We start from the raw sequence: 549348 nt of genomic DNA, 5'->3' as shown, positions 1-549348 counted from the left end.
CTCATTGTAGCAGATCGAACACAAGATGCTGGCGTTATTTATAGTAGAACTAGGATTGTGGACATAGGTCTTGATTTTGAGATTGTGGTATCTGATCTCGGTAGCATCCTTACCGCAAATGTTACAGAAGTATTGCACCGTATTGTTTGGTCTATATGATGACTTTTTGGAGCCAGAGGCATAGACATTACGTCTAACTTCCAAATTGAACGGAAGCGGTTTCTTAGCGTCAGTTTCAGGAGAAGAAGGAGTAGGAGAAGGCAAAACACCGTTAGACCCAGCTACAGCCACAGACTCAGTCTTCTTTTCACTGCCTACAACTACAGCATTTTCAGGAATATATGGTACTAAACCCGAGGGAGTATCCAAGGTAATCTGGAAATGGCCCGTGTACTGGGGACCTACAAGAGAAGGCTTTGTTCTAGGATCAATCTGGTAGTTGATGATTCCCCACTTTTCCAAGAATTGGTGCACTCTGATAATGGATGTAACGTCTCCGGCTAAGTTCTTTCTCACAGCTGTAACAGTCAAGTACTCTCTGGGATTCAAACGGTAGACGTTAACCATGAAATCTCTAATGTTGGTGTATACTTCTTCGGTTTTGTAGACGGATTTGACGGCCGAGTCGGTGAAAAAGTCTGGAAACAGCTTCTTTTCAATACTGTGCACGGAATCCAATGAAAACCACTTCGAGAAAGAAGGTATCACCACATGGCTGCTTTGTTCCACCAAGTAGGTTCTAGCCTTGTCTTGAAACTCAGCCTTCAACTTATCGACATCCACCTTGGGCAAGACTACTTCGTCATCTGCTACTACTGGGCTGGCGCTGGTTGGATCTTCAGTGGCGTTTCTAGATGTTTCATCCACTGTTGGCGTTTCTGGATCAATGGAAGACATTTTAGTATGAAGATAAATGTATTTGAAACCTGATAAATGAGAATGTTATCTGTACAATCTGGAAAGCGAAATAAATGTAAATGAAATTGACGATCTATACCTTGAAGTTGCAGACGTGAAGATATAATCAGATATTGTGAAATATAATCAAATAATCAAAATCAATAGGTTATAGATGATTGAACTTTTCTGATTATCGAATTGGTGAATTCGGCAATGGCGTATTTCAGCTACACTTAATTGTCTCTGAAAACAAGTGAAGATATTAGTATGCCTGTTATTACAAGAGAGAATCAACTGCGGCCACACAATAGATACTGAAGTTGTAGACTGTCTGCTTTCAGCTTCGAGTAGTAGTTTCTAAACAATAATTTCGCTGGAATGAATGGATTTTTCTGGTTGGACAGCGCACGACCGCGAGAAAGAGGTCATGTGACCACAGTGATGTATACCCGAGATTCACAGATTTGACGCGTCTGTATTTACTTTTCATTTTCGAATATTGGTCAGTTGATTTGGCATTTGTTTAGCTATTGATTTGGCCTATTGGCACCTGTTATAACCGTATTGATTTCTATTTGATATAGACTCATTAGGATTGATACCAACTTAATAAAGTCCATATTGAGAGCGACATTGTTGAATCTGGATCTGAACTTTGATCTATACAATCTTCATTTTCATTTTCTCAAAACCATTTTGAATCAACACTCATATTATTGATTCAATTCTGTAGAATCACCAACCTTTCATACTGTTCTTCTTCAAAATTTCCACTATTAAAAGTTGACAGAAACTTAAATTGCCTGATTGAAATCATTGAATATTCTTCAGTTTATTCAATTCCACAAACTTCATAGTACATTCATTCAATGCCTATCAGACGTCTGGCCAGAGTTGCCAACAAAAACACCGCAGAACGGTACAAAGCTGCAGTTACTTCAGACTCGGAGTCTGAACCTGAATCGAACGACTCTGACTTTGAAGAAACGTCCGCAAAAAGAAAGAAGCCACAACGAAAAGCGGTTTCTAAACGTTCTAAGACTGTCACTGGATCGGGCCGTAGAAAAGGCTCACGCCCAAGAACGGCAATCAGCTTTCAGCAATTAGAAGCCGAACTTGTGGAAAACACGTTATACCAATCGTTAGCCCACCCCGAAGTAGATATCCAGGACGTAGCCGTGGAATGGGTCGATTCGTATAACGATGATATCGAAGGCGACAATACAAATGTGCCTATCACCACTTTGATAAATTTGTTATTGAGAAGCTGTGGCTCGCTTCACTTGTTTAATCCTCACGATCTTGTCAATTTGGAAAGTGCTGCTGAAACTGTAGCAGAATTGGTAATTGCATTTAGTGATCAACAATCGCACAAGTTTCCCTTCAAAGCATTGCCAACATTTAAGAAGAATGTGTTAAAATTCTTGGAGGAAGTAATCCAAATTGCTCACGAAAAGGGTCTTTTGTATAGATATGAAAATGGTAGTGAAAATCAAGACGAAAATGACGAGCAAGAAGAGTCGCTATCTTCACCGTTCATGACCCAGATTCTCACGTGGATGTCCTCTCTCAGCTCGTGTACTATTCGTCCATTGAGATATACATCAACAGTAGCTTTACTAACTATCCAAAACCAGCTCTGCCATATCATAAATAACGTGATTTCGTCTATGGATAGGTCAAAAAAGCAATTGTCAGCAACCAAAAAAGCAAACAAAAAGAGGATTGAGACCTTGACCAAAACCGTGAAAAGTTATCACACCCAGAAGAACACCATCATTGAATACTTCAATGAAATAGGAAATGTCACATTGGGTCACAGGTATCGTGATATCGACCCTTTGATCAGACAAGAATGTCTTAGATTTCTCAGTCAAGCTATGATAATTCATCCAGACCATTTCTTTGAAGCCTCCTTCTTGAGATACTTTGGCTGGTTATTGTCAGACCCAAGCAATGGTGTCAGACATGAAGTCACAAGAGTGTTGTCGAAGCTTTATAAAAACGTCACTCTGAGAAGTCAATCCAATGTGGGCATGAACAGAGGTTTATCGCAATTTACGGCAAGATACAAAAAACAACTCATCAAAATGAGCACTTTAGACAGCGACTTGAACGTAAGATACAACTGTATAGGCATTTGCTGTGAATTGCTAACAATCGGATATCTTGACCAACAAGACATCCATGAAGTCATAGCGATTTTCTTTGAAATAATTCTTGAGTCAAAGAATATCTCTAAACTAAACAACCTCAGATTACGCTCAGAGTTGGCCAGGTTTGTCAGCATAGTGAACGAGCAACAGGTTAAGGAGCAACATGAGCAGTACTCCATGTTTTTCGAGAATTACGAATCGGGTCAGTTTGGAGAAGGCGAGGATCAATTGAAAATTAGAGATTGTATGAAGATCAAGAATTTAGTCCTGATCTTAAAAGATGCTACTACATACTACTTTGAAAGTGTCAATGAGCATGATTCGAGAAGTAGGATTGAAAGTGATATCAAGAACAAGAATGTTATCAGTGTAATCTACAGCACATTGTATCAATTGCCTTACTATACTAATACGTGGGAAACTTTAATTCGCTACTTACTCTTGGATCCGTCATCCATTAAGTTCATTTCTACATCAGGAGGAGCTGTTGAAGAAGACAATCAAGAAGTTAAGGATTTCATAGAAGGAATCGACATATCCAAAGACGATAGATCAAACAAATTGCACTTGCTAAATTTTATCGATGGTGCATTCAACAGTTTAGTGGCCACCAAGAGTAAGCAGGACGAATTGTCTTCAGTGATACTTGTAAAGTTAGTAAAGTACTTGCCTGAACTTCAGTCGTTGCTGATTAAATATCCTGACTCTCTAAAAGTATTTTTACAGTTATGGAACTTATTGATTGGTTTGCCTTTAGATACCTTGAATATTTATTCGATTTTCAACGGCTTGAACCAAATTCAATCCTACAATGAAGTCAACTGCAATTTGATCAAATTCTTCAAAGAGTACGAATTTAATGAAGTTGACGATGACGCATTGATCACTCAATATGATATGTTCTTTGGCAAACTTCTAGAATTCTACAGCACCGAGAAACACTCTGGAGGAATTGATGTCTTAACAACAGATATTAGACTTCAAGTCCAGGATTTTGTCTATGAGCTAGTTTCGGAAGTCAAAAATGTCATCACGAGCGCTAATAATTCTTTCATTGATGAAGATGAAGATGAACTCAGAGACCAAAGAAATATCATCGAACGTATAATCCAAGTTTCACAGCCAATCCTTAAGTTGAGAAAGATTGGTGACAGCATCAACTTGAACGAATTCTTGGATGCTAATATGGTGGATATGATAGTGTTCAGATTGCTTAGTAAGTTCAAGTTGCTGGTTTTGATTGAGAAATGGCGTAGCAATCTTATGTCTAATATTAAACCTTTAGTTTCAGGAATCAAGGACATTCTTGATCTTATCCTTATCTTGATTTCCTGGAAACTCGAGAAGTTGATTGGATTGGAGAGCAGTGCCTCAGAGCAGGCCGCCGTTGACATTGAAGTTGAGTTCGCCAATGTGTATGCAATTGTTCTGGCCATCTCAAATAACATAACCGAGGTCGACAGGAATATCAAGGAATTGGCCGATCAGCAAGATTATCAAATGTTTGAGAGTTTAAACAGCTTGAAGACTGTGTTTTCTGTGAAGCTCATTGACTTACTTGTTTCCATGAAGATATTTTACATCAAGTTCGACACCACAACAAGCAACTTCAAGAACTTTGAAGACTACTTTGGTAATGTACAAGAGATGGGAAAATTTGTCTCGAAAATCTTGCCACTGGAGTTGCAATATCAGTTATTGGATACGTTCTTATTTAAGGAAGCAAGAGTTGCTCTGGCACTTGAAGTGAACCTTGATAGAGGTGACGAAGAAGATGTCAACTACGATGATTTCGTCGGAGCAGCTGATGACGAACTGGAAAGTGCCGACGAACTACTGAGAAGCATGTTTGATTCTGATAATGAAGAGGGCCAAGGGCAGATATCAGATAGAGCTATCGTTAAGAAGGCCAAGAAGCTGCTGAAGTTATGGCAACTCGAAAAAGAATTATGTGTGTACACTGTGAAGTTGTTTTCATTAGTTAATACATCTATGGTCAACAACTTTGTTTCGGAGAGAATTGAATTGAATAGTGAAAAGTTGGGAGGTGTCTTCTTGAAGATTGTCAAGCAGAACCAGCAACAGCAATTGCAAGCAGAAAATTCTGGAGTTGCTAATCCTTCAGAAGCCGAAAATGGCGAAGGAGCCGTTCCAACAAATGAGACTACGGAAGCAAACAACATCGAAGGCAACAGGCAAGAAATAGCTAGTGTGTAAAGAAGGTAATAATAAACGTATCCGGGTTGAGTTGTGCGGTATGGTAGTATACAAAGACAGACGAATAACTACATAATATTGAATAGCGACTGTTGATATCAGATTAGATCAAAAAGATCAGACCACTACGAAAATAAAAATTAAAGAATAAGAAAATGAAGGTACGGCTGTCCGAAAAGAAATGTAGACAGAAACAAAAGTAGCGAATTAGAGAAGTAGTAGAAGTGACTTTATGACGATTTAAAAAGTCACACAATGTAGAAAGTAATAATAAAAATATTATTGAAATGAACCAATGACGAAGCGTTACATATAAGAAGTCAGAGCAAAAATCAACTTCCCAAGTAAATAATAAAAGATCAACAATAACAGATCAAAAAACAAAGAATGTACAATTTCAATTCCACATCTTGAAGGTTGTGATAAATGGGCTTACAAAATTTGATTCATCAGGGGCAATTTAGAGCTTACTAACCTAAAATCAGGAGTCGGAAACAAGAGCCGCAATCCTAAAAGCCCAGCACAAAAATCTTAGCCAGATACGAATTGTCAGCCAGTTACGAAATTAACAACGACAATCCCTGAAAGAACTTACGTTTCTTTAACTGGTTCTAAAAAACAATTCTGGTTGGCAATACGAGGTTACAATTAAGTCGGTTTACCGGAGTTGTATTTTCGTTACGTAACAGAAATGTCCCAAGAGTGAAAAGCTCATGTCGCATGAATATTATTGAATATCCGTTCATATATTTCTTACGTCACAGAGCTGTCTTTTTATTCTTACCAGAAACCTATTGGCTCATACGAAAGTCCGAAATAATGCTCTATTCAACTTTTAGTATTTATTCCATATGTATTGTCTGTTGTAGAAGGGTAGCTCCATACTTGTGCCGAAAAATGGTTCATCTGGCTCGTCTTAAAGAAGTAGAGCCCGCATTATAATTGATTTATATAGAATTCAAAACTAATAGTTTGCTCTACATATAGGTCAACTTATAAAAACCGTCTCCACCGTCTGGGCTACCCGAGTTAATTCGTCTGGATGTTGCAACGCTTATGCTGGTGTCAGCCAGCACAATTCCCACTAGAATTAATAGTGTAACAAACAATCCCATAAAATTGATTTTTACAGCTTCAGATGTTTGGGCCATCCGGGCTTCTTCATATCCGCAGCTGTAAGCAAACAGCATAAATTGCCAACCAGTTTCATTGGTCACAAACGTTGTTGGACCACAGGGGTACTGTCTATAGCCTTCACTATCCGTTGATATTGGCATTGGTTATCTGCTCCAAGAATCCTTTTATGTTCAATTGAGAAATGTATGTATGATACAAATGTCAATTGATATATATGTATTTAATTGACTTACAATTTTACAGTATTCTTCTCTTTCTGAGGTAATTCCATCTTTATTTATACCTTAGCTTCCGTTCCATCTCTTTTTCCTGTCTACCCTCTTTTCATGCTCTTTAATCCTCTGTCTTGGGTCCCATTGGAGTTGTAAATTAGACAATTACCACCTCTTTGTTGAATCGGTATAGTACCACTTTTCGTACCAGTGACTCAAAATGGTTCATTGTAAATCTCAAAAATTGCTGAGTTCAGGGTAATAAACTTTTGTATACTGGTTAATACTGCAAGACAAAATAGTAGGGACAGTATTTTTAATGTGCGACATTTCTCAAGGAATGACCGACTTTCGACTTTTCCGGAACTAAGCTTTTTTACCCTCGGGTTGCGAACTTCGAATTCTGCTGTACGATAATCAGCAAGAACCAATACTGAGTGTCTTCGATAAACCTACAAAAGCAACCTGACCTTTCTACCTGGTCCTGGCCTTGATATCATCAGCTGGAGAGGTATTCCGGATTCGGAGATGACGTCGAGAATATGCGGGATACCATTTGCTGAGAGCCTTTCCAAGTGACGAAAAGTCTTGGCTCTTGTAATTGAGGCCGACTCGAAGTTTCATATGCAAGCAAGGAGTATGGGAAGGTACGTGAAGACGTTGACGCTGACTGACGGGCAACCCAAATTTCGAATACCAGAATTATCTATTTTATCTACCAAGATTATTTGGTCAAAATCAAATTGTCTGGTTGCGTATTTTCTGTTGCTTTATACTGGCCGACACCAGATCAGTCGCGCGTCCGGCTAAAAGCTTCTTTGCATCTGAGCCCCAATTTAGACACAGAAAATTGAGAACGGCTGACAGCGACCTGGCCCCTGTTAAGAAAAGTGGTATTTAGAAAAGTGTCAGGCCCAGTGTAAAAAGTCTTGGACCATACTGCTGTTATGGCCATACCTTTCCAGACTCGACAAATCACAAAAAATATTTTCACAACTCTGCGGGCTGGCCATGCTTACGGGCGCAGGCTTGGCACTAATATTTTGTGGGCTCATCCAAATGTCTTGGCCATGACATTTTTATCAGATAAAAGTTTCTGAAAATTTCACCGTTGGTCTGGCTTTCAGCATAAATAGCCGTGAATATCTCGTTTGGAAATTTGTCAATATTACAGCTTTCTCTTGTTCGAGAACAGTCTTCACACGCCTAAGTCAACAACAATTGCTATAGCTGCTGCTAGTTGACTCTTTTTTTCATAGCTCTTCATTTCTTGAGTTACCCTTTTTGACTCCTCTATAACCCCACACCCCTTAGCCTGTGGTGCGAGTCTCTTTCCCCTTAAAGAGCTCAGAAAACAGGATAAAGATTGCCAATTGTGAGATTGCTATTGCTAATTGCTAGTAAAATCTCCAGTTTCCATTTCAATCTTAACCACTCGTAACTTCTCCACAGAATGGTCAACGTTTTCAACGTCCAGATCTTCTTTGTGGTCTTCAGAGAAGCATTGGAAGCCGTGATTGTGGTTTCGGTGCTTCTCGCCTTCTTGAAGCAAGGTTTAGGAGGTGCTTCTGACGACCCCTTGGTCTACAAAAAACTTGTCCGACAGGTTTGGATCGGCGCAGGGCTAGGTGTCCTAATCTGTTTAATTATCGGTGGTGCTTTTATTGGTACTTTCTACGGTTTGGGTAGGGATATCTGGTCTAAGTCTGAAGACTTGTGGGAAGGTATCTTTTGTATTATCGCTACGGTCTTGATTTCGGTAATGGGTATCCCCATGCTTCGTATCAACAAGATGAAGGAAAAGTGGAGAGTTAAGTTAGCCCGTGCTTTGCTTAAGAAGCCATCTTCCAGAGCTGAAAAGTGGAAGATTGGCTACTTGACTAAGAGATATGCTCTTTTCTTCTTGCCATTCATCACCTGTTTGAGAGAAGGTTTGGAAGCCGTAGTGTTCGTAGGAGGTGTCGGTATTTCCGAGCCTGCCAGTTCTTTCCCTCTTCCTGTTGTCTGTGGATTGATTGCTGGTATTGTAGTTGGTGTCTTGTTGTACTACTTCGGCTCCAGTGTCTCGTTGCAGATCTTCTTGGTCATCTCCACTTGTATCTTGTACTTGATCGCCGCTGGGTTGTTTTCCAGGGGTGTTTGGTTCTTTGAAAACTACAAGTACTCCCAGCAAACCGGTGGTGATGCTGCTGAAAACGGTTCTGGCCCAGGTACCTACGATATCGCCAAGTCTGTATGGCACGTGAACTGTTGTAACCCTCTTACCGATCACGGTTGGGATGTGTTCAACGCTTTGTTGGGCTGGCAAAACTCTGCTACATACGGTTCTGTCATTTCCTATAACATCTACTGGCTCGCTGTCATTGCTGTTCTTGTATTGATGTACTACGAAGAAAAGACTGGCCACTTGCCATTTGCCAAGGGATTGACTCTTGGTAAGTTGAACCCTATGTACTACGTCAAGGGCAAGAAGAAGGACGAGTTGACCCAGGAAGAGAAGGAAGAATTATTTGAACAGGTTAAGCACAAGAAGTTGGTCTCAGGCAGCGGTGCAGAAGAAGAATTGTCTTTGACCGACAAGGAAGCAAAGTAAATGTACTCTAGCTAGAATCCTATAGGATGGCTCAAAGTTTTGGCACACACACACACACTATATATATGCCAAAACCGGAGGCTGCTTCTACGGAATGACTATTGTACATTTTCTTTCGTTGCTTGTCACATTTCATGAATTAAGGGATCCATTAAACTATTTTTGTTAACTTATAATTAGAGCCGAGTCATCTTTTTCGACGATTTATTAAGGGGTTGATACTTCGTCGTTCGTTGGGAATTTTTATTATTTAATACATTTCATGGGGTAAAACATACGTGTAGAACAATTAAAAAATGAAGAGATTATTGGCATTATCATAAAAATTAGGTTGGCCATTATTAAAAATAGAAAAAACAAACCCACGGCGGGAGTCGAACCCGCAATCTTTTGATTAGAAGTCAAACGCGTTAACCATTACGCTACGCAGGCGTCTTGTTTGAGTTAAAAAGGTGCCGGTTCAAGATTTTTGTGTCATGTCACGCGTTTATCACGCTACCAGGCACGTGATTAACCCCCAAGACCTAAGTTTTCCGGAAAATTCACCTATGAGTTTAGGTATTATCTTCCGGAGTTTTATTTAAGGCTCTCCTCTCCTCTAGGTATGGATGGATGGTTTATACACTCTGTACTATGTAGTTTTGACTTTAGTCGTGATACATGCCATTTCTTAAAACAAAATGACACGTGACCCACCTCATAGATCATCTGCCAAAAGGAATACCGAAGTATCTACAAATTCCTAAGGATACCACTTAATGATTAGGTAATACCAAACTGGAAGTTTAAGGTTCCTCCAACCATTCCGTATATTAGAGGAACATTTGTCAACTAAGTAGTAAATAGGCCTGACTTGATAGCCATGCCATTAAGGAAAGAGCATTTTCATAACCATATAGTAAATGGAGGATAATTGTCACCGTTCAAATACATAAGATTATTGCTCTAGTTTATTTTGGTAGAATTCCTATAATGTAGACAGTTAAACATCGTTTAGTACCTAATAATTTTTAGAGGAAGTTCCTTAAAGCATTTATCGATGGCTGCGAAAAATGTTCTGAAGCTACTTCAGAAATACATGCTATCAAAATCGCATTTTAGTTCCATACCATGTCGACAATCCTTTTGCTCCAATTTTCCTTAATATCTCACAATACTCTCGTATGGTACATCACCTATTATGAATGAAAATATGATATAGTACATTATTACTCATTATAAATATATAACCTATTCTATTATTTCAATTTCTTCTTATAGTCAGCGAATGATAATTTCTTGACAACCGGAGGTGGTGCCTGTGCTGTTGTCGAATCAGAAGTTTCCACCTTTTTAGTTTCTGAAGAAGTTTCAGTTGAAAGTGGTGGAAGAGAGCTGACTTGATCTTCTGTCTCCTTCTTGAGAACATGTTGTATTTCTTCCACAGCAGCAATAACTTCATCCTTCTTTGACGTTTCTTCTTGCGTGGCCGAAGGCTTTGGAAGTGACTCAAGGACAGTAGTTATCTTCTCTTCCACCTCCTTGACCATTGGCTTAAGCTTTTCGTCAATACTTTTCTCGATCTTGACTACTAAGTCAGACACAATTGGGAATGGTAACTCGTCGTGGGCTGTTCCGCTATTTACATCTCCTTCTACAGAAGAAGATCCAGGACGAACTACGATCTTACGGCCCCTGTTCTTGGAGAGCAATTGCTGCTTGTAAGGCAACTTGAAAAGATAATTTGGCTTAATTTCTCCCTTAACTTCTTCGTTATCGACTTCCACTTCATTATCGTTTTTCAACTCTTCTTTTGATTCTTCGCTAATCTGTTCAGTAGTTACTGAAAGATTCATCTGTATGATGTTGTCTCTTTCCAACAATCTTTCTTCCCAAGAAATGTACTCCTTTTCCTTTCTAGGAAGTATCAATTCCTCTTTTGATTTGGCTAGATTGGAATTGCTGATAGATGATGCTTTTCTAGTTGAACGCAACAAATACGAAGTAGCCTTCTTGATCTTAAAAATAGCGCAAGAGGAAAAAGCGTTTGCTGTTGAGCAGCCGCACTCGGCAAAATGCAAAATATTGTCGATGTAGGTGATTAATGCTGATTTATCAGCATTCACCAATTGCTCAAACTTCTCAGAGTTGTTATTTTCATAAAGCTTGAGGATGGGATGTTGTGGATCCCATTCCCATTCAAGGCGCAACTCTTCATCAGCAGATTCTGACTTCAAATTAATGGGCTTTGTTGTCACGACTAAGAAGCGAAACGAATTGTCTTCAGGAATGTAAATTGGCTCTATTCTACAATTTGTGGAAGCAGGACAAGCTTTTCTAATGAATCTAGATTCATTACCCACAAATCTGGAGTCAAGAACAACTTCCAAATTGTTGTCCTGTGCTACTTTGAGACTTGTACGAAGAACCTTGGGCTTTGGGGTACCCCAGCTGGAATATTGGTTGATAGGATCCCTGACGTAGTTCTTGAAAAGATCAATTTCACCTAAATACTCGATAATCGCAGTGTTGGCTGGGATCGTCAAACTATCGCTATTAGTGGACGTGATAAAAAGTGACAACTTGGAGATTCCATTAAACTTCTGCTTCTGATTATCGGAATACTGTCTAACCTGTATCGAAGTGTCGTTGAACAACTTCTTCTTGGACAAATTGTTCTTGTGCTCGCTAATATAATTAAGATGGTTTGGCAAATTCAATTTGCTCAATCTAATAGCTTTAAACTCAGGCATAGACATCACTTTGATCCCTCTCAATTCTTTGGAGGCTTTTGTGCTTGGGTCCAAAGAAAGGTATTCGTTGAAGAACTCAGTACCTATTCTAGAAAAGAAATCGCTTATAGACTGTCTCTTGTAGTCGTTCTTTCTAAGCTTATAATACACAGATTGATACGACTCTGCTGTGACTCCATCTTCTAACAACTCATTGTCTTTGTTTGGAAGGGTATCGCTAGGAGTTTGACTCTTTGGCTGTACTTCAGTTGCTGAGGAGTCCTTTCTCTTTTCTACTTGACTTTCCACTTTACGTCGCTTGTCGTTTTTATCAGAGTTCAGCGGCTTTCTCTTGCCATTTTGCTTCTGCTTCTCCTGAAATTCCGCAAGTTCTTGCTGTTGCCTTTCGTTCAATTCTTGCAGTAATTGAGGCTGTCGACTATCGTTGTCTAGACGATCCAACGTTTCTCTGCGACATTCTAGTGGGTCAAATTTTCCCCACTTGGCTCTGTCACAGTAATAACAAGTATACTCGTCTTCGGGCACTTCTTCACTTGTCTTGAAACCCATACAGACACAATGCTGCCATCTATAACACACATCACACTGGATAGTAAACCCGTCATCGTCAGAAATTCCACAGATACATCCGATTAAACCAGAATCAGGATCAACCTGATATGAAGAAAGAGGAGGTGCCTTAAAATCGATCTTTTGTTCTTCATGTTGAATCTCTGTGTCCACTTTTTCTTCCCGTTCATAGTCCTGATCATCACTTTCTACAAGTTGTTGAACTTCCTGTGATTCTTGTTCTTGTTCAACTTGTTTTGCTTCTGGTTCTCGTTGAATTTGAATTTGTTCTTGTTCTTGTTCTTGTTGAACTTGGGCCTGTTCTTGATGTGCATGAGTTTCCTGTTCTTGTGCTTCTTGTTGAAGTTGAAGTTGAAGTTGAACTACTTGTTCTTGTCTTGGGCCCTCAACTTCTGATTTTACTTCGAAGATTTCCGAGGCTGTTTCTGTTTCTGTTTTACTTCCTCTCGCTGAGGAATATTCATCGTCTGTGCGTTCATCGTCTGTTTTCTCGTCTACCTCTGCTTCGGTAAGCTGATCTTCATCTTTGGTTATTTTGATTTCCTTTTCTCGAAGATTTGTAGCCATGACCGGTAATGTCACAGGAAGTGTAGGAACCACTACTGGTTTTGGAACTGCTAGTGGAACTTGTTCCGGCTCAACTTTTGCAACAGGTTGTGCTACTTGAACAGTTTTAGCCGGTTCAGCTTCTTGTTCTGATACTATGTGTGCAAATTTTACTGTTGTAGACTTAGAAACTGTTGGTTCTACGTTTCTTTTTACATGTTTCAACGGCAACGGTATATCTGCAGCAGCTGCTAATGCAGCAGCAGCTATCACCGCATTGTTATTATTTCTTTCTCCTGTTTCCAAGTTGATGCCTCTGGCGAGAGCTACGTTTGCTGGGCCAGGAGAAAGAACAATGTGTCTATAAGCCGGTGTCTTTTTGTCGGTCTCTGGGGTCGATTTAGAGCGTTTGTGTTGTTGGACAAAACTGCCTTTCTGGGGAAGATTAGAATCCTCAAGCGAAGCCGAGCGTTTCTGCTGTGAAACCTGGGAAGTTTGTGAAATCTGAGAATCTTTTGTAAGAGTTGACACATTAGAAGGCGAGAATGGCATGGATTGTGGTTCTGGACTGTTCATAAGAATGCTCAACGAACTTTTATGTGGAAGGTGAGGTCTAGATGCCTCTCTGAGGTCTTGATTATGCACAAACGAAGCCGTAGGAGGCGAAACCGTAGACAGAGACGACGAAGTCGAGAACTTTTCAGGGTTTGGGACAATATTGGAAGAAACTGCTGGGCGATTCTGAGCTCCATAGTAATCAAACGGTGGAAGTTGTTTCTGAGGTTGATGACTCTGTTGAAGTTGTGGCTGAAGCTGACTTTGTTGAGTTTGATTCTTTTGAATTGGTTCTACTTTTATCGCACCATGTTGAATATGGTTTTGAAACTGAGTTTGAAGCTGTGCTTGTTGGTTTTGAAGTTGTTGGATTTGCTGATACGAAGTCGAAGGATTGGCCGGAGGTGGGGTCACGGAGGAGGCTGCCGGTGACGTAGCAGTTTGAAGAGGACTATGGCTAGCAGAAGTGTTCTTGATATGTTGCTGTTGTTGCTTTGCCGCTACGTTGGCGAACATCAAAAGCGTCAGCGCATCCTGAAGAAGCTGCTCTTCCTCTTTATTTGTCATGAACGAACTGAAGTGAAATGAAATTTATGAAATTTATGAAAGTGAAAAATATGATAACGATGAGTAATCAACAATTGGACAGCACTGTTTGTCTGTATTTATGAGTGGTAGTTAGAGTAGAGTATAGTGGATGTAACGTCTGGTAGATGATATTGTAGATGTTCTGGTCCTGTTGTATTCGATTCTTTCGTTCTGATTGTCTGTCTTGTGAAATGAGAAAGATTCGAGCTTCGGGCAAACAAACGTATAGTTATATATTAGCAGTCTCGGCGATGGATGGCTCGATCGAAGCTATTACTACAACTTATGACTATCTCCACTATAGTGATATACCGTGAACAAACGAGAATGTCTGGAAGAATAACATATAGGTTTCATTGCAGAGGCTTCGTATACGATAACATTTTTTTCGCTAACTATACGATCGTTTATTGTGGTGCACATAGAGATTCAAACGAGCTTCAGCCTCGCACATAGTTAAGACCGCAGCTGGGGGGGGAAGAGAGGGCCAAGTCGTTTAGAGGCATACGACAAAAGTAACCCGATTGTGGGAAGATAAACTTGAACGTTTCCAGTTTCTTTTACTTTGTAAATTTATAAGTTGTGAAATACATGGCGCTTTTACTGTTGATGGTGTTCGAGAAATGGTTGCGAAATTGAAGAATATTATTTCACACTGCTTTGGCTGCGAGTTTTCCAGACCCTGAACTCAGAAGCAAATGGTCCTACAATTCACCTATACTAGAACAAGAAAATGCTGTGCTTTCCAGCTTAAAATGAACCAATAACAACTTCAAACATGGAACTGGTGACTTTGGCGATGTCAGGAACGGTATGGTGGATATATTTTCGAACCAGGTTACCACATGATCTTGGCCCAAAATTGACCTATTTTCTCTAGCATCATCTGATCCCATCCCAAGAATCTAGTCCCAACAAATATCAATATTACACTTGGACGGTGTAAGATTGTAAGATCCAGAAACCCGAAAGAAGTCGCCCCGTTCTTTGTCTCTGCTTCTTTCAATAGCACATTACAGTCAATTACCTACGAAGGAACTACATTTGAAGAGTAGCTGACTGGCTTGATAGTCTCAATAGGTATAATCTATGGAAATAGAGTTGGCCACAGCCAAAGCAAAATACAGCTGCTATCTATTCACATTCTTATCAAGATTCGCCACATCTGCTTCTTGTCTGAAACTGCTCGTTTCTCCTCCCATGAACTTCCTTCCACCATACAAATATTTTTCATTCTCGTTGAAATCTTATTCTTTGCTATCAAGTACCTCTCCCTCTTCCTTACAGCTTCATCAGTACATAATCTTTTTCGAAAACTGCCGACTTCTACTTTTCTTGACTCTTCTCTACATCCATTTCAAATTCTTTAAAATATATTCCAGACTATTTACAGATAGGCACCCAGCTGTCTGGCCGGATACCTCATTATGATTACTATGCTCTTTCTTTCATCCCTTCATTTCCACTTCACGCTTCACTTTTGCTCTGTTTAATCTTTTCTAAAAACTCAAGCTCTTTCTTCAACGTATCCATGGCGTAATACACTTTACTCTGTAAGTAGAACGAATTCCCCTTTTCCTTTGAATTTACCTCAAATAGATACTTGTACTTCTCGTCGATTTTCGCCAAATTCAACTCCTTCTTTTCCAAGTCCAAAATCTTGAGTGCTTCATCTACTGGGATTCCTCCAACAGAACTGGCTTTGGCGGGACCCGCGGCAGCTCCAGCAGCAGAAGCCTTGGCTGCTTGCTTGTAAGCTTCAGTGAAAGCTCTGCCAAACACAGAGGCTCCCGTGAGAACCACGTTGACAATCAATCTGTGGGCCATAGTGAATGTAGTTGTCGATGCTAAAGATGGCAATTTCCAAGATTCAAGTAAAGATTCCAATTTTTAAAAAAAGTTTTGATTTGTGTGTGTGACCAAATATCACGTGACTTCATGAGGACTTCAGTATCCAGTTCTTGCAAAGCATTCAGCAGTAGAAGAAGAGTGAAAGTACGAGAAGTTGTATTATGTCTCTGATTACGTGGCCGAACTGTTCTTCAAAGATGTTAGTTTTTCTCTTTGAAAAAGCGTGCAAGTAAAGATGAGATTTTTGCCTTCTGTAGCGCAGAAGTTCTACTAATATTCAAAAATCAAACGTTCAGAAACCATTCGAGTACAGACCTCCAGTTGTAGTTAGATCGCCTGGTCTACCTTATGTTTTGAACATTAACCAAATATGAGGTTTATCTTCCAGCTGAAAATCGAGAGAATTATTAGGTCACTAATAGAGCTACATTCTAGTGATGATAATTTGTAGTCCACACAATTAAGTCCACTCAACTACAAAACTACAGCCTTTATGTCTACGTATGTAGCACCATGCTTTCATCTGAATAGTCACGTGTAAACACCATACTATCAGAGCTTATTCAAACACATGTAATGCCGATATCCTCTAAAAGACCGAAACGAAGTACTGATTGTGACCGAATTGTTAGTAGGGTCAACCAATGCTTAGCTATGGGTAGATAGCAGACGTCGCCCGTGCACATCGATGCTGCAACAGACGGGCCCGCTAAAAGTCTTTATGTAATAATAGTTATATATATTAGATATAGTATAACCACTACTGATGATGCCGACAGAATAAGGGAGACCAGGGGAAGGGCTAGTATTTATAGTAATTTGTCATCCTGCAGGTAACGAGTGAAAAATCGAAAATTTTCATTTTGGAGGTGTTACCCGGATGTATTTTGTTAGTCGGGCTCCGGGCTGAAAAGTTGAGATTGAAAAAGTAGATGAGGCTAGGTACTGCAGACAGACTTAATATCAGGTGCAATAGTTAAGACTTATGAGCTACGGGTCTTTCTCTTTCCGACCGAATATCATCCATTGGCCATGTCTTCGACCTCTAGCGAACGTGTTGAGTCTCTCGTGAAGTGGCTACATGAAAATGCGTACTGGCGAGAAGATTTGCGCATTGAAAGCTCCACTTTTGGTGGTTTAGGTGTATTCTTACCTAATGAGCTAGTAGACCATATAGAAGAGGAGATGGCTGAAGACCCTCTACTTCTTCGAATCCCCAAGTCCAATTTGCTTTCACCTAAGAACGCGTCTATTTATAATCTTCTAGTCGATTATGAGCCTGAAAATGACGAAGTCGATTTGGCTGGTGACATGTATGGAGTGATTATATCTGTGATCTATGAAGTAGCACTTGGTTCCAAGTCGCCATGGTATGCCTATTTGCAACTGATCGACATCGCTGGCTCCTCGGTTCCTGTTTGTCTTTGGAGTGAAGACGACAAGCAGAATTTGAAAAATTCGGAAATTGATATGAAAGACTTGCTTCTGGACGCAGAACTTATAGACTTCTATATTGAGGCTTGTTCTTTCGCCTCAGCTCAGAAACTCGTTGTTCCTATTCCTGAGGTTCTTGAACTTGACAAGATAGCATTTGGAACAGACTTGGATAGACAGGAAGTTGTGGATACCATAAAAAATCAATATGGTGACAAACTCACCGCTTTTGGAAGGTACATTCTGGCTGTCATATCCAGAGCTTTCACAATAGATGATTTCCATGGCTTGGCATTAGTTCCAGCTGCAGATTTGTTCAACCATATACAACCGTCCATGGTCGAAGGGAAGATTCAAGGTAACGAGAATATCCATTTTGTATGTGATGGTAACGTATGTGACATATGTGGAGACTTGGAATGTGAACATCAGGACTGGGATGAGCCATTCCAGATTCTGTTCGATACGGACTCTGAGGGTGAAGATGAGGAAGCAAATGTAAATGAAGAAGAAGACGAAGGAGATGATGACGACGACGAAGAAGAAGAAGAAGACGAAGAAAACTCAGACGAAGAAGACGATAAAGGTGTAGAAAAAGATACCGAAGGAGATAATGATGCAGAAATGGAAGAAGAAAAAATCGAGGAAATCACTTTGGATTATATCAAGAAAATGGAGGAAGAAATGAAGAAAGAAAACGAATCAGAAGAAGATTCTGACACAGAGACAATGCAAGACCCTGAAGAAGTTTCTACTCTAACGCTTAGCGAAGATGACGATCATCCAGGTACAGAAAGCAATGAAAATGAGGGCCCAATGGAAATGAATACTTCAAATAAGGAAGAATTGGCTGCTGAACTTGCCGAAAGTTCCAAGTGCTGTGACGTTCTCCTTGTCAGGCCACCTGAGAAGCAGTACTCATATGAAGTCTTTAACTCTTATGGTAATGAATTATCGAATCCTTATTTGCTTCAGAAATACGGCTTCATTGTAGACGACAATGTCAATGACTATTGCTTGCTTTCTGTACAAATGTTCAGATACATCAAAGACATCAAATCCAAAATGTCTAAGGATAAGGCCAAGCAGTTTGATGAGAAACTCGACTGGTATGACAAGTATGGATTTGAAATAGTCAATGGATTAATTTTGGAAGAGAATCGTAAGAACAAGAGCCATGACCATGAACATGAACATGACCATGACCATAGTAATCCTGAACATGAACACGAGCATGACGAAAATGGAGGATGTTGTGACGATGATGGAGGATGTTGTGACGATGATGGATGTGAAGATGGATGTTGCGGAGAAGAAGAAGAGGATATTCCAGAGAGCTGGCAATTGTCTGTGAGGGTTTACTACAATGGAGATATCCCAAAACAGGTGTACCCCTTGTTGAATCTACTTGACTTGAGTTACAACGACTTCAAGCGCAACTTCAAGCTGGCCAAGACAGAGAGAAAACGGGAGAAGGTAGTTTCTGAGTTTTTGATGGCTAGAGAAGAAAAGACTACTGAGTCCTACAATAAGCTTATCAAGAGTTGGGCAAAGGACAGATTGGCACGGTATCCTGAGCTTGTGGCCAGCCCCCACCGTGAGCTCATTGAAAGTCTAGTCATACAGGAGAAGAAGATTCTTGCTAAGTTTATTGACAAGCATTAGATACAATAACGACTTTAGAAATATAAATAGAAATGAAAAATGGTAGATAAATTGAAATGATAAATAGAATAGTATGATGAACTAGGTAAATACCGAGGAAAACAAGTAAAAGTGAAGTAGCAAAGAACGATATGTATCCTCTTACGATATAGCTATACAACGAGATCATTTATGTCCACCCATCTGTTCATAGTAAAGTCATTTTGGTTTACTACTCACTTGATAAGAATCCTGAAAAGCTTAACTATGGACGGGGATTTTGAACTCAAAGCGCGCATATACCTGATTTCTTTAGTAAAGGTCACAGGGCTCTATTCTTGCCACTCAACACCGTTGTAATCAAGTCTGGGTCATATAAGGCTATAGAAGGCGTGCACGGGACTCGTTGTTTGGAATAGATAGACTTTTCAGAAAAGGCACGCGACACATAGTCTGAAACAGTCGATATATCATATAGATCCATTGCGAAATTCACTATCACTATTAGAGACTTGAGAGATCTCCACCCCCAGAGTTGATTCAGATAGCACCGAGATCCATACCGATATCGATATTGAACTTCTCATTGATACTGTTATTCATCGTGAAACCTGATTGAAATTGAAATCTTCATTGTTCATATTGGCATTCCTGTTTTTCATTTAACTGTGATAGACTCATTTGGTCATTGAAAAAGATATTGATATTACAAGTATTGTTTATTGATAGACAGATATTGACAGACCCTAACCAGTACTATGACAGACTTAGAATTCGAGTTCGAAGACGAAAGCGATACTTTCTCGTTCGAAACCGAGGATGAAGATATCATTGATAGCGAAGACGATCCCATAGAGATATCCAAAAACGACGATAATGACGGCTCCAAGGTCAGCAACTTCAACGAGGTCATATATAGACCCTGGACCGTCCAGAAGTTTGTAGAACTGAGGTTTCTAGATAAGATGGACAAGCTCCATAAGGCTCATTTGCCGAATTGTACTACAGACGAATTATTAATCATGTTACAGTACAAGAAATGGCAAACAGAAGATGTAATTAACTCGTACTTTGACGATCAACAGAAATTCTACGAGAGCTGTGGATTACCATTCGGAAAGCCTAGTAAAAATACTTTTGCAATAAAACAGAATTACTACTGTGTAATTTGCTGTGAGACCCGTGTCTCCACCCCGGTATATTCGTTGACATGTGGCCATGAGTTTTGTATCAATTGCTACTACCACTACATCAATAATGAGATCAGCAACAGTAAACTCATAACCTGTATAATTCCGGAGTGTCCCTATACAATTCCACATAGAGACATCGACGAGATAATTCTCGTTGTAGAGCTGGCAAATTCGGTCAAGGTGCGCAAGGCTCTCAGCTCGAACCCGCTCTTGATTGCCACAGCCAAGGTCTACATCGATTCACACGAAAACTTCAAGTGGTGCCCGGCCACTGATTGTACACATTTCACAGAAATCGTGTCGCCACGAAGGCTAGAGGAAGATGAAGTGGAAAATAAGGATAAAAAGCCCATCGACATCTCCATAGTACCCATTGTAGGATGTGCGGACCATCACGAGTTTTGCTTTGAGTGTAATTACGAGAATCATTTGCCGTGTCCCTGTTGGATTGTACGCTTGTGGATCAAGAAGTGCGAAGACGACTCGGAGACCGCCAACTGGATAGACGCAAATACCAATGCCTGTCCCAAATGTCAGGCCTCCATCGAAAAAAACGGAGGGTGTAACCATATGACATGTCGAAAATGTCAATTCAACTTCTGCTGGATCTGTTTGGGAGACTGGAAGGACCACAACAATAGCTACTACTCGTGTAACAAATTCAAGCCAGACAGCGAAGATTCAGAGGTGGCTAATCGTAAAATCAAGAGTAAAGTCTCGTTGCAAAGATATCTTCATTTCTATAAGAGATTCTCAATTCACGAAAGCTCAATGCAAGGAGACCAATCTACACTCTCTAAGTTGCATGACCTAACCATGTTATACATGGAGAACAGAAAAGAACATGAGACGAACTTGTCTTGGACAGACATCCAGTTCTTGCCAGATGCCTTCATAGCCCTTGCGAATGGACGTAAGACGTTGAAGTGGACATATTGCTTTGCTTATTATTTGGCAGATTCCAATTTCTCTGAGATCTTTGAAAGTAACCAGGACTATTTGAACAAGACTGTAGAGGACTTATCAGGAATCTTTCAGAACATGTTGGACAAACACAACAAGAACAAGGTGGCGTCCATCTTGAAGCATCGTAGTCAAATCATCAACTTGAGCGAGTTGATCACTTCCAGGAGAAAAATGTTGATCAGCGGAGCAGAAATGAACTTGAAAGAGCACTTGCTTCGGTTTGAAGCGTGAAGTTTGAAAGAATCTATGAATAAAAAACTATTATTGGAAGTTAAGAACATCTTAGTATGTATTTTGAAAAGTGTATGTAACGTTCTTCGGCTTCCACAGTTTGATTGTCCTATAATAAGTTGACTATACTGATCGGAAAAGTTCTGGCTTCTCCGCTTTATCCATTGACACAGATAGATTATTATATATGGGCATGCAGGTGAATTTACTTTTTCACTTTGCGCTTTTTGCAGCTCTGTTATTATTACAATAGAGGCGAATAGATGAAAAATTTCAGATGGGCCTACTCATATATAGATGTATAGTTGATCTATAATGGCGAAAGTTATACAACAGCTTGTCAGTGCATCGTCTTCAGTCTTCTTACAGACCGAGGCTTAGTAGTGCATTACCCCTTATGTCTTAGTTCCTCGTTTATGTGAATATCGTTATTGATATGGTTAGCTACTTATAAAATCTTTCATCTTCGTGAACTGCACTAACATACATCAAAAAGAAAGAGACTTATGATGCAGCAAGTTCCTGGTAAGAAACATTAGAGAGGATTGCTGCCTGCGGGATCCCATACAGCTCCTATCCCATCGATTACAAACAATTACACATTGACAAAGAGATATTTATTTTCTTTTGGTGATGGCAATTACCGACGTTCTAGAATTAAGTAGGTATTATCTTTAATGAATGTAATTGAAATTAATTGTTTTTTGGGGAACTTTCTCGTTTCATATCCTACAATTTGCAAGAGAGAGAATTTTAATAAGGAAAAAAATGAAAGAATTGAGCTTTTCCGTTTGAGTTTTCCCACTATTATTCCGTAAATCAAGACGGAAACGAAGGCTTTCGAATCAAAACAATGATTAGAGTATCATTTGGAACCGGGATTCTTAAAGCAAGCAATTCAACAATATGCATGCAAGAGACTTCATGCAATATAATATTTATGCTAATAAAAATAAAGGTACAGTTTTGCTGCTAAGACAGCAAGTGGATTCTAAATTGTGCAAATTGAATGGCTTAAACGAGGAACGGCTCCCTGCCAGCAGCAACACAACACTTAACTAGATTGTGATATACCTGATCTAGATCAACACTTGCCAGAAAAAAATAGCACAAGTCTTCCATAATTCTCTACTCTATGTCAATATCCAAATATGATAATATTTTTTACATCAAATCTAAAATGAGAAAAAATCTTCAATACCATAAAATAATATAAATATATATGTCCCTTTTACTTGTGGATAGACACATAGTCTGGGTCCAACCGAGGCATATTTTCATAAAATGGATTACAAAAATCTGGCATGACAGTTCCAAAACGAACAAGACATGAAATTTGAATTGAACCTGTACGAACCTTTTTACTCGCTACCTTGTGGTCTACTCTGCTTAAAGATAGTAATTTATTTAAATTAGGCATTCATTTTTGGAGTGCAATATGCCGTACCAAAATTTATAGCATCTGTGCCGCAGCTGTTTAGCACGACTGCCCTTCGAGATAAGAAGAAGTGCAATATTTTTTTTGTAGACATTTCCAGTGAGTAAACGAGCCAGAACTTCGGAAATCAGGGGTCTATGGGACTCGGTGATGTTGTTTAAGGGTCGCTGGCTACAACCCGTCAAAGTTTGTACCTGACACGGCCGGATCTGTGTCTGGACGGCAAGATCTGCAATGTTTCTTATCAGCACTTTTTAACTGGCGTGTGTTATCTGCAACCGCGGCCAGGGCACATAACGTGATCTTGCACCAACATCCAGACAATATCGAATTCGACACTTTTCGAATTAGACTAGTTGTCGCTTTGGAGCTGCCGGTGTCTGCATACGAGCCGAAACTGGGAGACCATCTCATCTGGCTGGCTAATTGTTCCGTGGATCAGGAATTGTTAACCTTTCACCACTCTTTGTCTATTCTATGTCCAGATCTCATCCCACACGAAAATACTGGAAGCTTCAAGTTAACAAGACAAAGTCAGGCACGCAGCCGACAAGACTACATACACGAAAGTCTAACACCAGAAGCTCAGATTCGAGATCAGACAGACACGGGTTGAGAGTACAGCATTATTTCCAATTCGTACCTTTGTCAGTTTTTAATTCAGGACGCAGCTTTGGATCCACATCAGACAATTTATAATTCTCATTTCTTGACTGAAATATTTGACATTTTATTCTAAGTTGTCTTCTTCATTTCAATATTGGTAATTCGTACCTCCCCATGTTCAACGAAATCTCCACCCAGCACAGAGTGCCAAATGCTCGTGGGACACGAAGTCCTCGGACACGAAGTCCCAGCGCACGACGATCTACAGTTCCTCCAGATGCCCGGCTCTCCAAAGGATCCCATCAGATTGACACCAATAATGCTGTACAAACACTGTCTCAAGACAGAGGACGACCAGAATGTGTCCACCGACAAAAGGGAGACACTTCTAGAGAAAGTTCATTGCTGCGAGTTGGCCGTGACCACAGAGCCGTCAGTGAAGTCAGACCTCGTGACACCAGCTATATACGATTTGATCCCAACTCGCCCAACTTGCGGAAACGGTTCTCTCGAAATAGTACTGAGTTGCTTCATACTGCTATAAACCAGAATCATCAGTTTAAGACTGCCCTCACCCGCTCGATGTCAGCGCAAAGTATCTCCAGCCAGCATGATACGGACAGAAAGAAGAATATACCGATGGTGCATGAACATTTTCTTCAGGGTCTGCAACTTCAACAACAACAACAGCAACAGCAAATTCTGCATCCAAGTCGCCCTCCTGCTGTTCTCTGGAATTCTTTCAATATTGCTGGACAGAATCCGGAATCAGACGCAGAAGACAAAAATAGTAAAGATAGCGGAGCGAAACCGAACTTCCTCGTAAAAGCCAGTATCTCACCTCTAACTGTGCTCAAAGACGAGTACGATACCAAGCGTCCACTGACAAATGTCAGCGTATCTATTAGTGGCCTTTCGAACACCGACAATTCTTTCCAGAACCTAGTAGAGTCGGGTTCCAGCAAAGTGTCAGATAATACCAGTGCAACACTTGCTAATTCACAAGCGGACTCAAACTCTAATATCAACACGTCCAGTCGGATCTACAGTCGCATGAGTCAAATTATCAACATCGCACATAACAGCATGCATTCGCTTGTTCCCATGCTTTCGCTCAAGGAAGACGAGGCCGGAGAAGAATCAGTAGCAGCAGAAACAATTCACTCCGGCAATATCTCCAACTTCCAAAGCGAGCTGGACGAGTCGGATAATGAGTACGATCCAGAGTTCCACAACTCAGATGTACCCTACAATATTGACCTGGTGAAATCTCCTTCCGTTCTTGTAAATAGTGTAAATTCTCAAAACGGAACGGGTTCCCCATCACAAGATTTCACTGAGATCATTAACGAAATCAACGATTTTCAAAGCAATTTTGTTGACAGATTCAACAGTAATACTCCTACGAGCGCCATTACTCAAAAGCTCAATAGAACCCAGCAGAAAATTCTCGATTATAAAGAATTGCATGCGCTTGAATCTCCTACAACAGTACCGAGTTTCTCAGGCAAGCCAACCGAATACGAGATTCTGAACTCGTACAACTTGAAAATTCAACACGAAACCATATTGTCTCAGTATACTTCGATTCGTTTACGGTTTGCCAGTAAAGTCAGCTCCAATCAGGATAAAGTAAAAAAACAGATGAGAACCCATACAGGTGTACTTGGGTTTGTTAATAGGGTGCATTTTCTCAACGAGCTCGAACCCAACGAATCCAGTTGGTACCATCGCTGCAATTCCACAAGTCTGGACGAGGAACATAGCATAACTTTTGATAATAAGGATGCATTCCTCAAAAAGATGTGGAACGATGAAGTAGAAAACTTGTTTCACAATGCTAAACATGATCAACTGCATGAGCTTGGACTGAGAACAGCAGAGGAGAATCATTCTGAGGACTCGACATATTACAACGAAATGAGCAAGACTATTAATATTTCAGATCTTGCCAAAAATGTAAGGTTGAACTGATGGAATAGTAGAGGTTATATTAGCTAATCATAGGAATGCTGTAAAAGATGAATGAATTTTGGTGAGTAGAGTTTACCAACCAGCTCAAATTTCGCAGCCAAGGTTATTTCGAAGCCACAATAATTAACATAATAGAAAGAACACCATGGATCGCTTGCAAGTAGTATTCAAAGACCGCAAATGTACATTCGAAGGTGCTCAAAATTCGTCGGAGTTTAATACATGGATAAATAAATAATGAAATGGTAAAAGTGTATTAATAGGAGAGTCTTATCATTACGCAATCTGTACATGTCTACAATTAATTCACGATAAGCTTTCAAGTATTATCTCGACATAGGACGGCTTCTGTTCATGTTTATTCCCATTTTCTCTATATATGATCGTTGAAAGTCTCTCGAATGATATCCTATTAAAGAAAAATATCCTCTGAGTTACTCTACGCCCTAATTTATACAATAAATACTACTTTTGCACAGGCACAACCAGTTTGTTTCTGTAATTCGGCTGCCTCTCGTAGGCATTTGGACTGGAAGACCTTTTCGGTTTCCGTACCTTTTTATTTCTCTTGTGTATGTGCCCATATTCACACACAAGATTGTCTGGACTAGAGCTGCTTGGTTTGCTCATGCCAGTATTACCTTTATCTTGATTATTACTACTATTACTAATATCATCCTTATCATCGAAATTGTGACCATGACTATGACTATGACTATTATCGGAATTTATATCATCAAAATTATGGCTGTGTCTATGGTTTTGGTCGAAGTCATTATTGCGTTCATAGTCTGAATCATCACTAGAATCACTAGAAGAATCGCTGCTTTCGTCTGAACTTTGTCCAAACTCACGATGTGGATGGAAAATGCAGCAGACCTTCAGCTTATGTTTACCCATATGTTCATTGTCAATTACATCCTCGGTCCATTTCACTTTGGAGTCTTCTTTCTGTCGGGTTTCGGGTCTACGAAGACGAAGTATCGGAGGTGTTGTCTCTGTCTGAGTCGACAGACTCGTCTGGATGCGATTTCGTTGTAACATGTGGCTATGTGTTATATTGTAAGTGGATAAATGCTATGGAATCTTTGTTGAAGATGAAGAGTGTTGTAATATTTATCATCTACTGGTATTTGTAAGATCACCCCATCAGGTCCTTTATACACTTCACAAATTCAATATTCTCACGTGACGATTCTATGACGGAAAATGCCTGCATCTGGAGATATAGAACTTGGCCCTTGAATCACTAAAGAAGTATTCACAATTCTTTTTTTAGCCAGCATAAATCTGTTGGTATTAATACCCCATTCTTGCTCTTCTATCTATAACTCCGTGGGTTTTTTTATCATAGCCACCAAATTGCAACATCTTCGTTTCAGAATAGGTACAATCCGTCTCTCTTCGGGAACCTTTTACATGCAGGTCCGTCTAAATCTCCTATCAGTTAGATAAGCTTCAAATCACCCTAACTGCTAAAAGATAATAAAGAGCTCATACAAGTAAAACCATAGAATGCTAGAAAGAGGCTATATCATTTACAGGCAGAAGTATATAACATGAAAGAGACGAGTATAAAACATTATTTGATATGCTATCCTCTGGATCACATGTAATATTGCACGTGAGTTAAGTTGCTCGTGAGAAGTATTAGGACTCTTGAATTGATAAAATGTAACCATGTCAATCTAAACTGAATCTACTGGGAACTACTTACCCTTCTTGTGCTTAAGATCTACAGAGTTTGGCCCGAATTCCCATCTGCTACTTCTGAGTGGTATGAATCTGGTGGCAAATATTCAATCAAGGTCCTAAACCCTCATTATTAGGATTCCTGTATCTTATTTTCCATATTAAACACGATTCATGAATTTCAATATTTGATAAATACAAAACTCAAATCTGGTATATTCTTCACCGAGAACCAATTCGTACCGTTTTCAATGAGTAAACGTGCCAATTTGCCCTATACAACACAAGACTTGTTCCCCCAGATCGCGGCAACCCCAAACACGCCGCGGTTCCCATCGGGGCCCAATCCCTCAATTACCCATGGATCTATTACAGGAGCCTCATTCATATCCACAGCATCTTCAGCGTATACGACCAGGTCTTTGCGGAGTCAGAGTTCAAGATTCTCAAGCAAGTTCCAGAACATTAAGAAAATGGCCAGACGGCTCTTTAAGCCCACGACTCTAGATTTTGAAACTGCCATATGGGAGATTTTTCACTTGATCATTAATCCCAAGAAGATGTACCGATCTCATTATTATTATAAGCAACAGACTTCTAACAATGGTAAGTCGAGTTATACACGTGACGATCCCCTGTTTCTTATATTGCTTACTGTTTTCTTACTGATTTCAGCAGTTGCCTGGGGTTTGGCGTACTCTCCCAGAGTGTGGGATATTCTTAAGCTTATAGTGTATATGGTTTTCATTGATTTCTACTTGACAGGTATCGTCATAGCCACGGTTTCGTGGTTTGTGACCAACAAGTTGTTCAACAACACTTATGGGAATTTAGGAGGTATGAACAAGTACAACTTGAACTATATTGAGTGGGGTTTTTGTTTTGATATCCACTGCAATTCATTCTTGGTGATTTGGTGCTTACTATATCTTGTTCAATTCTTGCTTTTACCGTTGATCCGGATCAGGAGGTCGTTTTTGTCGATCCTCTTGGGTAATTCGTTGTACTTCGGCTCGATTGGCTATTACTTTGTCATCACCTTTTATGGGTTCAATTCTCTCCCATTCATTAGTTCTAATGTTAGAACTACTTCTGCAGCTGGGGGAATGTTCTCAAATACAAATAATAATCCGGCAAGACTTCTCCAGTTAATAGTCATTGCTGGAATCTTGCCTGTTCTTGCCTTAGGTTGGATTATCTCATTAATCTTTAGGTTCAATGTGGCAGATGCCATGGTGGATACGTACTTCAACTAAAAGCAATACTTGAAACCTTACACTGCTTCAACCAAAATATAGAGTAATACTTGACTACAACTAGTATCCGCTACAACTACTAAGGGAAATACTAGTCTAATCTCTGCATTTACGTAAATTTACAATAAAATTCATGAATGTATTTTACTTTTGTAATCTCCAGTGAAATTTTTATGCTAATGACCATGGCCAAGTTGGTCAAGTCTATCGCCAGCAGCCTTCATTCTCATTCCGGTTCTGTTACTAAGCTCGTAGTCTCCCTCCCCTACAATCTCTGCCTTCTTTAAACAGTTCTTGCTTTCCTGGACGGCCTTTCTTACATCCAACTTCTCAACATGGGTTGTTCTCAAAATCCAAATGAACATCGTCTTTTCGTAGAGAGCTGTCGGATACAAATAAGGACTATAGGTCATCTTATTGAACTTGAACTGGGGAAGATCGGCCACGACATACTTGGAAATGACATGATTTTCGAGGATAGAAAGACCCTCGCTGACTTTTCCAGTCAGTCTTAACACGATTGCCTGCAAGAAGTATCTGATCATAGCTTCATCTTCAGACTCAGCAATCTTTGTGTAACTGGCGGTTTCGCTGTTGGCAGACAATTCAGCATTGACTTCTCCTGAATATGCCAACAATTTTAAGGACAACTGCAAGTCTTTTTCTGACATTCTATTGTAGCCGTTCCAGAAATAAACCAATTCGTGAATCAACGACGTACCAATCAAATCTACAAACTTCAACTTTGGATACTGCCTTTTGCGCTCTTCCAAATGTCTCAACTTTCTCAACAAGAATTTGTCAAATGGCAACTGCTTCTTGCTGGTGGAGTTGTGTCCATGATTTGGAACATACGTAGGTGCCAATTCAAAGTATTTCACGGCTAAATCTTCGTACTTACGCAACTCCTTTTCCTTGTCTTCTACATCGACCAAGCCCATTTCGATCATTCTGTACTTTTCCAAGTAACATGATGCTGCCATGAACAAATAAACACCTTTGGACCACGAGTTAATATCTATCAATTTGACAAAGTCCCGGGCAGCATTGTCATAGTCGTGTTGAAATGCATAGAACATGCCTCGATCAAATACCAATAATGCTTCCACCTGCTGCATGCGGATCTTGTTGGACTTGTCGTCTGTGAAAGATTGCATCAACTGAGTAGCCTTCTCAAGCTCACCCTGAGCTGCCAAAACTCTACCTTCTTGAAGTAACCAAAGGGCGTTATGTGGAAAGAAAGCCCTGGCTCTCTTCAACAATTGAGGGGTGTACAATGCTGGATTCTGTAAGATCTTCTTCAACTCAGACTCAGACACAGTCGTCTTCCCGTCTAAGGAAAGAACGTCCTTGACTTTGGAGTCCTCGTGGCCCGGTAACTGGAATCCCACGTCTACAAATTGCACGGGGCCGTCGTAGAATACTAAGAGACACAAGAGAGCCAACTCACCGTGTATATTCCTGCTGGTGATTGCTGTTCTCCAGAGCATCTTGAGCCCAATTTCTCGATCGCCCTTGAACCCTACAATGGATAAGACCTTCCCAATGGCAGGTGGAATTAATGAAAGAACCACCTGCAAGATGCCGAAGCATAACTGAACGCCTGAATGGATAAACTCGTCTACAGTTGAGACGTGGAGTTGGTTATCGGTAGCAGATTCAGTCGTAGATAAGTTTGAAGTTGAAGTAGCAGCCGATGAAACAATTGACGAGTCTGCGGCTCCTGAAATAACCGAATTGTCGTTGTTAAGACTGTCGGTATAAGCCAATTCTCTGGGCTCTTGGAGTGTCTCAAAAGCATCTGAAAAGTTGTCATCATCGTCATCGTCATCATCTTCATCGTCATCTACTTCAACCTTTTCCACTGGTTGTACGGCTTCCGCTTCCTCGGTCTTTGGAGCTGGAGTTCTAGACGTGGGCGTCAGGGCTATATCAATGAAACTTGGTTTTTTATTGAGAGAAATACTACTGGAAGACCTGTCTTCAAAGCCTTCGAAGAAATTGATCTTTTCTGGGGCATTATTTCCCAAGTTAGTCCCCTCTATACGGCCCTTTCTCATCTGGTACACTTTCTCCAAGTCTTTCATCAATTTCACATCCGAAGCGAGAGAAGCAGAAGAACCTCCGTTAGAAGACATAGAAGAATTCGATTTGTAACCAGGGAGATCCGACGTGCTGATATTGTTCATGTTGGAAAGAGACTCCTTCTTCAACTTGGATAAGTTCTTATTGAAGATAGGCTCCAGATCCTTGATTTTCTTGTATACTGAATCCAACGTTTGGTATGCTCTTCTCAACTTGAACAACGCTTTAGCACCTTCCACCATTCCGTTGTTCTCTTTGAGCAACATCACCAACGCATTCAAAAGTGTCAGCTCAGCGTACGTGACTTGGAACTCGGTTCCAGGCGGATAGATGTACGATGTAGCCAAGCTGTATTTCACATTGTACTTGGAATTGTTCAACGAAGCTGTTTCTGCCTCAGAAAGTGTGCGGTTGGCACGTTCCATGACTTCGGTTTCAAAGCCTAGCGTAGCTTCAATGAATTCCATAACTCCGAGAGCAAGTGGGAAGATCCCAGCCGGCTGGTCGGATCCTGATTGACTGTGGAGCTGCGCTTCCTTCTGAAGTAACTTGGTTCCTTCATCGGTTCTGTCGTCTAGCAAGAAATCCATGGCCTGGAGCGCAATTTCAAAGTCTCGTACCTGCTTTAGTACCTTGTCGTAGTTGTTGGCAGGCGTATCCAGTTGTGTGGATGAAATCAGAAGAATCAGAGCCTTCTTTCTGAGTCCTTTGAGCATGTTGGGAGTGATTGGATAGTTATTGATATTGAAGATATCAAATGATCTCAGGATATATGACAGTTAATGTAGGTAAGTTATGAATACTATCGAAGATTCAGAAGCTTATAAATAGACGATCGATAGTTATATGGAATCTTCGTTTGTTATTTGAATGGAGAGTGAAAAGTTGATCCCACGAAGTCCGATGCAGTGAAATTTTCAGATCAAAGTGAGTTCAAACAAAGATTTACAAACAGGCAATTCTGAAACGGAAACCTTGAGGTATGTTTGTTGGAATCTCACGTGGTGTGCTCTGGATCTGTTGGAGCAAGTCTGGAAAAGAAAGTGAATAAAAACGAAAAGTCTGAATACTAATGAAAATTTGAAAGTTTATCGTGTCTTCTAATTTTAAGTCTGGCGGAGATGAACAATAATGTCTGATGTAATAATACCGCAGATGAGGACAGTTGGCCGAATGTGGTGACGGCTTAATCGCGGTAAACACACGGTCACAAGACACAAAATATATGAAAGGTGGCTTCAACACTGGAACCAGACAGACAGACGGCTGTGTAATATATTCCAGCAGGCAGACAGACACTTAAGTTGAATGTCAACAAGTTCTGAGTCTGGATGTGTGCCAGGCTGAGTTAGTATTTGGGCTCCAGATAAGCGAATATTCACGCACTGGCAGTGGTTTCACGGGCTGGGCGCGCGCCATGGACAGACAGACTGATCTGGGGACAACAGACATTTTGTGCCGGAACGAGATGAGAATAGGGGAAACTGCGGACTGGGAACGAGGAAGTGCGCGGCTGGAAAGCGGGGGGTGAATAGTGAGAAGTAGCGAGAGTTTTGTGGAAAATATGGAAATGTCACTGGGAACAATTTGCGGGCCACTGAAATGTTAACGAGAACACAGCGAGAAATAGGGAACTTTGGGAAGAGAGATATCGATTCTGTCAGAACACAAATTGACTACCAAAGCGAATCTAGACGTCCCTATCGAGAATTGGGTCTAGTGGGCTACTGCGCACTAGGGAATAGGGAGAAGCAAGAGATGAACATGTAATTCAAATACTACTGAGCATAGCTCCACTAGGTCCGTCGTACTAATTAGACGGTCTGAATAGCGAGAAATACCGAGCGGATGGAGAGGAAAAAAAGAGCGACGGGAAAAGCACGCGGTGGGGCGGGCTGCCACTAATATAATCACGAGAAGTTCTAGTATCGTGTCTGGGCCGAGACGGTCGTATTTCTGTCTTCTCTGTGCTCGTGACACACACTAATATGCACCATGCTCACTGCAAACTGCACGAATGCAACGCACGGTCTCGTAAGGACGAGCAGAATTCAGTCGTCCACTTCCGGATACCTTTTGTAGAGTTGGGAAATGCAGCTCAGAGGCTAGGCAAAGACGAACATGCTGTGTTTGTCTCTCTTTACGATGAACAGGTTCTTCATTTCCACCGGATACTCGAGCTTTACCCGGATAGCGTCGAAAAACGTTATTCTGCTAAAGTTAAACTTTAGCTCTGCTTCTACCTTAATCTACATAACATAATATCAAGAACAATTATTCCTCATTGTAGGCATTTTCCATGTGCTTGAAATGTGCATGCATTTCTCAGTCTAGTAGCATTGACAACCTCATCGCAAACTCACTTTGACTGCAGCAGTTCAGTTCTGATAACTACCCCCACAGTTGTAGGTGTGGGACCACAGCTGCATACAATATTTTCTGCTTTCGCATGTATGCTTCTATTTTGCTGTACGGTTGACATGATTAGAGTCCATTCAATTGCTCCCACTGGTGTTTCTGCTCGCAATTTTTCTATCTCATCTCCAGTCAAGTGCTCGGAGTAGTCCCAGCATTGGCCCACTTGCAACCAAGCTCAAATGTTACTGAAAAGGCAAAATGATCCCGTATTCATATGACAAACCTAATCTTGAAATTTCGAGGCGGATTGCCGGCATCGAAGCTGGTTTAGTTTAGGCCATTTTAGTACACCTCTCGTCCTACCTTGGAAAGGAAATAACTGTTGGCCATTGTTGTCACGGAAAGACAATAATTCCCCACGTTCAGAGAGCTTTCCATCACGCACTACCACAATGACTACCACAATGAAACGAAGCAACCCCTTGGAAAGATAATGTATTTTATTATGTACTTTTACGGCAACAGCCAATTGTTGTAGAAGTATTGGAATATCTGCATTGATAGCATCGATAGAATATTGATTAATCATCAATCTGGATGAAAATCTCACTCAATTGCTGATCCTATTCGTAAATCTACCAGTCGTAGTGCTCAATGTGCCAAGTGCACGTCTGGTGAAAATCCAATCTCCTGTTGCATCTTCTTGATCTCGTGGCCGAGAAATCCATTGGTGTCGTACCATATTCGAAATTCAGAAGATAAACATTTCCAATTCAATCGTCACTAGAGAACCAATTGCACCATACTTTGACTCAATGATCAATAAGTACTGCCGTCTGAACTGGCCTAGTTAACCAATTCGGAATATAATGAGCTGATCCTGACGATACAGCATTGTCCGAGGATTTAGTTATGTTTCAAACTACTGCGGCGTCGAATTCCATGTCCAATTACATGCTACATCTAAAGTTGGTGTAACGAATTTACTTAATTTCGTATTTCGCCTCAGCCTGTGTCCGGGATTGGATATCCACGATGCTTCTTCATTATTGCTATCTTGGCTGTTTGTGCCACTTTCGAAGTTCCATCAAAGGTGAGATTTGATGGAAAAAGTCAGGTTTACATTGAAAATAATCCTTGCTTCGGTGCTACAATATGGATGTTCAGAGGAAGAAAATATTTCTAGCTAGAACGTTGCTAAAGGGGCTCAAGTTGTTTAGAACAAAATAGCATAAAGGATTTCTTCTAACCTGAGGATATGCGGATAAATCCACGACGTAAATAATGATTCAATTTATACTTAATTGGCATAGAACAGACGCATGCAGCACAATTTAGATCCAATCCTGTACATATCCGTAGTGCGCATCTGATCCTGTAGGCAGAACGCTGAAAGATGCAAATGGTTGAAAATACTAGCGTCAGAAAGACAGCTTTTTTGGGTAATAAAGAAGAAAATGGTGGTCGTCTCTGGTTGAACTGTTACAAATTTCATCTACGAACAAAATAACAAGGGTCTTGCCGATCCATGAAGTACGGTGGAAGATCATATATACATACATGGGTTAGAAGCCACTGCCACAGGAAATTATCCCAGATCCCCTCGACGAATTCCTTATTATTATCAGATCAAGCTCATCAGTGGAATTATTTCTTGTGAGCCCTTATCAAAACTGTCTGTCGTGGGAGGTGCAAACGTTACCTCTCTTCTGCAGACAGCACTACATGCAGCAAAAACTAGAAAGCTTGATTCAAAAGAGCAAAAGGAGAAACTAAACCGGCAGACAATCTGACAAAAGTATAAGGAAAATCGACACTGAGGGCCATAGCGTCATAGTCCCGTCCACAGAGACAGGCCAAACGCAACCTTCGGATTCCGCCATCAGACACAGGCGGCATGTAGACATCGTCTAGACTATAATTGCCCAAATCAGAGAGAGCTCGCTACTTGGTCAAATCCAGCCTAACCAGTTTAAAGAAGGTCAGACAGTGCCCAGATCCTTTTAGCCTGCGATTTTACCTATTCAAGTCACTATGGTGGTGAGGATTAGCGATTTGGGATGGATAATACTTTGACAAGAGCTGCACTGATGCTGAAACGCGCCCTCATTTATTATGAAACTGTGCTTATGTGCATGCAGCAAGAATAATATTGGTTTAGATCGCGCAGTCTTGCATACAGCGTATTCTCTAAAATGCTGGTTCCAGCCCAGTCGGAAATCGACGATCTTGCAGCCAGCATAGAGGTTGCAACCGCTCCCCAATGGGGGTACGCAGCATCCAAAACAGGCTGAACCCACTATTGTCTGACTTGTGGCTTTTGAAAAAACTGTCTAAGCTGCAGATCCTCCAGCACCTCGAAGGTAGTTCAACTAGTTGGTGACCCAATCCAGACTTGATCCAGATCTGCCCATTGTACCATGGTTGACATCTGTCGTTGTTCAATGTTTTAAAAGACAATCCGTCCATCGCAATCCCACCGTAAAGTACTTGATGGGTCGTAGGGAGTCGGTATGTAACCAGCAGCATTTGTAATGGGCCCAGATTAAGCTTAATTTCATGTTATGTTTTCTTCGAAGACTGAATAATTAATTCTTTATGCATAACATGCATCTGGGCACTTCTCCATCCTCTATATGTATATGTACATGTATATATATATATCCATATATGTCGATGGTTTGCCAATCTGAAAACTGTTTCGCTGACTACTTATAAGTTTTTCTCTTTAAACCTTTTGAACTTGTATCTCGCCAACAAAGTTGCCTATCATTCCTTTATCAACTTCGTACTTTCCTTCTAGATTACAATGAAGTTTTCTTCAACAGTCTTGGCTTCCATAGCCTCCGTGGTAGCTGTCTCTCAAGCTGCACCTATAGTTTTAACTGTAACAGAAACAGTTGCTACTTCAACTTCTTGGGCAACCGTCACGAACATTGTTTCTACCCAAACCATTGTGGCTACTATCTTCGGTCCTCCTCCAAGTGGGACTCCAACAGTTACTCCATCAGTTGTTGGACAAGATACTACTTCTACCACTCCTACTACCACTCCTACTACTAATCCTACAACTAACCCAACTACCAACCCAACCACCAACCCTACCACTAACCCAACCACCAACCCTACCACTAACCCAACCACCAATCCAACTACCAACCCAACTACCAACCCAACTACCAACCCAACTACTAACCCTACAACAAACCCTACAACAAATCCAACCACTAACCCAACCACTAACCCAACCACTAACCCAACTACCAATCCAACCACCAACCCCACGACAAACCCTACTACTACTGACACCACTACTTCGACTGGTACAACTCCTTCAACTGATTCTACCTCTTCGACTGATACTGAATCTTCGACTGATACTACCTCTTCGACTGGTACTGACTCTTCAACTGATACTACTTCTTCAATTGGTACTACTTCTCCGACTGACACTACTTCTTCGACTGATACTACCTCTTCTACTAGTACTGACTCTTCAACTGGTACTGACTCTTCAACTGATACTACTTCTTCAACTGATACTACTTCTTCAACTGATACTACTTCTTCAACTGATACTACTTCTTCGACTGATACTACTTCTTCGACTGATACTACTTCTTCGACTGATACTACTTCTTCGACTTCAACCACTCCAACTACTACTTCCAGTTCTACTTCAACTACCTCAACTACTTCGTCTAGTTCTACTTCTTCTACACCTACTACTACTTCTACTTCAAGTTCTTCTTCCACCACTTCTAACACTGCCACCAGCTCGACTCTCGTTGGCGATGTTCCAACTGAAGATGTCGCTTGGGCAGGCGAAATTCTCGCTGAACACAACGTCAAGAGAGCTCTTCACGGTGTTCCAGACTTGGTTTGGAACAATGCATTGGCAGAATATGCTAAGAACTACGCTGCTACTTCCTTTAACTGTAGCAATGTTCAGTTGATCCACTCTGGTGGTCCATACGGTGAAAACTTAGCTGTTGGTTACCCAGGAGGAGCTGCCCCAGTAGATGCTTGGTACAACGAAATCAGCAGTTACGATTTTAGCAACCCAGGCTACTCTTCTGCTACTGGTCACTTCACCCAAGTTGTGTGGAAGTCCACAACTGAGCTTGGCTGTGCCAGAGTTACCTGTGACAACGCTTGGGGTCAATACACCATCTGTGAATACGACAAACAAAGAGGTAATCTTATCGGAACTGATCCAGCCACCGGAGAATCTTTCTTCGAAGAAAACGTCCTTCCTCTCGTTTGAACAATTAACCACAGCCATGATATCCGAAGACCATTAAAGCGCTTGAGCTTTACTTGTATAATGCACTTCAATTCTTTTTTATCTTTCTATAACTTTACATTTAACTTACGAACAATAAAAATTTGCTAGACTTTTACTAAACCATGTAGTTCACAACTTCTACTTGAAAATACTTGAAACTGAAAAAATTCAGGAATCTTCCCCAGACCCTGTAATACTCTGACAGCTCTACCCCCCTAAGCGAATTGCTCTAACAGCTGCACCGAAAGGTATGGCTGGGAAAGTTTTGGTCCTGCTGCAGCTTTGGTCCTCATGGATAGATGAATTAGCTGAAGGGTGGGGGAAGAACGAAAAAGAAGAGGTGGAATTTGAAGATCATCTTCAGAAAATTGCCAGTCTTGGTAGCAAGTGACGACAACTCAGGTTCGTAAACAGAACAGTCTTGTCTAAATTGCTAGTGGCGGTAGTCCCAATCTCAAAGTTGACAAGAAGGGAAATTTGAGGAATGGAAATCTGAAATTCGCAGCTCTGTGAACTCTAAAGTCAATATGCACATTTTAGAGTTTAGTCTCAATGCAATCAGCGCACAGAACATACTCTTGCAGTTGGTGCAACTCGCAGTAAGTGACTACAACCTTAAAAGTGTGGTTTTATAAAGCTTATCATATATTTTCCATACGTTCAATGGCCTCTGTACTACAAAACTATAATAAACGGTTCAGGTATCTTAAGGTATATGCAATCAATAAAGTAAATTAGCAATCAAGTCAATTGGTACGATGATAATCTTACAATCTCCTAAATCTGCTAGTGTTCTTCACGAAAGCACTTAATCTCTCAAGACAGCGGCGAATTGACCCTTGGATGGCTTGGCCTTGGAGGCTTCAACCTTAGAGGAACCCAACTTTTCAGCAGAGTAAGCCTTGGCGTAAGGGTTCAATCTCAACAAAACTTGCTTGTTCTTCAATGGGTTCTTCTTCAAGACGTGAGTTCTCTTTTGGGTGGCTTGGCCAGCTGGTCTGACAACAGCTTGGACTTCAGCAGAGTTGATCAATCTGGTGACGTCGGTGTTGGAGATGATGTTGGCTGGCAAGGAGTAACCGGACTTGACGGACTTGGTGGAGTCAGAACCGTAGACAGAGTCCAAGGATTCGAAAGCACCTTGAGTCCAGATGATGAATCTACCGAGGTGAGCACCTGGAGCCAATTGCAACAAGCCGAGGTGCTTGACGTCAGAGGTTTCGACACCTGGGACGTTTCTCAAGGCCTTGACGATACCGTTGTCTTGAGAGTAGACAACCAATGGACCTCTTCTTTGGGTGAATCTTCTACCTCTCAACTTACCCTTACCGGCTCTCAACTTCTTGGACTTGATGACCTTGATGACATCCTTGTGGGCACCAACAGCCTTCAAGACAGCGACAGCGTCCTTGGTCTTGGTGACAGATTCGAAGTCGTTGGAAACAACCAATGGCAATTCCTTAACTTGTTCAACTCTGTGACCTCTGGCCAAAACCAAAGAAGTGACAGCAGAAGCAGCAATGGCAGAAGCAGTGGCGTAACGCTTTTCGTTGTGGTTCACCTTGACGTGCCATTTTCTCCAGGTCTTGGTAGGAGCGAACATACGACCACCTCTACACATGTTACCGAAGGCAGCTTGACCGGAACGGTGGGTACCACCACCACCAACTCTTGGAATTCTGGCAACAGCTCTACCAGTACCCCAGGATTCAGCAGAGGTTTGGTGACCAGCCTTTTCAGAGACAGCGTAAGCTTGTCTCTTGTTCTTGTTCACTCTGACGAAGACAGAGTGGACAATGTCTGGTCTGACTGGAGCAGAGAAGACAGCTGGCAATGGCAACTGAGTGGCGGTTTGTTCACCCTTGGCGGAGACGACGGAGACTTGAGGACGAGCAGACATCGTAATGTGTGTATAATGATGAAGAGAAGAGAGAAAATCAACTGAAAAATTGAAAAAGTGAAAAATTTTATGTACGAAGTGAAAATCTTCAAGTCGTGTGCAGCCCAGTGAAAAAAATTTTGAAATGCGAGAGAAAGTGGTTACCCGGATTAGAGATGATTTGGTCGTGTGACTTCAGTCATGTGCTGGTAATAATTTAACAGCGTAATGAAAATCAGTGGAATTTACTTCGTTCGGAGTATAGATTACATGGTTTTATTAGTCATTCGTTTAATATCAATAAAAATGAATTTCTTCATCTCTCTGCCGAGATTTTTTCAATGAGAATTCAGTATCACTACAGGAATCTCCAGAATACCATAAATATGTCTCCTGCACATACACAACTTATAACCAGCCATACGTAAGTTCTCTGGCTTTGGAATTGAGCCCATATTCGCTGTTTTCTTATTTGGAGTGTGAAAGTGAGGTTCGAGACTTGAAGTTAGTGGATCATCCTTACATAATGTATGTCTGACATCCACCTTTCAGACACAAATGAGGCAGGAAGTTCATCTCAATGAAGAACTACATTCTACATTCAAGCTAATATTGACAGAATATTGTTATTACGAGATGGCTCTACTTGCCAACAAAAAATGAATGTAAACGCAAAACGAGAAGATACACTTGAGAATAAAGAAAAGACTTTTAAGATAAATGTAGAATGAAATGCAAGTCAATAGAATCGATAGGCATATCCAGACATTGTATGCTATAGATTTCTATTTGAATGTTGCTCTGTTTGCTATTGCTGTTGTAATTGAACTTTCATGTTCATTAGATATATCAATCTCAATATTAAGGTCAATCTTGTCTTATTTTTAAATTCAGTCTCTGTCTTTATCTCTCTCTCAATCTTCATCTTCTTAAATTAATCTTCATCTCCAACATTCAATCCTCTTCTTCAATCTTAAGCTACCAACTTCATCAACAACATCCACTTGCAGCCTCGGGTCTTCTGGCTCTGTTCAAATCAACTCCGCCAGCTCTTCTCCCTGCTGGTCGTCCTCTTCCGCCGCTGCCTGCTATTACCTCGTCCACAGGTAGGGCCCTGCCAATCTGGGTGAATATCTCTAAGACTCCCTGGCCCAGTTTAGCTGAACAATCGGAGATAATGATAGTATTGCCGTCCTCGTTTGCCTGTTGGACGTATTCCTCGACTTCTGCCGAATCAACTTCACGACTTTCTTCTAAATCCGACTTATTTCCAACAAGCGCAATCACAATACCTTCTGGTGCCTGTTTCTTTAATTCCTTGATCCAATCTTGCGCTTTGCCGAAAGAAGAGCGACTCGTAATGTCGTAGACACAGAGTGCAGCGTTAGCATTCCGGTAATACATTGGTGCAAGCGACTTATACCTTTCTTGTCCGGCTGTGTCCCAAATCTCAAACTTGATCGTTGTCTTTGATTCCGGGAGGTTGATGGTCTGAGTCAAGAACGCAGCTCCGATTGTCGATTCTCGCATGTCATCAAACGTGTTTTTGACGAAACGGTGCACTATGGAAGATTTGCCCACCGCAGACTCTCCGAGAAGCACTAGCTTGAACTGAGCGAATTTATTACTAGGATTTCCTCCAGTAGAGATGCCAGAATTAGATGGAGAGCTGGGGCTAGCCCCGAACTCGGACCCGGTTGATGCCATGGCGTCCTATTAAATTGTAGTAATCGTATACTCCAGCTGTATTAGCTAGAGATAGAAATATGAGATGAAGGATTTCTATGAAAAAAAAAGCTGAAACCTCTGTTAAAGATAAGATTAGCTTACACCTCATGAAGTGGTAAGGGCTGTGGGATCACATGGTATATAGCACGTGTTGTTGGTATCATTACGAAGATCTTTTATATACAGTCCAATGTTGATCTATTACACTTAGCGATTTCTCTAGATATAAATTCAGCAAGGAAGGTGATAAGCAAATTGTATACGCTACCCACGGTCTTTCTCTGAGAACAACTTATAATAGCATCTTTGTAAGTAAAAGTTTTTTGCTTTCAATTTTTTGCTATGGAGCCCAGTTTTTTTATCCTGGGAATAGGAAGATCCCTTATGAATTCCGGCTCAAATGTCACAACTTCTCTGCTACTAGATTACTGGGCCTGTTGGGTGTTTGAGATATGAGAAAATACGAAAAGAAATGTCAGGATGGTACAAGATCAATCTTGTGGTGATTTGTTATATTGGAATACTTCTTTATGTATTTTTATGTGGACAACGTACTCTTTTTCCAATCGGTTCCTCGTGGGTGCAAAAAGAGACGACAATACACTATATTGCAGAGATATTCTCGAATATTCGTCTAAATCTTCTGATACTTTGGATTGTTGTCTAATTTGAATAGAAATTCATACAATACAAATTCCACATTTGTACATATTTGTAGTAAACAATTCCACACACTCTCTTACTTCACATATAGTCCAACTTCCCATACTTAAGCTCTCCTTTACTAGTATCTATTGCATCCAACAGTTCACTGTTCATCTGATTCTACCAATTGCAACTTTTCCCACCATCTCTTCTGTTTGCAAGATTCAACATGTCAATCTCTCTACATCTTTCTCCGTTCTTCTCTTCCTTTTCAACGCATTGTCGCATTCAATATATACAAGCTATTAACATTATCTACTTACTCTTCAATCTTGGCCAAGATCTCCTTGTCGGTGTACAACAAGTATTCTTCTTCTCCAATCTTGACGGGGTTACCACCGAAAGATGGCAATAAAACCTTGTCACCGGCCTTAACCGAAGTAGGAATCACTTGCCCAGTAGTGGTGTTGGTAACACCGGGACCAGCAGCAATGACAGTGGCCTGGTTCAATTTTTCCTGATTCTTTTCAGGGATGTAGATACCGGAAGCGGTTTTGGTGGCGGGCTTCAATCTTTGCACTAACACTCTGTCGAACAAAGGTTTCAAGGATTGGGCGTTTTTCAAGAAAGACTGGAATCATAAGTTAGTAATGCTGAAAAATCAATGTGAAGCCCGGCAAAAGTCAGGAAACCCCAGGATCTTTGGATGCTTTATTCCTAAGGATATCATTTTACTAAATTTCACTTACCATTATGGCTGGATGTTACTAATTGACTAACAGTTACAGGTGGAGAGTAGAAAGATGGAGTGAAAAAATCGATCCGGAAATTGAACCTGGAAATTAAATGGTGGAAGAGGAAGAAAATTCGAGAACTGTGCAGCGCACGCCAATTTTGAGGTGCAGGAGATCTCCACTAACCGGATTTTGCAACTATACTCCGGGTTGCTAGAATAGAATAAAACGGTATCTTATCATGTACTGACAATATGATATACATAAAACCACAGGATCTACCAATTGAATATAAATATTGGAAGATTTTAATTCTAAAGTTATTTAATACTTTTAATTACAAGTGCAGTTACACTAATCTGGAAATGCAACTATCTTTTCCACACTCTATCAAATGCTAATATCTATTAATTGTATTTTTAATCCAAGTAACGATCCAATGGTTCACCCAAAACATTCTCAATCACTCTGACCAATCCACTTCTCACTTCCATCTCTACAGCCTGGTCATCGTCTTCTAATAATTCAGCAATATATGGAATCAAAGTAGGCAAGTAGGTCAACCATTGTTCTCCCATCTTCTGGAAAATGCTCTTCAAAGCACGGATGGTCCAGATCTTCGTAGAGGAGCTGTTATCCTCCTTCTCGTTAGATATGTACTTAATCAACCCGTGTACCAAAGTCTCGTTGTACTCTTCCGAGGCTACGTTGTTGATGAAGGCAGTGATACTCTTGATTAGGTACTTGCCAATACCTTCCTCAATGTTGGTTAACTGTTCTAATAATGGGTTGCAGATACTGTCGAATCTACCTTGCTGCGACCAATAGTCATCCTGGTCGTACTTGAATGAAGATGTCAAGGAGTTGAGGAGTATTCTTCTCAAATTGATATCCTTGAGTTGGCCAGAAGAAAATCTAGTCAAAACGGAGGCTACTGGATCCAACAAGTACGAGAAGTAAGATGTGATGATACTCTTCAATTGTTCTTGCATCTTGTTGAAGAACTTGAAGAAAGCTACCAATCTGGAAACCTCGGTGTTTTCAGAAAAGTTTGATCCTTCACCTTCAACAGCCCATCTAACCAAGGTAGCAAACAATGGACGGAACTTCTTGTCGTTCAATTTCATCACATAGCTAATACCACAGCTGTGGAAGGAGCTTTCCAATCTGTGTATGGTGTTGTTGTCGAATTTGTTATCAGCTTCTTCAGAGTAATGTCTGAATTCGAAAGCCTGGATCAACCATTTTATGAAAACAGTAGACTGAGTAGCAGCAGACTTTTTGTCGATCTTGTCGATGGTGGATTGCATGGTGTTCAAGTAGAGACCGATGTTACCGGTATTGTCGTTCTCGTAGAACTTCTTGTTGCACCAGATGTTGCACAAGGACTTCAACACTTGCGAGGAATCCATATGCTCTACTACCAATCCCAATACGCTAGTTCTAATGCTGTTGTCGACATAGTCACTGGAGAGAATAGTAATGAAAATCGAGTCCAAGGAACTTGTCATGAAAGCAGGAATTTTCTTGATTAAGCAAGATAACAATACAATGATCGAAGACTGTATCAACTTGGCACTTTCTTCATCCTCAGAATGGGTAGTTGTTTCCCATATCTTGAGTGATGGAGGAACAATCTTGGGGAAGATACCAATTGTCTTGACGCCCAATACGTTGACAATGCTGGTGATGGCATTGATGGACGAAATAATAGTTTCTGGCAGTTCACTCAACAAGCAATTCTCAGAGGTTATAGCTTGAAGGGATTCCAACAACAATCTGGAATTGGTAGGAGTAGCTAAAGTCTTCGTAGAAGCTCCGAACTTGTTGACAATAATAGCAAATGTATCCAAGTAAGCCTGTTCCAATTCTATATCCACATTCTTCTTGATACCATGCAATAATACAGGCAACAACTTTTCAAGAACACTTTCCTCGATCTTTTCATCGATATTAATTGAACTCAATTCACTTTCAAACTTAGCGCCTGCCAAAATAACCAAGTTTTTAGCAACCTTGATGGACAAAGTGTCAGAGAATTTTCCGACGTCCAATGATTCAAAAATCGAATCAACAAAGTAATGTATAGGAAGCAAGTTCAAGAAGTTGGCAAGCAAGTCATACAAGCTGAGAGCTATTTCGCTGTTTCTTGAAACATTGGTAAAGGTGTCCAAGCTCGACAATAAGAAGGCAGCAACGTTTCTAAAGGACCCCAAAATGGATTTCTTTTCTTCGTCATCATCATTGATCGACGAATCTAAAAGGACCATGGCCACCTTAGTCTTTAAAGTGTTGGCATCGAAGTTGGAATTTTCCGTAGCAACAACTGAGCTAATGTACTTCAACATCTCGATTCTCAAGGTTGACAAGCCAGAGTTGGTCAAAGACAAGATGGAAACACCAAAGATAGATCTAGTGCTTAACTTGTTGTACTCTTCCGAGTTAGCTTCCAATTCAGCGATAGGGATCATATCCCACAATTCAGCAAACTTTGAAATACCTTCAAGTTGTTCAATTGCAGAAAAACTCTTTAAGAAAGAACTGGTGAACTCCAAAATCACCTGAGCATCGGCCATCTTGTTTTTGTTCAAGCTGCTGCAGTACTGTTGTCCCATCAAGAAAAGAAGAACATGCAACGATAAGTCAGAGCCCAAAGTTCTGATCAAGTATGTGAACAACTTGACACGACGATGTCTGGGAATGTGTTGGAATGCGGTCACAAAACTAGTTAACAAGAATTCAATTTCGTTGCTAATAGACGAGGAACCATTAGCTGCAACGGCCGGAATAACCTTAGCGATAGTCTGTTGCAAAGCAGAACTAGAAAATTCGTCATCTTGTCTAACTGTGTGGGCTCCCATAAAAGTAAAGATAGGCATGACAGAGTGCAATACAATCTCTGGTGCCAACGATGCCAACTCGGCAATCACCAACAACAATCTATTCTGAACTTGCGGAGATTGCGATGATCTAATAGAGTTCACGATTAAGTCGGCTCTGATAGAGTTAGAATCAAATTTGAATGTCTCATCGCTGTTCTTCATCTTGACAATACTCAAAATCATACAAGAAGCCAAAGCCTCCTGGGCATATAACACAGGCAAATTACCGTCATTTCCAAGGTAGTCTAAGTCGGTGAGTATCTTGAACAAGGCTTGCAACAAGTTAGGACTGGCAATAGTTTCAGTTCCATTTCTCAAATTGGTTTCCAAGAGATCTAAGATAATTGTGAGCTTCTTCAAATGGGTGGAAGCCATGTTGTTGATGTCTTCTCTTGCCATTGCCTGCTTGGTAGAGCTGGATGATCTTCTTCTTCTTTTTGCAGGACCCTGTTCAGGAATTTGACCACCAATTTGAACATTACCCAAAACAGATATGAACAAGTCCTGGTCCAACTTCAAAGTCTGTAACGTGTCCATAGGATCACTTTCTATTGGTTCGTCGTTGTTAAGCAAGTCAATCAACTTGTTGACAATCTTGATTCTGTTTTCTACTGTAGAGAAGTTGTTGAATATCTCAAGCAATCTGGAGTTCACAGCTATTTGTAAGTTGCTGAATTGGCTGTTCAACGATTGAATAATCCAGTCCACTTCAGTTGCAGTCTTGGCTTCGTTGGTACTATTGCCGCCTACTAGTCCTACAATAGCACCCTCAACTTCCTCAAAGAATGCAATCTTTGCATCGTTGGCCTGTTGGATCCAGTTGCTTCTCTTCGTGAAGTACTCAGATAAATCGCTGTCGGTGAAGAAGAATCTGTCTTCAGTTCCGTTTTTGTTTTCGAGAGCTACGATGTTCCATGCTCTCCATTTGAATACGACTGGGAAGAAGTTCAACGACCACTGGTTGATGACAAATGTCTTCAAAATTAACTGGCCAAACTTCTTCAGACCAGACTTGGACGACTTGAAAAAACCGTCAAATAGAACAGGGACCAAACGACTTCTGTCAATGATAACATCCTCCAATACATCCTCTTTAAGGAGCAACTCAGTGAAGAACAAAGCGTCGTTGGGCAGGATAATTGCTCGCTTGCTGGCTTCAGTAGTATCGTAGATGACATCTTCCATGAACAAGACTGATTTGACCTTCTTCTTATTTGCATGAATGGAGGTGGTTGTTTCCTTGATGAATCTCAAAAGTTGAACGAAGCCTGCTCTAACGACCCTGGTTTCGTCGTAGACTCCCAACAAGAAGATAGGGATCAACAAGTACAAGTCCAATGGAGACGAAGAACTAGTCGAGGCTTCCTTCAATTTCCATTTGGTACATCTAATAGCAGTAAGTCTGATAGAAAGAGGAATAGAAGGAGTAAATGCAATTCTGATCAAAAACGAAATGCCTGTTTCTATACTAGAAAATACAGAAGTGGTGAACTTCAAAAGCAAGCTCTTCTGGACTTTTACGGTGACATTTCTCAACAATGAGATCAAGTCCAAAGTGAGCTTGGAAAATTCAGAGTCTGAACTGGAAGTAAAGAAAGACTTTGAAGACGACTTGATACTATCCAAATTAGCTGCTGTGGCAAACTGGACAGCAACCTCTTCGGTTTCTTCGTCATTGTTATCCTCTTCACCGGCATCAAACTCAACATCGTCAGAATCGCGAACACTACTGTTGCTTCCCAAAGTCGTCATCAATTTCATTTCCAAGGCATCGATGTTCATCTCCTGGGTAGCCAAAGCCTTGATAAAGAGCTCACTGTTGCTCTTTAACAATTCCTCACAGATGTGAATAACTACAGATCTGCATTTGTCTGTGGCAGTTGAATTTTCTACTATTTGCTTAGCAATTTCAGAGAAATATAACTCTGACTTGCCCAAGTCTACAAGCTGGAAGATCTTGTACGATTCTGGATTTGGGAAAGTCGCAAAGAAGTAGAAAGTCAAAAATTTCTGGAACTTGTAGTTGTCGGCTACAAGATCCTTGACTAGATGCTCCACCTTGATCAATTTAGATGGTGCAAGATTGGCAAAGCATTTGACGATGGCTTCTCTGTCAGAAAAATCTCCCTGGTAGAATCTCCACAACTGACTTAAGACAATCAAAGTCTGTCTCACAGAGTTGGGCTCAAGCGATCTTGGATCTTGCAAGATAGATTCGGTGAACGATCTGATCAACTCAGTCGAAATGGGAATAATAGATGCAAGCACAGCTATGATAGAATAGGCAGTGAGTCTGGTGTCGACATCAATATTTCTAAGAGTTTCATACTTAGAAGGAAGCAACAAGAAACCGACCACTTCCAACACTACAGGCAAGTGGTTTTCGTTCAATGTGTCCAATGACTTAGACAAAGAAGCTAACAACTGAACAGTTGTAGACAAGAAGAACAGCAACTGTTCCTGGTAGACTGTACCGTTCTTCAACTGCTCTACTAAAAACATGGCATACAATTTGAAAAATTCAAAGTCGTTATGAAAAGCCTTCAAGATTGAGCTTGAAGGTGGGTTTTTCAACAAATCTTTGTAGCCCACAACCCAGTCAAAGATCTTAGGGAACAGGTTTTTGGGAATGACATTGAGAATCTTGACGAATACCGATTGATTATAGTGAGGTAAAGATGTGAGCAACAACATCTCGCCATTGTGCATGTTGATATGGAATCTTCTCACAAGCCATTCTACAGCTTTTACAGTGGGGGCTAAGGAATAGAAGGGGCCAGCCAAAGTCAAAAAGGCATCGATGTTCTTGTCTAGCTGAGAAATGACATCTTTTGTCTGGACGTTTCTGTCCATAGAAACTGAGGTTTCAGAAAATAGCGTATGTCTGAATTTGGAGAATCTGGAGTCGATCTCAGAGAGTTCATCCAAGCCTTCAAGACCTAATTGGTACAAATAGTCATAGTCCTGGGTAGAGGCTACCTTGGGGTCGAAAATGAGTGATCTTGAATGGATTTTAGACCTCGCTTTTCTGTCCAAGACAACAGAAGCTGTCTTTTCCTTTATGACCTTCAATTGGTCGGCTAAACTAGACATTTTGACGACAATTGTGGACCTGAAAATTGTTTAATAAGGTTGAGCTGAGTACTTGAATCTGAAAATTTTTGAAAAATAGTGAGATGCCATCGGTTGCATTTTTTGATGTTGTCTGCAGTATCAGTTGCAAAAAATGATTCCAACAAGATTGATATATTGTATTGAACCAGTGTGAAAAATACCAATACTACTATTGATAAAGAAGAAGGATTTACGGGCTTAATATGATTTATAGTACTCTTATGACTGCAATACACTTTTTTATTCTACTTTCAAATGAGCAAAAATCGCATATATGTAAACAGGTACCCATTCTCTACTAACTTGTACTGTTAAATTAATGATCAGTTTAACACTTATAAAATACGAATATTCTACAATACCTGCTCCAAGTCTACATCAACATTTCACAAAGTCCAAAGATATTAAACCTAAAAAACAATAAATAAGAAGAATTGAAAATTCATTACAATTAGGCAACCCAGAACCAGATCTTTTCCAAAAGGTTCTTAGGCACTGGTTCGGGCTCGTTCGCATCCTCCTCTTCTATCAAATCTAAGCCGGTTATTACGTCAATCTGCTTGATTGGTCTGAGCCAGTTCTGTTGGCCCTTGGTGAAGTAGCTCCAGGCTCTGTGGCCAACGTAAAGGAAAACAACAATTGGAAGGGTAATGTAAGCGGCAACGAAGTCAGGGCCGTTGAAGTTGAAAAATACAGCGTAACCGTTAGTGATTGAAAGGAGCGAAATAAAGAATATCACATAGTAAGCACCGAAAGGTTGGAATGGAGATTTGTATGTTACTCTATCGGATAAGCCATGGTATGCAATGGCACGTCTCCATCTCAAATAGGCAAAGGCAACCAAAATCCAAGAAATGAACCCACTGATTGTTGTAAGGTTAGAAAACCAGTTGAAAGCGTTTGCAGAAGAAGATGAGACGTTAAGGTAAGCCAAGAAGCCCAATGCAGATGACAATGCGACAGCATAAACTGGAACACCAAATCTGTTCACCTTGCTGAAGATCTTTGGAGCTAATCCTCTGCAAGAAATAGAATACAAAGATCTAGAGGCCGAGTAAAGGAAAGAGTTACCAGCAGATGCAGCCGAAGTCAAGATAGCAGCATTAATGATGTGGTTCAATACTGGGATACCTGCGTTTTGGATACCGATAACGAAAGGAGAAGCAGAAGCGTCGGAGGAGCCAGACAACAATCTTGGGTTTTTTGAGCTGACAATGACACTGATGACCAATGTACCGAGGATATAGAAGAATACCAATCTGTAAATGAAACGACGGGCAGCCTTTGGAATGTTACGTCTTGGCTTTCTACACTCACCACCAGCAGCGGCAACCAATTCTGGAGAACAAATAAAAGCAAAACCGGACTTGACAATGGCTGTCCATATACCGAGGAAACGGCCTGTAGATCCGCCAACAATATGTTCTTTAAAAGGGCTGTGCTTCCAGTAACGGAATCCCAATCTGTCGTGGCTTGGACCACCACCGAAGAAAAGAACAACACCCAAAATGATTAAACCAGTAAGAGTGATCAATTTAATGGAAGCGAACCAGAATTCTGCTTCACCGAAAAATCTGACCGAGATGATGTTCAACAAGATAATGAGAACCAAGAAGATGGTGATCCAAACAGCAATATTGACAGAAGTGATCCAATATTGTACAACAATAGCAGCTGCAGTAACCTCAGCAGCGACCAATATAGAAAATGCGTACCAGTAGTTCCATCCAATAGCAAAACCAAAGGATTCAGAAAGGTAATCGTTAACAAACGATTGTGCACCACTACCAGGTAATGGTAAGAATGTGGTCATTTCAGCCAACATTTGCATGACAAAGTACACTACCGACGACATGATAGCATAACTCAACACCAAACTAGCAGGACCACAAGTGGAGAGAGCGGAACCGGACCCCACAAAAAGACCAGTTCCGATAGCACCACCCAAAGAAAGAAGAGAAACATGACGAGCTTTCAAGCCTCTTTCCAACTGGTTCAGTTGAAAAGTCTCAAACGAGTCGGGGTTGGAGTGTCTTGGGGTCAAGATTCTTCCTCCGTCCTCTACGACCACTCTTGAGTTGGAAATTGAGAGGTCAAGCAAGGAAGTATCTGCTCTGTGAATATGAACATGAGAGCTAGAAGACTTCACATTAGCCAAGTCAGACTTTTCCATCATTTTTGCCAGCAAAAATTTAAATAAATAAAACCAACTGGTTGATGATATCCGATACACGAGTTCAACCGAGTTCCCAAAGACAGTGGCACTGGACCATATTTATACAATTGTCTTCGGAGAGTATGAATCTGCACGCACTATTGCTATCTATAGTGGGGGAGAAAAAAAAAGTTCAAAGATAGCAAATAAATTCCGGAGTTTGAAAATATCTGGCCAAGCAGAAAAAATAATCAATATTGTCAGCGAGCCGCTGGGATTTTTGGTTATCTAGGTATCACACGTCGATCCCCTTTTTTGATAGTGGGGAAACTTCGTAATATTATGTAGCAACAATACATATTGTAAGGGAATCTACGAAGTTAGTCACTCTAGGAACACTTTTCGGGCATTTTGGTTCACCTTTTTCTCGGTACTGGTCAAGAGGCAATTATGTCCCAACGCCGTGTAGGATGAAAAAAATATCTCTATTGATGCATTATTAGCTAACGTAATATGCAGGTCGTTTGCAAATTTCTGTTTTGTCTTTTCTATCTACTGCTTGACCCCTTGCACTACTAGTTGAGTATGGGCGATAGTCAAAAGACATTTTCTAAGTGGTCAGGAATCGAAGTCAGAAAGTCCGGCTTTCGAAAGAAAGATATAAAGTTAGAAACATCAATTAATGGGTCTGGTTACCTTTCAAACACTCTCCGCAATCCATAGACTCAATACCAACTCTTTTTTATTTTAACTTTAGGACACTGTCGCTTCTAATACCACTTCTCCCTCGCCGTTGGAAATGGACCAACTTACCTGATAAGGTCAAGCGCGGTGTGTCCAACTCATTGGTCATCGGCAGTACCTACATGAATTTCTGGGAAATGCCTAGCGAGCATACAGGCACTAATTTGTGCAATTCAAGCGAGAAAACTGGTGATATAAACTCACCAAGCCAAATTAGGTAGTTACACGCTATGTAATTGAGATCTCTTCACTAGGTCATAATTTTACAGGACTTTTTTGCTTTAATTAAACTGATAAGCGCAAGAGGATTCGTCCATAAAGATTAGAGATAGTTAAAAATTGCATAGGGCTTAGATGAAGCACTAGTCGATGTAAGCGAGCATTTTTACCTCTCGGTAGTAGCAGGACATTATCGTCTTTTCCTAGAAAAATTAGACCTACATTCCACCATCATGATTTCGATTTACAAGTTTTGTTCCTGTCGGGATTAATCTCGCTATTGTCTACCTTCCTGAAATTTTAGATTTTGCGGAGAACCAACACGCTTCTCTTAGCCTAACTTTTGCATTCTTAAATCGTTCGGTCTCGAATACTAATTAGACTTACGACTTGTGCTGCTATGAATTAGAGGTATTTTCCATGCATGAAATTTTTCCCCAGCTGTAAGGCTTTTTCATCTCTCGTCGGGATGTCCCCCACATTCCTTTTTTTCGGGAACCACCGTTGCTAGCAGAATAGCTTCATTGAGCACTAAATAGATCTACATGAGGCTATTACTTTTATGGAATCGCTGTGACTACAGTTTGCCCCGCATGATGTCACTTTTCTGTAACAAAATGATCGACGTCCCTGAGGCTTCGTATTTCTTTTTAGCTCTCTTAAAAGTTCAGGTGGACCAAACAATTATGAATTTGCTTGTGTGAATATCATCTGCATATTAATATCTCTTCTTGAAATCCTTGGCCAATGCCAGTGTATTTCTTTTTGCACAATTGAAAGCGTTACGAGCACCATTCTTCAATGGTAGTAGAGGCTTCACCTAATCTATAATGAGAAGATTCTTGTATCTATTGCAGTGTTCCAAAGCTTCTCGATTTTCCTATCAAAAAGCTTGGAATAAAAGGGTCCTCTGGAACGATTTTGACGCATTGGTTAAAGGTTACATTGTGGCTGGAGCCTCCTCACTTCGGGGAGTTCTATTCCTAGGACGTAAATAATTAGAATTGAATAGCTGTACCATTCCCACATAGATTATTAAATAAATACATCAGATCTGATGACTTTAATGGTTTAAGAACTGGCTAGATCTGAGTTATACAGTGCATATTGATAGAACTAGTTTTCCCAAGCACTATTAGTTATATTTAGTAACCAAGTAATACAATTGATTCAGATCACTATAGTAACAATCTGATTCGAGTTGAGTTTCTGGCATCGTATACATACGTATCTGGCACCAGTATGGTGTGGAAATGACTCACTGAAGATTAGAAAAAGTTGCAAAAAAATTGCTTTCAATGTGTCTTCCTGGTAAAACTGCTGGCATGCAGATGTAAGTGTCTGACATTTTTTGAACTTCGAATTATCAGCAAATTTGCAATTAAGTAAGTATAACAGTACAGATACTCGTCTGGTGTCTACGAATAGAAGTTCAAGAGCTCATAAGTATTAAAGGTACTAAATACGAAATATATCTATAAGAATCGTAACCAGAGAGCATTAATAGTATAGCTGGTCAGCCTTGCGCATAGTTGTCATTAAGATGTCGTAGACTCTTGCCCAGAAATTCAAGAGCGAATAGAAAGGTAGCTAGTCATTGAGCTTGTAGTACTGGGGCTCTTTGACTTCGTATGAGTTTTATTCACGGTTGTTTCGGGTTCGGTTTTGATGGTTATGGCAGTGGATGCAACAGAATTTATTTCAACATTGACGTTTTCCTTCTTGTCTTTGGAAGACAAAGGCTTTAAGTTCATAACTTTGGAAAGTAACAGCATAATTAATATATGGTTAGTATGTTTGGATTGTAGTGATGAAACAAAATCAGAATAACTCAATTCAACAACATTTGTTCGGGTATTTATATAGTTCTGAAAGAGATTTTGTGAACTCCATAATCCGAAATAAAGTTTTTGCAATCAAGTTTAAATGTAGGACTATAATCGTTTTACTAGAATTAGTCATCGAGTTTATTTCTTATCGTACATTTTCTTGAAGGCGTGGGCAAGGTCAAATGTAATAGTCCTAATTGTATGAACCATATTCGTAGAATGAAATATTTATAGATGAAGCTCATAAATAAAGAGGGCAGGAGGGTAGAAGCTTCCGCTCAAGATCCATAGTGAGGAACCACCATGAACAAGATTTGAAAATTGAGTTGACAGGACAGTAGTAGAAGAAACTATGGATGTGCCGGAATATTTTCCCAAATCTATAAGTTGCAACTAGAAGATATAATTTTTCAATGACGAACTAATTATGACTACAATTCAAAATTCTATGACTACGCCAATTCGATCACCACGTACTATGTATGGATATGCTCCGTTTATTCCATTCAAAAGCAAACCACTCTGCTGACACAACTTTTATGACTCAAATCTACATTACTCTACCCCTCTACGCCTAAGATTCACAGAGCCATTTATACGATATATACAACTATAAAGAAATGCAACATAACCACCATGGCAGTAGAGAAAAACCAAAAAAAAGCAAAAAATAACGTTACGTAAATGAAATACCTAATAAGTCTGTAAACCCGTCATTATCATGAGCAGCTAAGCATTCTCAACTATCTTTGAGATGGTTGAAAATGTTTTTATAAAATTGCAAATCTGACGTAAAAACCAAACTACCAAAATTACTTCTGCCCTTTCGTGTGAATATGAATTGTCAAAGCAATCCTTATCTTACTTCTTCTTGGCGAACAATGGTTCTCCGATATTCTTGCCTCTCAACTTGACACCCAAAGCTCTCTCCAACTTGCCCAAAAGCTGTTGGTTTGGAATAGCTCTTCCGGCTTCATAGTCGTTGATGACGTTAGGCTTCTCGTTGACCTTGGTGGCCAAGTCCTTTTGCGTAAACTTCTTTTCTTGTCTGGCTTGTTGAATAGCTTTTCCGACAGAAGAGTCGAGCTTCTTGACAGCAACCACATCATCAGTGGCATCCAACTTGGTCAATCTTTGACCTTCTGGGTTGGATCTAGTGTTGGTGGAACCATACTTCTTTTCAGTTCCAACAACGGCACCAGTTCTTCTGGCGGCGTTCAACTGAGCCGAGGTTCTGGCCACGGTTTCACGTGGACCGCCGCCGCCGACTCTAGCCTTTTGTCCAATCACAGTAACAGAATCCCAGTCCGACATGTTTACGTTATTTGTATATAAATAGTATATCCAGTTGTAGATCAACTTTGAGAAAAAAGTGACAAGGTCAACTTGATCAGATTTCGAAACTGTGGAAGGTGAAAAATGGGTGAGATGGTTTTCGCACGACTTGGAATCTTCTGGAATGGTGCTGTGTGGTAGCGCTGTCCATAGATAGTAGGTGTTTATGGCTATGTGTGGAGGAAGTACAAATTACTATTGCTATAGTAGTAAATAGGTAGTTATAGTAAGTGTTATTTCATTCATCTTTTTTGAAGCTTGGGTGTGAGAAAACGATTGCAAAAAGTGTTCCGCATAGAATTTGAGCTCAATAAGCTGGAAATTGAGATATCACAGCCGTAAGTGGTGTCTTTTTGAATACTTTTTTGTATAGTTTTATACTCTTGATATCTTATACAATATACATACATTGAGCATTTTACACATAGACTATTTGTTATTGTAAATGATGTATTCTTGTACTTCTGTAGCTGCGAAATTTTATGGCTATATTCAATTCGCAATGCAACTCCAAAAGTTCAGTTCGAATTGAGAAATGATTTCAATTATTTCATATCCATGTCAACTTTTATTCTATATTTCGTATTCTACTGTATAATTCGGCCTACTTGTTATAATCTTACACGCAAATATCCCATTTATACCCCTTTATAACCTCTCTTCTCGGTCTCCCTGTTGTCCCAATCAGGAAATGATCCTCGGTGTAGGCGCGCTTTTTCACTACAAACCCTTTTAATAATTTTTCATTTCTGCTTTCTTTCTCCACAAATTCCCAATTGCACCAATGGTCTCTATTGAAGTCAAATCCCGTTCCAAGTCGTTGCGGTCGGTCACCATCTCCGACTTGACCCTCGACACACCCGTCAAAGCCCTTGTGGGACAGATTGCTGAAAAGAACAGAACCTCGGCTGCCAGACTCAGAGTAACCAAGTACGATGACAAGACCAAGAAACAACAGCCATTGGATTACAGTAAGTCGTTCCTTGACAACGGAATTGCCACGAAAAAAATCGAACTCTTCGTCAAAGACTTGGGGCCACAGATCTCGTGGCGAACTGTCTTCATGATCGAGTACTTCGGTCCCCTCTTGATCCATCCTTTGTTCTACTACGTTTCGGGATTGTACGGAAGCGGCTCTGTCATTCACCATACCCAGACTCAACAGTTTGCTTACCTCTTTGTCGTGTTGCACTTTTTGAAGAGAGAATACGAAACTGTTTTTGTTCACAAGTTTTCGAATGACACTATGCCCGTTTTCAACATTTTCAAGAACTCGTCCCACTACTGGATCTTGTCAGGGTTCAATCTTGCCTACTTTATTTATGGTCAAGATTCAAGTCTCTATTCATCAGGTTTCTTGAAGTTCTTGTTCAAGGTCAATGACTTACCTTCTTCGTACAATTACTTACTTGCTGGCTTGTTCATATTTGCAGAAGTCTCTAACGGTATTACCCACTCCATCTTGGCTAATGTCAGAAAGGAAGACACTAAGAAATATGTCATTCCATACGGCTACGGTTTCGACTTGGTAGCCTGTCCCAACTACTTTTTTGAGTCTGTATCGTGGTTCGCCTACGCCTTATTGGTTGGCAATTGGTCGTCGTGGGTTTTCTTGTTCGTGGCAACTGGCCAGATGTGGCTCTGGGCTGTTAAGAAGCATAAGAGATATCTCAAAACTTTCGGTGACGAATACAAGAAGTTGAACAGAAAGATCTACGTTCCTTATGTTATCTAGGTTAGGTAAATCTGATCCAATAAGGCAAATGAGTGTCAGAAAATCATTAGTAATCTGATTATTGTCAGTTATCTGGTGCTAAATTTTGACTATCAGATTATTATCGATTCATATCTGATTGCAACTTCGTTATCTCATACTATTCGAACTTCCTTTTAATTGATCTTTGAATTAACTCCACTAAACTATCTTCCATTACATGGCTATTCTCTTCTAACTATATAATTCCAATTAATGGTTTCTTATTGTTACTGTCTCGTATTCTCTACTTGCTCTCGCCAGTATTTAACTTCAAACTGATACTGTTTACGCAGTGTCTCTCGTCCGTAGGTGTCTTGTAGCCTTCTCCCCTAAAAATGTGCCCCAAATGGCCATCGCAATTGGAGCATCTCATCTCTTCTCTCACCATGCCAGCAGTAGTATCTCTGTGAACAGTGATAGAGCCTGGAATGGCTTCGTAGAAAGCAGGCCAACCACAGTGGGCTATGAACTTGGTCAGAGCCTTGTATAATGGCTGCTGACATCCCGCACATTCGTAATATCCAGTTTCAGAAGCTGGTGTCGAAGTGTATTCTCCAGTGTAGGGAGCCTCGGTTGCGCTTCTTCTCAACACCTTGAATTGGGCTGGAGAGAGAATAGCTCTCCATTCTTCGTCTGTTTTCGACATACTGAGGATCAATCTGGTTTGGGTGAAGTTTCTGACGGTTCTAATTGCAAGAAAACGGCTTCCGGCTCTAAGAAGTGTGAATCGCTTCATTAAGTAGGCGAAAACAAGTAAAAAATTCTGGGGTACGCACTATCAAGGCTGAAAAATTCGAGCAATGGAAGCATGACAAATAGACAGGGCATTGTGAAGTAGGAGAGACAAGGCTTATTATATCCGAAGTCTACATGGTAAAGTCCACTATGTCACTAAAAAAGTCCAATATAGCCTTGTTTGATACACAAGTAGTACAGTTTTTTTTAAGTATTTTTAAGTATCGTACAATAAATTTTAGTATTGTATGGAAGTATTCTACAGTACGATTTAGTATAAAAGTTCAGAAATACATATATGTACAGATACAGTATATCAATTTATGTAATGCAATGGTGACATAAAGAAGAAAGAATAGCACTAGTATACAAAAGTTTATCGAATTATATTATGCAATCAGAACGCCAACAGACATCAGCGCATTAGTAGTTGTCTACATCAAAAGAACAGTACTCACTAACAAGAAGCATTGCTGCTCGGTTCACAGTAGTTCTACTCATTAACGCAAAGAATTAACTTAAAAACTCTTTAACGCATGAAGTAGTTGTACTTGCCCTGTTTTTCTCTAGACTTGTCATTGGAGGTGGTCTTGAGGTTCCAGCCGATTTCGATATCCAACTCTCTTGGGTTGGCGGAGTTGGGTCTGGAAGCAATACTACCTTCGATAATGTCACCCTTCTTGAGGTCCAAGACTTGATCCATGTAGAAAACAGTTTGTTTCCAATGAGTGTAGTGGGTCATGGGGCCAGTAGGTAAAACTACCTTTTCCTTGCCTGGGAACTCAGCATCCCACCAAACGATGTATGCGTGACAGAAATCAGAGTCAATAGCCTTTAACTTGAAATGACGGTGGAAAGCCAACTGTTCCTTGGTTACTTTGTTGATGTCAAACTCAAAAAACTTGTGTGGAGTAGTAATCAACGACTGGTTGTCTACGGTGTCAACCAATGGCTCAACCATAGCTACCTTGATGAAAGGAGAGTAGTCGAATCCGTACACATCTTCCCAGTAGGCGATTTTCTCAGCTTTGTATTGACCGTCTTCAATACCAGCAATGTACATCGAGCACTTGTCGGGCAAAATCAATCCTCCTTCTACTAAGTACTTGTCTCTGGCATACAACACAGTATCCAACATAGATTCGTACAACAAAAAGTAGCCCATCCATTCAGATACAATGATATCGACCTTGTCAACTGGCAAGTCAATGTCCTCCAATTTACCCTGGATCAACGTGATCTTGTCTTCAAATCCATTCAAAGCGACAATTTCTCTGGCCTTCTCAATGATGTTAGACATATCAACAGAATACACATGTTTGGCACCAGCCTTGGCAGCAAACATAGAAAGAATACCAGTACCACATCCGACATCCAAAACGATTTTACCCTTGAAGAGATCCTTGTTTTTGAACATGGCAGATCTGTAACTCAAGGTTCTAGTCGTATCCTTCAACATTTCCTCGTGAATTCCAAAATGGTCATACGAGGAGAAGTAGTGCTGCTCGGTGAACGGCAATTTCGCCTTATCGGTTACGTTTGGCTGTGTCATATTGATGCTGGTAATGCTATTGCCAAATGCAGAAACTCTATACCCGAAAGATAAAAAAAAATCAATTCCTGGTGAAATTTATTCATTTAAATCGTTTTGATACTGGACTTTTTTTTTGAAAATTCACAATCGCTGCGAGATGGGGTTCCTGCAGAAAGCTCCTTCACGAGAGGTAGCTGGACATTAAATCGCAGCTAACTGCCGCTTACCTTCCTATGATAGCACCCTTGAGCCCTCTCAATCGACTATAATAAGCTCTGGCTAAAAAAAAGATATAAGATTGTTATTCCTGAAGAGAATAAAAAAGAATGGACGAGTCCGGAGTCGAACCGGAGACCTTTCGCATGCTAAGCGAACGCGCTACCAACTACGCCACACGCCCCTATCTTGTTATGCAACTTGTCCTTTTATCATGAGGATTTCATTTTATCACGTGTAACATCCATACCGCAATATGAATACAAGATAATGTCAGAACTACGACCAATCAATCAGCCAGAGGGACCTCTAGGGGTTTTCTCTGGTGAAAGCTCTTCAAATCAAGCCTTAAACGAGCCAAAACCACCGGATATTGACCGAAATCCACACGACCATGTCGCACCCCCTGATCTGATGGACCTCGATGGCGAGTCCACAGATGCCGATGAAAACGGCAATTTAGAGCCATCCTTCGTGACTGCAGTGTCATCTACCTCTGAGGAACCGGCCCAACTACGGGATAATCCCATGGACGAGCTGGTTATTCAGAACCAGACCCCATTAAGTCCTACTATGGAAAGTTTTGAAACCTCAGTTTCGGAAATTTTTCAAAGTCACGTGCCTGACGAGGTACACGACCAGGAAATGGCTGCAAACGATGATAATGAAATGGATCACATTTCTTTAGATTCTACAACCAGCCTCTCGAACTTGCCCGAACAAGAAGATTCTCTCCTTGTACACCAACTTAAAGAAAATACAAAAACCCAAAAAAATTCTGAATCCTTACAATACTTAAATAAAAACCAAAAAAACTCCGAAAATACAAAACTCCCAGAAAAAAATACACAAGACCTTGAAGCAGAGGAATACCCACTCTTAGGAACCTCAAAGAGTTCTTCTAAGAAAAGGATTCATCCCTCAAACCCCAAGGCAATTAGATCTACTCCTCTTCCAAACCCTAATAAGGCAAAATGGGCAGATATTCTTCAAGATGTTCCCGATAAAGAATCCGACAAAATACTTCAAACATACAGACTGAAAATGGAGGCCCTCCAAGAACAGATGAAGATGGACGTTCCTACCACCAATGAAGTCTTTGACCAGTTTGACACATACTCGACACTTATCAGTCACTTAGAAGGGTTATCGGAAGCAAACTATAAGGGCCAACAGAAAAGGTTCGACGACTGGGATACGCCTGAGGAGGTAAGAGTGTCAACCCTCAGCACAATCGGCAGAAACGTTGCTGAAAAGTTAGATGTAAGAGTCCACATTGACTCATTTGAATACAGACTGAACCTGTTAAAACCCCAAATGAGCATCGAGGACAAAGCTAGGATAATTCTTACCCACTTTAAGGAGACTATACCTGATAGGTCAGATGAGTTAGAAGAACACACCGAGCAGAGTATTGCCAGTCTCAAAAAATCACTTCAATTTTACCAAAACCAGATATCCCCAGGGGACCCTCTGGAGCAGGAGTTGAAGCGGGGCATCAACAATACCCAACTTGAAATTGAAGAGTTGGAGAAAACACTTCAAATCACTCAAAGGATTTATGACATAAAGGAGTATTTCCACATACATATCCGGGACAATCTGCACTTAAACTTTAACTTCTCCATTACTGAAAGTAATACTGTAGTTCCACGCTTCAAATCTCAAGGTCCAAAGAAATGGCTGAAGACTAAATTTGAAGAAATATTCGACCCTTACTACACAGGGGAAGAAGGCAACTACAGATTTACACTTAAACTTATTCCTCTTTCTAGTTATCCCAACGTCTTTCTTGTGGGTATAAAAGCCCCAATTGGAAACAAAAACTTAGACAATCTATTAGAAGCAATGTTCAACCCAAATACGCTTGACACGTATCAAGTACCTCAATACAGGTCTTTACGCAGGGAAGAACGAGAGCCTATCGTATACGATATTCTAGCTAAACACCGAAGGGAAGTACCACTCCACAAAGGCAGATCGACTCTGTCAAGATTCCAGTCTGCTTTCTATTTGATTGCGACGGAATCGGATAGGATTCCAAACAGAAAGAACGCCTTCATGCAGGGTGTACAACTAGACATTATCTCCTCATACCAATTCTGTTTCAAATGTCACACCAATCAGCACTCAACCAAACGATGCCCAACATTCAAGGCCCCGGTGGCAAAGGTACCCTATTTTTATCAGAACGAATCCCCTAACAACGCACGTCCATACAAACAACATCAAAAGGACGACGATGGGTTTAACCCGGTGACCAAAGGCGCTCCACGCCGAAAGGAACCACAACCCTTAATCTCCCAACATAGACAAGGAGGTAATCGATTCGCGCCACTCGCCGACCTCCCAGAATCGGGAGTAACAGAACACGTGAGCCATAACCAGTCAGCACAACCTGACTCCCACCAAACCATGAGAGCTATCATGCACCCTAAATCTACAGGGGTACCTCGCAATACCTCAAACAACGAGAGACCACAAGATCAAATCCAAAGGGAATACATCCAAGATGATGATGACGAAACAGTAAGATACACCGATTCAGACGAAGATGAAGATATCCGTGACGATGAAGCATCCGTCATCCTTAGCCACCAGGTTCAGGACCAAGAAATGGAGCTCCTCCCAGAAACTACAATCAATGCCGCTGGCAACAAACCGACCAGAACACAACCGCTCCTTCAACCAATCACGCCTCGCCCAAGAAAGCAAGGTAAATCCCTTGTCACATCAAAAACCAAACCCCTAGCAACCCCAATCTCTTCACCATCCTACTCGGGTCGCCTAGCCCCTCTCACAAGGAAGCAACCGACCCCTTACTCTCCTATTATAGGACTCTCCCACTCCAACAAAAGTCAGACTCTAAGACAGTCCCAAAGGGTGCATGAAGCACTTAATAAGACTCTTAGTTTAAGCCGCGACGAACTGCAGGCACAAAACACCTCAGCCAGCCGCATCCCAACACTACGAGATCCTCCGCCAATAACAGATCCTCCTGCCAGAGTCATGGATATCACGGATTCCCCCCTAGGATCCACTCTAGGGGAACCGGAATCCACAATTTTGGACAACATGGAAAGATCTGACCCTTCACTAAGATTTCAAAGTCAAAGCGTCGACCCAACACAAGTCGACTCTCCAAGTATACACCAGGACATTGTTGACCATACTAATTTGGCTCATCAACCGGTAACTGTCACGATTGGCTCACACGAAGCCAACCCCTCCAACACAATAGATTATTAATATGAGTAATCTACTAGATACGGCGATAACCAATCCGACCTTAAAGGCATCGGAAGTGAATCATCGCAACAACTTAATAACGATTAGATCCAAGAACATTCAACGAAACCAGGATCCTGCGAAAATTCGAGAACTAGCACATAAATGCGACATTCTCCTCATCCAGGAAACTGTTTTCCACTCTCAAAACCTAAACTACAACAACCTGTTCCAGGAAACCTCTTCTACTTCGCTGCCAAATTTGACACCGGAATGGATTCATGGGCTCCTGAATACATTGAAAGACTCCCAAAAGGAGTTAATCTACACCAACACTTCATCACGCACTGGGATAATCTTAAATCTCCAGTACTCCCACTTCCAGCAAATATCAAGTAACAACCTTGATCTAGACGCCGACCTTGCTCCCTATGCAACTGACGCCATCATCAAACTAACGGAGAAAGAGGAATACATCCTCATAATATCCGTGTACGGCCCAAGCGGGAACTATCCGGCTCAGGCCAAGTTGTTTACCTCATTACACTCCCAAATTGACATCATCACCCAAAGCTTCAAACTAAACAACGCAGGAGCTACATTCCACGTCTGCCTAGGGGGCGATTTCAACATGGTCCTTGACCCTGAAATTGACTCCTTTCACGTCGGACAAAACACGGAAGTCGCATCACGCGATGCATTCAATGCTATCTTCCATGGCTTACAACTCCACGACACTCTCAGAGGGCTCGATCCTCAAATCAAATTATTCACGAATGACAATTTCCGAAATTGTCGCCGCCTCGATCGTCTCTATCTCCCCACGTCTCTTAAAGACAGGGTTTGGCGATACCATCAACACAAAGAAGGCATAATCTCATCAACTCATATAACAGTTGAAATAGACCTTATTATCCTTCCAAAAGCGACCTTAAAAATCAGAAAACCCCGCTTCATCGTAAAGGACCACTGGCTAGACAACACACATCTCTTCAGTATCTTACAACAAACAAGATTTTCCGACTACACTGCATTCATAAAACGATTGCCTAGAATAATAGGCTATCTTAGAAATCAACAGTCGGTCACTTCCCAAATAGAAGAGAGGCAACCACCAAAGATCTTCAAGGATCTCAACGACCGGTTCAAAGGGGCAACCCATGCAGCAACAATTGTGAGTACACTCACAACCGCAGATCGGGCTCGCACCGCCATCACAACCAAAGATATACTAGAGATACAACGAGAACACCTTGCAGCGCTTTACCTGGATTCCCAGGCCCAAGAAGCCAAACTCTCCATTAGGAGGTATGTACAGCTGTTCCGTCGCAAAGTATCAGCCAGCGACAGTGTGGAGCTTGAAAAGCCAATCACATATGAAGAACTTACGTCCGGATTACAGCGGACTGCCAACAGCTCCACGCCAGGAGAAGATGGAGTGACCTATCTTTTCCTAAAGGGTATCTGGGACAAGGCAGGCCCACTATTAACAAAGGACGCGGAGAATATCATGCAAACGGGAATATTACCAGAGTCAATGGCTCTAGTTCTCATCCGTTTGATACCCAAGAGAAAACGTAAGGACCTCACGGTCGATGATTTCCGTCCCATCTCCCTTATTAATACTTCTTTAAGGGTGATTTCGCAGGTCCTTAATATGCGCCTTCAAAAGGTGACCAAGGACCTCATCGGCTATGACCAATGCGGCTTTATGCCTGAACGCCAGATGGACTTTCAAATCCAACGGTTCCGGGCCCTCATCGACAAAGTATCAAAAGACCCCGAGACTCTGAAAAGTGCAAATGTCATTATATTGGACTTGACTAAAGCATTTGATCGGATATCGCACGACTATTTGTCTGCAGTACTCGACCAACTTGGCTTTGGCCCCAGATTCAAGCGGATCTTGCTCCTGGTAACGACACAACAATTTGCAGCCATTTTTACCAACAACACAAAGTCAGAGACCTTTCCACTCAAACAGGGAACGAGACAAGGCAACCCAGTGCTGCCTATCCTTTTCAATCTCTGCTTGGAGCCTCTTTTACAACGATTACAGAGTCGGCTCGAGGGAATTCCGATTCAACTCGACCATCTACCACCGCTAACAGCGAAATATTCAGCCTTTGCAGATGATCTCACAGTTTTTGTGAAGGGAACCAGAGATCATGAAATTCTCAAAGAAGAACTTACTCTATTTGAACAAGCATCCAACTCGTTGGTCAGTATCGCCAAGTCCCGGACCTGCCACTGGGGCCAGGCACCTCCCGAAGATGTTACCAAGATCCTTGGCTTTGAAGTCCTTGACATTAGCACCACTGACTACAAATACCTCGGAGTTCCGCTTAACGGCTTCCGATGGGATTCGTATATCTCCTCTCTTTCCACACAGCTACATTTCCACACCATACAAGAATTGCCAATTCATCTCAGATGCACGGGGTTCAATACTTACATCTTCTCGAAAATTTACTTCCGAGACCTACATGATCCCATGGCAAATGACAATATCAAGCACATCAAAAAGATGGTAAAGGGACATCTCCCTCGCATTAGCGACAGAAACCTTAGTAGCTTGAAAAAGAAAGGGGGCTTCGGACTACTCAATGTCAAGCAACAGCTCTTAGGAAGACGGGCAAAAGTTATCTACGAAACGTTGACGAATCTGGTGGATTGGAATCTCATAGTTCTCCGTGACAAACTTCAATCCTTCATTGATACAATTTACCCTCCGACACGCAATCAACTTGATCCCCTGAAATGGGACATCGTACCGTGGTACCTTTTCCTTGTGAACTACGCGGTCCAAAACAAAGATCATGCAATGTCAGCGTACAAGACCTACCATCAATTCACCAGAGCCGAAATAGCATGGCTCGAAGCATGGTTTACCATCATTAAGCCGAAAAACCGCTACCATATCCCGGATGAAAGGGGTAGGAGGTTTTGGATTAATTCATATTTTAAAAAGCCTTTCACGCTTAACGAGAAACAAGAGATGGTGCGTAATCCGCCACTTCAGCTGGACTGGGATAAACACATCACCAGCCGTGTTGATCGCATGACATTTACTCGTAGATCAGCCAAATATGAGCAACAAGCACCGGTGTGTAGCTCCAGTACGCTACTTCAAAAGTTTCCCCTGCTACAGGACAATTACCCCAAGTTTTGGAAGGCTCTTTATAAAGTACAACTTCTTCATCCCAACGGGACCGAGGAATTACACAGGGTCCACCTTGGTCACCGCGAACGCCACGGCAATCCGGAGGCTCTTGAAGATTGTGTAATGTGCCTCAACTCAATTGAAAGACGGAAATACTTTCACCATACCTACCAAGACTGTGAGGCTAGCCGCACGTTTTGGAATTTGTTAGGGCCTGAAGGTATGAACCTAGATTTAAACAACATCATTGGTAAGTTTGAACTTCCCGTGGCTGCTTTCCTTTCTCTAAATCGATACTTCCTTACTGTCTACTTATTTCAAGTTCGACGGCGGAACAGTGAAGACAGGGAATCCTTCTCTCTGTCAACACTTTCTACTTGGGTATCGATTTTGCAGTCTAGACGTCTTATTTAAACATTTTACAAGTCCGGTAGCATATACCGTTGTCAAGTTTTCTACAGTTTTCTAAGGATATCACCTAGTTTTTAGGTAATTTCACTCGGAGGTTTTTATCCTAGGATTTCCTCCACCATTCGGTATGGACTAGAGGATGATTTATATACTTTGTAGTAGATAGGTTAGACTTTAGTCGTAATACATGCCATTTCGTCAAAAAAAGCAATAATAAAAGCAATAAAAATTTTAAATAGACAAGTATAAGATTGTGCTTCCACAACAGTTATTTCGGAAGTTATAATCATGAGATACCTTTCAATCTCATCAACAACATGTAACATTTACATAGATATAATCTCTTAGAAATCAAAAGTTGAGTCTCCTTTTTTATAAATTTTCCAAAAGTAGTAGTTTTATTCAATTTCTACAACATAGTTGCAAAATCCAATTAATTTTTCTACAATAGATATTTACTTTTCTATCTTTTCTCTATCTAGCCACTAATTACCTGGAATACTCAACTATGTCTGTTTTGCTTGAAAATAAGTGTTCTCCCCTACTTGAACTATATGGGGTACGTTTTATGGAATGGTCAGAATCTTTAAAGATTGAACCACCAAGTAAGCACATAGAAAAGGTGTCAACCGTGATATTCCTACTTCTGCAAATGGGAATAATATTGGTGCTACAGTTGATGACAAAACTGACAAGAAAACTTAAACAGCTGACTATTGTTAGCGGAATCAAGGCTAACCAATTATTGCAGGCCGATTCATTAATTTTATTGCAGACGGAAAGAAAATATGAAGTAATAATTAAGCAAAAGTCCACTAACCACATTATCGTGAGACTTAAATCAACTAAAGCAATTAGGAAAGCATTTGATCTTACGCTGCAAGCAAGTAAAGTTATAACAGCAAGGTATACCAATGAAAATGCTGCAAGGGCTGCACTGTAGGTTATTCTATCGAATGGCAACCCAAAGTCTACTAGGAATCTAATCGACACAGCTAGCGCTGCAACACTTGAACCCACTTGAAGAAGTCGAATTAGCCATCCTATGATTATTTTTGTACTTTTATCCATGTTTGCTATAATATTGACTACTAGCAGAAGTTTGGAAGGTACTTCATCAATGATAATGTTTTGCACTTCAAGGCGCCACTTTTCTTATAAATAGTATTGATCGTAAAGTGAGATCACAGACTGCATTGCAATCACTAAAATTTCATGGCTATCGGTATGTTTTCGTATCTTTATTCAATTCCAGGGGACACCCCTCTTGTCTGAAAATCTCCAGCGTGGACAGAAGAAAGTATACTTTTAAAATAAAATTATATTTACGAAGATTATTTTGCATCCTGATAAGAAGAGTTGAATATTACCTCCTAAATAATTCAGAGGGAATAAAATCATTGAAATCCTTAAGGAGGCTACGAGTTAGAGAGTGCTAGACTAGAATTTGTCCTCTCCAATCAGAAAGCAATCCATAGAAATAATTGGGAGAGAAAGGGATGGTAGATATTTGCTTCCAAATCACAATCCATGTACTAAATTCTAATTTGTGCGAATATACCTCGATCTGCTCCTGAAATGCAATTCGGTACCTTGACTAGCATTTCCCGCCATTGCTCTTTATTATTGAAACAGTCGAAAACTTGATTAGTGCTTATTAGTGGTTGCAATTCGCTGTCCAGAATCACCCATAGCAATTATTTATTAGGTTTCTTCCACAATTCTGAAAACCATATCATTACCAAAAAAAGATTGAATGGACTGTACGATTGAGGGGACTAGAATATTTCAACCAAAGCTCTAGTCATTCTTTTTCCACACTTTAATTCTGGCCCAGTGGGATATTTATCCCATGAAAATACAGTCATTGAACGACCTGTTAGTGGCAACTATATGAGGCGGTGGTAATCATAGACAGAGCAATACACATTTTATTTATAGTCTATCTCCCATGATGCATTTCAGGACGCACTAGACCTGCATGAGCACAAATCAGGATTTGGTTGCAATTTGAGGCTTAACCTCAAGCCCTTATGCCTCAAGATACTCGAAATGGTGTGAGTGATTACGATGTAATTATTTAACCAATTGTTCATCTCAGTATGTCCTTATTCGGGTTTTGTACTGAATTTTGTAATGAAATATTCTATTTGTATATCTGTAGGTAAATTCTTCTATTGAAGTATCAAGTATAATTTTCCTTTCTTCTGTATCAACATTCACCATGAGCTACTACAACCCTTATCGTCCCACAGAGTACTCCGACAATGATAGGGACGACCAGAATTTGTTGAATCCCAATGGAGACAATTTTCGAAACCCATTTGGAAGCAACAACTCTAGCACTTCTGCTCTCCGCGACCACAGTGGAACCCACGGTTCTGGTTCTAATTCTAGTACTAACATTCTTCAAGAACCACCCCGTACTCATAGTCGTAGTAACTCAGGAGCCTATGGCAGATCTTCCTCATACGACCAGAGAACTCCTCCGCTGGAGCAACCAATATTCAACACCTCTCATCTTCAACCACCAGGCTTTTCACCCATCCCAAGCAATACTGATTTTGAAGAAGAAAGATACGAGATGAATCCATACCCACCACAGAACAAACCAAATCGAAGTGGATTGACGATTTTTCGTCCTGGATTCCTTCCAAAGAGAGGAAATGAAGAAACTCCATACGACCAGAACATCCGATTCGAGTTCAAAGGAGATTCGTACAACCTTTCGACCTTCCAGGTGCGTGAATCTCCTGAGCCCCAACCACTTCAATCTTCTCCTTATGTACCTTCATTTGTGGTAGAAGGACAGGATGAAGAAACACTTCGATATCAGAGGGGGGCCTCCCCAAGTGCACCAAAGGCATCCAAAGGGCAATTTAGTGAAAATGAAAGAGTCAAAAAGCCTCAGCCAAAAGCCGGTTTCACCACTGGTATCAATGGTAAGTTGGTCTTGGATTGTCCGGTTGCAACCAATTTGTTAAGCACCTATCCCGATTATAAAGCTGGAGCAGAACGTGGAGGACTTTCGAACGAGTTTTACTTCATGAGATATACTGCAGTGACATGTGGGCCATCCAATTTCTATCGTGAAGGTTACTTGTTAAGAACAATACACTATGCTATTCCCAGGAAAACGGAAATCATGGTGGTGATTACCATGTACAACGAGAACGATGTCCTTTTAGGAAGGACTTTGAAGGGAGTATTGGACAATATTAAATACATGGAATCCAAGAAGAGATCCTCGATGTGGGGAGAGGGTTCCTGGAAGAAGATTATTGTTTGTATTATCAGTGATGGTAGAACGAAGATCAACGACAGGGCCCAAGCTTTACTTGCTGGCTTGGGGGTATACCAAGAAGGGTTGGCATCTGGGGCTGTCAATGACAAACCCGTGCAAGCCCACATGTATGAATACACTTCAAGAATAGGGATCAAGAGAGTAACTGATACTGTTGAATTGACCCTGAAAAAAGTTGTTCCTACCCAGTTCTTGTTCTGCTTGAAGGAGAAGAACGCTAAGAAAATTAATTCTCACAGGTGGTGTTTTCAAGCAATTGGTCAAGTTCTTGATCCCAAAGTCGTAGTATTGTTAGACGCTGGTACTCAGCCTACGGAGAAATCCCTTTACCGTATCTGGAAGGAGTTTGATATGGACCCAAGGGTTGCTGGATGTTGTGGAGAGATCAAGGCATTATTGCGGACGAGACAGATGTTCACTAATCCTATGGTTTATGCTCAGAACTTCGAATATAAAATGTCAAACATCTTGGACAAGCCGATGGAATCTGCTTTTGGTTTTATTTCGGTGCTTCCAGGTGCCTTTTCCGCTTATCGTTACATTGCTCTTCAAAATGATATCAATGGTAATGGACCTCTCGAAAAATACTTCAAGGGCGAATTCTTACATGCCAGCGAAGAGCTCGATAAGAACGACGATGAGTACCAGCTTAAGAAAGAATTGAGACTGAAAGAAGCCAATGTTTTCACCTCAAACATGTATTTGGCCGAAGACAGAATCTTGTGTTACGAATTAGTGGCCAAAAAAGATTGTGGATGGCTCTTGAGATATTGTAAAGGTGCTAGTGCCGCTACAGATGTACCCGAATCGCTTGCAGAATTTATCTTGCAAAGAAGAAGATGGTTGAATGGGTCTTTTTTCGCAGCCATTTATTCTCTTGTTCATTTTCCCAAAGTTTGGGGTTCATCTCATTCAATTTCTAGAAAGATAATGCTCCATATTGAATTTTTGTATCAATTTGTTAATCTCGTGTTATCATGGTTTGCTATTGGGTCATACTTCTTGGTATTCAGAATCTTGTCCACCTCCTTGGCCAATCCTGACTTGGGTTTCAAGCCAGGAAAAGTATTTTCGTTCATTTTCCTCTGGCTCTACCTAGCATCATTGGTTACTACTTTTGTTCTTAGTTTTGGTAATAAGCCCAAAGGGACGGAGAAGTTCTATATTGTAATTGTCTACTTCTTTGCAATCTTAATGGGGTACATGATATTCGCAGCCATATATTTGGCTGCACACTCTATTCATCAGATAACGAAAGATGGTACCAAGATCACTATAGCTCTTTTCTTCAAGAATGCCCAATTTAGAGACTTGGTCATTGCAACATCATCGACCTATTTGCTCTATTTCGTAGCCTCGTTCATATATTTTCAACCGGCTCACATGTTCACTTCATTTATCCAGTATCTTTTGCTTTCCCCCTCGTACATCAATATTCTCAACATCTACGCTTTCTGCAATATCGATGATATCTCATGGGGAACTAAGGGAGATACTGGAGGAGTAAAGTTGGCCCTGGCTGAGAAAGGCGAAGACGGTGTTTTCCGGTTCCAATTCAATGTTTCTGTGGAACCTCTGGAAATCAACGACTCATACAATAAGCAGGTGGCCAAGATCAACCAGCCAGAAGACAAACCCGATAGCGGTGATACCAAAAAGACCTCCTCCGAGGATTACTACGCATTTGTTAGGTCGATGACAGTTCTTGTCTGGATGTTTACTAATTCCATCATTGTGACAGCAGTGTTGAATACTGGAGGCTTTGACTACTTTGGAAAAGACAGTTCTTCTAGAGTCGATACAGAGAACAGATCAACAATATTCTTGACGGTAATCTTGTGGATGGTGGCTATCATGGCACTCTTCCGATTCACTGGTTGCATTGCATATTTGGTTACAAGAATCAAGAGTAAGGTCAAATCACCAAAGAAAGTACCATTGACAAAGAAATAGAATTAAGTTTGAATTTATACATTAATAAGATAAGTTAATAAATTATACGAATTCTAATGCAGACGTTCATGGAATTGTATCGGAGACCTTCATGAAACGTAAGATCAACATGAACTGATCCTCTTCAAATGGGTATGATTGCCTGAATTTAATGACATGCTTCCATCTCTTGGAGTTCATCTTGGACGTTTTGTTCAACCTGTCCCAAAGATGATATCCACCAAGACGTTCCAAAACATCTTTCTGTTGGACATCAACATCCAAGGCTTTTGTGAGATCCTCAATGTTGGCTTGGCGTTGCAAATGAATTGCCCATAAAAGAATACACCCTATGTACAGAAGAACGGAATAATCAAGATGATTTTGATGAACATTCTTGGTGGGTGGTGTGAGTTTGGTACGAGTAGTTTCCAAGTTAATCTCGCTGTATGAACCAAAAAGTTGAAGAAGATTTGGGTGCTGTACAATGGTCGAAGAGAAGCCTCTAGCTTCATTCAAGGCTACATTAATGCACAATTTTACAAAGATGGCCTTCTTGACTGGATCGTCAAAAAGCTCGTCGGTATGATTCTTGGTGAAAGAAAGAGCTGTTGAAGCGTATTTTGAAATAGATGACGAAGACACAATGATCTTGATCTTGACATCAGTCATGTTCATCTTCTTTAAAATCTGTTGGTGAGATACACCTATGATAGTTTTGATTGGCTGAACTTCAGGCAAGCTTTCCGGGTATCTCACATTCATGTTGGAATTTTTCACAGACCTAAGTTTGATCTCAAAAGGCAATGGATCAGGAGAAGAAGTTTTGAACGGGGAAGCATTAATGGAAGCACGTTCGCTATTAGGTGGCGAACTTACAATCTGCGTTGCTTCCATATCTTCTTGTTTTATTTCTTTAGTCTCTTCCAATTTTTCTACGTTTTCTGCTATTTTATCATTTATAGCATCGGTATGAGTTTCTGAACCAGATGTAGGTGATGAAGTTTGTTTGATCTTTTTATTCTTTTTCTTTTTCTTCTCAGAATCATTTTGATCTTTAGATTCTGGTGTTTCGTTGGCTTGTTCTGACTCATTCTTAGAATCTGCTGCTACCTCTTCTTGCTGTTTCTTCACTTTCTGACGGGCTCTTCTTTCTTGTCTCTTTCTGTTTTTCTCCTTCCTCCTCTGAGCCTCTTCCAGCAATTTGCTAGTAAGCGTGTCCAGCTTCTCACTAAAAATGTGCGTATCAATAACAGATTTTCCACTCTTTTCGAAGTCCAACTCCCCATTATCAATGGATGGTAAAATAGTATCGGCTGATTCAGCTGCAGAGCTCAAAGACGAAGGTGAGTCGCTTTTTAATCTAGAACTATTTTCCAGCTTTTCCAGGTAATCACCGGAGTTTCTATCGTTGTTGATTTTACTCTCGAGAGCATCAGGCAATTCGAAGGCCACGTAGGAGTCGCTCGACAAATCGTTCCAATTCAATTTTCTAGACACGAGGTCCACAGGTTCTACCAAAGACATCGCGAATATCACCAGTAAAAGGAACAGCGAATAACAAGGAAAGTTTCCAATAGGATTCCAATTAGCAAAACATGGTTGTTTTATGTGTTTATGTCATATTGGTCTGTGCAGGAGTAAATCGTAAGACACGTCGATTGCAAAATGGAAGCGAGGAGAATAAATAGCGTGGTGAATCGTAAGATATATGGCTTGATATATGGTATGACAGACGGCAAGATCTTGAAGGAGAAAGAGTAGAACGGAAGTGGTGAAGGAAGCAACCAAAATTGTTATATGAAACAAAAAAGCACAGCTGAAGATATAGTGCCAATTGATACTGATAAACATATAAAGATTTGAAGATTTGAAGATATATAGATCTGGAAATTGGAATACCACCTAACTAAACAGTACTTTAAGCAGTACATTGGTTGTAAACTATGTACTAACAATTACCATTTTCAGGTTCCTAGAAACTCTGATCTACCTATTTTGGAAGAAAAGGAAGCACTTTAAGAGGAAAACTGGAACATATTCTTCATAGTACAAGAAACGAGTAGAGTAAACAGTCAGTTTGAGAGTAGAATAATGAGAGGAAGCAGCATGACTCAAAGAACACACGAACAATATGAGTGTAGCAGAGTTGATTACTCCTTTTAAATACGGAATACTTGTATTTCTTATATATGAGTATTTTCTTTTTTGATGTGCAAGTAGCTCCCCGAAGGAAACCAGCCGACACCTTAGTAAAAAAATAGCAATAAATCAAAGTTCAAATAAATGCCTGAAAACGGAAGTGGAGTCATCTAAAGAGAATAGAGAAAACATTACATATGTCTTCCAAGAATTAAACACCAGAAAACAAAACACCATGAATTGATTTCAATGCGACGTTCTTCTATTCATTTTTGGTGGTGATAAAGTTTACTAAAAGACTTAGAAAGTAGAAACAAAAGTTTCAGTGGTGGATCTCAACTTTTCCAACAATTCCTTAGACAATTCACCCTTGACTTGGATGGCTTCCAAGATTTCGGTTTCGTTGGCCTTCAAGTGAGCCAAGAAGGATTCTTCGAATTCACCGATTCTTTCAAGAGGAATCTCGTCCAAGAAACCGTTGACACCAGCGAAAATCAATGGGACTTGTTCTTCAGCAGCCAATGGAGAGTATTGCTTTTGCTTTAATAATTGGGTCAATCTTTCACCTCTGTTCAAGGTTTGCTTGGTAGAGGCATCCAAATCGGAACCGAATTGGGCGAAGGCAGCGACTTCTCTGTATTGGGCCAAGAACAACTTCAAGGAACCAGCGACTTGCTTCATGGCCTTGACTTGAGCAGCAGAACCGACACGGGAGACGGACAAACCGACGTTAATAGCTGGTCTGATACCCTTGTAGAACAATTCAGCTTCCAAGAAAATTTGACCATCGGTAATGGAAATAACGTTGGTTGGAATATAAGCGGAAACATCACCACCTTGGGTTTCAATGACTGGCAAAGCGGTCAAAGAACCACCACCGTGGACTGGAGACATCTTAGCAGCTCTTTCTAACAATCTAGAGTGCAAGTAGAAAACATCACCAGGGTAAGCTTCTCTTCCAGGAGGACGTCTCAACAATAATGACAATTGACGGTAGGCAACAGCTTGCTTGGACAAGTCATCGTAGACAATCAAAGCGTGCTTACCGTTGTCTCTGAACCATTCACCAATAGCACAGGCAGTGAAAGGAGCAATGTATTGTAATGGAGCGGCTTCCGAGGCAGTGGCAGCGACAATGATGGAGTACTTAAGAGCATCGTTTTGTTCCAAGGTCTGGACCAATTGGGCTACAGTGGATCTCTTTTGACCAACGGCAACGTAGACACAGTACAACTTCTTGGATTCGTCAGCACCGTTGTTCCATCTCTTTTGGTTCAAGATGGTGTCCAATGCGACGGCGGTCTTACCGGTTTGACGATCACCAATGATCAATTCTCTTTGACCTCTTCCGACTGGGACAAGAGCATCAACAGACTTTAAACCAGTTTGCATAGGTTCGAACACAGAGGTTCTTGGCAAGATACCTGGAGCCTTGACTTGAGCTCTCGAGGAAGAGGAAGCGTTCAATGGACCCTTACCATCGATTGGGTTACCTAAACCGTCGACAACTCTACCCAACAATTCTGGACCAGTTGGAACATCGACAATCTTACCGGTTCTCTTAACGGTTTCACCTTCCTTGACTAATCTGTCCGAACCGAACAAGACAACACCGACTTGGTCTGGTTCCAAGTTCAAGGCCATACCCTTGACACCGGAGGCGAATTCAACCAATTCTTCAGCTTGAATGTTGTTCAAACCAAAGATACGGGCAATACCATCACCGACGGACAAGACTCTACCGGTCTCGTTCAAGTTGGCAGCATCGGAGACACCTCTGATTCTTTCTTCCAAGATGGAGGAGACTTCAGTTGGAGCAGCCTTGGCGGAGGCAAAACGTTGAGCAGTCAAGAGAGTTGGACGAGCCTAAAGATGTTAGTACATGTCAGGAAACTTAGTAATAGTAAGAAACAATAACAAGAAGACAACAATGCCGATATTAATGGTACTCAATGAAGGAATAACTGTGATGGTAATAAGGATAGCAGTTCAGCCTTAGGGAATCAATTGTGTGGTGAATTGACTTTCTGATTCAACATACGTCGACTTTTGTTGAATCAATAATTCAAATTGCCAGAACTTTCTACTGCAAAAACAGAAAATGCCCACGGACGACAATGGTATTCGTCAGTGTACAGATATCTACAATTGTTCGGCGATTAATCCTTGTTGGATGTTGTTGAGACAATCATGGACTATTGTTGACTTCTTACGGAAGTTGTTGAATGCTATTGATTTTACTATTGGATTTACATCCCGAGAATTCATTCAAATACTTACAACTCTCAAGGTTCTGGCAGCAACGGCGGCAGAACGGGCAGCAGTACGCAAAACAGGACGAGCCGACAACATTGTAACTTGTTAGTAAATTGTGGTGTTACTAAAAGATGAAAAAGAAGAAAAATGAAAGAAATGAAAACTCAATTCGAGATCCGATGAAAATGAAAAATCGCCCAGGGCCATTCTCAACCAACCAATTCTCGCCCATACAATTTTTTTTCAGTGCGAACCTACCACTGCGGGATCCGGTGGGAGAGCGGTGGGCAGAACGTGCTGTGATTGGTGGAGAAGGACGGGTGGATGGCCGGGTAAGTACTATGTGCAGGCGTTTCTATCCATTGGGTGAGCTTTGGGTCACGTGGATTTATTGAATTACTAGAGTAAAGTAGGAGAAGCTGGAGAGAATAGAAGAACTGAACAAGGGAGAGGTGGATATGAGAGACTGGTGCTGAAAGACAACTTCGTCAATTGAGGATTGGTCGATTGAATTATGTAGACACAGAATTGAGGTTCTGGACATTCGGGTAAGCTCAGCTCGGCTCTTGGTGTGCTTGCTAATTGGCTCTACCGTGTTTTGCACCTACACAAAATCACTGTGTATGCTGATCCAATTTTGCAATTGAAATGTAGTCCATAAGGGCCGTATATTCGGAATCTTTTACCATTGACTATGGCTGTCTATTCGGATTAAGAGATCTGTTAGTGTTCGGCCTTTTGCTGACTTTCTAGTTAAGGATGTCGTTGCCCAGCCATGGCTACGAAAATTAATAGTTAAGTGCTCCTACTGGGCTAGACTAGAACAATTGCTGGTCAATTTCTACAATTGGAAGTTGATATTCATCTGCTCTATTTGTCTCTGATTCTTCTATCTACAGAGCTTCAAATTGGAGTTCTCCTGCTATTTATATTATTCATTAGCATTACCATTCTCTCACTTTATCGGTCTCAATTTGGCTCTCTAATTTTCGCGGTATATTCTTCCTCATAATCTTTTTTCTACCACTCAATTTTTCACCAAACTCCATGCACACCATACAAACTGAAAAATTTCAACGATCATAGTTAACCAAATAGTCTTCTTTAGAGCCACTCCACACCTTCGTAGTCACTGCCAGACAATGCTTGCCACCAAGAGTGTAATTCGCGGCTCGTCCGTGTCGGCATCCCATTTGAGCCGTTCTTACGCTACAAATTCGGATTCTTCCAAGAACGCTGCGCTCTTCTTGTCAGATTTGTTGAAAAGAGTCGATGCTATCACTACTAAAGCCAAAGAAAGCGATCGTATCTCTTCTGTCTCTAGAACTCAGAAAAAGGGCGACAAGATCATCATCGAAAACCATCCGTTGGCTTCAGCTTCACAACAGAACCGTTTTGCCAGACCGCAAAGAAGATACCAGAACCAGAACCAGAACCAGAACCAGAACCAAAACCAGAATCAAAACCAAAACCAAAACCAAAACCAACAGAGAGAATCTCGTCCAGCTGGTGAAAGACCTCAGAGACCTTACAGAAACAGAACTTCCCAATCTGAATCTGGTAGTGCTCCATCTTCTGCTTCTACAACCTCTTCTACTGGTTCTTCTGCAAGATCGCCTGCTCCTAGAAGACAAGCCAGAGCTCCAGTTCAAAGATCTGCCGTAAACTCCAAGCCTACTGTAGCCAAGCGCATAGAAAGTAAGACTCTTCACGCCGAATCGTTGAAGCCACAAGTCAACGGTAACACCTTCTTGTACGGAAAAGTAGCCAGTTCAAATGTCACACCAAGCACCAGATTAGCCTCGTTGACTAAAGAAACCTTGATCGAGTCCAAATACCCATACTTGATGCCAAAGGAAATCATCGACAAGTTGGCCAACGACGATGTGCCTAGAAATAGATTCTTACTCCAGAAGAACTTCAACTTGACATTAGATGCTCCCAAGTTTGCCAGTAGATTCCAGTCTGTTGTCCAAGGTAAGGTGACGCCTATCGAGTTCGACTCCAAGACGTACAAGGGAGATATTGCTCAGGCCGAATTTTCCAAGAACGAGATCATGAAGAACGGCAGTTTGAACTCTGCTCAGAAACAATCCATATTCGATACCATCAACGGTATCAAGAGCATAAAAGACTTTGTAGGCGACGCCCACTGGGTCAAGAAGTAAATAGCCTTATTCTACAGTGTACATAGTTCATTAGTATTAATATTATTAGTATTCATTTGGCAAATCTTATTGTTGTGGATCGTGCTGTTGGAAATTGAATTCTACCAGGAACAAGTACTAGAGGAACAAGATATCGAGTATAGCGATATAATTCTTTGGAGTTCAAAGTTTTCAATTTGAATTAGAAAACACTCATATTATTAGCGTCTCATACGATACCGCAAGTAGCACTTCCTATGCTTTCTGGATTTGGGTGCAAAAAATGGACTACAGAAAAATAAACAAAAGTAGAACAAAGATTCCTTATGGAACTAAGTCTCTACAACAGCAAACCGGGGATTCACTAAGATTCTTAGTTATGGATGATCCATGTCTTGGGGTATTGTCTCAATGCAAGATTTTGAACATACGAAAGTTCACAGAACCAGCCAATGATAGTTTCTGAAGTGGCTAGCATTCAACAAAGGATATACAACACCTGATGAAAATTCTAAAACTAATTAACTATTCCGAATTTTCATTTGAAGTGAACCCCGATTACTTTAACTCTTAGGGGATACCGATAAAGAGTAGTGCTTCTTCACTTCCGATTCGACATGGTAACATGAGATCCCCATTCTCTAGAGGACTCGGAACAGCCTGCTGAGGCTTTCGGAACTTCAAGCTTAATTAAAGTTCAATGACCAACTTCGTCTACCCCATATATTATCTTGGAAATATGTGAGTGAACGTATTTTTTAGAGACTGGAAATCCGTATTCTTGCTGGGTATAGAGGGGACAAGGTTCCGTTTGAAACGCGGAAGTGCAAGCCGATACTTCTAAAAATTTCCGTCCATAAGAACCCTGAACACCAACAGTGGGGCTGCTTGAGGAACACTTGCTACCCAACTAAATATTATTCGGGTTTTTCAATTTCCATGCCTACATGTGTGGAGGTAACTTTGGTGATTCTACTCAATATCTTTCGAAGCAATGGCTTATTTAGTATGTAACACCCACAAACCCCCCCATCAAAAAGCTATAAGGTGAGAAATCTTCGTTTCTACCCAATGAGGAGACTACAATCCCTATTAGTCATATCTACTAGCGATATCGACTGATTTTGCCAAAGGGGTGCTGCTATCGCAATTCTCCACAGATTGCTTCGGAGTGAAATTTTCGCAATTTATTAGCCTGATGAGTAATCGGGTGCATGCTCCGAAATTTCGGAACAATAGCGATAAGGTAACAGAGAACAAAACGCCAAATACTTCAAGCCTCAAAAGAAGATTTCCAATCCGAAGTTAACTTGGAGTTAATTGTTGGTATCATGCTGGTCACCATCCTCCGGCCACTGCTGACATGGTGAATTATGAGTTTCTTAGAAACTGTTAGTTATCGTCACGACACATGCTCATTTTTTTTTTGGGGGGGACATTAGTTAGTGATCTATGAATTAGTGAGATTCACAATGGATTGCTAAAAAGGTTGTTTATCTCTAGTGATAAACAGGAAGGTAGTAAAAAGCTAAAAACAGGCGGAGGCTATTCTTGAGAGCGGAATTCAAATTGTAGCCGTAACCAGTCATGGTTAGTATTAAAATGGTTATTTAAATGGTTATTTAAATGGTTATAATGGTTATAAATGGTTGGCTATTAAAATGGTCATTAAAATGGTTATTTAATTAAATGGTAACATAAATTGAAAATTAAAATGTAACTACTCAATAACAGTATTGAATGGTTATTATTTTTGGTAGCTACTAAAAAGTAGATATTAAAGTAGTGGTAACTGGATACTAGCTATTAGGATGGTTGTTAATAGTTAATATTTCATTAGCGAAATTCTAATGGCACTGGCCCTTGCAAAATCATATGTAACTATGTTGTAGTATTGTTGGCATTTTTGTTCTAAATTAAACCAAACTTTTCGTTGTTTCTAGCAAATCACTACTTTCTACAGGAGGTACTTAAAACGTATTGTAAATTAGATGAATTATGTGAAGAATTAAATATGAATAACCAGTAACCGCAAGCAACGATAGCGATGTCGACTCACTATAATGCCGATGTTTATAGTGCAAACCAGAACCAACCAGGACCCCAAAGATGTTAAACTAACATGAAAAAAATAAATCAAGTGGTTTAGATCTTGTTGAATAGCGACCTGGAACTGATGGTTCCCTTGTATGTATTTGGCTCTATCCCGTGCGATTCCTTGTACGACAATAAGAACGGCAAGGTGGCCGACAACGCCAGGTAGGCCAAGATAAGAGCGGCAGAACTTCTGTTGATTGGCTTCATTTGTGTGGGATTGAAATGGGTGTGAAAAATGAGAATCGGAATAATCAAAATTAAACTTAGCTAGTCTGAGCACCAGGCGAGACGATAAGACAGATTCAGGAGGGTGTGTCAAGCAACGGGTAAATCCAGTTGAAATGCTAGTAGATCAAAGTGACGTTAAACAAACTGGAAAAATTGAAATCGGTCAAGAAAATCCGCTGCTTATATACTCCATCCAGCCTCGCCTAACGCAACTAAAACAGGTGCCACAACAATTATTCCTCCTTACTAAATATGACTACATACTTGGTACTTTGGTGCCAAAATAGTGTGTTTGTTGCATAATAGACTGTGTGCAGGCGTTCCATTCTCAACATTTGCAAGTGGTACGATCCCTGATGGTCCCACTTCCGCGGTGCAGGCGAGCTCCCAGCCAGTAGGGGCCCATGGTGCAAGTTGAAAGCACTATACGACGGCCAAGAACGTATGGTATCCCTAAGTTGTAAACGTCAGGTCTTGTGTTCTTCGGTTTCGTCGCAACCAAAATTCAGAGCGCTACCATGCGAGATTTCTGGCGATGGATGTCGGCTTGTTGTTCCGACGGCGGTTTCTGTTTACGGAACCTCGTCCCGCGCATTTCTATAGATCCATAGGTTTCGTTTTCCGGATTCCCCACAATTCACCTGGTCCTTCTCTTTCCACGCTGTGCCTTCTGGTTTCGGGGCCAGCACTGTCCTTGAGATCTGTTTGGTCGTTTGGCTTTCGTTCGTGCCTTGAGTCTAGATCCATCGTATAGGCATAGCCTGGGTCTCGTTTCTGGGTAAGAATGGCTGCGAATTGTTCCGATGTTCGGCTATTGCCCAGATAAAGCTTCGTGGTGGAAATGCAAAGCCATTCCATTTCTGGTAATGTGATCTCCTGTTGCAACTTCTATTGTTTCATGTCGCAGCTCAGTCGTTCCTGAGCACGTCACACGTCTTAATTTTTGTATTTTTGTTTGTTGGTAAACACGTCCGAGTCTCTTTATGGAGGTTGAGAAACTCCGAAACACGTTTATTTTTCATTTCCAGCCAATGGGAACTCGAACTACGGAATGGCTCCAACAGTTGAATTTGTAAATAAGACGTGTTGGGCAGACGTGTTGGGAGATGTTCCAGACGTGTACGGATTGCATGAGTGGAACGAGCTATACGATGGTACGACGTGGTTTGTAGCTTCGGTTTTAGCTTTTGGTTTGGATTCAGTACAGTACAAACCTGATTTTGAAGAAGCGTTAGAATCAGCCAACTCTACACTAACTACTACCATTAAATACTGTATTAGATTAGACATTAAATTATTTGTTCGTTACTACTTTGCAACCGCATCACATCTGATTTTTTAGTCTGTTTGAACCTTGGCGTAACTAGGAGGTCTCAACTTTCTATTAATGTACTGAGACAACCAGACAGGGAACAAACTGATGGCCAAGAGCACAGCCACTTGCCAGATGTAGCTGACAGAGCTAACGTACTCCAAATCAAAGTATTCGCCCAAGAAGGGAACCGAGCCTATGTAGATCAAGAATGTGATAATGATAGTACTAACCATTACCTTGTTCCACTTGTTGATGGACAAACCTACCATGATCAACTCGTTGTAGATCAAAGACGAGAACGACAACGCTACCATGGTCTTAAAGTTCTCCAACTTGACAGTCTGGAATTGTTGCGACAAGAGCTGGATCACACTGCCCTGGAATAATGAAATCGCTACCCACATGAAAAAGGTTCGGTACGACAACGACTTGCCCAAGGTTAATTCTTTGTACAACTCGGGATACAACCTTGTCAAATGCTCATCTATATCGCAGTCCAAAGTCAACGAGAAAACAGGAGCCATGGTATACACAGTAGAATAACCTACCATCAACCAGCCCTGGTACAAGGCTAGAGGTTCAAACTTGCTGGAAATGGAGTATACAGCTTGCGCTACAGAAATCAACAATCCACGATGGATAATAAACTGTCCCAACTTTGCCGAACGCTTGTACGAGTTTCTGCCATGCCATAAGAGCAACTTCAGCAAGTAACAGAACTGATCGATACTGAAATCTGCTGCTAATGATGCCTGCTTTCCTTCCTTTCCTACAATACCCACACCCACATCCGCACATTGAATCATACTGACATCGTTCCCACCGTCTCCAATACAACATACCCTTTTACCAGTGATTTCTCTAATCATCAAGGCAACGTCGGCTTTCTGCTGTGGAGAACACCTGCAGGCGATTACAGCTGGCAACTTAACTACGATTTCAAAGAAGTCGTGTTTGAAAAACTTCATGTACGTTGCAAGCGATTCACCATCAATCAACAAGCAAGCGTTGGTGTTAGTCTTCAAATATTCCAACTGGTTCATAGCAAGATCCGGATGGTTAATTTTGGTGATCTGGTGAACATACTGGCCCCGGGAAATCAACCTGGCACTGATCGAAACACACTTGGCAGTTTCAACCTTGTCACCTGTCAACATCCAGATCTTGACCCCAGCATTTCTCAAGAGCTCAATGGAAGTCTTCACATCACGCTGCAACTTATCTTCAACACCAGTTAATCCCAAGAGCTCTAGATCCTGCTCTAAGTATTGACTGACAATTTTTTGCATAGTTGCCTCTCTGTCATGCATAGCCAAAGAAGCGTTTTGGAAACTCTCGACAAAATCCTTGAAGAGGATCGAACTGAGTCTCTTACGCCCAATCACTAAAGTTCTTAGTCCTTCTCTGGCCATATTACCAGTTTCTTCATCTAGCCAATCGTTAGAGTTAACAATTGTGGTCATGACCGTGTCGGCTCCTTTTTGCATGAACCATATTTCATCTCGCTGGCTATCTTTTACGATGATACCCATTCTCTTGGTATCGGAATTAAACGGGAAGTTGTATAAGATTTCGTAGTCAAAAGTTTTACCCGTAGCCAAATGCATCAAAGAAATGGTGTGTCTATCTCTTTTGTATAATTTCAAGCCTACCAACTCGGTAAACTTGACTATGGCGATTTCGTCGGGAGAAGCGGCCTGGTACGTAACGATGCCTGCTGCTTCATCCTCTTCGTCTTCATAGGAAGGAGTCACATTGTGACAGAGTGCTAAAGTTAAGACCAAGTCACACACCTTGGATCCCAAGTCTCGTTTCTTCATACTTCCGGAAGGCTTGGAATCTAGAATAGATAGCATTGAAGTTATATAATCAGTAACAATGTCCATGGTGTCGCCAGCATAGCTGACCGCACCTAAATGCAATTTTTTGAGTTCCATATCGTTCTGTGTCAAAGTGCCCGTCTTGTCAGAAAGCAAGTACTCGATTCTGCCCAAATCTTCGGGAATCGTCGAGGTTCTGACAATGGTGTTAGGGATCTCGTCATCTTTTTGGATCTGAGAGGCGTACACCGATTTGGCCAAATCCAAGTTCACTCTCAAGGAAACCGGAATGATGGTAGAGAATAAAATCAAGAATCGCATGATATCAATGTACCATGTTGACTTCAAGGGAAACCCATTGGCCAAGACCAAAACCACAGACAACAAAAACACCGTGAAACACAAAATCTTGGACAAACTGTTAATTTCCAACTCTAACAAGCCCGTTTTCACTCCCGTCATGGTGGTGTTCATGGCCTGTCGCGTTTCTACACCGGTATACACTACGATTGCTATTGCTGTTCCAGACGCTAAGACCGTGTTGGCCCATAATGTCTGGTCGACGGTTAATGCTATGGTCTCGTTACTGGAGGTAGGCAGTGTAGAGCCTGCTGCCAGCAGCGGATGGTAAATCAACTTTCCGTTGAAATGGTGGATAGACTTAGTGGGATTTCCTACGATAAGCGAGATGTTGTTAATTAGCAGATTTATGTCTGTCAACGACTGGGAAGCACTGTTGGCAATTCGGAGCTTCCAATCAGTTTCTCCATCTAGCTGGTCAGTCTTAATGAACGCTTCTCCTGATCCGTCTTTATCGGAAGTCTGAAGTAAGACCATGTCAGCAGGAATCCGCGTATCTTTGTGGAGTCGGACTAAGTCTCCCACCTTCAAATTGCGCGACGGTATCAACTTGATTTCGTTGCTTAAAGCCGAAGGAGAGCTGCGATTGAGTACTTCGTAGAGTTCATTGTTCTGTTCACGGTCACGACGACGTCTGGCAATATCGTCACCCGCTTCTTTCATCATTGTCACTGTGAGCACAAACCCGAGCGGAACAATATACGAGGAAAGGTAGCCGATCCGCAACTGAGGAATGATCTGTGAGAGAGCTACGACGAGGAAGTACAAGTTGAAGAAGAACTTAAACTGCTCATATAAGATAATGGGAATGAAGGTGATGGGATTGTATTTGGCGTTCGAGATGGCATTAGAGGGATATGTGGTTGTAGTGGACTTACTTCGGGGCGAGATAAACCGTTGTGAAGACTCAGAACTGGGACCAGACCCGTTTCTGCCGACGGAGGTGGAGCCTAAAGCAGCATCTCCACTAGAGAGTCGGAGTCTGTCGCCGTTCAGGGATAACTCGCGATGAGCGTGACGGAAAAAGCCAAGCGCTTTCCGGAGAAAGCGCTTCAGCAGCATCAGCAACGAACGGGCCGTGGCGTTGAGCGATGATGCTGACGACAGAAACAGTCTATTATGATTAGCGTAGAGATTGGAGGCTATGAGTGGTGAAGAGTCGTTGTGTTCGGCTGACGCTGAGCGGGCCATACCGTGGCCGGATCCATCCCCCGGATACAGAGCCATTGTTGCGAGCGGGATGGCACCCGCGGACCCCTGCGAATTTGTCCTGGATCCGTTGCCATGGCCATTGGAGGTGTTGGTATAACTGAACAAGTTGTTCAGCGCATGGTTGAGGGCCTTATCGAGCGAAGTCTCAAGGTCCTCAAACGAGTTACCGTCGTCGGAAAACGAGTACCGCCGTGACATGTGGAGAATGCGACGTGTCACTTGGAAAGACGATGGATGTGATATGCCAGGAAAGAAAAGGCTACAGCCTTGAATATTTGCTAATTGCTAATTGTTTGATCTTTGTTTTTTTTGATTCTTCATGCAGGAAAAAGAATCAGAATATATTTAGAAATAATAGAGTGAATATTTGGAAATTGTACGAGAGAAAAGTTTAAGTATTTAAGAGAGTCAAGGAATATCTTACGAATATAAATACACACACATTTCCGCAGAATTCCTCAACTTGCTGGAGGTTGAAACATGTGGAATATTTATCAAATGCTGAATATATTCTGACCACTGCCTCGCTATCTGTCTACGTCACAATGTCGCGCCAACCACAATGTCGCCCCTTCTGCTACAGCAGTTTATCTAGCTGCACGATTTCAGTTTAATCTTTATTTGGCCTCTTTTCTTCTCCACAATTCCAAGACTGCCTCCTCTTTGCACTTAATTGCACACAAATCGCCACAACCATGCTGTCGTCTGTATCAGAGGACGACGTGCTGGAGCTCCTTGCCGTTTCGGCTTCCTCTTCACAGAATGGCTCGTCTTCTAACCTCGCAGCTGACAAACTTAAGCAGTTGGCATCAGAACAACTCGAGAAAACAGCCACTTTTTGGTCCAAACTCCATCAGTTCTCCAGAATTGCCCTTCTAGGCTATCCCAATACATTTGAGCAGTATGTGCTCGAATCGGAACCCAACGATTGCTCGTTGGTGGCTAAATACACCGAGATTGTCGATGTAGACTTGTCTCGCCAACCATCACTTTCCGTCGATTCGGTAACCTTAAACACCGTACATGTGCCCCATCCTCTTGTCAGCTTCTTACGTAACGAAACAAACCAATCGGCGGCTGAAGATGATCTCGATCTTATGCGAGAGCTCCGTGAATCACCTATTCTTGTCTTCATTCACGGACTAGGAGGACAAATGTCGCAGTTCGAGCCGTTAATGGGTCTTTTGTCGCAGTGTCTGGAGATCATAGCCCTCGATCTCCCTGGGTTTGGTAACTCCAAGCTCAGCTTTGAAACAAAAACCAAACGTAAATCGGTATCACAGATCTCTCCTGAAGACCAGAGAAGAATATCGTCTTCCGTAAAAAGAATGTCTTGGGAAGATTTCAAGACAGACAACATCGTAAACATCATCTTTGAACTTATTCAACAGAAAATTCCTGCGGGGAAGAAAATCGTTATCGTGGGCCATTCGATGGGGACCCACTTGAGCGTCAAGCTCGCTAGAAAACTATCGAAACAGACTGTAGAAGGACTCATCTTGCTTTCTCCACCAGATTTTGAAGACGATATCGAGTCCCAGGAAGGAGCCAAGCCGGCAACGGTGTCGATGCTTACGTTTTTCACATACTTCCCAGCATTTTTCAACTTCTTCAGAACCTGGGATAGACTCGAAGGACTCGAGAGCACAAGCGTATTGCGGCAATTGGGAAATGTCGCAGGCATCTCTAATAGCATCTACAACAAACTACGTCAGTTCCGCTGGAACATGGATGTCAATTCAGAAGTGATACTTAAATACGTAAGAGGCTTCAACAAGGCCAAGTACTCTGAATTGATAGAAGCCATCTCCAACTTCAACGACAACCCCCAGGACAAAACCGTCTACGAGAAAACGTTACTTCTTGGAGGTACCGACGACAGATTGACAGCTGCAAAGATAATCCACAAGACCCAGAACTTCTTAACAAAGACGTTTGACAGAAAGGTGTCTGAGGCCATAGAAGTAACAAATGCGGGCCATTCATTACTATTAGCCAAGCCTGAATTCATCAGTGGTATTATACTAAATCACATAGAGTCGAAATTCCCTGAAAGATTGCACTTATCGCCTGCTTGGGTATTGAAGGTAAAAGCCAAAATCTCTGGCGACAAATGGGGCTTGAAAAATGAACAGAAGTGGATGCAATTGAAACCTATTTCCACTAACATAACCAGACATAATGGTAAAGATGTAGCAGTTCTACTTGGAATGAAAACTCTCAGAGAGGGAGATAGCCACCATTCGCCCACCATAGTAGAGGACCTTTTCTACGGTGCAAACAAGGACAACAGGGCTGAAGGTATACCGAAGGGAAATCTCATAGCCATTGTAGATATCTCTGCCGATATACCCCCCTACAGTCCCAAGACGTTGAAGAACATCAAATACTATAAATGTGCCACAGTGTCCAAAGTAGTTCCAGACCAGATTGCCATTAGAAGGTTCATTCAATTGGTAGATGACATTTTGTCCAGCAATGAAAATGTAGAGAATCCGTTAATAGCGGTCCATTGCCATTACGGCTTCAACAGAACAGGGTTCCTCATCTGCTGCTACTTGGTAGAAAAAATGGGCTGGAGTGTCCAGGAAGCTGTCGAAGGCTTCAAGGCTGCGAAACCTCCAGGAATTAAACATCCCCATTTCATCGATGCTTTGTATGTCAGGTACGAAAGTTGAGTCATGCTGCAGGGCAGTATATGACACAATTAGGTATTTATTTTACTATTACATCATCTTGTCGGAATGCTTTCTTGACTCGGGAGAATCCGTGCTCTGTAGCCATATGAACAATAGGCAAGGATACAATCCCCCACTTGATTGTATGCACCTGTCTGCCCCAATTTGTTAAATCTTTTTTTCTTTGGAAGCGTGCTCCATCCAGACCGATTATACAATAACATTTTAAGCCTCAACGGTTGCAAATTGGGACTTTTGCTTGAGATGACAATTGCAATTGAACCATCCCATATAAGCAGGAATAACAGATATAATCTGAACCAGGTAAGAAATGGAATATTCTATTTTCGAGAACTGTCCCCCCAAACCGCCCCCAAAGTTTATGCCGACCTTCGCAAACGGAATTTAAAGTTCCAGGCAATGAACACAGAAGGAAAGCTTGTTTCGTTCATTATTGTGCTATTTTCAAACTCGAATTTACGAATTACGAATTTCAAGAAGTTCACTTAGACTATAAAAAGGGATAACTGGCCCACGTAGAGAATCTTCGGATGTAACATAACTATCTACAAAATTACTACAATAGAATGTCTAAAGTCCCACTTGCTGTTCGTAAGTCTATCAAACTCGCTGAAGTGAATAACGAGGAACATATCGAAAGAATCAACTCTGCACTCGGCACAAAATGGACACTTGAACTCGACTATGCCGCTTTGTACGAGCAATTCAAGGACCTGCGTCCTGACTACGCTGAACAGGTCGGCGAGGTCACCAATTGGTATCTTGACCCATTTGCTGATAAGATTATCAGTTTTTCGCAGAAGGATGAACTTAACAAGGAAGCACTCGTTGAAGAAGTGAAGGGAATTAAGGGTTTCAAGGTTGTTCCTCCAGGTTCTTTCGAGGGCTACAACAAGCTTGAACTCGAAGATGGCAAACTCGTTATTGTTATTAAGGAAGACACTTTCGCTGTGAACGTCGACCAATTGGGTGAAGACTTGGAAAGCTTGTTTTAGAAAGTTATCTAGAGAATTGGTGCCTTCATCGATGGTGCGGCTAGAGTCGGCTAATGAAAATAAGCCTACGAAAGTTCTATTTTTAAGGAACGGTACTTCAATGCGAATCAGTAGAGAAGGATTGGTCTTTATATAAAGTAGATTATTAGAGCAGTTTCGAATATAAACCAAGCCAGCAATTACACCGCTAGAGTACCATATCCATAAGTCCCATGACTGGTTGTATAGCTTTAGACTCGATTCACCATTATAGTCAAAACCCCAAAGAATCACGTGTCCAAATTAATTGCGCTTTAAGGTCAGAGCACGCTGCACAAAAAGCTCGTTACTATTTTAGCAAGATTCCATAGGTTTTCTTTTATACTTATCTTCATTATTTTTCTATTTGATTTTAGATTTTTCTATACCGAGAAAGGTATACGACTTGACTACAATAGCATTGCCATATCCGGAGTTTTTGGAGAGTTTAGACATCGTTGAGAGCCACACATTCTATTTTTCCAGACCCCAGATTTCATTTTTCAATTTAATAATTTTTCAACTTTGTTACATTATTAAAACTTCATAATCTGCATTAATTTTCATTTTTTTGAATTCATAATTTTCTTTTGCAATGAAATTTGGAGAGTCCCTTAACGAAGGGTTGGTTCCCGAATGGAAGGACCAATACGTAGACTATAAGGCTGGGAAGAAGATCATCAAGGCTGCTGGGAAGCTCAAGGATCAGTACGAAGATGAGTTGGCCAGTGAAAATGAGCAAAATGAGCAAAACGACAGAACTCCACTACTAAACCCCCAGATCGACGAAGAAGATCATCCCACATATACTTTGGACGAAGAGCCTGGTAACTCCCTATCAGAACACGAAAGAGAGGCTCCTTCTGGAACATCAGCTGGAGCAGCAGAATCTGCTAATACCTCGGTTTCATTCAGAAGGCCGTCAATTTTTACCTATCTGAGACCAGCAACGCTTAAGTCAAAGGATAAGAAGGAGGAGTTTGAGTTGGAGAAGCAGACTTTCCTCAACTGGCTCGATGACCAGTTGCAGAAAGTAGACTCATTCTATATGGAGAAAGAACAGGATACGTACGAGCGTTTCTTGTTGATCCAAGACCAGTTATACCAGTTGAGAGACCACAAGACGTCGATTTTGAAGGAAAAAACAAGACACGGTGCCACTTTCCATAGGGCCGACAATCCTGACAAGCTTTACAAGAAAGTTAATGATTTTGCATTCCACACCAAATCGGCTATCTCAGCCTTGAACCGTTTAGAATTACCATCGTTGCCTTCTGGAGTGTTTCTTGACAAGTTGAGATCTAAACAGCGCAATAACGACATCGATATGTCTAACAAGATGGAAGAGTTCAATCCCAATGACGCTGAAAACAGAATTAGAAACGGAGTCACAGACTTCAACTCTGAGTTCAACGACGAGTCATCAATCGATTCAGAAGCTACGGGACGTGACATTCCCAATAGACGGCAGCCTCAGACCGAGGCTCAAATTAGACAGTCTAAGCGTAGAGACTACTCTACTAAAAAGCAGCATTTCGGTGTTCCCTATCTTTATGCCAGAAAGCAGCTCAAGGATGCCATTTTGGAACATTATAGAGCGCTTTCCTTGTTGAAATCGTTCAAGATCATGAACAGAACAGCATTCAGAAAGATCACCAAGAAGTACGACAAGACAATGAAGACCTCCAATCTTCTCAAGACATACATGAACAAAGTAGATAACGAGTCGTATTTTCAGACTTCAGACTTGCTTGACAAGTTAACCAGCCATGTAGAGGAATTGTTTATAGCCTTTTATGATCCTGAAACTACAGACAGAAAGCATTCTTTGGAAAAGTTGAAGAGCATCGCCTACGCAACAAACGATATCAGACAGCCAACATACTACCGGTCTTTGTTTTCGTCCGGTTTTATGCTTGGATTTGGGTTTCCTTTGTTCGTACTTGCTATTTATACTGCATTACGTAAAACTTTATCAGGAGAATTCCCAGAAGGAAGATTTCTTCTCCAAATTTGGGGTGGATTCTTTTTGATAATTTTGGTCTTGTTGCTATTTGGAATAAACTTGGCCGTATTTGATCGCTTCAAAATCAACTATAAATTCATTTTCGAGTTCGATATGTCGCGAGCCTTGAATTACAAGCAATTCTGGCTCCTTCCGTCTTTTGGGTTTTTCCTATTATCTATACTCATGTGGTTCAGTTTCCATGATTTCTGGCCCGACAGGTTCGCAGGAAGAGACTGGCCATGGATATTTTTTGCAGTATCTATTGCTATATTCATTTGGCCCGGAGATCAGTTCTACGGATCTAGTAGGAAGTGGCTCCAGATTGCCCTTTGGAGATTACTTCTATCTGGGTTATATCCTGTTGAATTTAGAGACTTCTTCTTGGGGGACATTCTATGTTCTTTGACATATACAATGGGTAACATATCATTCTTCTTTTGTCTTTATGCCCACCATTGGAGCGGAATAGATGGAGATTCTGATAGCAATGTCTGTGGATCGTCTAAATCCCGATTGATGGGATTCTTCGCTACTCTTCCTAGTATTTGGAGATTCCTTCAATGTGTAAGACGTTACATGGACACTGGTGACTGGTTCCCACATCTCGCCAATATGTTGAAGTACGCTGTTTCCGCCCTTTACTACTGTTTTTTGAGTGTCTACAGAATTGATAGAACCAGAGAAAACAAGGTAATATTTATCATTTTTGCATTCATTAATTCAATCTATTCTGCTACGTGGGATGTTGTTATGGATTGGTCGTTACTTCAAAGCGGTTCCAAGAACAAATATTTGAGAGATAATCTATTCTTTAAGCAACCAAGCTATTACTACTTGGCAATTATCGCCGATGTCATCTTAAGGTTCCAGTGGGTATTTTATGCATTTTTCAGTAACCAGGTGCTGCAACTGGCTGTCACCAGTTTTTGTATTGCTTGTGCCGAAATTATCAGAAGATTCATTTGGATCTTCTTTAGAATGGAAAATGAACATTGTACCAATGTTATTCTTTTCAGGGCTTCCAAGGACTCTCCTTTGCCATACAACGTATCAGCGAGAGTAGAGAAGGCTATCAAGAAATTGGTCGAGTTGAAATACCAGACGCAAAGCTTGGATCGTGATGAAGACATTTTGCGCAGAATTCAATTCGCTGACGAAGGTAGAACCCCAGTCACTCATTCGAATCTCTCATACACAACTAGTTCTCGTGCAAACGTTGATGAAGAACGTGATGTTGCGATGAGTAGAGTCCCATCAGGAACTTCATCCTTAGCTCAATTGACGCGTCGTAAATCGGCATTACTGTCTTTGAGTGAAGCTTTGAATAGAGCCCACATTAAGGATTTCCAAAGAAGGAAGACAGTGGTAGCAGTAGAATATAGTGACGAAGAAGATGACGATGATGTCAACGACTTGGATAGAACAACTTCGTTCCCTAAGAGTAAGAAGACGTTACAATCTGTTAACGAGGACGACGATGAATAGTTACTCTGACTCATATTTATTCATACTCATATACTCATATTTATTTATTTATTCATTAGATTTGTAGATTTGAACGTGCCCAGCATAATTAGATCACACTCGTTAGCAGTCATTTCAATTCACTTGCAACTATTATACTTTCCGGAATACAGAGGACGTACAGCTGCAAGCATTGAAGTATTTCCCAACTTTATTCAGTTTGCTCAGAATGAAAACTAAACAAATCCGTATACTCGCTTAGGCTGGTAAGGTTCTTCCAAGTACGCAAGTTCTTCATCAGTTAACTTGACACTGAGAGACTTAATAGCATCGTCAACCCTTTCTTCAGAGTTGAGACCGATGATAGGGAAAGCACCTTTGCTCAAAACCCAAGCAGAGGATATTATAGCCATGCTGACGTCATGCTTTTTGGCAACTTCCTCAACTCTCTTGATGATTTCCTTGTCGGCTTCTGTCAAGTTTTCCAAACCAAAGAACTTCATTGCCCTGTCGGTATCGGCAGTTCTGTTATGTTCGGACTCAACACCAAGAGGTCTAGCTAAAAGACCTCTGGCAATTGGTGACCATGGAATCACGCCAACCTTACCTAAGGAGTTTTCGTTACAGAATGGAATCATTTCTCTTTCTTCCTCACGATAGATCAAGTTGTAGAAGTTTTGCATACTGATGAACTTAGGCCAGCCATTCTTTTCAGCAATGAATTGCAATTCAACGAAATCAGCAGCTCTCATAGAAGAAGCTCCGATATATCTGACATCACCATTAGAAACGACGTCGTTCAAGGCTCTCATAATTTCAGCCTTTGGAGTAGACTTGTCCAATCTGTGGATCTGCAACACATCGATGTAGGTTCCCAATCTTTCAACTGAACCCTTCACAGCATCGAAAATGTGCTTTCTCGACAAACCCTGGTTATTAGCAAATTCATAGGCTGGGTACTCGTATTGGTTGGCCATGTTTAAAGTAGGGATATTTGTGTCAATTAAGCTGTAGCACTTGGTTAAAATAACCACTTTGTCTCTTTGGATGTTGAACTTCTTCAAAAACTTACCCAAGATAACTTCCGATTGACCATTGGAATACATGTCAGCAGTGTCAAAAGTTCTGATACCGGAGTCGTAACACTTTTTCAAGATTTTGAAAATCTTTTCTTCATCTTCCATAACCCAGTCGGCCCAAATTTTCTTTCCGTAGGACATGCATCCCACGATGATAGGAGAAATGGCCAAACCAGAGGCACCAAGCTTTTTGTATTCAATTGAAGTAGACATCCTGATTCAAATTTACAGTGACTGAGTAATACTAAGCAATTGAGTAGTTCTGATCAACTTAGAGGCACTTCGTAGAAGTTTTGGGGGACGGCTCCTTATATAGTTTTCCAAATTTTTCAATTTCCAAGTTTGGTTCTCGGCCGATCCCAATTAAGTAATTACTTCTCCGAAAGCTGTTTCACCGAGTTGTTACCCGGGAGTCGCAGCCATACAATTTGCCCCCAAAATCATGTAGAAGAGCTGGCCTCTCAGACAATTCCAAAACTCTACTAATTGATTAGTAAGCGCTTAAGAGGCCAATGGGCCATCCTACAATTTTAGTTGAAATAGGGATAATTGTAGACCCCCAAAGAACCCAAAAAAATACCGCAGGGGCCGTCCAGATCAAAGGCTGAAGATTCCGCACACGTGAACAATTCTTCTATTCCAGACGTTAATAAATCGAGAAGGAAAAACGGCTTCTGAAGCGAATGGAACCATCGACTATCAGGGAAGTTCCTGTGCTGAACTACTGCTTTTCATTTTCAATTATTTGCCACTTTTAATTCGAACTGAAAAATTTCAAGCCACCAAAACTGAGTAGGTTTATATACTTCTGGAAAAACTGGTAGCTTACCGACTTTCACAAATGTGTATATTTCTCTTCGTGCTCTTCAGGTAGTAAATTGCTATTTGTACTTGTTCGATATTCGGCAACGAAAGAGCAATAGAAGGAACAGTTCTTCAAGGGTTTTAAGTCTTTGTTCGCTTCATTTAGAAGTAAATCAATTTATTCGAACATAATATATATAAATGTGAATTCTTTTCCCAATGCTAGATTTTTCAGCTGCTAGACCAATGAAATTCCAAGACACAGACCCGACTCTCCAGCAGACTCCTGACTAGATACCTTTCAGTTCGCCTAGAACACGAAGGAACACCCGCTTCAAAAAGGTTTCCTCTGTGGGGGTGTCTCCTTGTTCGGAAAATAAAATACATTTCCGCTGTCTACTGTGTTTCATTTGCCAACTTATCAGTGCATCCTCCTTACATTTGCAAATCCGCCCATCCAAAAAAGCTTCTCCACAAATATGGTGTTCCTGCCTGCACGGGATTTCGGACCGACCAAACGAAAATCCTGGGGTAAATTAGAAAAGCATAATGGAAGAACGAACTGCCCAACCAAGAAAAGACTCGAGGGGAAAAGAATAAATGAAAGCTCCCTTTGGCGTAACTACTGCCACATCTTTCGACTCGAGTCTCCACAAATTTTGAAAGTCTTTGAATACCTGAGAGTTTTCCATGGAAAAGAGTCCTTCCTGGCTGAATTATTTTAGCCCCACTGATAAACCCCACAAGCCTTCTTATTTCACCACTTTAAGGCCCGATATGCATTTAGACTTTCCACAATTAAATAACTAAAACTCCAGAAAATACCTGGGAATTCCAAAATGATTGGCCTAATCTCCTAGTTTCTCGAAAGTGCTTCTGTATTTGGAACCTTCTTTGCAGTAGGTTGTATATACACATTTACATGCTTTGACTTGAGGGTGTCTGGTATTAGTGGGGCTAATTTACACCTCGGCGATTTACTCTTGGCGCCTTGAAATATAGCTATTTCTTCGAAATAACTACCTAAATGGCTATGTGAAATACCCATCCAAGCTTGCTACCGCTTAGCGCCTGATTTGATAATTGCAAGCACGTAGTTTCCCTTTTATTTTCACTATATATAAGACTCTCCACTATCGTCGTTTCTACGAATTGTTGAATTGGTTAATATGAAAATAGTTCATTTTCTCAACTGAAATCACTTTAACATTACCATGTCTTCACTTGCTTCTTCCAATTCCAATAATAAGGCTTCCTCACATGATCTGCTACCTTACAAAACTGTGACCTATTCAGGGCATGGTGACCAGTACATCATTATCGACGGAAAGAAATATTTGAGACATGAGTTGATGCAAGCATTTACCGGGACTTTCAACCCGGGATTGGCACCATATCCTAAGCACCAGTTTGGTAATGCTGCTGCTCTTGGAATTGCTTCATTTGCCTTAACCACTTTTGTGCTTGGGTTATACTACTCAGGGGCCATGGGTATTGCAATTCCTAACGTTGTTGTTTCTATGTGTATTTTCTACGGTGGCCTTATCCAGACCCTTGCCGGGGTGTGGGAAATGGTCATTGGTAACACTTTTGGTGGGACAGTTTTCACATCGTACGGTACTTTCTGGATTTCTTTTGGGGTCATTTTCATTGAAGCATTTGGTATCGAAGCAGCCTACGCCGACCATCCTGAACAATTTAGCAATGCTGTGGGATTGTATTTAATTGGCTGGGCGGTTTTCACCTTCATCATGTTTACCCTTGTTCTCAAGGCAACTGCTGTCTTCATAATATTGTTCTCCACCTTAGACATTGCATTTGTCTTGTTGGCAGTTGGAAACATGACTGGAAATGCCCATTGTGTCAAAGCTGGGGGAATTTTCGCAGTCATTGTTGGATCGACTGCTTTCTGGTCTATGTACGCTGGTATTTCATTGCCATCCAACAGCTACTTCCAGGTTCCTGTTTATCACATGCCCGACTTTGCGGCTAAGAATTAACATAAATAGGTTTATAAAGTGTTGATTATACGTCTTTGGCTGAAATTTGGCACCAACCATGCACATGATCAAGGATAAGTTAATTGCAATCAAGTCTAACAAAATATGTAAATATATCACAAGTTGGCAGCGGCAAACTTGGCCACATATGGTTCCTCCAAATATTCAATTTCTTCATCAGACAACTTGAAAAATGTCGAAGCAAGGGCATCTTCAACTCTTTCCTCGGAATTGAGCCCAATGATAGGGAAAGCGCCTTTACTCAAGACCCAAGCAGAAGAAACCACAGCCATACTAACATCATGCTTCTTTGCAATTTCCTCTACTCTGTTGACAATGGCTGCATCAGCTTCACTCAAGGCATCTAAACCCAATCTACTCTGAATTCTGTCGGTTTCAGAAGTTCTGCCATAGGAAGAAGATGCACCTACAGGTCTGGCCAAAATCCCTCTGGCAATCGGAGAATATGGAATTAGACCAACCTTGCCAAATTCACTTTCATTGCAGAATGGAATCATTTCACGTTCTTCTTCCCTGTAGAGTAAGTTGTAGTAGTTTTGCATACTGATGAACTTGTGCCAACCGTTCTTTTCAGCAACAAATTGCAACTGGGCAAACTCTACAGCCTTCATGGACGAGGCACCAATGTACCTCACATGACCAGCAAGAATAACATCGTTCAACGATCTCATAATTTCGGTCTTGGGAGTGCTTCTGTCCAACCTGTGGATTTGCAAGACATCAATATGGGTACCCAATCTCTTGACCGAGGCTTCTACGGCATCAAAAATGTGTTTTCTAGACAACCCTAACGAATTAAGATACTCATATGGAGCTGATTCAGTATCTTTAAGTGAGTGAAAACCTTCTTTTCTGGGATCAGTTGTGAAGTACACTTTGGTCAAGATAACAACTCTATCTCTTGGGATATCGTACTTCTTCAAGAACCTTCCAAGAAGTTCTTCCGATTTCCCATTCGAGTAAACATCTGCGGTATCAAATGTTCTGATTCCGACATCATAACATTTTTTCAAGATCTTGAAGATCTTTTCTTCATCTTCTAAAACCCAATCGGCCCATTTTTTGGAGCCGTAAGTCATACAACCTACAATGATGGGAGAAACCCATAAACCAGATGAACCAAGCTTCTTGTACTGGATATGTTGAGACATGTTCAATTTTTACAGTTGAAATTTGATTCCCAGGCAGAGACAAACCAATTGAGGCTCCTCCAGTCCTTTTATACCAAAGATTGAGTCGGAAATGACGAGATTTGGTTATAGCATTAGTAATTGAAAAGTTTGGGGGATAGTCCTTTATATCGGAATAGATTCCGCAATGGGGAACTCCGAACTGGGAGTGGGAATCAGGCTGGAGAATATTTTTTTATACAAGATCCCCAATTTGCTGGGGAGCTACAAGAGGAGAATTGCATTAAAAGGTAACTCGAATCGGCTTTGAACCAGAAGTTCTGATTTGGAGGGGTATTTGTAAGGACAGATCTAATGCCTTATCTTTGCTCACTGCCAAAAAGGGTAAGTGCGAAAATGGTGGTGTAATTTCTACCCCCTAATAGCAAATTTGTGCAATTGCGGGTCTGAATGTGAAAAATTACACAATGGCTGCTTGAGTTCCGAATATTACGTTACAGGGTAAGTAAAGGCATGAAGAAATCCTCCAATTGTCTCAATTGTGAGCTTCTTGCCAAGAAAATACAATAAGGTACGAACATAAAATTTTGCACCCAAATCTGAACTCCAACCTTTATTCTACTGGGACAAAATGAATTGGCTTATTTGACTTAAGAAACTACGTATATATGTCTCCTAATACTCGAGACCGTTTTCAAAGAATTCCTTGACAGCAGCTGCAAGCCTTGTTCCTGCTTCACGAAGCTCGACATCGCTGTCTAAACAGGCATAACTCAACCTGAGGAAGTTAGAACTGGCCTCGCTGAACTTCTCGTCTATAGCCATTTTGTAGCCAAGAACCACTGCAACTCCATGTTGAAGCAACTTATAGTTCAACAAGGTGAGCTTAGATATATTGTCAGTACCTTCTGGGAAATTAACCAAGAGAGACGCAAACATGCCAGCGTCGCAGCTGATTATCTTGATATACTCCTTCTCATATGCTTCCAGGTTAACAATGCTACTGATCAAGACATTTCTACGATGGGCGTAAGCTAATCTCATCTTGAGAATCCAAGCCAACCAGCCATCAATGCCACCATACTTCTGTTCAATAATGTTCAAAAGCAAAAGTTGAGCAGCTCCAGAAGGTGACCTAGTGACAATGGACGAATATTTAGTGATCACATCAATAATTTTCTTGTGTCCTACTAAGAAACCCAAACGTAAGCCTGGAGCAAAAACCTTGGAGAAAGTTTCAACTCTAACTACTCTACCCTCAGTATCGTACTTCAAGTAAGATGGAAGCAAGCTGTGATTGATATAGTCGTCTACAGTTAAATCATGGTCCTTCAAATTCTCAAGACTAGGCTCAGCAAACAGGGGAAGAGTCAAATAGCCATAAGGATCATCTTCAATAATGACAAAATTATGAATGCTGGCCAATTCATAAATCCTTCTTCTTGTCTCTGGCGTCTGGGTAAATCCCGTAGGATTCTGACTTGTTGGGATTGTGTAGAAAGCCTTCGGTTTGTTACCTTTATGCTCTGGTCTAACCTCGTCCCAGTTTTCCAACAAGTTAGCTAAATAGTCTACGTCTACATCTGCCGAAATATCTCCCTTGATATTCTTTTCAAACTTGATCTTGGTAGGTACAATAACTCCTCCCACATTTCTAACATTGTTTCCAAATGGAGAAAAGGTGAATTCTTCAATAAGAACTATATCGCCAGGATCAATGAGAGCGTCGACAACTTTGTTAAGACCTTCTCCTGCTCCATTCGAAGCATGTACAGCCCAATCTTCATAAGCAGGAGTATGGATTCTTTCAACAAAACTACGCAAAAATTTCTGGAATGCGGGCAAACCTTTGACGTCTCCGTACTGAAAAGCTTCACTAGCCCCAAGTGAATATTCGTCTTCTTCTGGGAGCCTCTCTATGACAATTTCTTTAACCTCGTCAATCTCCTCGTTCTTGAAAATCGAATCTTGGAAAGGAAACTCGTCCACTTGAACTGTGATCTTCTTCACTGGGAAGAATTGAGCATTGGGTCTTCCAAAACTGAGTGCCAAAGGCTTGGGATGGGGTTTGAAATTCTTGGGTGCACCGTCAGAAGTGTTAGCAGCAAAATGCTTGAACGATCGATTCAGAGCCCGAGAAGAAATAAGACTCTCAATCGAGTTATTTGGGATGGCAGTCGTGGTCGAAGTGGGTGCCATTGCGTTTAGATAAGAGTGAAAAATCTGAAATCTGATTCAGTATTAAAGTCTGAGATTAGGAAGAAATACTCAAATAGAATCCAAAGATTGCAAATTGGTACAAGATCTTTCGCTAACGTCTATTTCAGATACTATCGCTGTCTATAAATACTAAAGACAATTCCTGAAGACATTTTCTCATTTGTAAGCGAATCAGCCATAGTTGTGGATTGCATTGATAAAGGTGTGGGAAAAGGGAATTCGGACAATTGTTGAAAATTCCGAAGTGGAGAACACTTCCCACTTGGGACACATTCAGTGGCTAGAACTGCAACATTAAGGGCGTTATCTGAACTTTGCTATCTACAACTACTCCAGTGACATGCCAAAGATAAGAACAAAGGGAACGGCTGCTAGGGGGCAGTCGTTATCTATGGCAGATTAGAGATATCCGCGTGACTCAAATCATGTGATACAATATAAATATATGCAGGATATAAATAGTCCCGTTTGTAAGGAAAAGGGTCAAATGGAGAGATGTGGACAGTAGAGATAAGATGAAATGGTAGCGTTCAGACATTTTACGTAGACAGGAAGAAAAAACGACCAACCAGACAGTAAATCTTGCCAATTTTATCAAATGTAATATAGGGTCTTTATGAGGCATCTCACGTGATTTATATCACACCAATTTCTTGAAAATCGAGCTCCATCTCATGTAATCAGTTAACAAGAATAGTAACTTCTTGTATTAAAAGTATCAAAATAGATATCATTCAATTTGGAAGATCTAGAGGATAATGGAAATGGACTCGGTAATCGACGGGTTTCTCAAGTTTGATCTGGAATATACGGAAATAACGTACAATAATCCGTATGGTCCCAATCCTGCTGATTATCTTTCAAATGTATCACATTTCCAGGTTATTGAGTCAACATTACGAGAAGGGGAGCAATTTGCAAATGCTTTTTTTCTGACGGACACAAAGATAGCCATTGCAAAGGCGCTCGACGACTTTGGTGTCGATTATATTGAGTTGACATCTCCTGTAGCCTCTGAGCAGTCTAGGAGAGACTGTGAGGCCATATGCAAGTTGGGTTTGAAAGCGAAAATATTGACCCATATACGGTGTCATATGGATGATGCACGAGTAGCAGTTGAGACGGGTGTGGATGGTGTTGATGTTGTTATAGGAACATCTCAGTTTTTGCGAGAGTATTCGCACGGGAAGGATATGACACACATCACCCAGAGTGCCCTAGAGGTGATCGAGTATGTGAAGTCTCATGGAATAGAGATTCGTTTTTCTTCAGAGGATTCGTTTCGGTCGGAGTTGACTGACTTGCTTAGCATTTACCGGGCTGTAGACAAAGTCGGTGTAAATCGTGTAGGTATAGCAGATACTGTTGGATGTGCCAATCCCCGGCAAGTTTATGAGTTGGTAAGAACTTTAAAGGGTGTAGTGAGTTGTGATATCGAGTGTCATTTCCACAATGATACTGGTTGTGCTATTGCCAATGCGTACACTGCTTTGGAAGGTGGAGCCAAGTTGATCGATGTGTCGGTATTGGGCATTGGCGAGAGAAACGGCATTACTCCTTTGGGAGGACTAATGGCTCGGATGATCGCAGCTGATCGTGACTACGTCCTCTCCAAATACAAGTTGCACAAGCTACGAGACATTGAAACGCTTGTGGCCGAGTCTGTGAGAGTCAACATCCCGTTCAACAACCCTGTGACTGGCTTTTGTGCTTTTACTCACAAGGCTGGAGTTCATGCCAAGTCGATTTTGGCTCCTCCTTCGGAGTACGAGATATTGAGTCCCTCGGACTTTGGTTTGACCAGGTACATCCACTTTGCCAACCGGTTGACGGGTTGGAATGCCATCAAGTCACGAGTGGACCAATTGAATTTAGATCTCAGTGACGAACAGTGCCAAGAAGTAACGATGAAAATCAAGAAACTCGGCGATGTACGTCCCTTGAACATCGACGATGTGGATTCCATCATCAAAGATTTCCATGCCAATGTGACCACACCTGTTGTACGTCCCGTGGGAATCAACAGTGATACAGCTCCGCGAGTACCACATAATCTCGAGAGATTGGATGGGAATGGCGTAGTAGCCCGGAAACTATTGGGACGTCGTCGTTGAACGAGAAAATGAAGAAAACGAAAAGGAAGATAGGTGGACCTAAGAAGAGAAGGATTACACTGAAAGTGAAGGAAGAAGAAAAACCACAACCTATTGCATATCAAAAGTCATCTGTAACACTAATAATATATATTCCTGGTATGTTCAATCAGAGCTTTCTAAATATATAGACAAGATTAAAAAGAACAGCATAATAATACACACAAGCCATATAAAGCCACAAGAAGTAGAGTAATTAGTTTGATCTACCAGTTATAGATCTTGCCCGTGGCTCCTAACCTCGCTAATGGCTATTTTTCAATGCCATTTCGGACTGGATGTTGTTCATCATAATTCCCATAGAAATGAGACCAAAGATGACACTCATGCAGATACAGATCTTGAACGACTGGAAGTTCTGGCCTGACTGGACGGTATGGCCAGTCCGCTTATCCTTCCAGTAGATGAAGATGGCTGTGCATAAGTTGAAGGCTGAGATGAGCGAGCAGATGTACTCGGCAAGGGTGTACATGATAGCTATTGTGATATTGACGTATGGATAGTAATGACAGTGGTGATGGTTGATAGTAGGATCGACGATTGATTAGTTTTGATTAGTTCTGTTTGTTTTGGGTCAAAGTGTTGTGATACAGGGATAATGACTTAACTATTGTCTTGCATCAAGTGATGGGTTTGTTAATGAATGGGATGAGATGAGATGCCTTCCAGATGTTGGAATGTGCAATGTCTGGTGTTCAGACGGTGGGTACGATCATAGAGGCGGACCTTAAGAGGTGGAAGAATGACTTAGTCGACGGCAGCCATGTGCTGGATAGTATTGGACCGGGAACTTTGGACTGGGGCCAGCTGCTGGATTACATATGTATCTAGCAAAGAGCAGAGTCAAGCTTGAAGGCGCAAGGCAGAACTGGATTCAAGGAAGAGCTCGGTATTTATACAAATGCAAGAATAAATAGACGAACGATCCTTTGCTTCAATGTGTGACAAGAAAAAAAAGGCATCTCTCTACAAACTAATATTTATTAGAAGATTCTACGAAGCAGAGTAGATCTCCCTATACAGAAGCAAGAGTGCGGTTGCAGGATACCACGACCGTATTGGGCTACAACGGTGCAACCCACGTTGCGGACATTGTGTGCTAGCGATAGCAGCAGGAACAATTGCAAGCGAGTCTGGCTATCTTGTAGTATTCTATCTTTTCGAGAAGAGCTGTGGACTCGCTGTCTTTCGATTTGACTCTTTGGTTGGGATGGGAACAATTTTGGCAATTTGCTCTCAAGGGGTCTTTTTTTCCTTAATTTAATTTTCTTGTGGGGATATTCTGTGAGAGGAAAGAGCAGAGCAATTTTTCAGAGAAGGAGAGTGACAGAAGTGCACCAGAACTACGACGTTTTCATTTTTAGTTTCCTACCAGAATTTATTCGCTTTATCAGCTCCATTGCAGCCGGTAGAGCGACTTTCTGGCTAATTTTTGAGACCAATATCGGGGAAATTGGACAGTAGAATGTTTCAGTATTCTGTTACAAACAGTGCCAGATGAAGTCACTATGCCGTATTTCTAGCACACAAACAAGGTGATGCTTTTGCCGAATTCGGTTACACAAACAAGCAAAAACCCCAAAACAGCTACGGAATACAAATAGATAGTGTAAGATTTAGTTTCAAATGCCCCAAGTTAGACTACTGTAACTTCGAAAAGCCTGTGTCAGGAGCGGTGTCAAGTTGACGTCGCTGGAACCTGGAAATTGTCACTAAATCAAGGGAGAGAAAACACACCACTTTAGTTACGTCAGCATTGCAGAGTGGAGCCACTAGTTTTAGAGCAACAACTACAGGAAGAACAAACGTGAACCGTCACGTGCAAAATCAATTGTCAAAAGTTGATTTTGCTGGAAAGAGAAGCAAGTAGTCGACTGTTCCAGTCCTAACTTGATAAGCGTATTAAGCAAGGGTAAATCAGTGTTGAGAATGAAAAAATATGATATGGGAGATTAGCACATTTGAAAACTTACTGGAGGATTGCTACTGCACAGACAAACCACGGCAGACGTATAACGACCTGTGTTTGCAGAGTAGGAAGAGTGGGGGAAAGGATATAGAGAAAAGTGTTCAGTGTCAATTTATCAAGGACACTAGACGGCGAAATCTGTTCATTTCTGTGGGAAAAATTTGGAGAAAAGCAGATGAAAAATTGTAGATGAGTAGAAAAGAGCGAAGAGAGCCAAGAGAGCCAAGAGAGCGTAGATGTGGTGATTATATAGAGCGTGGCCCATTTCTATGGCCATAATTGATTTTAAAGGTGGACTTAGATTTTCTGCTATTTCCATCAACAGAATAATACAGAGAGAACTGAGCAACCAGAGCAAATCCGAGTATGGAGTTTGGACTAAGCGCCAGACCACAAAAAGCGAGTCAAGGAGGGGTAACATGCCAGCGGAATAACACGGAATAACCATCAGAAGGTGTATCAGGACTAGTGGTGTCTTCACGTGCATCCGCTTGGCCGCAGCTTGCTTTCTTGATGGTAGAAAGAAGGAAGAGTACGGGAGCAACTGAAGTGGGAGGCGTGTGGCGCCATGAGCCAATGGCAAGATCAAATCATGCTATTGCCGGGAAGGAAACAGAATTGGGTGAGAATTGCGAGAATTGCTGGTGAATTGGTGGGGATTGAAGTGAGTGAAAAACCAGAGCTGAGAAATTATCGGTACAACGATTCTGCCGTCTGCACAAAGACGTTTGACAGTGGAACCATGCCCCAGAGGCAGGTAGACGAATGAAACTACTTGGTGAGCAAAAGGTGAAAATCATCAAATTTGCACCGTGTATGAAAGAAAGACCTGTCGTCAGAGCAAGAGAAAATCGCTGTCCATATATGATAAATTTATGGAAATTGAATCAGATGAAAGGTCTGATAATTGAGTCAGACCAAGCCTGGCAATTAAGTATGGCGTAAAATGGATAAAGTTATACTTTACTAAATTTGCGTTTATTCTGTGGAGCACTCACAATAAGCCAATTCGACTTTCTCTAGCTCAACCGACTCTTAACTCCTCGGAACACCTTAGTCACTGGACGCCAACTTTGCCGTGGACAGCCGATTGGGTTGTGAATTTTTGTGAGTCGCATTTTCAATTTTTCACTAGGTGGGGTTCCCTTGCAGCGAGAGTCATATATAGAAGCCGAGATCGACAATGGATTTTTCAGTTGATATTTCGTGAACTTTTTCTTTTCCTCCTTCTTTTCCTCCTACTCTCTTCCTTCTTGCCTCATACTACCCGTAGTACCCCTTCTTGTATCCCAAGCCCTTATAGAAGATGTATAGAACCTCGTTGCTCAAGCAGACTGCACGTCCTTCCGTCCGAGTCTCCACCAGACAATTCTCAGTGCTCAACAACCAGGTCAGAAAGTGGAGCGAAATCCCATTGGCTCCTCCAGACAAGATCTTGGGTATCTCCGAAGCCTACAACAAGGACGCCAACACCTCCAAGATCAACTTGGGTGTCGGAGCCTACAGAGACAACTCCGGTAAGCCTATCATCTTCCCAAGTGTCAAGGAAGCTGAAAAGATCTTGCTTGCCAGCGAAGTTGAAAAGGAATACACCGGTATCACTGGTTCCAAGAAGTTCCAGAACGCCGTCAAGGGCTTTGTTTTCAACAACTCCGGCAAGGATGTCAACGGTCAACAATTGATTGAACAAAACAGAATTGTCACTGCCCAGACCATCTCTGGTACTGGTTCCTTGAGAGTCATTGGTGACTTCTTGAACAGATTCTACACCAACAAGAAGCTCTTGGTTCCAAAGCCTACCTGGGCCAACCACGTTGCCGTTTTCAAGGACGCTGGCTTAGAACCAGAATTCTACGCTTACTACGAGACTTCCAAGAACGACTTGGATTTCGCCAACTTGAAAAAGTCCTTGTCTTCCCAGCCAGACGGCTCTATTGTCTTGTTGCATGCCTGTTGCCACAACCCAACTGGTATGGACTTGACTCCTGAACAGTGGGAAGAAGTTTTGGCTATTGTCCAAGAGAAGAACTTCTACCCACTTGTTGACATGGCCTACCAAGGTTTCGCTTCCGGTAACCCATACAAGGACATTGGCTTGATCAGAAGATTAAACGAGTTGGTTGTCCAGAACAAGCTCAAGTCCTACGCCTTGTGTCAATCGTTTGCTAAGAACATGGGTCTCTATGGTGAAAGAACTGGTTCTATCTCCATCATCACTGAGTCTGCCGAAGCTTCTCAAGCCATTGAGTCTCAATTGAAGAAGTTGATCAGACCAATCTACTCCTCTCCACCAATCCACGGTTCCAAGATTGTCGAAATCATCTTTGATGAGCAACACAACTTATTGAACTCGTGGTTGCAAGACTTGGACAAGGTTGTTGGTAGATTGAACACTGTCAGATCCAAGTTGTACGAAAACTTGGACAAGTCCTCTTACAACTGGGACCACTTGTTGAAGCAAAGAGGTATGTTCGTGTACACTGGTTTGTCTGCTGAGCAAGTTATCAAGTTGAGAAACGACTACTCGGTCTACGCTACTGAAGACGGAAGATTCTCCATCTCTGGAATCAACGACAACAATGTCGAGTACTTGGCTAACGCCATCAACGAAGTCGTCAAGCAGTAGACGTATAGATGGTCTGCTATTTTTTCTACGAATTCATAAATTATATATCAATAAAATGACTTATGGTTAATAATGACACGAAGTCAGCACATTATGTACGTTCTATATTGCTTGACTTAAATATATGACATACATTGTTCATTATATGCATATTTAAATTGTTATAAACGTCCTACTAGACCTTTCCTTCTTGGATAATGCCTTCGACAGTGGCAACCAAGGACTCTTCGTCAGAGATTGGGGTCCAGTTGAAGGTCTTCTTGGCCTTTTCAACAGAAATCAACTTAGGAGTTTCACTAGGGCCAGTTTCCTTTGTAGGCAAGTTAGCTACATACTTCTCTGGGATTCTAGATCTCAAGATGTTAGCTGCATCTACCCACGTAAGGGTGCTACCAGTAGCAGCCAAGAATCTCTCACCAAGAGCTTCTTCTGTGGTCAAAGCCAAGATGTGCAACTTAGCAACATCTCTAACGTCAACAAGGTGGACAGAAGATGGATCTACACCATTTTTCTTCGAGCCATCGATCAAGCCCTGGATGATGTTCAAGGAGGTAGAGTTGGTAACTTGCTTCTTCAAAGAAGGTCCGATAACCAAGACTGGGTTGATCACAGTCAAGCCATATTGGACTGGTTTAGCTTCAACGTATTCCCAAGCAGCCTTTTCAGCCAATGTCTTGGAGACGGTGTAAGGACGGTCCAAGTTTTCCGTTTCAGTCCAGTCCTTTTCAGTGTAGAGTGGCTTGACTTCAGCATGACCAAAGCCAATGGCTGCGAAAGACGAAGTCACGACTACGTGCTTTACAGTGTTGGTTTCAGCAGCATAGCCGAGGATTCTCAAGGTACCTTCTCTAGCAGGAATAATCAAATCGTTAGGATCTTTTGGTGGAGAAGAGGGAAATGGAGATGCTACATGGAGTACGTAGGTGACGTCTTCAAAGATCTCTGGCCAATTAGCGTCAGAGGTTAAATCAGCTTGATAGACCTTCAAGTTGGCATCCACGATTTCCTTCGTGAGCTTGTCACTTGAGGAGTAGAGAGACTCTCTCAATTGGGCTTCTTTGGCCAAACTTCTGATCGAGGTTTTGACCTTTGCACCCTGTTCCAACAACTGGAGAAGTACAAATCCGGCAACGTAACCAGTACCTCCGGTGACTAAGTAGACTTCAGACATGACGTAATATGTATTGAGTAGCAATTGAGGTTAATTGAATATCCAGAAAGCAGAATAGTTCAATGAAAAGCGAAATACTCCGAATGGGGATTCTGAAAAACTGGAAATCAGCGATTATAAGTACTTGAAAAATTCCAATTAGGGAAACGACTCCGGATTATAATTGCGAAATCGAAGTTAGAATGGTGTCAATTAGAATTCGAAAAAGCCAGACAAGAGAATATCAATTGATACCAAACCAGGTTATTCAAACATATTTATACCTCCCAACTTACATGGCTGATTAGTAATGCAACTCCAGTTCATCAATTGACTTCAACGTGGAATTGGTGTGGTGTAGAATTTGTGGGGGCTTATGTGGCGTTACTAAATTTTTCGGAGTCTGTACTCTCCGTGGTTATTCAATAAAACCCCTAAAAATACGAAAAGCCTCCGACTCTGTAGCCGTCTCATGTTGGTTTACTTCTTGTTCAGTCAAATAGTGAAGCCATCAACTCCCCAGTTCTAAACTCGATCGTCGGTATACCAAAATGTAACTGGAAGGTAATCAAAATGAGTTCTGTAATAGGAAGTATACCCTCGTTTTTGTTGTTCACAATGTGAGATCCTCCATCCAGATCCCCCACGCAGAAACACGAGAATACCTAACTTTCTTTACCATTTTTTTCAGTCGGTATACTTACTTGAGGTACGAGATGTTTATCTCTTGAAAGTGGAACGATTACCGATTGGTTCATTCTGGGTATGCTCGAGAAACACTTCATAAATAACTGAAAATAAGGCAATGTTAGAACCTCTGGAACAGTAAAATCTGGGGATGTGATTAAGCCACTTAGGCAATTGTAGAAGTAGGACGGAGGTGCGGTTATATCCCAAAGATTGAAAAATGTAGAATATTTCGCTACGACCATGGAAGGTCTATTCTATTTGTGGGTAGGCCCCTGATCCTCTCACTCATTTTGTTTGGGTGCAAAATCCTGCTACGTACTCACTCTCACAATGTAGAAAGACAAAATTCTAATGCCTCTTCATAGAAATGATTTTGATAAGATTTCTGGACTGTCCTGGAGTCAGGATTAGAGCCCATTTGAGTATCATCCTTTGTGTTGATAGCTAATATGTGAGATTGCACATTGCCTCTATTCAACTTGTTGCAGAAAATTCAGACTAGCCAGTCACCTGAAATTGTTGCCCAAGCATCCCTCCGAAGTGTTGACTAAATAATCTTCAACCATTTGCTGAAAATTGATATAATTACAGCATGAATATTGGAGGTTTTGGTGATGTCGAATAGTTTGAGATTGTTTGTTGAATTTTACACTGTGTCCATATTTGGATTCACTGTTAATATGAAAATCAAGCAATTTCTATTGTATTTTACGAACATTGATATAACATACTACAGTTACGTACAGACTCTAGAAAGTGTCCTAAACAAAGAAAACATTTGAAATTGAAAATCTACGTCGCTTCAGTTTGGAGAAGAGTCTAAGTCCCGATGGATAATAATACTAGAGTTGCTCTGTGGCTCAAACTTCACCCAGCGGCCATGTGTTTTGGAATACATGCACAGAAATGGGTGCAAAAATCAGGTGTATCTTTTCCAGACTAAATGGATACTAGTCGTCCGAATATTCATTATAAGTGTCGTACCTGTGAGTTTTCTTTTCTTTTATGCCAAGGATGCACTTTATTAGTTTTCATTGTTTTAGTTCCATAATAAAAGATTCTTGTGAAATACATTTCATTAAAGATCACACATATTTAAGATAAAGTTACGAAGATAAATTTTGCATCAACTATTGTGGAAGACTGTTGACGGTCGCAAGGAAAGTTTCTTTGGGTGAAATTGGTGCCCAGCCAAAAGTTGTTCTGGCCTTGGTAACGTCCGATGGTCTTCTGTCATCCTTCTTACCTTCCAATTCCTTGGTAGGTAGATTTTTAGCTTTTTCGGCTGGTAACACCTCTCTCAAGATATCGGCAATTTCCAACAAACTGATATTTACTCCAGTGTTTACCAAAAAACGTTCACCCTTAGCCTTAGGATTGGTCAAGGCATCAAGATGTAAGGTGGAAATATCTCTGACGTCCACATAACTCAAGAACATACTGGCAGCACCGTCCTTATTGGTACCATCCACCAACTTTTGAATCAATTCCAACGAGGCTGGGAAACCCGTACCTTTCTTTAAAGTAGGACCAAAGATATATGCTGGGTTCATAACAGTCAAGGCATACTTGACATTATTTTCCTTGACATATTTCCATGCCCCTTCTTCAGCCAAAGTCTTTGAGAGAAGATAAGCGGAAGTAAGATTGTCCTTGTTAGACCAATCCTTCTCAGTAAATGGTTCGGGATGCTCACCATGGCCATAAGCAATTGCTGCCATAGAAGACGTGACTACAACTTGCTTTACGGTAGGCGTGCTAGCTGCGAATCTGAGGATTTTGAGGGTACCTTCAACGGCTGGAATGATGATATCATCCGGGTTCTTTGGCTGGACAGCTGGGAATGGAGAAGCAATGTGAAGAACATAGTCAACTCCTGGGAAAGCCTCAGCCCAGCCATCGTCAGAAACCAAATCAGCGACAAAGACATCCAAATTTTTATCGACCAATTCCTTGGTGAGCTTGTCACTGGACAAAACCAAAGACTCACGCAATTGAGCCTCTTTCGAAAGACTTCTCAATGAGGTCTTAACCTTGTAACCTCTTTCCAAGGCGTAGAGAATGACCCAGTTACTGACGTAACCGGTACCACCTGTGACTAAGATTGTTTCAGACATTGCAAAAGTTGAGTTTATGGTTGATTGGATTGTTGAGATAGGCTCAATTGATTAAGGAAGAGAAGAATAATCCAGCTCCAACGGGGGGGACACGAGTCCCTTTTATACTTTCGATATGGGAATGGTTCTTGGCAGGATTTGTAATGTCTTACTGATTCAATTGGATATTTTCCAGATCATGGCATACAAGTGAAAGGATCCAGCTCGGAGAAATACGCTGATAAATGCTACTGTTACCCCGTAGATACTCTATCCAGAAGTTCCGATCGGAGTTTTGATAAATGCGGTAATGCCGACAGTAGCCTGGAATTGCAGGGCTGAATTTTGAGAATATTACGTTAGAAAAAAGCACGAGTTTCGGGATTTGCACCCTTTCCGTTTTCTTTCATACAAAACAGACGAGACGTCAGAAGGGGCTTTTAAGTTTGACAGAGTCACAGCCGATTGCGCCGAGGGTAGAATAAATGGAAATGGTTGTGCCTTTTTGTGGGTAAAACTCCCCGAGAAATAGAATCAGCGACTCTATACAATTCTAGTAAATAGCAAGAAAACGAGCAGAGTGTAGACAGTAAGACGTGAAAGCCAGGATTGCAGCCAGCTGCTGGTGATGGCATCTGACTGAAAATTGGGAAGCGATTCTGGGTACCGATGCCGGGAATGGAGATTGTAATTGAGTTATAATCAGACAACCAGATAAGAGACATACCACAATATGGTTGGAGCAATGGGCCCATAGTCAAATTGGAACTGGTGCTTCCATCGCCAAATAGCTTGTTCAAAGCCTGATTAATAATCAGCGAAGCGAACTTGCCGGTGTAGCTGGTAGGGAGATACCAATAACTGTAGATACAAATGACTTACGCAAAGCCCGGAACCACACCAATCTGTTCACCACTGCTCAAACTCTGAATCAGCATTCTTACAAATGATAAATTCATACTTGGCCATGTGACCAGCTGGCCTTCAACTTCATAGCCGAAATCTTCATAGCCGTAGAACTTCACAACTGGAAAACAGCTTACCTCTTGACTCTTGAACGTCTTCGTCACTAAACTACTTCACATTCAAGCTAATACTCATACACTGCGGTGCTCGCAAGGCTGAAGCACTGATCTTGGGCTACATATCTGGCAGTGCCAAACCGAAGCGTGAATTCGCTGCGTCTTCTACGCAAGGAGCAGGTCTCGTTTGGAGTTGGCATTGTCATTGTGGGCCTTACACGGTTAAGGGGCAAGACGCGAAATGCAGAGACGTGTTTGGTTGGACAGGAACCGAGTCGGACTATCGCGATTCTACAGATATTACGAGCCAACGGCCACAATTAACAGAGAAATACGAGAGTCTTTGGGGCTTCGTTGGCCAAAGACACTGGCTCCATTAGTGTAATTCTGATTTAGAGGCCTCTTGTTTATTGTCCAACGGTGTAGAGTCTAGTGCCCGGTCTCTTTGTCTGGAGATCAGAGTAAACAAGTTGTATATAGACAAGACAAAAAAATAATCTTAAATGGTAGCAAATATACCACAACAATAACACGGCATCAACACAATATTGCTGCGACAACATTGGCAGCGGGACCAGGGGAGGATGGCAGAGTATCTGAGAGTAGAGTATTCAAGTATTGGAGTGGCAGAGCAGTTTTAGAGTAGAATAGCGCAGAAAAGCGCAGAAAATTAGAGTGGAAAATTAGAGTAGAATTTTAGAGCAGAATTTTAGAGCAGATTAGGACAGAGTAGAAATTAGAGCTGAGTAGAGCTGAGTAGCAGAGTAGCAGCAGCGCGGAAGAGGCAGAAGTTCTACAGTAGCCAATTCCCAGAGCCAATCTACATACCATTCTCGAACCGACACAAACCCTGTACAGTGCATTTCTCAACTAAGTAATAGCCCTGACAGTTACTTGTTTGAGTAATGTTGGATCGCACCACCGCCCTGGTTTGGCTAACTCCATACAAAACAGCAGGAGCAAGTCAGATGGCGAGGCCGACACAACCAGACAGCAGCCAGACATCATATGATCCAGAAACAAAATACAATTCAGCTAAATGTACAGCCATATTCACCCGTTTATTGGGGCATAAAATTGTCGCGGTTGTACACAACTGGATTTTGCTGATTTCATCTCGGCGGCTAATTACCACACTTTCGTGTCTGTTTATTGTCTCCAGCTGTAGCATATCTGTTTTTCAGACACGAAAACACAAAAAATATCTGTGCAAATCAAGTTTATTTTAGTGACGATAGAATCTGTCTGGGTTATTTTTTTTTAGACAAATCCGTTACTGTTGCTGGAGGTTGGTTTTCTCATCACTTTCTTTCCCCAGCGCTAGCTAGAGCATCTACACTCAGCCAGGATCTTGGGCGACACCGCTTAGTTATAGGAGATTGCGAGAACAGACACCGCCACTGCCCACCAGAAACTTTTCACCGATCTCCGCATCTCGAACACATACCACTCTATTTTGTTTTCTTTATTTTGTTTTCATCCACTCATTGGTACTTTCTGAAGTTGCAGTGTCCCTAGAATGGCGTTAAGTCCTTATCATCACATCATCCAGGCAGCCACGGAACACCACGGCCGTTCTGACAACGAAGACTCCGACCACGAGACCTCCTTCAGCCGTAAATCAAATCATATGCCACTGCACAACAACAGTGATCTCGAGATCGGCAGCGACAACAACGACGAGAATATCATGGAGTCGGGCAACGACAACGAGCTCGAGTACAAGAGCACTCTCCGCAGAATGCAGCCGGTCAAAAGATCACGAAATGCTCTGTTGAACGACTCTAGAGAATCGCATACTGACAGTGAAGACTATGACAATCGCAGACTCCACGACAGAACAAACAACTTATCCATAGACAATCTCGAAAAGGCTTCCTTTGATAAACAGACTTCACTTGAAGAGATCCATAGTCCAGAACTTCATGAATTACGTAAACTGCGTTCGGCCAATTCGTCTCCTATTGCTACCGCGAAAGATATAAATAGTACTGCTGAGCCTTCGCTTCACGACGATTCTTCACTTGCAAACACAAACCGACTCATCTCAGATCTTGAGCGGAAGTTATCGATCATGTCAACGTCGTCATCGAACCACACTCAGCAATCACAGGGCTCATCGGTGATAGTCAACAAGAGTTTGGCTGGTATGGGTAAGGAGCTGATCCAGTCTTCTGTTCTTCAGTACATTAAAAGTGAAGAGGACAAGGCCAGAGACACACACAACAACATATTTAACCCCAACGAACTTTTCCAAGACCGTCAGCTGAAGTTCCTCACTAAGTTTGGCAAGCTGTACAACGACGATAACCAACGCAAGATGGTAAACCCGAATCATCATCGTCTGGACGCTCATCTAACTGGTGAACATATTCCAGATGAAAATGCAAGTGATAATGTTTCACCGGTTATAACGCCGAATCTAGCTGAAAGCAGTCTAGATGCTGTAGAAGTAGACGATCCCATCGGCATGGACACAGACTCTCTGATCCATATATCGAGAGATGATTCTCACATTGCGGAACACTCTTTTGTTAAAGAAAAGGAAGACATTCTTGATCAAGATGAAGACGAAGATATAAACGACGAAGATGATCACGAGGAACATGCAAATCACAGTGGAATGTATGGAATCTTTTTTAACGACAATTCATATGACGACGATTTTGACCCTGACGACAATGACGATGACGATAACTTTGAGCCAACCGATGAGTTGTTGTTACCTCCTTCACCTCCGAGGTCTCCTCCACGAGATTTAGATCCGGACAAGTTATATGGATTGTATGATTTTTCTGGGCCCGATCCATCTCATTGTTCCTTGACTAGAGATGAGCCAGTGTACTTGATAAATGATCAGGACAACTACTGGTGGCTCATCCGGAAGTTAAACAAAGAAGAACGTAAAATGCATGTCAAACTGAAAAGAAGAATCAACCAGGGAGAAATAGACGAGGATTACGATTCGTTGGAAGATGATTATACAGACGAAGAAGATGGCAAAATAGGATTTGTTCCAGCAGAATGTCTTGAGACATATGGCGAGCGTTTGGCACGTTTGAATTGCTTCAAAAATGAGGAGTTGGAAAGATCGTCCAAGGATAGTTTGGTGGATCAGCACTTATTTGGAAATACTGCCCAGCAGGGAGAATCGCAAGTATTCCAATCTGAAGATAATCTTTTGCGCGACAACGACACCAGCATAATACTGAACAAAAGCGAAGGTCTCCTGAGAAGTTCCAGCTTGTTGAAGAGATCAGGATCTAAAAAGAACAACAAATCTGTTACATTTGAAAACTTGGCTGATTTACAACTTCATGAGGAAGAAGAAGAAGTCGAAGAACAGACCGACGATACAGATTTGATCAGAAAACAACAGAAAAAGGCCGGGTTTGAGGCTAATAGCATGTACAATATTCCTCAAGAAGATATACGACATTCTGACGGACAACAGGACCAAGATGAAGAAAAGAGATCGGAAGTTCTCAGTGATGTATATCCGGTAGAGACACCATTGATTATCAACAAGAATGGCAAGAGTAACAATAAGAAAAAGTTGGCACTTCTCCCCTCTACTTTAACACAAGATACAGTGCTACCATTAAACCCAAGCCATTCCTTAGAACAGCCTCATGAACCTGCTGGGTCTTTCAAGGGTTTTCTTTCAAAACCTCCGACTACTTCGAATACATTTGACCAAGCTTCCATAGGATCGTTCTCTCCTGATACTCCTCCAAGTAGATTCGTTAAATCTTACACTCGTCCCAGCCACCTTCTTGACAGTCCCGGCGACGAGCTTGACGAAGTGTACATGTCTCCTAATCTGGGTATGTTGAGAAGATCGGAAATTCTCGACAGATTGACCAAAGTGACTTCAGACATCGAAGAGCAGTTGGCCTTCAGTGACTTTGAAGCTGATGGGAATGAAGAAGGATACGAGGAAGATGCAAATGTCACTAAGGAACACGAAAGCGATAGGCTGATCGTTGATCTATCGAGTCCGCATAGTATAAAAGAGAAGCATAGAGGAGTTGTAATAGTAGATGATGACGATTACGAAGACGGAGACATTCTTGATGCTGATGCTGATGCTGATGCTGATGCTAATGCTGATGCTGATGTTAGTGATTTTACAAAATCAGAGGATTGTGATATCTCCAAATCGGACATAGAAAAAGAAATCAAAGAGATCCATCCATTACCAGTCGAGGAAACTAAAGAGGTACCAGAATCACCAAAAGATATATTACAAGAAATACCCCAACATACACCCCAAGAGAAATCTGAAGAGGCAAAGGAACCAACAACGGAAATAAAGCAATCAGCATCGGAGATGAATCAAGAGTTTGACGGTAGTACTTTAGAAAAGGGTAGTGAGGTCGGAGAAATCAACCCTGAAGTTGTTGTTATCTCTGATGACTCTTCTCCAGAATCTTCTTTGCCAGAGCCAGCATCTTTGTCTACTCCATCCAAATCTGATGATATATCTGATGATATCCCAAATGATAGTATCAATATGGGTGCTATAGAGGAGGCAGCTGGTACAACGCCTGTTTCATTATCATCTAAGGATTCAGCAGCTACAATCACAGATGTTCCCTCTGAGTCTTTGGATCATGTCATCCACTCGTCGCCTATAACCAAGCAGATAGACAGTTCCTCTGAAGCACGTAGAAGTCCAGACATTGGTAAATCTGTTCAGAGTATGAATGTTCCGGAGCGTGACGAAGAAGAAGAAGAAGACGACGACGACGATGACGAGTATGATGATGACGATGTGTTGAACGGTGGGTATCCTGCTGACATCACACCGTTGACAAGTATGAACTCGTTGAACTACGGGCAGTCGTCCACTCCTACACCTTCGAAATTGGTGCCACCTACAGATGTCTCTGATAAGAGAAAGTCGAGACCAGTACACGATATGTTCATGCCAATTTTGGGCAAATTTGACGAGCTTGCCGAGAAGTTGGCAGAGCTTGACGGGATGTTGTGATCCTTGTAATTAGTGATGTTCGGTAATAATGTGTCAGGACTTTCCGAAGTAGAAGAGCAATAGAAGATAATGAGTTTTGATATTAAGAATAATCAAATAGTATTTCAGTAAATTAATATGTAACGGTAAGAATATACACTGCCGTATCGGTTAGAAATCAATTAGAATATTACACTTAGCGGTACAGAGATTTTATTGCAATTAGTCAGTAGAATTAACTAAATCGAATGGCTAAATAGCCACCGAAGTCATTCTAAATAGGGATAATCAGACAATAGAGAAAATAGAGAAAATAGAGAAAATAGAGTTGTAGATAGAAAACCATTTTACGCGCTTTAGGCTAACTGAAAAATTAATATTCTAACAAAATACTTCAAAAGGAAATGCCATAGAGAGAAGAATCTGCAACCAAATATGACAAAATCAGGGAGAAGACAAAAATGGTGCAGACATCGTAAAGCTACCAAATATAGCTCTTTCCGCCCAAATAGCCTCTAATTGGTCGTTGGCACTGCACCCCTCTTCAGCCCTTCGTCCTCAGCTCTCTATCTCCCTATATAGTTAAAGTCCTAGGGCCAAGATTTAAAACATCCCTGCCGCAGTAATTAAGAGCACCAATTTTTTTTCCAGTGATGAGGGTATATCGAGAAAAAATCTACACACCTTGAAAAACTCTGTAAGATTCAAGGACTTTAAAGTGCTCTGGAAACAGAAAGACATACTTGTATAGGTGCTCGCGTCCGAGATCTGTAGCACAGCTAGACACACTTAGTCGAGAATTGCGAACTGGTCCAGGTGCAAAGGAGACGCGTTGCCAGATTCAGCCGCCAGTTATACTCATTGTTAATCGATCTCGATCAGAGACTCATTGGATCTACAGAATTCCAGTGAAATTTGCCACAGGTATTGGTTTTTGAGAAAAGCCTGTCATTAAGATCTATACAACACCTATTGAATCAATAGTCTGAATCGTCTAGTGAAGTATTGAACCCCAACAAAGTATTTATCCATAGAGATTCGGTTTTCATTCACAACTCGTTCTTGGAATTTCATCTACAAATCGGAGTTAATAACTCATAAAATCATTAAGACCTTCAAATTTTCCTTTTTATTTCAGAATCTTGAATTCTCACATATTCTTTATTGAATTCCCATAGTCATCTTCGCCATGTCCTGGACTCCTGAACCGCAAGCTCTCGAGCAGCTTAGGCACATATTCAGAGGTACGTTATCGTCCAATAATAACGAACGAAAGCTTGCAAACGAAGCATTGGACCAGGCGAAATTACAGCCAGAGATCGAGAACTATTTGCTAGAGCTTTTGGTCGTGGATGATTCTGCAAAATCAGATATCAGAGCTGCCGCAGGTATCAACTTGAAAAACAGCATATTGAACAGGAGGCATCAGAAGGCGCCGCCTAACAGACTGTACTTGTTGGAGAACATTTTGAAGGGTTTGATGTCGAAAGATAATATGGTGAGAAACATTACAGGGAACGTAATAACGTCACTTTTCTCCATCTATGGCTTGGAAGGATGGCCGCAAGCCCTTCCGCAGCTTCTTGAATTGGTTAACCACACCAGCACGGATGGTTCCATGACGTCTCAGGAAGCTGCCAGTGGGGCCTTGAGCAAGATCTGCGAAGATAGCTTCTATTCTCTAGATGTAGAGTTCAACGGAGAAAGACCTCTCAATTTCATGATCTCCAATTTCTTGAAGTTGATGAACCATCCTGGTAGCGGCAAAATCAGGGCCAACTCCATCCATTGCATTGCTCAGTTTATCCCCTTAAAGACGCAGTCGTTCTTGGTACACATTGACGAATATCTCCAGAAGTTGTTTGAGTTGGCACACGATCCCAGCCGAGAAGTTAGAAAGAACATTTGTTCGTCATTTGCATTAATCTTGGAAACCAGACCAGACAAATTGATGCCCCATTTGGATGGAGTTATAAACTACTGTTTGCACTTGATGCAAGATCCAAGCGAAGAAGTAGCTTTGGAAGCTTGTGAGTTCTTATTGGCTTTATCTACTGCTCCAGAGACAGAATCTGACAAGGAAATCTTCAGTCCCAAGTTGAAAATGATCTTGCCGACTCTCTTGGACAAGATGGTCTATTCTGAGGAAGATATCTTCTTGATGGAAATCGCTGATTCAAAAGACGATGCCACTATTGCAGACAAGGATGAAGATATCAAGCCACTTAATGCCAAATCAAAGGATATCCACTCTGTAGCCAATACCAATTCTGCCAGTAACGGCTCTACTAAGAAAAAAGCTGCTGGCGACGATTCTGATTCCGATTTCGATGACGACGAAGATGAAGATGATGAAGACCTGGAGTTGGATCAATGGAGTTTGAGAAAGTGCTCAGCTGCCACCTTGGACATTCTATCCCTCAACCTTCCTGGTGAGGTTTTAAATGTGACATTACCCATATTACAAGATAGGATTGTATCTCAGGAATGGCCTGTTCGTGAAGCAGCAATTCTTGCCTTTGGAGCTATAAGTAAAAGTTGCCTAGAATTAGCCAGAGAAAAATTACCCACTTTGGTGCCATTCCTAGTCGATAGATTGAAAGATAGCGAACCCAGAGTGAGACAGATTGCTTGTTGGACGTTGTCCAGGTTTGCTACCTGGATCGCTGAGGAAGCGCATGAAGGGGGACAGTATGCAAATTACTTCCAACCTACGTTTCAGTCGATTGTAGCCTGTTCCATGGACCAGAAAAAGGTGGTTCAAGAAGCTGCATGTTCTGCATTATCGTCATTTATAGAAGAGTCCGATTCCACCTTGATAGAGTACTACTTAGGACCATTGTTGGACCATTTTGCAAAATGCTTCCAGACATACCAGCGTAAGAACTTGATCATCTTGTACGATTGCGTTCAGACATTTGTAGAAAAAATGGGATACGACAACTTGGCGTCTAAACCAGAATACGTCAACACCTTGTTGCCTCCGTTGTTGCATAAATGGCAAATCCTAGACGACAATGATACGGGATTGTGGCCCTTGTTGGAATGTATGGCCTCTATTGCAGCTACCTTGGGTGAACTCTTTGCTCCTTATGCTGTTCCAGTGTACGAGAGAGCTATCAATATTTTGTCCAATTGTATCCAGCTAGACTTGCAAACTCATACGGATCCCTCTATCGAGGCTCCTGAAAAGGACTTCATTGTCACCTCTTTGGACTTGGTTGACGGATTGATCCAAGGGTTTGGTCATCATTCCGCTGATTTGATCAGACAGCATAACACAAACTTGATGGAATTGTTGATGCTTTGCTTCGAGGACCACTCAGCAGACGTCAGACAATCGGCATATGCCTTGCTTGGAGACCTTTCCATTTTCACTTTGGACCCAATAGTGAAACCATACTTGCAATCAATATTCTTGAGCATTGGTAACGAGATCAATAACCGTTCTTACTCTACTTTCCCAGTCTACAACAATGCTATCTGGGCTCTAGGCGAAATCGCCATGAGATTGCCGTATGAGGAAATGAAACATTACCTAGCTAACTTGGTCAACTTGTTAATTCCTGTGTTAAACGGCAGTGACATTCAGCAGACAGTTTTAGAAAATGCGGCCATCTGCTTGGGCAGAATGGGATTGAATGGAGGAGCTGAGGTGATTTCGCCCAGATTGCCAGAATTCATCGTTCAATGGTGCGCCCAGATGTTGTATTTGGTAGATAACAGCGAGAAGGAAACCGGGTTCCAAGGGATGTTGAATATTATACATGGCAATCCAGACCAGGGCTTTGGCGGATTATCAAACCAACAGGGAAAAAAGAACTTGAGTCTTTTCGTGGTGTGCATTGGAAATTACATGGAACCACCAGAACACTTGAAGCAATTGTTTGGTCAATTCTTGGTGTCGTACAAACAGCTTCTTGGAGGTGACATCTGGGACCACCAGATCTTGGCTGGGATCGATGGCGAGTCGAGGATGATGCTCTCGCAAGTCTACGGAGTATAAATCACGGATCGTTTGGTCCTTTGCATTGTTTAATTGCTTCTTGTCAGATAAATATTCATCATCATTACTTATTAGTTAATTATATAGATTTCATTTTCAAGGGGTGGTTAGCCCTGTATGAGCATTATATAGATCGTTATTCATAATACATTCTGAGGAATGGTGGCTACTGTAGATTAAAAACCAGTGCTATTGCCAGTGGTAATTGTTGTAGTGGTTCTTGTCGTTGTAGTCAGTGTACAATACCTCATTTACTAATGTTATGGGAAGATCCCATACACCACTGGGAGCTTTATGGACATACTCTACAGCAGCTGCGATTCTCTCTTCCTGTTTCGTATTATCAGAGCCAGGAAACACAGAGTGGTCGTCTACAAAATTGCGGACATCGTCTAAGGGCAACGTAAGCACCTCTGTGTTGTACAAAGCAAGAGCAGCGTAGATATAAACCATCAACATCAACGAATAGCTCGGCACAGCTAAAGACCAGTACTTGTCTGGATAGTAGTATATAGATAGGTAGTCATTGAGGAAACGCTCCGGAAGTAACGCCCACGCTATCCAGCTTGTCAAGAAAAATGCGCTTAGAACATATACAAAGAAACCCTTGTATTCAGCGTACAGCGTGATGTTTGTAGAGACTGTTACGTCTGATTCCCTGGCTAGTTTGTCTTCTCCCAGGATAGCAGGCAGAGGAGACTTGGACTCTCTGGTGGGAGAGAAAAACCGATTGAGATGTAGTGAGGACATTATAAGCTTGTGCTATTGAGTCAATGAAAGAGCAAGTACTCCCGAAACTACATTAAAAAAATGTGTAAAATGAAACCAATTGTATAAATCTGACAGTGAAATCTATGAATTTTCAATATTGGTATCTGAACAAAATTGCGGGTGCGAAAAATGAAATTTAAAGAACTATTGAACAGAGAGAAAAGGAAGAACAATGAAATATAAAGCATTACGATATGTTTGTGGAGTGCCGAGAAACGGATGGAAATGTGAATAACTCATAGATATGTATTGAAATATGCTAAATTATATCTAGCACGTTAATAAATGTGCACTATATCTAGTACAGATCAGTACAATATGTTACAATAATATAGACACGATATATCCAATAGGATCTACATTAACTCTTCCGATCTTTTGTTCGATTAGACTAACTGTACAATGCCATAACCTCTAGACCAACTGCTTTCTGGAGCCCTTGAAGAAGAACTGGACAATAGTGATCTGCAAGAAGGCCATACCCACCATCAACAACACTTCGAAAATGGAGAAGTAGTATATTCTGTTTTCCGTGGACTTGACGGTAGCCTGATTTCTGTTGTTTCTGGTCTTGTAGTACTGTAATGTTCTCGAGAGACCATCCAATTGTTCGTCAATCTTGTCCACAACCTTTTGCATACTTTCAACATGGGCAATAGGCTTGGTGTTGGGTTGTTGTGGCATGGATGCCTTGAAGCTATTGGCATTGTCGTCGTTTTCAAACTTGATTTCGAAATCGACGACCTTTTCAGCAAAGGTCGACATGCCGTTGGCGAAGCAGAACTCGTATTCACCTACAGCGTGAGCGGTGAAAACAAAGTCACCCTGTCTCTGTTTATCTTCAGAAACAATGATTTCGCCAGAGGGATTCTTGATGGTGTAGTCAACGTCGAACTGGCCACCGGCTTGAACGGCGAAATAGTACCCAATCTGGGTCTCAGGCTTGCTGGTGAAAACATAGTAGCACTGTTTTTGCTGTGCTCCCAATATGAATGTGATGGCAGAAGCCAGAATCAACTGGGAAACTGCCAAAAGCAGAAACAAACACGAAAAGAGTTGCATATCAATTCTATATTCACGAACAGACTTGGACTACAAACACAACTTGCACTCGTTTGCTGGTAATACCTGTTGCTACTGAATGAATAGTGTTCACTGTTAAGCCAACAGATCAACAGCTGAAAAAAAGACGTGTCGTTCGCTGGTCGTGCGCGACGAACTAAAATGCAGGATTCTATACTTAGCACTATTCTACCACTAGTATAACAATATACATATACAATTTGTAGTGGAAGTTGTTAGGGCTTCTGGTGTATATTTCCATATCGTGGACCGCAAGACGGACGTCGTAGACATTGTTACTTTTGTTTAATTTGCAATTTTGGTGAGTTTTTTCTCGTTAGAATGATACCTCAGTCTTGCGTCTCAGCTAGTGAAAAATTTCAGACCACGCTCCTAGCACAAATGTGCTAATACCACCACACGAGTCTAACAAACAGAGAGCTACTCAGTACTTCAGCAGGTGTAAATCTCGCCTCATACAAATATTCATTACTCAATTATCAAGAATACAAAAGGCAGTCTTATCTCATTATATTTGTCAAGCAATTCAAGCTTTTCACGTGACTACATCTCTACCAACCATTATTCGTGTTATCTATGTACATGTATTTACACTTCTAGAGGTAGACCATACGACCCTCGGCATCAAAGCCAATGGCCCTGTCCTTCTTGGTGTCTCTTCTGGCAGCACCATAACGGTGGCCAACAGAGCCAGCCTTGGAGCTCGTGAACTTGAATGCAGTTCTCTCTCCTTCCTTCTGTTTCCCTACAATAACCTTGTTCAACCTGACCTTTGCTTCGTCTCCCTGTTCCTGGACCTCAGTCAACTTGCTCAAAGTGTCACTGGCAACAGGCAACTCCAACAAGTTGGCAGCATCGATGGGACCAAATGGCTCGGATTCAGCAATCGTCAAGAAACGCTGGGTCAACGTCTTGTGTGGAGTAGGAATTTCTGTCAAGTTGTCTGCGCCCAATGGTGGTCTATAGAGCGGAAACATCTTGTACATGACATCGGCAAATTTAGCCAAGTCCTCCTTAGTAGTGAGCTAGATATCTGTTAGTAACTGTTGCCAAAGAACTGCTGCATTGTGAATAAATAGACATAGTATCAGCGCTGAATTTTTAACCATGTAGTTGTCTTAAAGACTAATCGAATATATAAAAGCATTCTCATCATAAAGTCTATTGTTTCACAAGATAGCGGCATTCAAGGTCACCATAAACATAAACATGATAATTGAAACATCAGAATCATGACCATCATAGTTATGCTCATTGCGATCCTGAATTATTGCAAATTAATTTATACATACTGATTCGCCGGAATTGGCAGACCATTCCTTTTCGATTGTACTCAACTTGAGAATTGCCTCTATTCTCTCGAGACTGATGCCGTATTTGTTCGAGGCTTCTTGGATATGTAAGCCGTTTTCGTTAATATCCTCGCAGATCTTTTCCTTGAGTTCGTGTGGAATCATATGGTTTGTCTTACAGTAGATATTCTGAGGAAATGGATTTAAAGAAGGGTCTCTTCTTGGGGCCTCGGCTCCGAAAGCTACAGAAGTTGGACCACCTCTTGGTTTTCCAGCCTCTATCACAGACTTTCCATCGGGTACTACGTAGTTGGGTCTATGGTTCTGTGGAGGATAGTAGTACTTGTTTCTGTAGTATTCGCCAGTAATACTCTTTGGGCCCAACCATTTCTTGAGGGCTCTCTGGAAAGACGAAGAATGGTCTTTTTTAGGATGTGACTTGGGAGGAATTTCTCTGGTATATGACGGATATGCTAGTTGTCTTCTGTAACGGACTTGTTGTAGGCTTATTCCCCTCTGTATGGGGGTACTACCGCTCGCTCTGGTCCGAATCATTTTACAGAAGTAGTGGTTGTAGATGAATACACTAGTTCAATTGATGATTTTGAAATTTTTCATTTTCTCATACGTCCAATGTAAATTTTTTCGATAATGTCGCATGTCGTAGACGATAGAATTGTTAGGGCTCGAATGTCGCGCTCAAATAACCAGTGGTAGCACTTTTTGGAGCCAGTACAGTACAGTTCACTACCGCTGGCTTTTGTGATCTCGACTGTATACTAACTGACCAAGCCTTGCGTATATAGACTTAAGTATGTGATTCAAAGATTACTTTCACGATCCTGGGAAGCCGAGAAACCTTATATATAGCCAGGGCTGCAAATCCGTGGAACTTATGCAAGAATCTCCATTGGCTCTTGATTTTTCGCAGCCATTTGTAACTCTAGAATACCTACTTCTGTAATTCTTATTTGTCGTATTTCATAGCACTATAATAAGATTGCAAAGTACAATCGATTACTTAGACCGAGAATCACTGTTGAATATTTATTTAATTCCATATTTTACGTTCTACACAAGTTGAAACTTTTTTCCTATTTTTTTTCAAGTAGATGATAATTAAAGTCTTAATGTTTCTAGAAGAAGAATACCCTGTTATTTCGGTATCTCTTTATCGATGCCTCATTTCTCGATATCAGCTAGGATCTGAAATAATGTCAAGCATCGAGGCTTAGAACAATCTCGTGTTTGACAAAAAATAGTTGTGGTATAAACAGTCTATCAAATGTAAATTTTCCATTCGTGACAAAAGTAGCTTTAAGCAACTATGAGATCTGTGTTGTTGGCCCTCTGTTTCATCTGCTCATTGCCAGCAGTCTTTTCTGCTACTTCTACAGACACAGCGTCCGCTGCATTTTACTCCAGCTCTAGTAGTTGTGATTCTCAACAATGTTTGGACGCTGTCAATGCTCAGCAACAGTGTACACCTGAAGGTAGCGATAATTCTGAGTCAGTAGAACCGCAAGTAATTGCCTGTTTATGTCTTTTGGGTGTTGAAGAATATTGGGATAAGCTTGCAGCCTGTACTTGTGATAGCGAAGGAGAACCAAAGAGTGGGCAAGAATTAAAAGTCTTTTATTGCAATGAACTGGAAGCTTCTGGCCTTGCCTCTGCTACTCATCCTTCTGATCCAATTTCAAGTACAGAGTCTTTTCTCAACAGCGAGCCTACTGATGGGACCTTGGTTGGGCTAATAGCTCATGCTGACAGTGCTCTAACTAATACGGGAACTTTGACATTGACTGAATTACCATTGGAAAGTATTTTGATTGAATTGCCTCAAACAGATCCATCGAGCTCTATGGATGCCTCTTCAGTTATAGAGTTGGTTCATTTGTCGTCTTTGCCGGCTTCATCTATCACGTCTAGGTCTGAACATACGTCTTCTTCCACCCCTACCAGATCTAGTTCTGAGCATACGTCCTCGACATCCGTCACAGCATTTAGTAGCGAAACGACTAGCTCTACTACCAGTGGTAATAAAGGAAGCAGATTAGTAGTAGCTTCTCCCATTTGTATCTTAGCACTACTTTTCATGTAATTGATATAAACTCACACCGTTAATCACCAATATAGATATCCTTTTTTCTATTCTATTGAATTACCACATATTAATATGAATGCTATCACCCTATACAGCGGAATTCAAGCAATCAATGGGAAAACACTGCTCTAGTGTCATCATTATTCTTGTTTCGACAATGTTATATGCAAAGAGAGAGATTGTCGTTCAATTTCTTTTCTTACAAAACGCAGGTACGAAGCAGAGAATAAAAAACAGAAGATCGGCCAAGTTGAAACCTCGTTTGGGCCGATGTGTCCGACAGTTCATGTTTTTTGTCGGCTTGATAAATTCAGGTCTATTCTTAATTTGATTTTAATTCTGCAGTTAGATGGATGTATTGTGCAGCTTGATACAATATTTTGTAATTCAAAATCGAATTGTGTATTCGAAACTAGAGAACATGCAAATTTACTGAAATCTTACATTGCCATGCTGTTATTATCAATGCTCTACCCCAATAATGTAATTTGTTTCTGAGTATTGGCAAAACGTTTTGGGCGATTAATTGCATAATGCCCACTATGTATTCTCCACCTTCTGAGCCGATGTGAAGCGTCCAAAAGTAACATAGACTATAGGTGAAACAACAGAAGAGGTATATATTGTCATCGTTGTCACGAACTAGTAGATGCTATTTACCTGTCCTATAAACTTTTCGTATTGCAAAATTATTCTCCACAGAAACCTTTATAAGAGTGCTCAAAAGTAGTATTAACATAGACCCTTACAATTTTTTAAATAGGCTGATATATGCATAATTTAATTATGGCAACCTTCATATTCATTTGCCATTTTCATCTGTTTGAGCCCTCGATTTAGAATATTCAAGTTCGAACTGGCCCTAAAACGTTCTTCATATTGCAATGTCAAGAAATCTCCGTTTCAGGGCCTGCCGAATATAGAACGTTTTATGTTAAGTTGGTCAAGTATAAAAAGAGTCTGCTCTGCTCCCAGCATTCTAAAATGTTTGAAAATGCTAATCAAAAATGAAATATTCTATTCTTTCGTTAACTTTAATTGCAACAGCATCTTGTGCAAAGCTTGACATCATTGAATTTCTCAAGAGGGACTGTGATGTTTCACAATGTTCAGCTGTGATTGATAAGGCACAGCAAAACTGTGCACTGGAAGATCCTCAAAAGGAGATAGAGTGTCTCTGTAGTAATAATGACTACTGGAAGGCATTACTGGATTGTTCTTGTGACGGAACCTCCCAAAGTGATATTGATTCCTACAAGAGTGGTTACTGTAACCAGGGTGCATCCACAGAGAACTCTGACTTGGATAGTATGGCATACGATGACAACAACTATACTCCGCCAACAAATGTTCCGGCCACTGCTACAGAAGACGATAATAGCGAAGGAACCGATAATGTTGCAGACAACTCCGCTGACGATGTTGAAGATTCATCCACTAGTTCTGGAAGTGAAGAAAATGGCGAAGAAGATGGCGAAGAAGCTAGTACTTCTTTGACCAATTCCATACAAACTTCAACTTCTAGAACAACTATTGCTACAGCTACTGAATCTGCTTCATCTTCCCCAATTTCTATTGAGGATGATGACTTGGACTCTGCATCTGGGGCCGAATCGGCTACTGATGAATCTAACTCAACTACCAAAGGTTCGGATTCTGTTTCTGTTTCTGTTTCTGAAGATTCGGACCTTGTAACAGACGATGCCGATTCTGCTACTGCAACTGGACGTGCCAGCTCTTCTATCGAAAAGTCTGGAAATAGTACTTCGAGTTCATCTAGAAGTACAGGTTCGTCCGAAAGTACTGTTACTGAAGAATCTGCCACTGAAACAGGTTCCACAAGTGCAACCAATGGTGGAAACCCTCTCGCAATCAATTCGTTTATGGTGGTTTTAGCATTGGTTCTTGCTTAAAGAATGAATCAGTCTCGTATTCTACGTTATGCATTATTTTTTAAGCACATATCGAGGTAGCGTTTTTTTGCAAACGCTTTAGACATTTATTTTCTTCGTTCGTATATATAACCGAAAATATTTCAAGTTTGAATTGATTCGATTTAAACTTTGGAGGAAAACGTGTAGGTTCGAAAAACAATATGTCGAATGTAGTTTGTGGGGACTACAGTTTTCTGGGGTATTATGGTACTCATATTTGAATCCCAGTGACTCGAATTGTAAAACTAGATAACAATACGGAAGATGAAATAGCATCTCCTGGTCTACAGGAAAATATCCACTTGACTTAGTATGATCTACACTAAATGGATTTTATAACTCGGTCCTACATCTAGCCGTCAGAGGCGGAATTGTAGGTGGGACAACACTGATCTCGAGTGGCTGAAGATCAGATTTTTAATTCTGAAGCAAATTTTTGTGCAAGTGGACCAATTCAATAATGGTGAAGCACGAATTTTCCTACGTAAATCAGTACTACTCTGACCCTGAAAATGAATCGGAATTTCAACTTGAGAGGACCAGTCTATTTGGGCTTATCTATATGTGAAAGCGGATCCCCTCCTCGAAGCTATGTTCGCGGCTTAGAGGTGTTTGCATGTGCCAGGCAGAACAGTATCTAATAACACCGGGTAGTCGAGCAGGCGAAGCTAAAAATAGGGGCAGGTCGAGAATTCACCAAGAAATGCGTGCGACATCACCAGCCAACGTGTTGGGGTATTTTGGACAAAGGGCTCGTAGACGACATGCCACCGCATTGTAATACATTCGTTTGGATTGGGTATGTCCATTGAAAGAGGAAACTATGTAGCAGCTGACAACGGATCACGATGCAAACCAGATCAAACCAGATCAAATCAAATTAAAACCAAATCAAAACCAAAGGCTCCGAACCCCTTATATGGCTGGCTAATGGATCAAGTTCTTTGCCGATACACAGGAACTCGAACATAATTTACCAAATCAAGCAAAGTGATTGCCTCAACCAAAGCAAGTTTCGTCTAGGCAACGATGCACTTGAAAATTTTCAGTAACTGAACCACCCACATTTTCGCTGTAGCCAGAAAATTATTGCTTCACAAAACCACTAGACGTGCCCTGTCGAGACAGACAATCAATTTGTGACAGAAACATACGTCGGGCAACTATTGCGAATACTGGATTGGGATGAAATCAAAATAAGTTCTGAGTTTCTCTATAATTAGAAATACCACTTTCGGGATAGTAATGGGCAATTTTTCACGATTCCTGCTCATATATATAGGCTGGCGAAACCTGACAAATTCGTGGAAAATGGCCGTTGACTTCAAGTAAAGAATAATATATTAAGTCTACAAAATGAAGTTCGAACTTGCTTTGCTTGCCTTGGTCGCTTCGGCCTCTGCCTCTAACAACTTTAAGAGAGCTGACTCTACCACCACCAGCGACGACAGCAGCAGCAGTGAAGTAGAAGACTGTAACTCTGAACCATGTCAAATCTACAGAGCCATTGAAAACGACTGTAAGAAGGACGCTGGCGACGACTTTGCTCAACTTTACACTTGTCTCTGTGAGTCCGGTGACTACTGGGCCGGTCTTGCTGAATGTAACTGTGGTGGAGGTGTTCCAGACATTGACGAATATAAGGCTAACTACTGTAAGCTTGGTCCAGGCCCATCGCTGCTGTCTATCCTCTTGGACGATGTCCTTCCTACAGACTTGCCATCTTTCAACGTCACTGCCAATCACACTTCTTCCCACAGTAGCACTACTAAGGTCTCTACTTCTTCTACTGGTTCTGCTTCCGACAGTGAAACCACTAGTAGTGAATCTTCTGACACCACCAACGGTGCTGTTGCTCTTGCCGCAGGCTCTCTTGGTTACCTTGCCGCTTTGTTCCTTCTCTAATTAAGTCTACACTGGACTGTTTCAGGAACGTATGGTTCTATAAAAGTATATAACACTGCACGGGGTTGCAGTTTTCACGTGGTTTAATTTTCGATGTCTAGAATTAGTATAGAAGTACTTTTTCAATAAAACAAACTTTCAATTCGTAACCAAGACTGTGTAGGAAGTGGGCTTTTCTCTTTGGTCACGGCGGCTGTGCTGGAATCTGTTATTCTGGCTTTGGCTATCTTATATGGAAGGGGGTGCAGTTGGATGAAATAAGGGCAAATGAGATGAAATGAGATGAAATTTCACAGTCAAATTTTATTGGAACCAATTAATTTGAGTTTCGCAAGACTTAAACTTCTTTGTATACGACCAAGATGTAAGATCATACATAATCTGATAGAATATCTTTATCTATCTGCAATTTAACTGGATGGAATTTCCGTTAGAACTCTTTTGGCTTTATATACCAAAAATGGTTGCGAAATCTACCGAGAAATGCCCATACAACAAAGAATACATAAATATATGATAAGTACAGAGAAAATACAAGCCAGAAGCACGTTACCTAAACTCTTAAGCAGAGCTAAATCATCTACACCAACGATTCTAGCCGAATATCCAAAATCGCCAATTCACCCTCGACTAACAATTCAACTCCGTCTTAAGATGCTGCAACACGAAAACTATATTGTCCTGCACATTGTCGTGTTTACAAAACTCTTCAAATCACCAGATCTAAAGCTTTAATGATTACACACCTACTTTCTCATCATAAGGTTCAAGAGTATTATTGTGTTTTCAAACATACAGATCTCTGGAGCTGACTCGTAATTGGCGCGTCCCATTCATCAACGTGCAGATATGTTGTCGAAAGATTCGAATTTCGGCACAGACGCGTCTGACGAAGGTTCACTCTTGAAGAAGAGAAGGCTTCCCAGCGAAGACGATCCCTTCAACGACGGTAAAAGACTTCCGCGTCTAAACAGTAATGATGACAGATACATGCGAATGAATCAGAATTCAAAAAATGGCCCTCCAGTGGCGTGGATATCACCTTTCATCCGTAATTTGAACTTGACCAGAGCTTCGAGTGTCAATAATGCTAGCTCAGCTGCAAAATTCACCAACACAGGTGCCTACTCTGCGAGCGGCACTAGTAAGATGTCCCTGAGCGACCCAGTAGCAAAAATTGCTAACCAAACGGCAGTTGTAGAAGACGTAACGGACCAGAACGATCTGGTTGTACTGCTAGACCAGGATATATTGAAGGATATCGAAGAAGAGCAAGCCGATAACGAAAAGGTGTCCGTAGAGAAAAACGCAAATATATTAAGAGATACAACTAATCTCCCAAGCCAGTATAAACAAGAGTCTAATAGCGATCCGCAGGACATCTATGAAGAGGACGAAGTTTCGCTTGAAGTACTTGAGGAAATGCATAAGTTAGAAGAGTGCTTTCCTGTGTTGTCGACTGATTTCCGTTTGATAGACAAGATCGGAGAAGGAACATTTTCCACTGTGTACAAGGCTGAGGCTTTGAACGGGAAAGTGATGTTGGGATCTGATATGTGGAAATCACCACCGCTAAAGAAAAATAAGCATAAACCTGTTCCCAAAAAGAAAAACCCCATCGTTGCGTTGAAGCAGATTTATGTCACCTCTTCGCCTAATAGAATCCACAACGAGCTCAATTTGTTGTATATGTTGACAGGAAACGCCAATGTAGCTCCTTTGCTTGATGTATTGCGCTACCAGGACCAAGTATTGGCCATACTACCATATTACCAGCATGCCGACTTCAGGGACTTTTATAGAGATTTACCCATCAAGGGCATCAAGAAATACTTTTGGGAGCTTTTCCATGCCTTGGATTACATTCATGAGAAGGGTGTTATACATAGAGACTTAAAGCCAACCAACTTCTTGTATGATCCATTCAAAGGAAAGGGAGTTTTGGTCGATTTTGGGTTAGCGGAAAAGTTCAATTCGACATCCAAACCTTCCAACGCGTGTCCCTGTTTATCAAAGGAAAAGTTAGTCGTAAATAGGTCTCACATCAAGAGACTTAATGTCAAAGGAGCCTACCCAAAACTGGATAATCGTCCTCCCAGAAGAGCAAATAGAGCCGGTACAAGAGGCTTTAGAGCACCAGAAGTGCTTTTCAAATGTACAAACCAAAGCACAAAGATAGACATTTGGTCAGCTGGAATAATAGGATTCTCCCTCATAGCCAGGAAGTTCCCCGTATTTAATTCTCCAGATGATACTGATGCTCTTCTTGAACTAGCGTTGATCTTTGGTATAGAGAAATTGCAGAGATGTGCCGAATTGCATGGCTGTGGTCTTGAAATCAACTTGACTAATATGGCCCAAAGTAGTGGTAATCTAGTAAAGGTGTTAAGTGATTTTATAAGGCATGAGAACGAAAATGATTGTTTCCCACCTGACAGTGTGATCCAAGATACTCTCAAATTGTTTAACAAGGCCGGTGACAAGTTAGTCAAGCCGCAATTCGTAGGAGATCTCAACGATGCTGATGCCCAGTACGAAGGATTCAAGAAGAACATAGAAGACTACAAGGATCACAAGTACTTGATAGAATTGCTCTATGGTTGTTTCAGAATGGACCCCACCAAAAGATTGAGTGCTCGGGAAATACTCCAATTGCCGTTTTTCCAGGAATTAGCTACTTCACAGGATGATGACGTTCTACTCTGATATTTATAAGTGGCTCTATATAATTTGCATCTCCGTATATATATTCATCTATATCTAGCAATCAGAAATGATAATTTCACGCATGAATAAGATTAGTTAATATTATGGCTAATTAATAAGTAAGATCAGGAATAGGTTCCGAAGGTGTCATAATCGTCGTAAGGGTCATAAGGGTCGTAATCGTCGTCGTCGTCAAACAGATATGTTCTAGACCGTTTTCTCTCGTTGGTGACTTGTTTAGCTTCCAGTTTGGCGTGTTCTTCTTTGAGGTTGTCGTTCTTCTTGTCGACTTTTTTCGTCGAAGTTGCTTCTGCCAGGATGGAACGGTTCCATTTCTGGTTCAATTCGTGAATCCGTTTGTTCCGTTCTACAAGTGTTTCCATTACAGGCAGATTAGAGTATGTTTTCTTTCCTGTAGCCGTTGTGTTTGCAGTGAGGAATTTAGCATTCATCAACTCCGAGGAAACGGGGGCCAACGTAGATACCTGCGAAGGTTTGAGACTTGTTTGTGTGCTTGACGGGCTATTGGTGTTGTGCATGAGTTCCAATTGTAAGTCCTTGGAGAGGATAAGTTTCTTCTTGAGAAACAACGACAGTTGCATCAAGGAATTGACCTTGCTCTTCTTACTAACTTTGTCTTGTTCCAAAGCAACCTGGTGATGTTCCTTAGTCAACAAATCGAGTTTTGTAAGAGACAACGGGGAAGGTGTGGGATCCTGAAGCAAACGCAAGGCTGGGTTGATTGTGAGAAGTGGTGGACTTCTGGTAGGATTGAGTGACGAGCCTTCAGCAGGTGCTGCTGATGGCGAGGAAGGTGTTGTTGTAGCCCCAGAGCCGTTTGATGCAGAACCAAGACTATATCCGGCTCCTGAACTATCGTACTTGAACTTAAAGTCTCTGTTGAGAGGAAGAACCAAATCTGGCTTGGTGTCTCGTCTTAGCCGAGGCTTTAAGATAGTTCTATGCGTGGTTTCGAGTTCAGAATCGTCGTCGGAAAGTATAGCACTGCTTGTATTAATGTGGTGTCTGAGTCTGTGGGCAATGACGTAATCGTTGGGTAGTCCATTGCTATTATTGTTGATGGCTGTGGATTGGCTATTGAGTGAAGCCAAACTCGTCGTGCTGTTATTACGTGTTGGCCGTATGAAGTCGTCACCGAGAGAAACGATTGAGTTACGCGGGCTCTCGAGCGAAACAATCAGCATCGATCTGACTGTGTTGGGCGTAGCGAGGACAGCTGCGATGCCTGCGGAAGTAATGCTAGTGGTGGTATTATTATTAATGCTAGATGTGTTGATAGTGTTGTTATTTATGGTATTATTGTTGTTTGCATTTGTGGGAGTGTAATTGGCATTAGAGGCATTGTTAGAGGCATTGTTAGTGGTATTGTGACTGTTGCTGTTGCTGAGCGGTGTGCTAACGTTGGTGTTGGTAGCATGGCTGCTCTCTTTGTGCGAATGGTTAGACGAAAGTGAGTTGATCGAGGAGGACCGTTGTCTGTGTGAAGGTAGCGCGGACGGCTTTAGCACATGGGGGCTGCTTGGTCCCGACGGCTCAGAACTCAACAGACCGTAATGGTCGTTGTAGTAGCCCGAAGCCATGGTGGAAATATGAGTTGGGTATCGAATGTGATAAAATGGGATGAGCTGAAAAATGGTTATGAGATGAGTGCGAAAAACGAGCAGTACTGGTGTGCTGTCGTAGTACGCTTTCAAGCTATAGCAGTGGGTGCCAGGGATGTATATGAGAGGACCCGATAATTCGCCAGATTGCAGGGACAGTATAATGAAGAAATAGGTGAAAATTGATTTGTAGTGATAAAAATGGTGGTGAGATAAAATAGAAGCAATCAGCATACAAGCCTCGCCTTTCTGTAGGTGCAGATTGGCTTCAGATGAGCAACGGGGTCGAAAAATTTTAATTTTCAGCACTAAGAATAGCGACCCAGAAATAGACACAGATTCGAGACCCCGGAAGCCGAAAAATACGTCAAAGAAGAAGTAGTCGGTGTTATGAAAGTCTATACTCATCTTATAAGCTCCATTCGCTCTCTGGTAGCTCTTACTGGTTGTGTCGTCGACTCTTGCGACTATTCTTGTGGCTGCTAACAGTTTCAGTTAAGCGAAATAATTTTTTTCTACGTGGACATATTGATCCAGCAGCAGACTCTGGGCTACTCCGACTACGGGTGCTACTTGAATGGAGCTAGACACGTATCTCTGAGTCTCTGCCCAGAGTTGGTCCCCTGGCCCTCTCTGACTTTTCTCGCCTCTGGACATTCGGCTATTGTGCTCACAATGGAATGTGGTTGCAACCTGTTTTGAGGTGCATCAATTGCGCCGTTTTGACAGGAGACAGTACTGCGGCAGGGAAGCAGATAATGTATGGGTGTGCTGTGAATTTGTTGTCTACTGTAGATGTTTAGCGGGATATCTGCTATTGTACTCTTGAGTCATTTGTATCTATGGTGATCTCACGTTGTCTTTGCGATCACAATGTGCCCTCATGACTCCTTTTGAAATCAGCACCAAAAAGAATCGGCTCATTGTGCATTTCCTAGTTGGGCAGTTGCAATCGTCTACGCTTTAGTAAGCAATGGAAGCTCCAATTCCTACAATTGCCCTGTTTCTGCCATTAGCTGCGAATTCAAAAAAATTACATCATACTACGAAGTATTCATATCTGTCAACCATGACTCGAATCTACAGCTGCGACTATAATGCAATTTTATTTATCTAATTAGTGTACAGGGCCATGATGGAGACAGCCATCGCAGCCTATGGAGCAGTATCTGAGGATATCTGTTGATATCTGACGTCCGCTTATATAAACCTACTGGTGAGTATCAGAGTTCATGAAATTTACTGGCCAATAGGACAGTTTCTCAAGTATTCAACCTTGTTCTTCAACACCAACAACGATTTGAAGAAGATCTCTTCTGGAGCCATGGCACCAGTCGACTCTACGTTGAAGATGAAATGGTCTCTCTTTCTGCCCAACTTGACCTTTCCATCGAATTCTTCATGTCTCAACACTTCTCTCGAAACAGTGTCCTTTCTGGCGTCCTTCACGTAGGCTTCACCGTCAGCATTGATGCCTATGACACCGGATGGGAAGCATTTCTGGAATCTGACAGCTGAGTCGCCTCTGATTGGCTCAACAATGTCAATTACAGGCATCAATCTATACGAAGCTGTAGACACAGGAGAAAACTTGGCGTGGTCACAGCCAACTCCCAAGATACAGTGTGCTCTCAAGGAGATCTCCTGGCCAGGTCTCAACTTGGCAATCAAGATGTCTGGATCGGCAGCAACAACTGGCAAATCCTTGAAAAGCTCTGCTTGTTTACCATGAGGCTCGAATTTCAAGTCTCTGGCGTACACATGGGCATTTCTGTAGAGCTCCTTGGGGTTGGTGGAGTTCTTGGGAGCATGAGGATTTTTTGTACAAACTACATCCAAAGTCAACACAATGGTGTTGTCCTCGGTATAACGATCTTCAGGCAGCTGTGTCTTGTCTACCCAGTTCATTTTATCAGGATCGACTCTGAGAGGAATCAACCCAATTCTGTGAGCCAAAACCTCATCCTGGATAACAGAGGTATTCATGAACATGTACACAGCCTCGGCAGCAACCGAAGGAACTTCGGAAATCATGATTCTACGGAACGCATTGGCTATGGCAGTGTCAATGTTAATCAAGTCGAAGTTGGCGGTTCTGTCTGTCTTGTAAGAGATATTGATTTCAAACTTGTCCTTGAACTTTTCAATGTCCCATGCATAGTCGCCGTTGGCCTGATGGCCGGGGAAATCGGTCGACGATGTGTTGGTTACACGGTTGTACTCCACCCCGACGATGTTGTTGTCTGACATGGCAGAATGCTGGTGTTTGTTACGTGATCTGGATGTAGATATAAATGATTAGTTAATTATTTCACTTTTTCACTGTAAAGGCATCGACTTTTTTTTCAGAGATGAGTGCACGTGATGTGGCACGTGATTTTTCAAAAATGCCATAACCTACTAATCGTATATCTTGGAATCGGTTTCCGGCAATTGAAGTCATTTTCACGACTCGCTTCTTAGTAACATCATTTACATTGTTCTCCTTTATAATGCGTTGTATTAATTTATCTATTCTATTCCTCTGGATACGCCCCTGGAGGTGGGACCACTGGGGCCTGCCCCATATTCGTGTTTAGTACATCCACATAGCTGAGAACCTTTCTAGAAGTCTTGAGAAAGTCTATAGTCAACAAGTAGACATTGCCGTTGTAGCCATCGCTCTCTATATAAGCTTTATCTATGGTTTCTCCATCTGAGAAGTTGACTTCAAGTTTCTTCAGCTCGAGCACTTCGGAATCTCTGGTTTCACACATTAGACTGTGGAACACCAATTGAACACCAAGTACGAGTACATCAAGAGCAAGTAGCTCCCATGTCGAATATGGTATTCTTTCACCTATAAATTGAACTGTGAGCCCACCATACAAATATCCGTCAGGATACGGACTTTTTGAATACCTTCCAAACAATATATGGATTATAATACAAAGGCCATTCCCCATAATAATTCCAACAAGCAAAAATTTGGATATGGCCCGTTTGTTTTCGTCTGAAAGTAAAATGTTGTGTGCTGTAGGAAACGGATTAGAAATGGAAAACTGGGAGAATGCTCTCATACCTAATTGAACCATCGATAAATCTCTTAAATAGACAATCGCCAATAGGATAAATCCAAGATACTGTACTGTCTGGCGTAAATCTTCGAGAAAGAACTTCTTTCGTTTATAGAGAACTGAGGCGTTGTTGCTGACCGTCTGTTCTACAGTTGGGTACTTCTGGTCTTGGAAATATCGTAGCTGGGATTCGATGTTGATCTGGCTCATTTTGTACGGAATTCAAGTGAAATTTTTGCGAGACTTATATGAAATGAATTTGAAATGTATTTAAATGACTTGAAAATGTCGAAGAATGCACATTTAAAACAGATAGAATCTATTGAATTGAAATAAGAGTACTGACCTGGAGTCATTTTAGTTCAATTTATCAGTCGAGAATCGCGCAAATTCACGGTGTGCATGTAATAAATTATAGAAAACTGAAGAGTGTGGAGTCTTTAACCCATGACGAGTCTCGGAGGCTTGAAGAAGAAGCAGCCCCGATTTGGGGACACTTCCTTTACTGTGGATAATTTAATGATGAACGTCTCAGTTTATTCTTGAGGAGCAGATTTTTATCAGGAAAATAGCTACCTATATAGACAAACATCATGGGACTGTATATATGCCCGATTTCTCCAGCCATCAGATCTTTCAGATCTGGTCGCTGTGAAACTGCTTCTCGAAGAGAAGAATGACTTCAGCTGTAGTTTGGACTATAACATCTATCTGGGCTTCTGTCACGTTGAACGTCGGCGCTATTAGAATATGGTCACCCGAAAGCCCGTCAAAAGTGCCAAATCCGGGGTACACTGCTAGATTGCGCGCAAAGATTCGCTTCTGGATCTCGTAGCCTACTCTGGCAGATGGAATGAATGGCTTTTTGGTGGCCTTATCGGCGACAAACTCGATACCCCAGAACAAGCCTCTTCCACGGATATCTCCAACAATGTTGCTCAGAAGTAGTGCCTGTTTAAGAGACTTTTCAAGATGTGTTCCCATTACTCTAACGTTTTGGAGAAGGTTATCTCTGTCAATGATTTCTCTAACGGCAAGACCTGCGGCACTGGACAAGGCAAAGCCCTGATAGGTGTGTCCGCAGTTGAAAGCTGCACTTCCACTAGCTAGTGTATCAACTACTTTGTGGTTCAAGTAGACAGCTGAAAGTGGACAGTAGCCTCCTGAAAGAGCCTTACCAGCAGTGGTGATATCCGGAACTATCCCTTCATCTTCCCAGGCAAAAAAAGAGCCTGTTCTGCCGGAACCACACATTATTTCGTCAAGAACAAGAAGAACATCGTACTTTTCACATACAGCCTTGATCTTCTTGAAATATCCTGCGGGAGCTGTTACGCAGCCAGTAGTGGCACCTACAATTGTCTCTGCAAAGAAACAAGCGACGTTGTCTGGACCAAGCTCTACGATTTTGTCTTCGAGCTCTTTGGCTAACTCTTCTACGTACGATTCTGTGGATTCGTACAGGTTCTTGTAACGGTATTCATATGCTGGACTGACCTGGTGGAAGTTCGAGCCAATGATACCTTCGAAGGGCTGTCGTCTAGCTATGTGTCCAGATAGAGACATTCCTCCCAAACAGTTGCCGTGGTAAGATTGCTTACGTGAGATGAACTGGGTCTTATTCTTCTTTCCTTGTTCGTAAAAGTACTGAATCGCCATCTTGATGGCAGCCTCATTTGCCTCGCTGCCGGAATTGACGAAGTACACTTTGCTGATCTTGTCTCTGTAGTTTTGGAGAAGAACATTGGCTAGTCTTTCCGAGGCACTGGTAGTAAAATCTGATGTATGAATGTAGGCTACCTCCCTTAATTGCTCTGTCATAGCATCTACCACCTCGGTGTTACCGTGACCAACAGAAATTACTGCTGCTCCTCCACAGGCATCTAGAATACTTCTTCCATCTTGTAGATGGATGTAGGAGCCAGTAGCATTTTTCACCATGTGAGGTGCAACTTTCAACGAGCGATGTAGAAGCCCAGAGCTCAATAGTTCTTCATCGGACCAGATCTTATTCTCGGGCATTTCAGTATGACTTTAGCAATTTATTTAGTGAAATAGAGAAAAAAAGAGACGACTGGAAAAGTTAAGATCGTCTTATCTTATCTCAGATTAATTCATGCATACATTCGGAAAAGATTTCATTATCCCGACGCTAAGAAAATGGGTGCGAAATCTTCGTTTACTTCGGGTGCCTTTCCCATATTTGTTGGCCATTGCCTTCATTTTGATATCTTTTCTGGCTGATTATTTGTATTCTTCTCGGAATAAAAGACTCTTATTTAAAAATACAAATTTTTTCATACTTTTTCTAAAAAGCTGTAAATTTTATTATTATTCCATAAATTTGTTGATCTGCTTCACAAGCAATTGATCCTTTACATATGATAAGGAATACGGAGGTGATCATCCTGTAACAATATTTATCTGAACATCTACTCTACACTGTCTGTCTTTTCGGCACTTTCGTGCTATGTATATTTGTACAGGTAAGGGCATACACCCTATTATTGAGAGCACCACACAAATGTCTACTTTCTAATCTTTATCGACTGTACCAATTCGCCTCCAAGCAAAGTGATTTGATTGAAAAGCCCTTCTCTATTAATAACAACTTCGGTAGAGCTTTCCTCTACTGGCTTCAGATCGATTCCCAAGTTGACACCAAACTTCTTCTTGGACAATGCTGTAGGAACGAAGATTCCTGTGATAACGTTAGTGCTGTCGTCACTCAAGCCGGTGAACTTTCTGGTTGAGAAAATGATGACATTGCCAAACTTGTCGTTCAATTCAGCGACATATGCTTGGATCAAGTCGTATTGAGTAGTGATATCGTCTGGGAAGGATGTCAAGGGAGTGATCAAGTTCTTGAACGTATTAGCAGGAAGAATACCTGAAGATGCAGTTATGTTGGCGGATTTGACTTTGATGACAAAGTCGTAATCCTTTAATGCTGGAGTGAAAAGTAGATCGAGGTTCTTGTCTGACAATCCTTCTGTCTTGACCAATTGAATAGCAGCACGTGACAATGCTGTCAACCTTGTTGCAATCGGTAAAGTTAACTCGTTAGACCACAAGATTCCTGATGGGTCATCTTTTGATCCAATGAAGTATTGCGATTTGATACCAGAAGGATCGCTCTTTCTTATCTTGTCGAAGTTCTGCTCTATGATTCGATAGGATTGGATGGATAAACGATCGCTCAACTTGAGATTGGGCTCTTCATCGGAAGCAATGTTGCTCTTAACCAAGTCCAAGATCAATGAGTTTTCCTTCCAGTTCCAGTTTGCGAGGAAATGCAAGATTTGTAAGAGACCGTTTTCTACAGAATGAGGTACCGAGTATGGAGCTGGGTCCACAAATGGTTTGAGCGCTATCAATTCTACCAACTCGTCTGAAAAATGGTACAACAACAATTGCGAATCTAACCACAATTTAAACAACCTGACAGTTGCAGAGTAGTACTGGAAGTGATGGGCCAATTGAGAAACTGTACGGGTATGCTTCACAGCTCCTAAATATGTACGATTGAACTTCAAGTATACATCCTGTACCAAAGCCTTCTGTTTGTCTGCATTGGCTACAGCACGGAGATATAAGACTTCGTCTCTTTCTGTCAAGACTCTTAACCTGAAACCATAACCTTCTGGAGTTAGAACATTCAACAAAGTGATGTCTTCATTGAAGGTAACCGTACTATCCTTGGTGATAAACGACTTGTAGGTTGTTTCGCTGTTCAAAATTTCGCTTATCTTCAACAAAAATGCTGTCTTTGTCTTTTCCAAGGCACTGATTTCGTCGGGCCATCTGGTAGACGTTTCAAATTGCAAGATTAGTTCGTTCCAGAAGTCTGGATTAGAAGTTGCAAAAGGAACTGGTTGCAATAATGATGAGAATCGTAAAGCAGCAGAAGCGGGCAACAACGACTTGAGTCCCAAGGGCAAGTCCAAGTTAGTGAGGATTTTATTGAAGTTCTCGAAAGCACTTCTGAGGTTGGTGAAACTGGCCAAGGAGGTCGTCACCTGGTTAGATGCAGATGGTAATAATGGCGTAGGCAACTTGTTTGCAATTCTGGCACTTTCAGAAATCACGTGTTGAGAGATATCTGGGTGCAAATGCAAATCAAGAGCATATTTCATGATGGAAAGAACTATAGGTTCGTTGCCTTGAGAAGTCCATACTACACAGTGCTGGATAGTGCCGTCTTTGAATCTTCTCAACGAGGCCCTGGATCCCCAGAAAGACCTGAACTTGGCTCCTAGCTCCTGTTCGTCATTGTTAGGGCCCTTGGTTACCAATTTGTCACATTCATCAGCATTCAACTGAATGCCAATAATGTAGTTGTTGTTAATGTTGGTTGGTTTTCTCTTGTGAATTGGATAGATATTGCTTGACTTCTCGTTTCTGATGTGGATGAGAGTGGCCCTTTCTCCGAGGGCATTCTTTAGTATCTTATACAACTTGTTCTTCAAATAGCTTTCGTATGTGACGAAGGAAATCTTTTCCAAGGGTCCAAATGAGTCGTATAACTCGTCTGGAACAGACAAGTTCAATACCATGTCAAATCTCATTTGGTCAAAGTCAGACTTTTGGAGCAAAATAGCATCAAATCTGTCTTTGACAACGTCGTTCAACAAGTTCAATGTTTCGTTGGCCTGAAATTGCAATTCTCTGTATGAAGACTGGGTCATTTTCCACAAAATATTCAACTTGGAGTTTTTGTCGTAGATCGTAGGTACATCAAATCCTTCTGGCTTGTACTTGGCACTGATGTTTTCCCCAATCAAACTGGAGAAGGAAAGGTAACCGGAGTTCAAGTCCATAGTTGCCAAGTATTTGATCAATCCCTTAAACAATTGGTACGACGAGAAACCGTGCAACAACGTCTTATTCCCACTTAAGCCTCCACCACTTAACAAGGCACTCATCAAAATGGCGAATTCGAAATGGCCGAATCCACCCTTATTGATGGAAGACCCAAATCCTCTTTGTTGTAACCATAATCTGCCCATTTTACAAGCGTCTTTGAATGCTTCAGTAGACTTCTTGTTGGTGTATAAATACTTTAAATAGTATCCATAAGCAGACATCGAGATTATAGAGGAGTTGTAGAAAGGAGTAGGAGGCAATTCGTCAGCATCGCTTTGAACTCGGATACTGTTTTTGTCGGGAAGCAACTTCTTGGAGTCAAATACGCCGAATGGAAAAGCGACGATCAAATTGATGGTGAATTTAGTCTTGTGAAACGATAAATCGTCCGGGTTCTCGGTCTTGATGCTTTCGATTCTTAAAACGGGACACAATACATCGTCGTTTAAGTAGTGGTATGAGATCTTTACAGGCAAATTGTTCTTCTTCGTCAAGGGAACCAAGTGCTCGGCCAAATGTGCCAAATAAAAGGCTCTTTTGTAAAGAGCTCTATAGTTAAGATAATCCTTAGCCTGGAACAATTCCTTGGGCATTGTCAAGGCTACATCGATAGACAGACCCTGTGATTGGTAGATGCCAGTTTTCAAGCCAAAAGAGCCTACTAAAGACACTTCTTCAGGAGGCAAATACGAAAACGTATAATTAAGTTTCGTAGGTTTAGGATCTGGAAACGGAATCACTACCTTCTTAGAATTGAACTGATGCTCAGCCTGTTGCAATGTCAAGTTTTCTACAGTGGGCACTTTGGCTATCAAATCATGCAAGCGATGCAAAACTTTTTCTATCTTGGCTACATGGGCATCCTTAATACGAACTTCTTTGATCAACTCGTCGATCTGCAACTTGAAGATGTTGGACTTGAACAATTCTGCTGTTTCTCGTGCCACTTGAATATCTTGTGCTGAAAGCTGTTTCTTTTGCTTTTTCGTAGGACGTCCGGTATGAGTTTTTGCAGCATCTACCACTTGCTCGTCTTCATCTTCTTCGTCTTCGTCATCATCATCTTCTTCTTCCGAGTCCACTTCTCTACTTCCATTTTCGTTTTCTTCAAATTGTGTAAAGTCATTTTCTTCGATATCGCCAGTTTCTGCACGTGCTTCCACGCCGTCTTCGCTCAATCTTCTCTTGGCCATGGTAGCTTCGTTGTTGACGAGTCTAACACACAAACAAAAGCTTCTGAGACACCTGGAGACTGTAGAACCGAAGCAATCTGTAGGGTTCTAACGGTAGAATTGAAGATTTAGTTTTTCGCTCTTCTCATTTTTCGGGGTAAGTGCAGGACCGCAAATAATTTGAAGATATTTGAGGATGGAGTCGGTTAGGGCACGACTTGTGTTCTCGCTATGTACCAGAACAACATTTGGGAGAGTTGATCAGATGATGTGTATAATGTGACTTTTGCACGTGAACTGGCGCGTGATGAACTGCGAATTTGACTCTGTTGTTTCGGTTGAGCGGTGATGTCGTCTCTTGGCTATTATTTACACCACCGAAGGGATGCATAAGTAAACACAGGTCAAAGTCTATTCAGATCACAGAAGCATATTGCAGTCACAGAACTGTAATTTCGAGTTTCCAACAATCTTGAAAATAATCTGCATTATGTAGCAATTTTTGTCGGAGCAAGAGAGGTGCAATTCTGGTTTCGGTGTTGGGAGATTTGCTGGTTACGAATCTCGGTGGTATGACTGCAAATGAAAATGTCGTACGGACTGATGAAGCTTTGGAGAGTCTGGAGAAGCTGGGATAAACAGATGAGTTGGTTCAGAGTTCGCTACGAGTTTCAGTCTACGTCCCCGTTCTCGGAGGGCAGAGGTTGGTTTATTTACTTTTTGCAATTGCAATTGCAATTGCAATTTCAAATTCAGATTCAAATTCACTACGGAATTGTAAATACAGAAAACTGAGCTGTAATCAGCAGCAAGGTTGCTTTGGATTACGGGAACAATCAGCATTTGGCCATTTCTGCACTTCAGCGTTTCAGCAGCTCAGCTGGATACGACAATGAGGTGGCTGCCAGCCTCTGGAACTATCTGAGATTCGCAATCTAAGACTCTCGGCTCCGCTGGACAGAGCAGCAACAATAGCTCTAAGTGGTGCTAGCCAGGCAATTCCAGATGGTACAGGCAATGAGCTACAGCCCAATCTGGAATTGTGCTACAGATGAAGTAGGCGAGCTTCCTGTGCTGCCAGAACAAGGGCCGGACTTAGACCATGAAGTGTTTCCCAGGAGATGCCGTGGGGTCGTCTGTTTCGGTAGGCACATGTGATTCGACGTGGGTGCACAGCAATAGGAGAAGAGACTAAGAATAGAAGTCACACACGCTGATTCCATTTCGAGTTCAGCTTCCGGAGCAATTTCATAAACATCAGGGCCAGTTTCGATTCCAACTTCCACCGCAATCCGTGCCTTTTGAGGGCCTTTCGCTGTGGGTGAAACGCAGATGGTGAAACTGGTAGCAAAGTGTTTACATTCAGACGTGCCCGGTGATTACAATTTTGTCTACTTATGTCTACTTTCGTCTACTTTGTCCAGTTTGGTCAGCTTCCGGACACAGTGGGATCGGTCTGAAAAAGCGTTAAGATTTCCTGCCGTGTACTCAGCTCTGGAAGCCCCAGCAGGTGGTCTGTTTGTTGCTCGTACTGGACTGGAGAAATGTTTTCCTCTCGCAAAAGTTGGTAATTAGTCTAAAGTCTTCGAGAGAAAATTTTGCGGGCAGTGCGTCGCTTTGGCGATATTTTTTGCTGCCGGCGCGAGTGTTTGTTTGCGTCTCCATGACAAACGCGAATGTCGCGTGTGTCTCGCAGGCTCCTGAAGCAGACAGCAGCAACCCGCATGCCCTGCGACGACATCCAGGTAAACACCAAGTGGGCTGAAACGAGATTTGGTCTGCTACACGCCCAATTGCCAATTGCCTCCGACCAAATGACGGAATCAAAACACCTCTGCAATCAGAGGACCACACGCCACCGTCAGACATTTTCCCGGCTCTGGTCTGGAGCCTTGGAGTCCCTATGTTTTGCGAGCATGCTGTATAGATTGTCCAGCAATTAATTAACACATTCTCTCCTGAGTAGACTAAGTCTGGCAGCAGGTAGAATGTCGTCGAATTCAAATTGTCTGTTTCGAATTCTTCGTCTGTCTATTGTGGTGATCTCCCTATTTACCTCTAATTTAATAATATTGTCTGTCCGCTTATTTTTAGAACTGCAAGCCCCCAAAGCGGGCATTACTGGTTTGGAATCAATTCCCCTGCAAGGAGCCCCATGCAGAGTGTGACGATGCTGCATGTGGAACACACCTGCGTACAACACCGCCAATTCTGGATACAAAAAATGCCCAGCCCAGCAATCGGGATTTACTTTAGTGCCTTGATGGAGATCTGGCAATGGGCCGTTCCACCTCGTGAACCAGCAGGCGAATATATGCACAAACAGGCTGACAACTCAGAGAAGCAACAAGAAAGATTGCCCAATTGAACCCTTTGAGCCCCAGCCAATTGGTCTTCGTTGACGACCAATATTTTGGCTAAATAGCTCACGAGATGCTGCAAGACTCTGTCGGTAGTTGTCTTGCGGAGGAAAGTGTAGTTGGTGCAGCGTGCTGGATGCACTAAGCCCGACATTGATGGGAGCGGCTCCTGGATCGAGTCCCAAACAGGTAAAAAATACCCAAAGCTAAAATTTGGCGACCTCCTGCACAAAGTTTATTGTATGGAAGACTAATTTCACAACGAAAACTAAATGTCCATAACCAAAAAAAAAACGAAAGCCTATTGCACCCGACATTGTCTGTGTCTTTTTGTCTGGCGGCGGTACCTGGTCCAGATATGGGGGGTCGCATCATCTGGCAAAACTATATAAGAAGTGAAAATCCACTTCCAGCCAGTTCTACATTTTCTTCTTTTTCCTTTTCTTAGTACTTGTATCTACAAACTTTATACACTCGCTTTTAACACAATGAAGTTCTCCACCGCCGCCGTCTTGGCCTCTGCTGCTGTCTCTGCTCAAGCTGCCACCTACGCTAACGCTACCGTCACTGACATTGCTACCACTGTCATCACCATCACTTCTTGTGACCACGATGCTTGTCACTCTTCTGTTGTCACCACTGGTTTGACCACTGTCACCGAAGACGAAACCATCTACACCACCTACTGTCCATTGTCGACCGTCTCTGAAATCTCCACCACCGTCATCACCATCACTTCTTGTGCTGAAGACAAGTGTGCTGAAGTTGAAAAGACCACCGGTGTCACCACTGTCACTGAAAACGAAACCGTTTACACCACCTACTGCCCATTGCCAACTGAAGCTGCTCCAGAAACTGTTGCTCCAGCTGCTCCAGAAACTGTTGCTCCAGCTGCCCCAGCCGCTCCAGAAACTGTTGCCCCAGCCCCAGAATCTCCAGCTGCCACCCCAGCTGCTCCAGAAACCGTCGCTGCTGAATCCACTTCCCCAGCCACTGTTGCTCCAGTTGTCTCTACTGCTGAAGGTGCTGCTGCTGGTCAAGTTGTTCCAGTTCTTGCTGCTGGTGTTGCTGGTTTGGCTGCTTACTTGTTGTAAGTGCCATGGTAAATATTATGTTTTTCTGGTATTGATATTTCTTTTCTAGCATAGGCACCATCATGCCTTTGGTTTCATGTTTTTTGAGAGCACCGGCTTTGTGTAGAGGTGCCTCGGGCATCTGGTTTTAAAATAAATAACTTTATTTGCTTGATGATTGTTCGAGAGTAGAGTTCATTTCTGTATACTATATATGACTAATTTCGATCCCACTCTATTAATGGGTTAATAGTTTGAATATTATTGCTAATTATTCTAATCAAAACATTCTAGCATTCGAGCCGGGAGTCGATTCGGATGGTGAATCATGTAGAAGAAATTTGGTGAAATTTTCAAGAGATTTCGAAGGATAAACATCCGAGCCGAGAATTGGTTCTTGAATGATTTCCACACACTTGGCACCCAATTTTGCAATCTCCAGATTTCTACGATTCTACAAGATTTCAACTGAGATCAGCAGAGACAAGGATCTCAAATGAAGTCGATAATTGCAAGTTTCTCTCCAAATTGGAGAAATTTTCAGGATAAACATTCTCGAGCCCGGTCACTCATTGGCTTTGCTGGATGAGCCAGCCGTGTTTCAGGTTAAAAAAGTCGGCAAAAAGACACTACAGACTCTCTTTCCATGCAATTCCATCTCGCTTCCAAATCCATCTCTCCTGGATTTGATCTTTATCTCTTGAGCTGATGATCTCGTACCAATCGTCTGCGCTATTACTCATTGGGCATTCTTCAGTTTCAAAGTGATTGGCAAATGGAATATTTCAGACTGCGTTTCCCTAGCGAAGGTGCATGAATGTGCGTCCCCATCATTGTTAGTCTGCAGCCCAGAAGCATCACCCAAATTGGAGGACATTCTTGCTAAAAATACATTTCGTATTTCCTTCTCGAGCAACAATGTATCTGGCCCAGTAGACATTCACGTATCTAACAAGGGCCAATGTAGCTGGCTATCCGCAATTTCAGATGCACACCTTTTAGCTCTCTTTGTATTCCCATCCCTGTCTCGTTTAGTGCCATTTGTCTCGAAAGTGGCTCGACAGACAATGCCAATAATATTGATTAAAAATTATGTACGACGTTAATAATATTAGCAATCGCCTTTTGGTAGTAACATAGTCTGCGTGGATATTATTGGTGACAAAATCCTGGCAACAGCCAAGTCAATCCGATTTGTCCATTTCACCACCCAGGTCAGGACATTTTCTACGGACGTGAGATGTTTGCGGTCAGAACCTGCCCAATTTTGCCAGACAGTGCGTATGTGGGGAGAAAAATTTTCGATTCGGCAATATACAATATGCACATATCTGCTGTATGCACAACTTTCCCCTCTTAACATTTGGGTGCGTTACAATTGAAACTATGTCGGTCCATTTGCCAAACAATTGGGCAACAAGCGCGACATTATTCCTGTTTCCAGCTGATTCATTGTTACTGCTGCTGGGCTTCTGCTTGCAATTTATTCAATTTATTCAATTATTGCAATTGTTCAATTGCTACAATCCTCCAATTGGTACACAATTGCTGCACTAGAATTGCTACTCTACATTTTACTATACACTAAAATACACCTTTGGGGTAGAACAATCGCATAAATGCAGGCGACTGTAGGAAATGGAAATACACCTGTAAAAGGAAACGCACCTCTAAATGGAAACGAACTGTAGATGAAAATGGAAGTGGAATTGTAGTTCGAAACGGACTTAATTGTGTAGGAGTTGATTGTCATTCGACTCATACAATATAGGTATAGTCCTCTCCCAAAATGTCGCTCACATCAGAGCCTTCTCTATGTATGCCAGTTTCGGACCTTTTCTCCTCGGCAGCAGCAAATATCTTGTTCAAAAGCAGATTCAACTCGCTTGATTGGTGAGTGTTAATGCCACTGATTCCATAGACTTTGATAGAATTGACCTCAGTGGCTCTGTCGCCGTCAGCTGAAGAACTAGGCGTAAATTCAACGTAGATATCCCCAACAGGAATTTGAAGATTGACTACACTCACGGGAAGCTTGATATGGACACTTTCAGTAGCTACTGACGCCTCGGAAACCTTGACATATTTGCTTAGATACCTGTTTCCATTCTTAGCACTCTCATCAGAATCACTAACAATTTTGTACTTCTGTTGGTATGCCAAGACTCTATCGTAATTTTGTTTGGTAGTTGGACGGAGCCAGATACTCACCTTGCCAATGTTCTTACCTTCAATGACTATGTCGCTGAGAATTACTTTGGAAGACAATTTGATTCCAACAGAACACTCTGAAGAACAGTACCAGCTCTGTTCACTATCACTGAGAACATTGTTGGCATTATATTTCCATTCGTTTGGTGACTTTATTCTCAAATATCTGTACCAGCCAAAGAGAGCTCTTCGTACAGTTGATTGTTCCTGTTGAAGTCCATTTCCACCTCTCGTCAAGTACCCTCGAATCCGTGCTCCAAGACTGTAATCAGCGTAGTTGGTGGTTACAGAGCCTTTGTAGAGAATGTCAGCAATTTGACTGAGCAATATTGGAGAAGCTGTGTTTTTAGCTCTCTCCAAGAGCTGCTCATCTACGGGAGTATCTTCTAGATTGAGCGAATCCACGAGCTTGTTGAACTTGTCAGAAATGTCGTGGTTGTACTTTTCTAATTGTTGTTTGATAATTTCCTGTAGTTCCTTTGGTTGAGCATTTGCTATTTGATTTCTGATGTACTCATTAATTTCGCTCGAATGTGTATCCACGTAATTACTCCATGAAGGCAGCTTTTCTGTAGCATTGAGAAGAGCATTGATCTTATCTTCAATATCAGCAAGTCTACCATTTTCAATTGTACTGCTAATACTAGTTCCAGCCTCTTTTAGCAGCTCTTTCCACGAATTGAATTCTGATTTTTGACCTACTAGTCTTGTTTCTAGCTCTTCCATTTTTCCCTCAATATCTACAAGTTTCTCGTTTATCTTACCAGTATCGATGGAGACTGCCGACAAAGACTGCCGATCCAGCTCTATATCATGTACACGAGACAGAAGTGTCTTCACAGAAGTGTCAAGCTTATTGAATCGTGCAGCGAATCGTGCGGCATCGAACGGTATGAGAGTAGAAGCCTGGTACAGCAAAGCTAGAAGAGTAATTATGAAAGATGCAAGCAAGAAAATGATATAGTTCTTTATAAAACTGGAAGCAGAAAACCAATTGTCAGAATTGGAATTACCAACACCAGTGCTGCCTGAATGGATATCCTCAGAATTTTCAGAATTTATAAATGGTGATTTCTCAGTCGTTTCTGGTTCTTCTAGATTCTTAGCCTCTTTCTCTGAAGCTTCCTTCGTTCGCTTGATCTCATCGAAAAGTATATTGGCAGATGTGTTTGCCTCACTGCCAAACAAATTGCGCGAAGCTAGACGTGCTGGTAATTTTTGAACCAACAGACGATTCCAACGGGTGGAAGTTTGAGAATCACTCAGATACCGGTCGGCTCTATTGGATATTGGCGATTCCTCTCTTACTCTGACGTTGACTGGTTTATGAGAGTCATTAGTCGCCGATACCGGGATGGTCTGGGCCGTTTCGTATACTTTATCAGCTAGAAGAAGATCTTCCAAGTCGTCATCGTCATCGTCATCGCTGGATTCGTTCATCGTGTCAGAATCGCTGAAATTGGCATCTACATCTTCAGCACTGACATACAGCAGCAGTTTATTGGCAAATTTGTCGAAAGAGGCGTTCATAGCCTCGACGTCGATCTCTTCGAATTCTTCGTCAGACGCGTGTTCTTCCTCGATCTGACTCGTGTTATTGATGCTACGGATATTATTATTGTTTTTGAATTTCTCATACAAAGTCTGGTAGATTTTCTCATCTGCTGCACTTTTTCTTGCTGGCAACGGTTGTGCTGGGCCGACGAAGTTGTACATGTGGATGGACGCATCATCGTCTGTGTCTCCAACTACTCGGGGAACTCCTGGAAAGCCTGGCATTGGAGATAGTGGTGGAAACAGTATTGTTGATGTAGAATTGATAGATTATTTATGATTTTTCACGCGTGTGAATCAAAATTCTGGAGCTAGCGAGAGTTGCGAAAAGTGAGCATACCGCAGATTACTGAGAGTTAGTGAGAAATTTGGCGGAGAGAGTAGATTTAGCGAGGAATAGAGGTGGTCTGCGAAGAAAATGTGCGCCTAGACAGAGTTTTGTGGGGATGCTATATCATGGAAACAATTAAGACGCTCCAGTTTCTACTGCAGAGATATTTGTAGGAAGCTGTATATACTACAAGGTGTTTATATGAGTCTAATCTATTACATTTACTTTAATATACTTTTAGCGATCTCACTGCTCTCTGTGAAATCTCATTAATTTCACTAATTTCACTAATTTCACTAATTTCACTAACCTCACTGTCGCACTCATCTCTCCCTCGCTAATTCCTCCATCTTCCTTTCGCCATGGGGAAATAGCACCACAACCACACACAGAGAACAGCTACAGAGTCAATGGCTGTATATATTCATCCTGGAACCTCTACGATTACTACAGTATCATTTTCTTCTTAAAGTCACTTTATTATGTAAATTCCAGTACTGGTAGATTTAGTAGGTGCCAGCTTAGATTCTGTCCAAGAGGTTCTTGGCCGAGGAAATTTCAGTGAAACCCAACGAGTCTTCGTTTTCAAGGAAGCTGATCTCACCGTCTACAACCAAAGCAGCATATCTGGCAGTTCTAACACCAAAACCGGCGGAACTCAAGTCGGCAACGTAACTGTCACCTAATTCCAGCGAGATCTTAGCGAGAGGGTCCGTGGCGAAGACAATGTAGTTCTCTTCGTCCTTGTAGCCCAAGGCCTTACCCCAAGCGGCCATAACAAAAGGATCGTTAGCAGACAACACAACGATTTTGGAAACACCCTTGGCCTTGAATTTTTCCAAGTTCTTCAAGTAGTCTGGAATGTGCTGTTCGGTACAAGTAGGAGTGAAGGCTCCTGGAACAGCTGTGATGACTACAGTCTTGCCAGCGAACTCTTTGGCCAAGTCCAACTCGATTGGGTTGGCACAAGCAGTGAGACTGTCGTTGGCCTTCGAGTATGGAATGTACTTAGGCTTGGGAGTAGTAGGGAACTTGTCGTCGTTAGTGAGACCCATTTTGGTGTGGAAATCGGAGTTTTTCGAAGGCTGGAAAAAGTGAAAAATTCAAGATCTGGAAAGCGTGGAGAAAGTCCGAAGCGGGAAACTCTTCACAGTAATCAACAGTTTTTGGAGGCAATTGACTCGAAGTTGAACGATATCAAGAGAATTGCTAGAATTGAACTATATCGCCCAATAAACCCCACTCCCACAAAGCGAGAGATAATCCACTATTTATAAGCCAACCGGCCCATCCACTACCGTAGAGTTACTCCGATCGATGACAACCCCGTTGTTTGCGTGCAGGTCGGTTTTCACCATGTGGCTAGAGATGATGACAATCCAAGAGGGATGAGACGGCAAAAATCATGAAAAAGTCGTACAGCCCCGATGATGTGAGATTGCAGTGTTTATCTGCGTAAGCAGCTTTGTAAGCAGCAAATTTGGCGAGACTCGCTGGTACATTGTGACTTCGTTGGGCTCGCAGAACTTTCGAGCCGTTCGAATCTCACTCTCCCTATTTCCTACACCGGAGTTTGTTCCAACATTTTTAGCGAGTCTGGGCTTTCCCCACATTACTACGGTAGAGGTTGCTTTTGGATGACTCGGCGACCGAGTAGAGAAGACGGACAGCTATTGGCTCATTCGGAAGCTATCTCCTTTTTGTACATTTGACAGTCCGGTTTGACGTCTTGAAAGATGTTCCTATAGCCGGAAATATATTGCGCGGATATTCTTCTGGAGACTAATTCTTCTCTCTAAGGGTCCCATTGCAAGTTGAGTAATCAAGACAAGTACTCTCGGTCGAGTATAATCTGACTCCATGTTGGCTATTCTTTCTGTCTCAACTGTAGTTGTTTGTTCTCTTGCTGCTATTCTGTAGTTGTCGTTCATCCATGACTTCTTCAGTATCCTTTCTACTTCTATAACCACTCATAACCACTTTACTTTACTCTAATACTTCTACTCCGCCTACGAACTCTCTCTACGGCATATTCAATAACGTATCGTACATTTTCTTGTTCTCCCTTCAGAAAAGAACACTCAATGCTCCGCCCACCACCGAGCCTACATAACCACCCACCAACAACGTAATGGGCCATTGTTGCCATGGTCTGTCCCAGTCCAAGGGAATAGGAATGACTCCAATCCATACACCAGCCACGGCCACCAAACTCGAAGCGAGTATGTAGTTTCCAAATATTAAACGGTAAATTCTCTCAGCTTTGAAAACCAGCACAAAAGCATCAAGGTCAAATTTGAACAAGACCAACAATGGATTGAAAATCAAGAACGACAAGTGGACAGCTAACAAAAACGTCTCTGTTAAATGACTGGCTAGAGGTGCTCCGAACAACAAAATAGCCCCAAACAACGGCACGGATAACACAAATGACATAAACACACTGCCCACAATCAAAAGGGGCACATTGGTCTGTTTCTTACTTTTCTTGCCAGAGTTGGCAGAAGCTAATGTGATCAAATAGCCTTGGGCTGCCAGCAAGACAGCTACAGTGGGCAAACTATTGAGCAACGTCTCTGCAATATGCTCGGTGAGACCTCGGCGAAACAAATCCCAAACTAAAAATAAGTTTTGAACGGGTATTATGGGATATGCCAAAGTAGGTACTTTGGTCTTATATTCTATGTTGGCTGAACCAGAACCAGCATTCTTGCCGGACTCGGAGTGCGAACCGGGTGCATCTGCATCAGAATTGACCTCCAGTTCATTTGGTTGGAACGACACCGATTTTCGGGACGTCTTTTTGGCCATTTTTGGTTGTTTTGCAAAAAAAAGTTTCGATAATTTGAAAATTCACTTGGTTTTTAAATCAAATTTGGAGCACTTTTGATTTGCCAACATGCACACCGGTTGCAAAATCTACAAAATCTTGAGGTAGAAACTCTGTATCGAAGTAATCTGTACAACGTAGAGTGCTCTTTTCCTTTTCTATAACCTACTCTGCGGTATCTTGACATCGTCGCTATATTCTTCGTTTTCTATTCTTCTGTATATTGTAGAATAAATACACTTAATTTCATCTTAAATTATTGTCATTCTACAAACAATGTTCTTCCATACCACCATGTCATAATTACTACAAACCCTTCAACGCATTCTCGAACTCTATGATATCCTTCCAGATATCCTGGTAAATATTCTTTGCACTTACTTTACTAGCCAAGTTTTTCTTTCTTTCTTCGTTCAACTTGCCGTAGGCTCTAATCACATCGTAGTCAAGAATAGGCTTAGTGTTGGTGTCGTTTGCTGTCATCGATAATCCACCGAAACGGTTCAAACGAGGATTTAAACCACAGTAATGGTACTCCTTGTCGGTCAACTGCTGTTGCAATATGTACATTCTTCTGTAGCTGGCTTCGTTTATGGGGACAACACTAAAGAAAGAACCATCAATGGTCGAACCAATCGTCTGGAAGTCTCCTATAACCGACGAGGTCTTCTGTCCACTGCCAGTGTCGTATTTCTCTTCAGTCTTGGGCAAAGATTTAAGGCACGTCACGAATGAGTTGATGGAAAAAGAAGACTTGGAAAGTAATCTCTGGCCATTTAATGCAGTAGGATCTTCAGGGTCATACTGAACTAAATGCAAGACATTATTGTTATCAGCAATCAAGATAAACACCTCCTCATCCTTAGTAATAAAGTCTGCACAGTTTACGTCTAGTCCTTGTAAGTCCTTTCCTAACATGATCATTCTGAATGGTTCAGCGTCGAATCCTACCAACCAAACACTCTTCAACGAGTCACCCAAGATCATCATGTTACCAAAACTTTTGGCCTCAGAAACATACACTGCCGTATCCAAAAAGGCTACAGGGACCACCCCATCGTCCTGTAAATCTCTTACTATGACCTTCTGACCTTGTGATACTAGGAATCTGCCACTGACTTCACATACAGAAGTGACAGCACCCTTGGTATCTTCTTTGAAAACCTCTTTAAACTTGTGGTTTGTTTCAGGTCTATCTGGCTCAGGAATAATGTCGATAATTTCGTAGATTCTGAACGACCCATTGGCTGACAAATCTTCCATTCTGTATTTACCAGATCCGATCACAATGAACTCCTTCTTGTGTTTGAACTTCTTGGTAGATGAGCCTACATCGAGAATCATCGACTTTACAGTCATGCCTAACTCGTTATCAGCCAATTCTATCGTATCGATGACAGACCAATTAAAAGGAGAAATCAATTTGATGGAGCCTTTATAAGCAGAAGAAGGTGGTTTGTCCTTATGAAGCCCTACTATTGGCTTTCCTTCTTCATCAAAACACTCGTAGTCAATATCCTTGAAGGTGGAAACAACATATGTGTGAGATGACTCGTGGTATGTGATTGCACGAATCAGCTCTCCGATATGGATCAACTTCATGGGCCATGTGTTTTCATAATTGAAGTCAAGTGGAAGCTGGCAGATTCTCGCATTCTGCTGATTGTCCAAGAAAATCAACCCGTTTGCTACTTTCGAATCGTGGAAAGGAGAAATAGAAACAGCTGGTATTTTCGAGAACTGGTAAATTCTTGGAATGGAATGAAGACTCTTAAGAATCAAATAGGGAGTAACACCAGTAACGAATATACAAGTGTATCCATTCAAATTAGGGAAATATGCCAATCTTCTTTCAACGGCCGTACCTATAGGATATGCGTTTTCTGGAGCACCAGTGATAGCTAAATCTTTCTCCTTCTTGAACTCGTAGTTTTCTCCATCAAAGTACAACTTGTAAAGAAGAACTTCACCCCCAATCGTCAATATAGTCAAATATTCTTCTTTGTGATCCTTGTCACCTATTTCGTTGAGCATTACTTGTTTAATAAAAGGATCTGGTTCGTTTTGAGCAGGGTCAAAAAATCCTAGATGCAAATTGTCAGAGAACTTGTCTACGTGATTCAACTGATAACATCTCTGGTTATGAAATCTGTTGAAGGCTACAATTCTATTATCACCTGTCACTAAGACAAATGTCTTCAGTTTAGGGCCAACATTCTTAGGTTCTGCAGCAGTTCCAACATTGGAAACGACGGAGGAAGATCTATTTCTCTTAGTTCCGCTCTTCAAGAGTAAATTTACATCTTTCAGAACAGCCCTTAACAAATGAGAATTGGTGATGTATCCGGTAGTGATAATCGTATCATCCAAGATCTTGGGAATCTCCAACTTTGAGTACGATTCATTGTAGGTATTAATAGCAAAGATCATTACATCACCACTGGCAAGGAAAATCATCAAGAACTCGTCTCTCAAGACACTGTTAATGATTTCATCGTCCTTGATTTCTTCGTTCAAGGTGATTTTCTTTCTGAACAAGTTGTTGTACAAGACGATTTGCTTAGGAGTGATTTGCAAGATGAACTTACCATTGTTCAACTCATGCATCGAAATGGTCAATTCGTTGTTAATGAAATCTTTTGAATTCAAACGTGCAAACGACTTTTCGATTTGAAAGATTTCGGACTTGAAGTTAATATCGTCTGACGTAATCAAATACTTCTGGTTCAAATTCCACATTCTGTTGACCTGCGAAAAACTCAACGTTGAAGAGATAGTGGGTTGAATGGAAGGTGTTATGATGTTCAACTTAGTCTCTGAATGTGTGCCAGCATTGGCAATAATCGACACTTCTTTGCAATTAGGATTCTTCAAATTGAATTTGAACTTTTCAGTGGAATAGTATCCTAAAGAAAAACTAGAAACTACTCCAGTATTCACCAACTCGTCATGTTTTACAAACTCAATGACAGAATTGCCCAAAACTACTTGCACTTCCTCTTCTTCGTCCTTGTATAAGTCGTCTTCGTCTTCATCTTCATCTTCATTCTTACTATCTTCGTCTACAATTTTAGCGAGTTTCTTAGGATTAAGTGCTTCATCTTGATATTTGAATTGTACCAAAGGACTGTTACCATTATGGTTGGCAAAGAATAGCAAGTTGTTGTCGAGGGTCGCTATTTGACCGGGAAAAGTTAATTTTATGTCGCTGTACAATAATTTGTCCACACTTTCTATGGTGAATTTCTTGATGGACTTACCGTCTACTTCAAAGTTTAAGTAGTAGAATTCACCCGTGGATAATACCAATAGAGCACGGTGATCGTTTGGCAAAGCTACCACACTACAGTCTTCCAACTTGAGATTCAAGTGGGTTTGATCCTGGTACGCTTTGGTGGAAGCTGTGATGAGAGAGGTGAACTGGTTTACCGCTATTCTTCTTACAATCCCACCGTTGTCTACATGGATTATTTCGTTGCAGCCCAAAAGCAAACACCCGTTCAAGGGAGAAGGCAAGGGAACAATTCTGTCAACATCGTACGGAAGATTGTCAATCTTCAAAACTGAAACAGTAGACTTAGTAGTCAAATCCAAGGTCAAAATGCAAAACTGGACGTTATCCTTAATCTTTGGTAAGTTCCCAGCCCAAGCCTGTTGTCGCTGGGATAGTATACCAAAAGTTGGCTCTCTATATTTGAACAAAAATTGCATGTCTATAATGCTACCAATAGACGAGTCGAGACTCTGGCCATCTATTAAGAAGCTGGTATCGAAAAAACTACCTGGCTGATCTGTAACTGGAACGTTAACTGTACCATTTTCGTGTTCCTTCTTCTCTGATTTGACCATATCTTCGTTTTCAGAGTCTGCGTCGTCATCGTCGAGCTCCTCTGCTGTTTCAAACGGCAAAAAACAGAGCAAATTCTTGAAACGCAAGCAACTACAGCTTCCATAAGGTTCTAACAAGAGTTCAGACTTCGACAACTTCTCATAGGTAGAGTTCTGGATCGCGTTCTCATAATAATGCAAAGATACTGTCAGAATCGTATGGAGATGATGGTCCCATTTGATGACAGAAAACTTTGCGGACTTCGTCGAAACCAACAAGTAGTCAAAATTGGGTGATTCTACAGTTCTTATGGGCTTTATATCTGTGATTAATCCATGGAGTTTGAACTGGTCTATTAATTTCAAGCGATGCTGAGGCTTTGACGGCGTCAGCAGCTTCAACTGTACAACTTCAAAGATCTGGAGAAGCGTGGCTTTTCCAACAACTAAATGTTTAACGGTGGATGAAATGAAGTTGCAGCCTACAGAGTGGGAAACTCGAGACGGATCGATGAATTCATGATAAACATCCATTTTTTGCAAAAAAATAGTCGCAAGAAACAGAAAATGTATATGTACAAGATGGGGATGGACAATACTACTCCAATTGTGCTTTTCGGAACAAAAGTGGTGTTTTTTAACGGTTCTGCTGTGATTCTGAGAAGTGAAAAAGTGAAATAACTAGCAGAATATTTCTATGTTAAGTTGGTTTTGTAGAGGAAAAGTGCGAGTGATATTGGCGAGCACACGACCAGCCCGACTCTTAACTATGGGAGATGAACTTCCACTGTGGAAGAAGAGAGACTAACGTTCTTTGCTACGATTGTGTGAAAAAAGGACAGCGTGGAGTTGTAAGTGTCAATTAATTCATTCTCAACCATATATAGTCTATTCATGAAGCGGAAGAATCCATTATGTCTCTCTTTTCCATTTCCTTCTACTATATAAATCCTTAACTATGTCAGATGTCTATGTGCACTCCCAATCCACCAGTCTTAACTAGTGGAAAGGTAACTTTTGACATGCCTCATAGTTAAGAATCCCATATTGCCCTCTCACAGTCTGGTGTTCAGATCGCCTCGGGTCAGTACGGCCATACTTCCACTGGATTCAGCGCATCTTTTAACCCTTTTGAGCTGATTTTCTTTCTTGGGCGCACTCCGCTTCCGGCGTTATTCACCGGATCTTCCTCTACAGTGCAAGTACCTCATCGTCAGCACCATTACTTATTTGCAATTAAAAAAAGATGAACATGCCAAAAAATTCAATGGCGAAAATGAATGAATTTTTGAATTTTTTGTTAAAGAGCTAAAATTGATTCTGTAGGCATGAGAAAGTTCTGACAAGCAATCTTTGTCTGTGATGATATTCTCTTGGATTCACAGTTCGACTGTTATTTTAGATTTCACCTTCTTAATGGAATACTATAGAAACGGTTGCGAAAACCTGATATGCATTAAATGAGTGAAAGTGAAAAACCATTCCCCATTATGATCTGAAACTCATACATCGTCATTGCTAAAGGAGGACAAGAATAAGTTTGTAGACAGTCTTTGTACGTGACACTTTTCGTTTACTTCTCAAGTGTTGTTTGAATGGACTCAATTATATTGTATTGGCTGCGAAAACTACTTCCACAATCTCCTCTTACCTGTATTCTCTCTGACCTACGCAGAAGACAACACTCTACATTTGTTTGTGGTTCTAAGAATAGTCCTTTGGACCAGCGTAAATAATACTATATAGTCGGATGCTGGATATTGGGAGTGTGAAGTATTCGAAATCTCCCCTAGGGTCCCGACAAGACCAATCGAGAATTGAAATATCTAATGCTATGAATAGAAGAAGGGGCTCTCTGCTCAAGAATGCTATATGACAGCAAGAGCCAAAGCAACAAATATACTGAGGAATCCAGTGTTCCTAATGCTTGATACAGCAGCACCTTCATATGTGAAGAGATTTATAGATGGTTCTGCTGAGTAGCTAGGCTGGATTTCAGACGAAGTAACTGGAGAAGCAGTTTCTGTGATAATGTTGTTGGTGATAACGTTAATAGTCGAAAGAGGAGTAGTCTTAATAGACGACGTTGGTACTGGAGTCTCCGAAGAAACGGCCTCTGATGATGCAGGCTGTGAAGCAACTGAAACTGTGGATTCGGCCACTGGAGTTTCAGAAGTCGAAGCCACTGAAACAATTGTGGACTCTGTTGCAACAGAAGTCGAAGGCTCTGGGGTAGCAGAAGTTGTAGTCTCTGAAATTGTAGACTCTACTGAAGTCTCAATAGAGCTAGTCTCAATAGATTCAGAAGACAATGGGCAGTATGTAGTGTAGATGGTATTAGGTTCGGTGACAGTAGTTACACCAGTAGTCTTGGTAATCTTTTTGCAAGCATTGTGGCTACAGGAAGTGATGGTAATAACGGTAGTGTTGATCTCAGTCTCAGTGACATCTTCTACTGGGGCAGCAGACGACTCTGGGGCAGTAGTAGTTGATTCAGTTGATACAGCCTCTTTAGAAGACAGGGTGGTTTCAGTCAATGGGCAGTAGGTGGTGAAAATGGTTTCAACGCCATCGACAGTGGTAGTACCTTCAGATTTGGTCACTGGAATTCCGGTGGTAATAACTGTCAAGATACCATCAACTGTGGTAGTGTAAGTAGTCGAAGACTCCAAGTCGGTAGTTACATAGCACTCGTTATCGTCAGGGCAGATAGTCCTGGTAACTTCGAAAGCAACATCTTCTACTTCGGTCTCGTAAGCATAAATAGTAGACTTGACCTTTGAAGAAGAGGATGAGACTGGGTCGGAGGAAGTAACTGAACTAGAAGTACTTGGATCTGAGCTAACTGGGTCGGAAGAAACTGGGTCGGAAGAAACTGGGTCGGAAGAAACTGGGTCGGAAGAGACTGGGTCGATAGATGAAATTGGATCAGACGATACTGGATCAGAAGAAGTTGGATCAGCAGAAGTAGTTGGGTCGGAAGAAGAAACTGGATCAGAAGAAACTGGATCAGACGAAACTGGAGCTTCTGAAGACACTGGATCTACCAGAGTAGTTGGATCAGATGAAACTGGGTCTTCTGAAGCTGCTGCTGGCGCAATACCTCCAAGTCCTTGTAAGGTAGTCAGAGTGGTTCCTGCGTTTGTAGTAGAGTTTTGGTATAAAGTAGCCAGGGACACCAAACAGGAGGAACACTCTACAGTAGATACTGTTGTGACTCTTATTGTTGGGAAGCTTGAAGAAGCAGCCGAGACTGCAGTAGCAAGAGTAAGGGCACTTATTAACCCTTTCATAGTATTGTGGATATGCATTGTGTATTTGTATAAGGTATATTTGAAGAGAAAAACAAGAAATGAAAGTACAAGAATGATAAATTTCAGACATTTCCTTCTATCTTTATACTACTCGGCAACGTATTGTAGCATGGCTGCAGCCTATCCAATAATGGACTACGCAGTTTAAGCGAGGGCGCCGTACGTCACATTGCTGGCAAATAGTACTGGATTGTCGCAAGACTGCCAGCTTAGGGTCAGTTATCCGCAATCTCGATCCAGCCCAGTTAGGCTGATTTAGTCCAAATTAGATGTGCGCACCAGCCTGTTAAATCGGGCTGCAAAAAAAACTTGCTGGCTATACGGCCCAAAAATATTTTCTGCGACTGGCTGCACGGCCCAAAACGGAAATTTTGCAGTTTTTACATTTTGCAGGTTGTCTACAAGAATTTTTATCTTTTTCATCACCATACATAAGGAATTTTTCACTTGCAAAATCATCCAATTCTTGTATCTAGATTGAAGATTACTATAATGCAAGTGTGGGCGTTGTTTCGAGTCATCCTCTTGATCCGGGCGGTGCTTGCAGTCGCCAGCACTGGATCAAAAGGCCTAAATCAGCATATTCGTGAATTCGGCGATTCAGCCATTGAAGATAATCTAAAGCGAGCCAGATATTCTCTAATTTACTTCTATAGAGATGCGTGTCAGTACTGTGATAAGTTCAATCCGGACTTTGAGAACTTGAGCGTACTATTCAATAACGCTAGTGACTCTGGGGAAGGCGAGAACAGTATTATTCAGGTTATCAAGACGAATGGGAAGGTCAACCCCAGATTGAACCAGCTTTTCAAGGTTCAACTGTATCCGACCTTGAAGCTTTTGGACTTCAAGACTATGGAAATATTCACATACACGAAAAGAAAAAGAGATATTCTCTCATTACTTGAGTTTGTCAAGGAAAAAGTGCCAGACGCAAAGCCCAACTATAAGAACTTTGTCTCCAAAGTCAAATACTTGGATAATGCTAGCTTTGATGACCATGTCAAACAGCTGAAGAAGGATACGTTGGTGGTTTTCACTATGCCATATATGGACGACTGGATCAACTACCAATATCCTGCTCATTTCTATCAGCAATTGGCCGATAGAATGTCTAGCGATGAACGTAACATTCAATTCTCTCTTGTAGATGCTGGATCCCAAGCAGCCAGTGATGTAATAGCTGGACTAAAGATCAGCAACTTCCCATCTATAGTCTATTTCAAGGGAGACGGTAGAGTCAAAGCTTATGGAGTTTATGACCAGAACCAAGTAATGCATGGGATATTGAGTGAAAAAACCTTGGACAGCTTCATAGACAATATAGATTCTGAAGAACATGGAAAATGGTTTGAGTCTGTTGAGAAGATGGTAGAGTCCAGGGAAGAGTCTACGGAGTACGACGGAAACTTGCACTACAAGCCAGGATTCAACGTGAGACAGGATAATCGAAATGGAGAGGATGAAGAGGAGCAGTATAGACAGCTCTTGAGAGAGGTAGAGTTGTAATGCTACAATGTATATAGATATCTATACCTGGTATATAGCAGAAGAACTTCAGGGCATATTTGACATTTTCCATGATTTACTCCCTCTCCTTCTATAATTGTACCTTCTACGAATGTACTTAAAGAATCTCCTTGGTTGACACTCTTACGTGGCACTGATTCTCAGCAAATCTCATACTTCGCAAATCTCATTCTTAGCAAATCTCATTCTTAGCAAATCTCATTCTCAGCAAACCCCAGACTAACCAATTCTCACTCATACTTAACTCTCATTCAGACACTACCAGACACTTTCCATCAAGAATTCAGACACTAATACACACTTGCTCAAGCACCCAATTCTTACACTTTTTGCCCATATCCAACATTGCCCACTTAGCCCTACGCCTCGTCACCTTCTCATACTTGACAGTACGCCCCATCCTTAACCGTTCTACTTTCTGAACACCCACACTTTACCTACATGCACTACGTGGCACATCCGCACTATTTACAATTCGATACATGTCAACTTCTGAATTTTTCACTTTATACTCTTTTCATTACTTGACTTCCACTCCACTCCGGATTAATCCCAATCATGAATATCTTCTCCTTCTTTGGCGATCTCTCGCACTTGGCCTCCATCTTCATCTTGTTGTATGCCATCGAAAGGAATCAGTCTATCCGAGGCCTCTCCCTCAAGACCCAGGCTCTCTACGTAGTGGTCTACTTGACTCGGTACCTCAACTTGTTCTTCAAGTTCTACTCCTTGTACAACTCACTTCTCAAGGTGTTTTTCATCGGCTCTTCTATATACACCGTCTACGTCTTGACCCACAAATACCAGAGAACAGCCCAAGAACACCTCGACACCTTCCAGGTGCGCTACCTTACCGGAGGAGCCTTTGTGACTTCTTTGATCTTGACTCACAAGTACACCATCTTGGAAGTGGTATGGTCCTTTTCCATCTGGCTCGAGTCCGTAGCCATTCTTCCGCAGTTGTTCATCTTGCAAAGAACAGGCGAAGCAGAAAACATTACCGTTCATTACATCTTTGCCTTGGGTATCTACCGTGTGTTGTACATCCCCAACTGGGTGTACCGTTACTTTGTAGAGGGCCATTTTGATTACATTTCAGTTATTGCTGGTTTGGTCCAGACGGCCGTCTACTCAGACTTCTTCTATATCTACTACACCAAGGTGTTGAAGGGCAAGAAGTTCGAGTTGCCTGTTTGATGTGGAAAAGATCATAATGAAAATGAGACAATCTGACTATACAATAGTAGAAATTTGTAATTTTTTCAAAATTTCATAGAGTTCCCGACTATTATGTCTTGAAGGATATTCTACCATGAAGCACATTCTGACTATTCTGTCTATGAGAGACAAAACGAGATATTTCGTATTCATTACAGACAATCATGACTATTCTGACTATGTATAAGAAGACTTAATATTCAATTTTGCATTTCATTACCATTCACTACTTCCATTCAAACTTTCTACATTTTCATCTTGAAGATCATCTCCAATCTTACTTACAATCCATGTGTACACTATTCGTTGTATAGATATTCTATAAACGTTATATATATAGAATCTACATGTAGCTTAATCTCTCTTCAAGTCAAAGTACTCTGTTCTCACACCTTCCTTAGTGACAATCAAGATCTCTAATCCATCACCTACTTGGATATGTCTTTCTGTGGCTGAAGAAAAGGCATCGCGCACCAACTCCAACACTTCGTCCAACGTCAAGTATCTCAATTCTCTCTTTTTCTTGCCATCACTTCCAGGTTCATACTGGTTCTTGAAGTTAACCTGATTATCTAAAAAGGGCATGATCAACGAAGCAGCAGCTCCTCCAGCTCTACACTGTTCTCTTTCATAAGAACCTACGGGGTCGTACGAATAAACAGCACCCTTACCTTCTTCGTCGAGTCCCGCTATCAAAGTGCTAACGTAATACGGAAAGAATCTCTTTCCGTAAAGAAGATGCTGGATGTATCTGGCAGCAGATTTGATATTCAACTTCTTTCCGCCGTGGTCAAATTTATACCATTGCAATTGGTTCTTGAATCTGTCAATTAACGCAGCACCATCGGCAGCAAAACCGTTGGCCGTCATCACAATGTCGTCCCCAACATTGAACACCTTGGGCTGGTAACGTGACTGGATCGAATACCCTTCTACTTGTCTGGTGTCTCCAGCCAAAACAGCAAAGTCTTCTCCGGCGATACCCAAAACGGTACCACCATTATCGGAGTATGGATTGAATCTATGTTCAATGGGCACGGAGTGGATTTCCGATGAGTATTCTGAAGCAACAGTAGCGTTCATATTGTTATGGATATAATGGATAAGATTACTTTGAATTCAATGTAAAATATGAAAATCAAAAAATGATGGTAACGATAAATTGAAACTATAAGGAAATGATTAAATAACGAAATTGACTGAAATAACTGTAAAATTGGTGTTTATAGTGAAATCAAAATGGTTATCTTTCTATCTTCTCCGTTACACAATTCTTGCTTTATCAAATTGAATGTTATATTCTAATCTCAATTCTTGTGAAATTTCAAATTCTCGGTATTGGTCTAGATTCTTCAACTTGCTTTCTACAGTTCAGCACTATTTTAGCTTCAATTGACTTTCTTCTGATGTCTTTCCTGTTGAACTCTGAAAGAAGCGTCGCTTTAGCCTAGTAGTTTCTGAACTTCTTGAAATCGCCACTATTGTCGTGGTATGTGCACGACTTTGTACTGCACATATAATGGTATAACAAGGCTATCTTTGTAATGAAGGTAATAAAAGAAGTTGTAAATGAATTGCCTGCTGTAGATTTAGAAGTTAATTGTCTAGATTGTTTTCATAAGTGGTCTCGTTAAGTTCGGTTTCTTTTTGAAATTGTAAACTGGTTTTTTTTTCGTATATTTCTGGCAAAACTGTGCGGGTCTCTGTTTTTTGCACCCATATACTGCTGGATTGGTGAAATCTAGAAACAGTGCCATTCTGGTGGATATTTGTTCCTTATCTTGTTCTTCCATTGAAATGTCTTCATGTTTCACTTTTTTGACAGCGATTGCAAAGAAGAGAAAATAAAACCAAGTAGATTCGAACATGGAATCTCCAAGCCTGGCTATATTCTGATTCTCTATTCTCGTTTTTCATTTAATCCACTCGATACTTTCTATAATCTTACAATTCTAGTACATTCTACCTTGACCTGCATTACAGTACTCTATAATATCTCCTAGGAGAACTCTACTATTTACAAAATGACTATGACTTTACTTGATAGCTTCATCAACATAGCTTCAGTGACTCAAGAAACTGACGAGCTTTCCGATAATCGAAATAATTCTCTTGTGAGCTCTTGCTTTTCAATTTCAACGCTTGAAGTATATCCAATTTACTTCTCGCTGGACGACTGTTGAATTCTGGTGATGTAAGCTCTGGAGATCACGTTCCACGATCTCATATACTTCTCCAAACATTGATTGACACAGAAATCTTCCTGACCATTCAAAGAAGTTCCTGGTTGACTGATACATTTTTCAAAGCAGTTCTCTGTGATCTTGCTGACTAACTCGGTGGCATTGGCTACAGCCAATTCCTGGGAAATCTGGTCTTGTATCTCTTGCTTGAGAGATTTGGAGGCTGGAGCAGGAGCAGCGCTAGAAGAAGAACCAAAAAGTGCCATGGTAATATTTGTAGTTTTGGAGTATTCGGGAGAGTTTGAACCAGCTCAATAGGCGGTATATATGTCAAGAAATCTGGAGATAAAGAGTATGAAGTATTCAGAAAATGATAATTTCTTCTATTTGACCTTGATTTTTCAGTGGGTTACCCGGATAGATATAAGGTGAACAAGAGTCCCAGCAGCTCTCAGTAGAAAGAATTTATGAAGACATTTTTCAAAAAAGTTCCAGAATAGAGATGAGATCTCAAGGGTCTATACGACAATGATATCGAATTCTTACAATGACCAATCTCTTGAACAGAGACATGCCTTCTCCAGTACTCACAGAATCTGGGCTCTCCAGCTAAATTTCGCACCCGCTTTTTCATGGGATCACATGACTTATACCGTTTCATGCTGCTTGTCCAGTTTCCGACTCCATGCATACATATGAAAATGCTCTCCGTTATCTCCACAAATTTTTGCTTTATTCTTCAGTTTCACTTTTTTTCTTCTCTTTTCCTTCTTCTCTTCTTTTCGGGTTGCTATCCTTGCGGTTGCTTCTGTCCTTTAGATGCTGCTGTCGTCTTCTACACTTCGTGTAACTCCGCCCAAGGAGGAGCAGAGTGCACATCTTTTTGTGCTAGTTCACGGATTATGGGGCAGTCCAAATCACATGTTGACCATCGAAAGGTTGGTTAAAGACATGTTGCCGCTGGTTTCGGCGGAGAAAGTCGTCACTTTGAAGCCGTCGAGTTTTCGGTTCTGGAAAACATATGATGGGCTTGAAAGAAATGCCCGACTGGTGATCTCCGAGATTTTCTACGAGATTGAGACTCTCAAGCAGAAGAACAACTACAATGTCACTAAGATTTCATTTGTAGGCTATTCGCTTGGCGGACTTATTTCGCGGTACTTGATTGGACTTTTGGAGGAAATGGACTTCTTTGCAACTGTCAAGCCTATCTTCTTTTCGACTTACGCTACTCCTCATGTTGGTATAGAGTTCTTTGCTAACAACATCTTTGACAACACAGCCAACGCTGTGGGTCCATACCTTTTTGGACCTTCGGGTCGCCAAATGTTTGTAGCCGATACCGATAAAGCTCTCCGTGAAATGGCTGATCCAAACAAAAAGTTCTATCTCGGATTGGCAAAATTCGAGAAGCATATTCTCCTAGCCAACGTAAAAAATGATCGTACCGTAGCCTTTTTCACTTCTTACATCACCGAGTACTCGCCCTTTGACGACTGGAAGGTTGTCAAAATCAAATACTTGAAGAACTTGCCCCATTTGCTGGTGGGAGACGTTCATGTCAGACCGAAATTCGTCGATTTGACAAGAACGCATCAGCTTTCACCTCAAGATATCAAGACTTTTGAGGGAAATAAGCAGGAGGCTATGACTTTTCTCCAGAAGAATAAGGTTGCCAAGATTCTCGCTGTCGCAGCGTTGGCAGCGTTCTTCTTGCCCTTCTGGATCCCCTTAGTGTTGATCACCAGTTTGTACGTTTCTGTCTACAGTCTGATCAAGGTCCGGTTCTTGTCGTTACCGGAAGTTGAAAAGCATTGGAACACGCTCAAAGACACCGTGTACGGTAACTCGCCTGTAGATCCTATAGATGTTCAGATTGGTACGGAGCAACGTAAGAGACGAGCACAGTTGATTCACCAGGAGTCTTTTAAGGGAGATACCTCGCTGATCACCGGCAATGCCATGGAAAACATCATGTATGCGGAAGAAAGGTTTGTAGGAAAAAATGGGGATATCAAGGAAGACGAAGAAGGCGATAGTGAGAACTCTAACAACACTATCACCGAGAACTCGGCCAATGGTTCTCCTGTTAGTGGAGATATCGTTGATGTTTACGTAGCAGAAGACGAAGATGAGCTTGTTTCAGACAAGAACAAGAAGAGGTTGGTATCTGTGAGTCTAGAATTGAACGACGAAGCTGCCAGGTTACATCTAGCTACCTTGAAGGTTAAGGATGTAGAGAAATTTCCGCTTTTCAACAGCAAGACAAAGTTAGAAATGGGTCCTGATAAGAAGTTTATCATTGACTCGTTAAATCGGCTCGATTGGATCAAGGTGCCAGTATATTTGGACTGCTGGAATGCTCATGATGGTATAGTCAGTCGTAAGGGCCCTACTTCCAACGCAAAAGGAGTGTCTAATATCGTTATCTGGTGCTCACTATTACGGGAGCATCTCAAAAGTACGATGGTTAGACTGTCCAGTAAACCTACAGATGATATATAGAGAATTCACAGGAATTCATGAGAATAAACGGGATATTAGCAAAGTAGTAGGCAATTGGACTATATGAGTCACGTGTATATTGTTAACTAAGTTCTTATAATCCGGACAATCCGGCCGCTTTGCGCGCTCAGTTTATGGGTCGGATTTTCGAAGAGCAATATTTCACAGTCAAACCTGTTGGTTGTACATTTAGTATCAATCCTTTTCTTCACACAACAATTGTTAGTTTCAACTTACAGGTGAAAACATTCAGGTTCGTTCACTTCATTCTGCTTTTGCACTCGTTCATTTAAGGGGCCCTTTCCGACATTCTAGACTCATCTAGATCTAACAACAGAACCTAGAATCGAATCTAGAAACGTAGCATGGGAACCGCAACTTTCAGCATGTTCCGAGCTTCCAGACTACCTTTTGGAAGAGGAATACTACGAAGTAGTGGTGTTTCTACTATTTCTACTATAAGGATCATGCCTTTGAGGTCCTTGGTGTCCCATTCGGTGAAAACCAGCAATTTTTCAGGTGGCAAGCTGATCGTGAAAGTATTGTTAGTAGGAGTTGGTTCATGTTTGACAGCCAATTTCTACTACAGAGGGATCAGCAACGATGTCCAGGCAATTGAAACCTCAGTCCATGAGTTGTTACCGAATCCTGGAGCTGAAACCTACGAGTTGGGACTCTACCAGTCCTCGCAGAAAGAAGAACATGATCGATTGGAACAGCACAGGTCACAACGATTGAACCATGACAATGTCGCTGTTAGAATAATTTATTATGTTAAATATACTATAGAGGATTATGTCATCGATCCGCTTGTGTCGGTAGCTCGCTTTGTTGAATTGTCGTTGATATTTCTTCCTGTGCTTGTTGCTTCTCCTCTCTGTTGGTTTGGAAGACGAGATCTCCGGACCGGTAAAACGGTTCGCTCGGGTGCGCAGATCTGGTTTGCGTATTTGAGATGGTCTGCGGAAGTGGCTGGTGCTTCCTTTGTGAAGTTGGGCCAGTGGGCTGCTTCCCGTACAGACATATTTCCGAAGGAGATGTGCGATGAGCTTGGGCAGTTGCACTCCGATGGAACACCGCATTCCTTGGAGCTGACAAAGAGGATCATCAGTGGCAGTTTTGACAATTTGCCGTTTGAAGAGATCTTCGATGCGTTCTTTGAAAAACCGTTGGGAGTTGGTGCAATCGCCCAGGTATATATTGGAAAGTTGTCTGACAAAGCTTTGTCCAAAGTCAGAAAGACCACCGACTGGGAAAGCCACCTCCAGCAAGAAGAAGATCTTTTGCAGGATGAGCCATTTTTGGATAGGATCCTAGTCACAGAACACAACGATCCATTGACTTCTAACCAGTATGTTGCCATCAAGGTGTTGCACCCAAATGTAGAAACCAAGATCAATCGAGACTTGAAGATTATGAAATTCTTTGCGACCGTCATCAACGTCATTCCGACGATGGAGTGGCTCTCTCTTCCGGATGAAGTAGAGCAGTTCTCGATGTTGATGCGTTTGCAATTGGATTTGCGTATAGAAGGGTTGAACTTGGCCAAGTTCAGACATAACTTCCGTCACCGTTTGGATATACACTTCCCCAAACCGTACTTGGGATTCACTACCAGGGATGTTTTGGTGGAAGAGTTCATTCATGCGATTCCGATGAGCAAAATGCTCTCGTTGCTGGACAACTTCGGCAAGAACCTATCGAAAGAAATCAGTGACAAGGGCCTAGATGCGTTCTTGAAAATGTTAATTCTTGACAATTTTGTTCATGCTGATTTGCACCCTGGAAATATGATGGTGCGGTTCTATAAGAATGAACTTTTCAAGCACGAGAGGGAGTACAAGATCGTTAAGTCGAGTAACGAAACAGAAACGAACAGAATAACTAACGAATTAATGAAGTTGGGAGACGACTCAGATGCGTGGTGTGCCAAATTGAGCGAGTTGTATGAAGAGGGATACCATGCAGAGATATGTTTCCTCGATGTAGGGTTGATCACAGAGTTGAATCACACTGATAGAGTAAATTTTATAGACCTTTTTAAAGCCCTATCTGAGTTTGATGGGTATAAGGCTGGAGAGTTGATGGTAGAAAGATCGCGAACTCCCGAAACGGCCATCAACAAGGAGATTTTTGCCATCAAGGTGGAGAAGTTGGTAGACAGAATGAAGGAAAGAACATTTACCTTGGGTAATATCAGTATTGGAGACTTGTTGGACCAGGTATTGGGAATGGTTCGTAACCATCATGTCAGAATGGAGGGTGACTTTGTAACGGTTATAGTGGCTATTTTATTACTAGAAGGACTTGGAAGACAATTGGATCCAGAATTGGATTTGTTTGCAAGGTTCGTATACGCGCTTTTGATTGGATTTCCCACCGAGAATGAATTTTCCATGTTTTTCATCTAACCTGCTTCTTCACCTAGCAGGAATCATTTTCGGCATTCATCTTTAACATCTTTAACTAATACTAACTGTAAATAGTGCATTGCCAGTGTTGAGACGCTTGGGAGTGCTGAAGGAGGGACGAGACTTGTTGAAGAACGAGAACTCGTTGAGCATGGTCAAGGTGTGGTTGGTGTTAGAAGTGAGACAGTTCATCAATGCCTCGATACAAGACGTACGTATAATTATTATTAATGAGAGAGTCGACAGATTTACTAACTTTTCTTTAGATCCATGCTTTGGTCAAGGCCGACATGTTGAGTCCAAATATATAGATATGTACATAATGATAGAGACACGAGACCAGGTTGAACGGATATAAGGCGTAAAGTAGTGTAGATTGTCTAAAGCAGGGCTCGAATAGAATATCGAGCTGTTCGTTTCCTTCAATTCAAATGCACAATTGTTCTTTCTTTTGTGATAGTGTGATGCTAAGAATTTAGCACACGATCTTAGTATAGAGCTATTTTTCTAAGAAACTCATTCGAAGTGAGTTAATGGTAGAAGATCTCTTGGGAAGTACTCTAGATTTCTATCACCAAATGGAATTCAAAAGTATCCAATAAACCAGGATTGTTTCCGTATTATTTGCTCTTTCCATTGCTTGCGCTTTTCTCTCTGTGATCTGTCATTTTGCAACCATTACAGTTTATCTATCCCATATGCGCTGAGCTCTACAACCAGCAGCCCCCGCCCAGATCCATGCAAGATCTACAGGATCCACACTACTGCAGCACGGATCTTCGGAACCGTCCCCGAAAATGCATCTTCCAGTGACTGGATGAAGTCATGTGATATAGTCTGCGCTATATGCGAGATGGACTATATTTTTCCGGTGGGCGAGAGAAACGAGATACCAGAAGAGGGCCGTTAAAAAGACGGCCAAACCCTCCAAATTTGTAAGGCCACTTATCAGCATCATAGCCGTTATTTACCAGTTTTTTTCTTCTCTGTATCACATCTACCGCCCTATCCACAGCAGCTTGCTTCCATCGATTCTTGATTGTGTTGGCTCCATCTGCAGTCGCTGAATTACGAGAACGATCTATTTGTGTGCAGTCCCTTCTCCTCCCTGCTCCTCGAATTCTCCACTGTTCAGTATGAGGTGGTTGTTATCGGGATTTTGTCGAAAGTAAGGTAAGCTATTTTTTTGTGGTGATAGACGATCTTAGTTGATATTTTGGTCTAGGCAGTTGGAAATTGCGAAAGACAATTGTGACAATTGGTGCTTGATACTTGTTGTAGGTTTGCAAAGTGGTGTGACATTCTAATTGTTCACTGTTGATAGCGTCTAGCCCACAAGATAACACGGACTGTGTTATCGTGTCTTGAGGAGAAGATTACGGATACGACTGTCTCGTATTCTGTCACAGTTTACAGTCTCGACACACAATTGAAAGCGCTTCCCAGCACGTTGAAGAAACCACAATATATTAGTTTATCCGGCTATCCGTAGGTTTCTCTAGCAACAGCAATCAGCAGCAGAGAGCCTCACATTTCTCAGGTCAAACATCGACACCGACGTTGTGATAGACGACAGCAGGGTTTTGCGATCGTGACTCATTACCATATCGACTTTCAACGAGTAGGAAGATACTTGTAAGATTTGCCGACTAGTTGTTGAGAAGAGAGTGGTAGATCTCATCGCATAGACTCAGAAGTGCGTTAAATTAAGAGACACATTGAGTATCCCATATTAGTATAAAATCGGATATCGTAATTCAAGTTTCAATACCTCGTATCAAGAGTCGAATTCCAGACTTCATATTAAGAACCTAAAAGCTTGAAGATCCAAAACTTTATCTCATCGCCAGAGTCTTGCTACAATTAGGCCTGATAGCCACATAAGCTTCATTCACGAATAGGTTTTACATATCACAATCAAAAAGCATTCTTAAACATCATATTGTCGACCAAGTCTTAACTATCACATTGAAGATTAACTCATAACATTCAATATCAATCATTCATTATATTCAACTTACTTTTTCCACACATTTCTACTACAAAATATGACGTCCTCTGTTGCAAGTCTAAATCCTCCGACATGGAGAACGCCCAAACAGACTGAATCCAACAACAATAATTTGGACGATGTTCTCACTTCGCCCAATACACCACTTCTCAATCCTATTGGTGAGCCTTTGAACCTCAATGTTGGGCTTTCTCGTCAGAACGATGATGAGTTTCTCGCAAAGAGCACAAAGGGCTGGATCCACGGAGTCAAAGTGCCATATTCAGTTTTCAAGTATGACTTACTTGAAAACACCTCTTCCAATAGGATTCTCAGCAAAGATTACGACTATGACTACTTTACTCCCCTGCTCGTTCTAGACGAAGTGGATCATAAAGCTTTCGGCTCGACAAACTCTGATTCTAAGCGGTCTCTGACGGTGAAGTCGATCTATCTGAGACTTCCAGACGACGAAGCCGAGGCTGAAGGAGATATTCTCCGTAAAGATGATATCCGCAGCCCTTTTTCTGCGTACTACTCGATTCCCAGAACAAGTTTAAATATTCCTAATTGCTACAAGGACGATAAAGTCCAAGTAAAAATGATGAAGGACATACCCAAACTTTGCTACCAGAACCATTTTGACTTCGAAGAGATCACATACACCTTTGGGGGAATCTATGTATCGCTGAATACAAACTTCAGGTCGTTGGGCTTGCCCAGAAATGTTGATTTGGACAAGGTCTCTGTGCACTTTCCTGTGGACCTTCCTCCTTTTGTTAACAAAGAGATCTTGACCAATCCGTTCATGAACCAGAACCAACACTTCTTTGCTTTCAATCCTGCAAGAGGAACCATCACTTATTTAGATACTATCAACTTAAAGGACTTCCCCTGCCATCTCAATTCTTTGGTGAGTACTCAGATTTCCCAAAGACATGTATTTTTCTATGGAGGCTTCGAGCTCAAGACTGAGTCTGTATACTACAATCCCGAGATCGATAGGTGGATCATCAAGAAGAAGTTGAAGTTGAATGAAGACGGTTATATCTTGGACGTGATCACGTTGAAGTTTTCTAAAGTCGAATTGAAGGTTAAATTAAAGGACCCCTCTAAGACTCATATTGGCAAACTAGGTTGTGGAATCACTGCTAACATCTTTGATGTGAATGACGTAAACAAGGACTTGCCGGCTAGAATCCCTCTGCCCCCAATATTCACGGATAACAGAAAGGACAAGCTGGCGTATGCTCCTAGCCCCTCATTGAGACCAGTAAGTTCACCAAAGTCCGGTTCGCAGCACGTAAAGCTCACCGACACATACTCTGTTTCTTCATCAATTACCGCTAACCAAACTAATGCTTCGATAAACACATCCACTACTAATAATCTCAAAAAAGACGAACCAGAAACACCAGCAAGTCCGTACACATCTGTACTGGGAACGTTTCCATTTCTGAAGCAAATGACAAACCAGTCTACACTCAATTCTGTGACACAGCTGTCAATTGAATCTTCGAACTCTAAATCGTACTCTTCTGGCTCTAACTTAAAAACAACTTTGACGAACAATCTGGCCAACACCAGTAGTGGAAGCAGTACGAATAGTTTACCGGCCAGTAGTACTACGTCCAGAATGAGTAAGGTATTCTCTAAGTCTACCAAGTATTTGCATAGACATACTTCGCAGAGAAATGAGCCGAAATCGTCTCATCCGTTAAAGAATACGTACTCTAAGCAAGTGAAGGAGAATCGGTCGATCACCTCGAATGCGAATAATGGAACCAGCAATGGCTCTGGAAGCAGACCGGTTTCTCCAATACAGAAACCCAAGGCTGAACAGCCTGTTCCGTTAAAAGTCGATACCAAGAATGCTGACTTCGTACCTCTCGTACGATCAACACCGTCACCGGATCATTTCCGGAATTTTACACCTCAGCCTGAGGCTGCTATTCAGGTTGGAATCAAGAAGCCATTCTCTGCACCAACAGGTAAACCTGATTTAGGTTGTGATCTTGTAATCTGTGATTTGATGAAACAGCCGAGTCGGGATGATGAATCTATTGACTCCTTTGAGAGAGATATCAAGAACGAGGGCATGTTTTATGATTCTCTCTTAAAATCCGGTCTTAACGGGGTTTCCATTTTCATTTTTGGTGGCTTCTACAGTGAGACAGATGAAACAGGATACCAGAAATTTGTGGCATGTAACGAACTATTGAAGATAGATTTAGCTATCGAAGATACAGACAAGGGTATGTCGTTTAACAGAGAAGCTCTTGTATTCAACATCGGACTTGAAAAGGAGTGTCCTATGGACAATAGCGAAGAATGGCCCTCTCCCAGAGGCTTCTTCGCCTTTTCCTTGATAGATCACAAGAGGAATCAGGACTTGGAGTGTGAGTGGAATCTCCACGATAGCGAGGAATTTTATCCTAGTAAATTAAAACGTCCCACCTCACCCCTTAGTGCTTCGTCGCATTGCTCTGCTTCTTTCCACACAGGGCACAGCATTAGTAACGAGACATCTAAGTCTGCCAGTAAGGGGTCTACGGAGAACTTTTTCTCTGGCAAGGCATTTGTAGTCCAGGGAGGTTGTAATGACGACTTCGATTTCTTCAGCGATTTCTACATTTTCAAATTTGACGAGTGCAGATGGGAGAAGCTTTCTACATACTTGTATGATTATTTCAATGTTCCTCTTGAAGCTGGTGGTGACGATGACGGAGCCAGCTACTCGAAGGAAAACGAGCTTGACGAACCAGCATTGATAGAAGCTGAACTCCGAGCATGTCACCACACAGCGTTGTACTACAGGAACGAAGAACGCGACTACTTGTTCTTTATGGGAGGCTTCCGCAACGACTACTTACGTTACTTTGATGAGAAACCATATGAAACAAATAATTTTGAAGTGACTAGGTTCACGATGTTTCCGTTTGCTACCAATAACAGCAACTTGCTCCGGATTCCTGTTCTCAACCTCCAGACTCAGACGTGGAAGTTCATCCGCTACTACTATGATGTAAACTCACTGCTCAGCGACAACTACGTACAGAAAGTGAGTCACAACCCATCATGGGTCAATGCCCGCATCAGCAACTATGCTGGGTCCATTTCTTTAAACGGTAAGAACATAACCATCTGCCATGGAATGGCGATGCCATGTCCTGAAAAGAAAAAAGATAAGGATATCATTGAGCTGGATATACCTACTGATCTTTTGTTGTGGGGGGCACATGTCCACTTTGTGTTTCCGAGCTTGTAATGAAAACATGAGTATTTTTATGAAGTATATAAGAGTATATTAATGAACTATGATTACGAGAGAGTGAAGTAAGATAGCACATGAGAGCAACGTGGTTGGATTTGCTTACCAGCTTAGGCAAGTCTATGGAGTTCAAGTTTATACTTGCTACCAGATACAGCTAGTAGTCTTGACTGAGATATGGGTCTGTAGGCATAGTTTACGAGTAGTGAAGTGTTCAGGGTAGCCAACTTGGTCTCACTAAGTATGGTTGCGAAATAGTGATGAACTGTCTGCGCGCACAGTTATGAAAGGTTTGAAGAGCAGATGTCCGAAGCAACTACAATATTCAAGACAAATATCCAATAATGAATGTTTACAGTCAGACTCTACCAATTATAATCATCACCAGCTAGTTGCTACATGAATCAGATTCTTAGATCACATCCGTATATCATTCTTAGGAATTAATGGAAATTAAACTATTATGTAAGATTTTACGTAAGCCAAAATTTTCAGTCAATTTTGCCTTTACTCCAAGTTTTCAACTTTTCACTTTAACCTTCACTATCCGCTCTTTCAACAAACACACAACAATGTTCGGATTAGGTGGCGGTGCTCCTCAAGTAAACTCGAAGCAAAAGCTCCAGGCTGCTGAAGCCGAGTTGGACATGGTCACGGGGATGTTCAACTCTCTTGTCTCGCAATGTCACAAGAAGTGTATTAACACTGCCTACAACGAATCAGACGTCACCAAGCAGGAAGCTCTCTGTTTGGACAGATGTGTTTCCAAGTACTTCGAAACCAACGTCAAGGTTGGTGAAAACATGCAAAAACTCGGACAATCCGGTGCTTTCATGGGCAGACAATAGAGATGATGGTCCATTTGGTAAAGTGGTATAAATGATAGAAGTATGATTTGACGTATTCAAACACTGATATGTATGATATTTGATTGCTATCATGTTGGTTTTATAAATATCATATTGAATATTGTATGGTCATATCATGTGTTCAATGGTATTGGTATTGATGGTCATATGTTGGTATAATCATACTCATATGTCTATTTCTATTATATTCATTGATACTCATTTTGATGTTGTTGCCTCTACTCTTTTTATTAATCCCTGATCTGTATATATAAACTTCTCAAGAAGAACGAATCTATAGCAATACATGATATTCGTATATGAGTATGTACAAGTGGTTGCTTAAGTAACCTATAAAATCCGAATAATCTTTATTAATAAAGTCTGAGACAACATCTTCATTTGAGTCTCTCCGCTTGTTCTTCTTTCCCTTAATAATCTTCTTTTTCAATTCTGTTCACGACCATCCCACGGCTCTGGTCAAACGCAACTTAACACCCTCCCATGTATTCAACTTGGGTCTCACGTCCAAATAAAAGGATGCTCCTTTACCTGCTCCTCCGTAAAAGTCTATCACATACTCAATTTCCTTGCCGCAACGATCGATTTTCCAGTCGTGTCTATCAAAAGGCTTTTGATAGCCTAAGAAAGTAGAGTTGATCCAGGCTCTGGGTGTCAATTTCTTCAGATCTCCCTTGAAACTTGTCAAAGTGATTCCTCCGCACATCTTTACAGCTTCATCGTAGTTGTTTCTCTCCCAGTTCAAGATGTGGATCCAAGCTCTTTCGTTCACAGCATTATGGATAGGTACTATAGTCTCCATATCCTTAGCTTCAGGATTCCACTTCTTTCTTTTCATTGCATCGTAGAACTGCTTTTGTGACGGATATACCCAGTTGGAACCGGCAGCCGTCCTGGGAATCGAACTGGTGGCTCTTTCGGTGGGTAAATCTACATTTGAAGCTATGGCGGAATCTGCAGCGACAGAACTCAATGTATCCGACGAGCAGCCTTCGTTAGAAGCTCCAGGTTTGCTCGCATCAATCTCTATAGCATCTGGAACCAGTACAGAAACCTTATTCGCCCAAACAGAACGGGCACTGTGATCTACTGGACATTTCGGTTGGTCTTCTGTGGTGTTAGTCTTGCTTACTGAGTCTATCTTGTGATGGTCTGCCGGAGTCGAACCAGATGTTTTCTGGAGCCACGCTTCACGGGTAGTGTGATCGACAGGACACTTGGGCTGTTCCTCCTGGCCCATATTATTGTATATGGTGCAAAAGTATGGGAGAGGTGGAGTAGTGATTGGAATAATCGTAGCTATAACTGGCTGGAGAATCTCACATAATCGGATTTTTTCAAATTCGAGAAAAGCACGTGATGCGATGGGAAAGATGGAGGAATGAAGTAATGGTGGCTATTACATTAGTTGTGGCTACGATGGATATGACAATAATGATGTAGTGGTTTATATTGATATAGAAATGAAATGTGGGACATTAACTGGTTGTTTTTTTAGTTTGTCGTATAATGTTCTGGGACACCGAAATGACTCTATAAAAGACCCTCGCACACAACCAAGAAGGCATTATTCTTCATGTGAAAAACTCTTAGAGCCTGCAAGCTCCATTTGATTTAGGACTCTATCTACTCGTATTCAGTGTTAGTTGTCTATCTTATCTAGTTCCAATACTGTGTATTGTCTATGTATGCCTTAATGTTACTATTTTGGTACAACGTTTTGCAACAGTAGTAGAGCCTGAGGCGAGCCCATTTACGTACTAGATTCCCAAGATATTCTAGATCTGATTCTTCTTGTAATATATCTAGTAGATCAGTAGATCTTCTTCTTCTCGTCAATAGAGAATTCACCAGCTCCAGCGTTGACAATAATCAACAAACCACCTACAATGGACAAGGTCTGGAAGAACTCGTACTTGAGGAAATCACGGCTAGCATCATGTCTTCCGTATAACCAGAACTGGTTAGCAAAGATGTTGTATGTGAACAAGAATACAAACAAGACGAAAGCAGCAAACTTGGTTTTGAAGCCTACAATGATGGAGCCACAGGAAATGAAGCCAATCAAAATGACAGCAAGTCTACCGAGTGACCAAGTTGAAGAAAAGACAAATCCCAAAAACAAGAACAACAACAACAATCTTCCAGCTAATAAGAAGTACTTCTTGTTGTCCTGGTTGTTGATCATAGGCAATCCAGGCATGTTCAACAGTCTCTTATCTCTGACAATCGAGTCGGAAAAGGCGAGAATTAAACCTCCGACAACAGACAAGTTTCTCAAGATGAACTGTGTGTCGAAGATCAAGCCGTAGGCGAGACCTTGGAGCAATACCACAGCGACCAATGCCAGTGTAGCGTACATGGCTTTCTTTCTCAACACCAAGAAGGTGGAGGCTGTGATCATCGTGAAGATGTTGATCACCAAAAATGTCAAGGTTAGCCACTTCCAGATCTTTCTGTAGTTGTGCAAGTAGTAGATCTGTTCAGACCACTGGGAAATGATTCTCAACGAGTCTTCAAAGAAAGTGGCTACGATGAAAGCCCTACCAATTCCAGGCACATACGGCTTTAGCGGCTTGCAATAAGTATCAATCAAGTCTTCAACTTGTTTGGATATGTGCTCAAAGCTGTCCCAGGCAGATCTGGACTGCGACACGGGGCCAATGTTGGTTGGGGGAGGCACACCTCCATTCCGGAACTGGTTGTTGAACTGATTAGGGCCACGGTATGACATTGTGATGTATAACAGGAATGTCGTTAGGCAAGTAGCTAAGTGATGGATATCAGAGATTCAAGTATAATCAAGATTGATTGTGAATTACAATTAACAAATTTCAATTTCAATTATACTATACCAAAAATTGAAAGGTGGACAATTGTCAAAATACAATTCTTTTATACCAAAGCAGTTGTGGTACGCCTGATATAATTTGACAGTCTATGGAAGGAACACTGTAATGGAATTGTGCAGAGTTGAATTCTGAAAAATTACTCTGCTTAACAGTTGCAGGTGTCAGATCAGATCAGGAAATGAGACAATTTTGGGAAATTCGAGGGCTGTGCGAGCCAGAATTGTAAGAGTGTGACGGCAACTGACGGAACTATGTCAATGGTGCAATATGGGCTTCCAAAACTAGGCACTTTTGTCTTGAGCTGGAGATTCCACAACAATCATGGGAAACAAAAGGTTATATAGTGGGGGAGAATTCGTTCATGACACGCAAGTGAAAAATAGGTCGTGCACCACGGAAGAAAAAAACATAGAGGATTGCCGTTTTGGGAATCCTAAAGGCATGCGAAACTTGGGTGCAAAATGGAGCAACAAAAAAGAGAACAGCAAGGTGTCCTCTAGAGGCGTCTGGGATACGGCAATTATGGAAATTAAGTTGTAAATGACAGGTGGCTGTTGTTGTCAAAATCACCATTTCTCTTGCTAATCTATTTCTCGTACTTTCTCTTGTGAGAGAATTAGCATTTTTCATATGCTAAATGTAGATGAAATTGAAGAAATAGTCCGACTTTCAAAATTAGTAGAGTAGGTAGGAAATATGTCTACTTTCTTAGACTCCAATACAGTTGTACTATTCATTAGTCTTCGACCTAAACACTACCTTCTGCTGTCGCCACTAATGCTACAGTCCATACTATGCCAACAAATTCAACCTTTTGCTAGACAACCCTCTCTCCAAGAAGCTTCAGTACAATTCTCCTCTTGGTGTTACCTGTGTCGGACTCAAATAACTAAATTACCTGCCTCAAGAGCGTTTTCTAAGCCATCTCATCCCAGTAGTTCAAATTCAAGAAAATCAAGTGCACGACGCCTGATATCTGCTACTTAACCAACATGGTATCTACCACTTTCTCCACGAACTATAATCTCTGAATCCTAGACTACAAGATCAAAACGTGTATGTGATCCTCGTTCTCGTTCTTGACCCTCACTTGGTACTAGATCCTGGCTTTCTGTCCTGGCTTAGGAGTGACAGGTCTAGTCTGGGGCTTAGGCTCGCATTATCCCTCGAGACCCATTTTACCATAAACTGAAATCAAAGGGACACTAGTCTTCTCGGTCTGACATCTAGATGTTCTCCGAAGGAAGCATTGCTTTAATTGCGTCTCTTTTACTTCTGTAGTTGATGCCTACTTGACATTATAGATACAATAAGATAAATATGGAACACATTTGCACTAATTTTTGAAAATACTCAAAAAGTGAGGAAAAAACCCAACAATAATTCAAATCGTAACCAAGCAGTCCATGACATATTAAACCATCTTAATGAATGAGATACACTCTTAAAAGTCATATCAAAGGTTGCCTAAAAGGTAAAATGCAACAGATTAAGAAAATTTTTTTTTTTTTTGACGAAATGGCATGTATTACGACTAAAGTCTAACCTATCTACTACAAAGTATATAAATCATCCTCTAATCCATACCGAATGGTGGAGGAAATCCTAGGATAAAAACCTCCGAGTGAAATTACCTAAAAACTAGGTGATATCCTTAGAAAACTGTAGAAAACTTGACAACGGTATATGCTACCGGACTTGTAAAATGTTTAAATAAGACGTCTAGACTGCAAAATCGATACCCAAGTAGAAAGTGTTGACAGAGAGAAGGATTCCCTGTCTTCACTGTTCCGCCGTCGAACTTGAAATAAGTAGACAGTAAGGAAGTATCGATTTAGAGAAAGGAAAGCAGCCACGGGAAGTTCAAACTTACCAATGATGTTGTTTAAATCTAGGTTCATACCTTCAGGCCCTAACAAATTCCAAAACGTGCGGCTAGCCTCACAGTCTTGGTAGGTATGGTGAAAGTATTTCCGTCTTTCAATTGAGTTGAGGCACATTACACAATCTTCAAGAGCCTCCGGATTGCCGTGGCGTTCGCGGTGACCAAGGTGGACCCTGTGTAATTCCTCTGTCCCTTTGGGATGAAGAAGTTGTACTTTATAAAGAGCCTTCCAAAACTTGGGGTAATTGTCCTGTAGCAGGGGAAACTTTTGAAGTAGCGTACTGGAGCTACACACCGGGGCTTGTTGCTCATATTTTGCTGATCTACGGGTAAATGTCATGCGATCAACACGGCTGGTTATGTGTTTATCCCAATCCAGCTGAAGTGGCGGGTTACGCACCATCTCTTGTTTCTCATTAAGCGTGAAGGGCTTTTTAAAATATGAATTAATCCAAAACCTCCTACCCCTTTCATCCGGGATATGGTAGCGGTTTTTCGGCTTAATGATGGTAAACCATGCTTCGAGCCATGCTATTTCGGCTCTGGTGAATTGATTGTAGGTCTTGTACGCTGACATTGCATGATCTTTGTTTTGGACCGCGTAGTTCACAAGGAAAAGGTACCACGGTACGATGTCCCATTTCAGGGGATCAAGTTGATTGCGTGTCGGAGGGTAAATTGTATCAATGAAGGATTGAAGTTTGTCACGGAGAACTATGAGATTCCAATCCACCAGATTCGTCAACGTTTCGTAGATAACTTTTGCCCGTCTTCCTAAGAGCTGTTGCTTGACATTGAGTAGTCCGAAGCCCCCTTTCTTTTTCAAGCTACTAAGGTTTCTGTCGCTAATGCGAGGGAGATGTCCCTTTACCATCTTTTTGATGTGCTTGATATTGTCATTTGCCATGGGATCATGTAGGTCTCGGAAGTAAATTTTCGAGAAGATGTAAGTATTGAACCCCGTGCATCTGAGATGAATTGGCAATTCTTGTATGGTGTGGAAATGTAGCTGTGTGGAAAGAGAGGAGATATACGAATCCCATCGGAAGCCGTTAAGCGGAACTCCGAGGTATTTGTAGTCAGTGGTGCTAATGTCAAGGACTTCAAAGCCAAGGATCTTGGTAACATCTTCGGGAGGTGACTGGCCCCAGTGGCAGGTCCGGGACTTGGCGATACTGACCAACGAGTTGGATGCTTGTTCAAATAGAGTAAGTTCTTCTTTGAGAATTTCATGATCTCTGGTTCCCTTCACAAAAACTGTGAGATCATCTGCAAAGGCTGAATATTTCGCTGTTAGCGGTGGTAGATGGTCGAGTTGAATCGGAATTCCCTCGAGCCGACTCTGTAATCGTTGTAAAAGAGGCTCCAAGCAGAGATTGAAAAGGATAGGCAGCACTGGGTTGCCTTGTCTCGTTCCCTGTTTGAGTGGAAAGGTCTCTGACTTTGTGTTGTTGGTAAAAATGGCTGCAAATTGTTGTGTCGTTACCAGGAGCAAGATCCGCTTGAATCTGGGGCCAAAGCCAAGTTGGTCGAGTACTGCAGACAAATAGTCGTGCGATATCCGATCAAATGCTTTAGTCAAGTCCAATATAATGACATTTGCACTTTTCAGAGTCTCGGGGTCTTTTGATACTTTGTCGATGAGGGCCCGGAACCGTTGGATTTGAAAGTCCATCTGGCGTTCGGGCATAAAGCCGCATTGGTCATAGCCGATGAGGTCCTTGGTCACCTTTTGAAGGCGCATATTAAGGACCTGCGAAATCACCCTTAAAGAAGTATTAATAAGGGAGATGGGACGGAAATCATCGACCGTGAGGTCCTTACGTTTTCTCTTGGGTATCAAACGGATGAGAACTAGAGCCATTGACTCTGGTAATATTCCCGTTTGCATGATATTCTCCGCGTCCTTTGTTAATAGTGGGCCTGCCTTGTCCCAGATAGCCTTTAGGAAAAGATAGGTCACTCCATCTTCTCCTGGCGTGGAGCTGTTGGCAGTCCGCTGTAATCCGGACGTAAGTTCTTCATATGTGATTGGCTTTTCAAGCTCCACACTGTCGCTGGCTGATACTTTGCGACGGAACAGCTGTACATACCTCCTAATGGAGAGTTTGGCTTCTTGGGCCTGGGAATCCAGGTAAAGCGCTGCAAGGTGTTCTCGTTGTATCTCTAGTATATCTTTGGTTGTGATGGCGGTGCGAGCCCGATCTGCGGTTGTGAGTGTACTCACAATTGTTGCTGCATGGGTTGCCCCTTTGAACCGGTCGTTGAGATCCTTGAAGATCTTTGGTGGTTGCCTCTCTTCTATTTGGGAAGTGACCGACTGTTGATTTCTAAGATAGCCTATTATTCTAGGCAATCGTTTTATGAATGCAGTGTAGTCGGAAAATCTTGTTTGTTGTAAGATACTGAAGAGATGTGTGTTGTCTAGCCAGTGGTCCTTTACGATGAAGCGGGGTTTTCTGATTTTTAAGGTCGCTTTTGGAAGGATAATAAGGTCTATTTCAACTGTTATATGAGTTGATGAGATTATGCCTTCTTTGTGTTGATGGTATCGCCAAACCCTGTCTTTAAGAGACGTGGGGAGATAGATACGATCGAGGCGGCGACAATTTCGGAAATTGTCATTCGTGAATAATTTGATTTGAGGATCGAGCCCTCTGAGAGTGTCGTGGAGTTGTAAGCCATGGAAGATAGCATTGAATGCATCGCGTGATGCGACTTCCGTGTTTTGTCCGACGTGAAAGGAGTCAATTTCAGGGTCAAGGACCATGTTGAAATCGCCCCCTAGGCAGACGTGGAATGTAGCTCCTGCGTTGTTTAGTTTGAAGCTTTGGGTGATGATGTCAATTTGGGAGTGTAATGAGGTAAACAACTTGGCCTGAGCCGGATAGTTCCCGCTTGGGCCGTACACGGATATTATGAGGATGTATTCCTCTTTCTCCGTTAGTTTGATGATGGCGTCAGTTGCATAGGGAGCAAGGTCGGCGTCTAGATCAAGGTTGTTACTTGATATTTGCTGGAAGTGGGAGTACTGGAGATTTAAGATTATCCCAGTGCGTGATGAAGTGTTGGTGTAGATTAACTCCTTTTGGGAGTCTTTCAATGTATTCAGGAGCCCATGAATCCATTCCGGTGTCAAATTTGGCAGCGAAGTAGAAGAGGTTTCCTGGAACAGGTTGTTGTAGTTTAGGTTTTGAGAGTGGAAAACAGTTTCCTGGATGAGGAGAATGTCGCATTTATGTGCTAGTTCTCGAATTTTCGCAGGATCCTGGTTTCGTTGAATGTTCTTGGATCTAATCGTTATTAAGTTGTTGCGATGATTCACTTCCGATGCCTTTAAGGTCGGATTGGTTATCGCCGTATCTAGTAGATTACTCATATTAATAATCTATTGTGTTGGAGGGGTTGGCTTCGTGTGAGCCAATCGTGACAGTTACCGGTTGATGAGCCAAATTAGTATGGTCAACAATGTCCTGGTGTATACTTGGAGAGTCGACTTGTGTTGGGTCGACGCTTTGACTTTGAAATCTTAGTGAAGGGTCAGATCTTTCCATGTTGTCCAAAATTGTGGATTCCGGTTCCCCTAGAGTGGATCCTAGTGGGGAATCCGTGATATCCATGACTCTGGCAGGAGGATCTGTTATTGGCGGAGGATCTCGTAGTGTTGGGATGCGGCTGGCTGAGGTGTTTTGTGCCTGCAGTTCGTCGCGGCTTAAACTAAGAGTCTTATTAAGTGCTTCATGCACCCTTTGGGACTGTCTTAGAGTCTGACTTTTGTTGGAGTGGGAGAGTCCTATAATAGGAGAGTAAGGGGTCGGTTGCTTCCTTGTGAGAGGGGCTAGGCGACCCGAGTAGGATGGTGAAGAGATTGGGGTTGCTAGGGGTTTGGTTTTTGATGTGACAAGGGATTTACCTTGCTTTCTTGGGCGAGGCGTGATTGGTTGAAGGAGCGGTTGTGTTCTGGTCGGTTTGTTGCCAGCGGCATTGATTGTAGTTTCTGGGAGGAGCTCCATTTCTTGGTCCTGAACCTGGTGGCTAAGGATGACGGATGCTTCATCGTCACGGATATCTTCATCTTCGTCTGAATCGGTGTATCTTACTGTTTCGTCATCATCATCTTGGATGTATTCCCTTTGGATTTGATCTTGTGGTCTCTCGTTGTTTGAGGTATTGCGAGGTACCCCTGTAGATTTAGGGTGCATGATAGCTCTCATGGTTTGGTGGGAGTCAGGTTGTGCTGACTGGTTATGGCTCACGTGTTCTGTTACTCCCGATTCTGGGAGGTCGGCGAGTGGCGCGAATCGATTACCTCCTTGTCTATGTTGGGAGATTAAGGGTTGTGGTTCCTTTCGGCGTGGAGCGCCTTTGGTCACCGGGTTAAACCCATCGTCGTCCTTTTGATGTTGTTTGTATGGACGTGCGTTGTTAGGGGATTCGTTCTGATAAAAATAGGGTACCTTTGCCACCGGGGCCTTGAATGTTGGGCATCGTTTGGTTGAGTGCTGATTGGTGTGACATTTGAAACAGAATTGGTATGAGGAGATAATGTCTAGTTGTACACCCTGCATGAAGGCGTTCTTTCTGTTTGGAATCCTATCCGATTCCGTCGCAATCAAATAGAAAGCAGACTGGAATCTTGACAGAGTCGATCTGCCTTTGTGGAGTGGTACTTCCCTTCGGTGTTTAGCTAGAATATCGTATACGATAGGCTCTCGTTCTTCCCTGCGTAAAGACCTGTATTGAGGTACTTGATACGTGTCAAGCGTATTTGGGTTGAACATTGCTTCTAATAGATTGTCTAAGTTTTTGTTTCCAATTGGGGCTTTTATACCCACAAGAAAGACGTTGGGATAACTAGAAAGAGGAATAAGTTTAAGTGTAAATCTGTAGTTGCCTTCTTCCCCTGTGTAGTAAGGGTCGAATATTTCTTCAAATTTAGTCTTCAGCCATTTCTTTGGACCTTGAGATTTGAAGCGTGGAACTACAGTATTACTTTCAGTAATGGAGAAGTTAAAGTTTAAGTGCAGATTGTCCCGGATATGTATGTGGAAATACTCCTTTATGTCATAAATCCTTTGAGTGATTTGAAGTGTTTTCTCCAACTCTTCAATTTCAAGTTGGGTATTGTTGATGCCCCGCTTCAACTCCTGCTCCAGAGGGTCCCCTGGGGATATCTGGTTTTGGTAAAATTGAAGTGATTTTTTGAGACTGGCAATACTCTGCTCGGTGTGTTCTTCTAACTCATCTAACCTATCAGGTATAGTCTCCTTAAAGTGGGTAAGAATTATCCTAGCTTTGTCCTCGATGCTCATTTGGGGTTTTAACAGGTTCAGTCTGTATTCAAATGAGTCAATGTGGACTCTTACATCTAACTTTTCAGCAACGTTTCTGCCGATTGTGCTGAGGGTTGACACTCTTACCTCCTCAGGCGTATCCCAGTCGTCGAACCTTTTCTGTTGGCCCTTATAGTTTGCTTCCGATAACCCTTCTAAGTGACTGATAAGTGTCGAGTATGTGTCAAACTGGTCAAAGACTTCATTGGTGGTAGGAACGTCCATCTTCATCTGTTCTTGGAGGGCCTCCATTTTCAGTCTGTATGTTTGAAGTATTTTGTCGGATTCTTTATCGGGAACATCTTGAAGAATATCTGCCCATTTTGCCTTATTAGGGTTTGGAAGAGGAGTAGATCTAATTGCCTTGGGGTTTGAGGGATGAATCCTTTTCTTAGAAGAACTCTTTGAGGTTCCTAAGAGTGGGTATTCCTCTGCTTCAAGGTCTTGTGTATTTTTTTCTGGGAGTTTTGTATTTTCGGAGTTTTTTTGGTTTTTATTTAAGTATTGTAAGGATTCAGAATTTTTTTGGGTTTTTGTATTTTCTTTAAGTTGGTGTACAAGGAGAGAATCTTCTTGTTCGGGCAAGTTCGAGAGGCTGGTTGTAGAATCTAAAGAAATGTGATCCATTTCATTATCATCGTTTGCAGCCATTTCCTGGTCGTGTACCTCGTCAGGCACGTGACTTTGAAAAATTTCCGAAACTGAGGTTTCAAAACTTTCCATAGTAGGACTTAATGGGGTCTGGTTCTGAATAACCAGCTCGTCCATGGGATTATCCCGTAGTTGGGCCGGTTCCTCAGAGGTAGATGACACTGCAGTCACGAAGGATGGCTCTAAATTGCCGTTTTCATCGGCATCTGTGGACTCGCCATCGAGGTCCATCAGATCAGGGGGTGCGACATGGTCGTGTGGATTTCGGTCAATATCCGGTGGTTTTGGCTCGTTTAAGGCTTGATTTGAAGAGCTTTCACCAGAGAAAACCCCTAGAGGTCCCTCTGGCTGATTGATTGGTCGTAGTTCTGACATTTTGATCTGGATTGATCACGTGACATGCTGTGATAAAAGCATGCACATTAATCAGAAAAGCCTTTTTGCTTTAAGGGTGATGCGGTGGCTCAATGGTAGAGCTTTCGACTCCAGATCGAAGGGTTGCAGGTTCAATTCCTGTCCGTGTCAATTCCTTTCTTTTTGCATTTATCATATAATTTTTTTGCAACTGGAGAAGACAAGATATTTGAACAGTAGATATATCGATCGGCTGTGAGATCGGCTGCGATTCATGGGTAATTCGTTAGGCCAAAAGTTTTTTGCTCAATCTTGCTCCTTTTCATAATCTACAATTCTATCTTCATTCTATCTTTTATTCTATAGTACAAGTATGCAATTTAATTACTAGTTTGGTGACCCAGCTCAGTAAGCTCTCTAACTAGCTAACTTCAGAGATCGAATATTGCCATGTCTTCTGACTTCACTATCCATCAAGTCGCGGATTTTGTGGCTTCCTGCGATGGCTATAGCCAACACAGACTCAAGTCTATCCAACGGTATCTTGTCTTCCAACATCAATAACGACAACTTTTCGCTTTTACCGATTACCCCAATTGTCAAAGTGCTCATATCGTTCTCTTCCAAACCATTCATGTCTAACAAAGGCGTTTGGTCGTGCAACCCAGCTGTCATGGCTGCTACATAGTCATACATGGATACACCAGCATCGATTAGAGCCAATGTCATAGCATTGGTGCAGGCAGCTAGCATGCCTCCGTCTTGCGACAATACGTGCAAGTCGATCCGGATCAAAGTACGTGGATATAAGTTACACATCACCGACTGTTGGAAGGTTCTTTCCAAAGTAGTCTTGAGCTGAACCATTCTCTTCTCAGATTTGGACCTCTTTTTCCTTTCTGTCGTAGAAAAATTTGCAACAGATAAATTTACTTCCAAAGTGGCTTCATTAGAGTTTGCTTGTGATCTCAAAGCAGGCTCCATCGGTCCCTGTACCACACAAATGACTTTCGTATTACCCTGTTCTATGTACGAAGAGCCATCTGAAGAGTTAGGATGGGTGTTTATTCGACATTCAAAATTGCGGATCTCATTCCACCTTCGGCCGTCAATTCGTAAACCTTCCGGTGAATACAATTCCATACGCGACATGTCTATCTGGAGTTCTAGGAAAAATACTGGAAAATGATGTAAAATGAATTCGATTTCGTATATTGGTATATTTCAGTCTTGAAATATTTTGAGATGCCTGTACAAAACACGTGACCGGTGATCGCGTGACGTATAACGACGGATCCTATTGAAAGTTTGCCAATAAGGTTGTAGTGGTATGAAAGAGAAGTCACGGATAAGATTCTTGGTACAATCGGAGATTCACTAGAAAATGAGTTGTTTCGTTTTTTTGGTATAGTTTTTATGTCAATACTACTGCTTCAATAGTTCAATATCTATGGTCTATTACTTGTGAATATACTATGTACATATAGAGTCCACAAACTGGCTGATTATCCAGCAATTGCTGAGAAAGAAGAAAATTGACGAGTAAAGCAATCCAGAATCGAAAGTGTTCTTTCCCAAGAACTCCAACTGGAAAGCAAAGTAGAGCCATGAACCCTGCGATACAATCCAGAGTAGCAAGATGAATATTCCCTTCCTGGCATGTTTCTTCGAAGCCAAGTTGGTCCGTGACAAAAAATATGGTAAGAATATGAGGTACCATATGAAGTACTGCGATGTCATCACCTTGTTGAAAGTGACAAACGCGAGAGTTTGTAAGAAGAAACCAGAAATCAAGTCTTTTTTGGCAAAGACTAGAGGTATGGCAATGGTAGAAATGAGAAACTGGGGAATGAAGGCAAAACTCTCGATGTTGCTTACATTTTCTGCTAGAGCAGATTTGTAGTACAAGCATACGTTATAAACGGAGAAGTTGTGTCTATGGTCCAAACGAATGAAGTGGTACAAGTAGGAGTGATATAAGAATTCGTAGCCGTAGTGGATGTAAAAGAGGCCATTGAGAGCAGCCACAGTGACTACGGTGAAGAACAAGTAGGTGATGCTCTTCATATTGACAAGCTTTACCAATGGAATATTCACCAAAGGTTTACCTTTGTTGGACAAATAGAGCAAGATGCTGGGCAAGTAGATGATGGGATATAGTTTGAAATGGATAGCCAAACCCAACCAGACAGCTGATAAAAAAATACTATCTCTTCGAAGTAAGAAGTAGATAGAGGCCATTATCATCACGGTGAGAACGCTTTCGGATGAACCTCGGGTGCTGATAGTTATTACCATTGGATTCAATAACCAGATGGAAGACAAAACGAGCATTTTGTTCTTAGAGATGTTCCTGGGCAAGAGTTTGACGATGAAGAGTCCTGTGACCAAGTCGCTGATCATAAACAAAATCTTTCCGAAACTGTACCAGTATTCGCCCCAGCTATTGGGCACCAACAACCACGACAATAGTGGTGTGTATCTATATGTTTCTCTGAGGTATGGCGACTGACCCTCGTAGACAAAACGGGCAGCATCTGAAAAAACAAGGTAGTCGATGTCTGTATACTTTACAGGCAAGTACTTGTCCTGATAAAGTCCAAATAGGAAGAAGCCTATGCGGAGTAGGATAGCAATGATCTGGATATGAAATGTGGAAATCATGGTGAATATTGAAAAATGGTTGAATCAGACCAATGCATACGAAAGGGAGAAATCAATAATGTTGATAATGATTGGAATTCTTCTGTGGTTGACTTGAAATGAACAATGGAGAGATATTTTGAATAAGAACTGGAATCGATCTCTCTTCTATGAATGCAGATGTTATGTTTTGGTTGCTTTCAATTCTTCAATGCTTGAGTTTTCAGATTTCTTGAAAATTGTAAAATAAGAAGTCCATCTATGGTAGCAATTGAAAAAGCAAAAGCAAGCCACTTTGTCGAATCAATCTCCAAATCAATTGCTATCAATTCTTGAATCAACTTTTAAACTAATTCTAGAGTCAATTGTAAATTTTCAGCGCACTTTAAATTAAATATTTGACCCCAGATTGTGCGAATATGGATGGAAGATCTTGAGAACAAAAATCAGTCTTGCTTTCATACTCTTTTCTCTTTCTTTAATATTGTTATATTTACCTTCTGATAGCTTCCATTGAACACTGTGCAGTGAGTCAGAAAGAGCAGAGAATTTACAAGATTAAATTGAAGGATATTGGATGCCCCAGAAGTTCCAACATTTTCATATTCAGATCTAGATATCTCTGATTTAAAACTACTTCCAGTGACAATTGGTTGTATTTATTCTTCAGATCCAAAGCAAACTTTAATTAAGTCTCAAAAATGGCTAATCCACAAGAAGAAGTTTACAAAGAATTCCTCAACTACGACTGGGAGTCATTCTCAGAGTTCCAAACAGGGCTCCAGGAGATCCTCGATAGTCATTTGAACACGCTAAAGGAGCAAGATGCCTCTATCAAGGCTATCCCTGCTTTAGACAGACAGCAGTTGACTGACCAAGCAAAGTCGTTCTTCTTCTGTTCGCACACTGGAAACATCCTCAATCTCGATGACTTCCAGCAATGGAGATTTCACAACGGAGACAAGTTCGACAAGAAGAAGAAAATCCAAGAGATAACAGACACCGAAATAGAACAAGACGAGGAACAAAAAACTGGAGCAAACGAAGAAGCAGAACAGGAACAAGAATTAAAACATAATTCAGAAACTATACAACAAACTCATGAAACTGAACATTCTACCGAGGATCCACCATATTCGTCGAATTACCAACACCTTGTAGAGTTAATTGTTTCAGGGAAACCTGTTCCTGGAATCAAGGATATCCCTGATACGGTTCTTTCTGAAAAGAAGTCGGATGCTATAGCCACCCAGAGGGTCAAGCCTTGGGAGAAGAACAAGACTGCAGCCGATACCAGTTTCCTTGAGTAGATAGAAATATTTGGTTCTGGATAATGAATTTATTAATTCTTCGGTATTATTACTTTGAATTAAAATCCGAAAGATATAACGTTCATGTAGCAAATAGTAGATTAATAGTGCATAACAAGAAGAAAATTCAATAATTAGTGGAACTACAAATAGTATTGTTATAGTAGTTAACAATTGGTGTTTCTATAAATATCTAATGCAAGAATCTCATCACAGCCTCGAATGCAGCTAAAGCAGCAGCATTGGCTGGGAACGATCTCAAGATGGACGGCCCAAAGCCCCGAGTGAAGCCAGCCAACCCTCTTTCGTGGTAGATATACTTGACAGCATCAATCCAACGAGGAAACTTCTTTTCTGCTCTGATAGGTGAGTCAGTCATGATGGTCTGTTTCACTACATCAGAAGGATAGGCAAAGATCCAGAAGACTGTTGCCGAAAGTCCTCCAGCCCAGAAGTTGATAGAAGGCTTCAGCATCTTGGTGTTAGCTTCAAAATAGTTAGTGAAAATTTCGTAAGAACCCCACCAAAAGATGAAATTGGTTCTGAAGATCATTGTTGACAACAACCCACTATATATACCCCTGATTCCAGATACCTTGTATAACTTTTTCGCTACATCTAGTGGCCCACTGTAGATTCTCGATTTGGCATCGTACTGGACTTGCAAACGGGCTTTGAACTGCTCGATAGGAGCCGCTACAAACGAGACAGTTAATCCACTGCCCAACCCAGCAATTACATGACCCAATAACGGTAACTTCTTTTCATCAGGATAGAAGTTTTCTTTCACCAACCGCCTGTACACATGAAGTGAACCTAACATGACGGAGTCCATCAACACCCAGCCAATCAACGGTGGGGTAAACCCCTTGTAAAAGCCACCAGCACCTTCCTTCTTCAACGTCTGCCACACGCAGTCCATCGGGCCCTTGAACATACCCTTAGGAGCTGTCTGAAGTCGAACTTTCACAGTGTCAAATGGATGCCCTACAGCATTCTTGGTGACTCCCAGGAATACCCCGGCCACAAATCCCAAGTATCTGGGTGGAGGCTGGCTCGGAGATTCTTTTCTGAGTTCTAGCAACTCATCTTCTTTGTCTGTAACAGCATAGGACATTTTGGAGAATTTGTGAAGTGAAGATGGTAGGTTTGGTTAGCTTTCGATCTGAAAAATCTGGAGAACTGAAAAAATCACCGGTATAGGGCCGAATTTTATGGTAGCGCTGAAAGATGATTCATAGGTGGGATAATTTAGAGATGAGATTTCATGGGCCGTGATGACTGAAATGGCAAGGATGAATGAAATGGCACTTGTATCCGTGTTATAATGCTATGTGTTCAGTATGATACACTTCTGCCATTGCTTATACCCAAGGCAGAACCCATCAAATATAAAGAAATACGTGAAAATAGTACAATTGCACGAAAAAGAATTCAAGAGAAGTACTTCAAAAGTATGAAACAGAGAAGAAGGCAAGAATATGCTACCCATTACATCCATTCCACATCCATTGGACCATGTCAACGATCACATACACTGATGATTAAAAAGTTGCAGCCGTGTCGCATGTCGCACATCATCTGATCGCGACATTCTCATATACAAAAATCTCAACTTACACTATCTTTAAGTTTCAGTCAGTATTTCAAACTAGTTTTTCTTGTCAAAGCGAAATCCAGGTAGAATGAGTCAATCTCCCGTGAAAAAAGAGCCGATTGTAGTCAAGAAGGAGGAGGACACGGGGCTCCGCACGGAATCTGAGATCTCAACAAGTGGATCCGCGAAGGCGGGATCTTCTTCCGAATCAGGCTGGCAGGAGATTCCACTCAAGCTGTGTACGACCGACGAGGTTAAGGACATCCGCTTTCACATCATGCGGTTCCAGAACAAGCAGGATGTGAATATCATGGATGAGTTCACCAAACCGGTACGTTTGCATAGAAAAGATCCACGGAATATCCAGTTCCAGCTCACTAGAGCGGAGATAGATCTCCGTAAAAAGGAGCAGGAAGAAGCCAAACTTGAGCGGCAACGGCTCAAAGAGGAAGCCGAAGAGTTAGCTGAAAAGGAGGCTATAGAGAAGGGAGAAGATCCCAAGAAATACCGCAAGAATGGACCGGATATGTCGCAGGTAGCACCTGATGGAGGAGCCAGGAAAGCGAAAAAGAATCTTTTCAAACGTAAAACGAGACAGATTAACCTCATGGATGATGAAAAACGGAAATTGCGGTATGAAGAGTACTATCCATGGGTTGTGGAAGATTATGACGGCAAAAACGTCTTTGTAGGTAATTATGAGGCTGGCTCCAGTGAGTCTCAACATGTGCTCTTTGTATTTGATAAGGACGGCTTCAAGATGGTTCCGGCAGAAAAAGTGTATAAGTTCACTCCTCGTAACAAGTATGCGACCTTGACATTAGAGGAGGCTGAAGCAAAGATGGAAAAGAATCTGTCTGTGCCCAGATGGCTCATGAGACATATGGAAGATAAATCGAATGCTTCAGACAGTACTCCTGATCAAAGATTTCGTAACAGCGTTCCAAGCAATGGAAGTGTCCTACCAGCTGGTGGAAGTTCTAGTAGAAGAAGATTACGAACTGTTAGCGGCGGAGGTGGCTCCAACGATAGAGATTCTGATCACGACGATTTGGATTTTGATGAAGAGTTTGCAGACGACGAAGAAGCACCGATTATGGATGGGGACGAAGAAGAGAACAAGTTATCTGAGCAGAAGATCAAGAAGGAAATGTTGAAAGCTGCTCATTTTGATGGGCAGTCTGATGCCGAGGGTGATGATGATTTGGAAGATTTGTTTGAGACAGAAAAGTCCAGAAAAGTAGACAAGGAAGGTAAGAAGTTGCGGAAGGTGTTGAACAAGCGTGAAGGAGGAGTCTACGACAGTGACGAGGACGAAAATTTGAATCCTTACCTTTCAAAATCGGATTTGGAAAGCGATGACGAGAGCGATGAGGAGACAGACGTAAAGAAAGAAGACGACCCCAATGCCAGTGACTTGAAACCAACCAACGTGCCCCGTTCCTTCTACGCATACAACATAGGCGATGGTTTTGTTCTTATAAAAGCACCAGCAGACTTCTTGAAGGGTTTTCCACAAGGTGAATGGACTCCAAATGGTAGAAAAAGACCTTCTCCAGGGGCCACGGCTTCTCCAAGAAAGAAGATAAAGATAGAGGACGGCCTGGCTCCTCCTAAGCTTAAGCTCAAGATCAAGTCTGAGAGCAGCAGAGAAAGTATGTCACCTTCCCCAGTCCCTCAGCCAGCTGCTGCTAGCGTAGACTTGAATTCAGCAGGGCCCGATAACGTCCTTGTTACGGTGAAGGAAGTGCTAGACATTGTTAGAGACAACCCACTTACAACAAAAGAATTGTTGTTCCGGTTGAAGAGCAGAGTCAGTGCCAATAAAGAGAACAAGCTTCGGATCATTAATATTGTCAAGCAGAACTTGAGGTTGGTGGATACGAAGTTGGTGTTGAAGGAGTAACGATGATATCAATATATTATATATTTGACTAGTGTACATACTACAGAATAAAATTAACGAATAGAACCATGATGATATAACTATTGTATACTATTGGTATAGAGTCTATTGTTTAGAAGCTGTCACATAGAAACTAGAATAGGAGTAGTAAGTATTAGTAGATAGAATCTATGTTAAAAGACGGAGAAAATCTATGTGGAGACTATTTTTCAATTACAACACCTCGACGATCTTGTCATCATCATCATCACTCTCTTCTTCATCTTCTGCTTCAACTGGAGCTTCATCTCTCTGCAACATCTGGACAAGCCTATCGCACAAGTCGGCGACGTTTTCATCCTCGACTGCCTTGTGTAATTCCCTTATCAATGTATAGACCGATTTCTCTCTGAGATATTCTCTTAATTGTCTGGTGGTACACAAGAGTAACAAAGACTCCAAATGGACACAGATTATGGTGTTGAGAGGGTCTCTCTTTTTGTCTGATGGAAGCAATTGCAATTCATCAGGTAAATCGAACATCTCGTCTTCATCGATCTCTTCTGGGCCCGCTATTGGCAACAAGATGTATGGCAATATGTTGATCTTTTCTTCGGTAACTAACTTAAAGTGGGCATTGGTGTCGAACAATGAGTTTTTGATGGTAGAAGCTACACCCTCTCTTCTGATTCTAGAGTCGTACTTTTCAGTGAACACAAGTAACTTGGAAAGAGGTACCACTGCGTCGTATTCCTGCTCGGTGATAAAATAGGCTCTTCCCTGAGAGAAACGCGAGATGTCAGCAAAGAAGTACGACAAATAGTCGTAGTCGGCATATTTGTTCAAGCTTCTATCAAAACCTTTGACAAAGCAATCCATCAAACAGTCCATAGCTTTGTTGGACTTGAATATCTTCTTCTGCTCGTCGTTGTGGTCGATGGTGAAGTCCAAAACCTTGTTGATGGAGTCATTTTTGGCCAAATTGGTCAACAAAATACACATGATGTCGGCGTTGGAGTTGTTGACGTTGACGATCAGCGATACCAAATACTTCAAGTAGGCTTCGTCCTCAACAATCAAGTTTCTCATGGTCAAATCATCACACAAGTTGGCCAAGATTGTGACAGACTGGACGACATGGGTCTTTCCCTTTTCTTGTGACAATTTCTTCAAGTCCTTGATAGCTTCATAGTTGTCGTAGGCAAACACTTGCAGCTGTGGACCCTGGGAATATCCGACCAAGTTGTCCAAGGCTATAGAAACCACGGCTGGCTGTGGGGAGTGCAAGAAGGATACTAATTCTTCCAATTCAGTAGGCATTTCAAACTTTTCAAGTTTATGTAGGATGCTCTAGATAATAGTTTAAACTTCTTACTAGGCTATCTTCAATAAACGGCCAGGTATTCGAACTTAATACTAGTTGGTAAGCCATTGTAAGATCTCAAAATTTTCAGACATTTTTTTTGTATGCACGCGATGGCTGCGATGGAAGTTACTGGAACGGTTGCAAAATAAGTTGCAGCAGACATTTCTTGCGAAAATAAATTGTAAATGGATTACTTTTTTTCTTCAAATCACAATAGCACTGAGCTTTGTCGAAATACACTCGCTAACACTACTTGGAAAATGTGTATTTGAAATCGTATAATCCTAATTGTCGAACAGAGCTGTATTCTACTTTAACTATCTTGTACTTATATAGGTCTGTTCCAGGAGATTATTCATCGCTCAACTTGTCAGCAAGTTGCAAGTAATAGTAGTAAAATGAGATGATGGTGAAATGAGATTGAAGCTGAATCTTTTCATTCACGGTATGGGCATTTTCTTCCACTTGTCCTAACCCAGGTTGGTACCTATAAATTTGTTTAGTCAAGTCCCAATAAGACTTTGTGTCTGTATTACCTGTTCCAATGATAGGAGCAAACACGAAGGGCTCGCTTGATTCAGGAAAGATCAAATCTTCATAGAGGTAACGTAAAGCGCCACCATATGTTTCCCAAACATGGCCATTATTAGGAGTTACAGGTGCTGGTTCCAATGCTCCCACAGTATTGTATACAAAATGGCCGTTATCTGTGGGTTCAATAATGACTTTCCCATCGACAATTACACCTAAGCTAAACTTTTCGGCAATTTCTTTTACTTGACCAACAATTTTGTCCACAACCACAGCAACACTTTCTTCTACAGCAATTCTGTGGTTGACTAATACCGATACATGCTCAGGCAATGCGTTAGCCTTGACTCCTCCACCGATGACATCAACGGCTTGAGAAGTAGTAATGATATACTTGTGCTTGAGGGAGTTATTGATAAATTCTATGACATTTTCGTTAGACTTTACATCCAAATGTGCTTTGTAGATATCCGATCTTAAAGAGTCGTCAAGTTCTGTCGAGTAATCTGCATAACAGTACAACATGTGTAAAAGAGGATTGTTTCTGGTAAGAATGCTGTCGAATTGCTTATCTTCGATATTTGCAATCAATCTTGCCAAGATACCGATCGATGTATGGTCGGGAGGTACTGAAGAATGACCACCAGGTGTATACAACTCTATCACAGAGTCTAAATGGCCCTTTTCGCTGGTGCAAGGAATGATATAGTTAACTCCACCTTCATCCAATTGAACATAGCCTTCACTGCCTTCGTCAATAATCTGCATAAACGAGTCAGGACCGTACCTTTTAAGCAAATGCTTTGAAATTTCCTCAGCTCCTGTTCCAGCTGACTCTTCATCGTAACCAAATGCTAGAACAATTGTTCTCTGAGGATTGAAGTGTCCTTCTTCCAATAAGAGTTCTATTGTTTCAAGCAAACCAATCAACAAGCTCTTGCAATCAGCACTTCCTCTCCCGTACAACCATTCTCCATCATACCCACCTTCGTACGGAGGATAATCCCATTGGTCAAGCGATTCCTTCTGGATAGGAACGACATCCTGATGAGCAGCCAAAAGAATTGGTTTCTTGTTAGAAGAACCTTCCCAAGTGTAAACCAAAGCAAACTTGTTGACTTTCTCAACCTTCAAATTCTTGTGAACCAAAGGAAAGGTATCTTCCAAGTACTTGTGGAAGGGAATGAAAGGCTTCCACCTTGGTTCTATCTCTAATAGGTCTTCCAAAGTGTCTGCAGAATTCGGATTCAACAAGTCATCGTACAGCTCAGTTGGAACACGAATAGCTCCAAGAAGACGCTCCCGAGACTTCGCTTTGAAAGCTTCGTCGTGGAGAATTCTGTCAAGTGTCTCATTGTTATACAAAAACTCCAGAGGATCCAACTTTTCAACTGTCGGACATAATCCAGAAGATGTCAAAGGTTCGGAAAAGGTTCCGAAGACAGACGAAAGATCAATTTTCAGGAAAGATGCCAAAGGCGAAGTATGAGTGATGGAAGAAGAATATGCCCACCAGCCGACCACAGCTGAGAAAGCTGCAATTGAGAGTAATACTCTACTCCAGGACGACCTGTGGTTCTTCTTGGCTGAAGATTGGTAGATCGGAAGTGTTTTTTCTGGCATATTAAAGAATTAAGTCCAGTTCTTCTCTATATCGTGAAACAAACAGTAAGCTAACTATAGATAGGTAGTTGTATTCCTTTCGGTTTTGATAAAGACCGACAATTGGAATAAGTAGTCTCGTCGAGCAGTTCTGATATGGTACGGCTCTTATCTAAACCGACTCTGAAGGGATCTTATCCCGGGTATACCTGCATACTGATTACGTCAGTGCATGTCAGAGAAATGAGATCCGACTGAGATGATCGGCACGGTGTCGGCATCTCTTCCGAAACTCCACACTTTTCCACGAGTATAACCAACTCAGCTCTCTTCAACCACAACTATAGCAAGAACGACGGCAATAACTAACAGTAAATATATATTCAAATCTCTCTAACAATTTAACTATATAGAATCAGTCATCTAGAATTGGTTGAACCATCTGACCTGGTCGTCAAGAGTCTTTTCCTTTGCGTACTTGACAACAGGGTTCGAGATATCACCTCTAACGGAGTAGCCGTGCTCAACACCAGAGAACAAGTCGAGTTGGTAGCGAGCACCGATCTTGATCAACTCGGCTTCAGACTGGTGTCTCAACTCGACAGTAAAGATGGAGTCAGTTTCAGCAGCCGAAATAAGAATTGGTTTCTTGATAGCTGAGACTTCTTCAATAGTGACAAACGAAGGATGAGCAACGGCACCAGCAGACAAGTGACCCTTAGAAGAAAGATTCTGAATGACATACTTAGCACCGAAGCAGTAGCCAATACCAGCAAGGAACTTTGGCTTCAATTCGTCATTGACAGCCTTCAAGAAAGCGTCAACAATAGGAGCAGTAATTTCCGGACCATGTTTAGGCAACCAAGTAGCGAAATCCTGGCCATCGACTGGATCGTTGCTCAAGATGTCCGGAATTAAGACTTGGTACTTAGCCTTGGACAATTCGTCAGCAAGCAACAAAGTGTTGTTGAACTTGTTTCCATGGACATCGACGAGAATCACGATGATTCTGTCGTTGCCGTATTCAGCACCAACTTGGTAGGTGTTGAGCCCGAGAATGGTTTTGTGAGTTCCGATGGGAGTACCTTCGTGGAAGTTACGAGTTCTACAGCATTCGCCTGGTGGATTAGAAGCCATTGTGAGTGTATGTTTGTGATTTCAATCGATCTTGTAAGTAAAGACAAAAGAAGGAAAGAAGATAAATGAAAAAGCCTGAAATTAATTTATGAATTTGTGAAAAGTTCACCGATTAAATATCCGGAATTTGTCATGGATGTTGGCACAGTGTTCCGACGCGCGGTGGAGTTCCGGAGGTACGATGACCGTATCTCCATTGTGCGGCTTCTCCGTATTTAGTAAGCCTTGCAACCCCTTTACCGTGGATCACTCTGATCCTACTAATATTTACTAGAATAATCATATCGAGCATTTATGCCAAAGCCGTATGAAATACGAAATCTGTCGGATAGACAAAATGCAGTTTATCTGAAAGAAAAGCGTCCTCGTTTACTACGGAATTGTCTCTCATAGTTGTGCATTAATATATATAACGTGGGTGCAAAAAAATAACACTAATCCTTTTTACTAAGCTTCGGCGTTGGTGGCAGCTGTAATGGCAGCTTGTTTGGCAAGGTTAGATGGTGCATCCAATCTTGGTAACATGACTTCTATCAATCTAATCTTGGAGTTCTTTCCGAATTCCTTGTCTTTCAAGATATCTTCTGCTTCTCCGATGTTGGAGATTCTCACAGCGTCGTAGTTCTTGGCCGAGAAAGTAGGCAAGATTTCCAAGTTTTGCCATGGTTGGATGTCATTATATGAGGCATTTACACCGTGGATCAAACGCTCGATGGTGTAACCGTCATTGTTCAACACGAAAAGGTAAGGTGTGGTACCCCATCTGATCATGGTGGAGATTTCCTGAACGGTCAATTGCAAAGAACCATCTCCAACAAACAAGATGGTTCTCTTGTTAGGGTCGAGTTCTTGGGCAGCCATGGCAGCACCCAAAGTGGCACCAACAGAGAAACCAATAGAACCCCACAATACTTGGGAGATACCGATGGTGTTGTTTGGGAATCTGGATTGAACTATACCGAAGGAGGATGTACCGGTTTCGGTGATAATAATATCACCTTCTCTGAACCACGAAGACACTCTGGTCCACAACCATTCCTGAGTTAACTTGACTTCTCTGGTGGCTGGTGTATTGGCCAACTTGATCTTGGGCACAGGCTTGACTTCATAGTGACTAGCAGCAGATGAAACTTTCTTGTTCAATTCTTGCAAGGCTTCCTTCATCTGCACACCTGGGAAAGTGGCTTGTCTAATCTTAGTGTAATCAGAATGGAATTCGACGATGTTCTTGGTTCTGTAGGAGTAGGAAAATGAACCAGTGTTGAAATCAGACAAAAGGGCACCGACAGACAAAATCAAATCTGCACTCTCTACAGCGTCCTTGACTTCGGGCTTCGACAAGGTTCCGACATAAACACCTCCGAATCTAGAGGCAGCGTTCTTGCCAGCAGACAACCTAGCAGCGACCTTGGCAATCAAATGAGGATCATCTTCTAACAATTCTCCGTCTACACCACCCTCATCAACGGTACCTTTACCCATTGGAGTGACAAATACTGGGAATTGGGTTTGTTCAATCAACTGAGTAACTTCAGCCTTACAGTCATGTCTCGAGGCACAGGCATCGACCAAGATGATTGGGTTCAGCGACTTTTTGATCAAGTCTAAGACAGAGTCAATGACTTCATCTTGAGCCTCTGGGTCGTTCTTTTCCAACGACAAGTTGATTGGAGACTCAAGCAAAGAGGCCGGAACATTCAAATCAACTAAGTTAGCTGGTAACCCGATATAAACTGGTCTTTGTTTGACGTAGGCCTCTCTGATACATCTATCAATTTCAGCTGGAGCCGAGTTGATATCGGAGATAAAGGCTGTGGTCTGAGAAATGTTGTTGGACATTCTATGGAAAACAGTGAAATCACCATTACCCAAAGTGTGGTGAAGTAACAATTGCTTAGCTTGCGAGGAAATCGATGGAACACCTACGACATGAAGCAAACCAACATGTTCGGCATAAGAACCGGCAATACCATTCAAAGCAGACAATTCACCGACACCAAAGGTAGTGACCAAACACCCTAAACGCTTGACTCTCGAGTAACCGTCAGCAGCGTACGATGCATTCAATTCGTTGGCATTACCAGCCCATCTAAACGAATTCTTGCCATGGGCATCTTCCACTTCGTAGATCTTGTCCAAAAGCGACAAGTTGAAATCACCAGGGACACCGAAGATGGTCTGCACTTGCAATTGGTACAATCTCTCGAAGAGATATCTTCCTAATGAGACTTCAGCCATGATAGTTGTATGTTAGGCGGCTTTTTTGGGGGATGGGGGGATTCGCAGTAAGCTCTTATATTTTGAAATATTATTCAAGTCAATTGAGTCGATCTCAGAGAAGAGGCTTTTCCGGATACGGGAGGGCTAGACTCTGTTAATTGTAGTCAATTGATCAAATCTGGATTGTGATGGAGAACAAAACCAAATGTCTGGGACGAACCTCCCAGGATCCAATGGCCTTTATATACTTTATCCCTGAATTCGAATTCGGCATCCCCCACTAATAATATTATCCACCAGACCTCATCTCTCCCCTATTGAAGCAATGAGGGAGGATATCATCCGATGTAGGCCAGTCTAACTCCTGCAATGCAGCCTGCACACGGACGCACAGGGTGAGTTCCGCGTTTTGGCACTTTTTCCATCCTGGCTAAGCGCATGATCTGGAAAATCAGTTGATTGAGCGATTAACTTAACGAATAAGCCTGATCCACCAGGTATAGTCAATGGGTAGTCGAGAAATCCAACTCACATATCCTGGAGCACGATACTCGAGGCAATTGGGCCTTAATTTTTGGTTATTGTTTACCTTTAGTAGTCGCATAAGCCGAAGCAAAAACTTAAGCCGTGCCTAATTCGATATTTCAACTATTTTTCAGCATTACCGCTCCGATACCTTATATTTCCCACAAGTGCCCCACAAATGCCGTATGCCTCTTTCAACTTCGCCCGCTGGTCGCAGAATGGCCAGGTAGCTGTAGCGGTATCAGTAGACTCAGCACTAGCCGAAATCGCAACCCTTTCTGCTACATCATTAGATATTGTAGAAATTGTGCAGTGTTCTTGCCAAATGGTAGATCTCTATTCTCCCTAATCTAGTTTCACCACCGAGATCCCTTCTCTAGCATGGTTGCCTGGGTCACTACTACAATCGTAGCAGAGTCATTCCACCCTTACATTCCGCCGCTGGTCTAAACGCATAGTACACAAAAACCAATTATCCACTTACAAAGCATCTGCGTCCTGCAGCTTTAGCTCTGCTCATTATTTTCCCGCCTGCTGCAACACACAACTCTAATTACGACCATTTTCCACATTGAATCCATCATTCGCTTTCAATCTTGAAAGGCTGGTTGCAGGCATGGAGCATGTCACGCGGAGGACTTGCAATAACCCTAGCCATTAATACGAAATCCGTCAAACGCATACTAGTAATACCATGCTCTTAGAAGTCCTCGCATCATCCAATTCTCATGCCTACTTCCAGCACTTCTAATGCCTCTAGTGTCACAATGACTTCGTACCCATGATTGAAATTCACGCCAGCTCCCATGCGCCCACTTCTACGCAGTTCGTAGAGTTCTTCCTCGAGGAGCCTCCTTTGTACAATGCAAGCAGTGGAAGCAAAGCGCTGTGAGCCTGCATGCTTACCCAGTTGTTCCGAAATTGAGTAGCTATCTAGACTGGACTCAAATTATGTTCCAGCAAAACCAGCAATGACTTAGAGTTGACTGTAGACTGGACGACTTTATTCATGTGAGAAAAAATAAAGAGTAGGTGCCTGCTTTGAGTATTAGCTCAAACGACATGACAGTTTTGGCAGGCATTTCTTGGCTTTTGAAGATGATCTTTCCCGATTACTACGACTACTACATTGTATTGTATTGAATGGTTGCAAAAAGTCAACATTAATTATTCATTACGCATTAAAATAGCTTCTCTGTCTGTAAATTAGTCTATCATGAGTGAACCGGAATCTTCGTCTGCTCCTATCTTCTTCCCACTGACCTCATCCATGTCGGTTGTCATATGTTCATGGGAACTGTCTTTTCTGCCTTTATTATGGCCCGGCAACCACGAGTAATACACACTGACCAGCGGCAATAAACCGCGCTTGTAGTTTCTCATAACCCAAATCTCTATCACGATGGTCAGAACCAAAAGTACCAAAGTCAAGGCACCAAAGGTTATAAGCGATTTACGCCCTGGGAAGTAGTCCCCAGGATTTTTAATATTGATATTGTAGGCTGAGGTGTACTTGGTATACAATCTGATCATTTTGAAGAGCACATAAGCGCATGCTCCGAAAAAGCAGGTAGTTGTAAGAATGGATAATGCAAGGACTTCACGAGTGACCGCGATATCACTAAGTAAAAGTACCACTAATGCAACTGGCAAGACACAGATGGTTAAGATGAACTCCACAGAATTACGGCGCTTTACCATAATCACGATGAACTGGATAGTAAAGCCAATGAAGAAGAACAAATCGAAAATCAATAATGATCTGTGAATCTGGAACACGCTATACATTCTTCTGATTTTTAGGTCACCGCCGATTTTTTTGAATCTAAACCAGTAGACGTTCTTACGAAGAACAAAGAAAACAAGATACACCTGAACCACCAATGTTACCGCAATGACACATATAGTAGCAATACTGGAGGCTCTTGTCGCTCTTCTCCAGCCACCGTCTAAGAACAATTCAATTTTATCGGTGACTTCCTGATATTGGATACCGGTGTAGATCAACATACATGCTTCGAAAATGCATAACATGGTTAAGAGCAACATATTCTTGGTTCTGAGCCCAATGAATGTCAAAATGATCTGGTAAATGGCTGCGAAAATGAACAATGCTAAGAAGATGGAGATCTCAACATACCGAAATTGTTGGTAGTTATTTTTATGGATGTTTATGACAGCAAACATGTAGACTTCGAGGGCCAAAACCAATAACCCAGAAATTACACTCACAGCCATGAACATCCGTGAGTTTCTAGTATATACTCTTTTATCATCATATTCTTGTGATTTTTGGGGAGCCAATTGTTGATCCTCGTATGCTGACGAATCCAGAGAATCTCTGCAGAACTCTCCCAGGTTTTGGTCGAAGTCGTCGAGGTGATGATTATGCACTGAATCGTTCAGATCTGCTACCTCATCACCTAAGTGAAATTGAGAATGCAAATGGTCGGAGGCATGAGAACTTCTTGCCGACATGTGAATGGAGTCTTCGAGAAATGTTTCGGCTGCAACGTTCATCACATATGGGTCATGTATATCTCCAGAACTATCTCTGTTAATCCCATGAGAAGGAAAGAAAGGAGAGTGAGAATTTCTTCTCAGATAATCATCGATAACATGCTGTGAATCAGGGGCTGGATATGGAATATTTTGTCTATTGTAGTTGTTCATTTGCGATTGCAATATGCCCGTGCAAAAAAGGGTAAGGACAAAACAGAAATTGGATAAGGACTTGATCCACTTTAAATATTTCTGCCTATATATACTCAGCTATATGCAAATAATATTGTGGTCTAATAAGCAAATGCTGACTATATTCCATTTAGCAGAGCAATTCTTGGCTATGTATAGAGATCAAATGACTAGAAATCATTCCTGGCTCGCACCCCAAATTTTTTCATTTCCGCATCCTACAGGTGAGGTGGCTGTAGAGAGTCACTAAATGAAAATATTGATGCCAGCCGCTGCATTACAAATTTATATTTGGAACACTTCGTGCATATAGTGCATAAATAATATTGATCTATAATTCACATACGAAACGAAGAATGTGCCTTACACACTATACTTCAAGCTTAAGTAACCATGACTATATGTGGGGAATCTAAGTAACCAAAGATAGCTGATATTTGATAGCGAAAGTAGGTTGAAGACCAAAGACCAGATGGTTTTAATTATTTTGGATTTGATTATTTATATTGCAGATTTTCTAGTAGCCCCATCTATAACCCTAAGTAATCTTTATAATTCTCCGCAATTGTACCTCGCTGTTCTTCCTGCAAAGTTAACCATGTGACTTGCTTGAAAGCTTCAAGTTCACGGCTGCCAGTGCACAATTGTGACGCAGAGTCGTCCACAACCAAGAGTGAGATGGCGTCGTAGCCTCCAGCTCCAGGAACTACACCTCCTAAAGATCCATGGAGGGAGTTACAGTCATCCAAGAGCTTTGTTTGTTCCTTAGGCTCTACAGCAGCACCAGAAAGCTCAGTCAATTTTCTCAAATTTGATCTGATGTTTTTGATGGCTTCTGTCAAGTGAAAGAATTTCTGGAATTGGGGGTGACCTGACTGATCAAGGGAGTCTACACAGTTTTCCAGCAAATATGCAATTCCTTTCAAGTAGGTGCTCATGTCCAGCGTATAGAACTGGTGCAATTCTGCAAGAGAGTGAATCAACGATTCATTGGCATTATTCAAATCGCGGTATAAAGGCTCACTTTCTTCTGGTTTGTCTTTCTTCCATTTCAAGATCTTGGAAACCAATTTGGGCGTTTCTGATCCACCTTGTATGTCCCCCATAAGCAAGCGAATATGAGCTGGTAAAGTACAAGGAGCGTGGTTGAAGTCCCAATTAGAATCGACGGTTTGTTGCAATTTGAGAGCATAATCTTGCTGTAAGTCTGCATTTCTTGGGTCTGTGAAAACAGGATGTTGCAACAAGTTTTCGATCAACAGAGGTTGGAATCTTCTATATATGATAGAGCCATAGACTGCAGCCGCAACATCGAAGCCAGAACCGATTTTCTTCTGGGCATAACAATGGGAAATTTGCGCAACATTATGGATTGTGTTGTAATTAAGATTTCCATCTTCGGCTGGCTTGAAGTAGTTTAACAAAGCTGTTGTGACTACAACTACAAGTCCAGCAGATGAGCCCAATCCAGTTTTCGCAACTTCGTTGATAGCTCCAGCATGGTACAAAAACTTTCTCTTACCATTGATCGAGTATTTAGGACGCGTGTTTTCCTGAGAATGATAACCTGGATCCGAAAATATGGTGAGATGTAAATTGAATTTTTCGGTTGGATTTATATAAGCTATTACTGTAGATACTGTAGCTTGCAAAAATGGATTGTTTTTCCCATTAGATTCTACAATTTGCTGTGCTCCTTCCTTCTTGTTAAATCTGAATTCCCATTCGCCCCCTTCGAATTGAGGCGACACAACTTTGACTAAGGAAGCGTCCTTTTCGGTGTCTGACTCGTTTTCCTGGACTTCGATCACAACGTGCATCCTGGCTGAAAGAGCCGTGACATACGAATTGTACGCTGGATCCAAAACCAAGTAGCCTCCGGCTAGAAGGGCTTTGCCTGGAGCACTGTAAGCTTTTCTTGAGGACATTTGCCAAGTGTAAATACAGTTCAGAGTGGTTTTGCTGAAGAAAGTAGTGATAATTTGCAATACTAAAAAGTATACGATCAGATCGGGAAAAGTGAGAGTCAATATTGCGACATTTTTCCTCCACCTTTTCATTTGCGACATTCAACTCATTTTGCTTATACAAAGATTAAACAGAATATAGTTCACTTCAGATGCTTCTTTTTGTCTGAAAACACCATAAATATCAACGCACTACAAATGACGGCCGTGTCGAAGTACACAGCGGCTGAAACAGAGGCTCTCCAAAAATCCAAGACCATCGGGATCATTGGGTTGGGAGACATGGGCTATCTCTATGCTAAAAGATTCTCTGAAGCTGGGTGGAATGTCGTGGGTTGCGATCGTGAAGATCTCTATGAAGAAACAGTACAAAAGTTTGCTGATGACAAATTCAAAATTCTTCGTAATGGACATTTCGTTTCACGTATCTCGGATTATATCATCTATTCTGTAGAAGCCGAGAACATCCGGAAAATTATTTCGATCTACGGGCCGTCCACTAAGTTCGGAGCCATTGTGGGGGGACAGACCTCATGTAAAGAGCCTGAAATTGCTGCATTTGAAGACATTTTGCCGAAAGATGTGAAAATCATCTCAGTCCACTCATTACATGGTCCTAAAGTTTCTACTACTGGGCAGCCTTTGGTACTTATAAATCATCGTGGAGATGACGAAAGCTTTAGATTCGTAGAATGTTTGGTTTCATGTTTGAACTCAAAAATCGTATATCTTTCAGCCAAAGAACACGACAAAATTACAGCAGATACTCAAGCTGTGACTCATGCTGCATTCTTATCGATGGGTGTAGCTTGGATGAACATCAACCAATATCCGTGGGTTACACCTCGATGGATCGGAGGGTTGGAGAATGCCAAAATGAACATATCTTTGCGGATATTCTCTAACAAATGGCACGTCTATGCTGGTTTAGCCATCACAAACCCTTCTGCTCATGAACAAGTGTTGCAGTACTCGAGTTCCACGACATCTTTGTTCACTCTTATGATCCAGAAAAAAAAGGACGAGCTCAGAGAAAGAATGCTCAAGGCCAAGGAATTTGTGTTTGGCCACATCAACGACCACGATCTACTCTTGGACGACTACATTTTGCAGAAATTCTCGTTGAGTAAAAATCCACCTGGTGGGAAGCAGCCCAATTCACATCTTTCGTTGCTAGCCATTGTAGACTCGTGGTTCACTTTGGGAATAGTGCCTTACGACCATATAATCTGCTCCACACCTTTGTTTAGAATCTTCTTGGGAGTCACAGAGTACTTATTTTGCGCCCCTGGATTGCTAGAGGAATGTATAGAAGATGCTGTTCATGACGAATCCTTCAGACAAGACGACTTGGAATTCACTATCGCCGCCAGAAACTGGGCCAGTATTATCTCCTTTGGAAACTTCGAGTTGTACAAGCGAGAGTTTGAAAAGACGCAGAAATTTTTCCTGTCCAAGTTTTCTGAGGCTAATGTTATAGGTAACGAAATGATCAAAACCATTCTTGAAAGAGTCCACGAACGTGAAGCAGCAAACGAGTCTAAATAATCTACTTTGCACGGAACGATATAGACAGGCTAGAAATTCGCAAAGAAAAGTAGATGAACATGAGTATGTACGAGCATGCCATGGATCTACAGAAATCAACTAATAAATCATTTCTATTACATGTTTTTCTATTGCATGGTATCGTATAGACAGGCTAATTATTTATAAGTAGTGCAATGGATGTGTAGATGAATATCACCATGACAATGTAACGAACTTCAACTTGTAATGGAGATACTGAGTTTGCAACAAGATCAGTATTCGGAGTTTGCCCTTACCATATCTATAACGCTAACATGCTTACAACTGTTCATCTTTAATGACGTCCATCAACCAGTCCAAACCTTCGGTCAAACCTTCACCTCGGATGGCACTGGAAGCTACTATACTCCAACTCCTATCCTTAAGATCAGTCAAACTGAGAGCCTGTGATACCTCAGCAGCCGTCATTGCACCAGGCTGATCCTGTTTGTTTGCAAATACAAGCAAGGCAGCGTTTTGAAGCTCCTCTTCCTTCAACATCAAGTGCAATTCCTTAGTGGCAATGTCAATACGATCTTTGTCTGTGGAGTCTACCACGAATATAACAGCTGCTGTGTTGGAATAGTAACATCTCCAGTACGGTCTTATAGAGGTTTGTCCACCCAAATCCCATATGTTCAAAGTTAAGTTCTTATACTTCAACGTTTCAACATTGAAACCAATTGTAGGTTTAGTTGTGACTACTTCGCCCAACTGTAATCTGTACAACACAGTCGTTTTACCAGCACCATCCAATCCCAAAATGAGAATACGGATCTCTTTGCTTATTCCCCATAACTTGCCAAAAATGTTGGCGAAACTAAATGCCTGACCCATTATGAAGTATTAGAATTGTTAAGCAGATGAAATTAATGATATGATGTAATTGACAATGAAGATGACGTTGCCAATATGTTTAATACAAGAATATGAATGAAATTAATCAGCAACCGCTTTTTCGAGATAGTTTAAATACGGAATTTAGTCGATGGCAACACGATCAGCTATTATTTAAGGATTAACCAACAATAGTAACGTGAATTACAAATACAATGAAAAATCGGAAATTGGTTCAATTCTATGATTTTATGGAAACGTTTGATTTTATGTCAACGTAATTTTAGAAGGCCCTTTAGTTCTGTTCTGTATCTTTTGATTTACACTCGAAACCAGTCTTCTGTGACTCTATTTGATCTCTGGTCCTTAATGATTGTCTTGCACAGTGAATTACTAATTAGTTACCACAACAAGCAGTTGTAAAGCGTTGGCTATGAAAGAAACGTTCACTAGTTCAGCGGATATAGCGCGTCTTGTTTCCGAAGCCCTCAAGACGTAACCAGCTGGTTCTGACAGATCACCTATAGAAAAATCAGCACACTTTGATCAGTTTGTAAACACCCGAAACTGGCTCCAAACATCTAAAATGTCGGCTGGCAAAATGATGCGGATCAAGTCATGTGACAAACCATGTGATTTCCACGGCGTGATTATGATCGTGCTAGAATTGTTCCAAGGTATACCGATAAGGTAGTGCCAGCAAACTGGACGGATTATCCACATAGAATATATAGCATGTCGTGAGATACCAGTAGAGAAATTTACATACATGTATGCCAATATAATTAATATAAATAAGCGAAGAGAAATTTTCAAAGCAATATATATATGAAACTATTACACCGTCTCTGAGCCATAAATGTTGATGTTATCTCCACTTAAATTTTGCAAGGATGATAATTGTAAATAGAAAAACTCTACGAGTAATGACTTCTCCAATGTATTCAACCAATTAATAGTAAACACTTCAGTCTTAATTTAACTCAATTGTTTATTCGTTGAGATGAATTTAGAAATTTCATAAAGCTTAAAGAGAAATAAATCTATTTAATTTGTAATCCCAGTGCTGCACAGTTTCATGTACTTGTATTCTACCCAATTAGTTTAAATTGAAGCTGGAAATCTAGAATTGATTAGAATAACTTCAACTCCACTGTCACTACCCTTCTACCACTTGAAAGTAACGAAGTAACAATCTAAAGCAGCTCAAGTCTTCCACTTTTCCGATCCATGAATTAATCTACTACTGTTGAGAAACAATTGGCGAAATAATTTTTAGTGCCGTTGAAATCGGTAATCCCCACAGACTTTATTCATACTTAGATATCTTTGACTTTCTCCTCTTGTCCAGTAGAACTAAATAAATCTATTTTCACCAAAAGCTTACGCCGATAAAATAAAATAATTCTGCTGCAACATTTTGGAGCCTTACACTCCCTTGGCATTCCTGCTGTTGAATAAAACCCAGTAAAGGTCGTCTTTCTCCTTCTTGGCCACAACGTGCCCTAATATTTAATTGCACCAAATGAACTCACACAGATAAAACTTTTGCAAAAATCATCACAATATTTTGTAGCACTTCTAATTGCTCGCTTATAATGAAGTGAAGAGAAATTTGAATCGAACAGAATGGAATAAGCCCCTTCGCCAAATAATTGTAAGGATCTACTCTGAGGGCTACCTGACAAAAGTTTCCAGTATCATTATCTGGAAGCTTACTTGGTCGGAAAACACCTACAGAGTAGCACCCACTACGGCGATTAGAATTCAAATTGCCTACATTGGGATTAGCTCTTGCTTCTAACCTCGTTAAAAAAAAAAGTGAAACGACTCCACAGTTTTTCGTACAGATATACATCCCTTCTCCTACAGCTTCTAATTTTTATTTGTACTTACAGACGTCTCATTGTATTCAGTAGCATCCGTAATGTGTAAAATTTAACTTTATTGATACAATGGGTCCGTCGGTAACGCCCGGTGATCCAGAAGACCTATTGTGTGGAAGTATTTCTCCTATTCTTACTTACCATGGAGTGAACAATTTGATTCCGAATTTCGTAGGAAAGTCTTGATGTAGCCTCCACCTTATCTTATCTGATAATTTTTCACTTGCAATTGTAGAATCACCACATGGCAAGATCACTAATGAGTAATATATATTAATGTTGCATGTCATATTATCAATGCATGTAGATGTCACTTCAAGTCCTTGTGGAAACGACAAAGCTGAAGTCACTCTAGATATTATTCAATACCATGGTCCTTTACGAGCAAGCGATTTCAAATGGTAACTTCTTAAATATTAAATATGCTTAACTAACTGACTAATTAAATATCTGCATCTTACGAAATAAAGGAATGTAGCGATTGTAGTGTTTTACTCCTAACTGAAAATTAGAGCTGAAAGTAACCTAAGACAATTCGTATTGAGCGCCCAATCTTGGAGCGTGGATGATAATACCATTGATGAGACCGGCAATCAAACCAGCACATGGCAAGGTAAAAATCCAACCCAAGTAACACCAGAGAACCATTCTCCAGTTGACAGTCTTCAATTCCATGTTACATAAACCAATGAAGACAGTAGCACCAACTGCAGATTGGGTGGTGGAGACTGGGATGGCTAATTGAGAGGCAATAACGGTGGTAACAGCAGCTCCCAATTCAATAGAGAAACCTCTAGATGGCGATTGCAAAATCAACTTGTTACCCAAGTTGGCCATGATTCTGTAACCGTAAGTCCAACATCCGATAACTAAGGCAGCAGCAGTGTAACCAAGAACCCACAAGGGGACTGGAGCCTTAGAATCCACCTTGTTGGTGGTCCAGATAAGGTAGATAGTAGATAATGGACCAGCAGCGTTAGCAATATCGTTGGAACCGTGAGCAAAGGACATGGTACCTGCAGTGATGGCTTGCAAGATAGAGTACATGTATTCAATCTTGTTAGGGTAGTACTTGGATCTTTGATGCATACCAGACAAGTCACCTGTCAACATATCTTGTTTGTTTTGGTTGTTGATAACATCTTGAGTGAAACCATGAGAGAGTACCAACCACAACAAGTATGGCCATTTGGAAGGTTGCTTAAGAAGTGACCACCACAATTGCCTTGTGGTTTGCTTCTTTTCTTCAACTGGTTCAATTTTTTCAACGATGTCACCATTTTCAACGACATCGCCATCCTTCTTTTCGAGGTCGGAAGATTCAATTGATGCAGTGGCTTGTTCGACAGGAGTATTCTTCGAAGTACGTAAGGCGATTCTGTTACCAGCCTCGTCGTATCTTCTACCTTCGTAGTAATCGATGGTCAATTCATGTCCTTCTGGCATTGGAGGAATGTCGTCAGTGGACTTGAAGAAGAAGATTGGACCTCTGAAGATATCATACCATTTTAAGGTCCAATCTTCATGGACAAGCTTTCTTCTGTAGTAAGGGAAGAGGAAAAGTATGTAGACACCCATGGCAACTGCAGCAGTACCGAAGATGGCAGCCAAGATGGTTCCGGTTGGCAAATTGCTCAATCCCAACTTTGGAGAACCTTTCCAGACAATCAACATGGTCAAGATAGCAAAAGCAACAAAGACTAAGACAGGACCTAACAACATAGAGTGTCTCAATTGTCTTCTAGAGTCCTTGATGTCCAAAACAAAGAACTTCGAGATAAGGAAAACAATGGTTGCGAAACAACCGGCCAAGATAGGGGCAATGAACCATGAAGCAATGATTTGAGAAACACCGCTCCATCCCCAATGGATGTGTTGACCACCCTTGGCAGCAATGGAAGAACCAATGACAGCACCAACAATAGAGTGGGTGGTGGAAACTGGCATACCGATCGATGTAGCGATACTCAACCACACGGAAGAACCAACCAAAGCACAGGCCATGGTGATCATAAGAGAGGCAGGGTCGTTCTTGAAAATAGTGACGTCGACAATCTTGTTTCTGATAGTATCAGAGACTCTTGAACCAGCCAAAACGGCACCCAATAACTCACAAAGTGCTGCCAAGATCATGGCTTGCCAGTACTTCAAGGATCTGGAGGAGACGGAGGATGCAAAGGAGTTGGCGACATCGTTAGCACCGATATTCCAAGCATCCAAGAATGCGAAGAGCATACCGATGGCAAAGATATAGTCGAACTGATGTAAGTACATTTTAGCTTGTGTGTTATAGGGGTACGGCTATCTGGAGCTATTCGAAACTACTTCTAAAAGACTGAGAGAAAGTGTGGAAATATACAATATTCGAGAGGGAAATACACCAGCTATTTATATGACCCGGAAGTAGGTCATATCTCGAATCTGCAAATTGGCACTCTACCACTATCCAGAAACTCTTGGACCCGTCTCAATAGTAGCTCTTTCCCACAGCCTTAGCGGTGAATTATTTGACATCGTGGGAGTGTCGTTATGCAAGTTTTATTACGAACGGGCGAAAATAAGGCAAATTAAACTTTGCTCATACGGCGAAATGCCAGAGCAAAAGTCTAACCAGCCAGACACGTTGCTACCTCCATAGTTGGAAAAACGGTTCACCCTGATCAGAAAAGTGAAAAACCCAGATGTAATGTAAAAGAAGACGGATTGGTGCCATGCAAAAAGTCTTGGTACTTGAGCTGCGAAATCGACTTGGGTAAAAGTCTAAATGCGCAGGAAAATATTCCTACGGCTGCATTTGCTGCCGATAACATTCGCTTGGTTGCTGCATACAGACTTAAGTTTTTTTTTTTTTCCTGTAGGCGCCAAGCAAGTCAAGAAATCTCATGAGAAAGTCTCCCTAGTTTGCCAATGGAAGTCTGAATGGCGGAAGAAAAAGTCTTGTCCAGGGGACCACGTGGACTATCTCTTATAGCTTGTGACATTTCTTGGCTACCTTTTCTACTGAAAAGATGGCAGTTTGCAATTGTAACATTCGAGGTGATCAAATTTGAAGGTCGGCCCTGCTGATAACATTAGAATAGCCTGAATTAGCTGACATAATCGTTGGCGCCAACGGTTAAGGTGTCTTATCGTTTGCATATAACGTCTCCAACTCACATAAGCCTTCATGTATATGCCTTACGGGACGCAGTTTATTCTCCTCTTTTCTCATAGTTAAGAAACGGTTCCGAATTCAAGAAACCTTTGTCTAATAATCCTGGAATTAGACAATTTTGCTGATTCCAAGGCAATAGTAGGTAGCCCCGTTCTACCATTTTATTTCTACGGTTCTATTTCAGTTAATTAGCAGACTTTTGCTTGAATGATGACTGGATTTGCTAAACCAGACCAATATTTTGTTGCGAGACTATGCACGGTAGATTAGATAGTGCAACTTTTTTTTTTAGCTGTCGTCTGCAGGAAACCAATTTCCCATAGCTTATACGGTTGATGTTACTTTGAGTTTCAGCGGTTTTCTGACTTCTTGAATGAGTCTTCCCGACGAGTTGACAAGCTTTCAAGAGGGCTATACAAGCCGTATATCTTTGATTTTCTAGGTCTAGTTACATATTTTGGCATTCGCTTAAAGTTGGTCTAGACTGTAACGCCTTCTTAGGAAGCCTTTTAGGTGCAAATAATAACTTCAAGAAAATTGCAAGGTTTCATAATTTATTGCGACAGCTAAAAAGGATGAGGGCCATTAAAACGTGAATCCAAAGGAACCGAGAGCATGCTGAAGCAGCTGTTATTAATTCTTATTGTCTTCTAGCGCCTGAACGAGATGCTTTCAATTACATTATGAAGAAATCAATGTTTTGCTACTGTTGGAAGTTATAGGATATTCTACTTCTGTTGTCGTCACCACGTAAAAGCTTACAAAATAGAAACTAGCTTTGGAGAACAGCTTTGTTTACGAACTGTATTTTCCAGAGTTCATTCTGGGTTTTGAAATGTTGCAACATTTTAATATTCCTCATTCTAATGTGATTCATCGAAGCTTCAATATTGTTGGTTTGACGCAGAAATTCAGTAGAATATACGATGAAACAATTTTACCTTTCGTCTAGTTTTCATCTTTTGTTCTGTGAAACTTGGCAGGCTTAATTCAAATTACAATGCTATTATGAGCCCTTCTGAAGAGTATAACACTAAGAGAGAACATACAACGTACGTTCAAATACTTCCTACGAGTTGTTCGATGCTGTGACACTTTTCATCACGCTGAAAATCAAGACGACATTCACAAATTGATTGCAAATCAGCCAGCCAATTGCCTACAATTATCGAGTAGTCTCATCCAGTAAGGGACAACTGCTTTCATTATCCACGAATACTGTTGCTCTTACTTGAAAATTGCAAGTACAAGTGTAGTGGTCTTTCTCACTCTCCCACCGAATGTATATCTATTTGAGAGATCTACAATTTGTTTGGTCCCGTTCAGTCGTACGATGAGAGACTCTAAATGGAAATGGATTTCAAGCTTTGCACTGTTCTGATTTTTATTTTCTCCAAATTATGTGGGAGAAACGCATTGTATTACATTGGATTTACAGAAATAAGGTTGTTTCACCATGAGTTAATGTTTTGAATTGTTTTTATCTTCAGTTGTAGCTTGCAATTGTCATCTGTTTATTAAGTGCTACAATTTGACATATTTTTAACTTTGTTGCCATATTTTTAATTAATTATGTCTTTGAGCCTCCATTTTTATATAGAAATTACAGGTTTAAAATGAAACAAACTCTTTATGGTATATTCCTATTCGATCTGGATTTCCAGCATTTCACCAGTTATACATTTAGGATCTTGAATCCTTAGAGTTGCAACCAGAAGAGACGGGTGGTAACAACACGACTACGAGATGTGTTTTCCTGCATAAGTTCGAACACGAGATAAAGCCTGAGGAATAGATGACATCTATTCAATGAATCCACCTTCCTTCTTCTTCTCATCACCAACTATTAACAGTTTAACATTTATTCTTACCAATTGATACAATCAAGCTGCACAGAAATGTCTGAAGAAAAGCCTAGAGGAATTTTGCGGAACAAATCGGTTTCGGGCCCAGAGAGTACGAGTGCTATAGAGATAGATCGTCAGGAAGTTATCAAGAACACACGTTTAAACGCCGAATTGACCCATCAGGCGTCACTGGAAGGTGATAAAATCAGAGCCGAGCTTGCAAAAAAGCATTTGCAAGACGGAAATACCGAACATTTGCAATGGGATGAATTAAATTTGTACAAGACCGAACAGGAAAAGAGCTCTACCATGAAGATCGATGAGCCTAAGACTCCATACGAAGGTGGGTTTAATCCACAGGGAGAATACTATCAAAACGATGACGAATACGGTGATGATGAAAACAATGATATACCAGAGTTTGAGCTCGGAGAAGGCGAGTTTGATGCTGAAAGAGACAAACACGAAGTGTTGGATTCGTTGCATGGCGGTCAGGTGATTAGGGACCCATCGTATGATGATGTAGAAGAGGAAGAAGAGGAAGAGCCGGAATTGACGGCCGAGGAGAGACACAAGCGTTTCGAGGAGATGAGAAAGGCCCATTATCATATGAAGGGCAATGTAATGCACCGTAAGTTGGAGGTAGATGACGAGGATGATGATGATAATGAGAATGAAAAGAATGATAAAGATGAGGTCGAAATAAAAGACAACAAAGATGAAGTAGTTAATAGATAGAACATCCAATGGAGCGCTCCAGAAATGGTAATAACAAGATACACTATAATTAGCAGTACATGCTCCCCTTGTATTACAACTCGCAAGTAAGTACAATAACAATATCTTGTAGATTCTTCAACATTTAGGAGTTCAAGTAGCATTAAAAGATTACCTATTTTAGTCTACTTCTAAATTGCTTACACTACAGTAATTTACACTCTTAGTGTCGTATGCATTAACTTTGGACTCTATACCTTAAACAAAGTACTTCAAGATAGCAGTGTCGATCTTTCCAGCACCAGACAACTCAGCAACTGCTTCAGTGAAGGCAGTCTTAACAGCATCGGCGTTGGCATCCTTGACCTTAGCAGCATAAGTTGACAATTGGACATCGTCGAATCTCTCAATCAAGGCATCGACGTCAGCCTCAATAACATCAGCCTTAGCAGCATCACCAAAGTAGTCAACGTCCTTGACAGATCCTCTGATGCTTCTCTTGTTCTTCTTCTTAGCAGCCTTGGCAGCTTCCTTAGCCTTCTTGGAATTGGCCTTAGCGTTGGCAGCTTCTTCAGCAGCCTTCTTAGCAGCCTCTTCTTCAGCAGCCTTCTTGGCAGCAGCAGCTTCAGCAGCTTCTCTAGAGCCAGAATCTCTTTCCCATTTCTTTCTTTCCTTTTCCTTCTTAGCAGCTTCTTTGAATTGCTTGATTCTAGGATCTTCAGAAAAGGCTCTTTCCACCAAGTCTATCAATCTCTTGTTGTCTTCCTGCTTCAACTTCTTTCTGTTGGAGATGTTCTTACGCTCAATGTAACGCTTGTGATCTCTGTTGGCAGTGTCATCTGGAACGTCTTCGTCCTTGAATTCAAATGTCTTCCATGAGTCAAACTTACCCCAGAATGAGTAGAAGTTATCGACTTCATCCTTTGGAGCATCACTGCTTCCCAAAAGTGGAACAGGTTGCTTCTTGGAGAATCTGGCTTCACTGGCGAAAACAGGTCCCCAGGCTTCAAAGAAGTCGTAGCTCGATTTGAGTGCTGGAGGTTTCACATCAGCATTGGTGTCTACGGAATCGTACTGCTGTCTCTTGGTAGTGTCCAACATGACATCAAAGGCCTTCTGAATAATCTTGAAAAAACCATCTTGGTCCAATCCTCCGGAGGCAGACTTCTTGTCTGGATGATGTTGCAAAACTTGTTTTCTGTGTGCTCTTCTGATTTGATCTTCAGTAGCTTTCCATCTCAAATGAGACAATCCCAATACAGCATATAAGTCAGCCGACTTCCATTCTCTGGGGTCGTGAGCCAACAATTCTTCGCTCTGTTGTTCATCTCCAAGATCATCGTCTTCGTTCTCTTCGATTTGCTTGACGTTCTTTTCAGCTTCAAGCTTCTCAAACTCAGACCAGGTGTGGCCCCTCAAGGTTCTGGAAGCATGCGCTAAGAAGTAACGACCAAGGGGCTCGACTGGACGACGCACAGGGGCAGAGAATTTAGAAACGGCCGTAAAGGTCTCGCTCTTCTCGCCAGACAAAGAAGGTAACACAATGGACATCTTGTATAGTTGTTGGTGATGTATAAATACTTTTGAATAGTTGAAAGTTTGTAGAAACCATGAAATATCTGAAAAATTTTTGATGAGTTTGGTCACGTGAGTTTCATTAAAATTTGTTAGTGCGAAGAGGTACGCAGGGCTGTGAGTTACGCAGATTGCAAAAAAGTAGAGATTGCCTACTGAGTCGAGTTCATGGCTATGAATGAACTAAACGTATAATTATATATATTAATATACACAGAGAGCATTGAACCAAGAAACATTATTGTAGTCTTAGAATGCAGCTCTTTTTTAACTTGATCTTTTGCTCTAAGTCTCCTTGATAGCGGCCATGTCTATCACTTCAATGGAACCATCACTCTTGGAGATCTTGGCTCCATCACCCTCCAACACATCTACAATCTTTCTATAGTTAATAGGATCGATAATACAGACACACTCGTACACCTTACCGTCTTTATCTTCGTCTATAATCAGATCAATGCTAGGTTCAATTTCATCTTTGTAGACTTTCTGGTACGCTTTCTTAGACAAGGTGATTTTGACCTTCATCTGGGCTCTGGCAATAGGAATAATCTGCTTTTCTACAAGTAGTCTGATAGCATCCAACGCCTGTTGCTTTGTAGGTTTGGATGGGTTCAAATGGAATTTGACTTCGTTCAATGCCTTCTGGATCATTGAAGGAGGATATCTCTTCTTCGATTTAGGGTTAATACACTTGGTGGATATGATGGTTAAAAATTCATTTTGTTTCTGTTGTAAGTTAGCTGATCTTTCTTTCTCGTGAAGTTGAATTTCGCCCTTGTTGAGAATTTCAAGAATTATTTCGTCTTGGCTGGTAGTTCCAAAAGCCTTCATCAAGTCGTCGTTATTGGCAACCTGGCCCTTGGAAACATTCTGGAAAACTTGGGGAATCTGAAGCACTTCGTCGATATCCTTTTCCACTTTCAGTCTCCAGTCCTGGACTTTATTCTGGTAGCAGGCAATCTCAAATCTCTTTTTGCCCTTTTTCATGCGGACAAGTGACACGTTGGTCAATCTAATCTGACTCATAGGTTGGTTAATCACAGCCATTTTGTAAGAGTTAGTTTAAATGAACGAAGTTGGAAAATATAATATCCAATTCTAGAATTTTTGTACTGCTGACAACTACCAATTCAGCTCCGGAATTGAATTATTAATCGGAGTAATGTTTCTATAGAGCTATTGAAACCACAATGTTATGGGGAAAAAGAATATGATCAGGTACATTATTAAGACTCCATATATTCAAATCAATTTATTTGATTGAGATGCCCCAGTTAATGTACTGCGGTACGGATGTTTAATTTATCACTTCCAACAATCACAATTCTACGGCCATGGAAAGAATCAGAGTAAAGTAACGAATGGAAATAGAAGCCATAAATTATACTTAACCATCATCTCTTACTCTACTAATCTTGAAAAACTTCTACTTGAGAAAGAAGACACCTTTTCAGCATAGACTTCACCTACATCTACAATTCTTAGTTTTTGTTTCGATGGTTTCTATTTTGATGAAATGAATGCTGTATACATGTGAGTAGAATGTAAGGTAATTAAATAGCTTTTCCAGGGACTTTCATGTGAATCTGGAGGCTTCTACCAGAACCCTTCACTTTTGCGGAGTCCCAACGGCGGATGTGTTATGATGTTTAAGAATAGAACAAGCGTTTATTCGTCATCGTCTTCGTCTGCAGCTTCAAGGAACTTACCCTTGACATCCTTCCACAACTTACCCTTGTTGTGGTTTTCAAATACCTTGGTGGTGAAGGTGTCAAAGAAACCTTGGAAGGCAAAGGCACCAGCAAAGATGGTAGCGACGTAGACCGAGTTTCTAGTGTATAACTTAGCGAATAAGGACTAGAAGGTTAGTATTTGGTATTGAAGAACGTTTTGAATTTTGAATCTTCTTGAAATAGGAGTTTGAATCCAATTATTGGACTTAATTCAAATGTAATTCGATTCGAAGTCAAGATATTGATCAGTGAAGCCAGCTCTTTGAAGGTCCGAAGAGAGTATAAGAATCTTGCAAATCTGCAAAACACAGAAAATTAGAACGAATCTCCATTTCGGTATTTCTAGTGGTCGTTTTTACCCTCTTTGCTTAGGAGTTCGTTGGAAACTGTTCAAGTGTTTGTTGGTCAATGTTCAATTCCATATTCGTGAAATAGATAATGAATCTTATCCAATTGGAAGGGAGGTATAATTTCATGAAAATTCACATTTTGTAATATACTCTATATCAGTTTTCGAAGTCTAACATACCATTTTGCTTGATCTAATAGTGTTCTTAAACGGTCGTAGAAGGAAAGCTCTTTGAGACTAAATTTTTAACTTATTTTCCAGGTGAGTATGGTTATTTTCACTTCGCGTTGATTGGCTCAGAAAAAGTCACGTGATGGCTGCAACTTTTGGTTTATATGGATCTCTCAGACGGTGGGTTAGGAAGTGTAGCACTAGGGATATGCTGTAAAGGAAGATGCCGTGTACAGTAGGTGAAAATAAAACGAGATGCTTTGTTGACCTTTATTTTGTAAAAGAATTTCATTATCTTCAGAACTTCTACCGAAATAGAAAGAAAAGTGGGTAAGGTACACTCATATAGATGAATAAGAGACACGACCAAACAACGCTACTACTTTAAGAACAACCATCCAAATGATGTTGTTTCAATGAACTGCCTGAATATGCTGTATGAAGAAAGAAGATGTAATAAAACTATTTCTCTAAAATTTGGAACATTCTTGATATCATACTATTGGCTGCGAAAATATCGAAGCTTCCTTTCTAGGAGTATTTGGGAGGACAAATTTCTGTTGCCACGGACCAAAGATGTCTTTCCTATCTTGCTAGGTTCACATTAGACAAAAGAAATGACATTACATGGGTATAAAGAAATTTAGTCAAATTTCACTATCGAGAATAATGAAGTTTCTACATTGCATACTAGAAATTACCTTTATTACGTATCTATACCTAATTTAACTTAGCTTCTTCCAACTTAGCAGTAACAGCTTCAGCTTCAGCTTCTGGAGCAGAAGCACCATCTGGTTTGCCGGCACCAGGGTATCTGGTACCCTTGTTCTTGACCTTCTTGGTCTTCTTTTCAGCCTTTGGCTGTTCCTGGTGGTAGCCCTTTTGCTGGTATTCCTGGAAATCAGGGCTGGCATCGAATTCAGCCTTGATAGGAGCCAACAACTCGTTGATCTTGTCAGCAACACCGGCCTTGAAGTCGACTGGCGACAACTTTTCAGAAGCGAAGTCTGCTTTCAACTGGTCAAGAGACGTGTACGAGATTGGACCACCGTACTTTTCCGGACGGTCAATGTCGAACTTGAACACTCCATCTTGCTCTGCCAACAATTCTTGGATGGGTTGGACTACGTATTCTACAAACGACAACAAGCCGTTGTCTTTGATGTCACCGGGAGCACAATAAGCGCTGTTGACCTTCTTCTTGACGACCTTAGGGTCTTCAATAATATCAATCTTGGAATTTGGATCCGAAGCAGACATCTTACCACCCTGACCCAATCCTGGAACCATAGGGTTCATCAAGTGAGCTCTCTTCTTGTAGCCTACGGAAGGCAAGTTCTCTTCGGCCAACACAAAAATCTTTCTCTGGTCAACACCTCCAAACTGGGCATCAACACCCAAATGTTCTTCATCAAGAGCTTGCATCAATGGGTAAATCAATCCGGACAACAATGGGTTGGCAACCTGCTTGACGACATCAGCACCAGCACGCTTGGCATCGTTCTGGGAAACAACATTCAGCAACTTGAAGATATCCATAGTGTACTGTGCGCTCAACTGGTATTCAGAGCCTACTACAAATCTTAATTTGTCAATTGGAACGTTGATGGATCTCAACATGGCCTTGATCACATATTCGTAGTACTTGGCTCTGTACTGGACTACTTCCAATGGAGCCTTCATGTTGTCTAAGTAGGCGTGCAAGTCGGCCAAAAGGACCGTCACTTCACATCCAGCCTTCAAGAAATGGGCCAACTTGATCATGGGCACAAAGTAACCGCAGTGGGGCTTCCCAGTGGGAGCTGTACCCAAGTAGATCTTTACGGGTCTCTTCTCCTTTTCAAGGACATCCTTGATGATTTGGCCATTTAAGACCTCCTGAAGGCCCTTGGTGATGAGCTTGTATTGTTCTTCTGGGTCGGTGGCGACAGACATGGCTTGTGGGCTTGTTGAAGGTAAAATGGTGTTTCGGAGTAGTGGTAGAAACCTTGAATATGACTCTAAAGCAGAGTGAAAAACTTTTTCGCACGTGAAAGGACTCACGTGGCTTAAGCGACCGGAAAAAGAAGAGGATAGATGTTTCAATGGCGAGAGACGTGGATTAGGTAAAAGCTGGAGATTATATCTATACCATCATTGGGATATTATATGGTGAGTTTGAAGCTATTTCATATAAAAGTGACAGAGATTCTGGGTGCATTAATTGTCTACTACATAAATCTCTAATACAAGAGCCTGTATATAGAGCAGTCAGAAGACTCTCTTTCTTCTTTGAAGCAGGAGCAAAATGTCTACAGAGTGCACGATTTTTCTGCCAAAAATTTCTCTTTTCATCTCAAATTCAGGAATATGGATATGATAGTCTTTCTAATTATACCCATAAACTTTGAATAATCAGAAGAGTGTGAGTGCCGAAATATCGGCCTCTTCTGCTTGCTCTCCCATACATTAATTCTCAATTATTTCTCCAATTATTATCGCGCTTCCATTATCTTCTCTCGCTCTAAATCCTTCATATAGCAACTATAACATCCGTCTCTTAACTATGGCTTCAGATCAGCAATTCTTCATATCGTACTCTTCACCTGATTGGATCCACTCCTGTCGTTTGATCCACATTTTATTCCACGCCCGTACTCTCCATGTCTGTTGATGAGCTCAAGCAGTTCCTCGTCGGACTTCCCGCGGCGTTGGACTACATCGTGCCTCTGGGAGTGAACCATAACGTCTTCAGAGCTCTCTACTACTGTGCCACCAATAAAGGACAATGTCTTTCCACCATTTTGCCGTCTGTGCCTCTCCCGGAGATCGAAAAGATCCAGCTTCAAGGTCTAAACTTTGCCTTTCTGCTCAGCGATGAAAACAAACTCTTCTATCGTAACTCCAGACGCCTGGCTTCTAATGCCTCTCATTACTCCCATCCTCGGGGCAAAGTCTGTGCCCGTCTGTTTCGAAGCAAGGAACCTGTCTATCGTTGCGAGGAGTGTGGTTTCGATAACACTTGTGTGCTTTGCTTCCATTGCTTCAACAAGGATGACCACAAGGGCCATAACGTGACCATGTACATTCTGGAAGGCAACAGTGGAGGTGTCTGCGATTGCGGAGATCCAGAAGCTTTCGTCAAAGAGCTCAATTGTAAGTGCCAAATGCTGCAAAATAACAATGATGACAACCCGATGGATCTTCTGGCCATGGAGTCGTCGCTTAGGGAAACGATTACCGTCTGTCTCGACTATATCCTAGACGTCTTGAACTACTCTGTCCATGCTTTACCATTTATCCACGACAACATCAACAAGGAGGGCTCTAAACTTACCCTGGCAATGCTCTCAGACTACTCGAGCCTCCCCAAAAAAGCCTATGGTAATGCAGAGGACATTAATTCCAACGACTTGTGGTACTTGATTCTTTGGAACGATGAAAGACACGATTTTCCCCAGGCTCAGGAAGCTATTATATTAGCTTCAGGTGTTTCTGAGGAAAAAGCCCATAAGATTGCAACTCAGATCAACGAATCTGGAAGAGGAATCTTAAGAGAAGCAAAAGATCCACGCAATCTAGTAAAAAGCCAGAAGCTAGCAGAAACAGAGGGTCTTGTGGCTACCATTATCTCGGCTAGAGATTACATGAGAGACGTAATTGTAGGGCTGATCTTGGCATGGTTGGCCGACTTGTCGCAATTTGCCAACAACCCCACCTTCAGTGATATGACCAGAACCATTTTGTCGGATTTGCTCCTTGCCAAAGGGCATCAGTTTGCTAAGCCAATGCCAGTGAGTTTTTTCGATACTTTTTCCGTAAATGTAGAAAGAAAAGCATTTGAAAACGGACTTTTACTCGACAATGGTGAGATTGTAAATGGAGGATTGACAAAGGTCAAAGATGACTTCGAAATCACCCATATGGAAAGAGCGTCCCATTTTGTACTAGAGCATAAGAGTAGCCTTGACCATGGCAATATAGCCAATTCACGGTTTCAGTACTTACTTCTATTTCAGATCAGAATGTCGAAACCAATGCGTGAATTGCTACCCTCTGTTATCATTCCACCTTTAATTGCCGAATTACACAAGAAAGTAGTCTGTTCTCAACAGTTTATTGAGATATACCCTTCCCTAATCACTACGCTAGCTCTTTCAGACAGAGAGGAAGACTTAAACATTCTTCTGGACATCTCGTCACAGCTATTCACATGTCCCAAAACAGTAAAATCAATCCTCAGAAGCGGTCAAGTAGGTAATGTAATTGGCCCTGTACTGCAGTTGATAGAAGAACACCATTCCAAGTGGAATTTCCGCACGGGTTACCCCAATTTCATATACATTGAAGATTCCAGTCCAGAACGGAAGTTCAAGTCCATAACTAAAGCAGTGAAGTGGGGTATCCACGACATTGGTCATCTTGCCGATAAAGAACTAGCTTCTGACAGCTTGTATGTGTTCTACGAGAGGGATACCTTGGTGATGTTGCTTTTATTCTTGCGAAACTTCCAGGGATACTGGCCCATCAAAAGAAAAAAGGGAGACCATGTTGAGCATGAAGTGTTTGATTTTATGGTCCATTTAGAATATTCCATCCCCGTTCTTAATATAGCGAAATCTGTAGCAACTAGATCTGTCGATATTGCTCTCGTTAACAAAGCGATTGCACTTATTGTTGCCTTTTTGGAGTTGAGAAAATTTGATGTGAATCGCGATCCAAATTTCCGGGTAAGCAATGACATGGTTTCGTTTGTAAACCCCATCAACTCGTTCTTATCATATATGATCCAGTATCAACAGCCTGAGTTTCCGAGATACATTGGCGAGGATAGATTTTGGCGGATCTCAGAGATTTCCTTACGAAGTATTGTCTTAGGGTCGCAAGTCAAAGTTGGTCTTTGGATCAGAAACGGAAACTCAGTTTCTAGACAGGCTTCGTTGTATTTCGATGCTATTTTGAGCGACCTAACTTATCTCAGAGATTTACATTTGAACCAGGTCAACTTGATGACCGGGGACCCAACTTGGGCTTTGTACAATTTACTTGGCGCATGGGAACTCCTTGATTGGTACTATGGCAATGACACACATTCTACTACAGTGTACCAAGACAGATTCAACACTATTTCGGAAAAGTTCATCGTTTTTCTCTACAACATGATTACCGACCGGAGTGCTTTTTCACGCACCAGCCCTGAAGAGAGACGACTCGCCAACGCAGGAAAGGCCATAGCTTATGCTCTTTGTGACGAACCCAAATCGTACTCGTTCCTCAAGAGCTCTATAGATTCTGATATCTCAGAGTTGCCTGAATTCGATGACGTCTTGTTAGAGTATACTGACTACCAAGCTCCATCAGGTTTGGTTGATGCAGGCCTTTACCGGTTGAAGCCTGAAATCTTCGAAAAACTCGATCCGTTGAGCATTTTCTTGGATCCCAGTAAGTTCCAGGTAGTGACTGAGTCTTTGGTAAAGAGTATTGCTAAAGGCAAAGGAGTCAAAGAAGAATCGGTGGTCTTGGAGCCAGTATTTACAGAAACTGATATTCCTTTTGTTAAAAGAGATATTGGCAAGTTTGCAAAGACGAAAGATTTTGCCAAATTGATCTACAAGTACTTACAAGTAGCTTTGGATACATCTGATGAAACTTATCTTCCGCAACTTCTTCATTTGATCCATGCTATTTTGAAGGATGACGAAAACTTAAATGGACCTAACTATTTGAATGAGAATTTTATCAATATTCCCATCGCTGATCTCCTCCTTACAATTGTGGAATCAACAATGTCTAAGTATGTGGTCAACAAGGCTGATTTCTTGGTCGATCAGTTTGTTGTCAAGGATCTGAGAATAATTGATAATCTTATTGATTGCTTTGGGGAAGAATTCATGACGTCGTATAAACGTAAGAAGACGAGTTTATTTGAGACAGAGGCGGGGAAGAAGAAGCGTTTAGCTGAAGAAAGAAAGAATAAGGTAATGAAGAAGTTTGCCAAGAGAAGAGAAAAGTTCCTAGACAAGAACAAGGAATTTGGACAAGATAGTCATATAGGAACTAATGATGGTTCCCATGGCGAACATGTTTCACTTAGAACATGTGTTCTATGTGGAGAAGAAGAATCTTCTCATCTGATCTTTGGAATTCTTGCCAGTGTTACCGATGCAGCAACGTTGTGGAAAATTCCCGTTGATGATCTTCACACAGACTTGGCATTCAGATCATGGGACTCACAGAGCACGATGAAAGCTGGTCAGATTTACGGGAAGGGATATAGTGGCTTTTCAGAAGATGACTCCGCATTTTCAAAAAGTAGGGTTATGGCTCAAGTATTCTCTACCTGTGGCCATGGAATGCACTATGATTGTTATATTAGAGATAGTCCTGGTTCACAACACTATGCTTGTCCACTATGTCACAATTTGCAAGACATATTTGTTCCTACCTTCCTTCCTCCAGCCGATGGAGGAGGATTTTCTCAAGCAGAAATCGTCAGGCTGGAGTTGTACTCGAAATACAACAAGATCACGAGCTCCGTTGGCTTGTATAAACTGAAGAAGATAATTGAATCTTTTGTTAGTGACAAGTACTACGGAGATAAAAATTTCGATGTATACGGAAAAATCTTATCTGAGCAGTTGTTCCATCATACTAGCGATACTCGGTATTTGGTTGGCATCAACAATAACGAGAAATTCTTCAACCATATCATGAAAGTGAACGTTTTGATAGCCGACACAATCAGAATGAATGAGATTGCGAGTCGTTTGAGTGGAGAGAAGAGCTTGTCTAACTTCTTGGGCCAGATTTCTGGTTCAGTGAAGACATTAATTAAGACTTTGATACAGTGTCGTGCCGTCATGTATGAATGCAGAAGCAATTCTCATCTCTTGGGTACATCCTACGATCTCCAATTTGAAGTTAACTCCTTCTGGAATTCTGACAACCTACTTGATGGAATCTTCAACGAAGTAGTAACGCTCTTCTTTCAGACAGACGAGTCCATAACTACCTTGGCAAGACTAGGATTGACCAAGTTGGTGACAATTGCTACATTCGCTTTGATTAAAAGACTAAATGATCCCATTCATGGTGAAAATTTCAAAAGCTACCTCATAAGTACACCACTAGAATTAAATCTGCAGACAAGCGATGCATTGGTTATTCTTCTTGGAAATGTAGTGTTGGATCTGGGTTCTGACATTGACTCAAACAATAAACAGTTGCTCGTATCCATCTATTGCAGTCTTGAAAGATTGCTCTTGCCATATCTCAGGCAGATGGTGATCTTGGTAGACTTACTTACGTCTAAGAATTTTGGTGAAAACACTCACGAGAGCTTGCCTGAATTTAATAATTTGGAAAGTGAAGTATTGAAGCAAACGCGTATTGACTCAGCTGATGCACTTTGCCACGTATTGAATTTGCCCACTTTGGACCAAATTGTAGCCAGTATTGCTTTTGAAGGAAACGACCTTGACTACAACGTTTTTGATGTTGTTTTAAGTGCAAAGATTCCCAAATATATCAACTCCGGAATCCTCACTCTCCAGTATCCTGCTGTAGTGAAGTTGATCGAATTGCCCGAAGACTATACATCGTGTATTACGGAGACTTATTCAGATAAACGTGGCTACGATAGAATCATCTGTTTGTCTTGTGGTGACTTACTCAAGAGCACCAGGTTTGCATTTCATATGTCTGAATGCTGTAGCCATACCAATGTCTTCTTTCTTCCCAGATTGAACGTGCTTAGAATTTGTACTCATATCGGGCACAATCGCATCAGCATTGAAATTCCTGCTCCCTACTTGACAGCCCATGGTGAAGTCAAGAAGAAGAGAGTCAACGGTAAGGCTACGTTGAATACCTACAGGTACCAGTACTTGAACAAGTTGTGGCTCGACCAAGGGTTATATGGATTTGTTACTAGAAACCTATTTGGAACCAGACAGTCATTGGATGACTTGAACATCGACGTTGGAAGGAACGATGACGCAGAAGACTTCTACGATGACAGTGACCAATTAGATGATGAGGTATTTGGAGAAGTAAATAGCTTCATCTGGTAAGTATTTATTCTATTTATTGATAGATTTAACATGGGCTAAACTGAAATGTACAATAATTTACAATCTATGATTATGATCTACTAGTTTAAGTGTACTTGCAGTGCAATAATGTATTAGTACCATAAATATATCATAATTATAGTGTCCTATGCTCGTAATGTACTATAGAGTATCCCAGCCTCCAGCGTCAAGAACACGTTCTAAGTTTCTGGCGATAATGTTTTGGATATTGTGCAGCAACCAAACGTTCTTAATAAACTCGTCATATCTTGCTTTCATCAAGTGGAGTGTCTTTGCCTTTTTTGACTCTCCTGCTAACTCTCCATGTTGGTCCAAGAAAGGAGCATTGTAGAAAGTGCCTCCATTCTTGTGCAACAACAACATGCTTCGCTCTTTGGGCAATAGGAAGATTCCAACGTCATGTGCACATTCTTTTAAGTAGTGTGTCGTACACTGGCCCTCCTTGCAACCAATGGCTGGCTTTTGAGCATCGACAACGGCACCACAGAAGAGACAAATGGCAGGATCTTCAATTGTCATGTGTGGATTGTTGTACTTATCCAGATAGTAATATCTTGTGAAAAAGTGGTCCAATCTTTCTGGAAGTTCTGTCAATCTAATCATTCCGGGATATTCTAATCCCTTTCTTGTCTCTGAGTTTTCAAATCCAGGTTTGTTCAAATTCCTTGCATAATCAACAAACCCTTGAAAGACACAACCTTCGTATGACTTATTTGGCAAAATAAACAATTCTAGATACTCGCCGATTGTCTTGATATTCAAGAAAGAACAGAGTCTATCAGCTTCAACTCTTAGATCTTCTACGGAGGAAACATCAAGTTTTTCTACGTTGGCACATTGAACGTATGCAAAAATAGCTGCCCTTCTCAAGAATGATGTACTTGCCTTGACTAACATTGAGTATATCACCTGTCCAAATTTTTCGTCATTTTCAATGGATGCGTCATCTCCATGGAAATCCTCAGACAATTTCAACTTATGGAAAGCTAACAAAGCAACTTTAGACTTGTTAATATCAACATCGGCTATTACAGGAATATCCAAAACTGAATAATCCTGACTTTTATAGAAATCATGAGAGGCAATTTCTCTAGTCAATATATGGAGACACTGGATAAGGTGACCAGTGAAACATGTGTTTAATATGGCGTTAAATGAAAAACCAGAAGACGGCAAAGGAAGAATGTTCACTAACGATTCGAAGAAGTCGGCCTCAAGAATGGATGAATTAATAGAGCCATTTGATAACGAGAAGATATTGGCCAACATCTTGGCATAGGCGTCTCCTTTTGGATTGGGAGTATGAATCCAGCTCTTGATCTTCATTAGAACGCATGTATTACGGAATTCATTTAATGTTCTCAAGTTGATCAAAGCGTTATTGGACAATTGATATATGATCAGCTCACCCCTTGCGGATGTTCCCCTCAATGATATTTCAATTGACTTAATCGTGTTCAGAAGAACAAACACTGTGTCAGCCTTAAAAACTTGAGGGAATGTAAGAAGTGACAAAATCTGGAACATATTGCTCAAAAGAACCCTGAAGCTGTGCTGAGATCCGGTGAAGTCGTTGTTGGATGACAGAGAAATTATATCCGTGGATGCTTTAGTCAAAATGGACATGTCTTCAATGTCCTTATCGGATATGAATGTAAATTCTTTATACCAATCCTGATTATGAACAATTTTTGGATCAATGTGATCGAACGGATTTGGCAACAGCAAAGGTTTCAAAAATTGAGACAACAGTCTCTTGTTGGAGGTCCATAATATTGGAATGAACATGTTATTTATGGCCTTACATAAAGGACAAAGAAATTCCTTTCTTTCAACGTTTTCCGGTGAATTTCTAGTGATTTGATTCAGGCGACTCTTGTTGCTATTCAAATAGTTCATGTAGCATTGAAAGTGCATTCCATGCCCACAGCTCAGCGAAACCAACTTGCTTTCAACATGATCATTGTGCGAGAATCCTGGGCCAATAACATTGCTCTCCTTGATTTTGCCCATAAACCTATGCCACTTTTCACTTTTGACTTCTTCAATTACTGGGTCTCCTGCATTTTCGTTCACATCTGAACTAGCATTATCAGAAAATGCCTTCAAAACCCAAAATTTGTCATTGAAAGGGATGGTGCGAAACTCAGATGATTTGGAGATGTAAGTAATGATACCAAATGGGCCAGCGTCTTCTGCCGCATTCTGACAAAGCAAACAATGGGGTTCTGGAAATCTCCAACCATGTTCATCTTCGTAGTCTTCCATTTCAATATCACTGCAGTAATTCCTTTCCATGTTGTTCTTCTTGAGGAACAGGGACTGTTGCTTCTTAAATTTTGCCATTAATTTTGCTTGTCTTTCTTTCGCCATACGTCTTTTCTTCTCGAATTCGTTTTCATCATTATCCATCTTTGTGTGAAACTCAATCACCAACGGATTATAATCTACAATTTGATCACTCAAGATCTTGCCCAAATTCTGGTACTTGTCCTCAAAGACCTTCAAAATACAACGAATTTTTGAATGGTGATTTTTGAACTGGTCATTTGCTAAAATTTCGTATAGTAACACTGCAATCGATGTTCCGTATGCATCTGATATATTGACAAATCTGTCATAGAATGTGCCGTATTGACTGATGTCGATTGTATTTTCAAAGGCGCAGATGTGTATCAAGTGTAATGCAGTTTCTAGCAAACTTTCAACCTCTTCAATTCCCTCCTTGCTTATGTACGACAAAGTCCTAATTAAGAAATCGGAAAAATAAGCAGAGGCTGAAAAGTTTCCAATATATCTGTAAATTCCCAATTCGCCAGGGTCCCTCAACTTAGGATCGATAACAATTTCAGTAATTGGTTTTCTTGTGGTCTTATGAATTCTTTCCTTCACGAATTTAATTGCATCATCCTTTGTATTTGTGGTATAGTTGAAATAATATGGGTTTATCTGATCATAAAACTCATCTTTGAGATGATAAACACCAATGTCAGTTGCACCATTTGGGGCTGTAAATGTTGTCATTTCAGCCAATATTAGATCAAATCTCTTCTCTGACAAGATATGATCCGGAATTTGAGAGCACAACTTCGTGTAACTCATTGGTCCGAAGCACAAATTGTGAACAATCTCTTTCTTGATTCTTGTTTGGATCATAACCTCATCTTTGAGACCACGCAAATAAAGATCTTCAGTCAAGACATGAATGAAGAAGTTCATGCATTCCTCTAACATGTATGGTAAGGTCTTCAGGTCGTAGCACAATGCCGACAGATCCGCTGAAACTTGCAAATCTAGATCAGTGACTTCATTTCTTACCGTTCTGCTGTCAATCAACCATCCGTCCATTAATAACCAGCGACTGAAAAGTAGGAAGCAAACAAGGTTAGGACTATTTGAGTTGATGAATACTTGTGTTAGGAAAAGATCTCTCATATACCCACTTTCACGCAATCCTGTGTTTCTATAAAGCTGTAATTGAGATCTGACACTGAACCCGTTTCTCACCCAGAAACCAGACTTAATTTGTGACATAAGTACTATTGTTCTAATGGGATAGTCAAAGATAGAAGTCAAATGGTTAGGAATATCAACACTAGAGGTTATGCTGTAGAAATCAGTCGATGAGTTAAGCACTTCAACAATTTCCGAAGGAGACTTGAAATCAGAGAGTTCTATCAACCAACTCAAGAAAGAATGAATTGGATGCAAGAAACTGACTTTTTCCTCGTCAATTCTATAATACTGGATGATATTTCCACCTATGGGTTCCTTTGAGATTTTTTTGTCGATTGATAGGTTAATGTCAACGTATTCATCAATAAGACCAGGGTAGTCATTGTTTTCTAACTTAAGCAAGAAGCTGATGACATATTTAATAGCATTCTTACTAAGGGATGTCCTCAATTCAGGGTCAATATCTCCTAAATTGGACAAAGAATGGGCTATGTATTCTCCAAACTGATAGATGACCAGTATGGCATGGAAAAATGCAGTGTAATCGGGACTTTCGTATTCCACATGGTTCTTCTTTTCTCTTTTCATCACCGGACGACCTTGAAATAATGCCAATATGTCGCATGCCATGGGGATGATATTGCTAGTCAAAATATACTTTGAATCGCGAGATCTACTCAATATGTAACCAATATCAAAGAAGATCTGGCCCCATATCCTGTTCTTCAAACTTTTCATCGATATCTCTTGAGTTACTTCAACACACTCAGGTGACCTGATTTCCTCAATAGTTAAGAAACCGTATATGGACGCAAAAATTCGCGAAACATCACCATGCTGAACAATCGAAGTGGAGTTAGAAGGACACGTGAAGAGCTGAGTAGACAACGTACACATAACATTAAGCTCTGGTTCTCTGTCCATAGTCAAGAACATGTCAGCAATGGTAGGGTATATGTCCACATATTGACAGGAAATGATATGCTTATACCATAAATTTGTGATCAATGAAGTCGAGTACATATCATGCAAATAGATTCTGATAGACTTCCAGAATCTAACATCCAAATAAATAAGATACTGAAGACGAGATCCCAAGTGACTAGTATGTGGCTCGTAGTCTTCTTCTGTTAAATTGTAATCGCATTCTCTGCAAATGTCTTCAGGTAAGTTCCATTTTGAAGGTTGAAAGAACCAATGTAGTTGAGTCTTTCTATCAGTATTAGAAGACGGCAATTTGGGGATTTTTGAACAGGCATCTAGCGCTCCAACTCTATATTGGTGATTTGAGTTGTCTCCATGAGTGGCAACTAAAAGACCGCTTTTCCACTTTTCACAAAAAGCTCTACAAAAAAGATTTTTTGCTGAGTTGTTCATCTTGAACATCTCACTTTCGGTCAAATCGTTGATCCAGATCAAGATCTCATCACACATATCTTCCCTAAAAACGTCTCTGTGAGATCTTATACATGTTGAAAGACCCGTAGCACTCAAAATCTTTTGTCTTTCGAGTAATAACTTGATATTCTTGGAGCTTATCACCTTGGCTTTGCCGTAGTTCTGCACTTTTTCAGTCACCATGACGGCAAATTGCTTTACTTTCCTACTGGCCAAATGGATACGCTGGACTGCATCTCTATAGTGTCTGATTTGATCGTTGTATACCATGAGAAAGAACCGCTCATTGTTGGCGTCGGTGAAGTTATCCGTACTACAATCGTATTTCAGTGGGTCAAGAGTACTGTTGATCGCATTAAGTTCTACTTTAGCTTCCGTTGCTTCTACCGGATCTTCGAACTGCTGGTCGGACTGGCTCATAACGTCGATAACGTAATCTAGCAAGGTTTCTATCGTCTGGAGAAAGCTCAGTTCCAAGTCTACAGGCATTTTCTCGTTTCTGACGATAATGCTTTCATCATCATGAGCCGCATAAGGGCAGATATACTCCTTGACCCAAGCTTCTGGATCTCCGCAATCACAAACGCCTCCATTTTCACGCTGGCATATGGTGATGTGGACCTTGTGACCCTGGTGGTATTCGGGTTGATAGCAATGGGAGCAGAGAGCACAGGTATCGTCGAAACCGCAAGTTAAACACCGATAAATGGGTTCACCCTTGCGGAAGATACGGGCACAGGGCAGGTTGGCATGGAAGGCGTGGTGGTTATGAGTGTCGTGTTTGGGATCTCTATTTTTGAGAGAGATTTTGTAGTAGTTGGCAAAGAGCCAGTTGTATTCTGATTCGACGACATCGATCATGTGTTGCAGTGAATATAACGCTTCCGATTCGCTATTTGGATCGTTTCTGTTTGAGAAGGCGTTGGGAAAGAGGCGGTTTAGATGTTGCCCATTGTTGGAGATGGCAAGAAAGCAGGCCCGTCTGATCTGGGTACGAATATCTTGAGAAAAGACATAGTTAGAGTCAGAGGGTAGATGAAGCAAGAATCGCTTGAGCTCCTCGGTGCTCGAGGACGTGGCCATAAGGAAGTGTAGCTGTGAGCTGAGAGATTATGCTAGTGAAATAGTTAGAAAGACACGAGAAAACTGAATTAATAAGAGAGGAAAGAGAAAAGAGAAAAGATATTGAAGAATCAAAGCTGCAAATGGATAATTTCTAATTTAGATCTATTGCCGTTGCCACTGTACAGGCAAAACTAAGTGGGGGAGGAAAGAGTAGCGCGAGATAATTGGGGGAGCAGCGGGAGATTTGCGAGAGAAATGAGGTATTAGTGAGAGTTGTGAAATGTTTAGCGAGAGAAAAGGAGAAGTTAGCGAGAGAAAAAAAGAGTTAGCGAGAGAAGAGATAGTATTGATGTGAGCTTACAAAAGGCAATAAAGAGATAGACTAGAGTTATAATTCCTGCCAATATTAAGCAAAGTATTAACCATTAACAGGTACCTCCTTTGGGTATTTTATATGTAATTATTCTGTTTTCTCGACCAGCTATTGGTAGTATCTGGGTATATGTCTTTCAGTTAGTGGGGGGAGATTCTCACTTAGGTCTTTTTTTCACAATTCCCTCTATTCGCATTATTCAATTCTCTCTATTGGAGTGAAAAATGTATTTCTAACTGTTCTCTATATCTAATAACCTATCTTCTCAATTACACCACAACAGTGTTACAGTAGATCTGTCAGAGTAGTATTCTTCCAGTTGCCAATTCCATTCCACTTTTCATTTTGGCTTAATCTAATACCATTGCATTCTTGAATTTTCAACAATCTTCGCCCATCTTTACAATCGTCATCAGTCTTGCCCTAATATTCATCTTCACAATGTCGGACACAATCTACTACACACCCAGTATAGAGTCCAACAAGCAGAAACTCCAGCATGTCCACGATATCGCCTCGCTAGTGCTAGGTGTCGGCTCTGGCGTTCTCACTCTAGAGTCAGCCTACGGCTTCATCTTCTACGTGGTTGGCATTACCTTGACCAACTTGTTGTTCTATCTCATTTGTTGTGAGGGCCAGCCTCACAAATTCTTTAAGAAACCGGTTCAAGAGGTCTTTCTCGACGGCGTATTGACCAATGTAGCCGGGTATATCATGATGTGGTGTTTGGTGTATGCTCTAGTTAAGTCCAGTAGCTGATCTGTATGGTAATGAACATTTAGAAAAGATACTATAGAGTAGAAACAGAATTGTAGTTATAACTTGACTACGTAAAATATGAATAGCTACATATCAAGTATGACTTTATCAGTCTTTCAAAGCGTGGCTTTTCATTTCAGCAATCATAATTATGCTGACACTCACGGTTGGCTACTTATTAGTGCCGATTTACTATCGCCGATTTCCTCACAAGTCTCACTCACTAATTATGTTCACCAATTGAGCTCATTTCCTCACTGCATTCCATTCTCAGCCTACTGTGGTCTTCATCCAACGACTCTCCCGTTTTATTTCACCCACATCATTGTGATAATCTCTCTGTCATCATCTCATCGGTAATATGTACAGAGATCTCCCTATCGTGGTCATTCTCGTCCCCCTATAGTATCCGTATCGTCTTTCAGTCTCTCGCTAATTCCGCTCCTGCTGCGCCGCACCGTGCCACAAATCTCTCTACCCAGCCTCCCTTTCCGACATGCTACCGAGAATGGCCACCGATGCGATCGCAAACACAGTCGCTATTCTCCACGAATGAATTTCATTTTTCATCCAAACCACAATGCTGGCTCTTTCTTTTATTCTCCACCAATTGCCCATCAATTGTACCTAAAAGCCTGTTTTCAATCCGGTAATACGCTCCTGTCTTTCTCTAGGGTGCATTGACCTCATTATCCACTCTGTCATCGTTTGATTTACCAGATCATCATTTTCATATTTAGATCAAAGTACTAAACTGAGATCTTATATTACTGAAAATTACAACTACAGTCTCAAAGTTATCAATTGCTTAGTCTATACTGCTATAGTCTATCATTGCAGAGATATCACATTGAACTATATCTTTTATCATTGAGTCTACTTGGTCTGAGTTAGTCTTTCAATAATTCGATATCAATACTCACTTCGTCTTCAGTCTTTCACTTTATCACTAAGTCTATTAGTTAAAATTTAAGATGGAAAAAATCGACTTATCTTCCAACTCCAGAAAGATCCAAGACGCCTACGATAAACTCGTACGTGGTGATCCTTCTGTCAACTACGTCGTCTACTCTGTCGATGCCAGTCTGACTCTTGAAGTCTCACAAACTGGAAATGGATCACTTGAAGAATTCGTAGAGAATTTCAGTGACGGTCGTATCCAGTTTGGTTTGGCCAGAGTCACCGTTCCAGGCTCGGATGTTTCCAAGAACATCTTGCTAGGCTGGTGTCCAGACAATGCTCCTTCCAAGTCGAGATTGTCGTTTGCTTCTAACTTTGCAGAGGTTTCCAAAGTCTTGAGTGGCTACCATGTTCAAATTACTGCTAGAGACCAGGATGATTTGGACATCGACGACTTTGTCCAGAGAGTCCGTGCTGCTGCCGGAGCCTCTTATTCACTCAACACTGGAACTGTCAAAGCCGCTGCTGCTCCTGTTCCTAAACCTGTTGTAGTCAAACCAATCGTAGCCAAGCCTTCCAAGCCTGCTAGTGTCAGTGGAACATCTTTCATTCCAAAGTCAACTGGTAAGCCTGTGGCACCTGTCAAACCGAAGCCCGTATTGCCTGCTCCTAAAGCCTTTGGCCAGCCAAAGCCCGTAGCTTCTTCCAACGACGGCTGGGGCGATGCCCAGGATGTCGAAGAAAGAGACCTCGACTCCAAACCTTTAGAGGATGTTCCTTCGGCCTACAAGCCTACGAAAGTTAACATCTCGGAATTGAGATCTCAGAAATCTGACACTATTTCTTCGACTCCAAAGCCATTTAAGGCTGAGCCAAAGCCAGCTGAAAAGGATGACGACAATGAGCCAAAGTCTTTATCTGATAGAATGAAGACGTACAAGTCGTTTGAACCTTCTTCCGACGGAAGATTGACAAGTTTGCCAAAACCAAAGGTATCTCACTCGGTCAATACTCGTTATAAGCTGGAAGCTCCTTCTTTCGGTGCTAAGCCTACTTTCGGTCAATCTGACGACTCCAGAAAGGACAAAGTCGTTGGTGGATTATCCAGAAACTTTGCTGCTGAAAACGGCAAGACTCCAGCGCAAATTTGGGCTGAGAAGAGGGGCCAGTACAAAACTGTAGAAGCTGGGGAATCGGAATCGGGCGAAGTCCATGCTCACAGCTCTGATTTGGCTCATAAGTTCGAGGAACAAGTCAAATTGCACGAACAGGAAGAAGAGGAAGAATTGGCTAAGCAACATGAACCTGTAGTTATTAAGCCTTCTACCTTCCCCAAGAAGCAATTTGATGAACCAGAGGAAGAAGAGGAAGAAGAGGAGGAGGAAGAAAAGCCTACTCCATCTTTACCTGTTCGTTCTTTGCCTCCTCCACCAGCTAGAGTTGTAGAACCTGAGCCAGAAGCAGAGGAAGAAAAGGAAGAAGAGGCTCCAGCTGCTTCTTTACCTTCTCGTAGTTTACCTGCTCGCAACTTACCTCCTCCTCCAGCTCCAGCCGCTGAACCTGAAGAAGAAGAGGAAGAAGAAGCACCAGCTCCATCGTTGCCTTCCAGAGAAGCTGAACCTAAGAAGGATGGTGCTAGTGCTGTAGCTGAGTATGACTACGTCAAAGATGAAGACAACGAAATAGGCTTTGCAGAAGGCGACTTGATCGTTGAAATCGAGTTCACTGATGAAGAGTGGTGGACTGGTAAGCACTCCAAGTCGGGCGAAGTTGGCTTATTCCCGGCTGCTTATGTGTCGTTGAAGAAAGAAGAAGAAAAGGCTACTGAACCGGAAACTAAGGCTGAACCTGTCGTTGAAAAGAAGTCTGAAGGAAGAAGTGCTACTGCTGAGTACGATTACGAGAAGGACGAAGATAATGAAATAGGATTCGCTGAGGGTGACGTGATTGTTGAAATCGAGTTTATCGACGATGATTGGTGGTCTGGAAAACACTCTAAATCCGGTGAGGTAGGTTTGTTCCCAGCCAACTACGTCAGTTTGATCTGATATGTAAATTTCTTTAAAACTTTATCTATATGTGTCCTGAGATCAATGCAAAAATGAAATGATAACTAAAATGACATAAATATAATACTACTTCTTCCGTAAGAACTCTTTCACAGCATCACCCCAGGCTCCTCTCTTCTTGTAGAAACCAAGTTCCTCCGGAAGTGCATCTATGGATCTACAAAGCTCTTCACCGTTGCCCTCAGCCTTGATATTCTTCATGGGCGTCAAATAGGTACGGATGGTCATGATGTTGGCTCTCAGCTTCGGTAATCGTGAAAATATCTGCCTCTCTACACGAAGGAAACATCCTTCTTCAAAATCAATGTCATCATACTTCAATGTCTTGACTTCGTCACCTTCTCTACCATGATTCAGGTTAAGATTGAAATATGACTTGTGAGTCTGTACAGACCAATTGTGTCTGACCCAGAGATCCTTGGGCTGTAATTTGTTGAAAAAGCGGCCCATGGACACTTTCAACCTGTCTCTGTATTGTGGCACTGGCGAATGGATAACCGAGATTGGCTGGTTATGACTATGACTGGGGTCAAATCCCGCAGGAAACCCAGTGACTCCAGCACGAAGAATGTACTCTTCATCTGGATCTTGCGGGTTGTCTTTGATGAGAATCAAGAAGTCTTCTTCAATATTTGCAGAAAGACATAACAATAGCTCCCGAGGCAGAAACTTTCCAGCATATCTGGGAAATTTCTCTCCATTAATGCTGTTCAGCACCATACCAGATTTCTTGCTATAGAAGAATTCCTTGGGATACCTCGTCAACAAGAAGTTCGTTACCAACTCGTAAAATTCACGAACAGCTCTTGTCGTTATATCGTTTTCATAGCATAGAACTGTGTGTTTTGTATACTGCTCAGTATATTTCTTTCTCAATCGCGTCTGGTCAACGTAAGTGTTCTCAATCAAGAGCCAGTCCAGAGGCAGCTTGGCCAAATTCAGCAAGCCCATCGAAACATTAAAATTCCGCTTGTTCACAAAAGGTCTGATGGGTAAAGGATCTGCTTTCTGCCAATCAAAATTATCAAGAACAGGTACAATATCTTTGGCTAGGACAGATACTTCTTTCTTGAAGTGAAACTTTCTCCATAAATGGAACGAGCCCACCGCTACAAGAAATAGCAAAAATGGCGTGGGCCAACAGCTCAAGAATCCATACTCTACCATCTGAAAAGTACCTACTTGGCAAGAATTGTATATCTGAAGAAGCGAAATTAAACTATAAATTACAAGAATAGAAAAGGCATCAAGTAGGATCTTAATTCTAAGATCTATTTTTCGCAATCTTATCAACTAGAAGTATATCTTAGCGCAATCGCCCTTTTGGGAATGAATTTCCGTCTTTTTCGCAATCATATTCGATCAGAATCTGGGGGAATATGGCTGCGAAACTTCTTTATATTTCCTATGCCGTTGAACTTTTGGAAATTGTATTGGAACAGATTTCTACTGGTATCCATTTTCACTCATGTGTGCCATTTCTAAGCAATTTTAGATTTACAACTAAATTATCTTTACTTCTGTGTCGGTATTTTCTCTGCTATTTATCAAAAACATTATTTATTCGTAGGGACATCAAAACAAGAACTTTTTATAAATAGATAAATATCTTCTAGGTCGTTAATCATTATGCCAAGATCATGTCATTCATGAAGAGTTGGGCGTAGCTCGACAACTCGATTCTTTCCACGCTGGGGAAGTTTCTCATCAAGCGTTGTAAAGGGTACACTTTCTCTCCGTTCAACTCGTAGTCGTCAATATAGAGGCCCCTGATTCTGCCTGTCATGAAGCTCATCTTCTTCAAGATGTCATTGGCTATGGTCATGATAGTGTTGAACTGATTTGTGTCAGCAGGGTCGCTACTGTTGTGGAACAAAAAGTCGTAAGGGCTGCTGGGGGTGTTGTTGACTGCTACCGAAGAGTCAAAATAGTAGTATACATTTTCAATTCTCTCAAAGAATGGATTTTCCTTCAAAACCTTTTTCTGGGTAGAGTACTGTTCGTATTTAAAGTATGGAAGACTGTTGAACAAGGTGCATTTGTTGTAGTGGTCGATCAAGTCGCTCAAGATGTCTTGAATGTACGACATACCGTTGAAGAACATGAACAACACTTTGCCGTTGAAAGTCTTCCCTGGAAGCCTGTTCAAGTGTTTGACCAAATGTCTGAAATTGTCCAAGTATGTGATTTGGGCATTAACAGGGATTTCGTTATTACTGTGTTCGTTTATCTCTATTAACTTCGACTCGATCTGGTTAACAGTTCCGTTGGAAACTATAATGACGTTGTAGTCCGATCTGGGAACGCAAGTGAATTTCTGGATCATAGTGCAGCAATAATTATTTGGATTGCGAATGGGTGCAAATTCTTATCTCAACTAGTGTTATCAGTAAGACCTAACGGCACTCGAAATAAAATACAGACAGCTGGTATACGGATGGCAGCGATAGAAATAGTTAAGATATGGTATTTCATTTTTATTGGTCTGATAAGGATTTGTGTCTGGATTTATAAGGCGATTTCTTTCCCCAGCCAAGTGCCATACCCCACACAGTCACCATATAAAGTGACCAGGGTTCGGCCAAGTACAGAAGTTGCAAGTTTTGTGAACCAAAGAAGAATGTAACTTTTCCTGGCTATAGTTTTGTGGGTAAATAGGGGTGGCCCAATTTCCCCAGAAGAAGGAGAAGGCGTCTTGTGGCAATCGGCTAGGTGGTATTTTGGGTGGTCAGTATGGGCTTCTCCAAAAGTCCCCCACGTAAGGACACTACAAAAGTAGAAAATGGACCCAAAAGTTCCACTCTTCAACCCGAAAATGCCACCTTTTACTGGAGTTTCCGAGCTTTCTGAAGTGTCAGAATCGCCGCCTTCTGTGGTGCAACATCAAATGCCTTGCCATGCGCTCGCTTGAGTATGCCGTAGGGCCATCTTCGGTAACAAAAAGGATTCTCCATAGGAAGATGCCACTTGCGACTGCACAAACCCCAATGACCCCACAATTGGTCTTTTGGCAGAAGGTACCACCCTTCTGGGGTTTAGGCTTGTTCCTGGCCACAGTTGGATCTGGCGGTTGCTGGACATATACAGCCGGTTCATCAGGACTAATGTGTTATTTTACAAGACTGTAGAGCTCGGAACCATTTTTTACCTTGTAATGAGCCTATTCTTTTCGGTAATGCCCCGCCAACTGTAATTAGTGCAATGAAGCTGCCGTTTGCTGGAGATGGACATTGTGAGCTTTGAGGTTACATTGGCCAGCTCGAGAACCCCCACAATGTTTTTAAAAATAGAACTCATTTCCATATGGGCCGAAAACGGGCCGTGAAAAGAGTTTTGATTTTTTCGCAGTCATTTGTTAGGCACAATGCAAGGGCTTAACTATGTAGTGGAACGATAGAATCTTCACATAGAAAGGGATTGGCGGAAGGTCTCCATTCGGACAAGACCAGGCGTTGGAGAATGGTATAGCAGTTCATCTGAAAATGATCCTATTTCCAGATATTTACCACCATGTTGATATTTTTCTTCTATTGTTCAACAAAAGTCGGATCAAAATTCAAGTGGGGTCCTGGTTGTGTTCTCCGATGGTGGGGTATACTGGTTTAATTCGGCGTAATTCGGGACACACTAGACCCTGGAATAATAGCAAACTCTCCATGAATCCTTCCACTCAGACGTAGTATCTCCAATTATAAGAGTATATTGGGTGGGCTGAAATTTTTCAACTTGACAAATTCCTCGTTAATTGAAAAGTCGTTTGCAATGAAAATTATTTTTTACTCTCGAGTTACTTTATTTGGCTCCCTTTACACTTTTCACTTCTGAAAATCACTAATATTGTACTAATCGATCTATAAGAACTAAAAACGTTAGGTAATGTTTTCGTGATGAAAACGAAGTCTATTACCTGGAATGAACCCAAAAAAATATGCAAGTGCAAGTATTACCTTTACGAACTGAAGAGATGAATGCAACGGTATCATACATCTGGAGATCTGTCATGATCAGCTTCTCCTGCAACTTCTTCCTCTGTTTCTTGTTCTGCTTCATCTTCTTGTACCTCTACTTCTTGCCCTTCTTCTTCCAGCACTACTTCTTCTACTTCTTCGTTGCTCTCAGAGTGTTCTAGAACAGCGTCTACATGAACATTGCTGCTTCTGTCCTCTTCGCTAACCTCCATTTCGTTCAAGGGATCCTCGAATATCGTATCTCCTTCTTCGATCGTTGTGTCCATGTCCTGCGAAACATCTTCATCCTCTTCGCTACTATACGAAGGTGGTCTATTAGGAGGTGCTAAGCTGTCCAACGTGATTCTCTCGTCGTTAGAATTCACGTCGCTGTAAGCATTGTAGCTAAACTTGTCCTGGTCCATGAGTCCACTGCTACTTCCCACTTCTACGTCTGTATTACCATCTGCATCACGACCATGGACTTCCCAAAAGTCTGGTGGGAAATCGTCTTCACGTTCACTCAAGTCGTTGTCATCGTCTATCTCTGAACGCTCTAACAAGATGTCAGCATTGAACTTGTTGTAAGCCGGAGGAGCAGGTCCAGTTCCTTCTAACGGAGCATATCCCCAGCTTTTTACATTGCCTTCTATAAACACAAACCCACATTGGCCTAAGTTCACGTGAACAGAGCACAAGTTGTTAGCACCAACAATGGGGTATATCTGGCCCTGATGGGCGATCTTAAAATTACGAATATGGCCACCTAGCTTTGATTCGCTCACTTTTTTACCATTTCTAGTAAAGAAGACAGTTCCACTTCTGACTCTGTAGCCTACTCCAATGACATCCCCTTCGATAATTTTGGGGAAAGGAGGTTCGCCACTAAACTTAAATGGTTGGTTGAACCGTCTATAGCCTGTCGAATCGTAGCAGATGGAATGCAAGTGTCTCCCGGGTAAACGGAACCAGGGGTAAGGTTTTACGCCTAATCCTACAGAGATCACGGTGTTGTCAGGATCTGGCAATGAGTAGATTTTACTTTCGAAGTAGTACACCTCGTTTTTCATGGGAACAGGCAAGTTCGTCACCGTCAGGCATTCGAAGGTCTTGAAGAAATTGAGCTCGGTTTTGTTGATGATCATAAGATCGTTATTAGTGAGCATGATATCCTTTTGAAACTCAAATGCATTCACGCCTTTTTCCTGAATCAGAAGATTCTGAGAAAGAGTAAGCTCTCCGCGGAAATAAGGATTAGACTGGAGGTAGTCTTTGCTTTGGAAAAAGAGTTCCTGTTCATCAGAGTTGAGTTCCAAGTATGCCTGGTTCTCTTCTTCTCTCATGAGGTCATCTTCCGACAAGCCGAGTTTTCGCCTTACTACGACGAATATGATAGCCAGAGCCGTGAAGAGCAAGAAGATTCCAATCGACACAAAAAACGCTATAAGCATCGCTTCGTTGATCGGATCCTCTCGATTGTACGGTGGTCGTTCATTGGGCGAGTCAAAGTCGACTGGATGTGCTTTGGCAGACGTGAGCCATAATAGAATTGAAATCATGGCTTAGTAGACAGTATGATAATGAAATTAGTTGTAGATATGATAGATTTGAAGATATGGTAGGTATTGCGACAGGGCTATGGCTTTGAGTTTGATATTGAGATGTTGATACTGTTGGGTATTTATCTAGATTTATAGAAAACCAGAGCTTGATATTCTGGTAGTAATATAAGTTGTAGATAATATGCTAGATGTAAATGGTAAGCAGTTACTACACTGTCCAAACTTCTACCTACAACAAATGACAAATGAAAAAAAGGAGTTTTTATAAAGTGGTTGGAGATGAAGCTGAAAAATCTTGGAAAATAACTAGCAGAATATCCAAATAATATTAACCTGCTTGTTGTCTATCAGATGAAATGACTGAATCTCAAACTGAGGCAAAGGCTACTCCAAACTTCTGTAAGTATTTCTGTGTGTCGAGAACTTTCAGAAGACTCTAAGACGTCTGTGGTGGCCAATAGTGATACTCTGGAAATCTACGGGTGCTGACTTATCCAGGAAATCTGATTGTGTATCCTTCTGGTTCTCTACTCTTCTGATTATGTCATTCTTGTGTGAAGGGAAAGGATGACACTTGGTGGTATCCCAGGTCATGTGTGAAGTCACGTGATTGTGGCTATATGCGATGGTCTGTGACACAGTCGGCTGATCTGTGGAAGTAGAGTAGGCGAATATATGGTTGCTGAATGTATATTAGGCGAAGATACTGAATGGTATCGTCAGCTTGAAAGATTATCCGTTTTAGAAGGCTTTACAGTTTTTTTCCGAATTTTCTGTCTGACGATTGTCATCTTGTTCACATCTTGCTCTGTGAATTCAGTTGCCCGAGGATATGGAGAAGACTTTCGATTAGATCTACTATCGTTTGATTTAGACGAATTATTTCAACTAGGGGCTTTGCACTTTACAATATTCTTCCTATCAAGGCAGCTGATAGTGGCTATTACTCGCCTATAGATATCTCTCCCCTATGATTTCATCCGCATGCAAAATTCAGTTTGTAGTCCGTGCATTCTGTATGCGCAACCTTTAGGTGCAAATTTCTGATCTTAGCATCAAAGTAGACATCTGATGGCAGCAGTATCCAGCCATGTTGACCATGGAATATAGCTGCTTTGGCCTACGGTGGTTACAATGTGTAGTTGTTTAAGGTCTTGGAGATTGGAGTCTTCGACATTTTTCACAGTCCAAGCCATGGCTATTTTTGGACACCCATTAAGAAATGGCTTTAGAAATGGCTTTGCTCACCAGAGAGTAAGGGCAACATATGCCATTGTTTGCTAGGCAACATATGATATTGTATTCTAGGGATCTACATAGCTCGTGGCTGTGGTTGCCAAGGGTTCGTCTGGGGCCATCTTCTACGGCTCTTGTTTCAGTGACTCAAAGAAGCAGAGAGTAAGAAAAATGTTGAAACATGAAAGTGTAAGTAAGAAAGGGATGGAGGAATTATATACTTTCTTGGTCCGTAGAGCCAGCATCTTTTGCAATTTACATGACCCCAGTGCCACAGCTCTATTTCTTATCAAATTGCTCCAGGACCCCTTCTCATACTTTGTCACTTCACCCTATGGCCCAGTCTGTTACCACCGATAGAAGAGGTAGATAGCGCCAGCCATTTGGGTGTGTCCTGCAGACAGGCGGATGTTGCGAGGACGCCCAACGCGTATAATTTGGATTTTTAGTTATTATTTGAAACCTGCAGCAATATTTATGTATTTCGCACTTCGTAAATTGGCGGATTGCGCCCGTTGCTAAATATAGAGGATTCTTTATGATTCTCCAGCGTTAACTAAGGCCATTTATTGTAAATTAGATGGCACAATATAACTAAATGTGACCAGTCGCGTAGGCGAGATCACCACAATATCACATTTCTGTTTATGATTCATCCCTTCGCTTCGGCTGTGCGCCCTATATAAATGGCGAGGTTTTCTCCAGGTCTTCGATTCCATATTTCTCTTTCCCTATATAACAGCATACTAGCCTTTTCATACTCAAATACTCCATACGTGGCTTGGTGTTACGCGCTTAATATACTTTTCAGACTAGTATTGAACTTTGACACATTGCCGCTTGCGTCTACTCTCACTACTCACAACTACTTCTCGTACATCAGGTGCTGTACTCGATTCTCTAGAACTATAGCATTTTCGTCAGGACCTTCGTTTCCACTGACATCACACATCTCATACACTTCTTAGAATGAAGCTCTTTGCACTCACAACTCTCGCTGCCTTGGCTTCCACTGCATCTGCAGCTTGCAACCCATTGACTACTGGAGGATGTCCGGCAGACCCTGCCTTGGGCACATCCTTCAGAGAAGACTTTCAAGAAAGCATCGGTGAATACTTCACAGTTTTGGACACACCTGGTTCAGTAACATTCGGCGACGATGGCGTTGAATTGACCATCAAAAAAAGATTCGACAACCCTTCATTTCAGTCTAACTTCTACATCATGTTCGGTAAGGTCGAAGTGGTGATGCAGGCTGCTGAAGGTAAGGGGATCATTTCTTCATTCTACTTGCAATCAGACGATTTGGATGAAATCGATATCGAATTGTTTGGTGGTGACGGGTACGAGTTCCAGTCGAACTACTTCGTCAAGGGTAACACTGCCACTTATGATAGAGGTGGATACCATCCTACATCGTCTAATCCACTCGAAAACTTCCACACCTACACCATTGATTGGACTGAAGATGCTTTGACCTGGTCCTTGGACGGAACAGTAGTTCGTACCATTCCAAAGGACAATGCTCAAGGTTATCCTCAGTCTCCAATGCAAATCTTTGCTGGTATCTGGGCTGGAGGTGATCCAGACAATGCTGTTGGTACTATAGAATGGGCCGGTGGTCTCACGGACTACTCGCAAGCTCCTTTCTCCATGAAGATTAAGTCTGTGGTTGTTTCTGACTACTCCACTGGTGACTCCTACTCTTATTCGGACAAATCAGGAAGTTGGGAATCCATTGTAGCTAAAAATGGAGAAGTGAACGGAAGACTTCAACAGGGCCAATCTGACTTCGCTACTTTGCAATCTGGTGGATCTGTGGATAGTAAGGCTCCGGCTGAGATTGTTTCTGACTCTTCAAGCTCTTCTGAAGCTACTTCTTCTGAAGCCACTTCTTCCGAATCCACATCTTCTACTTCTACCACTACATCTTCTACCTCCACTACTTCCACGTCATCCACTTCTACCACGTCATCTACTACATCGTCAACCTCATCTACTTCTACTTCATCTACTACACTGTCAACCTCTTCTACTTCTTCTACTTCTTCAACATCCACTACTTCTACAATCTCATCCACATCTACCACATCTACATCGACCTCATCCACATCTACATCGACCTCATCCACATCTACTTCATCCACACCTACCTCGTCCTCTACATCGACTTCTACTACGATCACAGAAAGCGCTACTAAAACCACTTTGGTCACTTCCAGAAAGGAAGCCTCGTCCACATCTACCGCCAGCCAAACATCATCTCAAATTTCTGCCTTGGTTGGTTCATCTTCTAAAAGCACACCATTCTTTGGTTTGTTTGCTCTTGTTGCATCAGTCTTTTTATTATAGACACCAAAATTACAGTTTTTATAAAGTTTTAATCATGTAAATTATCCACTATATATATTTGTTAATGCATTTCACGTTATTTAACCAAAACATAAGAAAGTAGATTAAGCCATCTATTAGTTAGTTCACCGTCCATTAGTCAGTTCCCAGATCTTGCTTTCATTAGCAAAAAAACACGACCTCGGTGAGGGTCGAACTCACGATCTTAAGATTAACAGTCTTACGCCTTAGCCAACTTGGCCACGAAGTCATATTTTCTTTGAGAAATATCACACATTCAGTACGGATTTGCTGTAAATCACGTGCCTTAACTATTGCCCCGGAATGTCAGAACTACGACCAATCAATCAGCCAGAGGGACCTCTAGGGGTTTTCTCTGGTGAAAGCTCTTCAAATCAAGCCTTAAACGAGCCAAAACCACCGGATATTGACCGAAATCCACACGACCATGTCGCACCCCCTGATCTGATGGACCTCGATGGCGAGTCCACAGATGCCGATGAAAACGGCAATTTAGAGCCATCCTTCGTGACTGCAGTGTCATCTACCTCTGAGGAACCGGCCCAACTACGGGATAATCCCATGGACGAGCTGGTTATTCAGAACCAGACCCCATTAAGTCCTACTATGGAAAGTTTTGAAACCTCAGTTTCGGAAATTTTTCAAAGTCACGTGCTTGACGAGGTACACGACCAGGAAATGGCTGCAAACGATGATAATGAAATGGATCACATTTCTTTAGATTCTACAACCAGCCTCTCGAACTTGCCAGAACAAGAAGATTCTCTCCTTGTACACCAACTTAAAGAAAATACAAAAACCCAAAAAATTCAAATGTCACACCAATCAGCACTCAACCAAACGATGCCCAACATTCAAGGCCCCGGTGGCAAAGGTACCCTATTTTTATCAGAACGAATCCCCTAACAACGCACGTCCATACAAACAACATCAAAAGGACGACGATGGGTTTAACCCGGTGACCAAAGGCGCTCCACGCCGAAAGGAACCACAACCCTTAATCTCCCAACATAGACAAGGAGGTAATCGATTCGCGCCACTCGCCGACCTCCCAGAATCGGGAGTAACAGAACACGTGAGCCATAACCAGTCAGCACAACCTGACTCCCACCAAACCATGAGAGCTATCATGCACCCTAAATCTACAGGGGTACCTCGCAATACCTCAAACAACGAGAGACCACAAGATCAAATCCAAAGGGAATACATCCAAGATGATGATGACGAAACAGTAAGATACACCGATTCAGACGAAGATGAAGATATCCGTGACGATGAAGCATCCGTCATCCTTAGCCACCAGGTTCAGGACCAAGAAATGGAGCTCCTCCCAGAAACTACAATCAATGCCGCTGGCAACAAACCGACCAGAACACAACCGCTCCTTCAACCAATCACGCCTCGCCCAAGAAAGCAAGGTAAATCCCTTGTCACATCAAAAACCAAACCCCTAGCAACCCCAATCTCTTCACCATCCTACTCGGGTCGCCTAGCCCCTCTCACAAGGAAGCAACCGACCCCTTACTCTCCTATTATAGGACTCTCCCACTCCAACAAAAGTCAGACTCTAAGACAGTCCCAAAGGGTGCATGAAGCACTTAATAAGACTCTTAGTTTAAGCCGCGACGAACTGCAGGCACAAAACACCTCAGCCAGCCGCATCCCAACACTACGAGATCCTCCGCCAATAACAGATCCTCCTGCCAGAGTCATGGATATCACGGATTCCCCCCTAGGATCCACTCTAGGGGAACCGGAATCCACAATTTTGGACAACATGGAAAGATCTGACCCTTCACTAAGATTTCAAAGTCAAAGCGTCGACCCAACACAAGTCGACTCTCCAAGTATACACCAGGACATTGTTGACCATACTAATTTGGCTCATCAACCGGTAACTGTCACGATTGGCTCACACGAAGCCAACCCCTCCAACACAATAGATTATTAATATGAGTAATCTACTAGATACGGCGATAACCAATCCGACCTTAAAGGCATCGGAAGTGAATCATCGCAACAACTTAATAACGATTAGATCCAAGAACATTCAACGAAACCAGGATCCTGCGAAAATTCGAGAACTAGCACATAAATGCGACATTCTCCTCATCCAGGAAACTGTTTTCCACTCTCAAAACCTAAACTACAACAACCTGTTCCAGGAAACCTCTTCTACTTCGCTGCCAAATTTGACACCGGAATGGATTCATGGGCTCCTGAATACATTGAAAGACTCCCAAAAGGAGTTAATCTACACCAACACTTCATCACGCACTGGGATAATCTTAAATCTCCAGTACTCCCACTTCCAGCAAATATCAAGTAACAACCTTGATCTAGACGCCGACCTTGCTCCCTATGCAACTGACGCCATCATCAAACTAACGGAGAAAGAGGAATACATCCTCATAATATCCGTGTACGGCCCAAGCGGGAACTATCCGGCTCAGGCCAAGTTGTTTACCTCATTACACTCCCAAATTGACATCATCACCCAAAGCTTCAAACTAAACAACGCAGGAGCTACATTCCACGTCTGCCTAGGGGGCGATTTCAACATGGTCCTTGACCCTGAAATTGACTCCTTTCACGTCGGACAAAACACGGAAGTCGCATCACGCGATGCATTCAATGCTATCTTCCATGGCTTACAACTCCACGACACTCTCAGAGGGCTCGATCCTCAAATCAAATTATTCACGAATGACAATTTCCGAAATTGTCGCCGCCTCGATCGTATCTATCTCCCCACGTCTCTTAAAGACAGGGTTTGGCGATACCATCAACACAAAGAAGGCATAATCTCATCAACTCATATAACAGTTGAAATAGACCTTATTATCCTTCCAAAAGCGACCTTAAAAATCAGAAAACCCCGCTTCATCGTAAAGGACCACTGGCTAGACAACACACATCTCTTCAGTATCTTACAACAAACAAGATTTTCCGACTACACTGCATTCATAAAACGATTGCCTAGAATAATAGGCTATCTTAGAAATCAACAGTCGGTCACTTCCCAAATAGAAGAGAGGCAACCACCAAAGATCTTCAAGGATCTCAACGACCGGTTCAAAGGGGCAACCCATGCAGCAACAATTGTGAGTACACTCACAACCGCAGATCGGGCTCGCACCGCCATCACAACCAAAGATATACTAGAGATACAACGAGAACACCTTGCAGCGCTTTACCTGGATTCCCAGGCCCAAGAAGCCAAACTCTCCATTAGGAGGTATGTACAGCTGTTCCGTCGCAAAGTATCAGCCAGCGACAGTGTGGAGCTTGAAAAGCCAATCACATATGAAGAACTTACGTCCGGATTACAGCGGACTGCCAACAGCTCCACGCCAGGAGAAGATGGAGTGACCTATCTTTTCCTAAAGGCTATCTGGGACAAGGCAGGCCCACTATTAACAAAGGACGCGGAGAATATCATGCAAACGGGAATATTACCAGAGTCAATGGCTCTAGTTCTCATCCGTTTGATACCCAAGAGAAAACGTAAGGACCTCACGGTCGATGATTTCCGTCCCATCTCCCTTATTAATACTTCTTTAAGGGTGATTTCGCAGGTCCTTAATATGCGCCTTCAAAAGGTGACCAAGGACCTCATCGGCTATGACCAATGCGGCTTTATGCCCGAACGCCAGATGGACTTTCAAATCCAACGGTTCCGGGCCCTCATCGACAAAGTATCAAAAGACCCCGAGACTCTGAAAAGTGCAAATGTCATTATATTGGACTTGACTAAAGCATTTGATCGGATATCGCACGACTATTTGTCTGCAGTACTCGACCAACTTGGCTTTGGCCCCAGATTCAAGCGGATCTTGCTCCTGGTAACGACACAACAATTTGCAGCCATTTTTACCAACAACACAAAGTCAGAGACCTTTCCACTCAAACAGGGAACGAGACAAGGCAACCCAGTGCTGCCTATCCTTTTCAATCTCTGCTTGGAGCCTCTTTTACAAAGATTACAGAGTCGGCTCGAGGGAATTCCGATTCAACTCGACCATCTACCACCGCTAACAGCGAAATATTCAGCCTTTGCAGATGATCTCACAGTTTTTGTGAAGGGAACCAGAGATCATGAAATTCTCAAAGAAGAACTTACTCTATTTGAACAAGCATCCAACTCGTTGGTCAGTATCGCCAAGTCCCGGACCTGCCACTGGGGCCAGGCACCTCCCGAAGATGTTACCAAGATCCTTGGCTTTGAAGTCCTTGACATTAGCACCACTGACTACAAATACCTCGGAGTTCCGCTTAACGGCTTCCGATGGGATTCGTATATCTCCTCTCTTTCCACACAGCTACATTTCCACACCATACAAGAATTGCCAATTCATCTCAGATGCACGGGGTTCAATACTTACATCTTCTCGAAAATTTACTTCCGAGACCTACATGATCCCATGGCAAATGACAATATCAAGCACATCAAAAAGATGGTAAAGGGACATCTCCCTCGCATTAGCGACAGAAACCTTAGTAGCTTGAAAAAGAAAGGGGGCTTCGGACTACTCAATGTCAAGCAACAGCTCTTAGGAAGACGGGCAAAAGTTATCTACGAAACGTTGACGAATCTGGTGGATTGGAATCTCATAGTTCTCCGTGACAAACTTCAATCCTTCATTGATACAATTTACCCTCCGACACGCAATCAACTTGATCCCCTGAAATGGGACATCGTACCGTGGTACCTTTTCCTTGTGAACTACGCGGTCCAAAACAAAGATCATGCAATGTCAGCGTACAAGACCTACCATCAATTCACCAGAGCCGAAATAGCATGGCTCGAAGCATGGTTTACCATCATTAAGCCGAAAAACCGCTACCATATCCCGGATGAAAGGGGTAGGAGGTTTTGGATTAATTCATATTTTAAAAAGCCTTTCACGCTTAACGAGAAACAAGAGATGGTGCGTAATCCGCCACTTCAGCTGGACTGGGATAAACACATCACCAGCCGTGTTGATCGCATGACATTTACTCGTAGATCAGCAAAATATGAGCAACAAGCACCGGTGTGTAGCTCCAGTACGCTACTTCAAAAGTTTCCCCTGCTACAGGACAATTACCCCAAGTTTTGGAAGGCTCTTTATAAAGTACAACTTCTTCATCCCAAAGGGACCGAGGAATTACACAGGGTCCACCTTGGTCACCGCGAACGCCACGGCAATCCGGAGGCTCTTGAAGATTGTGTAATGTGCCTCAACTCAATTGAAAGACGGAAATACTTTCACCATACCTACCAAGACTGTGAGGCTAGCCGCACGTTTTGGAATTTGTTAGGGCCTGAAGGTATGAACCTAGATTTAAACAACATCATTGGTAAGTTTGAACTTCCCGTGGCTGCTTTCCTTTCTCTAAATCGATACTTCCTTACTGTCTACTTATTTCAAGTTCGACGGCGGAACAGTGAAGACAGGGAATCCTTCTCTCTGTCAACACTTTCTACTTGGGTATCGATTTTGCAGTCTAGACGTCTTATTTAAACATTTTACAAGTCCGGTAGCATATACCGTTGTCAAGTTTTCTACAGTTTTCTAAGGATATCACCTAGTTTTTAGGTAATTTCACTCGGAGGTTTTTATCCTAGGATTTCCTCCACCATTCGGTATGGACTAGAGGATGATTTATATACTTTGTAGTAGATAGGTTAGACTTTAGTCGTAATACATGCCATTTCGTCAAAAAAAAAGGTATGGATGTTTGTAATGAACCCTGCAATTGTTGAATAGGCACTAGCAATGATGGTTTGCTCTGAAATTGCTATCAGAACTATTATATGATTTTATTGATCTGATTATTGCTGCTTTGATAAAGTTTATTGAAGGTTTCGAAATTTGGTTTACATATAATTATTGTTAGTTATCAAAAATTTTCTGATTTTACAAAAAAATGATGGAATGTTAATAGATTCAAGATTAAACTATAGCAACTACCAGAGAAAACTTCTAGTAAGCAAATGATTACTTAAATATAGCCAATTTCGTTGTAAAATTTCCGTAAGTCAACACCACCTCTTTGTTAGTTATCTCAGATTCGTAATAAACTAGAACAGAATGTCCCCACCTGAGATTGAAGCCTCAAATGCAAGTTGATCTTCGTTAGACAAATCTGGAAGGACTCGTGGCGGACATCAATTTATGTTCTTTTTACAGTGAACAAAAAATTCAAGCCCGGAAGAGGCACTTGAACTTAAGTTTGATATAGCCAAAAGCTTTTGATACTACAATGTAATTGTTTTGAAGAAAACTGTAATCTTCCAGATTCTTGTTTTCCCTTTTGGATTTCATCAAGTCTGAGTTGCTATCTTTCGCCTGTTTTTCTGTGGTTGGATTAAGAACTCTTGTTGGTAACATCATCGGTGGTCGGTAAGTAAGCCACATTGGTTGTTTCTTGGTACCATCGTAGTTGTACAATTGTAGCTTCAACTTCCCGTGGTAGTAGGAATCGACATCGACATCAAAATGGGATATTTCCTCTACTTGGTGGTATCTCATATAGGTGGATTCTCCTCCATCGTTGCAGGGATCACTGAACAACTGTCTCCCATCAACTTTGTATGGTCTTAATGTTATTGATCCCTTCTTAGGATTGTATTCGTATTTACCGTGCTGCCAGATTAAATGAGCAGTAGGACAAGAATGGTTGCGAGGGTTCCCAGCCACTTGGTATATGGCCTGTTCCCAGTTCCCATTTTTGTCAAACGAATAGGATATACCAGGTAAACTGGGCTCTATAAGAAGTTCGGCAGAAGGGTTGAAGAATCCTGGGCCCGTGAATACTGTGTTAGACTTGCTAGACCAGGTCCCAAATAGCTGCGAAATTTTGTTATCTTGGCCCTTGTCCTGCTCTCCTATGGCCACACTGGCCAATGTCAACGTACAAGCTATTACAGACGCTGATAAAACCATGTTTGACAAAGAAGAAGATAGAAACAAGATGAAACAAGAGCATGACGTTCTATCAAGAAAACATTTCTGTTTTCAGAGTGGTTTGGGAATTCTATATAATTCCTTTATTTTATCGATTCTGCTTATGGTTGCAATTTCATGCATATGAGTGCAACCATCAGCACCCACAGAAATAAAGTACGATAGAAATGTCCAATGAAACTAGAATAGGAAAGTGCAGCAATTTGGCTAACAAATGTGTCACCATGAATAGACATATATAAGTAGCAATAAATGAGTAGATATCAAGTTCAGGTGGAAGATCGAAAGAAGTGAAAAACTTTCCAAATGCCAGTGTGGGTGCCACGGCTGAAGCAGTGGAACACACTTAAACTGAAAGATATAAGACTCACACAGACATACTAAATACTATCGAAACTCTTCAAATTGAGTAGCAGCGCTCAGTTCAGACAATTGTAAACAAAATTGAGGATATGACCCACTTGGTAGATTTCTAAGATGCAATGATTTCTATAGCATGTTATGAGGTGTGGCTCTAAGAAACTCCGAGAATCTTTTCTCCCGAAAGTTAGAACAAATTCAATTAGGTGAAACGAAAGAAAAGATACGAGAAATACTCCGACAGTAGAATGTTATGAATCCGAAATACCTACCACCCCCCACTTCTACGGCGTCTACTGAGATTACAAATTATCGAGCTTTTCTATTTATTCACTCTAGATATATGTATGAATTTTTCTGCCCTAGGGCTTTACTAGTAATTGACGAGGAAATGAAACGATAGAGGAGGGTATACGGAAAGGGCATAGAAGCATTAGGTTTAACCGAAGTGACAGTTGATGTCGTACTTCAACTTTCCGTTGGAATCCCATACACCCCAGTGCTTTTCGACATCAGAAGTACCAGAAGTGTCTGGCTTCCAGATTTCGTCAGAGTATTCGAAGACAGCAACGTTGACACCCCAGCCTCTCATGGCACAGATGGCTTCTTGCCAGAAGTCAGCAGCGTTATCAACAGATGGAATGGAGTCTTCAAAGTTGGTACCTTCAGTTGGCCAGCCGGTTTCACCAACCCAGAATTCGATGTTGGTGTCACCCTTGGTGGTCTGGATGACTTGCAAGGCCTGCATGATATCGTCGAAGAAGGAGTACGAAGCGTTGGCCTTGGTTTGTCCTTGCCAGTATGAGAAGGCGTTGGCGTAGACAACGTCAGCGGCCTTGATGGCTGGTTGAGAGTAGTAATCAACCAAGACGTTCCAGGAGTCTACAGTGCCTACAGGAACAGACGAGAACGAGTTGCCGTCCTTGTCCTTGATGTCAGCGACAATGTCCTTGATGTCGGAGATGGCAGAAGCCAATTCCTGAGGAGTCAAGTCTCCTCTGTACAAGGCTTCCGAACCGACGAGGAAGGACTTGACGGTCGAAGCGGAGATGCTGGGCAAGTAGTCCTTCAAGGCTTGCTTTTCAGCGTCGAAATGGGCGCTGTCAGTTGGCCAGATACCAAGCATGACCTGGAAACCAGCGTCTTCGGCAGCAGGACCCAAGATTTGCAAGGTGTTACAGTCAGAGACGGCGTAGGTCTTGACGACCTTGGAGTAGCCAGCGATGTTCTTCAAGTCGGCGGCGTACTCATCGGCGGTTTTACAGTTTCCGGCGTTGTCCTTGACACCTAAGTTGAATCCAAGCTAGAAGGTTAGTATGGAATGAAGGAAATAAAGAAATGAGAAGATATGACAATTTGAGATATAGGTCAAGATGGCATAAGGACTTGTTATGCATGATACTGTGACATTGTTTTCGTCCTAAACGTGTGTGTTCTTGCTACTGATGGCGGTGAATGTTGATAAAGACTAGCATATCCAAACTATCGTGAATGTCATTCAAGTTTGTGGCCACCACAGGCTTATTCTCGAATTGTTGTCGGGATCCATGTTTATTGTTCGCATCACCTGTTCATCGCAAACATCATCAGCAACACAACATTTGACCTCAAGTCACGCTTGATACGACTTACAATACAGACATGTACACCATCGCTTCATCACAGCAATATCAGCGTAATCACGTCTGATCTTGTACCAAAAAACTCATATGTTATGTATCATAATCGCACCAAATTGTATTGTCTCATTGTCTCTTTGTCAATCTGTCTATCATATCTACACGGCGGCTATACTTACGTCACCAATGGCGGAGGCAGAGGCCAAAAGAGCGGCCACAGCTGTTAAGTACTTGATTTGCATTTTGTACGAACGAGTGTCTAAGTTAGCTGAAGAAGAAAAGAAGAGGAAAAGAAGAGAAAGAGAAAAAGATCTAAACGAAACAAACTTATCCCCAGTAGAATTCCCATAGTTAAGATTCCACACAAATCTCGACATGGGTTGCCTGATTGGGACTCGTTTGTGCCAGTGAAAATTTGCGGCTTACGTCAGCGTAGTAAACATTGAGACTGTGTGCAGGTGAGAATACTGTTTTGGGCACAGTTGAATCTAGACTGTGCCAAAAATAGATCTGAGATGGCTGAGAAAAGCTGAGCTGAGAAGCTGAGAAGAGAGAAGAATGAAGAGTGAAGAATGAAGAGTGAAGAGTCCAGTAGACAGAAGAAAACAGAAATCGCAGAAATCGCAGAAAACTCGAGGCCATGGAGAGATCACAACTTGGGTGCTGATTGTGACATACGATTTATAGGCAACCCACGAATATCAGACTCTTATCAGATTCTCAGGGAGTGCCCCTACAGATTAGCGTATGTATGAACTCGAAAAATGTTTGTAATTTCATAGTTCAAAACTCAGACAATTATTGGTTTTGTAGCACTTACATGGACAATTCGATTACTCTTGTCGGATGGATATTCTATTTGCTGTTGTGCCATGCTGTTTACCTCTGTTATTGTCCCTGCCACTTTCGTGTCACCAAAAACATTACTCCACTACGCAATCCTCCATGAAACGCGAAATATTTTGCACCCATTTCTGCGACCAGATTTAATATGTGAATAAATACAGCTAAATGAATTAGAAGAGTAGCTTGAAGCCACCACAATGCAAATGTAGCCATCTTAACTATAGGCTACGTTTACAGATGCTAAATGTACTGATTTAGGGAAACTATATGGCTATCATATTGACATTTATGGGAATGTAGTTGAGACTAGTCAAGTCTCCTAGTTTTTGAAAATCAGTTCTATGCTATTATTCTATTATACAAATGCTAACTATACACCTTAGTCAATGCAATCATCAAGGCATCTTCGATTCTAACTCCATTTGGAACTTCCAATTGGCCATCAAACATCTGTCCCACGGAGTCGACCCCTTCGATGGAGTCGCTCTTAAAGCTTCTCTGCAAGTCTTTGAAACTTCCCACCACCAACAAAATGTTATTATTTCCAGACTCGCTAGCTTCCACCTTGTCAAGTTTGTTGATCTTGTTCAAGTCTTCAATCTTGTCTGCAGAGCTATAGAAGTCATCGCTTTGAACACAGATACTGGATGAGTACCCCTCTGGAGCCGAACTCTCAGTAAAAATGGAACTGAACTTTTTACAGAATCTGACGTAGTAGCCAAACGAAGACTTGTTGCCCATCACTCCATATGCCTGTAGCGGCGACACAATAGTCTTGTTCTTCAAATCTACAGTGACTCGCGAATAGGCAGGAATTTCCCTCTTAATATTCAATTCCAACAACTCAGCTTCTCCAATATTGACATATTTTGTCACCGAGATCTTCTTTTCTGCCTTGACCTTTTTCGACTTGTCTTTCTTAGAAACCACCTTGGGTGTTTCTTTGGGGACTGTGAAACCTTCTTTGAAGTCTCGGAACACTTCGTTGTTAGACATGAATGGCAAGGTGGTGATCTTGGGCAATTTGTAGGCATACTTGAACTTCTTTAACATGTCTTTGTTGAGAGGACTAGGATTGATAGCTGGGGAAAAGATGGTTTTCACCAAGTATGGAGGAGTCACAAAAAATTGCAATAAACCGGCCAATAAGAATGCATTGGCGGAAGAGTCTTGTACATCTTCCGAAGTCTGCGCTACTGTTTCTTGCTTATCTTTTAGGATTTCTTCATCACTAAAGTTGAACTTTAACTTCTTTCCACCCTTGGAACCACCTAGCTCAACCACCTTTTGGTTCTCATCCTCGGCAGCCGATTCCGGAATATCGAGTATTATAATCTCAACCACATTGTATATGGTGGCAGCTCTCGCTATCTGATTTACTATGGAGGTTATCTGTTCAAGATTCCTAGCATTCTTCGATGAGATCACTGTGGAGGGTATGCATACGGAAACTTGCACTTTTGGGGAAGTCTTGACTGGTTTCTTCGTTGGTCTGTCGGCAACGGAATCGTCTGTTTTCCGCTTGGCCATGGCGTAGAGTTATGAAGATAGTGTAGATATTGGTTGTAGAGTTGTATTGGAGAACTGAAAAATCGAGAGCTCATCAACTGAAAAATTATCGACTCCTGCACAGAAAATCAGCTTTGCAAACTACAAAATTAAAAGATTAGATATTGAGTTCAATTTAAAGATTATAAGATTAACAATTGAAAGATTATCATAAAAACATAGAGGACTTGCAATACGAAGAAAATTAAAGATTCTTATTATGATAATTTTTGTTGCTTATCCAACTCTACATCGTCTCTAATAGTATTGTATTAAAAGCTAACCAACATAGAACGAATGGTTACTGCACTTTGGTAAGTCTTTTTCGGAGAAGAAAACTATTTACAATCGGATAGTTGTTTTTCGATTTTTAGTGGTTGTCTATCTTTTTTTCCCGTAATGCAAAAATGTCGTGGAAAGTGGATCAAGATCTATTAGGCTTCGCCATTGACTTGTTCTTCTTCGGCAACTTCTTCTTCTTCATCAACAGCAGCAGCTTCTTCGGCTTCCCTGGCATCTTCTTCGGCTTCCAACTTGGCGATTCTAGCCTTGGCCCTTTCGATGTTGGTTTTGGTCTGTTCTTCCTGCTTGTCTTCAAGAGCAGAAAGGGTTTCCTTCAAGACCTCTACTGTAGAGGTTACTTCTTCCTCCTTGGTAGGGAAAGGAATGCTCAAGTCCGACAACGACACGATAACGTCAGGGTCTACGGTGAAGTTCTTGGTCTTGTTCTTTCTCTGCTTTGACTTCTTGGACTTGGAACCGGCAAAGAAGGCCTCCTGTTCCTTCTTGATAACAACTACATCAGAAGGCATCTCTACAGTTCTGATATTATTGTTGGTTGGCAAGTTTCCGTTAGTGGCTACAGCAGTCTTTGGAGCAGGCTTGACATAGGAAGGATCGAAGTAAGACAACAAGTTGTGGATGGAGTTGATCTCTGTAGTAAAAGCTGGAACAGAAGCTTCTGCCAATTGCTGTTCGGCGACCTCCTTTCTCTTGGCCTGCTTCTCTTCAGCCTGTCTCTGTTTGTATTCTTCATCTCTCTTCTTCTTTTCTTCAGCCAAAGTCAGCTTGAATTTGGCGAACTGTTCGTCAAAGTCAGCTCTCAATTTTCTGATCTGGTTGTACTTCTCATCCTTTTGCTTCTTGATTTCGGTTCTCTTGTCAAACAATGTCAGTCTCTTGGAATAAAGAGACTTGTTGGCCTCATTAATAGTGTCCAACTCCTTCTGGATAGCGTCAAAACGAGCACTCAATTCCTTGTTCTGGAAAGACAGCAACTTCTTCTTCAAGTCAGCAATCTTGACCTTGTCAGCATCGATCAAAGACTGAGTCTTCTCAATACCACCAAAATCCTTACGCAATTTACGCAAAGCGGACATCTCCTTGACAAATCTACGTTCGTCAGCCAACTTTAAGTCACCAGCATCAATCAAACCGTCCAAGTAGCTGATTCTAGAGTCGATTTCACCGACTGTCTTGAAGTTGTTCTTCGAGGTCTGAGCCTGGATCTCGGCGATTCTCTTCTTCATCTGACCGTCAATGTTTTTGATCTGGTCGTTGATGGCGTTTCTCTCGTTCTTAGAAGCAGACTGTTGCTGAATCAAAGACTTTAATTCTTCTTGCAACTTGCTTCTCTTCTTCTGGGCACCATCCTCAACTTGGGTTTTGTTGATCTGGGCCGTGAGCTCGTTGTTGGCTAAGTCCAACTTCTTGATCTCGTTCTTCAACCCTTCAATCTCCTCCTTGAGCGCCTTGTCGTCAGGACGCTTGATGAATTTTCTGGGAGCAGAACGGAAAGACGTGGCAGTTTCAGCAGACATGGTGGATACAGGCAGAATTAGGAATGGATGGTCAGAATAAGAATGGAGTCACAAATCGTAGCAGCAAAAGCAAAAGCCACAATTCACACAAGAATAGCAGGAAGGTACCAAAAGGAAAGGCGGTGCAAAATTATTGTGTGGTGAGAAAAAGTCTCTGGTGCTAATCTAATCGACTTTGAGGTTCACTGAAAATTCACAGTCAAATCGACAGACTGAAAAATTCTGTGAGCTTCGACAGCCTGTCCATAAAAGGTCGTGCCGAGGCAAACAACTTGTGGTAGCATAGTGTAGATATTCTTATATCTATTGGGGATTTGGATCACTTGGGCTTCAGAGTATGTATAGATATAAGTGTCATTGACAAGTCGTCTATAAATTGTCTGTTGTGTGGAAATTTTCGTATTTTTATATTATAAATACCTATTTCTGATTTGTGAGCTACGGCTTTCAGTGCTTAATGGATTTGAACGTCGAAACCTGGTAGCTGCGAATACGAGGCGTGGGCCCATGGCAAATGCCAGAATTGAGACATTCCAGGCCAGAGCCTAATGGCAGGGTTCCATTGTAATGATTTAAGAAAGAGTAAGTTCACTTGGCCGAGGCAAATGATATACAACTGGCTTTTCTGATTAAACGGCGCTACCAAGAGAAGCAATTTGGACAAAGTACCAGAGGATCATATGGTGTACGTTCATATACTGTAAAGACTTTTTGAATCCCATCTTCTTGTTGTCCGCTTGGACCTCCATCTGTTTGGTGCTCATTTGAACGAAACGTACGCCTCAAGTATGGATGATTTTTGATCCAATTGCAGAGTCTAAATTTCGCATCCATTTTACGATGCATTACGAGCTCCAAACCTAGATGGCCAGATAAACCTACCACAACCGACTCTAGCAAGTTTGCTTTTCAGCAATCTCGGAAATTATTGTATGCTTGGATAACAACTACAATTCCCCCGATTTCACAGCTAACTCGTTAAACTCGCCTTCAGCTTATCTTACTGGACAATAGGTCATGTGACCTTATCGTCTATACGAGCACATCAAAATTTTTCCAGCCATACACAAACAACACTACCATCTTCTTCTTTGACAGGCCCGTTCTCACGTCTCAAATTTGTATAGAGAAGACGTGTCATATAGGAACAGACGACTCCATATACATATTCATAGCGAAGGGATATTTTCATAGTTGTATTTCTAGCATCAAATTTCAATATTCACATTGTTCAAATTTCAGATTAATTTCCATCTTGAATTTTTACTATTCTTTCGATATTTTCACAACCAATTCTTAAATAACATTTCACAGCATAATGACTACCGACTACGCTGAGCTTGTGGCCAGTCTCACTTCTGAGAAGATTTTGAGCAAATGGAGCGAAGTCACCCCATTGAAGAAGATTTCTGGTATTCCTAGATCTGCTGGATCTGTCAAATCCGGCTCAAATGAGGAAGACTTGTTTCATGGCCATGATGAGGAGCAGATCAGATTGATGGAAGAGTTGTGCATAGTGTTGGACAACGACGACAAACCTGTAGGTGCTGGAACGAAGAAGCTCTGCCATATTATGGACAACATTAATGAAGGTTTGTTGCACAGAGCCTTTTCTGTTTTCCTCTTTAACGAAGACGGTGAGTTGTTGTTACAACAGAGAGCTGACGAAAAGATCACGTTTCCCGGCATGTGGACTAACACCTGCTGTTCGCACCCATTGTGTGTGCCATCTGAATTGGGTATTACTCCTGAGTCGGACTCTGGCGACATCAACACCTTGACAGCTGCTGTTCTGGGTGCTAAGGTTGCTGCCCAGAGAAAGTTGGACCACGAATTGGGAATCCCATACAGCGACTCCCCACTTGCCAACTTCCAATACTTGACGAGAATCCACTACAAGTCTGCCTCCGGTGATGAAACCTCCAAGTGGGGCGAGCACGAAATAGACTACATCTTGATTCTTAAGGCTAAAAATGATATCACCATCAATGCCAACTACAATGAGGTCAAGGACTACAAGTACGTCAGTGCCGACGAGTTGAAGGTGATGTTTGAAGACAAGAACTTGGTTTTCACGCCGTGGTTCAAGTTAATCTGCCAGACGTTCTTGTTCAAGTGGTGGAGCAACCTCGACAGCTTGGACCAGTTTAAGGACGACGAAATCCACCGTTTGCTCTAATATAGACTCTGGATTAATACATGTTAAGATAGAACGTAGTATGCTGTAATGCATGGTACAGAGTGCTACAGGGTATTGTACTGTATTAAGTTATACGATATAGTATTATATGATGTAGCATTCTATGATACTGTAGATATCTGATGGTATTATGGTATAACTATGACATTATGGAATTAGACCTGATGGTATATTGCTAGAGTGTACGGCATTGTACTTCGGAAAAGATATAGTATATGGCCAAAATATAAAATGGTTCTATTTTCATAAATCAATTTGAAGTTATAGTTATAAGCAAGTTTCAATACTATTATATGATCCTAAAACCCTGTCATATATTGCTTCTTCTTGTATGCTCTTAAATCTTGGTAAATTGACCTTATGGCATCTCTGGACGGCTGCGAAAACCCGGTGTGACTCGGGCCAGAGAAACACGTGACTAGATGCACCGAAGTTATTTTTCACAAAAGGCACATAACTTCCGAAGAGTTAAAGATCTGACATAATTGTAATCCCCATTTTTTCTATTGCCGGTTTCTTTCTTTACATCACTTAGTCGATGATTGCGCTCAGGGTACACAACACACGCGTCGTATCGAGGTCCTTAACCGTGTGGACGCGTCCCTCACCTACGCTTACTCTTTCCAGAAGTCTAGCCACAGAGTCAGATGCGCTAGACAAACCCAAGACAAGAAGAAGAAAGACGGTCTTCACGGATGCCCTCAATTCTGGCCCTTCATTCGACGACTTCGTCAGTGGTAAAGCATCCGAAATCATGGATCCTCTAGAAGCAGCCAGAAAAGACCCCAATCAACGTCTTCCACTGTGGTTGAAAGTTCCCATCCCAAAAGGGAAATCGTACCACAACGTGAAGAAGGATGTCCGGGAGTTGAAGTTGGCGACAGTTTGCGAGGAAGCGAAGTGTCCCAACATCGGCGAGTGCTGGGGTGGGAAAAAGTCCGAAGCCACAGCTACCATCATGTTGTTGGGTGACACTTGTACTCGAGGATGTAGATTCTGCCTGGTGAAGACTAACAGAAATCCTGCCAAGCCGGACCCCATGGAACCGGAAAATACAGCTGAGGCCATCAGCCGATGGGGATTGGGATACGTGGTGCTTACCACTGTCGACAGAGATGACTTAGCGGACGGTGGAGCACATCATTTGGCAGAGACTGTCATGAAAATCAAGCAGAAAGCTCCACAAATTCTTGTTGAAGTGTTGGGTGGTGATTTCCGCGGTGATTTGGACATGGCCACTGTGTTGGCCAAGTCAGGATTGGATGTATATGCCCATAATTTGGAGACTGTAGAAGCTTTGACTCCATTTGTCAGAGACCGTAGAGCCACATATAGACAGTCCTTGTCTGTGTTACAGAGGGCTAAAGAGACCAAATCTTCCTTGGTGACAAAGACGTCGCTTATGTTAGGTTTGGGCGAGACTGACGAACAGATCTTGCAAACATTGAAGGATTTGCGTGAGATCAACTGTGACGTCGTGACTTTTGGACAGTACATGAGACCAACCAAGAGACACATGAAGGTGGTCGAGTACGTAACACCAGAGAAGTTTGACTACTGGAGGGACACAGCATTGGAGATGGGCTTCTTGTATGTGGCCAGTGGTCCGTTGGTCAGGTCTTCGTACAAGGCTGGAGAAGCTTTTATTGAGAATGTGATCAGAAAGAGAAGACACAATGTAGGTGAGGCTCCTCGGTTGGCCCAGGAGATCCAGCCCAAGATTTTCAGAGAATAGTCATGTATTTAGCACAAGGGAAAGGGTTGTAGATAAGTATGATAACTATATAATAGACGCAACTATAAGAAAGCATTAGGTATTACGTACTAGATGCGCAGTTATAATTAGATCTACGACAATTAGCGAAATTTCAACAGTAAGAAAATGAAAGATTCAGGACCTTAAAATCTACTCATATACTCTCTGAAACAAACACAAGTATACTATACGACCAATAATCCACCGCTTAGTCCTCACATTCTAGTCTATTGTTCCATTGTGATTTCCATATTGCGCTCTTCCCCGGCTGCTAAAGAAGGTTCCAAAGCTGCACGAACAATGCGCGTCTGAAAAAATCAAGGTCAGCAATTGAAAAATCAAAACAGTGTGAATTTCCAGTTGTCCATTCCTCCGCTTTTGTGCTTTGATTGTTTGCTTTCTTAGTACTGGATCCGACGACGTGACCAGAACTTGAGAAGTCGGACGTAGAAGTAACTGAGTCTGAGCTTTCTAGGTTGTCAATCCAACATCCATACACCATCTGATCTGGCTGTGAACATTTGATCTGGCTTGATCTGGAGAATTATTGATCTGGAGAATTTCATTGTCCTGATAATTTGATTGATTTCACCTACCGGATTCCACCTTTTTTTGCATTGACAATATATGGATTCATTATCTGTAAGACTGTCACTGTTATCCGAGAAGTCCATCCAGTTCATCCCTACCATTCGCTTAAATTGGACATTTTGAGTTATAATATTGACACAGTGACAATTGTATCCACATAGTTTCACATAAAAGCTACTTGAACATAAAAAGTAAACTATCCGAACAGAGCATATTAATTGAAAACATAGCTCTTCAAACATCGTCATCTATCACTGTCAATTCATTGCATTTTTTAGTATACCTTGTGAAATGTCCTTACAAGAAACCCTTTCCAAACACAACGATTCCGAAGAGTCGTTGATCTCACAGTTTGAAACAACCCTTACAATCAGACCCACAGCCAACGATGACGATGAAGTCAAAGATATCACCATTGACCAATCTACAGTTCTTCACAATAACACATTCAACTATACACGCGACCAGAGCATAGTTGATATTGATGAGTTGGAAGAGGAGGAATTGATCCTGGAACAAATCCCCAAGTTCAAGACTAGAAGAAGGTATTCGTTGTTACCGGCACATGCGACAAAAATCACCACCAAAAAGTCTTCCAAGTCATCTTCTCCGGAGTCTGCTGGAACGACATTCACCAAATCGCCTAGCCCGGGTGGCCTAGACGGATACTACAGCCATATTGGCCCCAAGTTTGAGCACATATTGAAGCCGTCACCTCTTATAGATCAATCATTATCTAAGTTCAATAGTAGTTTTGCCGACTTTTTGAACTCAAATCCTCATATTCAAAATGAATCGCCACGGTTCAATAGCGATTCTGATAAAACTTTGGTTATTTTGTCGCCTTACTCAACTGAACATGCCTTTGGTAGAAAATGGGTTACGAAGTCCTATTTATCGACTATTTTTGAAAGACCTCAGAGACTCTTGGCTTCTTGCATAGGGGTAGCTTCAGCATTGACCATGTTTCCTTTTCACTACAAGCTCATCAATTCCACTAGAAGAGGGTCGATCTTCGCTAGTCACGTTCGTAAAATTCATGGCAAAAATTGGCCCCGTAAGCTTTTTGAACTCTGTATCGAGTCGCATGACAAATTATTGAACGATACTTTGGAGGTGCCGGAAGATTGGAACTCAGGGGATATTTATGTGAATCCGAGGACCCTTAACGCCATCGAAGGCGTTATTGGAACTATTGAAACAGCCGTAGACTCGCTTTATGGTGGAACTAATGCTGAGGATGTGGAAGACAACCACAACCTAGCATTTGTAGTCATAAGACCACCAGGACACCACTCACATGCATGTCTTCCCAGTGGGTTCTGTTTGTTGAACAATGTTCAAATTGGTATAGAGTATGCCTTTGAACGTTACGGAGTCACACATTGTGTGATTCTCGACATCGACTTACACCACGGAGATGGTTCTCAGGATATTTGCTGGGAAAGAGCTGGATTCCAAGGCGATTACGGACAGGACGAAGATGACGAGATCGATCCCAAGTCAAATCCTAGAGATGACTACGGAAAACGGTTCGCTACGTTTCCAAAAGTAGGCTATTTTTCGTTGCATGACATCAAGTCATATCCCACTGAGTTGGGATATGCTACCAAAGAAAACATCAAGAACGCTTCTACTTGTATCATGGACCACGACTTGAATATTTGGAATGTCCATTTACAGGAGTGGAGCAAGGAAGAGGAATTCTACAAGCATTATCAAACCAAGTATGTGGCACTTCTTAATCGAGCAAACCAGTTCTTGAACACAGCTAAGAAACAATACGAGCAACAGTATCAAGATTACTTGAACAACCTAGCCAAATACAACAAGTTCTTGCTTAAGCCCCATTTGTACCAGGGACAATCGCTTGAGAAGCCCGTAGCACCACCGCCCTTCAAGCCGTTGATTACAATTTCTGCTGGTTTTGATGCTCTGGAGTATGAGAATCCCCAGATGCAGCGACATGGAATCAATGTTCCCACGTCGTTTTATGCTACTTTTACTCACGATGTTGTTAAATTAGCGAAGATCCATACGGATGGTAGAGTGATTTCCTTTTTAGAAGGAGGTTACTCTGATGGTGCCTTGACTACCGGTATTTTCTCGCATTTAATTGGATTGAACAACGACGAAGAGTTCTTGTGGAATCCAACATGGGGAACAGACCAGGTGATGAAGGAGTTGACAAAAGGGTGTAAAAAGAACTGGGCTCCTTACAAGAAACCACAGAGCGATATTACTATCTGGGCCAACGAAGTAATCAAGCTTGGCCGGGCTATGATGCCCAACGCCATTCTTCCAAGCAACTATGTGTACCAATACCAAGAGGAAGAGTTGAAGGCACCGGTGAACAAAATGGTGAAGGAGTTGATTGCTCACAACGTGAACTTGGGAGAAATTTCCAACAGTCCGTTGAAGAAGGATCCCGAAGACGAGCGCAAGGTCATGAGACATACGAGATCATACTACAAGAAGATGGCCAATGCCCAAAAGCAGCAGTCGATAGAAACTGACTCGGCCAAGCATAACCTTCCCAAATACTGAGGTACAAGTTGTAAGTCCGAGTATTGGTACTAAATTATTTATCCTAGAATTATACATTTTGGCATTAGATCATAAGCATATAGAATAGTGTTTATTCTGATTACAATAGCATTTATTATGATATCTTGTACCATATAGTTGTAAACATATAGCACATCATCATTCCGAGACTGTTGATTACTTCTTTAACCAAATATCATTATAGTGTAGCACCTCATTTCAACATCTTCACATCTTAATTCGTGGCTTTGATCGTACAGATAATCTCATTCTTAGTATTGCAACAAGAGAGCTTATCATGTAAGACTGAAAAGCTGTATATGATACAAAAATGAAGAGAATTGGTATATTGTATATAGTCAAATCCAGCTTAATCTAAAAGATACTGGATATGGTCTTATTGCGACTAGAAAATGTAAAATAAGGCCGACTACAGAATTGTAGCATACTCCTTAGAACAGTCTAGCTACTTCCTAGGACCATCATATCTAGAGTATCATCAGACAGTACCATATGTGTAAACACGTATGACGTTGACGTGACTCCACATTAGAACGCCTCAAACACGGTCGAAGGTGATGTTTTAGGCAAAATACGAATTAGTAGCTGAAGTTCACGTTTGTGGAGGTTGGCTAATGCCGCGAGCAGCAGACAACACCAGGAGGCTGAAACGATCAGCGTACGATCACAGATATCCAGGGTCCAGAGTGCATGGAGAATATGGATTTATGATACAATGAATGGCTTTGTTAAAATTTTTTACACAAGGATACAATAGAGGAGACAAACACGGCTGTACTACAGCAGATAGAAAAGAACGCAATATCACCAAAATGAAAATCACATTGGTAGCGGTGGTTACAGAGAAAGTCCAGTGTTATAAAGACGGTATGATGCGCTGGCCAGACAGATGCCCAGACGTCCGTATTGGTATTGTGGCATTTCCGAATTCAGAAATAGAGCACTCAGGGGCATATGAAGAAGTGTACGTGTTTGGTGGCTGCGAACAAACTGGAGCAGATAGTAAAGACGGGCACATTGGAATCCACGAATAAAGTTCTACGGTATTCGAATTTGCTACCAGAGATAAAATGAATTTATTGGAATTTTGAGCATGGGGTAAGTGAGGTGTGGGGCAGAAAAGGACTGGAATGAAAAATGAGTATTCAAAGAAATCGTTTTGTATCTCAAGATAATAATATTCCAGTAGGGGATATGAGGCAAGAATGAACGAACAGAATAATCGATAATGTCGAATAAATAAATAAATGAATAAATAGATAAATAAATTAATTGGGTACCATAGTAAATATGAGATTCAAGAAATGAAATTTGAGTACAAGTTGGTTAGAGAAAGAACCAAGAGTGAGAATCAAGATAAGATCAAAATGCCAAATAGTAGAAGGAGCTATTAACAAATAGCATCTCTTTCTCTCTCTCTCTCTATATATATCTTTATCTTTATCTTTATTTATTGTACAAATTGGAACACACAGACGATTAGCATTACCCTGATAATCTCTTAAAGGAGTTCTGGAGTAAATCTTCCTTATTATCAGGAATATTATGTACTGGGCCCTTCGTGTATTTTGCCCCAACCTATTGTTCTCTGGCTCCTTTTTTATTGTCTGCTTCGTCGAATCGACATTTGAACATTGTCCACTGTTCCACAGCCTGGTCTCCATTTCTACGGAACACCTTTGTCTTCCTTAACCTTCTGACTAGTGTCTCGCCTCGTACGCGTAGAGAATAGACGGTGAAACGTCCATTCGCAGTCCTGCAAACCTTTTAGTTTAGACTCTTATTTTATTTACTGTTTTCCACTCGTTTTATTTATTCTTATTTATTTGTGCTGTCTTTTTTTACAACACATCTTCAATTTCCATCGCTGGCAGCCTCTTTTTGCTTCTTTCTTTCTGACTCCAATGGACGTCTCCACCCGACCAGAGGTGGCTGCACCGTATCTGCCCAACAACGGCTCTGTTACCAGTGCCATGAAGCTGAATATGACGGGTCATATAAGCTCCAATAACACGAACGGCATCAGTAACAACAATATTAGCAACAACGACAATATTGCCAGCAGTACCAACGCGAGTAAGACATCCAACGTCAATGGCAGTGTGGCCAGTAGCTTCCACGACAACAATGTGGCTAACATCGACTCGACTTCTACCAACAATTCTACGAAGCTTAATTCCTCTCAACGCTTCAACCAATCGTATGGTGGCAGTCCTTCTTCCAGCTCCAGCAACAGCAGTTCCAGCACCAACAAGCCGAATGTGACTCCCAACAGTAGCAACCACAGCAACAATGTCGACAACGTGATCAACAACAATCTCAGCAATCTTGCCTATTCGTACCAGCCTAAATCGCCTATAAGTAATTCTCAACTTATCAACAGCAACACAGCTTCTCCGAACGGTTCCAGCATCTACTCGCCTGTTACCAACAGGGACTCGTATACGCTTAACATGACCATCGGCTCTCCCCGGAGAGGGAGTAACAAGCTCAATGATGTTCCGCCTTCTGATCCTCGGTTTGACAGATCTCATCTCACAGACAAGGAGTTCATCGAACAGCTTATGTTTGAAAACAGAGAACTCCATGCCTTACTTTCCAAAAAGGAAAACCAGATTCAGATACTTCGCGAACAATGGACAGTCCCTAAAGGCATTCCTGTGACTATCACGTCTAGCTCTGTGGCAGAATTATCTACAGACTCTCTCGAATCTCCAATTGAAAAGGAAGAGAAGACCGAAGAAAGAGAAGCAGTAAAAACAGAAAAACAGGAAAGAGAAATTCAAAGACAGAAAGATAGGCAGCAAAGAGAAATCGAAAAAGAAATCGAAAGAGAAATCGAAAGAGACCGAGTTATTCAAAAAGAAAAGGAAAGACTACAAGAAAGAGAAAAGGAAAGGCAACTTCTTCGAGAAAGAGAACAAAGGAATGCTCCTCAATCTCCTGGCAGACGTGTCTCCATAAGCAATAGTCCACTTCCACCTTTGCCAATCGATGCCGAACAACAAAGAGAAGCGCAGAGTCCACAGAGTCCACGTGATACAAGAGGCTTGGGAGAACGTCGTAAGGAACTTAAAGATCAGAATAAAGATGCTAGAGAGAAATCAATCCAAGAGACTGATGATTCTGAAGACAATCAAAGAGATATTTACAAAGAGACTCAGAGAGAAATTCAAAGTAATCTTCTACGGGAAATTCAAAAAAGAGAAGCACAACGAGAAAATCAACGTGACGCTCACAGAGAAGCTCTTAGGGAATCTCGAGAAAGAGAAAGAGAACAAAGAGAAAGACAAGCTCAGAAAGAAAGAGAATCTCAAACAGAACAGATTTCTCCTAGAGATGCGCGTAATGAATTTCCAACAGATTATCATACCGAAATTCCAAAAGAATCTTTCAACGAAACTCCAAGAATTCAACGAGAAAAAGAGTCGCTTCAATCTCTTCCTCTGCCAGACATCACTAATGATCTGCCTGTGAAGCTGCCTGTAAAATTAAGACAATTAGCACCAGCAACACCACAAGATCCTTCTTCGTCTACCTTTGGAATTCCTCCGACTCCTCAACAGGATTTCCCTCCCAACATCATTACGCCTGAAATTCCTATGCGATCTTCTAGAAGAAGACGCAACTCTACCGATCCTCCTCCTTCTACCCTAAACTCTAATGCCAACAACTCTTCTCAGTCTCCACAGCCTCAAGCTGCTACGGCAGTTTCTGTTCTTGCTCAGACTGCTCAACAAGTGGTAATGAAGAAAGCTTCCATTGTATCTATTGGCTCAACCTCATCCAGTATTCCATCTGCTATGAGTAATGTATCAGCTTCGACTTCTGTAGGAAAATTGGCCAATATTGATAAGTCTCTACCAGATATCGAGCCTTCGAAATCGGCGGCAACCAACTCTGATAAATTGTCCAACGATTTGCTGACTGCGACGACTTCATCTTCCAGCTTGATCCAACCTCTTCCACCACTTCCAACTTCGCCAATCAGACATAACACATTCTCTCCACCTACGATTGTTCTTCCGGATTCGGATTCAAGTCCAGAAAAAGAACAACTTGATAATTACAGCATTGTTTCTCCTGTAGATCTGAAGAATTTCAGTCCTGATCTTGGACAAAATCGAAATTTCCAGTCTGCTCCGGAAAAGAAGATGTATTCACAAGCAAGAGGGAGTCAGAGCTCAGGAAGTTTTAACCAAACCAATCAGTACAATCAGTACAAATCGAGAATAAAGCTACCACCTACTTTACAGCAGCTGGGTGATTCTTCTGTACCACCACTTCCTCCAGCTCCTCCATCTTTGCCTCCTATGCCAGCTTTGCCAGCTCCTCCTACACCTACTGATGGAGCTTCTAACTTTGGATTGAGATCTCCAGCTAACTTGGATACTGGAAATAACGACTCTGTAGTGACGCCTAATGTATTTGGGCTGCAGTCCAGGTTTAACACTCCGCCTTCTCAAGCTACTACCCAATTTTCTAATACTGATTACAGTGCTACGAGGCGAGTTCCTAATACGCCCGATATGTTGGCGAATGGAAAGTTCAACATGAAACTCAACGAAATACCAAATCCACAGTTGGAGGAAGACAGTAGAAGCTATATTTCTTCTCCAATGCATGGCTCTTTCACGCATTCACAAGTTTCTCCGGCTCAATTGAGCACGTTTGACAACAACAACGAAGGAATGAGAACCCCAGCCAATCCAGATTTCTCATCTGGAGAAACTACGTTAAAGCATTCAAACCAGACTAACCAAACTCCAAACTCAAGCTTCCACGTAATGTCATCAAAGAAGGCAGACGAAGACGATACTGCGTTATTTATCAGACCTGAGGATTTCCAGACAATTAACATCTATGTTGTCAGTACAATTAATGTTAACTCACTTAACCAGGCATCCAAGCGTTCTGATGATCCAAATTGTACTATTTCTATTCACGATCGTGAAACTAATAAAGAGATGTGGAGAATTAGAAAGACTTATTCTCAGTTGATTGCCTTTGATGGAGAAATCAGACCTATTATTGAATTCTTTGGTCTCCCGGCAATTCCTGACAAGTCTCTTTTCCTCTCCAACACACCCATCAAAATCGAGCATCGTCGTGCGGCATTGCAGAACTACTTCAATACGATCTTTATGATGCCTCACATTCCACATGTTGTTCTTTATAGAATGTGCCGCTATCTTTCGTTAGATTTCGTAAATCCTCTTGATGATTATAAGAGTGGGGCCAGAAAGGAAGGGTTCCTTGTACGTCGTCACAAGGGTCTTGGATCCAACTGGAAGATCAGATGGTGCCAAGTTGAAGGCGCATATATGGAAATCTATGAGAATCCGGGGGGGCCTTTGATTGAACAAATCAAGTTGAAAGGTGCCCAGGTGGGAAGACAATCTAATGACAACGTAGCTGAAGATAAGGGATATAGACATGCCTTCTTAATTATTGAATCCCAGAAGTCTTCTAAATTGTCATCTTCCTTACCAAAGTATTTCTTCTGTGCTGAAACGGACGAAGAAAGAGATTCATGGGTTTCCACTCTCGTAGAATTCAACGACCTTAGTGACATCACCATGACTTCAGATATGTCTGATTCGATGTTGGCAACACCAGCTAGTAATTATCAAGACGAGCTTGAATATTCAACCAAGAGATATGTTAGCGGAAACAGCATAACTCCAGGACTGGCCCATGTGTCGAATTACGATCAAGGTTCATCCTATACCTCACATTCACAGGAAGACAAAGATTCCAAAGAAAGCAAAAAGAATAAAATGCGAAGTATCTTCCCATTTAGAAAGAATAACTCATCCCATAATCAGTTGTCGACGGATAGTATTTTGGATGAAGTCGATTCTATACCTCCACCACCTTATCCTGCTAATAACCAATCGACTCAACACTATTTGAATCAAATGAATTTGGATGATAATGTTGCTAAGAAAATATTTGGCAGAGAAATTGAAGATGCCTACAAATTATCTAATACCGAAACTTTAGGCAGAGTTGTTCCAAGTATTGTGGCTAGATGTTTGGACTATTTAATCAAAACAGGCTCAATGTACGAAGAGGGTATTTTCAGATTGAGTGGGTCTGCTTCTACAATCAGACAATTGAAGGAGCAGTTCAATACTCAATTTGACCTTGACTTGTTTGAGTCTCCTTTGAAGCCAGATATTCATACAGTTGCTGGTTTATTGAAGACGTATTTAAGAGAGTTGCCTAGTCCAATTCTTGGATTGCATCCATATAACCATCTCAATAGTGTCATATTGCACAATTCAACTTTGCCTCCTGTCTCGTTGGCGCTAATTTTCAAAGAGTTTATTAATGATAGAAACAATGTGGACAAGATTCACTATGATATGTGTTATGTGATCTTTAAGTTCTTGAGTCAGATTATTGCCCAGAACCAGATAAACAGAATGAACTTAAGAAATGTTTGTATTGTGTTCGTTCCTACGTTGAACATTTCGCTTGAAGTTCTCAGCACCTGTTTGGTTGACTTTGAGTACATTTTCGAGAATGGCAAGCCTACGCCGGACAAAGATAGAGAAGTGCTTGACTTGCATATCCCTAACTTTTGATAGCAAAGTTACAGTTACCGAACTGGGTCCACAAAGGCTGTTTCTTGAATAGCTAATGACAGTAATATTTTCTTTTAATTGTATTTACGACTTCCCATAATGACAATTAATCTATTCTTGTTTGTATTGTATAATTTTAATCTAACGATATTTTAATCTCTCATCAGTAAAAGAACAGCCCCGTAATGACGACAATATACGAGACTTGGCCTACGTCAGATGAGATGCACATTTCCTGACTATAAATCCCTAAGCGGCTATAGTATACGGGCATGATGACACACAGCCTGCAGCACGCATCGAATGCAAATTCGATGACTAGTGGATCTTCTTTGTGCAGGGTGCATTTTTTTACATAATATGTCATTTTGCATCTTTCGCGGCCTGACTGATTTGCGATTGCGCCTACGAAAACCATACGATGGAAATAGTTGCAATCATGTATCATTAACTGCTTTTCCATTTTGAAAAAGTATATAAAGTAGTTTAAATGGAACGTAGTAAGAGTGTAGGATGTTTTCGAGTATTCATCAATACAATTTCAATTAACAACTAGCAATATTTACTACTGCGATTAGTGCTGATATTAACACAGGATTACTATTAGCCCTACAATACTAAACAATTATTCAATAGTACTATTTCGATTGACCAGTACTATTCTTCACTCAACACAAGCTAAAAACTACTCATCATTATGTACGGAAGAGGTTACGGTGGTTACGGAAGAGGATTTGGTGGTGGATATGGTGGCTACGGTGGTGGTTACGGAGGTGGCTATTCAAGATCAGCCTATACGTCTAGAGCTACCAATAGTGCATATCTGAATGGTACCAGATCCAGAAATTATAATTCAAATTCAAGCACCACAAACAATAGAAGTTCGAACACAAACTCAAACTATAACAGAAGTTCGAACACCAATTCCAATTACAACAGAAGTTCCAATTCGAACTCCAACTCGAATGGTTATGGAAACCGTAATTATAGTAGTGGAAACTCTAACTACAACAACTCCAACTCCAACTCCAACTCCAACTACAACAACAGAAATTACGAAAGGCAAAGACAAGAACAACGAGACAGAAACAGATCCCGTCGTATGGCCCATGGTTTCATGATGCAAAGAATGTTCAGAAGAGCCATGTTCACATCGATGATGATGGGTACTGTGGGCGTTTTCATGGGTAGCAGCTGGAGAAGAAAGAGAAGAGAAAAGGAACAGATGGCTCAACAGCAAGAACAAATGAACCAGCAACAACAGATGATGAACCAGCAACAGCAGATGATGGCTCAACAGCAAATGCAAATGAGCCAACAGAATGGAAATGTTCCACCTCCAGTTCCACAAGTTGTTTCTGACGAGAAGTACGAACGTCCTCCCCCTGCTTATTCTAGCACTTTGAACTCTCCTGCCATGGCTTGAAAACTATGAACGAATAACACTTCATCACTTTCACTTCTTATAACTGCATTTCCAGAGGGAACTACCTAACTATTCATTTCTTTATCGCTTCGTTTCTATAACTTCAACAACATTTACCTACACTTAAATAGATGAATTCACGATTAACATTTCAGACTCGATAGGATGAATTTTTGTATAATAAACTAAACATACTGGCAATAAATAATACATTGAAAAGCAATTCCTAACAATACTACTACAATTAGCACTATTAATAATATCGCTAGAAATAAACAAACTACCATTCGCTTTCGCCTGTAGCCTTGTGAAACACGTAATCCTTGCCATCTATATTTGCAATGCCTTCCTTTAAGTTTGATTTCCACTTATTTTTAATTCTTTGCACCTTGTCGTACAAACACAACATGATTTGGCCCACCTGGTCACCATCTTCGTCGTCCGACTTTTCGCTCTCCAAGTCGTCATCTAAATCGGAGTTGATGTCGTCTGAGTCGTTAAATATATCGTCATCATCATCGTCATCTTCTCCAAACGTTCCGTCAGCCTGGACGATCCTTTTCTTACTTTTGTTTTCATTGTCGCTTTTCTTTAATGCATTCATGAACTTGTCAGCACCATCGGTGTAGATTGTAAATTCGAAGGTACCATCAGCCTGGTTTATTTTGGGCAACATCAAGCCGGTATCATCTACGTCATCCTTTTTAGTTATATCTGGAAGCTCAATGCCAATTCCACTGGACACAGTGTTATACGAAAGAACATCACCATTTACAGTCGGCAACTCAAGACCTGAGCCATTCGAGGCAGAGGCCTGAGATACTTGTGGGTGTTGATGAATATCGGCGGCGTCGTCCTCGTCCCAGGAAAACTTGGCCACTTGTGCCTGTGACAACTTTTCACACCATATTCTACGCAAGTCTTGCAACGTCGACTCGTCTATGCCACTGTCTTCAAAGTCCTGCCTTGAATCGTTGATGACATCCTCGATGATGGTCTCGTAGAGCTTGCTAGCCTCGTTATTGGACATGATATTTGACAATAGATAAGATATTCAGTAATTAAGATAAATGAATATAATCAAAATGGTAAGGTGATTCTCAATGAAGATAATTAATGAGCGAAAACGAAAGCTTAATAATACTCAAATATAAGACACCTAAAAGTTTGATAAACGAAGATATCACTTTTATATGATATATGCTTTCCAATATGATATGATATCTAATAGTTGATAAAAATGAATTTCAAATATTGACAGTAAAATCGGATTTATAACTTAAAAAAATACTGTATGATTCTCAAAAGGAACGGATCGAGATTGACTGTTACTCAACACTAATCAATTAGTTATCAATAATGATGTAATAAAAAGTTGATAAATATTATAATTATACAATAATGATAAACTTCTCCCAGGAATGATCAACTAATGAACTCTTTTGATTGTTACTAATACAAAGATCTTGACTATGGCCACTTTTTCCGCTATAATTCCACTGTGATTAGGTACTCTTTTTTATCCACAAAAGACTGCTGTACACTAAACGACTATACACAAACAAACAAATATGATGGAATATCGGGGTCCAAATTGATTGTTGTTTAATGAATGATTTCAAGCTGTTGCTGGCTTCAGTGACTTCTTTCTGTCGTTGGAAATTGCTGTTCAATTTATACTGAGAGAAAGTGATACAAAATTCATCATCACGTGAAATTACCCGGCCAAAGACCATTTTTGATATATGGGTGCAAAATGGCTCCAACTATTTATGAGTTCTCTAATGAAGGAATTTGAAATATGCTTGCTGCCCGCCAACAAACTTTTTACGTATACTACTTATTCCCTAATTTTCTATTATTATATCTCTCTATACAATCAGTATCTGTTGCTTCTACCACCGTTGGACCTCTTCGGACTCAATCTTCCACCCAGATACTGCAACTTATTGACTTCGAGAATTTCCGTAAGCTGGCGGATTTCTTCATCACAATTGTTCAACTTCATTCTCAACAACTCGTTGTCTCTATCAGCAATCTTTCTTTCCCGAATAAGTCTGTCCTTCTCTTTTTCGTAGTGCAGCTTAACGTCGCCCAATTTCTTGACGTGCTTTTCAGCGTATTCGCGATGCAAGTAATGTGCCAATCTCTTGACCTCTTCATCAGACTCTTGCTTAGTCTGGTCAACTTGACGCTTAAGCGACTCCACTTCTTCCAAAGCATTGGCTCTCCCATTTTTCAATTTGGCCACTTCAAGTTCAAGAGCTTCTATGTCTTCCCTGTGTTGTACATCTTTCTTGTTCACAGCATCCACCAACTCGTTCAACTTGGCAACGTCTTCGGCTATTATCTCGTCCTTGTTCTTCAGTTGAGCCTCAGCCTTTTCATAGTCTAGTTTGAGATTTCGGTTGACATCTTCGAAATGGTTTACTTTGAATTCAAGTTTCTTGTTTGCACTTTGTGCTTCATGCAAACTTTCCTTCAAGCTTTCAATTTCAGATACATATTCGGCTGATTTGGCCAATCTCTTGGACACTTCTTCCTTCTCCCTGTGAATGTCTGCAATAGTTGTTTCCAATTCGACAATCTTAGTATTGGTCACATTTTCGAAGTCTTTGATTAGTGACTCATTTTCACTGTTAGCAGCAAGTAACTCTGAGTTCTGTTTAGTCAATTCTTTGACTTTTGCAACGTAATACTCTTCCTTGGATTCAAATTTCACTTGTAGCTCACTATATAAGTTCTTCTGCTTTTCCAATTGGTTCCACGCATCCTCTTTTTCCTTCAACAACTTTTCGATTTTTATGGTATTTTCGATGTTCAAATTGTTGGACTCGTTGAATTCAGATCTCAAGGTTCGTAAGTTAGACTCCGTATCTTGCAACTGTGCCTTGGTTTCTTCGTATTCCTCTTTCTTTGTATTTAACTTCTTTCTCAAGTAAGCAACTGAATTCTCCTTGATCTTGAAATTCTTGGTTAGTGAAGCGAGCTCTCTTTCGTTATGCTTTAATTGAATCGAGAGAATATCCTCGTTGCTTATCAACTTGTTATTCGACTCCTTCAAGTCTCGCACTTGCTGTTCCAATTTCATTAACAAGTCGTTGGCTAAAGTCAACTCCTTACTCAAAGAAACTATACGTTGGTCCTTTGCCGAAATTTGCTCGTTCAACTCGGACGACTTTTTATCGTATTCACTTCTCATTTTAGATATCTGTTCAAGTGAAAAAACAGGCTTCGAATTGGGTGACATGAGGAAGTTGATAGTTGGTTCGTTAGCAAGCTTTTCACCTTCAAGAAGGTCCTCATCTTCATTGCCATTCTCGTCATCATCATACTCATTCCTGTCTTTGTGAGCAAGTTTGGGCATGTGGTTCTTTAATGGACTAGTGGCATCTTTCAAATCTGACTTGTTGTTTGCCGACTCGTCATCAGCATCGTCCACCACAAGAGCTTCATTTATTCTAACTAATTGGTTGGTGGCAGGACTTCGTGCGACAGGTTCTGTTTGTCTCTGTGGAGTTATGTAATCCAGATTAGACTCCAATCTGATGATCTTGTTCAACTGTGTGTGGTTGTCGGAATTCATGCTATTACTGAAAGTTTTACCGTTAAATGTAGCATTAGGAATTATCGTCTGACTAATGGTCGTTTCGATTCTTCCGTAATCTTCAGGGTCGCTGTCGCTGTCATTGTCTATTACATTGACATTTTCGTCGGCCACTTTCGAAACTACAGGTGAAGATTTGCTGGAGCTCAATTGGCCCACCAAGTCCTCCTTAAAGAAAGCTTCGTCTACCTGCTTCAGATACTGAGAGGACGTATTCAGAATGTGGTAGTCAGTTGCTTCATCAGCGTTGGTGACAACTTTTGCGATCTTTTTAGATGAGCCAGAGTCATGGCCGACGTGTGATTGACGCTTGAGAGGCGAACTATTATCGCGAGAGTCTTCAACTACTACAATGGAGCTATTGATATCGATTCGAGGAGTTGGGGAACTCTCAAAAGGATTTCTGTTTTCCTTACCTGTATCGTTTTTGGACAACAAGCCATTCAACTTTGAATCCAATCTGACCTTTGCTCTTTTAATACTATCTAGATTTACGCTTTTGTTTACTCGAGGTTGAGTCATGGGGTATATGGCTTTCTTGGATGTAGAAGACAACAACGGAATTGTTGTAGGCACTAATGGAGTGTTGACCATAGACCGTCTGTTAGTAGCATGAATTGAAGTTCTTCTGGCATCGTGCTTGGCAGATAAGCCATGAGGATGATGAATGACTACTTCTGGAGTTCTGTGGTGTTCCGTGGCGATCTCCTTGTCTACTGGAAGTTTCACGGGCGAGAAGGTTTCGTCGAATATGACCTTTTCATTGCCTCTAGTGGGCGATTGTGCTGATTTGATGGGTGAAGACATATGAAAATTCTCTCTACCTGATACAATATGATTAAATGTTAAAGGGCCGTGTATGACGATATTTTAGTAATAGGTATGATTTCGGCTCTGATTCTATTATGATAATTCAATCCTTCAACAAAAATGTTGAAATGTACTCAATAGTAGGAACTTCTATAGGATACGCTAGTTTAGTATGACTCTCTATACTATTATAGTATTGTATGGTTTCCTATAGTATGACAATTGAAAACAAAATACAACACTTTCCAAATAGCAAGTCTGATCAACCAGTTGTCTCTGATACGATGTGTTTGTTTCTGTTTTCAAATTTAAAAACAAAAAGAAGTTGGACCAAGACTTACGCGTCGTGGCTACAGTGTGTGTCGTGGTAAATTCCGAGATCACCAAGACGTTCTTAATTTCTGATTTGTACAGAAGAAAACAAATACTGCTTGACTTTTCGAGTTTCGTGACAGAAACGCGTTCACGAAAATTTTGTTCGCCAATGTTTGCTTTTCGCGTTGCTAATCACAATCTTTGTTACCGCGTACCCCGCGTGAAGGTGCAGAACGAAAAATGCATAATCAATGGGTGCAAAATCAGAAAATGACGTAGTGCTAACGGACTGCTGGTATCTTCCTGGGTAACAGGAAGCGAAATCAGAACAGCTGATTTCATTAATCGAAGTGTCAACGAAGAAGAATATTGATTAAAGAAATGTGATTACTACTTCTCAGGCCTCTTAAAGGCTCCTACAGCATGAAGTTTCTCAGGATAAGCGTTTATTGAAACAATGTGTTTTGGTAACACCCAAAATATATAAACCATGAGCGGGAAATGGTTATGAATCCGTAGCCCGGGTAGAAATATAACGGATTTTAAATAATTGTATAAAAAAAAGATGTGAACTCTCCTAAACCTAGAGTTGCCGGATGTATGTGATGTGGGTATCAAGATAGATGAATGATGAAGGGGTATCATGAGATGACGTGAACTCTCTTTCGAGAGGGAGAACAAAATCAACAAAATAAGCTTACGCATTGAAGATGTCTAGTGAGGTATATTGACAGAGCTGCGAGTGGTCTACGTTGCCACTCTCATCTCTAGTCACTGTCCATATTTTACGTTAGCTTCGTAGCTAGAAGGGAGAGATGCTAGTTTCTTAGAAAATTCCTCTTTTGAGCTTCTCAAGCAAGGAGGGAGTCTCACTGGCAATAGAAGTTTGCTCAACAGCAGATGGAGCGCTAGTTGTGTAGATAGTCTCGTTCTGTGGGACTACAGAAGAGCTGATGTAAGAGCTAGTTGGAATGTACGAAGACGACTCCTCAGAAACAGATGAAACTGCAGGAGTAGAAGAAGCAGCAATAGTTGTAGTAATAAGTTGAGTGCTGGTGACTTGAACTTGGCTGGTAATAGTAGTTATATTGCCACCGAAAGTGAATTCAGCAGTGATTGGGTATGTAGAAGTGAAGTAGGAAGTAAGCACAAGGTTGTTGGTGGTGGATGCAGCACCAGTGGTGACAGTGACAGTTACAGTAGTTGGTTCACAGTACTCGACAGACGAAGTTTCGGAGACTGGGAAAACGGTTACTTCAGTTTCAGGAACTTCTGTGACATCTCCATCTGATTCTGTCACAGTGATAAACCTGGTAATAGTAGAAGTGGTTGTTTCTTCTTCGTCCAGAGTAGAAGCAGGCACAGAAGATGTCGTCAAAGTAGAGAGAATAGTGGTTGGAGAAGAAGTGGTCACACCGTCAGAAGTGATTGTGACATACTCAACGATAGTGGAAGTGATAACGACTTGACTCTGGACAGCAGCCGCAGAAGTATCATCCTCAGCTACAGAAGCAACGGTTGCAGAGGACTCGGCAACTACCTGGGATTCAGAAACAGAAGCAAGGTCAATTGTGACCGTACTAGATGGAAGAGTAACAGTAGTATAATCATCAATGGTGGAAGTCAGAGTCCCTGGTGCAGAAACAAACTCAGCATCTACGGAAGCTGAAGGATCTGCTGGAGCAGCTGAGGATGATACACCAACTTCAGAAGAAACTGGGGAGCTAGAAGAAGCAGGAGCTGCAGCAGAAGATACAGAAACTTCCGATGAAGCAGCTACAAGTTCCACGGCAGATTCAACGATCGAAGAAGGAATCGAGGAAGATTCACTGAGAATTGAAGAAGCAAGAGGAGCCTCGGAGGAGGTTGCTGGAATGGTTTCATTATCGAATCTCTTGTTGGGGATTACTACAGCCGAAGCAGCAGCCAAGAGAGCAAAAGGAATGTAATAACGCATTTGGATAGATTGCAGTTTTAGTGTTGAACCAGATTTGGAGGAAGCTTGCTAACGAGTGTCAGAGAGATATAGAAGACGGGTATGTAAAGGAGTGGACGCGATTAAGGTACGCAGTGTCTTTATATCAATATTGAAGTAGTTGGAAGCTGAAAGCTGAAAGCTCAAAGAGTGTGGAAACAACAGTGAAAGTGAAAGTTTGTGTGAACGAAATTCCAAAAAATTAGAAGGGGCCAATTTCACCAGCACAAGGTGGAAACCCGTTTCTCTTATAAGGGCTCTACGGTCATCGGAGTATGTTTCATCTACCTATTCTGCCCAGGCTTACTAGAAAAGAATGGCTGTGAAAAAAATTAAAAAATTATTTTTGTTTATGTAAACAGCAAGGGATGTTTATGCACAGTCTAAGTTCTTTTTGGCGCCCTGCGCGTTGTTTGTTTGCATTAGGTGCGTATTGACGGATATTGAGTGCCAGTGATCTCGTCGCGTTGTACAAACAGATATTCTGCCAGGGCAACTAGTTGGTGGCCACGACTGTATGGGGCTCGGCCGTTTTAACCTGGTATGGTGCAAGTCAAAATGTTGGATTCTGAAACGTGAGCACTGAGAATGTCACCAAAGCCGCAGTAAAATACTGTTTGAAAACGTCATGCGAGAGTTGATTAGGTTAGGTTAGCCTTTTGTTGAGCATGTAACCAGCGCCAACTAGCGCATTTAGAGACTGAATTTCACTATCTAGCCTACTTCGTAGTTAGCTCGGGTATTAGCCACATGGGAGCTAATTAGACTAGCAGTCCCTACGCTAACGACGTCTTCTACACCGCCCAATGGAGGCAGTCCGCCGTTACTTATTCCAGCATGAAACGATAATGACTCCAGTCCACAGCTATTCTCCTCCAAAGCATGCACGGATGAGGTTCAAATAGCCGGGCCAAACTGGTTTCAAGTATATCCCAAACATAACTGGTGCATTCACTCGCCTCAGAAGCAACCTTTACTGCTTGCATAGAGTGGTTGAGTCCTAATTAGGCCAAGTTGCTGCCCTAAAGCTTGCCTATTTCACCCAAAAGGTAAAAGGTGTCTGTTTATGGGCGCAAGGGCAAAGGAAGTCCCTGTTGTTATAATCCCTTTATCTGGCATTTGAGTAGCTTCATTTGTGCCTTTCTAGCACTCATATGACTTGCATCTCGATATTAACACTGTGCCAAAGTTGATGTGCTGTTTGGGTTTTCCTACAACAGGCTACGTAATGAAATAGTTCGTTTTGATTTATTGGGCGGATCTGAATAGTGTCATAGTAGCTAGTTAAATCTGTCGAATATTGTTATGAAAACTCGTAATTGCTTGATCGGTAACCTTTGTGCTTTAAGGTTTCGATTTCTGTAGCGTTCTCCCGACAGCCGTTCGCTGAAATTCCGTCAACGCTTGTCAACTTCTTCGGAGCCTACACCCGATCGTTTCGAAATGTCCCTTTCGAATACCATACCAAGCTTAGCCTTCTATGGGTTGACTTTCGGCTAGAGAGAGAGGCTCATTCCCTAGGCTGATGACTAAAGCATACATGGACCAATAGATGGAGCCGCCCCACAGAAGTCTGGTTATTTATTTGTATGTGGACTTCCCTATACACATCTTATATGTCAACCTTCGAGGCGATATCGTGAATATACAGCCAAACACTGGATAGTTAGAGCTTCGTTGGCTTATTGCACGTATGGTGTAGGATAACTGAACCGAGCCGACGGTGGATCTCTCTTTATCCCTTTTTCTATTTAGTATGTTATAGAATTAGCATATTATATTACTAGCATGTTATATCTAGTATGTTGGCTTCTAGTATCCAATTCTTCTTCATTCTGTCGTTGTCAACAAATCTCTACAGAAGTAGAGTTTCTGAATCCTATATGAAGCTGTTGAATTGCGCATTTTAGAACCGATGCCGATACCGTTGGTGAAATATATGGTGAACAGGCAATTGCGATGCCATCACCATCACCTATATTTGTACCAGTCAATATGGGCAGTATCTCCCGATAAGCTATCATAAGGAATTTTCACCTTTATCTGCTTTCAGCTCAGACAATGGAGCTCATTTACAGAGTATGTTAAGAGCTAACAATTCCGACTAGTCTACGGAAAACGACAGTAATCAGCCACTAAATACCACAATGATAGCGATACCATATTGTTTTATGCTTCATCTTATTATTCCCATATCAGCTATCTCTGCCCCATTCGGTGGGTAGACATTTATCAGACTATCCTCTTATCTACCTCTGCCACACATAAGTCCACCTCGCAAGGAGGCTCGCGGAATTATCCTCCAAATACGGATAGCCGAAAAATACTTCTCCAGGTTTAAAAATATTAGGGAGACTTTATTAATTGAAATAGACTTCTGATTCTGAAAATTCAATTGGAAATTTTTGGTTCTTTCGATAAACTCTATCTATTTCTCAATATGGTAGCTTTGCCTTTGGACAATTACAACACAACAACGCCCTTGTGGAAGAGAAAATCGGTAGGTGCAATCGGAGCGATTGTGGCTCTCTTATTGGTTCTTTTAACTACTGACCTCTACAGCCACCTCAAGGTTGCGCTTCTTCCTTTAGATACCTCGGACTCGTTGTGTCCCTTGTATGAGCCTATTTTCCCGAAGTCGTTTTCTGTGGACAATTCGACTGTTCTCGACATTTTGTATGGAGAAGACTTTAGAAATGCATCTATTGCCAAGTTGGCAGGAGCCATTCAAGTAGATACACAAATCTTTGACAACCAGCCAGATGTGCCAGACTCGCCAGAGACATGGGCAAAATTCAAGAAGTTCCACAAATACTTGGAAAAGACGTTTCCTATCGTCTACAAGAACTTGCAAGTTGAAAAAGTCAACACCTACGGTTTGGTCTACTTCTGGAAAGGTTCTGACGATAGCTTGAAACCTTTGATGTTAACTGCTCACCAAGACGTGGTTCCAGTTCAGCAGGATACACTTAAAGATTGGACTTATCCTCCATTTGAGGGCCATTACGACGGTGAATTCATTTATGGAAGAGGTGCTGCGGACTGTAAGAATGTGTTGATCTCCATCTTGGAGACGATAGAATTGTTGTTGAAGAAGGGCTACCAGCCACAGAGGTCGGTTATCGCTGCATTTGGCTTTGATGAAGAAGCATCAGGTGTGGTTGGTGCTGCTAAGATTGGTCAGTACTTGGAAAAGACTTATGGTAACGACTCTGTGTATGCCATTATCGATGAGGGTCCAGGCTTGTTGCTTGACCCTCTCACCAAGACCATATTGGCTGCTCCTGGTACTGGAGAAAAGGGCTATATCGACATTGACGTTGAATTGACTACCCCTGGTGGCCATTCTTCCGTTCCTCCTGACCATACCTCCATTGGTATCATTGGAGAGTTAACCTATTTGATAGAAAAGGATCCTTACTCTCCACTCTTGACTTCCAAGAATCCAATCTTGAGCTACATGCAATGTGCAGCTCTTCACGACCCTTATGACAACATCCCTAGGTACTTGAAGGGTGCGATCTTGAGAGCTGCTCACGATAGATTTGCAAATTCTCGTGTGGTCAAGACAATGCAACAAAGCAAGCTCATGAAGTACTTAGTACAAACGTCTCAGGCTATAGATATTGTGAAAGGCGGGGAAAAGGCAAATGCCTTGCCTGAGCACGTCAAGTTGTTGGTCAATCACAGAGTCAATATCGACTCTTCTCTTGAAGAAGTCAAACATCGTTTCGTTTCCAGAGTCGTAGAAGTCGCAAAAAGACATAACTTGGCTGTAGAAGCTTTTGGTGAGTTGGTTCTTGACACCAAGAATAACTCTGGTGTGTTTGTACTCAATTCTCAAACTCCGTTGGATATTGCTCCAGTAACTCCTTTGAATGACAACGTGTGGAAATATCTTGCAGGTGTTACCAGACATGTCTTTGAAGACTTGGTGTTCCCTGATATCGAGTATCCAATTGTCACTTCTCCTTCTATAATGACTGGAAACACTGATACCAGGCACTACTGGAACTTGACGAGAAACATCTTTAGATACTCACCTCTTTTTACCAGCGATATGATCCATGACACTAACATTCATAGTGTGGATGAGAAGTTGAAGTTTGACACTCACTTGCAGTTGACGGCATTTTTTTACGAGTACATCCAAGCCGTGGATACTGCCGAGGCTGATAATGAGAACTAGAGATAATATAGATTCTACTTGCAAGAATATTTAATTAGTAATATCTTAACTAGAGAATATTAGACGATTCCCTTACATAGCAACTTTTATAAATATACTTAGACTACTGCCATAGCACTACAAGGATAGCGGATTGAGAACGAAACTGAACCTTAATCTGACCCCTCTTAATTTCTTGATATTGAATAGAATGCCATTGAAGATTGCTACTGCAGTGATTCAGAACTTCAACTTCCCAGTCTGAAGTTGACTCTAGTCTATTCTAAATGAGATATATATTCGTTTATATATAATACACGGTTATGTGTTTGAGTCTAAAATACAGAGACCACCGGATCTCGCCTTGTGGCTATATGACTTTCGAGCCCGAAAGAGGTTTGCGATGTGGAATGGATTGTGAGATTTCATTTTTAGTGTGTTACGAACATTAGCACATTAAGAACACTTAAAGTATTGAAAATCAGTTTTAATTCTGGCAGATTCAGCGTTTGTGACAGATTCTAATTAATCTCCTTCTTTTCCAACGGATTGTAACGCAAGAACTTCTCGATCAAATCAACATGGGTCAACACCATTCTTCTACAGCAGTATCTCTTCAACTTCAACTTGTCCAAAGCATCTCCTTCGGTCATGGATTCGTCCTGCAAATATTCCAAGTAGGTTTCCCACTTGTCTCCAACAACCTTGCCGCACGAGAAACAACGAATAGGAATGATCATCTTGGTGAATGGAGAATGCCAGAACAACTGCAAGAATTACAAATATATCTCGATTTCCAAGTCAATCGCTTTCGGTGGGTGAAAAATTGAGGAGTCACGTGACTCATCTCATCGATGAAAAAAATTTAGGATTGTGCTTAACTATACGATTTTTCATTTACTTAAAGATCTCGATTTTGCATTCATTTTCTTTGTTTTTTCCTAGCAAAGTCTGTGACCATGTCTTCGTTATCTTCGTGGACGTGCTCCATGGCTACGGGAGGTAGACCTGCCTTTCTTGCCAATTCCAGTGCTGGCTCCAGTGTATTTCTGGGAGATGGCCGGTTCAATATTGTAGCATTATCACATCAACTCCGAGTCTACTTTATTTCCACCAGAAGATGTGTACGCAGCATCGATGTTGATCTTCTGGATATGTGTGATCTCAAGTTGGATCCATCGAACGGCAGTAATGTGCTTATTTTCCATAGTCTGGGTGCAATTTCTACTATCAACTGGAAAGACAAAGTAATGGAACCTATACTATCAACCACTAATTTGCAGGTTGAATATCCCCTTTTGTCTGTGTTGGCAGTACTGAAGGATGCCTACTATGTAGTTTTGGGCAAAAAGGACAAGAAATCGGGAATTTCACCTCATACTCGTTACATTCACAGAATAGAGAAAGCCACTTTGAACTCAACTAATTTGGCCGATATCCACAACAGCATAAAGTATGCCGTTTCCATAGATAGTACTAAGTTAGCCTTTGTGACATCTGATCACGATATCGTGTTGATTGACTTAGTAGAGATTTTTAGAAATGACCAAACTGAAGTCGAATCTGAGTCAGAGAACCGAACTCAAGTTTCTACAGAGACGATTAAGTTCCCGTTCAAGTCCGCTATAACCTCCGTGGCGGTTTCTAATGACTCTACTGTTGCCCTTGGGACATCTGCGGGTGCTATCCAGATTCTCTACGGGGGATTGGCTAGCGAGAAGCCACAGCGTTTGTTGAAATGGCACATTGATCAAGTAAGATCTTTGCATTTTACTCCAGATAACAATTATTTGCTTTCTGGGGGTCTTGAAAAGGTGTTGGTATTTTGGCAGTTGGAAACAGACAAGACACAATTCTTGCCCAGATTGAACGGTACCATAGACAAAATATCCATTGACTATAACAAAAGTGACTACTATACCTTGTTATTGAATGTTTCGTCTGCCAAAATCATAGAAGAGTCTGTTTCGGAAGAAGAAAACAACTACGAGATCTTGGTAGTTTCGTCAGTAGACTTGGTATCGAGATTGTCAGTGAATACCATCAGACCAAAATTCTCCAACAACGTGAAGACGACGTTGGCTAAAACCAAGAAGAAGTACATCAAGGCTGAGACCAATTTCGACAAGTCCAAGTTGAGACATGACTACTCTTCTGTCTTCGAAGTGCATCCCAAGACCAAGAATCTCTATTTCCCTAATGAATCCATCATCCAGGCTTACGACTTGGTCAAGAACGAGCAGTCTTTCATTCAGAACGCTGCTCCTACTTTACCCACTGGTAAGGTTAGATCCGAGACCAAGCTCTTAGATCCTCTGATCTCGTTGCTTTCTTTCACAAACGACGGTGAGTGGATGTGCACCTTTGATAGTGTTTCTACTTCAGAAATAGATAACTTGTTATCCAAAGACGATAAGCAATATGCATTAAAATTCTGGAAATTCGTCGAGTCTAATACCGGCAACAAAATCGAATCTGCAAACTCGTCGTCCAACAAGACTGGCTATTGGGAGTTGTCTACCAAGATCATCGACCCTCACGGGAACTTGAATCCGATCTTGGCCATATGCGCAGCTCCAAGCTCCTACTTTAATGGACAGGCTATCTTGACTGTAGACAATAAGGGTGGATTAAGAATATGGAGACCTAGTGTACCCAAGGAGATCTACCAAACTATAGGTAAAAATGGAGCCAGAAGCCAGCAGACCGCTTGGACTTTGAGGAAATCTAGACCCAGCGGAGCCCTTACAGCTGAAGCTGTTGCTGTGTGCTGGTCTGAAGATAGCTCTGTTATTTTCTTGGGTCATGAAAGCACGGTTCTTGCTATTAATTCGAAGACTTTTGAGGAGTTACCTGAATCAGTTTTCAAGGTCCCAACGTTGTCGGGGTCTAGAATCAGATCTTTGTCTATTGTAGACAATAACTTGATTGTGTTATCAAAGACCAGAATATCGTCTTTCAATTTGCTTACTGGCGAGTTCAACGAGTTGGTCGCAAAGGTCAATACCACCTATGGAGGAAAGCATACGATCGCTGTAGATATTATCAACAAGTTGATTTGTTTGGCAGTTAACTACTACAACGACGAAGGTGATTTTGAAATCAACTCGAAGGTTTTGATTTTCAAACCAAACCAATTGAAGCCATTATACTCTCACACTCACAAGCAGGGTATTTCGTCTATCCGCTACTACAACTCGTCGTTCGTCTTTGTAGACTTGAACTCCAGAATTGGCATAATTCAACCAACCTCGAACTCGCCTATTCTGTTAGCTAACAACGATGATGACTTGGCTAAGGATATGAACAACATGTTGATAAACGCTCAAGCCACTGCTGACTTGATCAATAACAGAAGCCTCAATACTAATACTAACTCTAATGTGTCGTCCTCGCAAGATATTGACGAAAGTTACGAGTTTAATAGAGTTATAGACCTCAATACCTTCCAGCCCCTCTTCGAAAAATCTGATAGTGCTTCTGTGGAGACTTTGTTCGATCTTATTGTCAAAGTCCTCAAGTAGCTGTCCAAATAGCATTAATAGCATTTAACTACAAAAATCTGTATAATACAAGAACTAGAAGTAATTCGTTAATTTGTATCACTATATGTACAGAGAAATAGGTCGTTAGATACAAGAATAGGAGTAATTCTGTAAGAGAGTCTGTAGAAGACATTTACACAAGGCGTGACGTTAAGTTATAGACAATTACTTTCCCCAGTTGAAGATTGAAGAGCCACCAGTCTTTTCGTTTTTAACAATGCCAGTTGTCTTGGTTCTTTGAATTGCTAAAACACTTTCAATCTTGCTTAAGGCATTTTCGTACAAGTCTTTTCTCTCTTGTAATTCAATGTGCTTCTTGATTCTGGGGTCTTCTTTAGCAAACTTTTCGATTTCTTCCTTGCTCAAGTTGTTAAAGAATTTCATATCCAATTCTCTGGGGAAATTGTAGTAGAAATCACTAAGCAATTCTACATTCAAAAAAAGGATGGAAGTAGAAGTAACCTTAGAAGCCACAGCATCCAAGAAAATCTCCGGACACTGGTACTTGTTTTCTTTCTTCTTACACTTCTTAGAATTTTTGACGAACAGGTATCTCATCTTAAGCAAAGAAAGTCTGTCCTTTAAGAAGATAGCATCCTGACCTCTCTGGATCAAACTTGGTGAGAAACCAAGCGCCTCTGGCGAATTGAAGTCAACATCAGTAGTCTGTTGTTGCTTTAGTCTTTCCAAATAAGATACCACCTGTTGGAGTTTTCTGCCTCCTATCTGCTTCTTCAAGTTATTGTACACCTCGTCACATTGTCTAATTTCTTCCTTTAACAATCTTACGGAATTCTCTTTGCTGGCTTGCCATTCTCTGTCTTCGATTTCGATCTCATACTTGTATGGTTTTATACAGTTTTCAACCTGGTCAGCAGTCGAGTAGTATTTGGCGCCCAAAACAGTCTTGGCCGCTTCGCTGACGGCATTCTTTGCCATAGGATGGTTCTTTAACTGAGTGTTGTCTACCAAATTCTCGATTTCTTTAAGCAATGCATTTGTAACAAGACTTGTTGATATTCTGCCAACGCCCATTTTCGTCAACGAGCTTGTGGTTAGGTCCAATTTCTTGTGCCAGTATATGTCGTCATCGATGTTCGTGATTTGAGAAAGTTCTTTCAAATTTGGTTCCACAAGAGCATTTTGATTTTGCTTCAAGTTAAAAGGCTTATTCCAGTATCTTTCAGCAAGTAGGTCTAACACTTTCTGGTCGAGTTCATTTTTCAATAACGACTTCAACTCACGACGTGAGAATTCATGGCTCAAATCTTTTGTGGCCAACTTTAGCATGTCGATATTGTTGGCCAAATACATCTCAGGTGTAAGAGGACGATCATTGAATTCTACTTTGAACTGATATGATGTCTCTTCTAGGTCTTGTTGGATTGCCAAATGCGTTGGTGCCAACGATGCTGCCATCGATTTTTCAAGAACTTTCATAAGTTTCTTCTTTAAGTTTCTGGTTCCAGTTGTAGTACCGTAGAAGTCTTCTTTGTTTTCCTTCAAATAGCTATGTTCAAAATTTTGCTGTGCCACATAAGCCTGGTATCCTGAGATGGCCTTCCTCGAGAATAGGCCTGATCCACCTTTAGAAGTGGGGGGAGCCTTCGTTATTACGCCCACATAGCCCATTCTGAGTGGGTACTTCTTATTAGTCAAGATCTTGGTCGCTCTCTCGGGATCTACCAAATCAATCTTGGTAACTACCCCTATTGTTCTTTCACCTCGGGGATCCGCAGTTCTTGAAGCTCTTAAGGCACTGGAATTTGCCAAATCGACATCAGCAGCAGATATGGCCAAAATGATGTTAGGAGCTTCCAAGTATCTGTCACAAAGCTTCCGGATTTTCTGTTTCAACTCCAACGGCTGATCAGCAGCTTCCACTTGGATATAACCAGGTAAATCTACGAGCGACAAGTCGGGTACTCTAGGCGATCTAATGGTGATCTGAATTGGATCACTGGAAATACAGTCTTTTTCAGGAACTGCCAAATTCAAATCGAGCAAGATCTTCTGGACCTGTTCAAAATCAGTCAAGTTGTGCATCTTCAATGCGGGAAACTCAGCGACATCAGCAGCAGCTTCTGGTGTGTTGATCAATGTCAATTCGATCGGTCTTCTTGTGACCATATTCGAACCCTTGGGCAAGAATTCTTGGCCCACGATGGCTTCCAAAACCGACGATTTTCCGCTAGATTGAGAGCCAATGACTACGATAGATGGCAAACGCAATCCGTCATGATCGATGGACGCAAGCAAGTTTCTGATTTCGATCATTTGCCGGGTCAAATTGAGCATTTCGTTGCTGGTTTCGTCGTTTTCCAAGTCATCATCGTCATCGTAGTCATTGTAAAGCGTCTCCTCATCTTCATCTTGAGCTAAATCATCATTTTCATCATCTTCTGACTCATTTTCATCTTCAGAAGTCAAGCCTAGAGCTGCTGCCGTGGCTCCTACGGCTGTAGTGGTATCATTACTTCCGCCAGGCGAACCGGAGCCCCCCGAGCTTCCACCGCTCTCCGACAGTTTGCCACCCATTCCCTTGAAAAAGTCGCCGGCAGTATCAAAAACGCCTTGCGTGAAGTCTTTGATTGACAGAAGCTGGTCTTGAGTATACGTCAGAGCCTGCTCCACCTTGTAAGCTACATAAGACCCACCAGCAGCAAGGGTGCCCCCCACATACGCCGGGATCCTTGTCGTTTTGGCTAGAATCTTGATGAACCCAATGTGACGCATTGCCGTGCGGGACTGGAAGCTGTTTGTAGTACTTCTTAAGGGAAATTGGTGTTTGGCTGTAGACAATAGATGATAGTACCTAATCGTAAGAGGTGATCCATTCTGCGATTTTAGAGAGCCCAAGAGAAACGCGGTGCCACGCGTACGACTATACGTGTAGCGAAACGCACTCTTCAGTGCTCCATACGCGTACATCGTAGACGTGTTTCTATCCAGAAATCTCAAAAACAACTTCTACAATCTGTATGGTATAAGAAGAAGTAAAATCAAAATATGGCTATAGTCCTTTTTCTCCACCAAAACTTTTGAATTGCTAAGTGGCGCACTCTTGCATATAACGAGCTGCAACATGGGATGATTTTGATAGTGATGAGCTAGAGAAGTTGAGGCCGCAGAGAGTAATGACAAAGACAGAGAATGGTAGTCTTTTGTTGAGATATGAAAACTTCAAGTTGGTTGGAAAAGAATTTTATATATTTTACCTTTTTCGAGAATTTTAGCAAAAATTGGGTACAAACTCTTCGGATTTTATCAGCCACGTATAATCTAGAAAAGACATTCTTCGCGTAATCGGCCAATACTTCGTCAATTCCAGAAAATAGCCATTTATATCATGTTTTCTATCGACATTAATTATTCATCCAAAGTTTCTTCGATAGAGATGAAGCAGCATTTAGGGGACTCTATTGCCAAAGCATAACAATTACAGTATAATCAAAAAAAATGCCTCCTGCCAGAATTGAACTAGCGACCTTTGCATTACAAGTGCAACGCTCTACCACTAAGCTAAGGAGGCTCAATATTTTATGCAAATTCGCTAAAAGTGGTACAGGAGCTAATGTAAAAAATCCATACCGCAATAGTAAAATTTCAAAATGTCAGAACTACGACCAATCAATCAGCCAGAGGGACCTCTAGGGGTTTTCTCTGGTGAAAGCTCTTCAAATCAAGCCTTAAACGAGCCAAAACCACCGGATATTGACCGAAATCCACACGACCATGTCGCACCCCCTGATCTGATGGACCTCGATGGCGAGTCCACAGATGCCGATGAAAACGGCAATTTAGAGCCATCCTTCGTGACTGCAGTGTCATCTACCTCTGAGGAACCGGCCCAACTACGGGATAATCCCATGGACGAGCTGGTTATTCAGAACCAGACCCCATTAAGTCCTACTATGGAAAGTTTTGAAACCTCAGTTTCGGAAATTTTTGATGGAAAATAAGATACAGGATCTCTAATAATGGTTTCCGAGGTGACCAACCTCGGATTGGATCCGATAAATATCCGAAACAGAAATTCTACATTTCTTTTGTTGAATAACGCAACAAACTACAGAGATGAGATGAGGATGAAGAATATATAAAGCCCAGAGGATTCCCTCTAGTTTAAACAGATTTTAAATAGTTCTTCAGTGATTAATATAACTCCATATCCATTAATCCATTTCTAAGTCCAAAAGGAAAACCGGCCTACCCATATACAGGTTTCCCGTCAGATTAGAAGTCAAAATTGCAACCATTTTTAAGCCAACCCAAAAATGTCCTCCTCTTTAGCTGCTGAAGTTTACGACAAGTTCGAAAATGAATTCGTTGATTGTCAATCTCCAACTGAACCCAAGGCCTTGACTGATGAATCATTAGTCCCTGTCCTGAAGGGTGAGTTTGATAAAAAATTCAACGAAATCGACGAAAGGTTCAATGAGGTAAACAAAAACCTTACGAACTTAATTAACAAGCTTAATCTCGGAGAAGTTCCAAACAAGGAACCAAAGGGTAAGGAAAAGGCTGATGCTACAAATGCTGGTAATGGATCAGAGTCCCAATCAGATTCGGAGTCATCGCTGGATTCTGACGAAGACCTGCTGGAAAATATTAACACTCCTATATCCGAGACCCTTGAAAGAGGTAAGGGATATAGTACTTCGAATTCTAAAGAAGAAATTAGAAGGTCGGTATGGAGACTAATTGATAAATATGAAGACCAACTTCAAAAGTTGCCAGAATTGGATACAAGCCCTGAGACTATAGCCAAGTATAAGACCACACTCAAACGCGTCTACACTCGGATTCCGCCATTAAAGGAGATCGTATTGAATGACTTTAACCTCAAATCAACCTCAAAAGATACGGTTTTTCTTGACGGTCATAGTACAGCCAATAAGGTATACTTCTATAAATTAGTGGCCGAAAATATAGCAAGTATCCTAAGCGAAAACACAGCAACAGCTTTTGAAAACGAAGCTGGAAATGTTACATTGAAGAAAATCATCGGATACATCGAAACTCACGATGGTAATGATTGTTCAGCACAGATCATTGAATATATCAAGAAGTTTAAAAAGATCGAAAGACTCACCAATACTTCAGATATTGAGAATCATCTTGTACGTATAACTTCCGTTACCGATCGTCAGATTACCCAGTTCTTAAAAACATTAAACTCCCGCGATGCTATTGCCTACTTCATATATGTCAACAACAGTAACGAATCAAATGTCAAAGCTTTAGGTAGACAACTAAATGAACAATACCAAGCTTTTAAAAATGATTCATCAAAGGTTGCAGCTCCACTCAGACATACATTTCTTAAAATGAGATCCGATTCAAATTTTATTGATATGCCTCTGAATTCGTCGGATAAACAACTTCAAAATAAGAAAAGTCATACACATGGATACAAAAAGAACCAAAATTACACTGAATCACAAAAGAACAGTGGAAATAAGAACTTCGCCAACAATTAATGGTTTGGTGGTCACCCAAATCGTCAAATCTTTTACTTAGGTGACGGACCACTGCTGTCAAATGTACTATTTCTATACGATTCAGGTTGTTCAAGAACGTGTGTTAATTCCACAAAATTATTGCATGATATAACCTATGAGCCTAAAGGCCAAGGTACATCATTTCGTGTTGCTGACGGAAGAACCGTACGAGCTATTGCAAAAGGTACGCTTGACATACATCTAGACCCAAAGGTATCTATCTCCAACGTTATGGTCGTCCCTGAAATCTCTTGTAATCTCATATCAGTTGGCCAACTACTTGAACAAGGATGGACAACCGTGCTCACAGACGACGGAGCCTATATTGCCAATAGTGAACACATGCTCAAAGTTGCTAATAGAAAGAATAATCTTTTCATTTCTAAACTTTCTGCCAAAAATAATATCGAATCACTTCATTTTTTTGAAGAGGAATATTCCACTATACATAATATTCCTGCTGAAGTTGCCGAACTTCACGGCCCCCAAGACTGGTTTTATCACCATCTACAATGCAGTCATATGGCAATTTCAAATTTACAATCCCTTGCCAAAATGGGATTTATTAAGGTAGTTGATACGGAAGAGAGTATCCGTAGGGTGAAAGAATGTCGCCTATGTCACGCCGTGAACATTAGACAAGCATCACATAACCACACCACCCAAAGACCTGCCACACGTCGGTTAGAAAGAGTTAGTAGTGACACGATGGGACCCTTCCTTATCGGCCACAAAAAATACTTTATCACTACACTCATTGATCATTTCTCCCGATTTACCGAACTTATCTTTACATCTCATAAGCAAGTCATGGATGATGTTCTCCTTCTCTTGCACATATGGAACAATAGATTTCCAGAAAGGATAGCGCATTTTAGAGCAGACAATGCCAAAGAACTACCTGACACCGAACTGCTTGCCAAACTTGGCATAAAACGAGATAAGATTGCTAGCTACTCTCCGGAATTGAATGGACTTGCTGAATCCCACAACCGTACGATCTTGCGAAACATATACAAGATTATCCTTCAATTTCCGAATTACACAGACAAGGTTCTTTGTCTTTTTGACCACATCATTGAATATGTGCTGTACATTAAGAACCATACGCCCAACAAGGCTCTCAAAGGTAGGACTCCTTATGAAGTCTTTAATAAGCTCGATGCATACAGACCAACATATATTCAATTTGGCTTGGACGTGTCAGTTAAAGCATCTTCGCCAGAGGAATTTAAAAAATTGCATATTCCTCTACCCAATGCACCAGCTAATCCAAATAATAAGCAATACCCGATGACATTCTTTGGTACTTTTATTGGTTTCTGCGAAGACAACTACACATATAAAATCCTCGTCAGTACGAAAAACTTCCCAGTTATTCAGACAGTAAATGTCAAGTTCATGAGTTCCATGGCACATATTAACTCATACTTCAAATCGCTTGATTTCTCTCAAATTCAGGAGGCGAACGAAGTTAAAGCGACCTTGAATGCCCAAGTCGCTGCTGCTCAATTTAAACTTAATCAAGAAGCCCATGACTATGATACTTTTGAATCCGTTCGACAGGAAAATGTACCTTCCACATCAGCGGGCATCCACGAAAAATCAGCCGTGATGACCCGTGGTATTTCAGAAGCAAGGAGGGATCCGTCGCCCACGGATAATTGTTCAACTGATCCTCAACCCTCTTTCCTGATCTTAGCCAAGAAACATCCCGAAGTGTACACGAACGTTACTAACAAATTTCCTTGGATGACAAATCCTGAACATCCAAAACCTATTACTACTACAGATAAGACTCATAGAGAGAGCACGAGCACTGCAATTAATTCGTCCACATTAGTGGGGGGGACAAACGTACGAACACCTACCCCAGTCAATAAACAGGTAGCTCCTGTATCCGGAGAGGATATCCAGAGAGATACTCCACTGGGCTATAAATCCGACTCAGGCATAACTTCTACTCAAAGAGAGCAGAAGGCTGATGAAACCAAATATGAACTCATTAATGAAGATGCACCCGTTGCAACATTAAAAGAATCTCAAAATCCTGCCTCAAAGCAAATTATTGTTAAAGATCATAACAATAAAAGCGATAATGCAAATGATAAGCACATCCCAGCTGCAATTGAAATTACCGAACTCAATTCAGATACGAAATCGTCTAAAGACACTGGTAACGTCAAGACGAAACATGGCATTGTTCAACCGATTGACAATCAAGGGGAGAGCACAACTATCAAGAATGAGCCAGAGATGATTCAAGCACCTTCAAACAGAGACGTCCGAGCTTTGAAACGTCAAAGAATGCAAGAGGGACTCACACCAGAACCATCAGTTAAATTAAAGCGGTCACCCAATTTTACTCCGGAAAGTAAGACACTTAAAACAAGGACAAAGACGCATCCGGGCCAAAAGAGCAGCGTCTATTCTGTATCAGCTAAAACTAAAACTGATACAGAAGGGGGCGACAATAAAAGACAGAGGAAAACATCACCAGACTTCCTGAGTATAAGCACAATCAACCTTATGGCCAGTTTGATTGAGTCTAGATCAACTGACGTATGTACAAATATCGAAGGTGCACATTGCTTATTCTCATTGATCGATCAAATTGAAGAAGACTCGGATGATTTACCAATCAATGTTATAAATGCTGTTATCGAAAACATTGATTACAACGATAAAAATTGGATAGAATCCATGGATCGTGAAATAGACAAATTCATTAAATTGAACGTTTTTGAAGTCGTTGATATTCCGAAAGGCAGGAAAGCCATATCCACCAGATGGGTACATACATCTAAGGATGGAGGAATAAAAGGCGTTAAATACAAAAGCAGATGTGTCGTTAGAGGTTTTCTACAACAACCCGGCCGGGATTTCGATCCATCAAAAATATCATCCCCCGTTGTAGACCTATTGACCATCAGATTACTAGTTTCTATTGCCACCACTAACAATTATATTATCCACCAGCTCGATATTGAATCTGCGTATCTAAACGCGCCATTATCGAACAATGAGCCAATCTACATCCGTCCACCGAAAGGATACGAATTGCCAAAGAATAAATGCTGGTTGGTTAAAAAGGCAATATATGGTATGCGACAAAGTGGGTACGAATGGTACCACACATTACTCAAGGTTATTCAAAACTTCGGTTTTGAGGAATCATCATTCGCTTCAGGATTGTTCCACAAAAAGAACAAAGGTGACATAATCATCATTGCTGTTTATGTTGATGACTTATTCATGGTGTCATCAAGCGAAAGGATGCTTAAAGAATTCAAACGAGACCTACAAAAGCATTTCGACATGAAGTACCTTGAAGAAATCAAGGAATACCTTGGGGTAAAATTTCATAAGACCGAGAACGGTTACATTATGTCCCAGACAGAATACTTACAAAATATTGTAAAGCAATTCAAACTTGAAGAATCATATGGAAAGTATATTCCAATGATCAAAGACAAGTCGAAGTACAATAATGCATCCACCACTGTTAAAGATCACTTTATCGAGGACAATCCGATAAACAACCAAACATTATTGGATGCAAAGGGTAAAGAGCTATATCAAAAGGGAGTAGGATTATTGCTTTGGGCAAATCGAAATACTCGTCCTGATATATCTTTTGCTGCCAATCAGTTGGGTAGCAAAGGTGCCAACCCAAATATAAATGATTTTCAGAAATTATTATACTGCATTCGTTACCTCAAGCTGAACATAGATTATGAATTAAAATATGAGAGCAACCAATCATCAAACAAGAAATTAGATTTTAACATAGTTGCTTACACAGATGCTTCCTTCGCTCCAGAGAAGGATAGAAGATCAATTACTGGAAATGCCATTTATCTCAACGGACATTTGGTTAGCTGGACCACTAAACGTCAACATAACATTACTACAAGTTCTGCTAGTTGCGAATTGGTCGCTTTAAAGCTGACTGCAGAGACGTCGATCCGTATAAAGAACATCTTAAGAGAACTTGGATTCATAGTGTCAAGCGTACAAATCTATGAAGATAATCAAGCTGTAATCGCCAATTGCAAAAACGAAAATATCTCCCATAGTAGGAGAATGGTGGACATCGATATCAAATTGTTGAGACAATTGATTAAGGATAAAGAAATCCTACTTGACTATGTCAAGACATCAGTAAACACGGCTGACATGTTTACTAAAGCGCTATCTAGAGCGCAATTTATTACTCTTAGGGATCATCTAGTTTCCAATGTCAGAAACGCTTCTACATTTGATTCACGTACAAAGCGTTAAGGGGAGTGATGGAAAATAAGATACAGGATCTCTAATAATGGTTTCCGAGGTGACCAACCTCGGATTGGATCCGATAAATATCCGAAACAGAAATTCTACATTTCTTTTGTTGAATAACGCAACAAACTACAGAGATGAGATGAGGATGAAGAATATATAAAGCCCAGAGGATTCCCTCTAGTTTAAACAGATTTTAAATAGTTCTTCAGTGATTAATATAACTCCATATCCATTAATCCATTTCTAAGTCCAAAAGGAAAACCGGCCTACCCATATACAGGTTTCCCGTCAATTTTTCAAAGTCACGTGCTTGACGAGGTACACGACCAGGAAATGGCTGCAAACGATGATAATGAAATGGATCACATTTCTTTAGATTCTACAACCAGCCTCTCGAACTTGCCAGAACAAGAAGATTCTCTCCTTGTACACCAACTTAAAGAAAATACAAAAACCCAAAAAAATTCTGAATCCTTACAATACTTAAATAAAAACCAAAAAAACTCCGAAAATACAAAACTCCCAGAAAAAAATACACAAGACCTTGAAGCAGAGGAATACCCACTCTTAGGAACCTCAAAGAGTTCTTCTAAGAAAAGGATTCATCCCTCAAACCCCAAGGCAATTAGATCTACTCCTCTTCCAAACCCTAATAAGGCAAAATGGGCAGATATTCTTCAAGATGTTCCCGATAAAGAATCCGACAAAATACTTCAAACATACAGACTGAAAATGGAGGCCCTCCAAGAACAGATGAAGATGGACGTTCCTACCACCAATGAAGTCTTTGACCAGTTTGACACATACTCGACACTTATCAGTCACTTAGAAGGGTTATCGGAAGCAAACTATAAGGGCCAACAGAAAAGGTTCGACGACTGGGATACGCCTGAGGAGGTAAGAGTGTCAACCCTCAGCACAATCGGCAGAAACGTTGCTGAAAAGTTAGATGTAAGAGTCCACATTGACTCATTTGAATACAGACTGAACCTGTTAAAACCCCAAATGAGCATCGAGGACAAAGCTAGGATAATTCTTACCCACTTTAAGGAGACTATACCTGATAGGTTAGATGAGTTAGAAGAACACACCGAGCAGAGTATTGCCAGTCTCAAAAAATCACTTCAATTTTACCAAAACCAGATATCCCCAGGGGACCCTCTGGAGCAGGAGTTGAAGCGGGGCATCAACAATACCCAACTTGAAATTGAAGAGTTGGAGAAAACACTTCAAATCACTCAAAGGATTTATGACATAAAGGAGTATTTCCACATACATATCCGGGACAATCTGCACTTAAACTTTAACTTCTCCATTACTGAAAGTAATACTGTAGTTCCACGCTTCAAATCTCAAGGTCCAAAGAAATGGCTGAAGACTAAATTTGAAGAAATATTCGACCCTTACTACACAGGGGAAGAAGGCAACTACAGATTTACACTTAAACTTATTCCTCTTTCTAGTTATCCCAACGTCTTTCTTGTGGGTATAAAAGCCCCAATTGGAAACAAAAACTTAGACAATCTATTAGAAGCAATGTTCAACCCAAATACGCTTGACACGTATCAAGTACCTCAATACAGGTCTTTACGCAGGGAAGAACGAGAGCCTATCGTATACGATATTCTAGCTAAACACCGAAGGGAAGTACCACTCCACAAAGGCAGATCGACTCTGTCAAGATTCCAGTCTGCTTTCTATTTGATTGCGACGGAATCGGATAGGATTCCAAACAGAAAGAACGCCTTCATGCAGGGTGTACAACTAGACATTATCTCCTCATACCAATTCTGTTTCAAATGTCACACCAATCAGCACTCAACCAAACGATGCCCAACATTCAAGGCCCCGGTTGCAAAGGTACCCTATTTTTATCAGAACGAATCCCCTAACAACGCACGTCCATACAAACAACATCAAAAGGACGACGATGGGTTTAACCCGGTGACCAAAGGCGCTCCACGCCGAAAGGAACCACAACCCTTAATCTCCCAACATAGACAAGGAGGTAATCGATTCGCGCCACTCGCCGACCTCCCAGAATCGGGAGTAACAGAACACGTGAGCCATAACCAGTCAGCACAACCTGACTCCCACCAAACCATGAGAGCTATCATGCACCCTAAATCTACAGGGGTACCTCGCAATACCTCAAACAACGAGAGACCACAAGATCAAATCCAAAGGGAATACATCCAAGATGATGATGACGAAACAGTAAGATACACCGATTCAGACGAAGATGAAGATATCCGTGACGATGAAGCATCCGTCATCCTTAGCCACCAGGTTCAGGACCAAGAAATGGAGCTCCTCCCAGAAACTACAATCAATGCCGCTGGCAACAAACCGACCAGAACACAACCGCTCCTTCAACCAATCACGCCTCGCCCAAGAAAGCAAGGTAAATCCCTTGTCACATCAAAAACCAAACCCCTAGCAACCCCAATCTCTTCACCATCCTACTCGGGTCGCCTAGCCCCTCTCACAAGGAAGCAACCGACCCCTTACTCTCCTATTATAGGACTCTCCCACTCCAACAAAAGTCAGACTCTAAGACAGTCCCAAAGGGTGCATGAAGCACTTAATAAGACTCTTAGTTTAAGCCGCGACGAACTGCAGGCACAAAACACCTCAGCCAGCCGCATCCCAACACTACGAGATCCTCCGCCAATAACAGATCCTCCTGCCAGAGTCATGGATATCACGGATTCCCCACTAGGATCCACTCTAGGGGAACCGGAATCCACAATTTTGGACAACATGGAAAGATCTGACCCTTCACTAAGATTTCAAAGTCAAAGCGTCGACCCAACACAAGTCGACTCTCCAAGTATACACCAGGACATTGTTGACCATACTAATTTGGCTCATCAGCCGGTAACTGTCACGATTGGCTCACACGAAGCCAACCCCTCCAACACAATAGATTATTAATATGAGTAATCTACTAGATACGGCGATAACCAATCCGACCTTAAAGGCATCGGAAGTGAATCATCGCAACAACTTAATAACGATTAGATCCAAGAACATTCAACGAAACCAGGATCCTGCGAAAATTCGAGAACTAGCACATAAATGCGACATTCTCCTCATCCAGGAAACTGTTTTCCACTCTCAAAACCTAAACTACAACAACCTGTTCCAGGAAACCTCTTCTACTTCGCTGCCAAATTTGACACCGGAATGGATTCTTGGGCTCCTGAATACATTGAAAGACTCCCAAAAGGAGTTAATCTACACCAACACTTCATCACGCACTGGGATAATCTTAAATCTCCAGTACTCCCACTTCCAGCAAATATCAAGTAACAACCTTGATCTAGACGCCGACCTTGCTCCCTATGCAACTGACGCCATCATCAAACTAACGGAGAAAGAGGAATACATCCTCATAATATCCGTGTACGGCCCAAGCGGGAACTATCCGGCTCAGGCCAAGTTGTTTACCTCATTACACTCCCAAATTGACATCATCACCCAAAGCTTCAAACTAAACAACGCAGGAGCTACATTCCACGTCTGCCTAGGGGGCGATTTCAACATGGTCCTTGACCCTGAAATTGACTCCTTTCACGTCGGACAAAACACGGAAGTCGCATCACGCGATGCATTCAATGCTATCTTCCATGGCTTACAACTCCACGACACTCTCAGAGGGCTCGATCCTCAAATCAAATTATTCACGAATGACAATTTCCGAAATTGTCGCCGCCTCGATCGTATCTATCTCCCCACGTCTCTTAAAGACAGGGTTTGGCGATACCATCAACACAAAGAAGGCATAATCTCATCAACTCATATAACAGTTGAAATAGACCTTATTATCCTTCCAAAAGCGACCTTAAAAATCAGAAAACCCCGCTTCATCGTAAAGGACCACTGGCTAGACAACACACATCTCTTCAGTATCTTACAACAAACAAGATTTTCCGACTACACTGCATTCATAAAACGATTGCCTAGAATAATAGGCTATCTTAGAAATCAACAGTCGGTCACTTCCCAAATAGAAGAGAGGCAACCACCAAAGATCTTCAAGGATCTCAACGACCGGTTCAAAGGGGCAACCCATGCAGCAACAATTGTGAGTACACTCACAACCGCAGATCGGGCTCGCACCGCCATCACAACCAAAGATATACTAGAGATACAACGAGAACACCTTGCAGCGCTTTACCTGGATTCCCAGGCCCAAGAAGCCAAACTCTCCATTAGGAGGTATGTACAGCTGTTCCGTCGCAAAGTATCAGCCAGCGACAGTGTGGAGCTTGAAAAGCCAATCACATATGAAGAACTTACGTCCGGATTACAGCGGACTGCCAACAGCTCCACGCCAGGAGAAGATGGAGTGACCTATCTTTTCCTAAAGGCTATCTGGGACAAGGCAGGCCCACTATTAACAAAGGACGCGGAGAATATCATGCAAACGGGAATATTACCAGAGTCAATGGCTCTAGTTCTCATCCGTTTGATACCCAAGAGAAAACGTAAGGACCTCACGGTCGATGATTTCCGTCCCATCTCCCTTATTAATACTTCTTTAAGGGTGATTTCGCAGGTCCTTAATATGCGCCTTCAAAAGGTGACCAAGGACCTCATCGGCTATGACCAATGCGGCTTTATGCCCGAACGCCAGATGGACTTTCAAATCCAACGGTTCCGGGCCCTCATCGACAAAGTATCAAAAGACCCCGAGACTCTGAAAAGTGCAAATGTCATTATATTGGACTTGACTAAAGCATTTGATCGGATATCGCACGACTATTTGTCTGCAGTACTCGACCAACTTGGCTTTGGCCCCAGATTCAAGCGGATCTTGCTCCTGGTAACGACACAACAATTTGCAGCCATTTTTACCAACAACACAAAGTCAGAGACCTTTCCACTCAAACAGGGAACGAGACAAGGCAACCCAGTGCTGCCTATCCTTTTCAATCTCTGCTTGGAGCCTCTTTTACAACGATTACAGAGTCGGCTCGAGGGAATTCCGATTCAACTCGACCATCTACCACCGCTAACAGCGAAATATTCAGCCTTTGCAGATGATCTCACAGTTTTTGTGAAGGGAACCAGAGATCATGAAATTCTCAAAGAAGAACTTACTCTATTTGAACAAGCATCCAACTCGTTGGTCAGTATCGCCAAGTCCCGAACCTGCCACTGGGGCCAGTCACCTCCCGAAGATGTTACCAAGATCCTTGGCTTTGAAGTCCTTGACATTAGCACCACTGACTACAAATACCTCGGAGTTCCGCTTAACGGCTTCAGATGGGATTCGTATATCTCCTCTCTTTCCACACAGCTACATTTCCACACCATACAAGAATTGCCAATTCATCTCAGATGCACGGGGTTCAATACTTACATCTTCTCGAAAATTTACTTCCGAGACCTACATGATCCCATGGCAAATGACAATATCAAGCACATCAAAAAGATGGTAAAGGGACATCTCCCTCGCATTAGCGACAGAAACCTTAGTAGCTTGAAAAAGAAAGGGGGCTTCGGACTACTCAATGTCAAGCAACAGCTCTTAGGAAGACGGGCAAAAGTTATCTACGAAACGTTGACGAATCTGGTGGATTGGAATCTCATAGTTCTCCGTGACAAACTTCAATCCTTCATTGATACAATTTACCCTCCGACACGCAATCAACTTGATCCCCTGAAATGGGACATCGTACCGTGGTACCTTTTCCTTGTGAACTACGCGGTCCAAAACAAAGATCATGCAATGTCAGCGTACAAGACCTACACTCAATTCACCAGAGCCGAAATAGCATGGCTCGAAGCATGGTTTACCATCATTAAGCCGAAAAACCGCTACCATATCCCGGATGAAAGGGGTAGGAGGTTTTGGATTAATTCATATTTTAAAAAGCCTTTCACGCTTAACGAGAAACAAGAGATGGTGCGTAATCCGCCACTTCAGCTGGACTGGGATAAACACATCACCAGCCGTGTTGATCGCATGACATTTACTCGTAGATCAGCCAAATATGAGCAACAAGCACCGGTGTGTAGCTCCAGTACGCTACTTCAAAAGTTTCCCCTGCTACAGGACAATTACCCCAAGTTTTGGAAGGCTCTTTATAAAGTACAACTTCTTCATCCCAAAGGGACAGAGGAATTACACAGGGTCCACCTTGGTCACCGCGAACGCCAGGGCAATCCGGAGGCTCTTGAAGATTGTGTAATGTGCCTCAACTCAATTGAAAGACGGAAATACTTTCACCATACCTACCAAGACTGTGAGGCTAGCCGCACGTTTTGGAATTTGTTAGGGCCTGAAGGTATGAACCTAGATTTAAACAACATCATTGGTAAGTTTGAACTTCCCGTGGCTGCTTTCCTTTCTCTAAATCGATACTTCCTTACTGTCTACTTATTTCAAGTTCGACGGCGGAACAGTGAAGACAGGGAATCCTTCTCTCTGTCAACACTTTCTACTTGGGTATCGATTTTGCAGTCTAGACGTCTTATTTAAACATTTTACAAGTCCGGTAGCATATACCGTTGTCCAGTTTTCTACAGTTTTCTAAGGATATCACCTAGTTTTTAGGTGATTTCACTCGGAGGTTTTTATCCTAGGATTTCCTCCACCATTCGGTATGGATTAGAGGATGATTTATATACTTTGTAGTAGATAGGTTAGACTTTAGTCGTAATACATGCCATTTCGTCAAAAAAAAAAAAAAAAATTTCATCCATGCCCCAATACAGTGTATTTTATACGGCCTGCATAGAAAGACTGTTTCGGGTATCTTTATAAATTTCTAAGGATATCAACGTTTGAGGTAATTTCAACTGGGGGAACCATTTGGTTTGCTCCTAACTTTCGGTATGTGTTAGAAGAAGATTTATATGCTCTGTAGTAGATAGGTTGGACTTTTAGCAGTAATACATGCCATTTCGTAAAAAAAATTAAGAGAAAAATTTAGAAAAACAGCACCTTGCCGAACTCACTGAAAAGCACATGACGATGTCCTTTTAGATGAGTTTAGAGACCACAGTAAAAATTTAGAAGTCCAGATCATGAACAAAATCTTGCGTCACTTGGCATCGTCATGCTTGGAGTCCTTTTTTAGTGAAGAGAGTATCTAATTTTATTTCGCCAGAGTGAACATTTACAGAGTGACCAAGTTCTTGGAAGCCTGGGAAATATACGATAAAGACTCAATAAAGCGGAGAGAGACGCAGCTGCCGTCGTAATTTTAAATAAATTTTTCAGAGATAACAGTGTTAGCATCTTAGTTAACGTAGAATCTTGTACGCTGGATAGGCTACAAGGTTTAGTCAGTACTCCACCTTCTGGCAGGTTCGACCAAATCCAAGAAATTCTCTAAAATTCTCTTTATTCTCATTTCATAACCACATTGTCGAATGCTAGCGTCTAAAGACCACTGCTTGATTTGTACTTGTTCTTGAAGTTGTTCCCGTAACTATTGCATTTTTTGATACAAGGCTTCACTGTGCAAGTGGGGAATAGACTTAGGCGAAATAATGTTAGACCAGGATAGTGCCGATCTGGCCGGAAGAAGTAGTCTCTCTCACAAAAGATTTACATGATTTATGATTTATTTGCTACTAGTCGGCGCTCCATCACAAGCTGACAGTTCTACAGTACTGGGTACCACAAGCTTGAAAGAGAAGATCAGTTTTTTGTGGCCGGTAACGGTCGCTTCGCAATATTCGAACAGGCATCTGAAAGTATTGATAGTGCAAATTTGACAGAGATTGGTCAGATTCAGTTCCACAATTTCTCAATACGGAATGTAATTAAGTCAGCATGTGCATAGCGTATCAGCAAGTGCAAATTCTTGCCGGATCCTTGGAATGCTGAAATAGACAGGATCTGAAATGAGTGTAGATCAACAAATTCTGGAATTCCAGTGGTGCATTATGTTCCGAGGGTTTTATTAAAATGAAACATCCATATCTTATCGTCGAACGATGCCGGCAGATTCGAGTCATTTTCTACTAGCCGTTGTCGCCCGTAATCACAATTGTATTGAGAATATGGTCGGATCGAGAATTCCACCTATGTTAACCGGTGCACGGCTTGGTGGGGTCAGGATCATACCGGGCGGATTTCGTGTCAAAGTGTGACAATGACAATTCTGATTACTGTATTTGTATATCTATTTTGCAATGTTATCATTCATGGGAACACCCGGTTCTGTCTGGGACTGAGAGCCAACGGCTGCCATACGATCCGGCACTGCCATGGGGCTGAACTGTAGGGGCCCGTAAAAAATTAGCACCAATCAAACCAGACGAACATTAGGACTGTAGAAAACCGTAGGAAATGTGGATGAAAAGAAGCAGAACATTCAGTACAGCAGCAGTGATAGGGTCTGGTCACCGGCCAGAGTGAACTGACACCGGTCGGTTTTCCAGCCTGTGAACCAGTGGGTTGGACTCTCTGCCGAGGAAAATTTCATCTCACGTAAATCCTGCTGTTAATAATTCGCAACCTTAATCAGTTACGCAAATTGGAGAAGTGGAGCAGGTCATATGTTTTTCCAGATAAATTCAGACGAGCTTATATAAAGACCACGACACCCTGGCTGTTACGGGTTGTAGGTTTCTTACTGGTGCAACTAGCGTTTCGTCATAGCCCTAGCCATAGCTCCACAGCGGTATACTGATCTGAGCTGAGTCACGCATTTAATCGCTGATTCATTGTTCTCTGCATTGTACCTAGACGCACATCAAATCCATCGCGCGATAACAGTGTGGTTGCCCATCTCGGATTTCTAGGATAAACAGAAGATTGTGGGTATTCCAGCTACTGAGATTTAGGAAAAAATAGAAGCGACAGCTTATGATAAAGTCTTGTACATTTGTCTTCTTTTTAAAGTATTTTTGACACTCTCTAACTTTCTTCCACAAGCAAATTTTTGTATGGCAGCAGCTGCGGAAAAAAAAGATCTGCCCATTATAAAATCCATCTGCTGTTTCAGACGAGTTCCGTTACAGCCTTCCCGTCTTGATCTTGTTCCACAGTCAAGCCTTGGACCCCATAGCAGCCTTCTCATAGCTTCGAACTATGCACCATGATTCGCTTCAGGTCTAGAAGTCGTCCCCATACCCCCGACTCGTCCATACTTTCGCCGGCCACTTCCTTGGCTAGCTCCAGCAAACACAAGCTCTCCAAGGAAGAGTTGGTAGCCTACTTGAAGAAAAAGATAGCAGGGGCCAACAAGAACATAAAAAAGGCAAAGATAAAACTTTCCAAGTTTTCACAGAAGGGAAAGCCGCCTGAATACTCGTTGGCAGTAAAAAGACACTCCAACGACTTTGCTGATGAGATCACCTATGTCGATAGAGTCGGAGACGTTTGTTTTGCAAACACATACTCAACCATCGATTTGAAGTCAGCTCCTTCCTACGAGCTTGCCCATACAGAGGCACCGTATCACGTCACAGATGAAAAGGTAACACTACCGGATCATCCACCCAACTTTGAAGATATCAAGAATACTCCCGAGAACGGTGATGCAGCTATCTCTAATATGACTACGACTACCAATACCAATAATACGGATACTAATATCACCGCTAATACTAATACCATTGCTAATACTAATACAATCACTAATACTATTGTTGATACTAATGCCATCACCCATTCCATGGTTAATACTAATGACCTTTCTAAATCTACTGCCAATAATATCAAGAAAGAAATTCCTTCACCTGTGATACAGCCTTACGACCACTACCGTTCTTATAACAAGAAACCCATCAGTAAACCGTATCCTCTCAAGTACAAATCGCAGTTGAACCAACTCATGAACAGAAGAAGTCCAGCACCTGTCACGCCACTGCCCCCTTCCTTTGTATCACTACACGATTTCATAGCATACCAGAGCGACCAGTTCTGTCACTACCATTTAGTGCATAAGCACGACAACATATTCAAGTGTAAACGGTACGAGACCTTGGGAATCGAGATCTCCAAATCATCTGATTTGGTGGTAAACATTTCCTTTGCACTCAAGATGACTTTCATCTTGATATCTGCTAGCATCCTCGTGCAAACTCTCGCATTTATCTTTATGTAATAGCATGAAGGGCCATAGGCTCTGTATTTCTACTTTGTATTACTAGATTACTATCTAATATTTAATCTACGACTAATTTTGCAACAACGTCCGCTATGACAACATGAACCCGTGATCATAAAGAATTAGAATACGCAATGGATGCTAGGTTATAATTGCTTCGTTGAGTTAGTCTACGTATTATTTAGTGTGCCAAATATTACGATGAAATTCCTTCTCTCCAAAAATTTTCATTATCTGGCTTCAGTTAAAGAGCCATTAAGGAAATACTAGAAATACTGTATGATGCTTTCGAATAAGATCGATCCTCCACGCCAAGACGAGATACTTGTCATTTCCGTTTTATTTATATAGTTTGGCAGTGGTTAAATTTTTGTTCAGCCGTCGGAGGAATTAACAGGATATATCAGGATTTAGGGGGTCTAATCGGCTCCCTCTAAATCCTATCGCCACTCCTCTCAACTCTAACAGTTTCAGATAAATAGTAGATGTTACATCACTATTACTCTTCAAATACAATATAATGTTGGCATATAAATAACTACACATCAGTTTCGATGTGTATACCAAGTCCAATATGATAATATTCACTGTTCTGGTATCTCAAAAAAGAAGTTGCAGAAATCAGAATGGCTGCGAAAAAGGAGAAACAAGAAATCTTCGAAGAGAGTAATGCAGGAGATGGGACCAGGAGAGAAGATCAGTACATTGGCGGGTACAAATTGATTATTGTCGTCACGTCACTCCTAATAAGTATGCTTCTTTCTGTTATGGATGCCACAATTGTTGTGACCATTCTTCCTCAAATCTCCAACAAGTTTGATGGCTTTGAAAAGATCAACTGGCTCACTTCCGGTTTTCTATTAGCAATTGCCCTGTTGACAGCTACTTGGGGAAAACTTTCAATTGTCATTGGGAGAAAGTTGGGTATAGTCCTTTCCATTATTATCTTTATGATTGGCTCTTTGGTGTGTGCTTTGGCGAATAGTATGGACATGCTCATTGGTGGAAGGGTTGTGGCAGGTGTCGGTGGTGGCGGACTTCAGTCATTGGTTCTTGTTGTCTTGACTGAAATTCTTCCTATAGAATATAGAACTTTTGGTATCATGCTTTTGTCAATAACAACAGCTCTTGGTTCTGTCATTGGGCCTTTGATTGGAGGTGCATTTTCTAGATTTGACTGGAGGTGGTGCTTCTATATAAACTTACCAGTTGGTGGGTTATCGCTTTTGTTGTTGGTCGCTGTATTCAATCCGCCTGCGCCAAAGGGAAAGATAAAAGACAAGATCAAAATGATCGACTATTTTGGAACATTCCTACTTAGTAGTGGGTCAGTCTTGGTATTGCTTGCTTTAAGTTTCGGGTCTTCGTACCAATACACTTGGAATTCTGCAGCTTTTATTTCTTGCATTGTGATTGGGGTCATTTCTTCCGTCTTATTCTGTGTATGGAACTACAACTACTCGAAATACCCTCTTATTCCTCCAGAAATTACTGAGGTGCTTCTGTTGGATGCCACAGTGATTACAGCTACGGCAATGTTTGGGTTTTTCTTTGCCAATCAAATCTACTTGTCAGTGTACTTTCAATCCATTAAAGGCATGGACGGCTGGCATTCAGGTCTTCATTTATTGCCTATTATAGTCTCTTCTGTCGTCAGTACTCTCATTGGAGGTATGATTTCTCAGATTACAGGATATCTCAAACCAATCTCAATATTAGCAGGTATTATTGGTGTGGTAGGCAATGCTTTATTATACCTTTTGAAAGTCGATTCCAGCTTAGGGAAGATCATTGGATTGTTGATTTTACCTGGCATTTCGTCTGGTTTGCAAATCCAATCTACAGCAATGTTGTCCCAAGTATCTGCCCCCAAAACTCCTGGAGGTACAATTTTGGCTACTACCTTGTACACTTTCGGTAGAACAATGGGCGGTGCAATTGGCTCCGAGCTTGCTACTCTCACGTATAGTGAGTCTCTTAAACATATATTTAAACGAGCTTTAAAGCACGAGACCAACTCAACAGTTTTGCAAGACATCCAGGAGATCGGTTTCGGCTCCTTATTGGAAAACACCTCATTACTTGCAAAGTTACATCCGGTGACTCAAGAATTCTTCAAGGCACAAATGATGAAATCAATTGTAAATGTGTTCCACATGGGAACAGGTCTCGCTGCCTTAGCATTGATTGCATCCGTATTTCAAAGCAACTTAAAAGTTCCGAAACAAAGTAAGGGAGTCGATGAAGATAACGACCAAGAAGAGAATACAGACACCAATGTAATGTCCATCTCCGACTCCAAACGAACAGAAGAATTCGTTTAAATAGAGCTACATGCTGTACTTAGATTTTATTGTAGTTTATTATAAATCAAAAAGTGTGCCTATATAAGCTTGTACAAGCTTCTGCAGCCATTCTACTGATTTTCTTTTAATTTGGGATAGTCAAACCCTTTTGAATTTCTGGAATTTCTCTCAATGCTTCAACGTACTTATTGAATAACTTGAATTCAGATAAATCAAGATTGACACGATGCAACGAGTTGGCCCAGCCAAATACGGAGATATCAGCAATAGAGATGTGTGGACCCACCAAATACAAAGCTTCCTTGTTACGACTCAAGATGTCATCGAAAACTCCAACGATTCTCTTGACATCGGTGGAGTAACGGTTGATTGCATATGGAATCTTTTCTGGGGCAGCAAAGGTGAAGTGAGAGAGTTGACCTGTGATTGGACCCTGTTCAGCAACAGAGAAAACCAAATATTCCAATTGCTTGTAGTATTCCTTGGTACCAATCTTGTAGGAAAACTTGTTTTCCTTGTCGTAGGTGTCAGCGAGATACTGCAAAATAGCCCCCGTTTGGGAAATAGTCACACCAGTAGAGTTGTCAACTAAAGTTGGGATTCTTCCGTTAGGGTTAAGTTGAACAAACCAGTCCTGCTTTTGTTCTCCTTCTCTAATGTTGACTTTTTGCACATCGTACTTCAAACCCAACAACTCCAAGAAGATGGAGATCTTGTAACCGTTGGGGGTACCAGCAGTGTATAATTTAATAGCGTTAGCAGCAGCTAATGTTTGGAAGTTAGTAATCCGACTCCAAAAGGCCCCTTAATATTCGCATCGCGCAATGAGTCGACTGCTACTCAATTGAAGCTCAATTGTCGCTCAATTGCAGCCCAATTGCAACATACCAGACATTTCTTAATTCAGAAAAGGATTTAACAGTAGTTAGGATTCTTTACTTCGGATTTTAACCTTTACAAAATTGTGGATATCAACAGAAATTTATATTCCCCAGAGCGACTATTTGCATTAAAGAAATTCGAGCCCCGCCACAGTGAGGCCAACTTTGAATTTTGAATTTTGTGACATCCAGTCCCAGGTGAGATTCCTTGACAAGCTGAGCCAGTTTATGCACAATTACGGATTCTTAGTAATACAGTGTGCCAATTGAACTGCTTGCCACTGTTGTGGTCGCTTGCACTGTTGGTCTCACTTCCTGAACCTCCTTTGCAAGCAACCAACCCTCACCAGAGCCGCAAACAGCAGCCACTACTGCTTACAAATCAAGTTAATAATGGTGTTTGCGAAGACACGTGAACAGATTTCCACATAGTCGTGCTTTATCGCTAAAATGGTGCTTACAAAGACAAGTATTGGCTACATTGCCCAATGGAGCAGTAGTTGTAGAAATCCACAATGTAGAAAACGATTCCAGAAGCTCGCCCTGTAGTTCTCTATACAGCCCTTGTAGAAAAATCTTCGAAAAATCAGTCTTCTCTGGCAATAGCTGTAACCGGAAGCAATCCACGGCAGTGAGTTTTGCAACTGAAGCAAACTGGAAATGATTGTCGTTACACGTTCAAACTCACGAAGAACGATATAATTATCTGAAGTTAAAATGATTCTCAAGCCAATCTTAAGTTAAGACATACTATGTATGCCTATAGGTGGATAGCTGAAAATTACGAAAAAACTTTAAAGAATTCTACCAAAGCGAAAGCTATTCTCTCTAACTTCCCGATATTTATGTTAGAAACTGTTCAGTGGTCGATTCCCGGCGTATATTCATCTACTTCTCATGGGACTTTCCATTGGAGGCTCAATGAGATTTGGGGATTTGAGAAAGAAAGATAATTGAAATCATACGAGTTTGAAACTCTAATATAATCAGCGGCGACAGAGCTTTACCGTCAGAGTATCTCCTTCCCCAGATTCAGTCATTGCCAACTTCCCCATACATAAATCTGAAAAGCGTTGGAAAAATATAGGAACATTAAGATTTCGCAACACAGTGATTTTCCGTTTAGCGGAATTCTGAAACTGAAAATTTGTGCAAACAACTCCACAAAATACCACAAACTGTGGGGCACATCTGGACTGATGATGAACACAAACTCTATTACTGGCCAGGCAATTACGTATAACCTTATCAACATGGGGAAACAATCCCCGGGATTATAATACGCGGATCTTCAAGTGGAGCTATCTAGATTTGGACGGAGTTATCTGAAGGTTTAAATCTCCAAGACAGAAAGCTCCTTTGTAAGTAAGACTTTCTTAAGCTTGCAGAAAGTGTATGATATGAGTGCCCTACCATAACAATTCAGGGGAAGAAAGGGGTCTTCAAACACCATAATCGCTAGGGATAAAGCCCGACAACGACACAAAACGCACGTTCGTAACGAGCTGAATATCCGCAATTGTCTCATAGTTGTATAGTTCACATCTACGAAAATGTTTCAATAAGATCAAGTCACACATAGAATTGAAAATCCGTAATCCCCTGTCAACGGCCTGTACGACGGGTGGGCCGACTTTGCGGACTTTTATTTTAGTCCGTATTATTTTCTAGATTTCGCAGCAGAAAAGGATTTGCAATAAAACTAAACATGCGGTAGGGGTGTATCGCCAATCGCAGACTCAGCGAACTGCGGAAATATGCATGGTGCCAAAAATTAATTCAAGTAAGAGTAGCTAGCTGGCCTGTGGGGTATAGTAAAATTTCTGAGCTTGAAGAACTAGATTCAAGAAGTATATAAACGGTTCTTCTTCTTCTTGATCAATTTACAGACTTCTTAGATAGCATCATCACTTCACCGAGAGAAACTAGTACGTTATATCTTCTCTCATTCCTACTAAGCTTTTTAAATCTAAATTTTCACCATGTCTCAAGAATTCACAGAATATGTAAAGACTGCTTTTGGTCCAAAGTCTACCCCAAAGACCCGTCGTGTTCTTGGATCCTTGATCCAACACATTCACGACTTCACCAGAGAAAACCACATCACTGTGGATGAATGGATGTGGGGTGTTAACTTCATCAATAGAATTGGACAAATGTCTGATGAGAAGAGAAACGAAGGTATTTTGGTTTCTGACGTAATTGGATTGGAAGCTTTGGTCGATACCATCACCCACGCTTCCGATGCTAAGGGACACACTTCTTCTGCTATTATTGGTCCATTCTACCGTGACAACTCCCCTGTGTATCCCAATGGCGCCTCCATTATTCAGAAGGAAGTTGGTGGTGAGAAGACCTTAGTATCGGGAAAGGTCACTGACACCAAGGGCCAACCATTAAAGGGTGCCAAGATCGAGGTCTGGCACTGTGCACCAAATGGTTTATATGAGCAGCAAGATCCTGAGCAACCGGAATACAACTTGAGAGGTACTTTCTATGCTGATGACGAGGGAAACTACTCCTTTGTCGGTTTAAGGCCAACTGCCTATCCAATCCCATACGATGGTCCAGCTGGCGATTTGTTGCAGCTTATGGACAGACATCCTATGAGACCTGGCCACATTCACTGGAGAGTGAGCCATCCAGAATTCCACACATTGATTACTCAAATTTATGACAGTGAATGTAAGTACGCCAAGGATGATTCGGTTTTCGCTGTTAAGGAGGACATTATCGTTAATTTCAACCCTGTTGAGGACAATTCCCCATTGAAGGCCAAGGGTATTCAAAACACCTTAGACTATGATATTATTTTGGTCTTGGAAGAAGAAATTAGAAAGACACGTCAAAAGGTTGAAGACCAGCATGCGGCTGTGGAAAAGACTTTGACGGCCAGATTAGATTCTGTTAACGTTTAAAATATTTAAACTTAACTACAAATGACTATTAATGAATCAGTAAGGTGGAAATCGATGTATGCTATTAAATGTGGGCATAATTATTTTGGTTGGGCTCATTGACTGAGATCCGTGTTATCAATACATTCATATATTTACATATAGCTACAATTATATTTTATGTATAAGCCCGATTGAAATATGCAATGTAGGCGGGCACGGAAAATTTCATGAAATGAGAAATTGTTGTGTTCAAGGATATGTAGGCGTGAATAACCGAAGCGATAATTTACTCTTTTTAAACGAAAGGTCATCCAACACAAAAGGTGATGAAATTCGGCCACTTGGGAGGTCGAGTCAATTTCAGGCGAAAGAGGTGGCCCAAATTCGCCCACTATACAATATAAGCTAAGATAAAATAAAAATAATGCTATAGGGCGTGGAGTATTACGACTATTAAACTATTTTTATTGGCAAATGCTTGACACACCTTATTGAGGATAGATATGTTAGCTAATGGAGAACGATAGGGATAGCCAATTGAATCCCGGCGTGAAGAAACACGGCCGTAAGACGTAGTGGATGTACTTATTTATTCCAGGATCAAATATTTAATTTTTTAATTTAATGTAATTTAATGTATAACTCTCCACGGCAATCCCGATTTCAATCCCTGACTTGTTAGACAACTAACTTAAAGTTGGAAACGATCGGCATACAGACTACACAAATAATAACTACTGTTTCGTAAATCCCATTAAACTGCCCCTCACCTTTAAAGATTTCGTCCTACCTACAAGATTAAGTTTATTGTTGATTCGGGGATTCTCTTACATTGTTTTGTTAGAAAATTCACAGCAAGCTTTCTGTCTATTTTTCTAAATTCCTCAGCCATTAAAATTTTATGGTTTTCTCTGTAAATAAAATTTAAAAGCTTCAAGCGCCTCTACTGATTGTGATTACTTTGAGATTAGTTTTTTTTTCCACCATTCATACTTTCATTCTTTGGGCCCATCCGGACAATTTCTTGTGTTTTAGCCTCCTTCTGATTTGGCGTACCAGGTCGTCCACCTTTGGCTCTATGGCTCCCGCCCATACTTAGATACAATTTATTTTTTTTGCCAAAAAAAAATGGAAATCTTGATGGAGCCTAAGCGGAAAAAAACCCCCATCATCATCTCATCCGTCCTCGAGCCGGAGAGACGAAAGAAAGTCACCAAGGCGTGTGACTATTGCAAGAAGCGAAAATATAAATGTAGCGGCAAATCGCCTTGCTATCTCTGTGAAAAGAAGAAGATCGAATGCAAGTTCTCCATAGTCGACAAGAGAACAACCAAAGTCAAGAAGAAGAAAGGGGGTATTTCTAAATCCACTAATTCACACCCCGATGGTATAGCGGCCAGTTCTAGCGAAATAGCCGCGGACGCTCTCGTCCAATCAAACAGCTACGTCGATCTGGCTCCTGACGGCTCTTCATCCAAAGATAACCTAGGTTCCAAGCCAAAAGCCGCTTATATCCCCAAAAGTCTCCAGCCACTTCTTTCCTTTCCCTTGGGCGAAGATGGCGAAACAGTCAGTGATGACGAAGGTGGATATTCTAAGCCCATGGATGATGACGAAGATATGCCCGAAGAAGATCAAAACGGAATTGAAAGTAGAGAATCCCTAAGAGATGAACACGAAGTCCTAAACAAAACTACCCAGAGACTGAAAGAGTCTGATCACAGAAGAACAGAGAAACCAACAGGCTTGTCCAACAACTATGGCAAGAGTTCTAGGCTCTTGTTTGATTCTGCTGGAAATTTGCGCTATATTGGAGAAAGCAGTCCTTTATCCCTTTTATTTGAATGTCGTAACATTTTCCTTAGCACTATTGGAAGCTGTGAGTTCACATCTGATCCTCAGGGTGTTAACATAATTGATGAACCAGGAAAGATCAAAAACGGAATTCCTGTGCAATTGCCGAAAAGAGAACACTGCAACATTCTTGTTAAGTTCTTTGAATCTAACGTCAACTCCACCTGGTACGTTTTCAACATGCGCTACTTCAAGGAGTACATTGTAGACTACATTTACGACAACCCTATTAGGGCCAGACCCGAAAAACTAGTATTGCTCCATTTGGTGTTAGCGTTGGGTTTGTTGTATGCTGAAACTTCCAAAAGCTTTCTCATTGAAGACTTGGAGTCTTCTTCCATCAACTCGCTAGCTTTCTTTGAAAGTGGCTGTAATTTGATGAGAAACACCGTGGATGATGGGAAGTTGTGGCTTTCTGAAGCATATCTCTTGATATACTTCTATTACCAATCCACTTCCAAAAGAAGTACATCCTGGATTATGTTAGGCACGGCTATCAGAAACGCTCAAGCTTTAGGTTTGCATCGTAAGTTCATCAACGAGTCATTCAGAGACAGAGAGTATATTATGCATCGCCGAAAATTATGGAGAAGTTTGTATGTCTGCGACAGAAGCTCTTCAATACTTTTGGGACGCCCACTTTTGATCGGTGACTACGACTGGGACGACTTTGACAACGTGGATCTTATTGACTACGAGGATAAGATCAATCATGACAAGAATATTTATTGCTTGATAGAAATTGCTAAAGTGTGCAAAATCAACGGGAAAATCGTGCATAATTTCTACTTGGATGGGATGATATCACCTGCACGAGCAGAGAAGTTAGCAATCGAGTTAAAGCTATGGTCAATTAACTTGCCCAAAGAATTACAAATCGACAGAATTTTAAGAGGCACTAACCTGGAAGGTCTGCTGATAGAACAACCTACTCAAGATCGATTTCCCAACAGAGAAGTCAGTTCGGATAAATTTGCCTTGCTATTGCTTCACTTATCCCAATTGTATGGAATTATGCTTTTAAGTAAGCCATTTTTCATGTACATCGCTTTCAAAAGCAACATAGCCAATAATTCTGGTGGACTGGTGCCACCTAGAAGAAACAGACATGAAGCTACAATGGTCAATTTTTGCAAGGCAAGCGTGAAATCGTCAGTATTAACTATTCAGCTTATTAATCTCTACCGTGAACGACACCCGCAGAGAATAGAGCTGTACACCACTGTAAATTGTTGCTTTATGGCAGCATTAATACTTGGTTTGTCTATTCTCCATAGGAAGAATAACCCTGAATTTCAAGATGAGTACAATATTGCTCTTCTTATGGAAACACTCAATACAGCAAAGATAATTTTATCCTTCTACGGCCCAATTAATGCTACATCTCAGCGGTTCTACAAAATTGTTGGTAAGATGCAACGTTCACTAGAGGCAGCCTATGGAGACATGGAACATATGATATCATCTTCTGTCTCTTCTCCGAATAATATTAGAGACGGCATTTTCAGCACTCCTTCGGCGGCTCCTTTGAATATTGCTGCTTTACAGAACCACTCTCTAAGAGGAGGAAATGCCAGTGGTGAAGATCGCAGATTCTATGCAAAGAAGTCTAATTATAACAACGAGTCTATTGAACGGAGCAATTCTAACAATTCCAACAATTCCAACAATTCCAACAATTCAGACAATTCAGACAACTCCAACAACTCCAACAACTCCAACAGTAACAATAATATGACAGGAAATCCTAATCACCAAGGGGGAGTTAGCAAAATTAACACTATTCCATCTACACCTTTTGGCAGCTCGTTGATCAATACAGACTTGGAAGCGCTTATGAACTTTCAGCAATTCTTCGTCCCTTCGGCTTCCAAAGCAGGTGGCATCAACGAAGATTTCGCTACTCAATCCACAACTTCGTCAGCTGCTGGTGAACCGCTTGAAGCATTTATGTATAATATGGGAACAAATGATATCTTGTTCGATGGAAATATTTAATTCTTGAATTTATTTTCACTATGTATACTATATTTTCAATTTAGCCGCGCCCGCCCAGACGTGTATAGCAATATATGAATTTTCATAGAAATGAAATTCAAGATAAAAATGAAAATAGTAAGAATAAATAGTACAACGTTGCAACCGAGCCCATGTTTCATCTACGCCGAAATTCATATATACTTGAAACTATGCTTGTTCAGCAATATGAAATTGTTGGTCTGTTAAATTTGCAGTACACAAAACAGAAAAGTTGTGTATGAACAATGAAATCATTTGCAAATCCATTTTCTTCTTCCTGGAATCTTCGTGCTAACGTATCTATATCAAATTCTACATGAAGAAGAATCGACTGTTAATATATATGGAATTTTATTTGGCAGTCAATGATCTTCCAAGACGGCTTTAAGGTTCCAGACTGAACTCGATTTAAAGTTGACTTGATCTATACGTTGGTTCAAGATTTGCGATAGAACAATGGGCTAGTTGTAAGACCCAATCAACCTGACCAAACAGTTACCTACGATGAATGTGATGGAGTCATGCTCTTCAATTTTTCTACAATATTTCCGCATCCAAGAAAGCAGTAGGAGCATAGACAAATCGGAGAGTAGCAAAAACATCTCATGGAAGGAGATAGAACGTGATTACTGGTACAATCAAAAATAATGATTAAGACATATTCTCCGAATTATTCGCTGACTACAAACCACATTCTAGTGACAGGTGCAAGGCCCAATTGAAGTCAGAATTCTTGTCGAGTTTTAAAAATTATGATGATTGTGGATGGTCAATTTTTCAAGATTTGATGTCGCTAATTTTCATTATTGGAAATACTTTGAAATCCTAAGTTGCCTCACTCTTTCAACGTATGCGTATCGTTGTGAAGGCTGATGGAATTGCAGAATACAATTTTTTTGGTGACTTCACAGTATATCAGTGGTTTTTTCCACGTATCGTATCCAATTGATTCTTTCGTCATGATGTCTACAAGTTCAAACGAAGAGAAATTTGTGTTTTAATCTTCATATTTTGAGTTTAGTCTTATCTTTTGGTCAAGAGGAGATCGGCAGTTTTTAGTGTGCTCTAGGCGAAACTAAATTGTTGTGATTTGCGTGTTCAAAGACGGCAGCCAGGCAAGATAGTGTAGATCTAAACAATTGAATATATCAATGAGAAGAGAATGCCGAGACTAGTATGATGAGAGTTTGTTAACGGTGAAATTGTGTTTAACACTGTTGATTCTCAGCATCCAGTCGTTTTATATCCCTTCCGAACTTTTCATACTCATCGTTCTATGAATTTTTGTGAAGATCTGCATAACCTTAACTTTATCTGCATGGAACGACTTGTGGAATGTCACGTTCGATGAATTCATATCATTTTCATTCAATGATATCGTTGGAAACCACAATTTTCGGTCAAGATGAACTATTCTAGTCATGGGAATGAATTTAAATTAAGCCAACAGCCTAAAAAATGCTTGTAGGCTTTTGACTAAATTTTATATTTTGCTGAAGAATAAACATTGCGACCCGCTGCTAATTGAAGAACAGGAAAATTTGGAAGTTATAACATAAAAGCCAAGAGGAGAAATTAGTGTCATTCAAGGAAAGGAATACAATAATGCGGCCAATTCGCTGTTTGTCATTATGCCACGCCGTGTATTTTCTTTATATCTCTATTTCTATTTACGAAGGAAGACGCTAACTTGCTCATAGACTTCGTCGGGAGCTTCAAGAACAATCCAATGTCCTACGTTGGGAAGGCTAAAAACTTCTACATTCTTCAAACTTCCGGCAATGTTCTCTATACAGCCATTCCAAGGAGTTACTTTATCTTCTTCTCCACGAATGATCATCGTTCTAGCTGTGATCTTATTGTATTGGGAAGGTAGCTTATAGTTGCCCCCACTAACAATAGCTCTACAATTGGCACAATATCCTTCTACATTTTGACTAAGCAATAATTGTCTAATGAATGCCTTGGCCAAAGTACTACATTTTGATCCAGTTGCAAGTTCTGGAAATATGTTGGCGAACCTTTCCAACGAAATTTCATTTTTCAACAGTTCTATTCTCTTGCTGAAAACATCCGCTGCTTGTTCAGTTGGATGCACGGGAGCTATTAATACGTTCCCGACGATGTTGATTTTATCTGAGTGGTATATATTGATGTAGTTAATCAACATACCTGACATTGAATGTCCCACTAAGATGATTTTCTTCTGTACTAAATTTGCCTGCTGAAGAATCTGAAAGACATTTTCACTCAAATCTTCGAGACTAAGATCCGCTTTATTAAGTTTCGAATTGGCGGCACCTTCATGGTCTATAAGCAAACATACATTCTTTTCAGCAAGTCTAGATGCAACTGGATAGTGGAAGTTCTGGGATGAACCCAACCCATGTAGAAACACTATAACCCTGTCATCGTCAATTGATTCCGGAGTTCCTAATACGGTGTAGAACTGGCCCTTAGAATTGAAGTAACTGGACATTTTTTTCAATTTTTGTATCAACTCAACTTTTTAGAAGCACATACGAAAAATATCTTCTATTTAGGACCACTATCACTTTTATAGAAACGGGTTTTGGAATCCTTTGAAGATCAGCGGTCCCAATAGGGAAGGTGCATTCAATATCCGCTTTTTCCTTTCCCTTTGTGCCCCGCAAAACTTCCAGGATACACTCTTTTTCCGTGCCAATTTAAATATCGGGGAATATTCGATCTGTTTTTCCACTAATTTTTGATGCTACGCAGGAGGAAACAGGAAAATCGAAACCGAATACAACATGGTGACATATTCACAGGACTTATTGGGTGACACTAAGTTGCAGAAGTTTGTTACGGACTTTTATGCGGCTTCCGATGTTGCTCCTCCGGGTAGCGGAAGGGATCCATATTTGAAGTTTTTCGTGGAACCAGCTACTGTAGTGATGGCTACAAATGTGAACAAGGGAGTGGAAGGAATAACCGCTATGCGTCAAGCAATGTGGAAGACCGTCACCCACAGACTCCATGTGCCGTTAAATGTAGCCTCCATCAATGCAACTGAAAAGCTCGTAAATGGCACTGTTGAATACACTTTAGTGGGTGGCAAGAATGTAAAGGTAGAATGGGCTGCTTATATCAAGCTTGCAGAAAGTGATGAATTGAAAATGGAGTTCTATCAGGTGTATTTGGACCCAACTGCCGCATCCAAACAGTAATTTCTTGACATACAGTGTTTAGTAAAATAGAATTCGCAATTGTTGAATATTTTCATTGTAGAACCATAAGTCACGTAGTTGTCTATATTGTATCTTGTGACTGAGCCGAGACACGGGATTGGCAATTTCTGACGGTGACTATGAATCATTGTGCCCATAACAGTGGTGGAAGAACGGATTAATGTATGATTTTGCAATCAAAATCCGCAAGATGAGTGGTTGCATTTTTGCGGATATGCGACTGACGATCTATTTTCCATAATATTTCTCCTTCTTTTCCCAGCCGCCTAATATCATATAAATATCAAGAGGTTCTCCAAAGTTGCTGACAAACATGTGATGATGAGTCTTCAACTATAGTCCATCTTGATTATGACCTCTTCTAATTATTCACAATTGGAAGAAACTACCCGAATTTTCAGGTTGCTTCTCGATTCGGGAATTTTACCTGCCGAGTTCACCCAATTAGCTGCCCATGTCAAATTCTACAATGAATCTAACCAACTCAGTGTTCCATGTCCATTGAAACAAACTGAGTTGATCTCAGCTTTGAAAGGTGTAGAGGCTCTCTTGGCTTTGAAGTTGAGCAAGAGCAGATTCAACAATAATGGCTCGGCCGATATCGATCTTCAACATGCACTTTTATTCCTTTTTCTGACCTACTGTTCTTCGGTTAACGGATATCACAAGGGAGACAAGCTACAAGTCAGCAAGTATCTTAAACAAACCGACCTAAACCAGGCACAGTCAGACCCCTACAGAAGAATGTCTGCTAATTTGTATCGTACTAAAGATAAACGTTTCTATCATATTCATGGATCATTGGATGCTACCACGACTTTGAAGATGATTGGATTACCAGCTTTTATTCCAGGTCTCACAGACTACAACGAGATAGTTAAAATCTACCAAGATAGGCTCGACACCTTCAATTGTGACGAGTTGGAAGCTATGAATGTTCAGAATAAACAGGCTGGGATTGAAGCTCTCAAACCAGAACAATTCTTGCAATCTGAGCATGGCAAGGTTATCAGTGCTGAACCTATTTTCAATGTAGAAGCATTGGAAACTGACACTCCGCCAGTGCCATTTACACCAAGCACAAAGCCACAGATTCTCGCCGGAATGAAGGTTCTTGAATTGTGTCGTATTATTGCTGGCCCCACCATCAGTAAGATACTTGCCGAGTATGGTGCTACTGTGATCAAGGTTACTTCTGATAGCACTTTACCAGATGTTCCTTTCTTCCAAGTCGACGGCAACATGGGTAAGCACACAACAAACCTTAACCTCAAACATCCTGAGGACCGTGCCAAATTTGAAGAGCTCTTGAAAGACGCAGATATTATTGTAGATGGCTACAGAACAGGAGTGATCGAAAAGCTTGGCTATGGGCCTTCTCGTATCACCGAATTGGCCAAACAGCGTAACAAGGGATACATCTACGCTTCGGAGAACTGCTTTGGTTTCTCTGGAGAATGGAGTGGAAGACCAGGATGGCAGCAGATTGCCGACTGTGTCAGTGGTGTAGCGTGGTTGCAAGGTCAGGCACTTGGCAAAGACGAACCAATGATTCCTCCATTCCCTATGAGTGATTACGGTACTGGTTGTATTGTAGCCATCTCAATTCTTCTTGCTGTATACAAGAGAAATATCATAGGTGGTTCTTACTGGTGTAACTCTTCTTTGGTTCAGTACGACTTGTTGCTTTTGGCCCAAGGCAAATATCCTGAAGAAACCTGGAAATCTCAAGTGTTAAATAACCCAGACTTTGCACCATTCATGAAATTGAGATACTATGATTCGGTGGATGCCATTTCAGGAACAGCTCTTTCTATATTCCAGAAGTTGAATCCAGACGCTTTGCAGAACCAAGATTACTTCACATCATTATATTCTGAAGGGTTTGGTGGAACTATCAGAGTATTGAAGCCAGTGGTGGAGTACACCGGAGGAATTGAAGTTGGCTACAAATGTTCCAGCAGACCAAATGGACTGGATGCTCCAGAATGGTGGGACTAATCTACACTCTTTGCACTTAAATGGATAATTTACATGAACATATATTATAAAAAGGAAGCCTTTTTCATAACATCATTAGAGTAAATTTGACATAATCAAACAAACATAAGCTAGAATTAAAGGATTCATACTTTACTAGAAAGAGCGAAGTGACGAAAAGTACATCAATAAATAGTAATAAATAGGTATTGTTGTAGAAATTTACAACATTTTGGTGGTTTCTTTATTTTGAAATACGATATTCCCGTCTAAGACAATATTCTGGCTTCATTGTCTATCAAGAATTTCCGCATCTGTGACAAACTGCCACTCAATTTCTTGAAAATGGAAACCTTGATACTGGAATCGTAGATGAAGTTCAATACTGCTTCTCCAATTTTCAATATGTATAGCGTCTTCTCTAAACTGTATTGATTGTTCTGGATATTAGACACTTCATTTCCATTGAAGAGATACAAGTTTGTAAAATCTTGTTCTAACTTAACGTTAATGCCATTGCCAGTGGTATTATTATTATTGTTGTTGTTGTTGTTGTGGTTATTTTGGTACTTCACCTTGAGGAAGTTCTCGATCTTGTCGAGCAACTTCAAGATCATGCTGAAACGGTGGTTCAATTCAAACAACAAATCTGGTGAACTACTTCCGTAATTACGAACAGGCGAAGCGCTGCTGTTATTCTTCTTCACGATATAGATCGAGAACACTGACAAAACTGTGAACACATGGAACAACATCTGGGTGTGTATTGAGTTGGCGGAGTTGTCGAATTCGTTGAATATCCGCAAATGCATGAACTTTTCAAAGTCGGCCAAAGAATTGTCCTTATCTCCTGAACTCTCACCAGATTTATAATCATCTATGAGCAAACTGTTGAACTCTGGGTAGTTGCGGTTAGCATGATTATTGTTGCCGTTTTGATTGCCGTGCTCATCACTCATGAAATCGGCGCTGTTATGATTCAAGAAGTCAAAATCAGTACTGAACACTCCTCCCAATGTTCCGTTGTTCTCTTCACCGGGTATATCTTCAGTTTTCAAGAGAACCAACTTAATGATCATCAAACAGCAATCGACGATCTTCAAGTAGTCATAATCATTGATCTGACTATCTGGACCGTAAGCATTATTGTTGATCAAGAATTTATTGTAGTTTTTGGTCAATTCTTCAAAGTTACGGAGCCAACTCTGTTCCTTCACTAACTTGAAATCTACCAAACAAGAGATCTTGACGAAGTTCACGAGCAAGGCATAGTCCAAACGTTCAAAATTCTGACCATGTTGCTGCTTGGTTATGCTGGGTAAGAATCTAGTCAAATCGTCCAAACACTTGAGGATATCTACATCCTTCATCTCCTGGTATTGCTTAATCTCGAACAAACCATGGACAACACAAATGAAACCGAAGTTACTCAACGAGCTCAATTTTTTGGAATTGTCAGATTCTGACATTGTCATCGACAACAACAAGTTCTTGTAGACGATCTTTTCACCACCATTCAAGTAGAAATCAAGTGGCTTCTGATCTTTCTGGTTGAATTCTTGGAACTCTTGGTAACTCTTGAAACCCCACAACAACTCGTCGTGCTGATTTGGAATAAGCAAGGTGTTCAAGTCGTTGATACTCAAGGTCAAAGGCACATTGTACATCATTAACAAGAAATTAGTCAAACGGTAGATCATAAAGACAATTCTGATTTGCGATTGAATGTTAATGTTGTTCTTGAACTTCAACTCATCGTTGAAGTTGGTTGTAAAAAGTGACATCTCGAACTGGCCATCTGTTTCTGAAGTATTTGCTGCAGCTGACGTGGAGTCATTGTTAGCCAAAGAAGAGTTGAGTTTGTTGAATATCTCTTCATCTTCACCATTGATGGAGAACAAGATTACTCTGTTGCTCTTTATAGACGTCTTAACCAACGAATTCAAGGCATTCAACTGTCTGATGACGATGTAGACGTTGTTCTCATTGTCAGAAAATAAGCCGTAAATAACCGATAAGGTCAACGATTGGATTAACCACAAAGGGTTGATGGTAGAGTTAGATTCTTTATCTTTTCTTGCATCATCTGCTACTGAGTTCTTTCTACTTTCAAGATAAATATGGATTGTCCTTCTGGAAGCTTCATAGAGATGTTCCGAATCGTTCTTGTTGTTTGCCAACAAAGCACCGATCGTCGCGATCAAAAGTGGCAAACAGACACGAGAACTTTCGTTATTGAGGTCTTCGTTAGCTGTCATGTTCATGATTTCGTATTCGTTCAACTTCGAGATGTGAATGAAGGGGAAGTGGCTCAAGAAGATTTGGATGAAGGTGGTCAAGTAAAACTCCAATTTCTCGTTAGAAGGTATTGTGGGGGTCATGATGCCAGAGATGGGGTACTTACCTAAGGACTTGTTGATCATATGTCTCATGTTGTTGGTGAATAGCTTATTCTTCGAGTAGTTTTTTAACTTCATTTTGGTCTTCAAGGCAAACTGAGGATGCTGGAACTGCTGATTAGCAGATTGTATATGTTGGTTGAATGCTGCTTGATCCGTCAAGCTACTGTCGACGTTGTGCAATTGGTTGTGGTCCAAAGTGACATCGAACAACTTTTGCGATTGGGCAAGTTTTGTCTGTGAGGTAGGTTGGGCAGTTGCCTGGGGCAAGTTTGAATTGCTGTTATTACTTCCATTGTAGTTGACAGAAGGTGATAATATGTTTGGTGGAGAGTTGGTCTCGATGCCAGAAGACGAAGCCGAGGGGTTGTCGCCGTAGAAAGAGTAGCCGTTGGGCAAGAACTTGGAGTTTACGTCAAACTCGTGGGTCAACTCGTCGATGTCGTTCAAGAAGTTGAGATCGAAGTTCGAGTTTCCATTGGTATTCGTAGTAGCTCTAGAGTTGTAGTTGTTTCCGTTGTAATCCAACTGCTCCTCCATAAGCTCGTCATCTAGTTCCTGTTTTATTGGGGTTAGCGACTTGAAGAGATGCCCGCTATGTTGTGGATGGTGTTCCAACTCGGAAGTGATGCTATCAAACGCTTTTCCGGATAACATTGTCTCCGGGATATCGTAGAAAGAGTATCCAAAGTCATTCGAGCCATCTTCAACTTTTGGTTTTTCGCTCTTGGAAAGACCTTCCGATAAAGCGTGGTTGTGGGCAGCTATGTTAGCGGCAGCGGCAACTCCTTTCTGGAACTCCTGGTTGGTGATAGTGGCCGTAGGCATCATATAGGAACCGGCATCGAAGCCACCTATACTGTTTATACTATCGGACCTTACCTGTGGGGTAGCTGAGCTCGACGCTGAAAAGGATCCATGATGAGAAACATTTACAGGAAGTGCTGACGATCCGTGGGGATCATTGGCGGATATCAGGTGATTACGTCCTCCATCATTTAACCCGGGGATTGACGAAAGATTATTGAGCCACGTCATTTCATCGTTCATCAGAGTAGCCAACAACTGAGGAGTGGAGAACTCGACGTTTTCGGTGTTGGGATACAAGTCATTGAACTCTGGTAAAGCCATGGCATAATTGGCTCCGGATTGCGCCGAAAAAGAAGCACCTCTACGACTGCGCGACATGGCTACAGCTTTTTTGCGTTGATCAATTACTTGCCGCTGCAACGGCGTCGAGATTATCGATGTGTTTGTAGTGGAGTTCTTTCTAATGGAGTTCTTTCTCGACGAAGCTGTAGACGACATTCCTGACGTTATTGACGATGATTTTCTGATGGGTGTCAGCAGAAGCGACGACCACTTGTTGACTTTGGCGTTTTTAGTATTAGCCGCTGCCGGAGACGAAACAGTCTTGCCAGGCATCTTCTTTAGCGACGCAGAGTTGAAGAGATTGAGATTAAATTCAACCGGTTCGTTTTTATGCGCCGAACCGTCTTCAAGCGCAGCGTCAAGTGGGTCGTCTAGACCATCATCGACAGCATCGTCGTCGTCGTCATTTCCGGTGGAAAGAGAGCCTGTTCTCTTAATGGATTTTCTGCGAAGCCGAGTAATGGCATCAGAACAACCCGCATGGAGTTTCTGAGCATGCCGTAAAAGCAAGTCTCTTCTGGAAAACTTGCGCTGGCAAACTCCGCACAGAAATGGCTTCTCTTTGGTGTGAGACCGTTCATGACGGCGCAAATGTTCCAAACGTGCAAATGCCCTCGTACAAACCTGACAGACAAAAAGTCGTGGTTTACCTGAGGGTGTTGTTCCATATGCCGTGAGCTCGAGTGGGATGTTCTTTTGTTTCTTGGATGTGGGTGCGTTGGAAGTGCCGCCAGCGGCGCTTGCGTCTGGGACGTCGACAGTGTCTGTCATGGGTGTTGTGATATTTATTTTGACTGATTGTGTACTGCTAGTTGGTTTCAATTCTAGAGGAAAGGGCAACTGGGCTGCTAACATTGGCGTATTCGCATGGGGTACCACGGAGATGGGCGGCTAATGTCAAAAGTAAGAGAAATATACCAAACTCAAAATCAACTCTAGGTTAGGCACGTTAAAGAAAATAAATCAGTGAAAAATAAATCGACTCAAACTGCAAAAGACCAAGAGGTGATGTATCGCTGCTGCTTTGGCGCCGGTTCGGTTGGTTTACCTGACTATTGGATAAGTTTGTACAGCCAGTTGTCTGTCTGTCGTCTGGTTAGTTCTCGTTTGCACGTCAGAGAAAAAAAATGCGTGCGTGAAAAATGGAGAATCGGGAAAAAGAGTGGATAGGAGAAAAGTGAAAAATCGAAAATATCGATATGTCTCACAGCTCTGACGTTAGCTTATTGCTCGTAGATGCGTGGTACTAGCGTGTAGTCTTGGCCGTGTAGTGGGCTAGTTGTCTTCTTAACTCCGGCCGTCCTGGGCAAACAAAGGTGGCACACACTGGTTGGAATCTAACACTGCCAAAAAGAATGCAAGACAAAACTTTTTTTTGTGGGGGAGAATGTCAGTGTTATATAACTGCACAAAATGTGTGTGTGTGTGGGAAAATGTCGCTCGCCCACACAGACACCAACACCAGCGCGCCGACACGTCCGACACTATATTTGATCTGGCTGGGCAGGCTCAACTTCACCATAGGCGTCCAAGAGCCTACCGCAAACTGGCCGTTTAATATGGCGAGTTCGGACTTGTTGGGTTATCGGGTAGTTACAGTATTTTTTGCTGTCAATAGTCAGCTACCTATTCGGTGTCTGGATATTGTGTATTTTGTTCCATGGATAGTGTGTCTGTCTGTAATTTAATTTGACACTTGTGTCAGACTCCTTCCGGTTTCCGGAAGACAAATAAAAGTAACCGACACCGCAATCTGGGCTTACTTAGCAATGCCCGTCTTCTTCGAATTCAAATCCCCAGACAAGTGTCGGACGGATCCTGTTTTGTCGGAGTTCGGTACAAGAAAAAGCTGGAAGAATTTAGACCACAGAACAAAGCGCCTAAACAGAAGTTTAATGAATTTGTTGGAATCGGACAGACACAAAGCTGAGCAGCCGAAAGCAGTCTGACGAACCTACAAGAAAAGCCACGGTTCTCTGGATTCTCAATGACAACGGCTAGCAGAAGGGCCTCGTAGATATCAGCTTTTGGCTTGGAGCCTATGTGTGCCAGCCAACGATTGGTCGTCGTACCTGCTAAACGACTCTGGTGCCCCACCATATAATTGTCGGGCAGTTTCCTCTGCAGATACTTTACTCCTGAAATTTGTGGGGTAAATGACCCAAAATCTTGTACCTAGACATTTTGTCGCAACCGCATACCAAAAAGCTCAAACTCAAATACCCCACTTACTCCTTTCGGCGAATTGTTTCCGACACAACTTCCCTATTGGAGCCCTTTTAACCGCTGCGTCTGACGAATAACAAGGGAGACAAAGTGTCCAGTCAGATATGTACTGTAGTATTTTAAGTCCGACAGGCACGATTATCGCCGTCTTCAAGTCCAGTTTCGTCACGTGCGCCGTGCAATATTGGTGTCGGCAATCTATTTAGATGACTCGCGGCTAGATTGGTAATTCGTGTCTGACTGACGAAACTTTACTGTCTGGGCAGAAACGGATGAATGACTGTCCCACTTGACATCGGTACTCATGGATGTCTTGAAGTCCGAAGTTGATATCGGAGTTTCTTGTCTGCCCCTCGTCCGGAGCATTTCCAGTCTGTTTCGACACTCTTGATTAGAAGGAATCCCAACGACATTTAGTTAGGCTGTCTGGTACATAGGGACGATCGTGCATATGTAACTGAATATCATGTGGAGCCAACAATGGATCCTCTAAATAACGGCCCCTTTTGGCTGTTGTAATTCTGTCGATAAAACTAATTTCACAGGAGTTGCAAATTTCGGACAGAAAAACAGAAGAAAGCACGAGCAGGCAGGCTTACGTTAACCGACATAAAAGGGAAGTGCGACATTTTACACGATAGCCAGCTCGGACTTATGAAAAAGATATGAAGTAGCAAGAAAATACTGGGAAATGGAAAACAATGGCACAGTCAAGTCCCAACACTTCCTATCTATGGGCTCAGAAACTATGGGCTCAATTCATCAGCTCATTTCCAATTCTCGGTGGATCCACTTCAAAGCTGAAATTGGGTTCAAACTGAGCTGAAATCGAGATAACTCGAACTGAATTCGGACAGCAATGAGGACACGTCCAGAATTAACTGTCTGTCCGAAGACACTGCAACTACTCCGTGGTAATTTAGCAGTCTGCGTGCCGACGCCTTTTCCCCGGATTTATTAGCGACATTTCTTATCTTGTAGGACCCCGGTTGCGGGCCCATGCCTCAGTAACAAGATCTCTGCAAAATATATGCACTACAACAAACAATAAATGGTTGGTCACATGATTATTAGCACGTTACACACACCTCATAAGTCACAAGACCACAATCATGTGTGAGTTCACGTGACATTGACCAATTGTGTACCAAATTTTATCAGATCTTCTGGAAGCAAAATCGATTAATAATGGAAACATTTCATCGCTCGATATCGACTTGCTTTCCTGAAACTGTTACAAGAAGCAGAAGTTGTAGCATATACTTCAGGTACTGGACTTTTTTGCTACTTTTCCGCATTCAGAATCTTTAGAATACAACAGAATATCTACAAAGTTGAATCTGAGATTTTTCACTGGAGCTCTTATTAATCAGAATCATAGCCACCAACCTCTGACACTTATTTGCCCCCCCACTTCATTTTCAAATAGATTGATCTTGAGGTTCCCTGTCATATTCAAATCTGAAAAATTTTCAAATCTTGAAATCTGAATCTGAAAAGCTCTACTATTCACGCAGATTTGTCAGACTTGTAAATCTTTAGTTGAATTCTTCCACGCTTTCGAACAAACATCATACACAGTCTCGTTTGTGTTTTATAGACTACCAAGACATTCTCATCACTTCTTATAATCCAAAATGGCCGTCATCGAGATCCAGTCGGAAGCTCAATTTTCCGAGTTGACCAAGTCGGACCCTTCCAAGCTTATTGCGCTCTACTTCCACACACCATGGGCTGGGCCATGTAAGACAATGAACTCTGTTTTTAAGACTTTGGCTGATTCTAAAGCGGCCGATCCAACTATCCTCTTTCTCAGCATTAATGCCGACGACCTCTCGGAAATAAGTGAGGTTTTTGAAGTTTCCGCTGTTCCATACTTCATTTTGATCCGCAACTCGACCATATTGAAAGAGTTATCGGGCGCTGACCCCAAGGAATTTATAAACGCTTTGAACCAGTTTTCAAACTCAGCTCCGGCTGCTGTTGCTGCCGCCGCAAAGGAAGAAGCTCCTATTAATAATGGTGTAGGAAATGGAGCTGGAGATGTTTCTGAATCAGAAGAAGCCCTTGATGAAAGATTAAAGAAGTTGACTGCAGCCGCTCCAATAATGTTGTTCATGAAAGGTTCGCCTTCCTCGCCTCAATGTGGCTTTTCCAGACAAATGGTTGCTATCTTGAGAGAACACCAGGTCAGATTTGGATTTTTTGATATCTTGAAGGACGACTCCGTCAGACAAGGCTTGAAGAAGTTTAGCGACTGGCCCACTTTCCCTCAATTGTATATCAACGGAGAGTTCCAGGGAGGTTTGGACATCATTAAGGAAAGTATTGAGGAAGATGACCAGTTCTTCGAGAGAGCTTTGGCTGCGTAATTGTTAAGATGTAATGCTATATCGTAGATATGATAAAGTAATAAATAATGTTACAAATGCTATTATATGATATGCTATGTAGATGTATGCAATAATGAACCATCAGTGTAGTAATGGTAGTTGTAAATGATAATGATGTAGTATGATTGTGATATCGAGTTTTCGATATTGGTTTCGATGACTTCATAGCCTTCCCTGTGATATAAGCACATCCAACTCGGGATCAGACAGAAACCCTGCTTCGTCGTCGTCATCACCTTGATCACCTTCAATTTCAGAATCAGAGATTTCTTCGCTCAACTCGTCTTGGTCACTATAGTCACCTCTTTCTTCCTCTGCGATTTTTTCTGTAATGTCAATCTCGAACTGGTCCCTATTATAGAATTGGGACTCTTCTTCTTCTTCGTTAGTTCCCATAGACTCGTCAGCATGTATCTCGTGAAATCGACCTCCCAATCGGTTGTAGCGAAATCTCGTCTTCAGCCTTTTGTTGTAAATAAGCGGAAGATAGTAGCCATCAAGCAAGTTTAGATTCTGAAACAGCTCATGATCGATATACCGCTGATACGAACGTATCATGGCATATGTCTTGTTGTACTGTCTGACCATCTTGAATTGACGGGGGAACTTCACCTTCGACTTACGGGTGCTGGAACTAGCAGGAATCGCCTGCAAGATTTGCCTTGTGCTCCTAATAGCATACTCTCGATTGGCTTCGCCAGTCAAGAGGTCATTAAGACTAAGAGCATCCACAATCGCACTTCCGCATTCTACTGGAAAGTGGGCATCATTATATATCAGGTAGTTCTCAAGGATAGCCATGTTTAGCAACTGGTTGTTGGTGTAGTTGGCCAAAACCTGTTCTACAGAATTGTAATCACGTTCATCGCTAGATAGTTCACTGAACTCGGAACTCAGGTAGATTATCTTACCAATGGCGTGGAACAAATTTATCTGGTTCTCACGGTTATACCACTTGGCTTCCTTCAGGTAGTTGGTAGCCCACATCTCTAAGTTGAAGATTACTGAACGAATATCACCTATCTTGATGATTTCGTCCATAAATTCTGTAAGTTCCTTATACGGAATTTTGTTAAATACGTTTCTTTCTGACTTCACTAACTGCCCAATCGTTTTCTTCAAAAAGCGATTGGCTATCGAATTGAACTTGATGTGCTCTACTTGTGCCAGATTGGCCAACTCCTTGCCTAAGAGTGTGTCCATGGTGAGGTTATTGTCTATAGTATACGAGTAGTCACGAGTTCCTTGTTCTGAAGTATATTCTACATCTGTCAAACATATCACGAGGGGCGGGAGGGTTTCGTTACAATAAATCCACTCTCTTATCTTGTTTCTGAACTTGAGTAGCGTCTCGTAGTGGAAGACATTGGGTAACTCTTCGATCAACACTACAGCCATATTCGAGCCCACCCGGTACTTCGCATCCGTGAGAAACTCCTCAAACAGATCCGATTGATTGGTACCTTCAACACTGTTCCCATCCAAATACTCTATCCAATGAGGATCAGCAGATGACGTACCTAGCAAACCGTATTCGTCAAGTTGGTGATCAGGTAAACTAGCAATGATCTCATCGGCTAAAAGCTTTACGGTAGTTGATTTAGAACTTCCAGCTGGTCCTGTCAATACCAACAACCGTTTGTGGGACTTATTCAAGATCATATCGTACAAAAGTTGTCGTACTTGTCTGAGTTTCTGTGGATTTATACAGATATCGTTAGATTTCGACGGAGCATATTTATCGATCCATTGTAACAGTTGCAGTTGTTCAACTTGATTAGAAGTGACCCTCGGAACTAAATCATTGATTATTTTAGCTGGTTGTACTTGTTTTGTAGCGTTGAACTTCAATTCAGTCTGAGTAGTTGTTTTCAATTGAGATTTTGGTTTCTTGAAAGCTCTGATTTCTTCTTCTGTCTCGTCATCTTCAACCAAATCCTCTTCTTCTTCCTCAGAAACTTCGACCACCTCGTCTGGAACCACTTCTTTGTAGTTTGGCGTCGTTTTTCGCGTTCTCCTGCTACGTTTTACCATTTGCTAGAGAAAACGAAAAAGTGAAAAGTTGAAAATCCGATATGAACTTGACGCAACTATACGCAGAGTCAAAACTGTGTCCCAACAGTGCAACAAAAAAATGGTTGCGAAATGAATATATATGAAATCACCAAACCGCAAGAACTTAAGATTAAAGCAAACTTTCTATATTGTTACAAACCATTGCAAATGATAAGATCTATATAATAATTTTCAATTTATTGAACTCTACAATATAAATTTAGTAATGAATAGAAGATCTATTTTACACAATGATTTACTAATAATTTATACATGGTTCTACAAAATTTTATACATGGTTCTGACAATCTGTAAATGGTCCCAATATACAAATTGAGATACTATCTATTGCACATTTGCTGGAACAGCCTTGGTTAAGTAGGTAGATCTGACAGGGTTGATGAATGCCAGATTATCGAGCTGGTTTAACGTAGCGCCTGTTAAGACAAAATCATATGGCACCTCAATACGATCGTTCAAGTTTGGATAAACTAGAAGCGTAAGCGTATGTTCGTCAAGGTTGTTGGTGAGAACCAAACCAAAGTACTGATTTGTGTTGAACGAGAATTGTACCCAGGAGCCGTTGTCGCCAGAAATCTTGGAGAGCTTATCATATCTATCTGAAGAAACCTTCTTGCTTCGGTGATATTTACAAAGAGGCTTGTGGTTTTCTAATGAGTATATCACTCCGTCAGAAACTCCACATGTGCCGTGGAATCCTCGGGTGCATTTAGGATACGAGCATTGAAAGCAGGCTCCGTGAACTGCTGCTTCTTTTTTCGATGCTCCCTTGTTACAGACCTTGCATTTGAGCTTCATCTGGTTCTTGGATATATTAGTCAATCCCAACACAATTTCGTCCCCAGCGCTATTTGTAGATGTCTTCAACTCTTTGGGAAACATGCCAGCACATATTCTGTGCACTTTGTAGTACTGATGGGTCTTCGAGTCGTGCAAATCTGTGCTAACCAACTCAAATAATGGATTCAGAGATATTTGCGCTGAATTGAATATATTGGGACACAAATAGCATTCAAAATTTGCGTTCTTGATTGTTTGCTTGGTCTGTTTAGTCTCTTTGGGGGTTATTGAAGCTGTGTTTTCTGCGGGTGAAACTTTCCTGTGCTTTTTTCTTGTAGTTTCTTTAGAGTTTTCTGAATTCTTCCGTTTTTTTGAGTGGATTGCCATGATTGTGTCTATGGTCTCGATCTTGATGTTGATATCGTCTGGTTCCTGTGACGTTTCTGCTTCGGTTTCCGTTGCTTCGGTGTCTATACCGTCCAGCTCTGACTTGTAGGGAATTCCTTGAAACTTACAATAGAGTTGCTTGACATTGATGCCAACAGAATCGGAGATACACTCGCATTTCTTGGTTACTTCACCATAGGGAAACCAATCGTCAAGAGCAAAGTTGACGGATTCGGCTAAATTGTAGCCATAATTGAAGCCGGCATGGTATCCAAATGGATATGTGATCATGAACTCGCCTTCGTTGTGAACGATCTTGTTATATTTGATTCCGTGTTTGTCCAAAAAACTCGGAGATACTAAAAACGTCTTGTGACGAAGAAACTCATGACAATGGTTGTAATCATCAGTGAAAGTTTCCTTCATCAAGCTGAAAAAACGGCCCAGTTCCGCCTGCGGAATCAGGTACCATTGTTTCGGAGAACCGAAATGCAAATAGTTGATAGAGTACAAGTCCTGATCCTCCAAGTGCCAAGCAAAGGTGGCCTTCCAGAGTCCAGCATATAGATAGGCATCGTTGACCCCAGGCAAACGAGTATCCATAAGATCAAGAATATTGGGCAAATGGTCCACGTTCCAACTCTTGAAGTTGGAGGGAAATATCGATCCTAACATATCGGCGCCATACATTGGCTCCGCGTAAGTCAAAGTACGCCAGTAGGTTTTCTCTAGTTCTTCGCATCGTTCTGGTGTAAATTGCGAGGAGTCGATGTTGTACAAGGGGTCATAGTGATGATGGTGTCGTAATCGTTTGGAGGGTGAATCGTTGACATCGTTAGTGCTTGTATTGAAATTTGTACTGTAATTTGCATTTGAACTTGGAGTTGAATTTGGAGTTGAATTTGGAATTAAATCTGAGACTAGATTAGAATTAGAATCAGATGATGAATTTATAGAATTATTTGCAATTGGCTTCTCGGCCTCCTTCTCACTTTTGTCCGGAGAGGATCTACGTCTGTGTGTTGGAGGCTGGTAATTGGATCTTTCTGAGAGTTCTTTCCATTGGAAAATGTTGTACTTCTTCTGTTTCTCGATGTTCTGGATAGAGTACACTCCAGCACCTGTGATGGATATCTGCTGCACTATGGGGTTCTTGATGTTGGCCCTCAGAAGGTTCTTACGAGTGTATGCTCGTGGAAGCAGAGCACCCCATTCGCGTGGCGGAATTACCTTGACGATTCCCAGTTCCATTCCATACTTGTTGATGGCCTTGTTAAACTTGTAGAAGTCTTCGAACTGCTTCATAGTGGGTGCAAACACAGGAACTCCACCAGAGTAGTACAGAGGCGTGACCACGAGATCTGGGTCGTTCACATACGACATCTTGGTGTATACGAAGATCTGGGTGAGTTTGGCAGAGTACAATTAGGATGAGCAAATGGAAAGTTTGAAAAAATTCAGTGTCAGCTTAAATTTATTCTGGAGTAAAAGATTGGAACATGATTTTTGTTCCTAATGCAGAACCAAAATAGGCGGAGAGGTGCTGAGATGAACAGAATGGAGAGGAAGCTGAAAAGCATGAGAGACGAGCAAAAGCACCAATTGGAAAAGAATATGGACCAATTGTAAGTTATATATCTTTGATATTTCTGATATCACTTTGCAAGTGCTGTTAGTATGGAATCTCTAAAATAGGCCATCGTAGCTTTCAATATTTCATGGTTCATTTTGTGCTCACGACTACTAACAACTCTACCAAGAGCGACTTCGGAAAACGATAAAAATCAGGCAAGGAAGACTTTCTCGGCATTTGGTCTGCCAGGAGTCCTTGCTGTATGTTGTGTTCAATTTTTCCGATATGATCTACTCTTTCAGAGAAATACTCTACTGTTTCTATGGAATTATTCTGCTCTGGAACTCTAATCTATCTTAAAAAAAAGCCCAGCTCGGTGGATCTCTTAACCACCATGCATTTAGACTCTATATACGTATTACCACCGCTATTCGGTTAAATATTCTAGTATATTACTGTGACTCTCCCTTTGGCACAATTCACTTCCACTCCACAAATTCAGAGGACTTGAATACCATGAAGCTGTATCGCACTTTAGAATCTGATTCTAGCATAGAACCAGTTCCAGTTACAGAACCCAATACGGCTGGTACAAATATTTCCCAGTTGCAATTATTCAAGTTCCCAAGTTTCCCAAGTTCTCGAAAACAGTTTGACAAGAGATTTAAAAACTACACGACAGCTAGAAACTATGGATTCTGCCTAGTAGCAATGGCGGAGGACCAGTGATGTTTGGTTCCATCTGGGGTCTAAGCCCGAATTATGCACACTCCTGACTGGGGCGGCTATGGTAAGTTTCTGATAGCATTCTTATTGTATTTCTGAATCATAATGGAAATTCGGCTCTTTCCAACAGATAATATTGACACATAGGCGACTTGCAGCCTCTTCGCAACTTTATCAAAATCTCAAATTAGAGTTGGCAATACTTCTAACCCTCTTTGGCTTGGCTACTGTCAATCTAAATAATAAGCACGGAAGCCATTGTACAGAACAATCCATTAGGTGCCCTACCGACCTTCCATATGCACATTATCTCTATGAATTTAGGGGATACAATTTAGTTTCATTTCGAAAACCAGAAAAAGAATAAATAGCACTCTTCATCATCAGCTGATTCACACTGTTGAATAGACCTCTCATCAACGAAATCATAAGTCATCAGCTATCCATTGCACTCCAAACTCTAAACATGACCAACCCCTTGGTAGAAATGTTCGATGGATTTCCTATTTTTCAGCAATTTACCCTTGGAAAGCTCCAAGATGCTGAAGTCATGGCATTTACATCCGTGTACCCCAATCTCTACTTCATGATCAAGCATTTTGGTATCGCAGAGGACGATTCACATATCGCTACCTATAGTGGATATTTGGGTGCCGCCTATTTACTTGGTGAATACATAAGCTCGCTGTATTGGGTCAAAGCTTCGAATAAATACGGCAGAAAAACCATACTCTTGTATGGGCTCGCAAGCACAGCATTCTCCTTGCTCATTTTTGGATTCAGTACAAACTTTTATATGGCTCTTCTTGCAAGGTTCTTCATGGGGTTATGCGGTGGTAAGAGTCAAGTCTATAGAAACACAATGGAAGAAATCGCCCTTGAAGGTAGACATAAACATCACGCCTTAACATCACTCTCGCAAAACTGGACTTCTGGGATATTGATGGGTTACTTTTTTGGAGGATTATCAAGTCTTTCATATAAGTCTGACATAAAGTATGATGGGCTGTTACTTTCGAAGTATCCATTTCTTCTTTCAAACCTTATAATTATCAGCGTTATTGTAGCTGAAATTATCATGGGCTGGCTCTTTTTGGAGGAAACACATGAACAGATAAAGTATGTGCGAGACATCGGTTTAGAAAAGGGAGATTCCATTAGGCGTATGTTGGGATTCCAAGTGCCAGAGAGACCTTGGCAGCTAAGAGAACAAGATCCCAAAGTAGACCAACAACCCTTTGACGACAATATGAAGTTGACAGAAAGGCACGTCGTTCCTTACCAAATAAGAAACGACCTGGTGTATACCCCCGAAGAACTGTCGACTGATACAGAAACATATGAAGAATTTGAGCTGGTGAGATCATTGGCTACATGGAATCGCATAATTAACAATTATATGTTATGCTTTCAGAATACATTCTTCTTCGAGTTTTTTCCAATTTTTCTTGCTAGTCCCCTCAGAGAAGGGGATCTAAAGTTCCCATTTCAAATTAAAGGGGGATTCAGTTACAATGCATATGGTATTGGGATGCTTACATTTCTTGCGGGATATATTGGGTCAGTTTTTGAAGTTCCGCTTTCTATTATTAGAGTGTACTTTGGGAGAAAGTGTGTGGCTGGAATTGCCCTTCTCGTATACCCCATCACTTACTTCTTGTTGCCTTTATATCTTTTTACACTGCACGAGTACAATAAGGGAATATCCAAGTCGTTGGCAAATTTATTACTTGTGGTGAACATTTCTGTTGTTTGGTTATTTAAATCCTTTACATTCCCCCTGTATCAAAGTTATTTTGATATTTCGTCTTCCAAAGAGCAAAGGCGGCCAACTAATAGTTATTCGATTAGATTCATCACGTTGGCTAAGTGTGCCACCCCGATTATTGGAGGCTGGATGATATCAATTTTCGATGCGCAAGGATACGGAGGTACTCCTTGGTGGATCCTTTCAGTTTGGTCAACCATGACATTATTGCACTCTATTTACATCGATAGAAGAAGTGTAGCATTAGCATAGTCTAACCAATCTTCGGGAACCAACTGGTTGAACATATGTATTGATGTGGCCATTGGGAATTATTCAGAATATATAAGAATCTCAGACTAATATACAAGTGAAATGTGGGCAATAATCAACCAGCTGATAAATTCTTTTGCAATCTAAATTATACTTCGCATCTAAATCTGTCTTGGCTTCGACCTGTCAAATATTTTATTAGCAGTAGCGCATTGGAAGACATGTGCGTTTTCCAAAAGCCGTACCAAACTTTATTTCCTATAATTGAAATTCAGAGACGGTAATTCTTGAATTGGATGTAATTCTTGAATTTCAATCAGTTAATATTCATACTCTATATTTCTTTCGTTTACCAGTTCTGACTTTAGCTCTTATGAGTTACAGCAGTGTTCGTAATACCTATTTTCCAATCGTTGTAAAGCTCCTATTTCAGATTTCAAATCCCTAATTTAAGCATGGATTACATCATTGACTTGTTCTCGTGGGACCGCTCTATATTGCAAAAATTCATTTTCGTTTTCCTTGTACAGTTCGAGTCTATTGCAACTGCGTCGATGTACCCTTATACCTACTTTATGATCAAGCGTTTTGATGTTGCAGACGACTTTGTAAACGTCTTTATCTATAGTGGATATTTGGGTGCTGCCTTTTCACTCAGCCAGTTCTTAAGTACACTGTTTTGGGTCAAGGTATCTAAAAAGTTTGGCAAAAAGCAAACTCTCTTGTATTCATGTGCTGGCACAGCCGTCTCCTTGGTTCTCTATGGTATGAGCACAACTTTCTATAAGGCTCTTTTCGCAAGACTGTTGATGGGGTTCTTCAATGGTTACATATTTGTTGCGAGAACAACCGCTGTTGGAGAAATAGCCCATAATGGTTCAAATAAAGATTTTGCATCTGTGTTCTCACTGATCTGGAGAGGTGGGCAGGGACTTGGTTATATCTTTGGAATGATGAAGTCGTTTAATTATGTCATAAAGAAGGGCCAGTTACTTCTAAAGTATCCATTTCTTACGTCCAACCTCGGATTTGCCAGTATTATGGTACTGTTTGTCGTTATTGGTTGGCTTGTCTTAGAAGAAACAGATGTAAAGAAAAGGTATGAGCGTGATATTGGTATAGAAATAGGAGATGCTATCAGGCGTCTACTAGGTTTCAAAGTACCAGACAGGCCCTGGAAGCTGAGAGAAAAGATGGAGTTTTCAGAATTGCATAACTGCCCCGCCAAAAACGACATTCTTGATGAAGAAGACCTCTCCCAAAAAGAAACTGAAACAGAGGAAGAATATGACACCCTGTTACCCATGGAATTAAGGAATTGTGCAACTGGCGTTTTTATGATTTCCTTCCAGAATTGTATCTACTTCGAATTCTTACCTGTTTTGCTTGTCAGCGCACTTATGGCAGGGGAACTAAAGTTTCCGGCTTATATTAGATTTGCTAGCGGGGATAAACAAATTGAACTCCTTTTAACTTTGGCTGCGAAAGCATGCTTACTTTTGTCGATACTGCTTACTGTAAAGAACAAAGCATTCAGAGCGGCTGAGAGTGTGCCAAAATTTGACCTGCTCATATACCCTATTATTTACTTCTTATTGCCCTTATATGTTTTCACACAGCATCGGTCCGTCGAAGGAATAGTCACCGTCGCGGCCCTAATTCTTGGAGCGAGCAATATTATAGTTTCATTTGCCGACAAGTTTAGTTCTGACTCTATTACAATTTTATTCACCAGAGTATATCCTAATGCATCAAAAGAATTAATTAACACTTATGCAATGACTGCGGCCACTTTGACTCTCTGCGCTGCTCAGATCATTGCAGGGTGGATGATTCTGAGGGACAAGGCTACGGACCAATGCATTTGTGGTTTTTCTCAATTTTTTGTACAATGAAATTTTTGCTCTCCTTACCGTTTTCATTGTTAAGTAGGTTGGTGTGGTAGAAATCCTAGATCATGGGAGAATATACGGGTGTTGGATTCCATATTGCTTTATATTACCGTATGGAACATTTTGAACTTATAAGAAAAGTACAAACTTACTATTTATTTAATTGAACTTTACGATTTACAAATCAATTACATTGGATGTACCTTTGCCATCCCACTTCCTTTTATGCAGATGTGTCTGTGATAGAGAAGCATATCTGAGAGAAACTGTGCTTAGACAATTGGACATGACAATGGAACTCTTTCTCCGCTCAACGACGCCAGACTCTAAAGATATCCAAAAGAACTATCTCTCTTATGGTTGTCTTCCTGCTACCCCAGCTTCAGATGTACAGGTTTCCAAAACTTTTTGTGTGGTAGCGCCGCGCGATCCAAACAAAAGATTTCTATACTACTTCAACCATAACCGAGTCTTCATTACTACGTATTTCCTTTCGATCGAATTACAAAATGGCTGCTCCCAAGAGATATTACTCTGCTGGTGATGACAAGGTGTCTAAATCGCGTGCGTTCAATGCCGGCTTACTTACGGTTCTCACATTGCTTGTTCTCGCTGGCTGGGTGTACCATTTCATATGGGCTCTTCAAGTAGTTATCAACCAACCCTATGGAGGTGTGCTTAACAATTTGGTATATGGTCCAGGAACGCTTGTGGCCAATGCTGGGTTGAGTACCAAGCTAGTAGGTTATTTGAATGACAAGCTAGTGGGCGACAAAATCGACGCGGATCATAAGAAGTATTTGTAGATTGTGGAAATGTTCTAATTTAGAAGTTTGAAATTTTCAACGCAATCTGGAGGAGAAAATTGTATCTAGAAACGCTTGCCATTCAAAAAGCTGAAGACTAGAGACGCCCACATTATGAGATTGTTGATTGTAGAATAAGTTTGATGTTTTGGTTATTGGTCTTGTACATGTACAGGTTGCTGGGAGATAGATGATTGGGTCTTAGAGGCTACAGATCCAGGATCATAACTCAGGATGATATTCCACAAGTTCTTATACAAATGATCTATCTGACAAAAGTGATGATGCTTCTGACAAAGCGCTCGTCATACACATACATTCGTAATAATATACAGAAGAGGCAACCATCATATATACATTCATAAGAAATACAAAAGAGATTTACGGTTGGCGTGTACAGCAATATCCATTGTCGTCGCAGTACCTCATGAGAAAATCTTCCTCCAACTCGTAGCCTTTGGTGCAGATCCAATCTCGTAGTTCGCTAACTCGTAACGGTTCGAAGCTTATGATCTTCTCGTGCCAATACTGATTCAGTCCAACGAGACGGTTCAACGATCCATATACTGTGCCTTCAAATCCTTGCCTGGTTTCTGGAACTGGATCATTGAACGAGTTAGTAAACAACTTAGAAACTTCAGAAAGAACCAGTACCATTCTTTGACGTCCTTGTACTGGCTTTAGTTCCCACTTCTTGAACCTTTCTTGTAATTCCTTGGTAGACAACAAGGTGAAATCGATCGTTTGATTTGTACCACTCTTGATAGCATTACTATTCTTGGAAGTATTGCTGTTGATAGTTCTGTCAGTGTCCAAGTCAGAATTGCTGAACGCTTCAAGCTCTTTAAGGATATCTGTCCTTCCGAACGTTATCGACGAGGGACTAGAAGGAACTTGTAAAACAGAAGTATTCATCTTACTATTTCCTTCTACCTGTTTTCCGAGGTTAATTAGGTATTCTGTATCGTGTTCCGACTCCTCAGCTTCTACCTCCCGGGTTATCTCTATTATACTGAGGTTCTTTTCGTCTTCTTCAGAATCTGCAATCTCGTTGTCAGAATCTATTATTATAGGCTTTGTTTCAAGTTTCCGCAACTTGAAACCACGCTGGTCGTCATCGTAATCATTAATGTTGAAATTGCTCACGACTTCGTACCTCGAAGTCTGCAATAATTTTCTCTTTTTTGCTGCTGCCGTGGGCTTGTGCTTTTCGGGAATAGACGATACAATCTCGTAGAATTCCTCATCTTCATCTTCAACTTCCAGAATCACTATTTGTGCTGAAGGGAAAACTGATTTAGCAGTCGAATACACAGATTCTTCATCGGAGGAAACAATGATTTCCTCGACATGCTTGGCCAGTTCTGAAGACCTGGGCACCATCATTGCCACAGGGCTACCCATATTGTTGTGTATGCTATTTTTGACAGGTGAACTGTATTTGCTAAGAAGCTCTTTTGATTTCTTAGTAGGAGTTTTGAATGGCGATGTAATGACAGGTTCTGGCTGAGTATCCCTGATAGGAGACATTTTCCTGGGGCTTTCACATGGGGGTTCAATTATAGAGTCAATCAGAGAAGGCACCTGACTTTGAGTAAGCGACTGGGCGGGAGAGGAGCGTATACTGGATGATATATGAAGTGATTCGTGTTCCTTATCTCTGACATTATTACGCGGAATCATATCTGCAGCAAATGGAAAGCTCTGGAATGACGCCAACGCGTCCACAGCTGGGACTTGATGTGACGATACCTCATTTGCTCCATATACATCTTCCAGTGAGTCTGGTTCTGTGTTACGAATCAAAGATTCTATTTCTTCTTCTGAATCAGAGACTATTTCGATTTCTAGTATTTTGCTCTGTGTCTTGCCTTCCGCAGTTTGGCTATGGCAACGTTGCATATGTCCAGACTGATGATCCGCAGGTTCTGTTGTTTGTACATTCGTTTCCTGTGAGTATAAGGAATCGCTTTCTTTTATATGTGATAGCTGTGAAGGCGTTGTCTGAGAAAGAGTCATGACAAATGGGCTATGGTCATCATTGCCGTCAACTTCAGTCATACTACTAGTGATCGTTCTATTAGCCATCTGCTCGTCATCTAGATCATAGAGCCACTTGAGGTCTTCGTCTGTCAATTCCAAACTAGGAAGCGATCTCGCCTGAGACCATATACTATTCTCATCTTCATTTTCCTTTTCTTGTTTATTTATCTGTCTGGTTATAGCACTTAGAGATTTCTTTTTCGTCGTCGATAACTCGGGAAAGCGTAACTTTATTGATTGTACAATACAAATCCATTCGTCTCTGGTGAATAAACACGATCCGTCCTTTCCCAGAGTGGACATAGCCATATTTTCAATGTCTTCCGAGCCTTCTAGGCGTCGTAGAAATTCATCTATCTTACGCTGATCTCCGGAAAAATATGCGTACTTATCAGTTTTGAACCGTTCTTTCACCATGGCACTCATGGACTGGTTCTTTTTCAGTTTTCTACTACCAGTTTTGCGAAGTCCAGGTCTAGAAACTTTGACTGGTTTTGGAGTGACGCTCGTTAGACCAGAAATGCCACTTCTAAAACGAAGCAATTGTGATACAGTCTGACCAGTTTGTAGCTTCTGAAGCTCCTTCTCCATGATTTCCTCCTGCTTCAGCTCGAATTGTGTAGATACAAAGTAACTATCATTGTCCCCGTCATTCGCGAAATCATTTTGCAGCTCGCTGTCGACCATTTCTTGCCGCTCCCTTTTCGCAAGCACTTCAGGATTAAATTGACCAATGGAGTCTCTGACTGAAAAAGTGAACTTCAAAATTGTTCTGAGAGTTTTCCGTTGTGAAAATGGTGAATATACAATGGATCAACTGAAACATTTGAATTCTGATATGTGAAAGACGCATCTTTTTTTTTGCGCGTCTGATTGCAAAATCAATTTTAGTATGCGAGTCCTTTTAGTTATATCCTCTCCCCATTTGATTATGCCTTCATTCTGCCAATATACTTTTCTTTCTCTTAATTTTCTTGTAGTCTATCTTGCTCTCACTATTGCTTTATATTACTTGAGTTTACTTAATTATGCTTTGGTAGTAATATCTTCTATTTCGAATTACAATAGAACTGCTTTTCATTTACCCTACCACATATATTGTCTTCATTAACATTCTCATACAAGCTACAAACTCGCTATATACTTTGCTTTAACTTCGGGCCGAATTTCCCAATTAGTTGTCTTCTTGTTGTAATCGGCAATGTTCTGGATCGTGTTCTTTAGTAAAGCCTTGGTGAATTGCTTGAATTCCTTCTTGGATAATTCAACCAACGTACCCAATGTGAAGTCGTTATTATTCTCCACAAAAGTAATCAATTCGGCTACAATTTTGGAATCTTCTATAATTTTCTTCTGAGGAGTGAGAATATTGGGTGTTTCCGTTGTTCCAATCGATGACACTACGGAGGCTGTGACAGTAGCCTTGATTGTCTTTGTAGGTGAGCTTTGTACACTTTCCGCCTTACCAGAATTCCAGTAGTCTTGTAACGGATCAATGGGAAATTGAAGATTTGTCACCAACGGAACAGAAGTGAGTTTACTGAAATAGTCGTCGTTGGTTCCATCGTTCCATTTGTTGATTACTACAAGTGAATGGAACTTTTTTCCTCTGTTCATTTCCTGGTTGTCCTCGACAAAATCGGAGAGCTCGTCATCTTCAAGAATCATGGACTCGTCTTCGTCGTCGTCGTCTTCGTTGTCTACATCTTCACCTTCATCGTCCTCCTTGTTCCACTCTAAATCTGAGTCGTATTCGTAGTCAAATCCCGTCAACGACGTATCTATAGGATTGGAAACAGGAATGACAATGTTCTGGTGAATTTCCGAACACCATGTACCAACATAGGGAGGCTTGGAGTTCTCATAGAAACTGATATACTTTATAGGAGGGAGTCGGGTCAACATGTCATAGAGCTGAGATTCCGTTGTCGTTGATGAATTGAGTGCAGAAACAATCGTTTCCGGTGTAATTGGCTTTTCTATAACTTTGTCGCTCTTCCTGAAAGACGAAAAGTAGCTTTTAATATCACTACTGCTATTGGACTCCCGGAGGGTGATATCCAAGCTACGCCTCGCTGATTCTAGCTTCGTGCTCTCAAGCTGTCCACTGCTAGCCATAACCATATTCTTCTGTACAAAAAAGGGTAGGAATTCGGATACATAGTCTGATCCATTTTTGGAAACAACTTCTTGATCTACCACTTTTGCAGATTTGGATACTGGTCTTCGTTGGAAAAAGCTTGAGATTTTCATCTGGCTTCTTTCCTTCGCTTCCTCGGCTCTCCGTTTGTCTTCCTCGGCCCTTCTCTTCTCGGCTTCTTTGCGTTCTTTTTCTTCCTCTGTCTTTCGCTTTTTCTCTAACCTCTGACGTTCTTTCTCTTCTCTTTCAGCTTGCTTTGCGAGTTTTTCTTCTTCACGTTTGCGTTCTCTTTCCAATTTCTCTTCTTCCAACTTTTTACGTCTCATTTCACGTTCAGCTTCTTTTTCTGCAAGCTTTTGTTGTCTTTCCTGTTCTTTCAAACGCTTTTCTTCCTCTTTCTTAAGACGTTCTTCTTCCTTCTTCTTGTCCTTTTCGAGTTTTTCCAACTCTCGCTGCTTCTGCCGTTCGATTCGCTGAATTTCCTTTTTCGTTATTTTCTTTTCAGTTCCATTTTCTGTAGTCAACTTGATTTTCTTCTCATCCTGCTCACTTTCAGGATCAAGCTCGAGTTTTCTCTTGGTTAGGTTTTCCTCTAGGTCCGAAATTTCTACGGAACAGTCTTGGATACTTTCCAATTGGACAACTGGCTCCGTTGCCGGATCCCCTGTATCCTTTGGTTCTGATGACATAGTTCTGGTTTTATTTATAAGGAGAATCTTGAACAAATTCAATTTTTGAATTTTATTCAAATCATTAATAGTTTAATAGTAAATATTCAATTTACGCGTTGCAACTCGGTCACGTGAGTTCTATTTTTCTCCCACACCAACAGCCATAAATATGGTCCAATTGTCATCCTTTGAAAGATAAGAAGAAAGTTAAGGGGCTCTTCTTTTTCGGGAACCACTTGAAATCTTAATGTGAGATATTTAATTTTCCTGGGCTCTTCCAACTACTCACGGCATCCTTTTGCTATGAAGTTCAGCCTGTCTATCCTCAAATGAAAAATCCTGCATAATTTCTGTATAAATTTTGCACCCATTCTTTTCTACAATTTATCTGAATAATGCATTACATTAAGAACTAAATATGAAGGCACATTGTGCTTTGTTTGAGGTGGAAATAAATAATAATAGGTAAGTATTACACCTATATCCCCAGAATCGTTGCAATTAAAGAAGTAAAATGAAGCGTGAACCCTATTTATACATGAAAATCTATCGGAAAGAACACCTAGTAGTCAGGAATATCGAGGTGAAAGAATGGAGTATCGGTAGAGATAGCAGCGACGTATTCGGAGTTATCGCCTCTTTCGATATCTTGGTCAGCAGCGATGTTGACGTAGGTATTTTCACTGACCAAACCATCTTCGTAAGTACCAAAACCAGCATTCAACAACCCTCTTCTGATCCATGGAGACAAGATACCAGAGAAGTGGAACTCAACTTCACGGTCGGCGTAGATGTTGAGAGCCTTTCTCAAATCAACCAAGGCTTGGATAGAAGTAACATCGGTAGAAGAAACAGTGCTAAAGTCAAAGTGAATGATACGCAACAAAGGTCTGTGGTCATGTTCGTTGACTTCCTTGGCTGTCTCGTTCTTGATGAAGGGAAGCTTCCATCTCAAAGGACCAGGATCATTCCAAGGTCTAGAACCAGTATCTGAGAGATCATATGGCTTACCACGTCTTGTCAATCTCTTGGCTTCATCAGAGACACGATCAACTTGTGAAGACGAGTTAGGGTAGGTGAAAGATTCGATAGGCTTGAAAACAATCACACCTGGAGGAGGAGGCTGGACATTGATGTCAGAATTGATGTTTTCTTTCGTCAAAGGAACCCATCTGGTGTGGAACTTGACTCTGGGGTTGTTCTTCAACAAAGCTTCGGTGTTGACAACAGACTTTTGGCCCTTAGTCTGGGACTTGGTCTTCTTGGCGTCGTAATTGGAGTTGTTGCTGATGACTTGGTTGATTTCAATTTCATCGTTGGAAGAATTGGATGAGTTAGACAAGTTACCCTCTTTTTTGATAGAGTACAAATCGCTCTCTAAGGTTTCGATGACGGGGTTAACAACTTCAGCCACTTGGATTCTACCCAAAAACTGGCCCGTTGGCTTAGCGATTCTGAATAACAAAATAGCAACGGAGGCACAGACAGCGAAATAGACACCGTTTTCGATGGAGGAGAAGACGGTGATCAAGACACAGACAATAAAGACACCACAGTCAATGGGAGAAATATTCCAAAGAGACCAGGTGACTTTGTAGTTGGCAATCAAATCCGACACAGCATGGATAATGATGGCACTAAGGGTTGCCTTAGGAATGTAGAAGAAAGCAGAGGTTAAAGCGTACAAAGCCAACAAGACAACGGCACCAGTAAAGATACCAGCAATAGGAGTTCTGACACCACACTTAGCCTTCAAAGCCGATCTAGAGAACGAACCGGTGGCTGGATAAGCATTGAAGAAAGTACCAATCAAGTTGGTGACACCGATAGCAATAACTTCTTGATCAGGAACAACTTTGTAATCATTGATTCTACCAAATGACTTGGAGATGGCGATGTGTTCCAACAACAAGATGACAGTAGAGACTGGAATTTCTGACGACATGGCATCTATGATTCCATCTGGAACAGTCATGACACCAACATTTCTCAAACCCCTTGGCACAGTTCCAAGAGTAGAGATAGGACCCTTGAACTTCTTGGGGTCGCCTTTCCAGGCTACCTTCTTGGGATGTACAATACCCCAGGAAATAGCAGTAGCTACGATAATTACAATGGCATTTCTCAACTGCTGGATGTAGAAGAACCAGTACTTGTACTTTGGGTATTTCTTTTGACCGTAGTCAGTCGAGAATTTCCATACGTACAAGATGAACAAAGGAATCAAACCAAAGGCGGCGTCGGAATTGCTATGCTTCAAGTTCTTAAGGGTGTTGATGATAACCTTGTAGGTAGATGCTCTGGTGTTAACCAACGAGTTGAAGCCCATAAGCCCTGGAACTTGACCAGAGATAATGTTAAGGGCAGAACCAGTCATGAACCCAATCACGGCAGGAATCGAGATGAATTCTAATATGAAACCAAGTCTCAAGATACCGATACCTGCTGCGATACCACCACAGATCAAAGACAAGAAGGTAGCAATGACTTCTGGTGCGTACTTGTCACCAACCTTTCCTTGAACATGAGCAATAACCTTCGACACCTGAAGCGACATGACAGCAACAGGACCAATGGAAACATCCTTCGACGTGGCAAAGAACGAGTAGATGAAAACACCGACAAAAGAAGAGTACAAACCAAATTGAGCCTCTAATCCAGCCAACTGAGCGTACGACATAGACTGAGGAACCAACACGACACCAACAGTGATACCAGCAACCAAGTCACCGTAGAGCCATTTACCGTTATAGTGCAAGATCCACTTAGCAATTGGGAACAACGAGATGAAGTAGTTGGCAATCTTCTGCAAGGGATGGCCAAAGACATGTTTGGCCCAGTCTACAACAGTGACTTCTCTTTCTGTATACTCGGGAACGACGGTGTTGTTTCCGAAGGAGGCATATTCGTGGGTTCTGATGTCGGAGAACTCGTGCGACTTGGATCTGTGCGAGATGATCTCTTCAGCGTCCAAGATATGAGGCACCTGGGAATCCGGAGGGTTGTTGGAATTCAAGGCGTGGAGAATATCAGCCATATTGAATTGGATGCTAAAAGCTGCTAGCGGCTAGTATGCAATGCTATGCAGAGAAAATGCAATGGAAAAATAATAAGTGAAAAAAGCTGGGTAAGAAAACGGGCAGATCGTCTTGACTTTATAGACAAGGAAAGTGATTAAATGCTAGTACCCGAATTGCAATAGGGCGACACTGAAATACGAACTGTCTATGCAAATAATACTCAGGAAGATATGCAACAGGATATTTCTATTGTCCGTCTTAATCTGGAATCTACAGAGGGGGTAATGGACACGGCGAAATTGAGAAGATCTTATTTTCTGCTGCAACCTACGCCGGTTAATTGCTCCGATAACAGGGGGCTTGTTTGGATGTATTACACCAGGTTTTTGTTGGTCGATTCGGCAGCTTTCGATGCCTTAGGTGACTTCTTTTGATTGCCAATATATCTTAAATTGCCTACTGGGGAATGCAATTAAATTAGCTTTTCTTTTTATTAGAGAGCCTGGTTTGTCGTTGCAAAATGGCTGAGAAATTGATGGAATTCTTGTGGTTAGGCTGTGATTTCCAGTTAAAGTCTCTATACAAAATTTGCCCTGTGTTGACTGCCTCAGAATGTGGTTATGAACGTTTCGCCTAAAACGCTGCTGCTACGGCTGGTTTATCTTACTGATTTCCCTAAAGCAACGACCTAATAATTCAGTAATAATCTAATTAATGAGCTGTGGCGACTCTTGCAATATATATATACTGTGGAAAATGTTGCAATCCATCCACAGTTTGCACTTTTCACGTGACCTCCCTCGCTTGCGCTGATCGCTCGAGATGGCCCAAGATGCACCCAGCGCAACTGGCCCGGCCGGCCTGTCACTGGCAATACTCTGGCCGGTGCTCCATTTGGTATCCAAGATCTACATATCCTCGGATTGGTGGAAACTCCCGTGAAAATAGCTGGAAACCTAGTCTTACTAGCAATATCGGATTTATACCTTCTAAATGGCTGCTAATTCTTGATGCGATTTAAGCTTCTGACGTGCAGCATCGGCAACTGAAAGCATGGCCGCTAAATTTGGCTGTGTTGCTCCAGCGCGGCACCATTCCGGGGGAACTTTCATCCCCATAGTAAGAGCGGTTGTTCCCGCCAGCACCTACCCCAGCTATTACCGCCAACTATCTAACCGCCAATTGCACCCGCTTTTCCAACCGTCCTACCGTCTTCTTACATAATTGCTACTGCATCAGGTTGCAGCAGATCTGAAAAAATACTAATTGATACTAGTCACGTGAGATTTGCAATAATTGCGAACTTCCGCGAAATCTGACATGTGACTCCTGTGTGCAGATAAGAGAGTGGATTTTGCAGCTGTTCTGATACTGTAAGGTTTATACAGTACATACCCCAGCAGCAGCCTACAAAGAGAATAGTTTCGTTTACAATAATCACAATAGACGGATTAAGATTGCGGGCCGGATATGTATTCGTTCGTATATTGCATTGGATTAATATACTTGGCTTTTTCTGTCTTTAATTGCGATGGAGCCATAATCGTGGGCACTTCCCCAAGTGGAAACAAGCTTTAATTATTTATGAAGAATATATTATTTCAGTGGAGGTTCAGCCACTCCTTCAAAGAGAGAAATGGGTGCAATTTCAGATATGCTCTTGGCAGGTTCCAGTCTGTGGAGAAATAGCTTATATCTTTGGCGTGTGGATTCTCTGGCAATTAAATAAGGTTTCAGCTAATTAATTTGTTCTACAGCATTGTTCCATTTGCATGATATCGTATCTGCTGTGGCCAGAAATTCCACAACAGCCAGGGTCATTTAATTTCTCGTGAAAAGGTGAAAAGAGGAGAGTTGTTTAACGATATTTCCAAGATGTTCTTTACTTGTCAGGGTCAGCTCTTGGCTGCGATGAGATATTTTCATGATAAAGACTTTCTTGGCCCTGAGGATTTGCAGAGATAGCGAGAGATAACGAGAGGTTGAAAAGAAGTGTAGATGAAAATAGAAAAGGGATTCGCTGTATTACAATTGTACAATATAAGATGAGCAGAAACGAGAAAGATAAGTATACTCTCAGAATAGAGTACGCTAGACAAATGCTATTCGACATAGTGGAAATGATTACCACAAGAGAGAACACTGTGCACAGTTATCGCTATTAGTATGTCCAACTTCTTTTACAGATGATCATAGAGAGGGAACTACATCAGCCGGAAGTATTCCTAAAATGTGTATTATAAAGTCATAAGTCTAGTTAATTTTTGAGTTTTTGGCCTCGACTTCGTCAACGATGTCTCTGTATTCCTGTTGCTTGAAACATTGTTCCAAGAAGATTTTGTACTTTGCGTTCAACAACGATCTATCTGGGTCAGAATCAGCTGCTGGGAAGATAACCTTACCGGGGCCGGTCATCTTGTCCATCACCTTCCATAACTTGTCGCCAGGTACAGCAATTCCCGAGGAAGGATTGCTGCTATTGCTGGTAGTTTTCTTGAGAGAAGTCAAAGGCTTGAGTCCCAACTTCAGGAACTTGCTTGATAAGCCTTGTTGCACTGCTTGCTTGGACCCAAACGAAAGAGTCTGTTCGTCTTCCGAATCGTCATCGGAGGTGAACGATTGGTTCTTTGCCTTTTCTCTTTCGTCAATCTGTTGCTGTGTAGACTGGTTGAAGTAATCTACTTGTTCTTCTTCCATTGGAGTCATCACTGGGAACTGGTGGTGACTTCCTGCGTTTGCGCTTGCGTATACCAAAGTTGACATGTTGGTAGTAGAAGCGGTGGCAGAAGGTGCAGTGTATGGAGAATGAGCTCCGCTGTCGTGGCTCAAGCTGACTTGCGATTTCTGCGATTGCAAAACCGAGTTTCTTCTGGATCTGCCCTTGGAGTTGATATGTTCGTTAACCGAATCTTCAGCTGCAACAGCTCCCAATAATGCAGCTCCAAACACAACAGCAGCATCAATGTATCTGGGAATGATGATTGGCAAACCGGTACAGTCAGCCAACAATCTCATCAAAAGTCCGTTTCTACATTGACCACCACTCATGTAGATACAGGAGATATCGTGTCCCGAGTTCTGCATTTCTTCAACGATTTGTCTAGTCTGTTGGGCAATGAATTCACATGCAGCAAAGTACTGGATGGCCAAGTCGTTGACGGAGCTGTCCATTGACTGCCCAATAATAGAAGCTCTCATACGAGGATCAGCAATGGGAGATCTATTGCCGTGGAAATCACCGTAGAAAAACATATGTTTTGCCAAAGACACAACAGAACGAGATCCCGTTTCCTGAACCAAGTTTTCAAGAGTTAAATTCAAGAAATCGAACTTTGACAAGTTGGAAGCTTCAGCCAGACGAATCAATTCCTGACTAGCAGGATGAATCGACAACACATGGGCCAATAAGGCTCCTGTCATCGACTGTCCACCTTCAGCCAACCAGAAACCAGGAGCCATAACATCCTTGTAAGGTCCCCAGACACCCTTGACGAAACATGGCTCTTTGGTCATGGCGATGTGGCAAGTAGAAGTTCCAGCTACAGCAGCCAAACGACCACAGGTCAAGTCGATAGACCCGTCTGCATTATCTTGTAAATGGGGAACATCTGCCTTACCAGCTACCGTACCGACCCAGCCTGCGTAGGCATCGATAACTGGTGAACCTACTATACATTCGGTAGTCAAGCCCAATTCTTCAGCAGCATGGGCAGTCAATTTTCCTACAATGTCACCAGCACTCAAGAAGTTGCCGTTTTTGCCCGGAGTACCTCCTAAGCGTCTGAAATCGTCTTCTACCAATTCAGGTAAGTCGACAGAAAGCAAAAAGTCTTTGGACCAGCCTGTTTCTGAGCCTTCAACTCCTGGAGGCACAAATCCTTGTTTACATACAGCGGAACAGAAACTTCTAGCCTCAGAACCAGTAGCCTTGTGGATAAGGTAGTCGGGTAAGTCGTAGAACTTGCAATCGCTAATGCCTCCAGGCAAATTGTGCTTCAACCATTTGATTTTGGGCAACTCCATCTCGATGGACATCTGGCCCCCTACGTACTTCAAGCACTTATCACCAGTGGCATTGATCTCATTCGTGGCTTCTTCTGCACGGTGGTCCATCCATAAGATGATGTTTTCCTTGTTGTCCCAGAAATTTGGGCCAACACCTACAGGTTCGTCGCCAGATTCGGAGATGACTACAAGCGAACAGGTGGCATCGAAACCGATACCGAAGACTTCAGCCGGGTCTACACCCGAGTCACGCAAACATGCTTTGACACAGAAACATATGGCGTTCCAGATCTCTGTCGAGTTCTGGGTGATGTGGTTGGGCTTGAGCTCGTGTCTAGTGATTGGTCTTTCGGCCAATCCAAGGATAATCCCGTTGGTATCGATGATACAAGCACGGGCCGAGCCTGTTCCTACATCTACACCGACATAGTATACGTCAGGCTGTGGAGGCACGATAGGTGTGTTGAAGAAGGACGATCTTCTGGTGGGGATAGACGTATGCGATCTTGAATGAGGGTGAACCATGTTTTGCTGTTTTTATAGTAGATATGAATTAAAGAAGTGAAGACACGTGAAAGATTATGAGTGCGAAGCGATAGTAGAATATGAATCGGTAGTGATGAAATGATACTACAAGGAATTGCAAGGGAAACTCCGTTTTATGGCAATGATAGCAGCAATTGGACAAGACAACACGACTGTTATTGAACAAAATAGAGAAAAACAAAAAAGTTGCGGATGGGCCATTTATATATTGGAAAGTTTCAGGCACAGAATTGCAAGCGCAGGGAAGCGATAAGACTAGGTGCAGAATGATTTAATCAGTGCCAGCTATAGATTGGTTAGATTCTTTTTTGAGCCGTCTTCTCTCTTTGCAATGCCGTGGTAATAACTACATAAGATATGGTGGTTGTTGCCTTGTTTCTTCTCTTCTTGTTCATACTGAACTTTCGTCCATAGCATTTCTTGCTGAAGTTTCGTTCATCATCTTTGCTGATGGTAGAACAATTGCCCAGCTCAAGAGTAGTGCGCTTCCCTAGCAATTTTTTTAGGCGGAGGGGGAGATTTCTCGGTATGACATCATGGTCTACCAGACCAAGTCGGACTGCCAAATGATGCTATTTTGGAATTGTTGGACTTCTTGCAACCGTCACTAAACACAGACGTGTCAATTCACGCAGACACAATAAAGACGTTTCTCTGGAAATACATGAACGTACTTGCAAGATGCGTCCCCATTTCCTCGCTATTGACACTTCCACTGGACTTGCCCATTTTTTCGCTATTTGAATTTTTCTCGCTACCATTTTCAACATCATCTCGGCTTCATCTTTTCACCCATACTGCTCTGGATGCTTTCTTAAGAATCTCGTTTGCATTACCTTCTGCCAATTCTCTCGTCGGTATACACTTCTAGTCGATTTCTTTCCCTTTTCTCTCTCTTCTTGTTGTCTCTATCCTCCTCGCTAATCTTCTCCCCAGTCGCGAAAGTTATATTGTCCCCACAATTCTTCCGAAAGCATCCTCCCTGCACAAATTTCGGTGGAACACTAGTATTTTGTGCTGGCACCAGCTGGGGCACATATAGCTAGTTTATCCAGGAAGGCGGATGCTATTGTTTGGGTTTTTCCACTGGCGCTTCAGTGCCGCCCGTTTGATTCGCTACCTAACCTCGTACTTCTAGCTCCAGAATCCGGAACCCTTACTAAATACAGCACTTTAGCCTCGATTACATTGTTGACTATATTATTCCGAGAATAGCTGATTTTCTGGCTAGTCAGAACCTTGATTCTCTTGCCGATCGTATTAAGGTTTATAAACACAAAGAATGGAAATGATGGGGAATGTAAAGAACTTGGTTTAGTCGCCATTCAATGAAACCGCCATAAATAATCCAGAAATCCTTTGGTACTACAGAAAGTTGGTTTGGGTTGGGTGCAAAAAATCTTCTGCAACACATCTAAAAATATATTAATGTTATCTAAGATTTGTTCAACCCTATGAAGAATATCTACCAACAATGCCCGACCTTCAGCTACACGGCCAACGGTCTCTATAATGCCCACCAACACCGTATGCTGAAGTAACTTCCGAAAGACAAAACTTTTGCTTGAAAAACAATCTCAAACTGTCGTTATTTCATTATCATTATTATACACTATGTGCTACACAACTTCAGTTTTTCACAGGTGGATACTTTTCCACGGCTTCTACCAAGAAGTCAAACTGCTCGGTATTCTCAATGGCACTACGGATATGGGAGGCACTGATTCTTTTGACACCTTGTTTTTTAGCTTCTAAAATAGAAACCTCAACCAAATTGGCCATGAATATTTCCAATGCTCTACCTACGATGATAGGCGTCGCCTGTGCGACTTTTCCCACCTCATCGTCACTCTGCATGATCTTCTTTATTCTGGCAGCGGGGAAATGTGTCTTTATCTTCTCAAAGCTTTCTAGAATCTTTTCCTGTGTTACTTCGTTGGTTTTGAGCTTTGACTCGGATGGCTGCGAACCATTGGCAGCGTCGTTTGATATAGATGTCAGGATAGCCTCGCCGTTAGCCGCGCTGTCCATGGCAGCAGCCATGGTTGGGTTGTAGTTGTAGCTGTAATCGTCTTCCTTATTTATGAGTTGACTAAGATCAGCCATGGTGTAAAGATATGCTGTGGTGATGGTGTCTCAAGCTTATGTAAGAAACAGACTAGTAGTGTGTGTGGCCAAAAATGAAGATGAGAAATTCGAAATTCGATTTGAGGAAATTTCTTTCTCTATTTAAATAAACGGCGAATTTCTCGTGATGCGGTAGTGCGCGTGGCAAATAATTTTCTGCAGAAAAAAACAACGACATTCGTGTTTTGGTTCGATGTCGCGTCTTGCTATTGGCCAACAAGCTGTTTCTCCAAATGACGCTGCGAGACTTGCAGTCTTTATCTAATTCTTCTTAAGTTAAAAAAGCTTCCACTTGGGAAGCTCTGAAGATTTCATCGTTAGGAAACTGCACTAGTCAAGGCAAAAAGGATAAGCATCGAAAAAAATGCCTTCAGCCAGATTCGAACTGACGATCTCCTCATTACTAGTGAGGTGCCTTACCAACTTGGCCATAAAGGCATTTCTTGTGTGGAAAACAGGTGGAATCTATGCACGTAGTTTAAAATCAATTAGAAGATCCATGCCGCAAAATCCATACCGCAATACATTACTCATCCAATTAACAAGCAAATTTGTCAATATGCAGTATGTTTGTTTTCCCTGCGTTTTCTCAAGTGCGGTGTATATAACGCCGTTGCCAGAGACAAGTATCTACATATTTCCAAGGATATCACTTAAGTCTTAGGGTAATACTCGAGGTTTTGATCTTTTCCTCCCATAATTAGTATGGGATAGAGGAAGGTATGTATTATATGTAGAAATAGGTTAAACTTTAATCGCTATGCATGTCAATTTGAAAAAATAAAAAACTTTATTAAGGTCTCACATTATTAAGCTTATGCCTACTGATAAAGGCATTTCAAAAGCTTCCTGGTCTCCAAAATTTATCAATTGTATCTCCTTAACAGAAGCTCTTACTGTGGTATATTCTTGTTAATATTGTGATTTGATAAAAGATTGGCATTTCGGTTCGCTTTGGTATCACTATATTTCATTCTTCTCTTCTCTTCTCTTCGTTTTCGTTCATTTCCTTTCTTTCGTTTCCAATTCACATATTTTGGCATTTTCTCTCACCATTTTAATTTGTTAAATTATAATCTACTTTGTATTGTACAAATTTGTCTCCATTTAATTAAAGTTCATCATTTTGTCTACTAACTCTACTGTTAGAGAAGTTTGCTAATTATGATTAATTAGTTTACTTGCTATATTCATCGCAACAGAGACGTCTCCCCGCCATATGCTTCTATTCCACAAACTTTTGTGGTAACCTATCGTAAATGTACTATTCTCATCTTCGTTGGCCTTTCTGACGAAATTCATTATTTCAAACTTTTTTACTGAAGTGTCACACGGTCCTCCTTTTCCTCCTCTTCTACGATAGGGGAGGAAAAGGGACACAAACCAGTTGTGTTCATTATACTTCACATAAAATAATACCTCCCCACATACTATACCTGGTCCCGATTGCACATCGGCCGACATTATTGATGTTATTGTTCTAGCATCAGCCAAATATGACTGTGTGAGTAGGAAAAAATTGAAATGCTGAGCTAACCAAGCCCGCAAATCTCCGTTGTACCACTTCAGCTTCATTATCTCCCATAAGCAAAAGAAACTACCGAAGTCTTCATATTCGTTACAAGCTTCGCTAAAATATCTTATTGGGCCGAATTTTCTAGTAGTCTGTCTGACATCATCTGGGCTTGTTCCTATGTTTACCAAGAACTGGTTCCAGCTTATAGGATCACCTTTGATTGTGTCCCTATTGGCGCCTGCGGCGTATACCTCGTGAATGGTATCCCAGTCAATAAACCGTTCCCTTATACTGTTATAAACGTCGCCACTTGAACTACTAAAAACATCGCCACCCTTGATGCATATATTCGAACCGAATGTTGTGTAGCTTAGTACCTTTATGTCACCCGTCAGATTCTTGAACCACACTTCACTCAATGGCTTTGTGATGTTTAGACAATTGGTAGCAGAAGCATGCACCGATAAGCAGACGACTGTGATAAAAATAGATAACATTACGGAAAAGTCCGTCTTGATACCGCGCCTATATCTCGAACAACGTGGACAAATATCAAACTTGGCTTAAACTTGGCGTTCCCCAATTAGGTAGGATTGTTTGCTCTTGTTCACCCCTGAACTAACATTTCCTACAAATTAATGTCGTTGATAGTGCACTGGACGACATTGTATCTGGTTCATAGTTGGATCTAGCACCCCCTTGCAGGGCTGCTGAAATCTCACAGAAAAATCAGACCTCGTCAGGGCCCACGCCAAAGTCAAAAGTGCCATTTCTAGATAAAATATTTCGGAATTGAACGGGGACGTTACGTTCCGTTTCAATTGAAACTTCAGTTTTGAAATTTCGCAACTGTCAAACCGATGACGGGCAGGAGGAAGCTTCATTTCCACAATATTCAATACCTCATCAACACTCCCGGAGGATTTGATCAATCGCACCTACCGTCGATCTCCAGATTGAGCATGGTGATTACGGCCACAAGGGATACGACATGTAGGAATCAATGCCTCCATAAAACAGTCGGTATTTGTCGACAAAGAAGCCATATTCTGTAGTTCGAAAATAAAAATGCGGGCCGATAAGCATGCAGATAGATGCACTCTTTGAATAGTTGATTGTTCATCATTTTTGAACAGCTCTAAGCCTTGAAGTTCATGGAATATCTTTCATTGTGTATAGGATTGGTTGCATCGTCTTCGAATTTGAAACAAGTTGAAGTTGGGCAAAGAGGAGAGGCTATTTGAAAAAAGCTAGAAAAAATTGAAATACATCAAGAGGATATCAGAAGAATGTCGTGTATCCTTTCGAAAGCTTGGCTCATTTTCTCTTATTCTTCCTCTTCTCCAATTTTAATAATAAAGTGTTTAATAATACATAAAGAATTAAATAGTGCAATCAGTCCCTAGTCTTGCTAGGAGCCCATCTCCGGTAAAGAATTTCAGTGACTTTATACAACTTGAACAAGTCCTGGAAGAGTATACCTTCGTCAGAATATGCGCTGCTCAATATCGAGTTGAACCTTTCTTCTGTCGGGGAATCGACGTACACGAGCACAAAGGTTTTCTTCACGGTCCCGATGACTCTGGCTTTCGCAGCCATTTCAAACCAGTCGTATCTTGCCTTATCATCATTGGAAATAACCAAAATACAATACTCGGCATGGATAAATGGTGGACCTCTTTTGTAGAGCAACATATCACAGCCGAATTTGACTCCAGATCTCACACACCATCCAAGCGAACGATAATGGTGATATACAACATAATCTAAAACAAACTTGTTTGTAGGCTTAAGTATTCCTGATTGACGACAACATTCTAGAAACAATTGCTTTGTGGAAAAGTCGTTTACACGGATAACGTTGACAGCAAACTTCAAGAAGAACGTTTCTATGGCTTGCAACTGTAAGAATTCAAGGTTCCGTCCAAGCTGGTTGGACTCTATTAGATCCAAATCCTCGAACCTCAAGTCTGTTTCTCTATCAAAAGAATCTTTTGACAATTTGAAGTCGATCAATCTGAGCGATGCTAGGGTTTCTCTGAGTTGTTCTAACTGTGAGGATTCTAGATCCGAAATTTCGCCCTTACGTTGCTTAAGCTCGAGTTCCTGGAGCCTAGACCTTTCAGCCTTGAACTTCTTCCTCTCGTCTCGTCTCTTGTTGGTTACTTCTTCCATCGATAAAGCATTGGCTGTGTTCGAGTCCAAGTTCAATCTCTTGATGGTACGTGCCTTCCACGTTGGTTCTGATCTAGAGAGAGTACCTTTCCCAAAAAAGCCGCATCTCCACAATTTTGCCATTGACTCTTCATCCAGCACCTTAAATATGCCATCAGAGTCGTAGCTAACGTCTATTAGTGTCTCCAGAGACTGGGGGACAGAATACAAAGTATTTACTTGAATCAATCTAGTTAAATAAAAGAGCCACGAAACAGGATTATGTGGAAACAACGTCGGCATCGCCACCCCGTACTTGTCAGAAGACAACTCGATCGGAAGCGGGCGAGAATATATCTGGTTGAGAAGTTTCTTGTTATTACGCTTTGACATTATAAATATAGGTTTACCTGAATTAAGTTAGAATTCTGTTTGCTGGTCATACTTTTTCAGGAACAAAGTCGACGCTAGTTTGCCACGAAGTGTTTTTGTAATTTCAGATACCGTTGTAGTCTATTGAGAAATCATGTGCTCACAGTGATCCGTAGACCTTCGATACACTAATCAAGTTATCATCACTTAAAAACACTTAATGACAAAAAATGACGATTCTTAGATCATTGTTGCTTTCTTGTACATACAATTGTAATTATAGGTTTACAGTGTAAGAACACACCATCAGTCATACATTCTGATATCAGAGTGTGATTCTGGTGGTTCCTAAGAGGAATAAAACAGGTTTCAAACTGAAAAATTCAAATTTATCAAATTTTTCATGTAGTTTTTGGCTGCGATATTGCGAGCCGGGTAACCCAAAAATGGAAATCTAACATAGAGGGCTCCGGTAGTATATGGGTGGATAAATTTAAAGCATTTGAATTTTCTTCGACAGTTGGGGAATGGAATGAACATTTTCAAAGGTGGTAGATGCTACTGTATTGATGTAAAAGCGGTGGGATTTTTTTTTGATAAGTTGGGAATTTCAAGAGTTTTCGTGAAAATAGTTGAAAATAGTGAGATTGACAGAATAGATTCAGATGATGATATTTGAATCAACAGAGCCAATGGAAAAAAAACATCAAAATTCTTAAAAAACAATAGAGAAGGTAGCATGAATATTTATCTTAAGTAAAATTCCTCAAATGATTATCTTTATTTTCTTTATATTTCAATTTCCTCACAATCTAGACTGAGTTTACATTTCGCAGCCACCAATAGTTAAGAACTGGCAAATTATTGGAGTTGAACAGCTGAAACAAAATTGGTATGAAGAAAACAATAAAAATCCATACCTGACTCACATATATCTCCACGTAAACCACTTTCCCATCTATGACCTCTCACATCCAGTCAGCATTCATTATTCTTACTATCTTGAAACCTGATAGAAATTATACAGGAGGATAGGCAGACAGGCTTCTTAGCAAAAGAAAGGCATAAAGGTAAGCAATGACGAGTGTGGAACACGTGAGATATAGATCTAGGATCTGAAAATGGCTTCGGTATCATATTTGTTTTTCATGTCTCCTTTTTTACTTAAAGAAAGAATAGATAATCCATAAAATCGATTATACATACTAAATCACGGTTCTGCATATACCTTTATTTAATCTCAGAAAATCACGTGATAAATGTCTGATAAGTAATTCTCCATAGTTTAGAATCTACATCAAACTAGTTCTCTTTCGATTATTGCAAATCCTTCAATTTTTGAGTCTCAAACTTGCAATTACGACGGAAGCATGTCAGATACAGTATTCCACTGTCAAGAATGTGGAGTTGCTGTGAAACTTGACGAAAGCTTGCTTAAGCTTAACTCGGCTCAGCTTAAGCTCCTTATTCACAAGAATCACCAGGACAAACATCGACGAATTACTGAAAATGACTACCAACTTGATCCAGAAGAGTTTATACCACGGGATAGGCTTGAAATATATAAATCTGCCAGTTCTGGGCACGTACGGCCCATACAGTTTCGAAATATGATAGAGAGTGAGGATGAAGAAGATGAAGACGAAGATGAAGACGAAGAGAGTAACAATAACGATAGTGAAAATGGGGAAAGTAGAAATGACGACAATGATGATAATGACATAAATGGCTCATTCAATTCGCTCAATACGAACTCGTATTTGGTATTGGATGGAAATTCCACAGACAGTTCTAGTAGAGCACGACTGGAGACACCTAAGGAAACAAGGCAGGAACCAGACGAGCACGTATTTGCTTCGAGGATGAAGACGTTGACGAAAATCTTTGAAATTTTGTCGAGCAACCAGCAGATAAATCATCCTCTACTGGCTGACTGTGCTCAGCTTTTGATAGAAAACTACAAGTTGAAATTTGACCAGACTCAAAAAGAAAAAGACAACTATCTTCTGTTTCTCAAGAAGCTCAAAGACAGAGACACAGTTGGAGGGCAGTTTGACATAGATCATGATGAATATGGCAATGTTCAGAGCGAGGATATTGATCACAAGCTAGCTGAGTCAATAGACGAGTACAAGAAGTTGAAAGCAGAAGAGAAGCTGAATGTAAGCGAGTTGAAGGATTTGGAAAATCTGCGTGCACAGCTTGAAAAACAATTAGAAGAGCTCAAAACAGAGTTGAAGGATCTTCAAGAGAATAACTTGACAGACATTCTAAAGTTGAAGAGTAAATTGCAATTGGATCTCAGCCGAAAGTACAACGCGTTGGAGCAGGCTAAGGCTTCGTACCGAATGCACCTTAACCACTTGGATAAATTGCGTAGTATGAATATTTACACGAAAATGTTTTCTATCAGATTTGACGAGCAGGATAAGTACGGCTCCATCAATGGGTTCCGCCTAGGTTACAGAATAGTTGAGCCGGAGATAAATGCTGCTTTGGGCCAAATAGTGATGCTTCTCATGTTTTTGACTTCACGTCTAAATCTCAAGCTCAGACACTACAAGTTGGTTCCTATGGGATCACGTTCACAGATCATAAAATATTCCGCAAGAGAGCGTACAGTCATCAATGGTAATAATAATGGTAACGGTACTAATGCTTCCAATTCTACTTCTACTTCTGGTTCTAGTACTGGTAGAAACCAGACTGTTCTCAACTTGTACTCGTCGGACGAATTTTCACTAGGAAAATTGTTCAACTTCAACAAGTTGGACGTCTCTTTGATCACATTGCTAGACGTCGTTGCGCAGGTAGAAGCCAGACTAATCCAGATAGACCCAGATATTGAGTTGCCCTACAAGATCTCTCCTCACCGAGACTCTATAGGTGGAAGGAGCATCCGCGTGACTTCCAAAAGCGAATGGACCCAGGCGTGCAAGTTTTTGCTTACGGATTTAAACTGGATTCTCTCGTATACGAGCGTGCACACTTCACCAGTAACACTATAGACCCAGGGCTTGTTATTGAAGAATAACCATCTAGCTGTTGAATTCTATACGGTATGAATTACGCAATGAATTACATAAGCACAATAACTTTGTGTACAGGATTACACCAAACTCTATATGAGCCGTCTCTAATAATTGTGTTGCTGCAAAAACTTTCTTCCCCAGCTTTCCTGGGCCAGAACTTCACGACTACACAATGGAAGATCTACCTCCAGTGAGCAGCGCTGACAGCTCGTGCCACCAGATACGGTCTTCGGTGTTATTGTCGATGAACACGCCCACCAAACTGAAAATCAAAGTGCACGGAGTTTTTCGCAACTGTAGCAGCGGGTCTTTTTGCGATTCTGCCTCCAGCAGCGGGAGCCATAAATCGGTAGATAGGTATATATATGAAGTGAACAACAGTAACGAGTATATCCCTCCTAATTACGACTACGACTGCACCCCTCGTTATTCTGAGCTGTACGACCCTGAGCTTGAGATCTATAAGAATGGCAATTTTTCTAACTACTCTGGTAACAATTGCACTGTAAAAGCCCAGGACTGGAGTTCGAAAATATCTAAGGCCCTTTCTGGAAAAGTCGTTTATCTGGAAGTGCCCGAGCCTAAAGAAGTGTTGAGCAGGATTCCTCCTGCTCTTCCCAGTTATAATGTCAACTGGGCGACGGGGAATTATAGCTATCACCATATCTGGAAACCAGGAAGCCAGAGCGATCACGATAACAAGATCATATATAGTCACCAGCCGGAGAGGAACAACACAAATAAATACAACACAAGCAACTTCAGTAACAACTACTACTACTGCAACAACACAAACTACAACAATACCAGCAACTACAATAGCAATACTACTAGCAACAACGATATTAATAACAAGAATCACTTCAGCGACATCAACAACTTCACCAACTACAACTCCACCACCACACACAGCGACAACAGCAGCAACGCGAAGAATATATCTGACCAGTATATATACAATAACTATAGTAAGTACAGTAGCTACCAGAGCGTCAATGGCTACTCTTCCCAATACGCTACTAATGCCAATAGCATATACAAGACGACCAACGTTCACAATAACACATCCAGCTTCAGAGCCGATATGGGTGTTCACCATAATAGCCTTCGAAACAGTCTTTCCGGCATCCCCCTGAGTTCACAGATTCAGACGGTGACTCCTTGCAAAACGAACGCCTGTTTGGCTGCAACATGCCTGCCCTATCGGTACTCTAATGTTGTGTTTGATCAGCTGAAAAATGACATGAATGCTAATGGCTACCCAGTGACCTCTTCCAGTGTTGTTGAATTGACTCATGCTGCGGAATTGATCAGGAAGTCTTATGCTAGCTCTCCTACTCTTGTGAAGGGCGATAATACGTTCGAGTTGGATTCAGAAAGCAATTTGGCACAAACAGCTAATGAAGAATTGCCTCGTTTTGCTGAATTATATCTCAGTATATATGGAACAAGCTACAGCTCCAGTGAGTCGACTATAGCTGGCAACTGGAGAACTCCCCTGCAAGTAGCTACGCCTAGAACAGCTCTCAGTGTGACGGGGCCCATGAAGTTGAATTTGGACTCAGACATGGCTCTTCTGGAATGGAACGACAGTCAGAAGAACAAGAAGTTGTACTCGTCTTCCTTCGTGCAAGAGGAACAGCAGTATTTCCTTAACGTGGATCCTCGTTCTTCACAGTTGTATCTGTCAGTGTATGAGAAAGAAGTTAACGAAGAGGACAAAGAAAATCAGGAGAAAGATAATGAAAATGAAACCGGAAAAGACAAAGACAAGGCAAATGTATCTCAGATCACAAGAAATAAAGCTTCCATTGCTCCCAAAAGAAAATACACCAAACAAAATCCTGATTCAAAGCCCAAACCCAGAGGTAGACCTCCCGGTAAAAAGAAGAAAGCTGACAAAGAACAAACTCCTACAAACAAAAAAGATATGGAAAACAATAGCAAGTTTCTAGTAACTATCGTACTCTCACCAAAACACGCACTTAGAACTAAAGACTACGATAATCCAAGATATAATGAATTCTTCAGAGAAAACTCTGGAACGGAAGAACCGATATCGAGATTGAATACAGGATCTGGCGATTGGGACAGTTTGCAATCACGTCAAACCAGAAGCAATAAGCGCAAGACAAGACTCAAAGAAGTCGTGTATATTCCCGAGAAAAAGCGCAAGTTGGGTCCCAGATCCAAGAACGGCTGCTGGACTTGTAGAGTACGCCATAAAGCTTGTCCTGAAGACCGTCCAGAATGTGGCCAGTGTCGTCGGCTTCAGTTGGTCTGTGATTATCTGGTGGTACGACCTGCATACATGTTTGATCCAACTCTGCAGTTGAACAAGCTTAAGGAGATCCGAAGCATCACCAACCAACAGAAGCGAACCAATTTCTCGATGCGAAGATCTGCCTCACGAAAAGACTATCAACTGATAGACTACGAGCTGGACGAAAACTTAAAGACAGGCAATTTCTGAATTGTGAAGTCTCACGGCTGAAATCATCGTCTGGTAGGTTTTTGATCTGAAAATTGTACTGTATATTCGGCTTGCGGGAACTCCTGGAAGTATAAAGCCAATAGTTAAAGTTTTGTTATTGGCTACTGCCATAATATGTATTTGCTATTGGCATACAATCATACTGGCTGTTATCTACGAACACCTCAACAGCTACTCCTTCAATTAGATTCTGTCTACTAGTGAGATACTATTATCTACGATCATTTCTTGTGTAACACCACGCTCCTATCAATCGCAGAACTCACCAAATTTTCCGCTCCTTACTTTGTGCTCACAAAAATAGCAACGCACACTAACAAATAATCGTTGACTAAAGGCGAAAAACAAACACACGTCAAACGTAAAATTTTAGTGGCTCCTTCTTGTTTGCTCGACGATCCTGTTTTCCGGCTTCGCTTCTCCACATAGCAGACATTTGCCATCGATCCCATTACTGATATTATTACTGATATCATTACTATAATAGCACAGTTAGAAGAGAATCTTCCATTGTGTTAGAAGTTCATTTTTCTGTTTTTCTACATTTTTTAGTGAATCTTTGTAGTCTTACTGGTTATGATTTCGATCTACTCCTGCTTCACGGCTCTTGTATTTCTAGCTGGAATTGCTCAAGCGTTCTACTTGCCGGGAGTGGCTCCTACTGATTACAAGAAGGGCGATGATATTCCGCTTTTGGTGAATCGGTTGACTCCCTCGTTACACCACTTTAAATCTTCGGCTTCTCGTCCTAAGTTGAAAGCAGACACCTTTGTCTACTCTTACGACTACTATTACCCGAAGTTTCACTTCTGTCCACCAAAAGATGGCAAGATGAGCAAACAACTGGAATCGTTGGGCTCCATCATCTTTGGTGACAGAATCTTCAACTCGCCATTTGAGATCAAGATGTTGGAGGATATCAACTGTAGGCAAGTTTGTAACCCTTCGTACTCCAAGACAGACTCAGTTTTCGTCAACAGAAACATCAGAGCCAGCTACAACCATAACTGGATTGTAGACGGTTTGCCTGTAGCCAGCCAGGTTATGGACCTAAGAACTAAATCTGCCTTCTATGGGTCTGGATTCCCAATTGGTGAAGTTGATGAGTCTAACAACGCTAATCTATACAACCACTTTGAACTTAACATCGAGTTCCACAGAAGAGGCGAAAACACTTATAGAGTCGTTGGTGCGACCGTAAAACCATATTCGTTGGACAGATCTGCTGTGTCCGATACTGGTGATCACTGTGCCTTGGAAGCATTGCCTAAGGTAAGTTTGAAAAAGAATTCAGACACGAATGTTCTCTTCTCGTATTCGGTACACTTTGAAGAAAAAGACACTGCCTGGGCAACCAGATGGGATAAGTACTTACATGTATACGATCCTAAGATCCAATGGTTCTCGTTGATTAACTTTTCTTTGATTGTCATCATTCTCGGAATCATCATCGCGCATATATTGGTGAGAACCTTAAAGAGCGATATTGTTAAATACAACGAAGTCAACTTGGACGACGACATTTCTGACGAAAGCGGCTGGAAGTTGGTGCACGGCGACGTGTTCAGACCCCCAAAACATAGATTGGTGTTGTCTGTCTTGGTTGGCAGTGGTGTTCAGGTATTCTTGATGGTATTTGTGACTATTGCCTTTGCCCTTTTTGGATTGTTGTCGCCTTCTAGTAGAGGAGCCTTGTCTACGTTCATGTTTGTGGTGTTCATGTTCTTCAGTATCATTTCTTCGTTTGTCTCTGGGTATCTCTACAGGTTCTTTGGTGGTGACAATTGGAAGTTGAACTTGATCTTGACTCCTTTAGTTGTGCCTGGCACCATGTTTGCTATATTGGTGTTCTTGAATTTCTTCTTGATCTACGTTGAATCCTCCGGTGCTATTCCTGCCGGAACCATGTTGGCTATCATTGTTATTTGGTTCTTGATTTCAATTCCTCTTTCTGTCGTTGGTTCACTTTTGGCGTCTAGAAAGCAGTTGCTTTCTGTCCCAGTGAGAACCAACCAGATTCCAAGACAAATTCCAACACAGCCTTGGTACTTAAGAACTATTCCTGTTATGCTCATCTCAGGTATCTTTCCCTTTGGTTCAATTGCTGTAGAGATGTACTTCATATATTCTTCCATCTGGTTCAACAGAATCTTTTACATGTTTGGATTCTTATTTTTCTGTTTCCTCTTGATGGTGTTGACCACTTCATTGATATCTATCTTGCTGATCTACTATACCTTGTGCTCTGAAAACTACAAGTGGCACTGGAAGTCTGTCTTCATTGGAGGCAGCTGTGCCGTGTATGTTTTCTTGCACTCATTGTTCTTGACAGGAGGTGAGAGATTGGGTGGATTGACCTCGTTCGTGTTGTACACTGGCTACTCCATTATGATTTCATTGCTTGTTTTCTTGAGTTGCGGAGCCATTGGGTTTATCAGTAACTTATTCTTTGTGAGGGCCATCTACTCGCAAATCAAAATAGATTAACCTAGCCTCTAAAAAGTAACAGGAAGCAATCCGAGTAGTGAATCTATTATCCAATCACAGGAGTATATACATATACTTTTTCTACACATTGCAATCAATGCTTCAAAGACAGGAACATATATGTTATATATAATACAAATAGCACAATAGCATGATAAATCATTATTATACAAACTATTAACAGTGACCAAGGTCAACCCCTTTATCATACTATTCCCGTTTTTACTATTATTACAGCTATAATAGCCACCATTATATTATTGTTGTTATCATCATCTTCATTAACGGATCTTTTCTTCAGCTTTTTGGTCTTCGTTACGGATGTTTCTATATAAGCTCTTTCGAGTCTTTGCAGTGACTAGTACCATCCGTCAATGTTCTCCTTTTCCACAAAAGGAAGAATACCCGTTGTGAATTCCTCAGACCAGATCTGGAGGCTATTCTTGAGTCTGGAGTCATTGACGTTTGACACCAGCGTTGGACCTGAGCTATTGAGGATGTTTTGGAGGCTGAAATTGAACTTGTAGCTGTTTATTTTGTTTCGGATTAAATTAGTCGAAATGGTTCCCAACTGCAAGTTGATGAGGTTCAAGTTCAACAAGTTGAACGAGATAGACAAGTCGTTGTTGATCTTGATGCAACGGTTCATCAAGTCTCCATGGCCATGTCCTGAAGTAGAAGAGCCATTTTGCGACAGCTGGATGAGGTTGATGAGGCTGTCGATGATCATCTTGCTGAGTTTGATCAATTTGAAAAGCTGGCCAATAGTAATGTTCAACAAAGGATTGATGAAAATGTTACCATTGCTGCTATCCGCACTAGAATTTTGTTCTCTATTCAAAGAAGCTAGTGGACCATTTTCGTTTCCTGAACCGCCTCGTCCATTGGAACCTACCGGAGGAGTAGCTCCAGAGTTGGGGCCAGCCCCGGAAATAGACAAAGGAGCTCCGTTAATGTTAGGAGAGCGAGAAGAAGATGTGGTGCCAATGTAGTTTGCAAAGGTGATGATGGACATGGACAACTTCTTGATCAAGCGGATGAGCTTAAGGTTGTAGTCCATCAAGTTCTCGTAGATTTCCTCCACATCCGTGCCGTTGTTGTTTTTCATAAACTGACTGATTTCTTGCAAGTAAGTTATCAACTCAAACTTCTCCCAGATCAACGAGATGAATTGGTTGGAGAAATCGTCCTGTTCACTGCTTACGGCAGCTGGTGCAAAAGCTTGCAATGACGGAAGAACTACACGTACCAAAGAGCCACGCGATATGACACAGTCGTCTCTTGCCTTCACTAAGTCATTGAAAACAAGAGAGTTCTTGAAAATAAGTATCCCTTTTCTCAACGATGGATCGAGCACACTACCGTCTGCCAGAATGGGCATCAAATAGTGGAGTTTGCTACCAAGAAAACGAGTTAATTCACTACTATGGATAGACTTCTGAATCCCAAAACTTAATGAGTACAAGTTGTCTATGATGGTCAACGCGTAGTAGAGTTTTGGAAGTACCAACTTGATGTTGTCGTAGTCCAAGCGCTCGGGGTTAGGATTTTCCAACGCCAAGTCTACAAAATTCTCCAATACTTTGAAGTCATTGAAGATTGTGGCGCTGAACGAGATTCCAAGTGAATACACATCGCCATTGAGAAGAATAGCATAGTTGATAACTACAAGTGCCAGAAAGAAGAATACGAGAGCCGTATCGTTCACCTTTACACCAAAATTGTTGAATGGATATAAGGTGAGAATCCGAGAGAATAGTGCCATATGGTCGTGAATCAGCAATTGCTTGAAGTTATTCAAGTTGTTCAAGGAATGGTTGAAAAGTTCCACGATTGTTTTTACGTTAGCTACTTCTTCGGAATCGCACGATTCAAGCAATATGATCAAATGGTTGTTGTTGAATGGAAGAATCGGAAATGAAGCATGGAAATGCGTGTAATAGAGTTTCAAATTAGCTTCCAACGAGTTCATCAGAATCTTACTATAATTTCCAAACTGCTCCTGTTGTTGTTGAATTTGCTGTTGCTGTTGAGGTTGCAAATTATATCCTACAGGTACTGGCTGTGCGATTACTGGTGCAAAATGCTGCCCTTGAAATGGCTGTGGTTGAGGATGAATAATTCCTGGAGCCTGGAACTGGGAGGGACCATACGAATACACTCCATACTGGGGCAGATTCCATGGCTGTTGCTGTTGCTGTTGCTGTTGCTGCTGTTGATGTGCTGGAAGAATCGATGGCGGGTTTATCGGCGATTGAATCAAACTAGCCGAAGCCGAGCTGTTGTTGCTGCTGGATTGGAAGTGTAACGACTTGTTAATGCGACCACTAAGCGACGACAACGAAGACACCGAGTTTCGCGGCGACAATGACTGAGAGTTTCTTCGTATTCCGAGCGACGACGACCTGTTATGCTGCGGTGGACCAACAAGCGAAATTGACGATGAAGCGTTCGATTTCATCGAATAAAATTCTTCTGTTTCTGAATCAGAAATGAAGTCTGAATTCACCAGAATTGACGGCTTCAATGAAGGCATCCTGGACCCGTTAGTCGATGTCGACGATACCGAGTCTATAGATGACCGTCTTCTGGAACCGGTCCCACTTGTTGTGGAATTGCCCTGAACATTATTTAGAGTTATCAGCGTTCTTCTAGACGAAGAGTTTGGCATCTCGTAAGGAACTTTCCAGAATGGTCCCTGGATAGGTGGTGACGTATTTTTCATGTTCAATTCTGTGGTCAGATCGCTCCGATTGAGCAATCCATTGATACTGGTGCTTCGTGGACTCAGTGGATTCGAAGAGCTTATAGCAGCACCGATAGAAGTTGTCGTCGGAGTTGTGGAATTGGGCTGAACTGATGAAGCAGGGCCCGAAGTTGCAACGGTAGCGCCTCCTAGTTTTGGTAGAATTTTCAGTGAGTAGCCAACCAAAGGTGGCAACACTATTGGTGGGGATGATCCGTTGATGCTGGGGGATGATTTAAGGTGGTTCTGAGGGAAGGGAAGTTGTTGGTGGTGAGGAATGGGAATTGCTGAAGCTCCGGGAAGACTGGAGGAAAACTGGCTGGAAACTGGGGCAGAACTGAGTGCTACCGCCGAATCTAAACCTTGCTGCACAGCCGTGATTGTGATAGGAATAGGGCCATTACTGATGAGTAACGATTCTTTACCTTTGTCGAGTTTTTCCTCCAAGTCACGGATGTAGCCTTTAGATGGACCTCTCTTAAGGGGAATCCGCAGAAAGGAGCACATCTCGTTGTTTTTCAGACAATTGTCACAAGTTTTGGTGACTCTCAGAAGAGTCTGACTGTATTCTGCATTGCATCTGATTTTCTTTCTTCTACATGCGTCACAGGCTCGTGAAACTTTTGATCTTTTACGTGGTGGGTTTTCGCTTCCTGGAGCAGATTGAGGATCCGATATGGCAATAGAGGGAGTTGTAATAGATCCGATACTGATGTTTGCAGAGCTGGAACCAGCATTTGCTGTAGAAGTTAAAGCTGTGTTATTATTGGGATCGCCGCTGTGGTTAGCTATAAATGTAGTATTGGTTGTGTCAGAACTTGCTGTTGTAGGATTTGCCAGATTTGTAGGATCTGTCGTGCTGTTGATATTAGTGATAGGATTGCTAGGTTTATTATTGTTACTGGTATTATTGGCACTACTTTGACTATTATTCTCATTATTATTGTTGACTCCGTTTGGGTTTACGATCGAACTGATGCTTCCGTTGACTGGATTCATGCTAACTGGAATACTAGATGAAGCGGAGATGTCTTTCTTAGGTATAGGCGTTAACGGCTCTTGGACGTTATTAGGCGTCATTGTAGCAGCCGTATTCACAGACATTGGGACGACATACAATAGCGAGGTCGACGTATGTAGGCTATGATGTTGTGAATATTTCCTTCAATAAAACAAAAATGAATTTGAAAATGAAAAATTCTACAGATTCGATTTTCAATTAGGATGAAATTAGCGAATATCCAACAATTCGATACTCTAATATTCACGAGTCAATGGAAAGAAAGTTACGATTCCTTTTTCAGTATCAAGAATTAATTGGGCTTGAGATCAAATATATGGCTAAGAATTCTGTTCCGTTCTTCCAGGCAGAATGAATTTCAGCTATTCCAGGAGTGAATGTGAGATTTGCTATCTAATTTAATTTAGACCGTTGAGGATTTTCCAATTTCAAGTAACGGCTGAATCAACGTTGCAAATATAAGCGAAGTGTCAAATTCAGCTTCTAATGTTGATAGTGAATAGCAGATGGTTCAATGAAAATGAAAAATCTTGACGAGGGGAAATTCAGAGGAGAATCACTCATTCAATGTTTCATTCGCTGTGGTTGGTACCCCGGAAATATGAGATTCGGAAGCCGGGGGAAAGCCGTTGGCAGGAAAAGGGGAAGCAGGTGAGATGGCTACAGTCACTGGGACACTCAGACAACACACTGACGGCTAGATATAGTTTGGAGATAGTGGTTTCTTTGAAAAAGAAGTGAAGTGGATTTCGTCGTCTTCAAAAACCGACAGAATTTTTTTCCTGGTGAGAGTGTCTGTGACTGAGGTTGCGTCTGCGTCTGGGAGTGTCTGTCTGGGCTACCTGGGGCAAAATCTGGTGCAGTGAGGGGCACATCGGTTTATGGGGAGTGCAGGAAGTGGGGGAATTACGAGCAGACACAATCGGACACCAGGAAAACCACATTAATTTGACTAGTCTACGGGTGATGAGATCAGTCGATAATGACTAGGCGAGCCCGGAGATTGACTCCCACATCAACTTTACAAGAATAAGATAATGGTTTTTGCCATGCAATCAGTTTAAAATTTCAGCCATATCTGTGTCTGGCCGGCTCAGGCTTCTACATTGATGTACGGCTCCGGATGACACAAAATAATTGTATCTGAACAAATGTGAAAAAAACGTCTACAGCAAAAGCAAATTTCGGATGAATTCCAGCGCAATTTTTGCGCGTTGCGTCTGGATAGCTGCAATTAGACTCCAGTCACTGATTGGAACAAGCTAACGAATTGAGGAACTCAGACTACTATGCTCTTTTCAAACCGAGATCCGATCAACTCTCAACCTCAGCAATTTGATATTACCTGTGTCGGAAAAACTTACATTTTCTAGCAACCCGCACGCGGGTCTTCCGAACAGATCTACCATTGTGATATTTTCTTCTCCATGCGAAGGCTGGAAAAACGATCCGGGGCAGACAGACAATTTCTGAGAAGACAAGATCAGATCATTGCAACTGGTTTGACCAGACGGCAGTTACATTCCCACTGTTTCTAACAGTCTATTCTATGAGAATGTAGATGTGATCTAGGCCATGGTGATATTTTTGTAGGTTTTTTGTGAGTTCCGAAGGAGCAAGCAAAGATTAAGCGCTAATCAGGTGATCCTTAAGCCTCCGACAAAATGAACCTTTTCAGTTTTAACCTTACATCTTCAGATTTAACTACAAGCAATAACTCCTAGGAATGTATGAACGAATATGCCGACTAAATTGCACAGGAGCCATGACCTTGACCTAACAATCCACCTTTGTTTCTATTGATAGGAAGTGTCGGGTAATTGTTGAAGTCGACGCTACAAAATATTTCCGATATTCCGAGCGACGATTTTTCACTTCATTACATTGCAAGTACATTGAACACCTTAGAAGTTTGCAATTTCGTAATTTATGAGTAGCAGTTCGAATGGGATGGCATTATTGCCCTTCTGACCTTGTGGGGAAGCCTGAAGCGGATCCCATTTACCTCCTTTTAATTTGGTCCCGGATTGAGCTTCTCCAACCGAATGCTACACAAAAGCGTGGGGAACACTTCTCGACTATGTGAAATGTCTGTACAATGAGAACTTCCAAATGTATAGATTCAATAACTTGCTCTGGAATGAACGTGGTTACCATTGGTTGACAGGTTTTTCATGTAGCCCTCTGATTTGTATCAATTCGTTCGTACATCGGTTCACGGGAGCAGCCTAATTTCTATTGTGACAATCTGAGCCACCAGTATATTACAGTTCCAGATTAGGATTTTTGCGCTCTCCCAGCGATTTTTCTTCAAGTCCAAACGATTCTATATGCTACTCAACTGTACAGTTGTCTACTTCTCTAGCAATTATACTAAATGTATCTACAGAGCTAACTCGAAGAGAGTAGCCCTACTTGGCTATCTACCTCCGCTAACTACCGCTATGTAGAAGTGACTGAGGCTTATTGCACCAGCCATTGACATTTCGCCTATTTTCAAAAAAGTGTCTGATTTTCACATACTGGACCGACTCTGGTGGAGACCGGTTCTCGGAACACTGGCTGCTAGAGTGAGATACATAGGCATACCAGCGCCTGAAAGTCGATCCTAATCCTCGTTGAAAGCGTGCATGAATCCGGATTATTTTTGCGTTGCTTCGGAAGGACTACCAAATGAGGAGAAGATGCAGCAGGTCCATAAAATCTAAGTTTCGAATTTCAACCCATGTTTCCAAATCAAGAAGTCACTCCATTTTGCAATAGTCAGGATTTTGCATCCGTGAATCAATGACGTTTGAAAGTACCAAAAGACTGATCTGTAGAGTTCATCCTCAACATTCAGTCTAAGCTCCGGAACAATTTTCGTTAATGTTTTCGGCTCAAAGTACCAGGTACATATTCTTCATTTATTCCGGCTATAAACCTAAATGGTCTGTAAATGATGCGGACAAAAACTATTTTTGACTACCCAAGACAAAGAACTACATCCCATTCACGTACCATATCCATGAACCCGATGTAATCACCTACATTGCCCCTTTTCCAGGTTTCGTACAAAATTTGTTTCCCACGCCAGTAGTTGTTGTACTGTAGTTTATACTGTTGGCTAAGCTGCCATATTTCTTCTAACTTTCTCTGAATTGCGCTATCGTGGATTTCAGAACCACAGACAAGTAGAACCCAGAACAGCGGCCGTATTCTGAAACTTGCATCTTCGTTTTTGTTGTTGAACTGGATCAATTGTTGCAAGTAATCTAGTGCCTTTGTAGCATACTCTCTGCATGTGATTGTGTTTGCTGGGGTTGTTTCCTTTATTAAACGACAGTAGTATACCAAGAGCGCATTGTGCATTGCCTCCACATTAAGATGAAGACATTTGTGCAACGAATTGTTTTCAATATCAAGCTTCCACAGCTGCAGAACGTTCCAATTCATGATCCTGTCTTCTATGTCAGCACATATTTTGGGAAAATTACGTGGAAACACTCTTCTTTTTCTGAATATGTTCTTATGGTTCGTAAGATGGATGGTTTCATGAAACAAATCCAAGAGTGATTTTGGCAATCCGTACATCAAATGAATGGTATTGCTGTCTACAATACTGGTCCAATTTGGATGAGGTGAATACACTTCTTGCGTATGTCCTTTCAGCGAAGTCACATTATTAATTCCACCTCCATCATCGTCCGCCTCTTCGTACCCCGTAAGTCTTCGTTTATTGAAACTGATGGTGAAAGACATAGGCGTATAGTCGTTGGGAGGGTCTTTGCTGCTTTCTGCAAGTATTGGGTTGGAAACGGTAGGTAAAATCTGGATACCTTTTTTCTCGTGGTCATCATTGTCATCATCATCATCATCATCGTCATCTTCATTGTTATCAGCCTCTTCCTCTTCATCATCGCTTCCCAAATTATAGTTGTCGTTTAGGTCACGGTAGTTCATTTTTTCATCACCTTCAGATATGGAATAGTTGAACAAATTCACGGATTGTGTACTTTCAAAAAAGATATACTTGATCTTAAATACGTTAACCAATAGTTTGGAAAAGTTGCTAAACTTTGTCTTCTTGAACTTGTTCTTGATAATATAATCACCGATTGCGAATATCAACTCCAAATTCTCGTAGACACTGAAGAAGTTGTCCACTTCAATTTGAAGTAGAAATGCCAACAACAACAAATTCTCGTACTCCAACGACTGTTTTTCTTTTTCCACCTGCTCTAGTCTCTCGCTATGGCTATCATATTCGTCCAAGTGGAAGTTGATGATGGAAGTGGCCATTTTTCTGACGTCTATACTCAACTTGAGATAGTTGTCTACATAATATGCATCATCATCGTTGACCACATTGTCTGAGGTTTCTCTTGACATCTTGAACGCGGATAAGCTTAGAACCAAATAAACAATTGCCAACTTAATGCTCTGCTTTAGTTTTTCTACAGTAAAGTCTTCCTCGTTATACTGTTCTGTATGCATATTGTTAGCACTCCAACTAGCCAAATCTTTACAAAAGAACTCAAAGAGGATGTTGTTTAAATATGGAATCACAAGGGTATCGAAGTAGTTGTTTTCGTAGTAGATACGATTAAATGAGAAAATATCTGATGTGAAGTTTTTCATCAAATTTTGCAAATGCGGTTTCACTGTGAACTGTCCTGTTGTATCTACCACGAATAAGTCTTTCTTAACTTTATCTGAATCTACAAGCCAGTCGTCTGATTCGATATTGGCAAAAAATTTGGGATATAAGATATGGAGCATATTCTGCTCGTTGAATTTGTGCTCGGCGCCCTTAATCGCAAGAATAGTTAACTTTGCGTAGTCTAGCAATTCAAAATGAACCCAAGAGTTATTAGTCTTGGAGAATATCAACTCATGATTAAGGTCATAATTTCTCGTCTTCTGAGCAGGAGGAGACTTTTCATCATACGATTCAGTATGTTCTTCGGCTGTAGATGGTTGTCTTCTAACATTAGATGTTCTAGGCTCTGGGGTTCCTTTGTAGAAAAACTGAAGTTGCAGACCTGAACTTTCGCTTCCATTTCGAATTGACCCTATAGTCGACTCCAAAGGGGAATTTTCTACTACCTGTGATACGTCTCTAACTTGCTTTGCTATAATGCCACCGTTTTCATCGATTTTGTATACGCTGAAAGGTCCCACGCGAAACTTAAATTTGTGGAGCTCCAAGGGACAGTTGTCTAGAATCTCCAAATTTCGGTTCAATTCTCGATAAGTCTGATATTTCATAGACCTTGGAAATTGCACCAATTCAACATTACGTCTCTGGAAGGTGTCTGTCTTCTCGTCTTCTATATCCATCGCTATCAAAGAATTGTCTAAATCTGAAATCGTTAGAGGGTTGGACCACCCCAATTTGATGTCATATCCAGCACAATCAAGTCCAGACTTCTCACAACGCATACAATTAGGTCGCCTTAAATCACATTTCACTTTTCTCGACCTACAAGTCCAACATCCGTTGAAATTTCTGCTTTTGCGTGCCATCAAGCTAGTGAATAGTTGCTATAACAACACCAAGCTTTCAGTTTTCTGTCTTTTCCTTCAACAAATAAGTAAAAATCTCGTACAACAACTTTAGTAGGATACTCCGACAAACTCTCTATCCCTTCAAACGCAAGAAATTGGACTAATACTAGTCCCTGATCCAAAAATGAAATCCTTCCAGATTAAAAATTATATCGATTAAATAATATTTAGGATAAATTTTGCTGATACGATCACGTGACGAGGTCCAAAACCCCAGATTTCAGATTGAGCCAATTGAAGATAAATGGCGCTGACGGGCAGCGCTAATTGAAAGTCATTTGAGCAAAACATTAGTATACATATCCTTTCATCATACAGAGGACTACTGAAAGAAGAAGTGAATAATTTGAAAGAACGCGATTTTCTTTGTCCAAACTTTTTGTTCTAGCGTGGGATACTTCTTCTGAGTATTAGATACATTGAGTGTTGAATGCACGGCTATTGCAACCAGTTAGTCTCTCAAAGGGACGAAGATCTGCTATTGCAGAAGCGGAATTGATAGAAAAAAAGAAGACAGCCGTACGGAAATTGTGAGCTAGAACAAGAATTTCAAAAGGGATCATTACTAGCTTAATTCGTATTTTTTGCGTTCTGGAACCGAATGCGCTTCTGATTCAGCAAACTAGATTTCACAGCCATTGACCTAGACCAATTTGTTGAGCTCAGTGGTTGTTTGTTTGTTGGAGGGTATATCGCCTTGGAATATTTGTAAGTCAAGTATGTAACTGGCCCATTATTCACTTGTCTGTTCCTAAATCTAAAAGTCTTACTAAAACTTTAAAGGAATACCTTCATCTTCCTCAAAAGCATTCTCAGTGGCCCATACTTTCTCTTCGCTAAGAGCCCATTAAATGAACACTGTTGTATTCGACATAAAGTTCTTCTCGAAAAGCAATAGCTTTCAAGAAACCGTACTGAGCAGGACTTTCCATCCCTAGACGGCCCTTAGATTGCAAAAACTTATTTAACTCGGAGTTTTACTCCGACCTGAAATCTTCATCGGCAAGCATAAGGGCGATTACTGTTGGTCTATAGAAGAGTACCCCCCTGAAAACGGAGATGATAGTGGCACATTCGGCGCTCGGAGTCAGATATAAGCTGAGCAGGAGCCAACTCCAAGGCAATTCCGACCACTAGCAATCGCACTCAAATTCGGTATTGAGAAACTAAATGTAGCCAGAACCGAGAGGCTAGCATCATTGAATTCATCTTATATGGAGCCAGAAGAGCACCAATTGTACGAGAAGTGATTGGAGAGGTAATCCTATAGATCAGAATAGTAAAAGGTTTGGAAGTAATTTACTTCCGACCAGATCACGTTCATGCATTCTACAACAGGAGTTCCGGCTCGTTGCAATCCGACCTACTAACCCCATAAATGAATAATTTGATTAGAAATTTCACCTTTTCTTCGGCCTTTTACAGCCAATTCTTTTCACCACAATGGAAGGAAGTCTTCAGCTAGGAGAAGGGTTCAGTTATGACCTGAAGTCCATAGAAATACCGCTGAAAGTTGAAGTCATTGAAGAATTTGATCCGTCGATTCCAGTTATCCTTCCTCACGATAAAGTCTTCTCTATCCAAGTAGGCTACAAGCTTTTCAGACTCAGCGGGTTATCGCTTTCTTCTGATGCACCTTCTTACTTCACCAAGTTTTTCACGCAAATGCAAAATACTGAGAAGGTTCTTTTCATTGACCGAAACCCCATGATCTTCGAGAAGATCTACAACCATCTCCAGGGCTATTCGTTGAATGTAGATAGTGATTACGAATTTGTCCATCTTTGGTCTGACAGCTACTATTTCGGACTAAAGAGACTCCAGAGATTTCTCACTGATCAAGATATATTTGCAACGATTGGTGACCAATCCTTTAAGATTGCGAAGTCGCTCTTCGTCAATTCTGGAAATTTTCCTAACTACTTCACACTTAATTATGAGACATTGCTCACGGACAACATCAAGATCATTGAAGAGAAAAATATGTTGAGGCCACCCCCGCAAAAGCCAGCTACAGTGTCTAACCGGTCTCCACTTCTCTTTGCTGACTTGTTAGAGCTTTTACGTGGCAATAACTTGATTATCAAGAATGATGAACACAGAGCATTGCTCATTAGAGAGTGCAAATACTATCGCTTTTTAGAACTAGAACAACGTATTCTTAAACACAGAATCATAAACAACCCATTCATGGACAACAAGCAGGAAATTATCATGAATTTGAACGACTTGCAACGCAAAGGTATCTTAAACACTTCTCCGCCAGATAAGTCCATAGAAGTACCAATTCAGTATACTCGTCCTTACATTCTTAAGGAGCCTCCGAGGAATTTAATCTTTCAGCTCGACTCAAATTGTGATATATTGAACAAGAACTACTCTGAAGTGAAGCTTTTACTCAACAAAGCATTGAAGATGGCCACAGTTCAGATAACCAATAAACTTGGTCAGAAGATGCTCCAAGTATTTAAGGACTATAAAGATGACTTTATGATGCTGAATGACAAACAATCGCCATCTTTGACGTTTATAGCGGGGTTTTCGGACTGCAAAGCAACAATCAACGGTATGCAAATGAAGAATGGATGGATCTTCGACTTAATGGGTGGCAATATGTCCAACGAAGAGATCGAAGAATTGTCTCCCGCCGCAAAGAAAAGGAAGTTCTCAACCAATGAGGTGAAGGGTGACCTCATTGAGATCAAGTTGAAGAGGTCTTTATGGCGTATGGTTATGCGTGGGGACCGTTCAAGACTCCACGCCGTTTCTATAGAAGGAGAGTCGGACCATTCCTCTTTTATCAAAGAGAACATTGAGTTCTTGTGATTATTAATTGATACTCTAGCTCTGGTCATAAAGGAGTGTAATCATAAGTATATTAGGTGTATATGTATGTATGTAATTGAATGCAACCATTAAAATTCTGAGTTTGTAATTTTCATTTGAATGTGTGATGCGATTGAAATTGAATGATAATGAGTAAACGGATTAATATGATTGCAAGAATGTGATTAATAGTGAGAAGGAAATGAAATTATGAACTTTTAGAAATGCAATATTGCCTTTATACACGAGCCATCTTGACTCCAGCATAGAGGTATCGAGCGCCAAATGAACCAACTGTTCCACCAACCGAACATAAAGTAACAAAAAGTACAAGATAATCAAAAGAATCTCTTGTTTTAGGATTAGTTATAGCTCCACCAATCGGAATACCTATCAAGTCTCCGAAGGAGAGAACAAAAAAAGCAGTTCCTATACCCTTACCGATTTCCTCTACTTTGAATACTTGACCTATCAGAGCTGGTGTAAGCGACAAAATGGAACCAGAACTGAATCCAAAGCACCCTGCAAATACAAATAACCCAGTCAAAGTGTGTCCAGCTGGCCGGTTGAGCCAGATGAGACAAAATGCCAAAGTGGATATCGAGCTAATACAACAGATGGCATTAAAACGGCCGTAATGGTCAGCAAAATAAGAGGGTATGATTCTTCCCGGAATCGAAAAAGAGTTGAACACCACCAACAAGAGGTATGAGTCTGATTGAGAGTAGCCAAATGTGGTTGCATAAGATGGCAAGTACGTCATAGTGATCAAGAATGCAAAACCATTACCCAATAAGGCTAGAACTAGACAAGTATAGACTCGATTCTTGAAGATGGAAAAGTCGATAGACCGGAAGATTTCCTTGACTACACTTTCGTTACTATTAGGGTCTATACTGCTGAATTCCTTGTGCCTATCTTTGACCAAAGCAGTTCCTACTGTGAGCAATGCTAAGCAGATGAAAGCTCCGATTCTGATCGACCAACCAAAGCCGAACATCGGGAGCAATGATCTGAACATTACGGGGAAACATGCACCACCTATTGCACCCCCTATATAGGCGGATCCGATAGCCAAGGCTCTCTTTTTGAGAAAGTAATGCGTCAAGACTCCTACAAATGGTCCAAACGTAAAAGCTGTGCCTATCCCAGCGCAGATGCCATAGGCAAGGACGAACTGGTACACCTCTGTCGCCAAAGAAGCACACATAAATCCAACGGTCATTAACACTGTACCGAATACAAGAGGTATCCGACATCCGATCTTGTCAAAGACAGGTCCAGAGATCAAAGTCATACCAAATCCACAGAAGTTGTAGATGGAAAATATCCACCCTATAGTAGAAACTGGCGTATCTGGAAGAATATTCTTCAGTATGTAGTTCTCTATAGCTCCAGCACTATTTACAAAAGCCAATACTCCAGTCAAGCCTAGAAACGATCCCAAGAGAACTCTATAGGCTTCGAAACCACCATCTGGAAATCTATCAGGATCGTCTAGTAGGACTACCGGGGAACCGGTTTTGATACTGGCTACATCTGACAGAAGCAAATGGCTCTCATGGGGCTCCAGCGACGAGAGCTCCAACTGTTTCACCTCCCCCGTCATATCGCTCTTGTCTGATATGTTTTCCATGGCTTGTTTGTATGGTCCATCTAGGATAGTAGCTAGAAATATGAAATCACTGAAAGAGAAGTAGCTGAAAATCAGAAATTAGTGCAAAATTTGAAGTACATTATTTTACATGCAAATTGCGAGGAAAAGGGCATATTGCGCATCGGATGTCCGGTCCGAACCTTAAACAGGAAGATGGAGCCGATAGCAGATAATCTTAACCAGACACGGCAAACGGGTCCCTATCCACGTAATAACAGCTTGAAGTGTATGAAAGTAATTCTCAAGATGTGGTAGTCTCCAACACAGACACTTTACGTGTGAATAGGTAGATACTTGCTGCTGGTTGTGAGAAGTAACAGTGTTGCGCAACCCAAATGGGGACAATTGCGCTTGGAAATACTTTAATCTGGCTCTATTTTGCAATCAGAAACAATTGGCATATAAAGCAGTTTATGGTGGAGGTTAGACACAGAAATAAGACGATAAACACAAATATATAAAACAGATAGGATTCTAGACTACTGTCAACTTGCTGCTAATTGGTTAATAGTGATAATAATACATTGTATTCTATAACTAATCTACAAGGAAATGAAAGTGGCACAAGCTGAAATCAACTTGGGCGGATGCAAATGGGTAGCAATGGAAAATTTTATACTCTGGTATATGTTTCAGGCTCGTGGTAGGATGAAGGCACAAACGAAGACGTTGTTCTCTGCTCATGTTTATCATCGTTCAAAGAATCATCGAATTCCTCCGGGTGTCTGACCCTGTAGTGTTTGCACGCCGAAGGGAACAAGTCGATGCTCCACATGACCAACAAGATACCGTACCAGAAAGAAATGGACCATTCGAAAGAAGCACTGAGATTTCTGTTTCCGTCCTTCATGAAGTATCCAAAGCAGATTGCAAAGGCAGCAGCAACGAATAACCAGACGAACTTCATCCAGAACGAAACCATATAGAGGTTAGCCCATCTCCAGGAGCCGAAAATGACTCTCTCATGGTCTGGACTTAATCTGCTGGGGTAGTTGCCGAAGATGAAGGAGTTAAAGAAGTTGAACAAACAGCAGAAGAATGAAAACGCAATAAACACTCCTACCATACTGAGATGAACGTCATGAAATCTTTTCGTGTCGAAAATTGAAACAAAGAGAATCCCAAGCTGCCCAATGAATCCACACACAATACTTACAATAGCAAACTTAGGCTGCTTTGTAGACACATAAGGTTGGAGCTTGCGGTGGGTGCGAAGGTAATATTCCATAATCAAAGTCCACATGAAAAAAATGCCCTGGAAGCCAGCACATGATATGAATAATGGTTTCAAGTTGGTAGCACCGATGTCTGATATATAAGCTGGACTCTGATTGTGTTTCATGAAGCTGTACTTAGGTGTTCCTTGGATATACCACGCCACCAAGAGAGCTACAAGCATACCCCACCATACTACTAGAGCCACTACGGGGATGAGGTAGTAGTGGATTTTTTTGAAGCGAAGCAACGGATGGGTCATTATAAGAATTGCATGGACACGGCTGCGCTCGTTTTCTAATCGTTATCTAATAGACTCTAAATGTGTCTAGTAATCTCTTTCAATTTCTAACAGCTTTTCGACGGATTTCTAATCTTGAAACTTTTCAGAGCGTAGATGTCACAAGATCTCAAAGCTTCTATTTTCTGGGAGTTTTCGCGGGTTTCCCGATGGTCGCTGAAAGTTTCTGAACTTTTCTGCTTTCTTGCTACAACAACGATAATGTCAACCGAGGAGTGGCTAGCTCTTATAGGAATTGACCAGAGAGGCGCTGTTGATCACTTCATCATTCTTTTAAATCTTGGTTAGCCATTCTAGGAAGGTGTTCTCATACTATTCTGGCATATAGTCGAAGAAAGAATAACAGACCAGAATGTCTTTAGTCGTCCAGAGGGCAAATCTGCTGACACTTTCGGACTTATTGTGCTAAAAGCGAGTTCTACCACATTGCTGTTCTGTGGATAGCCTCGGAGTTATTCCAATCAGAGCTCAAGAGTTTTTGTAAGCAACGGGCGCAGACTTCACAGTGCGATGGCAGTGCCATATATTTAGCCAGATGGAACCATTACGTCTACACTGCGCCCAGCCCAAACATAGCAGGCTTTGAGGTTGCTCACACCATCCGGTCCGCAACGGCTATTAATACATGCTAATATTGTAATCTAAGTCTAGAATCGGCTATGGAAATGAGGTTAGTTCTATACCCGAGTTTCTGCCGAGCTCGAGCTCGAGCTACATCCAACTACGTCATGGAGAGAATCTTGAGAATACTTGATGCATGCAGTGGAAAGCATATGTAGCAAAAGCAATGTAACAATCACAGAAGCGTTGGTTCCGGTGAACGGAAGGATTCTCGTGAGCTGAGGCACACTACCTCGGATCTTTTTCTAAACCAAGACTAAAATTGAGATGAGATGAGCTCTTGTAGCTTTACATCATACCGGATAGTGGCCCCATTAGTGCTGCCGTCCTCAATTGATCTAAGCAAAGATGCTGCTAATTAATATTTTCGCCACTTCACCGTATTGTCTGTTCGCCCAAGCAACAGGAGTGGGAGAAAATAGAGATTATTAGAGTAATATTGGAACCTTCGGATGACCCCGAAGAGAGATTTGTGTCAAATTGCCATACTTCCATGGAAAATCCCGTACTCACTCTTGCAGTTACTGGTGCTGCTAGCCACACAGTCTCCGGAAACGAGGTATTGAGCTGGTGTCTGTCTTATTGTTCCTTTATCCGAACGTCTCTGTAGAACATCTACGCTAGTACGAGCTGAGGCCGGTATTCAGTATTTTAAACTCATGCAGTATTATTTCACTCTACATAACTCAAAGAAGTATCCACAGTTGAAATCACCTCTGCATATATTTTTGAAAACCGCATAATTTTCTGCGATTTTCATGCATCCGTATGTATTTTTGGCTGAGGTTTCTGTATCTCAGTACATCCGGTGAGCAGTTTTACAGGTTGTCCTCAACGTCAGTAGTTGACACCTTAAATAAACAATATAACTATGTACCTGGCTGAGCCTCTTGCAGCAACATAGATCCACTTTCAAGCATTCTGGATTTCATATTATTTTAAATAAATTCTTGATCGTTTTGTGATAAGGAGATTGTCCAGCCTCTAATAATACCGGTGCTCCATTGTTTTTGCGCCAGGAAGTGCTCTAATTGTTTCACCACCCATTTCCTCCAGCGCACATAGATGGCCAGTGGTACAGGAAATCAGATACGAGAAATGTTTGAGCTGGCGGAATGGTCGCTGCTTTGAAACAGATCTGAGGAACATGAAACTTGATCGCACAACTGGTCAAACCTTAATTGCTGCTTCTAGAATTTGGACTATCCCAAATGCCCTACGGTTTGCTGGCGGGAGCTTTGTCCAAAAGCTCCTGATCCCGACCGTCGTGCCCACCAAAAAATAAGGACATGGTAGGAGCTAATAACTCACCGCTAGCTGTGAATGGTGCTCTGAAACGCTAAAGTTGCACACACAGAGAGAACGGGAATACCCGTCTGTTCGGCTTATGGAAGCTTATTCACACATCTTTTCCAAATGGGGCCCGTAAATGAGAGCCTCCTAATAAGCTGCTAATTATGGGACGGGAGCAGACCTGACCAGACTATTTTATTCCTCTAACCAAGTCATTTGACGGCGGTACGCAGGAAGACAGTCCCTCCGACGATCGGAGTGATTTTTATTCTTTGTCTTGATATTATTTTGGAACCAGATTTTTTTGGAGCGGATTTCAACCTCTTCTGCCAGACGTCTTCATTGAAGTGTACCTTGCAACAGCAAAATTCACAAATGAGACACATTGGCCAACAAAATTACTCTGCAAGGTTTCGGCCATAATAATTGTCTCTGATTAGCAGGAGACAAGACTCCGGAAATGTAAAAAGGACATCCGTTCCATCCAGCAGCCCGCAGAGCACGTTAAGCATGGAACGTCCGCCAAAAGCCTACGATAACAGGTCTGGGTGAAAGTTTCACTGGCCTAAAAGACTACTCTTTACGATATGAAACTGGGCTGTCTCCCAGAGCTGAGTCAGAATTCACGTCGTTTGTAGGTGCATATAATTGGGAGTTACAATTCCACAAGCAAATTCTTACATCAACTCACCTGCATGCCAACAGGCCATTTGGGTTACAAGAACGACTAAAAAGCATGTTTTGCCATCTTTGCGGGAAGTGACTTGACTACGGGGAAACGCACAAGTGGTTAGCAAGTTATTGCCGCCAGCTAAGGGCACCAGCTGTGCCAATAAACTCTCCTGGTAAAAATAGCAGCGACGGATTCCGCTCCAGGCCAATTCGCGGGCTACAACGTACGTCTGGTAGGCTCCTGCTGCTGTCCGTCCCCAGGTGATGACGGAGTGTCGAAAGATTTACGTTTCGTATCGTCACAGTGTTCTATTGTACAGAGATAGGGGCATTACGACATGGCTGGACTACATATGCTGAGAGAACATAACGTCGTGATGCACCAAACAAGCAGCTGGAGTCTGGTCTTGTTCAGCAAAAATCCTTCCGTCATCTCGTGGGGGGAGCACAAAGCCGTCCACTGAAGAAATTGCAAGACAATGTGAAAATCTCGTAGTGATTTTCATTATTTATTCGTAGACTACAAGATATTGTGTACCGGGCCAGACCGAAGTATGCCCGCCAGGATTCCAAGGAAGTAGAAGTCATTCTTGAAACCTTAATGGCTAAATTAAAATACTGGAATGCCCTTGGAGCCATGGATATTTTGGGCTCTGATGGAGCAAATTATCTAGTTTCCAGTAGCTAGCACCAAATAGAAATACATCAGCGTCAATCTCACACACGGGAGCAGAGCCGGTTGCCAGTTCTAGACACGAAGAGCACATATTTTATGTCAGTACAAAGAGCCTCCTTTTGATCTTTCCCAGTAGAAGCCTGTGGAAGTCTGAAACCTCGTAACTGGCGGCTCAGAAAAAAACCAGCCAGCGCAGCGCCGAGGTGTAACCAGTAAAAAATACAAGAGCACAGAAAATTTCTTTTGAAAAGCGTATGCAGTTTGAAGTGCAGTTGACAATTTAGAGCTGCATACAGAAGCCGAGCCTTCTTAAAACTGTATTCAGTTATGAGCGTAGCTGCCTCAAATTGCTAGCAAATTGATGACTTCTGAATTGTGCTTACCAGGAAGTTGGAATTGTGTCTCTATTTTTTAGCAATTCTGTGAAACCGGAAATGAGCAGAATCCGTTCTTAGATCACATGGCCGAAACTGGGGGAGGAAATTGGGTAAATTAAACAATGACCAGGGCGAATACAGCAGCTTCAGGCTTTCTCAGACGGTTAGGCCGGTTTCAAGACATTTTTCGTACAATTTGAATTTAGTGTCGGGAGAGGAGTGACGACAGCGTTGGCTCCTGCTAATGTGGACGCCGGGGGTGGCGACCTTGCCTCAGGCTCCAGCCCTTGGCGGCCCCGACCTACCGCTGATTGTCTCTCGTAGAGACGAATCTTAAAAATAAGCTCCTCAAGCTTGCTTCCCTCTTGTGCTTTGTACAGGCTTGTACATAAAACAGATATTATCACGGTTTAGTTTCTAAGGAAGGAAGGAGTAGGACAATTCTCGATTTAGACGTAAGTTACAAGTGTTATTTTCTTTGCTGTACATGTATTGTCTGTGCCATCTGCGACCTGCACCGTACTGTGCTGACTAGTGCAAAGTGCAGTTTCTGATTTAAACAGCGAGGGCGTGCACCGCCCAATCAGCAGTTTAGACCAATTTATTCTCGCATGTCGCACGTCTTCTTTTTGTTTGTGCGTAGAATTGATGATCCCGTACATAGGGCGTGAGAAACTTACTAACAAGAGAATCGGCAGAAAAGTTTAAAATCGACAAAATTTTCTAATGTATAAATTATTATTTTTTTGGATGTTGTAGGTTTTTTAATTGCTGCTGCTTCTGCGTTTTATTCTTACATGTTTTTTAGACACTGTCTGGTTTTTGCATTATTGTGTGTTTTTCACAACCAATATATAATTCTAACCATTCCCGTTTATCCATATACGTTGTAGATGTAGATTAGTAACTACTTATATACTGAACGAAAGAACATAAATTGGAGTTCCTCTGTCGAGAAATCGATCCAATCTGCATTATCCATAACCCATTAGCATAAAATGAGAGTAGATAAGTCCTTTTATGTTAATAACTACGTCAAGTTGGCGTGGATGGTTCTTTCCGATAGCCATGGGAACAACTGCAAAAAGTCTTTGAGGAAGTTCCACGAGTTCAACAACAAGTACGGAACTTTTATCAACCAGCTCATCTACAATTCGCAGTTGAGTCCTACCAATCTTGTCATCAGCATCTATTACCTTAATCGCTACTATCACCATAACGACGTGCTAAATTTAGAACAGAACGACGAAGAAGACGGTGACAACATGACTGTCTACTTGATAATCATGTCGCTCATCCTCTCCAACAAGTCTTTCGATGATCAGTCTTACACTTTGAAAACTTGGTTGACTATCATCTCCAGTACCATTTCCAACACTAACCAAAGTGAAGACTTGGTTAGGGTTGACTTGCCATTATTGAACTACTTGGAAAGCTACTTCTTGAGCTGTCTCAACTACAAGTTGTCATTCAACAACCTTGCTGTGGACTCTGGATTCTGGCTGAAGTTGACAAACTCTTCCATGTTCAAGTTGCTGAGAGCAATTATTCAGAATTTGAAGTCGTTGGTCCAGGAGGAAGACCTTAGTTGGTCACCTTCCAGTCCTACTTCCAACTACAACGCGACTCCCATCTCAACTCCTGTTGATGAGAAGATTTCTATACTTTCTACAGTTTCGGCTCCTTTGGTTGTTCCAACGTCTGCTACCTTTAGATTTAAGCCAGTTGACTACAGAACTCCATCGTTGTCCAGCTTTAGTTCTCCAAGCTTCACGAAGGCTCCTACCGCATGCAGCTCCAACAGAATGAGCAAGGGTATATACTCTCCTTTGACACCTTTGACTCCATACAGCGACGAACAGAACTACTATGCTTCTTCTATCAAGAGAAGAAAGCTCAACCAACTCGGAAGCTGCCAGAGCTGGGTGCAACAGCAGCAACAGCAACTTCAGCAGCAGCATCTTCAACGCCAACAACAGCATATTCTTTTGGCTGGCCAGGAAAATCCGCTTGCTCTTCCAGCTGTGCCATTGTTCTTCAACGCCCAGCTTCCATACGCTGCCAACCAGTTCAACCAGACCGCTCCCTACAATCTTCAGCAGAACATCTTCTGGTCCTGAAGACTACTTTGCATTTTCACCAGCATAAATTCCAACATAGAATTATACAATCACGATTTAATGACACTTACAAAATTTGAATATTACGGCTTACGAGGTATAGGTGTAGCTAGCATTGACTAGACAACCAGGTTAATTTAATATACTAATTAGGAATTGAACTTGACGAGGAATGTAGTTGCAAATGGAGGAGACGAGGCTCCCGTAGGAATGCGAGCTGCAAATCCCCAAAAATGTAGCCAATATTTTGCCTTGTAGAACTTGGAGGGAAATGGTCCTGGAGTCGGTATGTTCTTTTGCCAGTGGCTATAGCTGTCTAGCAACTTTAAGATGGAACTGAAATTGCTGCAACTTTGTTTGGTAGCATTATTCTCAAGTGAAACTACCTTCTTTGTGCGGATTGCAGGTTGCGCTAGATGTGCTTTGGGTTTACATGTTGAGAAGTGCATCAGACGTGCAAAGATTATTTTTTACATGTTCACCTTTGTTTTCCTGCCATGCACGAGCTCACCTAACATGAGAGGTAACTAAAATTGATAGAAAGCTTAGGTGTCATAAAAATGCTAGACTTAGAATCGGAGGCTTACTGGAAACGAAACCCATGCGTCAGTGTTCAACTGACAATGCACCAGGAATTGCTAATTTTACATTGCATTTAACGTACAGCAGGAGGAGTAATCAACAATTGACTGATAAAAATGGATTTAATTAGGCGATATTTTAAGAATTCGTAGCCTTTTTCTGGAACTAGGGACGGTATTTTCCCACATCTAAACCATTTGCAAAAATATGAAACATTTCACCACGCAAAATCTCGAATTACGAGAGTGAAAAGTTGAAGCAGAACGATTTGCAAGGAGTTTCCCGCAATGGGACTCACCACCCCCTTTTTAACGAAGCCGAATGACTGGCTTTTGCTAAGCAAAATCGACAGATGGGTAAATCATGGCTGCCCAGCAGTTGTGCCCGATCGGTATAGGTTTCTTTAGGTTTGAAACTAGTCAAACCTACTTCCGTAAGCACACTTCACCCGGTTTTGATGACACCCCCTTTCACTGACTTGTGCGTTTGGGAACAGCAATTCCTATACATTGCAATTTCCTATCCTGATTTTTTTTTCAAGCAGATAATTGTTCTCCATGAATTATACTCTAAAAGTTAATTAATAAAGTCACAATTGGCGCAGTACAGCTACTTCTTGGTGCCACAAATAGCAGCTGCTCCAAGAATGGATTTCCACCAGAGAAGTATTACCGAGAAGCCTTTAGGTTCCCCCGGCCCCCTCGGCTGAACTTTCCCTCGTTGGTTGGTGTTTGAATTAGCCTAGCCAAAAAGAGCACCTCCTCTGTAACTTGCCTATCTAGACGTTTCTCTCCTCCTTCATACAAGCATCATCGTACATTAAATTACCAACCACCCCATACAATACTGTATTTAAGGTACTTGCCGGTGGACTTTGAATTCCATTGTAATTGTGCTTCACTAGGGAAAGGAGCAAATGCAGCCTAACGAGCAACCTTAGCCGACCAGCCCTTTGTCCGTGTCCCAGCACTGGTCAAGGCCTTTTTTTCTCCCATCTTTTATCGAGCAATTCTCGTAATCTTGTGGCCCACTCTGGCCAAACTGATTTTGGTGAAGAAATAAGATTTAGAATCCCAGCGCGTACGGCCCGATTGGGAATTATTAGAATATAGATGTAGTCATGAAAAACATATTAGTGTGTCCATTTGAGTGTCGCACCTTCGAAGTCTTACTAAACTATATTTGCAAATCTTCGATTACCGTGATAAGAATTTCACCATCGGTGGAAATTTGCCCCATAATTCGAATTTTTTTTTTTGATTCGATATTTTTGATAATTAAAGCTCACATAATATTCTCTTGAGAATTCGAGTTACAGTGCGACTTTCTTTTGCCAGGAATTATTCGAGCTTTGTGGCTTGACAGAAAACCACTCGAAGTGTGAAAGAATTTTTCACTCAGCCTGAAATACCCCCGACCTAGACTCACCATCGTCTGACTTGCGCTGATTGCATAATCTTAATACTATTGGGGAGGTGAAGCCCTGCACCTTTGTGCTTGAGTCTGATGAGTTGCTTCACGTGAACTCCGTGGAGTGCATACAGGAGATCATCACCATGAATTTTATTCTAGCTAAAATTCAATAAGCTCTACAAACGCTATTTTCTTGTAGCACAAACGATTGTAATGTCGGGCAAGCTTGGGGTGTGTTCCTTCTGCAATGAGAATGTAGCCAAGTACAAATGCCCGAAGTGCGCTGTAGCATACTGCTCTTTGGGATGTTTCAAGAGTGAAAGCCACAGAGAAATGGATTTGAAAGTAGCACATGTAAAAGATATTCACCAGAAACCGAAAGACGAGACTTACGACGAGGTTGTTAATTCTAACCGAGAACAATCCCCAACAAACAGAATTTTCCAGAAAATCGCCCAGGACCCAAAAATCAGAGCCATGTTAAAATATAATTCTCTACAATTGCATCTTTTGACCTTGATTAAGATTTTGGATGATCCCACCTTGTTCAAGTCTACTAACGAGCAAATCTTTACAACCGAAAACAAGCATGCCATGATGAATCTAAAGCTTAATGATCTACGCGCCGGAGGCATTGAGCAAAACGAACTAGTAGAAGAATTCATCCTGCGAGTTGCAGAATTGTATGAAGAGTACCTGGAAGCAGAAGTTTCAACATGATTCTAACAAGTAGTTAAATATTACCAGGATGCGATGCAGGGATCCAACTTACAGTAGACTGTTATGTAGGGCAACAGGTTGCCAAATGGTGGGCGGCAGAGTGGGTTCGTGAATGTTTCCATACTCCATCATGTCTTTGGCGTAGAGCGGTTTCAATAGAAACTCTACTTCAGCACGCGTCCCTCCACCTACCTTAAATTGTGCATAGACAAAGCACCTCAATAGGTAGATGTGAATATTTCAGATCATGAAAATACAATTAGCCAAACATACCCATACCGTAGTCTTCGAGGATGAGGTGCACTAATCTTGCAGGGATTTGCCAAACACTAGTTGGTGAATCCGCCTGGAATGTAGCATTCGCTGTTAGCCGTCTATTAGACACGGTTTTGAGGGAAATGGCCATTGTAATACTCTAGCGCATTCAGGTCGACGCCTACAAGGGCACTCCTTTGAGTTTTCAGAACTAATTGAGCACATCTGCAAAATGCCAACCAACGCACATATGAAACAGTTTGATAAGAGTCTCAACTTTAGACTCAATTATTGATCTGCCTATCTAGGCTTTATTACCCCAAATAGTGACTAGTCGAGGACCCATCCCTGCCGTGAGCTCGACGCCTCACTTATTTACAGGTTGTTCAAGGTTCTATTAAGTATTAGGTAGAGTTGCGCCTCACGTTGTATCTGAGCTCCAGAGGTTGGAGTTTTTTTTTCTCTATTCTTACAACGTTGCCCAGCTCCGTAGACGAAGTCTGACTATTCGTATATTGCCAGTAGCCGAGTATCCTAGCACTCCATTAGTTCTGTGGACAGGGTTCACAATCGCCTTGCCAGAAATTTGGTCCAGGGATTGTGAATTGCCGCAAAGTGCAACCTTCTCTCGACTCTGGTTACATCACCATGCAGCTGAAAACTGTACCGTTTTTAAGCCTGTTATTTCACGGTCGCAGAGAATGCCATTATAGTCAAACCTAATTATAAATTCACACAAAACTTTATTATGGCAAATGGGGCGTTTTAAGAACTGTACTGTTTAAACTGGGCTTTCAGTCACTGAAAGAAAGGAGCATTGTGTACATTAGTGGAAAGACGCCCAACAGCATTAGTTTCTATAGACGTGTAGCTGTTGTCTACTTGAACTTGCTGTCGCTATGATAATTCCCAAGTAGGAAAAATCGAGGAATCTTCATTAATGAAGGCAAGAATTGACAGGGAAGAGTTCTGCTCTGTGTGTAAAAGGAATTGACGAACATCGTCGTCAGGGCTAAGGCGAGAATGAGACTTCACGAAGCTTTGTGCCTCAACTATGCACGAATTCTACAAATTGTGTTTCGTTATATATTTTTATTAGTCTACATGGAATTCGTAGAAAGTCATACTTGACCGCCCCATATATTCTTAATCTGACCATTGACGGGCTTGTCTAGCTTGACCCTGTACAAGAATCCACCCAAGTCACCGTTGGTGTCCTTGGGGTCTATAGTTGCATTAAAATCATCTAATTGGAGATGGGCCGTAGTGATGAACAACTCGTCGTTGTACTTACCTCCTGACGTCACACAGGTGATCCTGGAAGCTGGAAGCTGAATCTTGCTCACCAATTGGGCATTGGCATCTACGTGAATTACAGTACTAGTACTGAATACCGCGTGGTAGATATGTCCATCTTTAGTCATCGTAAATCCATCTGGTTCAGGGCTGGCTTCGTCAGGGAAGAACTTCTTTGCTTCGATAAAAGGTCTTCTGTTAGATAATGTGTTTGTGGCATAATCGTAGTCGAATTGCCAGTTGGTGAAAGTGAGAGAGTCTGTCCAGAACAACTTCTTTCCGTCTTCTGAAAATGCCAAACCGTTGGCAATCAAAGTGTCATCGACCATAGTCGTTATCGACAAGTCCTTGTGGTCAATACGGAATAACTTTCCTTCGGGACGTACACCTTCTTTGAAAGTCACTGGGAAATCGTTCATGACACCGATCCAGAGGTTTCCCCATGGATCGACAATCCCATCATTAGATCTCAAACGCTGCTGCTTTGTTACGTCGTATGGATACTTGAAGAAGTATTCGATCTTGCCGGTAGTAAAGTCACCCAAGGCAACACCATACTTTCCACACACCAAGATCACGTCGTTTTTGGTGGTCAAACCGATGGCCCCGATAGATTCTCCCAGTTGACCCCATTTTATGACTTCATGTTCCTTGTCTGCGGCCTCCGAAGAAAGTTTTACTCGGTGAACTTCTCCAACAATAATGTCTACCCATATCAAGGTATCGTTGGCAGGGTTGTATGTAACACCTTCAGTCAATCTTCCACGGTAGTTAGGCAAGAAAATGTTCAGTTTGTCTAACTTGATAATTTCCTGGATAGTCATATTGAATGGTAGATCTATGGTCTATGAATAGTTGATCTAGAAAGCAGATGATGTAGCAGGTCAAATATTATTCTGACTAGATGAAAAATGACGAACTCAAACCAAAGCTGGGTCACTTTTACTGATTTTGCGAATGTTTCTTGTATAACTGGCTGAAAAATCGACTACATTTGAAGCAGATAAGCAGCCTGGCAAATCTTCTACTATTTAACTATGGGCATCTAACTCTGGAGCAAATCCACAAAAATTGAAAATCCGAGAGAAGGTCTAGTCTGGATTTCTGTTTCCTGTACAAACGAATTATGACACCTGGAAACCATTCCTAATTAGGAGTCCTTAGCGAGATGCGAAATCACCAAAGAACTTCCAAATGGATATGTTGATTGGGGGTTGTGGTGGTTTTGATGATGAGCAGATCCACTTCAACAAATCAGGAATACCCCTATATATGCTCTTTACACTTCGAGATTTATGTCTTTGATAGGGCTGACCAAAAAGTAGCAATCTGTAGTGAGAATCCATCGAAGGTCTTTCATTATTTTATAAGCCTTTTAGGAAGCGTCCCCCTCTCTTAACATAATTATTTAGAGGGAATTCATCTGAAGAATTGTTTTACTAATGTACAATAAGTAAAACAATTTTTTTGGGGGAACTTTAGACCACGACGATCTCTGGAACCTCCAACACTAGTCCCACATTCAACATTTGCAAGTCACTAATTTACAAAGTCTGCAAGCTCGTAATTTAAAAAGTCAAATTCAGAACGAACACTGAAGTCTAAATCGATTTGGTGAACATTTTATTTCAGGCTCCAAAAACTTCACCAATTTTCCTCTCTCCACAAATTCGTACTCCTGGAACCTCGTAAAAACTGCCAGCGTTAGCCCGTCCCCCACGGATAAACTTACAAGAGCTGTATATTTTTTTCCTCGTTTTTTTCGATTATATTCTTCTATATTTCTATGGCATCATTTCCCGATCCAGTATCTCTACCGTTTTTCACGAAATGGGACCTCGGACATGTTTCTCTGTCCGTCAGCTCCGAACATAAGTGTTCCCCTTTCAGTAAATGTTCCGTCTACCTAAGCAATTTTTGCTTGAATTGAAACATAGATCTTCTCCAGATACCCCCACTTTAACCCCCGCCCAGGTATGGTTGCAAATTCAGGTAACCTTGAGCACTATGGAATTCCATTAAAGGAGAGACCCCCATACAATCATACACTACAGTGACAACAGCCGTGAGTGACCTCTATTGAATTATAATATCACAAATAAACTTACGGAAACAGAAGGATAGATTTCTGGATTCGTCAATTATCTTGGGGTGTAGTAGTTTCCCCAGATCTTTCCTGTTGTAATTGCAATCTGTTCCATTCCCTCGCCAATTCCACCATGGAGTCAGTATTCATAGCAGCATCCACAACGTCTAGTGGCACCTGACTCTCGCTGTATTCTTTCTTTGCAAAACGACCCAAGTTGGTTTCGTTGACCAACCGGAACTCGTAGTTGTCCGTGTCTTCACCAGCAGTGTCTATAAGAAGAAGTTCGTTCCATGTGAACAACAACGGATCAGTTTTCCTGGTGAATGGATTCACATCTATGATATTGACTTTGTTGTATGGTCTAGGCACATACACGTCGACAATGTACTTATCCAACGACAATTTATTCTTGAGATTGGGAACCACACTATTGTAGATGAACTCCAGAATCTTGTCTTTCAATTTGTCCTGGATACTTTCCAAGTATATGTAGTGGTTCAAGTCTCTCTGCGAAATGCCTACGATTTTGCTCTCCTTAACAAATACTCTAAACTCCAAGGCCGGATTTACATCCAACCATTTTCGAAGCACCAACTCGTATTGTACATCCTCCGCCGGTTTGGTTTCACTGGCTGCGAAAGGATAGTCGAGATCGTCTACGATATGATCTGAAGAATTCAAGAGAAGATACACATCATTTACATGGTTGCACCGTATAGAGTTATCAGGCATTATCCATTTCGCGTCTTTAGGTGCCGACCAATTCAATTTTGGTGTCACCTTTCCACCTAATTCCTGGATATGCTTTACTATACTTTCATGTAATTCTTTGAAATCACTAGTGCTTATGACTCTATTAGGTTCATCATCGTCCTCTGTATCATGTTCGTCTTCTTCCCAGTCACTGTATTCGTTTTCGCTATTAATTTCAATGTTTTGGATGTAGTCTCCCTGGGCAGGTAGTTTTATACTTTCACTGGCTAAATACTCCAAGAACTGCTTGGGTAAAGGGGCAATGATTTTTGATTCGACGGTATGAGACTTGAAAAGAGGGTACCACTGAGAATACGAGCATGCCAAGATCTCTTCAGGAGATACGACGATATCCTCGAACGTCGAGTACTCTTCTTTGGTCATTATATTGAATGTGTGAAGCTTGAATAGAGTGTTCAAAATTAGAATCGATAAAGGTCGAAAAATTTATAATTCTGTGAATGAACTAATTTAAATTAAAGATAAGCGCTAAAACCGAGATGGGTTGAAATTTCCCAACAACTGCTTCGAACAGAAGCCAAACAGTGCAAAATATCCTACTGTTCCGGGCTACCGAAAAAGCCACCACCTTCATCCCAGATCAAGTCTGAATAAATTAAGATGGGCATCGAGTCACGTTGAGATTATCACATGACACAAGTAGCTCTGGAAAATTCGCGTGAAGTGATTCTTCTGTGGGTTCACGAGCTTGTAGCTTAGTAATTACAATAGAATTAGTAGGTAAATTTGGAAAAACACTCAACATACCCATAACTAATATTCAGCAGAGATTGCCAGTTGTTTCTGCCTTCAGAAATCGAAGTCCTAATTCTCAGTGGTATTTTTTATGTAGAGACATCATCGTGAAATGGGTGCAAAATTATAGAACCAAATACAATTATGTGATACATAGATATTTTTAAATTTTATACTAATTATTGTTCTTCTTCGAAGAATGAAACATTTTGTCATATGTGCTTTCACATTACTAGTTACTTATAATAACACCTGGACTATTTTGCACTATCCATTTCTTCCCTTCTTCTCTTCTAGCCTCGCATTTTTGCTCCTTCATTTTTTCCTTCTCAATTTTCAATTTTCAGTTAATTTTCATTTTTCTGAGCGCGACACTTCCAAAGTGAACGAAAATATTGAAATGCAAATCAGAACTTCTCTTCTTCTTAGATCTCCAGATATAGGTGCTGTTAATTTGTCTGTAAGAATAAAAGATACACAGTCTGAAGTGTAGAGCTAGAAATCGCTAATTCTCGAAGTCACACAATTTCAAAGTTCAATTCAAAGTCAAATTCTCAAGCAATTCTCAAACTTTTCACTTATCATATCCATTCACACCATGTCTGCCCAAGTAGCCCCACTCGTGGCTCCATCCAACGCCACTTTCAAAGACAAGGAAAAGCCGCAAGAAGTCAGAAAGGCAAACATCCTCGCTGCGCGTGCCGTATCCGATGCCATCAGAACATCGTTGGGCCCCAAAGGAATGGATAAAATGATCCGCACCAAGACAGGCGAAATCATCATCTCTAACGACGGTGCTACTATATTGAAACACATGGCTGTTCTCCACCCAGCTGCCAGAATGTTGGTGGATGTAAGTGCAGCCCAGGATGTAGAAGCTGGTGATGGAACCACATCTGTAGCCATCTTGACGGGTTCCTTGTTGGGAGCTGCTGATAGATTGTTGAATAAAGGTATCCACCCTACGTTGATTGCCGAGTCCTTCCAGCGTGCAGCTCACAGAGCAACCGAAGTCTTGTTGGACATGTCGACTAAAATTTCTCTTGATGACAGAGAGCAGTTGATTCGCGCTGCATCCACTTCGTTATCGCTGAAGATTGTATCCCAATTCTCGTCATTTTTGTCACCTTTGGCTGTAGACTCTGTGCTTAAAGTGATTAACGAAGAAGGTAACAATGTAGACTTGAATGACATCAGATTGATCAAGAAAGTAGGTGGTACTATCGATGAGACCGAGCTAGTCAGTGGTGTTGTCTTGACCCAGAATGTAGTCAAGAACGCTGGCGGACCTACCAGAATAGAGAAGGCACGCATCGGCTTAGTTCAGTTCCAGATATCGCCTCCTAAGCCTGATATGGAGAACAATGTGGTAGTAAATGACTACAGACAAATGGACAAGATCTTAAAAGAAGAAAGAGCGTACTTGTTGAACATCTGCAAGAAGATCAAGAAGTCCAAGTGTAATGTGCTATTGATCCAGAAGTCGATCTTGAGAGACGCTGTCAATGACTTGGCTCTCCATTTTCTTTCAAAGTTGAACATCTTGGTAGTAAAGGACATCGAGAGAGACGAAATAGAGTTCTTGGCCAAGTCTACCGGTTGTAAGCCCATTGCTGACATCGACAACTTCACCGAGGACAGACTAGGTTCAGCTGATCTTGTAGAAGAAATCGAAAGTTCGGGCTCCAAGATTGTCAAGATCACAGGCATAACTTCAAAAAACATAAAACCTACTGTTTCTGTCATCGTCAGAGGAGCCAACCACTTGGTTTTAGACGAAGCTGAAAGATCTATCCATGATGCATTGTGTGTTGTGAGATGTTTGGTCAAGGAAAAGGCTCTCATTGCTGGTGGAGGTGCCCCAGAAGTTGAAGTGTCTCGAATTTTGACCAAGGAAGCCACCAAATTGTCTGGTGTTGAGCAGTTTGTCTACCAGGAATTTGCTCAAGCTTTAGAAGTGATTCCTACCACTTTAGCCGAAAATGCTGGTTTGAATCCAATCAATGTCGTTACCGACTTGAGAAACAGACACGAAAATGGTGAAAAGAATGCCGGTATTTCTGTCAGAAGATCCGGTGCTTCCAACACATATGACGAACATGTGTTGCAACCAGTTTTGGTCAGCACCAGTGCCATCTCGTTGGCAGCTGAATGCGTCAAGTCCATCTTGAGAATTGACGATATCCAATTCAGTCGTTAAGAATTTAATAGGCTTGAAAATATTCGTAAATGACTTGAATACTAGGTTGTATATATAGAGTTTTGCATTGGTGAGAACTTTGCTCTGGGTAGTTGCTGTATTTTCTCTATACATTATATACATTAGTAAATACACAGAATCATACCAACTTGACGGATCTGGATAACCCTTTCTTGATACCAGTCTTTTCTCCACCATAAGGACCCCTGTTGCTGGCATCGTATACTTGTCTGACAGACTTGAGCTTCTTTTGTGCCTTTTCGTACTGCTTTCTCTTCTTGACTCTGGAGTTTCTGTACTCCTTCTTTCTGTGTGGAGTAAGACCTTTATTCTTGAGGATCTGGTAGTTGATGGCTCTCTTCCCATCTTCACCCATTGACTCTTGGACTTCTGCCAATTTACCTTCTTTAGCAGCTTTAACAGCTTCTTCATGAGCTCTACGACGAGAATCCTTCTTATTCTGCTTTCCTTCCTTGAGAGCCTGGTAGTATGCATCGTCTTCACCGTCGTTGATTTCATTTGCTAGTCTCTCATCGTCTGAATTGAAGTCGTTGTCGTCCAAGTCAGCACCCAACAGGTTCTTATCCTGACCCAAACCCTTCTTACGTGCTTCTTCTATTAAACGTTGTTGTCTTTCAAACAATCTTTCTCTGTATGGTAAATCTGCATCACCTGAGTAACGCTCGTTGTTCTTAGCAGCAGCCTGGTCAATCTTAGAAGTGTAGAAACGTAAAGTACGCTTACGACGTTGTTTCTCTTCTGCATCTACATCTTCAGGAGTTGCTGCTTCTGTGAAGTCTCCAATAGTCTTCTTAACGACTCTCTTAATAGTTCTCTTCGATGATATGTCTATGTCAAGTTCGTCTGGATGTTCCTGTGCATCTACGAATTCTTCATTCTCATTATCATCACTGTCTTCTTCGTCACTATCTTCTTCTTCAGAAACTTCGTCTATATCAATCTCATTGACATCGTCTTCATATTCTTCCACATTTACAATTTCTGCTTCTGCATCTTCAGGCAACTCGTTCGCTTGTCTCCATACTTCTCGCGATGACAAGATGGTTTCCATCACAGAATTCTCCTTCATCGACGTAAAAGCTCCACCGCTCTTCAAGTTGTCTACGAAGATGGCAAAATACGATGTTATGGCGGCCAAATAAGCAGCAAGTGCAACACATTTAACTTCAATCAACTGGTTTCCTTTTGAGGATTCCATTAAGGAATGAAGCCCAGCCAAACGAGGCTTCAACATATGCAATTCTTTAACAAGCGGCACAAACTCAGGAAACGACTGGTGTAACAATTTAAGTCTGTCTTCTTCATCAAGATGATCTACAGCGCCTTCATTTATTATCAATCTGGTTGCCCCAGTAGCATGTGCTTGTTCTTGTTCTTCTGACTTCTTCCAGTCTTCCATCATGTCTTCATCTACAAAGTCGTCCATAGCCAACTCGGTCAAGTATTTCTTCTGCTGCTTCATAGCCTCCTCAGTCATCTGCTTGGCATCTTCGTCGTCGCTAGCTTCATCTCCGCCATAGTAATTCTTCTTCCCTCCCCATCCTCTTTCTTCATAGTCTTCTTCATCTTCATCATCTTCCTCAGATCCGATTTCGTCCGAATCTTTACCTGAATCTTCTTTGTCATCATCACTGTCGTCACTGACATTTCCTAATACTTCTTCCTCAGAAATGTCATCGTCAAACTCATCGCGGCCTCTGGGTGCGTACTCTCCAGCTGATTCAAGAAGAATCTTTTCCTGGTTGGCATCAAAGGTGTCAACTTCGTCAAGATCGACTTCTTCAGACGGTCTCAGCCTCTGATTCTGACGTCTATTCCTAGCCATGGGAACAATTATCTACTAAGAATGAAAGAGTATAGAATATCCAAATATAAACCGTTAAGTCTCGAATAGCATTTACAATTATTCAAAACTATTCAACCTCATCGCCAGAAACATTTTTCGGCACGTGATGAGATGCGCGCGAAAAAAAGTTCCGTAGATCTGAAATATTTAGTGAAATTTGTGAACCGAAAAATCAACTTTGTATTGAATGTACAACTACTTGCTATTAGTCTTCTTCTATCTTCATACCGATTAGATTCCACAAACCTCCTCCCTAGCATAATGTCCAACAGGTTGGAGTCGTTGAACTCCAAGAAACCCGGTTCGACTCCTGGACCCAAAACATCACTCAAGTTCAAGCCCAAAGTTGTTCCCAGAAAATCCAAAGAAGACAGAGCCAAAGAAGCTCCAATACAAGTCAAAGAAGAACCCAACTCCAGATCTCTTTCGGCACGTGGAGGAAGAGGTGGTGCAAGGGGTGGCCGTGGTCGTGGTGGCCGCAACAACTATGCTGGCACTCATTTAGTCTCGCTGGGACCACTTTCATCTGGATCTGTGTCCATTGGTAATGCTTCTGGATCCAAGTTGGGTTTAACAGCTGATAGAAGTTACAATTCCGTTTCACCAACCCCGGAATTCCTCCAGAATTTGAAACTAAAGGACCGCACAAAGTCACCAACACCTGGACTAGACTCAGATGAAGAAGAGGACGATCCTACAAAGATCAACATGACACAGCAGTATAGATTTGCAGATGAAGAAACAGTTCTTTTCCCAGTCAGACCAGAACGAGACGAAGAAGAAGGCGCAGACAAGGAGGTGATCAAGATCGAGTCTCTGACAACAACTAGAGACAATACGCCAGGGATAACATCGACAATTCCTTCACGAGAAACGACTGTAAAGAGTGAACATATCGATGAGAAACTCGAACAGATTCTTCAGAACAAGGCAAAATTGCAAAACAGACAGATTGTAGACGTTTTTGACCGCGAAGAGGCCAGCAAGATGATTACAGACCACCAGGAGATCTTGGATATGTTGACGTCGAGATTTGGTTCGTTGACTACGGAAAGTGTAGATGTGGACGAGAACACAGAAGAAATAGACAAGCCACAACCAAAGTACATCACTATGCAATTGCCCAAGGTATTGCCTGAATATACCAGCAAATCAACTGTGAAGTCAGAATCAGAACCCGAGGAGATCAACAACGACGATTCTACTCAAAGCAGAACCCACATTGCTTCTCACGCCAGTACTCTCAGGGGCCAGATCGGTCATCTTAACATCCACCAATCGGGCAAATTCACAATCAACATTGGCAGTAATATCAACCTTGGTGTTTCCAAGGGTGTGGCGACAAATTTCCTTCAGGAGCTAGTAGTTATCGACCTCGACGAACAAGAACAGTCTGAAGATGTCGAGATGATGGATGAAGAGGGTAAGAAGGTTAGAGGTAGAATAATCCGTTTAGGAGAAGTTGATGGAAAGATTATTGGCACACCGCTTATCAGTTAAAAATACATTAGCTTAGGTTATATAACCGAAGGCTTCAAAATTGCATAATATCATATAGATCAATAAAACATTTAAAATATATCCAGCGCATAGGTGAACAACGTAGATAAAATTCAAAAAAAAAAAAACTGTACAAACAAATCTTTTTCTATAGTACAATTGTATTGATCTATAAGGCTGTATTAATGCTGTAACAATCTGGCCGTCAAAGATTCCAAATCTTCCAAAGTTTCTGGCTCGTCGATTTCCACGATATGGTTAACTGGATTCTTCCTGTTGTGCTTGTCATTTTCAAACCACTTAGGCTTCTTATTCTGTGGCTGTTCTTCCTCATCAGTAGAGTACTCCATGTCTCTTTCTAAGTCTACATCTCCGCCAAGGGTGTAGACGGTTTCTTCGTCGTCGCCCAGTTGTAATTCCTCATCTCTCATTCTTTTTTCCACTTCCTTTCTTTTCCTCTTCTTTTCTTGTCTCTTTTCCTTAGCCATTATCTTGTCTTCCTCGTCGGCTTCGTTCATTACTTCAGTTTCCCTTGAAACAAATGCCTTCTTCTGCTCTTTGGCATCGCCCCGCTTGATGAAGTCTTCTTCGTCTTCCAATTCATAAATGGCATGCGCAACTCCTTCATCATCAAACTTCAACTTCGTAGGGTTGCCTTTAGTAGAAATAGACAACTTCTTGGAAAGAGCCTTCTTGGCTTGTCTCTTCGAAACTGGAATAGTCAAGTCAGGTAATTCTACCTCTGTTAACTCGTGGTCCTTTCTTTTCACAGACATGAAGTCATCTTCTTCTTCTTCGTCTTCATCTTCCTTAGTCTGGCTACCGTTTAACTTCAAGTAGTGTTCAGACAAAACGTTCTGGTTCTTTCTTTCAAACATACGGTCGTACTTGGTTCTAACTTTAGAAGCTTCATTCTCCACAGACTCTCCATCCTCGTTAGTCTTGGACAATGCTACAAGTTGTCTAGAAGCATTCTTCTTCTCTTTGCTAGAGCTTCCTCCCTTTATCTTGATTTTAGGAGCTCCTGGCAAACCCAACGAAGCAGCATACTTTTCAGATGGCAATTCTTCAACTTTGAACACATCCTTATCTTTCTGTATATACACCGATTTGTAGTACGAGATAAAAGCCCTCTGACCGAGATTCTTGATCATTGGGTCTTTGAAACACAAAGACTGCAATTGTGGTCTGATGCTCTTCTTGCTCTTCTGCTTAATGTTCATGAACTTGGGTTCAATCTTGTTGTTCTCCAAGCGCTTCAACATACCTTCTTCTTCTGATGGTAGCAACATCAAGAGAGACTTACCTTGGCGTCCGAAACGAGCAGCACGTCCCACTCTATGGACATAAGTGACCGCATCTTCAGGACAATCTACTTGCACAACCCAGTCTATGGCCGGAAAGTCCAAACCTCTGGCTACGATGTCAGTAGCGAAAAGACAGGCATACTGAGCCTGTGTGAATTTTACGGTGGTTTCAAGACGAGATGTCTGCTTGTGTCGGCCATACAACTTTAACAAAGAGATACCGGGCTGCAAAGTACGGAACGTCTCATAAGCGTATTGAACCTGCTTTGATGAAGAAAAAAACACCAATATCTTACTCTTCAAATGCGACTTAATGAAAGACCAAAGCACATCTAGCTTCTCATCCAAAGGAATTCTGATATAGTACTGATCCAAGGATTCAGGTGTAGCAGAGACATCCTGGTCAGATGATACTCCGATTCTTTTAGGATTTGTCAAAGATAATCTGGCTAAGTCCTTAACACTATCAGAAACTGTAGCGGAGAACAAAAGGGTTTGTCTAGTAGGAGGTAAATGGCCCACAATGTTATCTATCTGTTTCTTGAATCCCATATCCAAACATCTGTCAGCTTCGTCTAACACCAACACCTGCAAATTGGATGTTTCCATTCCTACAGCCTCGTTAAGATGTTGAGAAATTCTACCTGGTGTACCTACAAGAATATTCATACGTGAAACTCTTTCCTTCTCGTACTGGACATCCTTTCCTCCAGTAACTAAACCGGCTGAGAAAGTGTTGTACTTGCCGATTTTCGTCAAAACCTCAAAAGTCTGGACCGCAAGCTCTCTGGTAGGAGAAACAATCAAAGCAGCAAGACCATCGTGCTCAGTGATCTTGTTTCTTATTAAAGACTCCACCACAGGAATCAAGAATGCCAAAGTTTTACCAGAGCCAGTTCTGGCTGTCCCCATAAGATCTTCTCCCTTCAAAGCTATAGGTATTGTCTTCTTCTGAATATCTGTGAGTGACATGAAACTGGACTCGTTGAGTCCACGGAGAGTTTCCTGGGTAATGGGCAAGTCGCTGAACTGAGATATAGATTTTTCATCTACCGCAGGATCATATTGGTCTATTCTCTCTTGCAATTTGAGCAACTCGGCCTCTTCTTTTTCACGGGCTTGAGATCTCGACTGGCCCTTCTTGTTCTTATTGTTTCGACGAGGTTTGGCCATCTTCACACTAATATTTCTGGTTCTGATCAGAATTCTGTGAACTTTTTCATGGTCTACTAAAGTTAAGTATTGAACCTCATCTCCTATGCCAAAAAATGTATTTTATGTGCAGGAACTATAATAAAGATTTTGCAATCGTTTAGCGATACAGACTATACCGAATAAGCAAAGAGCCGAATTTGGACTCAAGAGGTATTTCTTAAGCTCAGCTACGTAAGCAAAACGAACAAAAATCAATTTCCAAATTTCAAGTGACTTTTTTATACAAACAGACAAATAATACATAATTAATTAAGAATGGAGCATCTACGGTAAGCAATACTTAAATAGTGTACAAGAAATGAAGTGATGAAAATGGAAATCATGTATCACTGGAAGAGGCTTCATCACTGGGATGTATTCCATTAGTGTAGAATTTTTCCTGGGCTTTGCAATTTTGTTTTGAGATACGCAGATACAATTGAAGTTATAGAAGATTCGAATACTTCCAAGACCTGTAGATTCTGTAGATTCTGTGAGCTGCACTTTAGAACTAGCGGATAGAAGAAGAATTAAGTATTTTAGATTACTCCTTTATCCAAGAATCGTGAAATAGAAGAATATCAGAAGTTGAGGATCTTCGAGTACTGATAGATCAAATCAGCATAAGTATCGAGACGCTTCGGGTCCAAGACCTCACAGGAAAGGTCCCCGGCTGGAATTCCGTACTTATTTCTTATTGTTTCAAATGTCGAAGCGAAACTGGAGACGTCATCAACGTTGCATAAGTTTTGGTTGATTTCTATTTGCACCAATAAGCCTCTGAAGTTACCGTGTAAAAAGACGTTGGATGTTCTTATAGTCAAGTTTCCGTTTTCCAACTCATAAATACGCCCGCCGTCACCTCTTATCAACTGACGTTGTGTCCATAAACTTTGGAGCTTCTGAGCGACGAAAAAATCGAACGGATCGTTCAAGTCTGTGGTTGCTCCCTTGTGTAAATGGGAATTGGGTATACTCAATTCGACGCTGTGACCGTGTTCGCCTGCCTCTTCCTTTATCAAGTTGGTGAACACACCCACCGACTTCCCGTTTATCAAACTGATAGAAGAATCACTTAAATATGAAGGTGATAACGTGTAGAGCCATTTGGACTCTGGGGCTACTGTGGCTGTTTCTGCCAACTCCTGGGGAATCGAGTAGGGATTGTTTCTGAAGATCTTGAAGTTGAAGTTCCACTTGCCACGTAAAGTAGGCAACTCGTTCGAAAGCTGGTCATGGAACTGGGTAATGGTTTCTGGTGTAGCCTTCTGGATGAGCAATACGCTGCAAATGTTAGTATTTGAGATAAACGATTAAAAATAGATAAAAAAAGAGGCGAAAATTCGACAATAGGATTCGCGATTGAAGCACTATTGCAATTGCAGCGATACATACGCAGAGACCATTGTGGTGGCGACAAGCGTGTTATTGTACGGAAGAAAGCGTTGAAAAATTGGAGATTCAAATATTCCATGCTCGTATTAGGATATTCTCATAGTTAAGCCCATTTTCAGATTAGAGTGCGCACAGTTAAGTTCTCATAGTTAAAAAGCCCATAGTTAAGAGGCTCACAGATAACGGATAAATCTCTCCGTGAAATCAGCAACTGAAAAAATCCAACGGCTTGGTCTTTCAGCAAAAGCCATAATTATCCCACAATCATTACTGTAGTGAAATCTCTTATTGTTATAAACAGTTTGTCTCCATAATTTTCATTCCATACTTTATGCTTAACAAATTATATAACCTCCTGCATGGTGTCTGAAAAATTCTGAGAAGACCATCTCTACATCAAAGTCAAGTTTAGTAACCACTTAAAGAACCCATAAAACAGACAGCATTCGCCCTATTTAGCAGGAAAGCGCGTCAAACCCTCTGGTAATGTCACATACAACTGTAATTACCCAGGAAGCCATTTTTGTTGGCGCCAACAAACAGTCCCAGGTGGCAGACTACAATCCAAATGAAGATGTTGTAGCCTTCGGAGCTTCCACCAACATAGCATTATGGAATCCCTTAGCCAAAGACGGCAAGGGTGTTTATTCTACGTTAAAGAAGCACAATAAGGAGATCACGGGTATTAAATTCATACCCAATTCGCCATTTTTGGTATCTGTAGGCGAAGACCTGCAAATCAATATCTGGAGAAGAAGTCAGGAATCCTATGAGATAGTACAGGCTTTCAAAGACAGTGATCATTCCATTACCGCTTTGGCTGTAGTCAACCAAAATTTGTTTGTTACTGGCTGCTCAGACGGTTACATTAGCATCTGGTCATACGGAGGCGAACAAGAGAAGTTTGGATTGGCTCACAAGTTCGAGGTCAAGTCAAACTTCTTGCCTATAGCACTAGCCATTGAACAAGTGGATGAAGAACATAACTACTTGTTGGCTGTAGGAGGCACCAGCCCCAACGTGTTTGTATACACTTTTGTGGTTTCTGATTCCGCAGCCGTAGAAAACTTCACACAATCAGCCTGTTTGACAGGACATGAGGACTGGGTCAGATGTCTTGAATTTGTCACCGAAGAGAAGAACAAGAACTACATTTTAGCATCCGGGTCGCAAGACAGATATATTCGTTTATGGCGACTCAAGCTCAACGACTGCATTGACGACTCAGACGAAGACGAGCTGAAGTTGATACTCTTATCGAACAAACAGTACAAGTTCAACTTGAGCGAAACATCTCGTGGAGCCATCAGTTTTGAAGCGTTAATCATGGGTCATGACGATTGGGTTACTGGACTACAATGGCATCCTTCCTACCGAGGAAATGGCTCAAAAAGGAAGTTGCAGTTGCTTTCTTCTAGTGCAGACACAGCCCTAATGGTATGGGAAATGGATGTAGAGTCTGGTATCTGGGTTTGCGTAAATAGATTGGGAGAGATGTCCATTAAAGGTGCTTCCACAGCCACCGGAGCTTCGGGTGGATTTTGGTCCTGTTTGTGGTTTGTAGACAAAGGAACCAACAAGCAGATCATTCTCGCTAATGGGAAGACTGGTTCTTTTAGAGTGTACAGAGAACTTGGTGAGGAGGCAAAATCTTTTGAAGCAGTGCATGGCCCCACTGGAGCTACCCGTGAAATCACCGATATAATATGGGCTAGAGGCGGTGAGTACTTCATCTCAACATCGCTTGATCAAACATCCAGATTGTTTGCACCATGGGTACAGGGCAGAAACCACAAGACATGGCACGAGTTTGCCAGACCTCAGATCCATGGCTACGACATGATTTGCATCGATAACATCAACGATTCCAAGTATGTTTCCGGTGGTGATGAGAAGGTACTCAGAGTATTTGAAATGACAAACTCCATTAGCAAGCTCTTGAAGAACTTGTGTGACATCGACGTGGTTTCAGAGTCAAACCAGCTCCCAGAAGCTGCTTCATTGCCTGTTCTAGGTTTGTCTAACAAAGCAGCTAACGAACAACTTGAAGCAGGAGAGGATGCACAACGACAGCAAGATGCCGAAGAGAACAACGCAGTACCAGAAGAGAAAGAAGATGTTTTGGCCACGTTGACCAGTCCTCCTCTCGAAGACCATCTTCAAAGATATACACTCTTCCCCGAGCTCGAGAAGTTGTATGGCCATGGCTACGAATTGACCTGCTGTGCCACTAGTCCCAATGGAATGTTGATAGCCTCTGCTTGTAAGTCCAACTCCGCCAAGCATGCCATAATCAGAGTTTTCAATGTGCGAAAGGACTACCAACAGTGCCAACAAGTGTTGGAGGGTCACAACTTGACTATCACCAGTTTGGAATTCTCTTCAGATGGGAAGTACTTGCTTGCAGTTTCTAGAGATAGACTGTTCAGTTTATGGAAAGTAAGTGACGAAAGTGAAGGCCAATTTGCCTTGGTTGAGCTCAATCTTAAGGCACATACAAGAATCATCTGGGACTGCTCATGGGCTCCAGCCAATAGCTACGGTCAGTTCTTCATAACTTGTTCTCGTGACAAGCAGATCAAATTATGGAATGTTGGCAATGATAAAGTAGAGTTGGTTTCGGTTGTCAAGCTCGCCGAAGCTATCACCTCGGTTTCCATTTGCAAAATTGGTTTATTCAAGAATAAGTTGGTAGCGGCCATTGGTTTGGAGAGTGGAGGCATTTCGATCTACAGTGTAGATTTGAGCGATAATACGTTCGAGTTCAAGGAGGTGGCCAAGATAGACCATTTGTTAACGCCTTCTGATCGTGTGACCAAGTTGAGTTTCAGCAACAAGATCCATGATGGGCAATTGAAGCTTGCTGTGGGTAGTAATGATTGTTCTGTGAGGTTATACAGTATAGAAGAAAGTATAGTAGCATAAAGTAGAAGATATAGAAAAGTATCATACTAAGAAGCATACGAAAAGATAGTAGAATAGTAAGAGAAGTACATTAGATATGATATTACGGAAGACTTGGTAACTTTCTTATCGTAGTCAGTAGCTTCTGTATCTGATATAGATTATTATGCTCTGAGATTTTTTGGCATTGAACGTGGGCAAAAAAAGAGTAACCACTACGAATTACATAAACACATAGAAATATCTGAAAACTTCCCCTGGCTACCTATAGACCAATCTAAAAACTCACCATCCATCAGAAGCGGAGGTATTTCAATAATCTTCCCAGATCTTATATGGCTGCAATGTCGCTCTGTCCGATGTCTCCACAGCCTCATGAATCGGTGCGACATTTGTTGATCCTCTCCAGAACACAAATCTCACATTTTCCAGATTGAACACCATTCACTATTCTTAAGAATCGTTAATTGTAACGACATTTACCCTAGAAACACATCAAACACCTCCTACCCCAATATATAACAACATGGCCGACAAGTTTCCTGCTATAGAATCCGTAGATGACGATTCAATTGTCGCTGGACAAGACGACGTCGCTGGTGCCGACTTCCTCTCACGTGAGCAGGAGCTTCTTGGTGACGAGTTCAAGACCGAACAAGACCGAGAAGTGTTGGCTGCTAGTGACGATGAAATAAACGAGTTCAACGAGCAGTTCCCCGATGTCGAAGAGAGTGCTGCAGTTGCTGTGCCGGTTGTGGCCTCTGAAGCCGAAGACGACTACGAATTCTCCCAGCCTGTTGCCTCCAAGTTTGAAGGTGAATCGGCTCCGTTAAAGGAGTGGAAACAACGTCGTGATTTGGAAATCAGCGAAAGAGAAAGTGCCAACAGCAAGAAGAAGCAAGAAATCGTCGCTAAGGCCCAACAAACTGTTGATGACTTCTACGACAACTATAATATCAAGAAGGAACAACATTCGAAGGAAGTCTTGAAGGAACAGGACGAATATTTGGAGAAGAGAGATGGTTTCTTGAAAAGAGGAACTTTGTGGGATCGTGTCAACGAGATTGTAAGCGAAGTTGGCGACTTGCCAGAGAGCGAAGACAGAGACAAGTCTAGATTCAAAGACTTGTTGGGCAAGTTGAAGGGCAAGGAAAACGCTCCAGGTGCCGGAGGATATTAAGAAGCGGATAAGATGTAGACAATGAAAAGCAAAAGACATCTTTATGAAAAGTTGAAGATATCTTGAAGCCAGCCTTATCAATTTCATTATCTTAAAATGTCAAACTGTACAATTTAGATGTAGTAAAAGAATAGACACTATTCCATAAGATTTCAGCTGATGATAACACCGTACAACAAGATGTAGAATAAAACGAAGTAGTATTTGAAGTCTCTGAACTCAGTGGTAACATTGTACAATTTAGAAGAATGAAAACTATCAATAAATAATATTACTGCATTAGCAGTTCCTTTACGGTTTGAACAGTTCACTGCAGACCTATACGCAAATATAACTACATGACCATGTCGACCACCTTTATCGTGGGATCATTCTGTAACTTCTCTGCTTCCTCTGTGGAGATTTTATTATTGAAATGGATGTAATCGTTGAGGTTCATCACCTTATAAACACCGTAGCACATGATGATAGCTTCAAGTTTTCTCCACGAAGCCAAGTTCATGAACTTGAAGTAGGGGTGGTTCTCCTTAGCGATTCTCCATTTCGACAACAATATCAAACGGAACAAGTAAAGCGACAACCCATCTAAGAACGACTTGGAAATCTTTCTTACGTTTTCGGTCTCTTCAGGCTTGTGGTCGTATCCTGTGTCTGGTATGAACCCCACATCGTTGGCAAAGATTGTTGCGTACGCTGCTATAAAGCCAATCACCTTGGTGTATGTTTTGAAGAAGTACTTCATGTTGTTGGCGTAGAATCTCTGCACAGATGTGGGCAGAAGCAGAGGATGGCTCAAGTACGTCAAGAGAGGAGAGGTAAGCGAAATGAGCAATATTGATATCAAGTTGGGAGCATAGATGAAGTTGGCGAAAGAATTAGCCTTGTGGAAAACATAAGCCACGTAGTTCTTTGCTAAGGTCAACAGGCTCTTAGAGCTGTTATCGTTGAAAATGCCATACTTTATCTCGTAGTATTTGTCCAAGAATCTGTCTTTAAAACTCGTTATGCCTACCAACAGGAACAACACAAAGTTGTGAAAGAGGTAGCTACGCAAGAGGCCCAGCCAGTCCAAGTAGTGTGAATTCACGCCTAACGAATAGTTGATCCAGATCGGGTTCAAAATGTGTTTCTTGATCAGCAGCGAGAGGTACCGTTGGTTCAACTTGTATTTGGTAGGAGTCAAGTAGTTGGAGAGAATCTGAGCAAAGATAAGGGGATAGACAATGAACTCCTTGTTTTCGTACAACTTCTTCAACGTTGCCGACTTATACGAGTCAATCTTGAGGTACTTGGAGTACTTGGGCGAAACCACGATGTTTTTGGCTGAAGGAGGATTGAGTTTTCCGTAGTAGTTGATCCAGAGAAAAATCAGCACATAGTCCTTGGGAATAGATGAGTTCTCGGCTGTGGCTCCATACAACAACAAGCACGAGATCAGGTTGGAAAGCTTGAGTAAACGTCTATGGGTTGTTTCGCTTTCGGCATCACTGAGTCCAATTCTCTCAAGCTTCTCATGAAGACGTGGATCGAGAACCGTCCTTCTGATCAAAGGATGAAGCGCAAGGAAACTTGCCCAATGGAGCGGCTTGGGGGTCCGAGCCGCAAGAAGAACCACGACCCATTTGAGCCATTTGGACACAGAGGGGTCGATTTCAGCCATCACAAAAATACAAATAAATAAAAGGTATATGAACCGTAGGAGAATACAAAAGGAAGAATAAAATCAGTACATTTCAAGATAATTCTGTATAGAAAAAATGTACGATAACAAGAAAATTATCAGCCTGTGCTTAAATTTCACAACGCGACTCTGGGGAAGAGGAGAGAACTTTGAGTGGAAGACTGGAGATTAACAGGCTTAATACGATAAAAATACTTAGCCATATTTATTCATTGGTACAATATACACTCAACTACCAGACCAGCCAGTTTTCATACGATTTTATACATATTTACGGTACGGAAGAATATATTCTGTGTGGCTATATACGAGATTCGCAGCCGAGGATGCTAGGATGCGGTCACGTGAAAACCTTGAAAAATGCTAGACTTAAACCTGCTATTTTCTGGCCACATGAGTTTTCTGTTGACTACAAAGATGTCCAAATCAATTCTGTAACCCGTTCCCATTTGTTTGATATCAATAATACGCTATTTGAACAAAATTCATGAAAAATGAATACCCCATAATTCTTCTGACCCAAGTGTCCTGCATATACCATACAATTCTCTGGTAGAATCCCTGATAGCTGGTGGCCCCTGGATGGAAAGACAGGGCATCTCTAGATTCGCTAGTCGTGTTGAAGCTGGAAAGAATGGTGAGAAGATACGGCTTCTGGTCTAGTGCTATTTTTGAGTTTCCTACGCTCAGCCACCATTCTTGGAAATAGCCATGGTGGAGGAGGTTTCGCATACAATAGCAGTTTACTAAAATACACCAAAATACCAGCGAGCCATAGCAACCACAATAGAAACATACAGCAACACGTAACTACCGCGATTCTATACCATTCCTTCTATCACAGGACATCTGGGATAAAAACGGTTATGTCCACTTATCGGGTTCCGTTCGCTTGCCCTGTATTTCATTCCTGCATTTCGCGCTCTCCCAAAGAGGGTAATCTCAAATACATTATTGATAAATATTGAGTAGATAAAAGTATGTAGAATTCTTTGTAGAAGCTCTACAATTGAGAGAGCTTTTTTTGCGAAAAACTTGTGAAATTCTACTCTAGTTGTGTCTGTCCAACGACTTATTGACCTGTCACGAGCATCTCCCGATTTTTTTGGACCCTTTCCCTCCACTTCTCGCAATTTTTCAAATGAAAATCTTAGTCCATGTCTGAACCAACGACCTCTCCCGTCCTCCCCCACCATCGGATCACCTTGAACGTTGGCACGCCATCTCCAACTAAGGTGCTAAACCTCCTGAGCCAGTCTCTGGGCAATTTACTGTCAGGGAATGTACGACATTCTGGCTCTAAGCCGAGTTCTAGACCTCCCACCAGATCCAGTTCGCTACGGAACAAGGGAATTTCGATGAATCTCGCCGTTTCTCCGATGGCTGTCCAGACTACACCAACACCATCGAACTATGATACACATCAACGGTCAAACTCGGCCCATCTGAGCTTTAGCACGGCTGAAACGCCGTCCTCGTCGCATCCTCCTGCTTTCACATATCCCTCGGCAACCACCGTCAACCAGCATTCCGGGCCCCAATTACATGGTACACCGTCGGGAGAAGACATGCGCTATGATGTGCCATTGCCTCTGGTCGAGCAACTTGTAGGGCTCGACATTGATGACCAGTTGCGATTACTAGCACTTAAGGAAATGACTATTGTAGAGATAAAAGACAGCATCGCCAACTTGAACTCCAAGCTAGACAAACAAGAAAAGGAGGTTCATAAGCTCCGGGAGATCATCCAACGATCACTTTACAAAGAGCTCAGTGGTGCTGGCTCCAATACGTCATATAATACGGCTGAGTTGGTTAAGAACAGACAAAGAAAGAATAGTAACCCTAGAGACGAAGCTATAGCCAGTACGAGAAGCAGAGCCCGTAGAAGAACTCTTTCATCTTCTTCGCATCCAACTTTGTCTCCTATCAGAGATTCGACTGGGTCATCACAGCCTGTTGCGGAAGACTCCAAGAGTTCCAAGCTCTGGAACAATCTCTCCAAGCCTTTGACTTTGCTACAACAGTTTGATACTATGTTACAGAACGAATTTGAGAAGTCACTTGCGAACTCATCAAGAGATTCTGGCGTAGGAGCTGTAACTTCTACGCATAAGCCGCGTAATTCAGAAGACTCTATCACCAGTGTAGGCTCCGCTTCTTCTCCGTTAAGAGCTAAGTCTACTAAGAATGCTAACTATGAACAGTTGATTCCAACAGTTTCTCTCAACAGTGCTAATGGTAACGAATCTGAAAAGTACGCGTTCAAACGTAGTTCAGAGGAAGTGTTGCAAACCGTATCGTCTTCTATTTGGTCGTTCGTTAACGACGTCAAGACCAACGTTCTATCATCATTGGCGGAAGAAGATTTAAGACTGAATAATCACTCCTCGTCCTCCCTTTCATCCCAGGCGAAACACCAGACAACAGATTTCGCCCCGATCTACAACTTGGAAACAGGTTCGACAGTTAGTTTAAACGAAGACAGTTTACATGAACACAGCATAAACGAAGACAACTTAAATTTGAGCAACTTGAACGAAGACAGCTTAAACGAAGCCACCAAAGAAACAATAACCTCGACTCCTACAAACAGCGACAGTGCAACGTTAAACGAAGTACCTCTGGTGAACGATAGCTTGAATAATAGCGACCTTGAGGAAATTCTAGAGAAGTCCAGCAATAGTATTAAAAATCTGAACATCACCAAGAGGCTCCCCGCATCTAGCGAAGCTTGATCTCAAGCGAAGATCCATGAGTAATCAATTAAGGTACCAATGATTAGTTTTTATCATTATTAGACGAGACTTATGTGTAATGACGATTATTTATTGAAAATGTGTAACATAACGTAGACTATAGTAGAAATATAGATTATAGCAGCTATCATGCTATATTTGCCAGCATGAGTCATTGATCTACAGGTTTTACAAGTTGATGATTTACAAGCTTTGCAAACCTTTGATCATCTCCGACTGTCTCAAGTCCTCCAACTTCTTGTCGCTGATTTCGCCAACGGATCTCAAATCCTTAAGCATGATATCTTTCAACTTGTCAAAGTAAACTTCCTGCAACAAGTTTCTGATATTGTACTCCGACTTTTCGACCAATTGCCCCAATTGGATCAAGTGATTCGTTTCAAGATTCAAACCACTGTCCAATTCAGCTGTGGCCGACGTTTCCAACTGTCTGGTCAAATTGCCTGACAAGGACAACGAGGAAGTTTGTTTGTTCTGCAAATCAAGTATCACCGTACTGGTCAATTTGTACGAGAAGCTGTTAGCAGATACTGGAACAACCTCAAACACATGGATAGAGTCCCATTTGCCCGATCCATCATCGGTTTCCTTCTTGAACAATACGACACCAGCAAACCCATCAGTCAATGAATCGGGCTCGTCGTCTTCCGCCGAGTCCCAGAGATACACGGAGCTTATACCCGAGCCTTCATAGTACAAGTCCCGGTACACATCAAAACTATCATTGGCCTTTAATTCCAACTGTCTCAACAAATCCAGCGGATATGGAGGAGGTATATCATCATCTCCATTTGGCAGAGGATAGTATTTGTTGGACCAGGGAGATCTATAACTATCTCCGTCTCTGTTATAGTCGCAGCAAAGATACAGCTTTCCCGACTGTACGCATTTTCTCACCTGCAACGGAGTGTCTACGGATGAAAGCAAGTCCTGGACTACTTCTTCGTTATCGTCCGAGCCATTCTGAATAAGACTACAGACACTATTGAGATTGGCCAGAATGGTCCTGGGATCCAATCTTCTCAATAAATCCAATGACGAATCGAATTTGTCATCATACGACATTTTGAATGAATGCAACGGAGGTAAACAAAGAAGGTTTGGCTCCAATTGGCTAAAGACTGTTGGCCACCATCTGTTCTTTACTTCAGATTTCAATCTGTTGATGTATACGGGGCGGAGTGCAGATAAATTCGAGGACGGTGTGCGCTACCACATTTCAGAAACTAGAAGATATGAATAACAGTGTCTTTCGAAGACCATGGCCGTGTCAAAGAATAGTATATATATCGTAATTTATCCATTGGCTTCGTTACTAATCTTTACTGCTTCCTGGGTGCTTTGGATTGAAGACTATTGATAATTTGCATACTTCTGAAACTAATTCTATTGAACGAACGGAAAAACTTTATTCCACTTGTTTTCAAGGAACTTTTAGATCTTCCTAAGCTCTGCTGCAGCAGAGTCATGCTGGATTTCCTTATTTATTAGCTTGAATCGAGCATTGTATCTTGACCATGACTTTGTCTCTAAGTCCAGATATTGCGACATTATGGAAAAAGAAGGATGTCGCCCGCGACACCCCCGCCTTTTCTCAATATTTCTTGACTACGCGCATCATTTCCTACTGTGTTCCCAGTCTTCGAGATTTAAGTTGATTTGCAATAATATTTTCTAGACTTGATTTAATTTAGCCTTTTCAGTCTGCATTTTCAGTTTGCATTTTATTCTTAGATTTTCAGTCTGTGATTTTTCAGACTTTTTTTAGAACTCTACTTCTCCAGTATATTTTCATTTGTCACACCATATTCAGTAATAGATGAACCCAGACGAAACTACACGGCTACTCCGTAATGCGAACTCATCTCCAGTTCCAGCTATCCGACTAGAGTCTGGGCCAACAGCTTCTCGACTTCCATCCAGACCACCACTTTTTTCTATTCCTTCGTCGCAATCTGTGCGCAGCTACAAATCGTTGAACACCGTTAATGATCCCATAGTTGATTCCTACCTCAATGCCAATTCGAACAGCAATAGCAATATAAACAACGCTGGCTATGGAGCCAATAACAGCGATGACTCTTCGTCCATTGCTCGGTTCAATGTCTTCAAAAACGCCAGTTCCGACTTTGATTTCAAAGCCTACGTCGCTTACTATTTGCCGATCCTTAATTGGTTGCCCAACTACGATGCCAAAAACAGTTTGCTTGGAGACACCCTTGCCGGACTCTCGTTGGCATCTTTTCAGATGCCTCTTGTAATGTCTATAGCTACCTCACTAGCCCATTTACCGCCTGTGACTGGTCTCTACTCAATAATTGCAGGAGCCACGGTTTATGCCATTTTTGGCTGTGTTCCAGTTCTAGTCGTCGGACCATCGCCGTCTTCAGCTATTATATATGGCCAGGTCATAGAGCAGATCCGCCATGCTGGCCTCTTTGAGTCGTTTACTCAGTTAGAGTTGTCATCTGCGATGTCATTTTCTCTAAGTGCTGTGCTTCTTGGAGCTGGGTTTCTTCGTTTTGGTTACTTAGATAATGTTCTTAGTAGAGCCCTTCTCAAGGGATTCATTGCTGCCATGGGCTTTATTATGATCATAAATGAGTTTAGCTCAGAGTTGGGCATGCTCGAGTTATCTAAGACTCAGCCTCATCTCACCAACGTCGATAAGGTCATGTTTGTAGTTCGCAACTGGCGCAAAACACATGTTCTTTCAGCTTGCATTTCAGGTATCACTCTCGCTATTGTTCTTGCTGTAAGATATGTAAAGGGCATTCTAGTCAGTAAACATAATTTTAAACTGGCTGTGTACTTTCCGGAACTAATGTTGATGGTCGTGATCACAACTATTCTTTGTCGGTACTATCGTTGGGACTTGCAAGGAGTCGACATCGTTGGTGATATTGCTAGCGGCTCTTCAGCATCTTTACATATCATCAATCCTATCGATGTCAGCAAATTGGCATTGTACAAACATACTTTCCACGCTGCATTTTTGTGCACCATATTGGGCTACTTCGACTCCACCACTGCAACCAAAGCATTGGGAGCAAAGTACAACTACAATGTTTCATCCAACCGTGAGTTGATAGCCTTGGGTTCAACTAATCTTGTTGTCAGTTTGGTTAGTGGTATGCCTTCCTTTGGTGCCTTTGGAAGATCCAAAATCAATTTGTTAGCTGGTGCAACTACACCTATGGCAGGTCTCATTATGGCCGCAGTAACTTTATTGACCATTTCATATCTCTTGCCGCTTATTCGCTTTCTTCCTGAGTGTGTATTGGCATTAACAACGACAATAATTGGTATTACCGTTTTGCAAGAGGTCCCACACGATCTTCAATTCTTCTGGAACATCCGAGGCTACGATGAGCTCACAGTATTTTTTCTCGTCATGTTGACTACAGTATTCTGGAGTGCTCAAGCGGGCTTGACACTAGGGGTATTGGTTGCCATCGCAAGAGTTATAAAACACAGCAGCCGATCGAGGATACAAATTATGGGTAGAGTACCTAACACCAACGTATTCAGAAATGCTGATACTTTGATAGAAGAAAGCTTTGCGGCATTTGACGAATCTGTTGGAAGCACAGTGAATTCACCGAATATGTCAGTAGAAAACTTGACAGCAAACATGAGTCCCGACTTCCACACCAGCAGTACCGATAAGTATTCTGCCCTTGTGGATGAAATTGAGCAGATTGAAGGGGTTCTTCTCATAAAAATCCCTGAACCTTTGAACTTTGCTAATGTCAGCAACTTGAAAAGCAAACTTAGTCGAATCGAAAAATACGGAACATTGTTGGTGCATCCCTCGCAACCCACAAGAAGAGACTTCAATAACAATACCATCAAATTCATCATCTTCGATTGCAAGGGAATGAACTCTATCGACTCGTCTGCTACCCAAGTACTCTACGAAGTTGTGAGAAAGTATACCCAAGAGGATAAAATTAATGTGTGCTTCTCACGAGTTCCGGCAGATGCAGTGGTGAGAGATAAGTTTCGGATGTCGGGGATTACTGAGATGATTAATGGCAGTTACCATAGCTATAGTGTGACTCGAAGCAACAATTCCCTTACCAACATGTCGCTGCTTGAATTTTCGTATCCTGTGTCTTTGTCAGGTATGGGTGACGGATTTTTTCTCAGTATCGACCAGGCGCTCAAGTCGATCGACTTACAAAATGTATAGACTCGCGTGTTATATATATGAAAATTAGAGTTCAAGTAAAATAATAATGACAATGATTGGGTGAAGACAGCTAGTGGGTTAACAAAAGGACTTGAAAATTTGGATGCAAAATGTCGTGAATTGCTTCTTTCGGATCCATCCCGGACGACATCTCCGATAAGATTCTGCGACATGCTCGCTATTAATGACCTTGAAGTCAAATCAATTTCAGTCTAGACTCTAAGCTCATCTTATTTGTCATTCAGAGTCCTGCTACCGGAAATATAAAGGGTGGTAAAGCTCCGGACAAAATCTCGCTATTTGTCTGTGGTTTCATTGGATTCTTCAGTCAGTTTTTTACATTCTTTTATCGCACTGGAATTCAAACCTGAGATCTCTTGTTTTTCACTACAAAGATTCACTATCATTTTCACAAAATATCACAAGGTTATAAAAACAACATTCACAATTACTGTAAAAGATGAGTTTACGGCTTTGCCAAAAACGTTTTATCACCGACAATGTGCAGCTCGCTAAAACTCGTGCTGCCAAAACCAAGCAATATGCGTTTTACGACTTGGTGCTCAGAACTCCATCGCACCCTTCGCACCCCATAGAAGCCAGTATGATGTCAGCACTGGACTATCAAGAACTCAAGAAAACTTCAAAAACTACTTTTGAAGGCAACTACAATTTACATGAGCTTACACGAGAAGAGAAAATTGCAAGAGTTTTTGGAAACAGAATCAAAGGAGAAGCTCCTCGTTCCTCTAGTAGACTTCTTCGAGGAGAACCTAAAGTTATCGCAGGTGTTACTGTGCCAGAAAGACCCATAGAGCCTGATAATTGCTGTATGAGTGGCTGTATCAACTGTGTGTGGGAGCTATTCAACGACGATGTCAAGGATTGGAACCAGAAACGTAAGCTTGCTGCTGAAAAATTAGTGCTTGCAGGAGGAAGGTGGCCCGATAATTTCCATGCCCCATTGAAGTACCTTAAATCTGAAAACTACCCGTTATCACAGCTGCTGATTCTGACAGACATGGATGAAAGTAAAGAGCCGCAAGACGCTGAAGACGAAAGCTGGCAGGGTGTGCCTGTGGCCATTCGTGTCTTTGCTGAAACAGAGAGACTCTTGAAGGTAAGGAAAGCAGAGAGAGAAGCACGTAAATCAGAACAAACAGCTTCTGCGTAGAGTTGTAGTTTCTATTAGATGTTTGAAAGGTAAAATTGTGAAGCCATTGTCATGTTGCCTTTCTTGTCATTTTGTCATTTTGTCATTTTGTCAATTGTCAATTGTCATAGCCATTTTGTCATTTCTGTGTAATCTTCTCATTCTATGTCTACTCTCAGATGGCTACAAACTTCTTTAATATTTATCATGCATTCGGGTGTCGTTCACAACGGTACCATACATATAACTTATATATTTATTTGTTGGATAGAGCCCGTACTCTTGTAATATACAGTGATGAACTGAAGTGAAACACAACTATCTAACTCATTCTCATTTCGCATTCAATTCATTTCTCAATTGACATTCTATCTAATCCAAGTCAAGACCCTTGGACTTGTAGAACTTCTTGGCCTCGTCAATTTGAACCAACAACTCCTTGTACTTGTCTTCCTTGTCTTTGAAAGTGAAAACACCCCAGCCCAAAGTGGCCAAAGCATAGGATCCAAAAGTCACTAGGGCCCACCATGGCAAGTATGGGAGAATCTCATCATGGATCTTTTGTCCAGTGGGAATAACTCCACTATATAAGGCAAAATATACTGCCGTCACGGCAAATAAAGTCAATCCAGCTTCAGTGGCCTTGGTCATTGTGTCTATGGTTGTAGATGAAAAGAGATATTGAAAATTTACTAGTATTTCGTTTTCATATACGTGTTTGTTGGTGGTTATGTTCCGTACTGTATATAGGTCCTGAGTGTGTATCTAGGAGTTTGGCTCACCCATAGTGAAGACTTGGGCAAGCCAAAGTCAGGTTACAGGACTACCATGAAGGGCTACAAGTAGAGAAGTTCATGTGAGTGTAGCTCATGTGAATGAGTCTATGGTATTAGCTAGGAATTTGAGCCATCGTAAAAGCATGTACATTGTACGGATCGTATTAGCATATTTAAGCCTAATTAAGGCTCCTTCTCTATCGAGTCTTGCTTGATAAAGCCTACAAGTTCCGCTAGTCCACTGGAAGACTCCTGGTTCAAATGGTTGAGTTTGTTCATCAAGCTGGCCTCGTCTTCTTCCGTCTCTCCATTTTCATCTTTTACCTCTTCTTGGTCCTGATCTTCTTCCTCTTCAGCCAATACATCTTCCTCTTCGGCCAATACTTCGTCTTCTTCGTCGTCACCTACTCCTGTGTCCAAGTCTTCTTCTATTTTCACTGCAGTTGTATCGTCGTCGTCTGGCTCCATATGCTCATCATTCAGGACATAATCTGCGTTCATTATCTTGTAGATTTTATTCTGGTCTATTGGTTCTTCCTTGACGATTCTGTTAAGTTTGTAGCGGATAATTCTGCGAATCACCTCCATTGTCTGTCTGTTGATCCAACCGTCCTGGAAATCAGGAGTTTCACGCAAAAAGGAGCTTCCAAAGTACTTCTGGTGGTCTTCAACGATGGTGGTAATGTCCAAGTCTAGTATATCGCCTATTTGGTATGTTACAGTAGATGGCAAAGTAACACCGTTGAAGAAGAGAAACTCGGACACTTCGACTTCAACAGCATTCAGACCCTTTTTGGCGTGTTTGTTGGATTCTACGACCGTGTTGGGTACTACTCTACGCGAAGCTAGCTTGGACCTCACAAACTTCAACCCAGGGATCCGGAAGTACTCGCTCTGGTAGATCCAGTATGAGGTGCTGCTCTTCGGATCAACTCCAAACTTGACGTTACAGAATCGCCACGGACCCGACTTGTAGATATACGTTACATACGGGAGAGCCTGTTTGATGAATCTACGCAAATCGTCAGACGCGATATCTTCCAATTGCTTCCGGAGCCAGATGGGCTTTATCTCAAATATGCTCTTCAACCACTGGATACACTGGAGAAGCGAGTATTCTGAGCTATTAACTGAAAGCTGCCTCTTAACTAACAGGTCTAGATTGTCTACGAGTTCCAGGGCCGGCAGCTGTGGAACCTCGTTAGTGTTGTAGTCTATCATTTTCGTATACAACTTGACCGAGCCTTTTGTCGAGAGCATCTTGACTTCGCCTGACTTCGCATCCTTAACTGCTGTGGTGAACGGATTCTTCTGGTACCTGTAATCGAATGGAAATCTAATAGGTGATAAAATCGGTGGAGGAGGCAACTGGTGGTCAATATTAAGGGAGTACAGACCCGAGTCCTTGTAGTCTGAAATGCCTGTGAACGAATTGTGTTTGTCAAAGTAGCTTTTCACTGTCTGATACTGGTTTGAGTTAAGTATGCTTTTGTTGAACTCCTGGACAGTTTCATTGTGCTTGGTTGAGATCTGGAAATCGGCAATAGACTTAAACAGATAAGTTTTGTCGATGATGGCTACTGGATTTACGCGGTGTTTTGGGGTTTGCTTGTTGTTATTGTTGATTTCTACTAGCTGTTGTACAGAGTACTTGTCTGGATTGGAAGCGTAGTCTGGGGGAAGCGCCTTCTTTGGCACTGACACCTTGAGCAAGATCTTCTCGCTAGTATTGTACAGCGATTGGACAGGGTGGTGGAACGGGTCATTTCGCAACCGGAGCTCGAGCGTGTTTTCCACAGTGGTGTGGTTGTTGAGGTTGGACAGTTTGTCTGGACTGTTGATGACTTCGGAGATGTGACGCTTTCCACCTATCATGGCGATTGCTTTATCTACATTGCGCACTACAAGGGGGAGTTCTACGGCCGTCACGTGCGGTATATCCATAGAGTGTTTCTCCGCTAGTTTTTCATGAGACATGTTGTTTGTTGATGCTGTTGATGCTGATGTTGTCCAGCTAATGGATTTATTTATGTTGTGGAATTTTCAATATTATTATTATTTGTTGTTTCGCGTGGGTGCGAATCTGAAAGATTGGGTGCGAAAGAGACAGCAATAGAGAAATAGCAGAGAATGAGAAAGCGAAAGACAAGTGTGATACGGCAATTGGAAGTAGACAACGAACCTCAGAAGAATACGTCTCGTTAGAATAGAATTGGGATTGATAATCTTAGTGTTGCTTTCTTTTATTGTGGACGTTTCTCTGGCAATATTGTAGCCGTGCACCATGAAGATTCTCTATAGACTTACCCATTCTAACCCATTCTAAGTACAAACTTCTACATTGAAAGGGAACAACTTCGGCGACAACTGTTTTCATTCCCTTCTTCTATAGGCCCATTGACCAAATTCATCTTGTGATATCTGACATCTTGTCTTTAGATTTCTTAAGCTACAGACTACGTAGCTCACTTTTCATCTCTCATTGCTCTACAAAAAGGTCCAAATCTCATAAAAACCACAAACAAAACTCCAATATTCCAGATATTCCGCATAAGCCCTACAGCATCCATCACTTCCATGATTTCCGCTTCAATTCCCTTTCCAATTACTGAACAACTCATACCTCTTATTCCCTCATCGGTCCAGGTTTCGGACACTCGGCGATCCGGAGGTTCCAGTCCTGCACCCCACACTGATCCTCTGACACTAATCTCCTTCGTCTTGGACGAAACGCTATGACACCTGACATTTGTCACACCTCCTCATCCATTCTGCAGGAAACAACCCCCTCCCATTGGCCAGTGCGACTCGGACAGAGTCCGCATCCACTGTGAAAAGTCTGGAGTCGTCCTCATGCGTTCACTGTGGCCAGACTGCTCGGTATAAAACAAAGACCATCCCCAATTTTTCAAAATCAGACATTTTTTGCTGATTCTTTTCCAGCTTAGGAATTATTCTCCACTACTCCAGCAATGCTCTCTAAAATCGCTACCAGATCATTCTCTTCTACTGCTGCCAACGCACACAAGGTCGCCGTCTTGGGTGCCGGTGGTGGTATCGGTCAACCTCTTTCCCTCTTGTTGAAGTTGAACCACAAGGTCACCGACTTGGCCTTGTACGACTTGAGAGGTGCTCCAGGTGTGGCTGCTGACGTTTCACACGTGCCAACCAACTCTACCGTCAAGGGCTACAACCCAGACCAATTGGCCGAAGCCTTGACCGGTGCTGACGTCATTGTCATCCCAGCCGGTGTCCCAAGAAAGCCAGGTATGACTAGAGACGACTTGTTCAACACCAACGCCTCCATTGTCAGAGACTTGGCCAAGGCTGCTGCTGAGAACGCTCCTAACGCTGCTGTTCTTGTTATCTCCAACCCAGTCAACTCCACTGTCCCAATTGTGGCTGAAGTATTCAAGTCCAAGGGCGTTTACAACCCAAAGAAGCTTTTCGGTGTAACCACTTTGGACGTGTTGAGAGCCTCTAGATTTGTTTCCGAAATTGCCGGAACCAACCCTGTCAACGAAAAGGTCACCGTTGTCGGTGGTCACTCCGGTATCACCATTGTGCCACTTTTGTCTCAAACCAACCACAAGGACTTGGACACTGAAACTAGAGATGCATTGATCCACAGAATCCAATTCGGTGGTGACGAAGTCGTCCAAGCCAAGGATGGTGCTGGTTCTGCCACTTTGTCTATGGCCCAGGCTGGTGCTAGATTTGCCGGTGCTGTTCTTGACGGTTTGTCCGGCGAAAAGGATGTCATTGAGCCATCTTTCGTCGACTCCCCATTGTTCAAGAGTGAAGGTGTTGAATTCTTCTCTTCCAAGGTCACCTTGGGCGTTGAAGGTGTCAAGACCGTCCACCCATTGGGCGAATTGTCCAACCACGAAGAAGAATTGGTCAAGACCGCTAAGGAGACCTTGATCCTGAACATCAAGAAGGGTGTTGAATTCGTCAAGCAGAACCCATAAGTAGAGTGCTGATGTATATACGTTATGTCTCATCTATGAATGAATGAGTATGAAAAAGCGATTGTAGAGTAGTTTGTCAAGCAGTATTGATCAAATTAGATTGTTAATTTTAACTCAATTGAGTCTATTCTGCTCGATTTAATACAATACTTTCAAGCAAGTACAAGCCATAGTCCAGAGAAGTTGAGATCAAATTGATCTCATAGATCACACTTCTAGCCGAGGAAGAAGGAGAGAAAACTGTCTGCTCTACCCAATCTTCATATAAGCCTCACATTCAGTACAGTACTACCAGGCTAAACCAGCACAAGCTTTCTACACGTCTTTATATATGGGGTCCGAGTCGTGAAATAGTCATAGTATTAACGGTAAGATTTTTCAATATCCATAGATTCCATTTCTGTGAACCTGTGAAAAATTCCGCCCGATTTGGAATTGTGGGGCGGATTTCCACTTTTTATATAATAGCCTCACAAAATAATCAATGGCACTAATCAATAGCTCCCAACAATAGGTCTGAGTAAATGAATAGAAACGGCGATAATTGTTCACTTGCTCAATTTCAGATATTTAGCTCAAATAAACCTTTTGTATTCTCGTCCAATTGAAGTAGCAGCCAGTCTCGGGTCAAGAAAGCCAAAGGCCGTTCTGATCTGATGCCAGTAGGAAAAGCTCTGTGAGTGGTGTGCACACAACGAGGATTCGGACTTACTGCACATGGAAACCTATCCAGAATCGGCAAAATTTGCAACGGTGCTGTCTTTTTTAAAAGTGGTTGCGAAATTCTGCACGCGATTGGTCGTTTCTTTTTCAACCAATCAAACCGAGGGTATGATTTCTTTATCAAAGCTATATCCGACCGCCAGGCAGTTGGAAATGGGCCATATACTTATTCCTTAGACCTTGTAGTCGGCAGCCATCTTCGCCGTGGGGTCGGTGTGTTGCAGGCCGTTTCTTCAGTATAGTTTGGCTGTTTCCGGCAATTTGTGCGTATTAGCTACTTGAATGCTGCCAGCGAGGCAGATTTTCTTTTTCAACATCAAGGAGCCCAAATTCTGGGGCAATTGACCGTGAAATGGCTATTGGCTTTATCTCATAAAGATCGGAATGAAATTACCATAAGATCATGTGCCCTTGATGTCTTTTGCTACGATCGCATACACTGTTTCAGGTTTCGGGTGTGCAATCCAAAAAAAGAGATAGACATTCCGGTTGCGAACTCCACAGTAGGAAAAATCTCAGTCAATTCGTACTGGACCCTCGACGTGAAACTTTCATGCCAGGTCGTTATTGTCAATAGCAACACTATAGAGAGTAGAAACGCACGCCTCGCTACACCGAAGACAATGCGCTCGTAAGTCGGTTGGGAACCCTTAGTGTTCTAAAGGAGTACCAACAACTAATCAAGACGCGTCTCCCGGTTTGTGCGCGCAAATAACCGGATATGGCAAATTCTGAGATCCGGTCGCACAGATGTCCACCAGGCGCCTGAATCGAACAATGCCATACAAAAGTTCTCTTAACAATACGGCCCCGTCTTGTATGGACCCGGTACATTGTAGCTGTGGCATTGGCCCAGGGGAGAAGCAGAAGAACTGGATATATACGTTTCGGCTTTTTCATACGCAAGATTAATTGTTGGAAGTTTCAACTGTTCTTGTCAGATTACTAAGATATCCCAGATAGAGGAATTATAAATTCCGTTCTCGTCGATCAATTTCACAGTCTCTGCGGTATGGATCGCTAATTTAACACTGTTATTTAACACCTCCTAACCGAGTCTGGTCTCGGCAAACCGAGCCAATATGAATTTTTCACACACTCACAAATTTTCCACCAAATACTCACAAAGCCGATATAATTGCCTGAGCCATCGCAGGAATTCCTGGCCAACCAGAAGGCAAGTCTACCTGACTACCCTCTGGGCAGACCTTGAAAAATCTGTCAAATGGTGCAAAACGGAAAACGCCGACTTCATCTGATACATGGGTTCTAGAAGTACTGTACCGTAGCGCCAACCCATTGTGTATGGGGTTAAATACTTAAACGTAGTATTTCATGGAGGATTCTCGCAATTTAACATGCATTCTCCGACGAATGTAAAATTAGAAACTGAGGAGTGGACGTCCAAATTTAACATACGAAGCTGAAGCTGAGCTTTGCAATTTGAGTGTGGTTAATTGGAGAAGAACCGGAACTTTCTACTAAAGCACTCTGGAACAGTTCTCTATATTCGCTAGTCGTAATGGGTGTCTTCTATTTTTGCCGAACGGAATCCGTGGCAGAATGGAAGAAAAATCCTACGTTGTAGTGTAACTTTTTTCTTAACCGACGAAAATCTTCTCCTCTACTTTGTCCGTATACCTTGGACCTGCCCAGGACAAAATATGCTAGAGTGCTTTTCCGTAGTTGTGTTATCTGAAAACCGTACAGCCTGTTTTATTCCGGATATACGCGTCATAGTGGAATTTTTTTCCCCAAAACGAAAGTTGCTCGGTTGCGCCCTCGGTTTCATTATTGAAACCCATTGCAGTCCACCACCAGCGTCCCCGGATCTTGCCCGCCATTGTCGAGCACTCGAACAATGTGTCTGGAGAACCCACCACTGAGGAGCTGAGCCGACTGCGAGATGTGCTATAGGAGGAGATACATCTTTTTTCCAGCTCGTTCTTGTCTCTTTCTCTGTTGTTTCTGTCATCTCTGATATATATAAGTATCTGGGTATAAACCTGAATTTCGAGGCATAAGTACAAGCTACACAGAGTCGGTTGTTGTGAGAACCGACCCCGAAATTCGCAGACAACAAGACCTCCATAAAAGTTTGAAGGCTGAAACCTCATCTTTCTTCTTTCTCTTCAGACCCATCCCATATCCATTTTCCATTTTGTTTTTACTTCTTTTCCGCCCTTGTTACCCTCGCTTCGTTGACCTCGGCCAACTCCTTGATTTTCTTCCATCACCCTGCCCACAAAGCAAGACCGGCCATCCTCTCCTCCCCTGGTGTGAGTGACTTCCGACCTGAGCCCACCAATGGACAAATACTTACTAAGCTCGCCAACACTGCTTTCCCAGCCGTTCGAGGTCCAGACTGTAGACGTCTTCGATGACCAGAACAGGACCTCGTCCGCCCACCAGGAGTCGATGTTTTCCCGAGAAAATGACTACGACAACGAAGTGGTTCCAGTGTCGTCCAACTCGCGAAATTCCAAATTGTATCTCGAAGACTTTCAGCGAAGAATGAACAATCTTAATGAGAGTATAGAAAACGAGAACATGAACCATAATAGTAACAATATCAGTCATAACAATCATAGCAATAACAATAATAGCTCAAACAATATGAACGATTTCGACTCTACCGTAGTCCTTGACTCTGGCCGGTTCTCCCATTCCAAAAATATTTCTCTAGATGAGGGTACCTACAATATGCTTCACAACCACCTCAATAATGACGAACTTGACGAGATCGACACAGACAACGACTTAGACAATGAGGACAGTAACAATAACCAAAAATTTCACAATAATAATTTCGGTATCCATAATGATGACGTTGAAAATAGTAATATTCATGGTGTGGGATCGGTGTTCGGTTCAAGAAGACCGTTTCACCAGAATACTCTTCTGACTTCTTCTATAGCCTCAATGAGCCAAGATCCTCCATCTTCACAATACGTATCTACACTGGCTATGGCGTATTCGATGCCTCAATCGTATTCAAACAATACTCTCTACTCTATGGAGTCCATACCACAACTTTCGCTGTCTGCTTCGAACCAATCGTTATCAGACTCTCCTTCTTCTCTTCAACAGCATGCACTGCTGCTGAACCAGAAGCTGAATGTGGCCGCAAACTTTCAGCCCGTAATGGCTACTCCTCGTCGTGCTGGACGTAATAAGTCGCTCTCTATTTCGTCTATCAACAACGCCAGTGCCAACATATTCAACACGCCTCTACGTTCCCATACATCTTCAGCATTGTCACCTGTGGCCCTAACTAAAGTCTCCAAGACTCCTCACTCTAGCAAAGTCAAAGGACACACTCGGTCCAGATCTCGGATGTCCATAGATGCACTGAATCTCCCGCTTTCATTGGCTGGGGTCGTTGCAGGTAAATCTGCTGGATCATCGTCGTTTTCGGCCGGGGCAAACGCCAACCTTAACCCGTTCTATTCCCTGTCTACTTTCGTATCTCCGAGAGTATCGAAAAGTGGCGATTTGGACGACTTTGGCACTCCACTTCAAACACCGGGTCAAAGAACTTCTATACATAGCAATAGAGCCAACTTGGCCAGCGATTCTGGAACGTCCAATATGAGCTCTTCATTCTTCAGTCCTAGCAACAACTCGAACTCCAACTCGAATAGCTCTGGCTCAAATATGCCCTACGTTCTCAAGCGTCACGATACTCTTGATTCCATCAAGATTGAAGACCAAGAAGACGATGCTATCAAGCAGCTCAAGAAAGCTAAGTCATATTCTAGCATTGCTAATGCGATTCTGGCTGCTTCTAGAACAACAGCCAAAGACTCTGCTATTAAACGAGATGACTCCTTCATCAACGCTGCTGATCTCTCTCTTCGTCTTATAACCAGTCAGATTGGATCTAATGCTACTATCACCGAGTCTAACGAAAATCCTGAAGCGATTTCTTCCAGCTCGACCCCTGGAATTTTCTATACTGACACTTCACTGCTACAATATGGCCAAAATCTCAGTCTAGCCGATGCTACCAAGTCGTATTCGGTGCCCAACTCGGCATCAGAGTACGATGACACATACATAGAAGCTAGCCATTTCTCCGTAACACCTGCTTACCGACCAAAGGGTGTTGACTTGCTACTGCTGCTGTTTACTACAGACCTGAATAATCCCTTGGACTCCAGTATGGCCAAGTTCAATAAGAATCTTGTTAAGAACTTGAGCCAGTCAGTATCAACAACATCGTTCACAAAGTCGTATCCAGCATCTATAGACTTGGCTTCTATTGCTACAGCTCCCTTGTCCCGTTTGCAGGATGCCAGCAATAAGGACTTGTCCAACACTTCGATGTCGTCGCAGTCGACTCCTCCAGTATATCCTGGCGGAATAGTGACTGGCTCACAACCAGGCTTGCTTCCGCCCATGGCAGCATTTCCAGTACTGCAAGAAATGTATGTCATGAATGGTGGCATCCCATTGCACCACAATGGACTTTCTATGGTTAATCCTGCTCCACTTCAGCTAGACGATAAGGTAGAAAAGGAAAAAGCCAAGAAGAAACATAAATGCCCTATGTGCGATGCCAGGTTCCAGCGTCCAGAGCACGTTAAGAGACATATGAAGAGTCATTCGTCAGAGAAACCGTTTGAGTGCGACGAACCAGAGTGTGGAAAGAGGTTCAACAGAAAGGATAACCTCAAGGCACATCTCAAAAAGATACATGGAAGACAATTGTGATAACTACATTGTGATATAAAAGACAATTGTGAAATATGGAGACAGTTGAACAAATCTATGCATGATATTTTGATATCTATGTAGACTAATAATGATTCAATCACTGTTTCCTGGTCCTACACCAGGTTAGGATCCAAAGTAACTTTACATGCATCGTAGACATTACTTTACATTCAATACACATTTTACTATACATGATATAAATTAGTTGATGGCTCTGACGACTTCATCCACGGCATCACAGAAGTAGTTGATATTGGCATCGGACAAACCAGCAATGTTGACTCTTCCGATTGAAGTGGAGTAGACGCTATGCTTCGAGATAAGTCTATCATTCTGGGCTGGAGTTAAGCCTGAGTACCAGAACAAACCTTCTTGCTTGATAACGTTGTCCCATGTGCCTGGGGTTTGCAACTTTGTCAATCTTTCTAACACCTTCTGTCTGACAGACTTCAATCTCTTAGTGATGTTGGCGACGTCTTCTCTCCAGACCTTTTGCAATTCTGGGGATTGGAAGACGATAGAAGCAACCCTGGCTCCAAAAGCTGGAGCAAACGAGCATTCGGATCTGAAGAGAGCTACCAAGGTGCTTTGAGCGTTGGGCACAAACTCCTTGTCTTGAACAACAGCATGCATAGCTCCCACTCTTTCTCCATATAAGCCCAAGTTCTTGGAGAACGACTGAGAAACAACGAACTCAATACCCAATTCGTAAAAGTGTCTGATAGCCCAAGCATCCTTTTCCTTGTCACCGGAGGAGAAGCCTTGGTACGCGGTATCGAGCAATGGGATAATGCTTCTTTGTTTGACCAACTCAGCGATCTTCGTCCATTGTTCCTGGGTGTAGTCAGCACCAGTGGGGTTGTGACAACAGGTCTGGAAAATGAAAACAGAGTCAGCAGGAGCCGATTCCAAGGTAGCGACAACCGAGTCAAAGTCTACGTCCTTGGTATCCTCTCTGTAGTGATTGAAGGTGGTGACCTTACCACCTACGTGTTCAACCATGGAAACGTAGTTGGACCAAGAGGGTACTCCCAAGTAATAGTTGGTGTAGCCAGCTTCTCTCAAGAAGAGGAATGCCATGTGGAGAGCACCAGTACCAGAGATAGTTTGCAACGAAGCCAACTTGCCTTCGCTGGCGTACTTTTCACCAAAAGCAGCCCTTCTAGCACCTTCCAAGAACTCAGGAATACCTTGCATGTTGGTATAGTTGTGACCAGGGTCGTTAGCAGCCAAGATCTTCTTTGCTTCCGCGACACAAGGGAAGAGGTAAGGTCCTCCGGATTCCGACTTGTAGACTCCGATAGAAACATCTACTTTATTAGGAGAAGGGTCTTGGGCGTAAAGGGACATAGTCTTCACAATGGGATCAGGCTCTTCTCTGACCAACTGGTTGAACTTGGAAGTAACGGTCATGATGGATATATACTATGGTAGATTTCGCAGACTAATCAAGTATACTCAGACAGAAAGATAGATTTGAAGCTTTTTCTGAAGGTAACTTCTCAAAACTTTGTGAAATAACTCTAAGTTCCGTAAATTACAACATCTGAGAGAGAAGGCAGATCCTTTGTCCTTTATAGTTATCCAATATGATTCATACCTACAGTAGTTCCACAATACGGAATTGCCCCAAATTTGGACTCGGGCATTGAAAAATTTTCTGGGCGCTACCAGTTTACATAGTAGAAATAAACGAAAGCCCGTCGATTGCCGCACAGTTCCTAATGTGGGGGTTGCTGAGCCGCACCGCTTGAGGGCTATAAAGGAAATCTCGGAAACTCCACAACTACTAGGGTGTGGTGTTAGGGAAAGAATAGCGAGAAGATACGGTTCCTCTTTTATCGTTCAAAGGGGATTCTTAAATAGGAAAGCTATTTTAGGCGAAGATTTGAAGGCAGGTACTCGGCAGAATCCGCCATTATGGTTTTAAGAGTTCCTTGAAGTTGTATGTTCAATATGGCTGCGAATATTAAACAAAACGTTTTGACATATTAAGTGGTATTTGTATACTGGCAAGATTATTAGCAAAGAATGCTTGGGAATATGAATTTATGTTGAAGAGCATAAGGGTGTTGGCTCGAAGAAATAACAATTTCTCCAAAGCCAATATACCAACTATACGCAACTTTCAAATGGGTGCAAAAAATCTCGAAAAACTAGATAATCTAGCACGAGTACAACAGTTTGATTCCAATACTGAAGTGCCAGCAGAGATCACCTAGTTTTTCCTCTTCGTTTACTCCTTCTCTTGTCTACATTGACCCTGCAATACGGTCTTCAGTTTACTCATAAATGCAATCGTATACATTGACATAAATGTATGTAGTATCTAATTCAAAACTTTTCTATTAACGGTGTAATTTTGGAGTTGATGTTTTGACTCTAGTTCATTAAAGCAAGCAATAAATATTGAGATTAATAGTAATGATATAATTGGTTACCTTTCAAAGGACTTCTCTCCGTGTCGCAAGCCCAAGATGTACCTTACATCTATACAGAGACTCAAACTGTGAAGCATGGGCAACAAATGCAAAAGATCGCGGTCTCGCTGATCGTTGATCCACCCTTCAATCATGACGGCATTATCTTCATGAAGAGCATAACTTATGGGAGAATTGTCGAGGATAATTACGTTCTTAAGCTCATCGTCTTTGGCGAAGAACTTAGACAAATCCTTGATGTATCCTACTCCTTGTCGATATGTGCAATCGGTTCTGTAGTATCTTCTGGTGAAGATTTTGCTGGGAACCTCTGAGTCTGACTCATGCTTGGAGTTCTTCCGGGAGTTGTCTATTATGTCACTTTCCAACCAGTCAATGATTGGATCAGCGTATTCCTTGACACTAGCCGTAAAGATCTGGAGCTCAAACCACTTCGAGATTTCTTTGAGGAAGTAGTCACAATAGGGCCGTTTGTGAACGTAGTATAGAGATGCAATATTGTTGAGTTTGATTTCGATCATTTTCGGAGCCGAAGACGACGAAGTGTTAAAAGAACGGGGAGAACCTCGTGATAAAGAGTGGATTAACGTCTCGTCAAGATCGAGAATGAGAGTCTTTCTCTTACGTTTCTTCTGTGGATTTCTGGATAAGGGATATAATCGTAATGGTGGCGGTATTATGTATTTGGAATATGAGGTTGGAGATTTGATGTTGTTGGAAAGAATGTTTTCCTGTTTGAGGATCTCGGTCTTATCGTCTATTTCCGAGCGCTGGTCAGGAGTTGAAGACGAGCTTGTCATTATTTTACCGCTACTAATGTTATTATTGTTGCGACGAAGTTTACTGATATTGCTGTCGTCTTTTATCAAGTCGATGTCTTCCTCTATCTCTGTCTGTTCTGGTAAGATTTTTTCGTAGGAAGAATCCATCGACTCTGGAATTTCTTTGACTACAATCAGGCTGGACTTCCCAAAGTTAACGAGTCCGAGTTGTTCAAAGGTGTAGATGAATGGGAAAGTCACAAGGAGCCACATGAAGCTGATAGGTTTCACTATGAGTACGTTGGGCACAAACAAAATGGTCTTGATAGCAAAGCGTAAAAGGTTTGCGATGGACCGCAATATCGAGTCTTGTTCAGAACTCTGTTTGGCCATGATTTTCTCGTAATCAGCCGGAAGTGCCTGCGTCACGGGAGACTCGGTAATAGTCATGGTTGCGGTAGAAGAGCCGGAGTTGTTCACATTACTGTTGATGCTGGTTGTGCTTTCATTGGGCTCCGCTATGTCTGCTTTGGCTAAATTAATTTCGCCAGCATCATCTATGTCATCTTCTTCGTCGAGGTCTTGAGCCGAGCTTGTGAGTTCGTAATCCTTTTTCGGATAGAGCGTATCAAAGGAGTTAACTATTATTTTAAGCGAGTTCATAGTTATGCGAAATGTCCATGGAGGTCTGCAGCGAGATGTAAAGAATAGTTGTAAGACGGAAGGATGAAGCGTGAATGGTAGTGAAGGTACTAGATATTGTCTCACAGTATGATAAGACAAGTGGATGATCTGATTTGATCCTATACGATGATAATGAAGCAGTTGAAGGAGGTACAGCCCGAAGATGTTGCGGCTGCAATGGAAGCTGGCGTTGCCTTTATGTGGTTGTTGAACTTGCGGGCGATTGAAGTAATACTTGGCTAATGATAGTTGAGATTCTACGAATCTATGCCTGTGTCAATATGAGTTTGAGATATAGTAGGTAGTATAGAATGGGTAGTTTAGGACGAGATGGCCGAACACCGATGTGACGAGATGAGTTTATTTACCGACCCACAGCAGTCTACAAGAGCATTCTCCCAGGATAAGGATACAACAAGAAGAGCAGAGGAACCGAGATGAGAACTCACCATATGATAGAGAAACACCAGTTAGTGCCAACTATAAATAGTGGCCGGTGTACAGGCGCAAATCGGCGCGACATGCGACATTTCTAATGTTGGGGAACGACCGGAAAAACAGATGGGTGACTACATAGACTGACTGCGAAAGAGAGAGACTGATCTACAGTTTCACCGAATACCGGGGAATAGTTTAGGAAGTAGGAACCGTGGACAGAACGAAACCGATAGAATGTAATGAACCTCCAGAGCAGCATGGCTGGATATCTGTAATTTAGAGATATGTGTGCATTTGTATGTCCTTTTCCACCCGCTAATCTGTGGCACATGTGAAAAATTCCGCACCCAGTAAATAACTGGAGCAGTCTGATAACTGGAGCATTCTGAAAATGTTCGACCTGAAGTCATACGGAATGGCTTTTCTCTCCGTAGAGCGGTCTCAGTGGATTACAGAGCAGCTACTGCCAGTCGTCTTTGGGTACCCAACGCTCTGCAGCCTGAATGACCGGCTGTTGGGACACAAAATGTCGCTGCATCTATACGATCGGAGATGATCTCATAGGAAACCAGGCCCCCACCAGATCGCAAAAGGGCACCATTTACACTACAAGCAACTAGTTGGTAGCTAGCCAGGTAATTAATACGTCTCGGCGGATCTCTCTTCCTATTGGCCGAACTCACGGCTATCGCTTCACGACATTCGATTGCACGTTTCCTGACTTCAACCGTTGTTCTACACGTTGGTGATGGGCTCTATATGCACACTGCCATCACCGATTCGTTGGGCGCAGAATCGGAGGATTTCTAGCCTGGGCTCATGGCTAAGAGAAGATGGGAATGGAGACGGGAATTTTGGATTGTGTACTCCAAATGTGGATTGTGAACGAAGTGTGTCTCTCGGCTTATTTGTGGAATGTGTCTCATGCTCTCGTATTATGCTCAAATCGAAGACTCACAAATATCTACTGATTCTAAACCTAATTTCTGTAATTCTCATTAGCTTCTGTTACTTTTTCCCCCTACTTTTTCTCATAATCGGCATTTCTCACGTTTCGTCTTTCATACCATTTCCCCATACTCCCAAGCTCTTCCGCCTACAGTTCTACAACTCCTCTCGTGACCCATCTCTCCATAGTGACCAACTTGCGACATTCTGGCTCTGTTTGTTGAGTTGGCCCCACAAATTTCCTAGCCTTTTCAGCCCGCAAGAGGTGACCCATTGCCTAATCGGGACGCCACTCCAAATGCGCACGGCCATTTTGCGCCCCACCTCCGAACTCCATTTCACTTCGTAGTTATTGTACGACTAGAGCTGCTGGTTGAGCCTGTCGTTTGCAAATTTCAAAAACGGCTTATGTCGTATCGAGTAATCGAACTTATTCTGTTTTTTCCGTATTTCGAAGTTGTACGTAATCAGCTACTTGATGCTCTTCCGCATTTGTTGAATTGCTCTAGATGGTACTTTTGTACTTGTATGCTAATCCATTCGTAATAACAAAGTAGTGTTTGAGTACTAGCATTATCTGTGTATCATATATGAGATATTATCATTAATTAGTTGTAACGTCATTAGGCTATATACATATTGATCTCTAGGGGACAAATCGCACACTGTAGAACTTAATTATAGCGATTTTCGCAGCCATTCCTAGCCATCAAGAACTCTCTAAAACCCTCCTATCTCGCCCAAATCACTCTCCTTGTCGTCATCCACGTTCATGTTGTCGTCCTCTGTCGCTATACCTACACTTCTCGCAAAACTGCCTTCTTCTGTGTCATCGATCTTTTTCGACGTAGCGCTATTAATGAAGTTCTGGAAGATAGAAGTAATATACGACACATTGGACCGGTATGGGTTCTCGTTGTTTCTGCCAATAACAGTTAACTTCCTCAACTGGGATATATTGTCGTTTTCGTTCTCATCATCAGCTTCACCATCCTCACCTTCGTCCTCGTAGCCACTTATTTCATCCTCGTGTATACTATGCTCGTCTATTCTAAAATTACTCAGCAAGTTCGTTCTGGCTAACCGCATCAAGTCCAGATCAAAGTGCTCTGTTCGCTGTGTTTCGTTGCCGCCATCAATATCATCGTCCTCTTCTTCGGGTTTAATTAATTTGAGTTGGTTGGTATTATAACTCTTGCAATATTTACACTTCAACCCCAAGACATGGTATGGCGCATTCGACTTGCCCTTGCAGTCATTACAGCTGATAATACACCGCCACGAGTTGTACGGTGCCGGCAATGGCAGCTGGCTGATTTCTTGGTCCAAGAGCCTGAACTGCGTCTCAACATTTACAATCGTCTTTTTACAGATGGGACACTTGTAACTGTGCTTGACCATTTCGTCATAGCAATGCTGGTGGATAGAGTGACCACACTTCATGAATACCACCTTGTTGACAGAAGTGAAAAGGTACTCGTTGCAAATGGGACAATCACAGTGTGTAGTATTGTTCAAACACTTGTGTTTTTCCCGTAAGTCTATGGACAAGCAAATGTTACATTCGTCACAGTGGAAGTAGTCCTTTCCTATTCCCAATCCCAAACGACATATACCACATTTGTCGCAATGGTAAATATCCTTGGTGTGATCGTTGTCGTAAAGAACGCATTTAGAACAGAAGTAGTATGCCAATTCAGTTTCACAGTTGACGCAGTGGTTGGACTCAGGAACTTGCGGCGTGTTGCACTTCATGCAAAGGATGTGTCTAACCTCCGAACGGATGAGCTTATGCGACGTAACTTCACTGTCATGACAAAATCGACAAGTGTACCACTTTAAACATGTCGGACACTCTAACTTACACTTGCGGTGATAGTGTTGACATCCCATGATTGTATTGAACGGGGGGTCATGAAAAGAGGGTTCCTGGTCTTGTTCGGTAAGAATTACCTCCTCTCCTTCTGACTCGTCTTCCTCGTCTTCCTCGTCTTCCTCTTCTTCTATATTTACTTCCTCTCCCATGGAAACATCCATCGGAGAAGCAGCAAGATTAGCTTCGACGTTTTCTTCTACTTCTTGTATTACCAGAGATTCCTCTACTTCTGGAATAACCAAATCTTCTACAATAGTTGAGTCTCCGTCGTTGTGGTCTAGTTCGTGCAAGACTAGCTTCTGCTTCTTCAACAGTGAGGGTAGCTTCAACTCAGATTTGTTCTCTTTTGAGAGTTTTTCACTGACATACTTGTAGTAGTTTCCCATCATTAACCTCGTAACAAGCTTGTTCTTTGCAGTCTGTGAGATGCAATCCAAATTCTGGATCTGCTGGATTCTGTTACGGAGAAGCACTTCCTTCGAGAAATCATCTAACGAGTCTAGATCTGTCAACTTCTTGACTTGTTCTATGGTTAAACCATCGATGTTGTCCAAGTCACTAGTCTGAGTGCCACTATCGTCGATGCTTTCTAGAATTTGGCGCCGTCTACTTCTTCGTTTATAGCTCGCCGAGGCTGGCTCGGGTTTAACTATATCGTACAAAAGAGGTTGGTCCTTATTGACAATCTCTCCTACACCTACTGGTTCTGTTATTTCGTCTGTCGCCTCGCTTCGACCTCGTCCAACTTCGTAGTCGTCTTCAAAGTCGCTGATGTCTTCTGCGGGAAGGAAAATCGTTTCATGGATGATATCAGTCAACGGCTGCAACCGGTCTATAGCTGTTGAAATGTTAACTCCGAGGCGCAAGTCACTGAGGAACTTGTTCATCTGGATACGAGTCGATAACACCGTCTTGATCGAGTTTGCCAATCGTTGCTGCTCATGTGATTTATCTTCTGCAACTAACAGTTCACTCCCCAGTCTGGTCGAGTTACCCGTATCGGCTGCATCCGAACTACTTGTTATCCTTGAAGCATTAATGTAGCTGGAAACGTACCGAGAAAATTCTTTGGGAAACTCCTGAATTCGCGAAAGTTCAAAAGTCGGCAAGTTGGGTAAGTTGGGCAAGTTGGGCAAGTTTGGCAAGTTGGGAAGATTTGAAAAGTTGGGCATATTCGGTAAATTGAACGAATCCTTGGTGATATACGACGACAAATTGAGATTCAAATTGAGATTCAATTTTCCAATCTGTTCCATCTGTTCAGTTAAAGAATCGACATCTGACTCGTCCGAAGCGAGATTCCTGCTTCTTCTGCGTTTCTTTTTCTTGTGGTGGTGACGGTGGTGATGTTCATTTTTGGTATGCTCAAGATTATGGAAATTTTTCACATTCTGGATATTCAAATCTTCGCCATTCTCGTTTTTTAGGTGGTCTTCAAGATTGAGCTCGGAATCAATGTATTGCGTTTGTTGTACCTGTTCCTTGTTGTGTGTTTCGGTGTCTGGAAACTTCAGATAGCTGTGGTCTTCGTCTAGATGCGGTGCCACGGTACTGGAACAATTTCTAGTCTCAGGGTCTGCGCCATGATCCAGGACGTAATCTGGAGCCAGGGCCGACATGTTCCGAAGCAGAGGCTGGAAACGAAAGTTAGGACGATTCCAATTGGCCAGAAGGAGCAAGTTGGAAGTCGAAACAGCTTTATTCTGCTTTTTCTACAGTTTTGCAAGGAAGAGAAACTATCTTTTGATAGCACCAGCTATGTGTCTAGAGTTGCTAATGTTAGAAATGGCCTGTGTAGAACAGAGGAGATCGGCAATTGTCTCAAGTCAACTAATCAGGCAAATTCGGTAGAAGCTTCTTGTGAGCGATAGGAAATTGATGATGGAGCCTAATATATGAAAGGAAGGAATGGAAACAGGGATTGGTATGGATCTATCTAATTATATAGAAGTGGTTTTATATATTTATCGGTCGATTTTCCGAGGATGAATATCCCCAGATTCTGTTGCTCTTAACTATGGGTGCGACTGAAAAATATCTTGACTATGAGGAAATTGCTCCCAACAGAGTAACTGAAGCTAGAGACTAGATATCGATTACACTGCTGACAACTTCCGAGGAACCACCAGGTTTCATATATATCTTCTTTGATTCATACCAACCAGATCTGATTTCAGAGAAGGTACTATTTATTTCTACATCCTCGGCCTTATCAGAGCTCTTCGTTTGCAGAGACTAAATGATCTGCACAGTAGGCGATCGGAAAGGCCGGTAGTTTGCCCGGAATATGTCGATTTGTATATATAAAGATCACATTAATTCGATATCCGACCAAATATCAAACTTCATGAATTCGTTATATCTGAAAAAGATTCACAGTCCACAATTATCATTTGCACCCATATCTCAAAGCAAACAAGTGCACTGTGAACAGATACAGTCGTTGTTCCCATTCTTAACTATTGCTATTTTTCAGCAATAATCCTTACATCTTATAAATAATTCTATCAAAAATCTGCGATGAGTTCAGAAATACCGACGAATGTCAATGTTCCACCCGAAGAAATACGTCAGTCGATCGATAAAACAGTCGGATATGTCCTCAAAAATGGGCTATCGTTTGAACAGCGCCTTTTAGCCAACAATACTGAGCACAAATTCGACTTTCTAACTCCGGAAAACGAATACTACAACTATTATAAATGGAAGATTGATGGAGGTAACACAACCAATTCAAACAACACTACTTCTAATGATTTATTGAAGTCTCAGTCTACATCAGAAAAGGCAGAAACGATGGAACGTCCTCGAAAATTGAAATTTCTTGTCGATCTTCCAAAGATTTCAGCACTCGATCTTGATATCATCAAGCTTACCGCACTCTACGTAGCCAAAAACGGAGATGAGTATGCCAAAAAACTTCAAAACCACGAGATTAAAGTTGGAAACAGAGCCCAGTTTGATTTCGTTAACGAAAAACATTCGCTTAATAAACTTTTCAGGCAATACATAGATCAGTATCTGATCCTTCTTAAGTTCTACTCGAACCAGCCTGAAGATGAAGATGTATTACAGATAAATGAGCAATTGAACGATGCAGACAAAATGATTTCTAATGCTTACAAGAGAGCGCAGTACGACAAAATGAACAAGGTTGAGAGAAAGGAGAAGCAAAAACTAATCGAACAGAAGCAAGCTCACTTTGCATCTATAGATTGGCAGGATTTCGCCATAGTTGGTATGATAGAATTCGATGCAATAGACGAAGTCAAAGAATTGCCAGCACCGTTATCTCGAGAAAACTTGTTGTATAGATCTCTAGAGTCAAAGAGTAAAGACTTAGAGTTGCCAGCACCAGCACCAGTTTCAACTGCAAAGACAGATGAAGATAAAGTGAAAGTTGCTACAGTTTCAAAACCTCCAGCTATCAAAGGTATGAAAATCAGAGCTGCTGGTGAATCCAGATTGAAGAAAAGTGAAGTTCTGACAACTTCTGGTGTAGAACCATCTATCAAATGTCCTATAACAGGTAAGATGATTCCTGAGCTGAAATTCGATAATCATCTCAAGGTCCTTTTGCGTGATCCAAGGTACAAACAAGAACAGGAAAATTTTGTCCGTAAGAATTTCTCATATGCATCGAACTTAACTACAGATCAAGTTTACGAGAACATCAAGAGGATAGTAAGGAAAAGAGATAGTGACAGTGATCAACCACAAAAGAAGAGACCTCAAATTGGCCCACAATAGTCCTCCAATAGAAACTAATAGAGGCTACTGAATAGAAGATAAAAAGGAAGTCAACAGAAAGATAAGCAAGAATTGAAAATAAGTCTACTATAGGGAGTATACCGATATTTATATTTTATTAAATACACAAGATAGACTAAAGTAAAGAAATGACAAGAAAGGAAGACAACAATAAAAGACCATTATGACATACAATGAATTTTATTAGTATTAAAGTTATGTAACCAATAATAATCTTCTAGGGATCACCTTCCTTAGTTCTTCAAAGAGGAAGCTCTCTTCTTTCTGATTTCGAGCTTTTCTTCCTTACGTTCGTGCAATCTCTTGGCCAACAATTGAGCGTATTCAGCAGCAGCATCTCTTTGCAATTGAGCGTTCTTGACCTTTTGAGCCTTAAGAGCTCTCTTTCTTTGCAAGGTTTGTGGGGTAACTAAACGTTGAATCTTTGGAGCCTTGGTGTAGGACTTGTCACCCTTGGTAACTTCACGTCTGACAACGAATTGTCTGACGTCGTCTTCCTTGGTCAAACCGAAGAACTTTCTGATGTGGTTGGCTCTCTTTGGACCCAATCTCTTTGGGGTGGTGGAGTCGGTCAAACCTTCGATGTCGGAGTCACCTTGCTTGACAATGGACAAAGCCAAGACAGCCAAGTCTTGACCAACGATACAGCCTCTGACGGACTTTCTCTTTCTTTCACCGGTTCTTCTTGGTCTGTAACAAGAGTGACCCTTAGCCAACAACAACTTGACTCTGGTTGGGTGCATGACACCTTGCTTCATAGGAAAACCTTGCTTGTCGTTACCACCAGTGATTCTGAAGATGTAACCCTTGAATTCGTCACCGACAGAGTCACCTTCGACTTCTTGACCCATTCTCTTTTCGTAGAAAACTCTCAACTTGTGTTCATCGTCGATTTCGATACACTTTTGGGTACCGTTGGCTGGATAAGAAATGTTTAACTATAGCTATGTTAGTATTGAATTCCTAATGCAATGTTACAGGGAGTATCTGAAAATATGCCGCCGACTGAAAATTCATACACGACATCGTCGCCTGGATCTGTAAAGTTACGGGTGTGCTCTGATGGAATGGTCAACTTTTGCAAAGAGCTCTAACGGTATTCAATCACTTGATAAGTTGCTTCTGCATCTTTTTACTCTACTTTAAACTCTGGACAAAATTGATTCGATGGACCTGGAACAGACTACTGGCTTCCGCAGCAGGCTCCGCTATTCATTTCCTTTCACTTTTTATTGTGTACTACATTGCTTTGAACGCTGTTTGATTTAACTTTTATGGTCGTCGAACATACTTCGAGCTTGTGATGAAATTTTTCACTATTCTCAACAATGGATATGGCTGATTTCAACAATTCAATTCAAGAGCCGGATGCTCGTATGGACGTCTCTCATGGCTGGGTATATCTCTGGATAGTCTCCTTTAATTCATTCATATCTATCTTCACATACCTTCATCTTGAACTACTGGTCTACCTTATACTGAAAAGCTATCAAGAAAAGGTTAGAAAAATTTTAAGTAGGTGATAATTTTTTTCATTCACTGCCAGACCAAAAGACGAAAATTTCTTCTACGTCACGTGCGTGCGAAATTCCCATACATTTCTCCCGTAGCTGGACAAGACAGTTGGAAGTGCGAGCGTTGTTGTGTATGGGAAAGAGAAAATCAGGTCAATGTGCAGTATCTATAATCGTTACTGGGTGTGTATGTGGTAAGGGGCTAATTGGTGTCAGAAGGGAAGAAGTCGCACTTTCTGAGGAAATGGAACTTGTCACGTGTGATAAATATGATTAGGGTTGTAGCCCTAACAAGATTAGAACACTGTTGAGAGTAGCTGCGAAAAACGGCTGCGAAGAAAGTACATATTAAAAAGGAGTTTCGGATACAATAATATTAGTCCAATGATTGTCTACATTCGTTTGTCGATGTACTTTTATTCATCAGAATGTAATTAGAATTTTCTTGATGAATCTGTGGCGCAGTATCAACTTCTCTAAACAATTACTCTCTACTGTATTACGCCCTACGGTTTCAACTCACACTATTCATCATAATGTAGTTATAAGACATTACGATTCCAGTGTAAGTTCTTAACTTTGAATGACTACAAACTCACTTAATGTGTGCTACTCATCTCTGGTAAATGTTCATTGGATCTCGTTTCAAAAGGTATATGTCTATAAGTACAAGTTATACTGCTAAAGTGGCAGTCTCACTTACTATCCTTCTTCTCCTCTAGCTTAATCTTCGCATTCGTTCCCATGAAGATAGTTGGTGAAAGAGGTCCGTCTTTAGGAGGCACTGTTGCGGGAGCTGGAGATGTCTGTTGCTGCTGTACATTCGCAGGCAACTTGGTCCCTGGATTTCCCGGAAATGCGCTGGACGGACCGGCCGAGGGTAACATGTTCATGAAGTATTGAGGGATGTTGGCATGGATGGGCGTCATTCCAGTGTTTCCACTAGGCCAATCTTGAGGTGCGTAGAAGTTGGAAGGCGATGGAAACATGTCGTTGACATATCTCGAGGGAAGTCCCGAAATAGGAGTCTGTTCTCCAACGTTGTTGGGTAAGTTGGTGAATATTGGAGGTCGGAACTTTGCATTCCCAGAATGAGGATCATTTCCATTCGCAAGCTGCTGACCATACTGTTGGTTGAATACCTGGTTAAGTATGGGTGTTGGGAGAATTCCATTGGGATATGGATTTGACGGTGATCCCTGGGGTATAGATGAGTAGTACATGGCGTTAGGGTTGGCTACATTACTGTTAATGGCCATGTTGGCTCCGTTATTAACGATTGGCAAAGGAGGAGCCGTGGCACTGGCAGGTGATGAAGTCTGTGACTTTGATTGTATAGGTAGAGGTAGCGTTGGTTTACGTGAATCAGGTGATCTGAACGATGCAAAGCTCGAGTATTTCGGGGTGTTGATGTTCGGCAAGTTACTATTATTAGTATGATTTTGGTTATGATTCTGGTTAATATGATTATTGTTGATGTTAAGATTGTTCTGGTTATTGTTGATGTTATGGTTGTTGCCGCCAACTATTATGGAGTTGTTGCTACTGGCATTGGTCTGAATATTGGATGAACCATTTACATCAGAGCTATTGTCTCCCTCGTGCGAACTGGTACTATCATTGCCATTTTTACTACCCGCATTGGAATTGCTGTTTCCTGAACCTGTTACAGACGTATTTTGCATGTTGGTGTCGATGGCAGTAATGGTACGGGCACTATCGTTGATGGAGCTCTTGTTATTCAGTGAATTACTCTTGGCATCAGTTGGAATTTGGACTCTTAGCACCGGTCTTTGGTTACTAGAAGTCGAGTCATCCCGCTTGTGTGAGACCTTGTCCGTAGCATTTGAAGCAGTGCTTCCAGGAGTGTTGATGTCGTCTTCTTTCATTCTAAACGTTGTAGGATTGTTGAAAGTAGGCATGTTTGAAAGAGAGATATGGTGAGGTGGAGGTGGTGGAGGCGGCCTGTTGCTGTTGAACACCTTTGAATTAGTATTCTTAGAGTAATCGCTGTACGATCTTTTGTGTCTCTTAGGCTCTGGTGAATCGCTATCGTATTCAGAATCGACCTCGTTTTCATCCATATCATGATCAACCTCTTCTAGCACGGACGCTCCAGACTTTCTCGACAAAGACTCATTTAGAAACTTTTTCTTCCTGTAGTTTCCGTAGTTCTCCGGCAGTTTCAGCTCCTGCGGCTGCTTGGTTTTACATGTATGCTGGTACGATTTGATCAATTCGCCGGTGTCCACAGACGAAAATTCGTAGATCTTGTTGTTGGAACCAACTATGATCACCGCAAGATCTACCTGACAAAGCACGGCCAACTCGTGTGCTTTCTTGAAAAGCCCAGCCTTACGTTTGACAAACGTTACTGTTCTGTTTCTGTCATCCGTCAAGGGCTGGATCTCTATTTTTCTTCTGCCCATGGTGCTATATCACTTTTATTATTGTTAAAATAGTCTTATAGTATGATGGATACAATGCAGAGTGGTTGTTAGACTCAGTCTTACTCGATGTTTTGTTTGATTGTACGGGCTGTTTTCGAATGTTATGATGATTGTTCAATTGAATTAATTGAATAAAGTATCACTAGTATGACTCTCGCTTGTTTGTGAAAAATTTGCGAAAAGTACTGAGAATGTAAATGTTAATGATAAAATAGCAGATATAGTCGGGTGCCTTGTTGATAGTGTTGGCAATATCGGTTTCAATATCAAAACTCAAATGTAAATAGCCAAATAAAATGACGATGGATACACTTCAAGACACGATTCACTCTACTATTCAAGAACGTGATGCTGACAAACACTTTTAATTTCAGTCTCGGTCTACAGCACGAGATTTCTTTTCACGCCTGACTGCTCTTGTTGACAATTGGTAAGCTTCACGCAGCAATCACGAAAATTTCCAGTTGCTGATCAGCTCCAGAGGTGAAGATATGGGTTGCGCTATTTTTAACTTGCAGAATACAAAAGCCTGAAGCAGGGAACAAAAAAACAGCAAGGAATGCAGGAGTCGTGCGCAAACCGGTGGCTGTTGAAATACGATTCTAATTGATTTCCAGTATGAGGGGATACGAACTGAACCCTTAATGACAAATGGGGCCTCTTGCTTTTATCTGATTCGGTGATTGGATCTGGGCTGATTTCGAAAAAGTCCACTCAAAAATTCCGCAAATCTTCCACAAATTCAATGAAGCTAGGTGAATACGACTAAGTGCCAGGCTTAGAGGTTCACTTACAATTGGCTAAAACTATAAAATGGCCGGAAAAACAATTGTCACGTGTAGTGGTGTCACGTGGATCCATATAGTATACTTGTCTGTTGATAAAGTCTAAGTTGTAACGGTAGCAAAGAGGTGGTGCTCAAGTGTAATGGTAGCAGCGGGGCCTGTGTGACGTCTCGCTTGGAGCGGATTAGCGTGTTTAAATATCCGGTCTTGTTCCCAAATTTGCAACGCGCCAATGTATGCTCAGCCCTTCTCCTAATAGGTTGTTTCCGAATTGGTCAAGTGTTCCAGTGGATGCGAATGCTTCGCCCACTTTAATAAGCACAATCTGTATGGGCTGTTCAGCTTGGAGCCCTGCTGGAATTCGTCTATTGAAAGTAGTGTTGATCGTTATGCTCGAATTTCAGAACTACCATTTGGCGTTCGTATAGTCAGAGTGGAAACTGACAGTTCAAGTCCATATGAGAATTCGAGCAGAGTCCACGGCGAGCATAGTAGTCCATAGCAGGCCACTACAGTAGTATACGTTGCAAGGATTCTATAGTAGTATGTTACCAGATGATTCTGTCGCCAAGTATTTTCGTCTATGTCAACTTCATTCTAGACCTTGGCTCAAAATTATCGTGGCTTGAGCATTGGCTATTTATAGCACTTTCCAAAACTTATCCCCTTTTCACTAATGCTTAGTACGCTCCTATTGTCTACATACACGGCCGAAAGAGAATATAGTAATCGGGCTTGATTGTCTTTCCCCGTAGCTTTCGATCTTGCGGAGAACCCGGATGGAGCTGGTAGCCTAGCTTCAAGTACCATTGTAGAGCCATTGTGTTATCGGTGAAGACTGTTAAACATGTAGCCAAACAGGATTCGAAGTACCATGGCCCAGCCTGAACAGTCAAGTCTTTGGCTATGGAATGGAGCACGTCCATAAGCTGTCCCCCATATTTGAGCGATTTGTACTGTGGTACTATGTGGATCTCGTACAAGTAGAGCACTGTAGCATCTTCCCCTTCGTCGCAGAGCTTGAAGCTCATGAACCCCATCAAAGTGCCATTGGCTCTGTCAAGAATCCAGAGATAGACCAAGCCTTCGTCGCTCATTTCTTTTCGCTTGTTTTCTTTCCAGTTATTGCCAGAGTGTTTCACATAGAGCTTGCCCAAGTTGGTATCCACCAAATCAACAAATTCCAGCAACAACTCCGGCTGGATCAGATGGCCTGCCAGCACACGTACAGTGGCAGACTCTGAAGTCCATTCGCGTACTGCTACCAGCTGGGCTCTGGCACAGACTTCGCTCAGTACATGGACCATTAGCTTGACGTCGTCTTCGTCAAGAATCATCTTGTGTATTCAGACAAGCTCAAAAGAAGAAGTGTTTCAGTAGAGGAAGAATATCTATGTTGATTCGAACACGGTGAATCTCAATCTGTCACAAGTCAATATGTCTCTGTTGCTCTGCTAAATCTGCCTCCTGCACCCATCCGTTGGCTATTTTTGCGTTTATTATTATGTCTATTATTATGTCTATTTGTAACCTGTTTTTGTACCGTCTATTTGGTACGCGTGAACTTTTTTCGCCTGGCACATAAATGCTGAAGATAATTGATAATTCATGATAAGTTATTCTTAGGATATCAATATCCATATATTCCGTTTCCACATTCTCCACATCTCGTCTTTGTCTGCACTTCTAATTTGTTCATTACAATTGTCTCAGACACTACTTGATTATTAAGATAGTCCGATAACTATGAGCTCATTTGGTTCATATCGGATGTTCTCATCTCCGTACTCATACTACGAACTGATAGACAATGAATCGCTAGCGGCCATCGCTCTGCCCAAACCGGTGTCCGATTCAAATGACTACGAAATGGAATCGTCTCCAACTCCGACACCAACGGCTACGCCATCGAAACCAACTTCAGCCTTATTTAGTTCGCCGGTATCAAGTGTGGCGTCACAGCAGAGACCTAGAAATGTCGTAGACGATCTCCACGAGATCCAGCAAGAGAGATCAGTACGGATGCTCAAACCATTGTCAACGTCTTCTCCTATACGGCAGGGACTTTCGTCGTCATCACCAATTGCACCTAGAAACAGAACATATCATCACCACCAAGACGAAATCGATAGCAGATGCAAAACAGTGAATTTGCGCAATAAACACAACAAACTCCGCCAGGTGCGGAACCAATATAAGCAGGATAAGATCATGTTGCAGCGTAGTAGAGTCAACGACCTCCAGTTCCAGGAAGATTTCAAGAAAAAGTACGATCTTGACTACAACGAAATGGTAGCAGGATACGACTTGGATCAGCTCATAGAGGATGAGCGAGAGTCTGAGGCTCAATACGCAGAAATTGTTGCCTATGAACGAGAACTCGAGATCATGGCCATGGAGGAAGAGCTCGAAATCGCAGAAATGCTTGAGATGATGAATATTGCTGATGCGTAAGGGGTTATTTTATACACTGGGGAATTATAGATTGCAAGACATTGCGGGCAATGGAAAAAATAGGTTAATAGATAAATTGAATGGCAAAGGAGTCTTCAAAGACAAGACATTACTTTAATATTTATTATTTCAACACTTACAATGTAAATGTACTGCAATAGACATCTTAGAGTGTTCAGCTCTACCGAGGTTTATTTCTATTCATAGAAAACTGCTTTGACATCCAAGCATCTTGATCTGGCCTATCTAAGATTTCAATATTCTAGATCAACTGCAGTTTTTCGGATTCACGAACTTTCTCGTTTTCTTCAATTTGGAATTTCTTTCTGTATCTCCTCAATTGGCAGACCCGTAACTTCACACGCAAATTCTGCTTATTGGTAATATAAATCTCATTTCTACTAATTTCATTCTGTTTTTCTCTTTTTCTGCTTTCTTATATATAAACTTGAGCCATATTTACCTCTCCAACTATCTAGTACCCGCTATGATCTCTGTTTGCTTCTATCATCTGACGCCTGCATCTTTCTGCACTTGGTCAAAAATAATAGAATATTTTTCTGCCTGTCACAACCTAAAATGTACACATCACAGGCAACAAAACGTCGATGCGCATTAAGGCTGGCATTTTCAGCTTCTTCCGATTGTTTAGTGGAATCATCATCTCAAGAGCGGAAAACTGATTCTTCAATCTGGAATTTAATAAAGGTTTCTTTCATCTCTTTTTTTTTCTTTCGGTATACCCAACCTTAACTCACCATATACCTAAACTAGTCTTCCTACTTAGTCTGCCTGGTCGCTCGTCTGCTTATCCGACTCAACCCATCGCACTATCGTAAATCATATTATAGAAACACCATGTCGTCCTCACAAAATTCCAGTCCAGAATTCGAACAGTCGCCTTTTGAAGAGTCTGTCAACAGACAGGCTATCAACAATACTGCATTAGATGAAGAGAAGGCCATCTCGTCCGAACCTCAACCCACCAATGAGATGTCGTTGAGCCAAGCAAAAGATGAAGCTGATAACAACTCGTCGATCTCCTCATCTTCTTCCGACAACGACGACGCTGCCTCTGGTTACGAAAGAGAGTCTAACGAATGTACCGAGTTCTGTATCGAATGCTGTAACTGCTTTGGTTTGTTTTCTGGCTGTTGTCCTAACGATTCTGAAGGATGCATCACCACTGTAGCCACATTTTTTGGTAACATTCTTTTTGCGTGTTGCAAGTGCTAAATTATCTGGTATAAGATAACCTACCACATAATCTAGGAACTACTGTCTACATCCCTGCTTCTATTCTTTCGCTATTATTCGGCCACCCTATCCATTGGTTTACTGGTGGATGTCGAAAAGGTGAAATTCCACATCTTGGTGTTGTTCATCAAAATCTAGTTCTCCTGAAAAATGAAATGAAATTTTCTTACGCATACTGTCTGGGGCAACAACTCATCCCTGAGGCTCCACAGTCACTTTACCCATACTATATGTCTTTTATATATAATCAACATAGGTCACAATACATATATTCCTACTTAGACGAAAGTCTATAGAGTGTAATACTATACCAAGTCGATTCAGTTAGGCACGTATATAAAGTCGTGACATCTCATCGTTTCAGCCGCTTCCCCCCCTGCGCCGCGAATCACAAACCCAACTGTATGCGAACATAGCAAGATAGAAACTGAATGGTCCAATAGTGGCGAGATGATAATGCTGGAACCATCATAGTTCAGATATCTGTGGAGTGTCCCAAGTATACTGACATGCCTCGTATTATTTTGATATCTCATTTCTTTGTAATTGTAATTGAAATATTATCCTGCTTTTAGAATGGAAAAAACCTTATCCCAACCTATTTTGTTTATTGATCTACAGACTAGTCAGTATTAATGATTTCTGAACAGTGGCTCATGTCTATGAAATATTTATATGAATTCTCTGCCCATGTTTGCTTTGAATATTACAAACGTAGCTAATGGTTTCTGGTGAATTTGAATACCTGTTCTGTCTCAAAATTCTAGTACCGCTACTTTTTGATTTCTTTGCAACCATTTACTTTTTCGCAGCAATTTCTCTAGCGCCTAATTACTATCACTAACTCTTTATAGCCAACAATGGAAGATATAAACGCTGAAGATTTGCGCCCACCTCGGGTTCGGAGATCTGCCACGGATTCTCACCTCTTAACTGAAGGCTTTGGACTAGACTCTGCTGAAGGACGCCCAGTTTACAAAAAATTAGAAGCATACAAATTGACTCGCTCCAGATCTAACAACTACTTCCTGTCTTTATCTGACTCACCAAATCCAGAGGAGTGGACTTCTTTTCAATTAAGCAAACAAATAGAAACTCCCAAATCTTCTGGTCATCCATTACTGGCAGCTAGGTATCCTTCTGTTCTCCGCCATGATAAAACACCAGGTGTGGAAAAAATAGAGCTAGAAGTAGTTTCTCCTTTAACAGAAAATCCTCTGCTTGCCACAACTTCAAATATCAGCCCTAATAACAATGGAGCCGGAGGGGGCTATGGTATACAGAAATATTCTCTTCCATATTCAAGTTTGTTGTCTCCCATAGAAACAAACTCCAAAAATGGATTTTCGAGATTTCACGAAGCAACTACCGGCATTGAAGAAAAGGAATCTCAGAACTCTCCGGAGAGCTTTTCCAGAGAAAATGAAGCTAGTAAAAAGTTCAAATTGACAAGGCTGCTGCTTCTTAATTTTGTACTTGTTGGATTAATTATTCTCTTAATATGTGCGTTCGTCCCACCAATGGTAATACTTTCCGGTGGTACAAAAGGTAGCGTTCTGAAATTCTTTAGAAAAGAAGGCAACAGGAATGAAATGCTTCCAATGTTGATGGAAAAGTATGGCTACTTGAATCAATCAAGACCAGGAATCAGTGAAGTGTCTTATAAGGTTGAGAAGCCAGAGGATCCCTATTTGTTTGGTTTAGCATACTCTCCTATAAACGCTTTGGAACCAAGGTGTGGGCTAACTAAGAATGAGGCTATTCTTGATCTATTGGCAATGCAAACTGTCACAGGGAGAATAAGAAACTACGGAATGCAGTGTAATCAGTCTGAGTTGATTCTTGATTCAATCCAATCCCTCAACTTAAATATGAAATTAGCAATGGGAGTGTGGATAGGCACCAGTGATAAGATAAATGATGATCAGATGAGAACAATGAAATCTGTGCTTTCTAGATATCCTAGGAATCTCTTTGAATCTATCTTTGTGGGAAATGAAGTATTGTTCAGAGGGGACAAAACAACAAAGCAATTACTCAGCTATATTAATGAAACAAGACAATTTGTCCACTCCTTGGGTTATGATATACCAGTTGGGACATCTGAAATTGGGTCCTTGATCAACACTGAACTTATTGAGGGCTGTGATATTATAGGTGCAAATATCCATCCTTTCTTCGGCGGAGAAGAAGTCGAAAAGGGAAGTGAATGGACCTTAGATTTCCTCAAGTACCAAATAGAGCCCATCAATTCTAAAAACACAACTATTGTTATTACAGAAGTTGGATGGCCCAGTAGCGGAGGAAGATATCAGAAGGCACTAGCTAGTATTCCCAACTTAAAGTATCTTTTGGAGGACTTCCCATGCAAGGCAAGGGCAAGTGGATATGGATATTATTTCTTTGAGGCTTTTGATGAACCTTGGAAGAAAGTATTCTATTCCGGAAAAAATAAATGGGAGACCGAATGGGGAATATTTGATAAAGATAGAAAGAAAAAAGTTGACTTCAAGAGTTTTGGATGTTGATTATATAACTAAAACTATGGCTGCGAAAAATGCAAGACCGTCCGCAAGTGCGAAATAAAAGCTCAACTATATACATTGTAGGACAAGATGTGAGAGTAACTAGAGGCTTAAGTTTCTTATGTATTGCTTATAGACTGGTTTATTCGTGTATTTGTCTGATATTAATGTTTTTAATGTTGATTGAGTTTGCCGTAAAATTTGTATTTTTTCTGAAAAAGATGTAGACTATTGGCAAATTTACAAAATCCTATTGCTTTCAATTACCTAAACAAAGAACAAAGAAACTTACCAACTTCTCAGATGAGAATATCGGCACAATGGGAGATAAAAAGATAAACGCACCTATTTGTAATAACAGTGAAACAAGACTGGTCTGATATGGCACAAGTAAGTTCTAGATGAGGGTAGTGAATAGTAAAAATTGCAAGATTTATTTTTTTCATATCATGAGTTGTTTGAAAATTTTTAGGATACTTATATTGGGTTAGAATAGATGGCATACTTTCAAAGTTTTTAATAAATTGGCATGTTTTGCAATCATTTTCGGTCCTATTTACTATATAGCATAAATTTGTTTTTATAATTGCTTTTTTTTTGACGAAATGGCTAGTATTATTGCGGTATGGATGTTTCACGTGACAAATGGAATTCACGATTTTAATGAGCTCCCGAAGTTCAACAAATCTGGCAACTTGTCCGAGTGGTTAAGGAGAAAGATTAGAAATCTTTTGGGCTTTGCCCGCGCAGGTTCGAGTCCTGCAGTTGTCGTTATTTTTTCTCTATTGCTTAACGAATCTATATTTGGTACCAAGAATATGTTGTTACGTTCTAAAGATATCGAATGCAATTTATTTTTTTGAATATAAAAATAATGAAGTGCTGATGAATGCTAATAAATGCTAATAAATATCAAGAAATGTCTAAGAATATCTAAGAAAAATACAAACAAGCAACGAGAGCAAAAACTGTAGGCACAATTGTTGGAGCTATTATGGAAGCACCAGATGATTTTGGAGCAGAAGATGAGGTAGAAGTGCTATTACTTCCACTATGAGATCCATGGGTCAGTGCATAACCAGCAGCCGCACCAACACCAGCACCAGCACCGACGTATGTACCAGTACCTCCCCTAGTCCCAGAAGACCCAGAAGAACTAGAAGAAGTCGTACCTCCTCTAGTACCAGAGGAGCCAGAAGAACCAGAAGAACCAGAAGAACCAGAAGAGCCACCAGTAGAGCCACCAGTAGAACCCGTGCTAGCACCGGATGAACTTCCTGAAGAACCACCTACTGTACCAGGTTCTCCGAAGTAGCCACCAGAATTGGAATTACTACTAGAACCACTGGAGCCACTGGAGCTCCCTGTACCACCATAATAACCACTTCCAGATCCACCAGTAGATCCCGAAGAAGAACCCGAGGAACCTGAAGAGCCTGATGAGCCTCGAGAACCCGAGGAACTTGAGGAGCCTGAAGAGCCTGAAGAGCCTGAAGAGCTGTGTCCTCCAGAACTGCTTCCAGAGCTATGACTACTAGAGCTAGAGCTATGACCTCCAGAGCTATGGCCCCCACTACCTCTTCTCTTCTGCAAATCTACGCTGCCGATGTCGATGTCATCCTCATTATCATCCTCATTATCTTCTACTTCATCTATTTGTTGCAAATCGTTGCCAAGAATAACGGGAATTTCGACTTTCTCATTGTCCAACTGCCTTGCTACGGTGTTCGGTATCACCAAACCGTTTGCAACCTTTGACGCGACATTGAGAAGCAATAATAACGAGAATATCTTCATTGTAAGCCCTGTTATAAAAGCGGTGTTGAGTAAACTTTAAGTCTGTCTAAAGTTGATGTCTAAGACTTGGCAGATGAAAATTTCAACGAGCGCACGGCAGGGTATTTGTAGTGAACAGGGGAGCGGGCCAATAGCAACTTTATACCGAAACGGGAGTTTAAGTACAGTTTAAAATTTCTTATGTTGTGAGGTGAATACTAGTGTGATTGTTAAGTCACTCCAAATAGAAGCAGTTCAATAAACATTGAAAATTATAAGCCCCTCATTAGCGATTTGAAATACGAAAACTGTATAATAAAGTTGATTCAAGAAGTTGCCCAGTGAACAAATTCTGCAAGGGAATCGGCCGACCTGCACGTGAAACAAATCCTCTAAAATAAAATGATTTAACACGTCTGATCATTACACAGTCTGAACAGCCTCGTCACTCAAAATGCTTATCTTAGGTCTTAAGTATGGAGCCGCAGAGCCCATTTCCTGTTTGGGATTCTAGGGAAAATGACCTTTTCGCAACCCAAAGTATCCTTCAGGTGCCAGCTGTACGTCGAGCCATTGTTGCCGACCATGGCCGCCGTCTATGCCCATCTCGCCGACCAGGTTGCCCCACCATTCGAGTGGATGAGGGTGGAATTGTACAGTAAAAAAGATCACGAGCGCACTAAAGGCGACACCAGCCGACAAGGCACTAGTAAGAATATAGTTGTATTTCTCCCACCACAAGAGGTAGTTCTTCTTGATATGGTACATAAACACGTATGACACATACAAGCCACCGGTAAAGTACAGTATGTTGTACGGGGCGTAGTCGAGAAAACCACCAATAATCACCGTAGGCTGGAAGTATCTTGTGAGCTTCTTGGGGCCGTTGTTTTTGAACCATACACATGGGAGCACAAGTAATGCACCTAGAAGAAAACACCACTTCAATACTGGGTACACACCGCTGAAAACTTTGGCCGGGCCGATTGCTCCGTACTGGATACTAGAGTAGAAGTACGTATTAGCACCGGGACAACTGAGCTTGTCTTTCTGGTGACGGTCGCAGATATCAGCCACATTGTCCATCTGCCAGTTGGCTATCAACAATGCCACAATCACACTCAAGAAGGTAGATGCTAACTGACCTCTGAATATCGCACGAGGTGGCACCTTAGAGTAATGAGCCAACTTCTGGTCTGTGATATAGTTACTGGCCTGACTATCTATGTTGTAACCAAAGCTCTTCAATGTAATTAAAGCAAGGCCCGAGTTAGGTATAGCATAACCAACAATGAGCTCCACAAGTACATTTAAGCCAAACGAGAACCCCGTGACAGATGCAATAGATGTCAAGGGAATCAAGAAGATGAGGTTGATCAAAATAGTGAAAAAGATTCCCCACACAGGCGTTTCGGTAGGGTAGAAGATCACGCTGAGCAATGCAAAAACAGTACTGGTAATCAAGATTACCATGAACCACCAGTCAGGAACATCCTTATATTTCGACATCATCTTGCAATGGGGGTCGTCGGCGTATCTACCGTAGATGTTAGTGTTTTTTTCTGGCTTGAATGAATCCCTCATCGATATCCAGACATTGACGAAACTAGACTTCATCGAATCCCATTCAGTAGCAAAATGGTACAAAATAGCAAACGGATACAAGCAGAAGTAAGCACCGTATAAAACCAAATTAGCAGCGGAGAAATATGGCGGTCCAACCTGTCTATATTTGGCATCGTCGAAGACATTGTCGTCGTTCAAGATATCATGAATTTTGTACAACTCGCCCTTGTTATTAAATAGCCTATTGGAATTTATAGGAATGTAACCCGTCCATTTGTTGTTAGTATAGTACACAATTATGATGATGAAAAATGCAAGTATCGAGCCTATGTATCTGTTAGCATAGGTGTAGAATGGAATTGTGAGACATCCTCCAGAATCGAGAATATTCCAGTCAAATGTCGGTAATGGATTCAACCCTAATCCGGCCGTAGAGCCGGTAACGTTGACCAAATGAATCAGATTAGGACTGAACCAAGTTGGCCAATTGAATTGAGACAACGCAGTGAAGAAGTACGAAGGAATCCAGTTGTACACAAAGCTCATGCTCATGACAACAAAGAAGAACGAGAACTGGGAAATTCTCCACCCGTGGACAACGTTATCCATGCTTTCTTCCTTCATCAATGCTCTATTCAAGGCAATAGTGGGAAGAATAGTTGGCCACAATGCCTTATTGGGATACACGCAGACTTTCTTCATCAATAATGCAAACCCAAAGCCGAGAAATTGCGTCGAGAATGCCAACAACACTTGGTATAACCAGCTAACCCACTTTAAGCCATAGAATCTCTCCAACTTCAACACGAATATGTTGTAGACCAGGTAGGGTGTACCTGCTGAACACAGAAAGATAATTGTACTCAACATCATCTCTTTGTATGTCCATGGCCCCGGGTTCAACTCTATGAAATGGCCCATAAATCGGATCCTTTTATGTGGTACGTACTTTTCCCAGAGTTTTCCAGTAGGCATCAAGAGGATCTGTACAGTGTGGGAGCTCAAGTAGATACTAGGCATTCTATGGACAAAGAAGTTGTTAATAATAGAACCTATTAAAGTCCAGAATAATCCTATCACATAGACACGCAATGTCTCCACAGGGATACTAGGATCATCGCAGGGGTCTGTAATCGCCCTGATCTCAGGATACGGTGAATGGTAATGAATGAGTGCTGCTTCTAATCGGATCTGTACATCCCAATCGATCACCAGAAGATATACTTTGTTTTTGAAATTTTCGGGAAACGTTGATGAATCTTTTTGCATTTCATCGAACTCTCCAGTCTGTTTATTTTCATTTCCTTCTTCATAATCTGATGGTATCACAGCTACTAACCGCTCCAAGAGTCGGTAATCTTCATGTAGGAAATTGACATCTCCATTATGATCTACAAGTGCATTTCGTATAATTGAGATTGCTTCTGGAATTGGCATCTCGGCAATTCTGTCCATCATGTATACGGAATCTCGGGTGAGTCGCACATCGTCCAAAGTAAGCATTGTTCCAAACTCCTCGTCACTGATAATGGCCAATCTGAGCAAAACCAATTGCGTCTGAAGCGTGGAGAAGTTCCATCTGGAGTAACCATCGCCTTTACTTTCCAGAGTGCCTTTACTTTCCAGAGCCAGAGACTCGGCCACTGGAACTGACGAGTAGTTTGAAAGCTCTATATACTCGGGTTCTGGACCTGCCATGTTTCCGGAGGGTAGTTTTAAGAATAAATCAATGTCTCTATTTATTCTACAACGCTATCAGAAATTAACTATGTGTTCTCACTTACATACATATTTTCATGCAGTCTGTGCTTGTGTCAAAAATAAGGTGCGCATTAAATTCGCAGCCTTATTATAAGTTCAATTGTCATATTTTGCAATCGAACAGCTGCACTACAATCAATGAAACAAAGGCAACAATCCATATGAGAAACAATTCAAATCGAATAATTATTAAAACAAATTTTGTTACTTAAGAGATTTTTCAGATTTCAAATCATACCACTATTTCAATCCAAGATAGACTTCAACACTTTTCCTATTTCAATCAACTTCTCCTCAGTATTTCTCAAGCCAACCACACCTAGGTTGACAGGAGCATTAAGAAAACTCTCAGGAGAATCATATGCCTCGTAGTTATACTTATCATGGTCGTTTAAGGGTGTGTAATCCTTAACTGGCTGATCGAGTTCTGGATCAACTTTGGTGACTGGGAAAACCAATACTGGATAGTCCACACAGTTCCACTGAGCTGTGTATCCCCAGTACTTTGCGGTTCTGTGTTTGGCCGCTGGACCAGCAAAAACTGGAGCTATAACCCCGTCCAATTCTTCTCCATCGTCATTGTTGTAAGACAACCAGTGCTGAAGGTATTCCTTTCTATATGCCTGCTTTTCCAAGTTCCACTTCCAGATTTCATGTACAGTCAATTCCTTTGCTCCCTCAATGGCCCATTTTGTTTGTTCAAGAAGAGGTTCACCAGTACCCAAAGTAGCTCTGGTATCTGCTCCACCATCTTCGAAGTACAAATGGCCAAGAATAGCAAATGACCTACTATGGTCATAAGGTTTGAATTCGACCAACTCCACATTAGGAAGTTTGCTAAGCTTTTCCTTAACTTCCTTAAGTGCCCTAGCAATAGGTGGTTGTGGAGTACAAATACCGTCATGAGATAGGATCCCGATTCTTATCTTCTTACCGAACTTTGGAGTCTTCCACTCGATTGCAGAAGTAGATGGATCGATAAGCCAGGGTTTTGAATCGATAATTGTCTTTATAGATAATTCCAATAAACCCAATGACCTCGTCAATGGTCCAGTGACGGAAAGAATCGATTCTGAACCCCTCTGGCACGAGTAGTAGTCCATACATGGCAATCTACCAACGGTTGTTCTCATACCCCAGATGCCATTGAAAGCTGAAGGACATCTGATACTTCCTCCAATATCACTTCCGAATCCAAGGGGAGAGGCATGTATACCATTGATGGCACCTTCACCACCTGATGAACCACCAGAGGTCAAGTCACTGTTGAATGGGTTAACGGTCCTGCCATGAGAAAGAGATTCACATTCAAGCATCATAAGAGACTGAGGGTTGGTAGTTCTAACAAATGGAACAGCACCATTGGAATATAAGATTTTGACCATATCTCCATGATCATCAGCAATTCTGTCCAAATAGCAAAGGGAGCCATGAGTAACGGGACGGCCCTTGAATTTGATCATTTCTTTGATAGAGACAGGTAAACCAAATAAGGGCAATTGCAGCGACTTGGAAAAATCAGCATCAAGCTTCTTAGCAGCTTCCAAACTCTCAACCGGTAAGAATTCGTGAACACAATTAACTAATCTTGAAGCAAAGATAGCTGCATGGTAGTAGCACTTCAATACTTCAACAGCAGTGATCTTGCCAGCTTTCAAGTCACGAATAAGTTCAATTGGCTCCTTTTCAGTAACAGCTTTGACATTTTCGGGCAATTTCTTCAAGTACTCTTCAATCGGAAATTTCGCAGGACTACCGAAATCAGTAACAGACTGTCCTCTAGCCGAAGGAAGACCGTTGAAAACTTTCAAAGTCTCCGGGTCATCGAAGGGAAAAAGTTCCAAGGTCAATTTCAAGGAGTCTTCATATATGTTTTGGGCTTTGACAGCAAGCACTTTCCAATCGTCAGTAAGCATCTTTGTTTTCTTTGATAAGTTGAATTTTTCAGATTTGAAATTTGATTATCAGCCGTAAATTGGGAGTTTATATAGAAAATAAATTGTGCCAACCGAACCGATAAGGGGCTATCGCCTACTGGATTGGGAACGGAAATCTCAACAAACGCTTATAGGCGTCTTGCTTCAGGAGAAGTGACCACGCTTTTTGAGGGGGTTACATATTATGGCATTCATAGTGAAAAGCATCATTGATTTTCATTAGTCTTGGAAAGTTTGCGGTCTTGGAAAGTTAATTCGATTTGTGGAGAAATGGCATTCTCGGAGCGCAATTTTGAGCAACTGTTTCCTGTTCACAGATAAGATACCATTTATGAATCTATAACCAGATGTAGATAGGCAATTCTTCTTATTTAACGACATACAGTTATGGCTAATAACGATAGTGTAAAACATTCCAAGTCAACCTTTCAATGCAACCCTTAAGTTTGCTCAATATCGATATAGTAGCTGATCCAGGAGCCATTGCCAAGGTATATCTTTCTCCTATAGTTGCCTGAATCGGATATCCGCCTCAAACAGATATCAGGTGGTGGTTACCAATACTCTTTTCGGTGGTATTAATACATTTGTGACAGATTATGCTAATACCTTGTTTATGTTTAGAATCATTTTGATCTTGCCTTCACCTCCTGGTTCACTTCTGTGCAAGGTTCTCCAGGTGCTGTTTGGTATGCAATCACTAAATTAGTTGAGTCCCAACGATACTGCTGGTGTTTAGAACTAGACATTGCACAGTAGATCTGGTGAAATATTCTTTCTGATTACAACACTATTCGGTTTGGCAATGTTTGTAGATGTTGGCTAATTTCAAAAAGGGTATCGTAGCCAACCCTGAATGTGTTGCTCCTCATCCTGCTTTCGGTTATCTTTCTTGGTTTATCTTTTCTTTGTTTTCGTTGAGAGTGGGACTTTCTGGTTTGGAATTAGAAAAATTTGACGATAATATCCGCACTGACTACTGCTGACATCTGAATTTTCAGTTACTAATAGCTTCTGATTTTAGAAGAAACGTGGGATTGGTTATCACCGAGGCATCTGAATAATTCTCATTTGTGTCGCTGTCAACTTTCAATTGTGAATGTATTACAATCTCCTTTGCCAGATTTGATGTCGTATACAAGCCCCCTATTTGTGACAGCAGGTTCACTTTCGCTATATACTAAATCAATTGTAAATATTTAACACGTTGAGAAAATTTATGCAACGTAGCACATTTTCACATTCGAGTGTAAAAATAGAAATCTTTATCGTTACTCCTATTTTCCAAAGAATACGTGGCCTACCTCTGAAAACCTGGGGCCATACGATAACAGATTATGCCAGATTCTAGTCGCAAAAAGTCACTCCTCGGAAAAGCCTGTTCCTGTTTGACTAAATGGGGAATAAGGTTCCAGAAGTGCGAATACTTAAGAAAGTTGGATGACAAAATACATCAAAAATTATTGAGATCTCTGAATTTGGACTCCTAGCAAGACAACATGAAAGGAGGCTCTGCTGTCAATTGGAATCCTCCTTTCCGTTGTCCACCCAATTCGGAAGTTGACATGTGGACCATTGGAGAGAAATCTGTTCTAGAAGCCTGGCGCACATGACTCATGTGGCTCCCTGAAAACAGAGCACAAGTTGAATTGTAGGAAGAAGTTGACGAAGATGACAGATACAACTCAGATTGACAGGCTTATTAGCAGACAGACAGGGTTGTGATGATGAGTACAATACATCTGACAGCCTATAAACCACAGCAATCAAAATGTTAGTCAACAGTTGATCAATATAAAAAGTTTTCGCACCCTGCTCGGGCGAAAACCAAAGTGAGAATTAATTCCGCATCGTAATTCTCGACCGAATGGGACACAAGTACGAGTGACTCGATATTGCAGCCGTCCCAAATTCAAACAATCCATATAATGGAGAATTATGAGTCAGCATTGCATGAGTGGGGATCATTCTATTTTGAGAGAGAGAACCCCTTTAAACAGATGGAACGATAGCAAGATTTGAATGACAAAGTTTGCTATTCACAGTAAAAAAATTACTATAAGAACAGAACAAATGTCCTCTCAATATAGAAAGAAATGTTTTATTACTCCATCAACATTTAAAGCAAAGTATCTACTACAATGAAACTCTTCCAAGTTATCCTTTTTGCAATCCAATTGCTAGCAGTTGCCAATTCCTTGGCAATCACACAATTTGATGGTGCTCGTATTGCGATCCTTTCTGAAGGAGTTGTTAATAAAATTATCCCAAACGACTCCGGCCATGGCCCACAGCATCCTGACCCAGTCGACTACAACACTACTGATAGCAGACCGAAGTCCAGTGATAGTACTTTAGTTCAATTTTACTATCCATATGCAGTTGCTGCAGCTGTAGTACTATCGTTATTCTGATTTAGATCAGAGTACAGCACTTACAATTTAACATTTTTATTATGAATCAAACAGGTCTATCCTTACAGAGACAAATGTAACGATAACCCTTTTGTGGTAACTAGATAGGCGTTTTTATAGCCAAGTTTTTAGTCAATCAAATTATCATGGAAGTACTACGTCGTAGGTTTTCTACTCAGCCGTTTCTAATTCAATGCCGCATAACCACGCAGGACTTATTCCCAGCAGGTGCAATAAGTCTTGTGATATATTTCCTACAAGAAGGTTATAGGGCCAAGACTCGCCCGGACGGTTTTCGGAATCAATTTCAAGGCAATATTAAATAATTATGCTTAAATTAGAAGGATGTCGCGCGATTGAATTTTTAAGTAGGATGGAAGTCTCCCAAATCAATTTTTTTTGGCTGCTAGCCTAACAGAAGACGGTGGGAACGTGGGCAGATGCGTCTTGTAAAGCGCGTTTAATTTGAATAACCGCTTGTTACCACAGTTATACGCAAATTAAGTTGATTTTTCAACACTTCAAAATCTGAGCTTATGCATAAAAAAATATTTTTGGAGCTTTTTTGAGCAATCCGAAATTAGGTCGAAAAAATTCATTTAAGCTCACACTACAACTTTCCTGTTTGTCCACCACCAAGAATTTGGGTCTGGATTCGTCATCTAGATGTACCAAAATGCGAATGGAACCACTGAAAAAGGATTTACAGTGGTCTTTGTGCAATATCCTTTCTACAGCAGGGCGTTTGTGCAGTGCATGGGGTTATTTATACTAAGGACTGTAGCAACCTCATAAATGCCCTGTGATAGACTCACGTTGTGCCTAAGGATCTCTTCAAAGTAGAGAAAATTTAATTGAAAGTGTAACACTGCCTGACTATATAAATAATATGGGAGCCGCCAATTTATGTAGTTTTTGTAGTTTAGTAAATTTTTTGATTTTGAAATATACAATTGTAATCCAAATTAAATCACCATGAAGTTCCAAGCTGCCGTCCTCTCTTTATTCGCTGCCTCCGCTATGGCCATCCACGTTGAGCAAGCTTTGCTCAACACCGACAACATGGTTCTCCTCATGGATGACGGTGAACACTTTGAATTCCCAGAGGCTGCTGTCATTGAAGAAGATGAACAAATCATGAAGAAGAGCACTTCCACCAAGGCCGCTAAGAAGACTACTGTTGCTTCTGCTGCTCCTTCCACCACTGTTAAGAAGGAAAGGACCACCTCCGTCGCTTCTTCCTCCTCTGCTACCAAGACCGGTTCTTCCTCTTCTGCCACCAAGACCAAGTCCAAGTCTCACACTGCTTCTGTCACCAAGACTAACGGTGGTGCCCAGGTTGCTGGTTCCGTTGCTGCCCCATTGGCCTTGATTGCTGGTTTGCTTCTCTAAGCTACAGGCTACATAGTTTAACTTATGCTTAATTGTAATGATACATTTTTTGTTCTATATCTACAGTGTTAATTCGGTAATAATCAGACAAGATGAGATAAGAGTCGGATGTGGGACGTCTCGTCTAAACGTGGATCTCATCTCAGTCACAATTCCTAAATCCCAAATGTATGGTACACGGGCTCTACTGAAATTTATCCTAATGCCCCAAAGTAGTTCAGAAATCGCAACCGTAACCGCGTGCCGCACCTTTTGCAGTTCCTGTGGCTACTCCACCAATGAGAAGTTCGCTGCTTGCGTACAGACTTAGCCGGCTGGAACGCAAGGAGACGGATACGAATTAAGGAGGTGGGACAAAGAGAGATGAAATAATTAAGGAGATGAGATGAAGAGATGCGCTAGAGACATCTAGGGATGAAAATGAGGGAAATAGAAGAATGACGAAGAGAAGGTGGGCACGGGACAAGCGGAGGCTCATAACTCGCCAACTTTTGCTTAAGTCCCTATTTCTGTAATTGTGGATAAAAATAGTTACTCGGGAGGTGAATATAGGATTGGAGTACACTTATTGTGTTATGGCAAGTATGCTTTAGTCTCTGCTCGTCAATTCCATCAAATCACCTTATAATGGAATTTTCATTTCAGGTCTATGTCGAAAATTCTCCTTTTGCGACACCAGATGCGACAACTTCCCAACCTCCTCATCGCCTTCCGCTACCGCGCTCTCACCACATCTCCAACCTCCGCCGGCCCGTACAATGTCGCATAATGAAAATTGAACACCTTGTAAATGTCGCGCATGTGTCGTTGACTCGATGAATCATCCAACATCTACCAAATTTTGCAGAATATTACTCCAGCTTTTCAGTTTTGCAGACACATTTTCTTTCTATTTTCCTCCGTAAAGGCTCCAGAAAACTCTCCAGCAATGTTCGCTAAACAAACGTTGCGCCGCAGTGCCTCTTCTGCCTACAAGCAGGGCGTGAGAAACAAGCAGACCTCCTCGTCCACTTCTGCCTTAGCCTACAAGACGTTACACCGTAACCAAAAGAGACCTCCCTTGCCCACTTTGGAGACTCCCAACTGGTCAGCTGACGCTGCTGTTTCTTCCATCTTGTACGAAACACCCATGCCATCTAAAGCTCCCAGAAAGCAGCACGTCTTGAACTGCTTGGTTCAGAACGAACCTGGTGTGTTGAGTTCTGTGTCTGGAACTTTGGCTGCCAGAGGCTTCAATATTGACTCATTGGTAGTGTGCAACACTGAGGTCAAGGACTTGTCCAGGATGACGATTGTCTTGGCTGGTCAAGATGCTGTTGTCGAACAGGCCAGAAGACAGATTGAGGACTTGGTTCCTGTTTACGCTGTTTTGGACTACACCAATGCGGAGATCATCAAGAGAGAGTTGTTGTTGGCTAGAGTATCGTTGTTGGGCCCAGAATACTTCCAGGAGTTGATAGCCACCCACAAGTTGCACATCAGCGATGGATCGGCTGTGCCAGATTTGTCTGCCACTGATTCGGCTTACCATCCTAACAACTTGGCTCCCTCTGAAGCATTGAGACAAAAGCATATTCACTTGGACCATATCAACACAATCACGGAGAAGTTCGGAGGTAAGATCGTCGATCTCTCCGACAGAAACGTCATTGTCGAGTTGAGTGCCAAACCTTCTAGAATCACCTCCTTCCTCCACTTGTTGCAACCATTTGGTATCTTGGAGCTTGCCAGATCCGGTATGATGGCCTTGCCAAGAACCCCATTAGACGCTGCCGTTGAAGAGGACGAACCCGTCGAAGCTGCTGACGTCGTCGATGCCTCTCAATTGCCTCCAGGTTAAACGTCTGTCTGATCTACGATCTACTGTACATATGTCTCGCGATACTAGAGTGATTCAGACAATTATACTTGATTTGAGAGCTCAATATGCGTTCTCAGTGTAGCTTGAATAAACGAATAAGAATGATTTAAAGTATGGAAGTTAACTCTTTTGAAATAGTAGAGATCTGTTATCCTGATTTGGTATTGTTCTGAGAAAAATAGGCATACAGATGAAAATAAAATTGCTTGATATCTAGCAAGTGTAAGAGTGGGATTATTTCAGAGTAGGACGACTACAACGCAAGACCGGGCATTCTGCCGGAATCGAAATAGACTTCTTTGACATGACAATCATATTGTAAAGCGTGAACTTGTTTCAGCATAGTATTTAACTTGGGATGCATAGAGTGTATAGAAAGACTACATACCAAATTAAGATAGGTCGAAATTCCAGGCTTTCAGAATGTCATAAAACGTCCGGGTGGACCGAATCAGTATGGTTTCAGACAAGCCACGGTATTAGGTTGCTAATCGAAAACCATGTAGCAATATGCCCCAAACGCAGAGGAAACACTGTCCCCTGCAGGCTTCTGCAGAATGTGAATCGGAAGATGGGGAAGCTAGAGAAGAAGGCTTACATTATATGCTACAGCCGAGGTGCTTGTCAGACAGTATAGAGCCAAGTATAAGAGACAACTGTAGAGAACAAAGCGAATTGCCGAGTGGAAGAGAAAGAATAAAATGGAACCAGAACTACAGCCTTTCTGTGTTCCAATGGAACAGTTGGAAATGCTGCGAGTGAAAAATGTGCTAGGCGCAGAATAAACTTTGAGAATTTCTCGTATCGCCGCAATGTAATTGTGGAGATTGTAACAAAGGGCAAGCCGAAGATCGAGACAAAGAGTACGAATCTGATACGAATGAAAAATATTGATGCCACCTTGAGTGTAATTGGCGGGAACATAGAATAGAATTATAATTACAATTTAGCCTGCGTTTTATTTCAGAAGATCGGCACTCTCCGGCTGAAAACCTACTGTTCGAAAAGAGCTGGATAGAGTGGAAGAAAAGATAAAACTGAAATGCACGAAAAGAGAGAAGTCCAGAGCACAGTAGAAAAAAAACAAGGAAGGAGGAAAATAAACTGTAGAGACGCCATTTTGCAGTGGGAAGATGGTTTCGATGGCAAAGCAATCTCTCGTCTCCGGTTCAACTGGCCCCGATGGCACCATATTGAAGTCTTTTTTCAGATATATCTGCCGTATATAATTCGCAGTAATTTCGACTATTTTCTCTAGCCAGGTAACATGCTTGGCACAGTACGAGATTTCCGTTACCCAATCTTTTGTGCCATATCCATTTTTTAATCAGGGTTTGATACAGTTTTGTTTTTCTTCTATTTCGGATATTTTAGGTAGACCATTTCTACTGTTTTAATATTACAATATTTTATTTGGAACTCAGTTTCTTTGCTTTTATTATTGCTTTTGAACATCTTCGTTGATTTTTCCTTCTTTGTTTTCGACATTGTTTTCTCTGGCCAAAGCTTATACGGCAGTTCGTTTTATTCTCGGTGAATTTTCCAACCCTTCATACCTAACTCCGATTTCATGGACGGAATCAAGTCAGAGCCCGAAGACTCCAAGGCATCCGGGCACAAAGCTCCACTTTCCTTGCCTCCGCATCAACATCTACAGCCTCAACTGAACCAGAGCCAACAGTTCATGGCTCACAACCCGTACTACGCCATGAACCCCAACTACTACCAGCCTCCCATGGGGCAGGGAGGACCTCCTCCACCACATCAACTTCAGGGGCCCCCTGGAGCAGGTCCATACTATGGACAAGTGCCGACACCCGGCCCGAATCCGTACTACCAACAACAGCAGCAGCAGCAATTAAGCAACAGCAACAGCAACAGCAGTAGTAGCAGTATGAATAATAACAGTAGCAGTGGGATGGGACCGGGCTCAATGGCCCCTTTATCTCCACCAGCCCAGACACAGCAAATAAACCAGATTGGCCAAATACAGCACAACTTACAGCAGAATCAACTACAACAGAGTCTACAACAAAATATACAACAAAATCAAATCCAAAATCTACAGCCGGGAATTCAACAGAACCTCAACCATATCCAAAACCAAATTGCAATCGGTGGCCAGGTCAACATGCCTGGCCGTGGTCCAATCCCAAACCAGATAAATCCTCCACAGCAAATGGGCCAACCCCTTTACAATACACCACCACAGGCACACAGTGCGAATATAGAAAATGTTCGCAAGCGTACTTCAACTTCACTAATGGGTGCATCTTCGCGGGCATCTGCCACATATCCACGAAAAAGAGCTCTTACTGCGTGCGACACTTGTCGTTTGAAGAAGATCAAGTGTGACAATGTCAGGCCGCGATGCGGGTCTTGTGTCAAGAACGGCAACATGAACTGTCACTACCGTACCGATGATCAGCAGAAAGACTATTCAAGCTATGATCCAGCGTCATTAAACATCTTGACCAAGTTGGATGTGATTCTCCGCGACTTGCGCGATCTCAAAAATGTCAACGGACTTGAATCTTCGACTCCAGAAGAACTTGGCCCAGGCTCAGGTCCTGGCCCAGGTTCAGGTACTACTGCGTCCGGCTCAGGATCGGGTTCCGCTTCAAAAAGAAGACAATACGGTTCAGAACATCGAGAGTTTCATTTCGACAACTGCATCTGGGACATGTCGATAACCTCGATCTTGAGGTGGAAGTACTTCATCAAATGCTTTGGTGATACACCAGAAGAAACCGATAGAGTATCCAACAGTCTCATTAAAATGTACAATCGGTCGATTGTCGCCGTTAATCGTAACGGAACTCTAGAATCACGACTCCTCAGGACCAAATCTCTTGAGGGGTTGTTGAGCAAGAACTTTTCCAATATCGTCAACTCATTCTTTGTAAATTGCCACTCCAAGATCCCAATCTTGGACACCTTGGAGTTGTTCGAGTCCTTAGAGATCTACAAATGCTTGACTTCTCATTATAAACTGTTCAGTTTCATCCAGATATTGGAGTCTTACGATCTGGAAAATCCAGAATCTGACCAGCTTCCACGAGTTGTGCTTGATGCTCTTAGAGCAAACAACTTGGAAGATACGCCTTTCCGTCGTAGAGCATTTAAGACGTTGTGTCTTTCTGTTCCCAACATCATAGTGATTTGTGCTCTCGGAGTAGTTTCCACTCCAGTGCAATTGGAGAATTTGACTAAATTCGACAGCTCTATAGAAGAGAGAAAGTCCATCGCCATAGGCTGCCTTTCAGACTCCAGTGCCTTCAATGGCGTTCAAGACGTGAGACGCGACAGACTCGAAATCTCAATTCTCTTGATCAGATATGCGGAGTTGTTACGCACTGCATTTCCCTTCACCGTTGACCAGAGTTCCTTAAGAGCAGTCGAGTTCCATCTTCTTTTGAACCAGTACTACTTATATACCATGACTCCATTATTGGCGTACAGACATATCTCAACCGCATGCCAGCATATGATGTACTATATCAACATGAGGAGGGGTGATCCAATTAATACCGATAATGCCTTGGGTGCATCGAAAAAGGAAATGATAGATCGTCTCTTCTGGTCTTGCTTGAAGTTGGAGTGTGAGTTGAGAGTGGAACTATCACCGTATGTACCCGTATCTGGCATCACACAACAAGTGCCTCCAACTTCTTTCCCCAAGATTCCTGATCCTTTATCTGATGAAATAAAACTGAATCACAGCGAAGCATGCATTAAGCTCGCCAACAAATATGAAGATGAATATTCCTGGTACTATTTTCTCACTGAAATTGCAGTGCGCAAGGTGGACAACAAGATGTTTGACGAAATATACTCATATGAAAGCCGTTTGAGAAACCTTTGGGACCAGGATAGTTTTGCTAATGAATCTGCATGGATTATCTTCATAAAGTATCTAAATCAGTACAACGGGATCATCAATTCATTGAGTCCCCAAATTAGAAACTTTGTTCTCCAAGAAATTAACGTCGATCAAATCCACAGACGTATGAAGAAGAAGTATGAGAAAAAACAACTGAATATTAGCAGTGATGCCGATGTGTTTGACACATTAGACGATTTTTTGATAGACGATGACCTCTTGATTCGAGCCCAATCCGAATCAATCATGTTCATAAAGACAAGAATTATAACCTCCAAGTTATTGTTGTTCCGCCCTATCATCTACTTGCTTTTAGAAGATAAAATCCCCATTACCGAATTGATGGAAGCTGCAATTTCAGTCATGGGTGCACAAGCCAATATTACTTCTGTATCGATGAACAATCTAAATGCAATGGAATCTCCCGACTCAGCTGGCTCAGTTCCGAATTCCTTTTCCGGTGAAACAAACCCCTCGGACGCAGACTTGGAGATGGACTACTTTAATTTGATTAATGCACCCTTGTTTTACCAGAGACAGTATCCGGACGAAGATTTCTCTAACGTGATAGAGTACACCAACAAAGATAAAAGTGACAAAGACGAAGACTTTGATGACGAAAACAGTTTTTGCTTGAAAAGTCTTCCTTTGGCTCGATCTCGGATCTTGAGGATCTTTTTGCAGAACTTGATTTCTTTGCCCAAAATGAATATTCCAAAATTGGGAGCACATAGACACCCTGGCCTGTGGTACTATTTGAGAAATCTTTTCATTGGTAATGTTTTCCAGTTCTTATTGTACAATAAGTTGCAAGAGATGTTACAAGTGGCAACTGCAGACGAAGGAATGAGAGCATTCCTTTCGCAAGTGCCCGAGATTTCTTCGATGAACGATGTTATGGATATGTTCAACGTTGTAATAAACAAAAATGACATAATTGCTGGATTCGAACATTCGTTGATTTTATTTGATTACTGGAAGGAAGAAATGAGCGATTGTGAAATTTATCTGGATTATATCAAGAGGTGTATTGAAAAGCTAGAACAAGGTACCAAAAATTAAGAGCATGTATTTAATGACATTATGTATTACTATGTTTTATATTGGTTTTACTACCTCAATAACACCTACATGGCAATTTAATCATGTAAATGTAATTAGCAATTAAAATAAATCAAATTATTTCTAAATTGAATCTTCCAAATCTTTAAGGCGATACAGCCGGGCCCAAGAAATGCTCATAAAAAATATTTAATCGAGGAAGAGAGACATAAGCAAGCCAACCGTGAAGTCAAATTGAATTACAAATTCGAGGGGACAGAAATGAAAAGTATTTCAGGTGCTGTTCTGGTGTATTGCCGTGCACAAGAGAAAAGCCGTTGTAGAGAAGTTATCAGATCGGACTTTATCTGTCTGAAATTTTTCGTTTGCCGAGGTCGCATTTAATAATTTGCATCAATCCACATTTTTTCACTTTTAATATACTTGTAGATTCTTCACTTCTTTATTAGAAGACATGAGTATAAGTTTGGTTTCTATATTATCCTCTTCAAAGTCTTGATAATACAAGGAAAGTTTTATAGATTTTTGTATATAACCCATGAGCCAGCCAACTTCGCCAGTAGACAAAGATTGGTTGAACAACGACTATGAGATCAAGGAACAAGACCGATTCCTTCCGATTGCCAATGGTACGTCTTCTATAAGCATTCATTCAATTTTCCTTAACTTATGCTAACACCATCTAGTCGGACGTGTGATGAAAAAGGCTCTACCATCCCACGCCAAATTATCAAAAGAATCCAAAGAATGTGTCCAGGAATGTGTGTCTGAGTTTATATCTTTCATAACCAGTCAGGCAGCAGACAAATGTAAACTTGAAAAGAGAAAAACCCTAAATGGTGAAGATATTCTCTGGTCAATGTATATCCTCGGTTTTGAAAATTATGCTGAGACTTTAAAGATTTATCTAGCCAAATACCGTCAAGTAAGTAATTACACAACATTTTTCAAATGTCAAGATCAATACTAACATGATTTATTAGTACGAGCAAGAAGAGGCAATGAAGAGGCCACCCAAGAAGAAGAAAAGGAAAAAGAGTACCACGATGAAGTCAAAATTGAAGAACGAAAGTTCAGAAGACTATCTTGAGACAGGCGACTATGATGATTCCGAGCTTTCTTCATCCTATTCAAAATCAACGGGCGAGGGATCACCTCAATACTTCGAAACTGTAGGATTACAGCTGGCTACTACCATCGACCGTATAACCAACGTCAGCGAAGGATTTTCCCAATTTATCAATTTCGACGGAACTAGTACCAATACATTGATACCCGAAAGTTCAGGGTTTGTAACACTTGGGTCACAAAAAGGTTCATATCTTCCAGAAACGGGAGAAGATAAGACAAGGAAGAGTAGTTTGAATGAGGCTTCCAGTTTGGCTACACTAGGAGAACAGGAATGGGAGGAACTGATTTAGCTGGCCAATCAAGAACATATTATCTGCAACATACCGACAGACAATTTGAAGACTATTCATGCAAGCAGGACATACTGAGTTGACCATTCATCATTAAAAGAAAGTCGCCTAATAAAGAAAGAAAGATAATTTATGAACAGAGAAAACAGAAGGAAGGAACTACATTGGAAGCCTAAAAGCTTACGCCATATCAAAGAAATAATTAAATGCAAATCTAGAGAATGTTACAGAGATAGAAGGTGGAATTCGGATAACGGAATGGGTGCAATACAGTTCGAAAAGTAAAATTAAGTAAGCATGAAATTTCCAACACTAGTATCCGTTTTTTAGCAGAGTCTAGAAGACTAGAAGACTCATGCACGGAATAACCCAGAGTTAATTCCCCAAATGGTAACAACAGCCCGAGGCTAGCAGCTTGGTGGTGCTAATGGGAATCTGCATATGAAGCAGGCTTATGTGGAGGTGAAATTATTTCGAACGAAGTTGAAACGGTCAATAAGGATCATGATAAGATATAAAAAATAAAAGAGTCAGTGGATCAGAAACTACACCAAACAGCAAGTTCAAACAAATTATGTCTGGGACTTTTAACCAAGTCACAAATCTTGAATTAGAATGGCCCCATTCAAAAGATGGTGGCTAGATGCTTAAAGGTGGCAGAAGAGGTGACAGAATTTCGCCCAGAAGGGTAATATTATTTGTACAAGGCAAAAAAGTACGCGACTAAAGCCAGATAGACAGAACCAGAGACAGATTTTGGGTGACGATTCGGAGTCGTCAATGCTTAGAGCTCGTAGATGACACAGTGAAGAAGAATCTATATAGACTATAATAGACAATTCAATGAATAAAACCAGTAGCGGGCTGCTTGTTGTTCAGCTCTCGGCTACTCAGCGCTGTAATTGCCCTAAACTATTTTTGTCGCTAGAACAATTCTCCTGAGCCTTCTGGCTAAGCGGTGGAATTTAGCGGGAGAATTAGTGGTAGATTTCTTGCGGAACTTATTCAAATGCCGCGAGAAAGAGAGCTAATATTCCAAGAAATCTCAGGGAAAGGCATGCAACATATTCACAATGTAGCACTCACGACCACTTTTCCGGCTTTTGTAATTTAGAAACTCCCTCGTTACACCAAACTATCACCAAACTGTGTCTCATAATTACAATTTGTGCCAAAACGCATATTATTCAAGCCCAATAATTATTCCTGCCATCTCTGTGTGTGCCCCTGGTACCCCCATAGTTTTCCCAACGGTGCCAGCGTCCCACCACAGCACCGCGAGCGAAGCCGCGACTACCAGCATTTTGTCGCTATTTCAAATGCAGCTCACTCACCATTTAGTACCTGCTGGGCGTGGCACGACCGCGAATCACGCTGAAATCCCATCTACTCTGCTTTGGGAGCAGCATTTCATGGTAGAAAAGAAGCAATCCTTGTTTGAGTTTTTTTTACCATCTTCATCAACAAACCTCAACAGTGGAACCACCACGGCTCGTACATTGTACATTGCACTTTCACAGCCGCCTGATCCATCAGCAAATAAGCGAGTTCTGTTTAGTATCCACAGTCTCAGAATTGCAGAGCTTTATAGCATCACATAATTGTATTATTGTACCAGTCTAATATTAGCATACGTTCTGACGTATTTCTCCAACCCATCTTTGATACTACCACCATTCTACGACTGTCACTGCTACCCAACCAATAACAGTCCCAAAATCAAATCACAATCCACCTGTTCAACCCCGAGCCATTCAATTGTTTGTTCAATTTTCAGTGCAATTTCTCACTCAGTTAGTTTCACCTACAAAGTCGTAAATTTCCACACAATCTAGTCCCAATTTACCAGTTACTACAATTGCAATCACAATAATCCAATTATGATCAAATCGTTCCGAAGAAGCAAGAGACAGCTGTCATCTGCCAGTCTGCCCAAGCATCTGATTTCACGTGTCTCATCCAGCTCAGCCCAGCCAGGCTACGATGTTGATTCCGTTCTCCAACTGCCCAAGAAAGTAATTCGGGCCTTGTACGATTACACTCCACAGGGACCTGGCGAATTGAAGTTTTCCAAAGGTGACTTCTTTCACGTTCTCACTGATGATTCTGACAACTTCAACTCTGACAACTCCAACGGCTGGTACGAGGCTACCAATCCTATGACCCATGCCCGTGGAATGGTTCCTATTTCGTATTTCGAAGTTTTTAACCGTTCCAGACCAGTGACAGACGACTCTCCCTTGGCTGGAACTCAGGGCGTCCCCCCTGCCATCACCCATGGTCCGCTGGGCCATGCGCATAATCGTAATCTGAACCAAACGCTTTACGCCGTAACGTTGTACGAGTTTACTGCTGAAAGGGAGGACGAATTGTCCATTCGTCCAGGCGAAAACTTGATCATTTGTGCTCATCACGATCACGAATGGTTCATAGCCAAGCCAATAAATCGTTTGGGAGGCCCAGGTTTGGTTCCTGTTTCGTACGTCAAGATAATCGATCTTCTCAATCCTCTTAGCAATCAGCCTGATGTTGATACTTCAGATAAGGAAGCAGTAGCCAGAGCAATCGACAGTTTCAAAATCCCAACAGTGGAACAATGGAAGGATCAGACAGCCAAATACCAGGCTCTGACAATTCCGTTGGGATCCATCTCCAATAGCCAGACTCCACCTGTTTCTTCCAATACTCAGTTTTTCGAAGGTAACACTGAAGGTTCTAACCGCTCTTCTCTTAGCTCATCAAACACCACCATTGTAGAAGTAGGTGTCGACTCGTACCAGTTGGACCATGGCAGATACCAGTACCTCATTATAGCCCGTCTCTCCAACGGCAAGGTCAGAAACTTGTACAGATACTATCAGGACTTCTATGACTTGCAGGTAAAGCTTTTGGAGTTGTTTCCTTACGAAGCTGGTAAGATTGAGAACTCTAAACGTATCATTCCTTCGATCCCTGGTCCATTGATCAATGTTAATGACAGTATCTCCAAGTTGAGAAGGGAGAAGTTGGACTACTACTTGAGAAACTTGATCGCTTTGCCAGTGCATATCTCCCGTTCTGAGGAAGTGTTGCGACTCTTTGAAGTGTTGGATAACGGCTTCGACAAAGAAACCTCAGAAGGAGTAGATCAGACCAACCATGCCAACGCCAACAACAATAACAACAATAACAACAATAATGCCAATAATAATGGAAGAACTTCCAAGCCTATAAGTCAGCAATCGAACTATCAACAAGACAGATTATCGCAATATTCTAATTTCCACAACAACTCCAGTCAGACAAGAACCTCCAGTACACCTACGTCAGCTGAATCTGTACCTGACAGATCAAGGTCTTCATCTAGCGCCAACATCAATGCTGCCAGTGGGTTGCCCACCCAATTATCCAACAATAGTTCGGATACGAAGCAGTCCAAGGTCAAAGTCAAGTTTTATTACGACGAGGATATCTTTGTATTGTTATTGCCTACGAATTTGCGTTTGCAAGATTTGAAGACAAAGCTCTACAAGCGGTTAGACTTAGACGATCCCGAGAGTGGCCATGGCAGATTGGCACAGGATATACAGTTGTTCTTGAAGAACGACTACGACGACTTTGTCAACGAAAACAACATTGTAGACGATGAGTTTGACGATGTCCACATTCAGAAGCTAAAGGAGTTTGAGGTCGACGACGACGACAAGTTCCACCGCATTTTGTTCGACAAGTGTAAGTTGGTAATTCTTGCCTAGACACAACTCTCATTGCTCACGACTTATCACGCATTTCCATGGACCCCCTATGTATTATAGATCTGTTTTAGCTTCTGACAGAAAGTGAAATTGATATTCTCTTTGGTATTGCCATCGCAGTAGCCCGGATAGGTATAGAAGATGTGCGATTGTACCCTCATGAAAGTAATGCTAGCTAGTAATCTACGAATTGTACTATCGTAATGTATTAATAACGTGTGTGAGCATAAGATGTGTGCTGTCATTCACAATCATAATCATATTCATAATCATAATCATACTTAGCATACCCTTAAACAATTATAGAATACCAACATCTGTAATTGTATACTATCACTTAATAACACTATATAGTAGAGTGTATAGTCATATTTAATAGAACACATCATCATATTGTACCACTTCATGCCTTCGTTATATGGCAGTAATGTAAATACAACAATTAATTTGAATATCATCTTTGAACATCATTGAAAGAGTATCAAACTGTACGGCTTCAGAGTATTCTAAATTCTGTCTCTCAATCACGGTACAGACGTTGAGTCACCATATCTATTTTCATATTCACAGCTGACCTTGTCAGCACAACCTAGACATATCTATTATCATCTTTATTATCATTCTTTTTACTATAAATACAAATCAGTTTCGAATCGCGTCTGGTTTATTTCTGGTAGACAAAATAGCTTATGCTCCTTTGACAGGACTATCTTTAGGCGAGAAAAACGCACTTCATATACGATTCGGGAAAAATTCAAAATAGAATTAGCTAATACTGTTTTGTAACATATTCTTGTCCACCGCTATCTGGGATACTCCATAGGTAAATCTGTTTGTAAATTCAGAGTCACTGCTTGTAAGATAAAATTCCCACCTCCTCGACGATCTGTCACATCTGAAATATTCGCTACGTGTTCTCTTCAGACTCATCTCTAGTTTTTCTCAAAAAGATATTCTAGGTTAAATATATTATAATGGACCACAGCTTATCCACATAGATTATCGCTATGAGCCACGAAAGAGCCAACGGACTTGATAAGAGGCCGTCACTTATACTGGATGTGTTTCTGGCGTTACGTGGTATTCGCAGAGTTCTTTTGGGAAACGATAACCCCGATAAGAAGGAACCAAGTCGGACAGAAGAATCGATCCAGAGACCTAAACTAAGGGTTTTGGAGCCTAGTGTTGCAAGTACAGGTCAGAGTCAACGGTCACCACCATCCCCACCACAACGAATATATCAACATCACCAACAGAATCTGACGAAGTATGAATCACAAGACCGTTTTCGTTCTAATTATGAGGATTCATTTCAATTTTTAAGTCTGCTATATGATTTCAAAAGCAACCAATATTATGACGAACAACAGATAAAGTATGATGATGTAAAAACTGAACAGGATCAGAAGATTCAATCAAATGCACAGGTTTCCTATCTCAACCAAATGACATCTTTCAAACGTGAAAAAAGTAGAGATAAGGTAATCTCTGATACCTCTTTGACTGAACAAAGCGATTCCGAGCCTTTCATTCCTACAAGCAAAATGGCAAAGAGATCTACATCATCAACACCTGCAGAGTTGGTATCTCAAATGAAGCAGACCAGTTCTATTTCCAAGCATGGAAACAAGTACGCCAAATTGAACAAGCTCAAAGTACATTGTAGTGAGTCGATTCTGTATCTAGATCTAACTTCCGATACTGAAACAGATAGGCTGTCGCCAGTGCTGCTTTCTGTGTTGCTTCAACGCAAAATAGAGTCCGAGCGTAGCAATATTGCACATTCATCTGATGTACTCCATAGAGATGCATTTTCCTCTTCATCTGAGCATGAAGCTGAAATACTTAAAAATGAGAAAACTCCAGAATCAGCTAAGGTTATTACGCACGAGAAAAGTCCTATTAGAATAAGTAAGAAGACTTCCCGATCTAGAATTCCATTTGGAGAGAAACAGAGCCCAACTATAAAAAGTAAGGGTTCAACTTTACATTCTAGTAGTTCTCCATTTTCAAAATTACGGATTAAAAGTAAATTGGGTAAGAGTGGCTCCCCAGAAAACAGTACAAGTTCTGCAGGAGTATCATCTGAACAAGTCCAAAAGAAATCCGACGATCTACAAAGCGAATTGAATTTACAGAGGGCTTATGCAGTGAATGTTCAAGGAAAGCCTGGTTCACAAGGTTCTTCAAGCAAGGTTTCTAGCACAGCAAACTATATCAAACATTTGCAGGCAAATTCCCCGGTTCCGAGTTTAAATGAAGATAGATTGACATCAAAAGAGTACCTTCAGCTGAACGGAGATTCTGGTTTCTCTCGACCTCAAGCAGTGTCGTTGCAGTTTGGTGCTTCTGGCACTTCTCAAGCTTCAAAATCACCCTGGGTCAATGAAGTTCAATGTAATGTACCTGAATCCAATGCAATTCCTCAATTCAGAGACATCACCAATCTGAACAACGATTCAAATAGCAAAGCCCCTTTTATAAATGACGCATCCGCTATTACAATAGAACCAACATATAATATTTTGGAAACTCCTATAAAACGCAGTATCGAAGTTGATGCATCAGATAAGTATCAAAAACCTCCAAAGAAAAGAATTGAAGATGATAAAGTGGTCCAGTCTCCCAGTAGAGTTGCTGTGACAACTCAGAAGCATAAAGGGTCAACAGAAGATGTTCCAATGACGAATGGTTCCAAAAATTCGAAATTATCTTCATTATTTGAACCACCATATCCCAACAAGAAGAGCATTGCGGATGGATCTACTACTAAGCCTATTTCAGTAAATGGCAACAATGTGATTGAAAGTTCGTTTCCAAATGTTCAAAGCAACTTGTTGGAATCATTGGATAAAAATGTAAATGAAATACGAGAACCAAATGACGACAGAACTTCGACATCTACAACCTCAGGATTCAGCAAACCGAAGAGCAAAGCTAAAGGGGAGAAGAAAATGACATCGCCTAATACTCCGAAGTCATGCAATGTTACGCTTCAAGCTTTGCTAAGGGCGAAGATTGAACAAACACGTAAGCCGGATATAGGTTGCGATAAAGTGGCATCCAACAAAGGCAAGCCAAATAAGAGAAAGATACAACCACTGTTTTCGTTAACACCAGAAAAGCGTCAGAAATCATCTAGCAGTTATGATTCATGTAGTGAAAGTCCAAGACAGGGGTTATCACAAGTTGGAGTTAGTAAGTCCCAACTGGCTCAAGAGTATAGTAACTTTTTTAAGTCGCTCCCAATTCAATCTGGCCCCTTCAATTTAGACGGGCTAGTTAGCCTGGAGGATGCAGTTGCTTTTCATTCGGCTCTTTCACTCTCGCTGGTCCAACGACTTCAAGCAATCAAACAAAATCTACTGAATCAACGGAATTTACCGTATGTTCAACATAACTCAGAAAGTATCTCAAATGTGAGCATGTCTGAACCCCCAATGAGTAGTCAAGATACCGTTGCTAGTATGAACAAGATTTCTCCTTTATTCCCTCAAAATCCATCTTCTATTCAAGGTTCTTTTTCTGTGTCTACTATGAAATCCTCATCTAAACTTAAATCAACGAGTACAACCAGATCATTTACAGTAACGGCCAATCCTGTTGAAAAAAGAGGGGAGGAGGCTTCAGTACCGAGACATGTAACAAAAAACCATGAAATTTCTGCTCCCATGGAAACTACCCAAAGAATTTACAATACATCTATAGTACCACCAGCAAGTAGTCAGTCTTCTGTTGGAGGTAGGATGACACCACCACCATCTCCAAAAAGGAATCTTGATTCCATTGAACTTGAAATTGAAGCTTCTGCTGTATCTCCTGAAAATCTCATTCCAGTAGAACCTCCACTTCCATCTGAATTGACCAAGTCCCATACTATTTCCAAATCAGGTTATAGGTTTGAAAATGCAATTACAGGTGAAACTGGTAGATCTGTTGAGATAGCTAGACTTACGAATGCCTCCAAGGCTAGTGGAAAGATGTTTACACAGCGACGAGAAAGTAAAAATGTCAGGAAGGAGCAAGAGTTTGGACTAGATTCTAGTCCAACATCTGCAAAAGTTGTTGTACATAAACCCCAGATGATGGATTCCGTTACGCAACCGTCTAGTCGGTATTTGAAGTCTTCTCAAGTACTGTATGATGGTGGCAGCAAATCAGGCTTGGAGAAGGAACCTTCCATGGCAAAATCGCTGAATACTACTCCAAAAACAGGAGAACTAGAACCTGGGCAATCATTAAACGCTACTGAAGGAGTTCGATGTCAAACTCTTGGAACTTTGGAACACACGAGTATGACCTCTGTAAATTCTGATAATGTTGGTATTATAGGTTTAACAAGTGAAGCGCCTAATGAAATTATCGACTTAACTAGTGAAATTCCAAGGATGAAACTAGCAGAATCGAATGAAAATGAAGATACGGTTCAGCCACTCAATGAAAGTTCGAATATTGACGGCAGGCTGTCTTTGGATATGACTGTATCGAAGCATAGCCTGATGTTAAATTCAACCTCTGTTAACCAAAGACAAGAAAGTAGTTTAATTGTTGACCTTTCGGACTTTCAGCAGACCAGCACTTCGATGGAGCCAACAGTAAAATTGAGGAGGGGTTCGTTTGGTGGGTTATTGTCAAGTCCGATTAAACATCTAGAGCGGAATGATCAAACTCAAACTCGCGATAAACGCCTCTCCGCATCAATTACAACTCCATCAAAGACAAAACTGGGTAAGGAATTTCGTGCTGTCCCATCCAGTACTTTGCCATCTGCCAAGAAGGTGCCAATATACAGAAAGAGTTCTCCTGAGTCGGATACAAGATCAGGCGTAGAGAAGACACTTGCTTGGGATGAACAGCCATTGAGAAGACTAACACGTTCTACTAACGAACGGGCAGAATTTTATTTCATATCTGAGCATACCAACAAAATGGCCAGGCTTCCAGAAGTTTCGACTGCTATACACCTTGTGAAGAATCACTTGGTAGATCCTGATGAAGATCAAGACAACAGGAACACTTATGATATGGACACCGAAGGTGAATGCAGTGGAGATGAAATAAACGAGTCACAAGAACAGTACGAGCATCGGCCTCTTGAAATGGTCAAAAACACACCTGAAATCTTGCATTCGAGAAGACAGGAGTATGATCAAAGGAGAACTGAATTCACTACGAACGGAAAAATCCAAATTTCTAGTAATTCCCTCCGGATATTGCTGTCTGATACGGAAGATGATGTGTGATGCATAGGAAATTTTGCATTATATTACCGTAATACCTAGTCTAAGTAATCCACAGCGTTATATAGTTGCTAATAGATGATGGACGGGTACTTCATGATATATATAAGGCTTGTATTCATATATAATACAAGCCTCGCACTATCGATTCGTATACTACTAAATTGACTAAATAATGAGAACAATATTTGACTATATTAGCACTGCATTTTTCGCAGCCATATATTCGCAACCATTTTCTCAATCACGAGACTGGGGTTAAAAATTACCCCAGAAGCCACAAATATACATTTAATGCGGAGCGGAGTAAAACTGGAAAGAAAAGGATCTCACTCCTTATTGTAGGATCTGAGGTCTTGATTTCAAGAAACATAGGTCAGATATACAATAAAGTCAATTTACGTGTAAATTATTCCAATTGAACTGAATTATCTGTTTTGTAGCTATCTTCAATTACTGATTTGTCATAACTGAATTTCATCGGAGTATTACTCAGAAGCTCAATTATAACTGATTATAACTGAATTATAACTGAATTACATCTTACGGCCGAAACTTATCATTATTTTTTCCAATGATCAATCCAAAGTACTCCTTAACTCACTACTACCATCTGGCCAGGACCCTTGCTGCCACCAAGAACCCCGTGGCTCCGCACATCGTCAACTTGTACTTGGACTACAATTGTCCGTTCAGTGCTAAGTTGTTTTTCAAGTTGAACGACAGTGTGATTCCCAAATTGCAAGATAAACATCCCAACCAATTCCAGTTTGTGTTTGTCAATGTGATTCAGCCATGGCACTCCAACTCGGTGTTGCTCCACGAGTTTTCATTGGCTGTCGCAAAGCTCTTGCGGGACAGCAGTGAAAAATATGGAGATACTAATAAACTCTTCTGGGACTTATCTAATGTTCTTTTCAAGAATAAGGAGGCGTTCTACGATTCGAACAATGTAACATTGAACAGAAACGAGATCTACGAACAGATTTACGATGTAGTTTCTAAGGACTTGGAATTGTCAATTGGCAAGGATGAGATCTTGAAAGAGTTGCAAATCGTACCTACATCGGGAATTGAAAATTCCCGCAATGGTGGAAATGGAGCTACCAACGACGTGAAGTATTTCACGAGATACTTAAGAGGTGTTGGAGCTCATGTGACTCCTACTGTCTCAGTTGACGGAATTATCAATGATGGTATTTCCAGTGGTGCCGAGATCGACTTCTTGATTGAAACCTTTGAAAAAAGCTTATAAAGCCTAGTTATCAATGGTCACAAATTGTGAGATTAAATGAACTGAAGTAGCTATATATAGCCCAAGAATCTATTGTGAAAAATCAGTTATCTAGTTAAGTGATAATGCATTCTATATAAGCTGCTATTACTAATATACACATATGATCGTATGATAATGGTGAGGTAATTGAAGAAGATTTTAATCTTCATCTTCCATGTCGTCGTTGGCATCTTCGCCATCAGAGTCTGAGTCATCTTCCAAACCACCGGCTTCAACAGTCATGACAGATTCTCCGGTAGAGCCCTGGTATTTTCTTGCAATTCTCGAAGCACGACCAACCTGTTTGGCTTCGTCTCTTGCCAGACGTTGGAGTTGTCTCAATTCATCACGGAAAGAGTTACGAACAGAGCTGTTGGAAAACGAGTCCCACATCTTCAAGGCTCCACTGACTCCACCAACTGTCAAGTTTCCAGCCACTTCAATGTCTCCAGCATAAGAAGTTGTCAATACATTACCTACACCGAAGTCACGAGACAAGACCATGGATGGACCCTTGCCAGATTCAACAGGAGCCTTCCAGAGCTTGACTGTCTTTTCGGACATGGCACTGGTAATCAACATTCCTGGGATGTGCGCGTTAACATCCAAGGAAGAGATACCAGAGTCGTGAGCATGCAAAGTCCACAATGGTTTTTCCATCTGTCTGACATCGAAACAATAGACATTACCACTGTCTGTACCAGCGTAGAAAATCTCTGGTACTGAAGAATGGCCCCAGTGGACGTTTTCGACCTCTTCACCAGGTGCTACATTGTAGCTTTTGGTCATACTAGAGGCATCAGAAATTCTCACATCAGTAATGCCTACAGTGCTGTCATAACCACCAGTCAATAAGATCGAAGCTTCCTGCGAATGCCATTGAGAAGATGCTACAGTTTTGTTGTTGTGGATAGTGTTCAACGATCTGACGGCAGTGCCGTTGTTCAAATCCCACAACTTGACGGTGTGGTCGGCAGAAGTCGAAGCCAAGACCGATCTATGTATTCTATTATGTGACAACGATAACACCGCATCGGTGTGGTGGGTGGTAACATGCTGGGACTTCTTCTTCTTCTTCTTGTTCTTCTTGCCGGCTCCGGCAAATGAGTTGGCATCTGGCTCTCCCAATATCAAGTCAGGAAATGCCTTGTCTATGTAGTCCAAATTCCATATCTCGATCTGTGGATCGAACGTACCTACAGCAGCGAAGTTACCTACATTAGATCCATCTTCAGAGCCAGGTTTGAAGTTAATCCATTCCACACACAAGGGAAATGCTGGCAACATGATATCATGGTGCACATACAAATTGGAGTCTCTGACCATCCCCTTGGCTACATCAGCATCGAGTTTGTCCTCTTCTTCTTCCTCGGCTCCATCTGGAGCCCCGGCACCGTCATCGTAGACGTATACGTCCAAATACGAAACATCGTCATCAGTTCTTGTGGCTAATACCAAATTATCAGTTGGATAGATCTGTGACTCTTTCTTTTCTTCCTGAAGATCAGTTTCAGTGGGTAAAGTCAAGTAGGGATCAGAACCTTCTCCGTCTTCCTTGTGGAACTTGGCTTCGCTAGATAACCCAGGGAACATCGTCACTTCTTCTCCTTCGCTGTCTGCTCCATCGTTGTCGTAGTTCTCCAAGTCATATTCCTTCAAGTCGTCATCCAAATCGATCTGGTCCCCCAACTTGTCAGTTTCGCCAGCCTCAACCTGGGCTTCGTGCAAATCTTCTTTTGCATCAGCCAATTCCAATTTGGCCATGGCCGTAATTCTTTCCATTTCCTCGTCGTCCAATTCGTACTTTTCGGGGAATTCGGAGGCAAAGCCTCTAGGAACCCAAGCGCTGGACGATATCATATTCTATATGCTACTGAGTGTCTTCCGTTTAGGGATGTGCTATGTCTTCAGTCTCGAAATATTTCACTAGAATGGAGATGAGTTCTAAATCTTTTTTCAGGTGCTGCATACAGACTGAAAATTTCGTGGATGATCACGTGAAAACCTTCAACGTATGCCGACATATCTTTCAGAAAGCTAATCAGATATTAGTTACGGCAGTAGCTTTTCGTAAGTACGCATCATATGTACATATATATTAATGTGCATGTTGATGTTGGATCTTATAAGATTGTTGTTTTACTTTATTACATTCTCAATTATTATCATATTATCTACACACAGCCTAAAGTAAAACCACACCGACACCACTGGTCTGATCGTCAACTACTTCTTTGGTTTGGGGGTCGATACCACCGTGAATTGGCCATGTCTTGTAGTTGAACAAATAGTAATTCAAAAATCCGTCTCCACTGCCGAATTTGGCATCTTTGATGAAGTAAGAGTTGTCTTGCGAAGTCAAGCAATTGAAGACATCTACGTCAAACTGTTTGGACGTTATCAAAGCATCCGTAATCAACCCGTTCAATCTCTGTTTGTAGTTCTCCTCTCCGTCAGATTCAGAAGCGTAGTAGAAGAGGTAAGCAATACCTAACTCATTGTGAATAGGATTGTTTAATACAGTGAAGGGCAATAAATAGTATGAGAAGAAGTCGGTAATCTTGCCATCTTCATTTTCAACTACGTAAGTCTTGATAACATTAGAAACGGTGTCCGTTGCCAGAGCTGAGCCCAAAAGCCAATGGGCCAACTCGGGTTTACTGAAGGTTTGAATCAACTCGAATTTCTGGTGGAACTTACCGTTCAAATCGTAAACTTGGTCTAAATCAGCGTATTTCATAGGACGCAAGCCTTTCGTCTTCGTAGTGTTAGGCAAAGAGTAATTGGCTACCATAGAAGCCTTGGTCTGGTTAGAAGGCAAATGAGAGAATCCCACATCATGGAGCTTGGTCCAGTTGATGGGACGGTGGGTATATCTACAGACTGACACTGGTGATGGCAATACGACCCCAGCGGTGTACAAGGCTTGCCAGATGTTCTGCTTGTTGACCCTTCTGGTGATTTCCTTAATCAACACCGGTGCTAAACGTTTCGATCTGAGTTTCTTGTGGATACAGAGGAAGTTTATCTCGACACTGGGGATTGTCTTGTTGGACTTGTTGAGCTTCAACGTGATGGGAACTGCAGAAATGAAACCTACGAGTTTCTTCGAATCCTTGACACGTACACCTACATGCCAATCTTTTCTCCAGCCAGGTGCCTTGAGAGACCATCCAAAGAATTCGTGGGAGTACTTGAATCTGAAAGTTGCGTCATTATCTTCCACGTAGTGTTCGTACAATAATTGGTACACTTCTTCCAACTGGTCCTTGTCTTCAATATCAATAGTGCTCCATTCGAAGCTTCCCAAAAGAGGCAAAGGTGAGTCTGGAATCTGGTCAGGAGTTTTGGTGGCGTCGATTTCACCTTCGGCATCTATCTTTTCGTCCAAACTTGGCACTGGTTGTGTTTTCCAGAACTTGTAGTCTTTCATTTGTTTCTGCTGGGTAGGAGTGAGTTCCTCTCCCATAGATAAGAGTTTCATCAACTGTTCGATAGTCTTTGAAGAGACGTTCTCGGAGGTATTGGATCCCGAAGGAATCACCTTATCTTCACTAGACATGGTGTATGGATAAAAAAAGAGAAAGCAAACAAAGACAGCACTATAATTCAAAAAGGGAGATATTTGATTGAATAATTTACTTATGAATATTTCATTCTTAGTTTCAGATCTTGGTCGCGGTAGAACGAATTTTTTCTGTGCGAGCCGAGGAAACTGCGAGTGTGAAGAAACGCAATATAGTGAGATTAGTGAGGTTAGTTAGAAAATAGTGAGAAATCGCTACCGACTAGGGAGGAGTTTTAGCGAAGAATAGTGGGAAATAGTGAGAGAAACGCGAAAAAACTGTGAAACCTCTGCAAGTTACTCTCAGAAGCGAGAGATATTAGCTAACATATTGTGAGAGATTTAGCGAGGTACAGAAATATTTCAGCCATCCAGATAGAGATCGGATCTTCACTTCAGTATACACCTATTACCTGACACATACACTTTGTATATTATTCTTATAAACTGTTCACAATGGTGCTCAAAAACTCTAAATGGGACAAAAGAGCCAAATACAAGTACATGAAGAAACATGGCATTTCAATTAAACCTAAGCTGGAGTCTTCATCGGAACCTAGAGCCAAATGGACATCAAAGAAATCTACTGATTCTAACTTCACAGGTGTAGTTCTTGAAGATTCAGACGATGAATGGGACACAGAAACGGAAGAAGCTTTAATTAACCACTTCTATCCACAGATAGGAGAGACTGAGTTGACTCCGGAACAAAAATTGAAGATTAGGAAACAGATCTTGGCAGATATCGATAGACAACTAGATGAAGATGAAGCCGGAGAAGAAGATCAGTTCAATAAAGAAATATCAGATGAAGAAGATGTAGAACTAGATGGCATATATCTTGGATCTAAAGAAAACGAAGAACGTGAGATGGCTCCAGAAGTCCAGACAAAGTTCAATTTGAACGAATTCATGGCAGGCTTGGATCTCAACAAAACCAAGAAGAACAGAAAGATGCTCAAGAATAAAGTGACAGACAACTTCTTGGAAGAATACGGTTTGTCTAGTTACGACGAAATCACAAAGAAAACCGACGATTACAATAGTCTCTACTACTCTAAGCTAGAACATAGAAGCATTAAAGATATACCTGCTTCAGATTTGGATGGTTTCCGAGTTGGCCAGGACTCGTTGGCTGATATCTCCAGAAAGAAAGAAAAGTCTTCACATATCAGATACATGACAGAAGAGGAACAGGAACAGGAAAAAGAGAGAGCCATCAAGGCAGAACTGGCTAAGTTGCACAATGAGCTCAGATCCAGGCTTGGCAGTTCAAAAAAGCCCACAACTACTAAAAAGAATAAAGTAATAGTGATCAACAACATCAATGAACACGATTCAGAACAAATGGCGTCGTTGAACTCAAGAATCGTCAATAGTGCTGCGGCTGAAACTCACAGTAGTGATGATGACGATTCAGACCTAGATGCCGATATCGACTATCTTTTGTATGGCGACACAGCAAGAAAGCATGAAAATACATCCAAGAATTCACGATCTACACAGCTGACAGATATCGTCAAATCAAATAGTTTTGAAGATCTCTTGGCTGGAGCAATTGGTGCTAACATCAGGGCCAATTCTAAGTCAAAGATTCCTACCGAGACACAACCAAAAAGCGTAAATGTTCCATTGCCTCCGCAAGATGACATCGACTTTCTCGATGACCTTCTAGCATGAGCTGGAAGCCGTAAGGAGTAGAACTCTAAATGCTGGCGTTCGTGGCAGGTTCTCCAGTGGAAGTCTGTGGCTTAACTATGGTGTGGTTGTATGCCGTACACTCCATACTATCTCATCTTCCCATTAATAATCCTGAGACTATGAGATTAAATCTCAGATGATTTAAACTCGATTCAAACTTGGGACGAGTCTCTTGTTCTCTTTGGTTCTATAGAGATTCATATAGAACATCTCCGATCTTTGATTTCACCACGCTCTTTATTGCTAGCACCGGATGAGCGGAGGCACTTCTGTACTTGGAGTGGCTTCACCGGACCACCATAGTTCCAGTTCAAGTACAACTCTCTCAGACAAAGATGCCGAGGCCATACTGCTTTTTGAAAAAGCAATTGAGAAGGAGTCACATGGGCTGATGTCAGATGCGGTGGAATTATATAGAAAGGCATTTAAAATCAATGAGCAAGTCGATGCTCTATATAGAGCTAGTACTGTGGCTCATACAGCACATAAGCTTAAGCTGGAAGGAGGGAAAAACACGTTGAAGAAAGTCGATGAAGATGTAGTAAGACGAATTGACGTTGATAAGCTTATCGCCAGCTTCAGGCACAATGAAGCTCATGCTCCAGATCCGAACAATCCAGACCATCATGAGGAAATGCTAACCATCAAGTTTGCCAACCTTGCTATGGGTGATACCTATGCTGATCTTAAGCCGGTATCGCCGTTGATTCATTTACCGAACGATGTGTGGATACGGATACTTGAAATTTTGTTGATAACGTCACCTGAATCCTGGTTTCAGTTTTCGATTACTTGTAGAAAGCATTCATACTTGGGGTTTGGAACCTCTGAAGTATGGCGAAAGCTCGCTAACTTGGTGTATCCCAATCAAGTCTATGAGGAAAACAAGTTTTTCATTGATAATATGCCTCTTCTGGGTCACATCAACTACGATCTGTTGCCGGTACCTAAGGATCAGCTCAAGATCTTGCCCCAGTACAATGACTCTTGGAAGTACATGTTGAACCATCGACCTTTCATAAAGTTCTTGGGCTGCTATATCAGCGTCGTCAACTACTACAGTGAAGGTGGTAAGGCCGAGTTTTCCAGCAGCTGGTCAAACCCTGTAAGAACAATCACCTACTACAGATATTTAAGGTTTTATCCTGATGGAACCTGTGTCAAGGTGTTGACTTCTATAGAACCTACTAAAGTCATCCCCCATCTTCTGAAGTACAACACTCTGGGCAATGTATATCCCACGGCAGTCGATCCTAGCAATAAGCAGAATGCACATGCGCCAGTGAAGGAGAGTCAAAGGATCTACCATGGCCGATGGACTCTCAACATAGACGGCGATGTCCATGTCGAAGTAGAAAATGGCTCTGTTCCATACTATCGGTTCCATTACTACTATCTGATCAAGTCTGTTGGGGGGATATTCAAACACAACAAGTTGACATGGATCAAGTACCATGCGATCAGGAAGAAGATGTCAGAGGATGACGACCGAGAAGGAGAGATTTCGGAGTTTTCTATCAGGAACGAGAAGCCCTTCAAGTTCCTGAGAGTGAGAAGTTATAGATTAGATAATTAGGAGGACACATACAAATGAAGACGCAATACAGGAAGAACATAGTTAGACGTTTAGAATTTCATGGCATAAGAATGTAGAACTAAGTGATTCAAGGAGTGACAATTGAATGTACAAAAGTTGTTTAGCTCTACCTCAGTTATATTGGATCTTCAGATCGTGCGACCTATTTTTCGCAGCCTAATTTATGAGCAGAAAACAGCAACTGTAGAGCAAATATGGAAACGTTGTGTTCAAAGAGATTAGAATGTTATTGATTGCCAGTGTAATGTGCTTAAGGGATATGTAATGACATAAATCTCTTGAAGTCTTCAATCAATGTAATGAGAAATGTAATCTTCCCATACCAATCTGCGTACTTAATGTCACAGCGCGTAAACTTCAGTCTTAGGAGAACCAAAATTTTTCCTGCGTTTGTGCCATCGTTCGTTGGAAAATTTGATTCACACTACAAAGGAAGCCAGTGAAAAATTACAATTACAGGTATAACTTTACAGTAGCCACGACATCTACACAACGTGAAACAGCACAACAGTGATATATACAAGATGTCTCGTTTCTTTGTTGCCGGCTACAACTCGGACTCGTCGTCTGAGGAAGAGGACTTGTTGAGTTCTGATGAAGAATTGCTTTCTTCCTCCTCTGAAGGAGAACAGGAAACGTCAGACGATGACAGCTTAGATTTCGATGACCAGTCTGATTCTGACTCAAGTGACTCTGACTCCGATGGCCGTCCAAGTGGTCCAGCATATTTCTTGAAGAAGGACTTCATGAAAGGTGGTGCTGGCGGAGACTCTGACTCTGACTCTGAGGATGAAGGCAGAAGAGTAGTGAAGTCTGCCAAGGACAAGTTGCTTGACGACATGAACGAATCCATTGAAGCCATTAACGTAGCCAGAAGATCCGACACTTGGACCACCGTTGTATCGGAATTTGACAAGTTGGGACGTCTCTTGGTTAGAGCTGGTCAGCAAAGCGTGTCTACGCCTAATGCCTACATCAGATGTTTGGCCGATTTGGAAGACTACATCACTGCTACTAGTGAAAACGAGAAAACCGAAAAGTCTTTAAACGCAGCCGAAGCCAGAGCATTTAACATGGCTAAACAGAGAGTCAGAAAGCAAATCAAAGAGTACCAGGCCCAATATGACCTCTACAGAGAGAACCCAGAATTGTTTGAAAGGGAAGAATCCGTAGACATCGCTGCTCCTTCCAGATCTGATGTTCCAGTAGAAGATACTACGGGCAGAGTCTTGAGTCCTGTGTTCACCATCTTGAAACAGATCGCTGAGACTCGTGGTAAGAAGAACATCGACAAGTACGAACAGATCAAAACCTTGGAAGACTTGTTGAACGACAATTTGGCAAAGGGCTCTGTTTTCGAGTTGATTTCCATCTATCAGATGTTGTTGTCGATCCGTTTCGACGCTTCGGCCAACCAGAACTTCATGCCTATTGAACAATGGAAGAACAACGAGGCAGACCTCACCTCTTTGATCGGACTTTTGGAATCCAACAAGGACACCTACCAGTTGTCTGAGCTTGGTTCTACTACTGATGATATCGACATCGAACCTGTAGCCAATGAATCTGGTGTCAAGGCTATCTTTGGCTCCATAACTTCGTTGATCGACAGATTGGACGATGAATTCACCAGATCCTTGCAGAACACCGATCCTCACTCGATTGAGTACGTGCAAAGATTAAAGGATGAAACCACCATCTACCAGTTGATCGTGAGGGGCCAGTCTTATATTGAGTCTATAACGCCAGCTGAAGTCCAGCAGTCGGTTGAGCAGTTGTCGAGAGTCGTTCTCCGTAGATTGGAACATATCTACTACAAGCCTGACCAGTTGATCAAAGCTAACGAGGCTGAAGCCTGGAAGGGTATTTCTCACGAGTCTGTCATTGTATCCAAGGACTCCACTCCTGCTGAGTTGATTGAAGGATTGTCGTCGTTCTTAACCAAGCACAAGAATCCAGTCTACGCCAAACACGCTTTGTTGTTCTCGGTCTACTACTACGCCGTCAACAACAACTACAACAGAGCCAAGGAGTTGTTCTTGGACTCGCAAATCTTCAACAAAATCCACCATGCTGACTCCAGCTTGCAAGTCCAGTACAACAGAGCCATTGTTCAGTTGGGTTTGAGTGCATTCAGAAACGGAGCTGTCGAAGAATCTCACAAGGTATTGAACGAAATCGTCAACTCGCAAAGATCAAAGGAATTGTTGGGCCAAGGGTTCAACTCTAAATATCCCAACCAAGCTACAACCGTGGAAAAGGCTAAGTTGTTGCCTTTCCACCAACACATAAATTTGGAATTGCTTGAGTGTGTTTACCTGACCTGCTCGTTATTGATTGAAATTCCAGCCTTGGCTGCAGCTACAAACTCCAAGGACTCCAGACGTAAGGCAACCACCAAGTCATTCAAGAGTAAGTTAGAATTCCACGACAGACAGTTCTTCACTGGTCCTCCAGAGAGTATCAAAGATCACATAGTGCATGCCTCCATAGCTTTACTGAAGGGTGATTGGGCTAAGGCTTACCAGTTGTTGTCGTCTATCAAGATCTGGAAGTTGTTCCCTGATAACGATGACTTGTTGGCCATGATGAAGAACCAGTTACAAGTCGAAGGTTTAAGAACATACATTTTCTCCTACAAGTCGATTTTCTCTAAGTTATCTTTAGGCAAGTTGTCGCAGATCTTCGAGCTTGAAGCTGACAAAGTTGAGTCCATTGTTCAAAAGATGATAGAGACAAATGAGATTGGCGGAACATTAGACGAATCCAAGGCATTTATCCAATTCGCCAGTACCGAGCCACAAAGATCCAGATTGCAAGAGTTAGCTATTGTTATGAACGAAAAGGTTGGTTTGTTGACCGAAAAGAATGAAAAGACTTCGTCCAACGGTTACGGTAAGAAGCAGCCTCAACAACAGCAACAACAGCAACAACAGCAACAGCAACAGCAGCAACAGCAGAAGGATTTGCTCCAAGAGGACAACAGCAGATTCAGATACGCCAACGTTAACACTAACAACGATGAATTCCAAACTACTGCCTAAGCTGAGCTGGCTGTTCCAGTCACGTTTTGTACAATAATCTCTTTAGCATGGATCTCTATTTGCATCTAGACCAGATAGACTCTGTCTTCCTGAACTTATCAAGGCTGATTTGTTCCTGAGTCCCTGACTCGATATATATATTAGTTCTTTTTAATATAACGTTCTACGTGATTTACAATAGTAGGAGATAGAAGTACATGTTGATGTATATACTTGGAGCTAGAGTCCTTGGTCAGCATTAGTTTTGAAGCCGTACAGTCTATTGAGCTATAGTAGCTGTAGAGTTGAGAGAGTATGTTTCATATCTTTATGCTCCGGTCTGAAAAATTGTTTGGATTTTGTCAATTAAAAACAGAAACGTTTCATCATTTCGAATATTCTGAAACCAGATATGGTTTCTAAATCATTACTATATTGGTGTTTCATTATATGTGAAACAGCTTAAAACTAAATTCGAAACAGTTTCAGACATGAAACTCTTAATGTTGCGAATTGATGGAAGAGATGGGCTGCGAAAAGTGAAGATATTTGCAGAAAAAAATTCTGAGCCGCATCGCGGTATGCCGTCCGTATCTACAATTTTTATCAGTCACAGAGAGAAGTTATATCTCAACAGCTTATGGTTCCACATTCTCTGTAAGAAGCAGAAAAGTTTCATACTTTTGTATACATATAGATATCACCTAAACCACACGAAATCATATGACTGAAATTTCAGCCAAAAAAGTGAAGGTTTCTGCTCTTTGTGAGCTTTGTCATGCCAGAAAGGCTGTGATGAAAAGACCCAAGAATCTTCAAAAGCTCTGTAAAGACTGTTTCTATAAGGTTTTTGAGACTGAAATTCACAACACCATAGTGGACGCTAAACTCTTTCTGCCTGGTGATAAGGTGGCTATCGGAGCCTCTGGAGGAAAGGATTCTACGGTGCTAGCATCAGTGTTGAAGACTTTGAATGAAAGATATGATTATGGCTTGATCTTGGTACTTCTCTCTATAGACGAAGGCATCAAGGGCTACAGAGACGATTCGTTAGCTACGGTCAAGAGAAATCAGGTCCAGTACGAGATGCCTTTGGAAATAATATCTTACAGGGACTTATATAATTGGACTATGGATGAAATTGTGCTGTGCGCTGGAATAAGATCTTCGTGCACTTACTGTGGAGTTTTGAGGCGACAAGCTTTAGACAGAGGAGCGGCCAAGCTCGGAATCAACCATGTAGTAACTGGCCATAACGCAGATGATATGGCTGAGACCGTGTTGATGAATCTTTTGCGTGGTGACACTGCCAGATTGGAAAAATCCTGTGCCATTATCACTCAGTCTGCTGGGTCTCCTATCAAGAGGTCCAAGCCTTTCAAATACACGTACCAGAAGGAGATTGTGCTATATGCTCATTACAAGAAGCTTGACTACTTTTCTACCGAATGTACTTACGCTCCTGAAGCATTTAGAGGCACAGCACGTGAGTTGTTGAAGTCGTTGGAGTCCATAAGACCTTCTTGTATTATGGACATCATATACAGTGGAGAACATTTGGTACTAGCTCCAAAGAAAAAGAAGATCACGACACTGTACAAGACAAACAAGAAGAAAACGCATACGGAGAACGAAGTCAACGCTGACGGCTCTGTGTCGTTGGGAAGAAAGAAGCAGTTTGAAGACGGAAACAGATGTGAGAAGTGTGGTTACTTGTCCTCCAACAGAATCTGCAAGGCATGTATGCTTCTTGCTGGTTTGGAGATGAATAGAGCCAAAGTGAGCATAGACAACAACACGGCTGTGGACGGCGCAGCTGTGTTGACCAGAACCTTAGAACAATTGAGTTTCTAGTTAATAATGGAGTAGCATATTTAGGATAGTCTAGAATAATCATAGATTTAATAGGTAAAGATATAAACAAGAATTATGGTATATGCAAAAGTAATTGATATATGATATAAGTTCCATATTCTGTACTGATTAGTCAGGTCTACTCTTTCGTATAAGCTAGATACGGTCCATTCTTTAGATATAAATATATCAAAAATACTAATATGAAATTGTCTACTTAGGAGCCTTGTAAACATGAGAGGCAGAAGCCTGGTGACTTGGGAATACCAAGGTTTCGGCTATGACGGTGTTCTGCTTTCTGGTGATACCAAACACGATAACTTCTGCGATATCAGAGGCATCCAAAGGTTGGGTACCTTCATAAACAGCATCAGCAGCTCCCTGATCACCGTGGAAACGAACCAAAGAGAACTCGGTCAACACAGCACCTGGATCAACTTCCAAAACTCTGATTCTGGTGTTAATGAGTTCCTTTCTCAAAGAATGCGAGAAGAACTTAACAGCAGCCTTGGAGGCACAGTAGATCGATCCACCAGGGTAAGGGTCTCTTCCAGCAATCGAACCGATGTTGACGATATCTCCAGAATTTTTAGCCTTAAAAATGGGAATCACAGCCTGAGTCATGTTGATGAGTCCCAAGACATTCGTTTGCATCATGCCTTGGATATCACTGTCACTGATTTCACCAACAGATGCTTTTCCAAGAGCTTTTCCAGCATTGTTGATCAACACATCGATGTCGGCGAAATCCTTGGGTAAACCAGAAATGAAAGGCTTGATGCCATCATGTTCGGTCACATCCAATTTGGCAGAATGGATTTTGATAGTTGGAAATTCCTTGGTCAATGAGTCTGACAATTGAGCCAACTTTTCTTTTCTTCTGGCTGTCAAAATCAATCTGATATTCCCATTGGCAGCAGATGCAAACTCTCTAGCTGTAGCTTCACCAATACCAGACGAAGCCCCGGTGATAAGAATGATTTTGTTGGCAAGTCTTTCAGCAGCTTTTTTTCCAAACGACATGACGGTGCAAAGAAATTCTGTACTAATTGCGTCCCTTAATGAACAACTAAAGACAATACTCTTTTAAAGAAGAGAAACAAAAGGATAGCCTGCTATATATATACCTCTGAAACGTCTTGAAAAATCCGGTTATCAATATTCATCCGCGCTACCATTTTCAAATAGTGGGGGAGTTGCGAATTGGTGTTAACTATGAGGTGATTGATTACGAAGAGTAATGTCCGATATGAAAGCTCATAGAGGTTGACAAATGCTGAAAATGCTGGTGCTACCTGGGCTATGTGTATACTGGAATTCACCAGAATGACTACTTCTGTTCCCGAGAAGAGGAAGATTCAAATACGGTAAAAAAAAGCAAATTGCAAAAGCTTTTCATTTCTGTTAGAGTGACATATTTTCGCTACAAAGTTAATTTAAAGCGCAATTTCGCGGTAGAGTGCACATCTGTGGCTTCAGATTAGCACCCAATAATGACAAAACAGGTCTATTGGCTTACAGATTCTATAGGCTGAACCAATGATATCTAGTCGGTTCAGACCTGACCCTTGTACAAATGGGAAGCGGAGGCCTGGTTGGTCGAGAAGATCAAAGTTTCGGCTATAACGGTGTTTTGCTTTCTGGTGATACCGAATACAATGACTTCGGCGATGTCCTCAGCCACTAAAGGTTCGGTGTTAGCATACACAGCTTTCGCCTTATCGACGTCATTTTTGAATCTAGTGATACTGAACTCGGTTTCGACATTACCGGGGTCCACTTCCAAAACTCTGATTCTGGTGTTGATGAGTTCTTTTCTCAACACATGAGAAAATGACTTGACTGCAGCCTTAGTTGGACAGTAGATTCCTCCACCAGGGTAAGGATCTCTACCAGCGATTGAGCCCAAGTTGACGATATCTCCTGAGTTCTTAGCCTTGAAGATGGGCAAGACTGCTTGGGTCAAGGTGATTAAACCGAGAACATTGGTCTGGAACATGCCCTGGATATCTTCGGGCAAAATTTCACCGATTGGGTCTCTTCCCAAGGCCAAACCAGCGTTATTGACCAAGACATCGATGTCAGCAAATTCCTGAGGAAGATCCTTGACGAACTGACCAATTGATTCCAACTTCGTCACATCGAGTGCAACAGTGTGGACCTTGATGTTGTCGTACTTGTCGGTCAATTCTTTTGCCAAGGCGTCCAATTTGTCCTTTCTTCTCGCAGTCAAGATCAATTTGATATTTCCATGAGCAGCTTCGGCGAATTCTCTAGCTGTGGCAGCGCCAATTCCTGCCGCGGCAGAGGCTCCTGTGATGAGAATGACTTTGTTGGCAAGTCTCTCAGCAGCCTTGCTTCCGTAAGACATGTTGGATATAGTTGTGTAAGTATGACTTTGTTCGAGAAAAGAGAGTGAGATTCTGATAAATATCGAGATAGCTGAAAATTTCCTTGACTCAGACTATGATTCAGATTCGCACCCAATTGCCAAAACGGACAATATGGGAACCACAGACACAAGATATATTGGTGGTTTTCGAAAAAGAGACAAAAGAAGTATATATCATGATGGATTGTCACATTGAATCTGAATGTCTGTGCTTAATTTAGTTAGCGTAATCTAGTTTGCGTGTGCTTTGTTCCTCTTGGACCTGCTTCACAAACCGTTGGAACATCTGCACTCTAGCAGATCGTACAATAGTGCTGGATATCCTGTAGTCGTTGTTAGTAGCTTATAGTGACTGTCTTCTGCCTGGATATCTAGGTAAGTACTGGTATATTCTTGATCCTATACACTCGAAGAAGTCTTTGTTTCAAAGATATGGGGAAAAGAAGTCATTGCTCCATACGGTAGTTCTAATTCAGATTTTCAATAAAAATGGACTTTATGAATCATACTTGGACTGATGCAATTATCACGTCTTCCAATAGTCCCTCTTAACTAAATACAATCAGGATCAGTATATAAATTCACATATATTGTTTAAATATATATAGGAGTGTAGAGTATTACCAAATTTCAGTTAAGAAACCTCAATAATCACAACCGTTAAAATTACAACCAGCAAATATAGAAATTTTATAATTAAATGAATAACATTAGATGACCGTTATAAACAAATTGCTTAGTAGAAAGTAGTTGGAGCTTGAGCTTGGTATAACTTGGTGGTCTTTTGGACTCTGTGTGGCAATGGGAACTTCAAGTCCTTGGACAAGTATTGCTTGACGTATTGTCTCTTGACGTCGTCAGTCTTTTCCAATTCAACGACCTTCAAGATGTGGATAGATCTAAATCTAGCTCTGTGTCTAGCAGCCAAGTCTTGGTACATGGTTTCAACGGCACCGACTCTGGTAACATCTCTGTATTCTTTGTACATGTTGTGGATACCAGATCTGGAGTCGTATCTGATCCAGATACCGAAGGTCTTGACCTTGGTTGGCTTGGCTTCAGCGATGATGTTAACGGAAACAATTTCACCGGAGGCCTTCTTGACCTTGTGCAACTTTTGCAAGAAGTACCAGTAACGAGACTTGGCAACAACAGCGTTAGGAGCAAAGATTCTCATACGGTACAACTTTGGTTCTGGAACAGAATCAGTTGGAAGACGACGACCGATGACTTGATATTCGTTTAATCTAGACATTCTACGTAAATTGTTAGTATAAAATTCGCTTTAAATGGCGATGATTAGAATGGCAATGCAATGGTCTCATCTGAGTGAATATGGATAGAATTTGTTGGGCTTTGAATGTTCAATTTCTGTTGACTTTTTATTCGCTTTTCAATGATATTCCGTTCTGGTTTACTTGTGATTATACAGAAAGATTTTCTTGGATACTTGAAAATGATGAATATTATGTCTAGAGGCTAACCCTGCTCTCTTGGTTTTACCTGGAACCTATTCTTTTGTCTCTGTTGCCGAAGTTGATAATCCCATCTGGCCCCTCTCTGTTCTATTAATTTTTCAAGTCTTTTTCTCTTTCATAAAATTTTTCAGCTATCGATAAATCCACCACTAGCTGGACTTCAGAACTGGCGCTGTCTGAACTGGCTCAAATTCTGCCTGCATTGCCTTCATCTATTCCTCGTTGTATCTGTCACATACTTGTTAACTGTTGATATCCAAAAGTATACCAAACCTTTCTATATTCTATGAATAAATTAAGTAGACAAATTTTTGCTTCCTCACACTAACCAGAATCTGCTGTCTCCATCGTGAATTTTCCAGCAAGCGGTTGGTGTATGTGCAGGATTGTAACCAGGTTTTCCTCACGTTCTACTTTTGTGCGTAAGACTCTGGTTGGTGGCCCTAGAAAATTTTCTATGAAGACGTAGTGTATCTAAATAGTTGTGCTGATCACGTGCATTTGAAATTTCTAGGGCTGTAACCCTAATGTCACTGGGTGCAAATTGTTTAGGTGTTTGTAGTAGGGGAAGACTGAAGCAGTGTAGTATGATCTAAAGCCAATGCCATTCTAGACTATTGATATACTGAATTGTTAATATATAGCATTGGAAACTAGCTTGATAAAGTTATGTGCATTTTACCTCGAATTCTATTCGGTTGCTGTGCTCTGCTAGTAATATAGTTCAATCTAAGAGTGCAAGATAAACCATTTGGTAGATAGTGCCTTACAGAATCATTGTATAATTGTATCGCTTTGAAATACACATCCATAGATCAGTAGATGGTACCAACTCAGCAGTACCTTTATGCATACATACTGGTGCCTTCAATTATTGTACATTGTAATGCCTAGGTATCTATTTGTTATAACGCTATACTCTCTCTATCATATTACTTGTCGAAAGACAATGTGTTTCGCTATAAGTTCTTCTTGAGAGTCTTTTCAGCATGATTCTTCATCTTGTTTTCTCTGCCCCTTCTGGCAACAGGGCCACTTTCGCTATCGAAGAAGTAATCATACCATCTGAATGAACTGGCGTAGTTACCAATGAAGTAATGGTGGTGGTCATCGTGATGTTCAGCACCAGCCCAGAAGGGCAAGAAATTGTGCAAAGACCATGGGAAATCATATCCAGAATGTGAATCGACAGCTTGCAACAATCTCATACATACCCAAACAGTGACCGTGAATAAATGCAACGATGGCAAATTGAGATTTGCATTAGTCTTTGCAATGTAGGCATACAAAATAGGAAATCCAACTGTACCTACCCCAAGAGCCATGACTTCAGCTGGATGAGCGTATTCAGCAGCCAAGCCAAATGGGGCAGCATACTTGTGGTGGACCTTGTGAATGTTCTTGTAGAACCAACCCCAGTGAAACATTCTGTGGAAAGTGTAATGCCATGTGTCCTCCAAGAAAAAGAACAAAGCCACCTGAGCAGCCATGATCCAAATGCTTGGGAATGGGACCTCGATCGATATCTTCAATGAAGAACAAATAGGGTGGAATAACCAAATTGGGATAGCTTCAACCAATAAATGGGATTTGAGCACAGCCTTGAGACACTCCCACTGTTCCTTGTTGGAAACGATCTTGTTTGCCTGAATTTTCCATCTGTTGAAAAATGGAATCTGGTCGATAATGAACCATGGCAAACATCTACCGAAGTACATGATTTCGTGGGTCAAGAAAAACAAGAGCCCGGTGGCCAAGATATCGTTGTCCATGTATATGTACCAGGAAGCCCATAACTTCTCGATGAAGTTTAAGTTGGACAAGAACGGGTCGGAACCCGACATGCTTTGGATAGTACTGAGCACCTGACCATATGAGGAAGGGTGAATACCCCCAAATGGCGTTGCCAGCAGATTTGTGATGATGTGCTGAAGAGAAGAGGCCAGTTCAAACATGGGTGCAAATACAGAAAAGGTGAACAGACAACAGAAAAAAAAGTGATCCACCGAAGGTGAAGAACAAATCCAAAAACTTAATATATAAGTTAAGCAAAATATGTGAGTTTATATAATTCTCTTGTCTCTAGAGATCTATGAAATCAACGGAATCATTCCTGTCGTATAGCACCAAAACTGGCCACAGTATCAGATGACAATCCCTGGCACATTTCTGGTGGCCGCGAATTGCCCTTTTGGTTCTGAACAAAAAAATATGGTGTGATATTTGACGCAGCTAAACGAACCATACGAGCCCGACGTAACTATGGCCAGGTAGACACGGCAGGTTAGGTGATGACAGGAATGGACGAGCCGTTCCCTATACGAGCGGTACGACGACACGTCAACACATCGCTTAAAATGTTTCTGTACCTATATGGTACAATTCAGGAATCTTACAGTGCTATTTTTCAGTTCCAACTCTACACTGCAACAATTTAATTTTGTTTAACATTAATAAATCTCCGAGGGAATAAATCTATACAATGAGCTACGCTCCCACAGGACAGTCTATACGACAACGCCGTAGCGTAAATCCTCTACTCTGTAGCAATATATGGTGTTTGTGATGGTAATGGTGTTTGGTGAGCTCCCAGTTCAAACCCCGGGTCTGTTTTGGTGGTCGCAGCCCATCAAAGTCCATGATTTTGTTTCTTTTTTGCACCCATACAAATTACGTCTGTTGTACTCAGACAACTCTTTCGGTAGGTAAGATATCCACCAACAAGCTGTTGTCGATTGTGGACAAGTTCAACCCGTTAGTGGCTCTGTAGGTCTCGATGTTTTTGAAGAATTTGTCGAACAAGAATGCAGTGTCCAAAGGTCCGCCCTTGGCTTCTGGGTGGAATTGGGTGGAGAAGATGGGTTGGGTTTTGTGTCTCATGCCTTCGTTACTCAAGTCGTTCAAGTTGGTGAAGTAAGGTTCCCATTCGGAGTTCAATGTAGAAGCATCCACAGCGTAACCGTGGTTTTGAGAAGTAATATGGCACTTACCAGTAGCCAAGTCTAAGGCTGGAATGTTGTGAGCTCTGTTACCGTACTTCAACTTGATGGTCTTAGCACCACCGGCCAAAGCCAACAACTGGTGTCCCAAACAGATACCGAAGATTGGCAAGTCACGGTGCTCGTCGATGGTCTGCTTCAAATGTTCCACGGTGCTGGAACAGTGGGTTGGATCGCCAGGGCCGTTGGAGATGAAGATACCGTCGAACTTGTTGGCGATCTTGTGGATAGGGTAATTGTATGGGAAAACGGTCAAGGAGGCACCTCTTTCAACCAAACAACGCAAAATGTTTTCCTTTGCACCACAGTCCAACACGGCGATGTGGACGTTTTTCGAGTATTCTGGGGGACAGGCGATATGGAATGGAGCTTTGGTTGTGACCTTGTGGACCAAGTTGACCGAACCTGGATCTTCGAAAGCAGCATCTTCGTCAGCATCGTACTCTTCACCGATGGTGATTTTACCCAAAGAAGAACCTCTTTCTCTAAGGTAGGAAACCAATTGTCTGGTGTCGACACCAGATATGGCAGCAACACCAGATCTTTGACACCATTGCTGTAAAGATTCCACAGCTGTCCAGTGGGAGTATTCTAAAGCGACGTCAGCAACGACAATACCAATACATTGCACAGAAGCTGATTCCATGTACTTCAACAAGTTGAATTGGTCTTTCTTGGTAGAAGAAGGAACACCGTAGTTGCCGATCAAGGGCTGAGTGAAACACAATATTTGACCCTTGTAGGAGGGATCAGTCATGGACTCAGGGTAACCAACCAAGGAAGTAGTGAAAACAGCTTCACCAGAAACGTTCTTGTCTGCACCAAAGGAATAACCAGAGAAAACTGGACCATCTTTGATAGTCAAGGTGGCTCTGTCTAACTTGGAAGTCTTGTTGGTGAATCCCTTAGCAGAAGTAGCCAACAAACGTCTGGCCGATTGGATCTTATTAAGTTGTTTGAAGGCACTGATCATTGTAGTTTCTTGTATAGTATAGGATAGAGGAACAGGCAAGGCTATAGCGATCGAATAACCAGATGTCAATCACAAGTAGTACTCTCGTAAGAAGTAATAAGCTAGTAGTTGGCCGAGTCCTAAGTTCTATATAATGGATACAGAGAAAACAAAAAAAGGAGGAAAAACTGGAAAACGGTTTGCTAAATAGTAGTGAAAAAAAATTGTGCATAGTCAGCGTCCAATGGCTGATTGCGAATCGCGGCTAGCAAATTTTTTCACAAATTGATTACCCAATTGGGAGTGACTCATCTTCACTATAGATCGAAAATTTTTCAGTGTGACTTAGCCAGGCGGTTGTGGTGCAAAAGCTATGGAGACGTGTGATGGACCAGAACACAGCTATCTCTCTCTTCTGAAGCTATTTGATGTCTACGGTTAGACTGCTAAGTGTGGTGACACCATGGAGGTCGTGCAGCTCTTCTATTGTGATGGAGTGAGCTAGTAACTTTTACGGTGTTATACCGGGTATCAATTCAAGTACTTAGACATACACCTAAAAATACAGTATTTTCTAATTAATAAATTGTAACCCCGTGATCCAATAGCACGTCTTCTAGTTTTATTGGCATATGTAATCTTGGAGATAATAGGAACACAATGCAGTAGAATTGTCTAGAATGTTAACTACTATGCCTCTCGCCTACGTCCTTGTAGATGTAATGTGCTAAAGTGAAGTCGTAGTGTATTATCAGCCATAGCTATTTTCATTACTTGTACAAGCTATTCATTCTACTGGGGAGTCTCAAAAGGAGTTTTGGTGGTACAGCAATTTTTCTTCATTGATTCCATTTTCGCAGCCATTTCTATAGAAGTTAAGTAAATGTATTGATCTATTATTGGATACGAGTAGGTTATCTGAATATGACTAGTTCTATATTATGTACTCTTGCCTCCCCAGTAGGCTATCTGCAAATAGAAGAACCTTCTGGTTTAACCAACTAAAATAGGAATGTCTACTGACACCATATTATCGGCAAATTCGTTTGCTTCTGAACCGCTGCCCTTAAACTTAACAACAACTTGTAAACAGTAGAGTCTGCCTACTAAGCAACTCTGGTAGCTTGGTAACAAGTTCACGTTGTTTTTGTTGATCGCAGTCAAAGGAATCTTCAAATTCTTTGTCCAGCGGAACTTTTGGTTTCCTAATTGGCTCACTTTCCATCCAGCTTCACTGTTCAACAAAGTCGGGTGAGTCTTTTCAGTGACGGCTTTGTAATAGTCCTTAATGGTATCTTTCTTGACACCTAAGTGCTTGATTGCCTTCAAGTAAAGGTACGAATTCTTGGACACATAGACCAGATTTGTCTTTAAGAAATTGATGTAGTTATTTACACGATCCTTCAATCCTTGAAGATTATTTCTGGTAATAGTCACTGAGTCGTTGATGTTTCTCTCGGCTTCCTCAGGGTTTGAATAGAAGAAGTCGTACCCTAGTTCAATTGGCAAGGGGTACTCTGTGTAGTAAGACCAAAACACCACGTTGGTATCTATATGGCTGATATGAGGAGGCTTGGTAGAATTGTCAAGAGAGTCAAACTCAATACATACATCTAGTGATTGGATGAGCTCATTGTCGTCTCTATTGTATAGGTCTACAATATGGTTGCTTGAAGTTGAAGAAATTGGTCTCAAATCGTCGGATCTGCTGCCAATAGGAGTCAATGCTGAAGTCACCGGTGCTAATCCTGGCGAAGAAGTGACTGGACTAAGAGTATTACTTCTCGTCCCTTCTTCATTTGTGCCACTATTGTACTTTTGTAACAACTTGGGCGCCGTGTATGGAATTACTTTGTCTGGAACCTTGACATAGATTTTCAGTTCTCCGATTTTGATTAAGGATGAAAGAATCATCTTCTTTTTCTTGCCATACACATCCACCGGAATCTTTGTACCTATCATTCGCTGTCTTTCGTAGAATGCCTCCTCGCTGTGGTCAACCTCCTTCAGAGAAATTTGCTCTTCAATAGATTGCAGTCTGGTCAACAACATCTCCATGTGACTGCTGGTGGTTTCACTGTTGATGCTCATCAAGTTCTTGTTCTTGATCTCTTCTTGGGTTAAATCCTGTCTAGCCAAACGATCATTAATTTCCTTTTCAAGTTGGTAGTTCTGCAAATTGACAAATCTCCAAGTCGACAAATGCAAGTAGTCAAGAAAGAGCTTTCCGTCAATACCAGAATTTTCGTAGCTTTCAGGGGTGTAGTGGAAGGAAGTATTATAGTATTGGAACTGCTCCTTCAAGTCAGGGATGAACCTGAGAAAATACTGAGAGCTTTTAGAGATGGCATAATCAGCCTCTGAGTTAGGGTCGTTGATTTCACGCTCTGAGAGCTCATTGTGTTGTTCCTTGCCATCAATTCTGTCAATGAACTTAGCTTCTATTGTGTAACTCACACTGACGTCTTCAAAACTGTAGTCCTTTGTCAAAAGTGGTGTGCCTCTGATATTCAAGAAACCATAACCAAGAGCCTTGTTCATCTGAATAGACTGTCCACGATTGTAGAAGCAGGTAGAGTCGACCCCCATTGACGGTGGAGGAAGAATATGCGGTAAAATGCTATGAATGCAACTGTTGTCTAATAATCTATTAGGGAATCTAAAGGTGAAAAACTTCTTATACTTCGTCAGAGGCTTCAAAACTCTTTCGTTGGGAAGCCCAATCACACACCCATCCAGTGCATCGATTGAAAACGCTTCATACTCAATTCCCGCACTGTTGGGCACATCGGTGTATCCATAGGAAGCATTGAAGTCGTACATCTTCAAGAACTTCTTCATCAAAATCTTGTTGTACTTATGAGCTTCGTTGGCTTCTGCATGTGTGTTTCTTTCTGTGGCCTTGATGGTTCCTTCAAGCGAAACTGTGAACAAGCCAAAATCAACCGGTTTGTTGGAATTGTTGGTAATGATGATATACCCATTGACCATGTCTCCACTGGTATACTCTTTCAATCTGGTTTCGAGCTCGTTCTTGTGGTGAGGCTGAGGAACCGATTTCGTTACATAGATAGCTATATCAATAGGCGAGTTGGTAAGTTTGGGTAATCTGTCGATATTGTCGAGCGGAGAATGACCATATCGGTCCATAGTCACTGCTACATTTTCGTTGTGCGTATGCTCGTCAGCATGGTCACTTTCCGCATCTGACGATGTATGAGTGTGTTCACTATCATCGTCCTCAAACAAGTAATCGCCTCTTTCCTCGTGTTCTCGTTCTAATTGGTACTCTTCTAATCTTGAACTTACATCGTTGATGATAGTATCTATACTGTTACCCTGGGTAGCAGATGTAGTTGGTGATAGCCCACCTGGTGGAGTGGGAGAACTGTTAGTGGTATCTCCATATACTGGAGGTAATGTCTGTAGATCCTCACTGAACTGTGCATCGTCTCTTTTCAAAATGGACTGGAACATCTGGAACGAAGGAAGCACATCAAAGTATTCAGTCTGGGTATTAGAACTAACCGAAGATAATGGTGCTATGGGTGAATCAGAAGAGTTTCCGGTCATGAGGTCTATATGCCTCTGCTGTTCTGGGGCTGGACGATAGGGAACATTTCGTTTGGACCTTGTACTGGAAGAGCTGGATGAGGAATCTCTGAGGAGACTGCTGGAACTGACTTTAGTTATGGGAGGTGCGGTTTTATTAGATTTCGACCTAGAAAAGAACAGATCAGAGGACGAATTCACCAGAACATTGTATGGCGGAGGAAGGTCGTTTGGGTTGGCTTCTGTAGCATTCTTTCCATTTGGGCTAGGGTTGGGGCTCATACTTGCAAGTGCTGCTGAAGAAGATGGTCTTGGAAAGTGGGGGAGGGGCTGGCTGCGATGAGACCCGTGGTGTCCGGACGAAGAAGAGGACAACGACGACTCGCTAGGAGAGGTGCCATCGGAGTGGCTACTCTTCTTGAGGAAATTCATGGATGAAGAGAAAAACGAAAAAAACGAAACTACACCAGATATAAAAACCTATAAGCGTGATAGTGGCAGCAAAAATGTCCCAGGCGATCTACGTCCTGTCCGTAGATAATAGAAGTCTGCGATATTTGGCACGGCTTCATTATATCAACCACAATAACGAATAGCTCCAACAGCAACTGCTCATGCATATAAGTCTCGGGTAGTACTGCCGTTTTTTTTGAGCATTTTCTCAAAGACCGCAATGATCATTGTGCTAAGCAAGAAACGACTGGGGTAGAGTAATATGCTGCAGAGCTGCTCGGGTAGTTGTCTTCTACTTGAACTGGGCTTATCCGAACTTTCTCGAAGTTTGCGAATTTTCTCCATGTTCATAATCTCTGTATGAAATCTGCACTTGATTGTACGCTGGACTGTTAACTATGGGATTTTTCAGATTTTTCAGACTTTTCAGATTTTTCAAAATACGCCATTTCGTATATTTTCATTAAGAACATTTCCATGTTACGGATATATTGTTATTTTCTACGTAGCTGCTCTAGACTATTTTTTCCTGACACTTGCATTCCGTGTATATTTCCGTATATAGGAAGATCTCCATAGGGCAGACCTCTAGTTATTGCTATTTCCACCTGCTGATGTTAGTATTTCGTGTTGTACAGCGTAGATTCTTGTCTACAATACATAATGCTATCAGACTGACATGCAAATCGAATTATTTTTATTGAGGTTTCATAGCCGTAACTCAATAACGTTAGTTCATCACCTATTATGTACTCATATGCAACTGAAATCATACTTACAGAGCAGGAAGAGACCTAGTCAATGCCACTACAAGTACTTATGCAAGTAATCTTACACATATTTATAGTAACAAGACAGTTCTCTAGCCAGGTCTGGAATATCACGACCCATATTCAACTCGTACAAAAGTTTCAGGAACCACGGCCGGTCAAGGCCAAATTTGTCATCAAGGTTTAGGGATTAACAGTCCCAAAACACAGTAGACCGTCGTGAAAATGTGGTAGAATCATCATTTACTTTTGCACCCAAAGTTGATTATGTGATCGTGGTAATCTAGCAGTAGCCCTTGAATTTTCCAATGGGCACACCATCAAAAAACGGTTTTTACGAGAACTTCAATTGATACTTATTGAAGTACAATTAATATCAGACATGAAAAAGTTTCTCTTCATAAAAGATTCAGACATATGCTTGTCATTTTTTTTCAACCTCATCATATTATTGAACTTCCGAATATCGTAACAATCGAAGAACTGCTAAAACCTTCGGGAGAGAAAGAAAAACAGAAACTCTAAGATGGCTGTTAGTATTGCGATCAACATCGTCAAAATCATCAGTTCTGTATAGAACTAGAAATCAGAAAAGCATGAATGGTATTAAAAAAGTTTTGTCATCAACGGGTATCCCGAAATTCTGACTCGTCATCTAAAAGAATCATCATCTAGCTTTGTTCAGAACTGATAGGTAGATACATACTAATAAAAGTTCAAAAGATCAAAAGAAGTCTTTAATTCACAAGGGACTATTGAAGTTAGTACTGCTGTACAATAACACTATAGCAATTCTCCAATTGTGTCGTTGATCAGTTAAGGTGGGTTTCTGAGGCCCACCGAAATGCGTTGTCACTCATAAATTATTCAGTGCCCAGTGCAATAATTCTTCATAAAAGGACGAAGTTGGAGCATTTAACTGTAAACTTTCACATACCTTTAATAGTTAGTAACAGAACAATATAGAATATAATCAATTTTAAATCGACAAGGCATTTGGATCAGTAGAGTTGCAAAAACGTATCAATCATAGAGATTCAGCCAGTAATTCCAGCTTTTGTTTTTGTTAAGTCATCATAGTAAATGCTGTCTAATTTTAATTTTGGAATAACACATACGAATTAAGTAATGATACCGACATTCTTGTAGCAATCTTCGAATGAAGAATCTTCAAATCTCTATTTCACATGTTAGAATCGCTGTCAAACGGAAACAATCTGCAGATTGATTAGTAACGCCAAAAACAAAAGTTCAGATTTATAATATGTTGTGATCATTCTGAAAAGTCACATACTCTAGTTTGAATTGATATGTTTGATCATCCGCTGATGTTTTTGACACTATTTGCTATTAACTCGTTAAGAGAACATACATTTTCACCTAAAAATGAATAACACCAAAAAAATGACTTAAGGTGAATCTGAAAACTGTACTTGACGATTCTTCATGAAGATTGTCACAACCAATCTCGGAACCTGAACCTTAGTTGGTAGAATAAGTGTACTGTGAAGTTGAAAATTCAAGGAAAATTTTTTTCAGTGAAATATCGTGGAACATCCGGGTAACTGCGTCTATCCTTATATATGGCAGGTTTATACAGTAGGGTTTTTGCACCTAAGATAGGATTCATGTTTTACGTTTGGATTCTCTTTTTGCTCTAATTATGTTCTTATAAGTGTGTACATGTTGCTGTAGTAGTACATGTGTTCCTGTGATTGTAATTAGAAAGTTGTGAATATGTTGTTAGAATATCTGTAAAGTAAATGTCATATATGTAATGAACATATATATCTATTTATTGTAAATTCTATTATTATCGTTGGAGTCTTGCTATCGCTCTAATTCTTCTTCTGGTTATTGACATTGCTGAAAGGCATGAACATTGGCATACCGGGAGGAGGGATGGGCATACCTGGAGGGATAGCAAAAGGAGCAGGCATGACTCCTGGAGGTGGCATGACTCCTGGAGGTGGCATGGGCATTCCAGGCATCATTTGACCAAATGGGGTGGCCATTTCTGGACGTTGTCTTTTAGCATCTGGGCCTATTTCATCTGCATCGTCCGCTGATCTCTTTAATGTGCTTTCTGAGCCTGGAATCTCTATGCCTAGTTCTGTGTGTTTCTCTTCGATGTACTGTTTCAACTGCGACTCTAACTCTTCATTGGGAATCAAGGAATCGATGAAGATATCTTCGGTGTTACAGTTGGGGCAATGGAAGTCATTCTCAATTAATACCTGCTCCAATGCGCTTTTGTTATAGCTGAAATTGGTCATTTTGTTCAATTTGGACTTTTCGGTGCAACATGGTGTCATCACTATGGGCGACTTGAGCAACTTCTTAGTGGAAGCTAGAGGATCCAAGAACTCTGCTCGATTATCGTTTTCTATGCAAGCCACTATCTTCTTTTCAAAGTCCTGCTGTGCCTTCAAGGCAGCATTCTGTTGCTTTTCCTGGTATGTGAGCCAGGTCTTGCTGTCAGCCATGGCTATGGCATAGTCTCCGTCTTCTGTCACTAAAATGGCATTGCCTTCGCTATCAATAATGTCTCCATTTTCGTTAGTTTCAAAAGCATCGGTCTCCATTTTCTTGTCAAACTCCTCCTTAGAAATTGTCTTCAAATACGACTTTGGAATACCGGTCGTACGCAAGACCTTCTTTCCCTCGAAATTGGGGTCGTTGTTCGTAGGACAGTTCTTGATCCAGTGGTCTTTCTTCCCACATCTATAGCAAATATAACCTGGTGGCGGTAAGTCTTCCTTAGCTCCAGCGGCTCCAGGCTTGTAGTGTATCATTTTGTGAGTGGCCAACTCGTCCTGAGTCTGGGCCCAGGCATTCTCCTGGTTCTCAAACATCAACTTGATTCGATCTTCTTCCGAAATGTTTTCGTCCACTGGTCTTTGGCCGAGAGTTGGTCCTGTGACACCAGTCGTTATTCCAGCGGTGTTGATGGCTTTTCTGTTGATCCGTGGCTTTCCTGTAACATATCTGGAAGCATTGGTACTAAATCTGTTCCTAAATATAGCAGGAGACCTTTTCGCCAAGACGTAGGACGACCTCGGTATGACATCCTGGTCTAACTCATACTCTGTGTCGGGCAGTTCTGAATGATATAAACGTAAATTGAAGTCAAGACCCAGTCCTAGCTGGTTCTGCTGGATAATCTCTCGCTTGAGATCGAAGACGGATATAGCTGTACCGTCAAAGTGGATCACTGACCGGTTCTTCTGGTGAAAAAACTTATAGTAGACGACTGACGACATCCAGTGGTGTTATATAGTATTGGCGTGGAGTAAATTAGTAGAATGAATTAGTTGGAAGCGAAGATTAATGAGTTCTGAATATATTTGAAATATAGAAATGGTGTGCAGGATGGCGATAGCACTAGCTTTATAGATTTACTAAAGGAGGGAGCAGAGCAATGAAGAAGAAAGTGATATTTCCCTTGGTCTTCTGGCTTATAACTTGTCCTGGTAAAGTGTACAATATTGAAGGATATTAACTATCTGAGAATGTGGTGTTATAACTTTTCCCTTTCTTCTTGCCTCAACAGCTAATTATCGACATTTCGCAACTCTTTCAGAATTATCCAAAACTTCACAGACTACTCAATATTTATTTCATTTCAAATCTTGAAAAGTTCTTCAGTAACAGAATAGAAGCATGAATCATGTTCTATGACTCCGTTCCCATCATCTACATCCATCAGCCCCTTTTCATCAATATCCTCTTCTCCATATCTTCATAGAATCTACCTCTCCGTCTGTGCACGTGATCCAGACATCTGCGAAAAACACAATTTTCAACATATGCCTACTTAACTATAACAAAACAACAATAATAATACATTACAAGGCTATATTTCAAGCAGAAGTGCCATATCAGCAGTTTGGAAACACTCAGCTCGGCAATGGACGTGTCGTACTCGCTTTCCAATATTGCGGGGTTCAAATCCCACTTGCCTGTTCAAAAGATCACATTACCTCTCAAGTATCCAAGCCAGAACCAAGAACAGAATACCAATGAGCGCTTCCACGCCCTTTTGGCTGAAACTGGAGCCATTATCGACTTGAGTGCTTCACAATCTTACATTGACTTTGTGTCTTGGGATCTTTTGGCCGATTTGAAAACAATTACGTTGTCTCCCATCAACTCTTCAGTAAAGAAGCTAGAACTTCCATTACAGAATATCCAGGTCACCTTGCCCCACAAGATCGTTTCCAGTAAGAGTGTCAGTATTACTTATCAGTCGGATCAATCTGGTAATGAAGACGGCTACATAATTGTCGATTTGGTAGACGAGAACTTCTTGTTCGTTACCTTGAGATTTGCATTATCTGACTTTATAGTGGCTAATAACTCTTCCAAGTTTTCGTTAGGCAACTTTGACCAATGGGGACATATCTCTGTTCCATACTCGTTCGAAATGCGTTCGGATCCGTATTTGGTCAAGACAGTTGATCCGTTGAAGGTAATCGTCTCATTGAAAGACGGAGGATTTCTTATTTTCAAGAGATCTGCTATTCTTGAAGATGTAGAAGTAGGAACGTTCTCAGAGGCTTCTTCGATTCTTCCGTTCACTTTCTTAAGCGGAATCTTCAAAAAAGACCCACGACAAGAGGTAGTTTTAGAAGGAATTTCTTCCAATACAATCGTAGATGTCATACAAATCGACTCTAATACCATTGCTTCCTTAACTGTGCGTAAGGTATTGAAGCTCTGGAGCACCGACAACCTTGTTCCGACAAGCACGCCCATTGAACTCACCGAGATAAACGATTCCAGCTCATGGTTGACATCTGTGCCGGCTAAATACTTCCAGGTTATCTCCAGCAAAACTGGACAATCCTATTTGTCCTTGTACTATAGCACCAATTCCGCAGACAACAGTAAAAGTAGATACGTGTTCAAGACTTGGAAGATACGCAAGTCTGATACGATTGTGGAGTTAGAACTTTTGGATCATTTGACGTTCCAACCAGAATTGCCCAATATCTTGCTCTTGAGTTCTTCGGCCCAACCATCCTTCCAGAACACACTCTGGTTCATTCAGGACTACCAGACGCAACTTTCCGATGATAGCATCAAATTCCATATTCTCTGGAAGTCCAACACCTCTTCAGTCTTGGTTACCTTGGCGATCAATTTCCAGACTGGTGCTATTGAATCTAAAAAGTGGTCGCATTCACAAGAAGGGAAGACTTTCGAAGAGCTTGGACCCTATCACGACAGCGAGTACTATCGTAATAAGATTCTCAATTCAGGCAGATACAACGATTTGATTTTGCAGACTTCCTTAGATGTTTTCAGACTGTACAAGGGATTGGATTCAGTAGACAAAAAGTCGTTCATCAGAGACTCCACTGAAGAAACCATCAAGCTCGCATCCAATAACGACCCATACGAAACCAAACAGAACTGGTACAAATTAGAGACTCTTTGTGCTGAATTCAAGAAACTAGGCGAAGAGGATTTGGCTATATCGTTGACTAATCAGGCGACTCTTCTCACAATACAAGCCAATGGTTTGGGAATCTTCAGACCATCTCATTACTTCGAATCGTTTCCATACAAGAAGCTTGATACTCCTGAAGGCAAATTGTTCAATATATTAAACAAACTCAACAATGTGTTATCTACAAAAACATATCATAGAATCCTAGCCAGGATCAGATCTACTACCTCTTTAACGTTGCAAGATTCAAACGAGTGGTATGAAGATTTTATTGGGAACAAATTGTCTGACGAAGAGGCTCAAAACATAGTCAACGAATTGGGCAATATTGAAGATGCCTTTGGTTTGCTTGATACTCTTATTGGCTCGGTGGATTATGTGAGCATAGATGATCTTGGTGCTGACAAGTTGACTGACTCTTTGGATATTCCTCCTGCTGAGAAGTTAAATACTGTGTTGACATTCAAGAACATCATTGCTCTGCACGAGTCGATCGTGTTGAACTTGTTTGTATTGTTTTTGGTGTGTGATTCCAATGATAGAATCTTGTTGTTGCTTAATAAGATCATCAACAAGTTGAACATTTACGATATTGTCAGATGTATTTTTGATACCAGTTTCAAGAAACAGAATAAAACTTCTAGAATTGAAAATGAAAACCTAAACATTCTCGAGAACTCCTTATTTTGGAGTGGAATAGTCGACAACAATCCACAGCTCAATTATTTGATTCGCGGCTCTAGAATGAATGAAGCCTGTGATTACTTTATTGGCACTGTCCTTTCTAGCTACAAGAACTTTATTGTAGATGTGACGCTTGACTTGTTGAATCGCGACGAAGGCAAGTTCATTAAGAGCACTTTCTTCAAGATGTTAAACAGATCCAGAAACATTGACAGATTTATTATTGGCTTGGTTTATTTGATAAACAGTGATGCCAATGAGTTCTTTGAGACCTTTGAGACATACGAGTTATTCGACATTGCAAGAGAAAATGAACTCAAGGAAAAGATCTATAAGTCTTTGGCCAACAATGAAACAATTAAGATTTTCCTAGACATTGTATTCCTGGAGGATAAGAATCCTGTCTTGAAGAAAGCAGATTACTTTCATGCACTTGCTGAGTTGTCTAAAGAGCAGGCTGCTAGAGCGCGTCGTCATTCACATCTGCAAAAGTTCATTACTCCTACATTAACCACTACTTCAAAGTCTGTGTCTCCAGTAGAAACGAATTTCATCAAGACTGCCCTTAGTTTTGAGTTGAGAGCTATTGAGATCTTGAAAGAAATAGAATCTCCGGACGAAGTAGTTTTGTCTAGAGTTGATTCATATTATTTGAACGTCTTTGATTTTGCATTGAATACTTCAAATTACGATGCCATCTACGATGCTTTGTCCAACTTGTCACCAAATTCATCTCTTTATGAGTACACAGATTTGTTCAACCGTTTCATCAATAAGTTGATAGCCAACCAGTCGATTTATATTATATTCCCTCCGCATCCAAACGCGTTGTACAAGAAGTACTTCCTTTTGATCGATAATATCTTGTTGAACATTGCCAATCATGAGCTAGCCTTATCGAGCTCGCTCAAATTGTACGAATACCTCTATTCATGGAGGTTGTTTGGAGCCTCAAACTCGTTAACATCCAAAGATATGGCTGACAGAAGAGGTGCTGTCGAGTCTTTGTACATGTTCATCACCAGATTCAAGGATGAAAGGAAGAATTTGATTGCATACTCTGCTACTCCAACTATCGAAGATGTCAAGCAGTACAAGCTCAAGATCTTGGAATTGTATATGATTATATTGAACTGTTTGAAGGGTTTTGATAACGAGGAGGACCAGTGGATTGTGAAGCAGAAAGATGCTGAATCGTTGTCCATCGTCAAACTCGAGGAGCTCAAGATTGAATACTTTGAATGGTTCAGAGAGTTGGAGGATGACTTGAGGAATGAAATATAGTATATAAAATAGAGTATGTTGTACAAAGAAATTAATAGTACAGAGTATACAGCTACATCATTACTTTACTTGTAGTAGAGATTATACTTCGCGGTTAATACAATACGGGATATGAATATATATATATATATAATGCAACATTCGAAACTATCCTATATTTGCCTTCATGTTTCCACTTCCCTTCGGATTGTCGTCTTTCCAGTCGTCCCACCTTCTCTTTTCCAACTCTTCGTCGCTGTCTTCAGTATCGTCATCCTCTTTGTTTTTGTCTTTGACTTCTTCTTTCATCATCTTGCCATTTGCCAATTCGTAGTCCAAGTATTCCTCTACAGTCATGGAAGGAAGCACCTGGCCTGTTCCAAACACCTTATCTCTCATTTGTTGTCTGGATGAGGTTATAGTGAAAGGCTGAAGAATCTTGCCCTGTTTGGATATCAAGTCAGAGATGCCCTTCTTCTGGTTGGGCAACGACTCCAATCTCGTAGTGAAGCCGTAGTCGTTATCCTTGTTTGGTTTCTCGCGCTGGTCTTGTTCTACAGATTGGGCTGAACTTGTTGGTCTATTCTGAAGTACTTTGAGCTCCATAATGATAGACTCTAGAAGGGAGAACGAGTTCAAGACAAATAAGGTGACTTGATCAGTGTATATGGCTCGTACAGTATCGTCGTCAAAGCGACCAAACTCTATTCCATTGTCATCATCATCATCATCAGCATCATAAAATTCATTCAAAATCAGCAACTTTTCATTGAGCTGCTTCTCCAATCTGTGGTTGTCTATCTTGATCTGCCTTCTTTCTGCAGGGTTTGAAGGTACCAACTCAGCCAAAGTTGGGTTGAAAGTGTCCTTAAACCCATTTATCTGGTCAGATTGCAGCTTGCTGAGAGCACCGTACTGTTGCGCCTGCACCAAAAACGAAATCAAGCTCGTTTTCGCTGTTTCAAGATTGCCTGTCCTGAACTCTATGGGATCTACATTACCAGCCTGGGCAGCTTTGGGATCACTTATTGCATCGAGATAAAGCGTTCCGAGATAGTAATTCACCAGAAGAAACGGCAAGTGCTTCGTGTTGACTTCTTCAATAGTCTCGTTGTCGCTGAATAACGCCAATTGGTTGGTGATGGCAAGAATGACTCGAAACTGATGGATGATAGATTGCAACTTGCTCTGGAACTTGATCAGGTCCTTGCGGTCAGGTGATTCTCTGTGAATTCTATACTGTCTAACAGCATCCTTGAACTTCTCTGCTACCGTCTGATTGTCTGACATGTCGAGTAATGAAATGGTGGCAATATAGCAGTGTAGAAGAGAATAAGAATTGTGATTTCGGTATGTAGCTGAAGATATCTGCTCGTCCATGCAGGAAAGTTTTTCAAGTATTAAATGTTTGGAGAGGGCTAGACGAACGATGTGAAGAAGAGAAAGTGAAGAGAGAATAATTAAGTTCGCTGCCCTACTTGAGAAGGTGGACTCATTTGAACTCGTTAATATGTGTTGATGCTGACATTGGTGGTCGTTATTAGAACATCTATTCTACGTTAACTATGTGAGTCGACTATGGGATAACAAGAGTGTATCCATCCACAAATAAGATTCCACATTATGAAACTTTTTACATCTATCTCTATATCTTCCAAGTTCCTCAAGATCAATTATAGCCAATTTCGAAGACTTGTAGCTCGACTTTTCAACGGTTGCAAAATCACGACCAAGTCTTTGTTAAAATTGTCACGTGATCAAATTTTCAAATTTCACATTATCATAAATGATATTCTCAACTCCCAGATCTATTCAACACTTTCTGTAAGTCAGCGATGAGCGCACCAGCCTATTACGAGCTTTACCGGAGGTCTACCGTAGGTGCTACCTTGACCGATGCTTTGGATACGTTGATTCTGGATGAAAAAATCCAGCCACAGTTGGCCATGAGAATTCTTGCCAATTTTGACAGGATCATTTCCGAGAATTTGAAGTTGGAGAATAACATCGCCAAGTCTCGGCTTACTTTCAAAGGCGTATTGTCGACATATAACTTCTGTGACGATGTGTGGACATTTATCATCAAGAATGTGTTGATCAAGATGAGCGATGTTTCGGCCAATGGTGAAGGGTCCAGTTCTAACTCGGCAGTGGATAGCGAGATCACGGTAGACAAGTTTAAGATCGTCGCTTGTAACTCCAAAAGAGCCGGTGACATCTGAGACGGCTCTGGTTATGTGTAATAGAATATTTATGTTTAATGAAAGTTGCTATGAAGAAGGAGTAGTAGGAAGTAAGCAAAGTAGAGTAAGCGTACAATTTGTACAAGGAAAATTGAACAATTGCATATAATTGAACAATTGCATATCTACGTCCGTCGTCTGTATATTTTATCGTTATGTATGACAATTTCACGGTCTAGAGACAAAGTATGCTTATTTTACGATATAATAAATCTACTGTATTTCAAATATGACATCTTTTTCTAATTCTACTCTAATATTCTATAGTCTAATATTGTTGCAGTCTGATATTCTTTTCTCTCAGTATATGTTCAAACGTAAATATCTATGTCATAGTGTTTTATATATGCTTGTCTATCACTATATCTCTATCATCACTTCTTACCATCGTTAAACGAAATAACAGCCCATTTTCCAGAAGAACTCCAGAATTCACCAATCTCATTACCCTGAGCCAAGTACTTCTCAATTAAAGTCTCGTTGACTCCAGAAGGCAATCCTACAACGACATCAGCCTTGCAAGTTCTCAAACTGAGAATAGGCAACGAAGCCAGACTCAAATCCTGAATCGCTGTCTCAAACGGAGTCGTTTTATCCCATTGCAAGTCACCGGTCAACTTTCGATAGTTCAAGTCTCCCTTAAAGATGATGAGATCTGATTTCGACAACTTCTCGTACAAGTCCTGGAACTGTGGAATGTACCAGAAGTTGTAGTCTAAGGTCCAGAAACGGTGAGAATCAATTATGATTTGCTTATTGGCTACGTATTTTTCAAGCTGTTGGCTCAAAAACAACAACGCTTCTTTATCCTGGGCATTGGCATGGATGTTAGGGTAGAATTGAGAATCCTTCAATTGCGAAAGCAAATTGTCGAAATCCTTGGGCATTGTGTCACTGACAAACCATGCGATTTCTTTACAGTGCAAATGGATCTCCTTCACGATCTTGGAATCGAGAACAAACAAGGCAAACACCAAATCGGCAAACAACTCAAAACCGGAATTGTCCAAGACGATGTCAATTCTTGAAGAAGTGCCGGACGAAGTCAATTGGTTCCAGGCTGTTTCTGTGTCGTTCACCAAGATATTCTCTTCGTTCTTCTTTCTTACTTCAGCGCCTTGGACCGACTTGATGTCTTCGAGCGTGACGTTCCCGGCCAATAAACTCAAATCTGTCGCATTTCCCCACAATGAGATATCGATAAACTCTCTAAACAACTCCAACAAGGTGTCACTGTCAATGGAATCACTCTGAACAATCTGGTGGTTCAATATCTGGTAGCGCCGACAGAGTTCTAAGACGCCCAATTCCGACTGCTTGAAGGTGTTGTTCTTCAATTGTTCAAATACATCAAATGTGTTCCAGAAAGTGTCTTTGGACGAAATGAAGAAGTTGTTGATTGCCTGGTAGAGGTAGCATTCCAAATAAAGCCATGGGCCCGTTTGCCAAGTGACCTTCTTCTTCTTGTTCAATGACTCAAGGGAATTGTTATAGTGGACCAAGTCGTCGTTGAGAGCAATCTGCTCCTCTGTAAAAGGAGCAACCACAGCGTCGTTTTTGAAGTCAGAAAGCAACGTGTTTAAGCTGGCAAGAATTGCTTCGCCAGATTGCTTGTGCGAGTCCGAAGCAGCGACTTCAGTGTCTCTGATAGCACCTTCGATGATGGTGGGCCATCTCTTGTGCACCGTAGGGTAGGCAAACGACTTGGGATCGTCGTTGTAGTATGGTTCAGGGAGCGACATGGAAAGTTTGGATAGAAAGAATGAAGTGGAAGATTAGAGAAGAGACTGAAGTTGAAGTTGAACTGAAAAATTGGAACTAGCGAGGTTATGCGTTAGTGGGTGGTGGGTGTGGGGGAGCGATGACGCGAGAGTAGCGACAAATAGTGGGATTAATTAATGAGAAATTAACGAGAAATTAGTGAGAAATAGCGAGAGCGTGGGGCAACATAGCAAGTGTACTACTAGAGGTTACCACGATAATAGAGACAATTGTAAGCTCTGATCGTGGCATGGTGTTCACAGAGTGTTGACATATATTGGTGAATATGTGAAAGGTACTTCTAGGTGCTAACTCTATGTCTGGGTATCGTGGGTTTCCATGAGTTTCCTCTGTGTTGCTGAGAATCTCTCGCTAATTTTGGGGGATTCTTGCGGGATTCTTGCGGAAGCTCCACGCAGCCACGACCGCAACGCTCCTGTCCGCGCGATCCAGACTAGCGATACTCAGTACAAATTGTCCGTATACCAATTGTCTGTATACCAATTGTCTCAGAAACGATTGACCCGAAGTGACAGTGATATCACGGAGACTTTTCTGAGTCAAAAAGATCAAGTAATCCGCTAGTGAAATGGGGCTATTCCAAAAGGACTCTATTGCGAAATGGTCTTCCCTAAGGGGCCGTTTCCCACTATAAGATATGTCCCTGTAGAATTCTGAAATGTCATGTCGCAGTTCTCTCCTTCTGACTTCTGCATTGTCGCAAATGGTGTCAATAATGCTAAACTCCATTGATTGCAGAGTGCTTCATCGTGCATCAGCTATCTAGAAAATATTACCAGAGAACAATTCACAATTTGCAACCGCTCCAAGATTGTATCAGATGATTGTACGCCAAGGCTAAAAACCGGCTGGTGTATAAGCTGGCGTGACAATTACAAATAAAGAGCCATACCATAAATAGAGAACTTAAATAGAGAACTTAAATAATCATCTTTCTTTACTTCATTGTTTCCTAGTAATAGACAATATGACCAACGACAAAATGATAGAGAAAGATTTGGAATCGCAAAGGGAAGTGCCTGCAAACTTGTCGGCAAGAAGGACTATCACGACTGTTTCCACCCTCACTCAGTTATTCTTGATAGTTATGTACTTAACCTACGTAGTGCTCTTGGTATACTGTGAGAACCACTTTGAAACAGCATGGCGACATCTTCTAGCCTTGAGCGGATTAGGCAGATCCTCAAGGGCTCTTCTGGTTTTCCGCAAGGTAGGAAGATCGAGCTCTTATCCTGTTTGGATGCTATTTATGGTAGTGGTGACATTTGCGTGGCTACTTTCATGTTTCTACTTGGTCGCTGCGATCCGGGCCGGTGACTTCAACTTCTCGTGGATACCATTCATTGGAGATGATTGAAATGTAAGGACATAGTCAGCAATATACGATAACAGCTACCCTTGAATGAAGTACTCTTCACAAAAACTCTGCCAAATCGTTGTAAAAGCTATATCGAAAGACAGTAATGCTACAATAGAAGACATCATAACATTCTTATTCTGCAGCCACGACTTCAATGTCTGATGTCTGAATCAGCATTCATGACAACTACTCTACCATGTTCAAGAACAAGACTTTGAAAAAAAACATTTTATATTTAAATTATACATAGAAGATGCTCTTCACAAGAATTGTACAATACGCTAATAAAACAGAAACAGCAGCAGCACTGGATACAGAAATGAACTGGTAGTAACTAGAAACAGACCACGAACAAACAAAACAAAAAGCATATGTAATATACAAGGGAATAGTTAAATTCTCATCAGATTATTGTAGTCGTAGGTGTTGCCTCGATTGCAAGAGTGACGACACAAGGTAGTCACTCTTAGTTACCGTTTCTCTTAGCGTACTCAGCCTTTTCCTTCTCGTATCTCTTCTTGTCAGCTTCGGCCTTGTTTTCGTAAGGTCCCTTTTCTTCACCAGTAAGAGCCTTCCACTTTTCACCCAAAAGCTTACCGACTTGTCCGAAGGAGATACCTGGGTTCTCGGCTCTGACAATGTCTCTGTTCTCGTTGGCGAAGAACATGTAGGCAGACAAAGATCTCTTAGGAGCATCTGGGTCCTTCTTTTTTCTGGTAGCTTTTCTCTTTTCGGTTGGTGCCATTCTGGATATTGGTTAGTATGATAAGAAAAAGAAGAAAAAATCCATGTCCCATAAAAAAACACCTCCAGCCGTAAATATATATATTTGCACCAGGAGGAGAAGCAGCAGCACCACAAGCAAAATCACAACAATCACAGAGCCATACACACAACGTAAACAAACCAAGGGTAAACAGCACCGAGCGCGTCGCTCCTGCATGTCGTCCCTTGTCGCTGTTTTTGTCGCTGCGAGGTGTGCACGTGATGCGCGGTGAATGCAGACAGACATATCGACAGATAATTTTCGTTCCATGCCTGGTGATCATGCAAAATAATGTGGATGTCGCATTTGCATTTGCAGATTGTCGACGGTCGAGGTCGTGCGCGCGCCGTTTTCCACTAGCAGCGCATTCCCCCTACGAAACCAGGGCCAGCAAAAATTTGGGATGTGGGTGGAATTCGGCCGGCGGAATCTGAGCAGTGCCATTGGTCAGAGGGCCAACGACAGCAGAGACAGTTGCGACGGCAATTGGGGGTGTTGGGGCAGAAGGTGTGCTTTGTTGGGGCGCCAATTGCGGATTTCGCAGCCTTCTCACGCTCACAATCCACTGTACCAACGACGAGAGATGGAGGAGCCGTAAAAGCTGGGAGAAAGTCGGTGTTGGTCGACGACTGGCTAGCCACGGTGTACACCATGGCATGGCACGGACGGCTCCCTGGGAGAGACGGCGGCGGCGTGGCGAGGGCAAATGTGTGTGGCCGGAGTTGGAGCTGCGACACTTTTTGTAGGGACACAGAGTCAGGGCTAACTAGGATACATACTTTAGTTTGGTAATAGTGCTTAACTATGGGTAGTAGTAGAAAAATGAGTGGCAGCTAGTAGTAGGCAAACTATGTGGATGTCACATTATATATAGAGAGCCGGAGGAAAAACGAGTGCGACTGCTGTGTGCAGGCCGCGACATTGTGGAAATATGGTGGAGCGATATAGGAGAGCAGGAGAAGTGGTACAGGTGACAGCGGATTGTGGTGTGTGTCGTGGACCAATTCGGCACGGGCCAATTCCGAGATGCTGTACGGACTGGGATTGGCGGGTTTGGCGAGTTTGGTGGGTTTTGGACGTTTGGGGCCGTCTGGTTTGGTCTCTGTTGTCTCGCTGCCAGATGTCCATCTCTGCTCCCGTATCTGAGCTTCTCTGGCTTATTATCAGCAGTCTCACATATACACGTATTTTCTGCATGCAGGTGATTCCAGAAATATTGGCCTGCCTTAGAAAACATGAGCCAGTAGAAAATCTGGAGCCAAGCTCAATCTACAGGAACAACGTCAACTATGTAGACTCCATAGTTAAGAGGGCACATCCAAAATCCTCCCTGGACCCGTACAAATCTACTGCTGGCTCAAGGTCTTCTAGGGGAGGCTGGTCTTTATGGAACCGACTGCTTCGCTGGAAATATTTTCATACGCACCCAACTTTTCATACATATTTCACGTACTGTTTTGTTCACATACATATTTCCACCTAATGTCGTCTCATTCCTCTCCTCCAGCGCCGGTCCCACATTTACGCGCCGCACTCCTTTAAGGCGTTCGCACTGTGAACGTGACACCTCCTCATTCCAGCTCCGCTTCTGCTTGCAGGGGCCACCTCCCATAGCACCATAACTGTACCGGCTTCACTAACAAAACCTCGCTTAACGCAACACGCCCATCTGGCCATAAACCTCTGGCTTTTCTCTCTGGCTGTTCACAGAATTTCAGCACACCCATTGATATCCATCTGGCTCCCTTTCACCGCTTCTCTCTACCGTCTCCCTGTCCCGACTTCGCCAGAATGGCTGAATCTGCTCTGGGAGAAATAGCTGGTTTCCTGGAACGTGATTCATGTCACGTGACATATAGATATCTGCTGTTTTATTGGATGCCCCTGGCTCTGATCTTGTAGGCTTCTTTCGGCCAGCCTGGCTCTCCATGTTGGCTGGGGAGTTGTACTCAGTGTAGGAGTGATATCTTAATCTTTCGGGAAATCTGGCTGGCTTTTTTGAACAAACTTGTCGTATCTGAAGGCTTCTCCTTATATCTGATAACCTAATTTTATTGCTCGATTAGGCAGTTTCTGCAACCGCTATGCACTTTAGACGTTGAACACATTTGCAACCGCAAGATTCAGCGACTCTGTACTCTTATGAACTTACGGATGAGATTTGTCTCTCGATTTTGCCAGTTGGTAGTCAACTGAAAGTAGGATACCTCATTCTATGGCAATGTAAGCAGATAGACATTACTTCTGGTTATATGTGTCAGTAGATGGGATAATATTATTGTGTTAGACTTTCTCCTTATCCACCCTATCTGTCTGGCTATAAACCACAACTGTATTTTCTCTCGCCTCAAGCTACAAATTACTCATATTGTTCTCTCTCTCTAAGATCATTCTCTCCAATGTCAATCTAGCTGAATCTATTCTCAGTATACTCCTCTCTTTGACATAGTCCATCTACTCTCTCAGTGTGCCACTCTATCCTCTTCCAATAAGATATTCTCGATGCGATTTTCATTCGGCCACTCTAACAGAAATCTACTATCACAAAAATCCATTCTCACAGAACCCACTCTTACACAATCCACTCTTACACAATCCACTCTCCATATCTCTATTTGTCTTCTCTACATTTCTACACGTCCTCTGAATCCTATAATATATTTTGGTACACAAATAACTACTGAACAATACGACCCCAAACGTCAATCACCTAGTACCAGCCACGGTACTGGGCGTTGTCTTGATATCCGTATTGGGGATATTGTTGGTACCCACCGTATTGTGGAATGATAGGCTGTTGGGGCAATGGGTTAGAAGGCTGGCCTTGTTGTGGTTGTTGGCCGTTGGCAACTTCACTACCCGAAGAGCCATTCTGCTGGCTCTGTCCCTGCTGTTGCTGCTGTGGAGGGTAGCTGTAGCCTGGGTACCTGTTGTTGTACTGGTTGGGCTGGGCGTAGTACTGCGATGGAGCAGAGTTGAAGCCGTTACCGCCGACAGACGAGGTGTTGGCAGAATTGGTAGCACTGCTGCCACTTGCAGTTCCACTTACCTGTTGACCAGCTTGCTGCTGAGTCGATTGCTGAGCTTGTTGCTGTTGGTTGCTACCAGAAGAGGCTGGAATAGCAGCGCCAGTAGCACCAAAATTGCCCTGTCCCAAACCGGCACCGGAACCGTAGAAAGGTGTGTTGTAATAGTTGTAGTAGTAAGGGTAGCCGAAGGGAGTTGGGATCTGCTGCTGTACCTGTTGCAAAGTGTTAGGGTTAACTACTGGCGATTGAGTAGAGTCCTGGGCAGCGCCTGGAGCGGGTTGCGAAGCAGGTTGACCAGCTGAGTATTGGCCATAGGCCGAAGCAGCAGTAGTAGCATTAGAAGCAGCTGGAGATGAGACTCCATAGGCTGCCTGGTTGTTGTATGCAGAGTAGTCAACACCAGGGTATCCAGCAAACTGAGCACCGGGCAAAGTTTGAGCAGCTTGTTGTGGATATTGTTGTTGTTGGTATTGGTTGTAGTAGTCGTAAGAAGATTGCGACTGTTTGGTTTGTTGAGCATACGAGTTTGGGTTTTGGTTGTTGTAGCGAGCTTGGTTTGGGTTTTGGTTTTGTTGGTTTTGATTGTATAAACCATAACGCTGTTGTTGCTGTTGTTGTTGCTGTTGTTGCTGTTGGATAGGTTCCTGTGTTTGGGCTACTTCTTCTTTAGGCTGTTCTTGTTCTTGTTCGTCGTCACCCAATGATAACGAGCCGAAAGAAACACCTACGGAGTTGATCTGTTGACTGGCAGCAGGCAAAATAACCTGGGGTTGAGAATCTTGGATTGACACAGCTGGTTCAGCTTCAATGGCAACTGAAACAGGCTCAACATATGATTGTTCTACGGCTACTTCTTCTGCAAGAGCTTCCACTGGAGCGGTAGCAGGAACTTGTTCTACTGGAGTTTCTATAGCAACTACTGGTTCCTCCTTGGCAGGAATAGGAGCACTGACAGCCTTGGCAGGCTTGACCTTTGGCTTTGGAGCAATGGCAGACACCCAAGATCCCTGCTTTGGTTCTGGAATAGAAGCCGTCTTCAACACAGGCTTTGACTCAGCTACTACCGGTTCTTCTTCTACTTCAGCAACAGGTTCTTCGGGTTGTTCTTCTTCGGTTTCTTCTACAACTACGGGCTCTTGATCTTGCGTTTCTGGTTCTGGATGTTGTATCTGTTCCTTAGCCACATGCTTTGGTTTGGGCTTGTCTGATGATAAAGCCGCAGCCCACGAGTTCGAGGGAGCGTTGGATGTAGAACCAGAGTTGGACCCAGCAATAGCGCTGGAAGAAGCTACAGAACTGGAAGGAGCAACATTGGTAGAATGAGCATTTCCAGAAGTAGATGTTGTGGATGTGGAAGCAGAAATTGCCGAGCTTTCGGACTTTTTATGTGAAAAAGGTTTCTTGCCCTTTTGACTATCCTTAGGGAACTTCTTGCCGTCCTTGAACTTGTACTTGTGGTGGTCGTTAGCGTTGCCTGAGTTAGTGGATGCTATGCTGGTAGCGGTGTGGGAAGATGCGGGTTCGTCGCTGGAACTGGAGACATCCTTCTTGAAAACTTTCTTTTCCTTCTTGATAGGTTCCCATTTGGCGACCTTGCCGTTAATGATAAGATCAATCACTACCTCGACGTCATTGTTGTTTTCGGCTAGAAGGCCAGCCAACTCATCGGCGTCCCAGTCGGCAAACATCTCGGCCAACGAAGCCAACTCTGCTGAATTTGATGCGCCATTGTTGAATCGCTTCAGATGGTTCTTATACGTTTTTCGCTGCTGTGAAGACATGGCTTGACTGTGGATGTGGTAGATATGAGTGGTGAAAGTGTTTCCTGGATTGGTTTTTCAGGGAGAAACAGCTTTCAGAGACGTTCTGCTGGTAATGGACGAATTTTTCACTGGCTTCTCGATACAGAGTCTGGCTGCTATTTATACGACGAGGCAATACACACGGATCGGATGCAGGTACGAGGTCTATATACGAGAGGATAAAGTTAAGGAATCACGTCGACTGATAGTTCTGGATATGGTTAGGAACTGGAACTGGTAGGTATAACTTGGTCAAATTTGAAAAAGTATGATGGTTGAACGATTTGAAAAAATTGTGAAAACGCGACACGCGACATTTTACAGTAGAAGGACTAGAAGTACACTATGGGTATTATTTGGTATCTATCTGTTAGAAAAAAGTTGTACTATCATATTTCCATACAGAAGATTGTATTTTTGTCATAGGTTTACTTTTTTTCTAATTATTTGTGGTCATTTCTTCCCCTTGCCATCATCTCGACCCCACTGAATTGACTATGGCAACAATGTCGCGATTTGCCCCAGGTGGATTTCGGTAATTACACGATCTTGTAATTGTCCGACTGGGATCGTTGATCTGTGTGCAGGCGGTATTTTAGAATTCAGCCAATTATATCCTTTACGGAAAAACTGTGTTCTCTATGTCGGACTGGAGTCGATTTTAGGGGTAAAGAGTCTTTAGAAATGGCTAGTCTATTGGTGGTATTAATGACAGAATAAGTAATACTCAATATTGAGTATGTAGATTATATATGAAAGTTTTTGCCCCGGATCAATTTGGGTCAGTTGCAGGACAATTTCTGTTTCTGTCCCGAGGGTGACGTTATTCTCTTCATCTCGTGACAGTATGCTACTTCCGGAGGAACTTTGCGCAAAACTATTTCCTATTCCGGGCGAATAAAAATGGCTGCAACATCTACGACTAATTACATAAAAAAGATAATACTCACGTGTATTTCTGGTAACATAAATATCATAGAGTGGTACTATAAAATATTAAGGGCCGCTTACCATCCCCACCACTTCTTGGTAGTGCAAGGAAGGAGAGTTGGTGGGTAGTGTGGAGTGGTCTTACACTTGGTAGTTGATGGCTTGGATGGCTTGGTTGGCTTGGTTGGCTTGGTTTCACAATCAGTGGTTGCAGCAGGAGGAGGAACGTCTTCAGTAGTGCAGTCGGTAGTTTCTGCTGGAGGTGGTACTTCTTCAGTGGTTTCAGCAGGAGGAGGAACATCCTCAGTGGTTTCAGCAGGAGGAGGAACATCTTCAGTGGTTTCAGCAGGAGGAGGAACGTCTTCAGTAGTGCAGTCGGTGGTTTCTGCTGGAGGTGGGACCTCTTCCGTGGTTCCAGGACCAGGTTGAGTGGTAGGTGGTGGAGTATTTTTGGTGGTCTCAACATCGGTAGTGTGTCCACCTTCCCACCACCAACAAGTGGACGTAGTAACCGAACCTTGGTCATCAGTTGACTCAACAACAGTGACAGTAGTAGTCAAAGGACAGTACACCGTAGTGGTAGTAACGACACCATCCGACGTGGTTGGACAAATAGTGTAACCAGTGTCGTGAGTCTTGGTGTGACAGCCCCACTTGTCACAGTGTTTACTAGTGACTCTGGTGGTCTGAGGACACCATTTCTTGAAATAAGTTTTGCACTTAAACAAGTCCTTGTGACCGTGGCCATGGACAAGAACTCCTCCAAGGTTGAAGGTAGCAGAAGCCGTGGAAACCAAAGCAGCAGCAGCGATAGTGTGTTCAAATTTCATTCTCAGGTTGGTTGTAGATGTTGAGTACAGATAATGTGCAATTGGAGTTGTTTGAAAGCAGATTTTGCAGTCTATTTATATTGCATTTTTTTGCTGACAGTTGTGGTTGAAGTGGTACAACAAATTTCAAAATAATAAACAAACACCAAATGCCAAAGAAAGAGTCTGACCCTACGTTCCGCCAGAATACTGTTCTTCTACATTCTCCATCTATACCAACATTGGTATTTCTCAACCAAATGGAATCACGGACTTCGAAGCGCTTGAGATATTTTTAGATAGTATGCAAAATAAAAGGTTGCAAAGTGCATAATATCAATGCGCAAAATTCATTTACGGAAATTAATGCGTTCGCAGACGTTTCGCAACAATGAAGAGAATGTTGCCCTGAAAACTGGTTATGTCGTCTATATTGAATTGCCTAAAATGGGTACAACTTTGACAAAAGCTGTTCTGATGCTGTAGCTCAGATTTCTTGGATATTCAGGGGCTCTACTGAAGACTTCACGAGGTCGTCGCACCTGGCTTAATCGGGGCTTACCTGTTTACGAGCTAACGGAACCCTGGATCTGCTTTTTGCAAGCATTACCGTAGCTACGTAGACCCAACAAACAGTGCTCTGCATGTGATGATGTATTCGGAATTCACATTCTCATTCTGATGCCGTTATTCGCCTAGTCATGCCAAAGACCCTGTAGTAGAAAACAGTTTATATTCGAGAATTCATTGTCCTCATTTCAGTATATCATGAATACCAAATATTGATTGAACATTCTCGTGGAAAATTCTGAGGTATTTGGTGTTGAAAATGTTGTTCGATTGCTACCCCTCTATATTTGTCTACATTCACTTTTGCATGCTTTATTCCATTGATAACTATTATAAACTATTGGGACAAAACTGAAACCAATGTACTTTCCGTGGTTTCTGACTGTGTTCCAGTAACTAGAGGGCTCACGACTTCCTTTACTACTCTGTCAAACAATTCGTAAATAAGGCCCTTCAAGTCATCTCCGGTCTGCTTGAAATCAGGGTATGAGTTGACCTCAAGAAGGGTCACAGTGTAGTCTTCGTTGACCAAGAAGTCTATGCCAAATATTTCTATGGCATTATCCATAGGCTGGAAGTTCATTTTGTCAACACTCGTGGCAGCCGTATACAATTCTTTTGTGGTTTCAAGGACTTGGTCAAAGACTTTCTTCTTCTGCTCTTCACTGAACTTCGTGTCCTCTAGCTTCCAGAATGGAACCACTAAGGGATTGCCAGTCTCTTGTAAACACGTATTGGTGAGATGTCCATCCATAGATACCTGTTCTTCGTCATTGTCATCGTTGGGGTCGTGGTATTCTGTTGCGGCGAAAAGAGTTAATATGTTCTTGTACACAAACACTTGTAGATTACCTTTGCAAACGACGTAGGTTCTCAAATGGAACTTCTTGTTGTCATAATTTTGCAAAAGTAAGGGGCGGGACTTGTATTCCTGGACGATGAAATGACGCAATTGTGAGATGATGACCCCGTTTTCAGTTTCATTAACTTCGTCTTCATCTTCGCTATCGCCTTCTTCAAATGAGTTAAAAATTTCTTGCAACCGGTCTATGGTTTTAAACAATCTTATGCCCTGGCCCTTGTCACTCATGCTGGGCTTCAAAATCCAGGTCCTTCCACCGGCTTCAATTTCGTCTCGCAACTCATATGCGTCGTCCAAGGCATCATCGAGAAACTCGGCATAATCTACTTCCAACTGGTAGCTTTGTGGGACATTCTGAATGAGAACGGACTCCGGATGTTTGGCCACATAGTGCTGGATGGTATTGGCAAGGAAATGCTTACGTATCAATGCCTTTCTATAGATGTATGAGGGTATGTAGTACTGCAGCGGTTTTTCGCCTATGAGGTCAATGTCAATATCTTCGTATTCACCGTAGTGGAATACCTTCACGTCTTGAGGAATATTCTTCAAAAGTGAGATATCGGTCGTAATACTGAAATCAGGCAACTGCTCAAAAGCGTCCACCAATGGCTTGTATACATACGCTTCTTGGGGGATAGTAATCAAGAAGCGATGCCTCGCCTGTTCAGCTCCACTTACTATATTGTTTCCTTTACTAGCCTTCAGGTCGATTTCAGTTGCAACGAGTTTTCTGCCTAAGTTTCCTACGCTTTCATCATCGTCCAACGTAATTTCACCAGAAAATGGCTCCACGATGTTGAAGGAAGCCTTAAGTGGTGTGACGCTAATTCCTTCCTCCAAAAGAACTCTGCTATCAGTATGAGTAAGATCAGCCAAACCGTCCTTGTACACTTTCTTGAAGTCTGGATTCCACATATACTGTTGTTGTCCATGTTCGTTTAGCTCGTCCAGTGGAGCGTAGATGGAGTTCCAGTAGTTGTTCAAGATGGGAGCATAGTGGATTTTAGTTGATCCCAACTTTAGCGATTCGATCAATGGAACGTTAACAGAAAAGATATCCACATTTTCCATGGTCTGCAATTGAACGTATAACTTCTTGATCAACTTGACCGAGATCTTAGCTGCTTCTTTCAAGATATGGAAGTCGTGGTCGAGGTTGTTGAAGGCATAGCTCAAGGCAATAGCCTTAACTCCGTGGGTCACAGCCTCCATGGCTGCACCAACAGTTCCACTGGCCAAAATATACAAGTTACTCGAGTTCTTGCCGAAGTTGGGACCACTGAGAACAAGATCTATGGGGCCCTTCTTCTTGCTGTAGACATGATGGATTCCGATATCGGCACAGGCTGCCGGAGTCGAGTTGACCAAAACCCATTCCTGCCATTCCGGCTGTGGAAACTGTGGTTGAGAAGTTTTGAAGGGACCTTCAAAGCTATTGATATTGGCGTTGGGAGCACTGGTCAGAAGCCTGGTGTAGATGTATGTAGTTGTTAGAGTCTTTCCAGCGAAATGAGCCTTTCCGATCCATGACCGCTGTTCGTTCGGTACAACAATCGAGAGGTCCCAGTCAGTCGTGGTGAGGATCTCGTCTACAAAGTACTTCATGTATGGACATGAGTTGTCGTCCAAAGGACCATCGTCGTTGGTTAAGAGAACGTGCATTGGTGTGGAATCTGAAACTGGAAAATTGAAAAAAAGATATCTGAGTTTAGTATAGATTCAATAACGATATGGAGAGTCTTCTGGGACTCATGTGGTAACTGAATGTGTTCAATGTAGTTAATTTAAACCATTCAAGTAGCAATTACAAGCTATCAAGAAGAACGGTTACCATCTGGAAATTCACTGAAGGCATCTCCATTTTTCAGTCTCTATGTGGGAAATTCAGCCTAAATTGCGCGCTGGATCTTTTTTCTGCTGTGGTATGCAGGCAACATGAGAAGTGAAAATTGAAAGAAGGTTAACTATGAAAGGCATCTAAATCAGCGATTTTCATTTCTTCTTAGGCCCACACAGATCTTCAAAAAACACATATCTCGCCATGTCACTCTTTATGGGAAACTCCTCCCAGTACTCTTATGCGTCGGTTGACCCCGAAAAGGTAAAAATGGCAGAGATTCAGTTCACAGCGACAGCCAAAACCTTCAACAACATCATCAAGACCTGTGAAAAAAAGTGCTTGCCCCATGAGTATGGAGAAGGTGAGCTTAATACTGGTGAAAACTGCTGTATCGACCGATGTGTGGCTAAGTACGTCAAGGCTAACTATCTAGTGGGGTCCAACTTCCAGGAGAAGAACATCAATCCTTATACGAATATGCCCGAGTACGACAAAGTGAGATCGATGATGAACGAGAGAAAGTACTAAACGAGAAACGATAAAGAGACGAGAACAGAGGGAGACTAATAGGGGACCAGGAGACAAGAAGATGCTAGAATGTAGACTTGAGAAACAGCGAATGTTGAAAATTTGAAGTATCAAATGGAAAATCTTAAATTGCAAAACTGAAATGTGAAATGTGAAAGAATGTTGAAACGCTGAGATTTTGGAATTCCATGATTTGAAGAGTTTCAAGTTCCTCAAGCGTAGGAGGACATCGTGCTGCAATCTCGGGATCTACGACCAGTTATTATACCAGTCTCAGACATACTATTCATGTATATACACTTAATACTTCTGTACATTAATGCATACCAGAAAAGTCATAATCATAGTTCTATGCTAGTAAACCATGGCCATAAGCTCAAGATCTACACATAGTTTTTGACTATATTGATGAACTTCATAATCATGGCTATTCATAGTAATACCTGCACCTACATCATTATATCCTAGAACTCATTCAATAAATACATAAAGAATTATAAACCTACAATTGGTCCTTGGTGTGGAAGATTGCCAAGGCTTCGGCAATTCTGGCCGACATGGTCTTTTCACCTTCTCTAACCCAAACTCTTGGGTCGAAGTACTTCTTGTTTGGCTTGTCTTCACCGTCTGGGTTACCGACTTGCGACAAGATGTAGTCCTTCTTGTTCAAAACATAGTCTCTGATACCGGTCAAGTAGGCGTACTGACAGTCAGTGTCCAAGTTGACCTTAACGACACCGTTCTTGATGGCGGTGTCAAATTCTTGCTGGGTAGAACCGGAACCACCGTGGAAAACCAAGAACAATGGATGAGCAGAGGAAGAGCCGGTTTGCTTCTTAGCGTAAGCTTGGTGGTCACCCAAGATTTCTGGCTTCAATTGGACGTTACCTGGCTTGTAGACACCATGCACGTTACCGAAGGCAGCAGCGATGGAGAAGTTTGGCGAGATAGGAGCCAAGGCTTCGTGGACCTTGAAGACGGTTTCTGGAGAGGTGTACAAAGCGTCCTTGGAGACGTTTTCGTTGTTGACACCGTCTTCTTCACCACCGGTGATACCGATTTCCATTTCCAACCATTGGCCCAACTTGGCCATTCTTTTGAAGTACTTGACACAGGTAGCGATGTTTTCGTCGTCAGATTCTTCTGACAAGTCCAACATGTGGGAGGAGAACAAAGGCTTACCGGTGGCAGCGAAAGTCTTTTCGTCTTCTTCCAACATGCCGTCGAACCATTGCAAGAGCTTCTTGGCACAATGGTCAGTGTGCAACACAACGGGGATACCGTAGGTTGGGGCAATGGAGGTAATGTAGTGGGCAGCAGCGATCGAACCGGCAATCGAGGCTTCCTGGTTCTTGTTGGCAACACCCTTACCGGCAAAGTAGGCAGCACCACCTTGGGAAGTTTGCAAGATAATTGGAGACTTGTTGTCTCTGGCAGCCTCCAAGGCAGCGACAACTGTCGACGACGAAGTGACGTTGATGGCTGGGATAGCAAAGCCCTTGGCCTGGGCGTAGAGGAAAAGTTCCTTGACGTCGTCACCGTAGATGACACCGGACTTCTTTAACACAGCTGGAGCAGACATAGTAGTAGTGGAGCAATTGCAAATACAATAGCGGAAAGATGGGAAAAGTGGCTTTAGTTCCTACTGAAAAACCTAGGATTCTCGCTCCTTATATATTGTCAGACTCGGCATCCGATGCTAGTGTCCTGCATGAAGTGCCCTCCGCGACAATCACCATATGGTGCGCCCATAGTTAACAACTCCGTAAGGGCAACAGACATCCGGGCACTACAGAGAAGAGAGATGAGGGCAATTAAGATAAGCTGTCTCGGCGTCGGAGTGATGGCAGGGGGTGTCGAAGCAATTGTTCCGGCTCGTTTTCTCGATTTTGTCACCTCGCCAATCTGCCGCTATTTTGCGTCTGCCACCATTCGTCACTATTTTTCACTATTCTATTTTTCACTCTATTTCATACTCTAATTATCTCTATTTTCCAGCCAGGAACCCACTCTTACCCTCTGAAAGTTCCTTGAATTACCGGGCACTCTATACACTCCGGCTGGCACCACCAGACTCACTAGTTTATGACTTTATGATTATGATCCAGCTGGTCTCTACTGGCCAACCTCTTTTTTCATTGCATCATCGCTATCTGTGTGGTTACATCATCATCCTAAATTTTTCACTTCCAATTGAAAAATCAATTGTGCCTGTTCCACCAGATTTTTCATTCTAGATTCAACAAGCTAAGTGCCTTTCAGCTCGCCTTGTCCCTCATTCACAGCTGACCACGCTCCTTCCGTGTCTCCAATTTATGGGGTAGTCCCGAATAGCCCCGGCGGTCTCTAACCCCATATGAAAATCGTCTGGTTCTGCCGTAAGGCCGACCGTCAGGTGATTGGGTCACGTGACGTAGTATTGTCCAATTCTCTTACAGAAAAGGCGTCGGTAGGTTCGTGGTGTCAAGCCATTTCTCGTTCGCTAGTCTTCAATTTGTCCTGGTGTCGTATTCTGGACCAATTGGCTCTCTTCACTTCGTCTCCTATCTCCCCTCTTGAACCACAGCACCCAGAATTGGAGAAGTTTCACATGTCCTGCAGAATACCTCTGAATTTCGATCCGCTCACTTCCCGAGAGCATTTCACTTTCCAGTTCTCGTCCAAGTACAGATTGTCTCAAGTGCAGATTAGCCTCAGCACTTTACAGTTTCGCGCCAATATGTGTCTACACTCTGTAGGGTAATTTTTCAACTCTACTCTATCTAACTTCAGTATTCTACATTCTGTAGCCACTCTTCTACTACCTCCTCATATAATGAGCCTCATCACCACCATAGACGGCTTGCCCTACCACCAATTCAACGTGCAGGACAAAAACGAGTTCACCCAGATCTCCCATCTCATTTCCCAGCATCTCTCAGAACCATACTCTATCTATGTCTACTGGTACTTTCTCAATACTTGGCCCCAGTACTGCTACACGGTCAAACACCCGCAGGACGCGTCTCTGATTATCGGTGTTATCATCTCCAAAATTGAACCCCACAGAGACGTCCGAATCAGAGGCTACATAGGCATGCTAGTCATAGATCCCGAATTCAGAGGCAAAGGCATAGCGTCCAATTTGGTCAAACTCACAGTGCAAACAATGATAGAAAGAGATGGAGCCGACGAGATCATGCTCGAGACAGAAGTCATAAACGAAGGAGCCTTGCGGCTCTACGAGGGCTTGGGATTCCTCAGAGCAAAGAGACTATATCGTTATTACTTGAACACACACGATGCATACCGTTTAATTCTCCCGATAACTCCAAAGTCACACACAAGGATTGCCTTCTTGCCGCCGGTGGCCCCTACAGGATTGACCACTGACAACAGCATATGAAACGTAAAATAGAATAGGCATACATTGAATACAAGTCTTCCCTTATTCTATATATTCACGTGACCATCGTCACTCTTAGTATTGCGGTTTTGGTTTTTTTTCTAGCGCAGTGGCCAGCACTATTTGGCTAGGAGCGGTTCAACTCGATGCTGAGGAGCTAAGTCTGACAGCTTGATAGAGTGATAATACTAATGAATAGAATAGTTAAAATAGTATATAAACAGTTCAATATTGTGTAGTAAGTGTTATATTGCCTGTCAGCTGAGAAAATATGTCAATTCTGTCTTTTTTCTGGAAATGTCTGATCATGAGAAAATGCTCCCAATTATTTCTTTGTTTTCTCATTTTGGGTGCAAAATTATGAAATAGAGAAACAGAATTCTTCAAGATAAGCATTGAAAGACAAGCAAGAAAGATATCGGAGTATATCTAGAGTACATCCAGACTACATTAATGTGACTGTTGTGTTATAAAGACAAAAAAGATGTTGACGGAGTTACAATATAGGGTATCAATTAATTCCCAGCCGTGTGCCGTGAATTTGAAGAATTGAGTAGGACGAGAAAGAATTACTGAGGCAGATTACTCGTATGGATATGCCGTAATAGAAACTACAATACTCCTACACCATGCCCCCCATTCGTGTTCTCTTACTTCATAAATGGTCAAGTAGTAATATGGTTTACAAATGGTTTAAATGGTTTATAGGTGGTTCGGTTGTGCCTATCATATACAGTCTGTCTAGACTTTTCTATCTGTAATTCGTACCACAATCTACACTACCTAAACATTCTTGCAAGATCCACTATCTGCCGTTGCATCCCCCAGCCAGACACTACCTTTACCGGCCACTTTCACTACAATATACATTTTGAATTTGCAAGCAATTGTCTACGCGTAGTGGAAAATCAAAACACGACGCGTTTTTGTCCATTCGCATGTACGCGATTTTTCATTTCGTACATACTGAAATATTCTGGCAGATATATAACTGTCCAATTCTCTTCTGTTCTTTTTCCACGGTAGCCATCTCTACTTAACAATAATATATATACAATACAATGCTTGAAGGTAAATTCGACGAGTCCACTCTTTTGAAGAAGATCGTGGACGCCATCAAAGACTGTGTCAAGTTATGTAACTTCAACTGCACAGAACATGGCATAACTGTCCAGGCTGTGGACGACTCTAGAGTGCTTTTGGTTTCGTTGTTGGTGGGCCAGACTGCCTTCTCTGAGTACAGATGTGACAGAGACATCACATTGGGAATTGACTTGGACTCGTTTTCCAAGATCATCAAGTGTGGTAACAACGAAGATTACTTGACCCTTTTGGCCGAGGACTCTCCCGATGCCGTGATGACCATATTCGAAGACAAGAAGAAGGAAAGAGTCAGTGAATACTCGTTGAAGTTGATGAACATCGACTCGGAGTTCTTGAAGATCGACGACATGGAATACGACACCGTCATAAATATGCCATCGACCGAATTTGCCAAGATCGTCAGAGACTTGAAGAACATGTCGGAGTCGCTCAACATCATTGTCACCAAGGACTCCGTCAAGTTCACCTCTGAGGGTGAATCTGGATCTGGATCTGTCGTGTTAAAGCCTTACACAGACATGGACAAGCCTGAAGAGAGTGTCACTGTCCACTTGGACCAGCCAGTAGACTTGACGTTCGGTTTGAAGTACTTGAACGATATCATCAAGGCTACCTCGTTGTCCGGAACCATCACCATCAAGTTGGCTGACAAGACCCCCGCCTTGTTCGAATATAAGTTGGATGTTGGAGGGTACTTGAGATTCTACTTGGCTCCTAAGTTTGATGAGGACGAGTAATGCATTTAGTTCTGTCTAGTATTAATATAATATCATTGAATTCCAATTGTATGCATTGTAGTGCAGCAGAGTTTAATGAGATATTCTCATATACTCAGTAGTCTTGTTGTCAACTGGGATATATATTCTTTCGAGATTCAAAGAATAGAAATTGTATATAGACTCATTCTTTACAGTTTATCATTCATACTACTTTACATTATCTATATAATACAAGCATCAAGAAAGCATCCTAACTGCTCTTCTTATCATGCATCTCCTTGCCCCACTTGTGTAAATCCTTCTTCAACCGGTCAGCTCTCACTATCCCGTTTCTCAATACTGACAAGTTCTTGATATACTCGTGTTGTCTCTGGATACTAACTTGTAAGTAGTTGATCAACTCGTCCTTGAGCACGGTCAACTCGTCGTCGGTTTCAAACTGCACCTGGTGTGACTCATATCTCTTCAAAGCTTCAGGAAGTGCAAAGAATGGATCCACCACCTCTTCATCCTGTTCTGCCTGAAGATCTTTCAGTTGCGAACGTGCTGATCGTGTCGTTTTCACAACAACAGGTTCTTGCTTCAAGTCGCTTTCGATAGTAACTACAGGATGAGATGCATCCACATTGCCTCCGTTTTCTGGAGATGGAAAACCGTTTTCCACAGCTTTAGAGCCGTTTGTCTTACTACTGCCCTCCGAATTTTTGCTTCTATCCTCATCCAAGCCATGGTCATACTCCTGTAAACCGAGATTCTCTTCAAGGAGGTAGAACCAGTCCTCTCCATTAAGAACCTGAAGCAATTTGTTTAAGCAATTTAGGTTTTCTTGTTCTACTTCAATCAACTCTATCAACTCTGTAGCCAACTTGTTCAACACTTGCGACTTGTATGTCTTCAGAATCGCTGGATGTGATACGATTTCCAGCGGATGGTTGAGTGGTGCAAGTATCTCCGCGATTTTCAACCGTTTGAGAGGATGATCGTCTTCATTTTCATCATTATTACTTTCATCGTCTTCATCTTCGTCGTCTTCTTCGTCTTCTACTTCATCTAACTCATCTCGTGCGTTTCCGTAGAAATCATTCCACTTGCGCTTGTTTCGGAAATTGCTCTTCTCTATGCTGTCATTGGTGAGAACCAAATGGTTGACACCATCGTACTCAACTACCTTGCTGTGTAGGGTATCCATTGTAGCCGTGGGCATCATGAGTTTGCTTCCTCGGTTCAGAGTGGCCAAGTTCGGACTCTGGGAACTGCTGTCCCGTGTCAACACCGCCTGCTTGAACCGCGAGATGATCTCCAACGAAGTAGGGTCTAACATTTGCGCTTTTGAGTTAATGGTACTATTGAGTTGCAGAAAAGCAGTCGGTGAAATATAGAAATAATGGAGATGTGGATTTTGTAGGCTGGAATATCTGCAGGAGAAGTTCTCACGTGACAACTTATACCAGCGATGGAAGATGCTGGATAGAGATAGAAATATACCGAGAGAAAAGGTAGAGTGGTAGCAACTACATTCTTAGGACGCAGTCATTGTTCATTTGGTCTTTAGCAACTGCAATCGAATGCTTTGTGTGTTGGCAGAAAATGGTTGCAAAGTTCCGTAATAAGCATGAGACAAGCGAGTGCTAAAAATGCTATAGCAGAGAGCTGCCTCAGATAAGAACTACATGCTAACTATAAAGAGGATGTGGAAACTTTTGAGAGGCATATAGAAGTACCAATTGAGCTCTTTTAATAGTGACATATATGTATATATATATATACTCGGCCATGCTCTAAGCTTTTCCACATTGGCTAGCCAGTGGATAGTACTTAACCAAGGTGAACAATTAGAACGACAAACTCAAGAAAACACAACGCCTTTTTATCTTCTCTCTCTTTCCTCTATTACACTTATATATTCGTATCTTCTTGTATCTACTTATGTATATATCTACAAATATAAAGATTTAGATATCTTTCGATTATTCGCAGCCGTTTAACGGTTTCGTTAACTATGCGCACTACTACAGCCCAAATCTCCTTATATTAACTATGGCTGTAGATTTAAGCGTCACGAGTATATTACTCTTTTTATTCCTTCCATTCCTCCATAGCCAGCATTAATTGGTGTTCCATCTTGATCAATACGTTCTGGACGCTTTGTGGATACAGAATAGGTGGAAATCGTGTCTACCAAACTTCTTTAGTGTGGTCTGAGTTTGCGAGATTTGCCATCCACTGTTCTACTACCAACTCCAGAAGCAATAAGGAATAGGAACATCTGGATATACCCATTTCGTTGTAATTGTCGTTTTGTTGATGCTTACATCTTCAGGTTACTATCAACAGCACATATTCATATTCGTTATTCAAAAAGTTCTATTCATTAACACACTCACTATTCATTATTCAGTATTCAAAATCACTATTCACTAGGAATATTCATTATTCATTCACCCCCACAATATCAAATACGCCGTTATCTACATAATCAAAGTATCATTCTTGCATAATGACTGATCTTTCATACCTTATCATTTACAATGCCCATACCGGGACCTCCTCCAGGATACCCAAACCCATACGGTACCATTCTCTAGGCGACTTCAAACGATTCTTGCAAACGCAGCTCCACGTAGACTCCATAGACAACCTCTTTTTGCTCACGCTGTTTGGAATCAAGCTCAATTTCGGGCTCATCAACGAGTTGAATGAGGTATACGTGTTTGACAAGAGGCTTTTCGGCAACTCGTACGACCCAGAAGTACTTAGTCAGTATACTGCTGAAAGCTTCGAAGTGGTAAAGCCGACTCCGTCAACGGCGTTGGCACTGACGGAAACACAAATTCGCATCATTTCCAGTAGTCTAAAGAGCAACCAAGGATGGGCTCGCGCCATCGTCCAGGATTGCCACCATACTGAAGAGCTTGCTAAGGAGCTTGTACGGAATATCAATGCAATCTTCAAGTCGCTCAATACCATTTTTCAGTTCGCAACTAACTTCATCAATGAGATAGAAAAGAACTTTAACAGCTACTTGAACTACATCAAGCTTATCAACTACAAGACCTTGCATCGCACCTGGATAGACAGCTACAATATTCTTAAGCAATATCCTCCTTTCAAGATAAAGGATGCTCTGGTGTTTCTAGTAGACTTCTTGAACCACGACAAGTTGTTGGAAGCTGCAAATTACGTAAGCTCCAACTTGCCTCTTGTTGTCAGCAAGTTCAATGGCATGAGTGAAACTATCAACAGCGTAGGCGAAGAGAAGTTGACTGTAGACAAAGAAATAGAATCGTTACGAAACGGCTCCATAAATGAATTCAAGGACGTAAACTTGCTGGAGTTAATGGCGAAAATTTACAGCCTTAGCAGGTCCATAACGAACGACTTGGAGCAGGTCTCCAACAATGACTCGATTAAGTTGGATGAGGTATATAAAGAGCACAAGGAAAATTATTCCCCATTGCTTTATGACAACGCCGTAGAGCTTCACAACTATTTTCTTGGATTGCGTAAATTTAAGGAGAAGCTCACCAAACAAAGTGTATCGATATTCAACAGTATTGCCAATTTACAGATGAAGATGGTGAGTATCAAGAGCAATCTCAAGACCTTAACGACGCCTAGTGAGTCGACAGATCCAATATCGTTTGAAACTATCAACACCATCAAGAAGTATGAGGATTACCTTTCTTTGAATATTGATTTGCCTTTACTTTTTGGGTTTGTTCTCATAGAAAAGAGACGACAATTCGAATGGTACGACTTCTACTCCAAGGGTATAGTCAATAATGTATCTGAACAATTATCTACTATCATTGACCATGAGAAGTTGTTTAGGAAGATCTGGCTACGTAAATTTGGCAACTTCTTGACTTTGTTGAGTGACGAGACCCCTACAACTTCGCTTCCTAACATAGATGTGACCTTGGTAGGCATCAAGGAAGAAACATTCAAAATCCTTCACGACATTCAAGTAGAAAGGTCGGATATTGTCAACTACATTGCCTTTGTAGAGTCATCCAAGGCTTCGAAGAACTTTGTAGAGCTTTTGAACAAAAACTTCAGAGATCTTATAAGATCCACCAACAACATGAAGAAGATCACAAGAGTGATCAGTTCGTTGGGCACATACACGTCATTGTCGGGCGAAGAAAAACTGAAGATATTACTGAAAGAAGATGAAGAAGGAGAAATTGACTTTGACTTGAACTTGATCAAAGGATTGAAAACAAGAATCAAGAAGCTCGAGAGCCTACTTCATCAACAACAGTATAAGAACTTAACCAGCTGGCCCGTGACTCGAAACAATGTAGCACCTTCATCTTCTGACAACAGGTTAAGTTTGATTATTGAACCGCAAAAGAAGACGGTGACACCTCCAAAGTCAGATCCTAAACAGTTACTACAGAAGCAATCAGTTCCTACCAGAACTTCTTCGGCACAATCAGCCGTATTGGATTCAACTAATATCGACATCCGTTTAGAGCTTATCAAAATCAAGAAGGAGAATACAGAATTAATAAATGAGAATAGTGCTCTTCATCAAAGTAACGACGAGAGTCAGAAACTAATCAAGGATCTCAGAAAGGAAATAGAGGAATTAAAAGCCATAAATGCTTCACACAGACAAGAGGCCGATGCAAAGCTTTTGATGAAAGAAGAAGAATTCAGATTGTTCAAGTTGGATAACAAAGTGGATACTAAATTGGTTGAGAATCTAGAGAAGAAAGTGGAACAGAGAGACGCCCAAGTCAGTAAGTTGAAGGAAGATCTTTCCAGAGTCATGGAAATCAACACTACTTCTGATAAGGAGATCATAGCATTGAACAGCACAATTTCCAGCATGAGAAATGAATTGAATGATACAGTGGTGATGAAGAATGATTTGTTATCGAATATATCCGCCAAGGAAGTCGAGCACAGTAAAGAAAGAAACGGGTTGGAGAATGAAATTAAAACTCTTCTGGCTAAAGTCGATGAATTGACCGAAGACTACGAGAATCTCATGGAAATAACACAGTCCAGACAGAAGAATGCCGATTTGCTTGTCAACGACTTGAACAACATTATTATCAAATTGATGAATGACATGAAGAGATTGGCAGAGAATATCTTTGAGTACTTCTTGGAATTCTGTTTTGTGCTTGAATCCATGGGATTGCTATTGACAATGGATGGAGACGTGTACAAGATCACAAGAGTTAAGGGATTGAGATCCAAGAAGACGGTTGATGATCCCAATGACACTCTGTTCATATCTATAGAGAAGCCATCATCAAAAGTAATTGATGAAGTTGATAAAAGCATGTCTTGGGTCACTACGATCTCAAACTTGAGTTCGATTTTGCCTGAAGTTCCTGGAACTTCTCTGACAGCTTCAGAAAACGGCCACGAGAGCAACGAAGAAGAATCAAACAAGTTTAACAGTCAATCGTTGAAGTTGATTACGATTTTCAACGAGATCTTCACGGCCAATAATGCAAAATTCGAAGACTTTCTTCGCATTATCTCGTTCCAAGAGAATGTCCAGTTGCAAGAAGATAGTGCTCACAACTCGAAGTTCTTCTTGAATGCAATTTCCAAACGGTTCAGAGACGTCGAAGGTTTTGCTAAAAGACAAACTAAAGAGAACAAGATCAAAGAACAAGAAATCCACAAGCTTGTAGGCAGACTTGCCACAAAGATCAGCATGAATGGATTTCAAATTGGTGATTTGGTGTTGTTTTTGCCTACAAGAATTGATAGAGCAGTGGAAGTGGCAAATGAAAGCATACAGCCATGGGCCGCTTTTAACATTGGAGCACCTCACTATTTCTTGAAGGTAGACGATGAGGAAAGGACAAAGAACAAAGAATGGATGGTCGGTCGAGTGGAGTCGATCGAAGAGAATAAGGTAACGGACGAGAATGCCGGAGACTTGAGCAGCAACCCGTTCCAGCTAAGTGTTGGAGTAGTTTGGTACTTGGTGGAAGCAAAGGAGGAACACTTTTAATATTTAAAGAAAAGTTTTTAGAAAGATTGAATTGGCCCAATATTGAAATTGTTATTGATTGAAATTTTCATAGATAGTCAAGAATATCACTACTTGAACCTTTCATATAGTTCATTTTAGCAAAATTACAATTTTAATCAATTTAATAAATAATGTACAAAGAAAGATCTACTCGGGGATGTTGTTGAATAAATAGCTGACACTTTCACCGTTGTGAAGTCTCCTGATAGCCTCAGCCAAAGTAGGAGCGATATCAATCACTTCTAGCTTGGGACACTGGGCAAGCTTATCATTCAATGGTAGGGAATTAGTACATACGATCCGGTCCAACTTGGAGTTGTTCAACTTTTCTGTAGCATTTGACGACATGATACCGTGTGTGACCATGGCTACAACCTTCTGAGCACCATTGTCGAGCAAGATGTCTGCAGCCTTACATAATGTTCCACAGGTATCGGCCATATCATCTATCAAGATACACACCTTGTCTGAGACGTCTCCCACAAGCACCATTCTTGACACTTCGTTGGCTTTCTGCCTTTCCTTGTGGATCAAAGCAAACTGGACATCCAACTTGTCAGCTATGGACGCTACTCTTTTGGCTCCTCCCGCATCTGGTGATACGATAATTAAGTCCTTTTTGTCAAAGTTGTTGGTGATATATCTCAACACCAGAGGTTCAGCATACAAGTTGTCTACGGGGACACGGAAAAAGCCCTGAATCTGTGAAGCGTGTAAATCCATGGTGATAACATGGTTACAACCGGCCGTTTGCAACAAGTTCGCCATCAACTTGGCCGTAATGGGTGCTCTCAGCTTATCCTTCTTGTCTTGTCTAGCATAGGGAAAGTTGGGAACCACTGCTGTGATTCTTCTGGCACTGGCTATTTTACAGGCATTGATTATGATCAAGAGCTCCATGACAAAGTCGTTGATGTCTTGTTCTCCACATCCAGTCTGGATAATATAGACATCTTCATCTCTGACAGATTCTCCTACTGCTACAGCTGTTTCCTTATTGGTGTACTGGAAAGCTCCTACCTTGGCCAAACTTAGACCAAGTTTCTTGGACACCTTTTCACACAACTCAGGGTGCGAGTTCCCGCCTATCAACTTGATGGAGTTGGGTGTAGCAGGCATATTTTAAAGTATTTGATGTCGAAACGTGGAGAGTATGGTACTTAGAATGAGATGACATGGGTTATATGGAGATGGGTCGAAATTTTTTGGAGTCACGTGGATAGACATATACGGATAAGAAATTGCACCCATATCTTCGCTTTGGATAATCTAGAAATTTCAAATTAGGAGATGAGGAGTATATTGATGGAATATGTAGGTTCTCTTTGATATATGTACACAATGTTCATGCTATTTTGGATTTCGTCCATTTCACGATACACTGCTTCATTCTTTTTGTATATTCGTCTACTCAAGTCGCACTATTTGCAATCGTTATTAAGCGGCTTTGTATAGCTACGACCCCCTAAAGCTATAGTACAATACGATATCTACAACTTAGAGGCAACTCTTTCCTTCCTTATCATGTTCAAGATGAAATTGGCCTCTCGCTCCCCACTAAACCAACCTCCATGAGCGCATCCGTTTGCACTCCCATCTACTGTTTCTGAGCCCGCAAATCTGACTCTGTCTTCTATACCTTCTACAAAGGCATTCACTACTTCCAGAGGATCGTCGCAACCAACTAAAGTGGTCGAGTATGACCCACGGGCATACTTGTCGTTGTTCCAGGGAGTGTGGTATATACGTTTTGGAGCAGGAATATTGGTTAAACTAGAGATGTTTTGAAGCAAGGGCTGAAAAATTTCCCAGATCTTTGTGTCTTTGTCACCACCAAGTAATCCTTCAATGTATGCCGATAAAGGATTCTGCGTAAGTGCTACAAGAGTCGAAGTACCGGCAAGCTTATGATAATTTATCAATATAGTGGGATACTGCCATGGCTTGATTGATTTTGAATCTGAACTTGAACTTGGAACTCCATCGGTTATACAATAGAACCTTTCTACATCTGTGGGCCAGAATGTGCTGTCGAATTCCAAAACCACTTTTCCTAAGGAACTAAACTTGACACTAGGCATGATGGACGAAATGTGTCTTGGCAAAGAAGGAATCCATTTTATGTAACAGGGATCGTTCAAATCGTTTATGGTCAATAAGGATTGAGGAATAGTTGATACAACGTAATCACAAGTATACTTTTCGTTTCTACTAGTTGTGATTTCTATGTATTTGGAAGAAGTATAGTCTATAGTAGTGACATGGGTATTCAACTTTATATTGTTCTCTCTGTAACTTTGAGGTAATTCGTCCAATTCATTGTTGAATACAGTGACATACCCATTCTTCACATAGACGTTTCTTCCCAAATGGTCTCCCCCAAAACAGTATTTGGCAGAAAGTTTATCCCACGATTCTCCCTGCCATAACTCAGCCCACATTCTGACACTGGCAAGCCCATACTTGATCTGGTCTTGAGTGAGTCTATCCTTGTACTTTTGAACATACTCCTCGCTCAACTCCTTGAGTGAAATGTCTGGTTTGGACGGATTCTGCTTGTAGACAAATTGGGAATAAGCCATGAACTCGTCTAAAGTAGCAGAAAACCGCCATGTACTGATGTCTTTCTCATCCTTGGAAAAATAAATACATTTACCATCATCGTAGTAGTAATCTACGTTACCTTTCTCTATGGACCTTTCAAATAGAGGGTTATTCAATGCATCATGGAACCACAGTGCCCCCAAATCATATTTAATTCTTTTGTCGTTCGAGTTCGTCGACTGGATCGACAACAATCGCCCACCCAATCTGTCCCTCGCCTCAAGCACCAAAGTGTCCTGGACTCCTCCGTTGTACAAATCTAGAGCTGTCTTGATTCCTGAGATTCCTCCCCCAATAACGATGACTTTTTTGTGTGTCATTATATTTCCATTGATATAATTATAATCTTCCTGTAATCCAGATATCAGCAATATTCTATAAGTGGTATTCTATAAGTATCAGTCAAGATCTCTTTTCTGATTCTCAACGGAAATATTAAGAATCAGATCTTCAGGAAGTTTATATAGTTTTCGCGGGGTCCATATCTAACCGCTTCTAAGTCCCACATCGGGCAGCCAGTTGCGCTCTAAGTGCGCAATACGGAACTCGATAACCTGGTTGCGAAAAGATATCAACCGAACCATAAATGCTACCATACAATAAGTAATCCCTATCTATTCATAGTTGAGGACACTTGTAGCTTCTTCCTATTAATTGTAAATTCTGTCTATACTAGAAGTAGCCAAGTACACATACTAGCTATCCTTATATATCCACATACCTGTAGCTATTTCTATATCTATTCATAAATACCAATGCTTATCTACATGGTAATAGTAATCTATGCCTAACAACAGCTATGCGTGGTTAGCAATATCTATCCGTCCAGCGACAGCCATACAAAATTTAATAAGAAAAACCGTTTTATTAGACTTACCGTTCAAACGTACACGATAATAAAAAATGCTATATATAGAGATGAAATGTTAACCATACTATTAATAATGTGAGCTCACCATGAGCTCTTTTACCATTGATGAAATGCAGACGTCACACCAGCGGATGCGTGCAAATGATATATAACTAGGAGATTGAATCATGTAATCCAACAATCTCGCCCATCAAACTCAAGTACTCCTGAATAAACGAATTGAAGACCCACCAATTACCGAAGCTATTGGGAGCCTCAACTTCCGTGTTGGTTTGTAGGTTTTGAAGTTGCACCTGCTGTTGCTTCAAGAAGATGAATTTCAAAATATCATTAAGGATGTAGCTTACAAAGTTGTTGTAGATCATGATGGGATATTTTGACTTGTAGTGATTTGCTAACAACTTCCTGTCAATGAGACTAATCAAGGAGTACAATTTGGACAACTCCTTTGTAGATAAGATCAGATCAGACTCTCTCTTGGCTTCGCCAGTCTCAGAATGAGTACCGCTAGTAGCTTCAGACTCAGAATCGAAGCTGTTATCGTTCAAAAACGCGAACAAGTCCTTTTTGAAGAAGTCGTCGATGATGTTGATTTCTTCGTTGATGAAGCTCATCGAAATCGATGATTTCAAATCCTGAAATAATGTTGGGTCAAAATTGTAGCCAACCAAAGCATATACGAGATCATTCGATAAGATATCATTCTTGAAGTTGAAATTTAAATCACCTAAAGAATTGCTCAAGTTGGCATTCAAGTTGAGGAAAAATGAATCTTCATCCTGATCTTCTAGCTTGACACCGCTAGCTGATTGACTGGAGTTTACCTTCAAAAACGTTTCAATATCGGTTGACATGATGGATGTAGTATCATCTTTGATGATCAACTTGATGAAGGTAATCAACAAGTCGTTGAGGTTGATCAATTTCTTGACAAGAACCAAGAAGATGCTGGAGTTGTTGATGCTGAAAGTCTTCAAGTTGAGCTTCTTGATGTTGGGATTAAGATTGTTGATCAAATGTAATAAGTTCAACCGGAGATTTTTCAAGAAATTGATGTTGGTAGATGATTTTATCAACATCAAATACGGAAGAATTTCCACTATGATAATCAAATACAAGTTCAAATCTATGTTAGGTTCATTATTAAGGACATCAATCGGTTTCATTAACATCTCCAATAAGTTATCCAAGAGACTCGAGTTGGTCGACAAGTTAGAGCTGTCAAGAAAGATCTGATGGATCATGTCACGATTGATAACAGTATGCGAAGAGTAAACTTGCAATCTGATCTCATTGAACCAATTCTCCTCATCGTTCAAGGCAGTAAAGTTCTCATCCTGAGGATACCGTAAAAATGGTTTTATAAACGATAAAGATGGACTGGAAATCTGGTTACTCGATTCAGTACTCGTTGCTAGAGGAGGTGGCAAGACTGGCTCTATTACTCCAGATTTTCCTGGATAGCCATGATCTACGGAAGTTCTCTTGATGTGTTCCAATTTGACCTTTCCCTTACTGGAGGATCGTCTATGAACTTTTTTAACAGGACCCGAAATAGAGGTTCTAGGCATCATCTGCTCTCCTTTGAAGATCTCAGTTAACTCGAGCAAGTCGTTATTTTCACAAAGACGCGCGATCTCGTCATTGATGATCTTGTCGTTCCAGATGACGCCCAAATAGTTGTACTTGGATTCACCTCTACTTCCCAATCTTTTGATTAACAAGTTGGGATACACGAGTTTGATCAACTTTCCGAGCTTGGACTGGCCTAGAATCAACTTCTGTTGCTCGTTAGTAGTATTAGAAGAGCTAGGATATGTCAAGATCAACTTCTGGCAGATAATATAGTAGGTTTTGTAGATGGAGAGTCTGGGAATGGTGTAGTTCTGGGGATCATCGTCTGACGAAAGAGGCAACTGTATTAGGATGTCAAAGAGGACCTTTATTGCCAAGAAACTACGAAGAAGCTCATGGTAGTTGATGCTTACCAACTTGTTCTCTTTGTCTTCCAAGTTGGGCAACATGTCCAGTAGGAGATCTGGTCTTTTGAAGATATTGAGCAACTGGGTGATTGTGCGTATAACTAACTCGTTGTTTCTATCTACTGGAGTTTTATCAAGCTTCTGCGGCTGATCAAGCTGGATCAAGGAGCCTGCTCTGTCATTGTTGTACAACAAATTGTAAAAGTCGTCGATGGGGAAAGGAAGATTCAATCTTACAAGAAGCGACAAGAGGTAGTTATTAATGTTGGAGCCGTCCACGTTTGTCAAACTAATCAATAGTTCGTTGATTATGGAGGTATCGTTCGGAGCAGGAGCCATACGCTTAGAGGTATCTTCACTCAACGAGAAGAGATTAAAATGAGACGAAATCGAGAGGTTGTTCTTCTGATGCTGTTTTAAGGTAGCCGAACTTGAAGCTGAAGTTCCGGCTTTTACCGGCAAACTAGATGCCGAAGAAGTTCCCGACACATATTCGGGGATCTTGGCTGGATAGGCAAAGCCACCAGAATATAAGTTTGACGTCTCGAAACCGGACGGAAATGCTAAATTAGATGCTGGATGAGAAGGGGTATATGCAAATGGAGGATTGGAGAGCTGGTATCCTGGAATGTTCGCGCTCTGGAACATGGACTGGGTCAGAGAAGGCTGGCCAGAAGCTTCTAGATACATGTTCAGATGAGACAGCAATGTAGAAGTAGACTGTTGGGGTTGCTGAGCCTGCAGAAGAGACGTAGAATGAGATTGTTGAGAAGCTGATTGGAGTGATTGAGATTGTTGAAGATGAGGCATACTGGATTGGGGATACTGTGAATAGTAGTAGCCTACAGAAGCGTGGGTCGGAGTAGAAGATGTTGGGATTGATGCCACCGAGGATCCAGAAGTAAGTCC

The 549348-nt window shown here is 41.5% G+C and overlaps 202 protein-coding genes across 202 annotated transcripts in view; 86 read left to right on the top strand and 116 right to left on the bottom strand. All coding sequences in view use genetic code 12, as the record gives it.

Annotated features, from left to right (window-relative positions):
* The window catches only part of RSC8 (eighth largest subunit of RSC), a 2813-nt gene extending 1612 nt beyond the window's left edge, over positions 1-1201 (bottom strand). Inside the window, exon 1 of the mRNA XM_001387577.1 lies at positions 1-1201. This exon is cut by the window's left edge and continues 1612 nt beyond it. Coding sequence (XP_001387614.2) covers positions 1-897 — 897 coding nt within the window. The 5' untranslated portion in view covers positions 898-1201.
* Positions 1202-1769: 568 nt separating this feature from the next.
* On the top strand, positions 1770-5273 carry PICST_28736 (predicted protein; the record flags this gene model as incomplete). The annotated part of the gene is made up of 1 exon (XM_001387965.1): positions 1770-5273. The coding sequence occupies one exon, from the start codon at positions 1770-1772 to the stop codon at positions 5271-5273; it is 3504 nt and encodes a 1167-aa protein (XP_001388002.2).
* A 2548-nt stretch (positions 5274-7821) lies between these two features.
* On the top strand, positions 7822-9484 carry FTR2 (plasma membrane iron permease). Its single transcript, XM_001387964.1, has one exon. The coding sequence runs from the start codon at positions 8076-8078 to the stop codon at positions 9213-9215; it is 1140 nt and encodes a 379-aa protein (XP_001388001.1). The 5' UTR covers positions 7822-8075; the 3' UTR covers positions 9216-9484.
* A 916-nt stretch (positions 9485-10400) lies between these two features.
* PICST_80251 (histone deacetylase complex) lies at positions 10401-14520 on the bottom strand. The gene is made up of 5 exons (XM_001387576.1): positions 13916-14520; positions 13595-13804; positions 13118-13567; positions 10622-12724; positions 10401-10513 (listed from the first exon to the last, which is right to left on the bottom strand). The coding sequence occupies exons 1-5, from the start codon at positions 14183-14185 to the stop codon at positions 10454-10456; spliced, it is 3093 nt and encodes a 1030-aa protein (XP_001387613.2). The 5' UTR covers positions 14186-14520; the 3' UTR covers positions 10401-10453.
* A 1180-nt stretch (positions 14521-15700) lies between these two features.
* PICST_9166 (predicted protein) lies at positions 15701-16033 on the bottom strand (the record flags this gene model as incomplete). The annotated part of the gene is made up of 1 exon (XM_001387575.1): positions 15701-16033. A coding segment is annotated over one exon (333 nt), but the record flags the coding sequence as incomplete, so codon positions are not given.
* Positions 16034-17089: 1056 nt separating this feature from the next.
* PICST_52332 (predicted protein) lies at positions 17090-19156 on the top strand (the record flags this gene model as incomplete). The annotated part of the gene is given in 6 exon segments (XM_001387963.1): positions 17090-17221; positions 17240-17912; positions 17985-18077; positions 18123-18278; positions 18336-18701; positions 18762-19156. 6 exon segments carry the CDS (start codon positions 17090-17092, stop codon positions 19154-19156), a joined length of 1815 nt encoding a protein of 604 aa, XP_001388000.2.
* A 998-nt stretch (positions 19157-20154) lies between these two features.
* PICST_52835 (predicted protein) lies at positions 20155-21525 on the top strand (the record flags this gene model as incomplete). Its single annotated transcript, XM_001387962.1, is given in 4 exon segments — positions 20155-20625; positions 20668-21146; positions 21165-21401; positions 21423-21525. Coding segments are annotated over 4 exon segments (1290 nt in total), but the record flags the coding sequence as incomplete, so codon positions are not given.
* A 2218-nt stretch (positions 21526-23743) lies between these two features.
* Positions 23744-25543, top strand: PICST_28730 (predicted protein; the record flags this gene model as incomplete). Its single annotated transcript, XM_001387961.1, has 1 exon — positions 23744-25543. One exon carries the CDS (start codon positions 23744-23746, stop codon positions 25541-25543), a length of 1800 nt encoding a protein of 599 aa, XP_001387998.2.
* Positions 25544-26008: 465 nt separating this feature from the next.
* PICST_28729 (predicted protein) lies at positions 26009-26587 on the bottom strand (the record flags this gene model as incomplete). The annotated part of the gene is made up of 1 exon (XM_001387574.1): positions 26009-26587. One exon carries the CDS (start codon positions 26585-26587, stop codon positions 26009-26011), a length of 579 nt encoding a protein of 192 aa, XP_001387611.2.
* Positions 26588-27486: 899 nt separating this feature from the next.
* Positions 27487-28491, top strand: PICST_52814 (predicted protein; the record flags this gene model as incomplete). Its single annotated transcript, XM_001387960.1, has 1 exon — positions 27487-28491. One exon carries the CDS (start codon positions 27487-27489, stop codon positions 28489-28491), a length of 1005 nt encoding a protein of 334 aa, XP_001387997.2.
* A 122-nt stretch (positions 28492-28613) lies between these two features.
* PICST_68670 (predicted protein) lies at positions 28614-31786 on the bottom strand. Its single transcript, XM_001387573.1, has 2 exons — positions 30461-31786; positions 28614-30205 (listed from the first exon to the last, which is right to left on the bottom strand). Exons 1-2 carry the CDS (start codon positions 31290-31292, stop codon positions 28668-28670), a joined length of 2370 nt encoding a protein of 789 aa, XP_001387610.2. The 5' UTR covers positions 31293-31786; the 3' UTR covers positions 28614-28667.
* A 6067-nt stretch (positions 31787-37853) lies between these two features.
* Positions 37854-39158, bottom strand: PICST_74639 (60S ribosomal protein L4). Its single transcript, XM_001387572.1, has one exon. It carries the CDS (start codon positions 39120-39122, stop codon positions 38031-38033), a length of 1092 nt encoding a protein of 363 aa, XP_001387609.1. The 5' UTR covers positions 39123-39158; the 3' UTR covers positions 37854-38030.
* A 933-nt stretch (positions 39159-40091) lies between these two features.
* On the bottom strand, positions 40092-40730 carry YPT52 (GTP-binding protein of the rab/ypt family; the record flags this gene model as incomplete). The annotated part of the gene is made up of 1 exon (XM_001387571.1): positions 40092-40730. A coding segment is annotated over one exon (639 nt), but the record flags the coding sequence as incomplete, so codon positions are not given.
* Positions 40731-41746: 1016 nt separating this feature from the next.
* On the bottom strand, positions 41747-42236 carry PICST_86159 (predicted protein). The gene is made up of 2 exons (XM_001387570.1): positions 42224-42236; positions 41747-42105 (listed from the first exon to the last, which is right to left on the bottom strand). Exons 1-2 carry the CDS (start codon positions 42224-42226, stop codon positions 41794-41796), a joined length of 315 nt encoding a protein of 104 aa, XP_001387607.1. The 5' UTR covers positions 42227-42236; the 3' UTR covers positions 41747-41793.
* Positions 42237-42567: 331 nt separating this feature from the next.
* On the bottom strand, positions 42568-48199 carry PICST_85815 (component of small subunit processosome). The gene is made up of 2 exons (XM_001387569.1): positions 46135-48199; positions 42568-46089 (listed from the first exon to the last, which is right to left on the bottom strand). Exons 1-2 carry the CDS (start codon positions 48181-48183, stop codon positions 42628-42630), a joined length of 5511 nt encoding a protein of 1836 aa, XP_001387606.2. The 5' UTR covers positions 48184-48199; the 3' UTR covers positions 42568-42627.
* A 456-nt stretch (positions 48200-48655) lies between these two features.
* DIP5.5 (Proline specific permease) lies at positions 48656-50380 on the bottom strand (the record flags this gene model as incomplete). The annotated part of the gene is made up of 1 exon (XM_001387568.1): positions 48656-50380. The coding sequence occupies one exon, from the start codon at positions 50378-50380 to the stop codon at positions 48656-48658; it is 1725 nt and encodes a 574-aa protein (XP_001387605.2).
* Positions 50381-53733: 3353 nt separating this feature from the next.
* Positions 53734-54502, bottom strand: PICST_69049 (predicted protein). The gene has a single exon (XM_001387567.1). It carries the CDS (start codon positions 54463-54465, stop codon positions 54013-54015), a length of 453 nt encoding a protein of 150 aa, XP_001387604.1. The 5' UTR covers positions 54466-54502; the 3' UTR covers positions 53734-54012.
* A 768-nt stretch (positions 54503-55270) lies between these two features.
* Positions 55271-56221, top strand: TSC13 (3-oxo-5a-steroid 4- dehydrogenase; the record flags this gene model as incomplete). Its single annotated transcript, XM_001387959.1, has 1 exon — positions 55271-56221. One exon carries the CDS (start codon positions 55271-55273, stop codon positions 56219-56221), a length of 951 nt encoding a protein of 316 aa, XP_001387996.1.
* A 265-nt stretch (positions 56222-56486) lies between these two features.
* On the bottom strand, positions 56487-56888 carry PICST_51697 (predicted protein; the record flags this gene model as incomplete). The annotated part of the gene is made up of 1 exon (XM_001387566.1): positions 56487-56888. The coding sequence occupies one exon, from the start codon at positions 56886-56888 to the stop codon at positions 56487-56489; it is 402 nt and encodes a 133-aa protein (XP_001387603.2).
* A 618-nt stretch (positions 56889-57506) lies between these two features.
* PICST_51802 (predicted protein) lies at positions 57507-58529 on the bottom strand (the record flags this gene model as incomplete). The annotated part of the gene is made up of 1 exon (XM_001387565.1): positions 57507-58529. One exon carries the CDS (start codon positions 58527-58529, stop codon positions 57507-57509), a length of 1023 nt encoding a protein of 340 aa, XP_001387602.1.
* Positions 58530-67753: 9224 nt separating this feature from the next.
* On the top strand, positions 67754-70786 carry CHS2.2 (chitin synthase 2.2; the record flags this gene model as incomplete). Its single annotated transcript, XM_001387958.1, has 2 exons — positions 67754-67952; positions 67980-70786. 2 exons carry the CDS (start codon positions 67754-67756, stop codon positions 70784-70786), a joined length of 3006 nt encoding a protein of 1001 aa, XP_001387995.2.
* Positions 70787-70852: 66 nt separating this feature from the next.
* On the bottom strand, positions 70853-72292 carry PICST_28712 (predicted protein; the record flags this gene model as incomplete). Its single annotated transcript, XM_001387564.1, has 1 exon — positions 70853-72292. The coding sequence occupies one exon, from the start codon at positions 72290-72292 to the stop codon at positions 70853-70855; it is 1440 nt and encodes a 479-aa protein (XP_001387601.2).
* Positions 72293-72930: 638 nt separating this feature from the next.
* ATP1 (F1F0-ATPase complex, F1 alpha subunit) lies at positions 72931-75294 on the bottom strand. Its single transcript, XM_001387563.1, has 2 exons — positions 75188-75294; positions 72931-74773 (listed from the first exon to the last, which is right to left on the bottom strand). Exons 1-2 carry the CDS (start codon positions 75257-75259, stop codon positions 73208-73210), a joined length of 1638 nt encoding a protein of 545 aa, XP_001387600.1. The 5' UTR covers positions 75260-75294; the 3' UTR covers positions 72931-73207.
* A 5679-nt stretch (positions 75295-80973) lies between these two features.
* NEO1 (ATPase that leads to neomycin-resistant protein when overexpressed) lies at positions 80974-84540 on the bottom strand (the record flags this gene model as incomplete). The annotated part of the gene is made up of 2 exons (XM_001387562.1): positions 80974-84036; positions 84070-84540. 2 exons carry the CDS (start codon positions 84538-84540, stop codon positions 80974-80976), a joined length of 3534 nt encoding a protein of 1177 aa, XP_001387599.2.
* A 497-nt stretch (positions 84541-85037) lies between these two features.
* Positions 85038-87020, top strand: PICST_52018 (predicted protein; the record flags this gene model as incomplete). Its single annotated transcript, XM_001387957.1, has 1 exon — positions 85038-87020. One exon carries the CDS (start codon positions 85038-85040, stop codon positions 87018-87020), a length of 1983 nt encoding a protein of 660 aa, XP_001387994.2.
* Positions 87021-87607: 587 nt separating this feature from the next.
* Positions 87608-88036, top strand: PICST_28707 (predicted protein; the record flags this gene model as incomplete). Its single annotated transcript, XM_001387956.1, has 1 exon — positions 87608-88036. One exon carries the CDS (start codon positions 87608-87610, stop codon positions 88034-88036), a length of 429 nt encoding a protein of 142 aa, XP_001387993.2.
* Positions 88037-88649: 613 nt separating this feature from the next.
* Positions 88650-91547, top strand: PICST_28706 (membrane signaling protein; the record flags this gene model as incomplete). The annotated part of the gene is made up of 1 exon (XM_001387955.1): positions 88650-91547. The coding sequence occupies one exon, from the start codon at positions 88650-88652 to the stop codon at positions 91545-91547; it is 2898 nt and encodes a 965-aa protein (XP_001387992.2).
* Positions 91548-91762: 215 nt separating this feature from the next.
* On the bottom strand, positions 91763-96581 carry AAD6 (aryl-alcohol dehydrogenases; the record flags this gene model as incomplete). The annotated part of the gene is made up of 2 exons (XM_001387561.1): positions 91763-92271; positions 95993-96581. The coding sequence occupies 2 exons, from the start codon at positions 96579-96581 to the stop codon at positions 91763-91765; spliced, it is 1098 nt and encodes a 365-aa protein (XP_001387598.1).
* Positions 96582-97235: 654 nt separating this feature from the next.
* On the bottom strand, positions 97236-98759 carry ARO9.2 (aromatic amino acid aminotransferase II; the record flags this gene model as incomplete). The annotated part of the gene is made up of 1 exon (XM_001387560.1): positions 97236-98759. The coding sequence occupies one exon, from the start codon at positions 98757-98759 to the stop codon at positions 97236-97238; it is 1524 nt and encodes a 507-aa protein (XP_001387597.2).
* Positions 98760-99538: 779 nt separating this feature from the next.
* On the top strand, positions 99539-100894 carry LYS21 (homocitrate synthase; the record flags this gene model as incomplete). Its single annotated transcript, XM_001387954.1, has 1 exon — positions 99539-100894. One exon carries the CDS (start codon positions 99539-99541, stop codon positions 100892-100894), a length of 1356 nt encoding a protein of 451 aa, XP_001387991.2.
* Positions 100895-104165: 3271 nt separating this feature from the next.
* Positions 104166-105596, top strand: AAT1 (aspartate aminotransferase). Its single transcript, XM_001387953.1, has one exon. The coding sequence runs from the start codon at positions 104209-104211 to the stop codon at positions 105526-105528; it is 1320 nt and encodes a 439-aa protein (XP_001387990.1). The 5' UTR covers positions 104166-104208; the 3' UTR covers positions 105529-105596.
* A 50-nt stretch (positions 105597-105646) lies between these two features.
* CAD2 (Coumarine and phenylpropanoid biosynthesis) lies at positions 105647-106939 on the bottom strand. Its single transcript, XM_001387559.1, has one exon. It carries the CDS (start codon positions 106697-106699, stop codon positions 105704-105706), a length of 996 nt encoding a protein of 331 aa, XP_001387596.1. The 5' UTR covers positions 106700-106939; the 3' UTR covers positions 105647-105703.
* A 1559-nt stretch (positions 106940-108498) lies between these two features.
* Positions 108499-109485, bottom strand: CAD3 (putative short chain dehydrogenase; the record flags this gene model as incomplete). The annotated part of the gene is made up of 1 exon (XM_001387558.1): positions 108499-109485. The coding sequence occupies one exon, from the start codon at positions 109483-109485 to the stop codon at positions 108499-108501; it is 987 nt and encodes a 328-aa protein (XP_001387595.1).
* A 406-nt stretch (positions 109486-109891) lies between these two features.
* Positions 109892-110692, bottom strand: PICST_28697 (predicted protein; the record flags this gene model as incomplete). Its single annotated transcript, XM_001387557.1, has 5 exons — positions 109892-110007; positions 110192-110325; positions 110347-110467; positions 110508-110533; positions 110568-110692. 5 exons carry the CDS (start codon positions 110690-110692, stop codon positions 109892-109894), a joined length of 522 nt encoding a protein of 173 aa, XP_001387594.2.
* Positions 110693-111677: 985 nt separating this feature from the next.
* PICST_66512 (putative bud site selection protein) lies at positions 111678-115632 on the top strand. The gene has a single exon (XM_001387952.1). It carries the CDS (start codon positions 112006-112008, stop codon positions 115480-115482), a length of 3477 nt encoding a protein of 1158 aa, XP_001387989.2. The 5' UTR covers positions 111678-112005; the 3' UTR covers positions 115483-115632.
* Positions 115633-116170: 538 nt separating this feature from the next.
* PICST_80310 (putative importin, protein) lies at positions 116171-119630 on the top strand. The gene has a single exon (XM_001387951.1). The coding sequence runs from the start codon at positions 116651-116653 to the stop codon at positions 119465-119467; it is 2817 nt and encodes a 938-aa protein (XP_001387988.2). The 5' UTR covers positions 116171-116650; the 3' UTR covers positions 119468-119630.
* A 74-nt stretch (positions 119631-119704) lies between these two features.
* On the bottom strand, positions 119705-120001 carry PICST_23033 (predicted protein; the record flags this gene model as incomplete). The annotated part of the gene is made up of 1 exon (XM_001387556.1): positions 119705-120001. A coding segment is annotated over one exon (297 nt), but the record flags the coding sequence as incomplete, so codon positions are not given.
* Positions 120002-120610: 609 nt separating this feature from the next.
* PICST_69039 (predicted protein) lies at positions 120611-121356 on the bottom strand. The gene has a single exon (XM_001387555.1). It carries the CDS (start codon positions 121298-121300, stop codon positions 120653-120655), a length of 648 nt encoding a protein of 215 aa, XP_001387592.2. The 5' UTR covers positions 121301-121356; the 3' UTR covers positions 120611-120652.
* A 561-nt stretch (positions 121357-121917) lies between these two features.
* PICST_28693 (predicted protein) lies at positions 121918-122307 on the bottom strand (the record flags this gene model as incomplete). The annotated part of the gene is made up of 1 exon (XM_001387554.1): positions 121918-122307. The coding sequence occupies one exon, from the start codon at positions 122305-122307 to the stop codon at positions 121918-121920; it is 390 nt and encodes a 129-aa protein (XP_001387591.1).
* A 291-nt stretch (positions 122308-122598) lies between these two features.
* On the bottom strand, positions 122599-123006 carry PICST_52438 (predicted protein; the record flags this gene model as incomplete). Its single annotated transcript, XM_001387553.1, has 1 exon — positions 122599-123006. A coding segment is annotated over one exon (408 nt), but the record flags the coding sequence as incomplete, so codon positions are not given.
* A 934-nt stretch (positions 123007-123940) lies between these two features.
* PICST_28691 (hypothetical protein) lies at positions 123941-124714 on the top strand (the record flags this gene model as incomplete). The annotated part of the gene is made up of 1 exon (XM_001387950.1): positions 123941-124714. The coding sequence occupies one exon, from the start codon at positions 123941-123943 to the stop codon at positions 124712-124714; it is 774 nt and encodes a 257-aa protein (XP_001387987.2).
* Positions 124715-125724: 1010 nt separating this feature from the next.
* Positions 125725-126630, top strand: PICST_28690 (hypothetical protein; the record flags this gene model as incomplete). The annotated part of the gene is made up of 1 exon (XM_001387949.1): positions 125725-126630. The coding sequence occupies one exon, from the start codon at positions 125725-125727 to the stop codon at positions 126628-126630; it is 906 nt and encodes a 301-aa protein (XP_001387986.2).
* A 1377-nt stretch (positions 126631-128007) lies between these two features.
* PICST_66507 (predicted protein) lies at positions 128008-128703 on the top strand (the record flags this gene model as incomplete). The annotated part of the gene is made up of 2 exons (XM_001387948.1): positions 128008-128305; positions 128366-128703. 2 exons carry the CDS (start codon positions 128008-128010, stop codon positions 128554-128556), a joined length of 489 nt encoding a protein of 162 aa, XP_001387985.1.
* Positions 128704-129942: 1239 nt separating this feature from the next.
* Positions 129943-131262, top strand: PICST_38480 (serine/threonine kinase; the record flags this gene model as incomplete). Its single annotated transcript, XM_001387947.1, has 1 exon — positions 129943-131262. A coding segment is annotated over one exon (1320 nt), but the record flags the coding sequence as incomplete, so codon positions are not given.
* Positions 131263-131387: 125 nt separating this feature from the next.
* RBP3 (DNA-binding proteins Bright/BRCAA1/RBP1 and related proteins containing BRIGHT domain-containing protein) lies at positions 131388-132863 on the bottom strand (the record flags this gene model as incomplete). Its single annotated transcript, XM_001387552.1, has 1 exon — positions 131388-132863. The coding sequence occupies one exon, from the start codon at positions 132861-132863 to the stop codon at positions 131388-131390; it is 1476 nt and encodes a 491-aa protein (XP_001387589.2).
* A 1115-nt stretch (positions 132864-133978) lies between these two features.
* Positions 133979-135152, bottom strand: RPC40 (RNA polymerase III (C) subunit). The gene has a single exon (XM_001387551.1). It carries the CDS (start codon positions 135132-135134, stop codon positions 134124-134126), a length of 1011 nt encoding a protein of 336 aa, XP_001387588.2. The 5' UTR covers positions 135135-135152; the 3' UTR covers positions 133979-134123.
* A 248-nt stretch (positions 135153-135400) lies between these two features.
* Positions 135401-136150, bottom strand: PICST_28685 (predicted protein; the record flags this gene model as incomplete). The annotated part of the gene is made up of 1 exon (XM_001387550.1): positions 135401-136150. The coding sequence occupies one exon, from the start codon at positions 136148-136150 to the stop codon at positions 135401-135403; it is 750 nt and encodes a 249-aa protein (XP_001387587.2).
* A 426-nt stretch (positions 136151-136576) lies between these two features.
* On the bottom strand, positions 136577-137962 carry YOD2 (aminotransferase; the record flags this gene model as incomplete). Its single annotated transcript, XM_001387549.1, has 1 exon — positions 136577-137962. One exon carries the CDS (start codon positions 137960-137962, stop codon positions 136577-136579), a length of 1386 nt encoding a protein of 461 aa, XP_001387586.2.
* Positions 137963-138395: 433 nt separating this feature from the next.
* Positions 138396-142020, bottom strand: PICST_80614 (nucleolar protein UTP22). Its single transcript, XM_001387548.1, has one exon. It carries the CDS (start codon positions 141997-141999, stop codon positions 138469-138471), a length of 3531 nt encoding a protein of 1176 aa, XP_001387585.2. The 5' UTR covers positions 142000-142020; the 3' UTR covers positions 138396-138468.
* Positions 142021-144826: 2806 nt separating this feature from the next.
* On the top strand, positions 144827-145691 carry PICST_66502 (Exo-alpha-sialidase; the record flags this gene model as incomplete). The annotated part of the gene is made up of 2 exons (XM_001387946.1): positions 144827-145428; positions 145487-145691. 2 exons carry the CDS (start codon positions 144827-144829, stop codon positions 145536-145538), a joined length of 654 nt encoding a protein of 217 aa, XP_001387983.1.
* A 1275-nt stretch (positions 145692-146966) lies between these two features.
* On the bottom strand, positions 146967-149406 carry PICST_66501 (predicted protein). Its single transcript, XM_001387547.1, has one exon. It carries the CDS (start codon positions 149399-149401, stop codon positions 147170-147172), a length of 2232 nt encoding a protein of 743 aa, XP_001387584.2. The 5' UTR covers positions 149402-149406; the 3' UTR covers positions 146967-147169.
* Positions 149407-149708: 302 nt separating this feature from the next.
* Positions 149709-150718, bottom strand: PICST_66500 (alkyl hydroperoxide reductase). Its single transcript, XM_001387546.1, has one exon. The coding sequence runs from the start codon at positions 150560-150562 to the stop codon at positions 150029-150031; it is 534 nt and encodes a 177-aa protein (XP_001387583.2). The 5' UTR covers positions 150563-150718; the 3' UTR covers positions 149709-150028.
* Positions 150719-151574: 856 nt separating this feature from the next.
* Positions 151575-152318, bottom strand: GPI11 (phosphatidylinositol glycan; the record flags this gene model as incomplete). The annotated part of the gene is made up of 2 exons (XM_001387545.1): positions 151575-152188; positions 152240-152318. The coding sequence occupies 2 exons, from the start codon at positions 152316-152318 to the stop codon at positions 151575-151577; spliced, it is 693 nt and encodes a 230-aa protein (XP_001387582.2).
* Positions 152319-152643: 325 nt separating this feature from the next.
* CFT1 (pre-mRNA 3'-end processing factor CF II mRNA cleavage and polyadenylation factor II complex, subunit CFT1 (CPSF subunit) RNA processing and modification) lies at positions 152644-156699 on the bottom strand (the record flags this gene model as incomplete). Its single annotated transcript, XM_001387544.1, has 2 exons — positions 152644-152984; positions 153015-156699. The coding sequence occupies 2 exons, from the start codon at positions 156697-156699 to the stop codon at positions 152644-152646; spliced, it is 4026 nt and encodes a 1341-aa protein (XP_001387581.2).
* Positions 156700-158033: 1334 nt separating this feature from the next.
* On the bottom strand, positions 158034-159476 carry HWP1 (hyphal wall protein (putative); the record flags this gene model as incomplete). Its single annotated transcript, XM_001387543.1, has 1 exon — positions 158034-159476. One exon carries the CDS (start codon positions 159474-159476, stop codon positions 158034-158036), a length of 1443 nt encoding a protein of 480 aa, XP_001387580.2.
* Positions 159477-159971: 495 nt separating this feature from the next.
* On the top strand, positions 159972-161059 carry PICST_80114 (predicted protein; the record flags this gene model as incomplete). The annotated part of the gene is made up of 2 exons (XM_001387945.1): positions 159972-160834; positions 160941-161059. 2 exons carry the CDS (start codon positions 159972-159974, stop codon positions 160969-160971), a joined length of 894 nt encoding a protein of 297 aa, XP_001387982.2.
* Positions 161060-161567: 508 nt separating this feature from the next.
* PICST_37681 (HDEL receptor for ER protein retention) lies at positions 161568-162206 on the top strand (the record flags this gene model as incomplete). The annotated part of the gene is made up of 1 exon (XM_001387944.1): positions 161568-162206. One exon carries the CDS (start codon positions 161568-161570, stop codon positions 162204-162206), a length of 639 nt encoding a protein of 212 aa, XP_001387981.1.
* A 375-nt stretch (positions 162207-162581) lies between these two features.
* PICST_38885 (proteasome subunit) lies at positions 162582-163310 on the bottom strand (the record flags this gene model as incomplete). The annotated part of the gene is made up of 1 exon (XM_001387542.1): positions 162582-163310. One exon carries the CDS (start codon positions 163308-163310, stop codon positions 162582-162584), a length of 729 nt encoding a protein of 242 aa, XP_001387579.1.
* A 1075-nt stretch (positions 163311-164385) lies between these two features.
* Positions 164386-164676, bottom strand: PICST_37361 (predicted protein; the record flags this gene model as incomplete). The annotated part of the gene is made up of 1 exon (XM_001387541.1): positions 164386-164676. The coding sequence occupies one exon, from the start codon at positions 164674-164676 to the stop codon at positions 164386-164388; it is 291 nt and encodes a 96-aa protein (XP_001387578.1).
* Positions 164677-165229: 553 nt separating this feature from the next.
* On the top strand, positions 165230-166915 carry PICST_52580 (putative serine esterase; the record flags this gene model as incomplete). The annotated part of the gene is made up of 2 exons (XM_001387943.1): positions 165230-166502; positions 166533-166915. The coding sequence occupies 2 exons, from the start codon at positions 165230-165232 to the stop codon at positions 166913-166915; spliced, it is 1656 nt and encodes a 551-aa protein (XP_001387980.2).
* Positions 166916-167382: 467 nt separating this feature from the next.
* Positions 167383-169326, top strand: PICST_52708 (predicted protein; the record flags this gene model as incomplete). The annotated part of the gene is made up of 1 exon (XM_001387942.1): positions 167383-169326. One exon carries the CDS (start codon positions 167383-167385, stop codon positions 169324-169326), a length of 1944 nt encoding a protein of 647 aa, XP_001387979.2.
* Positions 169327-175159: 5833 nt separating this feature from the next.
* PICST_38238 (predicted protein) lies at positions 175160-175435 on the top strand (the record flags this gene model as incomplete). Its single annotated transcript, XM_001387941.1, has 1 exon — positions 175160-175435. The coding sequence occupies one exon, from the start codon at positions 175160-175162 to the stop codon at positions 175433-175435; it is 276 nt and encodes a 91-aa protein (XP_001387978.1).
* Positions 175436-175892: 457 nt separating this feature from the next.
* Positions 175893-176696, bottom strand: CYT2 (cytochrome c1 heme lyase; the record flags this gene model as incomplete). The annotated part of the gene is made up of 2 exons (XM_001387540.1): positions 175893-176593; positions 176624-176696. 2 exons carry the CDS (start codon positions 176694-176696, stop codon positions 175893-175895), a joined length of 774 nt encoding a protein of 257 aa, XP_001387577.2.
* A 417-nt stretch (positions 176697-177113) lies between these two features.
* Positions 177114-178580, bottom strand: PICST_68974 (predicted protein). Its single transcript, XM_001387539.1, has one exon. It carries the CDS (start codon positions 178188-178190, stop codon positions 177270-177272), a length of 921 nt encoding a protein of 306 aa, XP_001387576.2. The 5' UTR covers positions 178191-178580; the 3' UTR covers positions 177114-177269.
* Positions 178581-186948: 8368 nt separating this feature from the next.
* Positions 186949-187674, bottom strand: PICST_38006 (3'->5' exoribonuclease; the record flags this gene model as incomplete). Its single annotated transcript, XM_001387538.1, has 1 exon — positions 186949-187674. One exon carries the CDS (start codon positions 187672-187674, stop codon positions 186949-186951), a length of 726 nt encoding a protein of 241 aa, XP_001387575.2.
* Positions 187675-188004: 330 nt separating this feature from the next.
* On the bottom strand, positions 188005-189195 carry MNT45 (mannosyltransferase; the record flags this gene model as incomplete). The annotated part of the gene is made up of 1 exon (XM_001387537.1): positions 188005-189195. The coding sequence occupies one exon, from the start codon at positions 189193-189195 to the stop codon at positions 188005-188007; it is 1191 nt and encodes a 396-aa protein (XP_001387574.1).
* A 680-nt stretch (positions 189196-189875) lies between these two features.
* Positions 189876-190484, top strand: PICST_38186 (predicted protein; the record flags this gene model as incomplete). The annotated part of the gene is made up of 1 exon (XM_001387940.1): positions 189876-190484. The coding sequence occupies one exon, from the start codon at positions 189876-189878 to the stop codon at positions 190482-190484; it is 609 nt and encodes a 202-aa protein (XP_001387977.1).
* A 193-nt stretch (positions 190485-190677) lies between these two features.
* On the bottom strand, positions 190678-191601 carry YCM1 (mitochondrial carrier protein; the record flags this gene model as incomplete). Its single annotated transcript, XM_001387536.1, has 1 exon — positions 190678-191601. The coding sequence occupies one exon, from the start codon at positions 191599-191601 to the stop codon at positions 190678-190680; it is 924 nt and encodes a 307-aa protein (XP_001387573.2).
* Positions 191602-192169: 568 nt separating this feature from the next.
* On the top strand, positions 192170-194055 carry PICST_80274 (predicted protein; the record flags this gene model as incomplete). Its single annotated transcript, XM_001387939.1, has 2 exons — positions 192170-192205; positions 192248-194055. 2 exons carry the CDS (start codon positions 192170-192172, stop codon positions 193985-193987), a joined length of 1776 nt encoding a protein of 591 aa, XP_001387976.2.
* Positions 194050-195286, bottom strand: PICST_86171 (predicted protein; the record flags this gene model as incomplete). Its single annotated transcript, XM_001387535.1, has 1 exon — positions 194050-195286. One exon carries the CDS (start codon positions 195284-195286, stop codon positions 194201-194203), a length of 1086 nt encoding a protein of 361 aa, XP_001387572.2. The 3' UTR covers positions 194050-194200.
* A 397-nt stretch (positions 195287-195683) lies between these two features.
* PICST_28659 (Gly-X carboxypeptidase) lies at positions 195684-197486 on the bottom strand (the record flags this gene model as incomplete). The annotated part of the gene is made up of 1 exon (XM_001387534.1): positions 195684-197486. One exon carries the CDS (start codon positions 197484-197486, stop codon positions 195684-195686), a length of 1803 nt encoding a protein of 600 aa, XP_001387571.2.
* A 344-nt stretch (positions 197487-197830) lies between these two features.
* On the bottom strand, positions 197831-198626 carry PICST_69023 (predicted protein). Its single transcript, XM_001387533.1, has one exon. The coding sequence runs from the start codon at positions 198600-198602 to the stop codon at positions 197889-197891; it is 714 nt and encodes a 237-aa protein (XP_001387570.1). The 5' UTR covers positions 198603-198626; the 3' UTR covers positions 197831-197888.
* A 261-nt stretch (positions 198627-198887) lies between these two features.
* Positions 198888-201093, bottom strand: PDC1 (pyruvate decarboxylase). The gene has a single exon (XM_001387532.1). It carries the CDS (start codon positions 200838-200840, stop codon positions 199050-199052), a length of 1791 nt encoding a protein of 596 aa, XP_001387569.2. The 5' UTR covers positions 200841-201093; the 3' UTR covers positions 198888-199049.
* Positions 201094-202658: 1565 nt separating this feature from the next.
* Positions 202659-203660, bottom strand: PICST_52510 (predicted protein; the record flags this gene model as incomplete). The annotated part of the gene is made up of 1 exon (XM_001387531.1): positions 202659-203660. A coding segment is annotated over one exon (1002 nt), but the record flags the coding sequence as incomplete, so codon positions are not given.
* A 911-nt stretch (positions 203661-204571) lies between these two features.
* ERG8 (Phosphomevalonate kinase) lies at positions 204572-205969 on the bottom strand (the record flags this gene model as incomplete). The annotated part of the gene is made up of 2 exons (XM_001387530.1): positions 204572-204895; positions 204935-205969. 2 exons carry the CDS (start codon positions 205967-205969, stop codon positions 204572-204574), a joined length of 1359 nt encoding a protein of 452 aa, XP_001387567.2.
* Positions 205970-206206: 237 nt separating this feature from the next.
* Positions 206207-207556, top strand: TYR1 (prephenate dehydrogenase; the record flags this gene model as incomplete). The annotated part of the gene is made up of 1 exon (XM_001387938.1): positions 206207-207556. The coding sequence occupies one exon, from the start codon at positions 206207-206209 to the stop codon at positions 207554-207556; it is 1350 nt and encodes a 449-aa protein (XP_001387975.2).
* A 101-nt stretch (positions 207557-207657) lies between these two features.
* On the bottom strand, positions 207658-208907 carry PICST_69050 (predicted protein). Its single transcript, XM_001387529.1, has one exon. The coding sequence runs from the start codon at positions 208412-208414 to the stop codon at positions 207857-207859; it is 558 nt and encodes a 185-aa protein (XP_001387566.1). The 5' UTR covers positions 208415-208907; the 3' UTR covers positions 207658-207856.
* Positions 208908-210695: 1788 nt separating this feature from the next.
* Positions 210696-212634, bottom strand: PHO89 (Na+/Pi symporter). The gene has a single exon (XM_001387528.1). The coding sequence runs from the start codon at positions 212572-212574 to the stop codon at positions 210826-210828; it is 1749 nt and encodes a 582-aa protein (XP_001387565.1). The 5' UTR covers positions 212575-212634; the 3' UTR covers positions 210696-210825.
* A 2718-nt stretch (positions 212635-215352) lies between these two features.
* PICST_52196 (predicted protein) lies at positions 215353-215964 on the top strand (the record flags this gene model as incomplete). Its single annotated transcript, XM_001387937.1, has 1 exon — positions 215353-215964. A coding segment is annotated over one exon (612 nt), but the record flags the coding sequence as incomplete, so codon positions are not given.
* Positions 215965-216235: 271 nt separating this feature from the next.
* Positions 216236-217569, bottom strand: PICST_74602 (predicted protein; the record flags this gene model as incomplete). The annotated part of the gene is made up of 1 exon (XM_001387527.1): positions 216236-217569. The coding sequence occupies one exon, from the start codon at positions 217567-217569 to the stop codon at positions 216277-216279; it is 1293 nt and encodes a 430-aa protein (XP_001387564.1). The 3' UTR covers positions 216236-216276.
* A 309-nt stretch (positions 217570-217878) lies between these two features.
* Positions 217879-218643, bottom strand: PICST_28646 (predicted protein; the record flags this gene model as incomplete). The annotated part of the gene is made up of 1 exon (XM_001387526.1): positions 217879-218643. One exon carries the CDS (start codon positions 218641-218643, stop codon positions 217879-217881), a length of 765 nt encoding a protein of 254 aa, XP_001387563.2.
* Positions 218644-220539: 1896 nt separating this feature from the next.
* On the bottom strand, positions 220540-221798 carry TYS1 (tyrosyl-tRNA synthetase). The gene has a single exon (XM_001387525.1). It carries the CDS (start codon positions 221782-221784, stop codon positions 220570-220572), a length of 1215 nt encoding a protein of 404 aa, XP_001387562.2. The 5' UTR covers positions 221785-221798; the 3' UTR covers positions 220540-220569.
* A 655-nt stretch (positions 221799-222453) lies between these two features.
* Positions 222454-227963, top strand: PICST_64920 (ubiquitin-protein ligase E3 component N-recognin-1 (N-end-recognizing protein)). The gene has a single exon (XM_001387936.1). It carries the CDS (start codon positions 222492-222494, stop codon positions 227898-227900), a length of 5409 nt encoding a protein of 1802 aa, XP_001387973.2. The 5' UTR covers positions 222454-222491; the 3' UTR covers positions 227901-227963.
* Positions 227964-228062: 99 nt separating this feature from the next.
* On the bottom strand, positions 228063-233858 carry PICST_28643 (ubiquitin-protein ligase; the record flags this gene model as incomplete). The annotated part of the gene is made up of 1 exon (XM_001387524.1): positions 228063-233858. One exon carries the CDS (start codon positions 233856-233858, stop codon positions 228063-228065), a length of 5796 nt encoding a protein of 1931 aa, XP_001387561.2.
* Positions 233859-234654: 796 nt separating this feature from the next.
* On the top strand, positions 234655-234972 carry PICST_52049 (predicted protein; the record flags this gene model as incomplete). Its single annotated transcript, XM_001387935.1, has 1 exon — positions 234655-234972. One exon carries the CDS (start codon positions 234655-234657, stop codon positions 234970-234972), a length of 318 nt encoding a protein of 105 aa, XP_001387972.1.
* Positions 234973-235581: 609 nt separating this feature from the next.
* PICST_80641 (actin binding protein) lies at positions 235582-237987 on the top strand. The gene is made up of 3 exons (XM_001387934.1): positions 235582-236528; positions 236559-237125; positions 237249-237987. The coding sequence occupies exons 1-3, from the start codon at positions 235947-235949 to the stop codon at positions 237918-237920; spliced, it is 1821 nt and encodes a 606-aa protein (XP_001387971.2). The 5' UTR covers positions 235582-235946; the 3' UTR covers positions 237921-237987.
* Positions 237988-238007: 20 nt separating this feature from the next.
* PICST_52502 (predicted protein) lies at positions 238008-239021 on the bottom strand (the record flags this gene model as incomplete). Its single annotated transcript, XM_001387523.1, has 1 exon — positions 238008-239021. A coding segment is annotated over one exon (1014 nt), but the record flags the coding sequence as incomplete, so codon positions are not given.
* A 547-nt stretch (positions 239022-239568) lies between these two features.
* Positions 239569-240267, bottom strand: PICST_38374 (predicted protein; the record flags this gene model as incomplete). The annotated part of the gene is made up of 2 exons (XM_001387522.1): positions 239569-239803; positions 239939-240267. The coding sequence occupies 2 exons, from the start codon at positions 240265-240267 to the stop codon at positions 239569-239571; spliced, it is 564 nt and encodes a 187-aa protein (XP_001387559.1).
* A 1495-nt stretch (positions 240268-241762) lies between these two features.
* On the bottom strand, positions 241763-243447 carry PICST_66483 (predicted protein; the record flags this gene model as incomplete). The annotated part of the gene is made up of 1 exon (XM_001387521.1): positions 241763-243447. The coding sequence occupies one exon, from the start codon at positions 243445-243447 to the stop codon at positions 241921-241923; it is 1527 nt and encodes a 508-aa protein (XP_001387558.2). The 3' UTR covers positions 241763-241920.
* Positions 243448-245688: 2241 nt separating this feature from the next.
* CRH1 (cell wall protein in family of putative glycosidases Probable xyloglucan endotransglucosylase/hydrolase) lies at positions 245689-246951 on the top strand (the record flags this gene model as incomplete). Its single annotated transcript, XM_001387933.1, has 2 exons — positions 245689-246504; positions 246529-246951. Coding segments are annotated over 2 exons (1239 nt in total), but the record flags the coding sequence as incomplete, so codon positions are not given.
* A 6296-nt stretch (positions 246952-253247) lies between these two features.
* Positions 253248-253991, bottom strand: ROT1 (Reversal of tor2 lethality; the record flags this gene model as incomplete). The annotated part of the gene is made up of 1 exon (XM_001387520.1): positions 253248-253991. One exon carries the CDS (start codon positions 253989-253991, stop codon positions 253248-253250), a length of 744 nt encoding a protein of 247 aa, XP_001387557.2.
* Positions 253992-254683: 692 nt separating this feature from the next.
* Positions 254684-256247, bottom strand: SCW4 (Glycoside hydrolase, family 17). The gene is made up of 2 exons (XM_001387519.1): positions 256171-256247; positions 254684-255675 (listed from the first exon to the last, which is right to left on the bottom strand). The coding sequence occupies exons 1-2, from the start codon at positions 256231-256233 to the stop codon at positions 254812-254814; spliced, it is 927 nt and encodes a 308-aa protein (XP_001387556.1). The 5' UTR covers positions 256234-256247; the 3' UTR covers positions 254684-254811.
* Positions 256248-257218: 971 nt separating this feature from the next.
* On the bottom strand, positions 257219-258322 carry PICST_5340 (hypothetical protein; the record flags this gene model as incomplete). The annotated part of the gene is made up of 1 exon (XM_001387518.1): positions 257219-258322. A coding segment is annotated over one exon (1104 nt), but the record flags the coding sequence as incomplete, so codon positions are not given.
* A 497-nt stretch (positions 258323-258819) lies between these two features.
* On the bottom strand, positions 258820-260205 carry BFR1 (multicopy suppressor of BFA (Brefeldin A)-induced lethality ER-Golgi vesicle-tethering protein p115 implicated in secretion and nuclear segregation; the record flags this gene model as incomplete). The annotated part of the gene is made up of 1 exon (XM_001387517.1): positions 258820-260205. The coding sequence occupies one exon, from the start codon at positions 260203-260205 to the stop codon at positions 258820-258822; it is 1386 nt and encodes a 461-aa protein (XP_001387554.2).
* A 1289-nt stretch (positions 260206-261494) lies between these two features.
* IDI1 (isopentenyl diphosphate:dimethylallyl diphosphate isomerase (IPP isomerase)) lies at positions 261495-262416 on the top strand. The gene has a single exon (XM_001387932.1). The coding sequence runs from the start codon at positions 261524-261526 to the stop codon at positions 262382-262384; it is 861 nt and encodes a 286-aa protein (XP_001387969.2). The 5' UTR covers positions 261495-261523; the 3' UTR covers positions 262385-262416.
* Positions 262417-262943: 527 nt separating this feature from the next.
* Positions 262944-264209, top strand: LIP12 (Lipoic acid synthetase, mitochondrial precursor (Lip-syn) (Lipoate synthase); the record flags this gene model as incomplete). Its single annotated transcript, XM_001387931.1, has 1 exon — positions 262944-264209. One exon carries the CDS (start codon positions 262944-262946, stop codon positions 264138-264140), a length of 1197 nt encoding a protein of 398 aa, XP_001387968.2.
* Positions 264210-265043: 834 nt separating this feature from the next.
* On the top strand, positions 265044-267299 carry HOS3 (histone deacetylase; the record flags this gene model as incomplete). The annotated part of the gene is made up of 3 exons (XM_001387930.1): positions 265044-265342; positions 265400-265492; positions 265565-267299. 3 exons carry the CDS (start codon positions 265044-265046, stop codon positions 267297-267299), a joined length of 2127 nt encoding a protein of 708 aa, XP_001387967.2.
* Positions 267300-269175: 1876 nt separating this feature from the next.
* PICST_66478 (predicted protein) lies at positions 269176-273913 on the top strand (the record flags this gene model as incomplete). Its single annotated transcript, XM_001387929.1, has 1 exon — positions 269176-273913. One exon carries the CDS (start codon positions 269225-269227, stop codon positions 273911-273913), a length of 4689 nt encoding a protein of 1562 aa, XP_001387966.2.
* A 552-nt stretch (positions 273914-274465) lies between these two features.
* On the top strand, positions 274466-275492 carry PICST_66477 (predicted protein). Its single transcript, XM_001387928.1, has one exon. The coding sequence runs from the start codon at positions 274611-274613 to the stop codon at positions 275337-275339; it is 729 nt and encodes a 242-aa protein (XP_001387965.2). The 5' UTR covers positions 274466-274610; the 3' UTR covers positions 275340-275492.
* A 127-nt stretch (positions 275493-275619) lies between these two features.
* On the bottom strand, positions 275620-276369 carry TOA1 (transcription initiation factor TFIIA large subunit (TOA1); the record flags this gene model as incomplete). Its single annotated transcript, XM_001387516.1, has 1 exon — positions 275620-276369. The coding sequence occupies one exon, from the start codon at positions 276367-276369 to the stop codon at positions 275620-275622; it is 750 nt and encodes a 249-aa protein (XP_001387553.1).
* A 4134-nt stretch (positions 276370-280503) lies between these two features.
* On the bottom strand, positions 280504-282994 carry PICST_66476 (serine rich glyco protein). The gene has a single exon (XM_001387515.1). The coding sequence runs from the start codon at positions 282026-282028 to the stop codon at positions 280898-280900; it is 1131 nt and encodes a 376-aa protein (XP_001387552.2). The 5' UTR covers positions 282029-282994; the 3' UTR covers positions 280504-280897.
* A 1492-nt stretch (positions 282995-284486) lies between these two features.
* CPS1 (Gly-X carboxypeptidase) lies at positions 284487-286235 on the top strand (the record flags this gene model as incomplete). The annotated part of the gene is made up of 1 exon (XM_001387927.1): positions 284487-286235. The coding sequence occupies one exon, from the start codon at positions 284487-284489 to the stop codon at positions 286233-286235; it is 1749 nt and encodes a 582-aa protein (XP_001387964.1).
* A 500-nt stretch (positions 286236-286735) lies between these two features.
* RPB10 (DNA-directed RNA Polymerase II subunit L) lies at positions 286736-286954 on the bottom strand (the record flags this gene model as incomplete). Its single annotated transcript, XM_001387514.1, has 1 exon — positions 286736-286954. The coding sequence occupies one exon, from the start codon at positions 286952-286954 to the stop codon at positions 286736-286738; it is 219 nt and encodes a 72-aa protein (XP_001387551.1).
* Positions 286955-287173: 219 nt separating this feature from the next.
* NAN1 (Nucleolar protin NAN1 (U3 small nucleolar RNA-associated protein 17) (U3 snoRNA-associated protein 17)) lies at positions 287174-289738 on the top strand (the record flags this gene model as incomplete). Its single annotated transcript, XM_001387926.1, has 2 exons — positions 287174-288148; positions 288176-289738. The coding sequence occupies 2 exons, from the start codon at positions 287174-287176 to the stop codon at positions 289736-289738; spliced, it is 2538 nt and encodes an 845-aa protein (XP_001387963.2).
* A 186-nt stretch (positions 289739-289924) lies between these two features.
* MGM1 (mitochondrial dynamin-like GTPase) lies at positions 289925-292495 on the bottom strand (the record flags this gene model as incomplete). The annotated part of the gene is made up of 1 exon (XM_001387513.1): positions 289925-292495. One exon carries the CDS (start codon positions 292493-292495, stop codon positions 289925-289927), a length of 2571 nt encoding a protein of 856 aa, XP_001387550.2.
* A 723-nt stretch (positions 292496-293218) lies between these two features.
* Positions 293219-293721, top strand: PICST_28618 (predicted protein; the record flags this gene model as incomplete). Its single annotated transcript, XM_001387925.1, has 2 exons — positions 293219-293335; positions 293398-293721. The coding sequence occupies 2 exons, from the start codon at positions 293219-293221 to the stop codon at positions 293719-293721; spliced, it is 441 nt and encodes a 146-aa protein (XP_001387962.2).
* A 14891-nt stretch (positions 293722-308612) lies between these two features.
* On the top strand, positions 308613-309623 carry PICST_28615 (predicted protein; the record flags this gene model as incomplete). The annotated part of the gene is made up of 1 exon (XM_001387924.1): positions 308613-309623. The coding sequence occupies one exon, from the start codon at positions 308613-308615 to the stop codon at positions 309621-309623; it is 1011 nt and encodes a 336-aa protein (XP_001387961.2).
* A 629-nt stretch (positions 309624-310252) lies between these two features.
* MDR5 (multidrug-resistance transporter) lies at positions 310253-311899 on the top strand (the record flags this gene model as incomplete). Its single annotated transcript, XM_001387923.1, has 1 exon — positions 310253-311899. A coding segment is annotated over one exon (1647 nt), but the record flags the coding sequence as incomplete, so codon positions are not given.
* Positions 311900-312056: 157 nt separating this feature from the next.
* On the bottom strand, positions 312057-312827 carry GST2 (Glutathione S-transferase; the record flags this gene model as incomplete). The annotated part of the gene is made up of 2 exons (XM_001387512.1): positions 312057-312697; positions 312821-312827. 2 exons carry the CDS (start codon positions 312825-312827, stop codon positions 312057-312059), a joined length of 648 nt encoding a protein of 215 aa, XP_001387549.1.
* A 1968-nt stretch (positions 312828-314795) lies between these two features.
* On the top strand, positions 314796-315731 carry HDQ2 (hydroxyquinol 1,2- dioxygenase; the record flags this gene model as incomplete). The annotated part of the gene is made up of 1 exon (XM_001387922.1): positions 314796-315731. The coding sequence occupies one exon, from the start codon at positions 314796-314798 to the stop codon at positions 315729-315731; it is 936 nt and encodes a 311-aa protein (XP_001387959.1).
* A 1068-nt stretch (positions 315732-316799) lies between these two features.
* On the top strand, positions 316800-319653 carry FST12 (zinc finger transcription factor of the Zn(2)-Cys(6) binuclear cluster domain type). Its single transcript, XM_001387921.1, has 4 exons — positions 316800-317364; positions 317458-318477; positions 318526-319146; positions 319390-319653. Exons 1-4 carry the CDS (start codon positions 316842-316844, stop codon positions 319563-319565), a joined length of 2340 nt encoding a protein of 779 aa, XP_001387958.2. The 5' UTR covers positions 316800-316841; the 3' UTR covers positions 319566-319653.
* Positions 319654-321252: 1599 nt separating this feature from the next.
* On the bottom strand, positions 321253-322065 carry PICST_52615 (predicted protein; the record flags this gene model as incomplete). The annotated part of the gene is made up of 1 exon (XM_001387511.1): positions 321253-322065. The coding sequence occupies one exon, from the start codon at positions 322063-322065 to the stop codon at positions 321253-321255; it is 813 nt and encodes a 270-aa protein (XP_001387548.2).
* A 14-nt stretch (positions 322066-322079) lies between these two features.
* On the top strand, positions 322080-322824 carry PICST_74821 (predicted protein). The gene has a single exon (XM_001387920.1). It carries the CDS (start codon positions 322361-322363, stop codon positions 322775-322777), a length of 417 nt encoding a protein of 138 aa, XP_001387957.1. The 5' UTR covers positions 322080-322360; the 3' UTR covers positions 322778-322824.
* A 325-nt stretch (positions 322825-323149) lies between these two features.
* On the top strand, positions 323150-324847 carry PICST_86521 (predicted protein; the record flags this gene model as incomplete). The annotated part of the gene is made up of 1 exon (XM_001387919.1): positions 323150-324847. One exon carries the CDS (start codon positions 323150-323152, stop codon positions 324797-324799), a length of 1650 nt encoding a protein of 549 aa, XP_001387956.2.
* A 200-nt stretch (positions 324848-325047) lies between these two features.
* On the bottom strand, positions 325048-329037 carry ADR1.1 (protein similar to protein that controls the expression of ADH2, peroxisomal protein genes, and genes required for ethanol, glycerol, and fatty acid utilization; the record flags this gene model as incomplete). The annotated part of the gene is made up of 6 exons (XM_001387510.1): positions 325048-325655; positions 325734-325784; positions 325815-327414; positions 327484-327881; positions 327915-328443; positions 328588-329037. Coding segments are annotated over 6 exons (3636 nt in total), but the record flags the coding sequence as incomplete, so codon positions are not given.
* A 3155-nt stretch (positions 329038-332192) lies between these two features.
* Positions 332193-332927, top strand: PICST_51354 (predicted protein; the record flags this gene model as incomplete). The annotated part of the gene is made up of 1 exon (XM_001387918.1): positions 332193-332927. The coding sequence occupies one exon, from the start codon at positions 332193-332195 to the stop codon at positions 332925-332927; it is 735 nt and encodes a 244-aa protein (XP_001387955.1).
* Positions 332928-333110: 183 nt separating this feature from the next.
* On the bottom strand, positions 333111-334982 carry PICST_28605 (predicted protein; the record flags this gene model as incomplete). Its single annotated transcript, XM_001387509.1, has 1 exon — positions 333111-334982. One exon carries the CDS (start codon positions 334980-334982, stop codon positions 333111-333113), a length of 1872 nt encoding a protein of 623 aa, XP_001387546.2.
* A 417-nt stretch (positions 334983-335399) lies between these two features.
* On the bottom strand, positions 335400-337601 carry PICST_86017 (DNA damage-responsive transcriptional repressor RPH1; the record flags this gene model as incomplete). The annotated part of the gene is made up of 3 exons (XM_001387508.1): positions 337205-337601; positions 336244-337111; positions 335400-336123 (listed from the first exon to the last, which is right to left on the bottom strand). Coding segments are annotated over exons 1-3 (1962 nt in total), but the record flags the coding sequence as incomplete, so codon positions are not given.
* A 147-nt stretch (positions 337602-337748) lies between these two features.
* PICST_28603 (predicted protein) lies at positions 337749-338493 on the top strand (the record flags this gene model as incomplete). The annotated part of the gene is made up of 3 exons (XM_001387917.1): positions 337749-337816; positions 337952-338024; positions 338137-338493. 3 exons carry the CDS (start codon positions 337749-337751, stop codon positions 338491-338493), a joined length of 498 nt encoding a protein of 165 aa, XP_001387954.2.
* A 463-nt stretch (positions 338494-338956) lies between these two features.
* PICST_28602 (predicted protein) lies at positions 338957-340510 on the top strand (the record flags this gene model as incomplete). The annotated part of the gene is made up of 1 exon (XM_001387916.1): positions 338957-340510. One exon carries the CDS (start codon positions 338957-338959, stop codon positions 340508-340510), a length of 1554 nt encoding a protein of 517 aa, XP_001387953.2.
* A 455-nt stretch (positions 340511-340965) lies between these two features.
* On the top strand, positions 340966-342405 carry PICST_28601 (predicted protein; the record flags this gene model as incomplete). Its single annotated transcript, XM_001387915.1, has 1 exon — positions 340966-342405. One exon carries the CDS (start codon positions 340966-340968, stop codon positions 342403-342405), a length of 1440 nt encoding a protein of 479 aa, XP_001387952.2.
* Positions 342406-342911: 506 nt separating this feature from the next.
* Positions 342912-343208, top strand: PICST_38487 (predicted protein; the record flags this gene model as incomplete). Its single annotated transcript, XM_001387914.1, has 1 exon — positions 342912-343208. The coding sequence occupies one exon, from the start codon at positions 342912-342914 to the stop codon at positions 343206-343208; it is 297 nt and encodes a 98-aa protein (XP_001387951.1).
* A 381-nt stretch (positions 343209-343589) lies between these two features.
* On the bottom strand, positions 343590-345938 carry PICST_28599 (predicted protein; the record flags this gene model as incomplete). Its single annotated transcript, XM_001387507.1, has 1 exon — positions 343590-345938. The coding sequence occupies one exon, from the start codon at positions 345936-345938 to the stop codon at positions 343590-343592; it is 2349 nt and encodes a 782-aa protein (XP_001387544.2).
* Positions 345939-346376: 438 nt separating this feature from the next.
* RLF2 (chromatin assembly complex, subunit p90) lies at positions 346377-348080 on the bottom strand (the record flags this gene model as incomplete). The annotated part of the gene is made up of 1 exon (XM_001387506.1): positions 346377-348080. The coding sequence occupies one exon, from the start codon at positions 348078-348080 to the stop codon at positions 346377-346379; it is 1704 nt and encodes a 567-aa protein (XP_001387543.1).
* Positions 348081-348504: 424 nt separating this feature from the next.
* On the bottom strand, positions 348505-351754 carry SUL2 (high affinity sulfate permease). Its single transcript, XM_001387505.1, has one exon. It carries the CDS (start codon positions 351097-351099, stop codon positions 348625-348627), a length of 2475 nt encoding a protein of 824 aa, XP_001387542.1. The 5' UTR covers positions 351100-351754; the 3' UTR covers positions 348505-348624.
* A 1549-nt stretch (positions 351755-353303) lies between these two features.
* On the bottom strand, positions 353304-355780 carry RKS1 (possible ribitol kinase or glycerol kinase). The gene has a single exon (XM_001387504.1). The coding sequence runs from the start codon at positions 355610-355612 to the stop codon at positions 353336-353338; it is 2277 nt and encodes a 758-aa protein (XP_001387541.2). The 5' UTR covers positions 355613-355780; the 3' UTR covers positions 353304-353335.
* Positions 355781-357096: 1316 nt separating this feature from the next.
* PICST_86136 (predicted protein) lies at positions 357097-358535 on the bottom strand. Its single transcript, XM_001387503.1, has one exon. The coding sequence runs from the start codon at positions 357737-357739 to the stop codon at positions 357263-357265; it is 477 nt and encodes a 158-aa protein (XP_001387540.2). The 5' UTR covers positions 357740-358535; the 3' UTR covers positions 357097-357262.
* Positions 358536-360671: 2136 nt separating this feature from the next.
* On the bottom strand, positions 360672-361823 carry PICST_38031 (predicted protein; the record flags this gene model as incomplete). The annotated part of the gene is made up of 1 exon (XM_001387502.1): positions 360672-361823. The coding sequence occupies one exon, from the start codon at positions 361821-361823 to the stop codon at positions 360672-360674; it is 1152 nt and encodes a 383-aa protein (XP_001387539.2).
* A 1313-nt stretch (positions 361824-363136) lies between these two features.
* PICST_80227 (predicted protein) lies at positions 363137-365241 on the top strand. The gene is made up of 4 exons (XM_001387913.1): positions 363137-363494; positions 363603-363841; positions 363890-364423; positions 364508-365241. The coding sequence occupies exons 1-4, from the start codon at positions 363173-363175 to the stop codon at positions 364808-364810; spliced, it is 1398 nt and encodes a 465-aa protein (XP_001387950.2). The 5' UTR covers positions 363137-363172; the 3' UTR covers positions 364811-365241.
* Positions 365242-367738: 2497 nt separating this feature from the next.
* Positions 367739-370688, top strand: PICST_66462 (predicted protein). The gene has a single exon (XM_001387912.1). The coding sequence runs from the start codon at positions 367905-367907 to the stop codon at positions 369813-369815; it is 1911 nt and encodes a 636-aa protein (XP_001387949.2). The 5' UTR covers positions 367739-367904; the 3' UTR covers positions 369816-370688.
* A 5858-nt stretch (positions 370689-376546) lies between these two features.
* On the bottom strand, positions 376547-379090 carry ARG83 (transcription factor involved in arginine metabolism; the record flags this gene model as incomplete). Its single annotated transcript, XM_001387501.1, is given in 4 exon segments — positions 376547-377274; positions 377515-377779; positions 377798-378606; positions 378709-379090. 4 exon segments carry the CDS (start codon positions 379088-379090, stop codon positions 376547-376549), a joined length of 2184 nt encoding a protein of 727 aa, XP_001387538.2.
* Positions 379091-380575: 1485 nt separating this feature from the next.
* Positions 380576-381958, top strand: PICST_52200 (predicted protein; the record flags this gene model as incomplete). The annotated part of the gene is made up of 1 exon (XM_001387911.1): positions 380576-381958. The coding sequence occupies one exon, from the start codon at positions 380576-380578 to the stop codon at positions 381956-381958; it is 1383 nt and encodes a 460-aa protein (XP_001387948.2).
* Positions 381959-382196: 238 nt separating this feature from the next.
* MCH4.3 (monocarboxylate permease) lies at positions 382197-383462 on the bottom strand (the record flags this gene model as incomplete). The annotated part of the gene is made up of 1 exon (XM_001387500.1): positions 382197-383462. A coding segment is annotated over one exon (1266 nt), but the record flags the coding sequence as incomplete, so codon positions are not given.
* A 656-nt stretch (positions 383463-384118) lies between these two features.
* PICST_86162 (predicted protein) lies at positions 384119-385146 on the bottom strand. The gene has a single exon (XM_001387499.1). The coding sequence runs from the start codon at positions 385090-385092 to the stop codon at positions 384229-384231; it is 864 nt and encodes a 287-aa protein (XP_001387536.1). The 5' UTR covers positions 385093-385146; the 3' UTR covers positions 384119-384228.
* A 4542-nt stretch (positions 385147-389688) lies between these two features.
* PICST_66459 (hypothetical protein) lies at positions 389689-390890 on the top strand (the record flags this gene model as incomplete). The annotated part of the gene is made up of 1 exon (XM_001387910.1): positions 389689-390890. The coding sequence occupies one exon, from the start codon at positions 389769-389771 to the stop codon at positions 390888-390890; it is 1122 nt and encodes a 373-aa protein (XP_001387947.2).
* Positions 390891-393098: 2208 nt separating this feature from the next.
* On the top strand, positions 393099-393874 carry HIT1 (protein required for growth at high temperature; the record flags this gene model as incomplete). The annotated part of the gene is made up of 1 exon (XM_001387909.1): positions 393099-393874. The coding sequence occupies one exon, from the start codon at positions 393099-393101 to the stop codon at positions 393603-393605; it is 507 nt and encodes a 168-aa protein (XP_001387946.2).
* Positions 393875-394981: 1107 nt separating this feature from the next.
* CGR1 (Gluconolactonase putatively involved in growth regulation) lies at positions 394982-395980 on the bottom strand (the record flags this gene model as incomplete). The annotated part of the gene is made up of 1 exon (XM_001387498.1): positions 394982-395980. The coding sequence occupies one exon, from the start codon at positions 395978-395980 to the stop codon at positions 394982-394984; it is 999 nt and encodes a 332-aa protein (XP_001387535.2).
* A 1313-nt stretch (positions 395981-397293) lies between these two features.
* Positions 397294-398382, bottom strand: CDC123 (highly conserved hypothetical protein; the record flags this gene model as incomplete). The annotated part of the gene is made up of 1 exon (XM_001387497.1): positions 397294-398382. One exon carries the CDS (start codon positions 398380-398382, stop codon positions 397294-397296), a length of 1089 nt encoding a protein of 362 aa, XP_001387534.2.
* An 815-nt stretch (positions 398383-399197) lies between these two features.
* On the top strand, positions 399198-400954 carry CCT4 (T-complex protein 1, delta subunit (TCP-1-delta) (CCT-delta); the record flags this gene model as incomplete). Its single annotated transcript, XM_001387908.1, has 1 exon — positions 399198-400954. One exon carries the CDS (start codon positions 399353-399355, stop codon positions 400952-400954), a length of 1602 nt encoding a protein of 533 aa, XP_001387945.2.
* A 139-nt stretch (positions 400955-401093) lies between these two features.
* SAS10 (SSU processome component SAS10) lies at positions 401094-402800 on the bottom strand (the record flags this gene model as incomplete). The annotated part of the gene is made up of 1 exon (XM_001387496.1): positions 401094-402800. One exon carries the CDS (start codon positions 402798-402800, stop codon positions 401094-401096), a length of 1707 nt encoding a protein of 568 aa, XP_001387533.2.
* A 249-nt stretch (positions 402801-403049) lies between these two features.
* Positions 403050-404357, top strand: RPC53 (RNA polymerase III (C) subunit). The gene has a single exon (XM_001387907.1). The coding sequence runs from the start codon at positions 403083-403085 to the stop codon at positions 404319-404321; it is 1239 nt and encodes a 412-aa protein (XP_001387944.2). The 5' UTR covers positions 403050-403082; the 3' UTR covers positions 404322-404357.
* Positions 404358-404503: 146 nt separating this feature from the next.
* On the bottom strand, positions 404504-406801 carry HCA4 (ATP-dependent RNA helicase DBP4 (Helicase CA4) (Helicase UF1); the record flags this gene model as incomplete). Its single annotated transcript, XM_001387495.1, has 1 exon — positions 404504-406801. One exon carries the CDS (start codon positions 406799-406801, stop codon positions 404504-404506), a length of 2298 nt encoding a protein of 765 aa, XP_001387532.2.
* A 602-nt stretch (positions 406802-407403) lies between these two features.
* SRB2 (RNA polymerase II holoenzyme/mediator subunit) lies at positions 407404-408228 on the bottom strand (the record flags this gene model as incomplete). Its single annotated transcript, XM_001387494.1, has 2 exons — positions 407404-408106; positions 408218-408228. The coding sequence occupies 2 exons, from the start codon at positions 408226-408228 to the stop codon at positions 407404-407406; spliced, it is 714 nt and encodes a 237-aa protein (XP_001387531.1).
* A 475-nt stretch (positions 408229-408703) lies between these two features.
* ELP2 (ELongator Protein 2 90kD subunit has WD40 repeats) lies at positions 408704-411142 on the top strand (the record flags this gene model as incomplete). Its single annotated transcript, XM_001387906.1, has 1 exon — positions 408704-411142. One exon carries the CDS (start codon positions 408704-408706, stop codon positions 411140-411142), a length of 2439 nt encoding a protein of 812 aa, XP_001387943.2.
* A 472-nt stretch (positions 411143-411614) lies between these two features.
* On the top strand, positions 411615-412455 carry PICST_75094 (predicted protein). The gene has a single exon (XM_001387905.1). The coding sequence runs from the start codon at positions 411648-411650 to the stop codon at positions 412299-412301; it is 654 nt and encodes a 217-aa protein (XP_001387942.1). The 5' UTR covers positions 411615-411647; the 3' UTR covers positions 412302-412455.
* A 180-nt stretch (positions 412456-412635) lies between these two features.
* On the bottom strand, positions 412636-413961 carry PICST_52838 (predicted protein; the record flags this gene model as incomplete). The annotated part of the gene is made up of 2 exons (XM_001387493.1): positions 412636-413802; positions 413836-413961. 2 exons carry the CDS (start codon positions 413959-413961, stop codon positions 412636-412638), a joined length of 1293 nt encoding a protein of 430 aa, XP_001387530.2.
* Positions 413962-416924: 2963 nt separating this feature from the next.
* Positions 416925-417806, bottom strand: PICST_38898 (predicted protein; the record flags this gene model as incomplete). Its single annotated transcript, XM_001387492.1, has 1 exon — positions 416925-417806. One exon carries the CDS (start codon positions 417804-417806, stop codon positions 416925-416927), a length of 882 nt encoding a protein of 293 aa, XP_001387529.2.
* A 754-nt stretch (positions 417807-418560) lies between these two features.
* On the top strand, positions 418561-420936 carry SUL3 (putative sulfate transporter; the record flags this gene model as incomplete). Its single annotated transcript, XM_001387904.1, has 2 exons — positions 418561-420350; positions 420381-420936. The coding sequence occupies 2 exons, from the start codon at positions 418561-418563 to the stop codon at positions 420934-420936; spliced, it is 2346 nt and encodes a 781-aa protein (XP_001387941.2).
* A 535-nt stretch (positions 420937-421471) lies between these two features.
* Positions 421472-422110, top strand: PICST_51082 (predicted protein; the record flags this gene model as incomplete). Its single annotated transcript, XM_001387903.1, has 1 exon — positions 421472-422110. A coding segment is annotated over one exon (639 nt), but the record flags the coding sequence as incomplete, so codon positions are not given.
* A 351-nt stretch (positions 422111-422461) lies between these two features.
* Positions 422462-422740, bottom strand: PICST_51616 (predicted protein; the record flags this gene model as incomplete). The annotated part of the gene is made up of 1 exon (XM_001387491.1): positions 422462-422740. One exon carries the CDS (start codon positions 422738-422740, stop codon positions 422462-422464), a length of 279 nt encoding a protein of 92 aa, XP_001387528.1.
* A 308-nt stretch (positions 422741-423048) lies between these two features.
* Positions 423049-425208, bottom strand: TFC1 (transcription factor TFIIIC; the record flags this gene model as incomplete). The annotated part of the gene is made up of 2 exons (XM_001387490.1): positions 423274-425208; positions 423049-423213 (listed from the first exon to the last, which is right to left on the bottom strand). The coding sequence occupies exons 1-2, from the start codon at positions 424840-424842 to the stop codon at positions 423049-423051; spliced, it is 1734 nt and encodes a 577-aa protein (XP_001387527.2). The 5' UTR covers positions 424843-425208.
* Positions 425209-425818: 610 nt separating this feature from the next.
* MDH1 (mitochondrial malate dehydrogenase) lies at positions 425819-427082 on the top strand. Its single transcript, XM_001387902.1, has one exon. It carries the CDS (start codon positions 425838-425840, stop codon positions 426834-426836), a length of 999 nt encoding a protein of 332 aa, XP_001387939.2. The 5' UTR covers positions 425819-425837; the 3' UTR covers positions 426837-427082.
* A 2784-nt stretch (positions 427083-429866) lies between these two features.
* PICST_64902 (possible regulatory protein) lies at positions 429867-432414 on the top strand (the record flags this gene model as incomplete). Its single annotated transcript, XM_001387901.1, has 3 exons — positions 429867-429926; positions 430021-430024; positions 430312-432414. The coding sequence occupies 3 exons, from the start codon at positions 429867-429869 to the stop codon at positions 432273-432275; spliced, it is 2028 nt and encodes a 675-aa protein (XP_001387938.2).
* A 65-nt stretch (positions 432415-432479) lies between these two features.
* On the bottom strand, positions 432480-433691 carry AAT22 (Aspartate aminotransferase/Glutamic oxaloacetic transaminase AAT2/GOT1; the record flags this gene model as incomplete). The annotated part of the gene is made up of 1 exon (XM_001387489.1): positions 432480-433691. One exon carries the CDS (start codon positions 433689-433691, stop codon positions 432480-432482), a length of 1212 nt encoding a protein of 403 aa, XP_001387526.1.
* An 877-nt stretch (positions 433692-434568) lies between these two features.
* On the bottom strand, positions 434569-436558 carry NEM1 (Nuclear Envelope Morphology). The gene is made up of 3 exons (XM_001387488.1): positions 435961-436558; positions 435686-435861; positions 434569-435562 (listed from the first exon to the last, which is right to left on the bottom strand). The coding sequence occupies exons 1-3, from the start codon at positions 436141-436143 to the stop codon at positions 434716-434718; spliced, it is 1206 nt and encodes a 401-aa protein (XP_001387525.1). The 5' UTR covers positions 436144-436558; the 3' UTR covers positions 434569-434715.
* A 1838-nt stretch (positions 436559-438396) lies between these two features.
* Positions 438397-440712, bottom strand: PICST_37973 (predicted protein; the record flags this gene model as incomplete). Its single annotated transcript, XM_001387487.1, has 3 exons — positions 438397-439323; positions 440077-440378; positions 440445-440712. Coding segments are annotated over 3 exons (1497 nt in total), but the record flags the coding sequence as incomplete, so codon positions are not given.
* A 1234-nt stretch (positions 440713-441946) lies between these two features.
* PRP21 (pre-mRNA splicing factor) lies at positions 441947-443176 on the top strand (the record flags this gene model as incomplete). Its single annotated transcript, XM_001387900.1, has 1 exon — positions 441947-443176. One exon carries the CDS (start codon positions 441947-441949, stop codon positions 443174-443176), a length of 1230 nt encoding a protein of 409 aa, XP_001387937.2.
* A 98-nt stretch (positions 443177-443274) lies between these two features.
* Positions 443275-444665, bottom strand: RS6 (40S ribosomal protein S6). Its single transcript, XM_001387486.1, has 2 exons — positions 444646-444665; positions 443275-444135 (listed from the first exon to the last, which is right to left on the bottom strand). Exons 1-2 carry the CDS (start codon positions 444649-444651, stop codon positions 443431-443433), a joined length of 711 nt encoding a protein of 236 aa, XP_001387523.1. The 5' UTR covers positions 444652-444665; the 3' UTR covers positions 443275-443430.
* A 650-nt stretch (positions 444666-445315) lies between these two features.
* Positions 445316-447565, bottom strand: RLM1 (transcription factor of the MADS box family). The gene is made up of 2 exons (XM_001387485.1): positions 446382-447565; positions 445316-446201 (listed from the first exon to the last, which is right to left on the bottom strand). The coding sequence occupies exons 1-2, from the start codon at positions 447138-447140 to the stop codon at positions 445407-445409; spliced, it is 1554 nt and encodes a 517-aa protein (XP_001387522.2). The 5' UTR covers positions 447141-447565; the 3' UTR covers positions 445316-445406.
* A 1079-nt stretch (positions 447566-448644) lies between these two features.
* NAT4 (Histone-specific N-acetyltransferase NAT4) lies at positions 448645-449283 on the bottom strand (the record flags this gene model as incomplete). Its single annotated transcript, XM_001387484.1, has 1 exon — positions 448645-449283. One exon carries the CDS (start codon positions 449281-449283, stop codon positions 448645-448647), a length of 639 nt encoding a protein of 212 aa, XP_001387521.2.
* Positions 449284-449914: 631 nt separating this feature from the next.
* PICST_51695 (predicted protein) lies at positions 449915-450400 on the top strand (the record flags this gene model as incomplete). The annotated part of the gene is made up of 1 exon (XM_001387899.1): positions 449915-450400. A coding segment is annotated over one exon (486 nt), but the record flags the coding sequence as incomplete, so codon positions are not given.
* An 858-nt stretch (positions 450401-451258) lies between these two features.
* SRP40.4 (Hypothetical suppressor of mutant AC40 subunit of RNA polymerase I and III (high serine)) lies at positions 451259-451636 on the top strand (the record flags this gene model as incomplete). The annotated part of the gene is made up of 1 exon (XM_001387898.1): positions 451259-451636. One exon carries the CDS (start codon positions 451259-451261, stop codon positions 451634-451636), a length of 378 nt encoding a protein of 125 aa, XP_001387935.1.
* An 881-nt stretch (positions 451637-452517) lies between these two features.
* Positions 452518-454185, top strand: BOT2 (Cell wall endo-beta-1,3-glucanase; the record flags this gene model as incomplete). The annotated part of the gene is made up of 1 exon (XM_001387897.1): positions 452518-454185. The coding sequence occupies one exon, from the start codon at positions 452518-452520 to the stop codon at positions 454183-454185; it is 1668 nt and encodes a 555-aa protein (XP_001387934.2).
* A 2283-nt stretch (positions 454186-456468) lies between these two features.
* Positions 456469-459222, bottom strand: OPT6 (oligopeptide transporter protein; the record flags this gene model as incomplete). Its single annotated transcript, XM_001387483.1, has 1 exon — positions 456469-459222. The coding sequence occupies one exon, from the start codon at positions 459220-459222 to the stop codon at positions 456469-456471; it is 2754 nt and encodes a 917-aa protein (XP_001387520.2).
* A 220-nt stretch (positions 459223-459442) lies between these two features.
* AMD5 (amidase activity) lies at positions 459443-461201 on the bottom strand (the record flags this gene model as incomplete). The annotated part of the gene is made up of 1 exon (XM_001387482.1): positions 459443-461201. One exon carries the CDS (start codon positions 461199-461201, stop codon positions 459531-459533), a length of 1671 nt encoding a protein of 556 aa, XP_001387519.2. The 3' UTR covers positions 459443-459530.
* Positions 461202-464606: 3405 nt separating this feature from the next.
* On the top strand, positions 464607-465085 carry CRH2 (beta-1,6-N-acetylglucosaminyltransferase, contains WSC domain-containing protein). The gene has a single exon (XM_001387896.1). The coding sequence runs from the start codon at positions 464612-464614 to the stop codon at positions 465026-465028; it is 417 nt and encodes a 138-aa protein (XP_001387933.1). The 5' UTR covers positions 464607-464611; the 3' UTR covers positions 465029-465085.
* Positions 465086-465943: 858 nt separating this feature from the next.
* On the top strand, positions 465944-466989 carry ILV6 (acetolactate synthase regulatory subunit). The gene has a single exon (XM_001387895.1). It carries the CDS (start codon positions 465957-465959, stop codon positions 466866-466868), a length of 912 nt encoding a protein of 303 aa, XP_001387932.1. The 5' UTR covers positions 465944-465956; the 3' UTR covers positions 466869-466989.
* A 2031-nt stretch (positions 466990-469020) lies between these two features.
* On the top strand, positions 469021-471834 carry HAP1.1 (Fungal transcriptional regulatory protein; the record flags this gene model as incomplete). Its single annotated transcript, XM_001387894.1, has 1 exon — positions 469021-471834. One exon carries the CDS (start codon positions 469021-469023, stop codon positions 471832-471834), a length of 2814 nt encoding a protein of 937 aa, XP_001387931.2.
* A 538-nt stretch (positions 471835-472372) lies between these two features.
* HAP3.1 (CCAAT-binding factor, subunit A (HAP3)) lies at positions 472373-472804 on the top strand (the record flags this gene model as incomplete). The annotated part of the gene is made up of 2 exons (XM_001387893.1): positions 472373-472463; positions 472521-472804. The coding sequence occupies 2 exons, from the start codon at positions 472373-472375 to the stop codon at positions 472802-472804; spliced, it is 375 nt and encodes a 124-aa protein (XP_001387930.1).
* Positions 472805-475135: 2331 nt separating this feature from the next.
* On the top strand, positions 475136-477291 carry BEM1 (Bud Emergence Mediator; the record flags this gene model as incomplete). The annotated part of the gene is made up of 2 exons (XM_001387892.1): positions 475136-475477; positions 475511-477291. 2 exons carry the CDS (start codon positions 475136-475138, stop codon positions 476987-476989), a joined length of 1821 nt encoding a protein of 606 aa, XP_001387929.2.
* Positions 477292-477996: 705 nt separating this feature from the next.
* PICST_28545 (hypothetical protein) lies at positions 477997-482232 on the top strand (the record flags this gene model as incomplete). The annotated part of the gene is made up of 1 exon (XM_001387891.1): positions 477997-482232. One exon carries the CDS (start codon positions 477997-477999, stop codon positions 482230-482232), a length of 4236 nt encoding a protein of 1411 aa, XP_001387928.2.
* Positions 482233-482803: 571 nt separating this feature from the next.
* Positions 482804-483484, top strand: PICST_34331 (hypothetical protein; the record flags this gene model as incomplete). Its single annotated transcript, XM_001387890.1, has 1 exon — positions 482804-483484. The coding sequence occupies one exon, from the start codon at positions 482804-482806 to the stop codon at positions 483482-483484; it is 681 nt and encodes a 226-aa protein (XP_001387927.2).
* A 56-nt stretch (positions 483485-483540) lies between these two features.
* Positions 483541-485383, bottom strand: PWP1 (periodic tryptophan protein 1). Its single transcript, XM_001387481.1, has one exon. It carries the CDS (start codon positions 485363-485365, stop codon positions 483665-483667), a length of 1701 nt encoding a protein of 566 aa, XP_001387518.2. The 5' UTR covers positions 485366-485383; the 3' UTR covers positions 483541-483664.
* A 271-nt stretch (positions 485384-485654) lies between these two features.
* NMT1 (myristoyl-CoA:protein N- myristoyltransferase) lies at positions 485655-487067 on the bottom strand (the record flags this gene model as incomplete). The annotated part of the gene is made up of 1 exon (XM_001387480.1): positions 485655-487067. The coding sequence occupies one exon, from the start codon at positions 487065-487067 to the stop codon at positions 485691-485693; it is 1377 nt and encodes a 458-aa protein (XP_001387517.2). The 3' UTR covers positions 485655-485690.
* A 459-nt stretch (positions 487068-487526) lies between these two features.
* On the top strand, positions 487527-488495 carry PICST_5172 (conserved hypothetical protein; the record flags this gene model as incomplete). Its single annotated transcript, XM_001387889.1, has 1 exon — positions 487527-488495. A coding segment is annotated over one exon (969 nt), but the record flags the coding sequence as incomplete, so codon positions are not given.
* Positions 488496-489024: 529 nt separating this feature from the next.
* Positions 489025-490347, top strand: FBX9 (F-box protein; the record flags this gene model as incomplete). The annotated part of the gene is made up of 1 exon (XM_001387888.1): positions 489025-490347. The coding sequence occupies one exon, from the start codon at positions 489025-489027 to the stop codon at positions 490345-490347; it is 1323 nt and encodes a 440-aa protein (XP_001387925.2).
* A 500-nt stretch (positions 490348-490847) lies between these two features.
* On the top strand, positions 490848-493583 carry NIP1 (Protein required for nuclear import with some similarity to Nsr1p, another protein involved in nuclear transport). The gene has a single exon (XM_001387887.1). The coding sequence runs from the start codon at positions 490893-490895 to the stop codon at positions 493410-493412; it is 2520 nt and encodes an 839-aa protein (XP_001387924.2). The 5' UTR covers positions 490848-490892; the 3' UTR covers positions 493413-493583.
* Positions 493584-494114: 531 nt separating this feature from the next.
* Positions 494115-495245, top strand: YGW1 (conserved protein of the N-type ATP pyrophosphatase superfamily; the record flags this gene model as incomplete). Its single annotated transcript, XM_001387886.1, has 1 exon — positions 494115-495245. One exon carries the CDS (start codon positions 494115-494117, stop codon positions 495243-495245), a length of 1131 nt encoding a protein of 376 aa, XP_001387923.2.
* A 156-nt stretch (positions 495246-495401) lies between these two features.
* Positions 495402-496320, bottom strand: YIM4 (NADP(+)-dependent dehydrogenase acts on serine, L-allo-threonine, and other 3-hydroxy acids). Its single transcript, XM_001387479.1, has one exon. It carries the CDS (start codon positions 496266-496268, stop codon positions 495459-495461), a length of 810 nt encoding a protein of 269 aa, XP_001387516.1. The 5' UTR covers positions 496269-496320; the 3' UTR covers positions 495402-495458.
* A 480-nt stretch (positions 496321-496800) lies between these two features.
* YDF1 (serine dehydrogenase) lies at positions 496801-497616 on the bottom strand (the record flags this gene model as incomplete). Its single annotated transcript, XM_001387478.1, has 1 exon — positions 496801-497616. One exon carries the CDS (start codon positions 497614-497616, stop codon positions 496801-496803), a length of 816 nt encoding a protein of 271 aa, XP_001387515.1.
* A 590-nt stretch (positions 497617-498206) lies between these two features.
* RPL20 (60S ribosomal protein L20) lies at positions 498207-499367 on the bottom strand. Its single transcript, XM_001387477.1, has 2 exons — positions 499355-499367; positions 498207-498893 (listed from the first exon to the last, which is right to left on the bottom strand). Exon 2 carries the CDS (start codon positions 498890-498892, stop codon positions 498374-498376), a length of 519 nt encoding a protein of 172 aa, XP_001387514.1. The 5' UTR covers position 498893; positions 499355-499367; the 3' UTR covers positions 498207-498373.
* Positions 499368-499978: 611 nt separating this feature from the next.
* ERG25 (sterol desaturase) lies at positions 499979-501067 on the bottom strand. The gene has a single exon (XM_001387476.1). It carries the CDS (start codon positions 500957-500959, stop codon positions 500075-500077), a length of 885 nt encoding a protein of 294 aa, XP_001387513.1. The 5' UTR covers positions 500960-501067; the 3' UTR covers positions 499979-500074.
* Positions 501068-501800: 733 nt separating this feature from the next.
* CPA1 (Multifunctional pyrimidine synthesis protein CAD (includes carbamoyl-phosphate synthetase, aspartate transcarbamylase, and glutamine amidotransferase)) lies at positions 501801-503087 on the bottom strand (the record flags this gene model as incomplete). Its single annotated transcript, XM_001387475.1, has 1 exon — positions 501801-503087. The coding sequence occupies one exon, from the start codon at positions 503085-503087 to the stop codon at positions 501801-501803; it is 1287 nt and encodes a 428-aa protein (XP_001387512.1).
* Positions 503088-503945: 858 nt separating this feature from the next.
* On the bottom strand, positions 503946-507026 carry BUL1 (ubiquitination pathway protein). Its single transcript, XM_001387474.1, has 2 exons — positions 505068-507026; positions 503946-505031 (listed from the first exon to the last, which is right to left on the bottom strand). The coding sequence occupies exons 1-2, from the start codon at positions 506898-506900 to the stop codon at positions 504060-504062; spliced, it is 2805 nt and encodes a 934-aa protein (XP_001387511.2). The 5' UTR covers positions 506901-507026; the 3' UTR covers positions 503946-504059.
* Positions 507027-509679: 2653 nt separating this feature from the next.
* MPE1 (conserved zinc finger protein required for cell viability) lies at positions 509680-511104 on the bottom strand (the record flags this gene model as incomplete). Its single annotated transcript, XM_001387473.1, has 1 exon — positions 509680-511104. The coding sequence occupies one exon, from the start codon at positions 511102-511104 to the stop codon at positions 509680-509682; it is 1425 nt and encodes a 474-aa protein (XP_001387510.2).
* A 640-nt stretch (positions 511105-511744) lies between these two features.
* On the top strand, positions 511745-515320 carry NUP120 (nuclear pore protein). The gene is made up of 2 exons (XM_001387885.1): positions 511745-514471; positions 514550-515320. Exons 1-2 carry the CDS (start codon positions 511752-511754, stop codon positions 515262-515264), a joined length of 3435 nt encoding a protein of 1144 aa, XP_001387922.2. The 5' UTR covers positions 511745-511751; the 3' UTR covers positions 515265-515320.
* A 91-nt stretch (positions 515321-515411) lies between these two features.
* TAP42 (Protein phosphatase 2A-associated protein) lies at positions 515412-516455 on the bottom strand (the record flags this gene model as incomplete). Its single annotated transcript, XM_001387472.1, has 1 exon — positions 515412-516455. A coding segment is annotated over one exon (1044 nt), but the record flags the coding sequence as incomplete, so codon positions are not given.
* Positions 516456-517078: 623 nt separating this feature from the next.
* Positions 517079-517465, top strand: TOA2 (Transcription initiation factor IIA small chain (TFIIA 13.5 kDa subunit); the record flags this gene model as incomplete). Its single annotated transcript, XM_001387884.1, has 2 exons — positions 517079-517367; positions 517395-517465. The coding sequence occupies 2 exons, from the start codon at positions 517079-517081 to the stop codon at positions 517463-517465; spliced, it is 360 nt and encodes a 119-aa protein (XP_001387921.2).
* A 395-nt stretch (positions 517466-517860) lies between these two features.
* HRT2 (Ty3 transposition effector) lies at positions 517861-519228 on the bottom strand (the record flags this gene model as incomplete). Its single annotated transcript, XM_001387471.1, has 1 exon — positions 517861-519228. The coding sequence occupies one exon, from the start codon at positions 519226-519228 to the stop codon at positions 517861-517863; it is 1368 nt and encodes a 455-aa protein (XP_001387508.2).
* A 1887-nt stretch (positions 519229-521115) lies between these two features.
* On the bottom strand, positions 521116-521370 carry NHP6 (Nonhistone chromosomal protein 6A; the record flags this gene model as incomplete). Its single annotated transcript, XM_001387470.1, has 1 exon — positions 521116-521370. A coding segment is annotated over one exon (255 nt), but the record flags the coding sequence as incomplete, so codon positions are not given.
* Positions 521371-524051: 2681 nt separating this feature from the next.
* DEF1 (RNA polymerase II Degradation Factor 1) lies at positions 524052-526435 on the bottom strand. Its single transcript, XM_001387469.1, has 4 exons — positions 525804-526435; positions 525254-525719; positions 524533-525187; positions 524052-524454 (listed from the first exon to the last, which is right to left on the bottom strand). The coding sequence occupies exons 1-4, from the start codon at positions 526202-526204 to the stop codon at positions 524105-524107; spliced, it is 1872 nt and encodes a 623-aa protein (XP_001387506.2). The 5' UTR covers positions 526205-526435; the 3' UTR covers positions 524052-524104.
* A 797-nt stretch (positions 526436-527232) lies between these two features.
* On the bottom strand, positions 527233-527985 carry PICST_28524 (hypothetical protein, likely cell wall localized and GPI-anchored; the record flags this gene model as incomplete). The annotated part of the gene is made up of 1 exon (XM_001387468.1): positions 527233-527985. One exon carries the CDS (start codon positions 527983-527985, stop codon positions 527233-527235), a length of 753 nt encoding a protein of 250 aa, XP_001387505.1.
* An 854-nt stretch (positions 527986-528839) lies between these two features.
* On the bottom strand, positions 528840-531183 carry YBU4 (Predicted tubulin-tyrosine ligase). Its single transcript, XM_001387467.1, is given in 4 exon segments — positions 528840-529984; positions 530003-530054; positions 530123-530133; positions 530147-531183. 4 exon segments carry the CDS (start codon positions 531059-531061, stop codon positions 528872-528874), a joined length of 2091 nt encoding a protein of 696 aa, XP_001387504.2. The 5' UTR covers positions 531062-531183; the 3' UTR covers positions 528840-528871.
* A 257-nt stretch (positions 531184-531440) lies between these two features.
* On the top strand, positions 531441-531767 carry MRS5 (subunit of the TIM22-complex involved in mitochondrial biogenesis; the record flags this gene model as incomplete). The annotated part of the gene is made up of 1 exon (XM_001387883.1): positions 531441-531767. One exon carries the CDS (start codon positions 531441-531443, stop codon positions 531765-531767), a length of 327 nt encoding a protein of 108 aa, XP_001387920.1.
* A 459-nt stretch (positions 531768-532226) lies between these two features.
* On the bottom strand, positions 532227-533374 carry FBA1 (fructose-bisphosphate aldolase). The gene has a single exon (XM_001387466.1). The coding sequence runs from the start codon at positions 533347-533349 to the stop codon at positions 532270-532272; it is 1080 nt and encodes a 359-aa protein (XP_001387503.1). The 5' UTR covers positions 533350-533374; the 3' UTR covers positions 532227-532269.
* Positions 533375-534582: 1208 nt separating this feature from the next.
* On the top strand, positions 534583-535152 carry MAK3 (N-acetyltransferase; the record flags this gene model as incomplete). The annotated part of the gene is made up of 1 exon (XM_001387882.1): positions 534583-535152. One exon carries the CDS (start codon positions 534583-534585, stop codon positions 535150-535152), a length of 570 nt encoding a protein of 189 aa, XP_001387919.2.
* A 1061-nt stretch (positions 535153-536213) lies between these two features.
* POL30 (DNA polymerase delta processivity factor (proliferating cell nuclear antigen)) lies at positions 536214-537031 on the top strand (the record flags this gene model as incomplete). Its single annotated transcript, XM_001387881.1, has 1 exon — positions 536214-537031. The coding sequence occupies one exon, from the start codon at positions 536214-536216 to the stop codon at positions 536991-536993; it is 780 nt and encodes a 259-aa protein (XP_001387918.1).
* A 194-nt stretch (positions 537032-537225) lies between these two features.
* RXT2 (conserved hypothetical protein) lies at positions 537226-538296 on the bottom strand (the record flags this gene model as incomplete). Its single annotated transcript, XM_001387465.1, has 2 exons — positions 537226-537503; positions 537630-538296. 2 exons carry the CDS (start codon positions 538294-538296, stop codon positions 537226-537228), a joined length of 945 nt encoding a protein of 314 aa, XP_001387502.2.
* A 763-nt stretch (positions 538297-539059) lies between these two features.
* CVT9 (oligomeric, coiled-coil, peripheral membrane protein) lies at positions 539060-542961 on the top strand (the record flags this gene model as incomplete). The annotated part of the gene is made up of 1 exon (XM_001387880.1): positions 539060-542961. The coding sequence occupies one exon, from the start codon at positions 539473-539475 to the stop codon at positions 542959-542961; it is 3489 nt and encodes a 1162-aa protein (XP_001387917.2).
* Positions 542962-543129: 168 nt separating this feature from the next.
* Positions 543130-544101, bottom strand: KPR4 (Ribose-phosphate pyrophosphokinase; the record flags this gene model as incomplete). Its single annotated transcript, XM_001387464.1, has 1 exon — positions 543130-544101. The coding sequence occupies one exon, from the start codon at positions 544099-544101 to the stop codon at positions 543130-543132; it is 972 nt and encodes a 323-aa protein (XP_001387501.2).
* A 371-nt stretch (positions 544102-544472) lies between these two features.
* On the bottom strand, positions 544473-545906 carry CPB2 (corticosteroid- binding protein; the record flags this gene model as incomplete). Its single annotated transcript, XM_001387463.1, has 1 exon — positions 544473-545906. One exon carries the CDS (start codon positions 545904-545906, stop codon positions 544473-544475), a length of 1434 nt encoding a protein of 477 aa, XP_001387500.2.
* Positions 545907-546609: 703 nt separating this feature from the next.
* RFX1 (DNA binding protein) lies at positions 546610-548838 on the bottom strand (the record flags this gene model as incomplete). Its single annotated transcript, XM_001387462.1, has 2 exons — positions 546610-547893; positions 547963-548838. Coding segments are annotated over 2 exons (2160 nt in total), but the record flags the coding sequence as incomplete, so codon positions are not given.
* Positions 548839-549348: the final 510 nt, after the last annotated feature.

This window comes from Scheffersomyces stipitis, chromosome 1 (genome assembly GCF_000209165.1).
Source record: "Scheffersomyces stipitis CBS 6054 chromosome 1, whole genome shotgun sequence".
Classification (NCBI taxonomy): domain Eukaryota; kingdom Fungi; phylum Ascomycota; class Pichiomycetes; order Serinales; family Debaryomycetaceae; genus Scheffersomyces; species Scheffersomyces stipitis.
The sequence above is the reverse complement of the archived record's forward strand: the minus strand, read 5'-3'. Positions and strand labels throughout refer to the sequence as shown.